Here is a 535,681-nt window from a genome sequence, read left to right as displayed (position 1 = left end):
CTAACATGGGAAAGGAAACACTTAAGTCCAGGAAGCACAGTGAGTTGTCCCACAGTATTAACCCAAGGAAGAACATGCCAAGACACGTATTAATCAACTGGACAAAAATTAAAGAGAAAACATTAACGTCAACTAGGGAAAAGCAACAGTAACACAAAGGAATTGCCATAAGGCTATTAGCTGACCTCTTCAGCAGAACTGCAGGCCAGAAGGGAGCGGCATGATATATGTAAAAGGAAAGGGAAAAAAAACCTACAACCAAGATTACGCAGCAAGGCTCTCATTCATACTCGATGTAGAAATCGAAAGCCTTTCAGACAAGCAAAAGTGGAGAGAATTCAGCACAAACCAGCCTTACAGTAAGTGCTAAAGGAACGTCTCTAGGTGGGAAGGAAAAGGCCACAACTAGAAAAAAAGCAAGTTGCAAATGGGAAAGCTCATCGGTAAAATCAAACACAGTAAAGGCAGGAAATCATCCACACACAAAAATATGGAAACCAGCAATCATGACAGTGCAAATGCAGGATACTGGAAATGTATTTGAAATTAAGAGATCAGCGACCTAAAACAGTCTTGTGTATGTAGAGACTGCTATATTCAAACTTAATGGTAACCACAAACTAGAAATCTACACTGGATGTATACATATACACAAAAGAAGAGGCAATCCAAATGGAATACTAAAAACAGTCATCAAATCACAAGAGAACGAAAAGAGGAAAGGGAGAAAAAAAGACACACGAAAACAAATCCAGAACAATTAACAAAATTTGTAGTTGGCAAGAAAATATTCTTTACTGATATGTAGGACTCCCTTTTGTCCATCCTATACCTCTTTCCCTTTTTACTTTTCAGCAGTTTCTCTGTTGTATCTGGGTTTTTTTTGGGGGGGGGGGGTTTTTTTTGTTTTTTTCCTTCCCTAGGGCCACACCTGCAGCACGTGTCCAGTTGGAGCTGCAGCTGCTGGCCTACACCACAGCAACATCTGAGCTGCGTCTGGGACCCACACCACAGCTTGCAGCAATGCCAGATCCTTAACCCACTGAGCAAGACCAGGGTTTGAACCCACATCTTCATGGATACTAGTCGGATTCTTAACCACTCAGCCACAACAGAAACTCCTATTGTATCTATTTTTAATTTGCCTAGTATTGTGGGAGAGGGAGAATTAGTTACTTCCTAGCAGGTTACATAGGATATATGAATCTCTATTGCCAGTTCAGATTCACTTTTTCCCTCTTGAAACTTTTTTACTTCTCTGATGTGATCTTCAGGAACCATAAATGTACGTAGTGTTCTTGTATAGTACTTTGGATATTTACTTTTTTGTTTAAAATAAGTTGCCTGAATGATACCTATAATGCTATTGTTTAGGAGCTAGTCATTAATAAGATGAAGGCTATAGTTATTTATATTTGGAGGGAAGGGCTAATAACTTTTTTCTTCTCAAATACTTATGAAACAGAAAAATCTAACTGTCTAAACATAGAGCATACGTTATGGTAAGTAGATTTCTCAAGTAAACTGGCTTTGTGTGTCAGCTCTCTTGGGAGACAGCACTTTATTGTGGAAAGAACATGGACTTAGAAGCAGACAGATCTAATCTCGTTTTAACCCCTAGCTGTGTGACCCCTTGATCCATTCATCTGACTTTTCTGCACCTGAATACATTTGTTTTAAAATGAACTTAAGGGAGTTCCCATCTGACTCAGTGGAAATGAATCTGACTAGCATCCATGAGGACACAGACAGGTTCAATCCCTGGCCTCACTCCAGCATTGCCGTGAGCTGTGGCGTAGGTCACAGATGTGGCTTAGATCTGGCATTGCTGTGGCTGTGGTGTAGACCAGTGGCTACAGCTTGATTCAGCCCCTAGCCTGGGAACCTCTACATGCTGTGGGTGCAGCTCTAAAAAGACATAAAATGAACTTAAAAATCTGGACACACTGGATAATTAAAATGCTGAGGGAAACCCAGCAGGAAATTGTAAGTGAGCTGTTTGGTGAATGTATGGACTCCCACTTACCGCATTAGTGCAGATGTGAGGTAGAGAACTGTGAAAGTGAGCTCTCGATTTGCCACACAAGCAACCCACGTTAGAATGTTCTCAGCTCTCAGAAGTAGTAGAGGTCTCAGTTTTTCTATTGACTTCTTGCAGATTTGTTGACTAAGATCTTGTTATTCTTCTAATAGCCAGAGAAGCAATCCAATATAAAGACTAAAAAAAGAAAAAAAAAATGCATTAAAGAGGATTTTCTGCTTACTTTTAACTCATTAAGACCAATTCTTGTGTCTTCCTTCTGTGATAGTGGCAGCCTTGCTAGTGCACTGTTCTCACAGACATGATGAGAAGCTCCTGGCACCTTCCCACTGCCGTGGCCTCCCCTGATGGGTAGGGAATCAGCATGCAACCAAGTCAAATACTTGGCTTCCGAGGGATTTTGGAAGGATTTAAAAGTACTGATAGGCAAACCGTTTTCATTTGTTACCCTTTAAAATGTGTCATTATTTTAAATAACTGAATCCTAGACGATGAAACCCTACATTTCTTTTCCACTTGATTTTTCTTAACCGTCTGTCTTGCACCTGTGTTCTTTAAATCCTCAAGCACATTCTTCCACTTCATAATGAGACAGAATTGCTTAGAGTTGGTATACAGAGCAGTCTGACCTCAAGACTCCCATATGCCATTAAAAATTAATGAGAACCACAAAGAGCTTTTCTTTATGTGGACCATATTTACCAATATTTACTGTGTTTGAAATAAAAGCAAACTTTAAAAACATTAATTGGTTTTATAGTAGCAACTCATTACCTGCCAAATTACAATTTTATTAAACCTTGTTTTCTGAAATAAAAATTTGTGAGAAGAATGGTATTGTTCCCATTTCTCAAAACCTGACGAGACAGTATAACTGGATTCTCTTTACTTGCTTCTGCACTCAGGCTCCTGTGCCATGTTGTTTTGGTGGAAATACATGAAACAAATCCAGCCTTAGGAACATGTGGTTAGAAAAGGTAGAACCTCAGAGGCCCCCTGAATGGGTTTCAGGGCTCCCTAGTGGTCCTCAGGCCATACTTGAGAAACTGCTTACTGTCTGCTGAGAATTAGCTGGTATTTCCCAGTAACTGTGTATCCATTTACTTGATTTATCCTATTTATAAGGTGATCTGCTTGAGGTACAAAGAATTTAGTTTTGCCTTTCACTTCAGTCGCAAGTAAGATGTCTGTCATAAGTAACTGCTCTCTGGACCCAGAATATTAAAAATTGGTGCCACCATAGCTTTTGCTCAGTTTTTAAGATTCTTCTGGTACATCATGTTTATGTACTAGCTATTATAATTATGAAGAGTAAATTTCTTACCCACTTCAGGTTTTTTAGGAGAGCTTAGGTTGAGAGACTGGGTTAAGTGCTCATGGAATTGTAAACCTTTTGAACCTCTTTTTCTATCCTTTGAGAATAAAGTGGGTCAAACCTAAAGGCCTCTTGTTTGCAAGGGGCCCTGGCCACTTTGTATACTGTGTTCACAGAAGGCTGGAGAAATAGTGCACCCACATTTATTAGTGTTCCTTATGAATCCTAGGCAAATTTGATCCCCAAGATCAAGGTTCCCCACTTCTTCGTGAAATCATAAGAGCAAGCTCTGTCTTTAGATACATCAGCTCCCTTCACTCCCTATGGAACAATGACCTGATAAATACAGAACAGGGTGTCAGAAACCAAATAACCAAAAGTAGCTTTGCAAAGACTGTTATGCAGTGTCCTCAAAACATATTTCCAGTAACTGATCACCATGGTCAGCCTTCAGCAGGTATGTTTGCCAGAGTTTTTATCATGGCAGGTCGGGGGTGGGGGGAGGAAATCCTAGGTGGAATTCCCTCCCATGTCAAAAGAGCTTCATTTTGGAAAAATGCATAGAGTAGTCACAAAGTCAGCTTTTGTTAAAGAATGAAGTGTCGAAGATATGATCTTTTTTTTGTGTCCGGTAATTTATAAGCCAGCTTTATTGGACAGCATCTTCTAAAATGCAGCTAAAATATTAGGTAGTAGACTAGATTTTTTTCATGATATTTCACTTCTTGATAATCAAAAATTAAATCAAGGAAAACAATCCCAAAACATACATGATAGAAATGTAGACAGTCCAGACCCTCCCAACGAGGAAACAAGACTGCAATGCGGTGAGGCGCCACCACAGCGGAGCACCCCACCCACATTTTCTTCCCAGTGTTTGCTCATTAGTGAGATGTAAAGAATGCTGAGAAGGGGCCACCCAGCTATGTGAACTGCACATGTAAAAACTCCAAGTGGAGAAAAAACATCCAGTAGGATGTGTCTCGACCTTGATGTAAATGGAGTGGGATTAGAGACAAAGCTAGGACATGGTAATAATTGATGCTTTGGGTGCTGAGCTAAGTAATTATTTCAGCCTTCTCAAAAGTTCCTTAGGGGACTATGGCCACCAGAGATGATATATTCTAAAGGCCTGCCTTGCTTTCGTTGCCATGGTTGTCACATGGCTCACTTTAAAACTTGGCTTGAGTTGGAAAACAGCATGGTAATAGTTTGATATTTACTCTTGGACCAGAAATACATTAAGAGTATTTATATGTGAAAGATAAGATTATTTTTATATCTAAGGGATATTTCTAAAGACAAGTTGAGCATTTCAAATAGTCATTTGTATTTGCATATTAGTTTACATAGTGGATCCACATTCTTTTCCTCCTTGATATTCATAATAGCCCTAAGCTAAGGAGCTAAAATAGTTAGTATCCCCCTATTAAAAATGAGGAAACAGGCTCCAAGAGAGCAAAACAGAGAAGCCGTGTCTTGCAGGATAGGTCTTTGGCTAGTTTCATTCCACTACTCCTCATTACTCCTCTATTAACATTTCAGACCTTTTATTTTATAAAGACTGTATATGCCATATAGATATACTGTCAGCTTTTTCTTGCATATCATTGATCTCTGATCACATCATCCCAGATGCCATGTAATGCTCTACATATAGAAGACAGCAAGGAAATATCTGTTAACTAATATTTTTTTTAAGTAGTTTATGAAATCTGTTTACATTTTCTAAAGGTCACCAGCAGGAGATAAGCCACAGAGTAAATAAAAATAGATGTCTTTTGCAAAGTAAACCTTTTGTTTGTTTTGTAGAAATGGTGATATAACTTGCATAAGACATTAGCTAAATCTCAAAGGCAAAAAATTCCAGCAGGTGTGGACTGGCGCAACACAAAGGCTCCTTAAGGGATGGAAAGTCATATTAAGAGCAAGCTGGAGGAGTTCCCATTGTGGCACAGTGGAAACAAATCCAACTAAGAACCATAGGGTTGCAGGTTTGATCCCTGGCCTTGCTCAGTGGGTTAAGGACCCAGCGTTGCTGTGAGCTGTGGTGTAGGCTGCAGACACGGCTCGGATCTGGTGTTGCGGTGGCTGTGGTGTAGGCCAGCAACTGTAGCTCTGATTTGACTCCTAGCCTGGGAACCTCCATATGCTGTGGGTGCAGCCCTAAAGAGCAAAATCAAACAAACAAAACAAACAAAAGCAGAGCAAGCTGCAGTATAGTTGGTTGACCCTGGATTGCTTGTTTAGGGAATGAATCCATTTCAAAAAGAGCACTGTACTGTTTTCTATAGATTATGTGCTCTTTGCAATTTTTTATTTCCTCCTGTGATTCTTGCATTTGAGAAATTAAATTAAGATGCCCAGTCATCAAATAAAAGTAGAAATGGAATTTCCAGATTTAAGATGTTCTTAAGGAAATATCTGAATTGATATCTTTAGAATAGGATTCTTCAAGGGCACTTAGAAACATTCAGGGGCCAAGATGGCGGGTAGAAAGACCTTCTACTTACTTCCTGTCATGAGCAGACCAAATCACAACTATCTGCAGAACCATGATAAAAAGACTAGAATCTACCCAAAAAGATCTTGTACAATTAAAGACATAAAGATCCACAATGAATTGGGTAGGAGGGGTGGGCTCACAATATAATCAAATCCTGAATCCCTGGGTGGGCAATGCACAAACTGGAGAATAATTATACTGAAGAGGTTTCTCCCACAGCAGTGAGAGTACTGAGCCCCATGTCAGTTCCCTAGCCTGGAGGCCAGCACGGGAAAGACAAGGCCCCAGAGCATTTAGCTTTGAAGGCCAGTGGAGCTTAATTTCAGGAGCTTCACAGAACGGGTGGAAATAGAAAGTTCACTCTTAAAGGATGCACGCAAAATCTCACATGCACCAGGACCCAAGGTAAATACAATAATTTGATAGGAACCTGGGCCAAAACTACCTACTGGTCTTGAAGAGTCTCTCAGAGAGATGGGAAGGGGAAAGGGGGGGGGGGGGGGCGGTGGGCAGCTGCAGCTCACCCTGGGGTCATGGACACTGGCAGCAGCCGTATTTAGGAGCTCCTTCTACTGTGTGGACACTCCTGCTGGCAGCCACCATCTAAAGATCCTCCCTTTAGCGCATTAACACTAAGACTGGCCCAACCCAACAGCCTATAGGTACCACTGCTGGGATGCCTCAAGCCAAACAACTATCTAGGCAAGGACAAAGCACCACCCATCAGCAGACAGGCTGCCTAAAGACTTTCTGAACTCACAGCCACCCCTAAGCATGCCCTTGCCCACCAGAGGACCAAGACCCAGTTCCACTCACCTGTGGGCAGGCAACAGTCCCACCTCCAGGAAGCTTGAAGAAGACTCTGGACTAGCCTCACCTACCAGGGAGCAGACACCAGACACAAGAAAACCACAATCTCACAGCCTGTGGACCCAGCCCACCCACAGAAGGTCAGACCCTGCCCTGGGAGTGACTAGGCCCTGGTCCTATCCACCAGCAGGCCAACACAACTTATGGGACACCCCCGAACCCATACCCAACTGTCAGGAGCCAGCCCCCTTCCCTGCCCCTGCCACCAGTGATCTGACACCAGGTCTGGGATCCCTGGGTCCTATAGCCAGACTCAAGGATCCAGCTCTGCCTTCTGGTAGTCCAGATCTGGCGTCACCCACCTTTGGGTGAGCAACAGCTCCAGAATCTTTTGGACCCTGACTTCACCCAAAAATAAGCCAGCACTAGCCCCAGGGCCCCCTAGGGTTTCTCTACCAGCCACCTCATGACCAGGTCCCACTAAACAGCAGCCAGTAGCATCCACACTAGCAGGGCCTGGCACTAAATCAAGCTAAGAGCCAACCAAGGCTGCAGCCAGTACCATCCACACAAGCAGGGCCTGTTAACCAATCAAGATAGGGCCAACCAAGCCTACCAGAAATCCACATAGTCAGCCACCAGAACAGAAGGACCAGGCAGCCCTTGTAGGGGGAATCCCCAGTGCACATGGTTTGGGTGACACGAGAGGCGTGTGCCGCTGGGATACACAGGATGCCTCCTAGAGTGGCCACTTCTCCAAGGTCAGGGAACTTAACGCACCTACTTTATACATAAAAATAAAAATAGCAACTCAGACAAAATGAGGTGGCAGAGGAACATGTTCCAGGGGAAGGAACAAGACAAAACTCCAGAAGAAGTAAGTGAGGTGGAGATAGGCAACCTACCTGAGAAAGAATTCAGAGTAAAGATGATCAAAGAATTCAGGAAGAGAACAGATGCCAGAGAAGTTAGAAGTGTTTAACAAAGAGTTAGAAAATATAAAGAGCAACCAAACAGAGATGAAGAATACAATAACTGAAATGAAAAATATACTAGAAAGAAGCAATAGTATCCTAAAAGATACAGAGGAATAGATCAGTGAGCTGGAATTCAGAGTAGTGGAAATTATTGCCACTGAACAGAAAAAAAAAGAATGAAAAAAAAAGAGGCTTCTGGGACAATAAGCACATTAATATTCACATTATAAGGGTTGCAGAAAGAGAAGAAAGAGATAAAGGGCCTGAGAAAAATATTTGAATAGATAATAGCTGAAAACTTCCCTAATCAGGGACAGAAAACACTCAAGTCCAGGAAGCACAACAAGTCCCATACAGGATAAACCCAAAGAGAAACACTGATAAACCAAGATAAAACCCAAGAGATACACCAAGACACATTGTAATCACAATCGTGAAAATTAAAGAATATTAAAAGCAGAAAGAGAAATGCATCAAATAACATAAAAGGTAAGCCCCATTAGGCTATCAGCCGATTTCTCAGCAGAAACTCTGCAAGCCAGAAGGGAGTGGCATGATATATGTAAACTGATGAAAGGGAAAAACCTACAAACAAGAACACTCTACCCATCAAGGCTCTCATTCACAGTCAAAGGAGAAATCAAAAGCGTTACAAACAAGCAAAAACTAAGAGAATTCAGCATCGCCAAGTCAGCTTTACAACAAATACTACAGGAACTTCCCTAGGCAGGAAAGAAAAGGCCACAACTAGTAACAGGAAAACTGCAAATGAGAACATGCACTGGTAAAGGCAAACATACAGTAAAGGTAGGAAATCATCCACACACAAAAGATAAAAGTAGTAAGATTATCTATATCCACAATAAGCAGTTATGGGATACAAAAAAACAATTAGATGTAAAACATGGTATTGAAACCACTAAATGTGAAGGGAGAATTAAATACATGGCTTTAAAAATGCATTTGAAATTAAGAGACTGTTATAAGGGGTATTTAGAAATACTTGGCAATTTGAAAACCCTAGTTTGATTGCCATTAATTGAACTACATTATTTTTGATAGGAAAAAAGTAGCTTTAATGAAAATAGAAAATTAAGTTTGAGGCATAACTGACCCATTTTTTTTATTAACTGACCCATTTTTTTAAGTCATCTTTACAGGAAAGTGGTAAGATTAGATAAAAGAAATATTAAAGTAACTTTAATATTAATTAATTTACTAGGTTTCTCAATGTTGTCCTTTGGACCTAATTCCTATAATGAACTAAGGAAAGGATATTGTGGCTGAAATTCTTCAGTTGTTCAAAATGTTTCACTTACTTTTAATTCCTCCAACCTGACATGCATGTATGTATATCTCCACATGTACAATCTGTCTATACATATTTTAATTATATAATAGATGTTGGCTCTTAAATACTCTCTCTTCACCAAAATTTTTAGATGTCCCGAGAGCTCTCAAATTTGAATGATAAAAAAGGGTGCCATAAGGTATCTCTTTAGTAATTAACTGGTTCTTTAATAAGGCCTCAATTACTTTGTTTCATGATAAGGAAAAAAAAATGTTCCAAGACAGAGTTAGATTCGACATCTGGGAACCTCCTAACAGCTGGCTACCTAATGAATATGCATCTGCTTAAAAGGCTGTAGTCCATTAATAAACCAATAGATGTAAAGCAGAAACAATCTTTGTCAGCTTCAAATGAGATTGGATGCAATGTGCTGTGAAGTGTCACTGTCACATTGAATCGAGTTTGGGAGGTTAACAGTCAACTGTTATCTACTCATGCCTTTGTAGCTCTACACTTGTGCCAACACTCTCCCCAAACTACTGGCCATGCTTCTGATGTACCACTTCTTTCTCCTGAGTGCCTAATTTGAGGCTTACAATGTCTGTGTTTCAAAAATGTCTTTCATTCTGTTTCACTAAAGCATACATTTGCCAAGACTCTTTTAAAACAAAGGAGAGGAGTCTTTTCCAGATGGGAAAGGCAGGAAATATCAGGATCAACTAAGTGCAAGATGGACTTGCAGTGAATTGGAAACTCTTTAGAATGAAACTTCCATGTGTCTGCAGGTGACCTAGGAACTGCTGGGTCCCTCTAAGGGAACCCCTCACTCCCTCTGCAGGCAGTGAGTCAAGTATTGATAACCCATCTAAATGAGACCCTCAAGGGAGTTCCCATCATGGCTTGGCGGTAACAAACCTGACTAGTACCCATGAGGATGTGGGTTTGATCCCTGGCCTCGATCAGTGGGTTAAGGATCTGGCATTGCCAGATCTTCAACCACAGCTCATGGCAATGCCAGATTCTTAACTCACTGAGCAAGGCCAGGGATCAAACCCACATCCTCATGGATCCTAGTTGGGATCATTAACCACTGAGTCATGAAGGGAACTCCCTCTCTCTTCTTTTTTAGCACATGGAAGTTTCCAAGCTAGGGGTGGAGTTGGAGCTGCAGCTGCTAGCCTGTGCCACAGCCACAGCAACATGAGATCCAAGTTGCATCTAAGACCGGCACCACAACTCAGAGTAATGCTGGATCCCTGACCCACTCAGCGAGGCCAGGGATGAAACCTGCATTCTCATGGATACTTGTCAGATTCGTTCTGCTGCGCTACAATGGGAACTCCCAGAATTTCACCCCTTTTAAGGCTGAATAATATTCCATTGTGTATACATAACACATTTGGTTTATCCACTCATCTGTGAATTAAACATAAACTGTTTCCAGTTACTGGTTATTGTGAGGAATGCTGCTTTGAACATGGGAGCAAAAATACCTGTTCAAGCCCCTGCTTTCAATTGTTAGATATATTCTCAGAAGTGAAATGGTTGGATCATGTAATAATTCCATGTTTAATTTTTAGGAAGTGTCATTTGGCTCATTTTGGATTTCTGTTCACCTTACCTTGATGTACAGCCCTTGATCAGGTTCCATTTTCTCACCTTGGTCTTTTCAAGGAGAAAGCCCAATGCAACCTTACACTTTATACTTTTTATTTTTGATTTTTTTCTCATTTTGTGGCTAGAAAAAAAATAAAAATGCACACCATAGGAATAAGTTTTAAAATGGGAATTTAGACCCATCCACTCCCCACAAAAGAAAAGTGATTTATTACAATGTGGTATTCTGTCACCAGCTGAGAATTTCGAACATCTTTTAAAGAATCCATCAAATACACATGTTAAGCCTGTAATCTCTGAGCTATATTAGTGACTCTTTTGTTAAATAAAACATCACCTTGAATTCCTACACATAGATTATCCTCTTATTTGTAGGGAGGTAAGATCCATTTCTCCCCCAAAACATATGAAAATTGACACCAGAACTACCTCCCCACTTAACATGGTCCTATTACAGATGGAAGACCAAACATCAGAAACTCCAAGGGATGAACTGGCCGACTGATAAAGGAAAGTGAGTTTGTAGGGAAGGGTGGCTTGTGTTGTTCATGTAACTGTGACAATATCCTACACCACAAACCAGGAGGAAATCAGATATTTGGATATGTGGTAATATTCTCTAACCCTGAATAAGGGAGGAGATATTTATTTGAAGGAATTCCAATGCCACACTCAGGCAGACACTATCAGGCAGATACAATCATACTCATATCATTTTCAGTACAAGTATGACAAAAAATTAAATTTTTGTTTAAGAAAAAAAATTCCTTTAAAAACTGTGATGCACCCTGTATGTACTCCTGCATATCTCAAACATTAAAAAATAAATTACTTAAACTCAATGTAAATAATAATGTTCATTCATCCCTTGTCATTTATTTGCAAGGCAACTTCCTTTTATTATTCATTTTTTCCTCCCTTTACCTCACCAAATTTCAAAACTGGGCAGATAATAGGTTCAGTTGGTTTCAGTTGGGAGTGCAGTGTGAGATGGTATTTTTCTCTGCTAAGGTATATGCTATATTTCTATTGTTATATAGTAAGTATGGAACTCATATTGAGGATTTTTCCATGGGCTTCCCGTAATACATACATTCTCAGGATTCAGCCATCAGTTCTGTGGTTCATAAAATTCATCAGTAATATTAAGTCACTATTTAAAATCCTATCACTTTTAGGAGTTCCCGTCGTGGCGCAGTGGTTGATGAATCCGACTAGGAACCATGAGGTTGGGGGTTCGATCCCTGCCCTTGCTCAGTGGGTTAATGATCCGGCATTGCCGTGAGCTGTGGTGTAGGTTGCAGATGCGGCTCAGATCCTGCGTTGCTGTGGCTCTGGCATAGGCTGGAAGCTACAGCTCCGATTCAACCCCTAGCCTAGGAACCTCCATATGCTGCGGAGCGGCCCAAAGAAATAGCAAAAAGACCAATAAATAAATAAATAAATAAATTAAATAAAATCCTATCACTTTTAGCTTTCACAATTCCATATTTTATACTTTAAAAGGATTTTTAAAAATTTGATTTTTAATGAGAAGAAACACGCCAAAACTTTTGAAGAGATAAGAATATATAAAGCTTTGTAGAAAAAAAGGAGTCTTTGGAGTTCCCGTCGTGGCGCAGTGGTTAACGAATCCGACTAGGAACCATGAGGTTGTGGGTTCGGTCCCTGCCCTTGCTCAGTGGGTTGACAATCCGGCGTTGCCGTGAGCTGCGGTGCAGGTTGCAGACGCGGCTCGGATCCCGCGTTATTATGGCTCTGGTGTAGGCTGGTGGCTACGGCTCCGATTAGACCCCTAGCCTGGGAACCTCCATATACCGTGGGAGCAGCCCAAGAAATAGCAAAAAGAAAAAAAAGGAGTTTTCTTGCAGTGCAGTGGGTTAAGGATCCAGTATTTTTACTGCAGCAGCTCAGTTTGCTGCTATGGTGTGGGTTTGATCCTTGGCCCATCCTGCATGCGGTGGGAGCAGTCAAAAAAACAAACAAACAAACAAACAAAAAACCACACACAAAAAAAAAAACAAAACAAAAATGAAAAGAAAAAAGAACAACAAAATAAAATATCCAAGATCTGCTCAGGAAATATACAGGGATACCTTTGCTCTGAATCAACAAATATCTTTTCCATTCCCTCTGCCATTATTCTCACTTGAACTCAGAATGACTCCTCGCAAATACCTTGTAACAGCTTCCTAACTGGTTCACATGTTTCTAACCTTCCTTTCACTTTTCTAACCATCCCTTCAGATGTCTTACACATCTCTCCCTCACTCATAAACTATCAGTGGCTCCCCATTCCCAAATGAATCAAGTCTAGATATTCAAGGCCATCGAACCCCAGGCTACCTTTCCAGATTTTATCCGCTGGCTCTGCTCACATGTGCAAACCAAAAGAAATTGCTCCCCTGTCCTGGCACCAGCAGACACTGGTCTCTTCCACTAACCCTGCTCCAGGCCAGTCCTGAACCAGGACCCAAGGGGCCTTTACTTGGACTCAGGATCTGTCAACTGAAATACCTATGTTTTTCCATGAAAACTGAGAAACCCCAGGAGAAGGTGTCTGTCTTTTTCCTTGGGTATCAATAATAACACGGAGTAAGCACTTATAGCTGATAGTTCCCTCTCTGCAGGGAAAAAAATAGTAACATTATACATGGTTATATTAACCTTTATTATTAGCTATGTGCCAGGCACCATGCCAAAACGTTTACATATCTTCTCCCATTGAATTCTCATGATGACCTATCAGCTGGTCTTACAACAAAGTTACAAGCTTCTGTAGGGCTTTGACTGTATGTAGAAGCAGGAATATGCCAGGTGTTGGGCACGGTCAGATGTGCCCTAGAAAAAACCTCTTAAATTGTACATGGTTTTGTGGATAAAAAAACTACACAACAATATATATGTATAAACATAGAGCTATGTATAGCATTTAATAAAAAATGGAGTATAATTCTATGGCTCTGAGTCTTTAAACACTAGGACACATTCCAAGTTCACATGAGAGTCAGGTGGAAACTGAACACATCCAAGGAAATAGCAGACTTGGGTCTTCCATTCTCTCTTACAGGCCAAACATGCAAGAAGAACAAAGGGCCACAGAAGAGTGTACAGTCTTTCAAGTGCTACTGAAATAGCATGCAAATCCACAGTACAGGCTTCACTTTCCAGATTAAGAGCAAACTGGGGGTCAGCAGAGTTAGAGAAAATGGCTCATGGTGCTGGCAGCCCTGGCAGTTGCACCAGATCTAACTCCCAAGCCCATGCTGTTAACCAACCGGCCGAATGTGTAGAGTGTGGCCCCTTTGATCTGCGCTTGAATGTGCTCACATGCTGCTCTGAATTGTGACTGATCCACTGTCTTTCTTCCAATGGTGAATGTACAGGCCTGTTGACTTGGCTGCCACAGCACTCAGAACACAGCTACTAAAGAAGTGGGATGGCTGAGCTGCCCAAATTCACGCCTGTCTGGGTGTTAGGCTGTTATACAGATTGGTTCTTCCTTTACCATGCAGTAGACATTTTTCTTTAAAAAAAAAAAAAAGACTCTTCTGCCCATCATGCTTCAATTACACTAGGCTGACTAGTAAGTATGTGAGCTTACTTTTCCAGAAGGAGAAACTGAGGTCCTATAACTTTGTTGATAGAGCTAGGAGAAAAACTGAGAGAATATAAAAGTGACTTCTCCAATATTATCTCGGCGAACACCAAATGAAATAATTCTTTAAAACAGAAATCTGTGATTTGGGAGGAGAACCATTGGCATTGACAGAGCTGAGAATCTTGACTTCTCAGTGATTCGGATCAGTGGATGGCTGGGGGAACAGAGGTCCTGAACCACATCACATGTCCATCAATGGCAGAGCTAGGAGGAGCCTGAGAACCCTGGCTGAGGGCTGAGCCTTGCAAATTTTACACTTCCACACGGAAGAGACAAGCACCTCAAAGTTGAGGATATAATCTGTTGCTTGATTATACATGTTAAGACAGGCAACAAAACCCATTAAAGGAAGGTCTAGCGAATATGTTGTCAGTTTTAAATACCTCAAGGCAATACTTCCCAACTTGTGGTGCTTTGGGGTTTTTGCTTGTTTGGGTGGTTTGGTCATTTGGGGTAACACATAGAAAAAAAAATTTTTTTTGAATATTTTTAAAGGATTTCCCCCCCAGCTTTATTGAGTTATAACTGACAAAACTTCAAGATATTTAAATTGCATATTGTGACAGTTCGATATACATATACAGTGTGAAACTATCTACCCCATCTAGTTCATTCACACATCCATCACTTAAGTACTTATTTTTTTTGATGAGACCATTTAAGTTTTCCTCTCTCACCAACTTCAGTTGTATAATACAGTATGAGCTACAGTCACCATGTTTTACAGCAGATCCTCAGACCTTATCCACCTTATAAGTCAAAGTCTGCACTTTTTACCAACCTCTATTTCCCTCACCTCCCACTCACATTCCACATTTTGTTTCTATGAGTTTGACTTTCTCTTTTGTCTTTTTAGGGCTGCACCCACAGCATATGGAGGTTCCCAGGCTAGGGGCTGAAGCAGAGCTGTAGCTGCTGGCCTATGCTGCAGCCACAGCCATGCCAGATCTGAGCCACGTCTGCAATCTACACCATAGCTTATGGCAACACCAGATCCTTAACCCACTGAGTGAGGCCAGGGATTGAACCTGCATCCTCATGGATGCTAGTGATTCGTTTCCACTGAGTCACAACAGGAACTCTGAGTCTGACTTTTTTAAATTCCACATATAAGTGATACCATGTACCATTTGTCTTCCTCCTCTTACTTCATTTGTATAATGCCCTCAAGCTCTATCCATGCTTTGACAAAGAGCAGCATTTCCTTCTTTCTTATGGCTGACTAATATTCCACCATACATATATTCCACCTCTTCTTTACCCATTCATCCACTGATAGACATGCAGGTCATTTTCGTATCTTGGCTATTATGAATAATATTACAGTAAATGTATCAGTACAGATATCTCTTTAATATCTTGTTTTCATTTCCTTTGGATATATACCAGACGTGGAACTGCTGGATCATATAGTAGTTCTATTCTTAATTTTCTGAGGAAACTCCATACTGTTTTCTACATTAGCTGCACCAATTTATGTTCCCACCAACAGTGCATGAGGGTTCCCTTTACTCCACTTGTTATCTCTTATCTTTTTGATAGTAGCCATTCTGATAGGTGTGAGATGATATCTCATTGCGGTTTTTAAAAATTTAATAATTACACACTTAGCTCTTTAAAATTTCTTCCTATTTAGGGCAAGTGAGTTTGACATTCAATTTATGGTAGTGATATAAAAAAATATTTTTGAAGAGGAGGAGATCTCCAAAGGACTGTAAGAAGCAGCCTGTGATCCTTCACGTGTGAGGATGGTCTCTTGGACACACATCTTTTACTCAAGGGTGGATTCTTCAGGGTCTTCTGCCTTCCCTCCCTTTACCCTTCCTCAGGGTAGGTCTGGGCAGAGAGATATATTCTGTTTAATATACATTAAATATATTCTATTTAAGCGAAAATGAGAACATTTAAGAACTCATTTCACTCAGTATGAGATTCTCTAGTTCCATCCATGTTGCTGCAAATGGCATTTTGTCATTCTTTTTTATGGCTGAGTAGTATTCCATTGTGTATATATACCACACCTTCCTAATCCAATCATCTGTTGATGGACATTTGGGTTGTTTCCAAATTTAAAGACAATTACTTCTAAAATAACAATACCATGGTACTCTGACAAGGTAAAAATTGTGATAGTAATATGAGCAGGGCAGAACTTGAGGGAACACTGGTGTATAAAATGGAATGAATGCACATCGCTTTGAAAGCTTTGACCACTGATCCCAAAAGAAACTCCAGGAAAGGTCAAAGGCCAGATTGTTCTGTTTAATGCATTTTCCATCCCGATTCTAATGCAAGAAATGCCCCCAGGGCTCTTCCTCTCTCTTTAATTTTTTTTGGCAGCACCCAAGGCATGTGTAAGTTCCCAGGGCAGGGAGCGAACCTTCACCTTAGCACCAACCCGAAACACTGCAGTGCCAACGCCAGATCCTTAACCCACTGCGCCACAAAGGGACTCCCCTAAAATGCTCTTAAGGTCCTCTTAGCACATCTGTTCCCCGTCAACATAAGGTACATTTCTTTAAGAAACCTTATTTATTTACCTTAGGTTACCTCAATTGTTCAGAGAAGTGATCTTCAAAGATAGGTTCACACAGGCCCTAGGTGAGAATGTCAGAGGATCCACGTGGCGTGACACAGATGGAATATCTATTTGTATTTATTTTATCTAAAATACAGAAAAATAATTTTACTAATTATTAACATACAGACTGACAATTGACCGATGTCTATTTTATAAGTGTACACAGTGGCACACTAAACACCACTTTATGAATAGGATGTTCAGTCAAAAAGTGTGGTTACTACCAAGTGTGAGAAAGGGGTTGACAAGACCTAGGTCTTGCCCTTCTGATGTGTTTGCAACCTGTTGTCTCCAGGCGCGCTTGCTCTCTCTGCCCAGACCTACCCTGAGGAAGGGTAAAGGGAGGGAAGGCAGAAGACCCTGAGGAATCCACCCTTGAGTAAGAGACGTGTGTCCAAGAGACCATCCTCACACGTGAAGGATCACAGGCTGTTTCTTACAGTCCTTTGGAGACCTCAAAACTCAACCATCTTGCTCTACTTTCAAATTTCAAAAAGGAAAGAAGACCCAGGCCACAAATGGGCTGTATTCCCAAATCATCTTAAGAATGCATTTATAACTCAGAATTACCTTTTTTATAAAAATAGTTTACAGTAATTCATTTTCTTAGAGAAGATCAAGTTAATATTCACTGTGGCAGAAATAGATATTTGCAATGACAATTTACAGTTTTTAATGCTGTCACATTACTAGTGATTAAATAGAACAGAAAATGAATAAGAATAATTTATCTTGAACCATGTGGAAAGGGAAAGAAAGCCATGAGAATAAAATTAGAGACTTTTTATGAAGACTTTGAAAGGGCTTTCTTATCTCCTTTGAGGACATGAAAAATATACAGAACTGGCTTTTTTTTTTTTTTTTGTCCAAGTTCTCTGAAAAACTCACAGCTCTTTCTTAATACTAGAGTATCACTAGTATACTCCTTTCACTTCCACTCATGATTAGCATCCATTTGAAGCTGGTAGAAATGGAAAGAACAAAAATTCATTTGACTCAACAGAACTTTACCTATCAAAGTAATTATGCATTAATAGAGGGGTCTCCTTATATTTAATCTTTTCTTGTCTCAATCAAAAATAATGTTCTTAACACACGTCTCAAAGATAATTCAGCTTGTGCTAGGAGGTGGGTATATACTGTTCCTCGGGGGTATAAAAAAAGACCTAGTGGTTTACAAGTTCAGGTTCTATAACAGAGCAGGGCCCTATGGTCCTTCCCCTCAACATCCTTTGCCCATCTTTTGTCTATAGAAAAACTTAAGTAAAAGAGTAAGTTTAATCAGAGAAATGAGAAAATGTAGGAGCAAAGGAAAACAATCAAATGAGACCAAATAATATTAGTTTAGTCATTAAACAAAGTCAGGGATCTTTAGTTCCTCCTCAAGGGTTACAGATAATTTTCTTTTTTTTTTTGGTCTTTTTGTCCTTTTTAGGGCTGCACCCGTGGCATATGGAGGTTCCCAGGCTAGGGGTCTAATGAGAGCTGCAGCCACTGGCTTACGCCAGAGCCACAGCAACGCCAGATCCAAGCCACGTCTGTGACCTACACCACAGCTCACGGCAACACTGGATCCTTAACCTACTGAGTGAGGCCAGGGATCGAACCTGCAACCTCATGGTTCCTATTTGGGTTCATTTCCGCTCCACCACAGCAGGAACTCCAGATGATATTCTGAGTTGTATCCTCTGAGCTGTCTTATAGATACTGAAACCCCCACCAGATGGAAGAAGTTGACTACATGATGACCAGACAGTGGCCATGACATAAGATGCCACATTTCCGAGGAATGGTCTCAAGAAAATGGGAACAAACTGACCCTGGAACTGAAGGTCAACTGTACTTAAACAATCAAAATGACATTGATCAGACCACTCCATGTCCAACTTCAAGATGACTGTCAGAGCAGACTGTGCTGTTTCTGCATGTAGCCACTTTTCTCCACCTATAAAAGCTCTCCCCCACTGACTCTCAGTCGGGGAGTCAGCCCTTTAGACAGAAGTCCACCCTCCCCGCTGCTTGCCAGCATCTGAGATAAAGCAAACTTTCTTTTCCACCAACCTTGCCTCTTAATTGGCTTTAGAGTGGTGAGTAGCCAGACTCTGCTTTCAGCAACAGTTCTACTTTGTTGGAACACTTTAGCTCACAATTGACAGAGATTATGAAGGCCCTTTCTAAGGTTTTTCCTTAGGGACCCAGGCAGGATGAAATTTTTTTCCATGTATTTGAGTAGTATGCACCTCAGATTTATATTGTTTGGGGTAGGTTGCTCTTCCCGAAGAACTTAGCATCCATGGTACAATGTGAAAATTTATGAACATCTTAAAAGTTTTATCAACACGTCATGAAGGAGCTAAAACAGACTGGGGATTCATAAAACATAGCCGTCACCACACCCAGAACAGTACACCGGCAGGAAGACTTAAGGAAAGAGACATTGGTCTCTCTGCGGTTTCTCACCTACCAGTGACACGCAACAATATGCACAGAAGTTCATACTGGGGTCTGACTGCAAAAAAGGGCCCACCTTTGCAAAAGAATGGTAATAATGATGGCAGCATAATGATGCCATCTCTTACTTGCCTTCAGCCTCTCTTACCTGCCACTGTCACCCCCACTCTGCATCACTGTCTCCCTGGTTGCCTTCTCCATCCACCTGCACTGACTTGAGAAGGACACCAAGCAGAAAACTGGTGAAACATGGGAAGGAATGAACTCTGAGTTGCTGAAGACCTTCCGGCCTATGTGCCATGTTACTTTCCTCAGAGAGGCCTTCCCCGATGACTTAGTTACAAAGACCTGCCCTAGTTACCCTCCATCACACTGTCCCATTATCCTGATTAATTCTTTTCCTAGCACTTTGTACTGTCTAAAGTGGCTGTTTATCTTTTGTTTCCTTGCAATGTATGATTTGTGTCTCTCTTCCCTAATAGAATGTAAACACCATGAGAGCAGAGGACTTGTCTGTCCTATTCATGTTCATCCCAGGATCTCCAGTGCCTAGAAAGGTGCCTGGTTGAAGGAGGTGCTCAGCTGATAAATGTTGAGTCAGCAAATATCCTGAAATAGACAATAGGTAACACAAGCAGTGAACAGGAAGTAGACAGTAAAGACTCAATACACAGTAGTTACGATGATTTTTTTATTATAATTTTGGTACCCAGAAAAATGACCAAATTGATGCTGACTAGAAAAAATGACTACAATTGGATGGTGTTCTTTCCCAGGCCAGCAAAAGGATCTGGTTCTTCTTGCCTCACCCTGTTCCTAAAAATAAGATTCCACCCCAAGCCTGAGAGCTGTGTCTTACCCACCCTCAGCCATAGTTCCAACATCTCTGTGCCTAGGAAATGCAGACTTAGTGCTGTGATCAATAGTCTTTGAGAACATTGGGTGAGAAAGCACCACATGCTTGGCCTCCGCTCTTTGTCCACACCGTTTGCTTTGAAGACCTTAACACGGTGCTGAGAAACCAATAAGCAGGGATGCTGCCGACCCTGCGTGTGTCTCCTGATCCTCCTCTGGGAGGCTCGGCTCACTTCGGCGCACTGATAAGTTGTGAAAAGCCTAGCACCGTCTGCAAATTAAGGCCCTTGTAAGTAATCAAGGAATCCCAAGCTTAGCGTGGTGTGGCTTTTCCATCATGAGTGTCATTAGATGAAACGAAAGTACATATTACAGGTTTGCGTAATGAACAAGCCTCAAGTCAGGTTTGCCATGATAGGGTTATCAGTCACTGCACAAATTAATTATTTAGGAAAGCACTTTTTACAGTGTGTTTTCATTTAAGTTTTGCCCCTTGATGTATGTGTGTAAAAATGACTAATCCATTGGACACTGCTATTGCACTTGTGCATCTATCACTATCGGGCCTTTTTTTTGTAATTGGTTTATTAATTATAGCATCTTAATGATCTGTTTAAAATAAATAAACCATTTGCACCATTTCAAAGGTATTTTGTGAGGCTCAGCTGATATTAAAATAGCACCAGCCTTATGTGCTTTTTCAGCAAGTGACCTAATTAGTTAATAAAGTAATTGAATATTAAAAAGGATGTTGCAAGTGATTAAAATTTAAGAGCCTTCAGAATGTTATTAAAGCTATAAATCATACATCACTGTTTTAATTTGCATAGCTACAGAATTACTAATGGTCCCACGTGCACGCGGGGCTTGGCAATTAGTCCTTTAACAAAATGTTGGTGATGTTGAGATACCAAATTCTTTCAGCCTCTTTTGATAGCTACATAGAAACCTTTTTTTGCCAGATTAAATATCTAACTGTTGAAAATGCTGCTTGCTACCTTTGACAGTTATAGACATTCACTCACTCAACAAATAGTTATGAATAGTCTGTGTCCAAGAATTGTTAGGTGTTGAACGTAATGGTGAACAAAGCAGACATGGTCCATGGCATTTACGCTGTGGAGCTGGTTGGGCAGAGATACTAGTCACAGTCTTCCCTAAAATCATGTGTAATTACAAAGACGATAAGGAGCTATTAAGGAAAATTATAGGATATTCCAAGGGCATTTTGCTGGTGAAATGTGACCTCATCAGCTACATTATGGACCAGACATTTAATTCCAGGTGAAGGGGCTGGGACTTTACCCAGCAGGCCGCGAGTTCTTGTTCAAGCAGGAAATTCCTGATGAACCTGCCAGTGGTGTGCAGGAAGGACTGGCTGAAATTGCTGGTTATTTACCCAACAGCCATTATTCTTCCTGGCTATTGGGATACCAGTTCTGTTTGGGTATAGGACTAGTGCTATACACAGGGAATATAGGCCGAGGCCCTGAGATATATGATGAGAAGTCTAAACCAATTATTATAGTCCACTGCCCTTTCTTTGCCTATGATTGTTTTAAGGTAGCTGTGTTCTGAGGAACTCTAAGAGGCTTTCTGGAAGAATTTTCCACTGTGGGAAAAGAGATACACAAGGTGAACTCTCCTTTCCTCCATGCTTTTGGATGTCATCATGAGTGGTGGTGCTATAGCAGCCATATTGAGACAATGAGGGAGAAGACAAAACAAACAAAGCCCCTTCGCATACCTCCCCCCAAACACACACATTCCCTAAACCTGAGGCCTAATATTGTCTAGTTGCTGAACCAATGCTGGAAACGTTGGATGTCTGAATATATGAAAGAATACATTTAAGGTGAATATGCTGTTACTTGCTGCCTAAAGTGTCTTAACTGAACCACATGGGTCAACAATGAAGACACTGGAAGTTGAAAGACAAATTAAGAGGCTAATATAACTTTCAGATGAGCAGTGATAAAATGCTAAACATGGTGGGGTTGAACAACAGGAATGGAAAGTAAAGAACAGAGCTCAGGCATTTTGGACATAGAATCAACAGAATTTGTCAACTTACTAGTTATCCAAGGTGTCAAATAACAGTAACTGGCATTCACTGAATATTTCCTATGTTCCAGGTATTGTTCTGAGCATTTTTCATGCAATATCTCATGTAATCATTCCAACAGCTCTATAAAGGACTGTTAATGGTCACCATGGTTGAATCCTGTTTCAGTCATGCCTTGATTTTTCAAGTCAAATCCCAACAACTTCTGCTACCACCAGTGGGCAAAAGCAGATGACTTGCTTCAGACTCCTTGGCAGAGCTGCTAGCTAGACTGCTACTTGCAACATTTCTCACTTCACTCATAGAAAATTACAATATTTTAAAGTACATACTGGGGTAAATGTGAGGGGACTTGGGCATCTATAGTGGGCACAGCAAAAGCCTTCATTATTCTTTTTATTATATAAGAAAACAGACATCAAAATTTAGGTAAGATATTACATGTGGAATTTGCATAAAATTTGTATAGAAGATTAACATAATCTTTAATTTTAAGAGCAATTTGTGTTTGCTTTTTTGAATATAGTTTTTAATATCAGATTTTATGCTTGAAATAGCAATTCCTGATGAAGACTTTAATCCTATCAAGACTTTTAAATCAAATTCTTGATAGTCATCACTAACAATGACCTTTGTTCACACAAGTGATAAAAATGAAAGCAAAAAAATTTTTGAAACCATTCCAAATTTTGCAATATTTCAGTCATATATAAAGAATCTAATATCTCTTCCTTTCCTACACTGTCAACTGCACTGGTGAAATTCCTTGAGACTATGTGAATGGATTTAAAATGTCAGAACTTTCTTAAAATGTTTCAAAAAATGATAATTCTTTAATTTGTAGACCAGTCATGCATATTTAGAACAGTTACAACGCCCAGCCAGCTTTGGATACCATTGAAAGGGCATGTCAGTGTCCAACAGAAGGAAGAATCCAACATGAGTGAGGACAGATTCAGAACTGTTCCTGCCAAGAACCCCCAGCCCTCTTCCTGCCCCTGTTCCATGCAACTGGCTCCACTTTGGCCTGGTGCTGTGCTTCCTCCAGGGCCTGCTTCATGTGCAACCTGTGCCTCACATTTAGACGGACCCCGTGTGTGGCTGAATTGCCGTCGTCACCATCTTGAAATGAATTTTGAATAAGGGGCTCCACACTTTCATTTTTCACTGAGCCCTGCAAATTATGTAGCCAGTGCTGGCATCTGGAGTACAAACTTTCGGTAGCTACCCTATGCCTTTGTCCACAATGGGTGGCAGTGAATGTTACCACTGGCTTTTGAGATGTGAAGCCACTTCTTAGGAGCTGAACTCAGCTCCCTGACATGGAGCATAACAATCAGGGTGTCATCAGGCTTGTCGGGTTTGATGTTCACTTACATATGGTTCACACCTTTGAACCTTGTTCCACTCAGCCACCCTGATGAAGCCATTGATGCTTGTGTCTAAAGTGATGGGTTCACAGGTTCCAGGAACCGAGGATGCACCAATTATATAACTCAAGACACCACAGCTTATCATTTGGACAGTCTTGTGCAGAATATGTCTCCAGATATGTTACTTCTGTAAGCTCTCCAGGACCTGAGGCAGGTCTTCTAGGTCCTTGCTAATATTTTTTCAAAATATAGAGTATTGAATTTTGAATACTCACTCAGTGCCAGAAGAGCCTAGATGTGAAGTATGATCACTGAGGGTTATAATCCTCAAAGGACTGAAATGGAAGGTAGAGCTGGAAGGACATATTCAGAATCCTTCTGGGTACTTCCTGTGGCATGAGAGGATTTAAAACCGTTTCTCCCAAGCGTTTCGGAGTTGGAATTTCTATATGACTCTTGCTTTAACGCCATAATGTTGGTCTATTAAAATGACACATGTATATTAATATATAAGGGTATGTAAATGTGACCATATACATTAATATTTCTCTCTCCCTATGTACACACACACACACACACACACACACACACAAGCACACAATTCTGAGCCAGATGACTCCTAGCCTGAGGGAAAACAGCTTCTGCCAAAACTCATTTCATGGAGCAACAGATATGCTCAGGGAAGAAAGGGATCAAGGAGAAGTGAAGGACACATTGAGGCATGACAGGACCCCTCAAGGGTAGGGAAGAGGCCATACATGGGCCTCAGATTCCTTGCACAGAATACCAAATGAATCATTTTCTGCCCTCAGAAGCAATGAGCACAAAGTATGCATCAGTCTTAGATCAAGGCCCTATCCACCGAATCCTAAGCAATCACTCTTAAGTAAATAGTATTTTTACACTATTACATAAGTATACATACAGCACTCTTGAATTACACAATCTTACGGATACAGCAAAAATCACGCAATGAGAACGTTATAGCTGTGAATGGCACAGAGTCCTATCCCTGCTCTTTCACGCACGCACACACACACACAGGCACAAAGTAGTTCTCGTGGTTAGTCATCACATTCATATGCAATGGAAAAAAAAGCTGCCAGAACTGCGTTCCCACTTCTTAATATTTTGATTTTCTGATCTAAGTAAGTTTTCTAACACTTACAAAATGGTCTGCCCTTATTGTTACCAATTAATGGCTTTCCAGGGATGATGAGAAAGCTCTAAGAGTGGGATAACCCAAACAGCACTGAAATAACAGAAGTGGTTGCAGCAAGAATCCATGAGGTAAGGAAGACATGAGAAGCAAAGGAAAAGCTATTCACCCTCTGAGTGACCCATCTATGTCACAACTTCATGTCTCCACATTGCTAAAATATTATGCTCTGCCTTATGGTATATTTGAACCCAGATCCCTATATAGACCAATTTTCCTTGCAGGACTCATCTCTAGACCTGGGGGCACGGAGAGAGGACCCTTTGGACTTCACATCACAAAGACTTTGCCTATAGACTGTGGCTCTACTTCCAAATGAGGCTATGCACCTACTCACAGGAACACAGAAAGGATTGGAAGCTGTCCATCATTCAACCTGAATTTTAACTTTTTTTGCTTTTTATGGCCACACTCACAGGATATGGAAGTTCCTGGGCTACGAGTCCAATTGGAGCTGTAGCTGCAGGCCTATAGCACAGCCACAGCAATGCCAGATCCGAGCCGCATCTGCAACCTATACTGTAGCTCACAGCAATGCCGGATCCTTGACCCACTGAGCACGGCCAGGGATGGAATCTGCGTCCAGGGATGGAATCGGGATACTAGTCAGGTTCATAACCCGGTGAGCCACGACAGGAGCTCCTCAACCAGAATTTTTAAAATATACCACATTTAAAACACATTTCTTCACTTTTTAAATGTATTGGGAGCCTCAAATAATGGAAGTGGCCAGGCTCTCTCTCGACCCTGAAGAGGCCCATGTATGCGTCTGTGTGTCTTTTTCTGTGTATTTGCTCACCAGTGCACATTTTCATAACTGGGTTGGATGTAACATGCTCAATTAATTAAGGAATACATTTTTATTACCAACACTACTATTGGTGATAGCTCAATCTCCAAAAGGAACTGGCCAACTGGGGAGATTAGTGTGTACCGGCTCATGACTGGAAGGGAACAAAGATGTATCGCTGACACATCTGCTTGGCCTGTTTGTGCTTTGTTTACGATAAAATGGGTGATAATGATGTGTAAGAAGCACAGTGTTAATGATAGTGACAGTGTAGAGTGTGAACAAGAGCCATGACTTTTGAGCAAGAGCTGGATGTAAATTAAACCCCAGATTTGCTCAGACTTTAGGTTTTGTAGCTACACGTTTATGGCTATTAGAAAGACCTTTGGTGCTGAAATCCTTGCAAGAATAACTTCATCACTCCGAGTGTGAAACTCCCTAGTCACTGACTCCAATTTTTCCCACTGAAGCAAGTGCTTTATAATATTGTTTTTGCTGATGGGACCACTTTATTACAGAACAGTGTGTGTGTTACATAACACATGCGGCTCATATCCATGCATTTATTATTAACACACAAGAGCACACTGATCACTTGTGGCTCAGGAGGTGTTTGCATACAGTCTCAAGATAAACGTTTTAATTTCAATAGTTGCATATTTATTTGTATATGTACTTTCAATTTAAGGCAAATGTCCCTGTCGTGATTGATGGTAGTGATGCACGGCTTCCTTTTAAGTGTTGGCTAAAAAGCGAGTGAATGTAGAGAAAAATATCAAATAAAAATGCAGTGGTCTGCTTTGGATAAGGCAAAAATCAGAGAGATGTTCTGCAAATGACCCAAGTCTTGGAGACCACGGGCTATATGATAATAAGAAAGAAGATGTAGGCTTTGGGTTGAGTTTCTGATAGTGATGACGGCCACACGGTGTTCCTAGTGACCAGTGCCACACACATGTAAAGCTGCTGCCTGATGCCCCAGGAGCATGCTTTTCCACGACACTAATTGGCCCACACAGGAGGGAAACCATGACCCTTCCCTCATTAGCCACATGCTCAGACCAGCTGAGCTAGCTCGCTCTGGGTCACTGGGGTCCCGTGTAGGAAATTACCATTTCAGTGCCCTGTGGTCCTCCTGTAACCCCAACTAATGAACGTCCCATGGAGCCTAATGTCGTTCCTGGGGGAGCACACAGCTCTCCCAGCAGTGAAGAAGTTGATGCTATGTTGAAGTTTTAACCTACGGACAACCAAGTGAGGAGGCACAGAAAACCCAGGAAGCCTGGGAACCATTTCCCAGACATCTGTGTTCTAGAAAGAAAGGATGACAACCACACTCGGCTTTGTGCGTTTGTTTGCCAGGCCTGGGCTCGGGACGTGAAATGCAAGCACTGGGAAGTGAAGAAAGCTGCTGAGCATCACACAGCCAGCTCATCGTAGCATAAATGACAGTAAGTGCTTGCTGTTTGGGCTGAGCACTTTGTCACCACCCCTACGAAGTAGGTAGTGTCACTCCTATATGAGAGACTAGGAAACTGAGGCTCAAAAGTAACAAGTAAACTTCTAAGGTAGGAGCTCCTCTGAAGATGGCCGCATTGTGGAGATTATGCATCAGCAAGTCGAAGGAAAATTTTACAAGAGAGACAGCTTGTAAAAAACAGAGGTTTTTTTGTTTTGTTTAAATAAGATGGATCTAAAGTCAAGGCCAAGAGAAAACACTCTCCCCAGGTGTTGGAGAACACTGGAAAGGAAGGGATAGCAGACTTGCCACATACATTCTGAAGGCCAAGGAAAGACCACTAGCAACTCCACCTGCTTTTTACCAACATTACTGGATCTATACCCCTTTGAGGGCCACACTAACTGGTGGGTGAAATACCAGGGGGCCACGGTCCTTCCTGGAAGCCATGAAGTGCATGTCCACTTCCAGCCAGAGAACAGTGCAAACCAGAAGGGATCAGAGACACTTGGCACAAACCAAGCCCTAGTTTAACTCGGCCCTCTGATTTCTGACTAGCCTAAGAGAATCACTCAGCTTGTCCTCAAAGCTTCGTACCTAATGCCTGAGAGATTTGATTTTTTTTTTAAGGTGCAACTGGCTAACAATAAAATTAAGAGACAGAATCCCAAATTTGCTAGTTATTAGCAGAGAGACGTTGACCAATTACTTGACCTCTGTTTCAGTTCCCTCACATACATATTGGGGATTAAAATCTTCCCTTCATGGTGGTTGTATCTGAACAAGGTGTTACAATGTATATGAACAAGGTATTACAATGTGTGTAATAGGCTTGGCCCAGGGCTATAAAGCTCACAAAAGACAGTACTGCTTACTGCAGGCTCTGTCCTCTGCCCCCTCACATAGTGTGATGGAGTAAAATGTGGTGCAAGTTGTCACGGTCCAAAAAGGCATGAAATAAAGCTCTTTATTATCATCTCATCTGAGGACTGGTGTCTAAGCATTTTACATACTGTATTCCTCACCGTGGGTGGCTGAGAAATGATTTCTTGATGCAGGGAGGGGAAGGCCTTTTGAAGGCGGTGATGTGAGGTGCTAGAAGATTACCAGCACTGCCCACCTACCCTCTCTGTCCCCAGTGCCCAGACTAAAACAACATATGTTTCTGTATCTATTAGAAATTGTTCTCTGATTCAGGAGTTCCCGTTGTGGTGCAGTGGTTAACAAATCCGACTAGGAACCATGAGGTTGCGGGTTCGATCCCTGCCCTTGCTCAGTGGGTTAACGATCCGGCATTGCCATGAGCTGTGGTATAGGTCGCAGACGCGGCTCAGATCCTGCGTTGCTGTGGCTCTGGCACAGGCCGGTGGCTACAGTTCTGATTCGACCACTAGCCTGGGAATCTCCATATGCCACGGGAGCGGCCCAAGAAATGGCAAAAAGACAAAAAAAAAAAAAAGAAAGAAAGAAAAGAAATTGTTCTCTGATTCAAAAGCATGTTTGCTTGCAGCCTCGGGGGGGGGGGGGGGGGGGCTTGTGGAATTGTTAGAGAACTGCAACCTCTCTCTTAAGTGGGCTCTCAGGCATCAGTGCTAGAGGAAAATGAATTGTTTCCAAAAGCAAGCAGTGGCTGAGAAATAAGAGCTTCCACACTCTTCCTGGGGTATCACGTCAGCAGCAGATGGGAAGAGGCCTGGTGGAGTTGACAGCATTCTAAGAAATGAGGGACCCCATGATGTGAGAATTGCAACAGACTCTCTAAAATAGTGGACACTGGGCCATCTTCCTCTTCATCACTCTTCCCCAGGCACATTCACTGGCTGACTGCCATTGGCCAGCCTTCTCTAAGCTTCACATCACATAAACGAAGTATTGCTAAGAAATGTTTATATTGCCACTTGGGTTGATTATAGTTTGCTTTTCCTTGATTATCTCAGTCCACACTGGTGAGCATCTAACAATCAACTGTAGCAATGACTAGAGATCTGGAGTCCTTTGGAGACTCCAGTTAAACCGTTCTCTTGAAGCTACTGCCACCTAGTGGTAACTGAGCAGACTGAACTACACTTCACTCAGATCCAAGAAGAGAATGGGGTTGGAGAAGGAACTTGTTTTTTTCCTTGCCATTCCTATCCAGGAAACACAGGGGAAGAGTGACGGAAGATTTCTCTCATTCCACTCGCCTCCACACCCTGCCAATATTTAACCATCCCTGTACATTTAAAATGTCAAACTGGCACACTCTTCTGCTCTTATTTTGATTAATGAGGACGTTTTCATTTAATCACAAACCTTTTGAGATATAAAAACAAAAGAAGCAAGGGCCAGAACTGGAACACGTGGGTCTTGCCTCCCTTTCTTCCACTGCAGTGGTTAGAAATTTTCCGTACGTCAGCTGAGCTCAACCTCATGTATTCCTTGACAGAGGGGGATTGAGTTTTGACAGTTAACTTGAAGTATCTCTAAGAACCAATGTCCTTTTTTGTTTGTCCACCTTACTCAGGTGACTCAGTGCTGGAAGCACACAGAGGAGACCAAGTAATCAACGTGGCAAATCTCTGGACAGATCAGCTTCCTGTACGTACACAGATGAAAGCTGCTGGCAAACTCAGAGTCCTGGAAGCATGTGACCATCAATTAGTCAGATGTGGTAAAATCCTCCGAGGGGAGGAGAGTCAATGGTGATCCCAGCAGGTCGTGAAGAGAGCAGATTAATGCCAGTGAGCTATCAGGTGGGATCATTTCACAGGGCCATTACCACTGCTTGTGGCTTAAAAGAGGTTAAGTCAGAACGTGGGCGGAGTTCCTTTTCTGAGGACGAACTTCAAAGCTGGAAGAACAAAGCAACCTCAAGGATAGTGATCTAGATGCGTGCACAAGGCTGCAACCATAAGAATGTAGAAGGTTCGAGGTGTTTTAACTTTCTAGATCAGTGTCTCCACTGGGTAGCAGACACCCCCATGTCCTCCCCATCCTCCCCCCTTCCCAATCAGCAGAGACAAAGGAGACAGGTACAGTCATACGATCATATTTATTACAGTTTCCAGACTCCCATATGACACATATCTAAAGCAGAACATTGAAAACTGATGTTACTAGCAGCAACCCTCCCTCAAGAGGAAGGGTTTGGATGAATTTAACAATCAGGAGTCATTTCAAGACAAGATTAAAGTCATGGTTTTTCTTTTAGCAGCTGGTATGTGAAGAGTGAAACTACAAATACATAGAGTCATCCTGGTTTAGCCTTGTCTAAAAAAACATTAATAAGTCACGGTGCAGAGGGGTATCCCCAGGGTTGTCAAACAGAAGGCTAATGCCTTTAGATGTCAGTATGGAATAAGCAAATCACTTGTCAAGACACTGCTTACTATCTGCTTTACTGTCAGGAAAACAGACCAAGAACTGGACAGCTGCCCTAAAACTTTGCTCGCACATAATTCAGCCAGAAAATCACTGTTTCAATAACACCCCTTAATTTTTTAAAACATTTTCTTCCCCACAGCTCTAAAAACATAACATCAGACAAAACATCAGACGTAACATCAGACGCTTGCTCCAAAGGACTAAAAATCAAAAGCAATTGCAATGTATTGGGAATAGCTTTTATAGGTTTCCTGAGGGAGAGTTCCTATCTCTTCAGAGAATGTTTTTAAAAAAGCACTAACTCTGGTAGTTTATCAAACTACTTTTTATTTGAAATAAATAAAAGACCAACTGAAGGTCTCAGGTATACTTATTTTTTTCTCCTAGATCTCCAAACCAATCAAAGACTTTTTTTTTGACAGAGAGCTTTCATTTTTATTAGAGGAGTGCAAGAGAACTTACAAACATTAGAAAAATACTCAAAACCCTGAGAGTAAAGGAGGCCCAACCCTTTCTCAGAGCCCAGGAAACTGTGACAGGAACCCCAAAGGCTTATCTTAAATCCATCAACTCAATTTGCTAGAAAGTAAAGACAGACCACCCAGCTTTGCAGCACAGGCCTAGATGCGATTTTCTTTCTTTACAATCACTAAGAAAAGCCTTCTGGGAGTTACTGCCTGGAAAAACACAGGCTAATGAACAGAAGCTACTGAAAAGGGGGTTGACTGCATTGTATAACCGGCACAGGAAAAGAAAAATTAAAACAGTTGCAAACCATTAAATTTACACCATGATACTCTTGGATGAATCTTGACCTTCCCATAGCAACCATTTAATTCATAAAAATTCCTAGAGGATTGGAAAGCTTTGGGGCAGCACCAGTGACAGCAAACTGTCTTTGAACAATTTTAATTTTTTCCTTAAGGCAAAATTAAGAGAAAATTTAAAGAAATAATTTATGGAACAGATTCTATTTCATGATTTTGCCCATGTCAGCTCTATGGAAATGGTACCGATGCATCAAGTTAGGTTTCTGTTTTTCAGCTCAAAGGGTAGAAGCAGTGTGCCTAGGTTTCTGTAAGCCTTCTGAGGACTAAGGGAAGCTCACAGCGCACAGTCTGACAATCTCTAAAGGTACTCCTGGACTATTTCACCATGACGATAGGTAAAACCTTTCTTGATTCGTTAATGGCTCTAGCAAGGATTCCTCTGCACGTAGACTTTAATGCTGATGGTTTCTAGGCTTTCTGACTCGGCATGCACCATGCACAGACAGCAAGGAACCAACCGATCCAAGGCCACGTAACTTAGACACTGCTAATTCTAGCCAACCATCTCACAAACTGCCTACCTCCGTCATAAATGGTCTCTGAAAGGAAGCAGAAATAGGTCCCAAGACCAGCACAATCTGCTGGTGAACAGTAGAACCACCTCTGTGTACAAAGACTGGTCCATGAAAACATTCTGGGGTGAATCCACATCTTCCACGCCTTGATCCCTGTTACTACCTATCAAAGCTGACACTCCTGATAAGACCTCAACAAGTGTGCAGGTCTGCCTTGTGAACTGTTCCAAAAGCACGCTCCCATGTCTCGTGGTTGATTACTTTGAAGAGCCCAAGTTCAATGTTCAAAATAAGTACTATTCCTACCTAATGTCTCAAGTCCCAGTCTCTGGGGAATATTAGAAACCCGTTCTGCTCTATTTCGCCTGCTTAGAGCCCCCTCACTGAGTTTTTTTGGAGGGCCTCCAGGAATCTACCACTTTGGCTATTACTTTCTCCTATTCTTTTCTTGCCTTCTTCTTAGGAAAACTTCAGTTATTTCTGTAACAACATATTAAATGTCCTAGACAATCAAATTTTTGAGCAGCATATACATTTGAGGACAAAATTTTCTTTCCTTGTGAAAAATTTCTCCAATAATAAAGAAAAGGCAATAATTAAAAAAATACTTCTCTAAAAAAAATGATGATCATACTTTGTATGAAAGAGCACATTTACTAGGTAGTATTCATTCAGTGTCACTGCCCAAACCATCTAAATAAATGGGGGCATATGGACATGTAAGAACGATCACACACAGTTTTAAAATAATTTTCAAAGCCAGAAGTGTTAAAGGTGGGCAGAAAAGTAGTAAGTCAGTCCTTATATGGACATATGAAAATGATATGCAAAGAAGAAAACCAGATGTGTTTAAAAGAATCAGGTTAGATTCAATCAGGCAATACAATAAATGGAAATTGACTATATTCCTTTGGACTCCAAATTTCTACTTTATTAGGAAAATGCAGTAACCATTACGGCTTCTAGCTGAGGGACAAGAGGACAGACTGACAGGGACAATCACACTGGAAAGACTGGTAAAGAGGTAGAGGTGCTGATGATTAAATAAGAGAACCATTTACTGGGGAACTGAGATTTTAGACATACTATATAGAAGAGATTTAGACCGGCAGATTCCAAAGATAACTGTTCACTTGCATTTGTTATCTAGAATCTCTATAAATGTTTAGTGTGTCTAATCTGGCTCTAAAGAGTATAATTAAAATGCATTCTGAAACAAAGACAAACAAACAACTCCTACAGATTCCCCTTTGGGGAGGTGTGGTTTTTCCAACAGCATTCTTCCTTTGGTGCTATCATACAAACCCTTCAAAAAGTGCAGGGGAATTCCCCCTCATGATGACCAGAAAAGGGTGCTGGGATGTGGGGGGAGCAGCAAACAAACATTGCTCTTCTTTTACTGAAGATATCCTTCTGAGAATTTCCACTGTTGCTTAGGAGAAAGGGATGGAATATGAAAAATAGTTCCTGAAGATATCACTGCCTTCTGATGACAAGATCCTAACTGTGGCACCTCCAGAGATTACTTTCTTTTTATTACGTAGCACCTGCCTTGCTCATGAGACATAGAACTTTCACCAAGCTATGAAACAGAGTGAGTAAAAATTACTCATGGCACTTAAACATGTTTAAAGACTTTAAAATGCCTTCCCCAAATTCTTTTACTCAGTGCCCCTGTGAGGTAGGTGTCTGATGGGGGAAAACTGAGGCACAGAGGGGTGGTCTGCTCTCTTCTCACTGTATGATGAGCCAGTGGCCCAGCTAGCAGAGGACCAGGAGTCCCAGCTCCCTCAGCTTTATTCATCTGCTTCTCAGAAGGCTTATTTCAGTTACACAACAAATGCAGCAGAGGAAGGAAGTTTTTCTTTTCCAATGTTTTTAACAAGTTAGATATTTCTTATTCTCACTCTGAAAATAAATTATCTAAAATAAAACCAAATACAAAATTAACAAAACAAAAGGTCAATACTGTCTAACAGTCCATGTGACGATACAGCCTATTTTGCACTGGCGATTGAAAAAGCCTATGATTCAAGTAGCAGTAGTAGCAGGTGGTCTGGTGTTCCTGTTACTCAAGCCAGGCTGAGTAAAGTGCCCCTTGGAGACACCACCATTGTACTTTGTGAGAATTTCTTTGGCCTGACACAAGGGAATAAAACTCTACACCCCTGTTTCATGGAAAACCAGCCCAAAAGATACTCTAGACAGGGCCCGCCCTGCCTGGAAAGGATACTCTCAGCCACATTATGCACGTGTATCATTCAGTTCATGCAGAACACTCTGAAGCCAGGCAAGAAGGTCAAAGCTCACAGGACAGGTCATACTATGTACAGAGAGGGAATACACAGGGTACATGCGCTAGCACCATGCCACAGAAGTGAAAGAGAAGGATAAGAGCATCTCACAGTCCCATCTGGTACACCATCTGCAGAAGCCACCTCTGGCAAGGGGAAGACCAGTGAGGTTCTGTACCCCTTTCCACAATGAGGAGAGATAAAAACACAGCATTCACTGCTGGCTACTTTAAGCATACCACCCACCCAAATTTCACTTGTTATATATTGATATCTTTTAATATGTATAAGGTCTACAAAAGCCAACAAATTACACTTCTTGATGAAGAGTGAATGGTGTAGGGCAAAATTCAAAGGTCAGTTACGAGATGTGCATGGAGGGCTCAGGGCAATTTATACTGCTACTCTTAGAAACAAATTCATGAGTATTCAGGACCCTAGCTTTTAGAAATGAGATCATTCTTTTTGAGGTGTTTTTTTCCTTCACCATGCTACAGTCCTGTGGAGTGACTTCAATTCATACCACGTTCCCTAATTCAACTTCTTATACTTGAGTGTCTGAAGCAGACCATGATGCAAAATCAGATGAACATACCTCTGAACAGCTTTTGCCTCGATATTAATGCAAATACGCACTCACCCGCCTGTCTTTCCTTCAGGAAGCCCACCTCCCAGAGGGCCTGAGCCTGGCTCTATGCTCTGCACATGCAGGACCAGAGGGAATCATTCCAACTCAGAGTTGCACTGGGATACCAGGATACAGCATAGCAGCGATTCATGCATTTATTTCTAAAAACCAAAGCTCAAGCGAGGCCGAACTGGTCACTGTGCAAGATGAACCAGCAGGACATTCTCCCCCCGAATGAAAATCTGATTTATGTGTCGAGTGAATACCTGCTGATAATCCACTTTTGGCTTTCGCTTTTTCTTACGGGGCTGGCCCCTAGAAAGGGTGGTGGCCCTGGAAAAGGTACCTCCTGCACTTGACCCTTCTGTCCGTGTAGTCCTCCCTGACAGCTCTGACCTGGACTCCTCCCTTGCAGATGCCTGCAGGGAAGAAGGGACGGAGCGGGAACGCTTGCGGGAGCCCCGGTCAGTGTCTTCTCTTCCCCACACGGAAGCCACCTTCCAAGTGGATGTCTGGGAGTATCTGGACAGAGTGGAGTCTTCAACTGCAGACCTGGAATCTGCTTCCTTCTTGGAGGAATCCTGTAGTTTTAGTCGATCAAATAGCTAAAGGGAAAGTAATGAAAAATATTAGCCTTCTCTTTAGCTTTCAGCAGTCTTCTTTCAACATATGAAAAAAACAAAAAGATTCCTTAATCGTGCTCTGTGAACTCCTTGCTGTGCAATTTTTAACTAGTTAGTGACAAATTTTCAGTTTTTAGCTATAACTCAGATAAATCAGTAAGTATGTCAAAAGAAAAGTACTTGCTTTTTCCATGGTATAAAACTGAAAGACTTCTAAGTCTTCTAAGAAGTAACCTGTTGCTCAAACTACATGCAGGTAAGAACCATGGACTCATTTTAGATTTGCTGGATGCAGGAGAAGAGAGACTAGTGAAGACTTGGTCCAGGCACACCTGGTTGACAGCAGTAGGGCTTTCCTGCTCGAAATCTTTCCCTGGGCTCAGTGATCTTACTTAAGCTTCAAGGCATGCTGGGTTCTCAGAAAGTCAGGGGAAACTGCTTACCCTAGTGAGAGTCAATGAAGAATCCCGTTCATACGCTTTGCCTAGAACAGGTTTTCGGTAGGTCTCATCCACATCAGTAAGTGCCTACAGAAGAACAGCCCAAAGTGGGGGTGGGGGTGGGGGTGGGGAAGGCAGAATTTAAAATATCATTCTTACAGCTTTTGTGAAAAAATTTAAAAGGCAGAAAAACATCTAATTGTAGCAGAATTAAACAGGTGACTCAGCTCTTGGGCAGAAAAAGATGGTAATACCTGTACCTCTGAGAAGAAATTTCAAGTGGCTATGACCAAATAAGGTGAGTTTCTCCTATGGGAAGGGGATTGACAAAGGCAGGGGAGGGGTTCTTAAGTTTCAGGGAGCATGACTATCTAGGTAGATTATTAAAATACAAATCCAAGTCTATTCTCCTGGAGATTCTGATTTAATAGGTCTGGTTAAAACTTTGTTTTAACCAGAAAACCTATGATTCTCATCAAGGACAGCCTCAGGCCACACTTCAAAAAATACTACTCTGATGCTTCTCTTCCTTTTTCACTCTCTACATCTCACAACACTGACTGATAGAGATTAACTTGGTTAAAACACAAAAACGCTGGAGAATTCTTGTTACTCAGATATCAACCTCACAGGACAGGGGTTAGGATCAAATGAGAGATACTACCCTGAAAAGTGACAATCACCCTACAAATATAAGCTGAAAGTATTATTATTACTGTCATCAAATACATTCTCTTAAAACTTCAAAGGTGATGTTTTTTCCCCTACATTTTAGAGACAAAATAGGCTCAAGGAAATTACCATGGTTAGAATTACACAGCTATCAAGTGGTAAAACCAGGATTCAAAGCCAGGTTTTGAATTTGATTCCGTAACAGTTGAAAACATGGTCTTAGAAGGCAGAAGACCTGGAATAAAGTCAGGGTCATTCCATTTACTAACAGTATGATCTGGGGCCAATCTTCCAAAACTGCTTGCCTCAAGTCCTTCATTTGGGAAACGGAGCAGTGATAGAACTATAACTCATTTGCTGGAGTTCCCATCATGGCACAGTGGAAAGGAATCTGACTAGGAACCATGAGGTTGCAGGTTCCATCCCTGGCCTCACTCAGTGGGTTGAGGATTTGCTGTTGCCATGAGCTGCAGTGTAGGTTGCAGACGTGGCTCAGATCCTGCGTTGCTGTGGCTATGATGTAGGCCAGCAGCTGAAGCTCTGATCTGACCCCTAGCCTGGGAACCTCCATGTGCCGCGGGTGCAGCCCTGAAAAAAAGCACAAAAAAACCCTGTAACATTTGTTGAGATATTATATGTAAAGCCCTTAGTATGGTATCTGGCACATAGCAAGCGCTTAGTAAGTATTAGCAACTGTTCTGCAACTGTTTTCATTATAAAGGTGAGTCACAGACGGAGATAAAGCTCAAGGAAAAGAAAAACTGGTGATGGAAGATCATATGAAAAAAATACCAGAAAGCCCTGGTGGCTCATATTGTAACTGCCTCATATTATGGCTGTACTATAATATACCCTTTCTCTTCTATAAATACCTTGTAAATATGCAGTAAAGCCTCTAAGGCTGGGGGCACGTGGTACCCCTGTAAGTCCTTCATAAGGAAACACTGAGCAAACTGTCTTGCTCACTACTATGTCCCCTTCTCCTCTATCCTCACCCATCTTTCCAAAAACTGTAGAGTGAAAGTTACTTTCTGAAATTTCTCTCCCTAGCACTGTACCCTGCCGAAGTGGGAAGTCAATAATATTTTTAAGTGAATGAAGAATAGCTGGCAGGAAATCAACACAAAATTACTGAAAGATGAAATAAGTCATCATTCCTTAAGCCTGGATCCCTCAACTCTGGCACTAGTAACATTTTGGACTAGATCATTCCTTCTTGTTGGAGGACTGGTCTGTGTATTGTAGGACATGCAGCGGCAGCCTCCGTCTCCACCCACGAGATGCCAGTTGTACCCCATCCCACAGTCGTGACAATCAAAAAAATATCCCCCTCAAAAATGTCCCTGGGAAGGAGGAATGGGAAAAATCACCCCAGCTGAAAGCCACTGCCTTTAGGAAAAGCAATACAAACAACTTTCTTGTTGTTGCCCAAAAGTGCAAAGATTCCAGTTCGTCTGGGAAGTTATTCTGCAGGTTTTGCTGAATAAGGTCCTTTAGATACACACAAAGATTTAATCCATAGGAGGTTCTCCAACCCCTTGAGAAAGGCTTAATTACCATATTCCAGAACTTGTCAAATGCAACGAGGAAGCCTGTACAGACACCCCGAAGTCCCTTGAAAGTGCGGATGTGAACATTCACCTTCACCCCCTCCCGGATACAACGATGGAGTTCACCCAGAGGGCTGCCTTCGTGCACTGAAACAAGAACAGTCAGCACAGCATGAGCGTCTGCTCTCATCCCCAGAGTTAACCACCAAGACCACCCAACCATCTCCCGCAACACAAGGCAACCTGGTGTTGTGGCAATCACACCACAGGAGCAGGAAGGCTCGGTGGGCAACATGTTCAGTGCAGGCAATGAACACTGAAACAAGACAAGAGCCCTGGAACATGCATAAACCAGCTGTATGGCTATCATCCAGATGTTTTACTCTGTCTATCTCCTATTTCTGTGGTGTCACTGATTCCAAGAGGCATCATCATTTAAAAACTTTTTTGGGCAAAAAAGGAAATATTACACATCAGCAGCTAGATCCTCCTCACTTCTAAACTTTGGTAAGACGACTTTTTTTTAGGATAAATCTCATGAACTGCTCATCCACCTCTGACATATAAGGGTGTATGTATGTACATATATCTGGGTATGTATTGTGGACAGTGTCAAATCAAGCACTGTCAACAACTCTTAGGTCATTATAACTAGTTGTGTGACCCTGGTGATCAACTTTTTCTCTACAAGTTTCCTCATTCATAAAATGAGGTTAGGCTAGTTAATTCGAGATTCATGTAAGGAATATCTCTATAATTCAATTTCTTAGAAACTCATCACAATGCCTGGATTACTCCCTTGGCCTATACACATTCACTGCCCCATACACGAGCATGTTCAACAGAGTGGGAAGACCACTCTTTTTCTAACTTGGGGGAAAAATGGGGGTACTACTTCTCCCCACACCCCCCAAATCAGAGAGAAAGGACAAACATGGATCTGAACAACGGTCTCTCGTTCTAATTAAACAAACGACAAACTCAGGTCTTCAACCCTCACATCTATACTTTTCTTTTGATTTTTTTTTCTTCCAAAGATTTAATAAGGTATAATTCCAGGGAGTGTTTCCCTCCTTATGTGACCAAAAACACCACACCACTACCACCTATCAGAGAAAAATGCCGAGGCAAAAAAAGAAAAATGAGCTCCACATTGTGAGTGAGAAGGCACACTCTGAATCTCTTTCTGGCAGGGTCTGTGATAAACTCCAAATGGATAGAAGCCAGGTCTCTGAAACTTAATATGGACATACATCTTATCTTGAAGAAGTTATTTTTTTTTATAATTTTTTTTATTTTCCCACTGTACAGCAAGGGGGTCAGGTTATCCTTACATGTATACATTACAATTACATTTTTTCCCCCACTGAAGAAGTTATTCTCCCAAGTCCCTCTTCATTGCCATTACTCTTGGGCCACACCCTTCTAACTCCAGGTCATTTTAAAGTCATTTAAACCCACTGTTATTCTCCCCTGTTTGTAGCCGATACTAAGTTCAGACAACAGATTCTCAATAATGAAAACCTGCCCTTTTTTTTTTCTTTTTACAGCCACACCTGTGGGATATGGACGTTCCTGGGGTAGGGGTCGAATCAGAGCTGGAGCTGCAGCTGCAGGCCATAGCCATGGCAACACCGGGTCCAAGCCATAGGTTACAGCCACACCAGTCCGTAACTCACTGAGAGAGGCCAGGGACTGAACCTGCAGCCTCACGGAGATGAAGTTGGGGTCCTTAACCCACTGAGCCGCAATGGGAACTCCCAATGTGCCCTTCTGTTTCTCTTTCCACAACCAGTAATACACTCCATAGCCTCATCAGATGACCGGTTCACTTCGAAAGTCTCCTCGTTCCTCTCACTCACATCAGGAGCATCATCGTCATTGTCAACCAACATTATCACTGACCACTGAGCCCTCAGTGTGGGCCAGGCGGCTGTGCTAAGTTTATGTACATTATTTAATCCCCACAATTTGAACACATGAGTACAACTATTTCACCTCGTTGAATAAATGAGGAAAACGAGGCTCAGAAAGGTTTAAATAATTTGCTCAAAAATCACCTAGTAAACAGCTGAGCCAAGAATCAATACTGACAGGTTCTATGTATTCTGACCTAGGGCATTTAATTATGACAGCCTAAAATGGATAATAACTGCAACAACAATATACAATAGCGGGGATGTTTAATATTCACTGAGAATTTCCCTACATGCTAGGGAACATTACTCTTGCTTCGAATATATTAACTAAGTTAAACTGCACAGCTAGACTCTATTACTGTCCTCACGTCACATAGGAGGAAACTGAGCCCTGAAGAGTTTACGTAACTTGCCTAAAGTAAAACAGCTGGAAACTGGTGGCACCAGTACTCAAATCTAATCAACCAAGCCCCTGAGCCTGTGCTCTACTCTGCCTTCCAGAGTACATTTTACTACTAGAAACTCAGCTATTAGAGCCATTTGCCCTACAAAGGTTTTCACTGAAGAATATACACCATGGTTCCCACCTTCTATCATAACAAAGTCAAAGAGAAATTCTTTGATGGGTCTCCAAAGCATTCTGGCAACCAATCCCTTTCTGGACCCAATTCAGTTCTCACTGCTTTGGACACAAACCACATATGCAGCACCCTCCACCACCAAAAAGAAGCAAGCAAGGAAACATCAGAACATACTCTTCCTCTCCTGAGACGAGCATAGTGGCCTGAGAGTTGGAAAGCCAAGGATTAGCTGCAAAGTGACTGGTGATGTACTGCTGGGCAAGTAGTTGAGCTCAATGAGCCTCATCTATAAAGTAGTATCCAAGGGTAAAATGAGATATAATGCATCTAACGGGCCTAACACTGTGCATAGCACATACTGGCCCAATAATGGTAGCTATAACAAACACCGATGGCATTACCACCTGACCTACAAAGGGGCATGAGGAAACTTCTGGGGGTGGATTTGTTCTGTATCTTGATTGTGCTGATTTCACAACTACACACTTGTCAAAACTCACTTTAAAAGGCTGTATTTTGCTATGTGTGAATTACACCTCAAGAGTCTGATTCTTAAATAATTACTGTTATCCTCAAGCACGCCCTTCCACAGCTTCAAGACCTGAGGCTGACCTCTTACATGAACTCTTTCTTGAATAAATCTAACCCTCACCCATGCTTCTGTACTTTTTTTGCTTTCTGAAGGCCATCAAGCTCTTTGTGATGCCTGCTCATCTCTACCAGGTACACCCCACTGTTTCCAGCGGTAGGATTAAAATTTCCAGTGCCGAGGGCACATTCCGAGATTCTATTCCAGGCAATATTTAATCGCAGGAAGTCGACAAAGCTGGCCTGGACACTCTGTCATACCAATAATAGAGCAAAGGGCTCCACAGGTAAAGCCCAACCACGCACCACTCAGAAGTATTTCTTTTCTCTTGAAAATCTTAAAAGCAAAGCAATAATTGGCCAAATGGAAATAATATAAAAATGAGACTAAAAGTACACCTCGAAAATTTTCTAGTGGCAAAAAGTATGGGCAAAATAAGGTCTCCCAAACTGCTCTTAATTTAGGAACATGCATAATCTATCTGTGGGTCACTGTTGGGCCAGCGAGCTGGAGGAAACCCTAGCTTAGGCAGGGATGCTGTAAGCACAGTAAATCATTGGACAAAGGTGCCCCTAACAGCACTCAGCTTTTCAGGATGTTTTTCTTTTAATAAAAACATTTCTAGGGAGGAAACAAAAATACTCCTTTGCTTAGCAGAACTCTCCAAAGACAGTGATTTAATAACGCCACGATTTAGCTATCAAGATAGAGATGCTCTCAATGGCTAAGTAGGTCGTTGTGTCCATGGGGCAGATGTCAGAACTGCTTGCCAGATGACAGAAGATGTAACACCTGGGCTGTTTTTACTCCATTTATACAAGACCTAACTCACACATGAGCAACCTCTGCCGTTTACAGCTTTACCCTAAGGATCTATTAGAAGGCTGCAAGAAATTCCCTTGTGCCTGCTACACCTTCAGAACCTAAAACTAGCCAGTGCATATAATAAAAGCCTGACAGACACAATCCTTCACTTGGCCTGGCAGAGGGGCCGTGAAACAGTGCCTGGGTTTTCGGGGCATTTTGTGCCTGCTGCATTCCAGCACTTGTAATTTGCTAATGTGAACATATATGTATCAAGACCCTTGCAGCAGGAAGAAGGAGCCGTCACTGAAGGTGCAGGGGTTATGAGATTATGTCCACTGTGCCATCTGAACAGATTTCTTCACATTCCATCCCGTCATCTCCAAATCTCACTGACCGAACACTTTTCCTCCCCAAATATTGGCTGTGCCCTCCCTCCCGCTGCGTGCGTGGTCCCAAGACCACCTCGCTTCTGTAAACCCTCACTATGACATCCCGTTTTTAGGCCCGTCACCTCCGCAGACACCCCCCACCCCATCGCCCCTGCACATGCTTTCTGCAGGCCCCTCATCACCTCGATAGCCACTTCCGTGACCCCCAACCCCTTTTACAGACCGTCTACACTAATTATCTAGGCACACGCTCCCCCGGGCTATTTATTTCCCCTACAGCTTTACCACTTTTCCCCCACTGCTCCTGCAGACCCTTCCTTCCGCAAGAAGACCCTCCCCACGCCCCCACTGCCGGCTTTCCTCAAGCAGAACCTGCCCGCGGGCCGCTGATTATCTCCGTAGCCTTGACCCGGACCCTGCGCCGGATTCGCGCCCCGCGCGGAGCCCCAAGCACCCGGCCGACGCCTCCCGGCCGCAACCTTCCGGACAGCCGGCCCTGCCCGGCCCCCAGCCCCGCCCCGGCCCGCCCCGCCCGCCGGACTCACAGGGCATTCTCGTGAGCACGTTGCGCGGCGCCTTCCTGGTCCGAGCCGGACCCCGCCGCCGCGCCCCGGCGGCCCCGTCCTCTTCCTCCTTGGCCACCATGAGGCGGCGGAGGCGCTGGATGCGCTCGGGGTCCGGGGCGGGGGCGTCCGGGCGGCGGCGGGTCCTGCCCGAGGGCCCAGCGGCGGCGGCGGCGGGGCCCCCCGAGCCCGCGGCCGCACCCCGCGCCCGCCCGCGCCCGCCGCCCCGGCACCCGGTCTTGAGGAAGCTCTCGTACTCGGCCACGTTGTTGAAGCAGGGCGCGTTGGGGTAGGGGATGGGAGGCAGGCGGGGCGCGTACAGAGCCAGCAGCGGGTCGAAGCTGTCAGAGCTGACATCCAGCAGCGGGCTGGGCGGGCTGGCGGGGCTCCCGGCGCGAGCCGACCTCGCCCCCCGCTCCCGCTCCTCCATGTTTGAAAGGCCCGCAAGCCGAGGCCGATGGGAAGAAGGAGCGGGGCCGCCAGAGGGCGGCACTGCGCAGCCGCGGCGCGGGGTCGCACTGCCTCCGCGCGGCCGCGGGAGGGCAGCATCTGCCCGCGCTCTGCGCCGCCGGGGGCGTGGCGCGGGGATGCGACCCTCAGGGTCTCGCAGCGCGCATCAGGGCGCGGGGAGCAGGTTAATCTGCTTTAACGCACCGTTTCCATATCTATATCATCATCACTTTGGGTGTTAGTAAGTCCAGATTCAGCAGAAGCGGAGGCCGGGACTGGCGTTTTAACAAGCTCCCCCGGTGTTTCTCTGCTTTCTGCAACTGCAGTCTACCCCTAACTTGAGCTGTGGAGAAGCAGAGGGAGGAGGGCAAGGAGTACCCCAACTTGCTTTCGTTCTGAGTACCACTGGGGTTTAGCCTAGCTGGACTCAAACTATTTAGCTTCTCTAGGCCTTTACATTCTCATCTGAAATATGATAGAAATGGTTACCTATTTCATAGACTCGTCGGAAGAATGAAGAGATACTGCCTCTACAGCACATACCAAATGCTATGAATGTTAATATTTCTTAAGCGTACAATGAAACTTTAGAATGGAGGGGGGAGGTCCTAGTCTTGGATTTCCTACGCCGTATGCAAAAAGAAATTTACACATACACCGGAAAGAAACTAGTGTTAAAGAAAATTCACTATCACCAATCTTCCAAGCACTGCTAAGCACCTGGAGGAAATGAGGATCCTGCAATTGGAGGGTGGAATAATGGAGGACTTACAAAACCTGGTTGTACTTTAGAGACTCTGCTCAGCAAAACATTGTTTTTTGGTATTAAAATAACAGTCTACACCAAAAACCCAGATATCACCCTTCATCCAACAAAGCTGTTTTCAGTCACCTACAGGCCACACCCAATCACCTTCCTAACTGCCATCACTCCCCCAAACTACTGTCAACTGGTGTTTAGTCTATACTGGTAGCTTTTGTGCATATTTTTAAATTTCTTTACGATTTGGAAAGGAAGCCTGAAAAAATACTATTCTCCTAGAGAGCAGAATGAGAATTAATATACAACTATGAAGTATGCTTTAGAATAAATACATGCTACAAAAACATGCTGAAAACCACGTAACAATACCTCTAACACTACATAATTCAATAGGTTTCATTATGGCATAAATATTAAACCCAGTAATATTTCTTTGCTCAAAACCCCCTGCCCCAACAAAACCTCAAACTTGCAAACTGCTGGCAATTTAATGTGTGTGTGTGTCCCCTTATTTTATAACAAATTCAGGTGATAGAGTTTGTAGTATGACGTAGCACCTGCAGAAAGCACAAAACTCCCTTGGGTGCTTGTCTTGAAAATCTGTACTAATACATACTTAACTAATTGTTTGGATATAAAATGCTATAATTTACTGACCATTAAGTTACATTTGCCAAATAAGAGCTACATTCTCACGGCCTTCCTTAGCCTATCACAGTCCAGTATTCGCTTATTTGGACCTTGTCACTCAGAGTGGATTGATGATTATATGCATCAAAAACCTTGGAACCCCAAAATACTCATGTGGGGAGCTTGGAACTGGCATGTTAAGCAGGCATTTCAAATACATTTGAAGTCTGTGAGCCACTGCTGTGATGAAGAAAGGTGATACTGGTTTATGTAAAGACATACACACACACAGATGGTAGACTCACATACTGCATCTGTACAAAAAAAATAAATGAAGAATTTAGGCCAAGGGAGTTGAAACCTTTATTATTTTCTCTCAAAAGATATTTTATCAATTACCAAACATAAGCCACATCTCCTATTCCTGTGAAGGATATCAGGAAGGGAAAAAAAGGTGTAGACAGATGGGGTGTCAATTAGTGAGGGATGAAACCAGCCATTGCCCTTTCAAAAATACATTTTCTTGGCTGTAAATTCTACAGTGTAAGACCAGGCACTGGGATGTGGGCTGTCTCTTAATTAGTTCTTTATAGAGTCAAATTAATCTTATTCTTCTAAAATATGAAATGAGGACAAAAGGAAATATGAGTTCTCTCACCATGTACCCCCACTTCCTCCCCCTTCAGAGGCCAACATCCTGACAACATGCAATTCCCGCTGCTCCTCACCCAACGCCACTGGCCCAGCTACAGGTGGAATGACTAGGACTCCTGTGCCACCCGTGACCTCAAGGGGAGTGTGGGCTCCCTCTGCTCTCTAATTCAAATGTCATTATTCTGATTATACAGAGGCTACTGAGAATCTTTTTCAGTCGGTCCAACAGGGAGGTGACTTAGTTTTGTTTTTGGTTACGCCCATGGAAGTTCCTGGGCCAGGGATTGAACCTGTGCTATAGCAACAACCTGAGCCGCCGCAGTGACAAGGCTGGATCCTTTAACCTGCCGTGGCTAAAAGAGAATATCAGGGAGGTGACTTTTCAAACTGAAGTATCTAGAGGACAGAGGGTAAATGTTTCTTCCTCCTCCATCTATTTTCACAAGTTTTTGCTCTCATAAAGACACATAATTTTCTTTCTTTTTAGAAAGAGGTAAATGGCCTTGGAATCATTGCCCTGGCAAGATGACGATGATCATGCCGACAACTCCACCAACTCAATCTGCAGAATGTTTACACAAGGACATCCAACTACAACTCTTGTTCAGCCCAAGGTGCCAACTTGGAGAAAGGCCCAAAGCCCTGAGTTGGTCCTGGAGTTCCTGAATTCAGAGGCATCAGGCAGGCATCAATCCATATTCACTCCAGGTCGGCCAAAGATGAATCCAAGCAGATGATGCAAGAGGTGAGATTATCAAGGTCACTGGCATCTCCGTTTATGAACAGGTGAGTGAGAGTAAAGTTTGGGCTCATCTTCCATCAAGGTGAAAAGAGCATGACAGGTTTTTATGAGACTTATGCCATAATCTAAAAATGATTCATTCTGCAAGGCATAAAATAGTTCTTGCTTTATAAAAATAGTACCACGATTTTGTAAAACTGCATTTCAACCAAAGGAACCATGTTTCAACACTGCAAAAAAAGGTGTTCCACTTAAAGCAGAACACGATACACCACCCACATCCATCCTCCCGTTCCTTGCTCCCCTCCCAACCAGAGTCATGTCGCTTCCAAGGATGCAGAGATGCTAGGGGCACCTAAGACCAGGAGGCTTGGAGGGCTCTGCATGGTCAAGCATGCCAGGATTGAAAGGCAAAGGGTCAGCTGTCTTCATCCAGGATCTCTGGATGTTCCTTCCAGAAAGCATCCCCGATGACATCGCAGTGTAAGGGTACGGGCTTAGTTCTGGTCCGAGTCACCACCATCTTCATCCCTTCCATTTCTGCTGGCAGCTTAACTTCTTTTGTTGTGACTTCATCCACCTACCGGTAAAGGTGAAATATCGACACTGTTAACTAGAGAGTGGGTTTAGGAGAGGAGAGGCAGATGTAAAGAAAATTTACTTTACTTTATATACTTTTGACTTGTGTATGTTTCAGGCACACACACACACCCCTCACCATATTGAATTTCTTTACAAATAAAAATACTTTTAAAAAATGTTACTGTATTCTGAAAGGAGATCTTAGGAACAAAGGATTTCCTATTGCTTGTTAGCAATAATCATTGAATTAAAGATATTTCTGCTCTCCTATCTGCATTAAGAAGTATCCATATCTGTGTCAAAGAACAAATATGTTTTAAAAATACAAATAAAAGAGCCTAAGTTGCCAGTGGGATACCTAGCTCTCAGGGTACCCCTTGATACTTGAAAACATTCATTTCAGAAAAAAACCCACTACTTTAGATAGAAGGAAATCAATTTCTTTTTCTCTTTCTCTCTCTCTTCTCTTTTCTTTTCAGGGCTGCACCTGCGGTATATGGGAGTTCCCAGGCTAGGGGTTGAATCAGAGTTGCAGCCACCAGTCTATGCCACAGCCACAGCAATGACAGATCCCAGCTGTGTCTGTGACCTACACACAGCTCACAGCAACGCCGGATCCTTAACCTACTGAGTGAGGCCAGGGATCAAACCTGCTTCCTCATGGTTACTAGTCAGGTTCTTAACCCGCTGAGCCACAATGGGTACTCCAGGAAATCAGTTTAAAGTCACTATTACAAAGAGATAATATTGATAGAATTAAGGATTTAGGTGAATGCACAGCCTTATTACCAAACATTAAGTATGAAGGTCTGGGGAATCTCTCGAACACTCTGCAAGGGACAGAACGCTCACATACAACATCAGCATCTCAGATTACAGTTCTCATGGGATAGATGGGCCGGTTAACCGAATTATCCAGTGTGGAAGAAAGTAGTTCTTAAATATTCTCTAAATGCAAAAAGTCCTCATATCTGCACTATACCCATTTAAAGGGATTTGATTTCAGGAGAGCTTATGACATGGAAAAATAAGTGTACTAAGTTCTGGATTCTACTTACAGAAGGGGAGAGTCCAGATCACAAAGTGTACTAACAGAGAAACTGATGAAAAGAGCATCCAAAATGAAAATCTACAGCATCTTGTTTTGGAAAGGGTCTAATTCATGTCAGTGACCTGAGTCACATCAGCAAAGAGGCAGCAGGCAAGGCAAAGCCTGGGATGGGCACAGGCTCTCTCTGTGACCTCCACCTCTCCTTGGACATAACAGCATTACCTTCTGCCATATCAACACAGTCCCCTTCCTGTACATCACTGGCTCATTGTTATAGTTGATGTTGAATTCAGAAAATAAAATCTCATTCTTGTCTGCTGCAAGAGTTCCCTGAAAATAAAAAGAGAGAGAAAAAGCTTTGTAGGTCTTCTCTCTCCCCGGCCACCTTCCCCAGTCCATTCCACTCTCTAAACGTCCACAAACAAATAAGATGCTGAAATGTTTTATCAAACATTGTAGATGTTAATAAAGTTTCATTTTAAGACCAGTTCAAATCTGATTTAAATGACAAAATTCATACAATTGTCTTCTGTAGCAAATAACTGGCTTCACAAGTCACTGCTGTGACAGAGTGAGAGGATGAATTAGTACGAGTGCCAATTCTATACCAGCTACTTTATGTCTGTTTTCTTATTTGACCCGCATAACCACCTCCATTTTCAAGATGAGAATTCTGAAGCTTAGAAAGAGTATATAAATTGTCCAAGGCTGAAGGACAATTTGATTCTCATAAGAATCAAAATCTAAACTCAAAACTCAGTGCTTCCAGACTCAGGCTACATCTACTCGTCCTAATACTGATACACATGTATCCTCATTATCATTACTAATGACAACCATACACTGAGTCATTATAATGTCCCAGGCATTGTCTTAGGAGCTATTACACCACATCACCTCATTTCAGAGTTAGTTTTCCTTTAAGCAGCATGGTCATCTAATAATAATTGCCAGTTTGTATTAAGTACTTACAGCATACTTTGTACTAGCCCATGTGTTTTACATGCATCATGCCATTTAGTTCTCACCATAAACCCATGAGATAGGAACTATTATTTTCTAACTTTTACCTATTAAAAACAAACAAACAAAAAAACCTCTAAGGCAGAGAGGATAACATTGAACAGAAGCAACTGAGCACGATTATTTGACCTGCTAAACTCTTAATGATACACAGGAGCCATAAACCCAAGAAACTCCAGGCCTCTAGCAGAGAATGGCAATAATGAAGAAGCCAGGTGGGGCTGACAAGAAGAAGAGCACGTGCCCTGTATAAAGAGGGCAGCCAATACACAGCTCCAGCCACGCATTACCAAGTGGGAGTGTAGCGCCAGGGTCATTAACTCCATTTTCCATCTGAGGACACTGAGGCTCAGGGAGGAGTAGTAACTGATCCACAGTCACAAGGCAAGCAAGCAGCACTTTGTATAAGCCCTATGTCCTTTCAAAACAAAGCTTAAACAGAAAGAAAAGTGTCTTGAGTGAGGGTAGAGGAGAATGTCCCTCCCTAGTTGGTATTAATGCAATAAAGTCTTTATACCTGTAGTCTCGCTTGAGCTTGTACTGGTGTTAATCCAGACTGCTGTACAAGTGCCCAGAAAACTGTATTATAAAGATTGTTGATGTGACCTGAAAGGAAAGCAGAGTGGCACTGTGTATACACATAAAATCTTTATTCAATATTCACCTTTCAAACAATTCTGGAACTCCACATCTCTCCTCTTTAAAGTAAAGAGACCTCAGAGACATTACTTTCCCAAAGCCACACATACAGAACATGCGGGGGCGGGAAGATAGTGAAGCAGAAAAAATCTACTTCCTAAGGTATTTATCCTGTCATTTCAGTTGTGCTTTACACAAATCTGTTAATTTGTGCATTAAGCCAAGGAATACTTTCAAAGTTATTTGATTTATATCATTCCCACCTCTTTTCCAGTTCTTCTGGCAAAATCAAGGCATACTAAATGAGCAGAAATTTCACAAACATTTCACTGTAGTAATGTTTTTTTTTTTTTTTGGTCTTTTCGGGGCCACACTCATAACATATGGAAGTTCCCAGGCTAGGGGTTGAATTGGCACTACAGTTGCCGGCCTATGCCACAGCTCATGGCAATGCCAGATCCTTAACCCACTAAGCATGGCCAGGGATTGAACCTGCAGCCTCAAGGATACTAGTCGGGTTTGTTACTGCTGAGCCACAACAGGAACTCCTCCTCACACTGTAGTAATGTAATGCAGGGGTCACAATTCACTCAAATACCCACTGAGGCCAGAAGGAACCTAAGTGTGTAGAGCAGCATAGGTAATCCCAGAAGAACAACAAGGAATGGTAGTGACTGAGGCACACTGGCTCGTGTGTGTGTGTGTGTGTGTGTGTGTGTGTGTGTGTGTGTAAAGGCAAGCAGTCACTGCACAGGTTCTATCCAATACTAAGAGGGAATACAGTCCTAGTATTGCCAGATCTTCTCATCCTCCCCCAACCCTAAAAGAGCTGGAAATAAGGAGTATTTACATAAAATCTCCCGATTTCTCAAGCATTTTCAGCTAATTTAAAAAGCCTCTGAAATACTGTATTCTAAACAAAATATGCATCAGCCAAAACTATATCAGACCACCACCTCTAATATATGGAATTAGTGGCTTAACTACATCTGTTAGTTTTGTTTCACTTACAGTCTGCTTGCCGCCAGCTCAGGTAGTCCTTTAAGGTCTGGTTGCTAGGATACACCACGACTCTTCCATCAAAGCCTGGGGGATACAGAAGAGGCTGGTCTTCAAAGTAACTCCGCCAATAAAACACAAAGCTGGAGGCGAACTGGGAGACCACGTGAGTCATGAACTTACTTGCAAAAGGCACATTGGGTGGAACAAGAAAAGAGAAAATACATGACATTAATTCAACACCATTACAGGGTCTGTGGGTGTAACAGAGAGATAACACAAACTGTCCAACAAGCTGAGAGATAAGATAGGTTGGGCCATGAAAAACTATTTGATCATTTATATATCTGAAATGCAGGGATGGGAGTGGGGTGGACTGGGAGTTTGGGGTTAGTAGATGTAAACTATTACATTTAGAATCGATAAGCAATGAGGTCCTACTGTACAGCATAGGGAACTATATCTAATCTCTTGAAATAGAACACGATGAAAGATAATATGAGAAAAAGAATATATGTATGACTGGCTCACTTTGTTCTACAACAGAAATCGGCACAGCACTGTAAATCAACCATACTTTAATAAGAAAATTTAAAAAGAGAGAACGATTTAAAAAAATGCAGCCTGCCTCTCCTTCTAGTCCTATAAGTAACTTACTAATACCAAATTTTTCTCCATAGGCAGTAATGTTAATTTATGATTCAAGACGATTTTTTTAAGTCTTAGAAGGAAGGGAATCATTGTTTTAAAAACCTACCAATTCATTATATGATCTATTTCCTGTGAGAGTTTCAACATACTCCCAAATCAACTATCAGAGTTGTCTGTTTTGTACTCCATAATTAAAAGTTTAGTCTGTTTCTGGTCTTAATGTTCAATGCCAGATCAGTCTAGAAGCTAAGGTGATGGGGAACGGAGAGAAAAGAATCAGATACAGAGGTATACAGATGTCCAGCTATAGGTGAAGTACAACAGTCTAAGCTGCCATCTCTAAGTCTGCGATTATAATAAACAGAAACCAGTGCTGGGAGGAAATATTCTGAAGGAGCTAGGCCACAGAATTACCTGGCTCTTCTTTTAAACCAATTGCTCTTCCGCTTGAACACAAAGCTGTACTCATCACTCTGTCCATATGCAATCACAATATCCTCTAGTTCTTCCATTACTGTCTGGGCACATTTGGTCATTAAGTGGAGAGCACGGCTGTCGTTAGGTTTTGCAAAGTGGTGCTTCTCAGCAAACCTTCATAGGGTAGAGAGAACAGGGAAAAGGGTATGGGTCGAAGAGAGCTTGTCATTAACACCATGGATCAAAAAGGCCGTTCAAAGAGGAAGATACTGTACTAGTGCGGTAAAACCAAACATTTCATTAGCCACACACTGATCCATTTCGTTAAAAACTCTAGTTTTTTCTTACTCTGACCAACTGAGAAAAAAGGATGTAAATACTAAGCCTCTCTTTCCTTTTCTGTGAAATGGGGATAAAGTTACTTCATAGACTTGTCCTTAAGATTAGACGGAGATTAATATAACTATGCCTGGGTCCTTGGAAGTACTCAATAAATCTTAAAGGAGCACTTCTTAAGACTTATATTCCCACCTGTTACACTTCTTTTTTCCTGAGAAATTTCCAATCTGAGGCCAGTCCATGACTTTTAATGAAATAAGAACATACTCTACAGTGTTGCCCACAGCAAAGCCTCAACAGGCCGCTGAAGAGTCAGGCCGCAGATACCTAGCTAACAAGATAGCTCGGCAAAGGTTGAAGAGCTGAAATAATGCACCCCAGGGTGCCTTTTCCCACTAGGGCCGTGCTAACGGTTACGCCAGCCCAGCCCCTCACAAGGGGAGCACCCTGTCTCATTTAACTACAACGATCCCCTCACGTTCAAGCAAATTGCAACAGGCACGTAGGTTGATGCTCAATGCCATGCGCTCATTGGCTGCTGCGTTACTCTGGTAACCATGAGCTGGGGCTGAGACAGAGGTGTTGGACTCCCCGGAAGCGCTGGCGAACCATGCGGCTCCGGGCCGAACTCGCTTACCGATGGAAATTCCTGCCGTCCAGCCGCACCACCACCCAGCAGTGGGCCAGGCATGTGTCGTCAGCCTCGAAATCTCGCACATACTCGAACTTGCTCTTTGCCATGATCGCCCTCAATTTCAAGTACCGTCTCAGAGTGACGGAAGCGGCAGCCAAGCAATCGCCAACCTTAACGTTGCCAGCCGCCCACATTTCCCCACGGAAGGGAAAGGATCCGAGAGCCCCGCCCCGGAAGTTCCTGTGACTTTTTGTGGCCGCTCTAGCTACAGTGGAGGCCAGCCCTCCTCTCGCCTCTCCTTGTAGTTCTTAATCGACTTCCTGGCTGGGAAGAAGGATTCTTTTCTTGCCTTTAGTACTACGCGCGTGGTTGCTCACCCATCTCTTCCCGGTCCTGCAACAAATCGTTCTCATGAAGTGTTAAAAAATTCATTTCTAGCCAAGTCTGAAGGTTTAGTTGTGACTTTTTTCTTTCTAAATGTCATTTATTAATTTGTTGTAGAAAATGTGGAATATATCAAAAAACACAGTTACGATAATCAACACCATGTGTCCCCTCTCCCGGTTAAAGCATTGTGGATGGGTCCTTCTAGTTCTTTTTTTGTATATGTGTTTTCACACAGGGAACACACAAAATTGGAATCAGAACCCTACACAATTTTTATATTTATTCTACTCGCCTTGAGCATTTTCCAACGTCATTAAATATTCCAAAGTATGGCTTAAAAAAAAAAAACAAAAAAACCCAAAACAAAACGTCTCAATTCCAACATAGGTAATCCCAAATTAACTCATTCAACTTTTTCACAAAGACCCGATGTTTGATTTCTTGTTGCTGGTAAATACTAGTAACAATAAAACTTTAACATTTGTACTTTTTGAAAACATTACCTACTTACATTTTTTTTTTTTTGCCTCAGGAAAATATCATTCAAATAATATAAAAGGATATATGTTGAAAAGTAAATCTCTCGCTGACTCCTAATTAAGCAATTACTGTTACCAGTTTCTCATCTTATACATTCATCCAGAAGGAAATATAGAGATAGAGATGTATTTTGTTTCAGGGCAAATTATGCTTAGAGACTGAGACTGTCTTTGCCAGTATTTTATTTACTACAGGTTTACTGTGGGAATTATATTTCTACAAGCCAATAGCAAACAGGACATGCCTCTTAATAACCTACGAAGAAATGACATACTCCAAATTATAGATTGATTACACCACTGCTCCAGGCAAGGGGAGATAAGAGAAATAAAGTCCAAATTCAGTTGAAGTATATCTTTCCTATGAAATTCTTTCTCAGGAGAGTAGACCTAGCCAACCATGGGCTCATGTGTGGCTCCCAGCTAAATGAAAGTGACAAGTCCCCTCTTACTGGAGCGTGTTACTAGGGAATGAGGCCCAGAATTGAGGGGCAAGATGATCTTTGCAGTATCCCTGCACAGCTTATGCCACTGCCTATAAAAGGATCACCTTTATCCAAGCAGGAGCTAATGCCCCAAGGGTCTTCAGAGAGCTGTTTAGGTCAACAAAGAGACAACTTGCCCAGACCAAAACCGTCCTATAGTACTCAAAAACTCTGGGTACTTACAGTCTAAGTCTCCTCACCATAGTTGCTTCTTAGGTTTTTTTGATAAGCTCCCAGTGGGGCCCCTCAGCACCTGAGCTACTGAGTGCTTATCAATGACTATAGATGAGATGACGACATCCTGACACAACTTCCTTCATTCTTATAGCAAAACAACTTTACTTAAAAACTTCTTTTTTTGGTCTTTGCCCTAAAGAAGTAGATTAAAACAACTTCACTTAAGTCACAACAAGTGGATTTGAAATCATAGCAAACCACTTTGAGGTTTCTGGAGGAGCCTAGGCCAGTAGATGAGAAGGAGCAGTGGTGTGGTGTACCTGAGGAAAAGGTGAGCTAACTAACTGCGATCCTCCTCAGCCCTTGGGGCCTGGAAAAGGTCACCATCGTTATCAGTCCCATAAGAAGCATCTCAGAGGTTGCGGGGGAGGGGGGGTGTAGAGTTGGGAGATGCCTCTGAGGTCATTGGGAAAATAAAGTCACCCCTCCTAGAGAGGATCTGGAGACAGAGCTAGAAGGGCCAAGGGGAACCCTATTCTCCTCTTCAAGGGGTCCTTAGAGGATCAGGCTGGTGCTAAAAATGCCCCCAGGCACCATGCCAACCCAGGAAGAGAGGACTTCCCATCACCAGGCCAGTTACATAGAAGGCCCTTGACATGCCTACACCCCAGCCCAGGCCTCAATGGAAATGAAGCTTTGAAGGGTAGAGTGACGTGGAGCATCTCAGAATCAGACTGTGCCTCCTACTTCCATTGCAGCTTGCTGGAGTGGGAGCAGAGTGAAAGAGCAAACCCTGGGCGTCCCGTTCAAGTAAGAGGCCTGGCATGCACTGGGGCTTCGGGGGAGGGACACTTTCACAAAACGGCAAATACAGTGTGATTCTGGAACCTCAGTGAGATCCTTAAAGAAGTCAAATTCATGAAGACAGAAAGTAGAATGGTGGTTGGCAAGAGCTGGAGACAGTGGGGGAAGGGGAATTGTTGTTTAATGGGTATGGAATTTCAATTTTCTAGGATGAAAAGTTCTGGAGGTTGAGTGCACAACAATGTGAATTACTTAACACTACTGAACTGTACAGTTAAAATGGCAAATTTTATGTGTATTTTACCAAAAAAGTAAAAGTAAAAAAAAAATAAATCTGGACACAAAAAAGAGATTTATTATCTAACTAGACACTGACCTCTATTTTTAAAAATCCAAAAAGATCATTAACTAGTGTTCCTGTTGTGGCTCTGTAGTAAAAAACCTGACTAGTATCTATGGGTTCAATCCCTGGCCTTACTCAATGGCTTAAGGATATAGCATTGCCATGAGCTGTGGTGTAGGCCACAGATATGGCTCAGATCCTGAGTTGCTGTGGCCAGGGTGTAGGCTGGCAGCTGTAGCTCCAATTTGACCCCTAGCCTGAGAACTTCCATATGCTACCACTGAGGCTGCCCTAAAAAGACAGGACTTAGACAGGAAGAAAAGTTGCCTTTGGTATGGAAGTCATATTTCACTTTGGCTTCCCTGATGCTGACTCATTTCATTTGTACTAAGAGCTGCATTATGTAAATGAAATTCAGGGCGGAGGCAGGCAAGGAGAAGGAATAATTTGTCTCTAAAATCTCCTTCCCTGCTCTGAACCACTCTAATCAAATTTCTCACTGGGAGTAATGTATATGCTTCCAGGAATGAACTGCCTGAAATGAACCGTAATGCTTTAGGGGCAGGTAGAACACTAGGACATACTATGACATACATGGGCATAACATTTAGAACTATTATTCTAGAATAAATTAATGATTACAGGTCTTGCAATGGCTATAATACAGTTGTTCTGCATTTTTGAGACAAAACTTGCCTAGGTCAGAGTGAATAGATTTTGTTTCTGAATAGTCATTGATTGTATCCTTAAAGGAACCCATTTAGTCAAATACCCATTCTTTCCCTACTTAGCAGAGGTTCCACAAGTCATGAGAATGTGGTCACTGGAGGTCTTGAGAAAAAACATTAGGAGAACAGAAAGGGGAAATTAGATGTATGTTTCCTAATCCATTTTGATTTTGCAGAGATAGCAGTGGGTGACGGCTTGGATTTTTTTTTTTTTTTTTGCTTTTTAGGGCCACACTCATGGCACATGGAGGTTCCCAGGCTAAGGGTTGAATTGGAACTACAGCTGCCAGCCTGTGCCACAGCCACAGCAATGCCAGATCCGAACGGCATCTGCAAACTACACCATAGCTCATGGCAATGCCAGATCCTTAACTCACCAAGCGAGGCCAGGGATCGAACCCACAACCTCATGGTTCCTAGTCAGATTCTTTTCTGCTGCGACAGGACAGGAACTCCTAAAGTGAGGTCTTAATTCTCTGCTCAGGAACTGAACCTGGACAGCCTGGATGAAAACCAAGGCTAAAAGCAGAATTGGTCCGATTCTTGCTCACTGTTGAAAGCAAGAATGTTTCAAGGAGGAAAGGAGTGAAAAAACAGGTACAAACTTTAGTGTTAGAAACATAGTACAACATGTGGAAGAGCACAGAAATATAGAGAATTATTCTATTTATCTAAGGCAAAGGCAAAAAAGTATTACACACCCAAATGAGTAAGGGTGTGGGCATCCCCTGAATGAGAAGCATGCCAGAAAGATGATTTAAATGACTTATATAGGACATTTCTGGGTCTTTGTCTTCCTTTGGCCAATTATCTTCCTTTATTTTTTACACCCAGGGCCTCCCCCATCTGTGTGAGCATCTTTTGGCCAAGATGGATTCCAAAGCAAAGCATGGTGGGAAGGTTATCTAGACTTATTACAGTCTGGTACCTTCTCACTTCCTGACCCAGAGGGGTCTTTCTGTGCATGTGTAGTTGGGGTCTACCTGATCCTGAGGACAGACCTGATCGTCTTGGTCTTTTGACCAGGCTGGGCTCTACCCCTTTTTTGATCCTGTCATTACCACTGCTTAACAAGTTCACAGAAGACAAAATACAAAAAAGCAAAACAACAACAACAACAACAAAAAAGTTATTTGCTTTGTGCCTGTTGTTACTTCTATAGTGAAGTATAGATAGGTGGCTGTTTGTAAATGTTTATCCCAGAGCCCACCTATCTCCTGCCTCAGGAAGTGTAAATAAGAGGCAAGCTGTAAATGTCTATCCTGGAGCTCATCTATCTCCTGCCTCACTATGACCTTGTTCCACTTAATTCCATGAATTTACCCATCTATTTAACAATACAGCCATGGTGCCTGCACAATGGCGTTCATGGCTAGTTGAGGGAAAAAGACATTAAAAGAAGAATTTCACAAGTGTCTGTTGAACTAGAATTGTGTTAAGTGTTGTTAAACAGGTTGAAGGCCCTACCCTAATTGGGAGACAGGAGACAAACCATAAAGTTTTCCCTGAGGAAGTGGTATTTACATTGAGACATGCACAGCAAAGGAAACCCTAAATGAAACAAAAAGACAACCCACAGAATGAGAGAACATCTCTGCAAATGAATTGACTGATAAGGGATTAATCTCCAAAATTTATAAACACCTTCTGCAGCTCCATACCAAAAAAAACAAAACAAAAAACAAACAAACAAACAAACAAACAAAAACCCAATCAAAAAATGGGCAGAAGATCTAAACAGACAGTTCTCCAAAGAAGACATATGGATGGCCAAAAAACACATGAAAAGATGTTCAACATCACTCATTATTAGAGAAATGCAAATCAAAACCACGATGAGGTACCACCTTACACCAGCCAGAATGGCCATCATTAAAAAGTCTTAAACAATAGATGCTGGAGAGGGTGTGGAGAAAAAGGAACACTAGTACACTGTTGGTGGGATTGTAAATTGGTGCAACCACTGTGGAAAACAGTAGGGAGATTCCTCAGAAAACTAAAAATAGAACTACCATTTGATCCTGCAATCCCATTCCTGGGCATCTATCCAGAGAAAACTATGACTCGCAAAGACACATGTACTCCAATGTTCATTGCAGCACTATTTTAAATATCCAAGACATGGAAACCACCTAAATGTCCATCGACAGAGGAGTGGATCAAGAAGATGTGGTACATATACACAATGGAATAATACTCAGCCATTAAAAAGAACGAAATACCAGCATTTTTAGCAACATGGATGGACCTAGAAATTATCATACTAAGTGAAGTCAGCCAAACAATGAGACACCAACATCAAATGTTTTCACTGATATGTGGAATCCGAAAAAAGGACAGAATGAACTTCTTTTCAGCACAGATACTGACTTACAGACTTTGAAAAACTTATGGTCTCCAAAGGAGACAGTTTCGGGGTTGGGAGGATGCCCTGGAGTTGTGGGGTGGAAATCACATAAAATTGGATTGTGATGATCATTATACAACTATAAATGTAATAAATTCACGAGTAATAAAAAAGTAAATAAATAAATAAATAAATAAATAAATAAATAAATAAATAAATAAATAAATAGAGACCTGAGGATTTCCCTCAGTGCAGCTGGTTAAAGACTTGGCATTGTCACTGCTGTGGCTTGGGCAGCTGCTGTGGCATGCGTTTGATCCCTAGTCCAGGAAACCTGCATATGCCACACATGGCCATATATAGATAGATGGAGAGGGGTCTGAATGATGAGATCAAAAGACAGCTTGCTCAGTATGTTTGTAGAGTTGTTTAATTTTAATGTTTAATGAATATTTCACCAAGACATTTTGCTTATATAAGGTTTTGGAAAATTACCTGAAGCGATATGAGTTTCCATACCATGTATCATGTATCAGCCAATTAATAAATAGCAAATGGAAACCTTTAATGTGTAAGGGCACTGGGCAAGGTACTGACTGAGAAAATATAATAAATAGTATCTTCCAGGTGTAAGAAACTTAGAATTTACAAGCCATTTTCTCATATATTATCTCATTTTTCCCTTATAATGGTTCTGTGGGGGAGGCAGTACAATAATTCTCTCCATTTTATAAGAAAGGAAACAAACTCTGTGGGAGCTGGTTAAGTGATCTGCCCAATATCCCATGGCTTCCACAACTAGGATTAGGACACAGTCCTTTCTCTCTCTCTCTCTCTTTTTTTTTTTTTGTCTTTTTGCCTTTTCTAGGGCCGCTCCCACGGCATATGGAGGTTCCCAGGCTAGGGGTCGAATCAGAGCTGTAGCCACTGGCCTACACCACAGACACAGCAATGTGGGATCTGAGCCGCATCTGCGATCTACACCACAGCTCACGGCAACACCAGATCCTTAACCCACTGAGCAAGGCCAGAGATCAAACCCGCAACCTCATGGTTCCTAGTTGGATTCGTTAACCACTGCACCACGATGGGAACTCCTTCTCTCTCTTTTTTTAATTGTTATTTCCCCAATACAATTTTTCTACTGTGTAGCATGATGACCCAGTCACACATACATGTACAGATTCTATTTTCTCACATTATCATGCTCCATCATAAGTGACTAGACATAGTTCCCAGTGCTACACAGCAAGCTCTCCTTGCTGATACATTCCAAAGGCAATAGTTTGTATCCATTAACCTCAAGCTCCCCAACCACCCCACTCCCTCCCCTTCCCCCTTGGCAACCACAACTCTATTCTCCAAGTCCATGATTTTCTTTTCTGTGGAAAGGTTCCTTTGTGCCTTATGTCAGATTCCAGATATAAGTGATATCATATGGTATTTGTCTTTCTCTTTCTGACTTACTTCACTCAGGATGAGAGTCTCTAGTTCCATCCACGTTGCTGCAAATGGCATTATGTCATTCTTTTTTATGGCTGACTAGTATTCCATTGCGTGTGTATATACCACATCCTCCTAATGCAATCATTTGTTGATGGACATGTGGGTTGTTTCCATGTCTTGCCTATTGTGAATGGTGCTGCAATGAACATGTGGGTGCATGTGTCTTTTTTAAGGAACGTTTTGTCCAGAGATATGCCCAAGAGTGGGATTGCTGGGTCATATGGTAGTTCTATGTATAGATTGCCAAGGTACCTCCATACTGTTCTCCACAGTGGTTGTACCAGCTTACATTCCCACCAACAGTGCAGGAGGGTTCCCTTTCTCCACACCCCCTCCAGCATTTGTTATTTGTGGACTTATTAATGATGGCCATTCTTTAAAAAAAAAAAAAAAAAAGGATGGCCATTCTGACTAGTGTGAGGTGGTATCTCATGGTAGTTTTGATTTGCATTTCTCTCATAATCAGGGATGTGGAGCATTTTTTCATGTGCTTGTTGGCCACCTGTACATCTTCCTTGGAAAAATGTCTATTCAGGTCTTTTGCCCATTGTTCAATGGGGTTGTTAGCTTTTTTGCTGTTGAGTTGTAGAAGTTGTATATTCTAGAGATTAAGCCCTTGTCCATTGCATCATTTGAAACTATTTTCTCCCATTCTGTAGGTTGTCTTTTTGTTTTCTTTTTGGTTTCCTTTGCTGTGCAAAGTTTGTCAGTTTGATTAGGTCCCATTGGTTTATTTTTCCTTTTCTTTCTGTTGCTTTGGGAGACTGACCTCAGAAAATATTCATAAGGTTGCTATCAGAGAATGTTTTGCCTCTGTTCTCTTCTGGGAGTTTGATGGTGTCTTGTCTTATATTTAAGTCTTTAAGCCATTTTGAGTTTATTTTTGTGCATGCTGTGAGGGTGTGTTCTAGTTTCATTGATTTGCATGCAGCTATCCAGGTTTCCCAGCAATACTTGCTGAAAAAACTGTCTTTTTTCCATTTTATGTTCTTGCCTCCTTTGTAAAAGATTAATTGACCATAGGTGTCTGGGTTTATTTCTGAGTTCTCTATTCTCTTCCATTGGTCTGTATGTCTGTTTTGATACCAGTGCCACACTGTCTTGATGACTGTGGCTTTGTAATATTGCCCAAAGTTGGAGCCAGTCCTTTTGATGCCAAGTCCAAGTCTTGTCCACTCTACCACCCTACCTTTGTATATTTTAAAGGAATTAAGTAGATAGCTGTTGTTTTTGCCTGCTCAGCATTCCTTTTACTGCCTTTTGCAAAGGCACCCCACCTGTCCTTTTCCCATGTTTATTCCATTTGGTTTCTGTTGGGATAACCCTATCCCACCTTTGCTCCAGAGTAAGCACCTAACCAAAATCACTGTAATGTTTCAGTGTGAATTAGAAAAATGTACCCTTCTCCAGCAGATTAGCCATGCACCAGGCAAAAGTTTGGTAAGTATGCCCTGCACTGTACTTCAGTGCCTACTGAAGGGTATAACCTACACAAACACTTATAGTGGCCTTGCTAATATCCAAGACCTGGCAAATCAGGTTCAGAGATATGCACTTGGCCCAAACCAGGTCAATGAGACAGTCTGGCACTGTGCTAGGATGACTGGGAAAACTAGATTCTCTATTAGAGTGCTACACTGGTGGTCCTTTGGCTTCAAGAGGGAAGAGCGCTTCCCCCTCCAAATTAATCCTACACAAAGTGAAAAAAATCTGAGAGATGGAAAAAAAAATTTCTGATGACATTTAGCACCTTTCCCAGAGAGTCAGTGGTACTCCTAGACTTTTATAAGTTCCAGGAGAGCAGGGACCTTGTTTAATAGTGTTCAAAACTTTATCCCCCTTGCCTAGAACAGTGTCTAGCACATGGGAAGCAATCAATATTTGTTGAGAGATTAAGCAAATAACTTCCTTTTTAATTTATGAAATTGGGTTTTTAGAAGTCTCAATTCAGTGGGGTATAAATAAATACTAACTTAATTTTTTTGAGTAACTGCTCTCTTATGTTCTCCATAGTTGCTGGTTAGCAATTCCCTTAAAGAATCTTGGCCAGAACCATTCCTTCCCAGTTAGTAAAATGTATAACTGTTGGTAATCAAATGTTGGTCAAGAGTACAGTGGTTCTCCAATGCAGGCCTCTCTCCCTCTCAGTCCTATTATATCAACTTGGGAGTGGGCAGGGAGGTCATCGATACAGCAGATCTGGCTTGCATTAATCAATTCGCAGGCATTAAACCATCATTATAGGCCTCCAATAAATCCTACTTGATCATGGTTTATGATCCTTTTAATGTATTGTTAAATTAAGCTTGCTAATATTTTGCTGAGGATTTTTGCATAATTGTTCATCAGTGATAATGGCCTTTAATTTTCTTTTTGTGATTATATCTTTTTCTGATTTTGGTATCAGGAGGATGTTGACCTCATAGAATAAGTTTTGAAGCATTTCTTCTTCCATTTCTTGAAATCATTTAAGAAGGATCGGTGTTAACTCTTCATTCAAGGTTTGGTAGAATTCATTTCTGAGGGGTCTGGTCCTGGATTTTTGTTTGTTGGGAGTTTTTAAAAATAAATGATTAAATATAATTACTGGGAATAGGTATATTCATATTTTGTATTTCTTCCTGATTCAGTCTTGGGAGACTGTATGTTTCTAGGAATGTATCTATTTCTTCTAGACTGCCCATTTTATTGGCACATGCTTATTTGTAATAGAGTGATCCTTTGTATTTCTGTTGTGTTGATTGCAACTTTACTTTCATTTCTGATTTTGTTTGAGCTCTCTTTTTTTCTTGATGAGTCCAGCTAGCTAAATGGTTATCAATCAGCTCTTAGTTTCATTGATGCTTTCTCTTTCTTTCTTTCTTTCTTTTTCTTTCTTTCTTTCTTTCTTTCTTTCTTTCTTTCTTTCTTTCTTTCTTTCTTTCTTTCTTTCTTTCTTTCTTTCTTTCTTTCTTTCTTTCTTTCTTGATTTCCCCTTTTTATTTCTGCAGTGACAAATTGGTTGTTTAGTAGCATACTGTTTAGCCTCTATGTGTTTGTACTTTTTTTTTCCTTGTAGTTGATTTCTAGTTTCATAACATTGTGGTTGAAAAGATACTTGATATGATATCAATCATCTTAAACTAATTGAGACTTGTTTTGTGGTTTAGCATGTGAACTATCCTGGAGGCTGTTCCATGTGCCTTGAAAATAATGTGTATTCTGCTACTTTGGATGGAATGTTCTATATATACATATATTGATCCAATCTAGTTTAATGTATCTTTTAAGGCCAGTATTTCCTTACTGATTTTCTGTTTGAATGATTTATCCATTGATGTAAGTGGGGTGTTAAAATAATCTGCTGTGATTGTGTTGCTGTCAATTTCTCCCTTTATGTTTGTTCAAATTTGCTTTATATTTATAGGTGTTCCTATGTTAGATGCATATATATTTACAGTTATATCTTCTTGTTGGTTTAATCCTTTTCTCATTATGTAATGTACTTCTTTATCTATTCCTACGGTCTTTGTTTTGAAGTCTATTTTGTCTGATGTAAGAATTGCCATCCCAGCTTTCTTTTTGTTCCCATTTGCATGGGATACTTTTTTCCATCTACTCACTTTCAGTCTATGTATGCCTTTAGATATGAAGTGAGTCTCTTATAGGCAGCATATACATGAGTCTTATTGTTGTTGTTGTCTTTCTTTATTCATTCACCACTATGATTTTTGATTGGAACACTTAGTACATTAATATTTAAAGTAATTATTGATAGGTATTTATGGCCAGTTTGTTCATTGTTTCAGGGTTTTTTTGTAGTTCTTTTTTGTTCTTTTTTTCTTCTTTTGCTCTCTTTCCTTGTGATTTGATGACTACCTTTATTGTTATGTTTGGGTTTTCTTCCCTGCTATATATGTAGCTGTTTTAGATTTTTGGTTTGTGGTTTTTGTGAAGTTCATAATAATAATATATACGTGTGTGTATGTGTGTGTGTATATACATATAAAATTGATGTCTCTTAAGTTTGGATGTGTTCAAAAAATTCTGCATCTTTACTTCCCCTTAACACAATTGTTTTCTGTTCATTTTTTAAAGTTTTGTTGAGGTATAGTGGATTATAGTGCTATGGTAATTTCTGTTGCACAACAGTGATTCAGTTGTACATGTGCACACATCCATTCTACCTAGTTAATGTTTTTGACATCATATTTTACATTTTTTGTTTGGTACCTCCCTTAAATACTTACAGTGGATGTAGACGACTTTACTATTTTTGTCTTTTAACCTGCCTAGTAACTTTATAACTTTATAAATGGCTGTTCTACTACCTTTACTATATGGTTTCCTTTACCAATGAGATTTTTCCTTTCATAATTTTCATATTTCTCGTAGTGGTCTATTCTCTGCCATTCAGAGAAGTCCCTTAATGTTAGTGGTACTGACTTCTTTTAGGTTTGCTTGTCAGTAAACTCTTTATCTCTACTTTGAATCTGAAGCAGACCTTCTTTGCTGAGTATGGTATTCTTGGTTGTGAGTTTTTTCCTTTCATCACTTTGAATGTATGTTGTCATTCCTTTCTGGCTTGTAAAGTTTCTCACAAAACATCTGTTGAAAGTCTTATGAGAGTTCTCTTGTATGTAACTAGTTGCTTTCCTTTGCTGCTTTTAAGATTCTCTCTTTATTTTTTGTTGAAATTATAATTTGTCTTGGTTTAGACTTCTTTGGTGTCATCCTGTTTGGGACTCTATTTTCCTGGGCTTGGATATCTGCTTCTTTTCCTATGTTAGGAAGGTTTTCAGCTATAATTTCTTCAAATAAGTTCTCTGCCCCTTTGTCACTCTCTTCTCCTCTGGGACCCAATGTTAGTACACTTGATGTTAGTACACTTGATGTTGTCCTGAAAGTCTCAAACTATCCTCATTTTTAAAAATTCTTTTTTTCTGTTCAGCATGGGTGATTTCCATTACTCTTTCTTCCAGTTTGCTGATTCATTCCTCTGTACCATTTAATCTACTATTGATTCTTTCTGGTACATTTTTTAAAATTTCAGTTATCATATTCTTTAGCTTCATTTGGTTCCCCTTTATATTCTCTAATTCTTTGTTAAACTTCTCACTGTTTTCATATATTCTTCCCCCCAACTTGTTGAGCATCTGTATAAAAATTTACCTTGAGCTCTTTATAAGGTAGATTGCTTTTCTTGACTTAGTCCTTCTGGGGTTTCATCTTATTCCTTTGTTTGGAACATATTCCTCTGTATCCTCATTTTGCCCAATTTTCTGTGTTTATTCCTATGTATTAGGTAAGTTTGTTATGTTCCCTGATCTTGGAGAAGAAACCTTATGTGGGAGATGTCCCAAGGGGCCCAATAACACACTCTTCTCTGACCACCAGAACTATATGCTCTAGGAGTGTCCCTATATGGGCTGCATGGGCCCTTTTTGTGGTGGGGGACCTTCTGGTTGGCCACCAGGCCCTGCCTCATGAAGGAGCTGCTGGCTACTTTTTGGCCTTGCCTTGCCCACCAGTGGCTGTGGGATTCTAGGGCCCAGAGCTGGTGCTGACTGGCTGTTGGGCAGGTAAGACCCGGTGCTAATAGGCTAGAATGAGGACTCCAAAGTGTAGCTTTGAGTATCAGGGTATTTGTGGCAGAATAAGTTCCTAAAAATGGTTACCACTGGTGACTATGTTCTCAGGGGGAGTCTTAATTGCCTCCTGCCCCTTGAGGAGGTTCTCAAACATCAACAAGTGGGTATGACCTAGGTTCCTTTCAAACTACTGCCCCTGCACTGGAATTCAGAGCATGTGAAAATTTGCAGGCACTGTTCAAGAGAGGAGTATCTGTTTCCTACAGCCATTTGGCTCTCCTGTATGTAAGCCCTGCTGGCCTTCAAAGCCAGATACGCTGGGGACTCATCTTCCTGGTTAAAAAAAAAAAAAAAAACCTCTGGGCTACAGAGACTGATGTGGGTCTCAGCCCCCTTGCTCCTTGGGGAGAAATTCTGTAATTATTATTTCCTCCCATTTGTGGGCCTCCTATACTGGGAGTGTGTGTCTTCAATATACCCCTCTGACTCATTGTGCTTTCTTCTTTTTAGGTTTAGTTGTAGAAAACATTTTCTGTTAGTCTTCAGGTCATTCTCAAAGATATTGACTCTGTAAATAGTTGTAATTTTGGTGTGCTTGTGGGAGGAGGTGAGCTCAGTGTCCTCCTACTTTGCCATCTTAGCCACACCTCCCCCATTCTTAACTTTTATTACTGCTTCTGACTAGTTGGAGAACAAAAGTGGTTAAATACTAACACACAGAATTTACCCTCTAAATATTTCTAGCATAGTTTTCCTCTGTTTCTGTGAAGAAATATCAACTTGAGAAAAGAATTCAGGGGATTTCAGTCTCTGAACCATATCACATCACATCACATCACTGGCACTGCATGAATTTACACCATTTAAGGAAATCTTTTCTCTCTGTAATATTTTGTTTCTGAAGATCACTACTTGAGAACACATTTTTAGGCAGAATCTCAGCAGCTACTATTTCCTTGATTTGACTCATCATAGAAGCAATCTGGAAGTTAACCTCATCTTTAAATTACTATATTTAAAAGTAAAATTCTGTGATTATAGAATTTCAGGATGAGCAACCACAATCTAAATCAGAACCTGAGCCGAGTAACTATATCCAAAATATCTTTATTCTCTGACTATATTTAGGCTTTGTTTTACACATGTCTGAATATGAACAGCTTCTTTTCCATTTCAACACTGAATTTTGGCCCAAATTATCTTCACTTTTCCAGTTAACCAGGTTTGAAAATTTGGAAACACTCTTGGTACTTACCTAGTCTTCTCTAATAATAATGGCTAACATGTTCACTGTTTATTAGTTGCAGAACTCTGTACTAACTCCTTTATATAAAATATTGAATGTCTTACCAACAGTTCTTTTAGGTATATACTATTATTATACCCATTTTATAACTGAGGAAACAGCCTTATAGAGTGACTTGCCTATGGTCATATAGCTAGTAAGAGGTATATCCAGGATAGGAAACCGGAAATGTAATGCCCGAGCTTATATTCTTAGTCATTTTTCTACACTGCCTTCTAATAACATCATCACATTGATTTACAGATTTATCCATTCCTTTATTACTTACTTATTGCACAAACACTCCTTAATCAATCATCGTAAGTCAGAAACTATAGAAGGTGCTAGGATTTTATTAAGACAAGGTCCTTACCCTAACAATTTAGGGAGAAAAATGTATTAACAAAAAATTAAAGCATATAAAGTGTTAAATAAGTGTTATTTTTGTTTACTTTTCTATCAATTTAGATGATTTTGGCTGAAAATAATTGGGAACAAGACTAAAGAAACTTAAATAATATGGGAAATTTACTTACATCACACAGAAAAGTTTGGAGTTTGGAAGTTCTAGGGCCCAACCAGTAGCTCAATGATGCCATCAAGGTTTGGAACACTTAATTCTTCTGCTTCATTATCCAAACCATATCAGAGAAATCTCACCTCATGTTCACAAATGGCTGCCTTGGTATCAGACACAACATCCTCACACTATAATATCTAAAGCAGAAAGGAAAGAAATGAACACCAAAGAGCTTTTCTTTTACCTGCTCTTCTTTCAGGGAAAAAATTCTCCCTCAGAAGCATCCAACATACTGCTTATTACTTCTCACTGGATAGAATTTAGATTACATGCTCACCTCTATACCAATCTCTGACTAAGAGGAATAGTACTTGGCACACTGCCTTCTAAACCAAAGTGGGGTTCTATTAGTAAGGGAAAAGATGGAGGGTGGGCAGCCAATAATATTGGCCATATACCTCTTTCAATATGAGTGCCAAAACAGAGGTATGTAGAAAGTGCTGTTGAATCATTTATTAGATAAAAAGATGTTTCACCTTGGTCAGAACTAATGGATTTTTCTTTTTTTAATTGAAGTACAGTTTTGTATAATATTATATGTTAGAGGTGTACAACATAGCGATTCAAAATTTTTAAAGATTATACTCCATTTACAGTTATTATAAAATACTGGCTATATTCCCCATGTTGTAAAATACATCCTTGTAGCTTGTTTTATACATAATAGTTGGTACATCTTAAACCCCTACCCCTGTATTGCTCCCCCTGCCACGAGTAGCAACTAGTTTGTATCTGTGAGTCTATTTCTGTTTTGTTGTATTCATTAGTTTAGATTCCACATATAAGTAATGTTATACAGTATTTGGCTTTCTCAATCTGACTAATTTCACCTATCATAATGCCCCCCAACTCCATGTATGTTTTGCAAATAGCAAAATTTCATTCTTTTTTATGGCCAAATAGTATTCCATTGTGTGTGATACATACATACATACATACATATATCTATCTATCTATATCTATCTATCTATCTATCTATCTATCTATCTATCTATCTATATATAAAACATCTTCCTTATCCATTCATATGTTGATGGACACTTATGTTGTATCCATATCTTGGCAATTGTAAATAATTTTGCTATGAACAGTGCTATGTATCTTTTCAAATTAGTTTTTTTTATATTTTTCAGATATGTAACCAGGAATGGAATTGTTTGATCATATGGTAGTTCTATTTTCAGTTTTTTGATAAACTTCCATACTGTTTTCCACAGTGGCTATACCAATATATATTCCCACCAATATTATATAGCTACACTTGTGGTATATGAAGGTTCTTAGGCTAGGGGTCAAATAGGAGCTGCAGCTGCAGGCCTGTGCCACAGCCATAGCAATGCCAGATCTGAGTTGCATCTGTGACCTACATTGCAGCTTGCACTAATGCCAGATCCTTAACTCACTGAGTGAGGCCAAGGATTGAACCTGCATCCTCATGGACACTATGTCAGTTCTTAACCTGCTGACCCACAATGGGAAATCCCAAGTGTTCCCCCTTTTCTCTACATCCTCACCAACATTTGTTATTTGTGTATGTGCATGTTCTTTTTGATGAGAGCCATTCTGATATGTGTGAGGTGATATCTCATCGTGGTTGTCGTTTGCAATTTCCTGGTTAGTGATATTGAGCACCTTTTCATATACCTTTTGGCTATCTTCATTTCCTCTCTGAAAAAATGTCTATTCAATTCTTCCATTCACTTTTGAATTGAACTGTTTGTTTTGTTGATGCTGAGTTGCATTAGCTGTTTATACAAATGTTGGATATTAATTCCTTATCTGTTATATCATTTGCAAATATTTGCTCCCATTCAGTAAATTGTCTTTTTGTTTTGTCAAGTTTCCTTTGCTATACAAAAGCTTATAAGTTTAAATAGGCCCCACTTGTTTATTTTTGCTTTTATTTCCTTTGCTTTAGAAGATATATCCAAAAAATAGTTATTATTTATGTCAAAGAGTGTCTGCCTATGTTTTCCTCTCGGAGTTTTATGGTATCTGCTCTTACACATAGGTCTTTAATCCATTTTGAGTTTGTGTATGGTATTAGAGAATATTCTAATTTCATTCTTTTCCGTGTAGCTGTCCAGTTTTCCCAGCACCACTTACTGAAGAAACTGTTTTTTCTCCACTGTATATTTTTGCCTTCTTTATTATAGATTAATTTAGCATAAGTACATGGGTTTATTTCTAGGCTTCTATTCTATTCCTTTGATCCATGTGTTTGTTTTTGTGCCAGTATCATACTGTTTTGATGGCTGTAGCTTTGTAGTAGAGTCTGAAGTCCCTAGGAAGCCTGATTCTTCCATTCTGTTCTTCTGAAGATTGTTTTGGCTTTTCAGGGTCTTTTATGTTTCTGTATAAATTTTAGAATTACTTATTCTAATTTTGTGAAAAATCTATTTTGATAGGGAATCCCTATCAAATCCCCTTTTTAATAGGGATCACACTGACTCTGTAAGATTGCCTTGGGTACTATGGTAATTTTCACAATATTAATTCTTCAATCCAAGAACATGGAATATTTTTTTATCTGTTTGCACATCTTTAACGTCTTTCATCAGTATCTTATAGGTACTGAATAGAGGTCTCTTTATCTCCTTAGGTAGGTTTATTCCTGGATATTTTATTTATTTATTTATTTATTTTGATGCAATGGTAAATGGGATTGTTTTCTTAATTTCTCTTCCTGATCGCTAAATGTTAATGTGTAGAAATGCAATATATTTTGCATATTAATTTTCTATCCTGCAATTTTACAAAATTCATTGATGAGCTCTAGTAGTTTTCTGGTGGCATCTTTAGGTTTTCCTATATATAGTGTTGTCATCCAAAAACAGTGACAGTTTACATCTTCCTTTCCTATTTGGATTCCTTTTATTTCTTTTTCTTCTCTGATTACTATGGCCAGGACTTCCAAAACTATATTGAATAAAAATGGCCAGAGTGGAGTACCTTGTCTTGTTCCTGATATTAAATGAAATGCCTTCAGCTTTTTACCATTGGGTTTGTCATAAGTTACTTTTATCAAGTTGAGGTATTTAGAACTAATGAATTTTTAAAGAATGGTACATTTAAACTGAGTCTTGAAGAGTAGGTAGGAGTTTACCAGGCAAAGGACAAGTATCTGAGAATATTAAGGATAATGGACCTTAAAGAATATTTAGTACAAACTCCATTCAATGCATACAACTCCTTCACAGTATATTCCAAATCTGCTTCATTTCTTTCTATGATCTATGCCTCCAGCCAAGACAAAACCAACAGTGCTTTGGTCTCCTCACTTTGGCCAAAAGTGATTATATATGGTAGGAAACCCAAGATAATATAAATGCAACAACCACATTTTTCCCAGATGACCAAATGTCCTTTTGATCAAAATAAAATACAGGACATAGTAGGTATACTGTAAGGGCCCTTAAATATTTTCCCTTTCCCTGCTCCTTTTCTCTCTTTTCTCATTTTTCCCATTTATTAATTATCTTACATTCTTATTTTTAGGGAATTCCAGAATTAAAAAGCTAGAACTTACATTCATTCTTCTGAAAGCAATTAAATAGAAACTGCGGGACATCATATGATAGAAACCAAAGCGCTCCATTTGCTCTTTAATCAGTATTAAAACTCTATTAGTTATCCTTTGCTGTGTTACAAATTATCCCCTAACTTAGTGGTTTAAAATAACAATAAAAATTATCTCACATAGTTTCTGTAAGTCAGGAATTCAGCAGATTACCTTTGTTCTTTTGGCTCAGGGTCTTTCATGAGGTCGTAATTAAGATGTCAGATGGGTATATAGTCATCTGAAGGCTTGAATGGGGCTAGAGGATCTAATTCAAACATGATTCACTTGCATGGCAGCTGGCAAGAAGCCTTAGCCCTCTCCATGTGATCTCTGCATAGGGCTACTGGATACACAGAAGCAGGGCAAAGTATCAGAGAAGACACTGATCATTAGATGGTGTTAGAATAACTAGATGACTATATAGAATTAACTTGGATCCCTATTTTATATTACATATAAAGAAAAATTCCATATAGTTTAAAGGTCTAAATAAAAAGGTAAAATTATAGAACCAATGTAAGAAAATATAAGGGAATTTCTTTGAGAAATGTAGAGTGGAAAAGTATTCTTTTTTTTTTAATTTTTTGGTTGCACCTATAGTATATGGAAGTTTGCAGACCAGGAATCAAATCCCAGTTGCATCTATGACCTACACCACAGCTGCAGCAATGCTGTATCCTTAACCCACGTGCCAGGCCAGGGATAAAACCTGTGCTACCACAGAGGCAATGCCAGTTTCTTAACTCGCTGCACCACAACAGGAACTCTAAATAGTTCTTAAACAAGACTCTAAAAAAAACAAAATATAAGGAGAAAAAATGGTGGCTACAACTTCATTAAATTGAGGATTTCTGTTCAACAGAGGATGTCAGAGACAAATGAACAGATGAGTCACAGATAAAAGGATATACGCAATGTTTGAATGTTGGTAATAAACAAGGGACTCCTGCAGATCAACATGGAAAAAGTAGAAACATGATAAAGAGATAAATTATTTGAATATACATATCGCTGATGGGGAAAGCTGAAAGGCTAATGAGTTTGCGAAGAGATGCTCAACCTATCTAAACATCAGAGAAGTACAAATTAAAACAACAATCAGATAGTTCCATACATTGATAAAATGTGCAAGATTTATTAAATAAAACCAAGTGTTGGTAAGGAAGCTGGAAAAAGGAAATCTTAATATACCACTGTTAGGAGTTTAAAGTTGAATAGTCACCTGGAAGAGCAATCTGTTAGTTTGTGAAGCATTGTATGTGCATACCTTGGACACAGCAATCCCACTCCTGGGCATTTCTGCAGGAAACTGTTGTACAGTTTTATGGGGGCATGTCCACATCAATGCTGCTTGCAGTAGGAGCTCACTGGAGGCACACTAGGAGTTCGTCATTAGAGGAATGGAGAAGAAAAAGTGTTTGATGCACAGAATGCATAATTCAGGAGCTCAGAACCCAATGTACCTATATGACAAGGGTAGATCTTTTAAAAATTGTGCTTCATAAAGGCAAAGTAGATCAGTGGTTTCCAGAGCCTGGAGAATGGGAGAATGGGAAATAACTACTAGTGGGTTTGAAGTTTCCTTTTGGGATGATGAAAATATTCTGGAATCAAATAGTGGTAATTGTTGCACAATGTTGTGAACATACTAAAACCCACTAAATCTCACACTTAAAAACACTAAAAAAAAAAAATCAGTGAACATATCCATTGTAGAAAATACAGATAAGCAAAAATAAGTTTTTAAAAAGTATGCTGGAGTTCCCATCATGGTGCGGCAGAAATGAATCTGACTAGGAACCATGAGGTTGTGGGTTCAATCCCTGGCCTTGCTCAGTGGGTTAAGGATCTGGCATTGCTGTGAGCTGTGGTGAAGGTCACAGATGCGGCTCAGATCTGGAGTTGCTGTGGCTCTGGTGTACGCTGGCATCAACAGCTCCGATTCAACCCCTAGCCTGGGAACCTCTATATGCCGCTGTTGCGGCCCTAAAAGAACAAAAGACAAAAATAATAACAATAATAAGTATGCTAAGTGAGAAAAGAGACTAATTGAATCTATGTCTAAGATGATATATGTAAATTAAAAAACAAATACATGTATCCTCAAAACACTCTATCACTAAATGATACATACATAACAAGGGTCCATTAAGTACTTTAAAGTGAATGCCTGGGGGACGGAGGTGAGGGAGAGCAGAATTGGAATGGGAATGGGGAATGGGGAATGAAGGAGAAGTGTCATAAAAAATAAAATGACATGATATAACATGACATAATATAACATAATATAAAACAGGAACAGGGATTGCAGTAGGCAGAATAACAGCCCTTCCAAAAATATCCATGTACTAGTCCTTGGAACAAGTGAATGTGTTTTACCTTATGTAACAAAAAGGATTTTGTAGATGCTAAGGATTTTTAAATAGGAAGACTATCTTAGATTATCTGGGTGGGCCCAATGAAATCACAAGGTTATGTAAAAGATGAAAAGAGAGACAAATGAGACAGAGAAGATAAGGCAATGATGGAAGCAGGGGTCAGAGGGATGCAAACTGTTAGCACTGAAGATGAAAGAGATCCATGAGCCAAGAAACGGGAGTAGCCTCTAGAAAGAGGAAGTCAAGGAATGGATTCTTTCCTAGGGCCTCCAGAAGGAACTCAGACTTTGTGACATCTAGATTTTATCCCACATGACCCATTTTGAACGTCTAATCTACAGAAGTATACGGTAATACATTTGTGTTGTTTTAAGCCACTATGTTTGGGGTGATTTATAACAAAAGCAATAGGGGCTTGCATAGGCCAAAGATAACACACTGCTGGATCTGTGGAAAACAATTAACTCATTTCTCTGTACTGAAAGCCCCCTTTCAAAAAAAGTCTATCTTTCCCCATGAACAATTAGCATTTGGTTCATTCTGTGTTTCTTCCAAGAATTAACACGGAGGGTCACCTATAACCTAAAATTTCTAAAATATAAATTTAATCAAACTCACTTCATAATTTTTAAAGGATAAAAAGCATCCCTTTTCTACTAATTACAATGGATATTTGGTTTCTATTGGTATAAATCTATTAGGTACCATAGCAAAATACAACAGGCTAGGTGGCTTAAATAACGGTATTTATTTTCCCACTATTATGGAATCTGGAAGTCCCAGATCGATGTCTAGTAGAGTTGGTTCCTACTGGCAGCTCTCTTCTGACTTGTGGATAATCATCTTCTCACTATTTCCCCATGTTGCCTTTCTTCAGTGTGTTCTTGCGGTGAGTGTGGGATGGAGAGAGCTCTCAGGTATCTATTCTCATAAAGACACTAATCCTATCAGTTCAAGACCCCGCTCTTATGACTTTATTTAACCTTAATTACTTTCTTAGAGACCCCATCTCTAAACATAGGCACACTGGGAGGCAGGGCTTCAGCATGGAAATCTGAGAAACCTCAAACATTCAGGCCATAACATTGTTTTTTTGGATTCATTTTAAGTAACCTTCTTTTGGGGCATTGTTGTGACCTTGGACAGTTTCGGTTTGGATTTAAAATTTCTTTTAGGAAAGTGAATTATGTAAGGGAAGAAGAATCTTTTGTCTTATTCCTTGTTATATTCCTAGTGCCTAGCACAGAGCTAGGAGTTCAGTAAATATCTGTTGAATGAATAATAAGTAAATCAGTGAATGGAAACTCTCCTCTAGGCCTTAGTCAATGGATGGTAGCAGTTGCAGAAAACCATTCCCAGTACTTACTTTATGTTACACAGTCTCTACTAAGAAAAGAAAAGAAAAGAAAAGAAAAGAGAATACATTAGTTTCCAAGGGCTGTTTACTATAACAAAGTATCACAAACTAAGTGGCTTAAAACAACAGAAATGTATTCTCTCACAGTTCTGGAGACTAGCACCTTAAAATCAATGTATGGGCAGATTGGTTCCTTCTGAAGGCTCTGAGGGAAAAACCGTTCAATGCTTCTTCCTAGCTACTGGTGACTCTCAGCAATCCTTGGCATTTCTTGGCTTGTAAATGCATCCTTCCAATCTCTGTTTCCATCTTTACATCATCTTTTCTGTGTGTCTCTGTGTGCCTCTCCTCCTTTTATGACACTAGTCACTGGATTTAAGATTCACTCAAATCCAGAACAATATAATTACATCTCCAAAAATACTATTTCCAAATTGGGTCATGTTGTGATGCTCTGAACATGAATTTTGGGGTATAGTACCTAACCTACTACAAGGAATCTGATGGAAATGACTACTGACAGATTTCCATCATTAGGTAAACAAACAACACCTCCTGCTATGCCTTACAAACTGTCAAGGAACCAACTACTGAAATTAAGAGCCTCTGTTATCTGACAATTACTACTGAGGCCCTTCCATGGGAGACGGAGAAAAGAGCAAGAGTCTATATCAGCAAATTAAAAGATAGCTTTCTGGGAACAGAAACTTACTATAAGGTCCAGATATTGGATTTAGCCAGTAAAAAGTTCAAAGAAGCTATTATGAATATGTTCAAGGAATTAAAGAAAAGTATGATAAACAAAATAGGAAATCTTAATAAATAGATGCTATTAAAATTTTAAATTCGAGTTAACAAGTACTACATTTGAAATGAAAATTTCACTAGATAACTCAAAAGTAGAACTGAGATGGTCAAAGAAAGAATCATCAAGCTTGAAGATGGATTAATAGCAATGATCCAATCCAAGAATATAGATAAAAGGATTGAAGAAAAATGAACAGAGCATCAGAGACTTACAGGATAATGGCAAGGGTTCCAACATGTATTAATGAGTCCACATAGAAGAAGAGAAAGGCAATGGGTAGAAAATAATACAAGAAGAAATAATGGCTGAAACCTTTCCAAATATGATTTAAGACAAAACATATTGATCCAAGAATCTCAACAAATCCCAAGCAGGATAAATATAAAGAGATCCATACCTATACTCATTATAGTCAAACCCTTGAAAACCAAAAACAAATAACTGTGAAAGATATAAAAGAAAAATGACACATCATGTATGGAGGAAACAAAAGTATAATCACTAGCTGACTTCTCAGTGGAATGACATCTTCAAGGTGCTGAAATAAAAAAAATAAACAAGTCAATCATGAATTCTACATGCAATTAAACTAGCCGTCAAAGATGAAGGTGAAATAAAGATATCTGAAGATAAACAAAAATTGAGAGAAGCTGTTGTTAGCAGACCCACATTCCAATAAATACTATAGGAAATCATCCTTTAAAAAATAAAGGAAATGATGCTTGATAATAATTTGGATCTGTGGAAAGGAAAGAAGAACATGGGAAATAGTAAATGTATCAGTAAATATAAAAGACTGCATAATTTTTCTCTTAGTTTCTTTGAAAATCACAAGTGTGTTTAAAGCAATAAACATATTACTCTATTATTTTGTTTATAACACATGTAGCTGTAACGTGTATGATAATAACAGCATAAAGGAAGGAGGAGGAAATGGAGTTCTGCTGGTGACGTGTTGCCATATTTTATCAGAATTAAGTCAGTATTGACCTGCAGAACACTGTGATATGTTAAAGGTTACTACTGTGAGCCAAAAAACATGCACATGTGAGTCTGCACACATATACTCCCACACCCATACACACTAAGTAAACCTCATAAACTCACCTAAAAAAATCAACAGAGGAATTAAAATGGTATACTAAAAATATTTACATAATCAAAGGAAACAGTATATGAGAAACAAAAGAATAAAAGGCATGTAGAAAACAAATTCCAAAATGACAGATATAATCCTAAGCATATCAGTAATTACATTAAGTTGCACTGGACTAAAAACTCCAATTAATAGGCAGAACGATGAGATGGAATTTAAAAGCATATTCTGTTTACAGGAGAAACACTTTATATTTAAAATACAAAACATCAAATGTAATAGGATAGGAAAGGTATACCAAGCAAACAGTAATCATAAGAAAGCTGGAGAGGCTATGTTAAAATAGATTTTAATACAAGAAGTATCACTGGAGACATAGAGGGATAGTTCCTAATGACAAAAAGTTCAATTCATGAAAAAGATACAATAATTACAAACATACTTGAATATAACAAGAGATCCCCAAAATAGGTGAAGCAAAAATTGACAAAACTAAAGGAGAAATAGACCACTGAGTTATTATAGTTGAATATTTCAATATTTCTCAATAATTGCTAATACTAATAGATAATATCAGAAGAAGCAAGTCAGAGGGATACAGAATGTTTGAGTCCTATCCAACAGCTAGAACACTCTACTCAACAAGAGTAGAATATACATTCTTCTCAAGTACACATGAAACATTCTATAGAATAGACCATATACACAAGGTGTCAGAACAAGTCAGAATACAATTATAAGGACTGAAGTCATACAAAGAATGTTCTTTGATCGCAACAGAATTAAATTAGAAATCAAGAGGAGTTCCCGTCGTGGCGCAGTGGTTAACAAATCCGACTAGGAACCACGGGGTTGCGGGTTCTGTTCCTGGCCTTGCTCAGTGGGTTGAGGATCTGGAGTTGCTGTGAGCTGTGGTGTAGGCTGCAGACTCGGCTCAGATCCCGAGTTGCTGTGGCTCTGGCAGAGGCCGGCGGCTGCAGCTCAGATTCGACCCCTAGCCTGGGAACTTCCATATGCCCTGGGTACGGCCTTAGAAAAGACAAAAAGACAAAAAATAAAAATAAAAAATAAAGAGCAGATGGAAATCTGGAACATTTCCACATAGCTAAAAATTAAACAACATGCTTCCAAATAACCCCTAAGTCAAAGAAGAAATCACTTGAGAATTAGAAAATACCTTTTACCGAATGAATATAAAATCATGGCACAGAAAAATTAATGGAAGGTAGGTAAAGCAGTGCATGGAGACATTTATAACTTTAAATGCTTCTGTTAGAAAGGAAACAAGATTTGGGAGTTCCCATTGTGACTCAGTGGTAATGTACACAATCAATATCCATGAGGATGTGGGTCTGATCCCTGGCCCCACTTAGTGGGTTAAGGATCTGGCACTGCCATGAGCCATGGTGTAGGTCGCAGACTTGGCTCAGATCCTGCATTGCTGTGGCTTTAGTGTAGGCTGGCAGCTGCAGCTCTGATTCAACCCCTAGCCTGGGAACTTCCATATGGCACACATGTGGCCCTAAAAAGCAAAAACAAACAAAAACAACAAGATTTAAAATCAGTAACCTAAAAAAGGCAATTAACTAGGCTTTCACCTAGAAAGAAAAAGAGCAAATCAAACCCAAAGTAAATAGAATGAAAGGAATAATAAAGATCACATCAGAAATCTTAAACACAAAAAAACAAACAGCAAAATAATTGAGAAAATCAGTGGAAGTGAAGGTTGGTTCTTGGAAAAGATAAGGAGTTGATAAAAATTTTAATAAAATGACCAAGAAAAAAGAGAATAGATACAGACTATCAAAATTAGGAATGAAAAAAGAAATACTCTGAACAGAAATTTAAAAGATTATAAAGGAATATTATGAACAACCTTATGCTGAAATGTTCAAATTCATAGAAGTTACGAAATTGACTTCAAAAGAAATGTAAAACCTGAATAGACCTATATCAAATAAAGACATTATTTAATTGAGTTCTTTAAAAATCTTCTCACAAAGGGAAGTCTAGCTTCAGGTGGCTTTACTGGTGAATTCTATCAACATGTAAGGAACGAATAATACCAGTCCCACACAAAACCTTTCAAAACCAGAAGTCAATGGAACACTTTCCAGATCATTTTACCCTGATAGCAAAGTTTGATGTCACAAGAAAAGTACAGATCAATACCTACCATGAATATAAATGCTAAAATTCTTAAAAGAATAGCAACTGGGTCCAATAATGTATACATTATGACCAAGTGGGTGCATCCAATAATGCATGTCAGTTTAACATCTGAATATCAATTAATGTAATAATACACATAGTATTAAAAGAATAAAACAGGGGTCAGAAAACTATAGCCTACAGTCCAAATCTGGCATGAATTTGATTTTTGTAAATAAAGTTTTATTGGAACACAATTATGCCTTCTCATTTACATGTGGTCTTCCATGCTACAACAGCAGTTGATTGGTTGCAACAGAGATCATATATAGCTCACAAAATAAGAAATATTTAATATATGGCCCTTTCTGGAAAATGTTGCAGACCCCTGGAACAAAGGAGAATATGATAATCTCAATGGATGTAGAAAAAGCTTTTGATAAAATGTCAATATTTACAATACACCACAAATCAAATCATTTGCAACCATGTAAATTTAAAAGGAAAAATTTTAGGAGTTCTCACTGTGGCTCAGAGGTTATGAACCCGACTAGAATCCATGAGGATGCAGGTTTGATCCTTAGCCCTGCTCAGTGAGTAAAGGATCTGGCGTTGCAGTGAGCTCCAGTGTAAGTCACAGATGTGGCTTGGATCTGGTGTTGCTGTGGCTGTGGTGTAGGCCAGCCTAGGAACTTCTATACGGCAGAAATGTGGCACTAAAAAAGACAAAAAGAATAAAAAAAGAAAAAATTTAGATGTGACTTTTAAAAAAGAGAAAGTATTTGATTAAACCCAACAAACATTCATGATAAAGCTCTCAACAAACTACAAATAGAAAGAAACTTCTTTAATTTGATAAAAGGCAGTTACATAAAACCCATAGTAAACATCATGCGTAAATATAAGAGACATTGCAGAGATTCCTTGCAGTGCAGCAGGTTAAGGATCCAGCATTGTCACTGCTGTGGCATGGGTTTGATCCCTGGCCTGGGAATTTCTGCGTGCCATGAGCACAGGGAAAAAGAAAAAGACATTGCTTTCCCTCTAACACTGGGTACAAGGCAAGTATGTCCACTCTCACCACTTGTATTGTACATTAGACTAGAGCTTCTAGCCAATGTGATAAGGTAACGAATATAAAATCAATACATAATCAACTAGAAATGAAATTAAGAAAACAACTGCATTCATAACAGCATCAAAAATTGAAATATTTAGAATAAATTTAACAAACAAATGGAATGGATTAGCAATGAGATCCTGCTGCGTAGCACTGGGAACTATGTCTAGTCACTTACGATGGAGCATGATAATGTGTGAAAATAGAATGTTTACATGTATGTATAACTGGGTCACCATGCTGTACAGTAGGAAAGAAAATTGTATTGGGGAAATAACAAATAAATAAAATGCCTAAACAAACAAAAAACAGAAGAAGTGCAGAACCATATTCTGAAAATTATATGTTGTCAAGAAACATTAGAGACTGAAATAGGCAGACATATATCCCACATCTGCAAAATGAAGATTCAATATTGCTCAGAAGTCTATTTTTCCAAAACTTATCTATAGATTCAATACAATTCTTATCTAAATCAGCAGTCTTGCTTTTTTAGGTAAAAAAATGATAGGCTAAAACTAAAATTTATATGAAAATCCAAAGGACCAAGACTAGCCGATATGATTTTGAAAAAGAACTATGAGAACTTATATAACCTAACCCCCCAAATTACCATAAAGATATAGTAATCAAGACAATGTGGTATTGACATAAAGACAGATATAAATCAAAGGAACAGAACAAAATTCAGAAATAAAGTCATACATATACTGTCAATTAATTTTCAACAAAAATACTAAGGTAATTAAATGGGAAATGGTTAGTCTTTTCAGCAAATAGTACTGTAACAACTGTACGGTGTAAGGTAAGAATCTAGATTCTTTCTTTGCGTAAAAATTAACTTGAGAAGCTCTCTTATGGAGCAGCAGGTTAAAGATCCAGCATTGTCACTGCAGTGGCTCTGGTCACTGGTGTGGCATGCATTTGATCCTTGGCCCACGAACTTCCACATCACATGCCATGGCTACAGCAAAAAAAAAAAAAAAAAAAAAAAAAGAAGAAGAAAGAAAAAAAAGAGAGAGAGAAAGAAAAAAAAGAGAGAAAGAAAGAGTGAAATAAACTACAGGCTGGAATAAAATATTTTCAAAACATATGTCTAATAAAGAACTTACATCCAGAATATATTAAAGATCCTTAAAAATTAGCAATAAGAAAACCAATAACCCAATCTAAATAGCAGGCAAAAGAAGCCTTTAACAGACCTAGGCAATGAAGATACATAAATAGCAACTAAACATATGAAGAGATGTGCAACATCTTTATTCATTGTGGAAATGTAGTTCTAAAACATAATTATTTACTACTATACACTACTACATATACATATACATATTCCATATATACTATATAGAATGAACAAAATTTTAAAGGCTTTTAAAATATTTAGGTGTTAGAGAAGAGGTAGAGGAACTGGGATCCTCATATATTGTAGGCAGAAATGTAAAATGATTCATTTTGCAAACCAGTTTGGCAGTTCTGTAAAACATTATATATTAATTTGCACATAACCTAGCAATTCAGCTCCTAGGTGCCTACCCAAGAAAGATGCAAATCTATGTACCCACAAATATTTGTACATGAATGGACATCATATTCATAATAGCCAAAACCTATAAATAATAAAAATGCCCATCAACCAGTGAGTGGATGAAGAAAATGAGTGGTAGACATCTTAGAATAAAATATCCACGTATAATTTAGTATTTCCATACTATGGAATACTACTCTGTAATAAAAAACTACTTATACATTAAACTGGGATGAATCTCAAAAACATTATGCTAAGTTAAAGAAGCCAGACATATAAGCCTATATATTATGTAATTCTATTTATATGAAATTTCTAAAAAAGGTCAAATTATAGGGCAAAAAGCATATAAGTGGTTGTCCAGGGTTGAAGGTAGGAGCAGATATAAACAGCAAATGGGAACAAGGGGACTTTTAAAGTTATCTTACCCTAACTTTTTGGAGGTGATGAAAATGTACTGAAAATGGATTTTAGTGATTATTACCAAGTCTATACATATTTTGAAACTCATTGAATCATACATTTAATTGTAAACATGATATATAAATCAAACCCGAGTAAAGTTTTGTTAAAAAAAAAGCCTTGCTTTCTCCCTAAAATATACTCCCAATATACTGCGACAGAGGATTGTCACATCACTTGTTTTTAATTATTTATTTAGATTGGAATATGAACTAGTCTTGCACAAAATCAACACTAACACGATTTATTTATTTGCCTCTTTCCTTAGTCTTTGTTTTTGTCAGTGGGTCTCAAAGTGTGGTCCAGGGACTGACTCACCGTGTCTGCTAGGTTAATGCTACTTTCATAATAATTCCTAGACAATATTTGCCTTTTACTTCACATTCTGAGTGTATAGTGAAACGTTCTAGAGCCTATATGACGTGAATCACAACAATTGAATGCAGAAGTTTGTTTTTTTGAATAAGTCAGATATTAGATTCATAACACCACTCTTCTGGTTTGGGAGAAAACACTTTTATCATGAAAACATGTTAACACGCAATGGATTTATTATTGATATTTAAAATGAATTGATAACTATTTTTTATGTCCTTTTTACTTATAATATGGCAAATACTGACAGATAAAGACACATAAATAAAAGCTCTTTGGAATCTTCAATCATTTTTGTGGACATAATGGTTCCTAAGATGAAAGTGTGAGAACCACTGCTCTTGTCTATATATATATATATATATATATATATATATATATATATATATATATATATATTTTAAAGCCAGACCTATCACATATGAGAGTTCTGGGCCAAGGACTGAATCTGAGCCGCAGCTGCAGCAACATCAGATCCTTTAACCCACTGCACAGGGCCAGGGATCAAACCCAAGCCTCTGCAGGGACCAGAGCCACTGCATTTGGATTCTTAACCCATTGCACCACAGTGGGAACTCCCAATTTGCCACATTTGACAGTAGGAGATTAGAAAGAGAATTGAGGGGAGTTCCCATCGTGGTGCAGTGGAAATGAATCTGACTAGGAACCATGAGGTTGCCGGTTCGATCCCTGGCCTTGCTCAGTGGGTTAAGGATTCCCACGTTGTCATGAGCTATGGTGTAGGTTGCAGATGAGGCTTGGATCTGGCACTGCTGTGGCTGTGGCGTAGGCCAGCAGCTACAGCTCCAATTCAACACCTAGCCTGGGAATCTCCATTTGCCACAGGTGCAGCCCTCAAAATAAAAAAAAATAAAAAAAAAAATAAAAAATTGAGGCAAGTCTTTGACAGCTAATTTGTCTTCATGGCACAAATCATCCGCTTCAAGATAGATCTGTAGATTTCAATCAGGATATCACTTAGAAATATAACAAATGTTAATAGAAGATTTCTTTCCTCTTTTTCTTGGTGATATTTAATGGAAACAAAGGATTTAAAGCACTGCTCAGCATCAAAGTAAACCCTTAATATAGCTAGTGATTATTACTATTTTATTATTAGACTAGGCGTCCTTATTCATCCAACAAGTATTGATTAAATGTCTTACATGCCAGGCTCTGATTTGCATTGGAGATTCAGTAATGAACAAAACAGTTTGCCCTCAGAGGAGTATCTAATAAAGTGGGGGAGGCAGCAGAATTACATAAAGAAATATGAATTGTGGTGAGAGCTTTAAAGGAAGTGATAGAGGTATGAGTTCATAAACGAGATTTGACTTGATTTTCAGTCAGAGAACGTCTTTGAGGAAGTCCTAGTTGAGCTTCATTTGAAATATGAGCAGGAGGTGTTAAGGAGACACAAGGGAGAAACAGTAGTGAGGGCATATTCAAACATCTTTGGAGTAGGAGAAAAAAATAAGATGCAGCATAGATGAAGCCAGGGCTAGAGTGGCAAGGAGGTGAACTAGAGCCCAAGCCATTTGGGGCTTTATATTTGCCAAGAATATTAAACTTTTATTGTGTGGCCTGTGGAGAGCCATGAGAAGATTCTGGAGAGCCAGGTGTGGACAGAACTAGATTTGTAATTTTGAAAGATTCCTGGCAGCTGAAGCGTGGGGCAAAAGTAAAAAGCAGGAAGCTTATTTACAGAGCTTTAACAGTATCCAGGTGAAAGCTGATGTAAGATCAGAACAGAGTAATGGCGGCAGAAACCCGAAGAAGTGGATGAATTTGGGATTTTGCAAGTAGGGCCCACAGGAGTGGTGATTATTGGAAAGTTTAGCAGAGCGATCATACAAGTTGAACACTCTTCTTTCCTGCAAGATCAACTAATGCGGTTATTGAGAAGTTGCAAAATTTCCCCTTTCCACTTGGCACACATCCAAAATTCCCTACGAAGGCCAGGACCTGCTGTGTAACAGCAAAAATACACACAAAAGGCTCAGATCCTTAGCTCCTGTGGAAAGACTCACGCGACTTTATCCCCAGTAGGTCAGTGGCTTGGAACCTTACGGTTTCCTGGGCAACGCTATTGTTGGGTGCTCCTGGCGGGGGAGGGGTAACCAAGGACAACGGCCGGAAGAGAACTCTGGAAGAGAGAGAAAGTCACAGGGGGAAAATGGGCAGCACGTGCTGGTGCTCCGGTCATCGCGAGTGATTCGAGGGCTTGACACGAGGCGAGCACAGAGGGCGGGAGAGGCTGGAGAACGCGCCTGTGATTGGCAGGCCAGGGATAACGGGACGCTTGTGATTGGGCGAGGCCAAGACGAAGGGCTGCTTTTTGAACCGCGTAGGGTTCTGGGTAGCAAAGGCCTTGGAAGGGTCTTAACTGAAAGGGGGAGGGGGAAGGTCGCCAACAAACGGCTGAGCTCACAATCCGGGCCGGGACTAGGCCGGGACGTCCCCCTCCCCCCATGGAGAGAGCCAGGCAGGAGCCGCCGCCTCAGCCCCGCCAACTGCCGCGGGCGACCCCGCCGCGCCCGCTGCGCCCCGCTCCGCCCCCGCTGCCCGTCGAGGGAGTTTCTTTTAGGGCAGCGGCCGCGGAGCCCTCTCCGTCACCGCCCGCCCCATGCGCGGCCGCCATTGCGACCGTGGCCTCGTCGTACGGGGAGGCCCCGGCGTCGAGCGTACAGCCCGCGGCACGGCGGCTCCTGCAGGTGAAGCCTGAGCAGGTGTTGCTTTTGCCCCCAGGGCCACCACTGCCTCAGACCCGGGAAGAAGGCGCAGCCGCCTCACCCGCGCAGGCGCGGCTGCTGCAGCTGAGGCCCGAGCTGCTTCTGCTGCCGCCACCGCTGCCAGCGTCCGAGGGCGCCCCCAGCAGGCCCGAGTTGCAGCCCCGGACACTGCACGTTAAGGCGGAGAAGCAAGAGTTGGGGCCCGGCTTGGATCCGTCGGTGGGGCCTCGGAGGGTCTTTGAGGCAGGGCCTAAGGTCTCCAGGGCTACCAAGGTGGAAGGCCCCAGGCCGGATCTCGACAGCAGCCGAGGGGAAGAGAAGGGCAAGTTAGAGGCGGAGGAGGTCATGAGCTACACGCTGAAAGGCGGGGAAGGCAAAAGCTTAGCGGCCCTCAGAGAAGGAGTCATCAAAACGGAAGAACCCGAGAGACTCCGCGACGACTGCAGGCTTGGCACAGAGTCCGCGTCCAATGGTCTGGTCCATGGCAGCAAGGATGTCATCCTGACCCAACCGTCTAGTGCCTTTGGGCCCCACCAACAGGACCTCAGGATCCCTTTGACTCTTCACACCGTACCGCCTGGGGCTCGGATCCAATTTCAGGGACCTCCACCCTCAGAGCTGATACGGTTGACCAAGGTCCCCTTAACACCAGTGCCTATTAAAATGCAGTCCTTACTGGAGCCTTCTGTAAAAATTGAAACCAAAGATGTCCCGCTCACCGTGCTTCCCTCAGATGCAGGTATTAGACGGCAGGGGAATCAATCTGGTTTTCAAACTTCGTCTATTGCCCCATAGCTGACATGTCAGCTGTTGAGAAGCCTAACCTAGAGAAATAAAATCTTGGATTCAGGGCAGTCTTCACAGGTATCACTTCTGACTTGTACATATACCAGTAAAATACACTAACACATTTAAGGTGCCCAAACATTAAAAGCAATCTGTTTTAAGGCCTAGTGAAGGATGAGATTTAAATGTGACTAATGTTTACACACAAAAATAGAAATATCTTTGCTGGTAACATAAGGCTCAGTTTATATGCAAGAAATAATCAACAGTTTACTGTATTATAGTGGCTCAGTATTTTTATGTGTATCAAGAAACAAAAAATAGTATTTAATGGAAAAATGTTAATAAACAAGAGTTTATACTGGATTGAGAGGTGATTTATCTTTAAAATGAAGAGTAAAAAATTTTCTAGGAGTAAGCAGTGTATAATTTATTGTAACAGTATTCTAAAAGCTAAGGATTTATAGAAATAAAATGAGAATACTATAAAATAAGAAAAACTTTTCAAAGAAATGACCATACTTACAGCAGTAACAATTATAAGTAGGTCTTTTATTTCTACCCATTATTGCAAAATAGATACCTAGAAAATCCTTACTTTAAGATTTAATTCACACAGAATACTATGCCAATGAATGTCATGTCAATCTTCAGTTCACATTTTCATGAAATTTTATATTGTTTTTGTTCTTGTTTTCTTTACTGATTCTTCCTTCCCACCGCACCCTCTTGCTTTTTCTGTTCATTAGTTTTTGTTTTTTTTTGTTGTTTGTTTGTTTGTTTTTGCTTTTTAGGGCCAAACCTGCAGCATATGGAAGTTCCCAGGCTAGGGGTCGAATCAGAGCTGTAGCTACCGGCCTACACCACAGCTCATAGCAATACAATTTGAGTGATGTCTGCGACCTACAGCACAGCTCACAGCAATGCCAGATCCTTAACCCACTGAGTGAGGCCAGGGATCAAACCAACATTATCATGGATATTAATCAGGTTCGTTACCACTGAGCCACAACAGGAACTCCTCTCTTCATTAGTTTTTAAGCTTTGATTTCATTTTGTAAAGAAGAGAAAGGGAAAGCTTTTAAAATAATACATATTTCACCCTTTGTGCATTTTAAAATTTTATGTATTAACCCTAAAATGGAAAGAAACAACATGTGAAGTTCATATACAGTTGTTTTTGATGAATTTTGTAAGAGACATGAATTTAACCATCTTCCCTTTACTGTAATTTCAGCTGTCTCTGTGACATTCGGAAAGTCAACTTTTATTATTTTCCTCTTATTTTTCTCCCAGGACATGGGACTAGTGTTAATGACCCACCTTAGCAGGTGCTTATCCTTAGTAATGAAATGTAACTATTGGAAGTTTCTTTGTTGGAATGGACACTCCAGCAGCATGTAAATGAGTTCTTTAAACTTTTATGGTATACCCACCTAGTGCTAGGATTATACTCATGAGTAAGTCATAGTTCCAGTTCCCCAGTAATAGAATATTTTTAATGGGAAATAAACTAAATGTTAACTATCGTTAGAGGTACTAATATAGCTCAAAGAAGTAATGAGCCAGCAGTTTACTGTATCTTCAATATATTACTTCTACAATATCTTCAGCAATATTATTCATTTTGAGGAAAAGAGTCATTCTAAGCCACAGGTTAGAATGCTGAATTCAAGGGTTATGAGGAATTCTGGAATACTGGCAATTCTTTGGCTATATTGAAGTGTATTATTTTCTCCAGATATTTAAAAAGTAAATATAAAGGAGATGCACTTCACTTTAAAATTGTGTGTGTGTATGGCCCATTAATTTAGTCTCTTAATTTTTGTCATGTAGGAATACCTGACACTCCATTCAGTAAGGACAGAAATGGTCATGTGAAGCGACCCATGAATGCATTTATGGTTTGGGCAAGGATCCACCGGCCAGCACTAGCCAAAGCTAACCCAGCAGCCAACAATGCAGAAATCAGTGTCCAGCTTGGGTTGGAATGGAACAAACTTAGTGAAGAACAAAAGAAACCGTATTATGATGAAGCACAAAAGATTAAAGAAAAGCACAGAGAGGAATTTCCTGGTAATCAAATGAAATGAACAAAGCCTCTTTCTAATTTCTTTCAAATTAACTTGTCTAGGTAAAGATTAGGTTAGGTTGAGATTGTAATTTTTTTCTAATTTCATATGTACAGTAGAGAGAATAATGGCTAATACTGTAGTAATGATTGAACTGATACCGGGCATGAGTTTTCTTAAGCAGAACAAAGGTCGCTCTCATATTTGCAAACTAATGCAAACTTGGGACATACAGTTTAACTGGAGTTTTGATTAAATATATAAATGTAAACTTAAGGTAAAGCTCTGGAGTTCTAGGCTATAATTTTTCAAATATGCTGGAAAATGAAGTGTTCAGATCCTAGCAACAGAAAAAATATGCAGTGCACATTATAGGCATTAACACTATACTCCATTTTAATATTATATGCTTATCAGAACATAGTCCTGCCTTCTGATTGCTCGACTTATCCTCCTCATGATATTGTTTAAAATAAATTCTGATTTTCTCCCCAGCAATGAGGACACTGATACTAAGCTTGAGTAAAAGCACAGTATATGCCCAACACATTGTGCATGGTGGGAAAATAATTTTTCCATACTAGTAGCAGAGACGTTCTAGAGGGAGTGGTCAGAGGCAGTGGTTACAGGAGACTAGTGATTTGCCTGGTTACACAGCAGATCACTACAATTGCCATAACTCCACTTTTCTGAATTTGAAAGGAGATTGGGTGGTTTGTGGACTTGGAGACTGCCAAGTCTAAGAGAGTGATTCTTCCTGAAGGAGGCATACAAATAGTGACTGGTCATTAGTAACCACCTCATTGTAAAATATAGACAATTTTATCTTATAGAAAGTGAGGAAACAGAAGGAAATAAATAGTATCGTACTGGGACATTGTTTTATAGGTGGAGAAAAAGCTTTGGGATTCAAACTCATTGCCTTTACTGTTGATTTTACTACAAATTCAGTATGTGTCTTAGGTTACAAGACATTTGCCCTTGTTCTTCCTTTGAATTATGGATTTCAACATTGGCCACTAGCTAGGAGCCATATGGATATATATGTATGATAAAATGCACAGGAAATAGTATCATAGGGATGGAAAAGATACTTTAGATAATTAAGACCTAGAAGGGTTTTAGACTTTTAATGTGAAAAGAATTACTTAAAGCCTAAATAGGATTCATATGTTTGAATTAAAAATAGTTTATCTTCTTTTATAGGTTGGGTTTATCAGCCTCGACCAGGGAAGAGAAAACGCTTCCCTCTAAGTGTTTCCAATGTATTTTCTGGTACAACACAGAATATCATCTCTACAAATCCTGCAACAATTTATCCTTATCGCTCACCTACCTACTCTGTGGTAATTCCCAGCCTACAGAACACCATCACTCATCCAGTTGGTGAGTTGGTTTTATTGTAAATTACAATTTTTTTAATGGCTGTGTGATAATTTTACTTCTTAACTTGAAATTTTGTTTCTGTTAGCTTAAAAATTCAGAAAACAGTATTAAGGAAAAAAATCAGAAAGACAAAGTATTAAATCAGAGATGGAAAAATTTCAGTAGATATCAAAACCCTTGATTTGCCAGAGTAGCAAATGTTCCGCATCAGACCTTTTAAGCAAATGAGGATGAGTCCATGGATTATGCAGATAATGCAGGAAATGACTGAAGTAATTCAATAGGAAATAGGAACATCTTTTTACTGTCAGCATAAAAGAATGCCTTGCTGATGGGATATGAGACATCCTGTCCTGGAATCTAGTAATGGTGACTGATCTGTTAAGACCATTTTCCTGCTGCTCTACAAAACCAATGCAAGTAATCTATTTTCTACCAAGTATTTGGTTCATTATATCATCTTTCCATAAATTTCTCCTCTATTATCAGCTCTTTTCAACATTCCTGTCTGTTGCTTTTAAGGACCCCAAATTGAGACTCTAATGTCTTAAGACCTTTTTTTAGGTCAATCCATCATTAGTTTGTTCTTCCACAGCCTATTTTAGTCATCTCTTAGACAGAGCTTTGTACATTCACTACTTAACTATCACTTATCCTGAAACTACTGCTCTTTCCACTTTCCATCTACTCAGACCTATGTGTCGAGAAGTTGGGATATCTTGAAGATTGCCTTATTAGGACCTTATGCATTTTGAGTTTTGGTTTTCCTATGTGTCGTTATAGCAATGGATAGCAACAAAGCCACATTCAAGGTGTCTAGGCAGAAGAGAAAAATGCAGAAAACTGATCCTGTCACCTTGTTCTCTCCCAGCACAGTCAGGCACTTTCACCTTTCACTATGCCATAGTATCTCTCTTAATCTTGTATTTCAATCTAAGCTTAATTATGCTTTCATTAACTTACCTTGTTCTGTTATTTATGATGTGTACTTTTATAATCTATGTTTCTTCTCTTTACCCTTTTTTTCTAATACCTCTCTTCCATGTCATTCGATCCACAGTTAAATGCCGTAGGTTTTCTTTTCCCAGAAACATTTATCAATGTTCTTACTTGAGGTGGCTGACAGTTTTATACAATATATTAATGTTATGCAATTATGAGCAAAGATTTGGGGAGGTATAAAGTGGAAGATTTTCCTCTGATATTGGAAGATCTCTTGCACCCATGATATTTTATATAAATAAGTATGACAGGAAGAATTATAGGAAGCATTTCAGAGCCATATGCAAAGTAATCAAATCTTAGGCAAAATAATGATCTTTTGTTTGCTTTTTCCTTTTTGGATTTCTCTTATTTTTGAATCTCAAATGATAAAAAATTGTTATGTTTAAGTATGGTATTTGTGGGTTATTTTCACTTACATATATAATTATATACATATGTAATAGTTGTGGTATATGTACTATATATATAATAGTTATGATGAGATTTATGAGCTACTCTGCTGTCCAGTCATACAACTTTTTTTGGCCACACCCGTGGTATGTGGAATTTCCTGGGTCAGGGATCAAACCCATGCCACAGCAGCAAACCGAACCACTGCAGTGACAATGCCCAATCCTTAACCCGCTGCACCAGGGTGGGAACTCCTGTTTACAACTTTTGAAATATATTCTTTTAGTTTGTTTTCATCAGCTTGGCATTATATTACTTGGAGGAGTTGGTATCAGTTGCAGATTTTCAAATTTCACTGCATGTTTTATATTCTAAATCATTTATAAAACTCTTAAATGAAAACAAATTAGAGCACCAATCCCTAAGAAAATCTACTTTTAATTGCTTATCCATTAGGTAGGAATTTTTATACAATTCCTTTTTTTTTGTTTGTTTCTTTTAACTCAATTTAAATTATATTCTAAATATGAAGTCATAATTTTGTTTTTCAAACTTGTTTTGTTTATTCCCATGGGAGAAAGATATCAAGTTAGTCAGATATAATTTATCTCTTTTAAAATTAAAAGATAATAATAAAATATAGCTGATTTATAGTGTTCCTTCAATTTCTGCTATATAGCAAACTGACCCAGTCATACATACATACATTCTTTTTTTTCATACTATCTTCCATCATGTTCTAACCCAAGAGATTGGACAAGGTTCCCTGTGCTGGGGTCCTAGGACCCCATTGCTTATCTACTCTAAACGTAATAGTTTACATCTATTAACCTCAAACTCTCTATCCATCCCACTCCCTCCCCTCTCCCCAGCAAACACAAGTCTGCTCACCATGTCCGTGATATGTTTCTGTTTTGTCAATAGGATCATTTGTGCCATATTTTAGATTCCAGATATAAGTGATATCATATGTTATTTGTCTTTCTTTTCTGACTTACTTCAGTTAGTATGAGAATCTCTAGTTGCATCCACATTGGCATTGTTTTGTCCTGTTTTATGACTGGGTAGTATTTCATTGTATACATGTACCACATCTTCTTAATCCATTCCTCTCTTGATGGACTTTTGGGTTGTTTCCATGTCTCGGCTATTGTGAATAGTGCTGCAGTGAACATAGGTGTGCATGTGTCTTTTTGAATGAAGGTTTTGTCCAGATATATGCCCAGGATCATATGATAGTTCTATATTTAGTTTTCATACTGTTTTCCATAGTGGTTATACCAATTTACATTCCTACCAACAATGAAGCAGGGTTCCCTTTTCTCCACAACCTCTCCAGCATCATTGACTTGTTAATGATGGCGATTCTATTGGTGTGAGGTGGATATCTTATTATAGTTTTGATTTGCATTTCTCTAACAATTAGTGATATTGAGCATTTTTTCCTAATTTATCTCATAACAGGAACAATTTGCTCTTTTTTTTTTTAAACAAGCTTTGTGCACTAACATGTGTAGATTTTTACCAGCTTTTCAAGTGTAGAAAATGGACTCACAAAGCTATAGTTCTAAAATTAATCACTACCAGTAACTTGGAGTTATGCTGACTTTCTAAAAGCACTCTGGAATAGCATTTTTTGGTGGCGAGACCACTTGTATCTCCTTTATCTATTATTTTCTCAGTTCTTACTTTGAGTTTCTCTGAAGTTCTTACTTAAGTGAATGCTACCTAAGATCTAGTTGTATTCATTTTGTCAATTTGGATTAGAACATTCTGTGAACGTGCCATTAGATTGCAGTCAATCTAATATTCTTAAACTATCTGCTATAAAAATGAATTAGGGTTCAGATATCTTCTTAAGGTCTTCCTTAGTAGGAATGAAGTTTTACGTCTCTCTGTTCTTCCTTCAGTTGCCTTTTATACCATAATAACTATTCTGTTGATTCCACTGAGTCTCTTCTTTCTATAAAAGTATTTAAAAGGTCACGTAGTATTGACTTTAAGGTTCCTCAGATATGACTCCCTCAATTCTCCTTTGGACTGTAATTTTTACTTGCATCTGACTTGCACACTTTGGTTTCCCTGTTTTACACATTTGGCCAAGCTTTTCATTTTGAAAATTTATCTTTCCCTTTTATGGGTTCTCTTTGATTTGGCCAGTTAGCCATAACAACTTGATGATTTTTCAAACACATTTTTCCTTCTGGTTTTTTAGCATTGTCGTGTAAAATAACCTTCATTATTCTATGAGTGTTTTATTTTAGTTATCCCTAACAGCCTTTTTTTCCTAGCCACTATTTGGAGTTCCAAAAATCTAATAAAAATTTTGCTCTCACATTTAATCCTGTATCTTGAGCCCTCTGTTTCTAGTTTCTGAAAGTACTTATAGCCTGGGAGTCCAGAATACTTTTTAGATACTTTATTTTATCAAATGTGGTTTTTTTTTTTTCTTTTTTAGGGCTGCACCATGTCATATGGAGATTCCCAGGCTAGGGGTCGAATCTAGCTGCTGACCTATGCCACAGTCACAGCAACATAGGACCTGAGCTGGGTCTGTGACCTACACCACAGCTCATGGCAATGCCGGATCCTTAACCCACTGAGTGAGGCCAGGGATTGAACCTGCAACCTCATGGTTACTAGTCAGAGTCCTTTCTACTGTGCCACAATGGGAACTTCTATCAAATGTCTTTGATACCAATTATGCCAGCATTTTCATTTTAAGTAGTCACATTTATTTTAAGGGCTTCTGGAACTTTGGTAGAAGCTATATTTATTTTAACATGGCTTTTAAATATCAGCTTTATATATCTATGAATTTTCAGGTGCTATCATTTCATTCTTTACATTTTATTTCTCAAACCTGAAATGAGTTTTCCTTATTACATCTTAACTCACTTGACATCTTTCACTCCTGTGAATTCATACATTTTCTCTAAATTTTTATTTTAAACATATTTACTACTATTTTAATATTTTTATAGTAGATGAATGATACCATTTTGGTTTACCGACCTCTTTTTGTTTAACTGAAATAAAACAAAAAAACCACCAACATTCTGATAGTGTTATAATCCCCCCAAATCTGGTCTCGTCCCTGTCTTAAGATCAATTCTAGAAAAGTATTGTGTCCATAAGAAACAAAGCTATAGCTTGAAAATGCCTTAAAAATTGATGTAGCTCGTTATTGTAGGTTTTCTTGAAGGGGCAAGGAAGGAGGAATCATATGGTTCAAGCTAGAGTAAGTCTTCTTAGGGCTCCTCATTACCATTGTTGCTTCCCCAAAGTCCCATCTTTCTTATCAGTTGCCTAACTGATCTTGCCAAGCCTCCATTTCCCATCTTTGTCTCTATGACTGTTTTTCTCTCCTCTCCTTCTCTTTCTCTGCCTCTGTTTCTCTCTCCTCAGCCAAATGCTAGTCCTCTTGCCCTTCTTACTACTTCTATACAGCTTTTTATTATAGAGAAATTTGGTCTGTTCTCACTTTCTGCCCTTCTGTACCTGTTTCTGTTCCCCAATCACACAATAAAAGCTTAGTTGCATCTTTCATAAATTGAGCATAGGCAGTGGATTTTTCCTCTTTAGAAGTGGGGGATGGGAGATTTGCAGGAATTATTGAAAACTATTAACTTCAAATTTTTTCTTTTCTCATTACCATACTGTACTGTAGATCTAAAATTCTGTTCTTTACCTCATGTACTGACTAGGTAAAGCTAGCTGCTTTAACATGCACTGAAACATAATGGTTTAAACAGAATCATGGCTTATTTTTTCTACCAACATAAACTCCAACATAGGCATTTCTGGCTTTCTTCCAGAGACTTTATGGACACAGGTTTATTCTACCCTGTGGCTCTCTTGTCCTTGATATGTAGCATCCAAGTGTGTATGAACCTGCAGATGAGAAAAAAGCACGGAGGATCATGCCTGAGAGTTTTTTGTGGGCCAGTCTCAGAAGTGGTGCACATCACTTTTACTTACATTCCACTGGGCAGCCTGAGCAAGGAGACCACTCCTAACTCCAGGGGAAGCTGGGAAATATAATCTAGCTGCATGCTGGAAGCAGAGAAAACAGGTGTCTGGGTGGTCTTTTCCACACTTTATCTACAGTTTGATACATTAGAGCTCTTCCCTTTCTACAAGGTTTCTCTATATGCTGACAGTTTATCAGTGATGACTAAATGTTGCAGACTTTAACCTCCTGTTTAGCAACCTGAATTTTGACTTTTAGGACATCTTCATTATACTTTCACATAGCTCTCTATGCATCTGATTTTTTTTTTTACCTCAGACCAAAATGATGTTTGACACATGTTAGTTGATTAGTGAATGTATGTTTAATTAAATGAGTGCATGATTTTATCACCTCATGCCTCACTGGTAACCCTTCTTTCATAAAATATCTTTGGTAGAAAAGAACATTTGATAACAGCCAAAAGATGAGTCCCCTTCCTTCTTCAGTAATTGAAATAATATTGCTCTCTACAGCACCTGTAATTTCTGTTTCCTTTGCCTAATAAGACCACACTTCTTTTTTTGAGGACTAAGAGCCCCTTGTACAGTACAGGGAAAAGAAATCTGTGTCAGAGGTAGATTTTAGGAGCAGATATTTTGGGTGCAGTGATAATTCAGTGAATAAAGCTTTGAGAGATTTTAAGAGTCAGCCTGGCTTCAAAGTTGTTCTGAGGAGATTCCCCTTCTATCAGATCAGTTGTAGAGGTGCTATCAGCTATAGGCTTATTTGTTAGTTTGCTTTTTCTTTCATCTAGTCATAGCTTTCTTAACTGTTCTTAACCAGATTCTATGCCAGGTGATGGGGATATAAATGTGAATTAAACTGTTCCTGCTCTTAAGCCTCCAGTTTTGTGATTGTGGAAATGGTGTCCGACCTGCACATTTACACTATTTTATGATATGGACTAGATTTATAGGACCAGAGGGTACATGAAAAAGGGAAATTATTTCATGTTTGATTAATCAGGAAAGGCTGAAGGCCTGTGTCTCACATATGGGAGGGCTAGTCCATGTAATCCCATTAACTAAGAATCAGGACAGCTTCATCAACACCCTGCTCCTGTGCTGCCTCTCCTTCATTGGGTCAGAGAACATCTTCAAACAGGGAACTAAATCTAGTCACTTGTGATGGAAGATGATGGGTGGTAATGTGAGAAAAATGATGTATATATCTATGTGTGACTGGGTCACTTTGCTGTATAGTAGAAATTGACAGAACATTGTAAATCAACTATAACAGGGGAAACAAAAATCTTACAAAAAATAATATATCCTTTAATTCCCTACCTCCATGTTTAAGGAGAGGTATTATTTGCTTTATCTGCAGAGAAGGAAGGAGAGGAAGGTGTTACCTGGACAGGGCTGAGAAAAGATCCACATTCCTTTCTGCCTCTGACAAAAACATTTCTAACCATAAGGTCTGTTCTTGGACTGCATCTTCCATATTAACAGAGACCTTACTGCACTGGAATAAACTAGATTCTCTCTGTATTTCTTCGGGAAAATTTAAATTTAGGCTAAGTGAATAACTTAGCAACTCAGTCAGCAATCCTCTCTTCCTCAGGATCAAAAATATCAAATACATGATTATTTTACCTGCCTTTAAAAGTGCTGCTCTATGTGTCATGCCCTGCTGCAATAATATTCCTTTCTTATCCATTCCAAATTGTTGACCTATGGCAAGTCCTAGTCTCACTTGAGAATTTCCTTATGTATTCACATTGAAGTCAATAAAGCAAAATAATTTTACTGATTATTTCTTTAGTTTTTTTCAATTAAAAAATGAAATGTTGAGAATTCCCATTGTGGCTCAGCAGGTTAAGAACCTGAATAGTATCCATGAGAATGCAGGTCCAAGCCCTGGCCTTGCTCAGTGGGTTAAGGATCTGCCATTGCTACCAGCTGTGGTGTAGGTTGCAGATGTGGCTCAGATCTGGCAGTTGTTGTGGCTGTGGCATAGGCCAGCAGCTGCAGCTCAGATCTGACCCCTATCCTGGGAACTTCCATATGCCTATTCCGCAGATGCAGCCATAAAAATTAAAAAAAAAAAAAAGAAGAAATGTTGGAGTTTCCCTTTTGGCACAGTGGATTAAGAATATGACTTCAGCAGCTTGGGTCACTGTGAAGGTGTGGACTCTATCCCCAGCTTGATGCAGTGTGTTGAAGGATTCTGCATTGCCAGAGCTGTGGGGTAGGTTGCAGCTGTGGCTTGGATTTAATCCCTGGCCTGGGAATATGCCACAGGTGTAGTCATAAAAAATTAATTAATTAATTTAAAGAATTAAATGTCATTCATAATTTAGCTTAATATACGTATACAAAATAAAAGAAAAAATGACTCATACAACTACACTGAAACCTCTAGTAATACTTAAAATAAAATTAATATATTTAGAGAGTAGAAAATTCAAATAGTAGCCATAGGTTTAAAGTGAAAGTCTGGCTTCCCATGGCCCTGTCTTCTCTTCCAGATGAACACTCTTTAAAAGTAAGCACTATCAGTAGTTTCATATTATTTCCTTAGAAACGTTTATGTATAAATACCAGCATTTGTGTATATTTTGTCTTTTACTCAGTCAGTCATTTTATTCATCCAAAAAATATTTGTTAAGGGACTGTTCTGTGCTAGGCAGTATCTTGAGCCTTGGGGAAACAATAGTGAACAAAAGAGAAAAGGTTTCTCCTCTTAGGACACTTAGAATCTAGGTGAGAAAGAGAGACATGAATGTAAAATAAATCATAGGATCGTTTCAGTTCAAAATGTTATTAAGGAAATAGGGTGGTGGTGCTCTTACATAAGGTGGTTAGTGAAGGCTTCTGCTTGTACAGTTTATTGTATTCTACTGAACAAAGTAAAATAGGGAGTGACTCAATTCACGCCTGACCTATGCTATTTTTTTTTTCTGAAGGTGAAGCCCCACCTGCCATCCAGCTGCCCACACCAGCAGTCCAGCGCCCAAGTCCCATCACACTTTTCCAGCCCAATGTCTCCACTGCCCAGGTGGCTGTCCAGGCTCCAAGTCTGCCCCTCCGTCCAGCACTCCCACCTCAGCGTTTTGCTGGGCCCTCCCAAACGGACACTCATCGGCTGCATTCTGGAGCCAGTTGCTCTGTGAAGAGACCCACTCCTGTCTCTCCGGAAAGCACCAGTAGGATTCCAACTAGTGCAAGTACTGCCCATGCCAGATTTGCATCCTCAACCATCCAGCCTCCCAAGGAGTATCCCAGCGTTTCTACTTGTCCCAGAAGTGCTCCAATCCCCCAGCCTCCTCCTATTCCACACTCACATGTCTACCAGCCCCCTCCCCTTGGCCATCCAGCCACATTGTTTGGGACACCACCTCGATTCTCTTTTCATCACCCTTACTTCCTACCTGGACCTCACTACTTCCCATCAAGGTAAATGAATAGTTTATTTCCTTTCTCCTAAAAATTCTTACAGAGAATGAATTTTGACATCTGAAGTCCTTTTTTTTTCCCCCTGAGAAAGGAACTTCCTCAATTCTGCTTAGGATCTTATTTAGAGTAGTGGCTGAATAGGGGCCAAGCAGTTAACATAAATACATGGAGGGGGGAAGATGAGGACTGGAGGAGCCAAGGAGAGTACATCTCCCATCCTTCGGGGAAACTGCTACTCAGCTCCAGCCTACTGTTGCCATGTGAAAATACAGGCCCCAATGTTGTCAGATTTGATTTTTCATGAGAAAAATCAGTTATAAACAGTTATAATTGACCTTAAGTGTTGGTATATCCAAGTGGGAGCAGTTTTACTTTCTAAATAAGTAACAATAGAAGACTGTTACTTAGTGAACCCCCTTATTGTATAGAGGTGTACTTCTCCAACTTTTAAATGCATGCGAATCAGGTGTGATCGGAGTCAGCAGGTCTAGGGTACAGTAGTTTCCTATACGGGGTTATGGTAAGTCTGCTAGTCTGCATTTCGAACAAGCTCCCAAGTGATGTCAGTTCTGCTGGTTTGTGGACAATGCTTTGAATAGCAAGGATAATAGAAAGCACTTGGTCTAAGAGGCTAAATGACTTGTCCTAACTTATATACCGTCTCAGTACCGTTTTTAACAAACTGGAGTTTCCTATATAAATCACCTGTAATGGAATTGATTTTCACAGGGAAGTATCTAGAGAAAACAAATTTGTAACTTTCCCTTTATAGAAATTAACTCCCTTGCAAGCATTCTAATAGAGCGGAATTAGCCTCAACTTTTCAATTGCTGTTAAGTGTATAGACAGAAATGGTTTGTGTTGAGAATGGACTGTTACATGTTTAACGCCAATCTTCTGTTGTTGCTTATTTAGAAAATAAAACCGCTCCCACTTGGGTATACCAACACTTTAAAGAACTGTTGAGGTATATATTATGTTGCTTGAATTCATAATTGGATTGCTTGCTTTCAAGTCCTTAGCCCAGAACTGGAAGAAAGTGAACCAGTGGATCAGATCAAGAAAAAGAGAAATTTTGCTATCTGTGGTTTGTTTTGTTTTTCCTGATAGGCTCTTCTCTTTAACAACTTTCAGCAGTCTTTGAGTCCCAGAAATCAATCTTCAAGAGGTTCCTCAGGCCAGCAGTTAATAATCTCTTCTCATTGCTATCTGCTAAGATCTGAGATTTTATAGGAATTTTAGAAAATTTTACAGTTTTTTATTTTTAGATATAAGAAGAGTGCTTAGGACATAGCTGGAATTTAACAAATGAGTAAGTTTGAGAAGATCAGCTTTAGTTCTCAACTTGAGGTCCACAGACTAAAATTGTGGAAACTTTATCTTTGTTACATAATTAATTTTGTAATACAGGAAAGACTCAGACAACATTTATAGTAAGGGAGAAAAAGAGGCATCTAGAAGAGGTTATGTCCCACAGTCTCAATCTAGTTGCTACTGTTTTTTCTTTTAAGCATTTTGAGAACTTGGTATTTTTATCTATAATTCTCATAGCAATCCTCTGTCTTGAGCATAATACTCCTTTTACTTTTTCAGATAAAGAAATTGATCAGCTGTTAAATAGCTTTGTTAAGGTCATACAACTACTAAATGGCAGAGCCAGTAGTCAAACTTAGATTTGCTGTCTGAATTTGAATTCCATGTATTTTTTTCATTACATAAGTATGGCTTCTCAGTATAATGGCGTCTATTGATTGTTAGCTGTTAGTTGCTAGCAGAGAATCACATGGAAAATACTTTTTGTATTTTTGAGTAGAAAAATAATGTAGTCAAGTAGACTTTGGGGCAGGAACTATTTCCTTAGGTAGTAACTGGTTAAAATCATAGGAAGTGTAGAATTTGGCTGTTAAGGTACAGATCATCTGATAACTTAAAGAACTTTTTTTTTTTTTTTTTGCTTTTTAGGGCTGCACCCATGGCACATGGGAATTCCCAGGCCCAGGGTCACATCAGAGCTATGGCTGTGGCCTATATCACAGCCACAGCAACACGGGATCTGAGCTGCTTCTTCGACCTACACCACAGCTTATGGGAAGGCTGGATCCTTAACCCATTGAGCGAGGCCAGGGATTGAACCTGCATCCTCATGGATACTAGGCAGATTTGTTTCCACTGTGCCACAATGGGAACTCCCTTAAAGAACATTTTGAAAGGAAGCTCTGGAAAATAGGTCCTTAGAATGCAAAAACTAGAAGTTCCCTGGTGGTCTAGTGGTTAAGGACTTGGCATTGTCACTGCTGTGGCTTGGGTTTGATCTCTGGCATGAGAACTTCTGTTTGCAGCAAGTGTAACCAAAAAAAAGAAAGAAAGAAAGAAAGAAAACAGAAACTGCATCTCTGTCTTTAATACCATTATTGCTAATTAATAGTAATGCAACTGGAGGAACCAAATGAAATGACTTAGTAGTATTATATCGAATTTTTTTTTCATGTAAGGATGCTAAAGCAGTATGTCACCTATAAACATGAAGGTGCATATAGTTTTCCAAAACAGAAGACCAGCCTTATAAATTATAATATTATCTAATTCCTTTTCTAACTTCTGCCTGTATATCTGTGATGATAATTTCCCCAAGGATATGGATAATTTATTTATGCTTTTTAGATAATATATTTCAGTAAAATCTAGCCTGGCTAAATAACAAAATTAATTCATCCCCCTCAATTTTTCTATTGTCTGTTTTCCCAACTAATAACAGAGTCTTCTATAAAGAATATTTCTTCCCTAATCTAATCTATTTATATGTGGAATTATTCAGCCATTTCAATACCATAATTATAATGATATTTGCTATATATATCAAATATATAAATATATACCAGATAGGCCTATTTGATATTTTGCCCTCTGTATCTAGAGTAAAAATCAAGGAGTCATTTTATAAAACAGATGGACACTTAGAAGTGCTGATCCCTAGCTCCAAGGGCTAACATCTTCCTGCCTTCAAATCTTAACCATCTTCACACTGTGCTTGTTGAGACATCCTCTTTTTTGTTCTACATTAATTTCTTAGTTATTCCTTTCACACACATACCCATTTTTTCTTCTGTTCTTCCTCCCTCTCCCAGTACATTTATACCTTCACATGCGAAGGAGATATCTAGGCTCTTAATTCTTTTGGCCATTGAATAAATTAATGTATTCAAAAGCGTATTGCAGTTAGGGATATTGAAAGGATATGAATGATAAATGGGGATTTATTAGTTTGAAATATATAAAAATATAATCAGACATATATTTATATATCTATATCTATCTATTAGGGAAGATAAATCCAAAGAGTTCTAAAGCTGTGGGAATATATAGCATCTTAAAAAATTGTAAAATTTGGAGTTCCCGGCATGGCGCAGTGGTTAACGAATCTAACTAGGAACCATGAGGTTGCGGGTTTGATCCCTGCCCTTGCTCAGTGGGTTAACGATCCAGCGTTGCTGTGAGCTGTGGTGTAGGTTGCAGACGCGTCTTGGATCCTGCGTTGCTGTGTCTCTGGCATAGGCTGGCAGCTACAGCTCCAATTAGACCCCTAGCCTGGGAACCTCCATTATGCCGCGGGAGCGGCCCAAGAAATGGCAAAACGACCAAAAAAAAAAATTGTAAAATTTTAGACAATTAGATCAAAAGTTAAAAGCAATTATCTTTAACTCTTATTTGGTTTATAGACCTATTTAAGAATTTGATTGAAATTTTGGACCCATTTCCTATAATAATGCACATCTCCATACATACACATACAAAACATGATAGATTTAGCTAACAAGGAGTACCTTCTGCTGTAAACTATCTATAAATGTTGAATTTAAATATGAACAATTTAATACCTAGCTGAAAGCACAAGAAAGGATAAATCTCCCTTTGTCAAAATGACCAATAAGATGAAAACTAGTACAGTGGTCCTGGGGGTAGTTTTCAGATTCAGAAATAGTCTCAGCATTAATAAACTTGGGTTTTAAGGACTGACTACATGAGGAAATGAGGTCCTGACCCTGCTCAAGGTAAGGAGCTGAAACTAAAACCTCTCCATAGACTAAAGACCCCAGCGAGGCCTCTCAACCTTAATAAAAGAAATAGAAGATTTTTGTCACCAACCTAGAGAGAGCACAAAGGAACATTGTTTTTTTTGTTTGTTTGTTTTTAATCCAGGGCTATATATGGAAAAAAGCCTGGGTTAAAAAAACAAAATCCCAGATTATACTGCACATGGGTTGAGGATCTAAAATCACCCTGTCCACTTGATAAACTGAGAAATTAACACACAAATTAGTTCTTGGATGACTTAACCTGGGACAGCTATTCTAGAGGAACACTTCTGCCATCAAAGCCACTTAGGAGTTTCCAAAGGGAGAAAATTGTTATTAAAGATGAGCTTTAGAAAATTATAGAGGAGTTCCTGTCATGGCTCAGTGGTTAAGGAACCTGACTAGAATCCATGAGCACACAAATTCGATTCCTGGCCTTGCTTGGTGGGTTAAGGATCCTGCCTTGCTGTGGCTGTGGTGTAGGCCGGCGGCTAAAGCTCTGATTGGACCTCTAGCCTGGAAACCACCATATGCCGAGGGTGCAGCCCTAAAAAGACAAAAAGACAAAAAAAAATATAGAACATGAGGAAAGTGTTCATTAAGAAGAACAGTCAGTAGATGCTACAAATAGGAAGATTAATACCTTGAGAATTTGAGCTTGAGAGTCCAGTGAAGTCAAGTCGGCTAAAATTCTCCAGATAGAGCACTGGAGAGAAGAAACCTGCACAGAGCAAGATCTCTATCTCTGCTTAGGCTCCCTCTTGAGTATTTAGCTGAATGCTGATCTGTGTATGCTTGTAAGGAAAATTACCCAAGGCTGGTGAAAAAACTACCTGAAAGATGACAGATAGCAGTGCCCAGCATTCATACAGAGCTAGGTATATCCTATTCCCACTAAAGTGATTAGAAAACTTTGAAGGGATATTAAATACTTGGAGGGTCTTGTTTCAGCTAGGCCTGGATGAAATGTTGCTTTGGTTTCATCTAAAAATTCTTAACAAGACCTGAAATGATCAAACTGTTTTAAAGTAATTAAGTGTATCCAGAACAAAGCTTAAGGATGTTAATAGAAATAATATGATTAAAAAGATAAATGAGAGAGAGTTTCATTCATGGGATGGCTGCATGAGGAGCTCTGTGGACCTGCTCCCAAGCAAACAAGCATTACTGGTAAAAACTGTTTTTAAAAGCCAACCACTTAAATTCTCTGGGAAGTGTCCTTAGGACATACAGCATATGGAGAAACATTTATTCAAGAAAGCATCCTAAAACTTGGTAGGAACAGCAAGAGTCTATGTGGCTCTTTAGCCGTGACAAATGACTGCCCTTCACTCCCACTCTCAATTAAGTTTGATGGAATCCTGACTCTAGGTGGACATGACCAAGAAGATAGCTCTCTCTCCTTTCAGCTCCTAGTCAAGGGGTACAATATCTTATAGGACAGAGCAGCATTTCTCATATTTTCCAGCTCTGAGTTAAAGAGGATAAATTATGGTGAATGTGACCACGAGATTGGGGGTTCCTTTTCTTCACCCAACTCTAAGGATGACAGGCAGAGAATACTGGAACCCTGAGCATCCTTGACCAGTTCACTTGTGGAAGGGATGTCCTAGTTTGGGAGAGGCAAGCAGAGAAGGCCAGAGATTTTGCCATAAGAACGGAGCTCAGAAGCTCTCCCCCAAATGAATTTGACTGTATCTGAAACAGTGTGGGGAAGTTCTAGCCTAAAAACACTCTTGAAAACAATGAGTTTTGGTGGTAAGCAAATAAAAGGAGACTCCTTTTAATTAAGACCAAGAAGCCAACTGTAGGCCAGCTAGTACCCTGAAGAGAACTAGGGAAAGAAACAGCTAAGAGCCCTCCTGCAGTCAGAACAAACCTCAAAGACTCCTGGAAATTTACCCCTGCCTGAGTGTAACTGAATCACACTATGTAACAATCTCTGCCCTAAGGCATTTTGAAAATATTACAGCAATCAGACAACATTTAGTGGAGTCTTGCAGCTATGTATGATAGCCAATGAGTTAGAGAACTTACACAAAAATCAAGGAAAGAGATAGTAAAAGAGAGTCCTGCTAAAACCAGTATCATCCTAGGGTGACTGTATTCATGTCCAAGTGCCCTGTAGGAGTGACACTCAAGGTTCACATGCAAGGGAAATGGACTTCACCGAAATAGCCTAGTCAAGTCACTGAACAAACAAGCAGAAAACAAACAAAAAAGATGGCCTTAGAGATGTAAAAAACGTCATTGTCCAGAGATCCTCTGGTATATTACCTTTTAAAAAGGTCCAGTTTTCAACCAAAAATTATGAGACATGCAAAGAAACAGGAAAGCACAATTCATACATGGGGGAGAAATACAGGCAACAGAAACTACCTGTGGAAGGGGTCAGATTTCAGATTTGACTTTATAAATATACTCAAAAAACTAAAAGAAACCGTTTAAAAATGTTTTTTATTAGAGAGTTCCTGCCGTGGCACAGTGGGTTAAGAATCCATCTGCAGCTCGTGTCATTGCAGAAGTCTGGATTCGATTCCCAGCCCCAGTTGCAGCGGGTTAAAGGATCTGACATTGCTGCAGCTGCAGCTTGGATTCAGTCCCTGCCTGGGTACTTCCATATGCTGCAGTTGTGGCCTAAAAATTAAAACAAAACAAAGCAATTAGCTGGAGTATAGTTGACTTACAGTGTTTCGGTGTTTCAGGTGTACAGCAAAGTAAATCACTTCTACTTATATCCATTTTTTTTCCCCATTTGGTTGTTACAGAATATTGAGTAATTTTCCTTGTGCTATAGAGTAGGTCCTTATTAGTTATCTGCTTTATATATTGTAGTGTTTATATGTTAATTCCATCCTCCCAGTTTACCCCACCTCTCTGCAGTTTCCCTTCGGTAATCATAAGATTGATTTTGAAATCTGTGAATTTGTTTCTATTTTATAAATAAGTTCTTTTGTATCATTTTTATTAGATTCCACATATATGAATATGATAATCATCTTTCTCTGACTTGCTTCACTTAGTATGATAATCTCTAGATACATCCATGTTGCTGCAAATGGTATTATTTTGTTCTTTTTTATGGCTAATATTCCATTGTATGTATATATCACATCATTCTGCTATCAATGGACATATAAATTGCTTCCATGTCTTGGCTGTTGTAAATAGTGCTTCACTGAACATTGGGGTGCATGTATCTTTTTTTTTTCTTTTGTCTCTTTTTGCTATTTCTTTGGGCCGCTCCCGCGGCATATGGAGGTTCCCCGGCTAGGGGTCCAATCGGAGCTGTAGCCACCAGCCTATGCCAGAGACACAGCAACACAGGATCCGAGCAGTGTCTGCAACCTACACCACAGCTCATGGCAATGCCGGATCCCCAACCCACTGAGCAAGGCCAGGGATTGAACCCGCAACCTCATGGTTCCTAGTTGGATTCGTTAACCACTGAGCCACAATGGGAACTCCTTTTTTTTTTTTTTTTTAAGAAACCATTTTTAAAGAAGTAAAGGTATTACTTTATGATTACATTATGATAATGATGTCTCTTTAAAGACTGTCAATAAAGATATAGAAATCATAAAAAGAACCAAAATGGAAATATTGGAGTTAAAAAGAACAATAACCAAAATGAAAAGTTCACTAGAAGTGCTCAACATTAAAATTGAACTGACACAAGAATGAATCAGAAAACTTAAAAATAGATTGGTAGTGATTATAAATCTGAAGAATAGAGAGGAAAAAAGAATGAAGATAAATGAACAGAGCCTCAGAACAGAGCCATCTTAAAGTGCACGAGTGTATACTAAAGGGAGTACCAGAAGGAAAGAGGAGAGAAAAAGGAGAAAAAAGTATTTGAAGACATAATAGCTGAAAAATCCCCAAATTTGAGGAAAATATTACGCATCTGAGAAACTGAATTAATTCTGACTTGTACAAGTGCCAAGAGGTTGACAGTGAAACACATCATACTAAAATACTGAAATCCAAAGCCAAAGAGAAAATCAAAGTGAGAGAGAGACAGACACTCATCATGTACAATAAAAGTGACATCTGACTTATCAGAAACAACGGAGGCCAAAATACATGTTTAAAATACTGACAAAAATCTGTCAACCAACAATCTTATATTTATTGAAGCTATCTTTAAAAAATGAAGCCAAAGTAAAGACATCCTCAAGTAATCCCAAACTGAGATTGCTAGCCTTATGAGAACTACTACAGGGAGTTCTTCAAGTTGAAAGTAAGTGGTCTCTGCTGGTAGTTGGAATACAGAGTACCAAAGAACTCCAGTAAAGGTAAAAGTGCAGTTATAAACAGTAGTATAAAAAAGACAATATAAATGACAGTATAAATCTTCTTTTTACTGGTTTTAAAAGCAATTGCATAAAACAATATGCAAGTAATTGGTTTGAGGGACCTATAGTATATAGGTCATATAGAAATGTAATGTATTTGATAATAAAAGTACAAGGGGGTAAGTGGAGGCAAAGTTGTTTTGAAGTAAGGAAATGATGGCAGATGATACAATGAATCCACAGGAACAAATGAAGAGAAGTAGCAATAGTAATAAGAAGGTGAATACAACAAACTTCAACATATATACTTATTCTCTTTTCTCTTTGTAGCTTATTTAATGGGCATAGAATTATATAAAGCAATAATAATACCAATATATTGCTGGTTTTATGTCATATAGCTACAATTTATATAACAATAGTAATACAAAAAAGGGGAAGGAGGAATAGAGCTATATTAGAAGCATTTCTGTATTTTACTGCAATTAAGTTAGTAAAAATGTGAAGTTGATTCTGATAAGGTAAAATGCATATGGTTACTCTTAGAGCAACCTCTAAGAAAATAGCCAAAATATAGTGGGAAAATTGTTAAAGAAACTAAAAGGTTAAACTAAAAAATATTTACTTAATGCAAAAGAAAGCAGTAAAGAAGGAATAGAAGACCAAAAGAAAACATGAGACACATTGAAAACAAAAAATAAAATGGAAGACATAAATCTAACTATCAATAATCACATTAACTATTAGATACTGTGTAACTGGCAGATACTGTATAGCTGGATAAAAATCAAGATACAGCTATGCGTTATCTACAGTAGACAGAGTGCTCAGACTCTTCCAAAAACAGGAGGATTGCTCTGATACCAAACCCAAAGACAATACAAGAGGAAAAATTATAGGCCAGTATTTCTTATGAATACAGAGACAAAAATCCACAACAAAATGTTAGTGAACAATGTGGCATCAATACCGAAAGAATTATATACCATAACCCAACTTGGATTTATTCTAAGAATGCGAATTGTTTAACATCTGAAAATGGATTAATATAAGATAGCATATCAATAGGATAAGGGATAAAACCACACAATTATCTCAGTTGTCCTAGAAAAAAAGCGTTTGACAAAACTCTTCATGTTGAACATGAACTATTTCAGTGAACTAGGAATACAAGGAAATTTCCTCATCTCGTTAAAGGAATCTACCCCCCACTCCAACTAACATTAGTTATACTTGATGGCAAAACTGGAGATAAGCAAGATCCACTTAAGATCAGAAATAAGACAAGAATGACTGTTTTTTTCCAGTTATATTCAATGTTTTATTGGAGGTTTAATCTAGGACATCAGACACAAAAAAGAAATAAGGTATCAGATTGTAAAGGAAGAAATAAACTATATTTGTATATTGTGCAAGCTTGTATATAGAAAATCGTAAGGAATCCACATAAAAAGCTATTATAAATAACAAATGAATTCAGCAAGTTTTTAGGGTGCAAGACCAATATATAAAAAACAATTGCGTTTTCTATATAGTAGCAATGAATAGACAGAAAACGAAATTGAGAGAACAATTCCATTTACAATAAAATAAAAGAGAATAAAAAAACCTTTATGAATAAATTTAACAAAATAAGAGCAAAACTTATACTCTGAAAACTACAAAACACTTTTGAGGTAGAATGTCACTGAGAATTGCAGAAAAGATCTAGGAATCTTTCTTTCCACTGAAGCAGTAATTCAGCTAGCAAAAACAGAATCAACTTTTTATTATAGTTGATTTACAATGTTCTATCAATTTCTGCTCAGAAACAACTTTTTTTGAACTCTGGAATTTAATACAACTCTTAAAACAACTAGAGGGGTACTTAATGAAGAAAGAAGCTGGTAATTTTTTTTTTTTTTCTTTTAGGGCTGTATCTGTGGCATATGGAAATTCCCAAGCTAGGTTGTTGAATCAGAGCTACAGGCCTATGCCACAGCCACAGCAATGCAAGATCTGAGCCACATCTGTGACCTACACCACAGCTCGTGGCAATGCTGGATCCTTAACCCACTGAGCAAGGCCAGGGATCGAATCTGTATCCTTGTGAATACTAGTCGGGTTTGTTACCACTGAGCCACAGTAGGAACTTACTGTCACTAAATTTTGTTAAGAGAACATTGTGGCTTGTTTTTTTTTTTTTTTTTTTTGCCACAACTACTCACATTTTCTAGTTCAATGATGGTCAGGAGGATGGTAGGCCAGTCTTCCTGCTGTGACTTGTTGCTATTATTAGAGGGGGCAATACAGACCTGTCCTTAAAGCATTATGGTTGTGTATTTTGACCTGCTTGGTGACTTCCTGATAAACTGACTCAGAGGCTTACCTTAGTTTGACTGTTCTAAGAACTCTGTTGGGGCTGTAATGGCCTCCCAGGTGGTGTTTATGGAAAATATTTAAGGGCATATACTATCCTCAGCTGCCTGGGTTAAGGGACAATAGACAGGACAAGCAGCAGACAGACTGAAAAGCTTAGAAGATATCAGGAAAGGAGATACATGAGGGAATAAGGGCTTTGAAAAAACTCCCCTGTATACTAAGGAAACTTAGATGGGCAAGGCATACCCAAGGCTAGATGCATGTTCAGCAAACACTGAGAAGACTCTAAGCTTTCATCTCTGACTGATCTTTAGGCTCTGCATAAATAGGAAGTCAAGGCTAAAGAAGATTTGTAAATAGCCTGGCCCTAAATTTTCAAAATTTAAATAAAAACAGAAATCTAAGAAACTCAGTGAACATTAAGTAGGGTAAATTCAGAGATACATCAAAATCAAACTGTCAAGAGCCAAGAAACAAGAGAAAATCTTGATAGCAGCAAGAGGAAAGTGAATAATTTTGTACCAGAAATTCTCAATGAGGTATAATAATGCCAGTTTCTTGTTAGGAAGCATGGAGGCCAAAAGGCAGTGGGATAACATAGTGTTGAAAGAAAAGATACCATCAATTAAGAATTCTAATACCAACAAAATTATCCCTCAGAAATGAAGGAGAAATTAAGACTGCCAGATAAACAAAAGTAGAGGAAGTTAATACCTAGCAAAATTCCCTACAAGAACTGCTAGAGGTAGTATTTCAGATTAAAATGAAAAGATACTAGAGAATAACTCGGTTAAGTCAAACAAAGAAACAAAGAACACTGGTTACTATAATTGATAGATAAAAAAGTCAAGTATTGTATTTTTGGTTAGTAACTTTTTTCCCTATATTATTTAAAAAGCAAATGCATAAAACAAGTATTATGAATCTGTTAATGGATATAAAATGTATAATTATATAATTTAGGACAATAGCGATATAAGGGGAGATGGTACTTTCTACAAGCAAAATTTTGATATGCTAATGAAAGTAATTTAGGATAAATTCAGACTAGATTGTTATAAATTTAGGATGCTAATGTAATCCCCATGGTAACCACTTAAGAAAATAACTTAATGTATGAAAAGGAAATGAGGGAGTCAAAATAGTACACTAGAAAAATCCATTTGACAAAAAACAAGAGTGTAATGGAGGAACTGAGAAAAAAATTGACATTGAGGAAAAAATTGCAAAATGGAAAAGTAAGTATTCCTTATCAATTATCCCTTTAAATGAAGTAAGCTCTCTAATTTAAAGGCGATTGCCAGAATGGATTAAAAACATGATCGAAATAAATCATGTCTGCAAGAGACCCACTTTAGATCCAATGACACAAATAAGTTGAAAGTGAAAAAATAGAAACTGATATTCCATGCAAATAGTAACTAAAAGAGAGCTGAAGTGCTATAATAGTATTAGACAAAATAGATTTTATGTCAAAAATTGTTATGAGACAAAGCATGATGTATCTATTTAAAAACACTAAGCGAGTTCCCTTTGTGGCTCAGCAGTAACAATTCTGACTAGTATCCATGAGGATGCGGGTTTGATCCCTCGCCTCGCTTAGGGGGTTAAGGATCTGGTGTTCCTATGAGCTGTGGCATAGGCCCACAGCTGCAGCTCTGATTCAGCCCCTAGCCTGGGAACCTCCATATGCTGTGGGTGCAGCCCTAAAAAAATCCAAAACAATGACAACAACAACAAAAAAAAACAAACCCACAAACACTAAGAAGATATAGCAGTTATAATCATATACACATACAACAACAGGACCCCAAAATATATGACACAAAAATTGACAGAATTAAAGAGAGAAATAGAGTTATTCAGTAATAGTTGAAGACTTCACTACTTTTTAAATTTTTTATTGAGATATATTTGATGTAATATTAGTTGCCAGTGTATAAGTTTTTTTTCTTGTGATGAGAACTTTTTACTCTCTTAGAAACTTAGAAAAATACAGTAGTGTTACTCATTATAGTCACTATGCTGTACATTATATCCCAGACACTTATTCATTTTATAAATAAGAAATTAGTATCTTTTGACTAACTTTATGCATTTTGCTCATCTTCCACTCCCTGTCTCTGGCAACCACCAAACTGTTCTCTGTATCTTTGAGTTGGGTTTTTTGTCTTTTTGTTTTGTTTTGTTTTTAGATTCCACATGTAAGTGAGACCATATGGTATTTGTCTTTCTATGACTTATTTTGCTTAGCATAAGGTCCTCAAGATCCGGCCATGTTGTTGCAAATGGAAGCATTTTTTGTTTTTTCTTTTTTGGCCACCTCGCAGCATATGGAGTTCCCGGACCAGGGATCAGATCTGAGCCACAGTTGTAACCTAAGCTGCAGCTGGAGCTTTGCCAGATCCTTGACCCACTGTGCTGGGCCAGGGATTGAACCTGTGTCCCAGTGCTCAAGATACCACCCATCTCCTTGTGCCGCAGTGGGAACTCCTGGGAGCATTTCTTGACTTTGTGACTTTGATTTGAATTTCCATGATAATAGTGATATTGAGCATTTTTCATATACCTATTGACCATCTATGTGTCTTCTTTGGAAAAAATGTCTAATTAGATCATCTTCCCATTTTTAAATCATTTTTTTAAGTATTGAGTTATATGAATTCATTATATATTTTAGATATTGATGTCTTATCAGACATATGATTTGCAAATATTTTCTCACATTTGGAGGGTCGCCTTTTCATTTTTGATGATTTCCTTTGTAATACAAAAGGTTTTCAGTTTGATATAACTCTACTTTTTTATTTTTGCTTTTGGTGTCAAATCAAAAAAATCATTGCCAATTCAGATGTCAGGGAGCTTACTGCCTATATTTTCTTGTAGGAGTTTTATGGCTCCAGGCCTTATGTTTAAGTCTTGAATCCAGAGTTCCCACTGTGACTCAGCAGAAACAAATCTGAATAGTATCCATAAGGATGCAGGTTGGATCCCTGGACTTGCTCAGTGGGTTAAGGATCCAGTGTTGCCATGAGCTGTAGCATAGGTCACAGATATGGCTCAGATCTGGCATTGCTGTGGCTGCAGCATAGGCCGGCAGCTTCAGCTCCAATTCAACCCCTAGCCATGGGTGCAGCCCTAAAAAGACCATAAATAAATAAATAAATAAATCTTTAATTCATTTCGAGTTGATTTTTGTGTATGACATAAGGGTCCAGTTTCATTCTTTTGCATGTAACTGTCCAATTTTTCCAACATCATTTAAGATACTATCCTTTCCCTGTTGCCTGCTTCTGTTAAATAGTTAATTAATAGCCATAAATTAATTATCCATATATGCATAGGTTTATTTCTGGCTCTCTTTTCTGTTCCACTGATCTATGTGTTTTTGTTTTTTCTTATGCCAATACCATACTGTTTTCATTACTATAGCTTTGTAATATAGTTTGAAATCAGAGTGTGAAATGCTTTCAGTTTTGGTTTTCTTTCTCAAGATTGCTTTGGCTATTAAATGTCTTTTGTGGTTCCACAAAAACTTTGGGATTGTTCTATTTCTGATTGATAAATGCCATTGGATTTTGATAGGTATTTCATTGAATCCATGGGTAGCTTGGGTGGTATGGACATTTTAACAACATTATTTCTTACAATCCATGAGCACAAACTATCTTTCCATTTATTTGTGTTTTCTTCAGTTTTTTTAAATCAGTGTCTTATAGTTCTCAGAATACAGGTCTTTCACATCCTTGGTTAAATTTATTCCTAGGTATTCTATTCTTTTGATGCATTTTAAAATGGGATTGTTTTTCCTAATTTCTTTTACTAACAACTTGTTGTTCGTGTATAGAAACGCAACTGATTTTTACATATTGATTTTGTATACTGCATCTTTACTGAGTTCATTGATTAATTCTAACAGGTTTTGGGGGGTTGAGATTTTCAGTTTCTTTAGATATAATATGTCATTTGCAAATAGATACAGTGTTACTTCTTTCCAATTTGGATGCCTTGTTTCTTTTATTTGTTTAATTGCTCTGACTAGGATTTCTGGTACTATGATGAATAAAAATGGCAAGATACTTACTCGTATCCTTGTCCTATTTTTGAGTTTAGAGAAAAGATTTAAACTTTTTGCCACTCATTATGATGTTAGCTGTGGATACTTTAAATAATGAACAGAAGATAATCCATTATAAAAGAATTAAGATCAAAAAGAAAATAAAAGACTGTATAACTCTATAAGCCAACTAGATCTAATAGATGTATATAATCTCTACCCAAAAAGAAGATATAGAGACTTCTTGGGTGCAAATTGTATATTCTGTAGAATAGACCATATGATAAATCATAAAATGAATCTCGGGAATTTTTAAAAGGTGAAATCATATAAGTGTCTTCCCCAACCATGATGGAATGAAACTCATAAGTAACAGGAAAACTGGAAAATTCACAAATATTGAAAATTAAACTACATACTCTTAAACAACCAATGGGTCAAATAAGACATCATGAGGAAAATTAGAAAATACTTTGAGATGAATGAAAAGGAAAACACAACATACCAAAACTTAAGGAATTATATAATGAAAGAAGTGCTGATAGAGAAATTTATAGCTGCACTGGCCTACATTTAAAAAGAAAGATCTTGGAGCTCTTTTATGACACAGGAGTTTAAGGATTGGGCATTGTCTCTACAGAGGCTTGGGTCACTGCTATAGTGGGGATTTGTTCTCTGGCCCAAGAACTTCTACATGCCACAAGCACAGAGAAAAAATATAAAATTAAAAATAAATAAAAAATTAAAAAATGAAGATCTCAAATCAACAACTTAACTTTATATCTTAAGGAATTAGAAAAATAAGAGCAAATAAGACCCAAAGCTAGCAGAAGGAAGAAAATAATAAAGATTAGAATAGAGATAAATGAAATAAAGAATACAAAAACAGTAGAGAGTTTAATGAAATAGAGAAAAGAAAATTAACAAAAGTTGGCTTTTTGAAAAGACCAACGAAATTGATAAGCTTTTGTAGCTAAGCTAAGAATAAAAGAGAGAAGACATAAATTATTAAAGTCAGATATGAAACTGAGTATATTACTCTGAGAAATAAAAAATGATTATAGAATAATAACAATGAATAATTGTACACAACAAAGTAGATGACCTAGATGAAATGGACAAATACATGAGTTACCAAAACTGTATTAAGAAGAAATAGGAAATCTGGACAGATGTGTATCTATCGAATAACAGATGTATATCTATCAAATATCAGACATATATCTGATTGAACCAGTAATTTAAAACCTCCCAACAAAGAAAAGCTCTGGACTTGATAGCTTCTCTTGTGAATTCTTCCAAACACGTGAAGAAGAATTAACACCAATTCTTCTCACATTCTTCCAAAATATATAAGGTGGAACAGTTCTGTGGCCAGCATTACTCTATTACCAAAGCCAGGAAAAGATGTCACAAGAAAGAAAATTACAGACCAGTATATCTTATGAATACACATGTAAAATATGCTAAATAAAATACTAGCAAACTGAATTCACCAGCATATTAAAAGGATTATATACCAAGGCCAAGCAGGATTTACTGTAGGAATTTTAAGTATGGCTGAATGTCAGAAAATCAATCAGTGTAATACACTTCATTGAAAGAATGAGGAGCAAAATCACCTAATCATCTCAATTGATGGTTAAAAAAGTAATTGATAAAATCCAACACCTTTTCATGACAAAAATCAGTTCCTAAAAACTTATTCAGCAAACTAGGAATAGAAGAGAACTTCCTCAACATTATAAAAGGCATTTGTCAAAAACCCACAGTTAACATCATACTCAATGATGAAGGACCAAAACTTTCCCCCTAAGTTTGGGAACAAGATGATTTCTGCTTTCACCATTGCTGTTCAGCATTGTACTAGAAGTTCTAGCCAGAGCAATTAGGCAAGAAAGAAAAAAATATATTCAAAATGGAAAAGAAAGTAAACTTCTTTTCACACATAATCCTATATATGGAAAATCCTCTATGTAGAAAATTCTAAAGAATCCACAAAAATTTATTAGAGCTAATGGATGAATTCAGCACAGTTCAGGGTGTATGATCAATATGCAAAATTCATTTCTATTTCTAAACACTATCAATAAGCAATTCAAAAAGGAAATTGAGAAAACAAATCTTTTCACAGTAGCATCAAAAAGTATAAAATACTGGAGTTCCCATTGTGACTCAGCAGTAACAAACCTGATTAATATCCATGAGGAGGCATGTTTGATCCCTGGCCTTACTGAGTGGGGTGAGGATCCGGCATTGCTGTGAGCTGTGGTGTAGACTGGCAGCTGTGGCTCCAATTCAGCCCCTAGCCTGGGAACTTCCATATTCCACAAGTACAGCCCTAAACAAAACAAAACAAACAAACAAAAAAGTAAGATACTTAAGAATAAATCTAACCAAGGATGGTCAAGACTTATAAACTGAAAACTATAAAACACTGCTGAAATAAATTAAAAAAGACCTAAATAAAGGACAGATATTTGTGTATATGTATTCATTGGAGCACTTGAAGATGGCAATACTTCCCAAAGGAGTTTACAGAATCAATACAACCCCTTTCAGAATTCCACTGGCTTTTTTGCAGAAATGGAAAAGCTGATTCTAAAATTTATATGGAGTTGTAAGTGACCTGGAATAGTTACAACCATCTTCAAAACAAAATTGGAAGACTCACAATTCGTGATTTCGAATTTACTACAAATCTACCTTGTATCAAAAAATGTGGTATCAAGAGAATGAGGAGATGAGCCACAGACTGGAGAGAGTATTTTCAGAAAGCTGTGCCTGATAAAGGCTGTTATCCTTTGTTGTGCAAGGAACTCTGAAAACTCAATAGTAAGAAAAAGAACAACCTAATTAAAAATGGACAAAAGACCTGATCAGATGCCTCACCAGAGAACATACACAGATGTCAGTGAAGCATATGAAAAGAGGCTCTACATCATATATCATTAGGGAATTGCAAATTTAAACAGCATTGATATATCACTACACACCCATCAGAATTGCTTTTCCCACTGCACCATGATGCTTCTGTAGTTATTCATTTTTATCTGTATAACGTTTTTAGGATTACTCTTGTCTTTATTGATCATTTTTCCTCTGGATATAAAACTACTTGTTTTTACCACGCCAATACAGCATTATAGCACACTTTAGCACATATAAAGTATATACTACCTGGATTTTAGATTTTTTGTTAATTAAATTCTCCACCAGGCCTTTATATCTTGCTTCCATTGAATCCTAAAAAAAATAGTAGTTGAATAGTTTCTATCTAAAGAGAAGACTTTGTGGAGAAGGTAGGTTTGAGCACCTGCTTGAAATATCTGTGGGACTGAATGGATGGAGAGATCTGAAGGTGGAAGAGCTTTGGCACAAAGTCCTAGTAGCAGCTAGTATGATGCATTCAGGACATATGTATTAAATTTAAAAGGCCTGAATGATTTGACAAAGGAGGTAAGAACATAAAATGGGGGAAAGACAGTCTTTCAGAAGCATTGCTAGGAAACCTGGACAGCTGCATGCAAATCAACGAAACTAGAACACACCCTCACAGCATGCACAAAAATAAACTCAAAATGGCTTAAAGACTTAAATATAAGACAAGACACCATCAAACTCCCAGAAGAGAACAGAGGCAAAACATTCTCTGATAGCAACCTTATGAATATTTTCTCAGGTCAGTCTCCCAAAGCAACAGAAAGAAAAGGAAAAATAAACCAATGGGACCTAATCAAACTGACAAACTTTTTGCACAGCAAAGGAAACCAAAAAGAAAACAAAAAGACAACTTACAGATGGGACAAAATAGTTTCAAATGATGCAACCGACAAGGGCTTAATCTCTAGAATATACAAGCAACTTCTACAACTCAACAGCAAAAAAGCTAACAACCCCATTGAATAATGGGCAAAAGACCTGAATAGACATTTTTCCAAGGAAGATGTACAGATGGCCAACAAGCACATGAAAAAATGCTCCACATCCCTGATTATGAGAGAAATGCAAATCAAAACTACCATGAGATACCACCTCACACTAGTCAGAATGGCCATCCTTTTTTTTTTTTTTTAAAAGAATGGCCATCATTAATAAGTCCACAAATAACAAATGCTGGAGGGGGTGTGGAGAAAGGGAACCCTCCTGCACTGTTGGTGGGAATGTAAGCTGGTACAACCACTGTGGAGAACAGTACGGAGGTACCTTGGCAATCTATACATAGAACTACCATATGACCCAGCAATCCCACTCTTGGGCATATCTCTGGACAAAACGTTCCTTAAAAAAGACACATGCACCCACATGTTCATTGCAGCACCATTCACAATAGGCAAGACATGGAAACAACCCACATGTCCATCGACAGATGATTGCATTAGGAAGATGTGGTATATACACACACAATGGAATACTACTCAGCCATAAAAAAGAATGACATAATGCCATTTGCAGCAATGTGGATGGAACTAGAGACTCTCATCCTGAGTGAAGTAAGTCAGAAAGAGAAAGACAAATACCATATGATATCACTTATATCTGGAATCTAACATAAGGCACAAAGGAACCTTTCCACAGAAAAGAAAATCATGGACTTGGAGAATAGAGTTGTGGTTGCCAAGGGGGAGGGGAAGGGAGTGGGGTGGTTGGGGAGCTTGAGGTTAATGGATACAAACTATTGCCTTTGGAATGTATCAGCAAGGAGAGCTTGCTGTGTAGCACTGGGAACTATGTCTAGTCACTAATGATGAAGCATGATAATGTGCAAAAATAGATCTGTACATGTATGTGTAACTATGTCACCATGCAGTACAGTAGAAAAAAAATTGTATTGGGGAAATAACTATTAAAAAATTTAAGAAAAAAAAATGCCTGAATGAAGATGTGGTGGTAGGAATGTAACCCTGAAACATTTCAGAAACTATGCCTCATGTTTGTGATATTTAACATGGGCAAGGTCCTTAGCTCCTAGCGATTTGGGGGTAGGACAGCAACCACTGAGGAAACCCCATATTTCGAAAGAATTTGAGATGATTGTCTATTGTGTCAACCATACTTAAATATTTTTTAAGGAAAGGAAACAAAGTTGACCTTTATTAAAAAAAAAAAAAAGTAGGAGCATGAAATGAAACACTGCCTTGGGTTTTGCTCAGGAACATAGTTATTATGTTTACAATATCTGTCACTAGATGGAGTCCATGAGTTCAGGGAACTTTCATTTGGACTTCTCTATGTATCTCTTCCTATGGTTCCTTTTCTGTGCCTTTGAAAAGGTCGACAAATGGGTTTGAATGACAGAATTTTTAGATTTGCCTTAACAGAAAAACCATGAGTTTGTAAAATAGCAAAATAATCTTCAATTATTCACATTCCCACTCTCCATTTTTTTTTTTTTTGAAAAAGTCTCTAAAACCGCAGTTTAGTATCAGTTCTGCATTTTCCTGGTAGTAAGAGTGTTTTTAATATGACATTATTGAATGTGAATTAATGTGAATTAACTTGTTATCTTCTGCGTGAGCGCCCTCCCCCCCACCTCCAGGAGCTCTTGATTTCAACCAGTTATACATTTCCCCCTACCCCTCATAAGCTTTCTGTATGCAAGGCAACATGCGGGCGAGGTATGATCTAATTCCTTTTTTGTCTTTCTGCTACAGCACATGCCCTTATAGTCGGCCTCCCTTTGGCTATGGAAATTTTCCAAGTTCAATGCCAGAATGCCTTGGTTATTATGAAGACAGGTACCAAAAACATGAGGCTATGTTTTCAGCTTTAAATAGAGACTATCCTTTTAGAGACTACCCAGATGAACGAGCACACAGTGAAGATTCTCGGAGTTGTGAGAGCATGGATGGGACCTCCTACTACAACAGTCATAGCCACAGTGGGGAGGAATACTTAAATCCCATGCCTCAGCTGGACATTGGAGCCTTGGAGAATGTCTTCACAGCCCCGACATCAACTCCTTCTAGCATCCAGCAAGTCAATGTCACTGACAGTGATGAGGAGGAAGAAGAAAAAGTGCTCAGGAATTTATAATTTTAAAACAAATATGCACAGAAAATAAACATTTCTTAAAATATATTCTGGGTCAGTTGGTGTGAGAAAAAAAAGCCTAGAATGCTTTGCTGAGAGTTTTCAGCCATGATTTGAGGAGTCAAAACCAAATGCAATTTATGCCTTCATAAAGCTTTGATTAGTGAAACTGGAGTCCTGATGTTTCATCATAGGACTATTTAAGAGATGAAGTAGTTTATTTTTGTGGCTGAAATTTGCTTCAACATACATTATCATTACTTTATCTTGGAACATGCAAAATACTGATTCCTCACAATTGTTTGTGGGGAGAGGGAGTATAATCTGGCATGACAAGTGTGATTTGTATTTTATCTCATTTATTTATTTTTCTTACATGATTTTTTGTTTGGTGTTCACGTAATACTTACAGATATTTAAGTTTTTATGTAACATTTTGAAAATATTTTGGTAACTTTTAGTAGTGAATTGGGACTCAGTTACTAAATTTAATTTGCACTAATAACCAATAATAAGTTGCAAATGTGTTTTAATGGCATCTGAGTAATTCCTTCATCTTAATTAGTCATTTCTGTTCCTTAACGTTTTAATCATCTCTTTTGGATATCTTTTTCCATTTGGTATGCATTGTTCTACTTTTGTTATAATTAAATAAACATAGAGAAAATTGTTCTTGTTGGGTGTTTTTTGTTTGGGGGATAGACATAAGGAAAACAAGTGTTGCTCAGATAAGAGTAGTTTCCGTACCATGTGCAGATATTTATTTTTGCTTAATAATCTCTAGAATTGTGCAGATCCTATTAGCTTATTTGAAACTGTATCAACAAAGATGGTGTGCTTATATTCTGATGCCATTTCCAAACTCTTTACAGATGTATATCTGTGACTTAAGCACGTCCCTGAATGGAAGAGCTCTTCCAGATTTTATTCAAACAGCTGTCTTTAAAAACATGGAGTTCATTTAAGAGCGCATGGAATTTAAGTCACAATGAGCAAAAAAATCCTATGTGCAATGTGACCTCTTGACAGGTGCCCAATTATGGATGGAGAGGACCATTTTAGAACAGAATCAGAACCACCAGAGTTGGTTGGGATCAGGGTGAAAGAGATCTACAAGATACAATGTGGATTGATGACTTGGAAATAGCTACAAAGCAGTACACTATTCCCTCAATGATCTGTGTAATTTATACAAATTGAGATCTTGTTACTTGAAGCTGCTTGGAAATTGTGTATGGAAACGTTCTAAGCATCCACCTTCTTCCTTTACTAAACCTGTATTTGTTCCTTAAACAAAGGCTGTTAATACATTTCATCAACCATATAACTTAATTGTATGCTGTATTTCCTCTTCCTGAGATTTTTATTTTTATATTTTATATTTATTATTACTCCGTGCACTATATTTGAATGTGGTTAAAGACCAAAACTTGAATTTCTTGGAGAGCAAACATGTAACTTCACATTAAAACTAGAGCACATTTTATGTCTACATAATAACAGATGTCTGCATTCACAATTGTATGTGACAATTTGAGCTCTTTTATCCTGTCTCATTTTAATAACACCTTAGTAACTAAACTGGGTTTTGATCACAGACCCTATTCTTTTTTTGTTGAAGTATAGCTGATTTGTAATATTATATTAGTTTCAGGTGTATAGTATAGTGATGCAATATTTTATATATTATACTCCATTTATACTTATTATAAAATATTGACTATATTCCCTATGGTGTACAATATATCCTTGTAGCTCCATTTATATATAGTAGTTTGTACCTCATTTCTCATCCCTATCTTCCCTCCCCATCCCCTCTCCCCACTGGTAAACACTAGTTCTCTGTATCTGTGAGTCTTTCTCCTTTGTTACATTCATTCATCTTATTTTTTAGAGTCCATATATAAATGATAACATACAGTATTTGTCTTTCTCTGTTCTGACTTTTGAGATGGGAGAGGCAGTATTTCCAACAGACCCTGTTCTAACAGACAAATTGGTTGGGAGGAATCCTTTTGTAAGACATTAGAATGACATAGAGTATAGTTAGGTATTTCTAACTATCTTCAGGCTAGTCCTGCACTACAAATTCCTTTCCCAATATTCGTTTTTAATGGGTGTTGAATCTGGGCAATTATTTTATTCTTCTTCCTCCTCTTCATCAGTGCTGGTATCAGAAGTCAGTTTAGATTGTTTACAGATCCACAATACAATTTGGGCTGGGAAATATGGATAGCTCTAATGTGAAACAATATCCAAGAGCAGATGCCTAGCTGCAAATGCCCACATCTGCTCATTTATGGCTCTTTAATCCACTGTTAGCTCTGACTAGAGAACTATAGACTAAACAAAGTCCTACTTCATTTGAACTAATTCATTTGCCTCTCCAAGTCATCAAAGTGAAATTCTCTAATCTGGAAACCACAAGCACTTTCTAATAGGTTTCAGTGCCTTGTTTGTTCTTGTTGTAAATTGGAGGTAACCATATTTGTAATAAGAATAACTTCCTTTCAAAGTGTGTTGAAATGTCAGTATGCTTCACATGTCATTCAAACTGTACTGTGCTTCAGACAAATCTGCCTTTCCTGTTTGCAAATCTCTTTTCACTGCAAATAGAAAATAGATTTATTACCAACTTTCAAGTAGCTAAATTATCAAATTTAGAAAGTCAAGAGCAGTCTTTCTCTAAGGATGTTACTTGGTACCCAAGTTTTTCGATATTCTGGCAATATTTTATCAAATAAATTTGGGAATGGAGTTCCCATCGTGGCGCAGTGGTTAACGAATCCGACTAGGAACCATGAGGTTGCGGGTTCGGTCCCTGCCCTTGCTCAGTGGGTTAACGATCCGGTGTTGCCGTGAGCTGTGGTGTAGGTCGCAGACGCGGCTCGGATCCCGCGTTGCTGTGGCTCTGGCGTAGGCCGGTGGCTACAGCTCCGATTCAACCCCTAGCCTGGGAACCTCCATATGCCGTGGGAGCGGCCCAAGAAATAGCAACAACAACAACAACAAAAAGACAAAAGACAAAAAATAAAAAATAATAATAATAAATAAATAAATAAATTTGGGAAACATATGCCATGTCGCCAACTTGGGGAGTGTCAGTGCCCATTATCATTATAAAACTTCTCAAAAATCTTGCTGTGAAGAAATGTGATGAGCTCTAAGTGCTCTCCTCTCTTAGCTTGAATACCTGTTTTTGTTTTTGTTTTTTGGCCACACCCATGGTATATGGAAATTTCAGGGCCACCGACTGAATCCAAGCTGCAGCTGTGACCTGTGCCACAGGGGCAACAGGGCCAGATCATTAACCCACTGCACTACAGTGAGAACTCCTTGAGTGCTCATTTTTTAATGTAATGTCTACTAACAGAATCCACTTTGGAAAATGCTACTTAACAGTTGGTAGCTTTGGTTTTCAGTTCTTGACTTCACATATGGTTTTCTGCATTGACTAGAAAAATTCTTAAATCCTTTACTGGGAGAAGGTGGTCACTGAATAAACTGTTTTCACCATTAAGTATCTGATGGTCTTAAAAGATTGAAGAACTGAGACTTAGAGTTATAAATTTTGATTGTACTAAACTAGCTTTTAAATAAGAGTTGATATCACACCCAAGAATTCAAGTGGACAAATATACTAAATTTCCATACAAGTGTATTTTTCACAGTTAAAAGCTGTCAGAAGTATTATCCCTGAGCCAAAAGTTCAATCTACCTTGGAAGTTCTAGTTTAGAACTGATTTAAAAATGAAATTCTGGGGATTCTAAGTACTACTTGCAATATTTTAAACTAGTCTAATTTCGATGTGAATAGCGTAATTCCAAAAAATCTGTCCTACATGTTAGAACAGACTCTGCTAAGGAACATCCTTTTCTAGCTTTCTGAATCATCTTAACTTTTTATGATTTTAGAGAAATTCTAAGGTTTCCAAATGAAACTTCTTTTCTGAAAACAAGTGTCAGAGGAGTTTCTAATTCTACTTGAAAAATTTCATATCCTCTAGACAAATTTACCCTTTATCTCTACTATCTGCATTCTAACTGCCTCACCCAACCTTACATGTCTTCTCTCTGATGAGTAACTCACACAGATCTTAGTAGACTTTTCACTTACAGTGAATGCTTGTAGGAAAAGGAGGGAGTTGGAGAGTAGGAGGAGGACTGTTTGCTATGCCTTTATGTTATGTCTCAGGCTCCTCTGAAACCACTTCAAGGAAGTGTTTTACTTCTAAAAAATAGTGGACGGCATTTTACATGTATTATTTTCCAGAGGAAGATCTTCCAAAAGCTACATTTTTGCCTGTGTTCACTGGGACACTGTCTGTGGAGGCTGATAACCCCTCCTGGAAAGGGTCTTTTCTTTTAAGCTGTGCATAATTACATGGTCATAAGCAATGGAAAGGTGACCAAAGGACCTGGTTTACCCAGTACTGGGGGATGGGGAGGTGAGGGGATCCCAGGACCTAGGACTTTCTGTGCTAAAACCAAGAAATTCCTGGGCAGACTGAGATAAGCTGATCATTCTAACAACAACAACAAAAAATGACTATAGAATCCTCTGGATCTATGCAGATCAATACTTTTGTGGATTGTGCTATGCAGATGTAGCATTCGAAAACAATGAGCTTCACTCACAAAGGCGGATTATAGCTAAACCTGTGTTGGGCCTATTAGAAAGTTGTGGGGTGAGTTGCAGGGTGCATGGGACTGTAAGAGAACTGGAGATACATAACTGTTAGTACCTAGTTTTTTTTTTTTTTTTTTTTTTTGGTCTTTTTAGGGCAGCACCCACAGCATATGGAGGTTCCCAGGCTAGGGGTCCAGTCTGGGCTGCAGCTGCCTGCCTATACCAGAGCCACAGCAACGTGGGATCCAAGCCGTGTCTTCAACCCACACCACAGCTCATGGCAACGCTGGACCCTTAACCCACTGAGCGAGGCCAGGGGTCAAACCTGTGTCCTCATGGATGCTAGTTAGGGTTTGCTAACTGCTGAGCCATGACAGGAAATCTCCTAGTGTGCTTGTATCAAACAGCTTCAAGTTTACTTGGAAGATAAAAATGATCAAAGCTGTGCCTTTTGGTAATATTTCTTTTTTATTAACATGGAGTCTTTATTTTAAACTTTCTTACTATTGCCTAAACAGTGATAGAGGAGTATTGGCCAGAGTTTTTAATACAATGCAAAGCTGGACTGCTTTGGCACACATGATATTCCAACTCTATACTTTTTTAAGTGTCTGAGATACCAGTTGTGGTGGTGTTTTTCAGATGTGGTCAGTGCAAAGCTTTCAACAAAATGATCCGGGATGCTTATTGAAAAAGCATCCATTCCCAAGATATATAGAATCAAAGTCTCCTGGCTCGATTCCGGGAATTGCATTTTAAATAAGCTTCTCAAGTGATTCTTAAGCACTCCTACCTTTGATACCATGTAAATTTTGCAGGACTTATTTAAAATTTTGTTATGAAAACAATATAACTGCACTAAAGACAATTTTCAGGGAGGAAAAAAATCTTTAATCTATCCACTAATTAAAAAAAATTTTATTTTAGTTTTTTATTTTATGATAGTCTTTCTATATTTGCCCATATATACACATTTTTTCACACAGTTGTAATCATAGCACATACACAATTTTGCTTATACACAAATTTGCATTTCCTCAATATTTTATCATGAGCTATTTTTCATATTCTATAGCTTCATGAATGATGACCTTTCTTGTTTGCATAGCATTGCTTCAGGCAGACATGTCATAATTAATCATATAAAAGTATTAGGACTGCAGTTTCTTCCAAATTGATTTCAGTAATTTGTCCTAGTACATTTCAATGATGAGATTTCAGAGTGAGCACCCATTCTTACAGATTACAGAAAGTGGTACCCTGAGGAGCCATGATTTCAGTGATGTGATGGGTCTTGATGTCATTTTAGAGGCCAGTTTAGATCCGAGCATTGAATGGCTAGGGCAGGCAGGCTCATCCTAGGTGGACTTTGGGATGATGAACACAGAATATGGAAAGGACACGCTACATGGGGAACCTTCCTGTCTGGGCAGTCATTGCTTTGCAGGTTCCCTTGTCTTAAATGCTACTCATTCCTCATATGTCAGTTTAGAGATTTGCCAGTTTTATCCCAATGTCTACTTTTTCTTTTTTAGTAATAGAACCATTTATTTTTAGCTATGCTTCATCTTTTGAAGCAAGTTGTGGTCAAGTACCTAAGTTCTTGACTATAAACTGTCAATGGAAGTTTCTTGTGCAACTTCCATAAGGTACCTTCAGTGGGAGAAATTATATCCTTCTTTGTCCCTTTGTCATTTCTACTGGCAGGAATATGCAAGTGATGGCTGGAATCTAAGCAGCCATCTTGGACCACATAGGCCTCATGTGCTTAAGTTGGCAGAAAAACAGAAGAGGAGTATAAAGCATCATACCAGCTCTGTTTCTTTGTTCATTTTCTCCCTACCAACCAATGTATTGAATGCTTGATAAGTGTTAGTTGGATTAATTAATATATAGAAGCTATACTTTATTGAGTACCTACCATGTGCAGCTGTATCTGGTATATTATGTAATTATCTGTCTTCATAACAAGCTTGTAAATAAATATTTTATTTTATTTAACCAGTGGAAAAAACAAAGATTTTAAAAAGTGAAGTGACTTATCCAAGGCCATCCAGCAAGTGAATGGAAAGGTTGACAATTGAACCCAAGTCTCTGTCACCAAACTCAGCACTTTTTTCCTGCTTTTCCATGTTGCCCTTGCAGGCAAACAATTATGGGGGTAAAATACACCTGAAGTGGAATTCTCACATTAGGTCCTTTCTTATGCCAGATATGGAAGACTGAGATAACTTAGAATGACAGAAAACATGAAAGGAAGCTGCAAGTTTAAAGGCACCATCAACACATCCATAATTTTGTTATCTTCCAGAGCACAATGGGGCCCTCTACATTTTCCCTCTCTCATGACCCCTATTCCCTACCTTTTTTTTGGCGATCTTTTGTAATCACGTGGTTCTGGGTCGGGTGATCTCAACATTGATCCTGGACACAATGACGGGTCCTGAGTTGAGTGCACTGCTTGGCAGACTGGTTCAATCCTTCACAACAATTTTTCTAAGTGGACATGGTGGAGCAACTTTACTTTTTTTGCAGAAAATAATTATCTAAGAAAGTGACTCTGGAGCCACCTATTGCAATGTTCCGTTTGTTTAGGTTAAAGCCCATCTTAGGGAGCCCAGGATGCCAATAGGCAGGCAGAGACAGGACAACATAGAGAGAACCCAGACTCTGAGTTTTTGGATCCATTCACTGTATAACACAACTTCACACCCATGCTGGTCCTTGAGCCAACTAGCTAGTTCAAGTATTTTTTTTTCTTTTCTCTGTGGTAATGGGTTTTTAGTTTTTGCATATGTCTGGACAAACATGGGGACATAAAAAGGCCCCTTGTTTGGTATAGGGAACCATCCAACATCTTGAAACCCGGTGAATATTCTTCATATTGCACTTGAAAAAAAACACCTCTAATGATGCTGTGTAGACTAGTGTTTAAGGATTTATGTCAGCTTAGGGATCAGGAATAATTGTGAAAGAGACCTGGTTTGTTACTTTGGAGCTGTGTGATGTTGGGCAAGTAACTTCACCTCTCTGAACTGCAGTTTTCTGAACAATAAGAATAATTGCACATACCTAGTAGAATTGTTGTAGAGGGTTAAGGACTATACACAGAAATGGGTGCATATTACTAGCAGTAGTAGAATCCTGGTGTTTCCCACTTGTGTTTTTAGCAACAGCACACAGCATCCCCTCCCCATTCTACAATGTCTCTGGGACATCCATCTTGAAACCTCCAAGTTGCTAGGATGAGGCCAGCTTTGAAAAAATGATTGGGAGGGACATAAGTTTATCTTACTCAATTGTCCACCTGGCTCCCAGTGTCCCAGCTTCTGTCTCTCCTTAATGTGATGGTACAATTGTAGGAAGGAACCAGCCACTCGTCACCTCCTCACATTTGTAGAAAGCCTTTCAGAACACTTTGACCTCTCCTTTGAGTGTCATGAAAGCTGTAGTGAAAGGTGAAGAAACTGAGCATTAGTGAAGAGCAATTGACTTATCCCATGACAAGCAGCTCCTCCTTGGAAGAGAAGAACTCAAATTTGCCAAGGAAGAGTTCAACTTAGTACAGAGATGGAATGCATATATTGGTAGTTATGAGTATTCAAACATTTTCCTAAAATTTCTTTGAAACATAATTTATAAAAATAAATATGTATTTGGTCTTTGTTTTTGGCACAGAACTTTTAAAACCCTTGAAATTTCCAAAATGATAAGAGCACTAGGCACATCTTTTGTTCTAGCGGTTAGTCTTTGACCCTGGGTCCCAACACAGGGTTCTTGAAAGCCTTGTATTTTCCTGGGTGGTAGGAGTGTCTTTGTTCCAATAAGGTGACTCTGGGTAGGCTTCTGGATGAGGGCTGGTCACCATAAAGACCAAGCCATGAATAGAAGCTTGGAATTTTCAGCCCTGCCCCCCCATTTTCTTGAGAAGGGAGAAGGGTAAAAATGGAGTTAATGAGCTATCATGTCTATGGGATGAAGCCTCCAAAAAACCCTTCAAAGTATGAGGTTCGGAGAGCTTCTGGATTGATGAATACATTGAGGTGCTAGTAGAAAGGTTCAGAGAGCTTCTGGATTGGTAAAGGTATGGAGGTGCTAGGAGAGTACCATGCTTTGAGAGTGCCCTTTTCCCCAAACCTTGCCCTGATGCATATCTTCAATCTGGATGGTCCTGAGTTATGTCCATTTATAATTAACCAGTAATCTAATAAGCAAAATGTTTTTATGAGTTCTGTAAGCCACTCTAGCCAATTATTTGGACCCAAGGAAAGGGTCATTGGAAAGCTTCAGGCTATACCTGGTCAGTGAGAAACACAGGCGGTAACTTGGGCCTACGACTGGCAACTGAAATAGGATAGAAACGGTCTTGTGGGACTGAGCCCTTAACCTGTGGGATCTGACACTATCTCCATCTAGATGGTGTCAGAATTGTGTTACATTGTAGGGCATACAGCTTGTGTCATGGAGAATTGCATGTTGGTGGTGTGGGAAATGCCCCCAACTCCAGGTTGGAGTTGGTGATCAGAACCACTTCAGTGCCCTAAAATCAAGCCAATATTTCTTTGTTCTAAATGTTTTTTTTTTTTTTGTCTTTTTAGGCCCACATCTGTGGCATATGAAGGTTTCCAGGCTAGGGGTTGAATCAGAGCTGTAGGTGTTGGCCATAGTCATAGCCACAGCAATGTGGGATCCGAGCCGCATCTGTGACCTACAGCTCATGGCAATACTTGATCCTTAACCCACTGATCAAGGCCAGGGATTGAACCCACCTCCTCATGGTTGCTAGTCAGGTTTATTAACCACTGAGCCAGAATGGAAACTCCTAAATTTATTTTTATAAACAAATTTTACTCTTTTCATTAAATTAGGAAAACACAGGAAAGCCCAAATCCTAAAAGCACTATCCTTCCCTGAATTTCCTATGCAAATAGAGTTGTGCATAAATTTTTTTCTAATTTTAAATGTATTCACTCTTATTTTATGCTTATGAGTAATAGTGATAATTGTAAAAATTTCTATAAATTTCTAAAATTTCTATGAATTTTAGCAGTGAACACACTAAAAAGTATAAATCACTGTAGTTCAGTCATTCAGAATTATCACTGTTCATCAATCATTTTGGTTCTTTTTTTTTTTTTTCCACACAGAAGGCACATGGAAGTTCCTGGGTAAGGTATAGAATCTGAGGCACATCTCCAGCCTACATTACAGCTGCAGCAACATCAGATCCTTAACCCACTGCGCTGGGCCAGGATGGAACTGGCAATACCACAGACACAGTCAGATCACTAACCCACTGTGCCACAGTGAGAACTCTGGTTCATATATTTTTGCAGATTTTTCACACATAAATGCGGTTACAAAAATGAGATCATAATGTTACTTAAGTTCTCTTTCTTTCTTTATGTAACGTCCTAAACACTTTTCCATGATGCTAGATTTCCTCCACATTTTCAAAAACTTTTTATTATGAAAAATTTCAAACCATATAGAAGTAGCACAAATATTATCATAAACTTTCTGTACCCAACATTCAAATTAAACAATCACCAATCACCATTCCATACTTCCTAGTTCCCCCCATGGAGTTTTAAAAAGCAATGTGCAGATATTTTACCCATAAACATTTCAGAGTGCATCTGTAAAAGATTTGGAATCTTTAAAAAATTACAAACCCAAAATTGTGATCATTCATTAATATCATCAAATATCCAATGTTCAACTTTCCCTATTGTCTCACAAATGACCTTTTTTTAATAAAAAAAAAAAAGTTGTATGTTTGAAGCAAGATTGAAGGAACATCTGCTCCTTGCACTTGATTCAGCTATATCCTGAGTCTTTTTCTCTATATATTTCCATTTGCTCTTTTTTTTCCTTTGTATATTTTTATTGTTGAAGAAAAAACTAGGTTTGTTTTATAGAGTCCTTACATTCTGAATTTTCCTGATTGCATCCCCTTGTTGTCATTTAATATGTTTCTCTCTCCTCTGGATTTTCTATCAATTGGTAGTTTGATCTAGGGTTTTGACAGAACACTTCCTGGTGGTGGGTTGTACTTCTCCCAGGAAGTACAAGTCTAGAATACAACTTTTACTGGTATACTTGTATAGATACAACATAATCTTTTTATCCAAGTCCCTTTCTATTGGAATTCAAATTATTTCTGACATATATTGTGATTATCAACACTGAGATGACAGCAAATTCTTTTCTTTAGAATAGATTCCTGAAAGTAAATTCAGTGCCAGAGCTTGAAAAGTATGACCTCATAAAAGGCTCCATGGGCTTAAGTTTTCTGAGAGGTTCTCTTTGGTTACTCCGAGCTCGGCCAGAGCACAAAATGTCGTTGAGTCTGAGGATAAGTGAGGAGATGTCCCATTCCACTGAGGTCTCTCTCACTTTGGTTTGCTGTTGCCTGTGTTAGCGAGCAGCGCAGAGGCTACACGTAAAATCAGGGCTCCATGATGGCAGATGCACCCACTCCCCATTCTAACCCAAGGCCTCTCTTCTTCTTGGGACAGCTGGGCACACATCTCAGTTTCAGCACCTTTTCACCTTTTCAGCACCGTTTCACCTTTTCAGCACCTTTTCACAGAGACTAGACATGTGGAGGAAAGGGTCTTGCAGGTCAAAGGAGCATCGTTCCCTTGGAGCCTTTGTTAGATTTATAATGCCTGATTCTGCCCTCATAACTTCTTGTGACACCACATAGGTGCTTAGCTAAGCTCCTCCCACATGATAACTCGTTTGTCATTGGGATCAGTGCAGCAGGCCAGCCTGAATCTCCCCACGACTTTTGTTGGGAACCAAAACACCTGAATCATTCTAGAATCTCTAATAGCTCAGTTCTTCACCAGAAGGTGAAGCAGCCCCTTATCTACTCTGGTTTGAAGGAGAATGGAGGGGCAATCCCCACCACACTTCCAGCCTGGAAGCATTCAACTCTGTCATATAATGGTGCGTGCCTGTAACAGGCAAGATATAGCAGGTCAACTGCCAACTCCTGTTGCCTGAGAAGGCAGCCCAGAGCACTGAAGAAGACAGAGGCACTTTGCATGTCCAAGGGATCTTACTGAGAAAGCAACAGGCCAACCAGATAACTTTAAGGACCTGGGAGAAGTGAGTTGAGCACAGGCCCTGTGTTCCTGATGCCCCAATCTTGGGTGGGATCACTTCTTGCAACAAGTGGGCAGAGGTCATAGTAGATCTGGAAGTAGGTAGAAATGCTGAATATAAACAAAGATGACAATAGAACCTACTGATTCAGGATGCTGAATTCTACTGCCTTGAGAGGAACTCTGGAGTCAGGCTTTGTAGCAGTCCAGCCTTGTTTAGCTTATCAAACCTGGAGGGAACAAAAGCCCCAGGATCCACCCAGTCCAGCAGAAACAAGTCTGAACAAGCTGGGCACTGTCCAGCAGATACCCAGGCATTTTGACGGTTCAGTTCTGACCACCAGCCAAATGTAAATCAAGAACTTGAAGTCATCCATCATGCTTTAGCCATGCGTGAGGTTAATACCCTGTCTTCGAGAAGCACACAAAGGGCCATTTGAGTAGGAAAGTCCCACTGAATCATGCTGAAACATACATACCACATTTGGATCATCTTTCTGAACAACGTCTTGGTTTGGAAGGCACAGCTGTTGCTGAAATCTCTGAAAACAGCCTGCTGTTCTCTGTGGAAGTGAGGGTAGATTAGCGTGGTTAACTTGAGACACGCTAAAGCCCTCCAGCTCACCCCTTCCCCCAAATAGCCAAGCTGCTGGGAGCCAGATGCTGGTGTTTGCCACAATATCCATGTCTGCTTGCCAGTGGGCAAAGCTCAGTGGTAGCTGAACATCTTGTAGGACTTTAAGAATGTCAGTACCCGTCTCAGGGGCTTGGTTCCCTTGAACGAAGGCACGAAAAGGCTCTCCTTCTCACTGGAAAGTCCCCTCAGGAATAAACACTGAGCACTTCTGTTTTCTGGCAGGATGATGATTTAGGCGAAGTGTCTTTCTCTGACTCAGCCCCCAGAAGTGTAGATTTTGGAGGATCTCACGAAACGAGACATGGAGCAAGAATAAAGCCAAAATCAGGTTTATGCCTCTAACAGCTGTGGTTTTCAAATTGTTTCAGATTGCAGAAGTTCAAACAACAGCTGCAGATTTATTCCTTGTTCTTGGGATGGGAGGTGACGGGTGCATATACAATGGAGACACGAGTGCCACGACTATTTTCTACTTCATTAAATCCCAAGTCACATCTTGGGTCCTGTGAAATAAGATGGAAACCTAGTTATCTGCTACAACCTAAATGAATCTGCTACAATCTAAATGAGTACATGGAGTTAGTTGCTTCTAGCCCCTATGACTTTCCAAATTCAGATTAATATTTTCACTTAAAGATGCCCCAGACTCTTGGAGTTGTAAGACACCTTCAGTTATCTAGTTATATATACAGTTATCTATATATAGATAGTTATCTATTTATAGATAGATTAGTTCCAAGACACCTTCAGTTATCTAGTTATATAGTTATTTATATATAGATAGTTATCCATTTAGTTATCACTTATCTAGTTATATAAGAACCACATGGTCCTCTTGTGTCATTCCTCATTTGTATGTCCATGACAGATTTCTTTCTTAAGGACAGACAGTTTAAAGGCTTTTGACAAACACTGACAAATTGCTCTCCAATAAAGCTCAAAGCAGGGGGATAGCAGTGTCTGAAGAACCAACTTACAAGTTTTTTTTTAGCAACTTCACAGACATGAAAGCTCAGTATTTCTGTTGTCCTTTTATTCTCCTGCCTGTGTGTTTTGAGTGTCAAGATGGAGGATGGAATCCCCAAGGCAAAATCCACACTTTTGCAGTCCCCATGGTGAAAACCATGACTGAACATATAATAATAATGAATTAACATTTACTGAAAATTTACTAAGTGCCAGACGTTAGGCATTAGCTCATAGAATTCACAACAACCCATTTTGTCAGGGAAACTTAGAAGGGTTAAGGCGACTTGCCTGATGCCACACAGGGACCAAGCTTGGGTAAATCTGACAAGAGCCTGCATACCAACCCATTTGCCATGCTGCCTCCACACAGTCACTACAAATATTTATACATAGGCTGGTTAATTGGTTGTTTTTTTCTGGTAGGATGGACCTGAGCAACTCAGAAGGGAGCAGTCATAAAAATGGGCTAAAAATGCAATTAGTTCTTCTAGTCAATTCTGACTAGAGTAGCCCCAGTGGATTTCAGCAATGTTAAGCTGAGTCTGAGGGTATGACCTGAGGTAGTATTTTTATTAAGGATTTCTTATGACTGGAAACTCTAAGAAGGAAGCTTGAATTATCCCATATAAAAATACAGCCATCTAAGATCATCAGTGGCATTTCCTTTTTATAGCATTTGGCACTAATAATAGCTCCAAACTCCTCAACCCAACTTTCCAGCTTTTTAAAAGAACAGTGTTTATGAGAATGTTTGAATGCTTGTGACTGGTGGGATTTATTCCAACCAGAGTATCCTGTGGCTTCTCTGAAGGAGAAGGTAAAGGGCTCAGAGTTGATGGCTATTACAGTCTCTGTGCTGCCCAAGGACCCTGTGAGGGGCCCCTGGCTGCTGAGTGAGAGCCAGAGAGAGAGAGAGAGCCCTCTATGGAAGTGAGGCAGTGGCATGAGGCTGGAGGACAAGAGAGGCCATGAGGGTTTTTATGGACAACTCAGAACTGTCAGATGATCTGTCCTAGGTTCTAGGGAGCTGAGTGGAAAAAACAGGCCCCTTTCTCCATTGTTGTCCTTTGGGCAGCCCTGCTCCTGCCAGGCCAGCATTCCGTGTCAGATGGGACCTGAGGAGGGACTGCAACCTCTCAGCGTGTGAAAGGTCTCAGCAAAGTGGAGAGTGATTTTATTTTTATGTATTTATTTATTTTTGTCTTTTATCTTTTTTTTTTTTTTTTTTTTTTAGGGTCGCACCTGCAACATATGGAGGTCCCCAGGCTAGGGAGTCTAGTTGAAGTTGTAGTCACTGGTCTATGCCAGAGCCACATCAACGTGGGATTCAAGCCAGAGTCTGAAACCTACACCACAGCCCATGGCAATGCTGGATCCTTAACCCACTGAATGCGGCCAGGGATTGAACCCGAGCCCTCATGGATGCCAGCCGGGTTCATTAACCACTGAGCCACAATGGGAACTCTGGGAGTGATTTTATAAACTAAATTATTCCCTGAAGTTTTCCTGCCCTTGCCAACTGTACGTGTTCCATAGCATGTCTACCCACATCTCTCTCCTTGCCACAGGGCTTGTGAGACAATTCGCCATGTTTCAGGCTTCTTTTTAAAAAAAATTGCTGGAGGTGTAATTTACATACAGTAATATGTGCCTATTTTAAGTGTACATACAGCTCAATACATTTCGATAAAAGTGTGCACTCATACAGCCATCACCACAGTCAAGATTTAGAACACTTCCATCACCTCAAAAAATCTTACTTGCCCCTTCCAGGCAATTGCCACCCCTCACCCCCTATCTTCTGCCACTGCAGCTTAGTTCTGCCTTTTCCAGAATCTCATGCACATTAAACCACACAGTATGTAGTATTTTGTCCCCTGCTGCCTTCACTTGGCATTACGTTTTTGAGATTCATTGTATGCCTTAATAGTTCTTTTTTTTAAACTGCTGAGTAATATACTATTTTATGAATGTATCATAATCTGTTTAGCCATTTGAGTTAGCCATTTTTTGATTATTATGAATGGAGGTTGTATGCACATTATTGTAAAAACCTTTTTTTAAAAAAGTTTTAAATGATTTTAATTTTTTCCATTATAGTTGGTTTACAGTGTCCTGTCAATTTCTACCATACAGCAAAGTGACCCAATCATACACACACACACATATATATACATAGTTTTTCTTACATTACACTCCATTATGTTCCCTCATAAGTGACTGGATATAGTTCCCTGTGCCATACAACAGGATCTCATTGCTTATCCACTCCAAATGCAATAGTTTGCATTCATTAACCCCGGACTCCCAGCCCATCCCACTTGTTCCCCCTCCCCTTTGGCAACCACAATTCGGTTCTCCAAGTCCATGAGTTTCTTTTCTGTGGAAAGGTTCATTTGTGCCTTATGTTAGATTCCAGATAGAAGTGATATCATATGGTATTTTTCTTTCTCTTTCTGACTTCACTTAGTATGAGAATCTCTAGTTCCATCCATGCTGCTGCAAATGACATTTTGTTCTTTTGGCTAAGAAAAATCTTTTTGTGAGTATATGCACTCATTTCTCTTGGGCAAAATCTAGGAGTGGAGTTGCTGGGTCATAACATAAGTATGTGGTTAACTTAATAAGAAACGGCCACACTGTTTTTCAAAGTGGAGTATCTGAAAGTTTCAGGTGTTTCACATCCTTACCAGTTCTTGGTATTACCAGTCCGTTTAAATTTAGTCATTCAAGGAAGTGTAAAGTGTTATTTCATATGGTCTTCATTTGAATTTCCCTGAGAACTAATCACATTGAACATCTTTTCATGTGCTTGTTATCCACTAATATATTATCTTTTTTGAAAAGTTTTTTCACATCTTCTGTCTATTTAAAAAGATTGAGATATCTTTTTCTTGACTTTTCAGAGTTCTTTATATATTCTGGTTGCAAGCCCTTTATTTTATCTGATATTTACAATTTGCAATATTGAGGTAAAGGTCAAGATTTCTCTTTTTTCTATAAGATATACAGTTGTTCCAGTACCATTTGTTGAAAAGATCATTCTTTTCCTATGGAATTACCTTACTACTTCTGTCAAAAATATGCTGAACGAAAATGTGGGTTTACTTCTGGTTCTGCTACTTGCCAGCTTCATGACCTTAGAGAAAGACTTAGTCTCTCTGAGGCTCCATTTCCTTATCTGCAAAATGGGATGGTAGCACCTATTTCTAGGGTTTTTTTTTTTTTTCCTTCAAAGAACATGTGTAAATAATTTGCCACTGTGCTTGGACTGTGGACTGAACACTAACACCAATTATGTATATACAAGGCTGTTTTCCATTCCCAAAGCACTTTTGAATATATTATTTGATATGATCTTGTTTAATTCTTCTCTCTCATGCTTTAAGGCCCTGCCCCCCTCCAAGAGAAAGAACTGCAAGATACTCATCCTTGCTCTTCATCTGTACTCAGTAGAAGTTGTAGGTGTAATTTCCTAAAGGACAGAAGTTGTGTTTATTCTACTTTGCATTCTTTCCTGGTATTTAGAGAGTTCCTAGCCATATACACTAGATGCTCAGTGGTAGTGTGGTTTCATCTAGTGAGATGAGAATTTATCTAAATTCTTCTTGAAATCAGTCATGTTTCCAGTTTTTTTCCATCTCTTTTTCCCTCCCTAGCTAAAGTCCTTCTACTCTTCCATCTTGTCTCAGTCTCCAAGCTGTGCTCCAGTCTTTCTTCATATCTTATTGTCTGTCTCTCTGTCTCTGCAGTTTAAGACATTGTATTTAATCTTTCTCTTCAAATGCTTAGTTTAAGTTTGTTCCTCATAATTTCTAACATTAGCCTTAGTAATTTACTGCTCTTCTCAGAAATTATCTGAGAGCATTAGCCAATCCACAAAGGCCAAGTCTGTTCACACCATTTTTGGACTTCCTAGTTCCTGACTTCTCTTTTTCCCTCCCTAGAGATCTCATGGGTTCATGGAGTTCCTGTCATGGCTCAGTGGTAATGAACCCTGCTACAGTCCATGGGGATGTGAGTTCGATCCCTGGGCTCTCTCAGTGGGTGAAAAGATCCAGCGTGGCCGTAAGCTACAGTGTAGGTTGCAGAGGTGGCTTAGATCCTGCGTTGCTGTGGCTACGGCATAGGCCAGGAGCTGTAGCTCTGATTCAACCCCTAGCCTGAGAACTTCCATATGCCACAGGTGCGGCCCTAAAAAGAAAAAAAAAAAAAGAAAGAAAGAAAGAAAGAAAGAAAGAAAGAAAGAAAGAAAGAAAGAAAGAAAGAAAGAAAGAAAGAAAGAAAGAAAACAGAGATCTCATGGGTTCTGAACCACCTTTGATGATCAGCCTCTGACAGCCTACCCTCTGCCTGGCTTGCTTCCACCCTCCCTGTGTTTCCAATACCCTCACTCTTAATATATCTAAAACCACATGCATTTGCAGTATCCGAATCAAAGCTCTTCTGTTGCAAGAAGCAGAAACTCACTCAGATTAGTTCAAGTGGAAAGTGTTTATTGAAAGGCTGAAGGGAGACTCTCACACAAATGAAGGGGAGGGGGCTTGCAGGAGAGTTTGCTTGACTTGCATAATCAAGGAGAACCCCATCAAACGACAGCATTTGAAAGTCTGGCCATATTTGAAGAGGTGAACACGGTGTGAGATTTTTTTTTTTTTTCCAATAGATGGAACATCTTGGGTAAAGTCAAGAAGATAGGAATGTCCTACTCCTTCTCAGATACTGCTTGGTACTGTGGTTGTTTTGGAATCCAACCCATCCTTCCACCTGGATTCTGAATATGAATGTGATTTTATATTTCTTCATATCAGTTTAAGAACAAAATAATAAGGATTGTCACTACCACCACCATTATCACTATCATCATCACTCTCCGACACACAACTCTCCGACACACGATGGGCCAGGTATAGCACTAAATTATTTCTCTGCCCTCGGCATTCACTCCCTCTGCCTGCTGTGGTGATCTAAGATGCAGTCTCATAAGTTTAGCTCTGAGTTAGATGCTAACAGCAATTCTTTCTTTCTTTCTTTCTTTCTTTCTTTCTTTCTTTCTTTCTTTCTTTCTTTCTTTCTTTCTTTCTTTCTTTTTTTTTTTTTTTGATTTTTTGCTTTTTAGAGCTGCACCTGAGGCATATGGACTTTCCCAGGCTAGGGGTTGAATTGGAGCTACAGGTGCCAGCCTGCCAGCCTATGCCAGAGCCACAGCAATGTGGGATCTGAGCCACATCTGCAACCTACACTGCAGCTCATGGCAATGATGGATCCCTGACCCACCAAGCAAGGCCAGGGGTCAAACCCTCATCCTCATGGATACTAGTTGGATTCCTTTCTGCTGTGCCACAACGGGAACTCCCACTAACAGCAATTTTTTGTATCTGTATAACTCTTTGTAGTGCATTTTGAATTACTTAACAATCCTTCCATCTATTCACTCATTCAGTTAATATATACTTAGTAATAATAGTTATACTATGGGTCCACCATAAGAGAAGGATTGTGCCATATATAGAGGCTATAGTGATAATCAAAAGAGTCATACAGTTTTGGTCACGGCCATCATGGAGTTGGGAGTCTAGGGAATTGTTTTAATTTTTGAAACATAAATCAGTTGAATTGTGATGTAAAAGGTATTTCTTACTAAGGGTCATGATAAAAAACCAAAACAAAACATGGAAACACACTAGTTTAGTGGAAGCCATTGTAGGAGATTCCTCAAACTGTCCTCCTCACAGACATTGGAATGTTCATGGAGGCTAGTGCAAGAGACAGAAAATATTAGTACTATTTTGCTTTTAATAGTATCTATCAGATATTGTTCCTTGCAGGGGGAGCAAAGTTATCAAACAAATCAGTCCTTGCCTTCAGCACTTTGGGGGCTCTCCATTACCTTCAGGATCAAGGTTCAACATCTTAGCCTGATACAGAAGCCGCTTCTAGATGATCTGGCTTCTCTTTATCTTTCTGGCTCCCTTCACCACTGTTCATACCACTCACTCCCTCCTCCCCAGATGCCCTGATCCCAGATACCTGGAAACACCTACTCAACTTTGAACACTCAGTTAAGTGTCACTTCCTTTGTGCCTTTGACCTCCTCCTCCAAGCAAAACCGAAACTGCTTCTCGTCTGGTCTTTCACTATCACCTTTCTTATCACTCTTTTTGTCATGGTACTCTCCTTCCTTTGGGAAGATCTGCTCCCCACACCACCCCCAACTCTCTGTGTGGTGCTGATAACAAGCAAGGCTGTTAGAGTAGGCTTGTGATTCTGGTTTAAAACCCTGTATTCTAGCTACTGAAGTTAGTCCAAGGATGGTATATAACCAAAGCAAGGATGGTATATAATCACAGCCCATGAGCCTTTTGTGTTGAGATGTTTTAAGTCTCTAAATGCTCATAAACATACAGTCTCTAGGTTTATGGTGACTTTGTTTGTCTACAGCCCTTCTCCTTCTACCACACTGTAAATTCCTTCAAGTCAGGGACTTGTCTTTGATTTAAACAATATGTGTGTATGAATTTGTGTGTATAAAAGCAATATGTTCTCTTTGTAGGTAATTTGTAGGCAGTTCCTCTGCAGAAAAATTTTAAAACACACAAAAATGTTGTTAGACACTTGTAATCCTTCCTCTCCCAAAGACATTTTAACACCATTTTTATAATACAGATACACACAAAACTCACCTTTTACACAATTAGGGTATAATTGAACATGTGACTTGATAACTCATTTTTTCACTTAATGACCTATTGTGAAAACTTTCCCCTACAATTGGCTATTTTTCCATATGATTTTTATTAGCTATTATTCTGTCAAGTGGATAAACTGTGTAATGATCTATTCATCAAAAATCTATTAGATAGTTAAGTGGAATTTTACTTAAATATTTTTCTCATTATTATAAAAAGTGCTGTGTCTGATTTATACCAAAGGTGACACTGCAGAGAATGGTATTGTCATTAAATGATGCTGGTCAATGAAATAGCCACATGGCAAGCTTATTAGTTATCTACTGCCCTGTAACAATGTTACCACAAACTTATGCTTTAACACAACCCACACTTATTATCTTAAAATTTCTGTAGACAATAGTTTGGGTTGGTTTAGCTAGGCCTTCTGCTTCAGGGCCTCACAGGATTATAATCAAGATGTTGGTTGTAAGCAAATGTTCTACTGGGGAAGTTCCTGCAATCAAACTCATGTGGTTATTGGTGGAATTTGATTTATTTCTCTTTTTTTCTTCTTTTTATGACTGCACCCATGGCATATAGAAGTTCCTGGGCTAGGGTTTGAATCAGAGCTGCAGCTACAGGTCTATGCCACAGCCACGGGAACATCAGTTCCGAGCCACAATGGCAACCTATGCCACAGCTCGCGGCAATTCAGGATCCTTAACCCACTGAGCGAGGCCAGGGATCCAACCCACACCCACATGGAGACTATGTTGGGTCCTTAACCCACTAAGCCACAATGAGAATTCCCAGATTTCATTCAGGCTGCCAAGCTGAGGGCCTGGTTTTTGCTGACTATTGGCCCTATACCAACCTCACCTCCTTGCTGCGTGCATCACTCCATGGAATAGCTCATAAATGGCAGCTGGCTTCCTCAAAGCCAGGGGGGTGAGGGGAGAGACACTCCTCTGAAGTGTTAGTTTTAAGTAATGTAATCATGTACCCATAATCCCATGTATCTTGCCACCTTTGTCATATTCTAGTTGTCAGAAGCAAGTCACAGGTTCCACACACACTTGCAAGGAAGGAATTAATCACACAAGAACATAAACACCAGGGTGGGAATCACAGACTGCTCGAGACTCAGCCTCAGTGAGGGTCCCAAGCTTTCTTGATAAATGATACCTTTAATGTCTCAGTCATTTTTCTCTTGGCACCTCTGGGCCAAAATAAATACCTAACAATTCTGTTTATTAAGTAGTTATATCCAAACAACTTAGTGTTTCTATCCTAATAACTTGGTAATAATTCAAAAAAGTAATACACATAAATTAAAAGGAAAAAATAACATTTTCTTTTACTTTTAAGCACCCACAATATTTACTAATATATTTGTGCTCTTATTGGGCTTTGGAATCAGATCAAACATCATTACTCTCATCTCCTGATTTCAAGTGATATTTACTTTGTATCACAGCAACTTCAAAAAGCCAAGCTTTGCAAAAATATGTCATTGAAGGGAATGTAATACAATTTTATTTTGAAACTGTGAACTACTTCAAGTTAATGATTTATGTGGTACCCAAAAGATATCACTGCTTCCATTAAAAATGTAAATTAATCCCATGACACCCCTGTGAATTCACTGCGACACCCAACAGTGACTTGGTACATAGTTTGAGAGCCATGGCCTTATGGCAAAAATTTTCCTGACCTTTACTTCACACCACAGAGAAAGTCAATTTCAGATAAATTATAGGTCTAAATGTAAAATTAAAACAGTAAAGCTTTTCGAGGAAAACATAGGAGAACATTTTTCTTATCCCAGAATTGGACACAGTTTCTTGAGAAGGACTCAAAAAGTACTAACCATAAAACAGATTGATAAATTTGGCTAATTAATATTATACTAAGAATTTCTTTTCATCAAAAAGGAGTGACATAGTTTCCACTGTGGCTCAGTGGGTTAAGAACCTGATTAATATCTGTGAGGATGTGGGTTCAATCCCTGGCCTTGCTCATCGGGTTAAGGATCTGGCATTGCTATGGCTGTGGCGTAGGCTGGCAGCTGTAGCTCTGATTCAGACCCTAGCATGGGAATTTCCACTTGCTGCACGTGCAGCCCTAAAAAGCAAAAAAAAAAAACCAAAACCAAAACCAAAACCAAAAAACCCCCCGGTGGGGGGGGGGTAGTGGAAAGGCACCTTGACTAGTGGAAGCAGATATTTGCCTACATATATCCCACCAAGGGCTCATAGCCAGGGTGTTTAAAGAACTCCAGCAAGCCAATGATAAAGACAGACTATTCAGTAGAAAAATGGGGAATAGACTCATACAGACTCTTCAGAAAAGAGGATGTCCAGTGGCCAATAATCATATGAAGAAATCTCAACTTCAATAATCATTAGGGAAATGAAAATTGAACAACAATGCAGTATGTGAATTACTGTTGCACCAGATGACTACAATTTTTAAAAAGGGGAACTCTCAGGAATTATCAAGGTTTTGAAGAAATCGGAACCGTCTTACAACACTGGTGGGGGTGTGCACTATTGGAGTCATTTTGTTAAATTGTTTAGCAATATCTGCTGAAGTGGATCATAGACTATGACCCAGCACCCTGTGGCCCAGCAATGCCATTCCTAGGCATATATCCCAAATAAATGGAGATATATATTGGGAGTTCCCTTTATGGCTCAGCAGTTAACGAACACGACTAGGGTCCATGAGGATGTGGGTTCAATCCCTGGCCTCGATCATGGGTAAGGATCCTGTATTGCCATGAGCTGTGGTGTAGGTCACAGACGTGGCTGGGATCCCCCGTTGCCGTGGCTGTGGCTACAGCTCTGATTCATCCCCTTGCCTGGGAACTTCCATATGCCAAGTGAGTGGCCCTAAAAAAAAAAAAAGCAAAAAAAAAAATGGAGATATATATTAACCAAAAGTGTGTTCACGACAGAATTGTTTATAATTTTCTCAGTCTGGGAACTATCCAAATGTCTATAAATGGCAGAATAAATAACTCGTGACACATTCCAATAATGGAATATCGTACAGAATGAGCAGTCTATAACTATATGAAGAATATAGGAGAATCTGCCAAACACAATGTTAAGCAGAAGAAACCAGGGCATCTCAGCTACTCCAAATCCTCACCCAACTGCAAACCACATACTGTGTGATTCTATTTATATAAAGTACAAAAAGAGGCCAAATTAATATATACTGTTAGAAGTCAGGCTAATAGTTATCCTTGGTGGGAAGGGGATTTGTGACCAGAGGGGGCAAAAGTGGATTTTGGAGTGCTAATCTCATATTCTCTTTCTTGATCTGGGTTACCAATTATATAGGTGTGTCTAGGTTGTGAAAATAGTGGAGCTGTGTAATTCCAATATGTGCACTTAATACATGTACGTATGCTGTACTTCAACAAAAATTTGAAAAAATAACTAATGCAGCAATGAACATCCTTGTAGCTATAACTGCAGACATTCCTTTTCTTTTTTTCTTTTGACTGGATTTCTACAAGTGAAATTGCTAAATCAAATGGTTTGAGCATTTTTATGGTTTTCAGTGTATGTTGCCAACTTGTCAGGGACTGCATTTATTTATCTTTGTTTCCCTGTGCCTAGCACTGTGACACCAATAGACATTTGTAGAATAGATGAATGGATGAACAAATGAAGGCCTTCTTTCAGTTCCTTGAATGGATCAGTCCCTTTCAAGCCTCAAAACGGTTCCTGTTTTCTCTGCCCATAACTCTTCCTTTTGTTCTTCATACTGCTGACTCTATCTAGCTTAAAAGACACTGAACTGAGAGCCTTTCCCAACCATGCTAAGTACTCCTCCATTCTTATTCTCTTTCTTAGCTCCTCTTGTTTACGAATTCCAATGCGTAATTACATTTTTTTTTACTTGTGTAATTTCTTGTTTATTTCCATTCTCCCACCATACTTTTAGTACCATGAAGATAGGAAAGACATGCATCTTGTCCACTATGGTAATCTCAGTACCTTGAATAGTGCATAGGACAGAGAAGGCCTTATGTTACTGAGGTATTTTCAGCCACAAGGGACAGATTCCTCACTCAGATGAGCTTAAGCAAAAAAAAAAAGAAAAGAAAAGTGGCTCATGTAATTGAGAAGTTCAAGGGGTAGGTTCATTTCAGACATGGCCCTCCATCTTTTCTATTTCTTGCCACTATCTGACTTAATTTTCAGTCAGGTTCTTTCCTGACATGGTAGCAAAGGACCACCCACAGCCCCAAATTTACCATCTCAGGAGAAAATAAAGCAACTTTTTGGTAGAGCTGTCAAGGGTCTGGAGGAAGACACTTATTAGTCCAGTTTAGGGCTGCATACCAATCAATGAGCCAAATACACTGGGTCTCGGATAGAGTCCTACACCCAGGCCTTGGTCCCCTGATGATCTCTGAGGGGAGAGACAGGAGGCTCCACCCGACCCAAACCACAAGCAATGTGAACAGGTACAAGGCCACCTGGGGCTGACTTATTTGCCTAACTCCTACTCTAGGTTTCCAATTAATCAGCTGCAGAGACTCAGCTCTCTTACCGGTTGTATGCAGCCATTAACCTAAAACTGGGCAGCTGAGACTACATATAATTGAGCTATTTTCCAGCTAAGTGGGACCAGCTGAAATTAAGTGCTTCCTTGAACCTTGATTACCATTTTTAATCAGGCAGCGTATTGGTGTTCCCTGAATGCCTTTGCCCTTTGCAATTTATTTGGGGTTTAGGTGGGTGTCTGCTCTTTGTAATAAATATGGGGGTGGAGTTATATATAATGTTTGCCTCCTTTCCAGTCTTTATCCTAAACTAAGTCTGTTTATACAGTTTTCTGGATCAATGTCAAGATCGCACTCCTACTGTTGCATTTTACCCACCTCTCTCTCCTGCTTCAAACAGACCACCTCAAAGTCGATTGAGTAAGTGACAAACAGGAATTTTCTCATTGGTATGCAGAGGTACATCAGATACATAAACTCACTGGCAGTGTTAGTATTCTTTGCCTTGCCGACTCATCACTTTAGGCTTCCAATTTGGCTCCTTTTTCAGAGTTTGTCCATGACCTTGAGGAAGTCAATTCCCTCCTTCTGGACCTCGGTAGCTCTTGCTATAAAATAAAGTAATTACCTTGTCTGTTGAACAAGATAGATTCTGAATGCCCACCCACCCCCCATCTCTGATCCCAGAATCACCTTTTCCCCCTCCATAGCAATCTGGTGATGAAAAGGTTAATTTTAAGTGTGGGGTGGCTACAGGATCAGCCGTATGATTTGTGGGTCCTTCTGCAAAATGAAAATGGTTTCTCTTGTTCAAAACTTATTAAGACTTTCAAGATAGCTACAGCAGAGCATTAGGCCAAGTATGGGGACCTTTTGAGAGGAGTCCTGTGCAGCTGCCCGGGTCACGCTTCTGTGAAGCCAACACTAGGTGTCTGAATTAATCAGGGAGGATTAACCAGCTATGCTCATGCTCCTCTTCAGAAGTATGCATTACGATTGTACCATCTTTTACAGCCAAATCAAATGCCTATAAAATAAATGAGTGATGTAGGCTGGGGGTGGTGGTGACCATGGGAGAATTTAGGCTTACTATTGCCCAACATTCTAATTTTTCAAGAGAAGTCTAATATCAAGATTTAAAAACAACAATAAACTATTTTTTTGTGGCTACAAAAAGTTTATTGTCTTGTACACCCATACAAATAATACATACTGATTTATACCAAATTAACGACATGAAAGAAGTATTGGTGAGTGACATCCAATCACGCACAGGCACTGAGCAAAATGCTTTGCATACCTTTTCTCATGCCAAATCACAACAAGTACTGACAGATGAGGAAACCAAGGCACAAAGAGATGGAATAATTTGCCCAAGTTTCAACAGCTTGAGCTGAGATTTTTTTTTTAATATAATGTGTATTTTTCATTATAGCTGGTTTACAGTGTTCTGTCAATTTTCTTCTGTATAGCATGGTGACCCAGTTACACGTACATGTACAGATTCTTTTTTCTCACATTTTCATGCTCCATCATAAGTGACTAGATATAGTTCCCAGCTCTGCATTGCAGGATCTCATTGCTTATCCATTCCAAAGGCAATAGTCTGCATCTATTAACCCCAAGTTCCCAATCCATCCTGCTCCCTCCCCCTCCCCCTTGGCAACCACAAGTCTATTCTTGGAGCTGAGATTTGAACTCAAGTCTATCTGACATCAGAGCCTAGGCTCTGAACTTCTAACCCATTTCTGCTCCCTGCATGCCAGCTGCTCTGAACTCTTGCAGTTCAGAGTGGATCACTCTGATTGATCCAGAGCCTGGCAGTTAGTGGGAACTCAGTGAAGCTTGGTTGAATGATTTTTTTTGAAAATGAAAACTGATTCATACCACTATGCTTTTATAAATATTGCTTTCTCTTCTTGAAATAATCTTCACTTGCAACTTCTTTGTCTACCTGGAAATTGTCTACTGATTCTTCAAGATTTATCTTAGTCATTACACAGAGTATGAAAAGAATTTATAGAACAGTTTCCTCCCCAAATCCAGTGGATTAGTCTTACTCATTTCTCAGTAATTTCCTCCATACTTTAAAATATCTTTTTTATGGCCCACTTACTTAATGTATTAAACTTTTTTAAAAAAAATATAGGAGTTTCCTGGTGACCTAGCAGTTAAGGATCCAGCATTGTCACTACTGTGGCTTGGATCACTGCTGTGGCTCAGGTTTGATCCCTGGCCAGGAACTTTCACATGCTGTGGGCATGGCCAAAAAAGTTTTTTTTTTTAAATATAAAGTAATTTATTCTAAAACATACTTTATTTTTCTTTTTTAATTTTGAGGTGTAGTTGATTTACAGTATTATATCTTTAAGGTTTAAAACAGGATTCACAATTTTTAAAGGTTATGCTCCATTTATAGTTATTATAAAATATTGGCTATATTTCTTGTGCTGTGCAATATAGCCTTGTAGCTTACTTATTTTATGCATAGTAGTTTGTATCTCTTAATCCCATACCCCTATCTTGTTCCTCTGCACTTATAACCACTAGTTTGTTCTCTATATTTATATCTCTGTATCTGTTTTGTTATATTCACTAGCTTGTTTTACTTTGTAGATTCCATATGTAAGTGATATAATACAGTATTTGTCTTTTTCTGTCTGACTGATTTCACTGAACATAGTATTCTCCAAGTCCATCCACGTTGTAGCAAATGGCAAAATTTCTTTTTATGGCTGAGTAGTATTCCACTGTATATATATATATACCACATCATCTTTATCCATTCATCTGTTGATGGACGCTTAAGTTGCTTCCATATCTTGGCTATTATAAATAGTGCTGCTATGGACATTGTAGTACATATGTCTTTTCAAATAAATGTTTTTGTTTTATTTGGATATACCCAGGAGTGGAATTACTGGACCATATGGTAGTTCTATTTTTGGTCTTTCGAGGAACCTCCATACTGTTTTCCATAGTGGCTTCACCAATTTACATTCCCACTAACATTGTACAAGGGTTCCCTTTTCTCCATATCTTCACCAACATTTGTTATTTGTGTTCTTTTTGACTATAACTATTCTGACCAGGGTAACATGACAGCTCATTGTGGTTTTGATTTGCATTTCTCTGATGACTAGTGATGCTGAACATGCTTTTTGTGTGGCTTTGGGCCATCTGTATGTCTTCTTTGGCAAAATATCTATTCAAGTCTTCTGCCCATTTAAAAATCAGGGTTTTTTTTTTTTTGATGTTGTATTGAATAAGGTATTTATATATTTTGGCTATAAACCCTTTATTACTCACATCATTTATAAATATTTTCTCCAATTCAGTAGGTTGTTTTTTCATTTTGTTGATGGTTTCCTTTCCTTGGCAAAATTTTCTCAGTTTAATTAGGTCTCATTGTTTATTTCTGCTTTTATTTCTTTTGCCTTAGGAGACAGGTCCAAAAAAAATATTGATATGATTTATGTCAAAGAGCATTCTTCCAATTTTTAATGTCCTGATTTCTTAATGCTGGTAACCTTTGAGAAAAATCCAAAAGCATTGGTTCTCAAAATGTGCTCCATAGTCAATAGTATCAACATCACCTGAGAACAAAGCATTAGTGAATATATACTAAGTGAAATATAATGAGTGAAAGCAATGATACAAGAGATGAGTTAGGTAGTGTGAGTATTACAATGTACTTACACTACCTGTGAAGTGATGTAGTGTTATTTGAAAGTAGACTTGGATTAGCTGCAGATGTGTGTTGCAAACTCTAGGGCAGCCACTAAAAAAAAGAATAACTGTAACTAGTATGCTAAGAAAAGAGAGAAAATTGGATCATATGCGATGTTCAAATAATACCACAAAGGCAGAAAAAGAATGGAAGACGAAAATAGGAACAATGGACAAAGGTAACAAATATGATAGATATTATGTCAATAATCACTTTGAATGTCACTGGTTTAAATGCAATTACAAAAAATAGATCATTAGAGTGAATCAAACACTAAACCAGGAGTTCCCGTCGTGGCTCAGTGGTTAACGAATCCGGCTAGGAACCATGAGGTTATGGGTTCAATCCCTGGCCTCGCTCAGTGGGTTAAGGATTCAGTGTTGCCATGAGCTGTGGTGTAGGTTGCAGACGCGGCTTGGATCCCGTGTTGCTATGGCTCTGGTGTAGGCCAGCAGCTACAGCTCTGATTAGACCCCTAGCCTAGGAACATCCACATGCCATGGGAGTGGTCCTAGAAAAGGCAAAAAGACAAACAAACAAACAAAAAACCTGAACCAATTATATGTGTATTAGAAATCCACTTTAAACATAAATATGTATATATAAATTAAGTGAATGGAGATAAATAAACCATTCTATCACCACCCAAAAGAAATCAGGAATAGCTATATTAATCTTAGACGGAGAAGACATCAAAATCAGGAATGTTATCGGGGATAAAGAAGGGCATTACACAACAATAAAGGAGTCAGTATTCCAAGAAGTCATAATAATCCTTAATGTGTCTGTGCCTAAAAACAGTGCATCAGGAGTTCCGGTCCATAGTGTAGCAAAAATGAATCCGACTAGGAACCATGAGGTTGCAGGTTCGATCCCAGGCCTCGCTCAGTGGGTTAGGATCCAGTGTTTCTGTGAGCTGTGGTGTGGGTCACAGATGCAGTTTGGATCCCACATTGCTGTGGCTGTGGCATAGGCCAGCAGCTGTAGCTCCGATTGGACCCCTAGCCTTGGAACCTCCATATGCCATGAGTGTGGCCCTTAAAGAAAAACAAAAAACAAAAACAGTGCTTCAAATTGTATGAGGCAAAAACTAACAGAATTGCAAAGAGAAATAGATAAATCCACTATCCTAGTTGGAGGTTTCAATGGCCTTCTATACCAAGTGGACAGATCCAGCAGGCAGAAAATCAGTAAATACATAGTTGAAATCCAACTATGGATATAACTGACTATTATATAGACTTCACCACCAGGAGCAAAATACACATTCTCAAGACCACATGGAACATTCACCATTATAGGCCACATTCAGAGCCAAAACACACTTAAACAAATTTCAAGGAATAGAAATCATACAATATCTTCTCTCACACCTCCGTGGAATTAAACTAGACATTTATAATAAAAACATAACAGGAAAATCTCAAAATACATGAAGATTAAATAATATAATTCTAAGTACACATGAGTCAAAGAAGAAATCTCAATAGAAGTTCTAAAATATTTTGAACTAAATGAAAACACAACCTGTCATATTTATGAGATAAAGTGAAAGCAGTTCTTAGATGTAAATTTATAGTCTTGAATGCATTTAATAGAAAAGAAGAAAGATCTAAAATCAACACTCTAAGTGCTCACTTCAGCAGCACATATATTGAAATTGGAACAATACAGAGATTATCATGGCCCCTGTGCAAGGATGACAGGCAAATTTGTGAAGCATTCCATATTTAAAAAACAAAAAAAAAAACAAAAAAAACCAATCTAAGCTTCCACTTTAGAAAACTAGATAAAGAAGAGCAAATTAAATACAAAGTAAGCAGAAGAAAATAAATAATAAAAACAGAAATCAATGAAACTGAAAATAAGGAGCCAATAGAGAAAAAAATCAATTAAGCCATAAGTTTATTTTCAAAAAGATAAATAAAACTGATAAGACTCTAGCCAGTCTAAATAAGAAAAGAGGGAAGAACACACAAATTACAATTATCAGAAGAAAAAAAAAAGAGGAGGTATCACTACAGATCCCTGGGACCTGTAAAAGGATAATAAAGGAATATTATGAAGAACTTTATGCCCACCAGTTTGATAACCTAGATAAAATGCACCAGTTCCTTGAAAGACCCAATTTGCCAAAGCTGACACAACAAGAAATAGGTAAGTGGAACAGGCCTTTATCCATTAAAGAAACTGAATCAATAATTAAGAATCTTCCACAGTGGGAAGCATCAGGCCCAGATTGGTTCATTGGTGAATTCTACCAAATATTTAAGGAATAAATTATACCAATACTCTACAATCTATTTCAGAGGATAGGGGTGGAAGGAATACTTCCTATCTTATTATATGAGGCCAGAATTACCCTAATACCCAAACCAGGCAAAGACATTATAAGAAAACAACAGACTAAAATTGCTCTTGAACACAGATGCAAAAATTCTCAACAAAATATTAGCAAATTGACTCCAACAAAGTATAAAAATAATTACACACCATGAGATTTGTCCCACTGGTTCAATATTCAAAAATCAATTAATGTAATCAGTCACATCAACAGGCTAAAAAAAATTACATGATCATGTCAATAGCTGCAAAAAGAGCATTTGACTAAATCCAACACCAACACTCACACATGATAAAAACTCTCTGTATAGTAGGAATAGAAGGGAAGTTCCTCAACTTAATAAAGACTATCTCCAAAAACTCTATAGCTAATTTTGTACCATTGGTGAGAAATTTGAAGCTTTCCCATAAAATCAGGCACAAGCCAAGGATATCCCTTCTCACCACTCCTTTTCAAATCACACTGGAAGTTCCAGTTAATGCAATAAGACAAGAAAAGGAAATAAAAGATATACAGATTGGAAAGAAGAAAATAAAACTATTGTTGTTCACAGATGACAAGATCACCCATGTAAAAAATCTGAAATAATTGATCAAAAAACTCCTAGAACTAATAAGCAATTATAGCAAGGTTGCAAGCTACAAGGTTAATATACAAAAGTCAATATACCTATATACCATCAATGAACAAGTGGGATTTGAAAATTAAAAACGCAATACTGTTTACATTAGCATCCCCCCAAAATGAAATACTTAGGTATAAATCTAACCAAATATGTATAAGACCTATATGAGGAAAACTATAAACTCTGATGAACAAAATCAAAAATTGAAATAAATGCAGAGATAGGCTATGCTTATGAATAGGAAGACTCACTACTGTCAAGGTATCAGTTTTTCCCAATTTGATCTATAGATTAAATACAATCCCAATCAAAATCTCAGCAAGTTATGTTGTGGATATTAACAAAGTGATTCTAAAGCTTATATGAAGAGGCAAAAGACCCAGCATTACCACCAGAATATTAAAGGAGAAGAATAAAGTTGGAGGACTGACACTACCTGACTTCAAGACTTACTATAAAGCCACAATAATCAAAACAGTGTGATATTTGCAAAACAAACAAAAAGATCAGTGGAACAGAATAGACAGCCCAGAAATAGACCATATAAACATAGTCAACTGATCTTTGACAGAGGATCAAAGGCAGTACAATGAGTAAATATTGTCCTTTTTAAAAATTGTTCTGGAAAAACTGGACGTCCATATTAAAAAAAGACGACAACTAGACAACGACGTAAAACTCTTCACAAAGATTAACTGAAAATATATCATGGACCTAAATATAAGACACAAAACTGTAAAACTCCTGGGAGATAATATAGGAAAAAACCTAGATGTCTTTGGATACACAATGAATTTTTCTAGACACAAAACCAAAGACACAATCCATGAGAGAAATAATTGGTAAGCTGGTTTCATTAAAACAAGAAACTTCTGCTTTGGAAAAGACAATGTCAAGAGAATGAAAAAAAAATAAGCCAAAGACTGGAAGAAAATATTTTCAAAAGACACATTTGGTAAAGGAACGTTATCCAAAATATATCAAGAACTCTTAAAACTCAGCTATAGGCAAACAGCCTGATTTAAAGATGGGCCAAAAACCTAAAAGACATAGCATCAAAGAAGATATACAGACAGCAAAATAAGCACATAAAAAGACTTTCAACATCATATTTCATTAGAAAATTTCAAATTAAAATAAGAAACGGCTACACTCATATTAAAATGTCTAAAATCCAAAACACAGACCATACAATATGCTGGCAGTGATGTAGAGCAATAGGACCTCCCATTTATTGCTGGTGGGAATGCAAAGTGGGATAGCCACTTTGAAAGGAAATTTGGTAGTTCCTCACAAAACTAAACGCATTCTTAACATGCAATATAAAAATAACCCTCCTTGATATTTATTCAAATGGGTTGAAAACCTAAGTTCACGCAAAATCTGCACATGACCTATTTAGTAGCTTTATTCATAATGCTGAAACTTATAACAAATCAAGATGTCTTTCAGTAGGTGAGTAGATAAAATGTGATGTATCAAAACAATGGAATATTAAGTGTTACAAAAGAAATGAGCTATAAAGCCATGAAAAGTGATGGAGCAACCTTAAATGCATAGTGCTATGTGAAAGAAGCCAGTCCGAAAAGGCTGCATATCATTTGACACTCAGGAAAAGGCAAAACTGTGGAGACGGTAGAAAGATGAGTGGTCAGCAGGAGTTAGAGGGAAGGGATGAATAGTCAGAGCACAGAGGATTTTTAGGGCTATGAACTATTCTGTATGATATTTATAACTGCACTTATGTCAAAATCTATAGAATGTACAACACTAAGAGTGAACCCTAATGTAAACTATGTACTTTGGGTGATAATGATGAGTCAGTGTAGGTTTGTCAATCGTAAGACATGTACCAGTCTGGGAGCTCCCGCTGTGGCGCAACAGAATCAGCGGTGTCTCTGGAGTGCTGGGATGCAGGTTCCATCAGTGCTGGGATGCAGATTCCATCACCTGCTCAGTGCAGTGGGTTAAGGATCAAGCATTGCAACTGTGGCTTGGATCTGATCCCTAGGCCTGGGAACTCTATATGCCATGGGGCAGCAAAAAAAGAAAGAAAGAAACAGAAGAAAAGAAAAAAAGAAATGTACCAGTCTGGTGAGGGATGTCAGTAGTGAAGGAGCTGGTTCATGTGTGGAGAAGAGAAGTATAAGGAATTCCCTCTACCTTTGGTTCAATTTTGTTGTGAAACCAAATCTCTACACAATAAAGTTTGTTAACGAAAAAATGTATTTCGGATTTCCCGTTGTGGCTTGGCAATTAACAACCAGACTAGTATCCATGAGGAAGCAGGTTCAATCCCTGGCCTCCCTCAGTGGGTTAAGGATCTGGTGTTGCCTTGAGCTGTGGTGTAGGTCGCAGATGTGGCTCGGATCCCAAGTTACTGTGGCTCTGGTGCAGGCTAGAGGCTGCAGCTCCGATTGAACCCCTAGCCTGGGAACCTCCATGTGCTGTGGGTGTGGCCCTCGAGTGGGAACAAATAAAGGTCAATGCCTCTTCTCCTGCTGTTCTGCCATCTGTGGTGGCACTACCCTAATGGAAGTGCTCCTGAGGATGACCTGAATTCAGCCCAATTTCCAGAGTGACAAAGAGGCCATGAGATAAAAGGCAGCTGGGCCAGGAATTTGAAGCTGGGATGCATTGCAAATGTGGGCACCGTAGATCCCACCATCACCTCAGGCAACTGCACCTCTTCACTCAGTTTGCTCATCTGGAATAATATCAGAGCAGCATACTGGTTACAATCACTATGGCTTCAGTGGCTCTGAAGTTCCTCACATTTCGATTTGAATTCAAGCTTTGTCTCCAACCTAGCAGCTGCATGAACATACTTGAATTACCCTTTCACCACCACTGCCAGCCTCAGTTGCCTCATCTATAAAGTGGGAACCTCAGTAGTACCCACTATAGAGAGTTATCCTGAGCATACAATGAGATAATGAGCTGGGCACATTGTAAACCTTGCATAGTCAACTACGACGGTTATTTGTTAGATTGAATCATAGTACACTGCCAAAGTTTGACTCTGTATGACCTACCAAATCAATAATCTCGTACGGTTTGACCTAATATCTCCCATGTGACAGTTATAAGCACTGTGTAAGATAATGTAGGCAGTGTGCTATATTATCATTCGAGGTGCTTAATACATGTTAGTGATTATTATTATGCACAATCCTGGAGACATTACCTGGTATTGAGAAATCAAAAGACCCAAGTCACACATTGAGCAACTTGGTCAGCACCTGTAAATAGCCATTTAATTTACTTGTCAGTTGCTACCCCTTCTCTTTTTACCCCACCTTTCCCTAACTCTAAATGTTATAAAGGAGACCTTATCTTAGAAATCTTTGTATTGGTAGGTTCTAGCAAATGCCAGGCATATAATAAATGATGTTGACTGAATGATTTAAAGAGCTTTATGGGTTTCCCAGGGGGTGGGGGGGCATGGGGATTTGCTTTTTCTGTGGGAAAAAAACCCAGAATTAGAGACTACAATTTTGAATATAACCAAGAGATTTGAGTAAAAGACCCTTTTTAGACTTTAATTTCTTCTATTTGTATAGATCCAGCAATATTCATCTACTACCTCAAGAAGTATTTGAAGGGCAAGAATATTGCTGGGGAGGGAGTTCCTGTTGTGGCTCGGCAGGTTAAGAACCTGACATAGTATTCATGAGGATGTGCCTTTGATTGCTGGCCTCACCCAGTGGGTTAAGAATCTGGCATTGCTGAAAGCTGCAGCATAGGTCGCAGATGTGGTTTGGATCTTGTATTGCTGTGGCTGTGGCAAAGGCCTCAGCTGTAGCTCTGATTGGACCCCTAGCCTGGGAACTTCCATATGCCGCAGGTGAAGACATAAAAAGAAAAAAAAAAAAGTATGGCTGGAGAGCTACACATCTATTGGAATGGCTAAAATGAAAAGAACTGATGGTTTTGTGGCCAGGATGCAGAGCAGCTGGAACTCTGATATATTGCTGGTCTGGTGGGAAAGAAAAATCATATGACCACTTTGGAAAATACTTTTTGCAGTTTGTATATTTAACCACAAGACCTAGCAATTCCACTCTGAATTATCTACCCTAGAGGAATGAAAACTTACATTCACATTTAACTTGAATGTTTATAGTAACTTTATTCAAATTGTCAAAAGCTGGAACCATCCAAATGTCCTTCAACTGGTTGAATGGACAAACAACTAAGGTACAACCACACAATGAAATACTACTGAACAAAAAAAGAAAGAAGTATTGATACATGCGACATCATGAATGAGTCTTAAGTGCCTTATGCTGAATGAAAGAAATCAGACTCAAAAATCTACATTTTGTATGGTTCCATTTATACAACATTCTGAAAAAGGCAGCACTATAGGGACATAAAGCAGATCCATGATTGTCAGGGATTAGGAGTGACTAGAGATAGGAGGGAAATTTTGGGGGTGATCTTGACTGCAGAAGTGATTATTAGATTATGTGAATTTGTCAAAATTAACAGCCATGTGTAGTAAAAAATTAGAGACTGGTAGGAGTACCTGTCGTGGTGCAGTGGTTAATGAATCCGACTAGGAACCATGAGGTTTCAGGTTCGATCCCTGGCCTTGCTCAGTGGGTTAAGGATCCGGCATTGCCGTGAGCTGTGGTGTAGGTTGCAGATGCGGCTCGGATCCCATGTTGCTGTGGCTCTGGCGTAGGCCGGTGGCTACAGCTCCGATTGGACCCCTAGCCTGGGAACCCCCATATGCCATGGGAGCGGCCCTAGAAAACGCAAAAAAGACACACACACACACACACACAAGGTGATTCTGGTGGGATCAGGGAGAAAAGAGAAGAGCTATAAAGATAGTGTCTATCCTTGTAGAGAACATATATACTGTCATGAAGAGATGTTGGTAGAATTGTGAGCGTTAAAAGTGATTCTTGTGAGGTCACAGGGGGAAAGATAGACCATGTTATTGGAAATTAGAAAAAAGATGACCCTTGTTATAAGTGACAAAGAACTTGGTTGAATTGTGTCATAGTGTTTTGTGCAAAGTAGAAATTCAAAGTGATGAACTTGGATATTTGGCTGAGGAGATTTCTGAGCAAAGTGTTGAAGGTGCGGTGTGGTTTCTCCTTGTTGCTTATAGCATTTTTTTATTTTTATTTTTCTCTTTTTAGGGCCATACCAGTGGCATATAGAGGTTCCCAGGCTAGGGGTTGAATCAGAACTGTAGCTGCTGGCCTATACCACAGCCACAGCAACTCAGGATCTGAGCCGCATCTGCAACCTACACCACAGCTCAGTGCAACGCTGGATCCTTAGCCCACTGAGCAATGCCAGGGATTGAATCTGCGTCCTCCTGGATGCTAGGAGGATTCGTTTCCACTGAGCCACAAGGGGAACTCCTGTTGCTTATAGTAAAATGCAAGGGGAGAGAGGTAAATTGAAAGAATTGCTAAGCAAAAAGGAGCCAAAGCTTCTCAACCCATCAACATTACAAAAATGAGAACATATATTTGAGAGAGGATACCAAAGGTGTGGCTGGACAATCACTCTATAAGAAGATGACTCCTGCAGTTAATCAGACATTTTAGCAGCTACTAGGTTTAGAGATGGGATTATGTGAGCAGAGCACTGCCAGTTTGGACAAAGGGGAACAGAGATAAGACAAGACAAAATAAAGGAAGGCTTTTGAACTGCTGGGATTCTGTAGGATAGGACAATGGAGCTATTTGGCTATGAATATGCTTTACCTTTTAAGAAAAGGGAAGAGTAAACCCTGAAGGTGATTCAGTGATCATCAGGGCTGCCATTCCCACCATATGTCTAGAGCATACAGGCCCAGAGGGCAAGGCAATTTCTTGGTTTCAGAGGGTGGGACCTCCCTCTTGGTTTCAGGGAGCCAGGCTTCCCCCCCCCCCCCCCCCGCCCCCCCGCCCAGTGCCTTGGGGGCAGAACTATAGCAAGAAGCCACAGGGTGGGGCTACTGCCCAGAGCAGAAGGGGCAGGGCCACTACCTAGGGCTGTGGGGATGACACTACCGCCTCAGTGGGCTGGGAAGGCAGCACATCCAGCCAGAGGGTAATTCTAGAGATTTACGATCTAATGGAATTTGCCTTGCTAGGTTTTGGACTTGCATGGGGACCATCACCTCTTTCTTCTTTCTGCTTTCTCTCCTTTGGAATCACAATGTCCTCCTAAACCTGTATTTTGGAAGCATATAACTTATCTTGCTTCCCAGGTTTACAGATGGAAAGGGATTTTGTCTCAGGATGAATCATACCTCCAGTCTCACCCATATCTGATTTAGATGATGTTTAGATAAGACTTTGGGCTTGGAATTGATGCTGGAATGGGTTAGGTCTTTTGCGGCTGTTGGGATGGGGTAAATGTATTTTGCATATGCCAACTAAAAATTGGCACTTACCATCTGCCTCTACAAGATTGAAGTCACTAGCCTCTGCACTCACCGACCTTCAGTACACCCTGAGAGGAGTTTAGGGTGGAGATCAGGGGTGAGGTACTCAGTCTTTCGGGAAAAACTGGCAGAACGAGCCTTCAGAGTGATATTTTCAGGAGATTTTATGAGCCCAAATTCTTGCATCTTCTCATATCTAGAAAAGCACTAAAATCATTAACAGTGACATCTGCTCCTCGTGACCAGCAGCACGCCTCTGCCAAAATGTGCTCTTGATTGCAGTACCCCTTCACTAAAATTATATATACTACTGATCTTCCCCCTACCTCTTTAAAGCAGTCCCTCAGAACTATCTGAGATGCTGTCTCCCAGCTCTCGTCCTCATTTGCCCCAAATAAAATGAACAACTCTCACACTGTGCTTTCTTCCCCCCTCACAATCAACATATGTGCGTGGACATGAATCTGGGGACTAGAAGATAGAATGTCATAGACTAAACTGTGTCCCCAGATTCATATCTTGAAGCCCTAATCTCCAGTGTGGCTGTATTTGGAGATGGAGCCTATAAAGAAGTAATACAGAATAAATGAAGTTGTGAGAGTGGGGCTCTGTCCAGTGAGATTAGTTGTTTTCAAGAAGAGGAAGGCAGCAGAGCTTCCATTCTGCACACAAGCAGAGAAGAGACCACTTGAGGCAGCCATCTACAAGCGAGGAAGAAAGGCCTTATCAGAAACCAGCCATGCCAACACCTTTGTCTCCAGAACTTGGAAAAAAAAAACCCACCTAATTAATTAAATAGTAGATAAGCAATTAATAAGCTATTAATTTAATTAATAAATAAGTTGATGTATGTAAAGTGCTGAGGACAGTGTCTAGCACTTAGGAAGGGCTCTATCAGTCTTAGTTATTATTTTCTTCTTCTAGCTAACTGTAAACCCTCAGTAAATGAGCCATTATTATTATTTTCAAGTCTTATCTCCCTCCATTTCCTCCAAAGCGCTAAATCCTAACATTTTCCCCTAATGCAGCCCATGGGCTTTCCTGCCCTAGTCTGTTTGGGCGTTTTCTGTCTGGTACTCCATTTCTCCTCCTCCCCTCCGAGCTCGAGGTCTTCCCCTCTGGGAATCCTCTCTTCCCCACCCCGCCCCTCCCAGTTAAAAGAAATAGCCTCTTGATTCCTGTCCTGCTAAGAAAACAACTCCTTATAGCACTTAGTTCTCTGCGCCTGGTTAATTCTTTCAAAGCCTGCCTCCAAGAGTAGCGGCCTCTGGAGGACGGAGCTGGGTGAGTATCCTCTAGAGTTCCACCAGGGGTCTAGCCCAGCGCGGGACAGAGGAAACGGGTCGCTGTGCAGAGAGCGGTCCAGTAGAACTCCTACAAAACCGAGCCCCGAATCCTCTCCAGGCTGCCCCCACCATGAAACCCAGTTCTTTCTCAGCCAGAACTCTCAGCTCCCCGCTCGCCAGCACCTGAGCATCCCCGCCCCGGCCGTCGTTTGATTCCTAGGGGTCCCATTGGCTCCTTCCCTGACCGCGAGCTGGGGGCGGAGCCGGCCGGCCGATGGCTGGGAGCCCGGCTGGGAGCTTGCTGGGCGACAGTGGGTTCCAGAAGCGCCGCGGCCTGGTTGGGCGGCTGGCATGGCCGCGTGCTGGTGAGAGTGGAGTGAGCGAGGGGCCGGCTGCCACCATGCCCCGGGGTGTGGGCACCGCCCAGCTCTGTGTGCTGGTGCTCGCCTTGCAGGGTTGGACCAGAAGTAAGTACGGGGGAGGGGGACGCAGGGGGCTTTGGAGGTGGATGGGCTGGGGGACCTGGGGATCTAGTGGTCATCCTTGCAACTCCTCGGGGCTGCGCCCCCGCCCTCTCCCAGCCTGGGAGCCGCTGCTTTGTTCCCACGTTGCGCTCCCGGGGTGGTGGTGGAGATGCGGGAGATCCGAGCAGGCAGAAAACGGTCGGTCCCACCCTGGCTTTCCTCCCTCTCTTTTTTCCTGTTTTTCTGCTTTTGGCTTCTCTTTCCGCTGCTTTCTTAGTCTCTCCTCTTTTCTCCAGTCTTTGAGTGTGTGCCTGTAAATATATTTGATAAAATTGGAACCATACCGTATGTAGTTTTATGTCTTGGGTATGCCACTTTAGGTTATGAGCATTTCCCACATTGTTACATTCTCCAAAAGCATGGTTTTAATGACTATAAATTCCGTCAAAAATCGCAGACGTATCATTTTCAAAAAGTTAAAAACATGACTCTCATACAAATACAGGATGATTGGGTTGTGAGGTTGATTGAGGCATTAATGAGGCAGTCAATAGAATGGCAAAGCAGGTTCAAAGCATTGGAGGAACTGAGTGATAGGCATTGGAGAAAGAATATTGAAATCTGGTGCTGGGCTAGATACAGAAGTGGTCAGTGTTTCATGGGGCCAAACAACCATGGTTGTTTGGCCCCATACAAAATTTTATGTTTCTACTATACTGAAGTTATTTGCATCTCTATCAGATTGAAATCTGCAGTTAACACTTAACTTCACAGTAAATTAATAGTAAATGTAAAAAGTCAAAGCTACATCCCCTAGATAATTCAGTAATCTTAGGAAGACCTGTTAAACAGTGCTCCAGTGTGACATTGAAAGGACATCCTGCTTGGTCTTGCCTGATTTCCAAGGTGTGAACAATTTTTCTTAAGATGTATTGTGTTCCTCTGTTATTGAGCCTTACTTTCCATATTTTTCTCAGTCTCAAAGATTATTTCATTCCTTTAAATAGTCCATTAAATATCCTAATTCCTTTTTGTTGCATAGACTTTAGATTTATCACTGTCACTAGAGCAGGGGCTATGCTTTTCTGGTTCCCCAATAAATATCAAGCACCTGGCATAGTATTTGGCATACAGTTAAGCACTCAGAAAACATGTCATGAGTACATAAATGCATTGCTTCTGATCTTTACTAATATGATGAAACTCATGCTAGTCTAATGAGGCTTTTTTAGGATGTATTTTGATTGAGACTATGTTATATCAGTAATCTGAAAGGGAAGTTAATCACTCATAATTGCACCAGTCTAACAAAAGAACTGTGGCTATCTTTTTATATCACTCATTATATTCTATGTGATTGATATGGTTGGTTTAAAAAGAATAGATTTTGGAGTCCTCACTTCCATCTCTAGGAGTCCTGTGGATTTGGCCTGTTCTTATGGAGTCTATTGCCTACATCTTGAGAAATTACAGCTTGATTAAGATTGTCTGCAACCACTGTTTGAGGTCTGTCCTGCCTAGAACAAACCTCTCCTCAAACAGTTTTCAATTCATCTTTCTTGCAGAATAGGATTCCTGCTACCTACCTCCCAGGGTTGCCTGGAGTGGGAAGGACTGAGTGGTGAGAATAATTTGGAAATTAGGAAGTGATATGCAAATGCAAACTTGCCTTTAGGAAGCCCAGGTTAAGGCGATGTTGCTTTGCGGATTGGGTAGCACTTTTACAGCATCTCTCCCCAGTAATGCTGTGAGCTGCCCAGGTGGCTATCATTGTCTTCATTTTACAGATGAGAAAACTGAAGGCCAATGGGAATAATAACCCTGGGGCTTGCCCTCCAGATATACCCAGAATCCAAACACTTCATTCCTCTCCACTGATGTCATTTTAGACTGCTCCACCAGCAACTCTCACCAGGGCTCCTGCAAGTCTCCAGGCTTGCCTTGCTGCTTCTATTCTCCCTCCTGCCCTCCCCTTCCCCCACCTCCACCCTCTCCATCTCCACCCAGCAGGCAGAAAGATCTTTTAAAAACTGAATGCAGATCATATTGCTTTGTGTCTAAATCCTTCAGTGCCTTCCAAGTCTATTTATAATAAAATCCAGACACTTTCCATGCCCTCTGTGATAGCAGACCCATTGCTGTCTTGCTGACCATATCTATCAATTTTCCCTCTTTTTTGCTAGACTCCAGTTACTTCTGACTTCTGCTTGTTCTCTTGGCAGACCAAGTCCACTTCTGGGTCTTGCTAGTCCTTCTACCTGGGACATTCTACCCCTAGATATTTGCAGGCCTCCTTCCTTCTGGTCCCTTGGATGTCAGTTAAATGTTATTTTTTCCTCATCATCCTGTCTAAAATAGGTACCCCCTCTTCATTGTCTCTTTATTTCATCACCCTGTTTTACCATTTGAAAAATATTCATGTTGTCTTTCTCCCTCTAGAAGATAAGCTTGGTGAGGTATACAGAGATCTTGTTAGCCCTGTTTACCACAGTATTAACAGCCAGCAGGGGGGCTGACCCATAGTGTGTGCCAGGAGTCTGGAATCCAGCAGGTCTTCTAATGACCCAGTATGGGATCTTCCCAGTTGGCAATGCATGCCTGGCTTAGCTTGGGTGCAGAGATCTGGGATTCCAACGATGTGCATTCCGTATTGGCAGGAGGAAGTGGGGACGGCAGCCCTCAGCTACAGCATGAACTAATAATACCTCAGTGGAAGACTGCAGAAAGCCCCGTGAGAGAAAAGGTAAGACTCAAGGAATCTCATTTTCATAGGCAGGACCTAACAGCTCCATTCTTTGAGGCTTGAGGTCACCTATTCAACTTTCCTGGGGGCCCACATTATCACCATTAGTTCTCTGTCTGGCCCACTCTAGCCTCTCTGTGGTCCAGTTTTGGAAATCCCAGATGGGACTTTCCTTCATGACAACCTACTAGGACACATCATAATGCCAATAGTTGAGGAAATGAAAAACCGTGTTAATGCTGACATGAGCCAAGTGCAAATATGTGTCACAAAAAATGCCAGCTGTCAATCAAAATTGATTAAATGTTGTCAGTATTATTTTTTGCTCTGCATAATACATGTTTCACTTTATTGCTGGGATAATATACTTGGAAAGAAAAATGATAATCCAAACTGTTTTTTTGAAAGAGTCAGTGTAGGGACCTCATACTGAGAAATCTGTCTTAAAATCCAGTAATTTTAAAATTATTGTTATTACTATTATTATTTTTGTCTTTTAGGGCTGTACCCTTGGCATATGGAGGTTCCCAGGCTAGGGGTCGAATTAGAGCTACGGCTGCTGGCCACAGCAATCCGAGCCTCTTCTGCCACCTACACCACAGCTCATGGCAACACCGGATCCTTAACCCACTGAGCTAGGTCAGGGATGGAACCTGTGGCCTCATGAATACTAGTCAGATTCATTTCTGCTGAACCACGATGGGAACTCGAAAATCCAGTGATCTTAAAATTCAATAGGCTGCTTGGGCCACAAGATCAGCAAAACACAAGCTTTATCAAGGGGATTGAAAATGAAACAAAACATTACCTTGTTCTTGCTGGGAGGACCTGGGCACCTAGGGTAATTTTTTTTTTTTTAGGGCCGCAGGTGTGGCATATGGAATTCACAGGCTAGGGGTCAAATTGGAGCTGCAGCTGCAGCTGCAGCCACAGCAATGATGGATTCTTAACCCACTGAGTGAGGCCAGGGATTGAACCCTTATCCTCATGGATACTAGTCGGGTTTATTATTGCTGAGTCACAACAGGAACTCCTTTATATATATATTTTTTTGAATAAGTCTTTTTTGTTCTTTTGTTGTTCTTTTTTTTTTCTTTTAATGGCTGCGCCTGCTGCATATGGAAACTCCTAGGCCAGGGATTGATTTTGAGCTGCAGCTGCCATGTATGCTGCAGCAATACCAGATCCTTTAACCCACTGCACTGGTCTGGGGATTGAACCCATGCCTCTGCAGCAACCCAGGCTTCTGCAGTCAGGTTCTTAACCTACTGCGCCCCTAGGATATTCTTTCTGGTTCTGGTTCTTATAGCTCATGTGAGACAAAGAACTAGAAAGGAAGATGTGATTGCTGTGTGCCAATAACCAGCTCTCAGACCTTTCACTTTCTGAACTCCTTTCCTCATTTATAAAATAGTGCTTGGAGGGGATAAGAGGGAAGTGGGCTGGAGAGGAGGGACAGTTAATAAGAGCCCTTTGGTTTCAAATAGTCAGTGATTTGTTGGGCAACATATATGAGCAAGATTACAGTAGGGAGAGCTGTGTCAGAAAAGATTTCAGACTTTGTGGTTCTTGGGGCCAGAAAGGTAAATGGAGAATAGAAGTGTCCAGAATCCTTGAAGCGATGGTTAGAGTAATCCAGCCATGTCCAAAAAAATACTCTGACTTGGATTTAATAAGGGAACTTACCACAAGAATATCAGGTCAAATGAAAGTAAGTGACATTTTATTCTAAAGAAATAAAGGCATGGAATTCATCAAAAAGTAGAAAAGGCTGAACATTGCTTCAGGAAAAGTCTAGACAAATTAATGGATGGCCATCCTAGAGCAGGTTATTTTTAAAAATTAAGATTTGGGGTATTCCATCCTATCCATTATTATCTGAAAAATGGTTCTGATACTTTTGTAGAGGCCTCTCTGTTCCCTCAGATGTGGGATGCTGGGCATCCTCAGGAAGGGCCTGAGAAACAAAGTGGAGCTCAGATCTTGTCTCTGTGCCCAGCCATTGTCTGCCCAGAATCTGTGTCATTGTATTTTGTAGGAATAGTTAGCGTGGTACCTGGCACTGTAAATATTTGTTGAACCAACAAACACATGAATGTCAGAGAAGGAAAGGAGAGGTAGGTCTCACTCAGGCCTCTTATTCTCATTTACGTAATTATTTCATTCATCAAACATTAATGGAACACTACGTCTTAAGGGGAATGCAAATATATAGGATCACATTTCCCATACCCTATGGAGCTGAAGATCCATTTAATCTTGTCCTAAAGAGAAAGAGATTTTAACCCTGCCCTGGGGAAGTATAAACAGTGGGTCACCTCCCTGTGCTTCCAAGGAGAGGTGGTGCTGTCCCTTCCTAGCAGAGTGGAGTTCTGAGTGAACCCGGTTGAGGAAGCTGCCTAGATCCTTGCAGTGCTACTTCATTGTTTTGTTTGAAATGTCCCCTGGAAACAAGGGACTTCATATTTTAAGTATCAGTGTCTGAGCATCCTCCAGACCAGTGAGAAGTATTTTGGATTGCCCACTTAAAAATAGATATTCTAGTCATGTTGCAGCTTGTGTCTCTTTGAGGGAGGAGCGACAGTGCTTTGGTTTGTGTCAACTCCTTTTTTTGTGTGGGCTCTTGGCCACCTACCTCTTGGATAAGGGAATTGGTACAGCTCTGGTGCTGTGTACTTTTCCTCAAACATCCACTGGAGATGGCGTCCCTGATGCTTCATGTGATCAGGTAGGGCCCTTGCTCCAGAACTCCCCAGAGCAGCGTGTCAAAAGACCAGCAACCAGAAACAGGTGTTGGCAGACCTCCATCAGAAATAGAGAAGTGAACGTTTTAGTGAAAGTGATTGGGTAAACATCTCCTTTGCTTCCTCACCCCATGGTTTTGAAATGTCTCTTCTTAAGAGAAGTCAATAGGATAAATTAGCAAAAAATAGCCAGGGACAGGATTGCACAAGCATCCTAGATCAGAACATTGAGATCTCATCAGAGCCCTCAGTGACATGAAAGTTTCAGTGTTATCCAGGACCCTAATGGGAAGTGGGGTTTGAGGCTAAGAAGAAGAGAAGTATACTTGGAAGAGGCAGGTTCCCCAACCAGAGGTGATAGAGCAGGTGTGACCTGCTTTTTCAGACACACCAAAAATAAGCTTTAAGATCAACCTTTAAGAGGGTTAGAAGCCTGGAGTTCCCTGGTGGCCTAGCAGGTTAAGGATCTGTCATCGTCACTGATGTGGCTCTGATTGCTTCTGTGGCAGGAGTTTGATCCCTGGCCCAGGAATTTCTGCATGTTGTGGGCAAGGCCCCCAAAAAAGGAGGTGGGGGAGTTAGAAGCTTTACTCCATGGATTAAGAAAGACTTCTTTACCAGTTCCTAGGTCCCCAGTGCATTTGAAACACCTCAAGAATCGATTCTGTTTTTAATATGTTTAAATACGTAAATATCGTGTTTTAATTAAATAATTTCTGCCTTTAAGAAAAGTTCAGCTGCCCTAAATTGAACTGCTAAATGCTAAAGCATGGAAGTTTATGATGACTTGGATTTCTATTTTTTTTGGACATTTTCCACAATAATTAGGTAAAAGAAGATAAGCCCATTTTTTAAAGTACAAAAAGCAATTATAAAAACATGGAAAAATGCACAAAAATAAGTAAAATTAACTCCTGATCTCACTGCCAAGAGGTAACTATGGTAACCTTATGGTTTATTTCTCTCTGCTTCTTCCCCTTTACAAAAGTATATGTGAATAAAACATAGTGTTATGTGTTGAACCATTGTGCTTAGTCATTATCACATGTACTTTATTGATAACTACTTTTTTTTTTTTTTTTTTTTTGCTTTTTAGGGCCATACCTACAACCTTAGGAAGTTCCCAGGCAAGGGGCTGAATCAGAGCTGCAGCTCCCAGCCTATGCCACAGCCACAGCAACACAGGATCCGAGCCATGGCAACCTACACCACAGCTCAGGGCAATGCCATATCCTTAACCTTGAGTAAAGGGTACTTTACACTGAGTAAAGCCAGGGATCAAACCTGCATCCTCATGGATACTAGCCGGATTTATTTCCGCTGAGCCACAATGGGAACTCCTTTGAAACTGTCTGGTGTTTTGTAATATTAATGGGTCATAAGGTATTTAACCATTTCTCCTATTTCTGGATAGTTATGTTCATCAGTCATTATTGTAAGTAATGAGCATCCTTATGTATAAACCATTGCCTGTGTTTCCATTTACTCCCTTCAGATAGAATCTTATATTACTGGATTAGAGAATTTAAACATCGAAAAATTCTTGGTCAATATTGTCAAATTATTTTCTAGTGGATTGGTATTGATTTAAATTCTCACTGGTAGGTTGTGAGAGTACCCATTCTATAGTATACTCTGCTGCGTTGTGAGTTCTGGTTTTAAAAAATCTTTGTTGCTTTGACTTTTTAAAAAATATCTTTAAAAAATCTTTTTAGTTTGAGGGCAAGGGCAGTTACCAGTGATACTGAACACTTTTTTTATGCTCATTGGCCATTTGTAGAAAACCTTCAATGGTCTGTTCCGGGTGTTTAGCAAGGGGGCGCTCAGCAAATATTCTCCTTTGGGTAAAAGGCATCTTTTGGTCTTTTACTTTTTTTTTGTTTAATTTTAATTTTTTTGTCTTTTTTTAGGGCCACACCCATGGCATGTGGGGGTTCCCAGGCTAGGGGTTGAATCGGAGCTACAGCTGCTGGCCTGTGCCATAGCCACAGCAATGCAGGATCCCAGCTGCATCTGAAACTTAGACCACAGCTCACGGCAACGCTGGATCCTTAACTCACTGAGCGAGGCCAGCGATCAAATCTGTATCCTCATGGATGCAAGTCGGGTCCGTTAACCACTGAGCCACAATGGTAAATCCGTCTTTTGGACTTTTAAAACCTTAGTTGGAATTTCTTCTAATTGTCTCCTCTGAAGTGACTGGGAAGTATGCAAACTGAGAGCTAAAATAAAATAAGAACTGCTTATTTTTGATAACAGTCAACATGTAGCAGGGGCTTTCTGTGTGCCAAGCACTGTGATAAATTCTTTACCTATACTGTGTCACTTAATCTTCCTAAGATCCCCATGAAGCTGACTGTTATTATCTCTTTATAAGTGCGGAAAACTGAGCCATAAGAAGGTTCGGTAGCATGCCCAGTTTCACAGCTACAGTGTCAGAGCCGGCACTTGAATCCAGATATAACTCCACTCAAAATTTCCTGTCCAAGATCGCGTTTCCCAGTGTTTGCCTTTACCAGGCCTGCATGCAGGCTCTTAGACGACATTTCAGCTTGGAGCTTCATTCCTTTGTCTTTTAGGAGAAGGCAGACTGGGGAGGGGAATTAGGTCCTTCTGGGACTGAAGTTATTTCATGTTTGGGCTGGAAACGCAGTTGACCCTTTCTCATTGTTCCCTTCCTGTGGATCAGTGTCAGAGCTCTGTGCTAGATCCTGTGCCCCTTCCTGGGATCCCTGTTCCCTGCTTTTAGGAACTGACATTCTCTTTTTGTTGCTTTTAGCATCCACTCAAGGCTGAGCTCAGGGTGATGGCTGAGGGGCGAGAACTGATCCTGGACCTGGAGAAGAATGAGTAAGTGGACTTCTTTGTCTGAAATGAAACAATTCACTTCCATGTCAACGCCGGACGCAGGTGCCGCTGTTTTGGAAGGAAGCAGTTAGTGAAGTGACCCATGCTCTCAATCTGTAGTTCCTTTGTGGGGAGCAACTTGCAAAGCCAGCATTTCCACAATTTCTTGACTTGCTGTGAAATTACTGGGCTGTTTAACGTCTTCCTTGAATTTCAGGCTGTGTTTCTGGGGCTGTGTGTGTGTGTGTGTGTGTGTGTGTGTATGTATGTGTATGTAAAACTGTGAGAGAGATCAAGGGAGGGATGGGCTGGAGGACTTTGGCAGCTATCTTATTAGCTCCAGCACAGCGGGAAGTGAAGGAGATTGGAGGAAAACAGCAGAGAGGAGAGAGGCAAGGTGGAGTGTTCTGGGATTTGACGCTCAAACCCTGGCTGCTCCATCTATTCTGGGTCAGCCACATCTGAGATTCTGCCAATAAGGGCGTGGTCAGCAGTCTCTTGGCTTCATTGGGCTGGTTCATTCCTCTTGGGTGGCTGCCTAGCTCAGGAATATTTCCACATTGATTTGCCATTAAGCACAGTTGTATCTTGATTCATGTTATTGAGAAGGTGATAGACATAGGCATGGCTGTGTCTGTTGCCCATTTTTTGATAATTTCCAATCTGCTTTGGCCCCTGGAGAGCTCTTCTTATTTGGCTGGGGCCTTCTGAAGGCTTCTGATATTTCCCCACCAACAGTCCCACTTACATTCTGCCGCACAGACCTTGCAGATAAGGCTTCATGGCTCAGAGAACTGCCTGTCTCCTCTTGGCAGCCTCTGGAGTCCCCTGCAAGCAGATGAGTAATCAAATGCATCACTGCCAAGAAAGGGATGGATGGGGACCTTCCCATATCCAGAAGGATGGGAATGACTGCTAAGCTTGGGTGGAAAGCAAGAATATAAATTATTCCAAATTTGGGCTTTTTGGACACAGAGGAGGGTGAGTGATGTTGGAAGTGCAGTAAAAGCACGATTTAAGTGGTGTGTGCGGTAATGGGCTTCATCCACGTCTTTGCTCTATTTCCAGTATGTGGTGGCCTTCAGGAAGCCAGAAGGAGGGGCGTCTCAATCACTTTTGCTACTTTCCTCCTTGGAGTAGAAATAGTAACTTTCCTCCTACCTTACTCCTGGAGCAAAACCAGCCCTAGAATGTGTTCTTTTTGTCCTAATTCCCTGGAATAGACCTGGCTTGCTGTGTCTGCAGAGGCTGCAGGCCCTGTCTGCCTGGGCTTTCTCCTTGCATCGTCTTCCTCTGGTCCTGCAGGAAAGGCCCTCGGAGGTTCTGTTCTTAGTCTGTCTCAGTAGCCTCTTTCAGTTTCTTATGGCCCCAGCCCTTTAGCTCGGGTCTAAATGTTCCTATTGCCACCTCAATCTAAGCTGTCCTATTCTGCCTCCAGTTGGAGCCCTTGACTCCTCAGCTTCCTCTGAGCAGCCCAAGTGATGGGGTTGGGGTCAGGGGCAAATCCTTTGGAGTTGGACTGGCCAAGCAGGGGTCCCAGGACTCATCCTTCCCTCCTGTTTTGGAATCTTTGCAAGAGACATAGGAAGTTAGAGCGGGAAGATGCCTCGGAAACACTGAGCACAGCAGTTTTAGGCATAGAAGCAGAAACTTCAGATTCAGGTAAGGATAGGCACTTGCTTAAGCCCATACAGCAGGTAAATGAGAGCGGTGAGATGAGGATCATTTGTGTTCCTGAGTGTGGAGTCACAGAAACCCAGATTTGACATACTAGCTGTGTATTTGGGGCAAATTGCTGCATCTTTCGGCACCTCTGTGTCCTCACCTATGAAACGAGGACGATAGCAGCAATCTCAAAGGGATGGCTCTGAAGGCTGAATGTGGGACATGAACCAAGTGCTTACAGAGCACACGGTAAAGGGTCGACTGCTGTTGTGGTTAGGTTGTTGTCCCACACTGAGGTTCCAGAGAAGAGCTCGTGGATGTGGTTCTGTTGTCTGCTGCCCTGAGCAGCTCTCATTTCCCAGTGATCAGCAAGGGGCTGGATGTGGTTCCTGGCCTCCTTGAGTTGGCAGGCGTTAGCCGACCTGATCAAAATGGAAGCAGCAGAGCCAAGTGAGATGACCTCATCAGGTATCCCTGGGGGACGGCTTCCTGCTATTTTCGTCTAAATTGGGCTTTTTGTTTTTGAACATGTGTTAGCAAGCGGAACTCCAACTGCACACGACTTCCTTGTGTGTTTACTTCCCAGAGCCGTCTCATTCATAGTGCGTGCGAGTCTGGATTCAAAACAGCTTGTGGAGGGTTGGGGAAGAGGGCAGGTGCTGCTTTTCTGATTTTTCAGATTTTATTAAAAAAAAAAAAAAGATAAAGCTTTTACAATCTGAGGAGAACCTGGGCTCTGTGCTAAGTTATCCTCAGGCTCTGGTTCTTAATTTCCTCATTGCATTCATTCATCTTTTCCATCTGGCACCAGTGTAGGCACTGCAGATACAGCTGGGAATCAAACAGAGCTTATATTCCAGTGGAGGGAACAGTAAATAAACAAGTGAACATATAGTCTGATGACAGTTGCTGTTGAGGAAACAAAGGAATGCAAGGGCTCCGGGAGCAGGAGGTCAGGAGGGAGGTGCTGTTTTGGAGCAGTGGCCAGAGCAAGCCTTAGTGGGGAATTGATACTTGAGCCCAGACCTGGAGGAGGTGGGGAAGTGAGCTACAGCAGGGGGCTGACAATTGCAAGGAGCAGGAACAGCCAAGTTCAAAGGCCCTAATAGATTATGAAGGTTTCCATTCCCTCTCCCCACACCTACCTACATTTCCCCATGTATTTGGTTTTCAGGCCCTCCAGGAGCTGTAGACAAGGGCTTCTGGGATGCTGGGGGAGGGAGGAGACATTTCTAATTTCTTTTTCATCATCCTGAGGTGTCTGGCCCGTTCTCACCCAATCAAAGCCCATGTACTAATGCATGGCCCGAAATAGCAGTGAGCAGGCCTTTAATGGAATTCACACATGGAGAGGTTGCCAAGAATGGTGAGGACGGAGGAGCATGGGGGTTGGGCCAGGAGAGAGGGGTCATAACAAATGGGCCTTCCGCTCAGGCAGCAGACGCCCAAGATGCCTTGGTTTAATAGCATGGCAGCTGGCAGCCCTTTTCCGGTGTGAGCAACTCGGGTTACATGCATTCCATTCAATGGGAGACATACACCCTTTTCTCTCTTGAGTGCAGGTGAAAGAGAGTGACATCTGAATGTGGCTTTCATGTCTCGTGGTTCTGATCCTGACTCTGCCACTTACTAGTTGTGTGGCCTCTTTAACCCTCAGTTTCCTTGTCTGGGGTATAAAAATAGTCCCAAGATGCATAGCCACAAGAAGGATGAAATGAGCTGTTACACGTCAGGGGCCCAGCATAGTGCCTGGCTTCTACCCTGTAGCCATTAAATGCAGCTGCTATTACTTCTTGCTTGTGGTTTTTTTAATTACAAAAGCAATATGTAAAACATGTAGCAATATCAAAATATAATGACTAAAATAGTGAAATTCTCCCACCCACGGAAAGAATCCACTGTGAACAGTTGGTGGGCTTACCCTGGACCTTTTCTTTGTGTGTGAGAGCACCCTCATAGATACTCATAGGCACACAAGCACACCCAAGCTGCTATTTTTGTTGTGAAGGAAGAAGTGGAAATGAATAGGGAGGAGTTCCCATCATGGGTCAGCAGTTAACAAACCTGACTGGTATCCATGAGGATGCAGGTTCAATCCATGGGCTTGCTTCGTGGGTTAAGGATCCGGTGTTGCTGTGAGCTGTGGTGTAGGTCACAGGCGCAGCTTGGATCCCGAGTTGCTGTGGCTATGGAGTAGGCCGGTGGCTACAGCTCCGATTGGACCCCTCGCCTGGGAACCTCCATATGCCATGGGAGTGGCCATAAAAAGACAAAAAAAAAAAAAAAAGAGGTGGATAAAATCCACTATACGTATCATTCCACGCTGGTTTTTTCAGACTCAGCTGTGTGTGGTGAAGATAGTACTCTGCTCTAATAAAGTATGTTCCACAGTTTTACATCTGCTCACACAGATAACCCATCATTTGCAAATGTTAATGCATAGCTGTTTTTAGGAGCACCTTACTTGGGACAGCGTGGTTCAGTGGAGAGAGTGCTGAGGTCAGAGACAGGCAGTGTGGAATTGGTCAACAAGTCAGTCTGCCCTCCTGGACTTCAACTTTCTCATTCGTTGAATGGGAGTTTTGTCCCAGCTGGGCTCTGAGAACCTTTCCTGCACTATCTATTTAAAGGACACTGTATAAGTGGAAAGTGGAAAAGAAGTCCCTGCCTCAAGGCTTTTGCTCTCTGGTTCTAGGTAGAGACATTCCTGGAAATAGAAGGCAGTAGGATAAAGGCAAACACCCCAAAACCACAGATCTTGAAGTTGAGGATGAACTGCTAGCTCAGGACCCACCGTTTAGGCAACACAAACACAAGAAAGTAAATTACAGGGAAGAAATTATAGGCTACTGTTTCCACAACCCACAATTTTGAGGCAGAAATCCATATTTTTTGTCCATTTAATTTCCCGCAAGCTCTGAGAACTGCCTTGTCCATCCAGAAACCATACTGGACAACAACTTGTTTGCTGAAATCAAGTGGAATCTTCCTTAGCTGTAGGCATCTGGGGAGATGGACGTCTCCAGGGAGATATAGGCCCTGGCTCCCTTCTCCACTTTTTCCCTAGAGGAGGGCACACTGAACTGTTGAACCTGCTTGCAGGATGTTCACTGGCTGCATGACTGCAGTACAAGGTCACCTTGAAAAGCAAATGATCAGATCAAGCAGTGGGCACTGTGCCCAGAGGACCTTTGGCAGTCTACTTCTCTCAGCTGGTCTCCTAAGCACCTTCTGGACCTCTCATCTCTTCAGTCAACTTCCTTACTTGAGTCCTAATGATGCTGAGATGTAGTCTTTGGCTTGGGAAAGGAAAGCTGTCCTTTGGGCTCACCCCATTCGTTGTGCTCCAGTGAAAGAGAAATCCTTTGTGTACAAGTCCAGCTAATAAGAATGGATATTTGTTTTCCTTTGTGTGTATATCTACCTCCAGACCTCATGGGAAGCCCTAATTGTCAAGGCAGAATGTAGGCATTTGGAGGTTTACTGATTATTGTACCCACCACTGCTTCTGACTTTCATGTCTCTCCATATCTCTAACTTCTTATCAGTCCCTCTGAGATAGCAAGGGAGAAGAATTCTTTCCTTGTCCTGGAAATCACGCTTCAGCCTGGAAAATTAACAGGCTAATGGAGTGCTCTCGTCCCTTGATTTTTCCCCTCAACCCTATTTGAGTTGTGTAATTCTGGAAGACCCAGAAGACCCAAGAAGGGAGGAATAGCAGGCAAAGGAGGAGTTTTTTCAGCGGTGGACAGGATGCTATTGCTGCCCTTCTCTTCCAAGGAGGCCTGGTAGAAATCTGTAGCTGATTTCAGGCAAAACTCTGCATAATGCCCAGGCCACAGAGCTCTCCCCAGCTCCCACCTTCCCAGCTTCCTCTTAGGTGGGGAATAGACTCTAACATTTCATCTCGGATAAAGGACAGCTCTCTTTGACCCTCTCTTGTCAGAAGCTTCATTTGTTGTTGGCAAAATTCAATTTCCTGGATCAAAGAGAAGCTTAAGAAAGGCTTAGACATATCCTGGTGCTCTTGGTGAACCATGCTTCACTGAGTTGCATTTAAATGAGTCACAGGCATATGGATTACATTTCACTTAAAATACACATGGCTTAAGAAATTAGAGGATATCGCTCCTTAACCAAGTATTTGGCAGATCTAAAGTATTCAAAATGTTTTTCCAAACTCGGTGCACAGCTGGGCTCCCCATTGCCTGCAGCTGAGATTGTATAACCCTAGGAGATTGGTGCCGAGGAAACCGTTGGATGGATGGGTGGGAACATCAGAATTTGAAGAGAGCTGCCGGTGAGCGTCTAAAATTTTCTTCAGACCTTGTTTTCAAAGTATCAGGAACTGGAATTAACCCTGCTGCATTCACTCTGAGTCAGCGAATGCCCAAACGGATTTAAATTCTAAGTGCTGGGCTAGGCACCTTTCCCCAGAGAGACCTCATAGTCCTGTTTGAAATGCGGTTTCCAATTGTATAGATGGAAGTTGATTTCAGTTATCTTCCTGTGTTGTCCAGAACTCCTAGTGTGGCAGACCAAATGGATTGCCAGCCAATCTGATGTGATCTTTGTACAAGCCGAATTCTCAGCCCTAGAATAGCGGAGACCCTAAGCAGGATCTCCACTATTTCTAAATCATTAGAAGCATGGTATCACTTTCTTGGGACTCATTGTACAAACTCAATCTCAGCAACTACAAGTGGCCCTCTGGCGGGATGTAGCTATGCAGTAGCCTCAGAAGTGGGAAGAGAGTATCAAGGTGCGTCTACAACTGAGATAACCTAGATGTGTTGATTCTTATGGCTGTGAACACGTAAGCCCGAAATGTCATAATCCATGGAACAGGCTTGGGCTTTGGTACCAGAGAGACTCACAGTTGCAGGCATTGACACTTTCTGAGTAGGTGGCCTTCAGCAAGTCACTTGCCTACAGAATGTTGTTTCTTCATCTGTATTCACATTCATATCCCTTAGTGAGCATTTACTGGGAGCCAGTCACCATGCAGAGGTACTTCACATGCCGTCTCATTTAATACTCATGGCAGCCCTTTTAAGAAGATATTCTTGTTGTTCACTTTTTATAAATGGAGAAATTCAAGTGTGAGAAATCGGAGTAGTTTTCCCATGTCAGGCAGAGCCAGGAGTCAAACTCAGATCTCCATGCTTCTTGCTATAGTCTACCTCCTGCATGGACAACACACATTAGTAACTTCATTGCAGGGTTGGGTAGGCTGAAAAATGTCCCCTACCCCCTAGGAGATCCACATTCTAATTCCTAGAACATGAAACTATGCTGCCTTATGTGGCTAAAAATCTTTGTTAGGTGTGACTAAATTACAGATTTTGAGAAGGGAAGATTATTGTGGATTTTCTGGGTGGACTGTAAATGCAGTCGCGAGTGTATTTGTAAGAGGAAGGCAGAGGGAGATTTGCTCACAGACAGAAGAGGAGAAGGCGTTGTGATCTTAGAGATGAGAGTAACGCAGCCACAAGCCAAGGGATTAGGGCAGCCATGAGAAGCTGGGAGAGGCCAGCAATGGAACCTCCCAGAAGAAGTGCAGCTTTGCTGACAACTTGATTTCAGCTCAGTAATACTTTTTCTTTTGGTCTCCAGAACCCTGAGAGAATAACTTTACATTAAGCCACCATGTTTGTAATAATTTGTTACACAGCAGCCACAGGTAACTAATACTCAGGGTTTGGGAGCCTTAGTGATAATGTATTTTGATGTGGTTAGTATAATGCCTGGCACATAACAAGCAGGATTTCAATGTACGTTAACTTTCATTAATGCAAAATCAAGAAGAGATGTTTTCTAAAGTGTCTTGGTGATGCAAAGCATTGCATGTGCCCCTGTCTTCAAGGAAGAACGTGACAAGAGAAAAACATATTGAGAAATAGTGTGTGGTTACCGTTTGTCAACATTTCCCAAGTTCCGGGTCGTGATGTCTGATGCTCAGTCTGGCTGAGGAATGATGGTCGGAAATGAATAATGATGTTATCACTCATGGGAACAGCTACAATGTAGGTGATGGCTATATAGCAACCTCTGTTTTGCAGTCTTTACATAGTTCGTCTGAGTCATCACAGCAACCCTATGAAGCGTGGGTACCTGTATTAGCACTATTTGGCAGATGGGGATACTGAAGCAGGCATGGAGCAGTGTAACTTGCTCAAGCTCACCTGGATAGGAAGGGCAGAACCAGGACATAGAGCTAGATCTATTTGACTCCAAGCCCAGGCTCTTGGCTGTGGCCTCAGATTGCCTCTTGGATACGATGCGTTTGTTCTGTATGCTCTTCTTGGGTTAACACTGGTGTTACTGCTCTATTATTCCACCCTCCTTCTTTCCTTTCCTTCTGCCTTCCCTAGGTCCTGGTTAGAATTTGGATTTTAGTGAGAGTTCCTTTGTTGCACAGTGGGTTAAGGATCCGGCAATGTCACTGCTATGGCTCAGGTCATTGTTATGGTGTGGGTTTCCTGACCTGGAAACTTCCACGTGCCAGGGGCATAGCCAAAAAAGAAAAAAACAAAAACAACTCTGGAATTTGAAGTTCAGTGGCCTGTAGTGTTGTATGCCAGGCAAATTGAATTCGGAGCCTGGATCCTTGCACCTACAAGCGGTATAAACTTTGGCAAGTTGCTTTTACCTTTGCGAGTCTCAGTTTCCTCATCCACACGATGGGGTTAATAATAGCTGTCACCTCATCAGATGTTGTGTGATATTCAATAACGTAATGCTCGTAAGGGCTTACCCTGTGCCTGGTGCACTGTGAGAGTCCAGTAAATAGTCGCTATTACTTGTATTTCAGGATGGGAAAAACATTTACGAATGAAGTAAGAGGGAATTCCCCCAAGTTGGTTTCCAAGTGTAATTAGGAAGATGACCTTAAAACCCATTGCCCCTGGGAGGAAACTCACTTCTGCTCTCCAGCTGTGCCCAGTTTGACCTAACTGTATCTCAAGAACACAGCTTTGCAGGCTTCTCTAGCTGGCTGAACTGTACCTCTTGTCCGTGCCTGCAGAATCGGTGCCCATGCCCTCCCTTGGTGAGGCCCTGAGCTATCTGATAAGGACTTGGGATTTGTTCACTGGTTCCGGCTCTCTCTCCTTCTAGGGACCCGCAGCCACGGCTGCCTGTGTAGCCAGGAAGGATGTCCATGGTTTTCTTTTGTCTCAAGCTTATTTCTCCTGGCGGCCCTTCTGCAGGAGCACGGGGTAAAATGAATGGGAGGAAGCTGTCAGCTGCCCTGTTGGCTGTAGGTGGGTCCTTGTCAGAGCGAAGGGAAGCTGTACTTGGAGGAAGTTGGGAATTTGAGGAACCCTTGACCACCAGGCTGTTTACCTTAAGGGAACAGCGATAGCTTGCATCCAGCGAGTGAGCATTTACACTGAACATACTATTTCACATAGGTTTTTTAACCCTGTATAAATTTCCATGTAAATTCATCCAAATAGGTTCCTATTTTATCCCAAGTTTTAGAGCCTTTTTTTTTTTTTGTCTTTTCGCTATTTCTTTGGGCCGCTTCTGCAGCATATGGAGTTTCCCAGGCTAGGGGTCGAATTGGAGCTGTAGCCCCCAGCCTATGCCAGAGCCACAGCAATGCGGGATCCAAGCCGTGTCTGCAACCTACACCACAGCTCATGGCAATGATGGATCGTTAACCCACTGAGCAAGGGCAGGGACCGAACCCGCAACCTCATGGTTCCTAGTCGGATTCGTTAACCACTGCGCCACGATGGGAACTCCTTTTTTTTTTTTTTTTTTCTTTTTTCTTTTTGGCCATGCCCACTGCATGCTGAAGATCCTGGCCAGGAATCAAACCCGAGCCACAGCAGTGACAATGCCAGATCTTTTACCTGCTGTACTACCTGGGAACTCCTATAGCTTATTTTTCTTCTGGCTAGGAAATACAGTGTGGGCAATCAACAATTATTTTTAAAAATTTATATATCTTTTTGGAGTGTTTAAAACTTTGATAATAAAATTCTAGAAAAAAATTACCTAAGTAATAGAGTTTTAAATTACATGAGATCCAAACTTTATGTACTGTTCTGTAATTTGCTTATTTTATTATTTATCTTCAATATCTTTCCACATTAGCATATTTACAGACCATTTCATTCTTTTTTATGATAACCATTGAATGGATGGACCAAAATTTTAAAATCTCCCTACTGGACAGTTTTTCAATTTCTTGCTTTTATAAATAATACTGCACTTGTAAGCGTATACATAATCTTGAAGCATATTTGCAAGTATTTCTGTAGGATTGATACCTAGAAGTAGAATTGCAAGGTCATATAGCATATATGTTTAAAATGTTTTAAATTTTGACAAATTATACCTCATATTCCACAGATTCCTCCCCAAAGCTGTACCATTTGACATCCATACAGCACAGTATGGGAGTCTATTATGGATACATTCCCATGTAAGTTTATTGGATCATTTTTAATGGCTATATGATATTATATTGTATCTGTATGCCTTAATTAACTTTTAAAATTTCTTACAATGAAAAATTATCGAGTGTACATAGAAGTGGAGAGAAAAATATAATGACTTCCCACATATCTATCATTCAGATTCGGTCATAAAGAGGCCATGATTAATCATCCCATATCAATGGGCATTCAAGCTATTTAAAAATTTTTTTGCTGGAGTTTCTGTTATAGCTCGGTGGTTAACAAACCTTACTAGTATCCATGAGGATGCAGGTGCGATCCCTGGCCTTGCTCAGTGGGTTAAGGATCTGGCATTGCTGTGAGCTGTGGTATAGGTCACAGATGCAGCTCAGATCTGGCATTTCTGTGGCTGTGGTGTAGGCCAGCAGCTTCAGCTGTGATTCAACCCCTAGCCTGGGAACCTCCATATGCCGTAGGTTTGGGCCTAAAAAGACAAAAGAAAAAAATTCCCACTTTTACAAACAGTGCTGGAGTGTACGCCTTTTTGTTCTTTGGGAGGTGCTTGTGGAGGATCCCCTAGGTATGAATCCCTGGATCACAGGGAATTTACACAGAACATGTAGGTAAAGATAACACAAAGACACATTGCCTTTGGCTGCTCTGTAAGTCACACCCACCACCTGTGTTAGGAGAACTTATTTCACACATTCTCACAAATGAGTTGATTGTTGAGCTTGGTCAGACTCTTTAAACCCAAAATCACCTGCCTGCTTTTTTTTTTTTTTTAAACAACAGCTTTGTTGAGATTTAACTTATGTACCATATAGGTGATCCATTTAAATAATGTGCCATTCAGTGTTCTTTTGTTTTTGTTTTTTGTTTTTTTAACCAGGTTTACAGAGTTGTTCTAATTTTTGAACGTTTTCATCAATTCCAAAAGAAACCATTAGCAGTGTTATGGGTTGAATGTGTTCCCACCAATTCATATGTTAAGGTTCTAAACATTTGTACCCAGAGCAACCTTACATGGAGATAGAGTCATTGTGAATGTAATTAGTTGAAATGAGGTCATCCTGGAATAAGGGTAGCACCTAATCCAATATGACTGGTGTCCTTTTAAATAGGGGAAATTTGGACACAGACTTAGGGAGAATGCCATGTGGATATTAGATTATGCGTCCACAAGCCAAGGAAATGCCAGAAGCTAGGAGAGATGCCTGAAACAGATCATTCCCTAGTTTCTGCAAAGTGAACTTGGCCCTGCTAACACCTTAATCTTAGATTGAACTTTTAGAACTCTGAGGCAACAAATTTCTGGTTTTTAAATCTCAGTTTGTGGTACTTTGTTAAGGTGGCCTTAGCAAACTTGTATAAGCAGTTATCCCCCATGCTTTCCCAATGCCATCAGCTCTAGGAAACCACTAATCTGCTGTCTGTCGCTATAGGTTTGCCTATTCTGGATATTTCATATAAATGGGATTATGTACTATTGGTCTTTTGTCACTGGCTGCTTTCACTGTGCAATGTTTTTGAGTTTTCTCCATGTTGTACAGCATGCATCTGTACGCTATTCGTTTTTATTGCTGTATACTATTCCATTGTATGGATAGACTGTATTGTGTTTATCCTTTCATCAGTTGATGGGTCTCCTGCCTTTTATTAAACCAGAGTTAACCTGACTCTACAAGTTTGATTTCAACAGATACCAATTGAGCACCTGTGTGTAAAGTCCTATTCTAGGTGCACTTCAGGGAGTAGATGCAAACACAGTATCTCCTTTGTGGGGGAGAAAACATCCAACAGCAAATCTGAAGCTGGTTAAAAATTTACTTAATAGAGTTAGAAGTCAAGTGCTAAGGAGGCAAGAAGGAAGGGAAAATTTCTGACTGGGGGTGGGCAGCAAAAGCTTCCCTCAGAAGGGTTCCTTGGAACTCTGTCTTAAGCAAAGAGAGGAGTCTTTGGATGAGGGAGGGAGGAGAGATGAGTGGAAGAATGAGAAAGGAATTCAGACTGAGAAATTAATATATAAATATTTGGTCTGGATCTAGGGGAACCAAAACTGTAAGGCTAATAAGTACTAATAATAGGAATTCAGTAGCTCAACTCGTCAAATCATTGTAATTTGGAAGAGTGGCATGTGGGGGTGGGGAGAGGGTTTCTATCCTTTCCACAGCTGGCCTGCCTGAGGATATGAGGGGCTTAGAGCTCAAACTTTTTTGTTATCTTATTTTTGACTTTGAGTTGGCTCTCTTGTCTCTGGTAAAACCATATGGCCCAAGAGGTAGGTGGGGTATTTTTAGGAAAGAGGCTTAAATTGCAGTTTAAAGCTGAGCTGTCTTTTCTGCCCCTCTGGTGAGAAGAAGCTCTTTCCACACCCCTCCTCATTGAGGGGATATTTGGGCTGAGCCCAGTGAATGGAGGTGTACCTAGTGGATGGGCTATTGACTACCAGGGGCTGAGCCCAAGGCAAAGATGGTTTCTTCCCACCTCTGGGAGGTGGGGGAGTCTCCAGAGAAGCAGGGGGGTGGTGGGCAGGATACAGATGGATGTATGGATGTATGAATTGGATTTGGGAGATGTGTTGCAAGTCCCACCTTCCAGAACTCTGTGTTCATCTTCAGGGATGTGCCGGAAGTCTTCACCCAGGCTCCCTGGAAGCTGGAGGATGTTTCTCCTCTCCAACCTTTGTGCTCAGGGAATGGAGCGTGACTATCCTGGGAGAAAGTCTATGGGAGGAAGAAGCTAATTCTGAGCCTCTGGACTGGGTCTGTCCTGAGAATGAAACCACATTTGCATTTCACCCAGGAGATATTCTGGTTTTAAGAATGTAACCTTTACTCTTTCTTGATTGAGAACTCAGCAACATACAAGGTGTCAGCAGACCTTTGGCTGACACCTTGAACACCAAATAAATAGGCTTTGGGGCACCCTGGAGCAAGTTGTGGGTCTTGCTCACATTCACCTGGGAGCAGATATTGGGTCAAAGAATCCAAGAGTCTCCAACATACCTGGCTTGAGCTCCGAAGTATTCATTGGGAATTCTTAATTTCCTGTCTCTCTTACCTTCTCTTCCTTCATTCAACAAATACTGTGAGTGCCAGCTATATTGCTGGCATTGGGCTAGGTCCTGAGTGATCCTGGAAGACCAACAACAAGCAAAACACAGTCTGCCGTCATGGAGCTTAGAGCTTAGTGGAGGAGAGCAGTAACTCACCGTTACTGAACAACGCAGGGCAGGAGGGAAGGAAGGTATGATGGAGGATGTGGAGGGTACGGCTGGAGCCCAGAGAAGGGGGACCTGTCCTGGACTGGGGTCAGGGAAGGCTTCTAGGAGGAAGTGAAGTAAAAGGAAGGAGTAGGGTGGTGGTAGAGTTGGTGGTGGGGTTGGCTTATACAAGGGAAATGGGTTCCAAGAAGCACAAGTGGCAGGAACAAAGGTTTCAAAGGCCTTTTTTGATGATGAAAAGTTCTTGTTCAGAGAGCAAGATGGAGGAAGGAAATGGTGAGAGAGAAGTTGCCCAGGTGGCTGAATCCTTGAAGGGCCTTGTAGGTCTCTTAAAGGGATTGGGTGTTTATTTTGAGGGGAATGGGAAGCTGATGAAGAATATTTAAAAGTCAGATGGGCGTTCCCATTGTGGCTCAGCAGAAAGGAATCTGACTAGCATCTATGAGGACACAGGTTCCATCCCTGGGCTTGCTCACTGGGTTAAGGATCTGGCATTGCCATGAGCTGTGGTTTAGGTTGCAGATGCAGCTTGGATCCTGTGCTGCTGTGGCTTTGGTGTAGGCTGGTAGCTACAGCTCTGATTCAACCCCTAGCCTGGGAACCTCTATAGGCCACGAGTGTGGCCCTAAAAAGACAAAAATAAAGTCAGATAGTGACAGCATCCAACATGCATGTGAGAAGGACCACTTAGACTGAAGTGTGGAGGATGGATTTGAAGAGGTCAGATTGGCGACAATAATAAGACCCATTCAAAAGCTTTATGATAATCTCAGGAAGAAATTGTGGTGGTGTAATTTAGGGACAAGGAAGCCGATATGGAGAGAAGGGGATAGATTCTAGAGATATTTATAGGGTGAAATCAAAGAGACTGGAAGATGGTTTGGATGGGCTGGAGAAGAGAATGGATTCAAAGGCCAATATGAGGTTCCTGGCTTGAGCAGGGCAATGGTACGTGTCCCTAGGTTTGTCCTTAGCTTGTGGTAAGAACTCAGACATGCCACTTTTTTTTTTTCCCTCACATTTTCAATTTTCTCATTAGATGAAGATAACAATCTCCAGTCACCAAATCTGCAGGATTGTGGCAGGGACCCCCTAAGAAAATCTACGTGAAAAGTAGCATCTGTACTCTTGTCACAACCCTAAAAGTCCTGGCAGAAGCAAAGTCTGTCCCTAGCCTGGTTATCTCTGTAATTTGGACTCTTAAATAGTCTTTCCTCCTTATCTACAATTCTAAGCACTTGATCCCCCAGAGCTAGTGAGACCTCTCCCATTCCTGCAGCTGAGGCCTTGCTGGGGGCCTCCGTGGGGGTTCTCAAACCAGCTTTTGTTGAAAACAATGATATCATTGAGTGGGTGGAGCTGGGCCAGGCGTTCCTCAGCCAATTTAAGGAGAAATGGGGTCTTTATGATTTCTGTACTTGTGGCTGTCTTCCAGTCCCTCCATAGCTCCCACGTGTCCCACTGTCTCCTTTTCCTCCTCCTTTTACCCCCGAGGTTATGGGTTTCCAGAAAACTGGCGGCCTCCACATTTTCTCTTCTTGCATCAGTCTCCCTGGAGAGAGATCCAGATGGGCCAAGGGTCTATAATGGCTTCATTATATCAGGCATGGTTTCTTTCTCCAAAGCCCTCCCCCTCCCAGGAAAGGAAGGGCAAGTCATGGAAAGGGATTCCTGGAGGGAGACTGGAGAGCTAGAGAAAGAGGAGATCTGAGTGTTGGGAACGATGTCAGGCTCCTGGTATTCTAGAAGCTCTTTACCTCTTCTTGATGATGGATTTGGGGCTTGGGTAAGAAAGCAAAGGTTAAACTGGCCTTTCATTTCTGTGGTGATAGGGACATGGCTGTGGAAAGGGTGATTCCCTAGGCGGCTCTTTCTATGCTCAACACACACACACACACACACACACACACACACACACACACACTCATGCACAGGCATCCTTCTTTCATAGTTGTGTAGGCAGCTTGTTAGGGGAAATGGTTGCAGCTTGGTTTGCAGCAGTTATAGGAAGGATGGGAAATCAGTTGTGACTCGTTGTCAAGGGACCTACCTTCTGTGTGGCCTGTTAGTGTTTGCAAAGTTATTTCACAGATGACCTTGGAAAGGAGGGAACATACTTTCCCCTCCGCCTTTCTATGTTCTTGGCTAGGAACCCTGTAACAAATTCATGTTAACAGAGAGACAAGCAAAAGTTTACTAGCATGAATACATGGGAGATAATCAAAGAAAAAATGAGTAACACTGTTAGAATTTAGGCTTCTGCAGCATCTTCAACAAAGAGCAATACATTTGTAGAGAAATGACAGAACCAAGGAAAGAGGTTTTAGGCTTCTAAAGTCAGTAAACTGTAGGAAAGTAAATATTTGGGAAGTGAATGGTAGATGAAGTCTAGTTAGTAAAGTTTGTCGTGTGGTTTCCTCTGGTGCTGTCTCGAGACTGATGGTTCTAATGTTGTCCTCTGGTGGTTAACTTTTGTCCTTCCTGGTAAAGGGGAGAGGAGGGGCACCTTTGAAAATTTATGTCCTGCTTTGAGGCACATAGAAGCAGGGCAGAGAGCTTTTCTCAAATCTGCTGCTTCTCAGTCACCTTCAGCTCACAGTGATCCTAATGCTGAAGTGGTGCACCTGCAGTGGCGTAACCTGTCACTCTTCAGCCGCCTCTGTCTTCATGACGGCAGAAGCAAGTGGAGGGCGGGAAGGTTGTGCTGGCCTCTTTCGTGTTCCCTCACACATCGCCTTGAACATAATTGGCCTCAATAAATATTTGTGTTCTGAGGAGACTGCAACTTGGCCAAGAACCCAGAGCAAAAACGTGATGAATTCAAGCCAGGAGGAACTTGGTCTTCCTGAGGCCACATGCCCTGTCAGTTGTACTGTATTATGCAGCTTAATAGGCATTTATTGATGAGGTTGCATGAACATCCTTCCTCTCTGCTGTCTCTGAGTGTCTGGATCGCCTAACTCTTGGATCATCTACCATTGATGTTAACTTTATTTAGACTGATGGGTTTAGAAGCAAAATATAATGGTGTGATTTTGGTAAGCTGTTTTTGCTCTTTTTCAGATGAATCTGAAAAGGCCAAGAGTGGAGTGTGTTGGGGAGGGGGTCATTGAACAGAGTGTGTGGCTTATAAAGATGTTTTTGTCACAGTAGACTCTGCAATTTATTCACAAGCCCCTGTCCGAGCCACAAAAACTTTATGGAGAGAATGTGAGGCAATACAGAGAGCAAGGGAAAGGCAGAAGAACTGCGGCTTGAAAAGGACAGGGTCTAGGAACTCACAGACAGTCTCTTCAGGTGCCATCGCTGGCGTGACTCAGCACAGCCATTTTCACCATTTTTGAGATGGTAGTCACTTCATCTTCAGTGAAATGCGATCTCATTGTCCTGGCTTGTTCTGACGCACTCCAGGTGGCCCCAGTCAGCATGCAGCAAGAAGGGGACATTTTCTAAATGCAAATCAGGCTCTGTTTTCCCGAGAAAGTGGCAGGGAGGCTGGGCAGTTGAGGACCACAGGTGTTCACTATGACCTAGGAGGGCTTTCCAAGTTCTAACCTTCTTGGCTTGTGCCTTCTCTTTGGTTTGTGCTTTAAGATGCTAAGAAACTTACCAAGTTTCTTATCAAAGGCTTATCACAGTCATTGGGATATTTAATCTGAGCCTGAAAAAGGACCGAGAACCCACATTTAGGACAGGTTAGTTTGTGACCCTTGCTTTTTGTTTGTCTGCTTTTATTCATGGGATGGCCCACCGATTCCCCCTTTGCTAAATAAGTATATTCTCATGGGTCCTGTGATTGTAAAATTTCCTTTTCTTCGCTTCTCCTGTGTCTTATCCACAGAGTTTATCTGTAAAGTTTAACCATCACCTCTTTGTCTATTTCCTTCAGGTTAATCTGATAAAACACTCCGGTATTTACCAAAACTAGATGCCACGATAACTGCTTCACTTTTTTATTTTTCACAGAAGTGGTATAAAGATTGTACCCCATTTCCGTGAACTATTTTTTTTTCCGGTTCTAATAAATGCCCATCATCAGTACTTTACAGGGCACTGCAAAATAAACCCGTAAACTCTTCTTGGGTGAGCCATTTTAGGGCCTCTCAGGTCCCTGACAGTTAAGCCTCCTGATCCCAAGAAGTCAGGCCTATTTGCACAGAGAGGTTATTCATCTTTGTGGAGGCAGCCAAGAGCAAGGCCTGAGGAGGATTAAATAAAGACCCTGCTAGTTAAAGGAGTAAACATTGCTCATCCAAACATCCTTTGGTCAACAACACTGAAGCAAAACATAGGACCAGGAGCTGGTCGGAAGGGTGCCAGGTCTTGTCAGGACTGGGAGAAGATGTAATGGGATGCAACTGGTGAAAGGGAGTGTTGATTTAATGCATCGTTTGGCAACTTCCTTAACAGAAGGTTAGAGACAACATGCTTCAGCTTTATGCCAGGCTTGCAGGTGGCACCATCTTGCTTGGCAGCATTGCTTCTGGAGCTGGAGCTCTGGTAGCCAAGATGCTGACTCAGGTGAGTCCGTGGAGTTGGAGGAGATCTGCTCTTTCTATCAGAAAGTTCCCCCTTCTGGGGCCTTTCTGTTCCCTCAAAAAGGAATGCCTCTGCCTGTGGGCCCCTGGACTGTCAGTCCCTTATTTGGCTTTAGGACCATGCCTTTGGCATGTTGGTTTGTTTCCATTCCTTTGGAGTCAGGAGGTGGAATGAGCACTGCTTTGGAAATCTTGGTTCAGAGACAGCTTGAGCTGTCTCCTCTCCCCTTTTCTTTCTTACTCCTTGAAAACAAAAGACAACAAAACAATACTTACTGAAATTGTTACTTTGTCCCAAATATGGGCAAGCATTAGCCATTATGTTAGAACAGCACTCTGCTTTTCAGAAGTTCTTCCCAGTTCTTCTTCTTCTTTTTTTTTTTTTTTAGCAAATATTCATAATCAAACACTCTTCTAGCATTTTATAGCAATCCCATAAAGTGGATTCTATCATTTCTCTCATTTTATAGATAGGAGAACTGGGGCACAGAGAGGCTGATTTGCCCAAGTTTGCAGAACTTATAAGCACCATAGCTAGTATATGAATGTATTTTATTATTTGCTTCTCTCAATGGGGCTGTGTTATCATAATTATTACACTGTTCATTTGCAGTCTAGGCGACAGAATCTAGGTGGCTCAGGTGAAGACAATTCTCATACAAAGACTAATAGTTAGCACTTGTCAAAGTTTTATTTATCTCATTAATGGGGGAATCAACAAAATGATAAAACTGGCTTAAACATTAGATAGGTAAGGAAAACCCACACACATATGTGTAAAAACATAAAAACAGCCGCCGGGCTGGGTAGAGTGTATCTGTGTGTGTGTGTGTGTATAGGTTTTTTTCAATAGGAAAAAAGGAATGCTGAGATAACATTGTTCAGTTAGAAACAGAACTGGTTAATATCCTAGGGGCAATAAAATCATAATCTTGGGAGTTATTTTTTCTACTAGATGGAAATCATTTGCACCTCTATTGTATCTTATTAGGTTTTTACATGTTTCTTAACATCTAATTTTACAGGGCATTACAAGAGCTGCCCTCATTCATTGTAAGTAGTCTTTCAGAGCTTCATCCCCTTTGCCTTCATCAGGCCTCTTAGAGCCTGCAGTTTAAGGGTGCTCTTGTATGACAATTTAAAGGCACCTTGGTGATCTCTGCAGTGATCTTTTGCCTCATTTCCAGGTAGGGTTTGAAATGACAGTCATCTAGAAAGTGGTGCTGCTGGTGCTCAAACCAAACTTTTCCAAGCCTGGACTTTCTCTCTAGGTAGTGCTCAAAATCTTTAGGTTTTGAGACGGTGATTCGGAGGCTAGAAATGAGAAAAGGAAGTTAGAATGTTTAAATTGATCTAGTGGAGCAGGAGAATTCCCAGAGCTTGAAAAGGTATCACCTGGAAAGACTATTAAAAAATGGAGATTTCTGAGTCCTTCTCTAGAGAATGTAATTCTCAGTGGGGCTGGGCTGGGGCCTGGGATTTTATATTTTTTCACAGCATTTCCGGGTGTTGTGTTACTGGGCTAAGTCCCAGGATGCTGGCATTCAAAGGATGAGTGAAAAATGAAAATGCCTTATGTTATCACCAGCATGGTGGTCAGGGTGAGGAGGAAGCCCCTCCAGAGAAAATAAGAGGGACCAGCAAGGCAGTACCTCCCTAGGGTCACCAGCATCTAAGTGCCCCCATACTCTTGAAAGAGCTAAGATGGAGCAAGACTTGAGAGAAGGTGGTGTCAGTAAGAACAGGAACTGGGCTGGGCAGAGTGGTGTTTGTTTATGCTGAGCATGTCTGTGTAGGTGGTTTTTCAAGGTAGTTTGGAAATTGTTACCACTTTGTCTTCACTTATTTGCTTATCTGAAACAGAAGGATGGGGGAGGGGGTTGAGCTCAGAGAGGATGTTTTGCAAATTTGTTTTAGTCCTGCTGATGCTTTCTCCCTAGGGAGAGTTTTAGAGAAGCTTAGAGAGGCATTTGAAATTAGTTTGACAGTGCATGATCCTTAAAGGGATGGTTCTGGGTTTGAAGGCTGTGAGTCTCAAGAAAGGTGGGTCAGGACTTTTGCAACTGCAGTGTGTTTTGTGGGGTGGGGTGCATCTGGCTACGTGTACAGTTGTCAGCCACCACGAGCAATTCTATTGTCCTTCGTTGGAAACTGACCTTATATTTTAAGTCTAGTATTTGGGGGACAGCTTATTTTCCCTGTTGGAATTCAGAAGATATAAGTTGTGCTCCAGAGCTTTGGGGTCTGAGCCACCAGGGTTTCTCCCAAAGTGAGCTCTGCAGCGCTGTTTGCTATTAGCATCAGGATGATGTGGGATTTCTTCCTGCCTGTGGGCTTGTGAGCTTGGAGGGCATGGGCGCAGGAGGCATTTCTTCAGAAATTACTTTTTCGGAGTTCCCGTCGTGGCGCAGTGGTTAACGAATCCGACTAGGAACCATGAGGTTGCGGGTTCGGTCCCTGCCCTTGCTCAGTGGGTTAACGATCCGGCGTTGCCGTGAGCTGTGGTGTAGGTTGCAGACACAGCTCGGATCCCGCGTTGCTGTGGCTCTGGCGTAGGCTGGTGGCTACAACTCCGATTCGACCCCTAGCCTGGGAACCTCCATATGCCGCAGGAGCGGCCCAAGAAATAGCAAAAAGACAAAAAAAAAAAAAAAAGAAATTACTTTTTCATCAAAGCCAGAAAAAGGAGGGGGCGGGGTGGGAAATCTTGGACAGTTCTTCTCTTTTCCTGGACGCACATCACTCACAACTCATTTCCTGAAAATCCTAATACACTCCGGTGGTGAGAGACGGCTTCCTGCAGATCTGCTGAGCCAGGCCCTTGTCAGAGAGGAGATGAGAACAAGATGTGGTCCAAAAAGGGGTGGCGGGGCTGAGCTGGGCTGCTTAGTGACCCTGTGGCCCTGTCTCTGAGGGTATAGTGCCTTTGGTCCCAAGAGCAGAGCCAGGGCACCACCTGGGCATGTGGGCATAGATCAGCTTAGCTGGGGGCAGTGCGGAGCCTTTGAAAGCAGTGTTTTGTGAATAGGTGAAATTGCACAGATGGTGGTGATGAAACATGACCCTTGCTTTTGCTTCTAGAGGAAGGATGACCTTGCTGGCCAACATCTGCAACCCCATTTGGGGAAAGGGTTGTTATTTAAAAAAACAAACCAAGAAAAACTCCCCTTAGTCCTGAAGTTCTTTATGTCCCTCCCCCTTATCTTACCCTGTGCTTGGCTTACCCCTAGTGCTCTCTGCATATGCACATCTAAAAGCCAAAAGCCTTCTTTTTGTGACATCACAGGTTCTCAAGGCTGCTGTCATCACTGTCAAACTGTGCTTTGGAGTACTGCTGGCAGTGCTTTAGTTTTATGCTTCCACCTTCTAAAGAGAAACAGAGCAGAAAACTGCATAAAAAGTATGGTCTGACCCAACAGTTTGAAACCCAGCTCTGACTGCTGTGACAGCTTGGACAAGTTTCAGTTCCTAGTTCCCAGTGTCCTCCTAGATGTGTTATGAAGATGAAATTGTCTCATGTTTAAATACATGTGAACATTTTTTTTTTTTTAAAGTTTTGGCTGTGCCCATGCGTGTAGAAATTCCCAGGCCAGGGAGTAAACCCTGAGCCATAACAGTGACCCAAGCCACTGTAGTGACAATGCTGCATCCTTAACCCACTGTGCCACAAGAGAACTTCACAGTTGTACTATTTTGACTGCAACTTTTCTGGGTTTCTTAAGCTCAGAATGATCTAGGTGTGGTGGAGACAGAAAGGTGAGGAGGGGGCTTGGGTAGTGAGACACTTGGATATTTCTAAAGTTTATCTGCCTTAAAAGTATGTTGAAAAGTTAAGATTGGGGGGGGGGAGTTCTACATCAGAATCATTCAGAGAGTTATTCCAACCACAGATGGTTGGGCCCCAACTCCAGAGTTTCTGTGGGCTTTGGAATATCTGGGGTGGGTCTTGATAGTCTGCATTTTTAGCTTCTTCCTAGGTGATGCTGATAGTGTTGGCTTCAGAAAGGGTAGTTAGATGGAAGAGGGAGCAGATTGTTTCATGTAGATTCAGAAGACAGAATCAGACCAATGGGTGCTGGTTATAGAGGGCTAGTTTTTGTTTAATGTAAACACTTTCTTTACTATGTGTGGTCAGAAATGGAGTGGGTAGTTTCAGGAACTCCCTGTCACTGGAGATATCCAGTGCTACATGGCCGTCTGGTAGATTTCCTACACAAGGTAGAAGGTTCATTTGTTTGTTCATGTATTCATTCATTCGTCCACTGTTTCACAAAATAAATCTGCCTGGTAGGTGCCCAGAGCTAGAGAGAAGCCTTGAACCAGATAGGTTCAAGGAGCCCAGAGTCTAGTGACATTGGAGTAATGACTCCTAAGGTCCCTTCCAACACTGAGGCTATGAAAGTCCCATGATGACAGTGGCAGATCCTCAGAATAAGAAGGTGCAGAAAGATGCTTACCCTTCTGAGGACATGTGGCCGAGAAGCGACAAGAATGTGGACTCCTCTGAGGTTCAATCTGGATTGCTCTCTTTGGAGCATCTTAGTGTTGCCTGATGAATATCACCCCCTACCACCACCACCCCAAGACTCAGAAAAGGCTGAGGATGTATTTTCCAAGAGTGCACTTCCTGTGGGAAAATTCATGTCTCCCCACTGGCACTCAGGGTGTACCACTGAATTCTGAACTCCTGACTAGCTATCCATTGTGCAGTCTGTGGAAAGAGACCAAGGAAATGGGCTGCAGGAATGAGTTCATTTTTTTTTTTTTTCCCCCACGTCACTCAAGTGATATGCTGGGGAGATTTGGGAGGAAATAGATAAATTCTGCTAGTTTTTCTAGGTTCTTCCCATCATAATCCCTGTTGAAAGCAATAATGATAACCACTAACCTATATTGAACTCCACTCCGAGCCAGGCCTGGATTTAAGCTCTTTTCATGCATTATGTCATTTTACTCTGACAACAACCCTGGTTGAATAGGTATATTGTCCTTGTTTTTGCAGGAGAGGAAACAGAAGTTCAGAGAGGTAAAACAGCTTGCTCATGGCTACAGCGGCAGTAAAGATCAGAGCTGGATCTGAAGCTTAGATTCTCAGACTCCAGACCATGCTCTAGGCTCCTGGTATGCTCAGTGATCCACTCGTTCATTCACTCATTCATTCAGTGATTAGTTAAGGCATTCTTTCAGTGAATAAATGTAAAGCACCAATATATACTGGTGGGCAAGATCACATGATCTCTGTCCTCCTGGGGCTTACAGTTTATCTCCCTCAGACAAGTGGGTGACTCCCCTTGGATCCTCGACTGCTTAAATGTTAAGGAGAAAGAGGGAGACAGAATCTGGCAAGTTTGCTGCTGACCCACAGTTTCCCCATGAATTGGAGTTCCTTTACACAGGCTGGCTTTTCTGCTTTGCTTTATTTTTTCATCTCCCTGTTGGTTTTCTTTTCTTCTTGTCCAAGACTGGACTGTGAAGGGCTTGACATTGCACCAGAGACGATCCTCATGGCATTTGCCTTCTGACTGCACTCGAGGCTGCGGGGGAATCTATCAGGAGTCCTAAAACTGAGGGCTGGAAGTGACTCTAAAGTGACTCTAGAGACCTTCTTCAGTGACCCCGTCTTGTGGGAAATGTTACCTCTTTCAAAACCAGGGTGGTCCCTGAAGATTCCTTTGGCTTTCTGTGCTGGCCTCAGCTTGTATTTTCTTATTTTTTAGAGAGCACTTTTAGATTATGTTTTCAGTTTTCAAAATAAATGATAATTTTTTGGATCAACCAAATTTTCAGAAATACACAACTTAGGAGTTCTTGTGTGGCGCAGGAGGTTAAGGATTTGGCATTATCACTGGAGTGGCTCGGATTGCTGCTGTGGTGTGGGTTCACCTGGCCCAGGCACTTCAGTAGGACGTGGGTGTGGCCCAGAAAAAAAAAAAGAGAGAGAGAGAGAGAAATACACAACTTACATTGTGAATATCTTCTGTAAGCCCCTGAGATAACCACCATTGACCCTGAACATTCCTTTCTCCAGCTGTTGTCAATGCAAACACTAGTGTTACTAGTTGTTACTTTGTTATTGAAAGGGATTTTAAAAATATGTATTTTCCTGAAGCTTCTTGTCTTTAACTCCATTTTAGATATCTTTCCATATTAGTAGATATAGATCCACTTAATTCCCTCTTTATTAGACCCCAAGTTTTAGTCATGCTTTCCATTAGGAACTTTTCGCTCCCTGACCTCCACTTTCTTTAGGTTCCTTCTGCTTTGAATGTGGCTGAGCTAGTTGAAGCATCCATTTGGCTCTTTTATTTCTCATTTAACTTTCAGAGAAATTCTAAAAGCCTTACTTGGGGTCACCTTGCCTTTGTTGAGGTCTTCTTAACCTCAGCTTCAAGAGGTCTGTGGCAAGAGAGAAACTAATGTCCAATTTTAGAAAAGAAAAAAAAAAATTCTTAGAAGGGTAATACACAGAACTACCAGGTCTCAGGAAATCTGAACCACTAGGTCTCAGAAACAAACGGGCAAAGGAAAATCCCAGAATCCATGCAGCAGGAACAGCGGAACAGATGAATTGCTCCCATCTGTTAATGTCTTGCACCATGACTCCACTGGCTTCGCTTGCAGCCTGGGCCACCCTTGGCTAAGGCCACGTAGGACACCTTGATTGACAGTCTTACCAAAACATGCAGCAGGCAGGAGGGATTCCCCTAAAGAAAAGTTGGTGTGCTGACACCAAAAGTTGATGCATGTGCCGGGGAAAACAATCAATCAGGGTACACAAAGGGTCCTTAGACCTTGGGAAATTTTGTAAATGTGTTTGCATATACATGTATTTCCCCAGGACCTGGAAAAATGTAAGATCACTGCTTTGCTGGTCAACTCCATCTGGTTGTGCCTGAATCAAGTGATGATGCCAGTGAATGCAAAATTCATAACAAACTTCATCCCGTTTTTCTGTTCGTCCCTTATGTCCTTCCTTAAGACCACCCAGTTCCTCCTGTGCAGAGATGTGTGGGGTGGGTCTTGCAGGTTCAGTTGGCATCACTGGCAGCTGCCCCCAGGAGGGTGAAATCCAACATCTAAGGAACAACTGTCTGTTTTTACTCTTTTCAGGCACCTTTTTGCTCCAGCCTACACAGAAACCCATTACACTCCAAGTGGCAACCCTCGAACCACCACCCTGAAATCCGAGGTAAGTTCAGGTTAACAAACACTTATCAGGCAGCTGCCCTGGCCCAGAACCACCTGAGAAAGTGAGGAAATGCTCAGAGTGACTGTCCTCTCCCTGAAGGAGTCATTTCCCTTGATGGAAGACCCAGAGAGTGAGCAGGAGAAACACAGTGTGAATTTGTTGCTTGATAAGTGCCCCCTGCCCTTTGCTGGCTAAAATGGTGAAACAAACAAATAGAGTATTTTAGGCTCGCTGCATCTGATTAAAATTGATATATAAATCGGAGTTCCCGTCGTGGCGCAGTGGTTAACGAATCCGACTAGGAACCATGAGGTTGCGGGTTCAATCCCTGCCCTTGCTCAGTGGGTTAAGGATCCGGTGTTGCCATGAGCTGTGGTGTAGGTCGCAGACGCAGCTCAGATCCCGTGTTGCTGTGGCTCTGGTGTAGGCTGGCAGCTACAGCTCCGACTGGACCCCTAGCCTGGGAACCTCCATATGCCGCAGGAACGGCCCTGGAAAAGGCAAAAAGCCAATAAATAAATAAATAAATAAATAGATAGATAGATAGAATGGATGTAAATCAGTGTGAAGCATACATTTTCTTTGCTCTATGTTAATTACCCACATTCTAACAGCAGTTTAAGTAAAAGAAACGATTTACCGGTAATCCTGTAGTCTGACTCAGTCAGGTGTTTGTTTCTTTCTCCTGTGAGTGTGTACGCTTTTGTCGTCTGCCTTTCTAATGTGATTTTAGGATGGGAAGATTTTATTTTGCTATCTTCACATTGGATATCTTTCCCCTCAGAGGTGAATTCAGATGTTTGCACAAAGACTCATCATTTTAAAAATGGTCTTTCAGTTTTAGTCTTTTAGTTTGCTTCACCACACCAGTAGTGAAAATTTGGTCACAGATGGACATTTAAAGTCACAAATTATACATATCTCGTGGTTTACCAGCTTTTCCTACAGAGAACTTGATAGAAATTGTAGGATTAGAGTGGTGTGATTTTGGTTTAAATCATTTCTTTCCTTACACTTTTGTTAATATGTTGGTAACATAAAGCAAAGAAAATATGCTTCATGATGATTTATACCAACTTTAATTAGGTGTAATTACCCTAATGATTTCTTTAACCATTTTAGTCCACAGCGGAGGGAACCCTTGGCAATGTGCAGAGGTAGTTTGGATTGTCATGACTGGGAGGTGGATGCTAGGGCTTCTGGGGCCACGGGTGCTGCTACTTATCCTATGGGGCACAGGACAGCCCTCCACGGCAGACAGCTATCCATTCTCAGAGAGCTGGGCAGAAGGAGCAGGGAAGATAGACACCAGCAGAAGGAGCAGTGTCTCTTGCCTTTGTGGCCAGACATAATGGACTTTTGTGGAGCCCAGATCTGGGAGGGCTGGTGTGTCGGCAGCAGGACAGGCTCCTCTGCCTCAGTTCCTGTCCGACAGCATCCCACGGAACTTGAGATTCCCATGGGACCCTGCCAGAGTGCAAAAGCCTGGAAGACAACGATAGCTGCTATCGGTCCTGAACAGTGCAGATGAGTTTATCAGATCACCTTTGAATGAGGAGAGGGACACAGGGCAGTTAACTGCCCAGAGATCCCACAGGTCTGTAGTAACTGAGTAGCCGGCAGGCTGCGTTGGAGTGTTGCATGTGAATACCAGTGCTGCCTTGTCTGTCAAGACCTTCCTGGGTGGGGAAGGAGTTGGCAGTGTGGCCGTTGCCTGTGGCAGGCAGGTAGCCTGTGTCTCCTCGTCTCTGGGGAAGCTGCCCAGCAGTGGTTCCACACCTTCTTCAAGGTCCCTTGGCTCAAAACTTCTTCCTCCCTTGAGACTTCCGTTCTCTGCCTCCAGGGAGCCTGGCAGAGGATAGACATGCCTCAAAATCCTCTTGCCATCGTGACCTCACAGCACACCCTCCTCTGCTTGTCTCCGGCCCTTCTGGACCCAGAGGAGCTGAAGAATGGGTCTCAGTGCATGAGTTTGCCATGAGCTCATGCTTCCTGCTACGAAAGCCCCCTCGGGGTGGTCCCCTTGGGCAGAGAAGTGAGAAGGAATGCGATGACTTCATGGTTGTTCTCTTGGTTTACTTGTTCTTTGTGCTCTCAGGATTAGGCAGAGCTGTCATGAGGGTCTTTGAGAAGCAGAGGAGAGTGAGAGAACTTCCCCTGCCTCGCAGAGAGCCCCTCTCTGCTGAAGGTCTTGTTGACCGAAGCCCATCCCTGCTGAAATAAGGGTCGACTCGCTGTTTTCTTACATCCCCTGCTCCTGGGCCCTCGCAAAGCTCCCACCCAGCCCCAGGGGGCCCCCAGTTAGCTTTCTTCCTTGGGAGCTGAAGACTCTGAGAGAAACAGGAATGGAATAACCAGTTAGCTGTACTTGACCCAAACATTGAAGGCTGCACTCGACACCAAACTTGGCCTGGGGTAGCAGGAGTTCTGGGAACTTTATCAAACCCATTGCCTGGCCTGTAGGCTCCGACCCTGATCTGGGTCAGGTCACTGGGGGAATGGTCTGTGGGTGTGTTCCCAGTCAAATGAGTTGCAGAGTTTGGGGTCTGAAGCCACGGTTTTAGTCTTGGCTTTAACCAGCTCTGTGACCTCAAAAACCCTTTTGACCATGGTAGTGTTGGGTTTCCTCATCTGAAAATTGGATGCACTCATATCTGACTCTCAGGGCTATGGACGGGTAAGATGAGTCACCGATTTTTATGGGAATTTATAAACATCTCTTCCAACGCCACATTTTACAGATGAGGACATTGAGAGGAGAAGAGAAAAAGGAACAGGCCTAAGTTGAGATAACCAGTGAGTGGCAAGGCTTAGACTAGTACCTCAGTCTCCATTGGTGCTGGAAGTAATAGAGCTTTGACAGATGCAGTTCCACACACTGGGTCTGCTTTTGCTAAGAGAGGCAGAGCATGGAGCCTGAAGTCAGGCTGCTGGGGTTTGAATTGGCTTTGCTTCACGGCCCTGCGAATGACTTAAAACCTCTCCAACTTTTAGTTTCTACCTTTAAAAAGTGGAAATAATAGTATCCATCTCCTAAGGCTGTGACCAGAATTAAAGGAAGAAAAATTGATGCGAGGTGTTTATCCAGGAACAAGAGCAGGATAGATACTAGCTTTTACTGTTACAGCAGTAACTGGCAGGCATTATCATCACAGGTGGTGATGTGTATGAAAGCCCTTCATGAATTTAAAGCATATTGTACTACCTCATGCCTAGAGCTGGCGGGAGGTGCAACTAGAGAATATAAACCTGAACGGGTTAGCTGTCTCCTGGGTCACATGCCTTCCTGCTAGGGACCAAGGAACAGCCACAAGCAAGTGTGGTCCTGGTGATGGATCACTTGAACTATTGCAATGTAGGCGAATGCTAGACATTCCTGATTGGCTCTGCTCAGGCTCAGGATGTTGGTGGGAAAAGATAAAGCTTCCGTGCCTGCAACTACACAGTTTACATCCTTCTTAAGACCTTCTTAAGAACCTGGTTCTGCCCTGGGGATTTTACCTTCTTTTTCCTCTGACCCAGCTTATCGCTTTTGACCAATTTGAGAAGCTTACAGGAATGTGTCCATTGTTATCATCCATCAGTGTGTTGGGGACTGTCCTGGTTTGTGTCTTTCTGTCTGGTTTACAGTTTATCACTCTCGGCAGGGTTCTGGTTTGCCTCGTGAATGCTCTGGCAACCCTACTTATAAAACACTACGTTGGCACCTTGAACTTTATTTCAAGCCACTCTTCATGATTTGTAATTATCTTTGTGTCTGTATGGCTTTTTAACTGAGATTGGCTATCACAAGAACATAAGTCCCATGAAGGCTAGAGCTGTGTCTTTGTTCACTATTGTGTCTCGGGGTCAAGCCACGGGCCTGACACATAATGATTTGCAGCCATGGAGGAATCTGCTGGGTTGGGAAGACCAGATGGCCTTGAGACACCCTGGCTAGAGAGCAGCAGCAGACCCATAAGTGTCCATGGATGCAGTTGCCAAATCAAGTCTGTTCCAGGCATGCAGGGACTCAGGGGAGGCGGGGAAGCCTGGAGATCGATCGGTTTCCTAGGGCTGCATAACTAAGTACCGTAAACTTGGAGATTTAAAACAACAGATGTGTTCTCTCACAGTTCTGGGGGCCAGAAGTCCAAAATCAAGGTCATGCTCCCTCTGTAGTCTAGACAAGGATTCTTCCTTGCCTCTTCCAGCCTCAGGTGGCCCCTGGCCATCCTTGGTGCTCCTCGACTTCTAGTTTCATTACTAACCTCTGCCTCCATCTCCAAATGGCCTTCTTCTTTGTGTGTATGTGTCTCTCTGTGTCTTTGCCTCTTTCTGTAAGGATACTTGTCTGGTATAATTACATCTGCAAAGACCCTGTTCCAAATAAGATCACATTCTGAGGTTCTCGATAGACATGCATCTTGGGGTTGGGGGGATATTCAACCCTTACAGGAGGTCACAGTGGTGACTCTAGTGGAGAGGCAAGCTTTTCAGTAGCCAGTGTTTCATATGGCCAATATCACGCCATGGAAAGAGATCTGGAATCCTGGGTTGTGCAACTAGCAGGGAGACTTTTGGCAAATCTCTATGCTCTTCTGAACCTCAGCTTCTTCATCTGTTCAGTGGAGATGATGGCATTTGGCCTGCCCCACCTCCCAGGACCATTATGAGGAGCAAATAAAATGGTGGCTTGGAAAGGTCTTTGCAGATGGTGAGGTTAGGGTAGATCTAGAACCATCCCTGACCTTCACGAGACTCTAACATTGCCATGGTGATCAGTATTCTGTGGTCTGACCACCTGCTTTCTCCTTGCTAGGACCACTGTTTTTACCACGGGACGGTGAGGAAGGCGGAAGAGTCCAGTGTCACGCTCAGCACCTGCCGGGGAATGAGGTAAGAAGCCCTGACAGTGCTCGGGGCACCTGGCACTCTGCCTGGGCATGACATTTTTAGGACAAGCAGAGCTGGCCTTGGACAGGGACTTTGAAAAACTGTCTGTTGAGAAAATATACAAGCCAGCTCTGAGACTGGCTGAGCTTGGAAGAGACAAGGGGGATGATAATATAATAATAATAATAATAATAATAATAATAATAATAATAAATATTCCACAAGTTCACTGGAATTGAGTGTACCCTTTCTTGAAGAACTTGAGGTTTTATTATTTTTTAGGTATGATGACTGCCCCCCTTCCTCTCCTTTTAGAAAAGAGGCGATGATCCAGAAAACCTGTATTCTAATTCCTGATACTAATTGCCAGGACTTTAATTGCTTACACTACATGGTACCTATACCCAGTGTGTTGATAAGTTAGCTCTATGAAAACGAAAAACAGAAAAAGTCTTGATTCATAGGCTCTGCCAATATGCTGGTAAAAATATTCCCACCCTGACCAATTCAAAGCTCTCCACATTGATGGTACTGAAGGTAGCATTGGGAAGAAATGCACGTGGTTGACCCTCAGGAGCCAGCCGGAGGTGTTTCTGCTGTGTACCCTTCCTCTCTGTTGATTGACTCATTCAACAAATTTTTCCTTCAGCAGATTAATATTGGGTGTTTACTCTACACCCATGCCCTGCTTGGGGTGGAGGAAAGACAGGCATATGAAAGCAGTTTCTGGAGTTCCTGTTGTGGCACAGCAGAAACAAACCCAAGTGGTATCCATGAGGATGCGGGTTTGATCTCTGGCCTCGCTCAGTGGCTGGGGGATCCAGTGATGCAGTGAGCTCTGCGATATAAGTCACAGATGCAGCTCAGATCCGGTGTGGCTGTGGCATAAGCTGGCAGCTATAGCTCCGATTCCACCCCTAGCCTGAGTACTTCCATATGATGAGCGTGTGGCCCTAAAAAGCAAAAAAAAAAAAAGTAATTTCCCGAGCCTTCAGTTTCTCATCTGTAAAGTGGGCATGGGTGACAGGCATGGTGCAGAATGTTAAGTGCTACGTTAACTCTTTAGCGCTCACACAGGATTATTACCATCTTATAACAGTGAAATGATGCCAAGACTCACCCAGGCTCACATGCCAATGCAAGGCCCGTCATGTGGTCGATTCTATGGGTTTGTTTTTCCATCGAGCCACGTCTTCTGTGCGAGGTTTCATGGTGGGTCGGCTGGAGGGAATTCGGGAGGAAGCAAGTTTTGGCTGGGAGACCATAACGGTGGCCCCAGATCCCCTCACTCAAGTGGCCTGATTGAACCCAGCCAACTGGCCTCACAGTGGTGTTTACAGGCCTAGCTACACCACCTGCAGTCTTCAAGTAAACAACGTCTGTCCCAAGAAGGGGGAAAGGGAACACGCAGGTGTGACTTGCTTCGCCTTGCCTCTTCCTCTGTCCCCTTGGAAAGGAGCAGTGGGAACTTGGCGTGGCCTCTTGTAAATCATTCCCACAGCCGTGCTGACAGGGGAAAACCCGGCTGAGCCGTCCATGTGTTTCTGTTTCGCAAGCTTCTCTCTGGGGGTGTCCACCCTCCTTACTTTTCCAGCCTTCTCACTGCACCTTAAGAAACCAAGGTGGTGTCTGTGGGCCTGACTGATTTAAGAGCTGGCGATGCTTGCCAGATGGCTCCATTTGGACTCTGGAGGAAGAGCAGCTGCAGTGGCAGCAGTCTTTAGACCTATGCAACACTCAAGTCACTCCGCAGCAGGCTCCTAAAGCAGTGCTGCAATGGAAAATCTCCATAGCAATGGTTCTTTTCTCCTGGAAGCATGATCTTCTTTTTTTTTTTTTTACTTTCCCCAGGGCCACGCCTATGGCATATGGAAGCTCCCAGGCTAGGGGTCAAACGGGAGCAGCAGCTGCTGGCCACGGCCACAGCCATACCAGATCTGAGCCCCATCTATGACCTATAGCACAGCTCAGGGCACTGCCACCGTAACCTTTACCCACTGAGCAAGGCAGCCCGTGACCTCACGGATAGTAGTCAGGTTCGTAACCTGCTGATCCACAGTGGTAACTCGAGAAGGCATACTCTTTGTGAATGGATGGGAGAAAGCAGGTAGGATTTATACCGAGTGGGATTTTCAGGCTGATGATACAAATGTAGAGGAATCCAGCTGAGTTTTTAGAGTGTTTCCAGGCCCCCCTTCTCTCCAAAGCATAAGCTAATCTAATTGAAGAATATGGGATCAGAGTGAAAATAAATTCATGTAATATAAGAAAGTACAACAAAAGATGTCTCTTCCTATTTCCAGAATCCTGCCTCCCCAACGGCAGCCATTGTTACCAGTTTCTTGGGTATCCTTTTAGAAATACTGCTTCCGAAAAAGGTCACAGATATATAATGTAAGCCCCTTTGTAATCTTCTGTGGGCCTCTGACTCCTTTGAGAATTGAGTAGCAGCTACGGATATCTATAAAACTACACCAATAAAAAGATGGGGCAGTGAGTATTTAGAAGGAAATCTAGACAGTACTGGGCTGAGGTATCCTCTACTGAACTTTGGGATTTGGTAGATACCGTGTGTGTCTGTCCCCAGCTCACTGTCTATCAGCAGAAGTATTGATTGCAGTTAAACAACTTTTTTTCAGCCTGATTGGTCAGTTTTATTTATAAAGAAAATGATTATTAAAATTATCATTGCATAACTGATGAGTGTGCTAAACATTCAAGTAATATAGGAGCATAAAACTAAAAGAAGTGAAAATTCTTTATCCTGTCCCACCCTTTCAATTAATCTCATTCCCCATTTGTAATCACTGTTGGGAGTGTACATAATTGAAATGCACAGTTGTCTGCATATATGATTTTTTTAATTCAAGTGAGATCACCCTATACATACCATTCTGTCAGTTTTTTTCTGCCAATTTAACATTGCATCTTAGGCATACATAGATCTAGCTCATTCTTTTAATGGCTGCATGGTATATTGTATACTAATGTCTTACAAGTTTAATTGCATAGAAAGTCTTTTAAAGACATAGAGTAAATCATCTATAATGATCTGTTGGTATATCACCCTTAGATTATAGCAAATCTGTCCTCAAAACTCTGGGCTCCACAGTCCCTGTGGTTGTACCTCACCCTGGTCCCTGGCCTCGGACTGTGCGGAAGGACAGAGAATATGAGATTGAGAGTGACCGGGGAGGATTGTGTGAATGTGCACGTGAGGGCCTAGAAGGAGCAGTTTAGAGTCAAGTGACCTGAGTTTCAGATCTAGCTCCACACCTCCTGGCTGTGTGATCCTGAGCTTTCACTTTCTCCTGGTCTCTGCCTTGGCCAGACTGCTCCACCTCATGGGCCTCAGCTCTGTAGACGGTATTTGCAGTGCAGAAGGCTGCTGAGTCCAGGTGGGCGGCCAAGGGTGCTGTCAGGACCCTACCCGTGCATGATGAGCCTAGATGGCATGAGACCTGTGATCTGCCCCCAGCCCTAACAGAAACTCACTAGGTGACTTGGCCAAAGCCTCTTTCTCTGGGTTTTGGTTCCTCTCACCTGAGAAAGGAGAGAAAAGGACCAAACCATGAAAAGGACCCTTCAGTGTCGGAAGTTCTGCACTGCAGAGATCGCGGGCAGTTTCCAGAATGTGGAGCACCTGGGACAGAAGGAATCCGTCCACACTTGTCTGCCCCTTTGCCAAGGAGTGGTGTGTCCCTTTCCCCTTTGAATGAATACTCGGCCTTCCTTCTGCAGAACAGATAAAAAATGGTACCTGTATGTCTGGTACAGAATCAAGCTTCAGAGGGCAGTATCAGTAAGTTGTGCCAGGTATAGATTCTGGGGTCAAACAATTCTTGCTTTGAAACCTGACAGGTTGCACCATTTCTCTAGGGTCAGTTTTCCCACCTGTAAAGTGGGAGCAAAAATTGTGCTATTATTGGTGGATTTGCATTAGGTGATGAATGCAACTGCCTTGACATCAGGGACTCTTGTTTTGTTTTGTTTTTTGAATCATGCTACATCCCTAGTGCCTCAAACAATTCCTGGCATGCAGTAGGTTCTCAATACATATGTGTTGAATGGCTACTAAAATGCCTTTTATTCTGCCTGGTGTATAATATATGCTCAATGACTGTTAGCTGTTTTTAAAAATGTGACCCTAATTGTTGGTAAACAGGGGGCAGCTTTGTTGAGTAACTCACCTCAGAGCTAGCAGATAGCAGGGCTAGAATTTGAATCCAGGTGTGTCCTACTCATGAGCCCATGCTCTCCATCTGTGCCTTGTCACCCATCCCAGAGGGCCCACCTCACCTGTGTGCCTTCTTTGTTCCCCTCTGTGCTGCCTTTGAAACTCCCTGTAACTCCTTGTCACTTACATGCAGATTTCTGGGGAAGAAAAGAGGGATGACTGGGTGATTACATCTTAGGGCACCTCGGGATATAGAATGCATCCCCTGGAGTTTAGCTCTGAATGGACAAATACCCAAGAAGCAGTTCTTCCTTGCCTGGTTCCTGGAAAGATGCATTTGAGCGAGTCCTGCAGTCATTCAGGGGTTAAACCTGCTGCCCACCTGGCCTGGCCTGCCAGGGTTCCTCTGTACAATTTCATTCGCATCAAGCTCTCAACAATGAGGAATAGAATGGAGAGCAGGAGGAGGGAGAATAAATAGCGTGTGAGGTCCTGGCCACCAGCCTCTTGGGTCCCCCTCCTGAGCCCCCCGGCTGAGCTCGGCCAGTGCTTACATTTAGCAAATTAGATAACTGAGACGCTTAGAAGGAGAAATGACTGGTGAGTGCTCAGGGAAGGGCAGCTAGCAGTGCTTGGGGGTGGTGACAGGGGAGGGTCTCAGGGACTAATTCTCTTGGCTGGGGTTCGCTGTGAACCTTGTGCTGGGGCTTGGGTCAGCCTCCCCTCCACCCCCAGGCAGTAGGGAAGGTGGCAACTGTGACGCAGGAGCATTTCCAGGGGCCACAGTGGGGGAGGGGTGGGGAATGGCCACAAAGTCCTGTTGCTGGGAGAACCTTCAGTAGCCTTCTGAGCTTGTGTTTCTCCAGTTATTATGTGCCTGCTTCCTGAAACAGAATTGCCTGAGCTCTGTAAAAAGACAGGACCCTGCCAGAACCTGGGCCCCAGGTCAAAGTTCCTGAGTGTGACTGAGCAAGGGATTACTGTGGGACTTGTTCACAAAGCAGATGCTCAGGCCTACAGAGTCTGAGTCTCCTGGGCTGGGCCTGGACATCTGTATTTTTAACGCACCCTGTAGAATATACTAATGGTTAGCTCCAGGAGCTTTGATCCTAAGATCGCCAACCCATTTGCTTGGAACTCGCTGATAGGGCAGATACTATAGAGGTTAAAGGTACAGGGTCCAGAGTGCCAGACTTAAATCTTTGGCCCCAGCATACCCATGACAACTTATTTATTTATTTAATGCATTTTTTTTGGCTGCTCAAGACATGTGGAAGTTCCTGAGCCAGGGATCATACTGGAACCACAGCAGTGACAACGCTGAGTCCTTAACCACTAGGCTGCCAGGAAACTCCTGGAGCTTGTTATCTCAACCCTCTGGGGCTCAGTTTCCTTCTCTGTTAGATGGGACCCATGATGGTGCTTTATAACGTTGATGTGACAATGAAATGAGGATGACGATTGCAAGCACAGTGCCTGGATATCATTAACTCTCAAAAGATGGTGACTAGGGGAGTTTGCATTGTGGCGCAGTGGTAACGAACCCGACTAGTATCCATGAGGACACAGGTTCCATCCCTGGCCTCTCTCAGAGGGTTAAGGATCCCGTGTTGCTATGGCTCTGGTGTAGGCCGGCAACTGCAGCTCTGATTCATCCCTTAGCCTGGGAACCTCCTTATGCCACGAGTGCAGCCCTAAAAATAAACAGACACCAAAAAAACGGTGACTAAAGATGACAAGTAGACTGACTGCCACCTCTGTCTCCTTATCTCTCAGCTGGCGTCTTACTTCAGACAGGCCACTTGGGGAATGGCCAGTCATACCTCAGTGGAGAGTTGCTAATTCTCATTGCTTATAGCCCCTCTACAGGGCTGTTGTGACAGAGGCAGTGTGAGGTCATAGTTAGGTTCCCAGGACCTAGAACCTGACTGCTTAGGTTTTTACTGCCTTTGTGACTTTGGTCAGTTAATTAACCTTGCTGAGCCTTAGTTTTTTCTTTTGTTTAATGAGGATAATATTTGTAAGGGTCCTAGAAGTTGGTGTGAATGATAAAATACTCACCACAGTGCCTGGTCCATAGCAAAGACTCAGGAATTTATAGCCACCGTCATTGTTATTCACTGTGTACCAAACTTTTGTGTGGTCTCCGTCCCCTTTGGCCTAGCGGCTTATTCAGGTGATGGCTGGTCAACTAGCCTAGAACTTAAGTGGAAACTTTCCACTCACTGTTATCTCCACAGCCACAACCCAGTGCCCATCAGCTGGTTTGTGGTCAAGCCCTCTGTTTGCAATGTTTGTAGCCGTTGGGGGGCTTGATCCAGAAAGATGAGAAGAGAGCTTGGGAACAGGATGCCCGCAGCAGCTCTGCCCTCTGCCCTTTCCTGTCTGGATTCAGGAGCGGATGTGACCCTCCCTCTTTGCTCCATTCCCACCCCCAGCAGTTCAGGGAGCACCTTGGGTGTCCCGCCTGGTGCTAGCCCTGGGATTGCTGCGTCAGCCTGGGCGAGGCAGCCGGGAAGTGTCAGGCTCCCGGGCAACCGAATGAGGTCAACCAGGGATGGATTCCAGGAAGGGCTGCTGCTGATCAGAGCCTGGTGCTGTCTTTCCTGAGAGCATCCTGAGCCTCCTCCAAAGGACAAAAACTGGGTGGAGATCCCGAAGGGCTAGGGGTAGGGTTGAAAGTTGAGATAGCCGAAGAGCAAGGTCCTACTGATTTGGAGTGGCAAAGACGAACTTGGAGCTTTTGAATTTTTTGGATGGGTTGGGGACCTGGCATTTTGGAGCACACAAAATGCCATGGGGCCCCTGAGATTCATTGCTGGGATCTTTCTTCCCCAGGGCCCTGAGTACATTCCCTTGTCTAGTTTTCTTTCCTTCCTTTCCTTTTCTTTCTTTCTTTCCCTTTCTTTCTTTCTTTCTTTCTTTCTTTCTTTCTTTCTTTCTTTCTTTCTTTCTTCTTTTTCTTTCTTTCTTTCTTCTTTCTTTCTTTCTTTCTTTCTTTCTTCTTTCTTTCCTTCCTTCCTTCCTTCCTTCCTTTCCTTCCGTCTTCCTTCCTTCCTTCCTTCCTCCTTTCCTTCCTTTCCTTCCTTTACTTCCTTTCCTTCTTCCCTTCCTTTCCTTTCCGTCCTTTTCATTTCCTTTCTTTCCTTTCTTTCCTTTCCTGTCTTTCCTTTCTTTCTTTCTTCTTTCCACTCCCATGGCATATGCAAGTTCCCAGGGGTCAAATTGGAGCTGCAGCTGCCAGCCTACACCACAGCCCCAGGGACATGGGATTCAAGCCACGTCTGACACCTACACCATAGCTCACAGCAACACTGGATCCCTGACCCACTGAGTGAGGCCAGGGATTGAATCTGCATCCTCATGAATACTAGTTGGATTCATTTCCACTCCGTCATAATGGAAACTCCTCCTAGTCTGGTTTTCATCTCACCGTAGCAAGGCTGGCACACCATGCTACATGGGATTCTGACGACCTTCCATTGATTATTTGTGATAATGACTGATAATAAGTCGTGGTGCTCTTTCTCATCAAGTCCAGATAAAGTGTCCATAAGCCTCATGGATGCAGCACTCCAGGCAGCTGCATCCGATCTATCAGTGTTAATGGTGATAAAAGCCTTTTGCCTTCTCTGTTACATACTGTAGCGATTTACTCCAATGACCAGACTCTGAGTTCCATGAGGATAGGCATCTGGTCTGTCCTGTTCATGACTCCGTCCTCAGCAACTATGCCTGGCACATAGCAGGAGCTCAGGAAATACTTGTAGAGTGAAGGACTGACGGTCCTCCACTGGGCTGGGAATTAAACTTGAGGCTAAGGATTACGTTTCAATTACAGAGTAAGGACTCAATGAGTGAAAGAATGTAATGAACAAATGCACGTCGTTATTTAGAGTTCAAGGCTAGTGTCTGTAACCTAGAGAACGGAGTGGTCACGCATGTGTGATTGTGGGTGTTACCTCACCGATGAACTGCCTGGCTGACGTGGGGAAATTGAGGCTGGTAGGCATGTCATTGGTGCTGTGTTTAGCTTTGTTGTCTAAGAACAATGACACCTGTTTCCATTTAATCATCCCACGGGACCTGTGAAGTTAGGAAACTATCATTTTCATGTACACATGGGGAAACCAAGGCTCAGGGTGACTTAAGGGTTTGGGGGAAGAGTATTTGGCAGTTTAGTGTTGGAGCTATGTTTAGGGCTTGGGTCTCCTCACTCCCAGGCCAGCCTTCTTTCTCCAGTCACATGTCATTTTCTCAGTCTGTAAAGTTTGACGTGAGATTTGTCATATGCCATGTTTGGGTCTGGGAGGCTTTTTGGAATCCTAGTCCTACCATTTTTTTTATAAATAACAACTGTCCCTGGTCCAGCCCTTTTATTTTATTTTTATTTTATTTTATTTTATTTTATTTTATTTTTATTATTTTTAGGGCTGCACCTGTGGCATATGGAGGTTTCCAGGCTAGGGGCTGAATTAGAGCTACAGTTGCTGGCCTACACCACAGCCATAGCAATGCAGCATCTGAGCCACACCTGTGACCTACACCACAGCTCACGGCAACACCGGATCCTTAACCCACTGGGCGAAGCCAGGGATCAAACCCAAAACCTCATGGTTCCTAGTCAGATTCATTTCTGCTGAGCCACGATGGAAACTCCTGGTTCCGGCCTTTTAGAACCTTGGAGCTTCTCTGTGATAAGCTTCCATACCCTGAAACTGTGCACCGCATCTCATGTACACATGGATTTCTCTAGAGAGGAAGTCTTAAGTATGCATCAGATTCTCATGCAGGAGTGCATGACCCCATAATGAGATTAAGAGGCAGTGAACACAACCAACTGTGCCATTTTGTACACGGGGAAACAGGCCTGAGCAAGGGGCTTTTCCAGTACTGCAGTCTTTGACCAGAGGTTCTATTTCTTCTACCTGCAGAGGACTGATTACGGTGAGCAATAACCTCAGCTACATTATCGAGCCTCTTCCTGGCAGCGAGGGCCACCACCTTATTTACAGATCTGAACATCTCAAGCTGCCCCTCGGGAACTGTGGGTTCCAGCACCCCAAGCCCACAGCCAAGGATTGGGCCCTTCAGTTTACGAACCAGACCAAGAAACGACCTCGCAGGGTGAGTTTCTCAGTGCAGGAATCAACCCAGGGATAGATTTGTCCCCTCTCTGGACCCTTACTTGGGTCCAGGAGTGTTTCTAAGTTAAAGGGAGATGGCTCAGAAGGAGGAAAAAGCTTTTTTCTTTTAGTCTTGAGTCATTGTTGAGTGTGAGATACCCTTGTATTTGACAGAATGACTGCTTTTGGGGAAAACACTACTTTTAAAATACTCTAAGATGCTGATTTGAGAAACTTCTTTAAAATGTAAGAAAAAAATATATGCCTCTCTTTTTGGAATAGCCACATAACACATACCACAATGTGCTCGTACTTATTTATTCCAAAAATAGAGGTATGTGGTTTAAATGAACTTGATTGTCAGCTTGTTCCATCCTGGTGTGTTGGCCTCTGTTCTGTCTGTACTAGGCAGCCAGCTCATTAGTTTTTGAGAATAAAGTACTGGACCCACTGTCCCAGTGCAGCCTCAATGACACCCGGGATGGCGGGCAGCAGGTATAGTGGGGGTGATGGCGACCCAGGCTGGGGTTGCTAGAACCTAAGTACAGACTTAGGAGGGAGGTCCACTGCTTATTAACTAGCACCACTTCTGAGCAGTTTTTTTTTTTTTTTTGAAATGAGTCCAAGTCCACCATTTCTGTAGCTCTGATCTGCTTATATCTCTTTCTTAGATGAAAAGGGAAGATTTACACTCCATGAAGTATGTGGAGCTTTACCTTGTGGCTGATTATGCAGAGGTAAGGGGGCGGTAATGGGTTTTAACAAAAAGCAAACAAACATCAAAATACTTTCTTGATAGCTTCCATTCCGACCTTTAAACTGCTTTGGGGAAATGCTGAAGCATTCATCTTTTTCTGATTTGTCATGTCATTTTGACCTTAAATCTGACCAAGGGCTCTCTCTTTTTTTTTTTTTTTTTTTTGTCTTTTTGCCTTTTCCAGGGCCGCACCCACAGCATATGGAGGTTCCCAGGCTAGGGATCTAATCGGAGCTGTAGCCACCGGCCTACGCCAGAGCCACAGCAACTCGGGATCCGAGCTGCCTTTGCGACCTACACCACAGCTCATGGCAACACCGGATCCCCAACCCACTGAGCAAGGCCAGGGATCGAACCTGAACCTCATGGTTCCTAGTCGGATTCGTAACCACTGAGCCATGACGGGAACTCCTCTCTTTGCTATTTTAAACATAGTTGGGGGAAAAAAAGAGCAAGGAAAAGTCTCTTCTAGCTCAATACATTAATCAGAATATCATGACAAATTATGTTATTTGGACTGACATTTCTTGGACTGGATTTGAAGACCCTTAGGATTTGTTGCTTATTATTAGGAAGTCCGTGAATTCTCTATAGAAATTTTAAAATACTTGCAACGATAATAAGTATATTCATCTGATTGAATACAATTTTCATGCTAAAGTATGGGTCCATTTTGATAACCATATTGGTGCCAAATGGGAACCTAAGCTTTGGTTCCTAGAACGTGGTTTCCAGACCAACACCACCCAGGAACTTGTGATAATCCAGATTCTGGGGCTGCATTCCACATGTACTGGATCCCCGACTGTGGGGCTGGGGCCTAGTGATCCATGTTTTTGTTTCTGGTTTTTTGGCCGGTAACTTCCATATGGCTGCACCTGCGACACATGGAAGTTCCTGGCCAGGGACTGAATCTGAGCCACAGCTGTGACCTACATCACAGCTGCAGCAGTGCAGGATCCTTTAACCCATTGCACTGGGCTGGGAATTAAACCCACACCTCCACAGAGACTCAAGCTGCCGCACTTGGATTCTTAACCCATTGTACCACAGCAGGAACTCCTAGCCATCCATGTTTTAACAAGCCCTCTGTGTGATTCTGATGAAAGGGAATTTGAGAACCACTGACATAAAAGAATAGCTCTTTGGCCTTTAATTCCATATTCCTCAATGAGACAGGTTCTCATGGGCCCTGTCTTCTAACATTTGATGACCACTCATGGCTCTTGCCCTTTCATTTCCTTTATTTGTTGATTTCTTGCTTCTCTCTTATGTGCCAAGCACAGTGCTTGGCCCCAAAAGGTAGCAATAGACCTGCCCCCGCATCTCTGAGGTTATAGCAGCAGCACAAACACTCTTTAGTTCCAAGTGTGTCGACTCCCAGGATGGTTCGTTGTAGAGGAATATACAGTGCAGGTAATGAGGGATCCACTGTGCTTTTGGGAATTGGGAAAAGCTTTCTGAGGTGGTGATGTTGAAGCTGACTCCTAATATGCTTGGGTTCAGGCCGGGGGGGCCCCATGTACCTAAATTAGCCAAATTTTGCCTCATTCTCACTTGCTGCAGTGGCTCAGCCACATAACTGAGCACATCTTCTAGGCATGGAAGGTCACAATGAGAGCTGAGTGCTCCCACGTTCTAACACCGCACCTCGCCTGGGGCTCCCTTCCCACCAGAACCCCCACTCCTGTCCATCTCACAGCATCCAAATGGCTTGGTGACCAGCAACACCAGATGCCTCATTCTCTACCTAATCCATGATCCCCCAGCACAGATCCTGAAGGCAGTGCAGAGTAGAGGGAAGAACACCAGATTTCATGCTGGAAGAACTGCCCTCGAGTGTTAGTGGCAGGAGGAGGTGGCCCTTGAGTGTCTGCAAGGACACAGAGTCATTGGAGAAGCAGAGGCGAAAGGCCCTCCAGGCCAAGAGAATGTCTTGGTCTGCTTTGAGGGAGGTTGTGCTTTTTAATGGACGTCAGTATTGGTGTTTTCCAGCAGCCTTTCTTTTCTATTTTTTTTCCTTTTGTTTTCTTTTTTCCAAAGTCTGCTGTGTGTGCATAATGGGGGAGCCATGTGTGGAGCAGAACGGAAAGGTGATTTAAGAGGGGAGGCTGTGCAGTTCTGGCCGGAGTTCACGGCGCTTGCTCCCGCCTGATGGAACTGCCCTGGTGGGGGGGTGGCTGGAAGAAAGCTGAGCTCTTCCAACTCCAGGCTGTCATTAAACTTTGCAACTAAGATCATCTAATACCTTTTTTTTTGTAACCACAGAATTCTTTGCTCTGATGAAAACTCCTAGGGTCCCAGTTGTTAAGCGTGTAGAAACACAGCTGCTCTAGTGTCAGGGTGGAGCGATGCTCCCCTCAGCCCTGCCTTTTTCCCTACAGACTCCTGGTGCAAGGTTTTAAAACCCACTAAGTGTGAGTCTGGAAGCTGAGAAGTGGGGCGGGGTAGGGATTGGGCATCTTCTGTCTCCTGACCTCTAGGGTCACAGCCAATCCCCAAGAGGAAAAGTGTATGCCTGAGGTGCCTCCAGGACTGTCGCATTGCCTAGAGCTGTCTTCCTGGTCCAGAGGAGAGTGCCTCCTGCAGCAGCCTCTCAGGCATTCGTGACAGGACATGATTCATGCAGCTGGATGGATGCTGGATCCGGAATCGCTTGCTTCTCAGGGTCCTGGGCTTTGAATGATTCACGCCGAGGGTGGGCAGGGGATGTCATAGGCTGGGATGGGCTTCCAGGCTCACAAATCCCCTCCTCCCCCTACCGTCTCTTCCCCCTCTCCCAGCAGCCTCTCCTCTGCAGGCAGACATGTATTCCTGACAATTAATTAATCTGAGAGGATGGGAGGACAGGGAAGGGAACGGCTGCCATATCTGTGATTTACAACCTGGTGCTGAGATAGGACAGGCTCTTCCTCTGGGCTCTGAACTCAGCACAGGGGGCAGAGATTGGAGTGATGTTTCCACCTGGAGAGAGGGTTTTCAGCAGGAAGAAGAACCAAGCAGCTCTCTGGGCTTAGGCGGGAGCACCTGGGGTGGTTCTCAGTTCATTCATTCCATAGGTGAAATGGGAGATCCAGGTGGGGGATGAGCAAGATGGGACGTTGGAGGAGGAGACAGCATGGCTGTGAGAACAGTATGCAAAGGACTTACGTGATACAGACTGGATGTGGGGCAGTTGGAGAAGACCAGGTGATGATGCACCATGTTTTAAGGCTTGTGTCACCCTAGAAAGTGAAAGATGAGAGATACTCTTTTCTTTCCATCAGGGGTCTGTAAACTATAGCCCATGGCCAAATCCAGCCCACCCCAGGTTTTTGTAAATAAAATTTTACTGGAACACATCTATGTCTACTGGTACATGTGTTGTCCATGGCTGCTTTTAAGCTATAGTGGCAGAGTAGTTAGGGCTGCAAAGCCTAAAATATTTACTGTCTGGCCATTTACAGAAAAAGTTTGCTGACTCTTCCCTAAGGCTCTTAAGAGACAGACACATTACTTAAACAGCAGTTGTTTGAAGACAGGATTAATATATTTGAAAGACAATGAAGTCTGATTCTGATATTCTCATAAATACTCAGTAAATGCTATATACCTCTTCCTGTACAGTGAGACCATTTAGAAATGGGATGATTCTGTAATGAGAAACTTGAGGATTAACACCTTGGAAAGGTCTAAGTCATAGAGTCTTAGGTTGAATTTAATTCTGTAGAAGCAATGAAAGTGAGATAATTGCAGTTCTCATGAGTCACAGTTCCCGGGAAGCCCAAGAAGGTCCAAAAACAGTGAGAGAATAGGAAACGGCTTTCTCCCCATAGCATGGCTGAAACACACCCCTATCCGGACGAATATCCCAGGGTGTTTTATTTGGCTCATCTTTGTGTTTCTCTCTTGGGTATTCTTGTGGGATGTGGTGGAGGAAGGATGTGAAGGTTTGGATTGAAGTCACACGTATAGGGTATACCCAGGGCAAATCAGATAGATACCCAGATTCTGTACAACAATGGCAGCGTATAGGATATGCCTATCATTTTCAAGTTTAGGTTGCAGTTGTAGCCCATTTTCCTTATCATTGCAGCTGCAAGTGATCTACACTTTTGAAGCAGGCGTGATCTATCCTTTTTGTCAGGCTACCTAGTAAAACGTGCTCCTCCTGGTACAGACCCATGGCAGACATTTCTTTGAGCGTAACTCTCTTTCCTCGGCATAGCCCCTTGCAGTCTCAGAATCCTTCTCACTGTAGAAGGCACTGCCAGTTGATCTGAGTGGAGTGCCAGGTGAAGCCTTTTTGCCGAGGTCTTACGGTCTTTGTCGCTGGCACCCCTTTTGGGTTATTCTTGTGGCCTCCTGTTGCAGTTATTTCAGTGCAGGTTTTCTCAGTCCATTTCAATTGCATACACCTTAAATATAGAATCTGCCATTGTTGCTATTTCTGCTCCTCTCTGGGTTGTAACTGAAGCTCCTGGCTAGGACCAGGTCCTCACACTGTGTCCTGCTGAGCGCCAAGTGCAATGTCTTGCACGTTGCAGGTGTTCAGCAACAATTCAACCGTGTTGACTGATCCTGTGCGAGGAGGGGGCGGGGGGGGGGAGCTGTGAGATCCCTGTGGCGGTGACTCCATGCTGGGGTAATGACCAAGGCAGGCATTGGATCATTTCCTCTCTGAGCCCCAGTGGAAGTTTGCAGGATGCCTTTTAATCAGGAGGATTGGAGAACAAGCTTGACTTCAAGGGCTGGAGGAAGACAGTTCAATTCACTACTTGGTTGTTGCATGGTTATTATGTGCCAGCACTGAGCTCGTAGTTGGAGATGCCAAGGTGGGTATGACCCAGGCTCTGCCCTTCCCGAGCTGACACTGGATATGTCAGAGAGACAGTTGTGCAAAAATGACTGGTCATAGAAGATGGAAGAAAATGAAAACGAATTCAGAGACAAGTCCTGGGGCACATGAGGGGTCCTGGGAAAGGTTCTGGGGTCTCACCTGGTTCTGTTTGCCCCTCCCCCTTTAGTTTCAGAAGAATCGACGAGACCAGGACGCCACCAAACACAAGCTCATGGAGATCGCCAATTACGTTGATAAGGTGAGACCAGGTGTGTACTTGTGGGAAAGGTGCCAGCACCTTAGAGGATCTGTAGGCAGGAGCTCACATGTGACTTGCCTCTTGCTGGATTGGCCACCCCACCAGCTTCTGGGAGGCCATAGCGATGCCACAGAGGCTCATCTGTCACGAAGCTGTCATCTGCATGGACCTAGCCCAGTAACTTGTCTCGTTTGGGTTGCTGTCTTGTTTTGTTTTAAATTTACAACATAGAGGGGTTGGCCTAAATCAGTGGCTTTAGATTGTGTCTGTTTTTCGGATGGAATCCTTTTCCACCATCTAATACAGTTAGACTTCGCAAAGCCGAGGCAAGGCCAAGGACCCAGAGCACTGTCCTTCCTACTCCTGCTCATCATCCCTGCCTTAGGAGTTGATGAGTGGGTTGTTGGGGGCCAATTTGCACCATCTCCATCTGTAAGACAGTTCTAAAATGATTGGGTCTTGTCTCTTAGAAAGGCTGTATAGTTGGTTAACTCTCCCAGGTCAGGCTCTCTTAAACATGCTCTTGGGAAATACCCAAATTCTTGAATTTTAATAGCATGGGCTGGTTTGAGACTTGGCAGTGCAAAATGCAATAGAATAAATAATCTTGAATGACAGTAGCCTCTTGATAGACGAGTAGGAAATAATCTTCAATTAAAAGTAGATTTAGAGTCCCGTCACGGCTCAGCAGTAAAGAACCCCACTAGTATCCATGAGGACGCAGGTTCAATCCCTGGCCCTGATCAGTGGGTTAAGGATCTGGCATTGCAGTGATTGTGGCGTAGGCCAGCAGCTGTAGGTCCGATTCGACCCCTAGCCTGGGAACTTCCATATGATAGAGGTTTGGCCCTAAAAAGACCAAAAAAAAAAAAAAAGTAGATTTGAATGTGTTGGGGGTTGCAGGTCTGAGACTCTGATCACATTTATTGTACAATATCAGGGCACTCAAACAACTTCTGAAGCTTAACTCTGGGCCTGATAGGGATTCATGGATCCCAAGTTTAAAGAGGAAGTCATTCTTTTTTTAAACATTAGAGGAAAAGGAAGGGAGCATAAATATTTTCAAGGATTTACAAGCAAAATTTTTAGTGTTCTGAAGTCATCAGGCAGATCTATGCCCTTTGTTTTTGTTCTGCCCTAGATGACTAGAAATGCCAGTTAGTGGTCAGTGACAGGTGAAAGTCAAACACTGGCGTTTCCTGGAAGGAGGGACTCCAGGGACATAGGCTAGTCCTCTCTCTAGCCTTCAAGCTCTCTCAACAATAACATCTAAATGATCCCACAGCCCAAACACTCAACATCTGGGAAAAAAAGGAGAGCTTGTTTCCCTGGGGCATCCAGGAGGCCAGACCCTGATGTCACCCATGTGACACCTATTGTTCTGGAGACCTTGCAGGTGGGAGAGTTGGCTGGAGACCCTTTGCGGACTCTGCAGCTGGTCTGGGTGATGGAACCAGGGGTGCTGGTGAAAAGGGGAAGGAGAAGAGACATTAGCAAACCCCATTGTTGCTGGAAGCCCCCAGCCTTGCTGGCTGGCCTGTTTTGTGAAGCAGCCTTGGGTCTCTTATCTGCAGCTGAGGTCAGTTACTCCCAGCTGGGAAAGGCAAGGAAGGAAGGCAAACCCACATCTCCGAGGCTTGCTGACCCAGTCACTTGAATTGAACTATTATGGAACTAAAACTGAAGTGAACTAAACTGATCTGCTCAATCATGAGCCCAATGCAAAATGTTGTTCCTTAACTGTGAAAAAGCCAAGTTGAAGTCCTCAAAAACCTCCCTAATGAAGAAAGTTCAAATTGGACTCCAAACTCTTTCTTTTCTGTAGTGATTAATCTGGCACAAAACAGGAAAGTCAGCTGATACTTTGCTGAAAGTGGAGCCATTTACACCACAGTTTCTTGAGGGCAAGTTGCTTCTCTGGCTATGTAGATATGGCTGTACTTGGGCAGTGTAGCATCCTGAGTAGGTTCTGAGGTCCAATAACCCAAGCCTTATTCCTGGCTCCATCATCTTCCTGCTGAGACTTTGCAAGTTACTGAACTTCTCTAAGCCTCAGTAGAAAGTGCCTGGTAAGCGCTGATGCTATGACTGTTACTTTACCTGGGGCGGTACCTGTTACTTTGGATTAAGATGACATCTCCTGCTCACATGACCTAGGCTTACCTGAGATTGCCTTTTTTTTTTTTTTTTTTTTTTTTGCTGCCTCTATTTTCTAGGATAGGCCAGTCAAAGGATTCCTTATTCCTATACCTTCCAGTACTTAGCTTCACAGAAAACCCCCTCTTCCTTATTATGCATATGTGAGATGAAAGATGTATGTATGTGTCGTAAAGGTTAGATATACCTCTTAGCCCTAAGGAGCCCAAGATTCAGGTCTCATTTATAGAATTTCAGGATTTCTGTGTTGGACAAAACCCTGAAGATTCTCTGGGAACTTTGCAGCCTAATACCTGCAACCTGTTTGTGGTATCCTTCACAAAACCTATAACCTCTAGTGACGGGGAAGGAAATTTTTAAAGTAAGCTCGTCCCTCTCTATGTTTATCATTTATTATACCCATTTATTTCCAAGATGAGTGGGAGACATCTTAAAATAAAGTAGCCATGTACAATTTGGTCAAGATAGAATTTCTACACAATGGAATACTAGTCAGCAATAAAAAGGAATGACAGGCTAATATAGGCCACAAGACAGATCGAATGTTTCATTTAGAAACATGCTAAATGAAAGAGGACACAGAAGACCACATATTGTGTAATTCCATTTATAGAACATGCCTAAAAAAGGCAAGTTTATGGAGATGGAAAGTGGATTAGTGATTGCCCGGGTCTGGGGGTTAAAACAGGAAATGACAGTGAACGAACGTAAGGGATATTATTGGTGGGATGAAAATATTCTAATATTAGATTATGGTGATTACTTTGCAGTTTGGTGAATTTACTAAAAGATATTGAGCTGTACAGTTAGAATGGGTGGATTCTGTGATATATACCAATTGATAAAGTTGTTTTAAAAAGCCCATATGTAAGGGCACGTTTTAGACATCTATAAAAATCATAAGGGCCATGTAAGGAATTGGGAGGGATAATTGTACCAGTCAGGCCAAGGGTACTTATTACAGATGACGGCAAGTCTTAGTTCTCAGCTTTGAAACCTTTTTTCCCCCCTTATTTTAAAATGAAATGTGTCTTCCTGTTCATTTGACTGAGCCCTGCTTCAGGCTCAGGTGCGATAATGCTGATCCTTCCTCCACCTGAGAGCCCTGTCCATGTCTGAAAGCAAGTCTGTGTCCTGTCTCAGTCTTCGTTTCCCTAGGCCAAGTCGCCCTGGCTCCACCACCAGATCGCTCTGCCTGCTTCAGGATGCCCCCCTTCTGAGAACTGTAAATGGCAACACCTGTTCCCTCCTTCCCTGGAGGCACATAGAGAAGAGACAGCTGGCATCCCCGCCCAGAGCACTTGGGCTAGCAAGGGCTCACAGGTCTCAGGTGGTGTTGACAGACAATGCTGTGGCTTTTCCATGTGTTTGCAGTTTTACCGATCCTTGAATATCCGGATTGCACTGGTGGGCTTGGAAGTGTGGACTCACGGGAATATGTGTGAAGTCTCAGAGAATCCATACTCTACCCTCTGGTCATTTCTTAGCTGGAGGCGCAAGCTGCTCACCCAGAAGAACCACGACAACGCACAGTTAATCACGTAAGTGGCATTTTCCCTCTGCGTCGCCTTGGCCGTGGCTGCAGAGCCCCTGCCCTCAGAGCATGTGCTGTCTGCCCTTTCTTTCCAGTGCTGAGTGTTGGTTGGACTAGACCATCCTACCTCTCCAGTTCAGTCCAGGTAACCAGGTGTTCCTTGGGCATGGGCTCTGTACCCAGCATGCCCAGGAAAATCCTGAAAAGCCTGAGCCGTAGCACTCCTGTGAAGTGTTTGCACTGTACAGCAGAAATTGGCACAACGTTGTAGATCAACTATACATTGTATAATCAACTTTAATAAATATATATATAATAAAAAGTAAAAAGTAAAAAAAAAAAAAAAAGCGGGGGTGGTTTACAACCTAGCGGAGAAAATGAGACCTATTTAGTTGAGTGTCTGAAACAGTTTTGGGAAGTGACTGACTATAGGCCATGGATGCTTCGAAACAGACTTTATAAGGGGCTCATCGCCATCTCTGTGGCACTTTGTTCTAGTGCAGGAGTTAATTTCCCAAAACAGACACAGGAGAGGTGCCTCCTTGGCTTATCCTTCATGTCATTTCTAGGGGGTGAGGGCAGACTTTGAGATGGTCAGAGTGGCTGATCGTGCAGGAACCATGTGTTTGAGGGGAGGGAGACCTGCAAGGAGAGGGCAGTTGTGCTGGAGTTTGTTCAGTCCCAGAGAGAAAAGAGCAGACACTGATGGGGGTCACAGTGGCCTATGACAGTCCCCCACGGTGATTATCTGGTATTTATTAGTGTTGACGTCCAAAGGTATTCTGAGGAAGTTACAACAAAAGGCACATACATAATAAAACCACTTTTCCTGTTCCCTAAATATCTCTCTGAAACAACAGTCATTTAAACCTTTGTTTACTCTTTAAAAGAGACCAGGGAAAAATAGCTGTACCCACATCCCGGGCTGTGCATGCTTACTTCATGATGGCACATTCACCTAGGAAAGCTTTGGTTACCAAAACTTTGGGTCTGAACCTTGAAAGCCTGGTATCCTGCTATAGGCAAGATCTTGAATCCACTTTCCAGTAGGACTTCCTCAGAGTCATAGCTAAGCTTAATAGGGCTTCATAGAGATTTGCATACATTTTATGTATTTTTTTGCAGAGTGTTTTTCTGAAGAGAGGTTTGCCTTGAATTCAGCGAACATGAATTAAGCACCCACTATGTGTCTGACTCTATACTAAGTTCTCATAACCCCCAATAAATGAGATGGTCTTGGCTCTCTAAGGTATCATGGTCCAGGTAGGAAGACAAACAAGGAGATGTAAAAGCATGATGGGATCCATTTCCATGTAGATCCTTTACGTTTCATGTTTGTGACATGCATAAAAATGCTGGTATTTTTTTCATTTCTTGGCCCTGGCCCTGGATATAGACAGCTGAGAAAAGGGTGTATTTAACTGGGAGAAAGTAGCTGGCGGTTAGCAGATGAGGATCACAGTTGTAAAACAAAGTCAGAAACAGCTCATCCTTGCCCCAGCTGCCCTTTGTGAGGCTCCTGATGGGACACATCTGTTTCCTTGGCCCGGGAGTGATGCAGAAATGAAGCATCAGCCCCCACAGCTGCTGCCCAGATTCCCCCCTCCCTATACACAGACCACAGAGCTGGGGATGTGGCAGGGAACCCTGGCAGCTGGCGGAAGTGGGCATGATTCACTTCAGCATCAGAACCCGTGCCACCCTTCCCTTGTCCGCCCCCCCTGACCTTTTCCTCTGCAGCAGAATGGGATGCAGCTTTGCATGCCCAGCCCATTTCCTTCCAGGCAGGGAATGGGGCTGTGGGCTTATTGTGGGAAGAAGTGACCTTTTGTGCTCTCTTCTGTTTCTCTGGAGCAGAGAGAGAGTAGGTGAGAGGAAGTGAGAGGTGTGGTGACTTGGCAGTTGTCCAGTTGGCCTAGAATACCAGGACCTCTCCCCTGGGGACTCATCTGGGAGTGTCAGTGGGGACAAGGAATGCCATGATGGCTGCCCACTCCTGGGCACATTGGGACACCCTCTCAGCCCCCACCCCACTCACCCTCTCCTTCCCTCCCGCAGGGGCATGTCCTTCCACGGCACCACCATCGGCCTGGCCCCCCTCATGGCCATGTGCTCCGTGTACCAGTCTGGAGGCGTCAACATGGTGAGTCTCAACCAATGTACTGATGCTGTAAAAGGTGGAAAACTGCCTCACAAGACAGGAGGTCATCTTTTAAGATTTCATAGGGAGTTCCCTGGTGGTCTAGTGGTTAGGATTGGGGGCTTTCACCACTGTGCACCAAGTTCAATCTCTGGTCTGGGAACTGAGATCTCTCATCAAGCCACAGCCAAAAAAAAAAATAATAATAATAATTATTGCAGGAAGAAAGAAGCTTGGGAATAAAGAAGAACAAATTTGTTTGAAATGAAGGCATTAAGTTCTAGAAGATGGAAGTACTCAGGGATGAATACTTTTTATGGCAATTTATTCTCATTTTTCAGGCTCAGGAGAATCCTGAAGCAATCACACTAACAATATATCACTAGATCTCTCACATGTTCCAAACTAAGGGCTGGGGAATAGTAAGATACAGAGGTAAAAATCTTTTATTTTAGATCTTGTGTTAACGCATAACTTCATGGAACAAAGGCATGTCTTCGAGTCATAATTAGGAAATTACTGCCTTCTTTTGAAGTTCTTTCTGGCTTTGTGAGAGTCTTTGGACTTTTCGTTTCTAACCTGTGAAGCAGATAGCAAGGAGCCTGCTATCCATCTTATTTGTCTACTCCATATTTATTGACAGATGCAGCAGGGCAGTTGAGAGCACAGGCTTGGATTACTGAGCCTGAACACAGCAATCATGGAATCAGGGGAGAGCTGTGAGGCTTGGCTAAAGAAAAGGCGGAACTGAAGGGGGGAGCTGTCCTTGACCTGAACTCTCTCCCTGAGCAGGACCACTCTGAGAATGCCGTTGGCGTGGCTGCCACCATGGCTCACGAGATGGGCCACAACTTCGGCATGAGCCATGATTCTGCAGACTGCTGCTCAGCCAGCGCTGCTGATGGTGGGTGCATCATGGCAGCTGCCACTGGGTGAGTGGAGCAGGAAGGTGAGGATGGGGAGGAGGGCAGAGCACTAGAGGCCAGTGCAACCTAAGGCCCCAGGAGCCATTGTTATACTGCTGGTGGGGGCCTTGAATAGAAAAGGGGGTTCTGATAACACAAACATTGGAAGAAGACCAAGAGAGCAAAATGTGGAAGGAGCACAGGTGTCTAGTAGGAGGTTTGGTGTGGTGGAATCTTAGATATACTTAATTTCTATTTGGGGGGTCTTCAGCTATAAAATTGGCCTGACCACGTGTTTCTTTTCCACTTGATGAATTTTTGCTGAGGAGTCATTTTGATAACAGCCACAAGCCTTAACCTCTTCATCTCAGTGGGGTATGATGAGTGGTGTTAGGACCCAGTTTTGACTGAAGGTGCTGAAGTAGCCTCAGGAATAAGGAAAAGGAAGGGACATATCCACACGCCCCACAGTGACTCCCCAGGAAACTTATAGGCTGCATTGACCACAAGGAACAAGAACATAGAAGCTGCATCTCCCTGTAGTCGTGAGGGATCTTTAAACCAGAGTCTCTGAGAGATCTGGAGTTGCTTCAGAGGACTTCTATTTCGTGTCTGGACTCAGACAACAGAGAGCACTGGGGTCTTTTTTTTTTTTTTTGTCTTTTTAGGGTGCTCCCACGGCATATGGAAGTTACCAGGCTAGGGGTCTAGTCAGAGCTATAGCTGCCAGCCCACACCAGAGCCACAGCAACGCCAGATCTGAGCCGAGTCTGCTACTTACACCACAGCTCATGGCAACGCTGGATCCTTAACCCACTGAGCAAGGGCAGGGATCAAACCTGCAACCTCATGGTTCCTAGTTGGATTTGTTTCCTCTGTGCCACGGTGGGAACTCCTCTTTTTTTTTTTTTTTTGATTGAGAAATTAATTTTTAAAATAAATTTTATTGGAGTATAGGTGACTTACAAAGTTGTGTTAGTTTCAGTTGTACAGCAAAGTCAGCCAGTTATTCATATATCTATTCCTTTTCAGACTCTTTTCCCATATAGTTTATTACACAGTATTGAGGAGATTACCCCATGCTGTTGGTCCTTGTCACTTACCTATTTTATAGTGGTATTCATGTGTCAGTCCCAAACCCCTAATTCATCTCCCCTAGCCATGTTTCCCCTTTGGTAACCATAAATTTGTTTTCAAAATCTTTGCGTCTATTTTTGTTCTGTAAATTCTTTTGTATCATTTTTCATTAGATTCCACATATTAGTGATTTCATATAATATTTGTTTTTGACTTACTTCACTTATGATGATAATCTCTAGGTCCATTTATGTTGAGCAAATGGCATTATTTCATTCTTTTTTTACGGCTGAGTAGTAGTTCATTGTATATATATATATATATATATATATATATATATATGTATATATACATACACACACCACATCTTTTTTTTTTTTTTTACTTTTTAGGGCTGCACCCATGGCATGTGGAAGTTCCCAGGCTAGGGTTGAATAGGAGCTGCAGCTGCCAGCCTACACCACAGCCACAGCAACACCATGTCCAAGACACGTATGCGACCTATACTACAGCTCACAGCAATGCCGGATCCTTAACGCACTGAACGGGGCCAGGGATTGAACCCGTGTCCTCATGGATACTAGTCGGGTTTGTTACTGCCGAGCCGTAATGGGAACTCCATGTACCACATCTTCTTTATCCATTCCTCTGTGGATGGACATTTAAGTTGCTTCTGTGTCTTGGCTCTTGTGAGTAGTGCTGCTATGAACACTGAGGTGCATGTATCTTTTTGAATTATAGTTTTGTTTTCATATATGCCCAGGAGTGGAATTGCTGGATCATGTGGTAGTTCTATATTTAGTTTTTTAAGGAACCTCCACACTGTTCTCCATAGTGGTTGCACCAGCTTACGTTCCTACCAACAGAGTAGAAGGGGGTCCCCTTTTTCCACCCCCAGCAAAGAGCACTGGGTTCTTGCTGGACCCAAGTCATTCTTTGGAAGGCATCATGGTGGGAGCTTGTGTTCCTCCCACCTCAAACCATTAGGACTTGCGTCTGCCTCTTAAGGAATGGTATTTCATTGTCTCTAAGAGGAGCTGCAGCTTCCTCAGAGTTCCAGTGTCCAGTGTTTTCTCTTTATTTCTTGGTTGTGACACACCAAGGATGAGGTTGACCTGCAGGATACACCTCTATGGATCATGCTCACATCCCTGTGAGTTCACTGTTAAGTCTACCACTCTCTCTCCAAATCTGAAAAGAATATTTGTGGACAAACAGTTGAGAGAGTTATATTAATTATTACTTCAATGTATTTTTAAGCTGTTCACAAATTTCAGTAGTTAAACAAGTATTAGTAACAAATTCCCTGTGGCAAATTTGAAAACTGAAGGAAACCCTCCCGTGTTAAACCTTTGCTTGGTTCAGAGAAGTGGGATCAGGATAACCTTTCCTTTATAGACCCAAATGGTGGTACTGACCTGCCACCAGGGAGTGTATGATTTCTTTATTCCTTTCCCCAATAGTGGGATCCAGGGCCTTTCATACTCTTGTGATAAAGACCATGTGTTTGTGAGTTGGTTGAGTTTGGAGTACTGCCTGCATCCTTAAAACAGAGATCAGATCACTGGCCCAACAAAGAAACTAAGCCCATGAACTTGGCCTTTTTTGGCCTGGTCTTCTGTTCTAGGAAAATCTCCATCTAATATCAGCTTCAGGAAAAGTTTGGGTTGGCTGGAATTTTATTCAACTCAGAGTCTCAAGAGACCTCTTGTAACAGGCCAATTATTTTTTATTTGTTGCAACCCCTTCATGAAAAGGGCTGAAGTTGTTTCTTCATTCTCAAATAAATCCCCCGATGCAGTGAGGGGGAAAAGGCGTTATGGAGTGGTTAATATTTCTTAATTCTTAGAAAGTTAATTTATGGGTGATGTTGTAAGGGAGGCATGATGCATGTGGGGTCTGAGTCCAGCTGGAATCAGCTAAATGGACAGCAGGATTGATGCTGTTTTGGCTGCTTGATGCTGCCATTCCCAGCTAATTCCAACCATGTTCTTCCCCCAGGCACCCCTTTCCCAGAGTGTTCAATAGATGCAACAGGAGGGAGCTGGACAGATATCTGCAGTCAGGTGGTGGGATGTGTCTCTCCAACATGCCGGACACCAGGACACTGTATGGTGGCCGAAGATGTGGAAATGGGTACTTGGAAGATGGGGAAGAGTGTGACTGTGGGGAGGAAGAGGTAAGGTGTCGTGCTGGTGCAAGTGGGAGGGGGAGAATTTGCACTGGCTTTAAACCTCAAGGTCAAAGATAATGCAATTCAGAATTTCTTAGTCATAGTCATTTCCTACATACAAAGACCCCATCACAAAGACAATGTGAGGAGTAAGCCTTAAATATGGACCATTTTTATAGATTTTCCCAGTTTGAGTTTGACACTGTTTGTGTCCAAACTGGTGTAGAGTTCTCCTTTGAGTATCTGGTCTACTCAGAAACCACAGTCTTTGCCAGGGGAACTACAGGTGGCTTCCTTGGCCCTGCAGCTGCACTGAATTGATTCTGAAAGCCATGCAGCTGGATATATGAACTTGAGCACGGGACTTATGAGAATGCTTAGAATAACAAGCTCATTCTGTTTGCCCTGGAGAAGGGATGATTGAAAGGGGATGTAGGAAGGGCTGTCAAATCGGAAAGAGACTTCTAGGAGGAAGGAGCAGAACTATTGGTATGTAGTTCTCTCCTCCTTTCTGATCTTCAAAATGAGTGTGGTGGGCATACAGCATGGCTCTGTCATTTTTAACAGATGCTTGTTCTGCAGAAAGCAGAACTGGAGAGTTCCATATCTATTTTTCGAAGGATAAAAATATATATGTTAACATGCAAACAGTTTGCGAGAGAATATGTGAGTATTCTAAGAGTAAGCTAGGAGGGAGGGATTGAGGATCTGTATATGTGGGAAAAGACTGTTTAATTTAGAAGCTTCTCTGTGGTTTGGCTTCTTTTTAATGCCAGCATGTAATTTTCATAATAAGAACTAGCTAAAGGCTCACCACCATGACTTCAGAAAGATCAGCCCTTCAAAAAGGAGAGTTGTGTTATCATGGAGGGCCCAGTGGGGTTGAGGAGCAGCCTGTGAGTGGGCTTGGCCAGTTGGCCCACATTCAGACCAGCTTCTCACTCAACAAATACATACTGAGTATGCAGTCCTGTGTGGTGTGCTAGGGGGAGGAAAATAGCTGGGTATCAAAAACATACATGGTCGCTGTCCTTCTGGAGTATATAGTCTGGTTGGGGAGACATAGATGTTGGACTGTACCCCGCAGGCCTGCAGCGCCTGTGCTGGCCCAGATTTAGGACAGAGAGCCTGGAGACCGAGACAGAGATATCACTGGATTAATGGGTAGGGGAGCTTACACGTCTGAAGCATGATCCCAGAGTGACACCCCACTGTGTGTGGCCAGACAAGGGGCACAGTGTGGTAGCAAGGTTTTGCTCCTCAGCAGGTGCAGGGAGAAGGGGAGACTGCCAGTTACAGGGTTGGTTCATTAGTTGCCAAGGAAAACCAGCAGGGGGTCATGCCCTTCACCGCCCCTTTGGTAAGAACAGTCACATGGCAAGTGTGTAGGAAGGTCAGTCTTGTGAACAGCGTTTAGGCGAGGCAGGCGCTGGTCTCTTTGCAGAGAGAGCAAGAGGACAGCCATCTTGGGTGGCCTAACCATACACCAAATAATCGTAAAAATGTATAAATACAACTGTGGGAAGCACTAGCTCTATGTAATGTGAAGGGGCTGCCCTCCATCGGGAGTGTGACCCCTAGCCCCTATCCAAAGGCTGAGATGGGCCTCAGCAAGGAGCACAACAGGGGAAGGCACGTTTAGCTAGAGGGGGAACCATGCCTTGATGGGCGAAGAGACACTGTGTGTTAGAAGGGATGGAACCAAGTCCACCTGGAGCCCAGGGTGGTGGGAGATTCATGAAAAGGAAGTGCCCTTGGTCCTTCTCTGAGGGGGAGGCGGGTGGATGTTTGTCTGGCACATATCTCTCCATCAAGCCAGACCTGGACAGTGACGGTCATGAGGAGATAGGCCCAGGGTGGGCCCCAGGCAGACATGGCTTGAATTCGGCTCCCACACTTGCCAGGGTGTGTCTTGGCCAGCCCTCAGATTTGTCTGAGCCGTGGTTTCCCCATGTGTGAAATAGGCATAATCTGGCCCCAGAATCCTGCTGTGTTAGACCCACGCACGGAGCCTGGCGGGTTGTCAAGAAGTGGCTTACGGATGGGCCTGGAACTGTAGTAAGAGAATGATGAGCACACGTGGAGTCACTGGGCATCTCATCTTTAAACCTCATGCTGTGTGTTGGCAGATCAGGGCTGGTAGGCAGGAAGGGAGAGAGGAGAGCATAGAACCCCTGGAGAAAGGTCTGAGCAAGCGAGGGTTGAGAAGATGGTGAAATCTGGGGAAGCAGGCCCAGGAGCTGCCATAAACCGTTCAGAGATCTCTTTGTGGATAAGAAGGCCTGGGCTTGGGGGGTGGGGGAGGCAGGTAGACAACACGGTCTCTGGCTGATGTGTTGGGCATGAGAGAAATTTACACAAAATTTCCATGTGGTGTAATACTATGCTAGCCGTCATGTTGTAGAAGAACCCATAACTACAAGGAGAAACGGGCAGATAGTGTTAAAAGGCAGTTCAGGTAGTCTGATTTTATGAAATAGTATCTGTCTATATATGTGTATATGAAAATGCTTAGAAAAAGACTCATAATTAAAATATAGCTGTGGAGTTCCCATCGTGGCTCAGTGGTAACAAACCTGACTAGTATCCATGAGGACCCGGGTTTGGTCCCTTGCCTCACTCAGTGGGTTAAGGATCCAGTGTTGCCGTGAGCTGTGGTTAGGTCGCAGACATGGCTCTGATCCCGCATTGCTGTGGCTGTGGCATAGGCCGGCAGTTATAGCTCTGATATACCCCTGGTCTAGGAACTTCCATATGCCATGGGTGCTGCCCTAAATAAGTAAGTAAATAAATAAAATGTAGCTGTGTCCCAAATGTGTGTCACTATGATAGTGCGTGTGTGTATTTTCTATAATACATGCTCATGCCCTTAATGATAAAGCTCTCAAGTGACTTTCTGGCCCCAGGGGCATGTGGGGCAGGGGAGGGCGGAAAGGCCCTCACTCTGCTAGTCTGCTGTCTCCCTGCCCTGCTGCCCCAGAGGCTCACAGCCCTCCCACTGCCTCCCCAGGAGTGTGACAACCCCTGCTGCAATGCCTCTAATTGCACGCTGAGAGAGGGGGCAGAGTGTGCCCACGGTTCCTGCTGTCACCGGTGTAAGGTAAGTGGCCCCTTTCTCTCTGTCCAGGGTTCTGACCTTGACCGTTGAAGGATCTGCTGGGGGTGGGGGTGGGGGGGGGGTGATGTCCAGGATTCACCCTTTATCTTGGGGAAGCAATGAGGCCAAAGTTTCAGAAACATGGAGCCAGAAAGACACCCTTGAACAAAGTTTACCATTTTCTTTACTGGGCCTCATGGAGTTCTTGTCATCCCTGAAGGCTGTGTGTACCTCCTGGAAGATGGGAGATTAAACAGCAAGTGTCCAGAGAGAGTAGTATTGATTTGGAGCTCATCATTACAATTCGGATTAATAGTGTTAGATTGCTTATTCGGTGCTAGGCGTGCTGTAGAGAATTTTATATATGTTATCTCGGTGCTTACAAAAGCCCCATGAAATGCATATTACTATCTTCAATTTAAGGTGAGGAAACTGGGACTCAGAGGGGATAACTGGCTTCTCCAGGATCATACAGCCAGGAAGAGGCTGGACCAGGCTTCCCTGACTCTGGAGCCCACGCTCTTAATATTGACGTGGAAAATCATGTCACATTTACCCCTTATTTTGTTATAGGTCTACGATCTCTTACCTACAATTCTGAGATTCAGAAAATTCTAAAAACTGAAAAAATGTATATAGTTTTAATTTGATAGCAAAAATTGACCAGAATTGACCTGAGGCTTATAGTCTTTAAAAACAATCACATTTACAGTGAATATTAAATATCATTGCAGAGATATTACTGTGTTGGATCATAAAGTATAATCCTAGGCCTGGCAGTGGGGTTATGTAACATACATATGTAACGTGTATATAAATATATATACATATGCATGTGCATCTGTGTAGTGTCTGCTTTCTAAAACCCATGACGTCTGAGGCTCATCTGGCCCCACAGTTTTGGAAATGATTGTGGGCCCATCTTGCACCCTCCACTTGTTGAGTGCTCACTAGGTTTAGATACTGTTCAGGTGCATGATGAGAACATTCCTTCTAGAAACCCCTTGAGAGGGTTGTTAACCTCACTTACAGGCACATAAACACAGTTCCCCCTCCTGGTTAAGGAGCTGGGATTTGAACCCAGGCAGGCTGGCTCCAGAGTGGGTCCCTTGCCCTTCTCCTGCTCCTGGGTAGAGGGATGCACACGGCCCATGGTCACCCCTGCACTGAGGCTCTGTGCTTTCTGCAAGCTGTTCAGCTGGCCCATTCTCACCTTCCCTCTTGGGAGGGTCTTGTGGGTGCTGTGGGGTCACCCAGGAACGGGGAGGGGCGTTATTCTCAGACAAAGCGCTCTTTGCCTGGCCCGGGGGAAACTCGAACATCCTCTGGTTTGATTCTAAGATGAACCATGGCTCACCCACCCCCACCCCAGGGAGGCTGTGCTGTGTCAGGTCCTCTGAGTCTCAGGCTAAGGCCTGAGAATGAGCATGGAGAGCACCCATCTCTGTCCTAGGATTTCAGCTCGGGTCTTGGAAATGAGTTGCTGGGGAGAAGTGTGTCGGGGAAAGACGGGGCTAGGAGTCTGAGATCTTCAGTTCAAGCCCTGGGTGTGATTTGGGGCAGCCTATTACCCATCTGAGTCTCAGTCCTTTAACTGTAAGATGGAAGAATACTGATAACACTGCCTACCTGGGGAGGCTCCATGACTTCAGTGGAAATTCAATCCTTACCAGTTGCCCACAGTGTGCATTTCATCTGCAGAGTGGGGCAAATAGCAGTATCTAGCTCCTGGGTGTTGGGAGGATCTCATGAGATGAGTGTATGTAATGTACTTAGCTCAATAATGGGGATGCATGATTGCTAGAGAGCTTTGTAAATTCAAAGATGTATGATTGCTAGTTTCTGGGTGTGTGTGTCTGTGTATGTATCTGTACATATGTATTAGTGGGCCTGGCTCTTCTGCCAATTTCTAATCATGATACTTTAGAGACATTACTTAGCCTCTTCTGCCTCAGGTTTCATCATCTATAAAATAAGGATAATTATGTTACATGGGACTATCATGAAATATAAACGAAGGAATATTTGTGCTGGGCACTTAGGTGGTAGCTCCTTAAAGTAGCTGTTGTTACTAAAGCACTTAGTAAACTGTAACTTGCTGCATACCTAGTCTGTCTTTCTTTCTTCTTAAGATTATGAAGGGTATACTATGAAGATTAAGCATTTGTGAAACCACCTCAAAAATCCAAGTCACTATTCATATTTAATGAGGTCATATAAAAAGCACTCCGAATTAATGGTAATGGGAAATTCTGTTCCACAAGAGTGATGCTTGCAAGCCCTTGCTGGGAGGGCTGGAGGCAGGTGGGAGACTGACTTTTTTCCCTCTCATTCCTTGGCTCAGCTGCTGGCCCCTGGCACACTGTGCCGTGAGCAGGCGCGACAGTGCGACCTCCCGGAGTTCTGCACGGGCAAGTCCCCCCACTGCCCCACCAACTTCTACCAGATGGATGGCACCCCCTGCGAGGGTGGCCAGGCCTACTGCTACAATGGCATGTGCCTCACCTACCAGGAGCAGTGCCAGCAGCTGTGGGGTCCTGGTAAGGCTCTCCTGGGGGGATTGGCCCTCCTACCCCACCGTTTCCCTAGCCAGCCTCCCCCTTTGGGCACTTGGTGTAGTTTAGAATCCTGGCTTCAGTATGGCATCTCCAGATAAAACCTTTTGTCATCCCCGTGCCTTAGGGGAGACTTCCAGGAAGAGGCAGTGTTCTTCTTAGTTCCTTGTTGCCTTTAAATTCTCAGAGTGGATGGATAAGAACAATCCAATAAAAATAGGCAGAGGATGGAGACAGAAAAGGAAAGGCAAATGGTCCTTAAGCTGTGAGCAAATTATAACAACTGCGAGATGGGACTTTTTCATGTATTATATTGGCCAAGATCAAAGAATTAATATAATAAGATAATAGTAATAATACTACTCTAACAACAAGAACAGTCATCATATAGTGTTGTAGAAAGTGTGAGGAAATGGATAGGTACAACTCCAGTGTAAAGCAATTTGGAGATACCAGAATTTTAAGTGCACTTATCACTGGACCCATCCATACTACTACTTAGGGATATATCTTGCATTTTTTTTTTGGCCACGTCCATAGCATGTGGAAGTTCCCACGCCAGGGATCAAACTCATGCCACAGCAGTGACCTGAGCCAATTCAGTGACAAGACTGGATCCTTAACTTGCTGTGCCACAAGGGAACGCCAAGATATAACCTATATTTGTACTTGCATGTTTATGTGAAGGTGAATTTATGTGGATATTTATTGCAGCATGGTTAGTGATACCAATAACAACCTATAAATCCCTCATTAGGGACTGATTAAAGTAATTCTGGTACATCCATACATTGGGTCACTATACAGCTAAAGAAAAGGAGGAAGCTCTGTTTGAAGCTGAATAAAAAATAAAATCATCTCCTGTGATAAATGAAAAAAGCAAGATGCAGACCAGCGAATAGAACATGCTGCCATTCTTGGAGTTCCCATTGTGGCTCAGTGGGTTAAGAACCCGACATAGTGTCTGTGAGAATGTGGGTTCAATCCCTAGCCTCGCTCAGTGGGTTAAGGATCCAGTGTTGTCACAAGCTGTGGTATAGGTTGCAGATGTCGCTCAGATCTGGTGTGGCTGTGGCTGTGGGGTAGGCCAGCAGCTGCAGCTCTAATTTGACCCCTAGCCTGGGAACTTCTATATGCTACAGGTGCAGCCTTAAAAAAAAAAAGAATATGCTGCCATTCTTTATTAACTGGATTATCTCTAGAAGGTACACAGGAATTGTATCTAGAAGGTCGAGATAAAATTATCTTTAGAAGATACATTCTTAATTATGGTTGCTTCGCCAGGATGTAGGGAAGTAGGAACTGAAATGATTAGTTAGAAAAAGTCCAAAGACATGCTTTAAAATTTTGTGTTATTTACCTATTTTATAAAACCTGAGGTGGGACAGGGTTTCTTCATTAGAGAGGAAGCTTAGCACACAAACCTCCCACAGATATAAAACCTCAGTAAGGTAAAGAGCTGATGTAGACCCTTATTCTATGGGTAGGTCTTAAGAAGGTGGGGGAGGATAACTGATGGGGTAAAGGAAGAAAAGGCTGAATATTCCATCCTCCCCAAACTTTCCTAACCTCCTGACTTTATCAAGGTCTAGCTCTGCCTTTTGGGGGTTTCTGACTTCTACCGTTGGTTATCAGTGTACTGATAAATGTTTCTTGCCCACCCAGGAGCCCGGCCTGCTCCTGATCTCTGCTTCGAGAAGGTGAATGTGGCAGGGGACACCTTTGGAAACTGTGGGAAGGACCTGAATGGGGAACACAAGAAGTGCAACATGAGGTGATGACCGTGGGGTAGACCCCATGAGACGAGGGTAACAAAGCAGTTTCTGGTCTGTCCTCACTCCCACCCAGCTCAGCAGCTTGGCTGGCCCCAGAGCTGGGCCTTTAAATGAAGCTCTTCCAGGCCCTTTTGACAATGCACCATTCAGCCCTGAGGAAGTCAGAGGGAGGGTGTGGATGGCTGTGCTTACTACTAGAAAGCTGGTCAGACTTCCTTTGGGGACCTTCTCATAGTAGGGCAGGGAATCAGCCCTCTTGGGTCATTTCCGCAGGGTACTAATCATACCCTCAACTGAATAGCCCGTCATTCATTTCAAACATTCATCCACCCACCTATTCATCTGTCCACCCACCCATTCATCCACCCGCCCATCTACTATCTATTGTGGGTTTTTACCATGTGCCAGATACTGTACTGAGTACATGGAATTTAACAATATAGTGTAATAATGGAAATATGGCAAGAGCCACTCAACTCAATCTTAGTTGGTCAAGGTGGTTTCCTAAAGGAAGTTATGCCTAAGTTCAGATCTGCAGAACTTAGCTAGTTAAACAGGATGGAGAATAATCCTAGCACATGAGAGAGTGTCCCAGGCAGAGAGACGAGTAGAGAAAAAAGGGTGGTAAGGAGAACTGATAGCAATTTGATATAGTTAAGGTATAATTTGGAGTGCAACGGGGAGGGGGCTGCTAAGAAATGAGCCTGGCTAGTTAAGCGGGGACCAGATCACGAAAAGCCTTGAATGCATGGCTAGGAGAGTTTGGACTTTGGTTTGACAGCAGTCTGGAAATTAGACTCCAACAGGGCAAGACTGGAGGCAGGGAGATCAGTTTCCTGACGTCCAGGTGAGAGAGCATGGTGATGTAAATTAGGGTAGATGTATAAGAGGGAGGGTTTACAGGGCTTAACAATGGCTTGAACTTGGAGTGAGGGATTATGGGAGGTCAGGAATGATACCAGGCTTCTGGCTGCAGCACCTGGATGCGTGGGGCTGCAAGGAGCATAAGGGGGCAGGTTGCTCAGGTCAGGCAGGTGTCCTTGCAGTAGAGAGGACTTCCTGAGGCCAGCTCTCTAGCCTAGATCTGCTTGGGGAAAAGGATCTAGTTTCCTAGCCTTGGTCTGAGTTCACATGGGGTCTTTTCTCCTGAGTCCCTGCGGCAGACACATTGTCCTTTTGCCTCCTCCCCATCCAAGCCTGCTCTTCTAGCCAAGAAAGACTGGAATTCTTTGGCTCCCCAGCTCTTCCCCTGCTTCTGATCCCATCTCCTTCCCACCTTTCTCGGGCCCAGAGATGCCAAGTGTGGGAAGATCCAGTGTCAGAGTTCCGAGGCCCGGCCCCTGGAGTCCAATGCAGTGCCCATCGACACCACCATCATCATGAACGGGAGGCAGATCCGATGTCGGGGCACCCATGTCTACCGAGGGCCCGAGGAGGAGGGTGACATGCTGGACCCCGGCCTGGTGATGACGGGGACCAAGTGCGGCTATAACCACGTGAGTCCCCGCCTCCTGCCTCACTCAGCGCCGGGCTGCAGAGGGCAGTGACTGACGTGGCAGTCTTCACCTCACGGAGGGAGGATGCCCAGGTCAAATCCCAGCTTCCCTAACCTCTCCCGCCCTCGGTGGCTTCCTTTATAAAGCATGTTAGTAGGAACAGGACGCACCCCGTAGAATTGTTAGAAGGATTAAATGAGATGATCCCTGTAAACTGTAGCAGGGCTGGCTGTCACCCCTTTCATCCTCATCACTAATTATATCTTACTTAAAAAAATGAACCAGACCAGGAGTCAGGGAACCCCGGGGAAAATAATGGAAGCTATCTCAGAGGTAACTATGAGAATGACGTGAGAGAAGTTCCTGTTGTGGCTCAGCAGAAACTAATCTGACTAGTATACATGAGGACGCGGGTTTGATCCCTGGTCTCACTCAGTGGGTTAAGTGTCCGGCATTGCCATGAGCTGTGGTGTAAGTTGCAGTTGTTGCTTGGATCTGGTGTTGCTGTGGCTGTAGCGTAGACCGGCAGCTGCAGCTCCGATTTGACCCCTAGCCTGGGAACCTCCATATACTGCAAATACAGCCCTAAAAAGAAAAAAAAAAAAAAATGAAGCATTTGGTATATAGTACGTGGCATGAAGTAGACAGGTGTCACCATGGTCATTATTTTTAAGTATAATATTTAAATTAGTGCATATTAATATACAACTTGGCAATTAACATATAACCAACATGCAGTAATACAGAATGAAATAACATATTTATTATTATAATGTTTTAACAATATAGTGTTTGTTGTTTTCTCCCTAATCACAAAAGTAATAGCAGAATTCAGTTAAGTACCATCCTGTCCTTGGCCTTTTAGGTTTCTTGCCATTTTTCATGTAATAACGTGAAGTAGGCTGCCTTTTTGAACCCCATATGTTCTGAGTGCAAAACCTGTTTTGTAATTGCCGACAGGTCCCTTTCATTGTACTGACTGGTTTCCTCCTCACTGCAGATTTGCTTCGAGGGGCAATGCAGGAACACTTCCTTCTTTGAAACAGAAGGCTGTGGGAAGAAGTGCAATGGCCATGGGGTACGTGTGCCCAGGGTTCTGGGGCTTCTCTGAGATGTCCACCGGGGCAGGCGCCATGGGAGGGCAGAGCCCTCCAGGGTGCTGACACCTCTGCCCTGCCCTTGCCGCAGGTCTGCAACAACAACCAGAACTGCCACTGCTTCCGGGGCTGGGCCCCGCCCTTCTGTAACACCCCGGGCCAAGGGGGCAGCATCGACAGTGGGCCTATGCCCACAGAGGGTGAGTGCCTGGCCTGTGTGGGGCCTCTGCCCACCTCCATGAGGAGGGGTGGTGCCATGGGGGCAGGTGGCATGGTGCAGTTAGATAATGAGGCAGCATCGTTATCTTGTTTTTATAGATGGGAGGACAAGCGGGGCCGAGTTGGAAGAGTGGTTGAGGCCAGCAGCCTAGTGTGGGGCTCAGCTCAGTTGCTCTTCCTCCAGCTCTTCTACTAGGGAGCGTGGTCTTGCTGAGGGGAGGAGATTAAGACATACCATAGGTCACTGAATAATGCTATCCTTTTGGGGGGGCAGGGGTGGCAACTAGCTCTTCTCAGCCACTTAAAAATAACTGGGAACCTAGACCGCATTAGAAGTGGCTCAGATACTCTGGGATTAGCAAAGCTTAAATGGGGAACCAGGAGTTCCTCTTGTGGGTCAGCGAGGTTAAGAACATGACTAGTATCCATGAGGATGTGGATCCAGCCGCTGACCTGGCTCAGTGGGTGAAGGGTCCGGTGTTGTCACAAGCTGCAGTGTAGGTCGCAGATTCGGCTCAGATCCAGCTTGCTGTGGCTTTGGTGTAGGCTGGCAGCTGTAGCTCTGATTCAGCCCCTAGCCTGGGAACTTCCATATGCTGTGGGTATGGCCCTAAAAAGAAAAAAAAAAAAAAATGGGGAACCAGACACTCAGAAAATGTTAGGTTTTTTTAGTGGAATTTCAGAAATTCTAGCCTTTGGTTTCCAACCTTTTTAAAAATAGTACTTTTTTTTTTAAGCAAAATATTTCAAGGGAGAAACCTCAATATATAAAAGAGGTAAAAGAAGTGTGTCACTGGCCTATATTTATTTTGTACATTTAGATTTCCAATTTGTGAGAACATTGAGGCGGTTTGGTGAAGCCAAATGTGAAATTGTGGATTATGCCTGAGAGTTCCAGTCTTGGATAAATCTACATTTCTCAGTGTTTTATGTTGGTTGCTTTGTGTCCAGGAAAACCATGATTCAGGCTGAAAACTAGTGGTAAAGAATGATAGCTCTGGAATTCCTTGCCTCAAAAGGGACTCTCTTCAATTAAACAGAAGTAGCAGAAGAAGCTTTATTATGAGGTCTGTGCCAGGCAAGTTGACCTGGCTGTTTAAACTAATACTAGTGGCTTCCCAGGGGTACATAATACATGTTTTTATGATAGTTTTTAAATTAAAATAAGTACTACAAAGTAAATGACAATCAAGTGTCTGAGGAGTACCAGGCATACATTATTAGAAACCCACTGCTGAAACTCATATGGCTTCTCTCTTTCACATGGATTCTCTTTCTGGAAGGTGCTGGTCCTGTGGTGGCGGGAGTGTTTTCGGCCATCTTTGTGCTGGCGGTCCTTGTGCTGATGTACCACTGCTATAAACAGAAAAACAAACTGGGCTACCTCAAGCCCTTAGCCCTCCCTTCCACACTGAGGCAGCAGTTCAGGTATGATGGGAGTGCCGTGAATAACTTGGGGTTCCACTTGTGGATAAAAAAACTCTTCTTAAGCAGCACTGGTGAAAATGTTGTGGGTGGTGGGTCTTCATGAGGGGAGTCAAATGCAAGGCACACGCCACCCTCCCCTCCTGCTGTGCACTGTGACTGTGGCAGACATTACTAGCTGATTTTATTTTAAGGATGCTCTACTGAGCCTGGTCATCATTTCAGAATCCTTCTCAGCAGAATGCCCCCAACCAATCCAAGTTGGGATATGAAATGAAATCTATTTACTATCCTTTATGTAATTGATTTGCTCCCCATTTTAAAGGGCAAGAAAATGAAGCAATAGAAAAAAACTGACTAGCTCAAGTCAATCACAGGAGTGGCTGTACATCAACTCAAGACAAAGAGTAAATTTTTTTTTCCTAAGCAACTTATTCCTTTGGATATTGAGGATGTATAGTCTTTGAGTCCTCTATTAAATTATAGTTGTTTTGGCGGGAATTTTAAATCTCCTTGAATGATGCCTGAGGGCGATTGGTTGATGGCTGGTGACCTCCTGTCCCCCGCGGGAGAGAAATCTTAACAGTGAAGAGAAGGTGCTAAGGAACACTCTCACTCTATGAGGCCAACTCTCTTTCCTTGGGAGTCTTCCATTGGCCACCATCTCCATGCCTAGGATGCTGGGATTCAGGAGGACCAATCCCACTTCCACCAGAGCCAACCTAGGGAAGGGTTTAGTGGCTCACCAGCCATTATTGGGTCAGAAGGAACCCAGACACTGACACTCGATGAACTTTATCCTCTTCCTCCTCCTCTCTCATTCTTCCTTACTAGCTGTCCCTTCAGGGTGTCTCACAACAGTGGAACTGGCCACGCCAACCCAACATTCAAGTTGCAGACGCCCCAGGGCAAGCGAAAGGTAAGGACTTTGCACCATGAACTTGGCTGCTTTATCTTTGTCCCTCAGGGCCCTGCTAGATTCTCCTAAGCGCCTCTGTGGGCCCACAGGCTTGATAATAAAAGACACTTCCTTGGCCTGCAGATGTTCATTTGGTTCTGACCCGTAATGGCTTCAAAGTTGCATCTGATCTCTGGGATCCAAGATCTCTGATCATCCCAGTGAGACACACAAGGTCCACTCTCACGTTTTGGGGGGTGTTTGTTTGTTTGCTTTTTAGGGCTGTACTCCTGGCACATGGAGGTTCCCAGGCTAGGGGCAAATTGGAGCTGTCGCTGCCAGCCTACACCACAGCCACAGCAGCTAGGGATCCAAGCCGCACCTGCGACCTACACCACAGCTCACGGCAATGCTGGGTCCTTAACCCACTGAGTGAGGCCAGGGATCGAACCTGCAACCTCATGGTTTCTAGTTGGATTCATTTCCACTGTGTCACAACAGGAACTCCACACCCTGAGTTTTTTAAGTGCATAAGTGTCCCAGTGTCTCAGGTGTTCCTCATCTTGTGCTTACAGGTGACCAACACCCCTGAAACCCTACGGAAGCCCTCCCAGCCTCCTCCCCGGCCTCCTCCGGACTACCTGCATGGTGGGTCCCCACCTGTGCCATTGCCAGCGCACCTCAGCAGGGCTGCTAGGAACTCTCCAGGGGCCGGATCTCCAGTAGAGAGGAAAGAATCATCCAGGAGGCCTCCCCCAACCCGGCCAGCACCCCCAGCACCCAAGTGTGTACTCTCCCAGGTAAGTGGCTTCTCAGCAACCCTGGGCCAAGAGCTTTGCTTCTGAGGCCATCAGCCATGAGGAGTGGCAGAGGCTGGGGAGAGGGAGCTTGCCCAGTCATGGGCTGACTGCCTTCTCTGCATCCTGGTAAATCCACAGAGCATGAGGGTGAGGAGCCTGGAGAGATCTCCCACAGAGGCCTTCCTTCCTGCTGGGCCCCAGTCCCTCACTTCTACTCCGAATTAGCTTCTTTCAGTTCCCTTTGCCCTTTTTCTCTCCTCCAGGCCTTTCCAAATGCTGTTTCCTCCGCCATATATGCTTTCTTCCCCTTGCGTGACCAGCTCCTGTTCATCCTGTCTCCTCGTAGATGCCACTTCCCTCAAGAAGCCTTCTGTGACCACTCCCTCAACCTGAGTTGGTGCCCTGGTACTTCCCTCATCATGGGACTTACTCCACCAGTTGTACTTAGGTATCCTGTGCCAGTCAGGGAGTCTTATCCAGGGGTGTATGGCGGTGCTTTGCTCAGTCGAGTGGCAGGTTAAGGGGCAGGGCCTCTGGGAAGTGTGTGGGTCTAAGCTCTCCACCCCCACTGCTCTGTTCTTTGCAAGGAGAACCGTCCTGGTCAGCAGTCTCTTCACCCAGCTTGTCTGAGCTCTGATGGCTGCTGCTCTGCCTTCTGGCAGAAGTTCCTGCAGCACAGACACAGATGTTTCCCGGGGTGGTGACTGGGCGTGGGCCCTTCCGGAGCCACCTGTGTGTTTTGGGTGTGACCCCCTCTGAGGTGGGGGGAATAGGGGACTTGCCCATCTTCCTCCTGGGACTGCTGTCCTTGGGCATGGTCCGGAGGGCTCCACAGGGCCCAGGCTGTCTCTGCCCCTCAGGACTGTGGTTGGCTTCTGGTTTTAGAGGGTCCCTGAGACATGGGCAGTGTCATGGTTTAGCAGGGCTGAGAACATCAGCTTTGGCCCTCTGATGATATGAAGCTGTTGCTCTCCCAGTTTTTCTCATCTGGGGCAGGGCTGGGATAGAAAATTTCATGCAGAAAGGGGGAGGAAAGACTGACAGAGAAGAGGGAGGGAGAGAGGGGAAAGAGAAAGAGGAGTAGAGGAGAGACAGGAAACAGAGTGTCAGCTGGGCAGCCGAACAGATCCCACAGACCGGGTGGCTTAAATAACAGTTATTTTCTCACAGTCCTGGAGGCTGGAGAGCAGTAGGTTTGGTTTCTTCGGGGGCCTCTCTCCTTGGCTCGCAGATGTCTGCGCGCTCCCGTGTCCTCACACGGTCCTTCCTTTGTGCCTGTGCTTCCCGGTATGTCCAAGTCCAGCTTTCCTCTTCTAAGGACGCCAGTCAGATTGGATGAGAGCCCACTCTAATGGACTTATTTCAGCGCAGTCACCTCTTTAAAGGCCCTGTCTTCAAATGCAGTCATATTCTGAGGCACAGGGGGTTAGAGCTGCAACATATGAATTGGAAGGGGAGCCCAGTTCAGCACATAAGTGGGAGAGAGGAGAGAAAGGGAGGAAAGGGGGAGACACAGCCACAGGAGGACAAGGGTGTGAAGGGAGAGTAGAGGTGGAGGAGGAGGAGGAAGCCGTCCATCGAGACCATCACGTCTAAACCACCCGCACTGGAGATGGTGTCAGCTTTACCCCAGAGTGCTGAGCCGTAGGTTGGGGGAGGGGGCACCAGGGGCACTGGAATCCAGCTGGGCAGGGGTGGGGTGGGGACCCTGAAGGTTCCACGTTCCACCCTGACTCTCACTCTCCCTGGTGGCTGCTGGCAGGAGTCCAGAGCCCAGAAGGCCATCCAGCCAGTAGCAGGTATCCCAAAGCACAGATCCCAAGCCAAGCTTCCCCTGGGCCCCAGGCCCAGGCAGGGGTTTTCAAGGGTGGGCAGTGGGAGGCAGCTGCTCTGGTGGGGACTTGACCTAGTCTGGGCAATCCGAGAGGGCTTCCCAGAGAAGGTGACATTTGAGCTGAGACATGAGGGCTGAGCAGTGGGAGGGGCTTTCTGGCCCAGGGACCTAGTGGTGGGGAGGGTTTATGATGGAGAGAGCCCAAGGGGGAAGGAACTTCAAAGCCTATTTGTCTGAGGCCCAGAGCCATGAGAATAGCCTGGAGATCCAGGAGGGGCCAGACCGGGATGCAGGCCTCAATCAGGACTTTGGTCTCTGCGATGGCTGAGAATGGGGCGGTGGTGGGGCATGGGTGACATGATCAGGTCTTCCATCTACAAGTTTGCCACTTTGGGGTCCCTTTAGGCAGGAGGGAGGTGCAGTGCCTGAGAGGGACCCAGGGATGTTTCTGGGGCTCTTAATCTATATTTTGATCCTGGCTGGAGATTACATAGTTCTTTTCACTTGTGATAATTCATCTGGTTATATATTGATGATTCATGTTTTTATATGTATAGTAAAGGCCAATTAAAAAATAGCTTTAAAAAGTGAAAGGCTCACTCTAGTGGCATTGATTGGCTGGGCATGAGACTGGGTGCACAGACATTCCAGTTAGAAGGTTTAAAAGGGTCTAGAGGGAAGGTGACAGTAGCTTGGAGAAAAGGGTGGCAATGATGGGGTGAAGCCGGTGATGAATGTGTAGAAGAGAAAATAGACAGGACTTGGGGAACAGTTGCCAGTGAGTGCTGGTAGAGGATGACCCCACCCCCACACCCCCGCAGCTGCCCAGTGTTTGGTTTATGCAACCTGATTAATGGGAGTGCCCCCCCTGAAGATGGGAGCAATGTGCCAGAGTGGTGCGGTGCTGGGTGAGGTAGAGCTGGGGCAAAGTAGACATGGCCTGTTCACAGGACCCTGTGCTGAGAGGCCCAGTGTTGCCAGGCTGATGAGGCTTCTGACCAGATCATCCCCCTCCATGTGCACAGGCTTGCACGTGCATGCATGCGCACACACACAGAGTGCTCATTTTGCATAGCAAGCCAGAGAAGGAGCATAGCATTTCCTTACTGCAACCTGACATCTGCACCCAGCTGTTGCTTCCCCCAGAAGGTCTCTGTCCTGGCCTCCAGCAGCCACTGTGATTTGGCAGCTGTCTGGGCTAGAAGGGTGTGGGATTGCATTGTCCTTCAGGGAAGGGATGGAGCTGGAGAACGTGGCTTTTTGTTCACAAAAATCTGCTGCTCTGTTTTTAAAATTATTTTTTATTATTTTTAAAATTCAATGAATTTTATTATATTTATACTTGTACAACGATCATCACAACCTAATTTTAGAACATTTTCATCCCAAACCCCTAGCCCAGCCCTCTCCCGAAACCTGTCCCTTTTGGTAACCGTAGGTTTTTCAAAGTCTGTGAATCACTTTCTGTTTCGCAAATAAGTTCATTGTATCCTTTTCTTTCTTTCTTTCTTTCTTTTTAAAAAAATTTTTTTTAATTTTTTTCCCACTGTACAGCATGGGGACCAAGTTACACATACATGTGTACATACTATTTCCTCCCATTGTTGTGTCGCAATGTGAGCATCTAGACATAGTTCTCAATGCTACACAGCAGGATCTCATGGTAAATCTATTCCAAGAGCAATAGTTTGCATCTGTTAACCCCAAGCTCCCCATTCCTCCCACTCCCTCCCTCTCCCTCCAGGCAGCCATAAGTCTCTTCTCCAAGTCCATGATTTTCTTTTCTGTGGAAACGTTCCTTTCTGCTGTATATTAGATTCCAGTTATAAGTGATATCATATGGTATTTATCTTTCTCTTTCTGACTTACTTCACTCAGTATGAGAGTCTCTAGCTCTATCCATGTTGCTGCAAATGGCATTATTTCATTCTTTTTATGGCTGAGTAGTATTCCATTGTATATATATACCACATCTTCCTAATCCAATTGTCTGTTGATGGACACTTGGGTTGTTTCCAGCTCTTGGCTATTGTGAACAGAGCTGCAATGAACACGCAGGTGCATGTGTCTTTTTTAAGGAACGTGTTGTCTGGAGATATGCCCAAGAGTGGGATTGCTGGGTCATATGGTAGTTCTATGTATGGATTTCTAAGATACCTCCATACTGTTCTCCGTAGTGGCTATACCAGCTTACATTCCCAGCAACAGTGCAGGAGGGTTCCCTTTTCTCCACACCCCCTCCAGCACTTGTTATTTGTGAACTTATTAATGATGGCCATTCTTAGTGGCGTGAGGTGGTATCTCATGGTAGTTTTGATTTGCATTTCTCTAATAATCAGGGATGTGGAGCATTTTTTCATGTGCTTGTTGGCTCTCTGTATATCTTCCTTGGAGAATGGTCTATTCAGGTCGTTTGCCCATTGTTCAATGGGGTTGTTAGCTTTTTTGCTGTTGAGTTGTAGAAGTTGCTTGTATATTCTAGAGATTAAGCGCTTGTCCATTGCATCATTTGAAACTATTTTCTCCCATTCTGTAAGTTGTCTGTTTGTTTTCTTTTTGGTTTCCTTTGCTGTGCAAAAGCTTGTCAGTTTGATTAGGTCCCATTAGAACTGCCAAAGCAATCGTGAGAAACAAAAACCAAGCAGGAAGCATAACTCTTCCAGACTTCAAGCAGTATTACAAAGCCGCAGTCATCAAAACATTGTGGTACTGGTACCAAAACAGACAGACAGACCAATGGAACAGAATAGAGAACCCAGAAATAAATCCTGACACCTATGGTCAATTTCTCTTTGACAAAGGAGGCAAGTGCATAAAATGGGAGAAAGAAAGTCTATTCAGCAAGAATTGCTGGGAAAACTGGACAGCTGCATGCAAATCAATGAAAATAGAACACACCCTCACACCATGCACAAAAATAAACTCAAAATGGCTGAAAGAGTTAAATATAAGACAAGACACCATCAAACTCCTAGAAGAGAACATAGGCAAAATATTCTCTGACATCAACCTCATGAATATTTTCTCATGTCATTCTCCCAAGGCAACAGAAATAAGTGTATCCTTTTCTTATAGATTCCACATATAAGTGATAGCACATGACATTTGTGTCTCACTGTCTAACTTCACTTAGCATGATAATTTCTAGGTCCATCCATGTTACTGCCAATGCCATTATTTCATTCCTTTTTATGTCTGAGTAATATTTCATTGTGTATATGTACCACATCTTCTTTATCCACTCCTCTGTCAATGGACATTTAGGTTGCTTCCATTTCTTGGCTATTGTATATAGCCAAGCAGCAAACATTGGGGTACATGTATCTTTTTGAGTCATGGTTTTCTCTGGATGGATGCCCAGGAGTGGGATTCCTAGATCACATGGTAATTCTATTTTTAGTTTTTTGAGGAATGTCCATACTGTTTTCCATAGTGGTTGCACCAATTAACATTCCCACCAGCAGTATAAGAGGGTTCCCTTTTCTCCACACCCTCTCCAGCATTTATTGTTTGTAGACTTTTTGATGATGGCCATTCTGGCTGGTATAAGGTGGTACCTCATGTAGTTTTGGTTTGCATTTCTCTAGTAATTAGTGATGCATCTTTTCATGTGTTTTTTGGCCATCTGTATGTCTATATGTCTTCATTGGAGAATTATCTGTTTAGATCATCTGCCCATTTTTTTTTTCTTTTGGATTTTGAGGGCAGCACCCATGGATGGTTGATTCAGAGCCACAGCCACAGCAATGGGGGATCTGAGCCGTGTCCACGACCTGCACCACAGCTCATGGTAATGCTAGATCCTTAACCCACTGAGCAAGGCCAGGGGTCGAATCTGTGTCCTCATGGGTATTAGTTGGGTTTATTACCGCTACGCCGTGGTGGGAACTCCCTGCCCATTTGTGATGTTTTTTTTTGTTCTGTTTTTTGGATTGGTTTTGTGTGTATATGTATCAAGCTGCAGGAGGTGTTTATATATTTTGGAGATTAATCCCTTGTAAGTTGCTTCATTTGCAAACATTTTCTCTCATTCTGTGGGTTGTCGTTTCATTTTGTTTAGGGTTTCCTTTGCTGTGCACAAACTTTCAAGTTTAGTTAGGTCCCATTTGTTTATTTTTGTTTTTATTGTTACCTCTAGGGGGTGGATCTGAGAAGATATTGCCATGGTTTATGTCAAAGAATGTTCAGCCTGTGTTTTCTTCTAAGAGTTTTATAGTATTTAGTATTGTGGTCTTTAATCTATTTTGAGTTTATTTTTGTGTAGGGTGTTAGGGAGTGTTCTAATTTCATTCTTTTACATAGCTGTCCAGTTTTCCCAGCACCACTTATTGAAGGGACTGTCTTTTCTCTATTGGATTTTCTTGCCTCCTTTGTTATAGATTAGTTGACTGTAGGTGTGTGGTTTTAATTCTGGGCTTTCTATCCTATTCCACTGATCTATATTCTCTTTTTGGGCCAGTACCCTGCTGTTTTGATTACTGGAACTTTGTAGTATAGTCTGATGTCAGGGATCCTGATTCTTCCAGCTCTGTTTTTCTTTCTCAGGATTGTTTTGTCTATTCTAGGTGTTTTGTGATTCCAAACTTTAAAATAATTTGTTCCAGTTCTGTGAAAAATGCCATTGGTAATTTGATAGGGATTGCATTGAATCTATAGTTTTCCTCTCTTCCCACTTTCTGGAGAGTATTTATCAGAAATGGGTGTTGGATTTTGTCAAAAGCTTTTTCTGCATCTATTGAGAGGATTGGTTTTTATTCTTCTTTTGTTAATATGGTGTATCCCACTGATTGATTTGCCAGTAATGAAAAATCCTTGCATCCCTGGGATAAATCCCACTTGATTGTGGTGTATGATCCCGATCCTTTTAATGTATTGCTGGATTCGGTTTGCTAGTATTTTGTTGAGGATTTTTGCATCTGTGTTCATCAGTGATACTGGCCACTAATTTTCCCTCTTTTTGTGTGTGTGATTTCTTTGTCTGGTTTGGTATCAGGGTGATGGTGGCCTCATAGAATGACTTCGGGTGTGTTCCTTCCTCTCCAATTTTTTGGAATAGTTTCAGAAGTTTAGGTGTTAACTCTTCTCTAAATCATTGATAGAATTTGCTTGTGAAGCCATCTGGTCCTGGACTTTCGTTGTTGGAAATTTTTAAATAGCACTTTCAATTTCAGTACTTGTAATTGGTCTCATCTTTTCTATTTCATCTTGGTTTAATCTTGGAAGATTGCTTTTCTAAGAATTTGTCCATTTCTTCTAGGTTGTCCATTTTATTGGCATATAGTTGCTTAGAGTAGACCCTTTTGATCCTTTGTATTTCTGGGATATCTTTTGTAACTTCTTTTTCATTTCTAATTTTATTTGAGTCCTCTCTCTCTTGTTCTTGATGAGTCTGGCTAAGGGTTTATCAACTTTGTTGATCTTTTGAACAAACCAGTTTTAGTTTCATTGATCTTTTCTGTGGTTTTCTTCATTTCTATTTCATTTATTTCTGCTCTGGTCATTATTTCTTTCCTTCTGCTAACCTTGGTTTTTGTCTGTTCTTTCTCTTGTTGCTTTAGGTGTAAAGTTAGGTTGTTTATTTGAGATTTTTCTTATTTCCTGAGGTAGTCTTGTATTGCTATAAACTTCCCTCTTAGAACTACTTTTGCTGCATACCACAGGTTTTTGGATTGTTGTGTCTGCTGTCATTTGCTTCTAGGTATTCTGTAATTTACTCTTTGATTTCTTCAGTGATCCATTGCTTATTTATAGTATGTTGTTTAGTCTCCCTATGTTTGTGTTTTTCATGGTTTTTTTTCTCATGTTGATTTCTATTCTTACAGCATTGTGGTCAGAAAAGATGCTTGATATGATTTCAATTTTCTTAAATATACCAAGGCTTCATTTGTGGCCCATATGTGATCTATCCTAGAGATATCTATTGATGTGCACTTGAGAAGAATGTGTATTCTTTTGCTTTTGGATGGAATGTTCAATAAATATCTATTGTCCATCTGGTCTAACGCATCATTTAATGCCCATGTTGATTTTCTGTCTGGATGATCTGTCCATTGCTGTAAGTGAAGTGTTAAAACCCCCTGCTATTATTGTGTTATTGTCAATTTCTCCTTTTAAGGTCATTAGCAGTTGCCTTATATATTGAGATGATCCTATGTTGGGTGCGTATGTATTTACAATTATTTTTTTTTCTTGGATTGATCCTTTGATCATTATGTAATGTCCTTCTTTGTCTCTTATAATGTTATTTTAAGGTCCATTTTGTCTGATATAAGTATTGCTACTCCAACTTTCTTTGATTTCCATTTGCATGGAATATTTTCTTCCATCCTCTCACTTTCAACCCGTTTATGTCCCTAGGAGTAAAGTGGGTCTCTTGCAGGCAGCATATATATATAGTTCTTGGTTTTGTATCCATTCAGCCAATCTATGTCTTTTGATTGGGGCATTTAGTCCATTTACCTTTAAGGTAATTATTGATATGTATGTTCTTATTGACATTTTATTAATTGTTTTGCATTTGTTTTTGTTGGTCTTTTTTCTTCCCTTCTCTTGCAGTTTGATAACCATCTTTAGTACTGTGTTTTGATTGCTTGTTCTTATTTGTGTGTATGTCTATTATAGATTTTTGGTTTGCAGTTATCATGAAGCTTTGATATAGGAGTCTATATTTATACCAGATTGTTTTAAGTTGTTGGTCTCTTAACTGCAAATGCATCTCTAGTGTCCTGCATTTGTACCCTCCTCTTCTCATGATTTCTGATTTTGGTAGCATATTTGCGTGTGGATGATTTCCTATTGTTATTGTATGTATACCTTTACTGGTGAGCCTTGTCATTTGTAATATTTTCATTTCTAGTTGTGGCCTTTTATTTTCCACCTAGAGAAGTTCCTTTAGTATTTGTCGTAAAGCTGATTTAGTGGTGCTGAATTCTCTTAGCTTTTGCTTGTCTGGAAAGCTTTTGATTTCTCCTTAAAATCTGAGTGAGAGCCTTGCTGGGTAGAGTAATCTTGGTTGGAGGTTTTTTCCTTTCATCACTTTAAGTATATCATGCCACTCTCTTCTGCTCTGCAGAGTTTCTCCTGAAAAATCTGCCAATAGTCTTATCAGGGTTCCTTTGTATGTTATTTGTTTCTTTTCCCTAGCTGCTTTCAATATTAAAACCTTCTCTTTTGCTGTAATTTTTGTCAATTTGATTAATTTGTGTCTCAGGGTGTTTCTCTTTGGGTTTATTTTATATGGTACTCATTGTGCTTCCTGGATTTGAGTGAGTGATTCCTTTCCTGTGTTAGGGAATTTTTTAGCTGTTACCTCTTCATATATTTTCTCTGGCCCTTTCTCTCTTCTCCTTCTGGCACCCCTATAATATAGATGTTGGTGTGTTTAAAGTTGTTCCAGAGTTCTCTTGCACTGTCTTAATTTCTTTTCAGTCTTTTTTCTTTTTTCTGTTCTGCATCAGTGATTTCTACTAGTTTGTCTTCCACCTCACTTATTTGTTCTGCCTCCTATAATCTGCTGTTGGTTCTGCTAGTGAATTTTTTGTTTCAGTTACTGTATTTTGCATCTCTGCTTACGTAATCTTTAAGTCTTCTGTTTCTTTGTTCAGTGTTTCTTGTAATTTATCAGTCCTTGCCTCCATTTTATTTCCAAGATCTTGAATCATCTTTACTATCATTAGTCTAAAGTCTTTTTCATGGAGGTTAGTAATTTCCAGATCAGTTAGCTGTTTTTCTGCTTTTTTTTTTCCTGTTCCTTTATCTGAGTCCTAATTCTCAATCTTTTCATTTTGTATAGATTTTTAGTGTGGACACCTTTTTGCAGACAGTAGGGTTGTAGCCTCTCTTGCTTCTGATGTCTGCCCCCCTTGTGGCTGAATTTGGTACCAAGTGCTTGCTGCAGTCTTCCTGAAGGGAGGGACTGGTGCCTGCCCACTGGTAGGTGGAGCTGATTCTTATCCCGTCTTTCTTTTGGCAGCCTGTTTGCTGATGGGTGGGACTGTGTTCCCACCTGGTTTGTTGTTTGACTGGGGCTTTTCAACTCTGATGGGTGGGGCCAGATTTTTCCAAAATGGGCACCTCTATAGGAGTTTCAACTGATGATTATTCCTGAGACCTTTGCCTCCAGTGTCCTCCACCCATAATGAGCCACAATCATCTGGTTTTCCTAGGAGATTTTCCAAGAACCACAATCAGGTCTGACCCAGATTCCTATGGAATCTCTGCTTTGACCCAGTGCACACAAAAGCCTGTGTGCACCTTTCAAGCATGGAGTCTCCGTTTTCCCCAGTCCTGTGGAGCTCCTGCACACAAGTTCCGCTGGTCCTCAGTGTCAAATGCTCTGGGGGCCCCTCCTCTCAATGCTAGATCCCCAGGCATGGGAACCTGACTTGGGGCTCATAACTCTCCCATGTGTGATATAATTACCTTTCAGTCTGTGGGCCACCCACCTGGTGGTTATGGGGTTGCATATATCATGTAATCACCCCTCCTATCTCGATGTGGCCTCTCCTTTGCCATCTTTTTTTTTGTCTTTTTTTTTTTCGCTATTTCTTGGGCCACTCCTGCGGCATATGGAGGTTCCCAGGCTAGGGGTCCAATCCAAGCTGCAGCCACCAGCCTATGCCAGAGCCACAGCAATGCTGGATCCGAGCCACGTCTGCAACCTACACCACAGCTCACGGCAACGCCAGATCGTTAACCCACTGAGCAAGGGCAGGGATCAAACCTGCAACCTCATGGTTCCTAGTCGGATTCATTAACCCCTGCGCCACGACGGGAACGCCTGGAGTAGGATATCTTTTGATGGTTTCTATTTTGTTGAAAGTTTCTCAGCAGTTGGTTGTAACTTTGCTGTCTTCATGAGAGAAGGTGAGCTCCAGTTCTTCCACTCTGCCTTCTTAATCACCTCTGCTTCTTTTTTTAATTTCTGCTCTCAGTTCTCCACTGACTGAGAGGTTTCTTTCAGAAAATCTCTGATTTACTACCCGCCTCCCCCACTCCCTGCCACCCCTTGCTTACTTTTAGCCATTTTTATGCTTCCTAGTGAGCTTATCAAGAAGGCCATCCAGGACAGCAAGCACTGTAACTCCCATCTATGGACTTTGCTTCTTTCTTGCACCCTGCAAGCTCTGGGATCTGTGGGTGGTACAAGGTCCATTCTTTGCCCCTAAAAAAAATTTTTTTTTGAGCCCAGAAGAAATACATAGTTATTTACAATTTTTTGACTAGTGTTAAATTTTATTATGTATTCAACTAATATGTGTAGAGTGATTACTGTATACTAGGCAACATTCTGGAAGCTTGATCTGTATTACTGAATCAAATAGAAAAGGACCTCTGCTTCTGTTTCTGGTCTGGTGAGGGATGAGAGGTAGAATATAAAATAATAGGTGGTATAATATGGTAGAATGGGATAAGTGATAATATTCCCCCCCACACACCAAAAAGAAAAAAGGTAGATTAGGATCATGGGGTCTGGGAATGCTGGGTAGGGACAGAGGTGTTATAATTTTATTTTTAATTGAAATATAGTTAGTTTATAATGTATTAGATTCTGATGATGTTCTGAATACACACACATACACATTGTATATATAATGTATGTGAATATTCTTTTTTTTTGTTTTTTTGGGTTTTTTTTTTTTGGTCTTATGTCTATTTAGGGCTGCACCCACAGCATATGGAAGTTGAATCAGAGCTGTAGCCACTGGCCTATGCCACAGCAATGTGGGATCTGAGTCATGTCCACAACTTACACCACAGCTCGTGGCAATGCCAGATCCTTAACCCACTGGGCAAGGCCAGGGATCGAACCTATGTCTGCATGTATACTAGTTGGGTTTGTTAACCACTGAGATATGAGGGGAACTCCCTATATGTATATTCTTTTTCAGATTCTTTTCCATTATAGGTTATTACAACATATCAAATATAGTTGGCTATGCTATATAGTAGATCCTTGTTGGTCTCTGTTTTATACAGAGTAGTGTGTATCTGTTCATCCCAAACTCCTAATTTTTCCCTGTCCCCTTTGGTAACCATAAGTTTGCTTTCTGTGTCTGTGAGTCTGGTGCTGTTTTGATCAATTTTTAGATTCTACACATGTGATGTCATTTGATACTGTCTTTTTCCTTCTGAGTTATTTCACTCAGTATGATAATCTCTAGGTCCATCTATGTTGCTGTAAATGCATTATTTCATTCTTTTTTATGGCTGAGTAGTATTCCTGTGTGTGTGTGTGTACACACATTACATCTTCTTTATTCATTAATCTGTCAGTGAACATTTAGGTTGCTTCCATGTCTTGGCTGTTGTAGATAACGCTACTGTGAACTCAGGGGTGCACATTAGAGTTTTCTGCAGATATATGCCCAGGAGCAGACTTATTGGATCATATGGTAATTATTTTTAGTTTACTAAGGAACCTCTCTACACTACACTGCTGTTCTCTGTAGTAGCTGCATCAGTTTATATTCCCACCAACATTGTAAGAGGATTCCCTTTTCTCCACACCCTTCCAGCATTTATTATTTGTAGATTTTTTGATGATGGCCATTTTGACCAGTGTGAGGTAATACCTCATTGTGGTTTTTATTTGCATTTCTCTAATAATTAGCAATGTTGAGTATCATTTCATGTGCCTGTTGGTCATCTGTATGTCTTCTTTGGAGAAATATCTGTTTAAGTCTTTTTTTTTTATATTAGGTTGCTTTTCTTTTTAATATTGAGCTTTATGAGTTGTTCATATATTTTGGAAATTAAGCCCTTTTTGGTCTAATTATTTACAAAATTTTTTCGCATTCTCTAGGAGGTTTTTTTGTTTATGATTTCCTTTGCTGTACAAAAGCTTCTAAGTTTGATTAGGTCCCTTTTTTTTTTTTTAATTTCTTTTTTGGTCACCTCTTGGCACATGGAGTTCCTGGGCCAGGGATCAGATCCAAGCCCAATTGTGACCTGCATAGCAATGCTGGACCCTTTAACCAGTTGTGCCTTGCTGGGATCAAACCCATATCCTGGTGTTTCAGAGATACTGCCAATCCTATTCTATCACAGTGGGAACTCCCCCATTTGTTTATTTTTGCTTTTATTTCTTTTGCCTTAGGAGACTAATCTAAGAAATATTGGTATGATTTATGTCAGAGAATGTTTTGCCTGTGCTTTTTTTTTAGGAGTTTTCTGGTGTTATGTCTTATAGTTAAGTCTTTAAGCCATTTTGAGTTTATTTTTGTGTGTGATGTGATGGTGTGTTCTAACTTCATTGATTTACATGTAGCCGTTCAGCTTTCTCAACACCATTTGCTGAAAAGACTGTCTTTTCTTCATTGTCCGTTCTTGCCTCCTTTGTCAAAGATTAATTGACCCTAGGTGTGTGGGTTTATTTTTGGGCTCTCTGTTCTGTTCCATTGTCACATGTCTGTTTTTGTGCTAATACCATGCCATTTTGATTACTGTAGCTTTGTAGTACTGTCTAAAGTTTGGGAGAGTTATGCCTCCTGCTTTGTTCTTTTTCCTCAGGATTGCTTTAGCAACTCTGGATCTCTTATGGTTTCATATAAATTTTAGGATTATTTGTCCTAGTTCTGTGAAAAAATGTCATGGGTAATATGATAGGAATTGCATTAAGTCAGTAGATTGCTTTGGGTAGTATGGCCATTTAAATAATATTCTTTTTTTGTTTTTTTTTTGTTTTTTTTGCCATTTCTTGGGCTGCTCTCGCAGCATATGGAGGTTTCCAGGCTAGGGGCCGAATCGGAGCTGCAGCCACCAACCTACGCCAGAGCCACAGCAACGTGGGATCCGAGCCGTGTCTGTGACCTACACCACAGCTCACGGCAATGCCGGATTCTTAACCCACTGAGCAAGGCCAGGGATCGAACCCGCAACGTCATGGTTCCTAGTCAGATTCGTTAACTACTGCACCACAACCGGAACTCCCAATATTAATTCTTCTAATGCAAGAGCATGGGATATCTTTCCATTTCTTTGAATCAATTCAGTTTTCTCTATTGATGATTTATAGTTCTTAGTGTATAAGTCTTTCACTTCCTTGGTCAATTTTTACTAAGTATTTTTTTATTTTTTGGATGGAATTTTAAGAGGGATTGTTTTTCTACTTTCTCTGATATTTCATTGCTTGTTAGTGTAAAGAAATGCAACCAATATCTGTATGTTAACCATGTATCCCGCTACCTTGCTGAATTCGTTTACCAGTTCCAGTAGTTTTTTTTTTTTTTTGGTGTCTTCAGTGTTTTCTATATATAGTATCATGTCATCTGTGTCTAATGCCAGTTTACCTCTTCCATTCCAATCTGGATACCTTGTTTTTCTTTTTCTTGTCCAATTGCTGTGGCTAGGACTTCCAATACTATGTTGCATAGAATGGTGAGAGTGGGCATCCTTGTTTTATCCAGATTTTAGCAGGAGGACTTTGAGGTTTTCACTGTTGAGTATTATGTTATGTTGGTTGTGGGTTTGTCATAAATGCCTTCTTTTTTTTTTGGTCTTTTGAGGTCTGTGACCATGGCATATGGAGGTTGCCAGGCTAGGGGTCAAATCAGAGCTGTAGCCACCCCAGCAACATTGGATCCAAGCCGTGTCTGTGACCCACACTACAGCTCATGGTAATGCTAGATCTTTAACCCACTGAGCAAGGCCAGGGATTGAACCTGTGTCCTCATGGATATTAGTCAGATTTATTAATTACTGAGCCACGACATGAACTCTATAAGTGGCTTTTATTATGCTGAAATATGTTCCCTCTATACCCAAGTTGGTGAGAGTTTTTATCATGGATGGATGTTTTATCAAATGTTTTTTCTACATTTATTGAGATGACCACATGGTTTTCTTTGGTTGAGGTATTGTATCATATTGATTGGATGGCATATGTTTAACCATCCTTGTGACCCTGGGATGAATCCAACTTGATCATGGTGTATGATACTTTTTATAGGCTGTTGGATTCAGTTTGCTAATATTTTGTTGAGGATTTTGTATCTATATTCATTAAATATAGGGGCCTGCAATTTTCTTTTTTGGTAGTGTCTTTGTCTCATTTTGGTATGAGAGTGATGCTGGCTTCACAGAATGACTTGGGGAGTGTTCCCTCTTCTTCAGTCTTCTGGAAGAGTTTGAGAAGGACTGGTAGGAGTTTTTCTTTGTGTATTTGGAGAATTCCCCAGTGAAACCACCCAGTCCTGGAGTTTTGTTTGCAGGGAGTATTTTTTAAAATTACAAATTCTATTTCACTTCTAATAATGAGTCTGTTCAAATTATCTATTCCTTTTTGATTCATCTTTGGTGAGCTATATGTTTCTAGAAACTTGCCAGTTTGTTGGCATATAATTGTTCATAGTACTCTTTTATGATTTTTTTTTGTATTCCTGCATTGTCAATAATTATTTCTCCTCTCTCATTTCTTATTTTGTTTTTGTTTGTTTTGTTTTGGATTCTCTTTCTTTTTTTCTTGGTTAGCCTAGCCATAGGTTTGTTGATTTTTATCTTTTCAAAAAACTAGCTGTTGGTTTTATTGATTTTTTTCTTTTTTTTCTTTTTTTCTTTTTTTTTCTTTTTTTTTGTCTTTTTGCTATTTCTTTGGGCCGCTCCCGTGGCATATGGAGGTTCCCAGGCTAGGGGTCAAATCGGAGCTGTAGCCACCGGCCTATGCCAGAGCCACAGCAATGCAGGATCCGAGCCGCATCTGCAACCTACACCACAGCTCACAGCAACGCCGGATCGTTAACCCACTGAGCGAGGGCAGGGACCGAACCCGCAACCTCATGGTTCCTAGTCGGATTCGTTAACCACTGCACCACGACGGGAACTCCCTTTTTTCTATTTTTTTTAATCTGTATTTTATTTGTTTCCTCTCTGATCTTATTTCCTTCCTTCTGCTGATTTTTGGTTTTGTTTGTTTGTTTCCCCTATTTATTTTAAGTGGTAGGTTAGGTTGTTTATTTGAAAATTTTCTTGTTTTTTGAGGAAGGCCTTTATCACTGTGAAATTCCCTCTTAGGACTGCTCTTGCTGCATCCCATAGATTTTGTATGGTTGTGTTTGGGGGTTGTTGTAATTTTCAATAAGGTCATCAGGGAAGGCCTTAATGAGAAGGTGGCAAAACTAAAGTATATAAAAGCACAAAGAGGAGTTCACATTGTGACTCAGTGGTAACAAACCTGACTAGTATCCATGAGGATGCAGGTTCAATCCCTGGCCTTGCTCAGTGGGTTAAGGATCTGGCATAGCCAGGAACTATGGTGTAGGTCACAGACATGGCTTGGATCCTGCATTGCTGTGGCTGTGGTGTAGGCTGGCAACTGAAGCTCTGATTCAACCCCTAACCTGGGTATCCCCTTTTTAGGTGGCCCTAAAAAGCAAAAAAAAAAAAAAAGAAAAAGAAAAAAACAGCCCACAAAGGAAAAACTGTGATATCCACAGACAACCAATAAGGAAAATATGATTTCTTTAAAAAAATATATTTTTATTTGCACAGGTAATATACACATGTACTTGCTCTTGTTAAATTGAATGTTCACTTAGATGATCCCCCCCATGCACACCCGACTCCTAACCTCTCACTTCTGTTATCAGTTGGTCTTCATCCTTCCTGACTTTCCTCTGTACTTTTGCATTTACATTGGTGGTAAGGAGGGTGACTTATTTTCCATAAACTATCCTCTAAAGCTTGTACTTGAGCTTGCAGTGACTCTTGATCCTCTTTCCACCTCAGCATGTATTAACTTACTTCATTCTTTTGAAATGCTGCATCATATATCACTGCGTAGTTTTAGTAATTTGTCTACTGATGGAAATTTTGGTTATTTAAAGCTTCTTTTGCTGTCACAAACAGTGCTGCAAGGAACATCCTTGCAATTTTATTTCTGTGCACCTGTGCAAATAGTTCTCTAACGTGGAAGAGTAGTAATGGAGGTGGAAATTAATTCCACTAGGAAGTGGAATTATATATTAGGTCAGAGAATGGTCATTTCTGATTTTAATAGATCTTGCCAACTTGCTCTCCAAAAAAGGTTTCCTGAGCATGTAAACACCTATGCATACAATTTCTTTTTAAATGGGACCATTCTCTATAAAATAACATATCCACTTTCTCATCTGATTTTGACCCGTAGAATATTGTGAGCATTTTCTCTTGAACAGGCCCCTCTGGGCTGTGAGTGAAGCTTGTGGCTTTCTTCCCAGGATTTCTCCAGGCCTCGGCCACCCCAGAAGGCACTCCCGGCTAACCCTGTGCCAGGCCGCAAGAACCTCCCCAGGCCAGGTGGCCCCTCTGTACTGCAGCCCACTGCATCCAGCCCTCAGCAGACCCAGCCCCTGCCAGCACCTGCCCTAAAGGTGAGTCTTCTGAACCTCTTGAGGTAAAAGCTGGGGGAAGAGGGCTCCTGGGGGCAAAAATGTGGCTGAGACAACAGACCAACCCATGCTTCTTGTATGGCTGAACTTCCAGAACAAAAGCCAAGGAGAGACACTTAGTGTGTCTTGGTGCCTACATGACTATCCCTTAAATTGGTGACAGGGGTTTTTTGATTTCACATGAAAGGTGACTGGGAGGCTGAGCTTCAAAGCTGAGTCTGTCTGCGACCCACCAGCTGAGTGGCCCCAAGCAAGTCACTCCATCTCAAGTTGCCATTTCCTTAGCTGGAAAGAGGTTTAGGAAGCAGCAATAGCTCTGTGGTTGCTGTGGAAGTCAAGGCAGTTAATTTACATGAACTGCTGCCTTGGTAGGCTCTGCACAAAGGGATCCTCTTATTAGCTCTTTCCTGGGGCTGACGTATTTGTAGGCGGCCAGTTCTGGGAGTTGGGGCAGAGGGGAGGAGATGAGGAAGCTGGCTGACTGCCCTGTGTTGCACGAGGCCCTGGGAACTCTGCGAACTGAGCTGCAGCTTTGCTGGGAGGGAGGAGCGGGGGACAGCTCCTCAGCTCACCATGGGGGCCCCACCATGCCTCTCCCCACAGAGGTGATGGCTTGGTCCAGAGGACATGTGGACAGACTTCCGCAGAAACCGTTCTTCTTAGCTGACAGTGTGTCAGTCCTTCCCAACTGTCCCAAACAAGAGGATAGCTCCCCACTGATGCCATTGATCAGCATGGAGCTGACGTCTCTCTCCCTCTGTTTTTTTCCCACAGTTTCCTGAGTACAGATCACAGAGGGCTATGGGGATGACTAGCTCGAAAATCTAGGTCCATCTAAAGGGGCTTCTCCCTTCCCTTGAGGACTCTGACCACCACGGAGGATCTGTGGCCACCGAATCTGGAAGAAGCATGTCTGGCCTCCTCCGAGCTCCTCCTCCTTTGCCCCCCTCCTCCGGAACCACCGCATCTCCGAAAATCTCCTTCTTGACTCAGGGCCTCCTCAGAGCCCCAGAGTGACTGCTGTTCAGTGGCATCCAAGTGTTGTTTTGTGCAATATTCAGCCCCAGGTAGGGAAGGGAGAGCGGAAGAGGATGAACAGCTGCGTCTCCCTCATCCGCCCCTCAGCTGGTCCCTACCCCCAGAGGTGCCGGTCAGGCTGGTGCCGGCTATCTGAGCCCAGCTGTGAAAAGGCCATCTAGCCCTTCAGGCTAGGACTCAGCTTGGAGAAGTCATCCATCCACGTCCTATGGTGGAGGGTACGCATGAGAGCTTTTCCCTGTGCTTCTGTCTTTCTCCAAGGTCCCAGGCTGGGCAGAGGCTGGGCACTTAGCATCCCTCTTAGCTCTGAGATCAAGAGGGGTCACTCCAGCCACAGCTGTAGCCCCACCCAGGGCTTGGTTGAGGTCACAGCTCCTGGCTCTGTGGCTCCATGTGAGCAAGTCACGTCCCCTCCTCGTCCCCCAGCCCCCACTGAAACCCCCACATCCCCTTATTCCCATGGGTCACTCTGACTCAGACAGGTACTATTTGTAGGCAGTGTAGACAGCAGGGGGAGCGCAGCTGGGGCCCCCTCTGAGCCGTCAAGCCAAAGGTTGTGACTCTGCTCACCATCATTCTTGCTTGCTCTTTGTTTTCTCTTCTGTACTTTCCAAGTGCCTCGTGATTTTGGTTTCTCCTTCCCCGCTCAGACCCTCCTTCTAAGTGGTGCTGTGAGTGGGTGCCCAGCAGTCCCGACCTCCTGGGACCTGGTGCTGTGCCCTGCAAGCCAGGGCCCTGCCTAAGGCTTGGCTACGGGATATCCAATGTTGCTTCTCAAGAGTGTTGACCGGAGTAGACGCAGGCCCTGGTTGTGGGATCGTAGCTGGACTTCCCATGGTGTGCTATGACCTCAGCAGAGTGTGGGTCCTCCTTTGACTCCCTGACCTAAATCTGAGTAAGGTCCTCAGGGATGGCAGCGGGTGCAGAGATGGGGGCGGACATCCTCAGAACCGCAGCCTGTCCCTGGCCTGGTCACAGACTTGAGGCAGGGCCATTGTCCTCCAAGCAGAGAGCAGGCCTGCCTCGAGAGATCCCTAGAGAACTGGCAGTCAGCAGCCCTGATGGGGTGGAGTTGTGCTAGGCCAACCATCGTCTGCTAATCCCCTTCCTTGTGTTTCTCCCTCCAGCCCTGTCTTCCCTGCAGCAGGGTGGAGGGCTGTGCGGTGCTCTGCTACATGGGAAGATTTTCAGAGTCCCCGGATACGTTCCGTGGGCTGTCTCCCACCTCCAGAAAGGTGCTGGGCAGCTGGGACCTCCCCGCCTCCTGCAGTGAACAGATGTTTGCTCTTGAAAACCTCAGTGTAGGGAAGAGGCTTGAGTTTTCACCCCCAGCCACTACCCCAGGGCCCCCTTATAGTTTATTGTACACAATCGGTGCTCATGTTCTTGGGTTTGTAAACAAGTGGGAGATTTAGGCTGTGCACTTGCAGACACACTTGGATTGGATTTAGAAAGAGCTCAGGAAAATGAAGTTCTCTTCCCTCAGGGAGCCTGGTCGTTGTGATATTGGTGATTTCATGCCCATCTCACCGGTAAAGGCTCTGGTTGCTCCCTGCAGCCAGTGTCCATGGTCCTTGCTGCCTGAGTAGGTGAGGGGAAGGCCTTCCCTTTAAGCGTGCTACTCTGCCCCAGGCCTCCAGAAAATTAGAGGTCAAAACACCTGCCCCCTCAAACCACCCTTCAACCCAATCCTGTGCCTCACCGAGGTTCCTATGGCATGTCCAGCATGTCTTCCCGACATCAGAAGGTAGAAGGCTCGGAGTGAAAATGCCACAGCTACTGTGATTGCATGAGCCTTTTGAATCTGAAATCCACCCTCCCTAGAATCATACCGGAAAGAGACATGGGTCATTGCTTTCTTGTTTTTTTGTTTTTGTTTTCCATTACTTTAATACCACCTCCAAACCATAAAAATTGTACTGTGAACTGGAAGATAGCTGAATTTTTAAAATATGATGAGACTTTTGGCAACTGGTTCTGTTTACTGTTTCACTCCTGGCCCTATTCAGGAGCTGGGCATCACCATTCTGGCAGGCCAGGGAGGCCACCCCCGTGGGCAAAACCGGCTCTTAGGCCCTCTTTTCCCTCCTGGGTCCATGTGCTGCTTTGAGGTAACAAAAACAAACTTAAGGAAGGAGGGACTTTATTCAAAAGTATTACTGCAAGGCCAGGGAAGAGAGTGTTGTGATGGGGCAGCGGGCTACTGCATTAGCGGAATGCTCAGGCCAGCTGAACTGATGCAAGCTCTGTAAGCATTCCAAAGCTCAGGAGGAGGAGGCCTTTGATTGGAAGGAGTGAATGTGGTTGGAAGGAAGCGCAGTCAGGGACTTTTTGTGCTCTGCCTTTGTGGAAGGGGCTGTGTGCTGGCTCTCAGGGTGGGTCCACGCTCAGCCTTTGGTGGGCAGCGAGGGAGCTTCACTGAGGCTCGGTGGAATGAGTTAACCGGCCCTCCACCCAGCCAGTTCAGATGGAGACTATGTTCATCTTTTTAGAAGTTAACTTGGCCTCCCGCTGGTTTTTCAACCATGGGTGTTTTTAGGGTATTTTTTGGTTTGTAAGGCCATACCCACAGCATATGGAAGTTCCCAGGTCAGGGGTCAAATCGAGCCATAGCCACTGGCCACAGCCACAGCCCCACAAGATCCGAGCTGTGTCTGAGACCTACACCATAGCTCATGGCAATGCTGGATCCTTTAACTCAAGGCCAGGGATCGAACCCGCATCCTCATGGATTCTAGTCGGGTTTGTTACTGCTGAGCCACGAGGGGAACTCCCTTGGTGTGTTTTTCTGAAGCGCCCAGGAGGCATCTCTGGATTGCAAACCTCCAGGGAGTTCGCCCCCTGTCTCAGTGGGAGTTTGAGCCCAGGCACCAGCTCCAGTGGTAATTCCCTGCTTGCCGGAGCTTCCTTTTAGCCTCGCTTTCTTCTCCCTGTAAAAGAAAAGCCCTTTCTGCCCCAGCTCTGAGAGCTTGCAGATATCTTGGTGTCTCATTGTAGAGCTTACCATGAGGGAGTTGCCCCTCCCCTCCTGCCACAGCCACTTGTCATCTCTTGCAATAATCTTTTTGAACAAAGCCTTCCCTTAGCTGTGTCGGAATTTATTCTCATTTGGCAAGAAGGTATGGAAGACTTGCATATTTTAAAGTGGGGACCAGGTCTAATGCCAGTGATGGTGTTGAACGTGTGTACAACAGCTCTGCTGGACACCCAAGAGCATGCCAACTGGAAAGGTGCCCTGTCCCTAGGGAGCCCCGCAAAGGAGAGGTTCTGCAGAATCCAAGCCAAGCGCCCCCAAAGTCACCCTTCCCCACATCCTCTCTTCCCATCCACTGTGTGTACAGACGTACATGTCTGGGATCCATGGCAATGTGAATTTTTATTTGGGAGATTGTTCACGGAAAACAGACCCTCTTTTCTCTCGTCCACCTATTAATTGTTTACAATATTTGTATATCTATGCAAAATACTTGAATGGGCCATGGTGCCTTTTTTCCTTGTTTGTATTTAATTAAATTGTCGTTTGAAATGTTGTCTGGTTTGACAGCTCTTGTTTGTTTGAATGGCGCACCGGCCAGCCTGGATAGGACCTGTCAGTGAGGACTGCTCAGAAGAGTTCCCACAAAGACCACCCGAGCAGCCTGGGAGGCCACGGAGGAGGAGCTTGAGCCATAGAAAAGCCCTGGGTTTTCCTATGAGCACTCGAGGGGGCATTTGTCTTTGCATCGGACTCAGGTTGGTCTAGTTTAATTAGACCTAGGGTCACTCAAGGCATGGATGATAAATAGCTACCTTGAGGATCTGCACAGACTTAGAGTGCCTGTGAAGCTCTCAGCTCTGTGGTTGGCTTCTTGTAAGGGCTCAGGCATTAACAAGGGAGGGGCATCTTCAACTGACTTCCCAAGACAGCCTTTTCCTCTCCCGCGAGCCCATGGCTGTAGAAAGCACTGGAAGGACTTCCTTGGTGGCTACAGCTCTCCAAAGATCCAGGACTGGCATCCCAGCGCTAGAGGAACCAGTTTAATTGTTCCAAGTCCAGGGAAGGCCAAGATGCAAGTATCACGTCCACACACTCGGAAGTCTTTATTCCTGACCCTGCAAACCACACTCTGAGGGCCCTCAGATTACGGCCGTTCTCTACATCCCGCGTGTTGCATTGATTTTAGTCACAGAGGGAAATCCCCGTTCATTAAAAACTGGGGCTTTGAGGCTGGAGGTGCAGGAAGCGGGTCTGTTCACAAGCTGAGCCAGCCTGTTGGAACTCCAAGGCCAGCAAGAGTTTGGCTTGGGCTTGGCTGTGCTTATGGCACAGGATGTAAACAGGGTCCAGGTGTGGAGTTACCCAGGGGAGGCTCTGCACCAGCTTGGGGGCGGGGGGAAGGTGGTGGTGCTGAGGGACAGGTCGTCCTTCTTTACAAATGTTCTGGCTCCCTTACCTCCCCGTCTGCTCCTTGTACCAACTCCCACATTCTCGCCACTGGAAAGATGACAGGGAGGGGACATTAATTCTCTCTCTCCAGCTGCTCTTGTCTTTTGACTGCCTCTAGCCACAAGTGAGGGGACCAAAGACAGTCCCCAAAGCAGGTGGTGTCGGAGCATTTGTGACACTGCTTCCCAGTATGGGCAGCTCATCAGTGGCATTGGCGACTTGGTGGCAATCTGGTCAACAGCCAGAATGCACCCTGTGCTGAGTATACACCCCCAGCTGGTCAGTGAAAATCAAAGCTGATCCCGCTGGACAAGCCTCTAAAGCTGCCACCAGAGCCCTTTCCACCTGGGTTCTTGGTTGGGCACCAGAGTAAATACCAAAGTTAGCCCCTGATTTCCCATGGCTGCTTCCTGCCAAGTCCTGACTTTGCTCTTTACTCTTCTCCCCATCTCCCCAAATCATATTTTGGTTTATTCCTTGAGGAAAAGGCTACTTTTAAGAGCACTCCAACTACCATTCTCTCTCGAGAGAGAGGCAAAACAAAACACAGGACTTGGCCAGCAAAGCTTGGCTGTAAAGCATCTTTTGTTGTTACTGTGGTGGTGTGCATTCGAAGATAACTGCCCAAGTCCTTAGGATGCATCTAGAGAGGGAGGGGGCAGGGATGTGGGTGGCGTGGATGGAAACGGATGCTGACCTCCAGGCCAGAGAGCTCTGGGAATGGGGGCTGATAGAAATGGCTCCCTGAGGTGGTAGGTGGCTTTCACAGTGAGAAGGTCAGCTGAGGTCTTGCTTCTGTCTCTGAGGATGCGGCAGCAGAAGCAACAAGACATTTTACAATAGTTGTGTGCCTATTAGTTCCAAGTGGGGGTGTGGCGAATGGCTCTCTGGGCACCCACCAGCTGCACTTTGTCCCCGGGCTCAGGAGGGGTGAGCCGGTCAGTCTCAGGAGGAGAACTAGTGCAAAGGATTTCCTGACGACCAACGTTTTAGGGAAGTTCTTGGCTATGCTACATTCAACAGGTCACATTCTAGCTTCTTCCCAACAACATGGAGATGGCACCGAGGAAACAAGTGGTCCGGGAGGTCCAGGAGACCTGCTGGCACCAATGTAAAGTAGGGCATTTGGTCACTGAGGCTGTGTTTCCAGGAAGTTCTGCCACCACTGCTCACTGGGTAGGGATTTTCCTCCCGGAAACAGCGATGAGGTATAAATGAAACTCTCAGGAAAAGAGAGCCCGTTGGTTAAGAGTTATGCTGAAAATTGCCAGGTGGCTCTGCAATTGAGAAGTCAGGCTGTACCACAGGGCTCATCCGCTCACTCACGCATTCCAAGCTTTACGAATGGATGATAAACACTTTGGGCTTCTCTTCTGGTGATGGGGTGCTGGAGAGTTCTATGTTATCCACGAGGACATTCTTGTCTTCGAGTCTAATGACGCTGGGCTCTGGGGCGGGAGGTGGGCTTGGGTTTTTGTGCATGTGGGGCAAGCTGATCTGGCTGATGTCCAGGTCTTTGAACGCATGAAGCATGAACACACCCAGGATGATGGTGACAAAGCCGGAGAGGGTGCCCGCGATGTCCACGGCGGACAGGCTGTGCCACTCCTTGAAGAGGATGACGGAGGAGGTCACCACTGTCGTGGTGAAGAACACATAGTAGATGGGGAACACCAGGGAGGTGTTAAAGATGTCCAGCGCCCGGTTGAGGAAATTGACCTGAGTGCTGAGCGAGAGTGCCAGGATGAGGGACAGGATGTAGGGCAGAGGGTGCCGCACCACTGGCAGCCCCTGGAAGAAGTTCTTAATGGTGATGCCCAGGCCCTTGACGGCGGATACAGAGAAGGACCCGATCACAGAGCAGATGACGATGTAAATGAGGATGTTCCTTTGTCCGTAACGTGGGGCGACGATGAAGATGAGGATGAGGCAGAACACCAGCAGGAGCACAGCAAACACGATGTACCCTTTGTGGGGGAGGGAGACGGACAACTGAGCTGTAGAGACTCCATGGCCATGGGGTGCAGCCTTAAGAGCCTGGGCTCTAGAGTCAGACAAACAGGGGTTCCTGTCCCAGCAACTTTTTAATACCTCACCCAAGATATTAATTAAACCCCCACACTCTCAGTGTCCTCATTTCTCAAATAGAGTTGACAATAGGAATTTTCCTCATAGGAGCTTTTTTGTGGGATTAAATGCATGCAAATGACTGAATGCCCCCCTTCATTTCAACATTCATATGTTGAAACCTGATCCCTAATGCGGTGGAATTTGGAGGTGAGGTCTTGGGAGGTGATTAGGCCATGAGAGTAATGCCCTCATGAATGGGATTAGTACCCTCATAAAAGGGACTCCAGAGAGCACCCTGGTCCCTTCCACCAGGGGAGGACACAGCAAGAAGATGGCCACCTGTGAACAGAATCTGCAGGGCCTGATTACGGCCTCCAGAATTGTGAAAAACAAACATCGCTGTTTATAAGCCGCTCGTCTATGTTCTCTGCTACAGCAGCCTCAACTAAGACAATGCAGACCAAGCCTTTAGAACTGTACTTGGCTCATAAACACGTGACCCATGGCACCCAGACCTATCGGGCTGCCAGTCTGCAGGCCAGCCTTCGTACCAGCTTCCTTCCCCCAGCTTGCCGCCGCCTCCTCCAGGTGGCAGCACCTGAGACGGCCAGCACCCAGTCGCCCCTTCCACATGGCTCACCCAGGGCTTTCCTGCTTAGCAGGGCCGGGAGCCTACCTGTGTCTTTCATCTTGGCAGCCACCTCCATGATGGTGGTAATCTTCTCTTCCTCGGGGGCATGTATCACCATCACTGTGCTGCCGGCCACACAGATCACACAGCCCAGCTTCCCCAGCAGATTTAGACACTCTCCCAGGAAATAGGAGGAGAAGATGGCACTGCATATGGGAGTGGAGAAAGGGATCAGAACAGCCAGGCCAGTCCCCCACGTCCAGAAGAGAAGTGGACAGTGGAAAGGACTCATAGAGGACAGATCAGGACTCACGGCTCTCACCCCTGGAAGCCTTTCTAGACCCAAGAAAGCGTTTGGAATCAAAACTTATTCATGGGAGGGTAAAGGCATGGGCTGGAGGAATCAACGACATACATGCAAGAGACGAGCCAGGATCTAAGACTCAAGTTCTGTCTAGTTCTAAAGCCTGTGGTTTTTTCTCTGTACCTCACTGAGAAGAATTCTTGTGATTTCCTTAAGACTTTTCTGGGCAAAACACCTCCTGTTCCTTGATAATGTGACTTTGATTCCTGTCACGACTTTCAAATGAGCCAGCAGAGGTGAGGGGAGAAGGGAGGGAAACTGGACAGGACAGTCTGATGGCTGGGCCCTGCTTCTATTTCTTCACAAAGGTGGCATTAGTTTAAGGTAAAAAATCTCTTGGCTGACCTAGGGGGGCCCAGTGAGCCTCAAAAGTCCTGCTTAAAGGTATCAAGAAGGAGGGGGTTGCTGACTGAGCTCCTCTGAATGTTCCCCATCTCTCCCCTGAAACTATTGAAAACATTTCACCCACAATGCATCTGGTGGCCTTAGCAAAAACAGAGGTCACCACGCCTGAGGGCTCCCTGCCTCTCCCAACTTCCTGGGGTGGGAATTTGTAAACTAATCAGATAGGCAGTAGTGGTATCATACATAGCTGCATCAGCCAACTCTGCAGTTTGAGTCACGGCTCGATCTGGATTTGGACTGCATAAATGTTGCAAAATTGATATCAAGCCAGTAAGACAAAACAGGAAATTAAAGGTATGAGATATGGTTGGCTGGCATTTACCAGGGCTCCAGGGTTAGGACAATGATCAGAGCCAGCTTCACATGGGGTTCAGGGTCCCCCCACAGAAACTCTATGTAGCTCAGGAGCAATGGGGAATGAGAAGCAGACACACTTAATATCAGTCAGCTTTAAAACTATCACACATTTTTGGAGTTGCCGTCATGGCTCAGCAGAAACAAATTTGATGGGTATCCATGAGGATGCAAGTTCAATCCTTGGCCTTGCTCAGTGGGTTAAGGATCAGGAGCTGCCGCGAGTTGTGGTGTAGGTCACAGATGTAGCTCAGATCCTGAGTTGCTGTGGCTCGGCGTGGGCCACCAGCTACAGCTCCAGTTCGATCCCTAGCCTGGGAACCTCCATATGCCTTGGGTGCAGCCCTAAAAAGACAAAAACAAAACAAAAACAAACAAAAACCTATCACACATTTTCCAGGCAACATGGCCTACTGGTTAAGCATCCAGACTCTGAAATGAGATGGCCTGGGAGGGGATCCTGGCCCAGCCTCCTGGGACCTGGGTGACCTTGGCCAAAATGCCAAGATGCCTTGACCTCTTTTGGCCTCAGGTCTCCTCTCTTTTCTAATTATTTGGGGTGCCATAAGGACTAAATGAGTTAATATATTTAGAACACTAAGCACAGAGTACACCCTCAATATATGTTAGCCATGGTTATTTTTCACTGCCTGTTCTGTACTATGCGCTCTCTGTGCATTATTTCATTTAGTCCTTGAAACGATGCCTTCAGGCAGGTATTATAAGCATCCCCACTTAGCAGATGGGAAATTGAGGCTTAGAGGAATGAAGTAAACTGCCATGTAATGTAACTATTAGGTCGCAGAGCTGAGGTTAGAACTCAGGGAGTGTTAATCTAGGGCTATACTTTGAACTCCTGTGCTTCTCCTTTCAGGTCACCAGACTTTGAGCCTGGTGGCAGGTGAGGCCCTTCATTGCCCAGCTAGTTGAGGAAATGCTAGAGCATCAGGCAGCCAGCAGGCCAAGGGTAGGAGCTGGGAACAGCACACCTCTTTCTGGGAGCTGGATCTGACTGCAAGTAGCATTTGATCCCATTGGCAGTTCCAGACATCAACAAATGGAAAAGAGGAAGGAGCCAGAGACAGCAAGAGAGGTGACAATAACCTTATGAGGACACTCAGTGCTCCCAGAGGTGTGACGACTGTCGCAGGAGCAAATGCGTAGGCCCCGAAGTTGGCAACTTCTCCGGCAGCCACTAGGAAATTAAGGGAGAGAAGCAGTCACTGTGGCTCTGATGCACTGTCTCCAGCCCAAATTAATCTGGGTGGAGACGGCTTCATTCAGTGTTCAGCCATTCACAGGATCCCAGACCAGCATTCCTTCATAGTCCTGACTCTTGTGCTCTCTCCCTGGAGAATCTGACTAGAACGTCAGGCCCAGACTATCTTGACCAAATCCTTCCATTTGAAAGATGAGGTGACCTAGATCCCAGGGTCACATGGCACCTTCTTGTTCTTGAGGTCTCTTGGCTTCTAGTCTAGGCATGGATAATTGTATCTTAGGGTCTGTATCCTTAAGGTGAGTTCTGGAAAGGGTTAATTATCAGATAAAGAAACAGTTATAGTTATTGATTCTCTGGGTACCACTTGGGCCATGGGGCCATCTTTCCCAGAGGAGATGCGGGTAGTCTAGACTGACAGGCAGGTGGTTAGAAAGTCTGACACTCTCAAAGGGCCTCCTTCTCCCCAAATGAGGTCCTAGTTTGCAGAATCCTGCAGGGGCCTCTTTGGTCTCTGCTGGGAGAGAAGGACCTGGCTCTGCCCTTTGCAAGCAGATGATGACTGTGATAGCTCTGGCTAAGACTGGGATTAAAACTGGATTTAGGAGATTACAAATGGAAAGTCGGCCAACTTTCCATCCAAAAGAACTAGGGTTTGAAAGTCAGGGATGGTGGGTACAAAGCATAAAAGAGGGAATGTGTGAATGCACAAAGCTGGGCAAACCTTAGGTAGCAGACTGGCCATGTCCTAAGCGGCCATGTCCTGCTGCAGAGTGGGGCAACTGACTTAGGAGTCCCAGGCTGTACCCTGTAGGAGCTCAGGAGGCTCCAGTGCACAGTGATAGCCCTCCAAGTTTCAAGTGAAGTTGAGAAATGACACTTTTATCTTTACCAGCTCTATAAAAGCCCCTCTGGAGATAGATGCCTCATGGATAACAGGCTGACTTTGGGTGAGGAAAGTGAGCTAACAGGAGGATGTTCTGCCTGCAAAGACTGTCAAGGCAGAAACCTGTGCCTTGGATTCACACGCTGCACAATAGACACAGAAATGCCCCATCCACTCCTCCTTTCATCTCTGCCCGTTATCAATAGGGCACTCTCCTTAAGAGCAAAGAACTCACTTACTGGTGAGAAATCCAGCCCACCACATCGCATCCTTCAGGTAGCCGTAGCCTCCGTCCACTGTAGGAAGGAATGGGCACCAAGTTAGAGCTTAGCCACATTTCCTCAGGACCTTGCCTTCTCAACCTCCACTCCCCAGTCTCTGAGGGCTCAGTGTAGGTCAGCCATGGGGAGTCCTCTGGGCTTGCTTCTGGGCCCTCTCCTGGGTGAGTTCATCCACTCCCAAGTTTTAAATTCCATCCAGATGCTGGTCCCTGTTTCATGTATGTACCCCAATCCTTTCTTCTGAACACTGAGTACATCCAGTTGCTTACTTGACAACTCTTGGGTCTCTCACAAACATCTCAAACTCTGTTCTACACGGAACTCTTGGTTTTAAAGACTCCCCATCTACCAATGAAAATCTGGTACACGGGCCCTCTGGATACCTAACGGGCTTAAGCCAGAAGCCAGGGAATCACACTTGACCCTCCCACGACTCCACCTTCTGTATCCAGTCCATCCTGCTGATTCCACCTCCAAAAAGCAGCTCACAGGTGTCCACTGCACTGTCACCCCTGCTCGGGTTGAGGCAACAGTCTCCCAGGGCTCCAGTGGTTCTATTCCTGTCCCTTTATAACCTACCCCTTGCATGGCAGCCAGGAGTCTTTTAAGAATGTAAATCACAACGTGGCTCCTCAGCTTATAGCTGACCAGCGGCTTCTAAATACTCTTAGGATAGAGACCAGCGTCCCTAACAAGCCTGCCCATCATTTGACCTTGCTCACCTCTCCAAGGGCATCTCCTGCCACTCTTCTTACTACAGTCTAGCTGCTCAGGCTTTCTGTCAGTTCTTCAAAACCCCACAAGCTCTTTCTGGCCCCGAGGCCTCTACATGTGCTTTTCCACATTCAGAACAGTCTTCCAACAATATGTGCCTCTATCCTCCCTCCACAGGTCTCTGCGTGAATGTCGCTTCTCCTAAAATACCCTCCCTGACCCCCTTGTCTTTATAGTTTCTCCAGCTATTCTCCTTCATGACACTTATCATTTACAACTTGAATTGATCTATTTATTTTCTGGCACTTCTACTAAAATGGAAGTTCCATGAAGCCAAGAATTGGGTCTGCTTTGTTCCCATGATGGACTCAGAGCCTGGCACACAGTCCATACTCAACAATATTGGCTTTGAGGCTCAGGGTGAGGAGCAGGATGATGACGATGGTGGGTGGGTTTTAGACAGTTTCCTAAAAATCCCAAACTTGTATGTTTCTTTGTGTGAGTGTCCGCCTTTCTAAGAAGGTCTTAACTTTCATCAGTTTTCTGAAGGAGTGAGAATCTCAGGAAAGTCAAGAGCTCTGAGAGCATTTTACTCTGAGTTGAAATCTCAGAAGGTACGGAAAGAGCAGAGTGGAGGAAAAAAGTGATTCCAGGGGAGCTGCTTTTCTGAATGGTCAGTGATACCTGCTCTGCTTTCTCCTCAGTGCATGCGGCTCTTTTTCTGGCACTTTGGGAAGTCTCTGGCCATTCGAACCTGTGTCCAGAAGTGGAGGATAGAACAGCCGTGACCCCTGATCCTGACTTCATCCCCACACCTAACAGCCCTCCACCTGGGGATCCATTTGTTTGCTGGGCCCTCCCACTTAGATCACAGTAATGCCAATACTGCTGCTTATTGTGTGCCAAGCATCTTTCTAAACACACTACACATCTTTACAACAATCCTGGAAGCCAGAGATATTCCTACCCCCCATTTTACAGACAAAGAAACTGAGGCAGAGAAAAACTATTTTTCTGGCCCAGGATCACATCACCTGGAACCGAAGAGATGGAATTGGGACCCCAAGAATCTGTGTCCAAAGCTCAGTGTCCCACAGAACATTAAACTTGAACATGTCCAAACCTGAACAAACATATCGTCTTCCCATAAACCTGCTCTTCCTGCATTCTTTATCTCAGGAGACAGCACCATCACTGGCCCATTGCTCAAAGCAGAGAGCTGAGTCATCTTGACTCATTTTTTCAGCATCCCCGTGGAGCTAGGCCACACCAACCCAGTAAGTCCTACCTTCAAAAACCATCTCTGGACTCCACCATTGCCTCCATTCCCACTGCAATCTCCTGGCCCAATTTCTATTGTCTGTCTCCCCTAATTGGTCTCCCACCCTCCAGCCTTGTCCCCTAATCCATCTGCACCCAGCAACCAGGGATCTTTTCAAATAATACATTGAACTATGTCACTCCTTTGCCTAAACCTTTGTCACTTACAATTACCCCTTACTCTGGAGCCCTGTTTAGAAGACCTTTCACTAGCTGGCCCCCACCCCATCTCTCACGTGAGCGCCATGCTCCAGCCACCCTGAACTATTTTCAGCTTCTGATACCACTCATGCTCTCTCACCCCTCAGCCTTTGCACATGCTTTGTGTGTGTGTGTGTGTGTGTGCGCCTGGAACACCTCTTTTTCCCTTCACCCTGTATTTCCTTATCATGTAGGTCTCCGCTTCTAAATCACCTCTTATAGAAAACCTCCCTTACCCTACAAGCATAGGCTTCGCACTGTCTCTACAGCATTCTATATTTTTCCCAGGAGAGCACTTAACATGCAACAGAACAATGGATTATCAACTTGCTTGCCTGTCCCACTTGACTCTGCCATGCCAGGGCACTGTGTCCCCATGTCCAGCATGGCACCTGGCACCTAGCAGGTACACAACAGACGATGACTCAATGAACACATTCTTTTACAGAGCATTCCTCTTCTCAAGAGTTGTTTCATGGATATATATCTTATTTTCCAAACAGGCAAATCTCTGTGGACAGAGACTCAGTAATTCTTTTGTAATTCATAAAAGAGCTTAGTTTGACAATACGTAAGGACACACTAGTGTTGGACATGGTTCTGGGCAGAGGCATATTCCCATTTTGTATGGAAGTTGTGACTTGCCCACGATGACACAACTGGTAAGAAAGAAAACCAGGACTAGACCTGAGGTTTCTGATTCTTGGCCCTGAGGCTTTTCCCTGACTTCACCCCACTCAACTGATCATGAAATTCTCAGGAAACACTGGATTATAAAGGGAGGTCTCCTGTTGGACTGGCTTCCCAATGGGGTTAACAATGAGCATTTTGTGCCCATCTAGGAGAGGCTCTCCAACTGCTACAGTGGACCCTGTGAAGGGAGGTGCACAGGCCTGGCTGAGGCCTCAGCTGCCAGCACCGCCTCCGCCCCCCCCCAGGCACCTACCAGCCCGTGTGGCCCCCGAGGCCACCAGCCGCTGGAGGCCCTTCTTCTTGAGGATGACGCTGCTGCCAATGAGAAAGCTAGACAGGAAGGCCAGCCCCAAGCCGACATAGAAGCTGTAGTTCTGCCTGAACCTCTCCTGCCAGCTGTTAGAGGTGACATTGCTGGGCACCTCAGGGCTGAGGCCACCGACGATCTGGCACAGGACTTTTTGGGAGGAGCAGTAGAGGCTGATCAGGGAACCTAGGGAAGACACAGAGAGAGTCACGCTGGGGACATCTGCATACTTTAAAAACACTGGACCCAACCAGCATTTCAGACCCCATGCTTCAGGTACCACCACACTCCATCCCCACACCGTCGGCCTTGAACTAAAAATAAAAGTTATGGAGTTCCCATCACGGCACAGCAGAAACAAATCTGACTGGGAACCATGAGGTTGCGGGTTCGATCCCTGGCCTTGTTCAGTGGGTTGGGGATCTGGCATTGGTGTGAACTGTGGTGTAGGTGGCAGATGCGGCCTCAGATCTGGTGGTGTTGTAGCTGTGGTGTAGGCTGGTGGCTGCAGCTCCGATTCGACCCCTGGCCTGGGAACCTCCATATGCTGCGGGGGCAGCCCTAAAAAGACAAAAAAAAACAACAACAAACAAATAAATAAATAACAGTTATATTCACCGAGTGCTTCCTCCAGGCAAGACACTTTATTTTGGTGAACTCGTCAAGTTTTCCAACCACCTGTCAGATAAGTGCTAGCTTTAATTCCCATTTCATAGATGGGGAAGTGGAGGCTGTGAAAGGTCAGGATCACAGGCTCTCTGACCCTGGATCTCCAGCACTTCACCATGAAGCCATATTGATGCCCCCACTGCCACAAACAGGGTCCCCCCAGCTGCTAGGTGTCATCAAATCCAACTTCTCACCCTCCATAGGAATCCCTTCCGCATCTCTGGGCACAAGGGCCTCCAACAGCTCAGGAGGACACAGAGATGCTCCCCTCCCAGAGGCCTCCTCACTTCTGTATCCCTAACCCCAGCCACCAGAGAGGGTCCTGACAGGAAGCAGGAAGGAGTGAGGTTGGAGTTCACAGCCTGAAGATGACGACATATGAGCCTCCTGCTTCTTAGAATCCACCATCCCCAGGCCTTACTTCCAAGACTTCTGGTGCCTGTGGACAGTGGTTGCACCTCCTTCAGCCCTCCGAGGGATCAGCGTCCTGCGACCCCATGCAGGATCTGTCTTCAGTTCTCTTTCCAAGTTCTGGAGTCCACGGGAATCTGCATCAGCCCTCATGCCCTAGAGCCAGCCCTCCTTTGTGGGCTCTTCTGGCATAAACACCAAGGACAACAGGACAAACTTGGGCATGAGGAGCAGACCCTCGGTCAGAAGAGCAAAGCTGCCCAAGTTCAAGGAAACAGCACAGAGCACAGGCATAATCCTGCGGTGCTAATTCTCACAGGGCCAGCTGCTCCAGGACGTCCCGGGTTTTAGCTGAAGACACTGAGGTCCCGATAAGCTCGGATACCTGCCTAAGGCAGGGAAGAAGTGGTGAAATCAGAAATATTTCCCAAGCTCACGTAATGCCAAAGCCCATGCTCTCAGTCACCACACATACCCTACAAAGAAGGTGGCAAGTGGGAGGGGGATTTGCTTAGCCTCTTGGGGGTTATCTTAAAATATGAATTCATTACCAGAGATTCCCCATGAGCCTTCAGCTCTGAGGCTGTCTTTGCTTACTTGCTGGGCACATGGTCCCACAGACAATAGCTGGCTGCAGCTCAGCAGAGCTCCCCCCAGACAAAACATGTTCTTTGCAATGTCATATGTGTTACATGCTTGGCCCCTAGAAGCATCTGAGTTTGTGACCTTTGCTGGTAGAAGGTCTTTTTCCAACTGTGTATCACAAAGACCCAGGCTGCTATGCCAAGGATGGAAGCCTGGGCCAGGCACTTCTCTTCAGACCAAGCTAGACCACTAGGCCTGTGCTAGAAGGGCCCTAGAGTCCAAGGTCAGGCAGCTCTAGCTTTGGCATATCTGGAGCACAGAGTGGCATTTTGGTGCAAAAAAGTAAGGGCAATGTTGACCTTTCTTCCATGGCACAGAACCATGGAACAGCCGAGCCATTAGAGCCCTTAGAAGGGAGCCCTTCTAACCCTCTTTCTTTTTAGCTGGAGAAACTGAGGGCCTGAGAAGGGAGAGACTTGCTTGAGTCTCATAAAAGCCCAGTGGCGTTGCTGGGTCTGGAATCCATGAGCAGATGCTCATGTGTCTTTTGCCGTGGGGAGACCTCGTTCTAACCCCCGAGTCACAATCAAGAGAAGGTGAGACAAGATACCATCCGGGTCCCTGATCAAACCTGTTCTGACTGCTCCTGCCTGCTCCTCAGTTAGAATAAGAGTCAAATCCTGGGAGTTCCCTGAGCTCAGGAAAAGGGCCAGAACCTGGGAGGATGTGAGGCAAGGAGGGCGACTCCCAAGAAGAAGGCCAAGCCCATTCCCACGATCTTTCCCTGCCCTCCTGAAGGTACATCTCCAGCAGGTGGAGCCAAAGGGTGGGCTTGGCTGTTGGGTGGGGGTGGGGGTGGGGGTGGGGTGGGGGGTGGGGGCTGAGGCACCTGAGGGGCACAGCACCCTCCACTGAGTCAAGTCTTCCCATAAAGGTAAAGAGAAAAAGAAAGAAGGCCCATGGCCAAAGGAAATCCAGTTCCGAGGAGGATGCTCATCAGACAAACAGGTGTTGGGCCAGATGTTCCTGCTTCTCTTCCAGAATGAGTCAGGACTGGGGAACATACTCTTCCCCGGTGGAAGGTGAGACTGAAAATGGACAGCCTTGCTGGTCAGGAAGCCAAAGCCAGCCAACAACACCTAACAGGCAGGCTTTGAAAGTTTCATTGGAGATGAGAAGTTAGAGAAACAGGGGTGTCCCCCAGACTGCAGTACCAAGACAGGTAGGAAAACGGAGCTACACTAAGAAAGGAGGTGAGCACAGCCATATGAGCCCAGGTTCTAGATTCCATTTCCCCACTGTACTACCTTGAGCACATTAATCAGACTTTTCAAGAACCTGGGTTTCTCAAACTCCAGAACGGTGACAGTCGCTGTGCCTTCTAGACTTGTGTTAAGGATTCACTGTGAGCATGCAGTAAAGGTTCTTGTCCGCTACCAGGTTCGTGATAAGACCATAAAGCCCAACATCTTTCCTTATCCTTTCCTGGCTGTTCTTTCCCTCCTCTTCCTAACAGGAGTATTTGTGGGTCTGGGGGTGGTGAATCTCTGTGCTTCGCTCCCTGACTGTGCCCGTGGAGGCAGTCACACCTGGGCAGGTACTAAAATCGGAAGGAACTATACATAAAAGAAACCCGACGACACTCCCCCCCGCCACACACCACCTTGGTGGACCAGCTCCAATCAATAGAGCCCGCCTCCTCCCTCTCCCGACCAAGTCCCTCTTTCTTCCATCCCCCCCGCCAGCTACCAGCTCAGGAGAAGGGGGAAGTGTGCCAGAACCCCGTTCCTCCCCCAAATGGGCCTGAGAACTGGGTGGGTGACGCGTGCGGAGCCCCGCCCCTATCTGGGGCCCCCTGGCAGAAGAAGACGCGGTGGAAAGAAGTGACAGGGAAGGCAAGGCGCGAAGCGCGCCCGGGTCCCCGCCGGCCCCACGCACCGTTCTCGCAGCTGGTGTTGCTGGCCGGCAGCTCCATGGGCCCTGGGCGCTCGCACCTGGATGGCGCCCCGGCTCCCCGGCGCCCCGGCTCCCGAGCAGGGGGCTGAGACTTGTCCCCGGCTTGCAGGCTTGCGAGGAACCGCAGGGGTCGAGACCTGGGGGTGGGGAAAATGACGTGCCCCAGAAGGGGAGGGTCCCTGGGGAGGAGTCACCCGGAGTCTTGGGCAACTCCATGGGCCGGGGGCCCAGTGCTCAAGCTGCCGGCAGAGGGGCGCGGAGGCTGCCGGCTCCTGGCTCCCGGAGCCAGAGTCACTGTGGCCGCGCCCCGGCTGGAGGCGATGGGGCGGGTCCCTGGGCGATGCTGGGACCAGCACCCAGTTTCGTCCCCAGTGACACAATCGATGCACTCCAGTTTGTTAGGAGAGGAAGCAATTTTCTGGCCCAGGTAGAAGTGCGAGCATGGGGGTTAAAAGGGGGTACCGCTGGCCAGGGGCATCTAGGACCCTAGATTTTTTCTTTCCTGCCTGCCTTCCCGACTTCCTACCTCCCTGTCTTATTTACTCATTCGAGGTAGGTCTGATCTGTCCCAGGGCATTAATACATGTCCCGCACATAGTAGGTGCTCCATAAATGGTCCACACATATATGCGGAATGAATGGGTAATAGAAGCTTGATAAACTCAATGAAAGAAGGAAATGAAGTAATCAGAGACCAAAATGAATAAGACATAGTCCCTGTCCCCCAAGAACTTAATATATTAATAAGGGAAACAAAATGGGATCAACCATCTAGAGACTGGTGTTATTTACATCAACATTAGAAAGAAAAATAGTGATGATGGAAAGTATATGTTACTGTGGGTGATAGGAAAAAGGTTAGAGAAACACTGAGCTACAGGGTAAAAACACTTGTGCAGTGCTTGCTATGGGCCAGACACAGTTGTTACTGCTAAAAAAAAATCCCAGTTCATTTACTCCTCATGACCAACATACTCTGGTTTTATTACTTCCGGAAAGGAAAATGAGGCAAAGTACCTTGGCCTGGGGTCTCAGCTCAGACGTGGACGTGCGTACTTCCAATAGCCTCACTAAGCCTGGTGTCCGAGGCTGAAGTAAACTCCTGCTCCCAGCGGTGAGGAGTTGGGACTGCCAAGAAAGCAGTGGCCAGTTCTGGCAGGTCCCTGACCTTCTGGAGGGAGTAGCTTTTAAGAGCAGTTATCTACTAGACAGAGGAAGACAAATACCATAGGATATCCCTTACATGTGGAATCTAATAAAAATGATACAAGTGAACTTATTTACAAAATAAGCAGACACACAGATTTTGAAAACAAACTCATGGTTACCAAAGGGAAAACTGTTGAGGGGAGGGATAAATTAGGCATCTGGGATTAACAAATATGCACATATAATATAAAAAACATATACACACACACAAATAAAACATATGTGTATTATAGATAGCCAGCAAGGACCTAAAGCATAGCACAGGGAAATGTACTCCATTTTCCCTAATAACCTATGTGAAAAAATAGTCTGAAAAAGGATGAATGTGTGTCTAACTGGATCACTTTGCTTTATACCTGAAAGCAACACAACAATGTAAAGTAACTATACTCCAATAAAAATGTAGTTATTTATTGAGCCTTCACTCTGAGGCAGATGCGGTACTAAAGCCTTATGGGCATTATCTCATTTAAGCCTTCGGTGAGGAAGGTTCTGATCTCCGTGGTACAGATGAGGGGAGACCGTATTAAAACTTTTTTTAAAATTATGAAATAATTTTGGATTTACAGAAGAGTTACAAAAATAGTACAGATAGTACAGGCAGGTGTAGACACAGACATGTCACCAGCTTCCCCAGTATCATTTTATATAGGAATATAAAAAACCCTATTTTAAATACTGAGAAACTTGCCCCTCTCCCCACGGTGCCATCGCTAGGAAGTAAAGGCACCAGGAGTAAACAGAGCTGCTATGCACCCCGAGCCTGTCCCCCCAGCCACCACTCTCCACCTTCTGCTGGTGGCCTTCTAGCTGGGCTGCAAAGGATGGGCTCTCCTGTGTGGCTTCCTTTGATGTGTTGGATGACTTTAAATAAGTCACCTCCTCTCCAAAAGGATCAGTTTCCTCATTTGTCAAATAAGATAGCTCTTCCCGCTCCTTTCTGTGTGTGGGGGGTGTGTGTGTATGTGTATGTGTGTCTATGTGTGTCTGTGAACCACCATGGGGTCCAGGGATGGGTGGGTAGAGCAGAGGAGAGAAAGGAAAGGGAAATCACAGGTCTTGTCCACACTACAGATCCAAGTTCACAGGTCTTTGTCCTGAGCATCAGGGCCCACCCTTAACTTTGGAGGGATGTGGCACCAGGGTTCAAATGGAGGTAAGGACTTCCAAGACCAGTGTGAACTGAAACCCAGAGGAGCCAGAAATTGGCGATTGGCCCTACTGGGAATGACTCTTTATTAGAGAAAAATGTATGTGTCCAGGCCGCCTGAGACTTGACAAGAGAATTTAGTTTTTTTCTCTTACCTAAGCATTTGTGCTGCTCAGATCAAAGCTGTGCTACAAAATAGTGGCCATCTCTGAGGCTGGCCAAGGTAAGCTCTCAAATTCTCACTGCATTCAGACTCCATCGCTTTTGTTCCGAGGACATAGGACAAGAGAGGCGGAGTGTTTCCCTCTGGCCTGAGCTTTCTAAGTCACAAGAGAGGATGCAAACAAGGTTAGGGTTGCATTGTGCCAGAGCTGAGCCCAGATCTTGGGAGACACAGGCAAACATATTCTTTAATACATTCATTCTGTATGTGTTAGTGATTTGGGGAGCTGCTCAATTTCAGGGAATGGGCACAGGGGCCCCCCTTTGTCCAGGCTAAGAGCAACACGGATCTTACCCTGTACTTTAGAATTGGGTTTTGCAGAATTAGGTGGATGTCATGTTTTAGGGCAGTGAACTGAGGTGGACGGAGCTGGGATCTACCGGAGGGCCTTCCACACCCTCTCTGGGCCATTTGTTCTAGGAGGGGGAGGGGCCCTCGCAGGGCTGGCATCGAGCATCCCGGGAGTGTAGACATAAAGGCCCCCATTGAACTGCAGGCTCCTCGGCTGCGGTCCTGACAAAGCCCTTTTCTCCCTGAGCCACAATAGCCGTGTCAGGTAGGCAGCAGGGCCTGCAGCATTGTCTCCCCAGCAAAGAACAACAGGGTTCACTGTCTGTCCCAGGCTCGGTCTCCCAGAGGAGGGCGGGTAGCTTTGGAAGAGTCTAACCAGCCAGAGACAGATAGGCTCTGTCCTCAGCCAGCCAGAGATGGGGGAACCGGCCACATCTCATTTAGCCACTTATTTAGGGAGGAGCAGGAAAACAAATTTCTCAAAACCCAAATTCCTAAAAAACTTAGCTTTTTAAGGACCCTTCCAGATATTATGCATTAACAAGCTGCACTGTCCAGTATGGTAGCCACCAGTTCCACGTGGCTACTGAGAACCCGGAAGGTGGCTAATCTGAACGGTGCTATATGTGTGAAACGCACTGCTAATGTTGGGAGCCAGATAATCCTTTGTTGGAGAGGGCATCCTAGGCATCCTAGGATGTTTGGCAGCATCCAGGTTCTCTGCTCTCTAGACGCCAGTAGCACACACATACCTCCACGTGCCACCTCCCCCCGACACACACACCCCTCTTGGTTGTGATAACCCAGAACATCCCAGACAAATGCCAAAATCACCCCAGGCTGCAAACAATCCAGATTTCAAACACATAATGAGAAAAAACGTGTAAAGTGTCTCAATAATTTTCTGGTATTGATTACATGTTGAAATGATCATTCTTGGATATACCGGGTTAAATATACTATTAAAATGAATTTTCTGTTTTACATTTTATAAAGTGGCTACTAAACAATGTAAAATTACACATGTGGCTTACATTCTCTTTCTGCTGGACGGTGCTGTTATAGAGGAGGAGACTGAGGACCAGAGAGGCAAGGTGACCAGTGGCAGGTCACAGAGCACCAGAGAGGCCAAGTCAGGGTTCCAATAAGGTTTCAAGACTGGTACCCCAGACTGATGCTACTCCACCCACACAGCTCCACAGCTGAAGGGAAATCCAAAAATCAATGCATGCCTGTTTCCAGTGCAGTGTGGCCAAAAAGAACTGGGGGAGGAATAGAGAATAGAGACATGAGTAACAGGAATGCTATTTATAGAGGCCTTGCTATATGTTACATGCATGCTCCCTCCTTTAATCTTTGCAACAACCCTGAGCAGCAGGCTTTATCATTATCCCCAATTTCCAGTGAGGTCACAGCCTGTAACCTCAGAAGCCAAGCATTCTCTTCAATACCACACACACACTACTTAGAGTCCAAGGTGCAGCAACATGCCTTGAGACTGGGGTAGGCCACCTCTCCTGCTGGCATCCTACACTGGGTGCAAGAGCTGGGGAAGAGGTAGCTTATGAGCCTTTCCAAGACTGCAGAGCTGGTCTTCTGGGCAGGGAGGGAAGGACAGAGGTCCTTTGGGCTGACCTGGAATCATGGGAATCTAGACAGATGGTATGTAAGGGCAGGCCCCCGGCCCACTCTTCATCTTCAGGTGGGTCCCCAGGATGACAGTTGTCCTCATAAAAGAGATTTATACTTTCTTCTTTTTTTTTTTTTTGGCTGTGCATACAGCATATAGAAGTTCTGAACCTTAGCCACAGAGACTGAACTTTAGCCACAGCAGTGACAATGCTGAATCCTTAACTGCTTGGCCCCCAGGCAACTTTAAGAGTTTTACACTGTTATAAACAGCATGAGAAACAATGCTTGGAATGGACATAGATGCACTCAGACTGGCTCTAAGAAGAGCACCGTGCCCAGGGATGGGGTCTACAGGCAGCTGGCATCAATCATGACTACTGAAACAGCACACTCTTTGCAAGGCCTTCCTCTGTGTGCTAAGCACTTTGTAGGCATTGACTCACCTGGGCATTACAAAGCCCTCACTCTGCTACCATTTTCAGTCCCATTTTATAGGTGGAGGAACTGAGGTTCAGAGAGGCAAATGACTTTTCCAAGGGCACACACAGGAGCAGGGACAGAGTATTGCTCTTAACCAAGGCACTGGCTTGGGGAAGCCAGAGCCATCTTCCCAGACAGCTTCCTGGTCCTCCTCCTCCAGGGGAGCTGGGAGGCCTGGGACCACCGGGAAATCACATGGAGTGGCCAGGCAGTCTTCTCCCCAGCTCTCCTTCAGAATTACAGCTTGAGGGCTCAATGAATCCAACCCTCCTCGTTGGCAGATGGGGAAACTGAGGCCCTGAGGGAGGCAAGGTCATGTCCAACATCATTCTGGTAATTCATAGCAGAATCGGTACTTCACTCAAAGTCACTGGAATCCTGATCCAGCACTTTTTTCTCCTACTATGCTCTCTTTCTGGGTAGAAAGGGCTGACCTTAGGGCAAATAATATGAAGTATTGCTTTTTTGGTCACGTTTTTAAGGCTGAGCCAGTACACCGAAGATTTCACCTACATTATCCCATTTACTCCTCACAATAAGCCTAGGACTTAGGTACTGCTCGGATGCCCATTTTAGAGATGCAAAAACTGAGGCTTAGGAAATAACTAGTCTGCAATTAAATAGTGGGGCCACGATGAAACCCAGCAGCCTGGTGGCAGAGCCATTTCCTGATCACTCTTCCCAGGCTAATTACCCTGTGTTTATGGGATCCCCCATAAATACCTGCCTGCAGGTGGAGGGAGTCTCACATTACCACGGAGGGCAGAGCGCACTCCCGGGAATGTATGTGGAAGGGCAGCATCGCTTGGCCTTGGTGGGTGTGCAGAGAGCCTACTTTGTGTATGAAGAACTTCAGATCTTGCTGCAAACCAGCTGTAGTTAAAATAATAACACTGATGCGAACTGTTCCTTGTTGCATGACTTCTATGTCACAGGTTCTTTGCATGCAGAGACCTCTAATCCTTACAGCAATCTCAAGAGGTACATGAAGTTACCCTAGTGTTACAACTGAAGATGGTGAGACTAAGCGGTCTGGTGACTTGTTCAAGGTCAAGCAGGTAAGAAGTGTCCAGGTTGGATCTCCAGAGGGTCCTCACAGCCCTGACTGCAGTCTCATCCTTGTTCCTGCCTCTCACTGGTCTGAGTCACTGCTCTGGTCAGCAGCCTTGGAATGGGGGACCCAGGGGACTGTGGGGATGCCTGTCCCCTATGCCTGTTTGGCTCTTCAGCATCTGGTATGTGGGAACAGGGAGGGGAGGGGCATGGCGAACTTTGAGGCAGATGGGCGACTAAGTCTCAAGTGGGAAGACTCAGCTTAAAAATGAGGGAAAAGGGGAGTTCCTGTTGTGACTCAGTGGTTGATGAATCCAATTAGGAACCATGAGGTCGCGGGTTCGATCCCTGGCTTTGCTCAGTAGGTTAAGGATCCAGTGTTGCTGTGAGCTGTGGTGTAGGTCGCAGAGGAGCCTCGGATCCCGTGTTGCTGTGGCTCTGGCGTAGGCTGGCGGCTACAGCTCCGATTACACCCCTAGCTTGGGGACTTCCACATGCTGTGGGTGTGGCCCTAGAAAAGGCAAAAAGACCAAAAAGAAAAAAAAAAAGAGGGACAAGGGAGTTCCCCTTGTGGTGCAGCAGAAATGAATCCAATTAGTATCCATGAGGACACAGGTTCAATCCCTGGCCTCATTCAGTGGGTTAAGGATCTGGCATTGCCGTGAACCGTGGTGTAGGTCACAGACATGGCTCAGATTCCGCATTGCTGTGGCTGTGGTGTAGGCTGGCAGCTGCAGCTCTGATTCAGTCCCTAGGCTGGGAACTTCCATATGCCTCAGGTGTGGCCCTAAAAAAAAGCACACACACACAAAAACAGGGACAAACTTAGGCTCTGTTTTCCCTTTGTATTTTACAAAATAAAAATCAGACTGATATCTGAGAGGCTAGTATTAAAAGCAGATCATGTGAGTTTTAGTCCCCATTCTGCCACCTACATGCTGGGACCTGAGGTAGATCCTTCCTATGTGAATCTCAGGTTCCTCATTACATGCTATGAAAATGAAAGATTGATTGATTGATTTTGATGGGAGTAGGGTAGGTATCAAAACTTTTTTTCCAAAGTTATGTGAAAGGACAAAACCCACAACTCTTTGAAGAGGAGCTTCTTTCATTGATTCAGGGCAAGAACCTGGCAATTTGCCCCCGGCCTCCAGGCTGTCTCCCTGCTGGGGTGGCTCTTGAAGGGACACCCAAGGGCTCAGGACCTTCTTGGCTCTCCAGGGCCCTTTGTCAGAGCCCTGGGACATAGGCGCCTTGCTGCCATTTGGGTCTGAACACTCCTTCATGGCTGGTACCACATGAGTCTCAGGGAGAATTGCCACGTGCTCCCAAGTGGCATGCAATGGGAGGTGTCAGGGGGGGTGGGGGCAGAGGGGTTTCCTTTTCAAGCTGGGGCCTGGCTTAGCCTCCTTTGAAGACCCTGGGGAGGAAGAGCAGATTTCGGGTGGTATCTTGGGTCTCACTGTGGCCACCCATGATAGCTTTGTGGCCTTATTAGGCCAGTTATTATTTGTCCTAGGTCTCAGCTGTCTTATCTGTAAAATAGAGATGATGGAGGTAATCATGATAATAAGGTCACCTCCTGTAGAACACTACATGCCAGTGCTGCTTACTTACTATAACAGCAAACCCTCGTAATACCCTTTCTTTTTTTTGTCTTTTGAGGGCCGCACTCACGGCATATGGAGGTTCCCAGGCTAGGGGTCTAATCGGAGCTGTAGCCGCCAGCCTATGCCAGAGCCACAGCAATGCCAGATCCGAGCCGCATCTGCGACCTACACCACAGCTCACAGCAATGCTGGATCCTTAACCCACTGAGCAAGGCCAGGGATCGAACCCACAACCTCATGGTTCCTAGTCGGACTCGTTTCCACTGCACCACGATGGGAACTCCCATAATACCCTTTTGAGGTAGGAGTCACATTATCCACTTTACAGGTCTGGAAACTGAGGCACAGAGAGGCTAGGTGGCTGGCGCATGTTCACCCAGCTCCAGCTATTCCATGGCACAGCTAAGATGCCAACCCATTTTTGTTTGACTCCAAAGCTAGCACTTTTAGCTACAACAATACACCACCTTCTTAAATTAAACCTGGTGTTTTGAGAATCATGAAAGACAAGTTAGGTCATCACCACAGACCTGGCTCAGTAAATAGGTTCCCTGTTTTGTTTCTACACTAAATGCCCTCAAAGACCCTATGGGTCTGAAGGGGTCTGTGAATGTCTATAAGTCCCTCTCTTCGCAGCAAGTGAAAATAAGGAAAGAGAATTCTCTCTGATCTCAGGGAAAAAAACAGACATCTTTAGTGAGCGTTTCCCAAATTGTGTTCCATGAAACACCACTCCATGTTGATCCGTGTTCAAAAATGTTTGGGAAATGCTACATCCTCAATGCTCCTCTTAGAGATGCTCATTGCTCATTAGCATATTAATGGCACTGAGAAGCCCCGCTGTAAAGAACTCTAACTACTTTAGTTTAACCCAGAGTGTTCCAAACCCTGCTGATCATGGAACTTCTACCCCCCCTCCACCCCCACACATGCATAATACTATTAACACCTGATTCTAAAGAACACATTTGGGAGAGAATCTGATTCTTGTCCATTTATGCAGACAATGCAACTAAGGGCCAGAGAGCTTGTGTGGGTTGTCTAAGGTCTGACAGCTACCCAGTGGATTCTTCCACACATGAGGCCTTATTCTCAAACTCACTACTGAGATGCAGGGCAGAGTAGTGATTACAAGTGGGAACTTAGACTTGGACAAGCTGGGCTGATGTCCTGCTTCTATCATTCTCTAGCCGTGCACCTTTGAGCAGGTTACTTCACGTCCTTGGACCTTGATTATAAGAGGACAATATGTTACATACCTCATCAGGCTAATCGAGGATGTCAGTTAATTAATACATAAAAAGTGTTACAGCACTTAATGAAGTTACTCGTTTTCACTGTCCTTGCTGGAGTTTGTGCAAAGCAAAGTTCACCTGAGTGACTGTGGCACTGCAGGTGAAGTTTGCTACTTTAGGAAGTGTGCTGGAGGGAGGAGGTCAAGGAATGGCTGGTGGCTCCGATGAGCCCTTCCTTCAGCCAAAGCTCCTAGGGTGGGAGTGTTTCTACCACCTGCCCCTGGAGCCAGGTCTCCCGGTGCTGCCAGACCAGAGTGTCTCCACATGTCTCCTTTCCCTGTCTCTTGTTCAAGCTCAGAGAAAACCTTGCTGGGACAGTTGGTTTGTGAGGTCTAGGAGCTACAGTAAGCAATAGATCTGCACAAGAGGCACCAGCTCTTGAGCCAGACAGTCCTAGAATCAAACCCAGGCTCTGGCACTTCCTACTTGTGGGATTTTGGCCAAGTCACTTTCTCCGAGTCTCAATTTCTTCATTTGCGACATGAGGATAATAGCAGTACCTACTTCTTAAGTTTGTTCTGAGGGACCAAGTAACAATAACTAATGTTTAATAGGTACTTACTGCATGTCGGGCACTGTTCTAGCAATCGGGGAAAGCTGGTGTCATCGTGGACAAGATCCTACTCTCCTGGAGCTTACGTTCTAGAAGGGGTATATGGGTTACAAACATGCAAACAAATTTAAAAACGGTAAATCAGAGTGTCATAATAGGTATAAAGAAAATAAAATAGGGTAAGAGACAGAGAATGACTAATAAAATGGGCTGGGAAGGGCTTATGGAGGTGGTGATGTTTAAACTGAGATCTGACTGGAGTTCCTCTTGTGGCACAGAGGAAACAAATCCGACTGGCATTCAGGAGGATGCGGGTTTGCTCCCTGGCCTTGCTCAGGGGGTTGGGGATCCGGCATTGCCGTGACTGTGGTGTACCTTGCAGACATGGCTCAGAGCCCCCTTTGCTGTGGCTGTGGTGTAGGCCGGCAGCTGTAGCTCTGATTCGACCCCTAGCCTGCGAACCTCCGTTTGTCGAGGGTGCAGCCCTAAAAAAAAAAAAACAGAAACAAACAAACAAAAAAACCTCCTGAGATCTGACTAATAATGAGTGACTATGGGAAAATTTGGGGGAAGATCCTCCTAGACAGAGGAGATAGCTAGTGCAAAGGTCCTGAGGTATGAGTACCCTTGGTTTGTTTCAGGAATAGAAGGAAGGCCCTTTTGATGAGCAGTGGAAGAGTGGTTCAAGACAAAATCATCCATTCCTAGTACATACCCAAGAGAAGTAAAAACATATGTGCACACAAAAACTTATACACAAAAGTCATAGTAGCATTATTAACAGTAGCACCAAAGTGGATACACCTTAAGTGTTCATCAACTGATAAACGGATAAAGAATGTATGGTATGTGCATTCCATGGAATATTATTTGGCCATGAAGAGGAACGGATACCGCCTGGTGCAACATGCATGAATTGTGAAAACATCATGCTAAGTGAAAGAGGTCAGATATTAAAGGCCATTATAATGCCATTTATAGGACAGGTCCAGGATATGCACATCCATAGAGACGAAAAGCAGATTAATGACTTCCAGGGCTGGAGAGGGGGAGTATGGAGTGACTGTTAATGGGTATAAGGTTTCTTTTGGGGGTGATGTAAATGTTCTAGAATGAGACAGAGGTGACTGTCGCATAGCTTTGTGACGATAGGAGAAACCAGTGAATTGTACACTGGAAAGGATAAACTATGGGAAGTGGACGTATCTCAATTAAAAAACATATATATATATATGTATATCAGAGGGCTAGGCAGGAGCCAGGTCAGAAGCTATGCTGAAGAGTTTAGGGTAAGTACTCATTGTTATGGCCATATTACACAGGAGGGTCCAAGCACACAGAGAGATTAAGAACTGACCCTGGGGCCACACAGCTACAAAGTGACTGTCCTGGGATGCACACATAGGCAGTCTGGATTACAGCCCATTCTTTTATGTAAAGTTCTTATAGAGCAATCAGCCTGGCATGTATCCACTAAACACTCAATATATACAAGCAACAAAGTTATTTGGGGGTTGGGGTTTCAGTTTCTGGATTCCCACCCCACGGGGCTTTTACTCCCACTTCCTGAGATGCCTCCCTCCTATCCTCCTCTTACCAAGGAAGGGGAGAGAGAGGACCAGATGCCTCACCCTGCCCCCTTGGATAGATCCACTGTAGCCAGCGCTCAGGCCTCATCGGCTGCTAATTAACTTACTGCCAGCACAGTCACACTGGAAATTCTGGTTTGCAAGCTGGGCCTGGATGAGAGGTCCCAGAGGAATCCAGAGCGACAGTTAAGGTTTCCTTCTGCCTTGTCAGGTGGGGCAGGGGGCTAAGCAGTCCCTCCACCACGGAGGAGGTCCTGGTGTGGATGGAGAGGCAGGGGAGGGGCAGAGCCTCCTGCCTCTGGATTGGCTGCAGGCCGAGTTGCTGGGCCAATAGAAAGCCAAGCCTTTTTAAAACTGAGCTAAAAACTGGCTGCAGATAATTATCTACATTTTGCTGCCCAAAGAAAAACGTCACTGTTTGTTTTGCAACCAGTCCAATAAATATGTTTGTGCCTCCGCATCTCTGTCCTGCATTTCCAGAATGCCTGGTCTGCACAGCGTGGTCTGACCTTGAATCAAACCCTGGGAGAACCATGAGTGAGAGGTCTTCATTTTAGGGAAGGGCTTTACTAGTAATTTTGAACTTTTTAGGGGGCCCACATCCCCTTAAGAATATAGCAAAAATTGTGAACATTTGGCCCAGAAAGAGGCACACACCTAGTACCCACACACACTTTGCACTGAATTTCATGGGGACCCAAGGTTAATAATTCCTGGCTTTTGGCCAAAGCAAAAAAACCTAATTTTTTTTTTTTTTTGGATCTTTTTGTCTTTTTAGGGCACACCCATGGCATATGGAGGTTCCCAGGCTAAGGGTCCAATCTGAGCTGTAGCCGCTGGCCTATAGCACGAACTCAGCAATGTCGGATCTGAGCCGAGTCTGTGACCTACACCACAGCTCACAGCAACGCCGGGTCCTTAACCCACTGAGCGATACCAGGGATTGAACCTAAGTCCTGAGAGATGCTAGTTGGGTTTGCTAACCTCTGAGCCACAACAGGAACTCCTAAATATTTAAATATACATTTTGCTGAGGCACCAGTTCATTAAGAATAGTGCACAGATGTTCGAATGATGTGTGAAGACCAATGTATTTTTACAAATGTATACACCCTTGTAACTACCGTCCTCATAAGAACATGGAGCATGTCCAGTCCTCAAAATGACCCAAGGAAATTTTGACACCTTGATTTCTAGCCTAGCGCTTAAGTCGAAAGACTTTGATAGTCCGATGTCTGTAATTGTAAGATAATAAATTTGTGTTGCTGGAAACCACTAAATTTGGGGTAATTTTTTAAAGCTGCAGCAGGTGGTAATTTGTTAAAGCAGCAATAACAGAGGGCTCCATCCTCTCCCATTTACACCAAGAGAGTAAGAAGAGGCTTGGTTCCCCAAACCTTTTCAAACGCCGTGCTAAGAGACTGTGTGCATACTATCGTTTGATTGCCACTGCAACAGCAGAAATAGGTCTGATTCTTATCCATGAGGAAGCCGATGTTCAGAGAGAGAAAGAATTTGCTAGTTCCTGTCAAAGCTGAGTTTTCAAGAACCCAGCTTTTCACCAGTTACTCCTTTTCACCTGCATTTTGGCTATGGAGGGTCCCAAGAGAGAGATACTAACACTACCAGGAAGAGCTCCCCACAGGCCCTGCCTGCATGCTGGCCCCAGACCTCCCGCCCAGCCCTGACTCTGTTTGTCCCTGTCTCTCCTGCTCACGTCCCACCTCTGGCCCCTCCCTACTGCCCTATGGAGAACAACCATAACGCCTACAGTCGACGCCAGACAATCAGTCCTTTCTTCTCTTCTCTTTTAGGACTGCTGTTTTAAGGCAGGCCAACTTGCTGACACCAATTACACGGTGAGTTTTTTTTTTTGAGGGGACAGGGGACTTACACATTCAGCAGACATAGATGGAATATTCTTCTTCTTCTTCTTTTTTTTTTTTTTTGTCTTTTTAGGGCCACACTTGGAGCATATGAGGGTTCCCAGGTTAGGGGTCAAATTGGAGCTGTAGCTGTTTGCCTATGCCACCAGCCACAGCCATGCCAGATCTGAGCCATGTCTGTGACCTACACCACAGCTCATGGCAGTGCCAGATCCTTTAACCCACTGAGTGAGGCCAAGGATTGAACCTGTGTCCTCAAGAATACTAGTCAGATTTGTTTCCGCTGAGACGCTGGGAACTCCCGATGCAACACTTTCAATGTGGTGAGCAAGACAGATGCGATTTATAGTCATGGACCGTATTCAGTAAATGGTCACACAACTAATGCTGAGGGGTAATTTTGACAAACGGCAAGAAGGTCAAATATGGAATGTGCAGAGAGTATTTAACTGAGCAACTGGGACCTAGGTGTCCAGGAGGAAGGGTGGTTTTGTTTTTGTTTTTGCTTTTTAGGGCTGCACCTCTAGCATATGGAAGTCCCCAGGCTAGGGGTCAAATCGGAGCTCCAGCTGCCACAGCAATGCAGAATTGGAGCTGCAAATGTCACCTAGACCACAGCTTATGGCAAAGCTGGATCCTTAACCCACTGAGCAGGGCCAGGGACTGAACTCAGGTCCTCATGGATGCTAGTTGGGTTTGTACTGCTGTGCCACAACAGTTACTCCAGGAAGGGCATTTTAAGTGAGGCTTGAAGGTTGATTGGAGGCCTGCATCTGTGAAGATGGGGAGGTGGGGCAGGTTCCTGGCAGAGAGGCACAGGTGTGAGCATCTCAAAAGGGACAAGAGGGAGCCTGGGACCCCAGGATGATCTGAAAAGAGCCCTTGGTGTGGTTGTTCTCTGAACCAACACCTTTGAGTACAAAACGAGGATGCTGATGACAGAAGGAGTAAATTAAAGAAGAACCTGTGGCAGCCTTGGATGGGCTGCACCCGGCAGTCAGCCCCTTCCTCACTGCAGCCCCAGTGAGTCCACGGAGCTTTCTCCAGCTCAAGAAAGGCTGGGCTCCTTGCCAGTGTTTAATAAGTGCTCCAACTGGGGGCTCTGATTTCCCCTTTTCTTGTTGGTCTGAAACTCCAGAAGGCAGAAATCCCTGGGTTTTATTCTCACTAATGAGGGTGGAGCTTAGTGGCTGCATATTTTTAGCTCTGATAGCATCTCAGAGCATATTTTCCCAGGGAAACCCTCTGCTTTCCCCACTCTGCCGGAAGCTCGGGGTTGAGCCAGACCAGCAGCATCTGGGAACGTGGGGAAAAGGCTGACAGCAGAGCATAGACTGAGGAAATGAGAGTAAATCAAAACAGATGGGGAAGTGGGGACTGGCTTTGGGGGCCGGTAACTCTCCCTCTCACCCCGAGGGAAATGTGTTTCTGTCTCTTTCTCACCTCCCCCTTATTCTCTTCAGGGGAATTGAAGGCAGGATCTGAGCAGCCCCCTCCCCATGTCTGCAGGGTCAGGGGCCAAAGTACCACATACCAGATGTCTCTAAATAAGTAAAAGTTCTAAGTGACACTGTTAAACTGTTATAAAATATGCTTTGTCTTCCTGAAAACAAAATACACTTTTATACCTTTAAATGAGGCATCTATAAAGTCATGAGTTTTATATGACTGTAAGTTGGTAAAAATACTGAAGATGACTGAATTTAATTATCATTGCGTATTTCTGGGTGTTCTGTTGTTTGGGCCAGTGACGTCTGGATGGCTAAAGCTAAGACATATATAATATATATGTTAATATGTATTTATTCTATAGAATTTATTTTTCTTGCCTTCATTTGAACCTTACTGTGTTTTCATAATCAAGATTCCTCCACCCACACACCTGTGGTCAATTAATCTAAACAAAAGAGGCGAGAATATACAATGCAGAAAAGATGGTCTCTTCAATAAGTGGTGCTGGGAAAACTGGACAACCGTATATAAAAGAATGAGATTAGAACATTTCCTCATACCATATACAAAAATAAATTAAAAATAGATTAAAGACCTAAATGTAAGACCTGAAACCATAAAACTCTATAAGAGAACACAGGCAGAACATTCTTCGACATAAATTGCAGCAATATGCTTTTGGATCTGCCTCCTAAGGCAAAAGAAATAAAAACGAAAATAAAAAAATGGACCTAATTAAATTTAAAAGCTTTTGCACAGCAAAGGAAACCATCAACAAAATGAAAAACAACCTATGGAATGGAAGAACTTGTTTGCCAACAATATGAATGATGAGGGGTTAGTATGCAAAACATATAAATAGCTCATACAATTCAATATAAAAGATAAACAACCCAATAAAGAAACAGGCAAAAGACCTGAACACTTTTCCAAAGAAGACATACAGATGGCAAATAGACACATGAAAAGATGCTCAACATCAATAATTATTAAGAAATCAAAACAAGCTATCACCTCATACTTGTCAAAATGGCCATCATCGAAAAGTCTACAAATAGCTAATGTTGGAGAAGATGTAGAGAAAAAGAACCCTTACACAATGTCAGTGGGCATTAAATTGGTGCAGCCACTATGGAGGTTCCTCAAAAAACTGAAAATAGAACTACCAGCAATTCCACCCTTGGGTATATATCCAGAAAAAAATGAAAACACTAATTTGAAAAGACATGCACACCCCCCCCCCCAATGTTCATAACAGCACTATTTACAATAGCCAAGATATCAAAACAACCCAAGTGTCCATCAATGGAGAAATGGATAAAGGTGTATAAACAGATACAATGGATAAAGAAGATATATAATGGACTATCACTCAGCCATAAAAAAGAATGAAATTCTGCCATTTGCAGCAACATGGACAATCTAGAGAATATTATGCTCAGCGAACTCAAAGATAAATACTGTATATGTCACTTATATGTGCAATCTAAAAATGACTACAAATGAATGTATATAGCAGAAGAGAAACAGACTCACATTTACAGGAAAAAAACTACTGGTTACCAGTGGGGAGTAGTGGAGAGGGGCAAAATAGGGTATGGGATTAAGGGATACAAACTACAAACAAACTGCTATGTATAAAATAGATAAGCAACAGGGATATAATGTATTGCACAGGGAATTATAGCCACTAACATGTAATAATTTTTAATGGAATATAATGTAAAAACACTGCATCACTATACTGTACACTTGAAACTAATGTTGCAAATCAACTATACTGCTTAAAATTAAAAAAAAAAAAAAAAGAAAAAAGGATTCCCCCTGTCCCTGGCTTTACCAAGATGCAATTAAAAATAAGTATTTTACATCTTTTTTTTTTTGTCTTTTCTAGTGCCGGTCCCACGGCGTATGGAGGATCCCCAGCTAGGGGTTTAATCGGAGCTGTAGCTGCCAGCCTATGCCAGAGCCACAGCAGCTCGGGGCCTCATCTTTGACCTACACCACAGCTCATGGCAACGCTGGATCCTTAACCCACTGAGCAAGGCCAGGGATTGAACCTGCAACCTCATGGCTCCTAGTCAGATTTGTTAACCACTGAGCCACAACGGGAACTCCAGTATTTTACATCTTTAAAGCGTACAAAATGATGATACACAAATGCACTGTGAAATGATCACCACAATCAAATTATTAACCCATCCATCACCTCACATAGTTTTGGGTGTGTGTGTGTGATGAGAATACTTAAAATTTACTCTCTGTAATCAAGATTCTTAATATAATTCGTATTCTATTGTCAGTAATGTCAAGTTAGACAACCTTTCTTGAGTCATTGTTAACTCAGAGTTTTTAATTTCAATCTGAAGAAATTCTGTTCTGAGAAGGGGTAGCACCTGATTATCAACAAGGCTTTTTAAAGCAACGCTTAGATTCAGAAAAAAATCTGCATTTTATGTATTACATTCAACTACTCTTGGGGTCACATATAATTATTGTTATTAAAGAAAATATTACAAAATGTCTTCATTTTATTAAATAAATTATGTAAATATCCTTTACATGGTAGTTTTCATTATCCTTTAAAGCAATATCTGGAATATAACAGTATTTCTTGAATTTTTCTTTCTCTTTCGAGGACACTTCCCTAAAAGCAGTATGTGGGTCAATTTGTTCTGACCTCCCTCAATCAAGACTATACTTTGACCTAAAGTGGCCAAAAAATAGTTTGCAAACAAGTTAGTTTGGGATTATTTGTATGTGAATTTCTTCTTCTTAGTCATGCAAAATATTTTTGTTTCATTGTTCTCATCCTTTATATTTTATTGGAATGCTATTTCTGTTGCATATTTCACATGCATTTTCATTGAGGAAAGCCAGTTTCTGTAATCTTGTAAAAATGTTTTGTCCCGCTGTATAAAACTGGGAACTAGTTACTTATGCTGGAGCATGATGGAGGATAATGTGAGAAAAAGAATGTCTCTATGTATGTGTGACTGGTTCACTTTGCTGTACAGTAGACAATTGACAGAACACTGTAAACCAGCTATAATGGCAAAAAAATCATTTTAAAAATAAAAATAAAAACTATTTTTAAAAGTCAAAAATACATATATATTTTGATCCTATTAAATTAGACAAATTTAGATGACTTTGATTTTTTGCAATGTTAAGAGCAGGGAACAATAGTTCATAGTGTATAGTGACTGAAAATTCAAAATTAATATTATTTCACTCCAAGACTACAGCTCACTCTTTCAGGATCTTCTGTGGCTTTACAGAATTCTTTCAGTGCATCTTTTATCTTGTCTAAACCAAATCTATTAGTTTAACAGCATTTCATCAGCAATGCCATTAAGCAGATGAAAGTGCTTTTAATGGGAAATCTGATATATTTCTCCAGATATTCTATCTTTGAACAGCTCCATAAAATGGTGTACATAATCTTTTTTGTTCTAAAAAAAAATGACGTCGCTAGAGGCACAGTTGTAACTATGTTGTCTTGTTACAAATGCAAACCTATGTGCTGTATATGGCACAAAAATATGCTCCTGACTTTGCAGCTGAAAGTGCCACTGTCATAGGCTTGATCTCTTTTCTTTTCCCTACCTGCCTCTGATAGGGATCAAGTAGGACAGTAACACAGGTAGTTGTAGACGTCTTGGTAGGGGACCATAGATGGAGAGGGAACCCTAGGGAACTTCAGGAGACCACTCTAAGTTAATGACCGCTCAAGGAAGCTACTGAACATCACGGAATGAAGCAGGCTTGCTTAACTATAAAACCATAAATAAAAGCACAAGATACACCTCAGGTCATTAAGCGAAAGATAAAATGAGGCCCGGATTCAAGTTCAGCAAAACAGTAATTCTTAGGATAGGAATATAAGGGAAGATGACATTTCAAAGTAGGAGACCTTCAGTATGTGGAAACGTGAGATGATTCAATATATTTTTGAATATGCTACCCTTCTGCTGATTTGGGCAAGCACCACAACAGTCCTAGTTTGACCTCATAGGGTCAAATACTCTTACCCAAAACAAAGGAGGATCTAGGGATATAAGCCTGATGTCTACCCAACAAATGAGGAAGAAGGAGGTCTTTCTCCCCTCCCCACTTTGCTTGGATCATAAAAACGTAGCCTACCTAATCCTCAGGGCAGAGCCTTCTTGCCTGCCTGCTTGTATTCCTCACAAGTGTCCTATCTTAATAAATCTATTTCTTACCTATCACTTTGTCTCTCACTGAATTCCATCTGTGCTGAGACACAGAGAACCTGAGCCTCAATAGTCCAGACACCAGGTGAGTGATTCTAATTTAAAAAAAAACAACAAAAAACGTAGGTTCTGGCACATGGGTTCAAGTCCCAATCGGGGTTTCGGCTGGATTCGAGTCAGAGGTGTTTCTGTTCCACCTCTACAGCTCAAGCTTCCCCAGTTCCAAGGAGGGTTCATCCCAGGTACCACTGGCAGCGTAATCCACACACCTTCATTGCACTTGAATGCAGCAGCCTTTGATTTCAAGGTCATGGGTGAGAGGGAAGGAGAAATGTCCCACTGAGGTCAGTCCCAGAGTGATGTTTAGGACTACAGGTTGCACTGAGCCAGCACTGGGCATCAGATTTCAAGAGACAGAGATGCAGAGGATTCTTTCATAAATGTATGTACAGTTATGACATTCAAAGCCCAGCAAAGTGTAGGCCTGGGGGCAGAAGCATGTTTAACCTAATGTAAGTTGGCAAAGGTCAGGGCTAACTCTTGGCCAACATTTGATAGACAATTTCTCTTCAATCTCTTGGGCCCTCCATCTCCACGCATCCAAATGCTCATTTCTCAAGTTTAGGCAAGAATGGAACCTCTTCCATGAAGTCCTCCTGATACTGCCCTCATTCTGCCCATCTTATTCCAGCGAAAAGAACACTCTCCTATCACTGATCCTGAAAACACTTGCTGTGCTTGTCTCTTGGGACCCCACAGGCTAGAGGCACTGCACAGTGTACTGTGATATGCTTAGTAGTTAAAAGCTTGGGACCTGGATCCAGACTCACTGGACTTTGAATCCTAGCTCCACTCCTTACCCTCTTTGAGACCTGTGTGCCTCGGTACCTTCATCTGCAAATGAAAATAAATAATCGCACGGACCTCCTACAGGTTATCATGGGCTTTAAATGAATAAAGCATTCAACGTGCTGATCCTGCTGCCTCGCATGGAGAAAGTGCAAAAGTGCTGGTGGTGATTAGACTCCCGACACTCTCCTTCACACTTCAGTTCACTGTGTGAATGTTTTATCCTTCCTATGACCTCGTGTATTCCTTTACATCGTGGCCTTGATAGATGTACAAAGAGTCTTGAAACAAGTGTTCAAAAAGTGTTTCTCAGAATTCCCGTCATGGCTCAGCGGTAACTAACCTGACTAGGAACCATGAGGATGTGGGTTCTATCTGTGGCCTCGCTCAGTGGGTTAAGGATCTGGTGTTGCTGTGAGCTGTAGTGTAGGTCATAGACACGGCTTGGATCTGGCATTGCTGACACTTTGATCTTGGACTTCAAGACTTCAGAATTGTAAGAAAATAACTGTTGTTTCAGCCACCTGGTCTGTGGTTTTTGTTAGGGCAGCCCTAGCAAGTGAAGCCACTTAGCTCTCTGCTCTCGAAACATGAACAGGCTTGCCCTTTCCACGTGACTTTCTTTAATACTTTGCCAAGTCCCTGGTTCGCTCATTCTGCCCAGGGGTCCTGACTGTCCATGTGTAAGTGGTTCTTCTCCTGTGGGAGTTTTAAAAACTATCTCAAGATGGACTTCGATGCTCTTAGTCCAATGGTTCTCAAAGCATGTTCCATGAGAGGGTCACGAGTGCTGCAGGGAAGACGAAGGTCACGGCCATCTGCGAGACTCCTCAGAGCATTGCAGATCTTCAAGACACAGTCCCCAAATTTATTTGACCGTGGACAATTCTTTTCATTGTGCATCTCTCTAGACTAATAGTGCTGCAGTGACATTAGCCCCAATGGATGAGATCCTTGGAGGTGGTGACCCACAGTTGAGAAAGATTTTATAAAGCAATCAGGCTCCTCAAAGTACAGCAGTAGGAAAGGACCTAGAATGAGGATATGAGAGCTGGAAGAGACCTCAGGATAATTGTCTACCTTGAAGATGAGGAACCTGAGGTCCCAAAGACTCAAGGGCTGCCCGGGGTACAGCAGTGGGCGAACCACTAATGCCCCAGGACTCACCTGTGTGGGTGGTCTTTAGGAAAGCTGGTGCTGTGTAACACATGAGGAGGCTACAGGAACCTGTGCTGGTCCTAAACACATCCTTCTACAGATCTTTCTACTGTCATCCTTTCTTATGAGTGTGAGAGGCCCCCAGGTGCCTTTAGCCTGGGGACTTCTCTGCCACTATACTGGGCCTCTCTCAATACCAGGCTCTGCTCAATGTTACTGACCCAAAGTTCCCCAAATTCTTAGTGACCAAATTCTTAAGCCTAGTTTTGGAATCCGGTCTGGCTGGTCAGTTTATTGTACTGTAACAGCAAAAGCCTGGCCTTTGGAAGTGGGTTCAAATTCCAGCTGTCGCTTACTAACTGGGAAAATAAACACCCTGTATAGCTTCTCTTTCAAAGGTGGCATATAACACAAAGTGATCATGGTTGAGTCAAAGGAATGAATGAATGGGATTTAGCATGGTACCTGCACACATCAGCCCTCATTAAATATTGGTTCCCATGCTTCCTCTTAAGGCTAGGGATCTATTGATAAATGATATATATGGAATGGGATAGAAAGCCCAGAAATAAACCCACCCACTTATGATCAATTTATCTATGACAAAGGAGGCAAGAATATACAGTGCAGAAAAGACAGTTACTTCAATAAGTCATTCTGGGAAAACTAGGCAGCTACATGTAAAATAATGACGTTAGAATGTTCTCTTCCACCATACACAAAAATAAACTCAAAACAGATTAAAGACATAAGTGTAAGATGACAAAACTCCTAGAGGAAAGTGGGCAGAATGCTCTTTGATATAAACCATAGCAGTATTTTTTTTGGATCTGTCTCTTAAGGCAAAGGAAACAAAAGCAAGAATAAATAGGACCTAATTAAACTTAAAAACTTTTGCACAGCAAAGGAAACCATCAACAAAACAAAAAGACAGCCTACTGAATGAGACAAAATGTTGGCAAGTGATATGACTGATATGGGGTTAATTGCCAACATGTAAAAACAATTCATACAACCCAACATCAAAAACAAATAAGCAACCCAATTAAAAGATGGGCAGAAGAACCAAACAGACTTTTTGCCAAAGGGAAAATGCAGGTGGACAGCAGACACATGAAAAGATGTTCAACATCACTAATCAAGGAAAAGTACATGGAAACCCCAATGAGATATCACCTCACACCTGTCAAAATGACCATCATCAAAAAAAACCCACAAATAACAAATGTTGGCAAGGATGTGGAGAAAAGGGAACCCTTCCCCACTGTTTTGGGAATGTAAAATGGCGCAGCTACTATGGAGAACAGCATGGAAGTTCCTCAAAAAAAAAAAATTAAAATTGAGTTACTGCATGATCCAGCAATCCCACTCCGGGTGTATATCCAGAAAAGACAAAGACTCTAATTCAAAAAGATGTATGCACCCCAAAGTTTATAGTGGCACTATTTACAACAGCCAAGACATGGAAGCAACCTAAGTGTCCAACAACAGATAAATGGATAAAGATGTGGTATATATATACAATGGTAAATTACTCAGCCATAAAAAAATTAAATGATGTGATTTGTAGCAACATAGATGGACCAAAAGATTATTATATTAACTGAAGTCAAAGACAAATATCATTTGATATCACTTATACATAGAATCTAGAAGATGATACAAATGAATTTATTTACAAAATATACTTACAGACATAGAAAACAAGCTTATGGTTACCAAAGGGGGAGAGGAAGGATAAAATAGGAGTTTGGGATTAACAGATACACATTACTATATACAAAATAGATAAACAACAAGGATCTACTGCATAGCACAGAGAACTATATTCAATATCTTGTAATAACCTATACTGGAAAACAGTCAGAAAAGTAATCAGTATGTATGTATAAATGATTCACTTTGCTATTCACCTGAAACTAACACAACCCTGTAAATCAACTATACTTCAATTTAAAAAATACAAACAAAAAAACCCCCTTGGGATCTAGGGTGTAGAGTTACACGCTCAGGCTATGAAATCCCCAAGCACAGGAACCATCTCCTCTATCTGCCTGATGCAAGTCAACTTGTAAAGATGTAAGTCCCCCAGTGAGAAAGCAAAACAAGCTGTTAGAGCATGCAGTGTCTTTCTCTTTACCGTCTTCCCTGCTCTTTCAGGTTGTTTCCTTGGAGTTCCCGTTGTGGCGCAGCAGAGGCGAATCCGAATAGGAACCATGAAGTTGTGGGTTCGATCCCTGGCCTTGCTCAGTGGGTTAAGGATCCGGCGTTGCTGTGAGCTGTGGTATAGGATCCCATGTTGCTCGGCTCTGGTGTAGGCCAGCAGCTGTAGCTCCGATCAGACCCCTAGCCTGGGAACCCCCATATGCTAGTGCAGCCCTAAAAAAGGACCAAAAAAAAAAAAAAGGGCAGGTTGTTTCCTTAGTCATCAACTTTCACGTGGCCTCCAGAGAGAGACTAGGACGACGCGAATACGACCCAGAATCAAGACTAAGACACTCATTTCACCAGTTTGGAAGCAATTTTAATGGAGATGGAAATGTTTATCAACTCAACACAAGTACCCCAAAATACAAAGCAAAATATCATCTTCAGCTGCATAGCAAATATGATTTCAGAATTTAACATCATTATTTGATCACAAGCGTAAATATGTCACCATAAATAAATGTCAATTCATTGTACAAAAATTCCCAACAACTCTTAATACAAATATGGTACATTTGACAGTTTCTGAAACAGAATTTTTTTTAACCTTTTAAAACCTAAGATTTTATTTTTCCTGGTTCTTAGATACACAAAAAAATCAAAAGGGGGGGCAGTAACACCAGGAAGGACGGAATATTAAAACTGTTTGGTGCTCATAAATCAATGCTGCTGGTGAGCCAGGGAAATGAAATGTCTTTCCTGAAGGTGAAGACCTCAATTTACTGGGATCCAATCTCTTGAGTATAATGGGATTCTACCCAGAGGGTCAAGTTCAGGGTTACAAATGCAGGATGGGAGGAAGAGGTTGGTGAAATAGCTATCACATCAAAGGATGATCCAAATCTCCACAAAGCAACTGTCAAGGATTTGGAAGGATCTCCAAAACTTAACAGCCAATCATCTATCTGGAGTGAGTCAGCTACTATTCCCAGACAGGACTGAAGATTCGGAAGGCTCTGGAGCTTAGAAATTTTATGTGGGTTTTGAAGGTGAGTAGTTGTACCATGTGCTGTAACCCTGCACTTTTGCCTTTGGGATGTATCTATGGTCATCCAGAAGGAAAAATGAGAAAGTGGAATGGGAAGTGCCAGCTCCAGACAGGAGGATCTGACAGCTTCCACCCTGACCCCCGACCCTGACCCACTTTCCTTCCCTACAAATATTTTCTTTCATGGCTCAGAGGGCACTCAACGCCCAAGGTTAGCAGTACAGGGCCTCTAGAGCAGCGGTCCTCAGACTTCCATGTGCAACAGAATCATTCAGTTTGTGGCAAGTGCAGACTTCTTGGCCCTGCTTCCAGAGAGGCAGAATTAATGGGTTTGAGGTAGGGCCCAGGATTGTGCATCAAACATGCCAATTTCAGGAAGTTCAGATGTGGGTGGTCTCTGGACCACACTTGGCGAGTCTCACCTCTTTCCTCTCTGGTGAGCGTGAGTGGGTAACACAAACCTCTTGCTACGGATACTGCTTCGCTCCTGCCGTGGGGTTAAAATGGACCATCTGGTTAATGGTAACCATTTTCATGCCTGTACCCTGAGGGAGGGGATCATTACAGTTCTATCTTCTCTCTTTCCTTTTCCGTCCTGGATGGGGGCAGAAATATCAACTGTATCAATTTATGTGTTCTTACAAGCTCAAGATCACAGATTCCCCTTGATGATGAGATGCTCTGTAATGAGACATTCACTTCCCAAAGGCTTCTGTCCTTCTAAACAGGATCCCATGCTTGGTGGGAGATTTAGCAAGGAATTTTGGTTCAGTCTGGGAAGTGGAAGTAGATATGCCCCTGTGAGATATGCTCCTTACCTCAAAACCTAAGTTAAGGAACATCAAAGAAGTTGAGAGTGAAAGATAAAAGGTCCCCAGAATCTTTCCACTTCTAGGATGATGGGAGTCCAGCTTAGGATTCTTCTTTGGGGTGCATTTTGGTGTTAACAGCTCATTAATGAGTATAATTTATACTCCTTACCTCCATGACCCCAAGATGTTTCTGGCTGCTGTTTAAAATAACCCCTTAATATTTTCTTTCTTGTGTTCTCCTTGATGAGCGATTCTGTGCTAACAAGTTGCCTCTAATTTGGTCGCTGGCTAAAGCTGTGGGCAGTGCACGCCTGCCTGTTCAAAGCTGTAGCTCCAGTGTCTATTGCCCTGTGTGACCTGGTGTTCACTAAGTAGCTGGTCACTGAATAAAGGACCCTCTCACCATCAAGCTGATGGGATGGTCTAACAGCTTCCTGTTTTGGACTATGGAATTCCTTGCTGTGTTCATAAATACTGCTTCTACTTAGCACACCTGACCAACTTCCTACCCCAATTCCACTCAGTGGGATACAGTTGTGCATGCATCTCTGCTGTCTCTCTAGAAGTGCCCTAGAGGGGAGTTAGGGTGCCGTTTTGAGACTCCATGGAAGGCCAAAGCCAACACCATAATACCATCTACCATGATGCCGATACCGGGAACGTGACTGCTTGTTCACCATGGCTCTCAGCACTGGGTCCAGGAGTGGTGGTTGAATCCTTGATGATCAGAGGAGAAGATGATGCCATCCCGGGAAGTGGGGTTAGGGAGCCAGTGGACGTGAAGATGCTAGGAACGGGAGGCATGCCCATCAGGCCAGACTGACACCTCAGGGAATAGCCACGCTTGTCTCCATCTCTGAGACTTCGGTCCTGGGGTTGTCCGTGGGCACTGGGGAAGGGATTGCCAGCTGGGGTAGAGATCTTGGGAAGCAACCATGTATGTGGGGACCATGAGATGGAGAAGTGGTGAAACTAGGGCTCAACACAGCTGAGAGAAAAAAAGAAAAAAAGCACATATTGCCCTGTTTCTTCTCTTTTTTTTTTCATTTACACTATGGAAAAACCACCATGGAGATGTCGTGGGAGAGCATGCACAGGCCCAGCCCTCGGGGGTGCAGATGTGTTTGGGGAGGTTCTTGTTTGCTTCCAAGTCCATCCTGCACGCTGTCCAGCTGGACCCTGTTACAGGCTGGCCGTGACTTTCCCTCTCCTGCTGCTTCTCCTCCTCCAGGTTGGGGGTTTGCAGGACCTTCTGCCTAGCAGGTGGTGGCCAGAGACTGGTGGATGGGTGGCTGGAAGCAGCGCACGTGCTCCACGGTAGAACTGTCCGTCTCCACGGACTTCATGTACTTGTTCAGGATGGCAAAAACCTCATTGTTCAAGATCTGGTACTTCCTGATCCTGTCTGCCATCTTCTTCAGGGGCTGTAGAAGGACAGGGATGTGCAGGTTAGGGATGGGAAGAGGGAACAGAGAAATCAAGAGCAAGGGAAGAATACAGTTGAAGGTGGCATTCAGGGTCCTGATGGTTCATTGATCATGTCACTCTCTTGCTTAGAGGCCTTCTGTGGGTGCCCAGAGCCTGGCAATGAAATGTGAATTTGGCCATAAAAACCCTTTGAGTTTTAAAACTTACCATGAAGCTGTAGTAATCAAAACGGCGTAGTTCTAGCACGAAGATACACATATGGACCAACGCAACTGAAGTAGGAGTTCCTGTCATGGCTCAGTGGTTAATGAATCCAACTAGGAACCATGAGGTTGCAGGTTTGATCCCTGGCCTCGCTCAGTGGGTTAAGGATCCGGCGTTGCTGTGAGCTGTGGTGTAGGTTGCAGACGTGGCTCGGATCTGGCATTGCTGTAGCTCTGGTGTAGGCTGGCAGCTGCAGCTCCGATTGGACCCCTAGCCTGGGAACCTCCATATGCCATGGGTGCGGCCCTAGAAAACAAAACAAAGCCCAAACAAAAAAAAAAAAGAGAGAGAGAGAGAGAGAGAGAACCAGAAATAAACCCTTATATATATTTAAATATATGGTTAAATGATTTCCAACAAGGGTGGCGACAACATTCGATGGAAAAAGGATGGTCTTTTGAACAAATGATGTTGGGAAAACTGGAAGCCACATGCAGAAGAATGATGGAAGATTAACATACACCATATACAAAACATTAGCTCAAAATGGGTTAAAGACCTAAACCTAAGAGCAAAAACTGTAAAACTTACAGAAAAGAAGATAGAGGAAAAGCTTTATGACATTGAGTCTGGCATGGGTAATAAAAAAGCATGGGTAATAAAGCAAACATTAAATTGAAATACATGAAAATTAAAAACTTACTTGTGTCAAGGGACACTATCAACAGAGTGAAAAGGCAACATATAGAATGAAAGAAAACATTTTCAAATCACATATCGGATTAGGGATTAATATCCAGAAGATAGAAAGAACTTCTGCAATTAAACAATAGCAAAAAACCCAAACAACCTAATTAAAAAGTGAGGAAGCCACTTAAGACATTTCTCCAAGCAGATAAACAGCCGGCCAATAAGCACACAGAAAGATGCTAATATCACTAACCGTTAAGGAAATGTGAATCAAAACCACAATGAGACACCACTTCACACATACTAAGATGGCTATTTCCAAAAATGCCCAGAAAACAACAAGTGCTTGGAAGATACAGAGCAACTGGAACTCTAGTGCATTGTTGGTGGGTATGTAAAACAGCGCAGCCACTACAGAAAACCGGAAGGCAGTCTTCAAAAACTAAAAGCAGAATTATCGTATGATCCATCAATCCCAATTTTAGGCATAAAGCCAAAGGCAATAAAATAGAAGCAGAGTCTTGAGTCTGTGTACACTCATGACCACAGCAACATTAGTCACAACAGCCAAAATGTGGAAGCAATGCAAGTGTCCACTGATGGATGAATGGATCAACAAAAACGTGGTGTACACATGCAGTGAATACCATTCGGCCCTCAATGGAAGGAAATTCTGACACATGCAAAACATGGTGAGTCTTGAACATATTATGCTGAGGATCTCACTTATATGAAGTACCTAGAGCAATCAAATTCATAGTAACAGAAAGTGGAAGGGTGGTTCCTAGAGGCTGGGAGGAGGGAGAATGGGCAGTTAGGGTTTACAGGGCACAGTTTCAGTTGGGGAAGATGAAAAGTTCTGGAGACGGAGGTGGTACTGGTTGCGTAACATGAGTGTAATTAATCCAAGAAACACTTGAAAATGATTAAACTCTACTGAACGCTTAAAAATAGCTAAAACAGCAAATTCTATGTTACGTACAATGTGCCACAATGAACAAAACGTTTAGGAGGTGGCCCCTGCCTGTTTCCTCTTAGCTGGCCCTGGAGACCCTCCCTTTGTTCCAGTCAAATGCCTTCATGCCTCTGTGCCTTTGCTCTAGCTGTTCCCTCCATCTATAACATCCTCCCTATCCTGCGACCCAATTTCTCTATTTTTAATGGATTTTTTGGAGTGCACAGTGTATGCATGTTTGTTCAGTTTTTGTTTGTTTTGGCTGCATCGACGGCATGTGGAGGTGACTGAGTCCATGCTAAAGCAGCAACCCAAGTGACAATGCTGGAACCTTAACCTGCTGTGCCACAAGAGAACTCCCTCTTTTTTCCTGGTCATTCTGGACTCCACTCAAGCATCACGTCTGTGGAGAACCCTCTGAGGCCCTCCTTGGCCTGGTTTAGACGGCCCTTCCCGAGGCTCCCACAGTAGCCCTGCTTACCCCACAACTGTGCTTATCCTATCCCTGTGCGTGCACAGCTTGTACAGATGAAGAACCCACATTAGCACCGTCTGACTGGCACAGAGAAGGTGTGTCTCAGGTCTGGAGGCCGGCCCTGCCCTGCAGGGGTGATCTGATTCATCCCAGTGGGTTATGAGCCAGTGACTCACGGCTTCCCATGAGAAGGTCGCCAGTGGCTGAGTGTCCTCATTCTCCCCTGCGCTGTGGGGAGTTGGCCTCCTTAAACAGCACACCCTCCTCAGGAGATAAAAGCCTGCTTCTCAGACCTGGCCCCATCTCCCAGGCCCCAGCCATGAGCTGCTTACCACATTCTTAATGATTTCATCCTTCCCGTCCTGCCTCTGTACTTTCAGCAGGTGGTAACAGAAGTCGAACAGGTCGAAGCGACGCTGCTGGCCCAGCAGGACGATGATGGAGCAGCCAGCCCAGTTCAGACCATCTCCAAAACACTGCCTGGGAGCGGGAGAGGAAGCAGCTGGAGTGAAAAGCAGGGGAGGGGAGGGGGACCAGCAGTACAGCTAGCGAGCCTGCCTGTCTGTGAATCTGTAAAATGGGTACAAGGAAGCTGTGAGCGCAGATTCATTTTTTCTTGAGATTGTGGCTATATTTAAGCCCTTCTAACCACAAAGAGGTGTTGGTTTGTCATCCCACTGATGTACAAAAACTCAGCTTCAGAGAAGACAAATTTACAGTAAAAGAAAAAAAAATCTGGGAGTCCCTGCTATAGCTCAGCAGTAACAAGCCCAACTAGCATCCATGAGGACTCAGGTTTGATCCCTGGCCTTGCTGAGTGGGTTAAGGATCCAGTGTTGCCATGAGCTGTGGGTATAGGTCGCAGACACTGTTCGGATCTAGTGTTGATATGGCTGTGGCGTAGGCCGGCAGCTACAGCTCTGATCGACCCCTGGCTTAGGAATTTCCATGTGCTGCTGGTGTGGCCCTAAACAAACAAACAAACAAACAATCCAACCAGCCTTTATGACTTATGTGGCCAATTAGAACTCTAATGAGGCTCTGCCTTGGCTCTGGAAAGGAACCAGAGGAACACAGGTGAGGGGAAGGGCTGTTTCAAACCAGGAGGCCAACCAGCCAGTGTAGACTGAGAGGGCAGGGACGGGGTTGTGGGCGGCATGGTGGGTGCATGAGCAGATGCTGCTGGTTGGGGTGGAGAGCAGGGTGCGAGTCCTCTTGGGTCTGGTAAAGCTCAGCCTGCACACCTCCAGCTCTCAACAGCAATGTGGGCAATTTGCGAGGCCACACGGCACTTGTTGGCCAGCTTTCTTGACCTCAGGCAGTAGCCACAGCCCAACAGGAAGGCTCCCCAGCTTCCCCACTGCTGTGGCTGAAAGTGCAGTCGCTCTGGAAACAGCCTTCCCATCTCATTCCCAGCACCATTTCCTCAGGGAGGCCTGTCTGGCCCCCTAGGTGTTTTCTCTAGAGCTGGTGGCTGCCTTCTTCACCCTCTGCTCTTGCTCTGTAGTTGGCTGAGTGACGGGAGAATGGGGCTCTGCTTCTGTCTTCTCTGAGGACAGGACTGGGTTCCTCTCAAAGGCTCCTGCTCTGTCAGAAGCAGAGGCCTCATGAGCAAGGCGGGGCCTGGCCTCTGCCAGGAAAGCCCTCCTCTGTCTGTGACCCCTGGAGTTCTGTCATGCGGGTGACGGGGCCGTGAGATCTTAATGCCAAACCCTTCCCAGAGCTCCCAGCGGTCACTCCACGTCCTGGGAAGACGGGCCTTAAGAGGCCCAAGGCCCCACTGTGCACACGCCTGCACACGCTCCATCTCTGCCTCCAACCACTTGGAGCCTTTCCCAGGAGGTCCCCTTCTCCCTCTAAGACCTGAATCCTAAAAGCGAGGTTCCAGCTCTGTTCTTGTCTATGAATGAAGTTCCTGTAATCCACTCTTCTCTCTTCTTGGGCATCTGTTGTGCTTCCTGCCCTCGCCACCCAGTGGCCTCATTCGATGCACCTTCTATCTATTTTCTTGTCTCCTCTTGGCCCTGAAAACGCCAGGAACCACCTACAGTGGCTCAGTGCTGGTGTATGTCCAGCACCTGCCACCTGGACTGACATGTAGCATGTGCTCAAAAACCACTGCTAGACGGCCCCGCCCCCGCCCTCCTTTCTGGCTGAGTTCTGGGCCTGGTGGCTCATGGGAGGATGGGCAGGATGGGGGTGCCCTGCCTTCCCAGGGGACACTCACTCGGCTGTGAACTCATTGGTCCCCACGGGGATGCAGTAGACAAACTGCATGGCGCTCCAGAGCCGGTGGAACTCCACGCACTCGTCGACGTGCATGACGCCGTTGGTGGGCGGCGGGCCCCGCCAGATGGGGTCCTGCAGGTAGCTCCGGATGCGGGTCAGGATGACCTCGAACATGGACAGCCCGCAGCACAGCCGCTCCTTGGTCAGCAGGTCGCCCTCCCGAGCGATGGCGATTTGCTGGGAACAGGGGTACATAAACCTTCGAGTCACGTCTCAGACCCCACTGTCCACCTCTCACCCGAGAGTCCCAAACCCCGGAGCTGGCTGCACCCGGAATTCCTTCACCAGAACCGAGGTCTTCCCTAGAGCAGGACACTAACATCATAAACCTGAGTGTAATCACAGGGGCGTCTGGTGGTAAGTCAAATCTAGGCGCTATCGATAGAGCGATAGTTAAAAAAATTTTAATCCACCCATATAATGAAATGCTAGGTAGGTAGCCTTGAAAAGACGGTAGGTAGCCTACTAGTATGACTGCTTCCACAGTGCTGTTGTCACTAGTGCACGCTGTGTGATACACCAGGCCCTGTCCTATGCCTTTAACTGCTGACTTTATTTACTCCTCACGTAAACCCCATGAACAGGTCCCGTTATTATCTCCATTTTATTAAAGAAGACACTGAAGTTCAGAGAGGCAGTCTGTGAGGGGAAAAGTGGGGATCTGAATCCTGGTAGACTAGACCTGTGGGTTAAATTGTTAAGTGAATAGAGTAGGTTGCAAGAAAGGACATATACTATAATCCTATCAGAAAGGCATCAACAGGAGCTCCCGTCATGGTGCAGCGGAAATAAATCTGACTAGTAACCATGAAGATTTGGGTTCAATCCCTGGCCTTGCTCAGGGGGTTAAGGATCCAATGTTGCCATGAGCTGTGGTGTAGGTTGCAGACATGGCTCCGATCTGGTGTGGCTGTGACCAGCGGCTATAGCTCCCATTGGACCCCTAGCCTGGGAACCTCCATAAGCTGTGGGTGCAGCCCTAAAAAAAAAACAAAACAAACAAAAAGGCATCAATAACCCACAATCTTACAGACAGACACACAAAACTAAGTGGATAGGGGTGCGAGTGTAAAACATTTTAGAAGATTAACACCAGCTGTGGGAACAGACAGGCTTGGAAAAGTAGGTGCGGTTTTCACTTCTTACTACAAATACTTTTGTAGAGTTGAAGGTGCTGCCATGAGCACGTCACTCTTTAAAATTAGCCACTGACTTTACAGAATTATTTTTTCAAATTAGACCTCCTCTGACCACTGCTAACAATCTCTATTAATAATTTAAACTGGCTTTGCCTTTGGCTTCTAGTTATTGCATCTCTAATCATCAGCTGGCTAGACTAGTACTTCATACGCATCACTGTCTGCAGGTCTAAGAAATATACAGGTGGGAGTTGCCGACATGGTTCAGTGGTAACGAACCCGACTAGCATCATCCATGAGGATGCAGGTTTGATCCCTGGCTTCACTCAGTGGGTTAAGGATCCGGTGTTGCCATGATCTTTGGTGTAGGTGGCAGAGGAAGCTCAGTTCCCACATTGCTGTGGCTGTGGTGTAGGCTGGCAGCTGCAGCTCCAGTTCGACCCTTAGCCTGGGAGCTTCCATATGTCTTGGGTGCAACCCTCAAAAGAAAAAAAAATAAGTCTGGGGTAGAGCTCTCAAAGCCAGGTGCAAAGGTAACAGATACCAATATCTAAGGTCAAAGTAAGAGCTCCATATCTAGGGACAAAGCTAAAGAGGGCTGAGAGACCCTCAAGGCACTCACGGGATCACTGCCCCAGAAGGCGGGCTCCCCAGAGGCCTCACTGGACCCTGTGGCTGGATGGAGCCTGCCTGAAGTCTCCCACCCTGCAAAGTCTAGAAAGAGGGCAGTCTCAAATTAATCCATGCAGGGAAATAAATCAGGAAGCACCAATGCTGGAGCCTGCTGGGAATGTGGGCCAGGAGTGTGGTTGTCATAACAACTATAAACTGAGAGAAGTCTAGGACAAAAAAAAACATCAATTGGGGAAGAAGATTTTGACATGTGTTTCGAATATGAAGGAGAGGGAACTCTCATTCACATCTTGATTCTGGTGGCGCGGAAAACTGTAGAGCAGAGAAACTGCCACAGTTAACTGGAAATGGCTCCTGTAAAAAAAAAACCCTGACCCTAGTGTTTGACTCTGTTCTCACCTCTCTAGGGTGGTATGTGGACCCTGTTGAGGCGCCCTACCTTAGAAAAAGCTCAGTACATAAAAAACCCATACTTGGGAATTCTGAGAGTGGCTCAGTGGTAATGAACCTGACTAGTATCCATGAGGACACGGGTTTGATCCCTGGACTTGCTCAGTGCATTCAAGGATCTGGCATTGCTATGAGCTGCAGCATAGGCTGCAGATGCAGCTTGGATCTGGTGTGGCTGTGGCTGTGGTGTAGGCTGGCAGCTATAGCTCCTATTTGACCCCTAGCCTGGGAACTTCCATATGCTATAGGTGGGACCCTAGAAAGACGAAACAAACAAAAAACCCCGTATTTGTTTTCAAGTCATGAATATTCTCCTTCATAAACTAATACAGTGAATTCGGATTTACTAGTCAATCTCGTGTGCATTTAGTGAGCCTGAGTCAGTCTTCAGGGCCTGACAATTGCAGGAGAATCTCAAAAACATCAGTGACAGGGTTTATACCTCTGCAGACAGACTTTGAACTCTGGTGACCTCCCAACTACAGCAAACCAAAAGGCCTTGCTGAAATGGTTAGGGGCTTTGTCCCTTTCCTGGAAAAGAATTTACCTTTGTGGCTTCTCCTATGAACCACAAAAAATCTGGAAAAAAAGTATAAAAATGTTATAATAAAAATCTCCCATAAATCCCATTATACAGAGATGAGCTTTCTTAAAATACTGATGATTTGTGTTTACGTATATGAATGTGTACATGTATTTATTTTAACATTTGCACCATACTATATTTTTTCTCTTAAGATATCATTACTATAAGAAGCTGTTTCCTTCAATATTTTTAGTAACATGGGTTTTTCTCTTTGTTTTTAGCCACGTCCACGGCATGCGGAGGTTACTGGGCCAGAGAACAAGCCTGAAGTTACAGCAGTGACAGCGCTGGATCCTTAACCCACTGAGCCACCAGGAAACTCCCAGTAACACATTTTCTTAATGGCTACATAAAATGGCCACCGATAGGCCATCATTTATTTAGTCTTCAATTCTTTGTTAAATTATTCACACCTTTTCATCATTATATAGACAATTCATAAGTGATTATCCTTTTATATGATACTTTTGAACTAAACTCTAGTTATTTTCTTAAAGTCCTAGAAGTAGAACTTTTCAAAGAATATGAATAGATTTTTTTTTTTAAGATTTTTAGTTTTTCTATTATAGTTGATTCACAATGTTTTAAAAGGCTTTTGCTCCATGGTTCCAAGGAAAGCTGAACCACTGTACACCTACCTGTGCCAAGTCTGTTCATTGTGTCTTTACTGGTATTCTATTACCATTAAGAAAGTTCTTGGGGAGTTCCCGTCGTGGCGCAGTGGTTAACAAATCCGACTGGGAACCATGAGATTTTGGGTTCGATCCCTGGCCTTGCTCAGTGGGTTAAGGATCCGCCGTTGCCATGAGCTGTGGTGTACGTGGCAGACGCAGCTTGGATCCCGAGTTGCTGTGGCTCTGGTATAGACGGGAGGCTACAGCCGATTAAGACCCTAGCCTGGGAACCTCCATATGCCACGGAAGCGGCCCAAGAAATGGCAAAAAGACAAAAAAACAAAACAAAACTGGGGAAAAAAAAAAAAGCAAGAAAGAAAGTTCTTGGAGTTCCTGTCATGGTGCATTGGAAACAAATCTGACTAGGAACCATGAGGTTGTGGGTTCGATCCCTGGCCTCGCTCAGTGGGTTAAGGATGTGGTGTTGCTGTGAGTGTGTTGCAGGTCACAGATGTGGTTCGGATCTGGTGTTGCTATGGCTGTGCTGTAGGCCAGCAGCTGTAGCTCCAATTTGACACCTAGCATGGAAACCTCCATATACTGCAGGTGTGGCCCTAAAAAGCAAAAACAAAACAAAACAAAACAAAGTTCTTTGTCAGCTAGATTAGTGGTTCTCAAAGTGGAACCCCAGACCAGCAGCATCAGGATCACCTGCGTGTGACTCTGCTAGATATGCAAATTTCTGGCTCCCACCCTAGATCTAATGAATCAGAAACTCTAGGAAGAGGCAATCTGTGTTTTAACAGCCTTCCAGGTGATTCTGATATACATTCATGTTTGGCAATGGTAGGAAAGAGCTTCTTAAGTATAAACAGCCATCAATAAAATAAGACATATATAAATTAAAAAAAAGGATTTTGTTTTTGTCTTTTTTTGTCTTTTTAGGGCCAAACCCACAGCATATGGAGGTTCCCAGGCTAGAGGTCCAATCAGAGCTGTAGCCAAAGGCCTATGCCACAGTCACAGCAACACCAGATCCGAGCTGAGTCTATGACTTACACCACAGCTCATGGCAATGCTGGATCCTTAACCCACTGAGCTAGGCCAGGGATCGAACATATGTCCTCATGGATGCTAGTCAGATTAGTTTCTGAGCCACGACGGGAACTCCTAAAAAAAGTTCTTTGCCAACTTGAGAGATGTACAGGTGTACTTTACTCGTTTATATTTCATCGATCAATGGTGAGGCAGAACAATTTTTCTTATGTTAGGTGGCATTTATATTTCTTAGGTTGTGTGTTTTCTTCCATGTCCTTTTTACGTTTGATATGATTTTCTTTCTGCTCTGAAAAACTGCATTAACAATTGTTGGTGACTTGGTGTTAAATATATACCCCGCGTGTCTATATGTGTTTAACATCAACTTGACTCTGTTCCCCTCAGCAGGGCATTTTTTTTTTTCCTTTCTGCCATTCTTTTCTGAGTTAACAAGGGCAGAGAAAAAGCCTCTGTGAAAACACGTGGAAACAGATTTCTGCATGGAGTACTCTGATTACATTTTAAATACTTTGTAGAGCAGTGTTCTCTCTATGCTTGCTCTTTACATAATCCTTTCTAGGTTTCAGACGTTTTTCATGTATTTATCATAATGATCGCACAAGACAGTTCAGCTAAGGAGGCAAAACAGTTATCTGCCCATTTTATAGATGGAACAACAAAGACCGATAATATTAAAGGTCTAGCACCAGACGATGCAACAATTCTGGGTAAAGCTGGGATAAGGAGTCCTTCGACTCTCCGGCAGACATTTCTTTCCATGGTAGCACTAGGCAGTCAACCAGGCCCCTCACTTTGTCCAGGAACAAATGCAAGCCAAGCAATACAGTTAAACCCTGACCTTCAACATATAGAATTTCCCTGTCCTTGACCTAGATGCTATATGAGTTCCCCAAACCCAACTAGCTTGCAAGTTCATGTGTTTTTTTTTTTTTTCCCCCTTGGTCTACAGGAGGATTAAAGTTTAGACTATTTCTTGAGGGCTGGGAGACTTATAAAACTGGCATTTCCTCTGCGGCAGAATGTCTAGGGTTTTGTTTGTTGAATATCAGCCTTTGACAAATTGAGATTTCTATCAGTCCCAAGGAAATGGCGTTCCCCAGAACAGGGAAGGAATTCATGGCCTTCTAAGTGGAAACACATGCCAAGTCCTGGGTGCGAGAGGCCAGATTCTTGTGGGATGACACCAGTGGAGGAGCAGACACATTTATATGTCGCTGGCTTGGGGGATTTCTCCCTAAAAGGCAATTTTTAGAGGATCTCCTGCGTTCGGGCCCGGCAGGCCAAAATAGAAAATGTGCATATTCCACAGTATCTAAATTCTCTCTGTGGTGACTAAAGAACCTGCATGTCATTAAACCTTTAGTCACGGTTTTCAGGAGGAGGTGGGTGGCCTGTGGGGGTCTGGCTGGGGCTGTTCATCAGCGTGACACCTGGGTAGGCCAGACTCTGCCCCGGGCCCGACACTTGCCGCGTCTTTCCAGAGGGGAGTCTGCCTTCCGCCCTCAGCGGAGGGCAGGGCGAGAATCCTGACTCCTAAGCTTTTGTGGTAACAGGACAGAGGACCAAAGGCTGCAGGGACGCAAGTCCAACAGGGGATTTAATCCTAAACCTTTTGAACAGTTGGATTTGGCCAACAAAACCAAGCAGCCTGGCTTGTCTCACTATGATGCCGCCCTGTTCTCATCTTCCTGAATTCGTCCCCTGACACACCCCCTCCCCCAAATGTACAGATTGCCTGAATCAACCTGAAAGGAGGGGGCATGTGCTTTTTGTTACCTCCCTTGCCCCTTGTGTCTCTTCTTTCCCAACTGCCTGCATGGTCTGTGAGTTCTCTGAAGTCAGGGGTCCTGCTTTACTCCACCTACAGGTACAGGTTTGTAAAAGTGCAGGGTTTTTTTTTGTGTGTGTGTGTGTGTCACACCCACAGCATGAGGAAGTTCCCGGGCCAGGGACTGAATCTGTGCCACAGCAGCAACCCAAGCAGCTACAGTGACAACATCGGGTCCTTAACCCCTGGAGCTACCAGGGAACTCCGTAAAGATATGTTTTAATTACAGAATTAACACCTGAGCTCATTCACTTTCAAAAATATTAGAACAGCAGCTCCCGCTGTGGCACAACGGGATCTGTGGCATCTTGGGAGTACCGGGACTCAGGTTTGATTCCCCAGGCCAGCACAGTGGGTTAACAAGGACCCTGCGTAGCTGCACATGTGGCTTAGGTTGCAGTTGTGGCTCGGCTCTGATCCCTGGCCCGGGACTCCATATGCCACAGGGGGGCCAAAAATGAAAATAAAAAAAATTGGAACACTGCAGATAAAGCTGTCTTCTTTGACCGCTCTTTATCTTTCATCTCCCTTCAAAGCTTGCCACCATTACGAACGAGGTGTGTTTCATCTCCCAGGAAAAATTTTATATGGTTTTGTTGTGTATGTTTCAAAAAAAAAAAAATACAGACAGTATTATACTCCACAAACTGGAGGGCAACTCACTTTATTCACCTACTGTGGGTTTATGATGTAGCCTCATTAATGGATCTAGAGCTGATTTTTCCGTTTCATTATTACATGTCAGGTATTCAGCATTTAAACGATTTTACTATATTGTGTGTAGTCAATCCTCTGCTAATTGACATTCACATTGTTTCCAGTTTTTGCTTTAACCATCAATGCTGTGGTAAACATCTTGTATTCACGTAAGCATTTTCTCCTGCAATTTTTTTTTCTTTTCTTTTCTTTCTTTCTTTTTTTTTTTTTTTTAAAGCAACGATACCCAGAGGTAAACTGCTGGCTTACAGGTGTGAGGTTTTCATTCTGAGTGAAGACTTGGCAGAATTCTTGATACCTAACAGGGCATAACTGGCATGTGACTGACTTCCTTCTTTCTTGGCAGGACGGAGATACGGGGTGCAGGAAAAGGAGCTCAGGCCTGAGAGTCAGCAAATCTCATACCAGACCCAGCCCTGCCGCTAACAGGCTGTGTGCTGTTAGACTTTCTCTTTCTCTCTCTGAGCCTTAGTTCCCTGACCTGTAAAATGAGGAGTTGGCCCAAATGCTCTCCCTCTGAAGTTCCTTTTGGTTTTCTGGGTCCATGATGGGAGGGTCATACCTGAGGGGTTCCCAGCCGTTCTATCAGAGGGACGAGGTGGAGCGGGGCGTATTTGGCTTCCAGGCGTTTCATCCGGACCTCCAGACGTTCCCCCTCTGTAAAAGAAGTAGTAGGCAGAAAATGAGATGCAGGGCACACTGTGGAGGTGGGGCGGGGGCGGGGAAGAGGTCTCAGACAACCACGTGGGGATGTATTTGTATTCCAGTACTTGGATGGAGCGTGTAGAACTGTTTTCCGTGGTTCTGGCAAGTGTGATCAAGATTCACTACAAGGAAAAATGTCCTTTTTTTTTTCCCAAGGAAGTTCCCAGGCTAGGGATTGAATTGGAGCTGCAGCTGCTGGTCTATGCCACAGCAACGCCAGATCCGCGCCTCAAATGCAACCTATACTGCAGCTCACAGCAACGCCGGTTCCTTAACCCACTGATCAAGGCCAGGGATCGAACTGGCATCTTCATGGATACTAGTCGGGTTTGTTACCGCTGAGCCACAAAGGGAACACCCAGGAAAAATATTCTATTATCGCTGTCCCACAATAGAATCATCTACTTCCTAGAGTAGGGCGTTCCCCATCGCTTGAAGGACATAAACCGAGCTAGACAGCAACATACTAGGGATGTTTTAGAAGGACCAAGGCCTCCAATTCTACCATTGTGTGACAACTCCATAGATGCCCAAAGTTTCACCTTCTCCACTGCTAACTGCAGATCTTAATTTATTGGGATGAAGTCAGCATGAAGTTCAGATTCAAACTGGCTATTTAGCTGCTGCCAGTGGTTTCCTACCTTTGATGTAGACCCTAGGCAAGATGTTTTGGAAGGGTGCAGCATGGAGCAAATCGCAGACTTCCTCCTGAGACTGCAGAGAGAGACGGAAGAAAGAGATAACCATTTTTAGTTTAAATCAGGTAGAAGAATCTCATCACTAAAAGCTTGAATACTGGAGGCAGCCAGACCCGGGTTCAAATCCTAGCTCTTATACTTAACTAGTTGAGGGATCTTTTTTTTTTTTTTCCAAGGCCTCCCCTGTGGCATATGGAAGTTCCCAGGCTAGGGGTACCAGAGCTGCAGCTGCCAGACTATGCTACAGCCATGCAGGATCTGAGCTGCATTCATGACCTACGCTGCAGCTTGCAGCAATGCCAGATTCTTAACTCACTGAGTGAGGCCATGGATGGAACCTGTATCCTCACGGACACTATGTCAGGTTCTTAACCCACTGAGTCACAACAGAACTCCTAGCTGTGGGATCTTAAGCAAGTTACTTAACTTCTCTGAGCCTATTCATTTATCTGCAAAATGAAGATGAGAACAATACCTATTTTAATGGGTTGCTGTGAGGATTAAGTGAGAGAATGTGCAGCCTCAGGGCAGAGTCTCTGCACATAATGAGTATGCAATACATTTTCACTGCAGTCTTATAAGGAGATTGTTGAAGAATTCACAGTGGCAGTGGGATCAAAGAGTGACGACAGGCCCAGACTGTATCATCTGGTTGGCTGCGAGACCTATGGGCGCAAAGCAGGTCTCTGGACCAATTGTCCAATCCAGTAGTGCAGGTGACTCTGGGTGAAGGGTTAGGTCTGGTCAGTTTTCTCCAGCCCAGACTCCACTGGGGTGAACCCAGACAGACAGGTTTTGGTGGGGGCTTGTTATGCGTAAAAGTATACTTAAAAGCAAAATGGTTGGAGGGGAAAGTCTGGGGAGGACAGAGCTGGAAGATATGGTCTAACAGGCTTCCTACGCCAGGACTAGCTCATGATGACTGATTGCAGAGCACGGGGAGGGGGGGGGGAACCCAGACTAGACGAGCCGCTCTCCATGCGTCTTGGTTTCTCCTCTTTAAACTGTGGGGTTTGAATTGGCTAAGATCCAGCCTTCATTCAACCCTTGGATTCTAAGATGCTCGGAAAAATCAGGATTGTGAGTTCCCTTGGCTTTCTCTGCCAGGCACAGGTGGAAGAGTCCCCACCTAGAAGTCAGGCAGGCTAGCTTCTCAAGAAAGAAACCTCCAAACTCCTTTTAGTCCTTGAAGTGAGGATAACAGGAGGACACGTAAACTTTCTAGAGGGACCTGCCTGAGCTGAATGTAATCCTCAGTTCCTTAGGCAGAGGAGAAACGCCTTCACTTTCGTCATTAATCTGTTTCTCCCCAAACCAAGGAATCAAGTAACTTGACCTTTATTGCTTTGTCTATGCTTAGATTCTCTGGTTCATCATGTAATCTGAAAACGTGGCTATTGATTATCCAGGCTATTCTTAAATTCATAAACATGGTAGATGATACTGATAGATTTTTGAATGATGACCAGCCCTGCATTTCTGGGATAAATCTCACTTGATTGTGATGCATTATCCTTCTTAAGTATTGTTGGATTTTATTTGCTAATACTTTATTGAGAGTTTTTCCTCTTTATTCATTAGGGACATTGATTCACAGGATTCCTTTCAAACGTTTTTGGTGTTGGTATTAGGGTTATGCTGACCTTGTAAGGTAAGATGGAAAGGGCTCCCCTCTCTTCTATTTTCTGGAAGAGATTACGCAGAATTGGTATTATTTCCTCCTTAGACGTTTGGAGGAATTCATAACTGAAACCATCTGTATCTGGAGTTTTATTAGGTTTTCTTTTTTTTTTTTTAAATAGGTACAAATTTCTTTTCTTTTTCTTTCTGATCTTTTTAGGGCTGCACCCAAGGCATATGAAGTTCCCAGGCTATGGGCTGAATTGCAGCTGCAGATGCCAGCCTATGCCATAGCCATAGCCACAGCCACAGCCACTCGGGATCCAAGTCAAGTCTGCGACCTTCGCCATAGCTCATGGCAATGCCACTGAGCAAGGCCAAGGATCAAACCTGCATCCACATGGATACTACTCAGGTTTGTTTGCCAAGCCACGACAGGAACTCTGGTATACAATTTCTTTATAAGATACAGGACTATTCAGGTTATGGATTTTTTTTTTTCCTTGAGTTTGAGGGGGGTGGGTTTGACAAAAAGACTTGATTCCTTTCATTGAAGTTTAATTTATGGGCATAGGGTTGTTTACAGCATGCCTCTTTTGTCCTTTTGATGTTGGTGGGATCTAAAAGTGATGTAATTTGTGTCTTCTCTTTTTTATCCCCCCATGGTCAGTCTGGCTAGAGGTTTATCAATTTTATTGATTTCTTTCCCAAGAATCAGCTGTTAGTTTCATTTATATTTCCCTACAGTTTTTCCACTTTCAATGTCACTGATTGCTGTTCTGATCTTTATTATGTCTATTTCTGCTTGCTTTGGGTTTAATTTGCTTTTCTTCAGTTTCTTATGGTGGAAGCCTAGATCACTGATTGAACACTTTACTCTTTTTTTTTCTTTTTACAGTCACACCTGTGGCATATGGAAGTTTCCAGGTTAGGGGTTGAACTGGAGCTGCAGCTGCAGGCCTACGCCACAGCCACGGCAACACCAGATCTGAGCCACCTCTGCAACCTACAGAGCTTGTGGCAATGCTGGATCCTTAAATCACTGAGTGGGGCCAGGAATCAAACCCGCATCCTCACGGACACTATGGTGGGTTCTTAACCCACTAGGCCACAATGGAAACTTCTCACTCCTTTTAAATACAACAGTCAGGCTATTCTTTGATGACTCCAGGAATCAAGAGCTCAGGACTTCTGGAGGCTGCCCAACTCACTTTTGAACTCTAGTGGTTAGTAAGTTTGATTTTGTATTAAGCCAAGGTGGCCTCCCAGTAGTTTCCATTCAAGATCCTTGTTCTTAAAGTAGGAAGATTGAGGATTCCAAAGATAGAGCTGTCAAGAAATAAACTTGGCTTCCCTCCTACTCTACCCCATCAAATAAACATCTTAAGCTCATCAGAAACAAAAAAGACCCTTGTTCTGCTCCCCCCTCAGAGTATCACTGAATGTGTCTTTCTAATCAGTATCTTCAGCCATCCTTCCATCTCCCTCCTCCTTTCAGGGCCTAGCCCTTCACAAGAGCTTTCAGTTCTCTGCATTTCCTGGAAGCAGGAGGCCCAATTCCACCACGCCATGGCAATGGCTCTGGCAAAGACTCCTACTGCTCTGTCACCAAGTTCAATGTCCTCGTACTACGTCATCTCTAATGTATTAAGCACTGTCCTCCCTCAGCTACTATGACAAAGACTTCTGCAGGCTTCCATCATTTTTAGATTCCCTTTTTTAATTCTTTTGCAGGTCTGACTTCTGTCCATCCTTTAAATGTTGTTTTTTCCCCAAAGTTTCACTTTGTTTCTCTTTTCTCCTCACTTTATTGTCTCACGTTTGTCTCACTTGCTCCCATGATCACAAGCACTGCCCTTCATTCATCAACTCTGTACTTCCAGACAGACTTCTCTTTCAAGCTCCAGATTTGCAGATCTGCTTCTTTACTAGCTGTTTCCACAGCTCCACATTCCTAAAGCTGACCTTCTTCCCTTCTTACCTGAGGTTCCTTTGCTCCCAGAGTGGCAGTCATCTCGTCATCTGCCCAAGCCTCAAACTTGGGGCTCATTTCCTCTCTCTTCTTCACATCCCACGACCAATAAGCCCTCACGTCTCTGATTCTCTTCCACATGGACCACAATACTACAAGCTCCTTAAGAGTAAAGATGCCATCTCTATTTTTGCCTGTTCTACCTAGTGCCTACGACACTCAATAACTACTTGTTAATGAATGTATATTTGTTAGACCATATTGTTTTGGCCCTGCCTGCAGCATGTGGAAGTTCCCCAGTCACAGATTGAACCTGTACCACAGCAGTGACAATACCACATCTTTAACCCACTGCACCCCCAGGGAATTCCTGTACCATGTCTCTTAAATGAATAAATGAATTTATCCACATGACTCCTCCCTAAGTAGGCATCCTATTGGAAAACATCCATTCATCCAACAAATATTTATTGAGTACCAGGCAGTGTCCTAGGCTTCGTAGATATGATGCTGAACAAGTTAGACTAGCTTTGGGCACTCAGGTAATTTGCACTGTAATTGATAGAGATAAAAAAAGTGAACAAATTCGAAAATTTCAGAGTGATAAAACACAACAGGCTACTAGGCTACAGAGTGACAGGGAGTGGGAAGGGACTGCTTGAGAGATGGTGTTAGGGAACATCTTTTTGAGGGGAAGGAATTTAGGTAAGGAATAGAATAAAGTGAAGGAGCCAGCCATAGAGATATGAGGTAAGAGCATTCCAGTGCAAAGGCCCTGGGGCAGGGAGTAAACTGGAGTAAAGTGACGCAAGGAATCATAATAGGGTCTAGGGCCCTAATGGTAGGGAAGGATCAGATCACGTGGGGCCTTGAAGGCATGGTATGAAGTCCAGATTTTATTTTAATTGCAATGAGGAATTATTCAAGTATTCTGAGCAGAGGATTAGTACACACTGCCCTATTGCCAAGATTTCTGATCTTTCTTCTAAAAATTTCAGTGGCTCCTAGAAATGTCCTATTACTAGAAAAGCTGCCCCTTGCATGAACCGTTGACTTTCTGTCTTGTCAGTGTGAACACAATTGACGTTAGAAGCCACCTTCTGGGATGGAGGTAGGGGTCTCTACAGTAAGACCAATGCTGCTGCTTTTTTCATTTTACTTGATGAGCTTCCACTTCAGATTTCCTTGGGGGAAACAGGAGAGTTCTGTCTACTCCCCTCTTCACCCTGTACCCTGACCCCGCAGTTTGCACACTGCAGGACCTGAGGTTCCTTGGGGGTGCCTGTACTCCTCCTGCTTCCTGTGTGTTCTCTGCCTTGTAACAACTGTCATTGGTTAATGAAGGTGAGGAAAGAGAGAAGGATGTGGTTTCCTCATAGAGGTGGGAAAGCATGTGCCTGGCGGGTGGGATGAGCTATGCAGCCATGGGCATGGTGAGATGGCTACAGACCCTGCAGCACCTTCTCTGGAAGGTGTTTGTTGGGCATTTGTGAGCTGAGACCACTGCGACTGATAAAAAGGTCCTGTTCAGACCACACAAAAGTCTGTGTCAGGGATCCAAACAGGCTTCCCTATGGGCACCTATGCTGAGGCCGACACCCCTTCTTGTCTAGTCTCTATCCTAAAGGCTCAAACTTGGCCTTCCACTCTGCTAGACCCTGGCCTGGGATGGCCACCATGAGTGGGCTTCTTCCCTATTCCTCCTGGTTCTTTCTGCTCCAGCCATAGTAGCTTTGTCTTATTTGATGCATTCTTTGCACTCTCATCACTGAATTTTTGCCTTCTCTCTGGAAAGCTCCCTAACCTATCTTTCTCCCATCTCCTTAGCTTAGTAAATTCCCACTCGTCTTTCAGATCTCAGCTCAAGCATCATTCTTCCAGAAGACTTCTTCGACCCCTTCAACACCTCCCTGCCCGTGCAGGTTCCGTGGTTAGGTTTCTTCAAAGAACCAAGCAGCTGTCCTTTCCAGCTTCTGAATTCAAGCTCACATGTGACTATTTGATTACTATCTACCTCCCCCTACTGGAATGTAACCTTCAGGAAGGTAGGAATAATATGGTTTATTTTTGACCATGTTTTATTCCCAACAGTCAGCACAGTGCCTGGCAGACAGCAAATGCTCACTGATCATGTGGAATAAAAGTTGAAGTCTGTGGCATGTACGGGAATTGAGACTTTGGACAGAATCTTTCCTACTTTGGGTTTTCTTGCATAGGCCTAGATGTTCCCCTTATCACTAAGGGAAGTCGTTTCTCCTCGATGTTGTAGATTTCCCTGCATGGACACTATGTGAAATATTTCTAAGAAACGGTCCATGGAGCAGGGTTTTCAGGTGTTTTTTTATTTTCTAATGCTTTTTCTCCCTGTTTTTTCCCAACTTGTATGTATTTACTAAATTTTCTACAAAAAATTAACCCTGTAAAAACTATGAATTCTTAACTTTAAAGGAAGGATCTTTTAGGTTTCTTCCTTTTGGGGTCTTGACACTGGAATCAGAGGGAAGGAAAGAAAATCCTAGCATGACGCTTGGTTCAGGAAGGAACAAGGTTTGCATAGAATTAATAATATTAGTAAATACTATTTGCTTTTGTTTTGTCTCGAGGCTACACTTAAAGACCAATCACAGATGCAGAATGAAATACAAATGTAGCGAAACATACAGCTGTGATGATATGAAAGTAAAAGCAGAGCTGACAGGAGGAAGAAGGTGAAGTGTCGGCAGTGCAAGTTAGGAGTATCAATTTCTCCATCTTTCACGGAAAGAGTCAAGGTATTAAATGATGTTACCAAAAAAGGCAATAGAGAGGTATGCCTATCATCTTCGATGACAAGGAAAAACAGTGGAAGTAATGCATAATACAATCGAATAGTGAGAGGGCAAGAGGGGAGAGATATAAGGAGCTAAAATCTCATCTTTCTAGCTAGGGAGTCACTAAGGATATTTCAAGTTGCTAATTAAGGAAGGGACATCATTAAGAAACCATATTATTAAGCATTATGGACATAATGACCAGAAGAACTAGAAACAGAAATGACTAAAGCAGGCTGCCCTGGGGATTGGGGTCCAATGGGGAGAGGTGCAGTGGAGCCAAGAATGATATTTTCCATCATAAGCTCGTCTGTATTATTTATCATGTGCAATTAGGAACAATTTAAATGAAACAAAATGAAGAGGTTGGATTAAATGGTCTCCACGGGTCCTTCTCTAGGCTCTGTGCCAGGTGCTTTATTGTCTGCTTGATGCCTCTGAACATTCTGTGACATGAGTCTTATGATTGCTTCCTATGTGTGGGGATGCTGAGACTCTTGGGAAGATGGAGTGTCCCAACCAGGTCCACACAGCAATCAGGAAGCAGTAGGGCTGACACTGAGACCCAGGGCCACCTCATTTCCACACTCACTGCTTTTCCATAGCAGCCCATGCAGTCAAAGCCTTGAGAAGCTTGAAATTGCCGCCCCCCCCATCATACATACACTTCACCAAAAACATATTCTGATTATTAAAAACAGAAACAGGAGGAAATTACTTAAAAATCTCCATACCTGACAAACTGTTTAGCCTCACTCATATCTGATTGGACCACATCATGTGTTGTTTTCTGGCCAGAGAAACTAACATTCTTTCAACAAAAAAGTGCGACAAGTATATGCAGTTCGAAGAAGAATGAAAAGAGTCTTGTGTCATCTTCTTGCTGAAGCAACAGGAAATTACCTAAACCTCTGTTCTCTAAACTCCGGAGGTAACCTCTATCCTGAATTTGTGTAAATAATTTCTTCATGGGTAACTCATTTTTGAAGTTCTGCTCATGTGATTTCAAGTAAATAACTGGACTACTCATGTGGCCAACACATTCCTATAAATTCCTTCTTCCCCCAATGCTCCCAAACCACAGTTCTCCACTCTTCCTTATCCATCCTGCAAAGCCCCATTCGAGTTCCACCGTCTAGGAGTCTTCCAAGTCCCTTCCGTCTGCACTAGTTTTCTTGTTCCAAACTGATCAGATACACACTCCTGTATAAAACAAATGACAAGAATCTACTATAGAGCACAGGAAAATCGACTCAATAGTTTGTAATAATCTATATGGGGAAAAAAGAATAGATATATTTATGTGACTGATTCACTTTGCTGTACACCTGAAACGAATACATTCTAAGTCAACTCTACTCCAATAAAATTAAATAAATAAAAATATCCAAATAAAACTGCTCAGAGCCATTACTCATTCAGGTCCTCCACCATGGTTTCCGCAGGCTGAGCTCTCTAATTCAGGCCCAGCCCAGGGTACTCCTGAAGCCAATAAGAGTGGCATTTCATATCCCATGCACACACTCAGAGTCTTCTTGGAGGGACCAGCCATACTCAGGATCTGCATTTTACCTCATACGAAAGGCCAAGAGGAATAAAGAGAGCAGGGGTGTAATATTATCTAGAGACCAAACAAGGAAGGGCCAGATTCTCAACATTCTCATTCTGACCTGGATATAGCCTGAGCAGAAACAAAGTCATTCATTCATTCCAACACTCGGCCAATAAGAGGCATCTATCACCCATGAGCCTCTCTGCAAGGTGCTGGACATACAACGGTAAGTGAGGCAGACCTAATGCGTGGCCCTTATCAAGATGATGAGGAAAACAAGATGGGCAGTTCTAGTAAGTGCTACAGTTGGGGCTCGCAGGGGAGCTATGGGAATGTGCAACAGGAATAACCAATCCAGACGGCTGGGAAGGATGAAGGGAAAGGCTCTCTGGAGAAGAAGATGCTACACTGACACCTGAACCAACACTAAGTGTTGCACAGGTGAGGGTAAACAGCACCTGCAAAAGGTCCATAAGCAAGAGGGACCACGCTGGGGGCAGGGGCTGAGAGCTGACTAAGACTGAAGCTTTCTGTGCTGGGGGAAGGTGGCATGAGAAGGGGAAGGAGGGGTGAGCACAAGGCAGGACAGGAGGATCTCGTAAGCCTTGAGTAGGTGTCTGGATGCCATCCTGATGTTTCAATCAAGGAAATGCGAGGATCCCATCTGTAGTTACATCTTTTTGGGTGCAAGAGAGAAAAATCGCATTGGAGGAGGGCAAATGAGGTGTTAGAATAGGCCAAGCAAGAGATGGCAAGGCTGGAGTCATGGCAAAGGAGATAGAAAAGGGGGAGCAGATACCAGAGACCCAACGACAGCTGAATGAGAGGGCAGAGGCGGAGAAATGACCTCCATGCTGAGCTGTTCAGAGGGTCAGAAGGCATAGCGAGCTGAGATCAGATCAGGGCAAAGTGAATTTCTGTGGACATCAAAGAGAAGATGTCTAAAAGGCAACTAGACATAGAGTCTGGGTTCCTGCAGAGTCTGGGGAGTGAATCCAGACTTGGAAATGATTTCTTTAATTATAAGGCATTGCACATCCTTTTGGATATAAGCAGGGTGTAAATAAATATAATAGTACTTTTTTTTATAATAAAGAAATGTGCGATAAGCTGTAGCTGAGACCTCCCAGGAGTCACCTTCTGACCTCCTAGGCTTGGTCTGACCTGTGACTTAGCTGACCTGGTCACTGCACCTACAGGACAACCATCTTTTCCAAAACCCACCTTACCCTGCTCTTTCATTCCACTCTACTTGCTGAGTTTTACAGCCCTGGATGAACATAGATCTCTCCTGAGAGAGACAGAGGCTGAAGGTTCCCATGTGCCTGTAGCAAGGTTCAAGTTGGAAACACTGATTTTCACATCTTTTGTGTGTGTGTGTGTGTGTGTGTGTGTGCGAGCTTTTTAGGACCACTTGTGTGGCATGTGGAAGTTCCCAGGCTAAGGGTCAAAGTGGAGCTGCTGCTACCAGCCTACACCACAGCTCACAGCAATGCTGGATCCTTAACCCACTGAGTGAGGTCATGGATTGAACGTGCATCCTCATGGATACTAGTGGGGTCATCGGGCTCGTTACCACTGAGCCACAAAGGGAACTCCTGACTTTCAAATTCTAAGTGACCAATCAGACCCAGCTGAGTGGCAAACAGCCTCACCACCTGAGTTTTCCTTACTCATCATGAAGCCCAGTGGACCCTGCCACCCAGAATACATCTTCAGAACCACTGGACTGCACACCCAAAACACGGGGTGTTAAGAGGGAGAGGCTGGGCCTGCAATGTGGCCAATGCAACAGCAAAGGACCCCAGGGAACTACGTTCTTTGCTAATCATTGGGACGTGTAAACAGCAAATTCCTGGACTGGGGGAAAAAATGGAATTGAGCCTGAGTGTTAAGTGGAACAGAGACCTAGCACAGTCTTCCTTCCTTCATGTTGCCTTGAAATGGAAACAGCGGACTGGTTAACAATATCCCCTTGGCGTCCTCTGCCTCGTTGTGCTGCCTTGCTCTACGGGACTGTATCTCACCAAGAGAAGTGGGAATTTCAGCCACCTCCCAGATACCAAAGCAGGACAAACTGTAACGCTAGAAGGTTAAGGACAACTGGGCAATTTCCAGGGATGCCAGACCACGCTGCTTTCTTTGGGAGATAAGGATGTGTTTATTTGAGGGGAGGGGGAAGGGGTCTCCAGCAGAGATGACAAAAAGGGATCAATCCAGGGCTGCTGGGAGCAGATTATGCATGTAGTGTACTGCCTGAGGGGATCCTGTCCTGGGGGAGGGGGGTAACATATCACAGACCTCAGAGATACATTTTTGTTGTTGTTGTTGTTATCGTTGTTGTTGTTGCTATTTCTTGGGCCGCTCCCGCGGCATATGGAGGTTCCCAGGCTAGGGGTCTAATCGGAGCTGTAGCCACCAGCCTACGCCAGAGCCACAGCAACGCGGGATCCGAGCCGCGTCTGCAACCTACACCACAGCTCATGGCAACGCAGGATCCTTAACCCACTGAGCAAGGGCAGGGACCGAACCCGCAACCTCATGGTTCCTAGTCGGATTCATTAACCACTGCGCCACGGCGGGAACTCCCAGAGATACATTCTTTACGATGATTTTTCAACAGATTATTTTGTTCTATAAAAATAAGTATTTATGATAATATTTCAAAAGGAGGTGGAACATCTTGAGAAAGGACACCTTTTCATGGTTTGCCCAAAGGCAGCATATGTAGCAGGGATGGTCCTGGGGTCCCCTCATGTACCAACCATGATCGAGAGGCAGGGGTTGCTTCTAGAGAGGATTCTGACATGGCCCTTGGGCTCAGCCGGGAGCATCATTAATGTCAGCCTTGGGCTTGAACAGTGGCAGTGGCATTTAAGCTACGAATGCGCTGTCCTTGATTTCCAAGAACCATCATCCACAACATTTTAATCCCTTCACCTGTGTTACTGGACATTTGCCATCTCCTTCTGGAAGTGCACCCAATACTTAATTCAGCCTCTGGGAAAAGGATATCTTTTGAAAAACTATTAATTTAGTGGACATGTTTTTTCCCCCCAGGTATATTCAGATATAATTTATATATAATATTCTAAGCTTAAGGTATATAGCGTGATGACTGATACACATATCGTGAAATGACTGCCACAATAAGGTTATGTAATGCATTCTTCACCCCACACAATTACCATTTTTGTTGTGACTGTGGTGGTGAGAACATTTAAGATCTACTCTCCTAGCAGCTCTCCAGTACACAATATAGTATTGTTAACCACAGCCCCCACAGCAATGCCTTTGATCCCAGATATATTTTTAAGGTTGTCTTCTAGCCCCTTTCTTTCTGGCTATTTTTGAAAAAAATAGAAAATGGAAATAAATAATACACTTTTTTTCTATAAAAGGAAAAATGTATAATCCCATCATCCAGAGGTCATCATTGATAATCTTTTGGGGCTTATCCTACCAGGTTTTTCCATGCATTAAACATCTAAGCATATATTTTATTTATTTATTTATTTTTATTGTGTTTCTAGGGCTGCACCTGTGGCATTTGGAGGTTTCCAGGCTAGGGGTCAAATCGGAGCTGTAGCCGTCGGCCTACACCGGAGCCACAGCAACTTGGGATCCAAGCTGTGTCTATGACTTATACCACAGCTCATGGCAACGCCGGATCCTTCACCCACTGAATGAGGCCAAGGATCGAACCCACATCCTCATGGTTGCTACTTGGGTTTGTTCACCACTGAGCCATGACGGGAACTCCCTAAGCATATATTTTAAAATAAGAATGGCATATACAATATTGTTCTTCTGTAATCTACTTGTATCAGAGTATTCTATTAACATCTCCTCAGGTATAGTCCAGTTTCTACGTCACAGTCCAGAGTTTCAACTTCAATGATTTTCCCTCCCTCCCTCCCACTGACCTGGAGCAGGTCTTTTAGTTTCTCTTTCCTGAGTGATCTTCCTATTCCTCAAAATTATTTGATAAATGAGTACACCAAAGTTCTGGCTCTCACAGCATCATCTTTCTTACAATCAGTCTCAGCAGATTCTGTTATTTTAGTGGGGTTTCTAGAGATTATATAACATTTCAAATTGACAAAGTTTCTAGTAGGAGAATTACAGACATTGGGATAAGAAACCAGAAGAGATGCTCTTTTGGGGGGATGCTCTTGGTGCCCCCTGAATTTTAACACCAAGAGGGTACATGCCAGCAAGCATCAGAGTAGACACCAAGGATAGTAAGATTTGGCCGTGGTCCTGATACAGACTTTCAGGGCCCCTCAGATTCTGCATCTCTAGCCTGACATCTCTGGCCATGTGGTTGAACTGTGGAGGAAGAGATGGGTAATAAGAGACAGGGTTTGGGGAGTGGGCACGGCTGAATTCGCTGGGCCTCAAAGGTCAAAGCTTGGAGTTCAAATTTTAAGTACTATGAGAAGCCACCTGTCAGTTTTAAGCAGGAGAGGCAGGTTCTGATTTACAGTGATGATCTTTTTGCTGCTACATAGGCCAATCAGCTCTTTTTATCCCCTAATGTGTTACCTCCTAGCAAATTTCACCCTGAGCAAGAATGCAAAGGCAGTGACTCTCAAAGAAAACATTTCTCTTTTTTTCTTTTTTGGCTGTACCTTCAGTACATGGAAGTTCGTGGGCTAAGGATCGAACCTGATCCACAGCTGCAGCAATGCTGGATTTTGAACCCACTGTGCTGGGTCAGGGATTGAATCTGTGCTGCCACAGACACCACCACATCCTTAACCCACTGCACCGCAGCAGGGACTCCCGGAAACATTTCTCTTAAACCGAGTACAGGGAGAAGGCACTGTTATTTTCTTTCCTTTAAAAGATCCAGAAGCAGAGGGAAAGTCTCCCCACCCACCAGGTCCCCTGGGGAGAGGGCAGCCAACAGCAGTGTCCTGAGTGCTCCCCGCCAGGCGCTCACAAACCTGAGTGGCCTCCTAATTTGGACTGGCTGGCTTCCCCAGCTTTGCCTTTTCATGATCCCGAACTCCTATTTCCTGCTCACAAATCAAACAGATGGGCAGCCTGAGAGTCGTGGCCGAGTTCCGCACTAGCAGATGCCTCTATCAATTAAAAAAATGAGGTCAGAGGTAGCTCTGGGGCACATGTTACCAAGAATAAATCTCACCAACTAGCGGAAGGAGCTGAAAAACAACAACAGTCATAACTTTTCTTCCTCCTTACACACCATGACCTTGTCTGCTCGGTGACCCTTATTCTTTCCAGATTGCATGATGCAGTTTCCTTTACACCCTCAAGTCTGTGTTATGAAAAATGTTAAATACACAAAGCATTTGAAAGAACAATGAACACCTCCATAGTCTCAATGTAGTGTCGCAGTGAACATTGTGCCCTATCTGCTTTGGGATGCTCTCAGATTTACTGAATGATGTGCAAGTCTGCTGAAGCCACTGCATCACTCAGCAAAACACACTTCAGCACGCAACTCCTGAAAAAGAGGACATCTTCCTACGTAACCTCAGTATTGTGATCACCTATATTAAAAAAAAAATCTTAGTATCATATACTACACTAACATTTTCTTAGTTTTTCCTAAGGTATCCCCCCCCCTTTTTACTTTAAGCCCACACCTACACCCTATGCAAGTTCTCAGGCCAGGGATCGAATCCAAATCAGAGCCACATCTTTAACCCCCTGTGCTGGGCCACAGATCCAACTGGCAACGTCACAGAGACAAGCCAGATCGTGAATCTACTGTACTATAGCAGGAGCTCCTAGGCTCTGGTTCTGGGTGGAAAAAGTCTGAATCAGTTTTAGTTGACTCTCTAAATAGTATTTCCTTAAATGACATTCTGAGTTTGGAGGCAACAAAAAGACAGTAATACGAACACGAACACATTCTGGGGGGGGGACTGACTCCAGTGAGTGTAGAGAAATGAGCTGGAAAACTGGAGGTGGAACCTCCCCCTCCACAGGAATCCCTTCTCTGGCTTTCCGGAGGGAGGAGGGGGGAGCACAGCAGTCTAAACATTCCCTTATATGGCTGCACATAAGGTCAGTGTGTTTCCTGCAGACTGAGGTGAAGCCCCAAGGACACAGGGCCCGTGGAGCAGTCATGAAATTAGGCTTCTCACATCTACCTCCATCTTCCTCTGCACAGAAAGTATGAGCTGCAGCCTCCAGCCCTGCAAGGGGAACTCCGGGTGCAGTGGAAAGCTCCCTGGTGGTATGCTCCCTCTGCTTCTGCTCCGTGGGCCCCTCACTTCCAGCAGCTCCCTGGAGCCCTGGCTGAATAAACCATTTAATCTTATCTAATGTGTGTCGTCTCCTCCCCATCTGTGCCTCCCTCAAACCATGCTATTCATTACTATGTCTCACCTCCACCCCTGCTCCCTCTTACCCTCCGAATTGCCAAGGGGAAAAAGAATGATTATTCTGGATTAGACTCCTGCCTGGGAAGGATCTACGGCCAGGAAACTGACCAAGAAAGCAGTTTTTCCTTCCCCCCAAATGCGTGTCAATGACGCCCAAGGTTTGCATTTTCCAAAGGGTGGGAAATGGGGGTACAAGGCAATGGAAGGTCCTAAGGGTGAGTCACGGCAAGAACATTTTTTTCCTTTTCCGTTTCCTATTAATCTTTCTGACAACTCTAATGAGAGTGTCTCCATTGGGAACCAGCATGTCTTCCCATTTCTATAACATTTGCTAATCTCTGTTTTTAACAGAGAGAATGCACAGGCCTTAGGCGCAGGGCCTAGGCCGGCAGAAACTGGAATTATATCAGCTATATTGTTTTGACAGAATTTATTATTCTGGTTGCTTTCTAATGACAGCTAGAGATAATGACTTTTTTTTTTTCCCCCCAATGGAAGTAACATGAAGTTTCCTTTTAAAATAAGTTTAAGTTAAAAAGCTACTTTAGGGAGTTCCCTCTATTGCTCAGCTGTTAACGAACCTGACTAGGATCCATGAGGATGTGGGTTCAATTAGTGGCCTTGCTCAGTAGGTTAAGGATCCAGTGTTGTCGTGAGCTGTAGTGTAGGTCACAGATCCAGCATTGCTGGCAGCTGTAGCTCTGATTTGCCCCTTGGCCTGAAAACTTCCATATGCCACGGGTGGGGCCCTAAAAAGCAAAACAAAACAAAAAAAAAGCACAAAAAAATTATGTAAATAACAGGACCAGTGGTGTGCAGATAGAGCAAGAGAACACATCACCGACTAAGCCCTGGTGACACTAGTTAAGAGGATGCCTTCTAGAACAGAGGCTCTCTATCCTGGTTGCACATCACAATCACGTGTGTAGCTTTAAGGCCTTTTACCTGGGCCCACTTGCAAAGATTTTCTCTTCTTTGAAGTAGGAAAGGGCTCAGACATCAGGGTATTTTAGGAGCTTTGGAGGGATTTTAATGAGATAATTAAACTACCTCCCAGATGTTTGGAGACCTATGGCACTTAGTAGAGCCAACTGCATGATGACCTCCAAACTCTCCGCTTCTAGGCATCCTATCCACCAGTCTCCTTATAGAAAAGTCATTGAGGAGTTCCCCTTAGGGTGCAGTGGAAACAAATCTGACTAGTATCCATGAGGACAAGGGTTTGATCCCCGGACTTGCTCAGTGGGTCAGCTATCTGGTGTTGCCATGAGCTGTGGTGTAGGTTGCAGATGTGGCTTGGATCCCGTGTTGCTGTGGTGCAGGCTGGCAGCTGTAGCTCTTAGTCTGGGAACCTCCATGTGCTGCAGGTGCAGCCCTAAAAAAAAAAAAAAAAAAAAAAAAAAAAAAAAAGGAAAGCAAAGTCTTCTATACAGAAGTGAGTAACCAAAGCTCTGATTTCATGGCCATAACCGGCAAGGATAATAAAACAAACAGGACATGTTTCAAGGACCATAACCGGCAAGGATAATAAAACAAACAGGACATGTTTCAAGGACTGTAGTGGCTTTGGACAAAGGTGCCTGACCGCTTTAGTCTTCCCCTCTCTTGAAGATTTTTGAGGATAAACATCTGCTCATCATCTAGGATGGAGATGACATGTCCCTCCCCCCACTATGGAGACCCCAGGTAACGAGCTCTGTGTAAGAGCTCGCCTGGGAAGTCTTTCCTGTCACCCCCTCCTCTGGGTTTCAAGGATCAATGATTGTTTGATGCCTCTTTTCATTCAGTTGTTGTGTGCACCTAGACCAGCCAGCTCCAAACTTTTTGGACCACACCCTTTGGTTAGTAAAATTGTGAGCCAACACTTCAACTGACACATGTTTATTTGAGCAACTCTTAGACAGCTGTCACTGTTGAGCGGTATGTTAATACCCAGGAGGGCTTCATTTCTTTCTTTTTAGTAAGTGCATAGTTAGAGGCCCTGAAAGCATCCTGTCCAACCCTGGAGGGCTAGGGTTGGAAGATGCAGGGTGCAGAAGGTGAGTAGTGCCATCCAGGAAGGGACTACACCCAGTGATCTCTGAGCCCTGGAGTCTCACACACTGCCTGCTTGTGGGAGGGTTCATGGTCATGTCTGCAGAACCGATGCCTCTTAATGATGGGCCATTTTTGCCAGATACCTGATGTGCCAGTGAGCCTAACAGGTTGTTTCCCAGATTATGGTGGGCCTGAAACTACAGAGCCGTGGAAAGGAAAGGTATTACTGGGAGTCAGGATGCCTTTCCACAAATCCTGGTTTGTTTTCAGTTAAAACAAAACAAAACAAAAAACTACTGGGCTCTGGGTTTGGGCTGGAGGAAACATTTAGAGTCAGGCCAAGGGGCGCTGCTTGGTGGGACCTGAGCGCAGGGACAGAATGCATGTCCTGGTAACTGGGGATGGCTTTTCTCAGGGCGAAGGGTGAAATAACCCTGGATCAAGCAGGGGCGGAATAGGGAGTGAGAGTCTGAGGCGGGCAGTGGAGGGTGGATGTGCCTCAGGATCATGTGCATGTGTTAAGTGTGGGAGTATTTCCTCTTGAGGAAAAAAGCAGTAAATGCTCTTTGTGCTAAATTCAAACAATAATTTAGAGTGTACAGTAAGAAGTAGAAAACTCCTACTCCCTGTCCCCTGCCTCCATCACACCCCATAGAGGTAACTGCTCTTCTCAGCTTGGGACTTTTATAACTAAAAGTAAAAACATATATATATATATATACACTTTTTTTTTACACACACATAACATATACATCTACATACACATATACATATACACATGAGTTCCCTTCATGCCGCAGCGGTTAACGAACCCAACTATGATCCATGAGGATGCGGGTTCGATCCCTGGCCTTGCTCAGTGGGCGAATGTGTAAGTCGCAGATGTGGCTTGTATCCCACGTTGCTGTGGCTGTGGTGTAGGCCCTCAGCTACAGCTCCGATTCAACCCCTAGCCTGGGAACCTCCATATGCTGCGTGTGCAGCCCTAAAATAGCATATATATATATATACATATATATATATATGAAATATTAATGTGCTGGAACTTAAACACACTGGAATGTGCACAGTGCTTACCTGGGTGTGGCACTGTGGTTTTTGTTTTCTTTCTGCACTTCTGTGTTCTAGCCATGAATTTATTTCAGTTATGCAATCAGAAAAGCAAAATTTAAAGAAAAGGGACTGTAAAGTGGAAGCAGGAGATAGAGGGGTCAGATGTAGAGCTGGAACTAAAACAGAAACAAAAGCCAAGAGAGCCATCTGCAAAGCTCAGCGGAGCAGCTCTCTGGCCCTGATTACGAGAAGGCTAAGGATCTTGGGGTCTTGTCTCAATGCCTGCATGAGCTGTTGCTCTGAGGAGGTCATCTTCCTCTTGGGGCCTCAGTTTCCTATCTGCACCAGATCAGTGGTTTTCAGCAGGGGGAGGTTCTGTCCTCCAAAGGATTATTAGGCAGCATCTAGGGACACTTTTGGTTGTCACAACTGGGAAGGTATGAACATTAGCCTCTAGGGGGTTGGGCCCTCGATGCTGCTCAGTGTCTGACCAAGCATGGGACATATGTACCCCACAGCCATGGGGTATCTGGCCCCAGAGGTCAGTGGTGCTGAGCTGGTGACACTTGCCCTGGATGGCCTCTGACAGCTCTCCCACCTCTGACCAGCATTCGGTTCTCTGAGTTTGGTCCTGAACTGTCCTCACCGGTAAAAATAAGTAACCCTCTCATAACTGACCAATATGACTATGGCTTACTCACCTCTAAGGAGGAAAAAATAAACAACAGGGTCAAAGGCAGGGAACACTTGAGCCCTGGGTGAGAGGCCCTGCCGTGAAAGGCCGACAGAAGGGCTGTCTCCTCCCCAAAGACTCAGGCCCTCCCTCCTTCATGTGAATGAATAGGGCCCTCTCCTGGTGGGTGCTGGCATAACAAACACGGTGCTGATGGCTCGGAAACCACAGGGAATGTGAGCAAACACTTGGTGATTGTGGAATATTTCCCTTATGATTTCTCAGGGTAAAAGACGCTATAGGAAATATTAGTGATTAGTAGTAGCATTTCCTCTAAAAACACAACAGACTTATAAATTGATACCTAACAAATTGTGGTCCATTTCTGATTTAATTCAACAAGTATTTATTAAGAGCCTGCCATGATCAGCCCTTTGTGGACACTTGATAAATAAAGATACAGCATTATCACCACAAATTGGGAGAAAGAAGGCTTTTCAATCAGTGGTGCTGGGACAACTTGAAAAGAAATTAAATTGAATTTCTACCTCCCATTCAACACAAACATCAATTCTAGGTGAACTAATAGACTTAAATGTCTGTTAGCCTGGAAAGGCTAAACTCTCAAACCTTTAGTAGATACCCTATCTTCATGACTTGAAGAGTAGGGAAAATTTTTTTAACAAGTCACAAGAGCATCAACCATACAGGAAAAAGAAAAGGTAAATATGATAAACCTTAAGAACTTCTGCTTGATGACCTGACACTAGGTGTAGAAAACCCTCAAGATTCCACACAAAAACTGTTAGAAATGATAAATGATTTCAGCAATGTAGCAGGATACAAGATTTACAGAAATTGGTCACACCTCTTTACGCTAACAATGAAATTATCAGCAATGGGATGTAAAAACCAAAAAAATCTCTCTTAAAATCACATCAAAAAAGAAAATACATAGGAATACACCTGACTAAGGAGGTGAAAGACTTATATGCTGAGAACTCTCAAATATTTTTTTTTTGTCTTTTGTCTTTTTTTTAGGGCTGCACGCACGGCATAATGGAGGTTCCCAGGCTAGGGGTTGAATCAGAGCTACAGCTGCTGGCCTACGCCAGAGCCACAGCAACATCAGATCCAAGCCGAGTCTGTGACCTACACCACAGCTCACGGCAATGCCGGATCCTTACCCCACTGAGCAAGGCCAGGGATCAAACCCACAACCTCATGGTTCCTAGTTGGATTCGTTTCCACTGCACCATGATGGGAACTCCAGAACTCTAAAATATTAATAAAGTAAACTGAATTGATTCAAAGAAAGATATCTCATGTCTTGGATTGGAAGAATTTATATTGTTAAAACGGCAATGCTACCCAAAGCAATCTATAGATTCATTGCAATCCCTATCAAATTACCCAGGACATTTTTCACAGAACTAGAACAAATAACCCTTAAATTTATATGGAGCCACAAGAGAACCAAAATTGTCAAAGCAATCCTGAGGAACAAAAACCAAGCAGGAAGCATAACCCTCCCAGACTTCAGACAATACTACAAAGCTACAGTAATCCAACAGCATGTGGTATTGGCACAAAAATAGATGTATGGATCAATGAAACAGAATAGAGAGCCCAGAAAGAAACCCACAGCCCTACAGTCCACTGATCTTTGACAAAGGAGGCAAGAATATACACACTGGCGAAAAGACAGTCTCTCCTCAGCAAGTGGTGTTGGGAAAGCTGGACAGCCACACGTAATCAATGAAATTAGAACACATCCTCACATCACACCCAAAAATAAACTCAAAATGGCTTAAAGACTTAAATATAAGACAAGACACAATGAAACTCCTAGAAGAGAACATAGGCAAAACACTCTCTGACATAAATCATACCAATATGTTTTCTTAGGTCAGTCTCCCAGGCAATAGAAATAAACACAAAAAATAAATATATGGGACCTGGAGTTCCTTCTGTGGCACAGCGGAAACGAATCTGACTAGTATCCATGAGGTGGTAGGTTCAATCCCAGGCCTCACTCAGTGGGTTAAGGATCCGGCGTTGCCACGAGCTGTGGTGTAGGTTTCAGACTCAGCTTAGATCCTGTGGCTGTGGCTGTGGTGCAGCCCAGCAGCTGTAGCTCCAATCTGACCCCTGGCCTGGGAACTTCTTTCTGTATGCTGCAGATGCAGCTCTAAAAAGCAAAAAAAAAAAAAGAAAAGAAAAGTGGGGGTTACCTAATCAAACTTAACAAGTTTTGTATAGCAAAGGGAACCACAAAGACAATCTTACAGAATGGGAAAAAATATTTGCAAATGATTTGACTGACAAGGGCTTAATTTCCAAAATATATAAACAGTTCATACAACTCAATGTAAAAAAAACTAACAATCCAGCTGAAAAATAGGCAGAGGACTTGAATAGACATTTCTCTAAAAGAAGACATACTGACAGCAGCTACTGGGCACGTGAAAAGATACTCAAACATCACTAATTATTAGAAAAATGCAAATCAAAACTACAATGAAGTACCACCTCACACTGGTCAGAATGTTGATCATTAAAATTTTTTTACAAAGAACAAATGCTGGAGAGGCTGTGGAGAAAAGGGGACCTTCCTACACTATTGGTGAAAATGTAAATTGGTATAGCCACTGTGGAAAACAGTATAGAGGTATATCACAAAACCGAAAATACAACTACCATAGGAACCAGCAATTCCACACCTGGTGATGTATCTGAAAAAAACTCTTAACTCAAAAAGATACGTGTACCCTTTTGTTCATAGCAGCACTATTTCACAAGAGCCAAGACATGCAAACAACCTAAATGTCCATTGATAGATGAATGGGTAAAGAAGATGTAGCATATAAATACAGTGGACTACTACTCAACCATAAAAAGAATGAAATAATGCCATCTGCAGCAACAAGGACGAACCTAGAAATTATCACAGTAAGTGAAGTAAGCAAGCCAGAGGAAAACAAGTATTATTTTATCACTTATACATGCAATCTGAAACATGACACAAATGACCTTATCTATGCAACAGAAACAGACTCACAGACATGGAGAACAGAAGACATGTGGTGGCCAAGATTGCGGAGGAGGGGTGGATTGGGAGTTTGGGATTAGCAGATGCAAACTATTATATACAGAATGGATCAACAATGTCCTACTGTCCAGCTCAGCGAGCTATATTCAACATCCTGTTACAAACTGTAATGGTAAATATGAAAAAGAATGTATGTGCATGTATAACTGAATCGCTTTGCTGTACAGCAGAAATTAATGTGTTATAAATCAACGATACTTCAACAAGAAAAACCTATGCTCATCAAGAGACATGCCACAGAAATGTATGTGATATATCTATCTACAATATTTAAATCATGCGTACACATCAAGAAGGAAAAGATAATCAGTAATAAAATAGGCAAAAAAAAGAAAATTTGAACATTTCACAAAAAAGCCTGTCCAAATGGGAATACCCTATGGAAAGAGACTCAGCACCCTTAGTCACAGGGAAATCAAAACCATTGTGAGGTATCATGACACATCCACCAGAACGGCTCTGATGGAAAAGACAGATATCCTTCATGAGGATGTAAAGACATGAAAACTCTCATGCACTGCTGAATGGGCGTGTTACCTTGGTATAACCACCTTGTGAGGCCGTCTGGCAGCATCTACTGAAGCTAAACACGTATCTCCCTATCGATCCAGCCACTCCACTATGAGGCATTTACCCAATGAAAATGAGGGCATAATTACTTTCACAATGTGAAAAATCCAATGAAGCTGAGGTGAGGGAGGGAGCAGAGAGGGAGGAAAGAAGAAAGGAAAAAAGAGACAGAAATCTGTGATCTTTGATCCAAGTAGGTGGAAGGGCCTTAAATATCTACACCGTTTCCATGGTTCTATATGGATAATATGATTCTTAGGCATGACATTGACCTAATAGATGCTGAATCAGCTAGTCCCTCTTTTTTTTCAGCCTGCGGAATTTCAGAGGGTCCAGAGAGAAGACTTGCTTTGTTATTACAATTCAGCATGAGCTTTTACTTTTTTAAAACATGAGAGCATACATCCATCAAGAGAAACATCCGAGAACATTCAGGTTATCGTTATTCATAATGGTACCAAACTACAAACAATCCCAACATCCACCTCCAGCAAAATGGATGATCCAACTAGGGTATGTAGTGAGAATACTGCATACCCCCTACACAGCTGACCCTTGAACATTATGGTTTGAGCTATGTGGGTCCACTTATTCATGGCTATTTTTCAATAGTAAATCCTACACAACCACAAGACCCATGGTTGATCGAATCCACAGACTGGATCCATGGATAGGGATGGCGGATACGGAGGGCTGACTGTAAAGTTACACATGGGTTTTCAGCTGCACACAGGTTGGGCACCTCTAACTCCCATGCAATTTAAGGGTCACTTACTGTATGTTTGTTAGACCTTCATGAAAAACACCAAGCAAACAACCAACCCACCCCACAGATATAGATATGGTTTTCTGTACTGACATTACACCCTGAATTTTTTTATAAGCACCCAACTTAGAGAAGAAAATCTATCTTGGTCTAAATGATCAATCTTTTCACTTTATATTCCCTCCACCTACAACTTGATGATAGAGCAATAATCTCTGATTAAGAAAAAGGCAAGTCATAGAGTAAGAGAAGATATTTGCCGCATATATACAGACATGGAACCCACACGGGAAAGAACTCTGTAAACCTATTAGAAAAAGACAACCCAAGAGACTACTAGGCAAAAGCCTTCTCACCTTGTATCCTTGAAGTTTTTCTGAAACAACTATCCATCACTCTTATGTTTAAGAGTACTTTTTAGTTCAATGAAAAACACAAACATATTTTCCCGGTAAAAAATTAGACATTCCCGTTAAGGCAAAAGTCCCTGTTAACCTTCAGCATCACCCCCCACCCCCCATACCTGGAGAGAATGACTCAACTATTCAGGATACATTATCCCAGATTATTGTTTTCAATGAAGGGTTATTTTGTGGGCTTTATTTTACTTGTACAGTATCTTAATGTATGTTTTGTCTTGGGACTCACTTTTTTTTTTTTTTACCCAACGTTATGTCTTTCACCATTTTCTTTCTTTTCTGTTTTGCATTTTAGGGCTGCACCCATGGCACATGGAAGTTCCCAGGCTAGGGGTTGAATCAGAACTACAACGGCCAGCCTACATCACAGCCACAGCAAAGTGGGATCCAAACCACATGTGCGACCTACACCACAGCTCACGGCAACGCTGGATCCTTAACCCTCTGAGCATGGCCAGGGATCAAACCTGCATCCTCATGGTTCCTAGTCGGGCTCGTTAACCACTGAGCCATGAAGGGAACTCCCTCTTTCACCACTTTCTATGTTGTCTGTGAAAAGCCACTTTTGTACTTCTGATCATCACCCAGCTCTTCATTGGACGTGTGTTCCAGCTTACATCGCCCTCCTCTACAGAGGGACATTCAGATTAGCTCTTCCCTCCCTTCTTTCTCCCTTATTAGTACTATTTAATAAGAACAATGAATATGTCATTCAAGCATTTATTTAATGCCAACTTCATAAACTAAAATGCTCCCCAAAGCTCATGCCTCATTCTAGTCTCAGAAAGCACTGTCTTAGCTTAGGTATCTCCCCCACTGTCTAAGTAGAAAGCAGAGCACACAGCACAGCTTTGGAGAGCCTGGATTCTTGCATGTCTACACCAAGGACTGGGATCAAACCTACACTTATGTTCTTTCACCTCTGCTTCTGCTGTGCTGTGTGACTTCAGGCAAGTGGCACTCTCTCTGGTTGTCCATTTCCACCCTTATGCATAGAGGGGGTTGGGACATACACACTGCACAGGTCTCTTTCAGCTCTGGAGGTCTCTGATGCTGGGTCCTGACGTCCTCAGTGATATATGCAACTGACTACCCAGGCTGGGATACAGGAGACAGAATTTTCCTTTCCTTGTAGCCCATCCACAGTCTGCCTCTTGGGGTCTCTAAGGGGGAAGCTTAATTGATACTCCTCATGAAAGGAGGCACTGACAAGAGTCACTGGGAACTGAGGCCTCAGGGACCTGCCCTCCCCCACTTCCATGTCTCCTGGTGCTCATCTTCTGAGGCCTTGAATGGTTTCTCCTACTTATCCCTTCTGATGGCTATGTTGCCATAGCAACCAGGCCCACTGAACCATGCTAAAATCCTGTTACCATCAAGAGGACCACTTAGCTGTCTCCAGAGTCCATTAAAGGGGAATGGAAAGGCTATTACTCTCTACAGAGGAAGACAGAAGAGGCTATGTTTCAGAGAAGGACAGGTGGGAAGGGCCTGGGAGAGCATCTGGTCCAAGTCCCTGGCTCCGAGATGGGGATGCTGAGGAGAGGACCAAGCCAGGTCGCTGCAGGTCACACAGTAGGAGGCAGGAATGCTTATTCTGAGCACCTGCTCTTACTGCTTCCTTCTCATTTCTCCTCTACCTTTGTTCTGCCACCTTCCAAATTCTACCCTTTTCCCGCCCCTCTCCCTGTGCCTCCTGTCTCCAAGATGACCCGTGGACAACTGCAAATAGCCTTGTCCTTTACTCACCTTACAGCTGGTTTCTTCTCTCAACAGCTAAAAGGCCTCTAAAAAAGTAAAGCAGAGCTCTCTCCAGCACCTGCCCAGCCTGCGCCTCTCCACCTCACAGCATCTAAAGCTTCCTGCAGGGCCCACAGAGCCCAGGACTGAGGCCACTTGCCTCTCCCACCTCAGTCCCCACCACGTCTACTGCGCCACTTCATTCCAGCCCACTCCAGGGTTCTCTCTGTTTAAAGACGTCAAGCTCCCAAATCGGGACTCTCTTATTTCCCCACTTATTCTTTCCCAGCATGTACCATCTGCATTCACATCTCTGATTATTTATACCTTCAACTGTCTACCTGACCCGAATAAAAATGCTTATAATTTTTCTCTTATTCATGACCCCTTACTCACCCCTTAGAATTGTACCTGCCAACACGCAGGCTCTCCATACCCTTTTGACAAATGTGTGTGTGTGGATGGACCAAGGCGGGGAAGGATGCTCAAAGATATTCCTGCTGAGTCCTGAGGATGCAACGCCCTCCTCCCTTTCCTTCCACAGGCTCCAGCTGCATAGTACCCCCCACCTGGAGGGCTGGGCCCACCAGTGGGTGCCTCACGGCGGCAGAACAGACACAAAGGGGAGGGCGTGGTAACTCTGACCAATTATTTAGTTCTTACTGTATGTACAAAACATGCCTTAACGCCTTTCAGTCTTTAACTCCTTTAAACTTCCCCGCAGGGTAGAATCACTGTCTTCCGCCAAAACCAATGAAGACAATATCGCAGGCCCTTGCCTATGCCTGGAACGGCTGCCCAGGTCACCTCCTCAGGTTCTCGTTTTATTTTATTTTCCCACTGGACCCTTCACAGCACTTGCTGTGACTATAAACACATCATTTCTGGGTAAACACTTGTTCCGAGCAGGTCTGCCCACCACCATCCAAAACACGAGGCGGGGAGACCCTGCCGTGGCGCAGCAGGAACGAATCTAAGAACCAAGAGGTTTTAGGTTCCATCCCTGGCCTTGCTCAGGGGGTTAAGGATCTGGCATTGCCGTGAGCTGTGGCTTAGGTCGCAGATGCAGCTTGGATTCCACATTGCTGCGGCTGTGGTGTAGGCTGGCAGCTGTAGCTCTGATTCGACTCCTAACCTGGGAACCTCCACATGCTGCACATGCAGCTCTAAAAAAAAAAAAAAAAAAAAAAAAAAAAAAACAGGAGTTCCCGTCGTGGCGCAGTGGTTAACGAATCCGACTAGGAACCATGAGGTGGCGGGTTCGGTCCCTGCCCTTGCTCAGTGGGTTAACGATCCGGCGTTGCCGTGAGCTGTGGTGTAGGTTGCAGACGCGGCTCGGATCCCGCGTTGCTGTGCTCTGGCGTAGGCCAGTGGCTACAGCTCCGATTCAACCCCTAGCCTGGGAACCTCCATATGCCGCGGGAGTGGCCCAAAGAAATAGCAAAAAGACAAAAGAAAAAAAAAATACAGAACACAAGGCGGGGTCCAGCTACCGCTATACCACAGCTCAGTGCCTGGCCTGTGGCAGCCAAAGGCTAGTTATCATGTGTTTAATGAGCAAGCGAAAAGCCCAGACTCCAACGGGCTGCCAAGGCCTATGCTAGTGAAAGGAGGCTGGGAGGGAGCCCAGGTCTGTCTGACTCCAGGGCCTGTGTCCCCCAGTGACTGAATGGTTCGACCATCTGAAACGAAGCGGAGAGGAGCGTGTGCCTGCCCTGGAGGAGAACAGGGCTGAGCTGCAGGGCCCCTGGGCAGAGGGCGCCACAGGAGCCTCAGGCATCTATGGGGCTACGGGTCCCTTCCAGCCTGGAGACGCACCAACCCCTCGGGGCTCAGGACTCACCAGTGCTTGCTCGATCAGCAAGCAGAACAGGATGGCGTTGCCCACCTCCCGCAGGCTCTGGAAGACGTCGGTTTTGAGCTCTGCGTACTCGATGATGTCCTTCAGCTGGTGGTGGAAGAACTCCAGGATCCCTGGGAGACGGAGGGGGGTGGTCAGTGGGAGGTGCCACTCTATCTGCGACACCTCATTTAATACGCGTGACAATACCATGGTCTAGGCACTATCACCCCCTTTCCAAATGAGGCTCAGAGGGGGCAAGGGGCATGCCCGTAGTCACGCCGCAAGTGGGGTGCCGGGAACGAAAACCAGAGCTTTCCTCCCCCCCTTTCCTACTCTGACTCACTCTGACCTAGCACTTGACATCTTGATATTTAGAAAAAACACCTGGTGCCATACTTAGCGTCTCCACTTTTCCCCAGATTCAGCCCAGGTGCCTTCACTATCAGGGAAGGAAAGCATGACTTCTCTGCCCAAGGGGTGAGTGGCCAAAACTCCCATATCCTGACTTGCCTTAGAAATGCTGCTTTACGCCACACCTGGGGTGCCGGCCTCCTCCAAAGAGGCCGTGGAGGGAGGAATGCAGAGGTGCTGAGCTAAGGAAGGCCCTTACGAGTGAACCTCGCTATTCATGATTTAAAGATTCTCCCAGTTGCTGTCCTCGTGCAGCTTCCTGGCAGTGCTTGCTGGGAGGCAGGCCCAGTGGGCAGCATTTCGTTTCACTGATAAAAAGTGATACTATTGCTCAGGGGGATTAAACATGGTTCAAGGCCATCTGGCTGGTGGCAGAGGGAAGGTGCAAACCCAGGGCTGTCAGCTGATTGCCATGTTTGCGAAGCAGCCACTCCAGACAGACAGTCAGACCCCCCACCACCACCACCACCTGGCACCGTGGGATGGGTCTGCGTTATTTTCCCACCCCTGGTTCCCCACCACCAACCTGGGGAGCCGTACTCATGCCGGGGCAGGCGGCATATCTTGGGCATGACCTCGATCAGCGTTTTCACATACTGGAGAATGGTCCCTTGGAGCTGACAAGAGAGTCCAAGTGAGTGAAGTCATCCACGGCTGCTGCATACGTGCGTCTTGGGGCTAAATGCTGGGCTGCTGGGGCGTACAGGGCTTCTGTGGGGAAGTGCTATGGGCTGAATTTTTTTGTCTTTTTAGGGCCGCACGTGCAGCATATGGAAGTTCCCAGGCTAGGGGTCGAATTGTAGCTGCAGCCGTCGGCCAAGCCACAGCTACAGCAATGCCAGATCTGATCAGCATCTGCAACCTACATCACAGCCCATGGCAATGCCGGATCCTCAACCCACTGAGCGAGGCTGGGGATTGAACCCACATCCTCATGGATACCAGTCGTGTTCATTACCACTGAGCCATGACGGGAACTCCTGGACTGAATGTTTGCTTTCTCCCAGAGTTCACATGTTGAAACCCTAATGTCCCATGTGATGGTATGTGGAGATGGGCCTTTGGGAGGGAAGTAGGACACAAGGATGGAGTCCCCATTCTGATGTCTGTGAAGAAGGAGAAGGGTCCTCACAGGCTGGTACAGTGATCTTGGACTTCCCGCTTCCAGAACTGTGAGCAATAAACATCTGTTTTTGAAGCCGCCCAGCCTATGGTGTATTTGCTACAGCAGCCTGAGCTGCCTGGGACAATGAGGCACACACCTTGAGAGGAGGGACAGGCTCTCTCTGAAAGGTGGGGAGCCGCCCCCTTGCCCTTTGTGAGACAGAAACAGGAGTGTTCTTATTATTCCCTTGGGCTTGGAGACTTCAGGGAGGGCAATTTCTAGGCTTGGGGTCCTTCCTGGGGTGGGGTACTTACATGAGATTCAAACTAAGAGCTAAAATGAAATGGGGCCAGGAAACGATGGAGAATGAGATGCATTATCTAATTTAGGTCGGAAAATATAATGCACATTCATCCTTCCTGCATCCCAGGCAGACATCTTTAATCAATTACCATCTTTTCCTGCTTTAACCCTAGGTTTAACTTTTAACTACTTGTAACAACCCTTGGTTCTACAAAGCTGCTACCAGAGGGCTGGATTTAGCAGCTGAATCCTGTTTGCTGTTCCCGATGTGGCTGTTCATTACTCTGTATACTTCTCTGTTGTCATCTCAGAGTTTCAAGAAAATCTTGTGTAAATCTTATTTAAATGTTTCAGCCTTGCTGTGGCAGTGTCTTGGACAATAATGTGAATATCCAGATGGCCATACTTGGGGTGGATAGAGGATGAGGGCAAAGTGATACAGAACTCCCTTGAGATGAGGCCCATAGAGTATTGGTAGCAGAATTCAGCAAGAAATCTCAAGGGGGAAGAAGCGTGGTGATTGATTAGAGATGTCTGCCATGGGCAGGGGAGGGGAAAATGGCAGTACACCTGTCATGGATTTGCATGCTCAAATTAGATAATGCAGCTCAGGGGAGAAGTAAGAGTGGTCATTGGTAGGCCTTAAAGTCAAAGTCAAAATGTCTGAGTTCACTTGGCAAGTATGAGGAGGGAGCTCAGGGTCAGAAAATGAGAGGCAAAGCCATAGGTCAGAAGGTGCCCTGCAATGTTGCAGAGCTATAGGCGAGAGCAGTCAAGGTTTAAGTCAAGTCTTATAGTTAAGAGCTTGTGACTCGATTTTCCAGGCCTAGTGAAAAGTGAAAGCAGGCCCCCTTGCTCTCAAGCCCACTGGGCCCACCCCTAGCCCCCTTCCTTACCAAGCTCTTGACGATCTTCAGGAGCTCCTCCATGACCACAGCGATGCCCTGGTAACCCAGGAGTCTACAGATGGTCTTGAAATGAGGGGGCCCCACGAAATTCCTGTAGGAGCTGTAGATGTGGCTGTAGGCGATGTTGAGAGGCTGGAAGAGAGGATGTGGCCAAGTCAGTGGTGGAGAACCGAATGGACACTGCGGGAGTCCTGGCAGGAGGTGGTTCACTCAAGGATGGAAGCTCGACATCCCCACTCACACTGGGGACCCCTGTGAATATGTTTTGCAAGATACTGACAGAGAGAGGTGGTTAGTGACCACAGGATGGAGCGAAGGTCATGAGATGGGGCAGCAGCTCCCTAACAGGAGATAGGGCCTCCAGGCAAATATCTTCTTTACAGGACTCACACTACCCATGACTGTTCACACAAAGCCGGACTTCACAAATTAAGCCACAGGGCTGGGGTACAACAGATGGTTTTCTTTTTCTAGTGGTATTTTCAGCACTAGGACCTAACTGGAAGAACCACATGAAAACTCAATAGCTGATTCAATGTGGCCTTCCTTCTTCTATTTCATGGGGGCCTTCATCTATCACAGGGTGGGGTCTTGGGAACCAAAAGACCTGGGAGGTGGGAGACCTCTGCTGAGTGCACAGAAAAATCACATAGGCTTTTTGGGCTTCAGTTTCTTCATCTATGGAGTAAGGAGGTTGCATTAAAACAGTGGTTTTTGGCTTTCTGAGTCGCAACTAAAAAAAAAGTGACATGGAAACAAGTAGATAAAACAGACACAGGCGGAGCTGCTCTGACTGGGTGCTGGTTGGGAGCCTGGAGCTCTGGCCACTGAAGGGCCACCTCCAATGCCCTCTGGACCCCATGAGATATCTTTGCTGAATTACGGGAATCTCTTGAAGATCTTCCTAAGACTATATAGCAAAAATAAATGGCTCTGAGTTGGTCTCACTTAACTGGTGAGACTGTAAAATTATCATTGACTTTGTTTTCAAATGGTGCCATTTATGGAGCACCTCATGCCAGGCTTCGGGAAGCCCTTGTGCATTTTCATTTAATCCACACAACCCATGTATCTGATTTGTGATCCATACAATTTTTGACCCCATTTCATAGAAGGGAGAACTGAGGCTCAGGGAGGTAAGTAGCTTACTCAAGGTCACAGAGCTCATACCTGAGCCCTGACCTGAACCCAGGTGGGTGTGATTCCAAAACCCACATTCTTCACCTCTACCTACCATGGTTAACATTGGAAGCTGAATTCTTACATAAACCATATATATCTATATATCTATATATATATATTTGCTGATATTTTTTAGAAAATTTTTTTTTTTAGAAAAAGTTCCCTTCTAAACTTAGTTCTGAGTATAGTTTTCCTACTTGGAATTGTAAAACTCTTGTACACAGAACATGCAAATATGGAAGGACCACATCTGACACTATTAGCTGAAATTCTCTATTAGCTGGCTAATTAGAAATCTTCTGCATGAAATTAAGCAGGAACTGTAATGATGCTTTTGGAGTTCCACAAGATTGTCAATTCCCTCTAGAGCCATCAAGGGTTCAGCCTAGGTTTTGCACTAAGTATGTTTTACTATATATGGATGACTCTAAACTTTACAAAGCAAGCGTCACAACTGCAGTACCCTCTACTCACGGAGATATAGGAGGGAACACAGTTAATGCTTACTAAGAACAAGAATTCGTGAAGAGTCAGAACACCCACACATCCAGCAGGTTGAATAACTGTTCTCGGGGGAGTGAATGCCTATACATGGGGAGGCTTGGGTTGTGAGAAGGAGTAGCGTTTCACACCCCATAGTCATGTGCTGTCAGAGTAAACCTCTGCCTGAGCCTGGGAGGGACACCTTGCAGGTCGTCACTAACGATTTCTAAAGGGTATGAGGCAGGTATGCTTTATGTGGGGAGGGAAATTATTCCTGATTAAAAGCATGATGTTCACTGAAGGTGATGGTTAGCAAATCCTGGAGTAGATGCTGGATTTGATTTCGTCCACCATGGGGCCAGGCCATGTAATTTTGTGTGTGGAGTAAACCATTCCAGTGTCTCTGAAACAGGCCGCCCTGTCAAACAGGGCCGGGGCCAAGGGGAGGTGAGTGAGGTGCTAGGGCACCATGGCAGGAGGTGCTCACTCTCCCAAGTGAGGGCGTCTCTGTCCTGGCCCCATAGTCAAAGCCCTGCTCGGGAATGTCCTGTTTCCTCTCCAGGGATGAGGGGTATAAAACAAACATGAGACACGCCATGGCTTACCTCTGGAGGGGGGAGGAGAGTGACTGGAAAGGGGCATGAGAGAACTTTCTAGATGATGGAAAGGCCCTACATGATGACTGGGTTCTTGACTACACACATATACACTTGTCAAAACTCATGAAATGATAGGTACACTTATGGTCTGTGCATGCTATTGACTGAATGGCTGTATGCCCCCCAAATCCATATGTTGAAATCCTAACTGCTATGATGGTGGTATTAGGAGGTAGGAACCTTGGGAGGTTATTAAGTCATGAGGGTGGAATCCTCATCCTTGGGATTAGTACCCCTGTAGGAAGACACATGAGAGTGCCCCATGTCTGTCTGTCTGTCTGTCTGTCTCTCTTTTCTCTATCAAGAGGGACGCAATGAGAAGGCGGCTATCTGCAAACCAGGAAGAGGGCTCGCATTAGACACTGCATCTGCTGGCACCTTAACCTTGAACTTCCCAGCCTCTGGAACTGCAAGAAATCAATGCTGTTAAAGCACCAGTCTATGGTACTCTTGTTACAGCAACCTGAACTAAGACTGTACGTTCTAATTGCTTATGATTATACCTTAATACGAAAGGAAATGAAAAGGTCCGCTGAGCTCTCTCGTAGCCTAATTTAGTGCCCAACATTTGCTTTCAAAGATTAAAAGACAGCATGGGATTTGAGTTTTCTCCTGAAGAGGGCTGCAGCTCGAGCCTGAACAGGCACGAGAGACAGTGACTGGCTGTGCTCATAGCCTCAAGGGCACCTCCCAGGCTCCTCCCCCGAGAGAGCTGCCCCCTCATTTCTCATGCACACTGGGCACTAGGGCCTCCCTCTAAATGCAGTAAAGCTCTGAACATGTTCAGTCTTTTTTCCTGTGAAAGGAATTTTTTGAGCAGATTTCAAATGGATATCCCTGGAGGGGACAAAAAGCCATCAGCCACTTTCCTCCCCTCCCCCGTGTGACTCTCTGACTTCTTTTCTTGCTTTGAGTCCAGAGTTATTTCCTGGAGTGAGCACACCTGAGTTCAAAATCCAGTTCCACAAATATACTAGCTGAATGGTCTCAAGCAACTTGCTTGAACTCTCTCAGCCTTGGTCTTCCCTGAGTAAAGAGGACAACACCAACTCCGGTTTGCTGGAGATAACAGGGGGTTAAATGAGATAACATACAGAAAGCACCTAGCAGGGTGCCTGGCACCCCAGAAGCCCTTGCTGAAATAACAGCCCTTCCTCTTACTTTGTTTTGCTAATTTGGTAGGTAAAGACTTAAGAAAATACAGCTTCCTGGTCAAATTCCCTCCAGCGGCTTTGGCCACAATCATGATTCTTTGGGTGTGGCAAGGAGAGTCCCCCTGTGGGATGCAATATAATACAACACAGTGTGCATCCTAGATAGGGATGTGACAGAGCTGACACCTGCTGACAGAACTCACCGCAAAATGCAGATTTTGCTCAATATTTAGAACGTTATAAAAATGGGAGCTGTCCAACAACAGACTGTGCTGGGTAGAGACTGAGAAACATGACAAAGGGTTGTGAGAAGGGCCCCATGCCTAGAACAGAGGGTTGGAATAGATGTATTATTAGCTCCCCTCCAACGCCCAGGCTCCAGTGTGGTCCTCCTGGCGCTCATCCTTTTTAGCTGTCTTCTTTTTTTGTGCGTGTGTTTTTTAGGGCTGCACCCATGGCATATGGAAGTTCCCAGGCTAGGGGTTGAATTAGAGCTGTATCTGCAGGGGCGACGCCATAGCTCATGGCAACACCAGATTCTTAACTCACTGAGTGACACAAGGGATCGAACCCACATCCTCATGGATACTAGTTGGGTTCATTACTGCTAAGCCATGACGGGAACTCCTTAGCCATCTTCTTAACCCTCACTCCCACCCAAGGAGCTTCTAAATACAAGTTTCCCTTAGCACTTCCTGGCAAGAACAAATAAAAATATATTTGAGTACATGGACACTGTTGAGCAGCTTTCCCCAGTTCTAGGCAGAGAAGAAGAATAATTCTGGAATTGTTTTATCACACATAGGGCTTTAAAAAAAAATCCTTAGAGACATGCTCAACGCACATAGGAGGCCTCCTGCTGACATTCCTACATCAGCCTTGGATTCTGGTCGAGACCAGACATTTGGGCCTCAGTTGATGGCCCAGACTCAGGAAGGACCAGCATGAAAGGAACAGAATTCAAACCCTCCTTGAAAAGTAAACAAGCTCCCCCCACTCCCCAACCCCCCCTCCACAAAAACCAAAAACCACAGCAAAACCACACCACACCCATGCAGGAGGAATCACACCCATGCTGGAAGGTACGTGCACACACACACCCCGAAGAGCATCTGTCTGACCTGCTGGCTCAATAGGAGGCTGGGCCCTATTGAGAAAATGTGGGAGTATGGGAGCCGGGGCATTTTCTGAGGTTTGGCAAAGAAAAACAGGAATGCAACATGACTTGAGACACTGGAAACTTGCTACACATCTCTTAACTGAACCAATCCTGCTAAATGATTTGGGTTCCAATCGATGTCTGCCTTTAGAAATGAATTATGTATCCTGCTTAGGATGCTTCACTTCAGATCAAGCTTGGTTAAGTTCATCCTGCACAAAACAGATCCTTTATGAGCTCTCAAGAAATAATCCTGATTCAGGAATTGGCCATAGTATTAATATGTGACACAGACGCACATTTTTTTCAAAGGCAAAATCGTGTTTTAGGGAGAGGAAAAAAAAAAGTTGAGTTTGATTTGGTAGACCTGGGCCTTGTTACATTATCTGTAAATAGGGTTTTTTAAAAAACTGTGGTGAAAGGCACAAAACATAAATCTACCATTTTAACCATTTTAAAGTATTGTATATGGACTCCTGGTCATAAGGCCTCTATCTTTCACCAGATGACAAACAAGGCCAGTCAGTCCAAACAAGGAGGCCTGTTTATTTGGCAAACTGAATTTTCAAGCAATTTGCATCTCTGCTTTCTGGAATGACAATTGCTATTTTCAGAGATCCCAAGAGGAATTAAAATTGTTTCTAATTTCCTGTATTACAATTTCTCTAATGTTCCTTGAACAATTTGAATACCATCAGCCACCAGCACAGACATAGTGGTCTAATTCAGAGAAAGGCTGAGAGCTGGCATGCCACTCTAAAATTACTGCAGGTAATTGAAGGCTTGGATAAATGAATAAAACAGCAACATCATCCTTGTTGCAAAGACCACAGAGTAAGATGGTTTAAAGTACTGATAAATCCTGAGTTACAGGTTCAAATCCATTGCTAGGGAGTGGGTAAAATTTCTGACGTTTTGTCTGTACCTTTTTTTTGGGGGTGGGGGGTGGCTGTGTCTGTGGCATGTGGAAGTTCAAGTCCAGGGATTGAACCTGAGCCACAGCAGTGACAATGTGAAATCCTTAACCACTAGGCCACCAGGGAATTTCCCTATCAGTCCCTCCTTGATGTTTAGTGAACTCTAGGGCTGGGTATCCAACATGGGGCTTCCTTCTTGGTCTTCTCAGCTCAGAGGCTGAAAGACCCAAGGGAGTTGCAGTAGAGACCTCAAGAAAGGATGCTCCTTCCTTTTTCTATCTCAGGAACAAGCCCTTTGGAGAAGGCAAGGGGAAAGGAACCAAGCCCTACTGTTCAGAGAGATCCTATCAACACTGCAATCCCCAGAGATGCTGAAAGTTTTGGAGGAAACCAATGTCACCACTTCTAAAATAAACTGTACTCATACGATGACACACAAGCATATCACGGTTCCCTGTTTATGAATGTTTTTACATAATAATTCCTTTGTAGCTGCCCCGCTGTAGTTGTTTTCCACAGCTGCTGGAATAAATTACCATAAACCTGAGGGCTTAAAATGACAGAAATTTATTCTTATAGTTCTGGAAGCCATAATCCAAAATCAGTATCACTGGACCAAGATCAAAGCACCAGCAGGACCACCATCCCTCCAGAGGCTCCAGGCAAGAATCAATCCCTTGCCTCTACCAGCCCCGGTGGCTGCCAGCATCCCCTGGGTTGTGGCTGCATCACTGCAATCTTCAAAGCTTTCTGCCGAGATCTGGCCATCTCCTCTTGTTGGCGTGGAACTTTCCTCTGTCTCCTTCTTATAAGGACACTAGGGATGGCATTTAGGACCCATCTGATAAAGCAGGAAAATCTTCCCATCTCCAGATCCTTCACTTCATCACACGTACAAGGCCCCTTTTTCCAAATAAAGTCACACTTCCAGGTTCCAGAATTAGGACTTGCTATCTTTGGGGGCCAGAAAGAGCCTCCAGCACCAGGTAAGGCAGGTAGAATCATCCCCCATTTAGCAGAGGAGGAATCTCAAGTGCAAGTGAAGTGAAGTGACTCGCTTAACATGAAACACAAGATGATACTCTGCTACTGACTGATCACCAAAATAACAAAATTCTACCGGACCAGGGGATAAATAATGCTGTGTAGTCTGGAAGCAGGGCCAGGCAGACATAAGAGTGGGGGTGGTAGCAGCAAATAGGGTAGGGTTGCTGGTGGGGCTGCCTGGGGCTGAGGCAGACTGCCCCGCTCAGGCCACGTGGGAGGTGCTGGCGCTCAGGTATGAAGTCGGCTGAGATGTGCCCAGCCTGCTGCAGCAAAGCACCGGGTCCTGGGTCCCAGGGACTATGATTTCATGAGAAAGGTGCAGCAAGAGTGTGATGAAGTTCTCTGAGGTCAAATCAAGGCCCACACCGGAGCATTGCTGAGATAACAAGGACCACACCAAACCAAAGATCCTACCAACAACCTCCCAAAACTGAAACTTTATTGGGAAGTTATTGGTATAATTTCAAGAATGACTTGTGCCACAATCCATATCACTTGGAAGGCAATTTTATGATAGGCTCTTTATAATTTACTTAGAGAATAATCTTTTTTTAAAGTTTTGGTGCCTATACCATATTTCGGTTACTGAGGTGATCACTAGAGGTTTTTTAACATTTACTATCACCTTAACCCTAAGCGACAGAACTCTTAGCAGGATTCCAAGCTCCAGAAGAGGAAACACTTGCTGACGTATTTCTCCAAATGTGTCTGATGTTCTTCCTGCATCTGTTGGCTACCTTCAGGCACGTTCTCTCTGAGGTCTCTCAGCTCCCTGCCTGCTCCCATCATTCTGGAATCCACCAAACTGCGAAGTTCTGTCTCTACCTCTCACAGAGTCAACCACAAGGCAAAGAGCTCTTGTCAACCACCGCTGGCCAAAGAACAACACAAGCAGAACAGCAGTGCATTGAAAAGGCCAGCTAGGAGCCTGGGCTCTGGACCGACAGACCTTGGAGTAGGGCAGAGCTGCCCTAGTCTAGCTTTGTGATACTGGTCAAGTTAGTTAGTCCCCCGAGTCTCAGTTTCTCCCTCTGGTCAATGGGTCTACCTCAAAGAGTTCCCCATGAGAAAAATGAAAAACCCCATGTCAAATGCACCAAAAGGTTCTCGGCGGTTATTTCCGAGTTGTCTGAGTTTGACTGCTGCCTTTGAACTTTTTGACATTCTTCCTGTAACCATGAGCATATACATTTAAAACAACAAAGCTGCTTTAAGGAGAAAAAAAGGGAAGGAAGCATCATGCAGGGTGCAAACCTTATAGTCTCTGGGTGAAGCTACGCCCAACTCAGCACATGGCCCTGACCCCTGACCCACTGATCTTTTTGTAAAAACAACAGCCACAGTGCCTGAGCCCAGCCTACAGAAGTGGGTTCATCTCACTGCTACAACAGTATCATTGCCTTTTTACAAAAGAGTTAACCAAAGCCTAGAAAAATCAGAAAATTTGGCCAAGGCCATAGAGGCAGGATTTGAACCCAGCCTGGGGACGTTAATCACTGGTGCCAATCAGCTTTGGGACCAAGATATGCCCTCCCACTGTCCCTTCCCTGCCACCTTCAGGGAAGCGCAGGGACCTTGCTCTTGGCTGTTTTCCTCTGGCAATGATTTACTAATGAGACCTCCTGGCCTGATAGCTGATGGGGCTGCCACTTGGAGGCACCGCAAAAGGGTTCTCCCTGAAGGTAGGGAGAGTGAGCGAGGCTTGAGTGCCATCCCCCAAGCCACGTCCCAGGAGATCTGCCCCATTCACAGGGCTCTGGACTCCTCTGGGTGCTGCTGGCGAATGGTGATGGCCCAAAGGAGCAGGGCAATCCCTGGACTTGGACTCGGGGACCCAGATGCTACTCTTGGCTCTGCCACTCAATAGTCACCCAGCCTGAGGAAAGCCACCCTTTCTCCTGGGATCTGTGAACCAAGAGGACTTCTGAGCCTCACATTCTCCAAGTGCGTCAACTCCTGAGATAAAAAGCTCCGTGCTTGGAGTTCCTATTGTGGCTCAGCAATAACAAACCCAACTAGGATCCATGAGGATGAGGATTCGATCCCTGGCCTCGCTCAGCGGGTTTAGGCTCTGGCGTTGCGTGAGCTGTGGTGTAGGTCGCAGATGCAGCTCAGATCCCGAGTTCTGATGTTCTGATGAGGGCCAGAAGTTGTGGCTCTGATTCGACCCCTAGCCTGGGAACCCTCATATGCCACGAGTGTGGCTCTCAAAAACAAACAAACAAAAAAAACCACCTAGTTTTCAAAAAACAGCATCCATGAGCAGTAAAAATAAATTCCCATTTTTGGTGGGAAAGGCCTGAGCTCCATCTCATCCCTCTACAGGCCCCCTAACTTGGGTATTTTTATTCCCCTCAAAATAACCTTTTCAAAAGGCCTCTGTAAACCAGCACACTGGCCTTTCTGTGCAGAGGATGCTCTAATGCTCGGCAGGGAGTTGCCATTAGTGGGCACCACTGCAGACCTTAGACAGACTCCTAGGAAGATTAAATGTCACAGAAGCACAGAGCATGCATTTAACTGAGGGATGCCAGGCATCATGAGACCCCACTCCTCACAGAGACCCTTGGCCTGGGTCGGGGAGCTGTGACCCACCAGGCAGTTCTTTATAACTTTCTGATTAAAGCTGATGTGAACCGAGACATTTATGGGCCAAGAACCAAGAAGAAAAAAGATGACTTAAAAAAAAAAAAACACCTGATTTGTGTTTGATTATCATGGTATATAATTCAGGTCTAAATCCACCTGAGCTGAGGCTGCTGTAACAAGTTACTGCCAAGGTGATGGCTTCAAACGTTAGCAATTTCATCTCTCACAGTGGTGGGGTCTGAACTCAAGGTGCCGTAGGGCTTTTGGGGAAAAAATCCCCCTGAAGGTTCTTGGGGACAGTCCTTCCTTGCGTCTTCGTCTGCCAGCTCCCACTGGCTCCTGCCGTCCTTGGCTTGTGGAAGCAGCACACCAGTCTCTGCTTCTGTCTTCACATGGATCCCACCCTCTGTGTTTCTCTGGGGATACATTTCCCTCGCTTTTCTCATAAAGACACCAGTTACTGATCCTAAATCTAGGGTAATATCACTTTGAGATTCTTAACTAATGAAATCCACAAAGCCCCTATTTCCAGCCCAGGTCCTGTTCTGAGATGCTAGGTGAACCTGAATTTGGGGCAAGGTGGAGGGACACTCAAACCAACTCAGAACAAGTATCTTGATGGTCTGGCAAGCCTCACATGTGTTCAGGACTGGGCAGGGGTGGTACTCAGATTTTCTATCTGTCCTTCTGATCTAGTCCAAGCCTACAGCTTTACCGGTGATGGAACTTTGGCTCAAAGAACAACAGAGTCTTGACCAGGGTTATACAACTAGGTAGTGTTGCCAGAGACGAGAATAAAGATAGAAGAGAATATAGAGATGGGGTGGGATGTGGGGTGGCAATGGGGTGGGATGTAGGGTGGCAATGGGGTGGGAGGAGATGAAAATACAATTATTTCTTTACTTGTGGGAGAAGAGAGGAGGGCGTCTTTACATTTGAAACCACTGTCTAAAGAGGGTCTTGGTGGGGAAAAAATGACAACTGGCTTACAAGAGAGACAATTCAGGAGCCTTGGAAGAATCAGTACCATTCTGAGATCAATGTGCAGGGTTTGCCTTTTATTTATTTATTTTTTGGCCAAAGGAATGAGAGCTCCTCTCACTGGGCAAAAGCCTCCCCAGACGGGTCCCTGAAACATCGTGCGTACAGATGCCTGCTGGTTGCCATGGTGAATGATGCTGATCTGAAGAAATGAATAACGTGAGCGTTGGGGGCGACAGTGGGATTACTCAGACAGTGGCAAGCGAGACATCAAGGAGAGCCCAGAGCAGAGGAGGGAAGAAGGCACCAGCCTTCAGCCTTGGTCCACTCTGCCTCTGCGGGCTGTGTTCTACCCGGATCCACTGTGTGCGTCAGGTAAGGGATGGCTCCTCTTGGAAATGGAAATGGCTTTTCCTTTCATACTCTGTCTGGAACAGGGCCAGGCCATGATAATATCAATAGCTAAAAATAGGGGGGATTCAGAAACAGAAGCAGAGGAAGAAAAATAAAGAAGGGAGACATTTGTTCCTAAAAGCTGTGCATGCTGCATCTTGCCAGAAAGCTCTTTAAAATGTCTGCTGTAGAAAACTCAGTCCGCAAAGGCAGCCAGCACAGATGTGAGGCAAACAGCAGAAAAGATTCACGACAAGAAATGTGATTCCTGATCCCTCCTGATGGAAGGGTTTACGAGGGCTCTTGCCTCTGAATCACAAATAATGAATTCAGCTCTTTTCATTGTGGTCTGAAGTGCATTTACGGGGATGTGTGGGGTGCTGGGGTGGGGTGGACGGGTGGGTAAGAGAAGGAGACCACGGAGAGAGTGCAGATACGCTGTCTCCTCTGCAAAGACCCTCTGGAGGAATCTCAGTGTACCTGTCTCATCCGTCTTATGCCCTATGTTGCTGGGGAAAAAAATTTCCAGCTAAATGGAAAGGAATCTTCCCCTTCCTGAGCATTCCAGTTCACTGCCATCCTTAGAGAAGAAAAACAAGGACTGTAAAATCACTCACTGCCATGCATCTCCCTGCAGCCCACCTCCTCTAGGGGCACAGGCACGGAAACAGGAGGTCGGAGGGAGGCAGGGAGGAGAGAAAGCGCTTGTAAAAGGCATCGGGGTGGCTTCATATCCAATTCAAGCTCAAATCCGATCGACTGTGTGAGACTCTGTTGCTGTGATCTAAAATGAAACCTTCTGTATTTCACGTGAGAGAGGAAGGGCAGAGAATAGAGCTGGTGAGACCTCCACGTGAACATACACAGGTTGAACATGGCTGGCCCTGAATTTTAGCTCAGGGGAAATTCAGTCTCTGGCAAATACACAGAATTAAAAAGAAACGGAAAAGCCTGAAGATGGCGCACTTATCTGAAAGTGAGAGGGCCGGTAATCTAAAGAGGACTCACCGATTTGTTGGGAAAAACAGCAACCCAGTCTTAGTACCAGCACCTCACCGTGTAATAACCTTCTGTTACTAAATCTGGCCGCCTTGCACTGGGACATCCAGCGGTTACGTGGCTTTGGGTCTTATACTTGTTAGCTGATTGCTCCTCTCAGATGGCCCATCTGTAAAATGGGGACCTAGCTTAGAGGATGTGATGAATTGAGGACACACATCGTTGTATGTTGAGCTTTGAACATGATTTGTGACCCAGCAATTGGTGGTTAACATGCACGGGGCCGGCGGGCAGTAGCACACGGTAGCAGTTTATGTCGGTATGTGGAGCTTTGTTGACCCAGGAAACCAACTTCCTGGGTAATGTGGTGTTGAAAAAAGCACGCATATGGACAAAACATAAAGCAGAGGTTTTGGGGAGGAACCAGCTGCTCCTGAGTCACAAGCCGCTGAGTGATGCCCGTCTCCTCTGGCCACGGGCTACAGACCTGGGAGGCGAAACACCCCAAGGCCAGGATGTTCTAGGTGAATGAGCCACAGCAGTGGGACAAAAACGGGAGGTCCAGAGGGAAATTTTAGGTGAAACGATTGCCTGACTTGGAGGTCAGAGACCCTCAGTGACTAACGGGGGGACTCTGAGGTTGTGCTTGTTTCTCCTTTCATTGCCTTTCTGCTTCTTCTTTTTTTAAAAAAGTTTAGGAACTATGTTGTATTTAAAGAATATGAGCCAGGGCAGGTTGAGGCTGGGGGCTATGAGTGCATCTTTATTTAGGCCTGAAGGCCCCCGGCCTTGGCATGAGACAGCCCTGATTTGAACCCTGGTCCTGCCATTTCTTAGCTATGCCTCGCTGAGTGTTGTCACCTATTGGCCTCCATTTCTTTGTAAAACGAGGGGGGTTGGGCAACGTTAGCCCCCATCTCAAATGCTCAACGCGTGGTGGCTACGACGATCATAAGTCAGTTCTTAAACAAGGGGGTGTCACTCTTGACTTTGATTCTGGTTTCAGAATCGAGATGAACATCGAGGTTGGGAACGTTTCTTATACGGGAGCCATCATTTCCTGGTCGTCCTCGGAGCCCTGCCTGGAGGACTATTACCATATTATGTACAGGCCCAACTGGAACAGCATCTTCTCTGGCTATCTTCGCTACAGCTTCCACCACGAGGAGAAGGTGCCTCGAACAATCAGCTCCGTGGTGCTGGAACACCTCACCCCTTCCACCCTCTACTTCCTGTGCATCAGCTGCAAGAAGATTCTCTTCCCCTACAGGCACTACTGCACCATGTTCCACACCCTGGATAAGAGTCCCCTGGCTGCTGGAAGCTCCCTGGTAGACCCCCAGCTCTCCCTGTGGGTGCTGATGGCCATTCTGCTGGCCTGCTTCACAGCCGTCTTAGCCTTCATCTGCCTCCAGTTCTGGTGCATCCGTTGCCATGAGCCTCGATGGTCGTACAGAGCCGGCCACATGGAGGAAGCCAATGGTCTGGTGAGATGGCCAGAGGATGCCCCAGCTCTGGGGCAGGGGGAGGAAGACCTGCAGGGGCTCCCTCTGGTGGAACTGCCACGCGACAACTCTGGAGCTGCAGCAGAAGCAGAAGGCCAAGCCCCTCCTGCAGCTGCTGAAGCTGATCAGGATGCCCCTGACGTGGGTGCCTTGCAGAGGGAGGGTGGTGAGCTTCCCGCCGACGTACTGCCTCATTCTGGGGAATGAGAGGTGGGGAGGAGGCAGCCCACATCAGGTAGCTTAAAGCCCTCCACACAGTAGGTCTCCTGTAAAAATGCCTCTGTAGACCACCCAATTGTCTCCCTTCAAGTGTCAGTGCTCTCGTGGGTCACCTGGCTGGATGAATGCCCTTTGACAAAGCTTTTCAAGCTGGAAAACATATACCCCCCTGGTGTGCCAAGGGAGGAAACATGGCATCTCTGAGGACTATCTATCTGGGGGGTCAGTCAGGAATTAAGGGCATTATTTTAATATTAAAACAATCATGAATATATTATGGTATAGAAAGTAAAATTTGCATGACTTAAATAAAACAATACTTCAAGGAAATTTTTGAGTTGAGGAGTTCTGTAGTTCTGCTTTCAGTCAGTCAGCTTAGGGGAATTTCCAGTCTCCTCCACCATTGGGGGGAATTATTTTTGAAAGACATGAGAAGCTTTGCTCTAGAGTGTTTTCCAACTTTCAGCTATCACACACTACCTTGTACCCCATCTTCACTTTGTTTTTTGCTTTTTTTTTTTTTTTTGACTGCATCTGTGGCATTTGAAAGTTCCCGGGACTCTGATCGAACCTGAATCACAGCAGTGACGCAAGCCACTGCAGTGGCAATACCATATCCTTAACATGCTTGGCCACAAGAGAACGCCCTATCTTCACTTTCTTAAAGCTACAGACTATCTTTCTATCATTAATAATACATTTTCTTTAAATTGACTCATTTTTAAGCTTATTTTAAAAGATAGCCTTATGTTACTTCCAAAATGAAAAACCACCCTCCTGCTATAAATAGAAGGGAAGAGACATAATAAATAGAATGAAAACAGAATAATATTTAATTTGACTTAGATACTATTGCCTGCTAAGGACTCTGAGCTTAGGGCCTGCTCTCTTAGCTTTGATAAAAAGGGAGGTGGGCAATCACTGGAGAGGCATTAAAGATGTATCAGCTCCAATGTCAGCCCTGTTCCTTAATATACTCAACTTGGTTTGAAAGCGAACTGAACAGGGAGTCATTTTGTGAGGCAATTAATCAATGTCATGAGTGTGAATTATCTCCAATGCTGTCTGTAAGGGAGCTCTGGTGTGAGAGACTGACCTCATCAGACTGGCTGCTCTGGAGAAGATACCTGCACCACTCCAGCATCATCCTAAGACCTTCTGAGCCCCACCTCCAGGCCCAAGGCGGCGGCGGCGGGAGGGGTGGGTGTGTCACTCATCTTGGTTCCTCATACTTCCCAATCTAGGGCTCCCCAACCTAGAGGAGAACCTGTCCTTTTATTTTTTCTCTTTTTTAAGGGCCACACCCACAACATATGGAAGTTCCCAGGCTAGGGGTCAAATCGGAGCTGTAGCTGGCAGCTACACCACAGCTCACAGCAGAGCCTGATACTTAACCCACTGAGCAGGAAAAAGGATTGAACCTATATCCAAATGGAAACTAGTAGGGTTCGTTCCCGCTAAGCCACAACAGGAACTCCTATCTGGTCATTTCTTCTTCTAAGTCCATCTGCACTTATTTTGAGAAAATGGGGCCAAAGGTGGCCGTTTTTCATCACACACACACACACACACACACACACACACACACACACACACACACACAATCTTGGCTTTTTTGTGGCTGTTGTTGCGCTACTGCACCCCTCCCACAGGCTTCTTCCACACAAACCTGCAGGGTAAGAAACGAACCTCTTGCCTATGTCACAGAGTTGGTGAGACTTGGTGAAGGGTGTTCCCTCATGCCCACCACAGTTATGGAAATGGAACTGCAGGAGGGCGAAGATGAGTCTGCTCAATCTCCCCAGCATGGAAAACCTGCCCAGCAGCTGCCCTCTCGTGGGGGCTCAGGGAGTGTGTTTCACCAATACCAAAGGACTGAAGGTCTAGAACAGGCACCACTTGGGAGGCTTAGTTAGTGACAGGGTTGGCGTTGGGAACAAAGCAGCAAAGAGACAGGAGACCACCTCCCGGCTCCAGCTCCGGCCATCTGGGATTTCCTACAAAGCTCTACCTTCTCAACCACTTCCTGTCTGCCAATCCCCCATATTTACGGAGCACAAAATCCCAGAATCACAGGATGGTACCACAACGACTCAACCCAGAACAGGAGGAGATGTGATGCCAAGACAGAAGTCCCCCACACCCACTGCCCTGCTCCCCTCGGTGAAGTCCTCCCCAAGCCGTCCCACCCAGAACCCAGCCCTGCCCGGTCCGCGCTCACTGCTACCCTTGCTAGTTGTGAACAAATAAAGATGACTGCTCACTGATGCCTCTTCATCTCCATGCCTCTTGATTTCTGGTTTGGGGAAGACCTGTCTATTTGCTTTTGCTCACTCGTCTCTTAGAAGCAGGACACAGGCAAGACCACTCACCTTGGACCCATAGAGGTAATAAGGCTGGACGTTGGCGGGTTTATCTCTTTGTGGCTCTTGGGTGAAAGGGATGGCAGTTCGGACAAAACTAGTGGAAGAAAAGAGATGGGGCAGGAGTTAAGTGGGTCCTAATATTATTTTTCATGGGACGCTATACAGCAAGAGCCCTTCCTCACTGGGCACAACCACACTGTTTCTTAGGCGGCTGCCTACACAGGTACTAAATTCTTGTGTTACGCCCCCATTCAGCTCCTGCCTCCTTTGCACAGATGGGAAAACTAGTCCAGGTTCACAGGCTCGACTCCAGGCTTGAGGCTGTTCAGAACAGTGGCCAAGAAAGTTGCAAACAAGCTGGGCCGGAAAAGAGCCTTCTCTAGGCCCAGACCCTCCAGTCTCAGTTTGGTTTCCTCAAGAGTAGGGCATTGCAAACTCTTTCTATAAAGGCCCAGATAGCAAATATGCTCAGCTTCGCAAGCCAGATGGTCTCTGTCGCAACAACTCAGCTCTGTTGTAGGATGAAAATACCCACAAATAACTGTAAATGAAGGAGCACGGGTGGCAGAGTTCCAATAAAACTTTGTGCATTTCAAACAATTTCCACTTGTCACCAAATTATAGTTATTCTTTGGATTGTTTTTCCCCAACTGCTTAAAAATGTCAATACGAGTCTCAGCCCATAGGCTGAACTAAAACAACTGGCAACTAGATGCAGCTTGTGGGCTAGAGTTTGCAGATCTCTACTCAAGAGGATTAAAAATCCCAAATCTTTGGGGAACTGTACGTCTCTCTTGCTAAATGTGTGGATTCCTTCCAGACCCTTTCATGCATTCGGCACATACTTATGTAATGATGGCCGGGAGCCAGGCCTTAACAACACTGAGAAGACCTGTCACAGGGGCATTTCGGTGTATCCTTAGGAAATTGTTTTGTGCATGATATATATCACCTCTGCCTTCACATTTTGAATCTTTATGGGATAAGTCCTGACCCAGGACTCTGTGAACCTTTCAGAAGGCTTGTTCCACTGTGTGAAATACGTGCTCTGCAGATGTCTATGCACGAATGCATTCACACATGTGCAGGGCCTCATACCATCTGATCATGACACTTCCCTTCCTCCACCTCTTCCAAGGTTGAGAAATGCTCGTCCTCACGTGGCCTAAGGGATAGTGCGCGGTCTGGTTCTGCTTCCTCCCGGGCTCTGCTTTACCATGCATGGCACCATCACCATCCTATCTGCTCCACCCTCACTGGCATCTCATTCCACCAGACACTTTGCTTGGAATGCTCTCCTCCTGGCTTTTGCCTTATTTATTCCTGCTCATCCTTTACACCTCAACTCAAGCACTTTTTCCTCAGCAGAGGATGCCCTCTTGAGGTTTGTACTGCTTCCCGGACTAGGTCAGGTGGTACACGGCTGAGGGCTTTCCTCCTCCTGCAAATCCACTGCTTATAACAGTACATTTATCAATTGTTTCCTCCTCTGGCCTGAAGGCTCCAAGAGGCAGGAGGGTGTCTACATGTTTCTGGTGGCATTCCCGCCTCCGGCACCGAGGCTGCACCCAGGAGGGGCACCATGAGACACCTGTTGCAGGAATGAGCGGACAACCTATGCTGGGCCTGGTCTGGAGGAGGCAGCTAGTGGCTTCGGCCCCCGCCCCAGACCCCTTTGCACAGAGACCCCCTTACCGGTTGGTGGACCCATTGTAGCAGTAGTTGGGGAGGAAGTCGAAGTTCAGCTCCCAGAAGACGTGCAAGGTGATGCGGCCATAGGGGGCGGACACGTTGTGATTGGCCTCCCGGAACATGGCGTCAAAACTGTCCAGGGTCATGTGCTTACACAGCAGCCGGTGCGTGAGCCGGTTGATCTCCAGCAGCCACTCCAGCTCCTGCCCAGAGAGAGAGCCTGAGGCTGCTGAGGACTTAAAGAAACACCCTGCCCGCGTGCACCACTACTGGACAGATTCCTTTCACGCAGGTGTGAGCCCCTCAGACAACCTTCTAACTGCCGACACGGAGACTCGGACGCCTGTGCTCGCGTGTGACAATGTTCCCTTCTTCTGAGGAGTGAGGGAAGTGGCAGACCACACCGAGAGAGGATGCATGCCTGCCCCCAGAACGAGGACCACAGACCAGGTGCAAATCCCTTGTCTGCACCCCCTTGGGTAGAAAGCAGGACTACTTGCTTTCCAGTTTCCACACTGGTAAGGGAAAAGCTTGCTCCTCAGAACCGCAAGTCAAGTAAAAGCAAGCTGAGAACGTCCATTCATCACCAGAGACTCTACCTCCATCCCACAGAAAGCAATTGTAAGAGCTACCACCTCCTAAGTACATACAATTAGGGTGAAAATACTGGTTTTTAGGTCAAACACCATCCAGCGTTAGTCATTTCTTATGGTTCCATCTAATATGTGCCAAGCAGGGTTCCCAGCACTTTACATGTGTTAACTCACTTAATGCTCAAAACCCACTGTAAGGTCAGCACAATGCCTGTTCTTACTTTATACAGATAGAAACTAGGCTTTAAGGAGTTTGATGACTTGGCTTCAAATCCAGGAAGTTAGGCTCCCAAGTTCACATTCTTAACCACTGTATGCTACGGAAATTTAAAAAACAGCCAGGTCAGAACATTCATTCCCTCCTCTGGATTTGTCCTGTGTTCCTCAGTCACACAGGGGTTGGTTAACCATGATGGCAAAGGTTTGGCTGCAGGCCACGGACAAGGACGTGCATGAGTGCTGGGCCCTAGTCATGTGGAATCCCACTCACAAGCTGAGCGCGGAGCAGAGTGGAAAATGTCCAGACATAGCAGGTCACTGCATTTGCTGGGAAGTCACAAAGGGAGTAAAACCCTTTGGGCTGGCTTTAGTTCCTTGCTGCATCACTAGCAAAGAGAAACAAAGCGGAGTCCTGTAGACAGAGAAGGCATTCCTCCCCATGGTGCTCGAGAACATTGCTATTGTCATAGTTAAGTCATCTTTTGAGGTGGGTACAACTACCCATGTTTCATAGAAGGGGAAAACTGAGACTCAGAGGGTGAAGTAACTCGCTCAAGGTCATGGAGGGAATACAGATTACAGGGCTTAGGACAAGATCCCAGGTCTTCTGATTCCACCATACGTGCACGTGGCCCCTGTGACACAGCTGTCTAGAATGAAGAAGCAGTTACTGAGCCAGCCCTTTGAAAAGGAAAGATGGTTTTACAACATAAAAGCTAAAAGAACATGGGCAAGGGGGTTCCACAGAACATGCCAGGTGGTGGCATGGTCAGAGGGCCAGCTGTAAGAGCAGGGGTCGGAGTTCAGTTGTCTGCAGTCCAAAGAGGTAGCCTTTTACTCTCATCAGTCACAAGGCTCCCCCAGCGCTGGTTGGGGTCCACAGTATGTTGGACCTAGACCATACTTCCAATCTTGGAGTTTGTCTCACTGAATCTCAGCTTCTGTGGCTCTAAACTGGGGACAGAGAACTGGATCAAAGCTTGCAACTTAATTAGCTGCAGGAGGGGCGGGAAGGAGCCTGGGCCGGGCTTTCCATGGCGAACTGGAGAGCCCCTGCCAGATAAAGGTGGTGTGACTACTTGACACCATCCCATTGTCTGTTACCAGGCTGGAACGGGGCTTAGTGATGGCAGATCCTGCAATCTTTCCAAAGAAGGCCAAAACCTGGGAGTTCCCCTTGTGGTGCAGAGGAAACAAATCAGACTAGTATCCATGAGGATGTGGGTTCGATCTCTGGCCTCGCTCAGTGGGTCAGCTATCTGGCATTGCCTTGAGCTGTGGTGTAGGTTGAGGATGCGGCTCAAATTGTGTTGCTGTGGCTGTGTGTAGGCCAGCAGCTGCAGCTCTGATTCAACCTCTCCCGAGGAACTACCATAGCCTTCAGGTACAGCCCTTAAAAAAAGAAGGCGGCCCAAATATGGATTTCAATTCTGAAATGGTAGCTGGAAGAGAGATTTTCCAGTCACTGTGCACCATGAGGTACATGAAGGGTGGAAATACAGAATCAGCTCTCTGCTTCCATCTCTTGGGGTTCAGTAAGCAATTTTGGTCCCATTCATTTAGATGGGGTAGATAAATAAATAAGCAAAAAATAAATGCAATGCATGTGCATGGATTTATCTCTAAGATCATGGAATCCCTCAGCACACGGAGATGCCCTGTTATGGTGAAGAGAGCTGCTGGTAAGAAACTGGGGAACAATTTCCATTTCAATGTTATGTGATTTTTTTTTTTTTGGCCTCACCCGTGGCATGTGGAAGTTCCCACAACTTCCGGGCCAGGGATCAAACCTGTGCCGCAGTTGCAACCTGCGCCATAACTGTGGCAGTGCTGAATCCTTCACCTGCTGCACCACGAAGGAATTTCCTAATGTTTTGTGATTGTAACAGGCTCATCAAAACACATCAGTGTTCATGAGGGAGACTGAGGGAGTGAGTTCACAACTCTGCTGATGTGGGGGCTGCTAGAAGTATAGTCCCTGCACAGTCGAGGAGTTTTTATTATGTGATGCGAATTGGGTTTTGCATCAGCCCTTTCTTCCAGCCTTTGTATCAGAAGAGGGAGCTTGCCTGGGGGACGCAAGGCTCATTGCATTAAGGCACTGAGGTTTCAAAGCCGTGTGTGTGTAGTGTGTGTGTGTGTGCAGTGTGTGTGTGTGTAGTGTGTGTGTGTGGGGGGGGGGGGCTCAGGTGCCTTCTCAGAGGTTGTCAGTGCTGTACAGTAAAGCCAGCGTACTGGTGGGGGTGGCGGGACAACACAGAGAAGCAGAACTGGGGAAATACAACACCCGAATAGGCAACTTCTGTGAAGTAGTGGAGAGAGCTCTTCCATGGGATCTAGAAAACCTGAGTGTCAGCCACACTTGGCTGTGAACAAGCTCTGTGCCCCTCCCGCCCCCAGGGATGGGGTAGAGGGCAGAAGAACTGGGGACTCACACACAGACACAGCACTGAAGCCTGATAGGTCAGCCCTGCGGCAAACCCAGCAAACCCAAGAGAGCACAGCCAGGCCAACCCGAAAGTTTCATCATTTCTAGCCAATTGTTGCCATCTGGGAAGGCCGGTTTGATGTTGCCAGAGCTTCTGCAGTTTTATTCTCATTCTCCCAAGTGCTAAATGTTGGTGCAAAATTTCCAACACACTTGCTCTGCAGCCTAAACAAAACACTGCCTGCAGGCTGCCAGCTCTCCACCTCAGCATCAGATCCCTCTGAGAATCAATTTGCTCAGCTGTGCAGGAGGAAATCTCTGCAACCCTCCCTGCTGGGCATCAAGCCACCCCTCCCCCATTTCAGGGCAGAGCTTCTAAGGTGAAGGGCAGGGCTGAGGGGAGCACATTCATTGCTTTGTTTCTCAGGGGAGGCAGAAGCTCCTCAGCCAAGGCAGCGCACCCTCTGACCCCCCCCCCTCTCCAGGAGAGAGCATCCCCAGGTCTCCCCTTCATGGGCTGCATGGGAGGTAGCTACTCTTCCCCAGGCGTTGCCCTCTCCTAGTAAACACAGGCTCTCACTGCCTGTTTTGATTTTGTTCTCAGCGAAAAGAACATTCAGTGCCTTTCACAGGGTGGGAAGAGGCAGTGGGCACCCACACACACCCCAAAACCAGTTTTTCATAAAGTATGCTCATTCATTACCGGAAAACAAGAAGATACAGATAAACAAAGAAGATAAAAATAAAAATCCCACCTCTTGGAGATAATTACTGCTAAAATTTGGCTAAAAAAAAGAAAAACATTTCCTTTCTTTTTTTACGGCTGCACCCACAGCATATGGAAGTTCCCAGGCTAGGGGTTGAATCGGAGCTATAGCCTCAGCCATGGCAATGCCAGATCTGAGCTGCATCTGCGACCTACACCACAGCTCATGGCAATGCCGGGTCACTGACCCACAATCCAACCCGAGTCCTCATGGATACTAGTTGGATTCATTTCCACTGCACCATGAAGGGAGCTCCCATAAAAACATTTCTTAAGCCAATCTCCCAGATAGACTTGTGCTCAATCAATCCTAGTCTCTCCAAGTCAGTGACCCAGGGCTTAGGTGGGCAGCTGGGTCAAGTCCTCTTAGGAAATGCTGCTGAGAATCCACCCTGAGAGCATTTCATCTGCAGCTCAAAATGTCTGTTTCTCTCTTTCTTCATTAGCTCTTTTCCATCAGGTGCAAGGAGCTCCGCAAAGCTCTTTCCAGGCAGTATCTCATTTCATCCTTACAACAATGCCATGAGGTGGATTCTAGCATTTCCTCCATTGTAGTACAGGTTTGTAGTACCAGGTAAGCAACTCACCCAAAATCCAAGCCAGTAAATGGCAGGGCCAGGACTGGGACCCCAATGTCTTTTGGACACTAGAGTCCTTGTTCTTAGTCACCTTTCTTTAAAAAAAAAAAAAAAAACACTTTGTCCATTAAAAAAATACTTTTTATTTTGAAATAATTTTTGATGGGCAGAAAAGCTGTGAATACTGCAAAGCTCTAGCATATTCCTGACCCAGAGTCTCCAAAGTTAACATCTTACATTATCATAGTGTAATTATCTATAGTAGGAAGAAAATGTTGGTACCATTCTATGAACTAAATGACAGACCTTATTCAGATGTCCTCAGTTTTTCCACAAAGGTCTTTTTTTTTTTCCTCCTCATTTTAGGATTCAATCCAGAATCCCACATTGCATGGAGCTGTCATGTCTCCTTAGTCTTTTTCAACTGCAAAACAGTTTCCAGTATCTCTTTGTCTTTTATGTTTCTGGGCACTTTTGAAAAGCACTCTTTGTTTCTGAATGCCATTTGATTTGGGCTTATCTGATCTATTTTCATGATAAGATTGAGACTGTGCCTTTTGCATTTTTCATACATATCAGAGGATATATATCTTATTCCTGGCGATATGAAACTTCAGGGCTTGTTTAAGATGATGTCTGCCAGGTTTCCCTATTATAAAGTTACTATTCTTCCCTTGGAAAATAATGAATGATTGAAGGAGATAGTTTGAGACTATACAAGTATCCTGTTTCTTTTTTAGAGAATTTTTTTTCAATTTGTGGCTGATTTTTAAATTCTGGTAAAACACATATAAAATTCAACATTTTAAATATTTTTAAATGCACAATTCTGTGGCTTTAGGTACATTCACATAGTTGTGCCACCATCACAACCATCCACCTCCAGAACTTGTAAAACTTCCTCATCTGAACCTTTGTATGCATTAAACACTAACTCCCTAGTCCCTGGCAACCACCATTCCACTTTCTGCCTCTATAAATTTGACTACTCTAGAAACCTCATAATAAGAGGAAGCCTAAAATACTCTTCTTGAAGTTCTGCCTATTAATTTTAGCATCTGCTGCTGGATCTTGCCTGCAGCCATTATTACTGTGGTGTACTAATGGTGATTTTCTATTTCTCTCATTCCTTCTACTCATCTTCTTTTAAAATATTAAAATCTTTCTTTGATTCACCTAAAGACTGATCAATCAAGTTTATTCTAATTCTTGGAGGGAATTAGCCGAGAATAGTTCAAATTGCTGGTTAATAAGAGAAGGAATAAATCCATGCTTGTGCATCAGGAACGACTATATAATTTGCAAGTCCTAGAACAAAATGAAAATGTGGGATGGAGAGCCCCCTGTGGCACAGAGGGTTAAGGGTCTGACTGCAAAATGCTCGGGTTGCTACAGAGGCATGGGTTTGATCCCTGCGGCATAGGCTGCAGCTGCAGCTCAGATACAATCCCTGGCCTGGGAAATTCTATATGCCATGGGTGCAGCCAAAAAAGGAAGAAAATGTGGGGACCCTTGTTTAAAAATTATTAGGAATTTCAAGATGGTAACAGCAGAGCATTAAACCAATCCAGGGCCTTTCTGGGCTCCATATTACTGTAGAGCCATGAAGCCAAGCCTGTTAGGCAACCTTCCCTACTTTCTTAGGACCACCCAGCTATTGCTGGATGGGTAGACTCCTAAAGGACAGGCAACAGTGCCCAAGGGCTGGCCACATTTAGAGAATGCAAAATCCCCTTCTACTCTCGCTCTGTAGGCAGTCAGGAGTATAAGGTTACTTTTTTTTTTTTTTTGTCTTTTCTGGGGCTGCACCTGCAGCATATGGCATATGGAGGTTCCCAGGCTAGGGGTGTAATCTGAGCTGTAGTCGCAGGCCTACACCAGAGCCATGGCAACGCGGGATCCGAGCCGTGTATGTGACCTACACCACAGCTCATGGCAACGCTGGATCCTTAACCGACTTAGTGAGGCCAGGGAGCTAGGGATCGAACTCACGATCTCATGGTTCCTAGTTGGATTTCTTAACCACTGAGCCACGATGGGAACTCCTAAGGTTACTTTTTAAGTCTCTTTTCCCTGCTCATTCAGATGGGAAAGAGGCTCACTGGTTCCCTCTAACTTGCTGAGTTCCAGGCTAACAACAATCTCCAATGAGGCTTCTGGCCTGAGGAGTCTCTGAGCAGAACTCCCAATGCCCTGTCTCTTACCACAATGGATGTCAGGTCCTCACTTTCAAAGCGGCTGATGGCCTGATCCAAGGATTTATACATGGCGGCTGAGATGCGCTGGGTAATGAGTCTGTTCAAGTCAATTGATCTACCCAACAGCTGCAGGGAGGGCAGAAACAGAGAGAGACAGGTGACTTAAGATTTGCACAGGCACCCAACAACTAAATGCAAGGCACTGAAAGGAAATTGGACTAAGAGTATAAAGAACATGATAGGACAAATAGGGACTCAATGGAGAAAAAAGAAGTTAAATTTCCCGAGTATGCTAACTCTATGACAATTCAGTGAGAGATTATCCTTGTTCTTTGGAGATATGTATTAAGGTCTCAGGAGTAAAGTGTCCTGATGTCTGTAACTTACTCTTATATGGATAAGAAAAAAGTATGTATGTTAAAATGTATTTTTTAATGTATGGTTTATACAAAATGTTTTCATAAATTCTATATGTATTTACAGTACATTTACTATTCCTTTTTAAAACACCTCACTTTCATTTATTTTTTAAATTCAATTGTTGTTTTATATTGGAGTATGCTGAATTTATGTTACGTTAGTTCATATATTTATGAGAGAGAAAAAACACATACGTAAGAAAAAGAAGGTGAAGCAAATGTGGTAAAACATGACTAATCATGAATCTGGTTCTAAAGTCTATATATATGGGTGTTTATTGCATTATTCTTTAAACTACCCTGTAGGTTTGAAATATAAAAAGTAGAGAAAAAATAGGATTCATTCAGACTATAGGAAGAGGCTCAGGACAAGCTTTGGCACCCTGGGTGATGCCAACATCCTGAATTTAGCCCTGAGGTTCTTCCTACATCCATCCTGTGTCCCAATTCACTGTCACCATAGAGCAGAAGTTTCCCCAGCAAGGGCCTACCACGTGCCTTTATGGGGATGAATTGAAAAGCATGAGGAGAAGGGCTGATGACATGATGGAAAATATAGCTCAGGATAATTTCCACTAGGGTATATGTGGGCATTACTGCAGATGCTATGTAGATAGCAGTAACCACTTATTGAGTGCCTACTGCAAGCATTTCACTTGCTAGGTGCCCAAGGATCATTCTTAATATTTAATTTTTTTGTGCTTCCTTTTGAGAGAGATTTTCTACCAACTGACTAAGTCTGCTTAGAGCCATCTCATGTGCACCCAAAGTGCTCAGGATTAACGTCCTGTGGCTAATTCCAGCTGCAGTGATAACTGACAGCTGTTACCTCCTGAGAGGCTAAAGGTAACGCTCTCTTAGAGCCCTTGCTGTTGGCAGAGGTGAAAACGTTTTTTCCTCTTCCAATTCTCCATTTCTCTTGGATTTCTTTTCTTTTCTTTTCTTTTCTTTTCTTTTCTTTTTGTCTTTTCTAGGGCCACACCCGCGGCACATGGACGTTCCCAGGCTAGGGGTCTAATTGGAGCTGTAGCTGCTGGCCTACACCAGAGCCACAGCAACACAGGATCCGAGTCTAATCTGCGAACTACACCACAGCTCATGGCAAAGCCGGATCCTTAACCCACTGAGTGAAGCCAGGGAATGAACCTGCAACCTCATGGCTCCTGGTCAGATTCGTTAACCACTGCGCCATGACAGGAACTCCTCCTTGGATTTCTTTTTTTTTTTTTGTCTTTGTTGTTGTTGTTGTTGTTGTTGTTGTTGTTGCTATTTCTTGGGCCGCTCCCGCGGCATATGGAGGTTCCCAGGCTAGGGGTTGAATCGGAGCTGTAGCCACCGGCCTACACCAGAGCCACAGCAATGCGGGATCCGAGCCGCATCTGCAACCTATACCACAGCTCACGGCAACGCTGGATCGTTAACCCACTGAGCAGGGGCAGGGACCGAATCCGCAACCTCATGGTTCCTAGTCGGATTCGTTAACCACTGCGCCACGACGGGAACTCCCCTCCTTGGATTTCTGATGGCAATGGGAATATCCAAGCTTTCCAGGATAAATCCTCTCCTTTTATTCAGAGCATGTTCTCAGCCTCAACCCTGCCCCCCTTCCCCCCAATCTCCTCCACAAGTACGTGAACCACAGAAGAAGCACAGAGAGGTCACAGCATAAAGGTCATCTCACCATTGTTTGGCTGACAGCCTAGCTTGGGAGTAGGGTACCAGGTCTGGTGGAGCATCTCTTGTTTTTTCCGCCTGGCTCATTTTAACATTTTTAATCAGGGATATTTTTCTGAGCTCCTGGCAACATCTTTGCTACATCTGGGGTCAAATGTTAACAGAGACTAATTCCACAATAACAAACCATAGTGGGCCCTATTCAGGATATATGTACCCATTTCTGAATGTGACCTGACTAAAGAAGGTGGGCTACAGCTTACAACAGGAAGACAATGGCCATTACTTATCAGCACTGAGTGACAGATGGGCTGAAAGGCCTAGAACTTGAACCAAAGGAAGCCCAGTGCCTCTTGAGTACGAGATGCTGAAGCTGTGTTAAGCCTATGCTCAGCAGCCCACATGGGGCAATAGTCAGGGCAAATGGTATACAGTCCTGATTTCTGATCCCTAGGCTAACCTCACAGCTACTCTCTGCAGCCCCTCCATCTCTGTCACCATACCTGGACATGTCTCTGTTTCAGCAGTGTTTCATAGCGGTTGGATGGTGGGTATGGAATGATGACTCCATAATTCTTACATTCAGCTCTAAAACGTTTATCCAACAGGACACTGTAAGGGATAAAAGTGAAATAAGGCCAGTAAACATGACAGTGAATGGTGTTTAATCACTTAGCCACTTGTATTTCAAACCATGGGATCTACTCAGGAAGTATCTTCCGTACTTTAAAATTATTTTTTTCTGCTCCAGAGCATAGTCTTCACATTTTTTTTTTTTCCAGCCAAACAAGCTCAATATGTGAAATGGAATGTCTAAATTAAAGACAGGCAACACAGACGGTGAGCTGCTTCTTCCCTTTTATTCATTTACTGTAAAAGCAATTGAGGGCCTGCTTAGTAACATCCCAGGAAACATTCTAGGTACTGAGGATGCAAAGTTCCTGTTCTTATGGAGCTTACATTCCAGGGAAGAAAGACTGACAATACACAAATAAGCAGAGGGATAAAATAATTTCAGACAACAGTGAATATCTGCATAGTGTTTACAGCACACCAGGCTTCCACATACACACGCGCACAGTCGTTTTTAATCTCACAGCAGCCCTGGGCATTAGAGGTACTCTTATCATCATTCACACCGAGACACGGACTGCTGAGTGGTAAGAGCTCCGAAAGAAGGAAACAGGATCACTTGGTGCGAGGAGGTCAGCAAAGTCTCTCTGAAGAGGTTCTGTGGGACAGAGATCTAAATGCTAAAAATGGAAAGAGCTGGAAGAAGAATCTTGCGGGCACGATTAGCTTGGTATGGGTAGAAAAACAAAAGACGGCCAGCCTAGACTTAGGGCAGGATATGCTGGAGAGCATGGTGCAGAAATGAATTTACAGAATTTGTCCAGTAGCCAGGACATGTGGGACGGCATAAACCACAATGAAGAGGTTAGATGTTTTGTAGATGTAGCTGAAGCCACTGAAAGGTTTTAAGCAGAAAACGGACATCATCTAAATCTACACTGTTCATCACAGCAACCCCTCACCAGGTGAGCCGACTGAGCACCTGAAGTGCGGCAGGTCCAGGCTGAGATGTGCTATTAGTGCAAATATGCACTAGAGTTTGAAGACATAGGGAAGAACAGGAAAACGATCCTTCTAATAATTTTTTACTGATGTTGAAATTATAGTATTTTGGATGTAATGAACTACCTTTGTGGTTGTGTTATATTTCTGACGGACAGCAGCGATCTAGATCACCGGCTCCCTCCTGTGTTTTCTCTGACTCTTCCCAACCTCTTTCAGTCTCCCCCACCTTCCCACACTTTTGATAAGCCACAGATCTTACAGAGAGGGGTTCAGATTAAGGGTTCCGTTTCAGATAAGGATATTCTGTAAACTAAACACAGAGGACCCAGGGTTTGACAAATCTGAGTTGGTTTACACAGACACTGGGCCAGCATATTTGACATGAGCATGGTCTTAGGGAAGCTGAAAGCCCAGATCACTGTTAGAAAAACATGCAATTCAATCCAGATACTCTGGAAGTGACTCCTTGTGGAAGGCTGTATTCTCAGAGCTTTCGCTGAAACCCTAAGTATATGCTTTCTCTGCTTTCCATCATTGAGCCATTCACTTCATTTAATGCACATTCTGTGTTAATAGACACTTGAACACCCTTTCTGAAATACATCAGCGCAACTCCAGCTGTTGGAAGCAAAATGAAGCAAATCTTTACTGTAGAAAGAAAAAAATAAGTAACAATCCTTGAAATCACTGGCTTGTACCATTTGAATTTCCAATAAGAAGGGAAATACTATGTGTGTGTGTGTGTGTGTATATATATATATATATATATATATATATATATATATATATATATAGAGAGAGAGAGAGAGAGAGAGAGAGAGAGTTGTTTATCTTGACCAGTAGTCTTATGGGTTCCTTGAACCCAGGAATTCTCAGGGGTCTAAATCAACCCATACTGAAAATACCAATGAGCCTGTAACACTTGCTATGCCTCTTGCCAGACTTCTTCCCTGGCCTCCTATCTGGCCTTCACACATCCATTCTTGCTTATCTCTAATCTATTCTCTACATCGTAATGTTTTCAAAAGTTCAAACTTTTGAAAATAAAAATCAAATCAAGTCATTGTCATACTTTGGAAACCATCCCATGGTGTTCCATTCCTTCTCGGATAAATGCCTACAGGCTGCAAACTTGGGCCCTGCTTTCCATGCAGCCTGCCTCGTCTGCGAGTGAGACATTTACATGGACTAATTCACATTAATCCTCTCTACATCCCTGTGAAGTAGGAGCAGGCATGTTATTACTACAATGCTTCTGCCACAGGGGATTTTGCACAAGTAGTTTCTTTTGTCTGCAATTTCCTATCCTATTCTTCACCTAGTTTTTTGTAACACCTATCAACTTTAGATATTACTTTCTCAGGATAGCCTTTCCAGTTACCCACCCCAAAGACTAATTCATAAATTCTACTAACTTTCCTTCATAGGAATCTCCCCATTGCTGTGTATTCATTAGTTTTTTTTAGTAATGTCTGTTTCCTCACTAGACTGTAAGCTCCATGAGTCATTTCACTGTAGCATGTGAGCTGCCTATTTTTCTTTCTCCTACATTCGAGCACCCAACTGGCCCATGGAATCCCTCAGATTTCCTTAGGTGCTCCAGAAGAAGGGAGGTTTTGCAAGGGAGAAGCTTGTCTTGCAGGTAGCAATATTAGGAAGTTTTGCCGCACACAGCCCTGGGGCTCTCGTACCTGCCAGCCATGGCTTTGTAGTAAGCAAAGATCTGATCCGCCAGCTTGTAGACAAACTGATCAAAACACAGGTTCACCTGGTGAAGAGGGAGCAGAAAATGTCAATGGTGACTATCTGGCTTTATTACAGAAACTTGAAGAACTGAAGAGGGCAGTTGGGTAAGGCTGCCTGCAGCATGTTACGGAGCAAGATGCTTTGAAGAGAAAAAAAAGAATATACTGTGGCCAAGTATGTTTGAGAAGTCTAGCCCCTTGCTCTCAAGGTCCTCAACTAGGCACAGAGAAGGCAGAATTCAAAAAGCTTCTGAGGAACTGCCCTCCTCACTGGTCCCCTCCTCTCTGTTACGAGGAGCCTGCCACCTGCCCCGGGGGAACACCACAGACAGGGCTTCACATCCTGCAATTACACAAACCAGCCTCCCCATTTCTCCCAATAGACTACTCTCTTATCTTTTCTTTTCATTTTACTTTACCTTGCTTTGCAGACAAAGTTGATGGTGATTGGAAATTTTAAAACGGTTTGCTAAAAATCTTTGGTTCTTAATGAACAAGAGACTATCTTGCCTTTTCAGTGTTTTGTCATGTTGGTGGCAGAATATGATGCTCAGGTGAGGAAAAGGTCACCTCTGATAGAGAGGATGGAAAGTAAATCTTCCAGTGATGGCAAGAGCAGGGAATGGCTGAAGGCAGGATGTTAAAGAGATGGGCTGCGATTCCAGTAGGTAGCAGTCTAACTTCAAAGGAAATAGACTGGTGATTGATTCTTTTCGTACCAAACTCCCAGCTCCATGGGGTTAACTCTTTATTCAAAGACATTTCATATCTTTTATTTTACACCCAAAATGTTATCCTGAACATGCAAACACAGTGTTGTGTGCAGCACTGTCCTTATATACAGGTAACCAAGGCCTCTGCCCTGGACCTTGAGCTTCAGCAGTCCCAGGGGGCCCTCCTCCAGACAAAGAACCCAAAGGGTCCAGATAGGGGTGCCCACCTCAAGCTCCCCTTCTAGATCGAATGTTCTTGCCCAAATAGCCTCAGCCCCTTCCAGGGCCTCTGTGCACTCTTCCCTGGGTTCATTCCTGAGGGTGGGCTGCACAGCACCTGTGGGCAACACTAGGGCCTGGGCTTGGCTGAGGGGACATTGTTCATGGCAGGGGTGGGAGACAAAGCTTGGGTACCCACACAGAGGCCCTTCAGAACAGAGTCTGAAGATGGGAAGAGAAAGGGGGCAGGCCATGAGCTGGGGGCGGGGGGTGGTGGGGTGGAGTGTCTCAATTTATACTTCAGCCCCATGGCCTCCAATGTTACCCAGGGCTTGTCTGTATGCTTTTATTACATTTATTTTTAAAAAGTCACTTGGACACCTGAGACTCTGTATTTTTTGTTTTCAGTCTATTGGAGAACATGACTATCTAAAATTTTATCAGAAAATGAATGGACTTGTTGAAGCTGAGATGTAGTCAATTAACTTATCTACAATTCATCTTCCTTCCTAAGTCTGTGCATTGCTCAGGAGACAAAGAGGATGGATTTCATTGGGGTCCGTCAAGGTTTTCAACTCCCATGGCAACCGAAGATTTAGAAAGAAAGCAGCATGTCTACTAGCCCATCACTGAAATACATACTCTTTCAAACTAATTTGGTACTAATGTTTATCCTAAAGCATTCACATCTTTCCTTTATAAGAATGCCTTATACGTGTGTGACAATTGGATTCATTCTATGTTTATATGACTCCATGTACTTAAGTGGACCAGAGACTCTCATTCCAATTTCCAGATGACAAAACTAAGATATATCACAGTCATTAGTGCTGTTGATTTCCTGTTTCTGGTCCTTGCAGGCCCATGGTAGGCTTGCCCTTCCTCACTCCTCTTTGAAAGGAGGCACAGCCATGCAACTTGCTTTGACCAATGACATGTCTCACTTCACAGGTGGAAGCTTTAAGAATCAGAGTACAATTCATCCTGACACTTCCTCCTGCCATGGCAACCAGTTAACATCCGAGATGGGTCCCAGCTTCAAGACTACATGGAACAGAGCCTGCAGCCAACCCATAATGGTAAAATGAACCTTTAGTTTAAAACTACAAAGAATTTGTGATTGTTACTGCCACATAACCTAGCCTTTCCTGACTATTACAGAAATAAAGCCATTGACTGACCATTGAATGGCTTCATAGGTAAGAGGATGGCTATTTCAGTCCCACCAGTGCTAGGATGTGACTCTCTAAGCGGCATGATGTTGGGATAATGCTACCTGACTACACCCAGTCTCAGATTTATTATCTGTAAAATAAATAGTAGCATACACTTCTTTAAGTTATCGTGAAGATTATTTAAAATGTTCATAAAGTGCTTAGTATTGTGCCTGGCAGATGATAAATATATAATAAAAATAGGTAGCATTACTGTTGTTATTATTATTAGCCAAGTAATCCAACTGCAAAAACCCATTAGAAAATTAACTTTACCCATGCAGTTCTATCAAATGCCAACCCTTAACATTTGAAAAAGAAATTCCACCATCCTTCTATAGGTCCCTTTGGTTGATCACAATGTTTATAAAGATCTGTCTCCAGAGAAAGTCATTGATCCCCCACGCTATGGTCTGAATGTTTGTGTCCCTCCAAAATTCTTATGTTAAAATCTGACCGCCCCACCCCCAAAGGTGATGGAATTAGGAGGCGGGTCCTTTGGGAGTTGATGAATCATAAGGATGGGAGCTTCATGAATGGGATTGGGGCTGTTCTGAAAAAAGATCCAGAGAGCTCTCTGGCCCCATCCAACATACGGGGACGCAACGAGAAGTCTGGGACCCATGAGATGGGCCTCCCCTTGGCCATGCGGACACCCCGATCTCAGACTCCCAGCCTCCAGAACTGTGAGAAATACATTCCTGTTGTTTATAAGCCCACAGACCATGGCATTTTGTTACAGCAGCCAGAACGGACTAAGACCCCCCGACTTTGTGCCCACAGCTAGAGATCTGAAAAGTCCAGCGTCTTGGAACAAGATCATGAAAACAAAAGGAGAAGCAGTCACTTGCCTCGGCTTCGATCTCATCATACAGGAACTGCTTCTTAAACTTGGTCAGAGCATAGTAGGCGCTGTCGTTGTACAGATCCAATGGGTAGAGGACGTACCTGAAGAGGGAAAAACCATGGCCGGTAGCTTACTAATGATCTCGCTTACAGCAGGCAGATTTCAACTTGCTCAGGAAATATGAAAAGCTGGGTGAACAAACTCAGAGGTAGGAAAAACAGACCCTTTCAGCACGCTACAAGGTTTGCAGCATCACTCTGTAATGACTTACTTAACAGTCTGCTCACAGAAATCAAAAGCCATGAATGTCCATAAATGCAAGGCCTGAGAAAATTCAGTCTGGGACTAAGAGAAATCTGGTGGCTGTTCAAAACATTAGCTTCCTGAATCCCTGAGATGTTCATCTTCCCAGCGTGGCTGTTATGAGACTGACAAAGCCTAGGAAGGGCAAGTGGGACTTCTGAACCTATCTGCAGGGCTGAGTCACATCTGGTGTGACCTGATCCTGGGTGGGGCACACTGCCTCTGCTGGAAAGTTCTGGAAAGAACAGGGTTCCCTGGGGCACAGGCTGTCCTCCACCTGCACATCAGGAACATACTGGCCCAGCCCTGCCTCTTACTCCATCATGGAAGGTTCTTTGGTTTCCAGGATATGGTCTGTGAGAATCCAGGGCATGGACATCTCAATAGGGAACTGGATCCGCCGGCCCATGGTTAACTCCAGGAAGAATTCTCGGAACCAGAGCTGGGAGAGGTCGCAACACTGCTGCAGGGCTTCTGGAAGCATGAGGGAAAACAGCCTTGGGTTACACATCAGAAGCACCAGAAGACCTTAATTCTTATTTTTTTAAACTTTATTTTTCTCTCACTGTGCTAGGTACCAAGCAGGTACCCTGAATATGACTTGATCAGTAGGTCCCACTCTCCTGAACTTAAAGGCCAGTCTAACGTCTATTGACAAGACAGTGTTTGTTAAAGCTTCAGAGGCAGTGGCAGTGCGGGGGTAGGGGGATGAGGTGGGCAGAGATGTTTTAGAGCTTTAGATGTCCTGAAAGTTTCCACCATGCCCTTACAAAGCCTTCCTGAACATGCCAACTAAGTGTCAAAGTGCGTCTGCTCTAAGTGTCAAGACAGGTCCGTGGGTGTCCCCTTCTAACTGGACTGCAGCTCCATGGCCCCTTATGTGTGGTAATTCTGGATTGCTTCCTGCTCAGAGGCCTCCAGGGCCCTTCCCAGGCTGCTCTCCTGGAGAAGGGTAGACTGTCTCAGATCACTCTTTCCAATACTGAGAGACACTGTCCTAGGGCCCTGGGATGCTGCTCTTGCTCCACTTCACTCCCCAACCCACCTGCACACACATCCCACCAACCAGAGAAATGGGGCGGGGGACACAGGACCCAAGTGCAGCCCAGGAGCCCCCTCTGCTAGGAGCAACAGGCACTAATTGGTTCAGATCTGCCACTTTATAGCAAAAGGCTGAACTGGCCCCTGGGTGGGTCTGCAAGTATCGCCTGCTTTTTTTTTTTTTTTTTTTTCTTTTAGGGCCACACCTGCAGCATATGGAAGTTCCCAGGCTAGGGGTCAAATCAGAACTACAGCTGCCAGTCTACACCACAGCCAAAGCAATGCCAGAGTCGAGTTGTACCTGCCACCTGCACCACAGCTCATGGCAATGCCAGATCCTTAACCCACTGAGCAAAGCCAGGAATCAAACCGGCATCCTCATGGATACTAATCGGGTTCATTACCTCTGAGCCACCATGTGAATTCCGTGTCATCTGTTTTTGATCCCCCTTTACTAAGGACCTCATAACGAATTAGCCACAAGGATCTACCACATTTAGCTAAGTGAGAAGAGCTGGAGTGAGCCTGGCCTTTCCCAGGTTTCACTGGAAAGTGCCTTTTTCTTTGGTGGCAACCCCTGGCCTGATGACCCTAACAGTTCCGGTTCCTGGGCACCCCCCCACCTCACCCGACGGGGCGGCTCACCACTGATGTTGAGCAGGTGCGTGAAGAAGAAGGACTGCTTGTGGAAGTCCTCTATGGCGAGGACAATGGGCCCATCCAGGCTGCTGCGCAGGGTCTTCTTGGAGCCACTTTTGTCTGCGATGAGTGATTCAAGCATGGTCCGCACCATGTACAGCTTGAAAAAGAGAGGAAGACAGGAAGGTCAGGGGTTGGCCTCCACCCAGGGGGAAAGGTTGCTTTGTGCTGTATTTCTATTCTTTTTGTTCGGCAGATATCTGCCCTTAAAAAGCACTGCCTTAGGAAGCAGCAGTTGAGGGTTGGAGACATAAAATCTGGAATGTGTAACCTTTAAGAGGGAGCTTGGCCAGCCTGGAAGGATGTTCTGCCCAGGTCTGGTGACATCCTTGGGTAGGAGGACCTGGTGATACCAGGTCTTTCAAGGCCCAGGTGCCTGCCTGTTCTGCTCGGCCAAGGGCGTGGGCATCAGAGGAGAACCTCATTCCACGTCACCCTGGAGTCACCACTCCCTGCTTTACTGGACAGCCATAGTGGCACCTTGGGTAGGGCACTGGACTCAGAGTCAGAAGACTGGGGTTCCAGGCCAACCACTGCCACTGACCTACTGTGTGACCTTGGGCAGCAATGTCCCACTCTGGGCCTCAGTTTTCTGATCTGCTAACATGAGGAGGTTGCACCAGAGGCTTTCTCCAACCAGTCCCTTTCAGCTCTAACATTCCGAGAAACTGTGAAACGGGGTAAGATCAGAACAAGCCCCCCACTACCTCAAGTTTCTGACCCTCGTGGTGGAGGGACAGTGCCCTCTGGGGGCACCAGCTGCATCGCACAGCCTGTCGAAACGCTGGGTGGAAAGCAGGCGAAGATGGGTACTTACACAGGAGGCCTACTAGACAATTAACTCCTGCTTACAGAGGGCCTTAAGTGCAAAAGGCGCAAGTGCTAATCTAGATCTTTCCACACCATGTGTCTTTGAATCTTAGGGCTGGAAGGGGCCGTGAGGAGCCAGGCTAGTCCATTCCTGCTGCCTCCTGGAGAAGTGTACCCAACCAACCCAGCCAGGCGGTGTTATACCAGGGATCGGCAGCCTCTTCGGCCCTGTGTGCCACCAGTGGGGTGAAACAAAGCCCGCGGGGACCACTGGCAGGCCTAAGACATAGATAGGAGAGAAGAGGAGGGAATGGGAGGGCAGGAGAGACAGGGAAGAGGGAGAGAGAGAAGAGAGAGAGAGAGAGAGAAAAGCAAGAGGTATTGTATACGGTGGGAAAGCCGCCACAACTGCTAGGGGCCACCTGCCGGCCACCTCTGAGATGCTCCAACCTCCCTCTGCCACCACGTCCATCCTGGCCGCCTCTGACCTGCCCTAGGACTTCACCCACTGTGCACCCCGCCTGGGCTGGCCAGCGCGGCCACAGAAAGGAGTGGCTCGCCGTCCCTGCCCCAGCACTTCCCTCGTGGTAAAGGAACCACGGGGCTACCGGACAGTCCACCCTCTGCAATCCTGCCAGCAGGCACGGCTGACCATCCCTAAGACTGGAGAGGCACAGCTCTGACGACTGCCTTGGGAGTCCTCCGAGAAAGGATTCCTCAGTCCAGTCTGTGTGGGTGTTGGTTCATCGGTATCCAGTTCTAACTATCTGAAAACCCCTTTCACCCCTAAGAGGGGAAACTGTTCCCCCCCACTTACTTTTATTGAACAAAGCATTTAATTCACAGGAACAGTCACCTCCCAGCTCTGCTACGCGCCACATCCACTCTGCTCCGAGAGCCCTAACAGAGCCCCGGGGTGGGAGTCAGGAGACCTGGTTCTCGTCCCACCTCCACCGAGACTCACCTTGTGACTTGAACAAGTCACTTCCCCTCTCTGAACCTCAGTTTCCCCATCTGTTAAATAGGGGAGGAACTAGTTGGGGACTAGTTTGCCTCTAAGGGCTATTCCAAGCTGACTGTCTAGGAGTCTATTAGGTGTGTCTGTGCCATCCTAACAGGACTTGGGGGTATTGGGGGGCTTAACTCTTGGTGATGCTCCCTCTTGTATTATCTTTATAAATACTCCTCTCTCCCTCCCACCCCCGACCCCTCTCTCATTCTCTGTTGGCCCCCTCTCTCAGTCGCCTCCTTTCTGGTTTCTCTTTTGCCTTGTCCTAGAAGAAACAGTCAGAAGCTCCTGTTTAGCCCCTCCAGGCCATTCTGGATTGGAAAGGTCGCTGGCACTTGATACTACAGAGAACAGTTGGAGAAGCTTCCTTGAGGGGTGCCACATCTCTCCAGCAGGCAAGGTAAGTGCCGAGTGGTCTGGGGGCCAGGGGAACCTATGATGACAGTGCTGAGAACACAGCTCGCCCAGTCCCCTCCCCGCCAGCTCCAGACACAGACACACACACAGTGAGAAGGGTCAGGGGTGGGCTTCAGACAGTTCAGCTCAGGTGATTCAAGGTCTCAGGATGTCCGACATGAGAGGGGGTTAAAGGTCATGTAAGCAGATTTTCCCAGTCTGTGGATTCTGGGGCCTGTATGACCTTTAAAAGCTGGAATGGGTCCATATACTTTTTTCCAATACCTCAAAAAGCCTACCAGAAACTATTTATCCTTCAGTAGGAGGCAAGGATTTAACTAAGATGCCTTAGGTTCTTTACTTTTCGTTTTTTCTATAATTTTACAACTACTTTGGATAAGCCACAGGCAACCTCTTGTTCAAAAAGCTCTGGTTGGCAACTCTGAATATTTCTGATGATTAGACTTTCTTTAAGGGGTCAAGAGCTTTTGATACTTTTGTTGTTGTTGTTGTTGTTGTTGCTATTTCTTGGGCCGCTCCCACGGCATATGGAGGTTCCCAGGCTAGGGGTTGAATCGGAGCTGTAGCCACCAGCCTACGCCAGAGCCACAGCAACGCGGGATCCGAGCCGTGTATGCAACCTACACCACAGCTCACGGCAACGCCGGATCGTTAACCCACTGAGCAAGGGCAGGGACCGAACCCGCAACCTCATGGTTCCTAGTCGGATTCGTTAAACACTGCGCCACGACGGGAACTCCAGCTTTTGATACTTTTGATTTGGGGGAAATGTGAGGAGTAACAAAAGGGATGTTTTATCAGTAACATGATCCCATCCAAAGTTTTCATTTAACAGAGAAGATAATCAGAGCTCAGAGAAGTCAAGGCATTTGCCCAAGATCACACAGCGAGTCAGAGGCAAAACTTGGGAATTCCCAAGCTAGGATGTCACTACAGGGGAAGGGGGGGGGGGGTCAGGGTTCATTAGAAAGGGACAGGATAGCTACATACAGATTCTACTTTAAATTCCTCCTATACTTGGGAATCTGTACTTCACAGGCTAGGACAGCCAGTCCTGGTATTACCCCCATTTGCCAGATAGACAACTGAGGCACAAAGAGATTATGTAACGTGCCCGAGGTCACACAGGTATCTAGGACTAGAATCCAGGTCTCCTGAATCTTAAGCCAGTGGTCCTCCCTCTTATATCAAAACAAGATGGCAGAATAAGACTAGAGCAGCTGCCTGACCCTGCCTTTCCTACCTGAGGACCCCCAGCCCCACTGCCCCATGGTCCAGCCAGGATGACCTACCGGAGCCTGGCTGGCCTCTGAGTCAGCAGAGCGGGCCTGTGACTGCAGCCACTTACCTGTGTGCTGGAGGGCCCCACGGCACGCCGAGGCACCTTGATGTCAAATCCACCTTTGGGGTCCTTCTCCCCTCTCAAGCATGGGTCGTTAGGGGGCTCTCGGCCCCCCTCCCAATCACAGATGGTTTTCCGAATTGCCTGCAGGACACTGGGGAAGGAAGAACCAGGACTCAGACCAGGTTTTGCTGTTGGAAGGTGGCACAGTAAGCCTGTTTCTAGAGTCCAGAGTCCCAGGACCATGTGCCTTCCAGCTCCTGGTGTGCTGGTGAAACATGCTCATTCCCGGGATGCTGGCTTAACAGATTTGCGATGCCTGCCTTTCATAAGTGCCCCCTGGTGCACTGGCTGCTGAGAACTCAGTTCTTGGCCCACATGGTGGGAGAGAAGCTGAAGGAAGCAGGATGGCCATTTTTCTTTTTGGTCATAGCAGAGTCTCATTAGTCCATTTCAATCTCTATATTTAACGCTTTCATAATAGCTTGTATTTGTTGCTTACTTACTCCACACTACTGTGTGCTTAGGTCTACTCGTGGATTATCTCATTTCATCATCCCAACAGCCTATGGAGTAGGTACCATCATTACCTACATTTCACAGATGAGGTTCAGTGAAGGTAGACAGAGCTGGATATGGGCTCCAAAACCAGAGATGGGGACTTATCCCAAAGGTCCAATATTGACCCTAAAAGGGCCTCCTGGAACTTTCTGGAACTTACTAGAAGAGTCCGTGCTTGCTCAGACACTTCCCTGGAAGCTGACTGAGCTGGAGAAGTCCTCTGTGGCCTGCACCCTGCACCTGAAAATGCTCGACGTGCCCTGAAAAAGGCTGTCTGAAGACCCACCTGATGAGGACGTTCTTCTTCTTCCGCACCGCCTGCCTGAGGGGCTCCCGCAGGGTCACCTGGGCAAAGTCCTGCAGGGCCGCGTAGATGGTGTTCCTGATGGCCTGGTTGAAGACACTCTCCATCCTGCCCATGAGCACCTGCAGACCTTTGATCATGGCGATCACCTGGCCAGGCAGAGGTCAAGGTCAGGCTCACCGTGCCTCGGAATACCGTCTGTCCCATACCCTCACCACACCTCAGGGAGGGTGCTGGCGGAGACATCCAGAAGCACGAGGCCAGCTAGAGCTGCTCGGGTAGAATGGCTACTTGTGTGCTAGAATGGACGTCCGCATGCAGCTTCCTTAGTTCTGCTACAAAGCAAAGATGTCAGCCACACTGCCTGTGTGCTTCATGATCAGCAGATTTTCATTCTGGCACAAGTTTGCCATCTTGCTGCTAACTGGTCTGTGCCCTGTTGGACAAATGGCAGCTGGTTCATGGACCATGTTTTGAGTAGCACTATGACTTTCAGAGGCTTCCTATCATGTATTCAGAGGCCATATCAAATAAAACTTGTGCGTTTCTTTTTTTAACTATAAAATTTCCTATAGAATTTTTACACTCTCTGCTTTTGAAATAATTTGGCCAGTAACTGCTGGAGTCCATAAAACAAGACTGCTAGAGAAGTCCTGTGGGGGAAGGCCTCTGCCCTTCTATTTACCTCCTCTCTAGCCTCTTGACTCACTTCTCTGTCTGCAGAGGTGGGAAAACAGGTGTCTGTAATATCTGCAAGGTGCCGTATCACCTGGACCTTGGTGCTCACTCAGGATCTGTCTGCCTGTGGGTTGTGTCCTCTCGCTAGGTGACTGTCTTGTCCTTGTGATAAGCATCCCTTCCCCATCCCAAGGAAGGGAGCCAGACATTTATGCAGCTGCTTTGCTTGTTTACTGGTGCGAAGTTTAAGGGGATAGGGGAGAAATGGGAAGCCAGGTGTCTCCTTTGGGGAAGTATAAAGTATAAAGAGTCTAAAGATCAGTTAGATCTAAGGGGAAATCTGCAACTTTGGGTTAGACAGAAATTTCTTATCTAGATAGAACACAAAAAAATCACAAACCACAGAATAATAACTAAGTTGGGCTTTATCAAAACTGAAAACAGTTGCTCTTTAAAAAGCACCCCTAACAGAATGAAAAGGCAAAATCACTGATTAGAAAATATACTTGCCACACACATGCGATTAAGGACTTGTAGCTAGAATACATAAAGAGTTCTCACAATTCAATAACAAAAAGTCAGAAACCCAACTTTAGAAAGTAAGCAAAAGATTTCAACAGGTAATACTTCACAAAGAATGATGTATGGAGAGCCAATAAGCACAAGAAAAGATGCTAAATATGATTTGTTTTCAGGAAAAGGCAAATTGAATGGCTAAGATTAATAAGGCTGGCAACACAAGGAATGCAAAGGTGCAACAGAATTCTCATATATAATTGTTGGGAATATAAAATAGTACACCCACTTTGGAAAACTGGCAGTTTCTTAAAATGAGAAATAAAAACCTATGTCCACACAAAGACTTACACCCAAATATTTAAAGCTACTCCGTTTTAGTTTTTTGACTGCACTTTCAACATGTGGAAGCTCCTGGGCCAGGGACTGAACCTGCACTGCAGCTGTTAACCAGAGCCACAGCAGCAACAACGCCAGATCCTTAACCCACTGAAATGCCAGAGAACTGCTAAAACAACTTTATTTATATTGGCTAAAAGCTGGAAATGGCCCAATGTTTATGGACAATTGAATGGATATACAAATTATAGAATATCCACACAATGGAAAAATACTCAGCCAATGAAAAGGAACAAACTATGCCAATGAAAAGGAAAAAACTATGCAATGTGGATGAATCTCAAAATTATTATGCTAGAGTGAAAAAAAAAAGCCTTGTGAACAAAATACATACTGTATGATTCCACTTATATAAAATTCTAGAAAATGCAAAAAAAATCTACAGTGGCAAAAAATGTGATTGTCTGGGGCCAAGGATGAGGAAAGGATGGATTGCAAATGGCATAAGAAGTTTTGAAGGGAAAATTGAAACGTTCTGTATACATATAACTGTCAAAACTTTTTGAATTATACACTTTAAATGGATTCACTTTACTGAATGTAAATTATACCTCAATAAAGTTGATAGTTTTTTTTTTTTCAATGGAAAAAGATTTGTTAAGGTGTTGATCAAAACCCTTGGAGTCACCAGCCTATCTGAGCTTAGAAGGTATGCTGTTTTGATTTTAAGCCTATGTTAAAAAGAATCTATTGTCAGGTTCTGAAATAAAGAATTTTGGATAGTACCATCATTTTTTACTTTTAAATCCTAGAAACAATTTCAAAAAGATAATCACTTTAAAGCTGATTGAAAAAACAACCATATCCTCATGGAGATAGCACATTTATGACACAAGAGAAGGGTGCTATTTCAAGAAAATGGAACATTCAGAGAACAAGGGAGAGCTTTTGGACCTTAAAAGTATTACAGGGAAAATAAAAAATACTAATAGAATTGAAAACAGAATGTAAGGAAATATCCCATAAATAAGTGATGCGCAATAAGAGAGAAAAGGTAGGAAAATTACACACTAACTTCTGCATGTCCAACATCCGACAAACTTATTCAGGTAAACTTAAAATACTTCCTCTCAAAAAATGAAGGTTGACAAAACCTTCATTTGTGGTAATTGTTGATAGTGGTCTCACTGGTGCTATCAAGAAACTGATTTCCTTGTACTAAGTGCACTTCATGTATTTCTAGTAAGATGATGTTCCGGAAAGTCTTTGTCATTTCTGGCTTTTTTTTTTTTTTCTTTTTTGTCTTTTTGCCTTTTCTTGGGCCGCTCCCGCGGCATATGGAGTTTCCCAGGCTAGGGGTCTAATCGGAGCTGTAGCTGCCAGCCTATGCCAGAGCCACAGCAACTCGGGATCCGAGCCACGTCTGCAACCTGCACCACAGCTCACGGCAACGCTGGATCATTAACCCACTGAGCAAGGCCAGGGACCGAACCCGCAACCTCATGGTTCCTAGTCGGATTCGTTAACCACTGCGCCACGACGGGAACTCCTCATTTCTGGCTTTTAAAAGGTGAAATATAAGCACATGGAAGTTCCTGGGCCAGCGATTGAATGGGCAACTGTGTTTTTAAATCTTTTTGAGCAAGGGAAGGAAAAGCTGTATGCATTTCATTGCTGACCTCAGGTTTCTTTCAGATTGTATTTATCAGTCTGTATGTATACAGTATAAAGAATGAGCTGAAGGAGTTCTCGTCATGACTCAGCAGTTTAAGAATCTGACTAGTATCTGAAGTTCCCATTGTGGCTCGGGGTAACAAACCCGACTAGTACCCATGAGGATAGAAGTTAGATCCTGGGCCTTGCTCAGTGGGTTAAGGATCTGGCGTTGCTGCAAGGCGAGGCATAGGATGAAGATGTGGCTTGGATCTCACATTGCCATGGTTGTGGAGTAGGCCTGCAGCTGCAGCTCTGATTCAACCCCTAGCCTGGGAACTTCCATATGCCATAGGTGCAGCCATAAAAAAAGAAAAAAAAAAACAAAAAACAAAAAAACCCTAAAAGAAAGAGCTAAAGTAACTCTGCTGTATTTATGTCTATCCAACAGTCTTTGATTAAATAAAAAGGAAAACTATTTCTAAAAAAGGCAGAATAGAGAAAAGAGAGGAGGAAATTATCAAATTAAAATTCAAGAAAAATGTCCAGACCTACAGAACATGCATTTCCACACTGCAATGGCATATTTACTGTTCCAAACAACGAATGCAAAAGGCCCTCATCATGATGCCTCCCAGAGAAACTTCAGAAAAACAGTGACAAAGAGATGTGTCTGTATAACTCTACACAGTAAAATGAAAGCATAAAGTTAGACTCACATTTCCTGATTTCAAAGCTATAGTAATCAAAATGGTGTGATATAGAGAGACATATAGCTCAATGGAAGCAGAAGCACAGAAATAAACTCTTACATTTATAGTCAACTCATTTTTTTGTTTGTTTTTTTAGGGCCACACCCACAGCATATGGAGGTTCCCAGGCTAGGGGTCGAATCAAAGCTGTAGCCGCTGGCCTATGCCACAGCCATAGCAACGTCAGATCCAAGCTGTGTCTGTGACCTACACTGCAGCTCATAGCAATGCTGGATCCTTAACCCACTAAGCAAGGCCAGGGATCAAACCTGCACCCTCAGGGACACTAGTCAGATTTGTTTCCTCTGAGTCACAACAGGAACTCCATCAATTGATTTTTTGAGGGGGTACACCCAAGACACGGGGGAATTCCTGGGCCAGGGATCAAATCCGAGCCATAGCAGTGACCATGCTATGTCCTTAACCTGCTGAGCCACCAGGGAACTCCCTAGCCAACTGACTTTTAACAAGGGTACCAAGACAATTCAATGGAGAAAGAATATTCTTTCCAACAACTGGTGCTGGGACAGCTGGATAGCCACATGCAGAAGAATGTAGTAGGGCCCCTACTCACACCATGTATAAAAATTAACTCAAAATGAACCAAAGACCTAAAAAATCTCATAAGAAAACATAGGAGTAAGTCTTTGAGATCTTGAATTAGGCAATGGTTTCTTAGATATGACACCAAAAGCACAAGTTGAGAAAGAAAAAATAAACTGGACTTCATCAAAATCAAAAGCTTTTGTGCTTCAAAGGATACTATCTAGAAAGTAAAGACAATAAAGAGAATGGTGGACAATTTTTTTCAAATTATAAGTCTGATAAAGGACTTTTACCCAGAGTATATAAAAACTCTTATACCTCAAAAATAAAAAGACAAATAACCCAAATAAAAATGGGCAAAGAATCTGAACAGATGCTTCTCAAAGAAGCTATGCATATGGCCAATAAGCACATGAAAAGATGCTCAATATCATTCGTTATTACCAATATGCAAATCAAAACCACAATGGGAAACTACTTCACACAAACTAGGATGGCTAAAATAAAAAGATGAGTGATGACAAGGATATGAAGAAACTGCAACCTTTACACACTGTGGGTGAAAATGTAAAATGGTGCAGCTGCTTTGGGAAACCAGTAAGCATGTAAATCAATGAAACTGGAACACACCCTTACACCATGCACAAAAATAAACTCAAATGGCTTAAAGACTTAAACATGAGACAACACACCATCAAACTCCTAGAAGAGAACACAGGCAAAACATTCTCTGACATCAACCTTACAAATGTTTTCTTAGGTCAGTGTCCCAGGGCAACAAAAATAAAAGCAAAAATAAACAAATGGGACCTGATCAAACTGACAAGCTTTTGCACAGCAAAGGAAACCACAAAAAAGAGAAAAAAAGACAACCTACAGAATGGTAGAAAACAGTTTCAAATGATGCAATTGACAAGAGCTTAATCTCTAAAACACACAAACAACTTTTACAACTCAAATAGCAAAAAAGCCAACAACCCAACGGAAAAATGGGCAAAAGATGTGAATAGACATTTCTCTAAAGAAGACAAACAGATGGCCAACAAGCACATGAAAAAATGCTCAACATCACTGATTACTAGAGAAATGCAAATCAAAACTACTATAAGGTACCACCTCACACCTATCAGAATGGCCATCATTAATAGGTATACAAATAGCAAATGCTGGAGAGGGTGTGGAGAAAAGGGAATCCTCCTAAACTGCTTGTGGAAATGTAAATTGGTACAACCACTATGGAAAACAGTATGGAAGTACCTCAAAAAACTAAATATAGTTTACAACCCAGCAATCCCACTCTTGGGCATATAAATGGACAAAACTTTCCTTGAAAAAGTCATATGCACCCATATGTTCATTGCAGCACTATTCACAATAGCCAAGACATGGAAACAACCTAAATGTCTATCAACAGATGAATCGATTAAGAAGATATGGTATATATACACAATGGAATACTACTCAGCCATAAAAAAGAATAAAATAATGCCATTTGCAGCAATATGGATGGAAATAGAGACTCTCATACTGAGTGAAGTCAGAAAGATAAAGAAAAATACCATATGATATCACTTTTATCTGGAATCTAATATAGGGCACAAATGAACCTTTGCACAGAAAAGAAACTCATAGACTTAGAGAACAGACTTGTGGTTGCCAAGGGGGAGGGGGAAGAAGTGAGATAGACTGGGAATTTGAGGTTAATAGAAAAAAACTATTGCATTTGGAATGGATAAGCCATGAGATCCTGCTGTATAGCATAGAGAATTATATCTAGTCACTGGTTATGGAGCATGATGGAGGATAATGTGAGAAAAAGAATGTGTGTGTGTGTGTGTGTGTGTGAGAGAGAGAGACTGGGCCATTTTGTTGTGCAGGAGAAAACTGACAGAACACTGAAAACCAACTATAATGGAAAAAATAAAATCATTTAAAAATAAATAAATACAAAAAAATTTAAAAAAAGAAAACCAGTAGGGCAGTTCCTCAAATCTTTAAACAGTTACCACATGACCCAGTAATTCTGCTTCTAGGTATATATCCAAGAAAATGAAACATTTCCACAAAAACACTTGTATATGAATCCACATATCAGTATTATCCATAATAGTCAAAAAGTTGACACAACCCAAATGTCCATCAATCTGTAAATTCTATAAACAAATGCGATACAGTCATACAATGGGATCTTATTTGACCCTAAAGGAATAAAGTACTGATGAACAGTATAACATGGGTGAACTGTGAAAACATCATGCTAAGTGGAAAAAGCCAGTCACATACTATATGTCTCCATTTATATAAAATTTCCAGAACAGGCAAATCAAGGGAGACAAAAGCAGATTTATGGTTGTCAGAGGCTGGTGGGGAAAGGAAGGAATGACAAGTGATTGCTAATGGGTATCCTTTTAGGATGACAAAAATGTTATAAAATCAGACAGCAGTAATGGTTTCGGAGCTCTGAATATATTAGAAATGACTGGACGGTGCACTTTAAAGGGTGAGTTTTATTATATGTAAATTGTATCTCAATAAAACTCATTAAAAATTATAGAGGAAAAAAGAACAAAGAATCAGGGATTAGATCAGAATCCAATTTTTCAACAGCAACACTAAAAACTAGAAAACAAGGAAATAATATCTTCAAACTTCTGGGAAAAATTATTTACAATTAAAAATTCTGGATCTACATGAACCCCTATGTCCACAGCAGCACTATTCACATAGTCAAGACATGGAAACAACCTAAATGCCCATCAACAGATGAATGGATTAAGAAGATGTGGTATATATATACATAATGGAATACTACTCAGCCACAAAAAGAATAAAATAATGGCACTTGCAGCAACATGGATGCAATACAGATTCTCATACTAAGTGAAGTAAATCAGAAAGAGAAAAACAGATACCATATGATATCACTTACATGTGGAATCTAAAATATGGCACAAGTGGGAGTTCCCGTCGTGGCGCAGTGGTTAACGAATCCGACTAGGAACCATGAGGTTGCCGGTTCGGTCCCTGCCCTTGCTCAGTGGGTTAACGATCCGGCGTTGCCGTGAGCTGTGGTGTAGGTTGCAGACATGGCTCGGATCCCGCGTTGCTGTGGCTCTGGCGTAGGCCGGTGGCTACAGCTCTGATTCAACCCCTAGCCTGGGAACCTCCATATGCCGCGGGAGCGGCCCAAGAAATAGCAACAACAACAACAAAAAGACAAAAGGCAAAAAAATAAAATAAAATATGGCACAAATGAATCTATCTATACAACAGAAACAGACTCACAGTCACAGAGAAGAGACTTGTGATTGCCAAGGGGGATGGGGAGGAGGGAATGGGATGCACTAGGAGTGGGTTAGTAGATGCAAACTATAACATTTCAAATGGATAAGCAGGGAGTTCCTGTCGTGGCTCAGTGGTTAATGAATCCGACTAGGAACCATGAGGTTGTGGGTTCGATCCCTGCCCTTGCTCAGTGGGTTAAGGATCCGGCATTGCTGTGAGCTGTGGTGTCGCAGATGTGGCTCAGATCCCACGTTGCTGTGGCTTTGGCGTAGGCCGGTGGCTACACCTTCGATTCGACCCCTAGCCTGGGAACCTCCATATGCTGCTGGACTGGCCCAAGAAATGGCAAAAAGACAAAAAAATAAAAAAATAAAAAATAAATAAATAAAATGGATAAGCAATGAGGTCCTACTGCACAGCACAAGGAACTATATCCACTCTCTTGGGATAGAACATGATGGAAGATAGTATGAGAAAATAATGTACATATATGTATGACTGGGTCACTACACCATATGCAATAATTGGCACAACACTCTAAATTAACTATACTTTAATAAAAAATAAACAAATAAAAAACTCTGTATCTAGCCACTCATTATGACTGAAGTTAGAAGTAAATATTTTCAGACGTTCAAGATCTCAAAAATACCCAACATAGGTTCACCACAATATATAAGGCAACTGCTAACAACCTTAAAAGGAGAAATCGACAATAACACAATAATAGTGGGGGACTTTAACACCCCACTTACAGCAATGGACAGATCAACCTTACAGAAAATCAATAAGGAAACACAGGCCCTGAATGATGCATTAAACCAGATGGACTTAATACATAATTACAGCACATTCCATCCAAAAGCAACAGAATACACATTCTTCTCAAGTGCACATGGAACATTCTCTAAGATTGATCATATCCTGGGTTACATATCCAACCTCGGTAACTTTAGGAAAATTGAAATCATATCAAGCATCTTTTCCAACCACAACACTATACGACTGGAAATCAACAACAAGAAAAAAACTGCAAAAAACACAAACATGTGGAGACTAAACAACATGCTACTAAACAACCAATGGATCACTGAAGAAATCAAAGAGGAAATTAAAAAATATGTAGAAGCAAATGACAACAAAGATACAACACTCCAAAATGTATGGGATGCAGCAAAAGCCGTTCTAAGAGGAAAGTTTATAGCAATACAAGCCCACCTCAGGAAACAAGAAAAAGCTCAAATCAACAAGCTAACTTTACATCTAAAGCAGCTTGAGAGAGAAGAACAGACAAGACCTAAAGTTAGTAGAAGGAAAGAAATCATAAAGATCAGAGCAGAAATCAATGAAATAGAAATAAAGAAAACCATAGAAAAGATCAATGAAATGAAAAGCTGGTTCTTTGAAAAGATCAACAAAATTGATAAACCCCTAGCCAGACCTATCAAGCAAAAAAGAAAGAGGACTCAAATCAATAAAATTAGAAATGAAAACGGAGAAGTAACAACAGACATCACAGAAATACAAAGGATCATAAGAGACTACTTACTATATGCAACTATATGCCAATAAAATGGAAAACCTAGAAGAAATGGGCAAATTCTTAGAAAAGTACAATCTTCCAAGACTAAACCAAGATGAAATAGAAAAGATGAATGGACCCATCAAGAACTGAAATTGAAATTGTGATTAAAAAACTTCCAACAAACAAAACTCCAGGACCAGATGGCTTCACAGGTGAATTCTAGCAAACATTTAGAGAAGAGCTAACACCACTCCTTCTGAAACTATTCCAAAAAATTGCAGAGGAAGGGATACTCCCAAACTCATTCTATGAGGCCACCATCACCCTGTACCAAAACCAAACAAAGATACCACAAGAAAAGAAAACTACAGGCCAATTTCACTGATGAACATTGAAGCAAAAATCCTCAACAAAATACGAGCAAACCACATCCAACAATACATTAAAATGATTGTACATCATGATCAAGTGGGATTTATCCCAGGGATGCAAGGGTTCTTCAATATCCACAAATCCATCAGTGTGATACACCACATTAAAAAAATGAAGAATAAAAACCATATGATCCTCTCAATAGATGCAGAAAAAGCCTTTGACAAAATCCAACACCCGTTTCTGATAAAAGCACTTCAGAAGGTGGGCATAACGGGAACCTACCTCAACATGATAAAGGCCACATACGACAAACCCACAGCAAACATCATTCTCAAAGGTGAAAAGCTGAAAGAATTCCCACTGAGGGAGTTCCTGTTGTGGCGCAGTGGTTAACGAATCTGACTAGGAACCACGAGATTGCGGGTTCGGTCCCTGCCCTTGCTCACTGGGTTGACAATCCGGCGTTGCTGTGAGCTGTGGTGTAGGTTGCAGACATGGCTCGGATCCCACATTGCTGTGGCTCTGGCATAGGCCAATGACTACAGCTCCGATTGGACCCCTAGCCTGGGAACCTCCATATGCCACGGGAGCAGCCCAAAGAAATAGCAAAAAGACAAAAAAAAAATAGAATTCCCACTGAGATCAGGAACAAGACAAGGATGTCCGCTTTTGCCACTACTCTTCAACATAGTTCTGGAAGTCCTAGCCACAGCAATCAGAGAAGTAAAAGAAATAAAAGGAATCCAAATGGGAAAGGAAGAAGTAAAACTATCACTATTTGCAGATGACATGATACTATACCTAGAAAATCATAAAGACGCTACCAGAAAACTGTTAGAGCCCATCCATGAATTTGGCAAAGTCGCAGGATACAAAATTAATACACAGAAATCAACAGCATTTCTATACACTAACAACGAAAGATCAGAAGAAAAATTAGGGAGGCAATCCCATTTACCATCACATCCAAAAGAATAAAATACCTAGGAGTAAACCTACCTAAAGAGACAAAAGACCTGTACTCTGAAAACTATAAGACACTGATGAAAGAAATTAAAGAGACACAAATAGATGGAAAGATATACCATGCTCGTGGATTAGAAGAGTGAATATTATCGAAATGACTACACTATCTAAGGCAATCTACAGATTCAATGCAATCCCTATCAAATTACCAAGGACATTTTTCACAGAACTCAAACAAAATATTTTAAAGTTTGTTTGGAAGCACAACAGACCCAGAATAGCCAAAGACATCATGAAAAAGAAAAATGGAGCTGGAGGAATCAGGCTCCCGGACTTCAGACTATACTACAAAGCAACAATCATCAAAACCATATGGTACTGGCACAAAGACAGAAATATAGATCAATGGAACAGGATAGAAAGCCCAGAATTCAACCTATGTACCTACAGCCAACTAATCTATGACAAAGGAGGCAAGAATATACAATGGAGAAAGGACAGCCCCTTCAATAAGTGGTTCTGGGAAAACTGGACAGCCACATGGAAAAGAATGAAATTAGAACACTCCCTAACACCATACACAAAAATAAACTCCAAATAGATTAAAGACCTAGATATAAGACCAGACACCATCAAACTCTTAGAGGAAAACATAGGCCAAACACTCTGACATAAACGACAGCAACATCTTCTCAGATCCACCTCTTAAGAGTATTGACAATAAAACAAAAATAAACAAATGGGACCTGATCTAACTCCAAAGTTTCTGCACGGCAAAGGAAACCCTAAACAAAGCGAAAAGACAACCCACAGAATGGGAGAAAATCTTTGTAAGTGAATCAACTGACAAGGGCTTGATCTCCAAAATTTACAAACAACTTCTGCAGCTCCATACCAAAAAAAAACAAACAACCCCATAAAAAAATAGGCAGAAGATCTAAACAGACAGTTCTCCAAAGAAGACATACAGATGGGCCGAGAAACACATGAAAAGATGTTCAACATCACTCATTATTAGAGAAATGCAAATCAAAACCACAATGAGGTACCACCTTACAGCAGCCAGAATGGCCATCATCCAAAAGTCTACAAACAATTAAGTGCTAGAGAGGGTGTGGAGAAAAAGGAACCCTAGTACACTGTTGGTGGGATTGTAAAGTGGTGCAACCACTGTGGAAAACAGTATGGAGATTCCTCAGGAAACTAAACATAGAACTACCATTTGATCCAGCAATCCCACTCCCAGGCATCTATCCAGAGAAAACCACGACTCCCAAAGACACATGTACTCCAAAGTTCATTGCAGCACTATTTACAATAGCCAAGACATGGAAACAACCTAAATGTCCATCGACAGAGGAGTGGCTCAAGAAGAGGTGGTACATATACACAATGGAATATTACTCAGCCATTAAAATGAACGAAATAACAGCATTCTTAGCAACATGGATGGACTTAGAAACTATCATGCTAAGTGAAGTCAGCCATACAATGAAACACCAACATCAAATGCTTTCACTGACATGTGGAATCTGAAAAAAGGACAGACGGAACTTCTTTGCAGAACAGATGCTGACTCACAGACATTGAAAAACTTATGGTCTCCAGAGTTGGCGGGGGTGGGGGGGATGTGCTTGGGCTGTGGGATGGAAATCCTGTGAAATCAGATTGTTATGATCATTATACAACTACAGATGTGATAAATTCATTTGAGTAATAAAAAAAAGTAATTAAGGGAAAAAATAAAAATAAAAAATAAATAAAATGTAAAAAATAAAGAAATAAAAATCCAAAAAAAAAAATCTCAAAAATATTTTCTTCTATAATTGCTTCTTAGAAAGCTATTGAAAGATATATTGCTCCAAAATAAAGGAGAGGTAGCCCTGGGCTCCAAGAGGAGAGAGAGCAAGGCAATGATTACGAGATGTCTCTGATAGGTACCTGACAGCAGATCTAGAGACAAATTAGCTCAGACTGCAGAGAAGGACAGAGGGCTTCAGCAGGAACAGCTCCAAGGCAAAAAAGGGCAATAACATTCATAAAATATTACTGTGATTGGCTATTTGATAGGGAGTTTTACACGTTAGTATGTTTGAGGGTTCCTTTTTGATAGGATCATAGAAAACTTATCAAACAATAAATAAGACATTGTTTACTCGAGCAAAAGCAAAAATTGTACAAAAAAGAGACGTATTCACCTTAGACCATAAGACTCAGTGATGAAGAAGAGGTACTCAGTTACAGTAAAATACAGCGACTGCTAATTTAACCAACAAATGTGAAATTACCACTTTGGGAAGACAGGAGAAGGGAAGGGGGGTGTGCTGGGGGTGAAGGTCGGAGGTAGAGGTGAAAGAACTCAATCATTTTCTCCCAAAATAGGAAATTAACAGAAAATGCCATAAATTGAAAAACAAAGGAACAGCCCCCCGAGCCCGTTAGTGGAAGTTCAGAGGTAAATACCAGAAGATACAGCCTGACGAGGTGAAAGATGTTTCCCATTTGGGGATTCAGGTGCAGGTTACTATTTTTGCCTTGTTTTTATTGTTGTCAAATGCCACACAGAATTATTTTTCTTAAATTTATTTTTACGATTTTTTGGACATGCCTGTGGCACGCAGAAGGTCTCGAGCCCGGGACTGAACCCATACCACAGCAGTGACAATGCTGAATTCGTAACAGCTAGACCACCAGGGAACTCATATATATATATATATATATATATATATATATATGTTTTACCAAGAAAATAAAAATAACAGGAGTCCCTGTTGTGGCTCAGCAGGTTAAGAAACCAACTAGTATCCATAAGGACGTGGGTTCAATCTCTGACCTCGCTCAGTGGGTTAAGGATCCAGCATTGCCACAGCTTGGTATAGGGTGACAGCTACAACTGTGATTCAATCCCTAGCCTGGGAACTTCCGTATGCCACAGGGGCAGCCCTAAAAAGAAAAAAAAATTACAAAGCCTCTCAATGTATAGGAAAGTAAGCCACTCATTATGAGTGAGGTTAGCAGTAAATATAGAGAAAATGTCCCTGGCGGATGAGTTTCAGAGGCTGCAGGAAGGTGAGGGTAGGAGTGGGGGAAAGAGAGGAGTAATTTCTAAACTAGCTACAGCGCAAAGGTATTACTTTCATTAAGGCAAGCAAGGCGTAAAACTGATTTCAAAGTTACATGTCCTCTCTACCTGTAAGCTTCATTTTATAGGCCTGAGAAGGACTTTCTCCTCCAGGGATGACTGGGAGACTGTCTTCTAGGCTGATTATTAGACAGGGAAGTACCAGGAGGTCAAGATCACTCAGCAGAGACGCATCTGTCACCTGCCTGAAGTGATCCCACTGAGCCTCAGTCCTTTAAAGTGCAGACCTGGGATCAGCTCAAGAGCAGCTCTCACCCCTAATAGGACTGTGACCCTTGACAGCCTTCATGGCTCATCTACAGCATCATCTCTGACAATTACTCTTTGATTCTCCACAATAACACTGGGATGGACGCTGTTAGACATTATCCGCTCCATCCTGCAAAGAACTGAGGCTCACAGAGATGAAGGGCCCAGAGCTAGCATCCAGGTCTCTGACTTCTAGGCTTCAGACAGTCATGAAAGAGGTAGCTGTCACTCACAACCCAGGATGAAAGGGCCCTCTCACCCATATAGACATACCTCTTAGTAATTAAACAAACAAAAACAAATCAGAAATTTATAAGGCAGGATGTAAGAATCCACTGTCTAGAAATGACTAGTGTTAAAGGTTTGGTATGTCTTCCATTTTGAGAAAACATACAAGAGTTATTAATTTTAGTAGAAGCGGAATTATTTTACATGCTACTCTTTAACTGTTTATTTTTTTTTAACTTATTATACTGTGCATATCTTCATGTCAGTACATCCTTTTGAGTGGCTGTGTGGTATTCAATGATATAGCTGTACCTTCATTGATTTTACCTGGTCCACCATGAAGAACATTTCGGTTGTTTCACGTATCTTCACATTATAAACAATATGGTAATAAATGTCTATGTACATACGCCTCAGCACATTTGGCTTATTTCCCTGAGATACACTTTCTAAAAGAACTTCAGGGCCAAAGGATATGCATGTTAAACCAGACTGCCCCCAAAGAAAGCTCATAAAAATGGAGAACGGCCAACGTATCTGAGAGGGTCTCCATCCCACTTTAACCAGCAAGAGACACCACCAGTCTTCGAGATCTTTACCATCCAGACTGGCCAACACTATCTCAGTGTCCATCTGTAGTTCTCTGACCACTCATCACTCTGGGCATTTTTCTCATCTCTTCTGGCCATGGGTTGTGTTCCTTCTGTTGTTCGTGGTAGAATAATGCTTTCTTGGGGATTTTTAAGGACAGAATGAGTTTCTCACCATTTCTGAATAATCCCTTGGGACAGAGATGAATTAGGGTGGGAGGAGGGGGCAGGGATGTGCACATACAGAAGGAGATGGGGGCTCCCTGGCCCCAGCAGCAGCCTGGGTTGGGGGGAAGGAGGCTTGGGGGAGCAGCACTCACCTCCACGAAGGCAAACTTCTCCTCGCTGGTGTAGTTGTAGCGCGTGGCTCTCTCATACTCCTCGGCCGTGCCTGGACAGTCCTTGTTGCAGAACTTGTCTGTGGGGTGAACCAGCTTCCAGGAGTACTGGGGAGAGAGGAGAGACCCAAACGTCCATCAGCGGGTGAACGGATCGACATACAGCTCAGGCTTAAAAGGGAATGAAGGGCTGACGTGTCCTGCAATGGAGGGACCCTGAAAACATGGTGTGCAAGAATTCAGACACAAACACCCACGTAGGCTGATTCTACTTAAAGGAAACATCCAAAGAGGGAAATCTACAAAGGCAGAAGGGGACTGCGTAGGGCTGCAGGGATGGGGAATAGGGGCTGGTTCTACCGGGTTTCTTTTCAAGGTGATGGAAATGTTCTACATTTGACAGCAGCTGCACAGCACTGGGCACATACAAGACACGAATGCATCTATGTTTGAAAGCACTGGGCATATATAAGACACGAATGCATCTTGAAATGAGTGAATGGTGGGGTGTGTGAAACATAGCTCAATAAAGGTGATGAAAAAAGAGTGCCAGGGAGAAGCGGGGCAGAGGGATTCCAAGTGAAGAGGGGTCAGGATGGAGGGGCCAGGAAGGGGCAGGCCCTCAGCCCTGGGACACCTACCACCTCCATGACGTGGGCGCTCCACTTGGACAAGAGCTGCAGGCCCCGCAGCGCCAGGTCAAAGAGCTCGCGGTACTCCTCATCCGACTTCTGGCTGTCCAGCCCGGAGCCCGTCACCACCTGTGGGACATTAGCCATTGCCGTCACCGCTGGACACATCTGGCACATTTATACCTTATTTCACTGCTTCCCTTGAGAACACTGCAAGGGCGGTGCTATTATTATACCCCTAGACCAACAAGCTGAGGCTCAAACAAGTGCCTTGCTGAAGGCCACTGGCTTGTAAATGACTGCAGGTTCAAATTCACGTAGTGTGATGCCAGGGCCCTATGCACCGTGATCCTGGTCTACTGCAGAGAAGTGGTTTTCAGGCTCTTTTGTCTGCAACTTACAGTAGGAAGCACATGCTCTGTACATACTCAGGAATACATACCTACGTGGAGAGGTATTCAATACAGACATGAAACAACACGTTTCATGAAGCAACTTTATTCTTAATACATGAGATTTCCTCCTATATTCTATTCCACTTCACACCAAAATGCTAATCAGAAACCACTTAAGTGATGTCAAACTCATTAATTAGAAATGACTCATTGACTGGAGTTCCCGATGTGGTGCAGTGGTTAACGAATCCGACTAGGAACCATGAGGTTGAGGGTTCCGTCCCTGGCCTCATTCAGTGGGTTGGGGATCCGGTGTTGCTGTAAGCTATGGTGTAGGTCGCAGACGCAGCTCGGATCTGGCGTTGCTGTCTCTGGTGTAGGCTGGCAGCTACAGCTCCAATTAGATCCCTAGCCTGGGAACCTCCATATGGCTTGGGTGCGGCCCTAGAAAAGACAAAAAAAGACAAAAAAAAAAAGAAATGACTCATTGACTGAAAAGCACTGGTGAAGACAAACATCTATTTGAATGTGTAATACTCCACAATGTATGCAAGTATGTATGGGTGTACATGAATGTCCATATGACTATGAGTGCATAAACACACACACATATATATGTACACACACAGATATACACACACACACACATATACATATAAAGTTGGTGCTCATTATTTGTGGATTCCATATCTGTGATTTTTGTCTATTCACAAGACTGTATCTGTCACCTCAAAATCAATCCTTGTAGTGCTTTCACAGTCATGTGCAGATGTGCACAAAGTGGCAAAAAAATTTCAGTCGTGTTCCTGGCTGAGGTTGAACAAGGCAACTCCCTGCCTTCATGTTTCAGCTCATACTGAAAACAAGTATCCCCTTCCCTGTCTATTTAGTGTCCCGTTTTCCACACTTCTGTGTTTTTTACTGGTGTTTTCACTACTTAAAATAGCCCTCAAGGAGTTCCCGTTGTGGATCAATGGTAATCAATCTGACTAGTAACCATGAGGATGCAGGTGTGATCCCTGGCCGTGCTCAGCGGGTTAAGGATCTGGCCTTGCCATGAGCTGTGGTGTAGGTTGAAGATGTGGCTCGGATCCTGAGTTGCTGTGGCTGTGGCATAGGCCAGCAGCTGCAGCTTCGATTAGACCCCTAGCCTGGGAAATTCCATACGCTGCAGGTACAGCCCTAAAAAGACAAAAAAAAAAAAAAATAGCCCCTAAGCACAGTGCTGAAGCTCTGCCTAGAGCTCTTAGGAGAAAGGAGGCTGTGATGGGCATCATAGAGAAAACATGTCTTTTAGATGAGCTTTGCTCCGCATGAATTACAGCGCCGTTGTCTGTCATTTAATGCTAATGAATCAACAATATATATCATGTAAGGCATCTTTAAACAGAAATGCATATAAAACAAAGTTACATGTTCAAAATTCACTAATGGAAATGTGACCACAGGCTCACAGGAACCTAACACTGTATTTTCTCGAGGAGCAATGGTTCAGTACTTGCTGACTCAGTGTTCGTAGTCACTTTATAGAATATAACTGCTATGAATAATGGTCTGTACATACGCATGGAAAAAGTGCATAATTTAAAAAATAGCTTTGAGGAGTTCCCGTTGTGGCTCAATGGTTAACAAACCTGAGGAGTATACATGTGGACTCAGGTTCTATCCCTAGCCTTGCTCAGTGGGTTCAGGATCTGGCATTGCCATGAGCTATGGTGTAGGTTGCAGACAGGGCTTGGATCCCAAGTCGCTGTCGCTGTGGTATAGGCTGGTGCTTAGGGCTCAGATTGGACCCCTAGCCTGCAAACCTCCATACGCCGCAGGTGCGGCCCTAAAAAGACAAAAAAATAGAAAAATAAAATAAAAATAAAAAATAGCTTTGAGCCAGACTCATTCATAAATCATACCAAAACTGGAGAGGGAATGAAGGCAGATCCAGCATTTAAATTATTTGCAGAGTTTATGTTCAGTCCTCTGGCACATATGGCTAAGGAAGCCAAAAGTTTGGGCTGGTCCATGTCCACCGGGAACCCTCCTAAGAAGGTGGGCCACTCACCTAATGACCACAGTGTCTGCACTTGCCCTCATTTCAAATACAATGCCCTTTTATCAAGGATGTTTCTCCAGATGGGGTTTTGGAAAGTGTAACTATGGCTGTCAGCCACATGGTGGAGCCAGTGAGCATATGTGGGGCAGTGCAGAGTTACACAGGAGCTCGGGGTGAAAAAAGGAATTCACATCAGAACTGTATTTAATAAACGAATGTAGACATTCTTTAGAAGCTCTTATATGGAAAGAGATCCAGAAGAATATATATAACTAAATGTTAATAATAGTTGGTTCTGGGTGGTAGAATTTTACATGATTGATTTCCCCCTCTTTTTGCCTATCTCTGTTTTTCCTGAGGTTTGCTCCTTGATCATGTTTGTTTATTAAAAAAAAAAAAAGAAAAAAGAAAGAAAAGAAAAGAAAAAAGGAAAAACTCTAGTGCCAGTAAAAATGTAATCCATGGTATCAGAGGAGATTTTTGTGACCTTCTTCTGTCGCTAATTGTACTTTCTGGCTTATGGCAATAATGACTTATCATTGTAGGTTTTTTTGTTTGTTTTGTTTTGTTTTTTGTCTTTTGAGGGCTGCACCATGGCATATGACGGTTTCCAGGCTAGGGGTCGAATCAGAGCTGTAGCCACTGGCCTATACCACAGCCACAGCACTGAAGGATCCAAGCCACGTCTGCGACCTAAGCCACTACAGCCACAACCTTGAGCCACTACAGCTCAAGGAAATGCCAGATCCTTAACCCAGTGAGCAAGGCCAGGGATCAAACCCACATCCTCATGGATACCAGTCAGGTTTGTTAACCACTGAGCCACGAGAGGAACTTGGTATCACTGTAGTTTTAAAATATTTCAACGGTAAATGTGATTTGGAATCACATACATATAAGGATCCACATGATTTAGTGCCGAGGGACGTGCGTAGTAAAACCTGGGTGTTCAGGGAGAGCTTCCAGAAGGCAACAGAAATCTAAAGGAATTTAAGAGCTACGTCACTGAATTAAAAATATTCAAATTAAATTTAGAGATATATTTCAATGGTGCCATGAGCATGATTTTTTTGGAACTTTGTTTCCCTTTCTACCCAGGGTGGAGATGGCTGAGATCACGTACACACTAACAATTCCTGGGCTGTTATGATCTGCTAGGCGTAACGCATTCTCCATGCATCATACTGTTTAATCCTCTCAATGAACCTTGCCAGATGCTATTACCTCCATTTTGCAGAGGAGGAAACCGGGGCTCAGAGATGCTAAATAACTTGTCAGCAGCAGAACCCAGACTCAAACCCAGGTCCGTTGGGCTCTAAAATCCATGCTCGTGGCCACTTTGCCCCCCTCACCTGCCGCCAGTGTGTGTTCCTTCACTCCTCCACTCTCCATGATCCTCATGTTCACTTGCTTCCTGGCTGGTCCCTACCCCTCCTCACCCTGGGCCCCCATGGACCTCCATCCCAGCAGCCAGAGGGAGCTCACCTCACTGTTGCTGTAGCGAGCGAGTTCCGAGATGAAGCGGATGTGGTCATCCCGGATCTGAACCATCTGCTCGCAGATATTGTACTGGGGGCTGATGCTGCTCTGGGTGCACGTCCACCTGGGCAGAAAATCACGGGGTTGGAGTGGGTCCTGGTCTTAGGCATCTGGGAGGAGCAGTCTCCTTCCATCACTAGTTGCTCCTGGTGCTCAGCCAATGTGGCCGGTTCCCTTGGGTGGTACCAAGAGGTGTCCCAGCCACCAGCAAGAGAGCCCATTAAATCCCGCCATGGGGACTGCAGGCTGACTGTAACAGCCTTTCCTCCTCCTGCTTGGGGATGGCCTCCTTTAAGATCCAATCCCAGGCTTTGCCAGATATCCAGTGTCCACAGTACTTACCAGTCATACGGGCAAGGAGGGCCTTGCAGCCTCTCTAGGGCTACAAAGGGCTGGAATCTGAGCAAAGACAAAGAAAGGGGGGCAACCTTCCAAACCTGCCTACGGGCCCTGATGGCACTACGTCCTACGATTGAAGCTAGCGTTGGAGGCGGCCTTGGGGCAGGGCCAGAGAAACTGAAGGAACCGTCCCTCTTTTTCAACAGGGAGCTGGCAACATGGAAACTCTCCATGGAGAGGGAAAACATATCATCCTGCCAGGCATTGCTCTCTCTCTCTTTCTAGCCCTCATCTCCTCCCGCTTCTTCCTTTCTTGCTCTTCAACTCTTCGCTCAACTAAAACATAGATCTTTGGGAAAACATCCTAAACTGGGGAGGAAATGAATGGGTAAGAATCTTCACTCTCCTTCCCCAAGAGAACAAAGACAACCCTGTTCACTCTCCCTTGCCATCCAGGGCCGGGTGACCCAGGGGACGGACTAAGCATGGGCACCAAAGAAGGCAGAGAAACATTTTAGAGAGAATGTACCCTTTCAAAAGGAGCTCCGAAAGGGCCCTTGAGAACATACTCAGAACAGTGGCAGACTTCCTCATGGAATGACTTTTGAATTCCTTGCATAAAGACGGGCACACTCAAACCCCTGGCCTCCATCTGGTCACATCACCACTCCCAACCAACCTCAGGTGGTTGGAAATTCACGCAGGGAAAAAGGAGGAAGTGAATTCCGCAGTCTGGACTCCATGCTTCTCCCAGAAAACCTCCTCACACACTAGCAGCCCGCGGAGTAGGAAGACACTGAACCAGCTTTCCCTGGCAGGACTCACCTGCTGTGGCTTAAAGCTGCTGGACTGTAGGACACTCCATTCACATAGTTTAAGGCCCAAACATGCTCACCCCTGTCTAAAGGATGGTCAATGGCCCCCTTAGTTTGGAAATGCAGGCAGAAACCTCTTTAGCAAGGCCAGAGATCAAAGGGACTCCAAGACTGCAGCCAGATGTCCCCCAACTTACATGAGGCACTGACTCCCCCGGATCTTAGCACAGGTCACCTAGAGTGGTGGTTTATTAAAGAACCCAAGGGGAGGCATCAACCCCCTTCACAGCTGAAACCGTCAGAACCATACCCTCCAGGGCATACTTACTGCATGGACACAAAACCTGAGGAGAGAACCAGGGTGATGAAGGTCAAGGCCATCTCACTCCGCCGGACCACTGAGGGCTGGCCATTCCTCTCCCCTCTCAGGGGAAGGAGGACTCCTGCTGTCCCACTGCGCCACCAAGACAGGGACAGAGAAGGGGCGTGGCTGTGCTTTGAGCCCTTTCGAACCCTGGCAGCAAAGGGTGGGTGCCAAAAGGCTCAGAGCACTGTCTGCTGCTCCCCTCTGCAGGCACCAGTGATCGGATGATTGGAATCCACCTGCCCAGGGCTCTGGGGAGGGGGGAGGGGCTGAAGTGGCCCCTCGGCCCCCTGCCCGGGCTGGGCGTCCTCGCGGGAGCCGAGAGACATTACGGCAGGCACTCACTTGGACTTGTTCTCTTCATAGTGAGCACTGGTCTTAATGTATCTGGCCAGCTCTATCTGCATGTCGCCGAAAAGGGGCACCACCTGCAGCTGCTGCAAAGGAAGCAGACACAGTGCATAAGACACCGGAGGGGCCGGGCAGCTGCCTTCCACCGAGGGAGACAGGCCTCCATGTGGGCCTCTGGGCCGACCCCCAGTTTCGGCTTCTGAGGATGCCACCCTGTGACCCTGGAACCACAAAGGGTTCCAGCCAGCACACTGGTCCTCTCCTGCCTCCAACTGTCCCAATGTTCCAGCAACTGAGCCCAGAGAGGCAAAGTTACTTGTTCAAGGTCGAGCAGCAGCAGAAAAGACAAAGGATGAGGACCAGATGGCCTGCCTCCCAAGGCACAGTGCTTTTCTGCTCTGTTTTTCCTCAGATTAGAGGATCCTTGCTGCTTCGAACTCTGGACTCGAAAGGAGTGCCTGGATGCCACAGGCCGGGTGTGGCCTTTCTGTGAAACCACAGTGTGAAGTACCCAAAACCTTTAGCACCTACCACCAGGGGGCAGAGGATGCCCATCCTAACACCAGGACTAATGGAGGGGAGGCTGGGGGTCACTGTCTGCTCCAGACATACTAGGCACTGTGCCAAGCCCCTCAAAACCAGAGGAGTTTTAGGGCCATGTAACTATTCTGTATGGTACCATAATGGTGGACATGTGCCATTACACGTTTGTCAAAAACTACGGAACACACAGTGCCAAGCGTTATCCCTATTGCAAACTATGGACTTCAGGTGGTAACGATGTGCCAACGCAGGTTCATGATGATAACCAACACGTCCCGCTGTCGGGGAGTTCTGATCAGGGGGGAGGTGGTGTATGACTGGGAATGGGGGGCATATGGGAATTCTCTGTTCATTCTGCTCAATTTTGCTGTGAACCTAAAGTGGCTCTAAAAATACTCCATTAAACAAAGCAGAGCCAGCATCTCAAGCCATATAAAACCTGGCTGAGGTCAGTACTGCTATCATTCCCATTTCACAGATGGAGAAACTGAAGCTTTGATGCTGAAGTGATTTTTTTTTTTTTTCTTCACAAAGTCAGATCAGCTAGACACTAAGGAGCCAGGATTATAACCCAGGGCTTTGACTCACCTATGTCATCTCATGAATTCTCAAGGGAACCCCACAAAGTAGATACTCTTAGCATTTCTATTTCTAGGGGCTGGGGAACTCAGTTTCAGTGAAGTTCTGTGACCTTCGGAAAGTCACCCAGCTATGAAGCGGCAGAGCGAGACTAAAACCCAGGCCTTCATGAGGTGAGGCTGTGGTCGTCCACTCCACCCCATCTCATTCGTGCGGACTTAAGGCAGATTCTGCCGATTCTCCTGAGATGAGCCTTTCTCTCCTTTCGGGTAGCACCAGAGAAAAGGGAACGTTCCAGCCCTGAAAAGATGCCAAGCGAAGCCACAGGACGCCTTCTGGTGACTAATTTCCCCCTTAACCTCCCATAGTCAGTGGGACCCAGGCCCGGCCACACCTTCAAGAGGTTCCACTTCTAACTTAAGCCTGGTTTTCCCGTGTCCTGACCTCAGAGGTTCCAATCCAGGCCTGAGGTGCCTGATGCTAGAATAAACTGACAGCACGGCATTCAATTCCAGGGGAGGAAATCCCTTTGTGAAAACCTCAAAGGCAAACCGCGAGGTCTCATGGTCAAAGATTTGGGGCCAGAAGATCAAATCTATGAGGCACAGGAAGGGTCTGAGTGCAGGCGGGATGCCGCTGAGGCATTCTGCCCAGAGGCAGGAGCCAGTGAGGTGGCCTCTTAGTGGGCCAGGAGAGGCTGTGAGCTTGCAAACGTGAGTCAATTTAAAATCCAGTCGTCAGTCCTGCTGCTTCTGTGAGCTCTGATTTGTACTGAAAATGAAAGCAGGCATGGCCTTCTGGGAGGCACCTCTTTTTTGAGATGGCGAGGGATTTCAGGAAAGGGAAAAAGCAGAATGTGGAAAGAATTGTAAGGCCTCCCAGTCGAATCCCAGCTGAATCTGAGACAGGCGTATGCCTTCCTCTCAGGGGCTTTAGACAATTCGGATTCCTCTACTCAGGGCAGATGAGGTCCTGTCATTCTCTTCTTCTTCTCCTCCTGGGGTCTTCCCAGCTACAGTTCACCCATCAGGCCCCATTGCTTGCCAGTTAATTTCATTCCTTTCCCCAAGAGACCACCCCTTGGCCCCCTACCCAGCCCCCTGCCCAGCCCCTGCTCCAGCCCCAGCGCTGACCTTAAAGAATTTATCAATTTTGCTGAGGTTGATTCTCTTCTTGGCATCCAGTTTGTAAATGTTACTGACATTTCCATCCATCAGGTAGAGGCCAAAACCCATTACCTAGAGTGAGAAGAGGCAGGGCCAGAAGCCAGTCATAGCCATTGGAAATGTTTCAAAAAGCCAAAAAAAGCAGATCTATGCATGTCTACACACACACACACACACCTGTCTCCACCCCCCCACCCCCCGCCTCCATGGTTGACATTCTATTATGCAAACCCAAGTGTCTTCAGAAAAAAATTAAAGGATACTTAGGTCTAATTTAAACCAGAAACTTGATTTCTGTGAAGAAATGCTGAGGACTCTTTAATATATTATTATGGCAGGCACTTTTTGAGTCCTTTTCGTGGTCTAGGGTCTGTGCTTAGGGATTGAACAGGCATAATTCTTATTTCTCACAACAATCTCATGAGTCAATTGTACACAATAACCTTATTCTACAGATGAGGGACTGGAGACCCAGAGAGGTTAGCCAAATTGCCAAGGTCACACAGCAAGCTGCAGAGATAGGATCTGAACGGGGACGTGATGACAATATTTATGCACTTAGAGCCTTCTGGAGAGGAAGGACTGAGTGGTGCTGATGTTGCTTTCCTGGGCCCTCGCCCATCACAGACCCTGAAAACACTCGCTAGATGGTAAATGAGCATGAAACTACTCATCCTTTCCCCCAGAGAAACTACAACAAAGATTCCTAAGGCATCTCGATGGTGACTTCATTAACAAAAGGAACACATTTCATCCAACAATGCCCTATAAATAGGCTGATTCTTAATAGTCTAGCCTATATAATAGCTTCCTGAAAGCTGGCTTATTTTGCTCCTTTTGTCAAATGTACAGCATGCCCGAGGAGGTCTGAACAGCCAGGATGAAAGCAGCTTCCCTCCGCTCCCAGTTGCTATGTGACCAGGGATAAGGCATGTCTGGCACCTAAGAGAGTGGACCATAAGTACTTGCATTGCATGGCTGTGCAGGGTGTGCCCCAGACTTTTCCATTTAAGGTGAAGGGCGCCCCCTGGTGGCTGCTGAGTTCACTGCCTAGAGATTGCAACCGCAAAATGGTGCAGGAGACCAGGTTGAGGAGGCAGAGAATTGAGAGGGAAGAAGGTTGGGAAGCAAAGACATGGGAGGATTAAAAGCATGCAGGAGAAAAGAAGGGCTTTAGAGTTTTATGGCAGCATCTAAGAATGCTTGGTGGGCTGGCATGCAGCAAGCTAGTTTGTGGAAGCAGCAATTCTAGGCAGAGTTATGGTAACTGCCCAGGCAAAGCACTGGGGGTGATAGAGGCCTCTGGGTGACTTCTCTGGATTTCTGGTTGTGCAGAGGGAGCCAGAGTGAACAAGTCACCAGGCCATTCTGTCCTGAAAGCTTCTTCAAGATATGATGGAAACGTAAAGAAGGGAACACCAACAGGACCGGTATTCTTGGAATTGCAAGAGGCGACATAGAAGAGGGGAAAAAGTCAAATCACCAGGGGAACTTTGAAAGGCGAGGTTCTGGGGAAGAGAGAATCAAAAGGGGCTATGCAGTGTGTCTAAAGAACATGGAGAAGCTATTCATTTCAGTGTTACTGCTGTTAGAGAGCAATTAGAAATAACCTAGGCAGCTAATGATAGAATAATGGCAAAAGAAATGAAAGCTCATCCATAAGATGTTATTTAACGGCTGCATAATAGTCCAAATGCATTTAATGAAATGGGATACAATTACAGACATAACATATATATATATATATATATATGGCATATGTTGAAAATACATCAGCACAGAAAACAGAAAAGGACAAACATCAAAATGCTAAAAGTGTCACCTCTGGATGGAAACACTATGAGAGGTTCAGTTTTTTTGTGCTTTCCTATGTGGTCCAGATTTTCTACAATAATAAATATTACTTGGAAATCTGAAAATGAAACTTGTAAACTGACAAAACAAAGGTGATCATTTTCACAAAATATAGCAGAAGCTTGAAGACTCTGCCTTCCCTTTGAGGTGGCAATTTTTCCTGCAGGATGTCTGACTTCACAAGAGTATGGACACACACAAAGGTTGCTCTGTGAGAGTACCCATGCAGTTTAGCGAGCACACATCCAACGACAGGGGATTGGTTAAATAACAACGTCTCCATACAATGAAATACCCAGCAGCCATTAAAAATCATACTGTAGAAACAGCCTTAATGATGTCTGGAAAGGTACATAGTCATTGTAAGGGAAAAAAAAAAAACAGGTTACAAAGCACTATGTACAGTAAGAGCTAGATCAATACTTAAGCAAGAAGAAATAGCTTCACAAAATGATTTTAGGGAATTCCCATTGTGGCTCAGCAGGTTAAGAACCCGACATAGTGTCCCGGGAGAATGGGGTTCGATCCCTGGCCTCGCTCACTGGGTTAAGGATCCGGCATTGCCATGATTGGGATCTGGCGTTGCTGTGGCTGTGGTGTAGCCCTGCAGCTACGGCTCCGATTTGACCCCAAGCCTGGGAACTTCCATATGCCACGGGGTGGTGGTCGGGGGCATTACATAAAAAAGTTTTTAAATAAGGAGGTGAGAGGGCAAGCCCACAGCCTGGAGTGCATGATGGAGGGAGCTGTACCTTGAGGAGCATGTGCTTCTCACTGGGGGTCAGATACATCTTGTTCTCATAGTAATCCACGCAGATGTTGACGATGTCGGCCAGCAGCTCCTCATAGCCCGGGATCACTTCTAGTTGCTGATGGAGACACTAAACAGCAGCGCCCCCTCTGGTCATCCCCTGTCCTTTATCCTCCTCACACACACCTCCCAGGAGCACCCCCCAACACACACACTGTGGAGGGGACTCGAGACTCTCCTCAACGTCGCCACGATGGATGCTTGGTCAGGGCTCCTGCACATCGACTATGACAGGGAACTGCCCCCACCCCTCGCCCCTGGGGCCCCCCACTGTATTTCCTGGCAGTTCTGATGATTAGAAAGTGCTTTCTTAGGCTGAGCTGAAAAGCAGTTTGGCTTTACAGCAGTCATCTCAGCTTAGTTCTGAGGGTGTGGCCTGAGCCAGGACCTCTCCTTGGATGTGGCAGGAAGACCCAGCCCAGTGGAGGAGAGCTGGCCCAGCAAATGTCTGCCTCCCGACAGGACACAGCAGCACAAAAACATTTCCCATGAGAGAACATCTGAGGTCTCCACTCCAGGCCCCCTGTTCTCCCCTGGGCCCCTGTGGGGTGTATGTGGGCTCAGGCATGGGGCTGAGTCCCCGGGAAAGAAACCTGATGCATCAACACTGAGCAGCCACCTCCAGATAATAGAGAGCAGGGAGGGCCCAGCAAAGCCAGCAGCAATCCTGAGAGATTTGAGCCTGGAAACCCTTCAAAGGTGGAAGCCACCCCTCAAGTTCTGGCCTGGGGACTGCTGGCATTCTTCTTGGTGCTTGTTTAGGGTGAGTTGACAGATGCACAAGACATGTTTTGTTAAGTCAGCAGAGCCTGAGAGCCACAGCCGAGTGGAAACACCCCAGCAAAGCAGTGGCAGGAACTATAACTACATCTTCGTATGTCCTTGACACCTGTCGGGCTCTACACGCTAAGGGCTTTTTATACAGTATCTTATTGATCCTCACCACAGTCCTATGAGTGGATTCTTCTAAGAGAAGCAAAATAACAACCCCATTTTACAGATGAGGAAACTGAGGCTTGGACCTTGCCCAAGACCTCACAGTGGGTAAGTGGAGGGCCCAAGATGAGGTCAAACTCCAGAACCCAAGCTCTCAGTCTACACCGATGCAGGGGCAGAATGCTGGCTAGAAGGTTTTCAGAGAACAAACTCAGGAGAGGGTGAAAGGGTGTCTGTGATTGGGAGGGAAGGCAAGCTTGGAGCGTGAGTAGGGCAGTGGGGATGGAAGATCTGGACAAGACTCCTCATGCCCCCACCCCAATCTCCTGGCCCTGGCACGGGTCCTGGGAAGCCGGGCCAGGACTAACACAGCAGGTGGGGTTGGGGGGTGCTTGCCATCACCTGGGTGATCCTGTTGTGGTTGGCCAGGAACATGGACAGGTTCTGCGACTCCTGGATAGACTGGGGGTCTGCCATCTTCCTCAGGAACTGTGCCGCCCTGGGACACGGGGTTGCAGAGAAGACAGGTCAAGCATGGCAGCCTAAACCAGGCCTCATGAGCTCCCATTCCCATCTAACCCAGATCACACTGTCCCCAAGGTTAAGGAGCTCCAAATGTCACAAGTGACTCAAACCTCAAAGGAACACATGTTTGGGAGTTATTTCATTTGGAGCTGTTTATACCTTTGCAATAAGGGTACCTAAAACCAGGAGGCAAGAATGCACTGAAGCTCAAACGAGAAAAGTTTAAGGGCAGCTTGCCTCCCATCCACAGCCCGAAGTGGTGGGACAGAGTGAAACGGGCAGCCCTGTGCCTTACAGGGACCTGCACAGTGAGTCACGGAGAAGAATCATGGACAGGATGCTTTGTTTTTGTTGTGCATTATGCTGTTTACAGGAAAACCTCAGCATCTGTACAGAGCAAGATACTGTACAGAAAGCAAAGTCTGTTTAACCTGATGGGCTGGCAGGTGGAGGGGGGATGGGTGCGAGGAACACAGACTTCAAGGGAGAAAACCACAGCACTGGGTCTTCTCCAGCCTGACCTGGAGGTGGAGGTGGGACAGCCTGTGTCACGAAAGACTGAGGAACACAGAGGAGGCACCCGCCTTTCCCGGGACTCTGGCTGGTCCACAGACTACGTCAGCTGTGCCCATGATGGAAGGAACTGACCAAAGCTGGGGAGATTTGGGGGTGAGATACTGCAAGATGAACTGTCCATGAAATCTTTGTGAAATTTTCCATTCCTGAGTCAGGCTTGAATGGGGCTCTGTCTTCTGGGTCTTCCCAGGTTTCAATTCATTCAGAAGGATAAAAGGATGAGGGTTTGTCTTTGTTTGGTTTCTCCGGTTACCTTGGAGCCCCAGAAGGATGTGGCTGAAGGAGAAGGGGCCCCTTTACCAAAGAACAGAAATTCCTTCCCAAGAGACGTATTCAGACACCTTGGAGCTCTTCTGAGCCTCCACCAGCACAGAGAATACTTGTTGCTTTTGCTGCCCTGCCCCGCTTGTGAGTGGCTGTGTCCCAACATCTGGAGAGGAACGGCCCCTCCCCCACTCTCAGCCTTCCTCTTCCCTGTGAGCTGACAATGACCCCCAAAATGACTCTAAGGGCGAGCACTTCTCTCATCGGGGCACCCCCCACCCCCCAACAACACACACAGTGACTGCTAGAGGGATTAGCACACCACCCAAGCCAGAGCAACGACAACCCGCCTTGGGACTTTTGTAAAAGTATTTGCAAGGAAGAGCACTCTTTCCTTCAAGTAGTGGGGTCACCATGCTGGCTGGAGGGACACTTCCAGCTGCTGGGGGCCACACGGGCATGAGCCTGCCTGGGAATGAAGCCAATACTAAGGAAAGTAGAGCTGAGAGGGAGACCAGAGCAACATCACCTGAGTACCTGGATCGGGTACACCAATTCTTTTGTGCTCTGGGAGTCAATCCAGCTTCTTCTTTTACATAAGTGGTTTGAACTGGCTTTCTGGTTCTTGCAGAGAATGACTACTAGTGGTCTCAGATTGCACGGGATACAGAAAATGGTGCTGTCCCACAGTGGAGGCAAATGAGGATTTGACTGCACCTTGAGAGAGAAAACCCTGCAAAGAACCAGTTCTCCAAGGTCAGCTTTGCCTCTTATCCCTTAAACCACAAAAACGGAGACAGGCCGAACCCTGCTGTGTCTGCGCACTGGGTGGCTAGTTTGGTTGCCAGGAGGAGGCTGTAACAAGGGCTCCATCCTCTTCCTCCCAATGGCCAGCTGCCCAGGAAGAGGGGGTGGGAGAGGGGGCCCTGACCTCTTGTAGGCAGAGTGGTCGTTCTTGACGCTGCACTTCATATTCTTCAGTTCGTCCAGGACGGCAAACATGTTGATGAACTTGCCCAGGGTCAGGAGGTAGGCCTCGGAGACAAAGTCCTTCCTCCGCTCGGCATGGCACAGCCGCTTCACCTCACTGCAGAACCGCTCGATGGCCTTGCGCTGCAGGAAGGGGGCAGTGGGTCAGGACGGGGCTGTCAAGGCTCCCAGGGCCCCAGTCAGAGCCCAGACATTTAGAGAATGGCAAATCTGCCCATAGGTCTTTCTCACTCAGAGGAGCCCCGAGATCGTAAACTGATTTCTAGAGGGGAGCCCTGAACCTGCTCCCAAGGGTGTCAAACCAATCAACTCATTGACCAGGCCCTTGCTGAGAAATGTCTTACCCATTTTTGTATCCCAGCACCTAGGAGAGTGCTGGCTCCATACAATAAGGGGGTAGAGATGGAGGGTGAGAGAGATGCTCAGAGAAAGAGGTTCATTCATCCAATAAATGGTGTTTATTGGGCATCTGCTATGTGCCAGGTACCATTCTTGGCCCTGGCATGAAGCACATAACAAAACAAAAAAAATAATCTCCTCCCCAAGGACCTTATATTCTAGTGATGGATGACAGGAAACAGAATAAATTCTCTCTATCAGAGTTCCCATCGTGACACAGTGGAAACGAATTCAACTAGGAACCATGAGGTTGTGGGTTCAATCACTGGCCTCACTCAGTGGGTTAAGGCCCTGGGGTTGCTGTGAGCTGTGGTGTAGGTTGCAGACATGGCTCAGATCTGGTGTTGCTGTGGCTGTGGTGTAGGCCGGCAGCAATAGCTCCAATTAGACCCCTAGCCTGGGAACCTCCATATGCTGCGACTACGGCCCTAGAATGTCTTGTGCTATGGAGAAAAATTAAGCAAGGAAAGGAAATAGGCCTCCTAAGACCAGATCCAGCCACACTTTCTCCTTCCAGAGTCTAAGTCCAACAAAACGTTGGGGATGATGAAAATGTTCCGGGTCTGCACTGCCCAAGGCAACAGCCACTCATCACAGGTGGGTCCCGAGCACTTGAGATGGCAAGTGCAACAGAGAAGCTGCGTTTCTACTTTAATTTTCATTCATGTAGATAGTCACGAATGGCTACTGCTTAGCAAAGTGCTCGATTATTCCAGCTCCTCCCTTCTCTAAATGCCTCTTGTCTGGAGGCCCTCAGTTTACCGAGCTTCAGGGTAGTTTTTCTCTCTTGGACTTGCCTTCCCAAGACTTTAGCTCCCCGAAGGCAAGTCCACGATGCTAATCATAGCAGCTGAGATTCCTTAAGCCTGCTCTGGAGTGAGGGCCTCTCGACACACAGACCTTATTTAGCTTCATGGAAAACTTCGAAATAGGCATTCCTTCCAAGGTGAGAAAACTGAAGGTGTCAGAGGACTTAAAACACTTACAGGGCACAGTCAGCATGGGGAGAACCTGCACCTTCCCCAGATGTTCCCAGCTCCCCCACCCGGGGGCCAGTGCAGAGCCAGGCACAGGGCAGACTCTGGGCCATGCCTTGCAAGACTCCTCACAAGGCTCATAACCACACGTGGGACACGAGGAGGGCACAGGGTGTGCGGCAGGACTCCCACCGGAGTACAGAGTGGCACCTTAAGTGCTCAGCCTGCGTTCCTGAGCTGCTTCCAACAGAACCATAAGAACCAGCTTGCCCTCTTACCTCTCATCCACGGGAACCTTTGGCCGTCTTTTTCCTTTTCCTCCTTTAAAAGACCACTCTTCTGGGCCTCTCAATGGGACCCCCTGCTGCCACTCCACCCGCCTCCCCTCCCCCCCCAACAGCACATGTTGCTCCAACACCTCATTCAGATCATGTCACTGGAAACCTCCAGTGGCTTCCCGCAGTGCTTGAATAAAACGCATGGATTCTTTTCATGGCCTACAGTGTCCGATGTGATATGAATGGGTCCTTGCTACTCCTCCAGCCTCACCTTTCCCCACTCATTATTCTCATGCTGCAGCCTCCCCAGCTTCGTTCCATTTCTTAAACGTCATGCTCCTTGAGGCTGCCGGGCCTCTGCCCCTGCAGTTCCTTCTGCCCAAGACCCTCTGCCTCTGGCACATCACAGGCCAGCCTCTTTCACATTATTCAGATCTCAGTTCAAATGTCACCTCCCTGCAGGCCATCCCTAAAGCTGCATGCAGGATGCAGACACACTCCCCATGTCAGAATGTTTTTTTTTGCTTTTTTTTTTTTGTCTTTTTAGGGCCACACCTGTGGCGTATGGAAGTTCTCAGGCTAGGGGTCAAATCAGAGCTGCAGCTGCCAGCCTATGCCACAGCCACATCAACACCAGACCCGAGCCGTGTCTGCAACCTACACCACAGCTCACAGCAACACCAGATCCTTAACTCACTGAGCCAGGCCAGAGATTGAACCTGCATTCTCATAGATACTGGTCAGGTTCGTTACCACTGAACCACAATGGGAACTCCACCAGAATGTTTTAAAATTTCATGTTATTCACGGCACTTACTCTGCCATGTGTTGGTTATTGTCAGTCCCTCCTCCCACCCCAGATATACTGGTTGGCTCACTAGGATGTGAATTATATCAGGGGAGGGGGCTGGACAGTCTTGGTTACCCAGAGGAGGGTCAGGGGCACTCAGAAAGCATTTGATAAATAAATAACATGGCACAAAATTCCAGGCCCCAGTGTCTGAAAGTGTGGGGGTCTTTTCAGGTCTCCTGGTTCAGCTCAGCCACCCTCCCCACCCCCCTCACCTGGAAGTACATGAACTTCATGAGTTTGGTGACCTCTGGCTCCAGCACCTCCACCGTCTTCTCATAGATCTCCACTCGGTTGGGCTGCTCGTTGCATTTCACCTGTGGGGAGGGGGTTTCACACACCCTGGTTTGCTCTGGCGGTTCTGGCTCACGCCTGCTGTCTTATTAACAGGGCCCTTTTCACTCTTGAATGCACTTCATTTAGGATGATAAATGATACAGTTACCCAGTGAGAGGAGGCTGGGGCAGCTCTGACTGCTCCCCAGACACTGGCTGTGGGGAAGAAACCAGCTGGTCCCCAGAATGCAGCCCTCCTGCCCTTCAATCTGACCATGCGTGGTACACACATTTATGGTGATCTGCACAGGCTCCCTCCTTCCACCTTTTCCCCACTCCCACCCGGGGGCCTCCACCAGATTCTAAGCAAAGAAAAATGTTCTGTCCACGGCTCTGAAGGCACTTGGGGTAAAGCCCCTTGGCTGTACTCAGGCCCATCAAGAAGCCCATCTTCTCTGCCCAGTGGTTTTTAGCACATCTGGACTGCACGGCAGGTGTGTTCTCCGCATGAACACCCAAGGTCATGGCCACTGAAGAGTGAGGAAAGGGCCATAAGCCAAGGACACTCCTCACACTGTTGTTCAGAAATTTCTATGATGGTAGCGCTAAGCTCAACCTCCAGCGGTCATTGATGAAATGGGGATAAACTATGAAGCAGTCGTACACTACCAATGTGTAACTGTTAGGGGGATGAACCAGATCGGGGACCCGACGTGGAAAGATTGCTACCATAAACTGACGTGTGAGAACAGCTGCAGGACAGGAAGGGTAATTTAATCCCGTTTTTTGCTCAACGAAACACAAAACTGTGTGTGAGTTTGTGTGTCCGTATATAATATAGGCAGAGAGCATCTGAAAGGGCATGAACCAAACTATTTATAAGTAGTTTCCTCTGGGGTTAGGACTGGGAGCAGGGCAGAGGAATAGTTTCTGTGTACACACCTGAGGCTTGTTGATTTCGTTACAGTGGGACCCACAATTAATACGATATGGTAAAAATAATATCTGTATGTGTCAACATGGAAAAATCAGCAGTAGAAAACAAAGAATAAAAAAGCAAGTGGCAGAGGCATGTAAATAATAAATGATATACTTCTGTAAATGATAATAATTTACAAAATAATAATCATAGGACAATATTCATAATGTCTGAGGAAAGAGATCCAGATGAACATGCAGCCAAGTGTCTGTAGTGATTATGCTCCAGTGGGAGGTGGGTTTGGCAGGGGCCGGGCGGGGGGAGGTGGGATGTCTCGCTTTTTACTTTATATCTTTCTGTTTCCAAAATAAAATACCTTTATATCTTTCTGCTTTCAGAATAAAATAATACTGAGCAAATTCTTTCTACGTTGGCGTCAGCTTTACGGGAAGCGCTCTGAATGTGTCCTGCGCGCCCCTGGGGATAAGAGGCCCTCCGAAGGTCCTTGATGCCTGGAGCTCAGTGATAGGGATGGGGGAGGGGCGGAGGGTGATGCCACCCCCTAGAGGGGCAGGAAAGCCACCTGGCCAGGACTGACTCACCTGAGGGATGGCCCGGGAACAGCTGCGCCAGGTGTACAGCATGACCGCATACTCGTGACCTTCCTCCAGCATTTCATTCTGAAAAGCAAAATACGCTCAGCAAGGAGAAACTACTCTGATGCCACAGGACTTTTCAACAGCCATCCCTCGGCCCCCAAATGCTCACCACTCAGAGTGTGGTGGGTGGACCAGCAGTGTTGGCATCACCCGGGATGGGGTGGGTTGAGGAAGGGGCAGGGGTGGTGCTTAGTAGGAATGCCGAGTCTCGGGCCCTCCCTGGGCCTATGGAAACTGAATCAGCATTTCAATAAAATTCCCAGATGACTCACACTCCAGGTGTAAAATAAGTTTGAGAAGCACTGGCCTAAATTCTCCTTATCCAAGGGCTCTACAAACAGGACGTATTTTTAAAGACAGATGGCCACCTTAGAAAGGAGGAGGCGGATCCACTAGTTCCAAGAGCAAAGTTGTCCCAGATAAACAGTCAGTAAGAAAACAAGCAAGTGGCAAAACACAATGAATAGAAGATAGGTCTTTAAAAAGCCCACAGTAAGAATTACGAAAGTATACTATTGTGTATGGCAAATATTTTGGTGGAACACACACCAAAAGTATGAATAGCAAGCTCTCTGTGGGCTGGATAGACAGGCACTTTCCCTTTTCATATCTATAATGTACTATACCCTAATGTTTGCGCTTTTTTTGTTTTTTAAATTTTTTATTACAGTTGATTTATAACGATTCTGTCAATTTCTGCTCTATAGCAAAGTGGCCCATTTATACATTTATATATACATTCTTTTTTTCACATCCTCCTCCATTATATTCCATCACAAGTGACTCGATATAGTTCCCTGTGCTATGCAGCAGGTCTCATTGCTTATTCACTTCAAATGCAATATTTTGCATCTGCTAACCCCAAACTTCCAGTCCCTCCCACGCTCTCCTCCTCCTTCTGAAACAGTCGGTAAGAAAATAAACAAGTGCCAAAACAGCATGAATAGGAGATAGGCTTAAAAAAAAAACAGAATAATAATTACAAAAGTATATTATTGTACATGGCAAATATTTTGGTGGAATACACACCAAAATTATGAATACTAAGCTCTCTGTGGGGCTGGATAAACAAGGCTTTCACTTTTCATATCTATAATGTACTATACTGTAATGTTTGCACTTTTGTAAGAGCTCATGTTACGATTTCATAAGCAGGACGATGATTAAGATCCATTAAAAATAATACAGAGCAGATGGCAAAACTAAAAACAGCATGACAGATGAATCTGATGACTTGCCTCACTGAGTAAGTGCTTTAGTGGAAGGAGCCCTAAACTCAGAGTCCTAATGTCTGGCCTGAAGTCCCAGCTTCCTCACTTTTTAGCTCTCTAGTCTTCAGGAAATCACTTAACCTAAAATTCTCCATTCAGTCACCTGTTTAAGGACCATGATAACAGCAACCTCAGAGACGTTTATGAGGATTAAATAGAATACACACACACACATAGACACACACACACAAAGCCTAGGTAATCTATAAAGGGAGTAAAGAGAATTACTAAGGTGAAAGATAGACTGGCAGTTTCTCAAAAAGTTAGAGCTACCATATGACCCAGCAAGTCCACTCTGAGTATATAACCAAGAGAAGTGAAAACACATGTCCACAGAGAAACTTCCACACTTGTTCATAGCAGAATTAGTCTAATAGTCAAAAAGTGGAAAGGACCCCACTGTCCATCAATGGATGAATGGATAACAAAATGTGGAATAGCCAAGCAATGGAATAGAACTCATCTGCAACAAGGAATGAAGTACCAATCCCTACTACAACAGGGACGAACTTTGAAAACATTACGTTGAGTGAGAGGGGCTGAACACAAAGGCCACAGGCTATAAAATTCCATTGAGATGAAAGGTTCTAAACAGACAAATCCAAAGAAATAGAAGGTAGATGAGTGGTTGGGGGAAAGTAGAATTGGGAGGGGCTGCTAATGGGTTTGGAATTTCTTTTGGTGATGATGGAAATTAGATTGTGGTGATGGTTGTATAACATTGGGAATATTCTACACAAACACTAAATGGTATACTTGAAATGGTAAATTCTATGTTGAATGAAGCACATCTCAAAAAATACAATAAAAAGAGTATTACCAGATCATTTCTTTTGTGTATGGATACAAAAATGAACCTTGGTGTTCCCGTCGTGGCGCAGTGGTTAACGAATCCGACTAGGAACCATGAGGCTGCGGGTTCAATCCCTGCCCTTGCTCAGTGGGTTAAGGATCTGGCATTGCCGTGAGCTGTGGTGCAGGTTGCAGATGCGGCCTGGATCCCGAGTTGCTGTGGCTGTGGCATAAGCTGGAAGCAAAAGCTCCGATTAGACCCCTAGCCTGGGAACCTCCACATGCCACAGGAGTGGCCCTAGAAAAGGCAAAAAGACCAAAAATTTAAAAAATTAAAAAAAAAACCAAAAATGAACCTTAACTGGTTTACTTTTTAGTCCACCTCTCATATCTATTTCAAAATATGTTCCTACCACAAGATGAGTTTTAATTAGGAGTTTATTACTTTTTTATCTTTGTTTTCAACAGCCAATGTCACTGATGAGTCACACTTTCAATTCTTAATTTAGAGAACCTTTAAAATCAGGAACATGTTCTCCTTGAGGCTAGAGAGAACCTGTAGGTGTCCTGCTGCTGTTGCTGCAGAACAAGTGTCAGAAAAGGGTGACAGTAGCTAATGGAGAGAACACTTGCCTACTTCTCAGCATCCGGCCACCCACCGGCAGGTGTGATTATTCCGACCAATTCATCCAGTGAACCCTCCCCTGAGCACTCATGGATCCCAGGCTCTGTGCTCTGTGCTGGGGCACAGGCCACTGAACAAGGATGACGGGGACTCTGCCCTGTGGACAGTTCGGCTGACCATCAGTCAGATTTGTTACATAATTATGCCTGGAATACAGAGGTCAGGGTGGTGTGGTGAGATGAGCCCTGGGCTCAGCAGACTTGAGTTCTGGTCCTGGTTCTTTGTGGATCTACCTTTTATCTGAAAAATATCACGATTTTCTTGTTTGGAGGCCAAGAGTTGGCCTAAATCACTGGCTTTCAGCCTTGGCTGCCCATGAGTCATCTGGGGAACTTTGAGAATGCCTGATGCCCAGGCCATGCTCCACTGGAATAAAATCATTATCTCGGGGGGTGGGGGGGCAGGCATCAATGATTTTTAATACTTTCCAGGTGATTCCAGTCCAGGTTGCCAGCTGCAGGGCTAAGGACCTCTCAGGTCCTTTACATCTGAAGACTTTCTAAGTCCATGACATAAACCCAATGTGAGTTCGGTTCCTATTTCATATAGTGACAAACTGACCTCTCACTGCTTACTCTGGACACTCAGCCCCATCTCACCCCCCAGGAAAGAACTCTTGCTGTTCCTCAGAGGTGATCATTGGCATGGTTTGCACACTTTCTCCTCCTCCTCCTCTCTCTGGCTATCCTGCCCTTTGAGAGACTGACCTCGTCCCCAGGGTAGGCAGGAGAAGTTCAAGAAGAGGAGCATCTAATGAAGCCACTTACTTGCTGTTGCTAAGCTACCTTAGAGAAAGGTGCAGGGTGGAAGTTGTTGAGGAAATGATGTTTTGGCATCATCCATGAATATCAACAGTTCACCCTATTTTGACCCTCTCTAAAGCCATATCAACACTATCTCTCTGTTGGTAGAATAATGGCCCCACAAAGACGTCCACATCCTAATCTCCAGAACCTGTGAAAACACCACCTTACACAGCAAAAGGGACTTGACAGGTGGAGTTAAGTTAGGAACCTGGAGAGGGGGAGGTTTTCGCAATTACCTGCCGGACCCAATGGAATGGCAAGGGTCCTGGCAAGTGAAAGAGGGAGGCGGGAGAGCCAGAGCAGGAGCCGTGAGGATGGAAGCAGAGAATGGAGTGGTGGGATTGCTGGCTGGGAGGGGGCTGAGCCAAGGAATGTGGGCAGCCTCTAGAAGCCAGAACAAAGTAACAGATGCTCCTGCAGAGCCTCCAAAAAACAAATGCCAGCCTTAACCCTGTAAAACCCATGTCAGACTTCTAACCTAAAGAACTGTATTTCCACTGAGTCAAGTAAGTCAGACAAAGAGAGACAAATATCATACAGTACCACTTCTATGTGGACGCTAATAAAAATGATACAAAAGAACTTATTTAAAAAACAGAAACAAACACAGATTTCAAAACCAATCTTACGGTTACCTCAGGGGAAACCGTTGTGGGGAAGGAAGAACTGGGAGCGTGGGAATAACATCTACACCCTGCTGTACAAAATAGATGATTAACGAGAACCTACTGTAGAGCACAGGAAAGTCTGCTCAATAGTTTGTAATAACCTATATGGGGAAAAAAGAATGGCTATATTTGTATGTCTGACTGATTCACTCTGCTGTACATCTGAAACTCATACATTGTAAGTCAACTATACCCCAATAAAATTGAATTAAAGCAAATAAACTTGTATAGTTGTAGGACACTGCTCTGGGCCCATCTGTTACAGCAGCAGTAGGAAATGAATACCCTTCCCCTCCACATGGGCGCCCCCACCTGGCATTTCCAGGAAAGCTCTGTCAGCACTGTTCTGCCCCCCCCAGAGCTCCAGGGCCCAGCAGACTGTGAAGCCAGCAGACTATGGCAGATTGACCTCCACTGTCTCTCCTATGCCTGTCTCCTTAGCCATCCCTCCCAGCTTGGCCCTCATTCAGCCCTCGATGCCTCCAGTTTAGATAAGTTTATCTCAGTGGATGTACTCGCCTCACTCACACCTCCTCACTGATCATTCTGCACAAAACAAATGAAGCGTATCCCCCAAGCGTAACTCTGCTGGTATTTCTCCCATCAATGAAAAATTTCCATCGCTGACGATTTCTGATTAAATGCATTGAAGCTCTCTGTGATGGGCTGACTTGTGTCCCTCCAAATTCATATGTTGAAATCCTAACCCTGGTACCTCAGAATGTGACTCTGTTGGGAGACAGGGCCTTTAAAGAGGTGATTCACTTAAAATGAGGCCCCTTAGGCGGACTCCAATCCAATCTGACTGAATTTGGACACACAGACAACATACATGTGCGCACACAGAGAAAAGACCGTGTGAGGACACGGCCAGAAGGCGGCCACCTGTAAACCATGCAGAGGCCTCAGGAGACGGCAACCCTGCTGACATCTTGATATTGGACTTCTTGTCTCCAGAACTGCAAGATAACAAGTTTGTTATTTAAGCCACGCCATTTGTGGTATTTTATTACGGTGGCTCTACTGAACTAATACACCCTAGATGCACTGACCTTATCTAATTTGTCATAAATAATACAGAATATTTCCCTCTATGGACTTTACAGTCCAAACCCAGGCAGTCTCCGAAAACTTCTGCCTCTGTGCCTTTGCTCATCCTGCATCCCCTAGCTAGGCCCTCCCCGTCTCACCTCTGACAGATAAAATTCTCATTGTGTGGGACAGCAGAGGTCAGTGGAAAGAGATCATGGCTGGGAATCGTAAGTCCTGGATTCAAGGTTCAACCCTGTGATTTACTAACTGTGGGATCATGAGCAATCGGCTTATTAAGTCCTCTAGGTCTCAGTTTTCTCACCCCTAAAATGGGTAAAATGATCTCTTTGCAAGTCTCAGGGCTGTTACAAGGTTCCAATGATATCATGTATGAGAATACCTTAGAGTTTAAAGTACTATGTGTGTGTGTGTGTGTGTGTGTATATATATATATATATAGTTATAGTATATATATATATATATAGTTATAATGTGTGTATATATATATATATAGTTATAGTATATATATATATATATATAGTTATAATGTGTGTATATAGAAGGCCCTAGTCAAAAACCACTTCCTTCATTAAGCTTTCTCCGACCCTCTCACTGCCCCTTAAAAACTCTGAACTATCACCATGTCTCGTTCCTTTAACTTTGTACATTTTTATTTGTCTGCAGCGTCGCCTAGAGCACAGGTTTTGTATTCAACCAGACTTGGATTTAGCTGTCATTTGTCAGTGGTAGGACTTTGAGTAAATCACTTAACTTTTTTGGACTTTAGTTTTCCCCCTTCATAAAATGGGTACTGAAATAGAACCTACTTCACAGGGTTGAGGTGAGGATTAACAAAGACAATACATTTAAAATATCTGCACAGAAAGTGCTCAATAAATGGCCAGCTTGTCTCTTTCCCACTTGATTCACTGAGAATCCCACCCAGCCCCATCTGTCCTTGCACATATGCCTTCTCTGGCATTGAGCAGGGTCTCTGCAGGTACCAGGTACATGGTATTTATTGAATGAATGGGTAGGCTTGAGACTATCACTGATACAATGAGAAAGGTCAGAGAAGGTGTGAATGAGAAATCTGAAATTCTTCACATTTCAGTGCTGCTTGAGGATGGCATCAACAAAAGTCCGGGAGGGGAGGGGATCCTCCCAAGTAAGTCAGACACAACCCCATCAGACAACTGGCCCCCACTCGTGAACCACTTAGGTCACCAGCTTCCTTTAGTCAATAAGGGGTTATTCCAAACCTCCTTTCAGAAACTTTTTGCTTTGGTCAAGAGCCAAAATTCCACACAGCCAGTATTCTATCAAGTACAAAACAAGGCAGGATCTAATCACTTGTTAACCCAAAAAGCTAGAGAAGCTCAGGGAAATGAAGAGCAGGACTAAAACTGGGCCCCAAAGGGGAGCAGGATTTGCAGGTTGGGAAGAAGCAGGAACAGTGTGCCCCAGGTGCTGAGAGGGGGTGGGTAAGGCTTGAGGAGTTGGGTCCGACAGAGGCTGGGGTTCTTAGAATATAATAGCTAAGCACAGGGCCCTGCTGGGAGAAGCTGCCCCCAGCCCCGCCCCTACCAACAGGGGGCGTGTCTGCCCACAGAGACTTACCATGCTGGAGTGGACCGTAGCCTGCTCAATGTACCTTGCAATGCCTGTGACAAATGCATTCCTATCCTCGAAATTTGTGTCAAAGTTAGCCTGCAGGAATTAGAGACAGGAACATTCCATGGTTAGAAAACAGGTCGAAGGTGGCATGGTGTCCAGGGGATGAACTACTGCCAAAAAATGCCCAAGTACTCTTGGAAGCCTATCTCCCTTTCTCATCTTACACCGGGAAATTCCACCATGAATCGCACTGGGCAGCAGCCGGCTACAGACAGGCCTACATCGGCAATCAAGTTTATCCAGGGAGCCTCGGAAGTGAATGCTTAAACCATACAAGCCTAAATAGCTGTTAAAACTGAAGACGCGTTTTTTTAAGAAAGAAGCAGACTTAGATAAACAGAACAAATTAGTGGTTACCAGTGGGCGGTGGGGGAGAGGGAGGTACAGACTATTGCGTGCAAGATAGGCTCAAGGCTGTATTATACAACACATGGAATACAGCCAATATTTTGTAATAATTGTAAATGGAAAGCAATCTTTTAAATTGTACAAAAAATTTTTTAAAAATTAAGATGAAGTTTTTTTAAAAAAGTGAAGATGTGTACTGCTTTTATCCAGTAGTTGCAAAAATACTTACCTGTGGGTGCAGATTCATTTGTACAAGGATAATAACTGCACCATTTTTTTGTAATAAAAAAACTGGAAGCCATCCAAAAGTCCATTAACAGCAAAAGGCTAAATAATTAATAGTATATTCATATGACAGGCTTATAAGTGCTATGCAGTGGTCAAAAATAATGTGGTGGCATTGTAGTATTGTTAGGAAACAGCAAAATTTAGGCTAAAAAAGCCAAACCATAGAGCAAGATAATATATATGGTAAACAGGTGTGCCTGTATACATGTGTACTACATATATATATATAGTTACAGGGAAATTTTTGTTACTTGCTGTATTGCTTATAATAGAAAAATACATTTACATAATTAAAATTTAATTTTCATTAGAAAATGCAAATAAGCCAAGTTTATGAGTTCAACCTTCAGGCATGGGCTTAATAAATCTAGCCACTGAATGAATTTAAACATACAGTATGCGTTTATATTTGGCCTCATTTACGAGACCAAGAACTTTCCAAAAGTCAAAGACAACTAAAAAGCTAAACATTTCAAATTCTCTTATTCTTTCTTAACATGGTATGCTTGCCCAGCACACGCAAACAAGGGGCTATTTGCAAGGCTCACTCTGGCTGCACCGATGCCCTTCCCACCATGCCCAGGGTGGGGATCATGGGTTTGAGCAATCCGATCATGGTTTATCCCAAGCTTGACTCTCTAAAGCAAAAGCAAACAACTGTGACCGGCTTTCTCAAGCCATTACTGGCTGTGGGGAGCTGAAGATCCCTTCTCATATCCATGAAGGAAAAGTAATTACCCAGGCAGTCTCTAGGGGTTTCTAAATTGCGATATTTAATTCATGAGGTCAGAGCTGCCAAAACCTTGGTTGGTGCTGCAGCAAGAACAGCAGGGAAGGTATCTGGGGTCAGAACAGACCAACAAACCTTCCCCGGGGAAGAGAAATAGCCCTGGTGTACATTTACTAGCTAATCTGTTCTTACACTCAGCTCCACCGATGCACCAGAGACTCCATCAGCTCAGGACCTTTTACCTTCTAGAAGCAGGCATCCCCCTTCTATCTGCCTTCAGGGCAAACCTTCTGAGGAACTCCCTGTGATTCCTGAATGCCCATTCCAGTCCCAGTGCTCTGGGAGGACTCACCTGGTACATGATGGAGGAAGGGGGGGGCTCGATGCATGGCTGCTGGTCAGGGAGGGGCAGCTCTTCCAGCAGATCCACGTTGGACAGGGCATCTTCCAGAGTGACGTGGGTGGTCATGGCTGCAGTTTCTGTTGTCCAAACTGAGGGAAAGGAAGAGAGGGAAATGCAGAATTTCAGGGGCCTCCTTACATTTTGCCCAATCTTGCTCTGTCCAGGCTCCTTGCGGAGAACCCAAGGAGTTAACCTGCATTGAGACCACTTCCACTTACTACTTCTTCACATGGTGCTCTTATTCCGCACTTGATGTTTGAGGACCTCTTTTCTTTTTTGGCTGCATATGGAGTTCCGGGGTCAGGGATCAGATCTGAGCCGAAGTTGCAACCTATGCTGCAGCTGCAGCAATGCTAGATCCTTTAACCCACTGTGCAGGGCCAGAGATCGAACCAGCATCCTTGGCACAGCAGAGACACTGCCAATCCTGTTGTGTCACATCAGGAACCCCTACAAAGCACTTTTTTTTATGTCTGCTGTCTTGATAAGCCTCACCACAACCCTCTGATGGCAGGTGGCACCATATCCACATAACTGATGGAAAAAACAAGGCTCAGAGAACTTATGTGACATCCAGGCAACCACAGAGACCAGGATCAAAGGCCCTCAAATAATGCCTGATGTAGGACATGGGAAGAAGTCAGCCACCAGTTGTTATTCAAGATGTTTGTGAGTTCCACTCTTCAATTATTGCATAACACAAATACCCATGATCAAGAGAGCCAAAGATGATCAGCTTGAAACCAGAGAATGAAACTGAGCTGGGAGTAAAAGAATTCAGACTCCAGCAAATTTAACCTTATTTGCAAAAATGTCAGAGCCATTGTCTTCCTTGGCCTGGAAGTATGGTATGCTCTGTAAGCCACACCAAACAGCCCGAAATGGGCATTTTTTGTGTCTTGGAGCCTGGCAGAGTGCAATGGCTTTGATGAGAACTCTGCCAAGCAGTGAAGCTGAAGAGGTTCCAGAAAGCAGTTACTTAATAGGAGATAACTGCTATTTTAAGAACTCAGCACCCAGCAAACAGAATACTCATTTTTTAAAGTTTATGTGAAACTTGTCATGACTTTTAGGGCATAAAACAGGTTCTCACAATCCCCCAAATATGACCTTCTAGAAGTCACATTCACAGACTACAGTGCAATAAAATTAGAAATCAATAATGCAAATTATAGCAAAGGGAAAAAAACCCTATACTTATGAAAATTTGTAAAAACCTTCCTCCAGGTTATTCATAGCTAAAGAGGAATTCAAACAGAAATGATAAAATATTTAGAACTAGAAGCTAAAGAGCATGTATAAATGTCTTAGTGCATTTAGTAGAAAATCAGAAAGCAGAATTAAATGAACAGAATTTTCCACTCAAAAGCCTAAAAAGAGATAAAAATCAATCCAAAGAAATGAGAGTGCAGGGATTCCTAACTGCAAAAGCAAAAACAAATGAGGCAAGAAACAAAGCAAAACAAAGCCAACAACAGGGTAGGTGAATAAAAATCTAAAAAAAGAGTTTTGTTTTGTTTTTTGTTTGTTTGTTTGTTTGTTTAGGGCTGCACCCACAGCATATGGAAGTTCCCAGGCTAGGGGTTGAATCAGAGCTACAGATGCCGGCCTACCCCACAGCCACAACAATGCAAGATGCAAGCCACGTCTTCGACCTACACCACAGCTCACAGCAATGCCAGATCCTTAACCCACTGAGTAAGGCCAGGGACCGAACCTGCAACCTCATGTTGCTAGTCGGATTCATTTCTGCTGCACCATGATGGAAACTCCTAAAAACTGCTTTTTATGGTGTTCCCTTCTTGGCTCAGCAGTAATGAACCCAATATACATGGGGACTCGGGTTCTATCCCTGGTGGGCTGAGGATCTGGTGTTGCCGTGAGCTGTGGTGTAGGTTGCAGATGAGGCTCAAATTCGAATTGCTGTGGCTGTGGTGTGGGCTGGCAGCTGCAACTCTGATTGGACCCCTAGCCTGGGAACTTCCATATGCCTCAGGTGAGCCCTAAAAAGTCAAAAATAAGAAATAAAAATTAATAAAAACTGAGTTTTATAAAATAATTAATAGTAAGAAGAAGAAACTGCTAAGGTTTTAGCACACTTGAATAAGGAAACACAGAGAAGGCTGCCTGAGCTCCCTCCTCATCCCCCATCCCAGGGGAGTGAAAGACCTGCTTCAGGGCTGGAACTGCAGAATGTCAGAGTTTGCCTGGCTCATAAGGAAATGTGGTGTCAGAGACCAGGGCAGAGAAGGGCCAGAGACAGGAGCTGGGCTCAGGCTGGGAAGGGCTGACACCACTGCAGGGGGCTTCCCTCGCAGGCTGACCCAGTTGTTTGGGGAGGCAGAGGGGCTGAGCTGCGGACCTCCCACTTTACACTTCACCAAGTTCTCAACACACTTCCCTGCCACACACTGTGGTGGCAGAGAAGGCCACACCCAGTGAGGGCACAGGAAGCTCAGAAGTGACTTCCTCCCCTGCCCTTGCAGTGCCTGGCCTCACAGAGGTGGTTTCAGGCCCTCTCCATACCTGGGCTTCTTCCTCAGCTCTCGTCCCTGCCCTGAATTCTATGCTCAGTTCTACAGCAAAAGCATTCACCGATTCACAGAAAAGTCTGTCTTCTTTCTCACATGAATGTTAATAAGTCCATTTTGCAGGAGGGGTTCATGTTGTTACAGGGCATAATGCTCTACAAGCTCCAAAGCCCTAATGCTCTTCCTTAATTCAAATAACAATAAAACTAAGATTTTTAAGCCCCGACGTTGTGTCATTCTGCCAAGCACTCAACTATTTTAATCTTGCATCAACCCTATAAAGGTAGGTATTAGGATTATTCCCATTTTACAGAGGAGCAAATAGAAGCTCAGAATTTAGGTAATTTTTACAAGGTCAAGTGCTGGCAAGTGGTGGAGCTGGGCTTGGGACCTAGATTTATCTCATAAGAAAGGACTATAAGCCACTATCTATCTACATCAAAGGGACCTAGGAGCCAACCTGAGGCAGCTGTCACTGGCCAAAGATGGGGCAATCTGAGCATCCATTAGCATAACTCAACGCATAACCCCTAACCCCTAACCCTAACCCTGACCCTAACCCTAATATCTTGAAACAATATCAGATATACCACGAGATAACAAAGACAAAAAGCTGGGTTTTATTCTTTTGCTACTGTTGAAGGATAGCTATGAACCAATTTTTATGTTGAAAATCAATCAATAAAAGGGAAGACGCAAATATTGAACCTGTCTTTCCTAAACAAACTACACCACCGGAAAACTGATTTGCAGAAGAGAAAGGGGTTTCTCATTTACAAAGGTTTCCCTGAGAAATATTCATCCAATTAAAAGATCTCTATTTTCTAACCCCCTAATGAATACCTGGACGTAGGCACTGATGATTAACCACTGCTAACATCACTACATGAGGGTCAATCAGACATTATGTGCCTCCCGATGGAAAAACATGCTATCACCGCATGAAGAGCTCTGGACCCAAAACACAACCCTTGAATCTAATCAGGCCTTTGATACCAACTGACACGAAGTACAGAGGACATAACATGTCAAGATATACCACAGTGAGGTAATCAGTCAAACGCCACTTACAGCAAAGTCTACTGAACAAATAAATCAGCATTGAACAAGTAAAGTTCAAGGTTGGAAAAAAGAGCTGGAGGAGTAAGTTATAAATGAGAAAGGCTTCACCACCACATCCCCTTGTTTGGACTTTATTTCAAACCAACTGCCACAGAAATGAAATTGTAACATATCTGAGAACACAGGAAAATTTCTCTGGCTAATTACTGATTCCATATTTGACAATATTAAGAAAATGGTGTCATTATTTTCTAGAACTGACCGTAATACTGAGGTTATGTTTTAAAAGAGTCCTTATGTTCTATAAATTCATATGGATTAAAATATATAGGGGTTTGCTTCCAAATAAAAGTAGTGGGGGAAGAGTGGGAAATAGATGAAAAAAAAATCAGCTATGGGTTTATAATTGTCAGTGCTGTGTGAGGCTTACACACAGGGATTTATGCTCACTTTTTTCTATCCCATTTTAAATATATTGGAAATTCTCTATAAAAACTCCCAGCTCAATGCACACACGCCCAGGTATAATCCATCTTTCCCTCCTTCGTCTTCCTGGCTCCTACCGGCTATGCTCTTTGCCTTCTCTTTACTCCTCTAACCTGGGCTTCTTCTAGGCTTCACAGGTTCCAAAGTACTAATTTATCAGACTAGCCCTTAGGATTTCCCCTTTTAACGCAATAATACCCCCTCACTTCCCTTAAAAAGAATCAGTAAATGAACAGCCTATAGAGCTGGTAAGTTAGGAGTCTTTCTTTCTCTTATAAATACAGCTTCTCTAATGGATTTCTCTGTTTGTAGATCACTCACCATCGAATGGAGAAGGAAATTTTAACCCGAGTGCTGGACGGCACTGCCAACTCCACATCAATCAGAAAGAAAGAACATTTTGGAAATTTTAATAGTGGTACACATGCAAATAAGTACTTCTTTTTTGGCCCAAGAGTCCTGTCACGCAATCTTCCCAAGGAGAAGAATTGTTTATCTTCAGTCTATAACCACGCGGCTATTTTGGCTCTTGGGAAGAGAAATGAATAAAATATTAAAAAATTAACAGTGTTTTGGGAGGACTATCTACCAGACACGGCTGCATCCTCTCAGGGTGGGGCACTCATGGCAGATTTATATTCAGCTTCTTCCTAACAATTGTAAACCAGTGGCCTGGTTTCACCGAGAGGTAATAACATGGGCTTCTAGGCAATGTGCTTCTGGGAAGGGCTCTAGGACCAAGAAGGAGCAGGCCCCAAGGATGCAGGGCCCGTGCTGGGAGAGAGCCTGGCTTTGGGAATGCAGAGGAACACACCCCAAACCCTGCCACTCTCTAAACAAAGATGTGCAGTGTCATCTTGTCTGAGTTTCTGGAAGGACAATTTAAAAAGTCAGAATTTTTACTGACATGGTAAAGTCAGGCTAAGCATGGTGGGTCTGCTCCAGCTCTGGGTTCCAGTCATCTGTCACCTCCTAGCTGAATAAGCATAGCATGCGACTTAACCTCTCTGAGCCATTTCCTTATCTGTAAAAGGGTGATGATTAATAACAGGCCCTGACCTCAGTGATTTATTCTGAAGATTATATAACATTACAACACGTGGAATGCTTAGCTCAACTGCAAGCACACAGCAAGCACTCAAGAAATCTTAGCTAGTTGCATGGCCTCTTTTCAAGAGGGCACAGGGGTGAATTAAACATTGCAATAGCTCACCCACAGAAAAGGAAGGCATTGTAATTATCATATCAACAGATCTTTCATATTGATTCCCTCAGTCACAGCTCCCCTGCAGGGTTCCAGGGGACAGGTGTTATTTCTGCTGTTTCTTTTTTTTCTTTTTTTGTCTCTTTAGGGCTACACCCTTGGCATAAGTGTGTGTGTGTTTTGGGGGGGGGGGGTTCCCAGGCCAGGGGTTGAATTGGAGCTACAGCTGCCAGCCTACATCATAGCTCTCAGCAACACCAGATCCTTAACCCACTGAGAAGGCCAGGGACTGAACCTGCATCCTCATGGATACTAGACAGATTCATCTCCACTGTGCTGCAATGGGAACTCTCTTAAAGAACATTTTGAAAGGAAGCTCTGGAAAGTATGTCCTTAGAATACAAAAACTAGAACTTCCCTGGTGGGCTAGTGGTTAAGGACTTGGCATTGTCTCTGCTGTGGCTTGGGTTTGATCTCTGGCATGAGAACTTCCATTTGCAGCAAGTGTAACCAAAAAAAAAAAAAGAAAGAAAGAAAGAAAACAGAAACTATACCTCTATCTTTAATACTATTATTGCTAATTAATAGTAATGCAATTGGAGGAACCAAATGAAATGACTTAGTAGTGTTATACTGAATTTTTTTCATGTAAGGATGCTAAAGCAGTATGTCACCTATAAACATGAAGGTGCATATAGTTTTCCAAAACAGAAGACCAGCCTTATAAACTATAATATTATTTAATTCCTTTTCTAACTTCTGCCTGTATATCTGTGGTGATAATATCCCCAAGGATATGGACAATTTATTTGTGCTTATTTAGATAATATATTTCAGTAAAATCTAGCCTGTCTAGTCAGATTTGTTTCTGCTGAGCCACGATGGAATTCCTATTTTTGCTGTTTCTAAGGAGGCACGGCGTTGCCGAGGAGTGAAACCATTCATCCAGGGTCACATGGTCAGCTAGTGGCTGAGTGAGGACAGAAATGGGATACCTTGACTCTTAGTTCTATGTTCTTTCTTCTAGACAAAATCTACAATTGTACCTTTTGAAAAGGTACCAACCACTTTACTTTTTTGTTTCCCCCAATCTGATTGCCTTTTACTTCCTCAAAAAGAACAAGACTCTGCCAAGCTAGAAAAATTAGGTAACTGTCTCCTTTGGATTTCATGAGAGGCCAGGAAAGATTTTCCCTGTCTATAAGTCTCTCCAGCTAGAAAGCAATTAAAATAGGTAAATAAAATAAAAATGTAAAATTATAAGTGCACATGCATATTTACAGCTGCAAGTAAAATATATGGAAGTAAATATGTATATAGATATGTCAATATAAAAATACATAAAAGAGGAGTTCCCATTGTGGAGCAGCAGAAACCAATCCGACTAGGAACCAGGAGCTTGAGGGTTCAATCCCTGGCCTCTCTCAGTGGGTTGAGGATCCGGTGTTGCTGTGGGCTGGGGTGTGGGTCGCAGATGCGGCTCGGATTCCTCATTGCTGTGGTCGTGGTGGAGTCTGGAGGCTACAGCTCCAAGTGGACCCCTAGCCTGGGAGCCTCCATGTGCTGCGGGTGCGGCCCTGAAGAGACAAAAGACAAAAATAATAAATAAATAAATAAATAAATAAATAAATAAATAAATAAATGAGAGGCTTAGACTGCCCCCCTTCAAAAATCTTGTGGAGCAGCATTTCAGTGAGCAAAGAAAAAAATCCAAACAATTCAGAGGGTAGCCTGCTCTTCCATCCTGGGTGTGAAAGATGAGTGTGTTTGGAGACTGCGTGGGGACCCAAGTTTGCTGTGACAGGACATGGGTCATGGTCTTTCCCCTGTATCTGGGATCCTGTCACACACTGAGGTCAGCTTTGTCACGGGTGTGGGGATCAAGCAAGGACTTGGTGACTTGTGTGAATCTTACTGGACTTCCATAAGGTCCACCAAAAGGGACCAGTCGGCTAATTCTGAGCTGGTTGGGAGTGAAGAGTTTTATAGGAATGCTCCACTTAAACAGTCAGACCTAGTGGCTGCAAACCCCATAGTGGTGACTTGGTGCTACCTTTAGAACCTTACCTGTAAAATCTGTATTTTACAGATTTTAAAATAAAGTCGAGGTGAGGGGCCAGCCTCATAGAGGCAGGTAGAAAGCTATATAAGGTGGCAGCCTGGGGGGTCTGGGCCATGGAGTGTAGGAGTAAGAACTCATAAGAACTCAACACATTTCTGCAGCCTTAGAAGTTATCACCAATATCACGGTACCCAACAGAACTCAACAGATACCTTACGCACTGCCAGAATGAGCCGAGTGCCGGAAGAGACCTAAGGAAACGGTAACCCCCTTAAGAAGACTTTCTGACTCCCCTACCTGCTATCTGAATATACTTTCTCCCCTGGTGCTCACTGAACCCAGTGTGCGCCCTCTTTATTGCTCTATTAACCATGAAATAATAACTGTGCCATGTGTTCCCTCCTACCCTAAATGACAAACTCCTTGAGGACAGGAGCTGTGTCCAACACCCAAGTCCTTGCACAATGCCACACACACATTTGTAGCTAAAATAAAGATCTGACCCATGAGCAGATAACCAATGATCCCAACATCAAGAAAGGCATTGCTATGTCCAAGATGCCAGCTTCTTAAAAGTGGGGAAGGAGGACAAGGAACATAAAAAGAAGAAAGCTCTTTATATTTTAAAAAGAACTCCTTCGAAGCAGTTCACATATCTAACACTGGAGCACTTAGAATAAAGCTTCAATACTTGTGAACAGTTATCTATGAAATAAAAATTTCTCTCCTCCATCACTGTATGTCCTGGTTTTACTTATCTTTCAAGGTGTCTCCCCTCTATGACGTGACTGCTCCTTCTTTGGAACTCCCAAAGCTTACTAGCACAGCGTTGGTTGAGTGTGTAAAATTGGAGCCCTCATACATAGCTGGTATGAACGTACACTGTGCAGCAACTTTGCAAAACGGTCTGGCAGTTCCTGGAATTTTAAAATATAGAGTTATCATATGACCCAGCAACTCCACACCTAGGTATACTAGCAGTGCCTACCTCTCTTCTGACACGGTCTGTCTCAAAATGGTCCCGAGTATGGTTACTTCCTCTTCTCATGCCAGCGCAAATCTTGCTCATTGATAACCTCTCTATTTCTCAATGAGTCCACAGGTAGCCTCAGAATCCTGCTCATGAAACACAAAACTCCAAGTGGCCACTAGCACTCAATCTGAGATTGCCTATAAACTAAAACATATGTGCCATCCCTAGAGCAGAATGATGCATGTGTGTGCAAGCTCTGTGAGGTCAGGGACCATCTCTTACCCATCACTGAAAACCTTGGAGACCTTGGCAGGATACTGAGGAAAGGTAAAGCACAGAGGAAGTATCTGAAGAAAGAACACATCAACACACTTGACCCTGCAACCACAGGAGGAATGAGATGACCTGTAGTGGGCATGCCTTCATTTCTGGTTTCCCTTTCCTTCTCCTTCACTATTAATAACAGATAATTTAAATCAACATGGAACACACAGTCGTATCCATAAACTGCCTGTACAATTATTTACTTAACATTTTTTCTAAACGGACTTTTTGGTTCCACTTTATAAATATATTTCAGAAGGAAGCTTATTTTTACTTAACATTTTTTCTAAACGGACTTTTTGGTTCCACTTTATAAATATATTTCAGAAGGAAGCTTTATATCATAATCACTAGTAGAGAACTGTTATCACTTGCCATAAACAGAGGGAAACAACAGAAAATAAAAGCACAGAAAACAAACACAGGTCTGAGTGTTATCTGCAAATGATCTCACGTCCACCAATACGCTCACTAGAGGTGGCTAAGCATGGTGGTGAACCAGTGTTAGAGTCCTGACTCTGCTACTACTCAGCTGTGTGACCTTGGGAAAGTTGACCTTGGGAACAAAATGTTTCTGAACCTCACTTGCTTCATTTTTCATACGAGAAATAATAATGGTTCCTACCTCATATGCTTTGAAAATCAAATAAGTTAATCCATGTAAATAGCTTGATAACAGGTAGAAAATGCTCTATAAAAGTTAGTCCCACAACAAAACCAAACCCAGCAACATATAAAAAGAATTATACATCAAGGGCAAGTTAATTCACGCTGGAATGTAAGACTGGTATAACATTAACGTATGAAAATCAATTAATGTGATAAACCATATCAATGCAATAAAGGACAAATCCCACAGGATCGTCTCAACACATGCAGAAAAAGCATTTCACAAAACTCACACTCTTTCAGGATAAAAACACTCAACCAACTATGAACAGAAGAGAACTTTCTCAAACTGATGAAGGGCAGCTACAAAAACACCTGCAGCCAACATCAGACTTGATGGGAGACTAAATCCGTTCCCCTTAAGAGTAAAAAGACAAACAGGTCCGCTCTCTCCATTTCTAATCAACACTGCACTGGAGATTCTAGCCAGGGTTTTAGAACAATTAGGAAAGACAATGAAATAAATGATATCTAAATTAGAAAGGAAGAAGTAAAACTATCTCTATTTGAAGATAACATGATCTTATATGTAGAAAATTCAACAAAAAATCCACTAGAAAACTATCAGAATGAATAAACATGTCCAGCAAGGTTGATAATATCAACATATAAAAATCCATTGCATCTTTATACATTAGCAACACTCACTATAAAATGAGAATTGGGAAGTTCCCATTGTGGCTCAGCAGTACAGTAATGAATCTGACTAGTATCCATGAAGACGGGGGTTTGATCACTGGCCTCACTCAGCAGGTTAAGGACCTGGTGTTGCCATGAGCTGCAGTGTAGGTCAAAGATGAGGCTCAGATCTGGTGTTGCTGTGGCTGTGGCGTAGGCCAGCAGCTGCAGCTCTGATTAGACCCCTAGCCTGGGAACTTCCATATGCTGTGGGTACAACCCTAAAAAGCCAAAAAAAAATTTTTTTTAGTTTAAAAAATAAGGTGAAATTAGGGAAACAATTCTACATATAATAGCATTGAAAATAATACCAACCTTAGGACTAAATTTAGCAAAAAGTATTTGTTTACTCTGAAGACTATAAAATACTGTTGAAAAAAAATTAAAGACAGCCCAAATAAATGAAAAGATACCCCACTTTCATAGACTGGAAGACATTGTTAAGGTGGCAATATTTCCCAAACTGACACAGACCCAACTCGATCCCTATCCACATCCTAGCAAGCTTCTGTGCAGAACTGACAAGCTAATCCTAAAATTCATACAGAAATTCAAAGGACCCACCGAGAATGGCCAAAACAATCTTTGAAAAGAACAAAATTGGAGAACATGCTTTTTTTTTTTTTATTTAAAAACTTACTACAATGCCATCATAATCATGTGATGCTGTCATAAGGACAGACATACAGATCAATGAAACAGAATTGAGAAAGAGAATAAACCATCAAATTTATGGTCAACTGATTTTTGAGAAGGGTACCAGGAAAATTCAATGGGGAAAAAAAAATACTGTTTTCAACAAATGGTGCTGGGACAACTGGACATCCGCATGTAAAAGAATGAAGTTCAACCTCTCCCTCAAATCATATCACAAACTAACTCAAAGTGGATCAAAGACCTAAATGTGACTGCTAAAACTATAAAGCTTTTAGGAAAAAAAAGGCATAAATCTTTGTGACTTTGGAATATGTATGATACCAAAAGCATGAGCAATGAAACAATAGCTAAAACTACATATGATTAAAATTAAACTTAAAACTTTTGTAATTCAAAGGACATCAGAAGACAATGAAAAGACAATCCACAGAATGGGAGAAAATATTTGGAAATCATACATCTGTTAAGTTATGCTGAATATATAAAGAACTCTTATAATTCAACAATATAGACAGCCCAATTTAAACAATTAGCCAAGGATCTGAACTGACTTTTCTCCAAAGAAGATAGACAAATGGCCAAGAGTCACATAAAAAAGATGATTATTATCCCTAGTCATTAGGGAAATAAAATCAAAATCAAAATGCGCTATCACTTCGTGTGCACTACAATGGTTATAATCAAAAAGATAGATGATTACAAGTGTTGGTGAGGGAAATTTGAACACTTATTCATCGCTGGTAGGAATGTAAAATAGTGCAGCCACTTTGAAAAAGTTTGGCAGTCCCCCCACATTTTAAATGCAGAGTTACCACACAACCTACCTCAGTAACCACGCCTAGGGATATTCCAAAGTGAAATGAAAACATATATTCAAAAAAAAACCACCCCTGTACATGAATATTTACAGTAGCATTATTTGCAAAAAAAAATGGAATTTTCCAAAAAAATGGAAACATCTCAAATGTTCATCAACTAAAGAATGGATGAATAACATACAGTATATCCACACCTTGGAATATTATTCAGCTACAAAAAGGAATGAATTATGGATACACACTACACTTTGAAAATATACTAAGTGAAATAAGCACAATATGCTTTTTTAAGGAAATGTCCAGAATAGGCAAATGTATAGATTAATCTATAAGGCAGATTAGTAATTATGTAGACTTGGAGTAGAGATTGGGGGGAATTGGTGGTGTTGCTAAAAGGCATGAGGTTTTTTTTCTGGGGTGATAAGTAAGGTACAAAAATTAATCTTGATGATAGTTGGACAACTTTGGGCATATCGAAAAATCAATGGACTGGGAATTCTCTTGGGGCAGAGCAGTTTAAAGATCCATCGTTGCCACTGCAGTGGCTTGGGTTGCTGCTATGGCATGGGTTCAATCCTTGGTCCAGGGACTTATACAATCTGCAGCCAAAAAATAAAATAAAATAAAATAAATCACTGAACCATATGCTTTAAATGAGTGAACTGAATAGTATGTGAGCTATGTGTCAATAACGCTCTTACCAAAAAGGTCAGTATTTGTATGACTCCTTTGGGAGAACTTTGGGTAGACAGCATAAGCAGGAGTGACACGAAAAGAGATGAGCTGGAATAGGAGCTTGGAGACTTTGGGGAACTGTGACGCTCCCTGCACTGAATGAAAATGAACAGGGGAGAAAAAAAGAGCAAGAGATGCAGCCACACTACCCCAGGGAGCAGCCCTCTGGTCAGAGGCAGGGTGAGCAGACGACCATGAGGCAGGGCCCAAATGGGGCCCCTCCCCTGCTTGTTCTTTTGGCACTGCCACCTGTCAGGGCCTGGGACTGTTCCATCCAGGAGAAGAGACTCCTCAGACAGAAAAATCTCTGGAGTGAGGGAGAGTGAGCTCTGAGGTTCAGAATGAGGACAAGATGGACCTCTAGCCTCCTACCTGAGCTCTCTTTCAACTATGAGCCCCCTGAGGTCAAGAGACAAGGGGACTTGGGCAGGGCCCCTTGTCTAGTTAGGGGCAGAGCTAGGCCAACACTGCAACTTCCTGGGGAGACAAGAAGACCTGACACAATACCTGATACCTGATAGGACAGTGCTGCAAAAGAAAAAGAGGAGTATCAGACAGAAGGGACGGAGGGCAGGAGGGAGGGTTCCAATTCTGCAATAAAACAAAAATTCATGTAAGAAAGGAAATACAATCAAAGGGCAATACTTGGCTCTCTAGTGGTTATCAATTACATGTCTGAATAACGCTGCCACTTTAAACACGATTTAGGTTAAGACAGAGCTCTTACTATCTCGGGAGATGAGGACAGGGGAGGAAGGGGGCTGGTGTCAGAAAGTGCAATCAATCCCACTCTTGGGCATCTATCCGGACAAAACTCTACTTAAAAGAGACACGTGCACCCGCATGTTCATTGCAGCGCTATTCACAACAGCCAAGACATGGAAACAACCCAAATGTCCATCGACAGATGATTGGATTCGGAAGATGTGGTATATATACACAATGGAATACTACTCAGCCATAAAAAAGAATGACATAATGCCATTTGCAGCAGCATGGATGGAACTAGAGAATCTCATACTGAGTGAAATGAGCCAGAAAGACAAAGACAAATACCATATGATATCACTCATAACTGGAATCTAATATCCAGCACAAATGAACATCTCCTTAGAAAAGAAAATCATGGACTTGGAAAAGAGACTTGTGGCTGCCTGATGGGAGGGGGAGGGAGTGGGAGGGATCGGGAGCTTGGGCTTATCAGACACAACTTAGAATAGATTTACAAGGAGATCCTGCTGAATAGCATTGAGAACTTTGTCTAGATACTCATGTTGCAACAGAAGAAAGGCTGGGGGAAAAATGTAATTGTAATGTATACATGTAAGGAGAACCTGACCGCCTTGCTGTACAGTGGGAAAATAAAAAAAAAAAAAGTGCAATCTTTGTCCGTCACAGCAGGAAGTACACAGACAATGCACCGACTAGATAAATCAAGAAGCAGCAGCATAAGCATATCATTGAGAGATCTGGAGGCAACTACTCAAAGAAACGGTGAGTTAAAAGCAGCGGCCTCTAAAGGAGGTGGACGCTGGATGGTTGTTTTTCATTACAAGTCTTTCAGTACTATGTGATTGTTTTAAGCATATGCGTGTATTGCTTTGATCAAAATTTTAAACTTTACTTTAAAAGACAAGAACCCGAGGCTTCCTTGCTGGCAGTTGGACATCTGGCCAGTCCACAGCACTGTCTTGTGCTGTGTAAGTCCCTCCCTGTGTGTCTCCTGGGCCCAGAGGCCCTGTCACCTGCAGCTTCTCTCCACACAGGAGACCTGAGTCAGAGCAGAGGAGTCCAAGTCAGCCTCAACCTGGGTCTCTGGAGAAGCCTACCCTCCCCTTTGTCTACAGCAAAGAAAACGATCCTAGTGGGGCTCAAGGGCTTGCCACGGCTTTCGTCATTTCACTCAGCTGCTTCCTGTGCTGCCAGGGTCGAGGGGGCCTTTCCGTTGATAACCCAACCAGGCACATCCTATGCTCTCAGGAGGGGAGGTCACACCACCGAAGGTAGCTTGCTGATTTGCTCCCGTGGGGCCTGTGACAGGACACCACAGGCAGGGTGCCAACGTGACTTGTGTCTGGGGAGAGGAGCTGCCTCTCCAAAGCACCTGCTAAAACCCAGAAAGGGAAGCCACCACATCTGCTGTGGAAACAAAGAGTGAGACTTCAGTTCAGCCAACGGCTTCGGAGCATGCAAACCTCCCCTTCTCGGATGTGAAGTTACAACTTGAACGTGGCTCAGTCTGAAGGCTGACATGGGCCTCCCAGCCGCCGTTTTCACTCACCCTACAAGCACAATTTCCCTGTCTGTAAAATCTGGAGGTTGTCCTGGCAGTGGTTCTCAACCATGATGGCAAAACCTTGGTTGTAAAGGTTATTGTGGTAACTTGTCCTAATTTACAGTTTAAGAAAGGAGGTTTGCAAATAAGCTGCTTTTTATTATATGTGAGGAAGGGCTCTCCCACAATATAATTGCTTGAATGTTCATCTCTTTTCTTGACAGGGAGAAAATAGGATAAAGTTGGGGAAGGGACTGGCCATTGGGTGTGATGCTGGGATAATAGGCTTAGACTGCCCACCAAATGTATTAGAGAAAAAACAAAGGAAAACCCCATACAGTTAGTTAGGAATCACTGAGCTCAGGGCCCTTCCAACTCAAAAGCAAATGACTGTGACTTCAGACTGGACACTCCATCCAAAGGGCTTCCTTGGACATTATGCTTCCCAACACGTTGGCCAGGGAATTTAGGGCGCCATAAACCTGCCTATGGACATTCTTGCCTTGTGCCTTTGCTCAAATTCTCTCCATTCCCTCGTGCACTGTCTCCTCCCCTTCTCATATCCTACTCTTGACCATGGCCATGGCCCACTTCAAGGCAGCCCTCCTCGATGAAGGTCTAAACAGCTGGACCCTACCACAACCTTCATTTCTTGGAGTCTTATAGCTCTCACAACCTGCAGTCCATAATTTCCTACTGCATTAGAAACTGCTTTCTATTTTACTAATTCCTTGGCTCACCAGAAAGGACAAGGATATTCATCTTTTGCGGGGTTGACCCACAGCAAGTAACACAGAGCTGGGCACATACTAGGCCTTAACCTGCTTAGTTGACACTTGACAATCCTGCTGTATAGCACTGGGAACTATATTTGTCCCTTATGCTGGAGCATGATGGAGGATAATGTGAGAAAAAGAATGTCTCTATGTATGTGTGACTGGGTCACCTTGCTGTACAGTAGAAAATTGACAGGACATGGTAAACCAGCTATAAGGAAAAAATAAAAATCATTTTAAAAAAACACTTCATGAACGATTTGTTGAATGCAAGAGCCAATGGCCAAAATATATATCTTCTGGTTGAAAAAAAATTTTTTTTTAACATTATGGTCCCTCAAGGGCCCATATCTAAATCAGCCTTATTACTATAGGAATCTGAGGAGATATCTTTAGAAAATTCTTCTGTCACACAGTTTCCACCTCAAACCATAAAAAGCAGAACCTCATTTCTCTTTTCCACATGAAGGGTTTGAAGGGTTTGACCCCTGGTTTTGAATTCTTGTCTCGCCATTCATACCTTGCCAGAATCAGTCTTAAGATACCACGTTTTAAAAGCACGAAAAGAAAATCATTCTCAGGTGTTCCTTCAGTTAAGACCGAGTTACTGGGTGTCTTCTATCAGGGTCAGTCCTGCAGATTCTCTCTGACCTCAGCTGGGCCTTCACTAGACAATCCTCTCATTCATCCCCAGTTGATTTCTTATTCCACCCACAGAGGCAGCTGTTCCAAACCTCCGGACGTTTCCTGCACTTTCCTATCCAGTCCACTACCTTTACTTTCTGCACAGGACCTCATCTTCTGCCGTATTTGGAAGACAGAGACCACACACCACGGACACACTACACACACCCCCTCCGTTCCGTGAAGAGATTAACATTGGAGAACCACGGCTCTCTGATGGCCTAATGATAATGCAAACACAAAATCAAAGGGCCTATTGATGGAATCATCGCTGGGTCTTTCTCGGGCCTCTCTCCAGAAGGTCATGTTTACTATCCTCTCTCCTTGCACCGCTTCTGAGTTGTCGAAAGTCTTTCAAAATGCCACTCGGTCAGAAGGAGCCCCCCAAATTCTGCCTGAACCCAAGCTCCACCTTCTCAAAATGATTTCTTTCAAGAATCCGCACCCAATTAGTTTTTGCTTTCTGTGGCCAGGGTCCAAGAAGTATGGCCCAACGGTGGTCCCTGAGGCACATCCCAACACAGTCCCCTGCATGGCGGCCATGGCTACGGAGCAGCCCCCGACCTCTTTGCATCCTGGGAGGGATCCCACACCCACTGACCGAATTCTGAAATGCCTTTGAACAGACAAAGCCATCCAGGGGCCTTGACAGAAATTGTGACTCACAAAGTGCCTTTCAGTTTCTCTTTCCGCTGGCTCGATGGTACAGAGAGGCCACAGATTTGTCTTCTTAAATTGACACACAATATATAATTAATAAATTGTTCCTTTAGGAATGGAGGGCGGCCATCCAAAGGAGCCGTGCATTCAGGAACCTCCTCCCCTCCTCTGTTTCCAGCGCCTTTTCTCCTCAGACTGGGACTTAGAGACATTATCTCATCTGTGGGCTCCTGCGGCAACAGGTAGGTGACAAGCTGGGCAGGCTGCTTTCGGTTCCCCATTTTCAAACTCAGAGAGGTAGTGGCTGGTTTAAAGGCACACAGCAAGTCAGGGATAAATCTGGTGTCCGAAGACCACCGGACTGCTCTGTCTGCTCGGGAAGCGAAGCGTGCCCTTGACGTTTTTGGTTGGGTTGCAAAATGCTGAACGGACGCAAAGGAAGAGGTGCTTCCTGATCCCTGTGTCGAAATGTGAGAACTACCTCTGGACTGCTGCTCAGCATACCCTCTCCCCCTTCTCTCTGCGCTCAGCTATGCCACCTTCCTGTGCTTCTCCAAAGCATTTCCCGGCTGAAGCCGTTGCGGACATCACATCTCAGCATGCTTTCCCTTGGTTACCTTTGGCAGGTAAACCTGGGGCTAGGTTTCTTGGTCACGGAGACCAACTCCACTGGGAAAAGCACATCCAGGAAAGCACTGGAGGCAGAGGGTTGGTAAAAACTCTGGATTGGTTAAACCTCCTCCCCCCAAACTGGGGCACGTCCAGGAACTCCTGTGCCTCCTCATCCTCAGCAATGAAGACTTACACCAGCCAACTCACAGGCATGCTGTTCCTGGACACAGACACCAGCAATGAGGCATCTGCTGGGCGACCAGGGTGGAACCTTCACTGTGGGAGGCCCTCTAAGGCCATGAAATCCTTTAGCAGAGTCAACAACACACACACACACACACAAAGAATCTGTCTTCTTAAACTGACACACAATATACAATGTGGCATGAGCCACATTCTTAATGATTATGTAATTAATGCATTATAACAATAAACACATAAATATAATAGTACACACTATGTGCTAGGCACTTTGCGGCATCCCTTATTTAACAAGAGCATACTTCCCCACCACTGATGGCACAGGTGTCTCTGCTCAAGGTAACTGCATGCTCCGCCCCCCCTTGCCCCATCTCCACAACTAATGCAGGATCCATCCTCTGGACCCTAGACTTGGCTTTGCTCCTCAGGACAATAAGACCCGAGGCCTTTTACAAAGGCTCCAGTGAGGGGACTGCTGTCTGGTTTCGTCAACTACAAGTGAATAATTAATACATGCCAGTAAAGAAATAGACTCATTGTTATGGTGGCCACATGGAGGCTATAAAAGGCCATTTTGCGCAGCTCTGGGTGGAACCCTGGGACCAACAGTGGCCAAGAGAAACCTCTTTGAGAGTGTAGGCTGATCCTCAAATGTGGGGACTGGAGCTCTCGGCACTATTTTCCAGGAGTGCTGTTCCCAATGCTAATTAGCTGTTGCCTATTCATCACCTAATTCGCCTTGCCGCTCAGTGACAGCAGCAGAGGCCCACTGCATGCCCGAGAGGGCACAATATTTCAGATGGGACATGTACTATTCCCCCAAGATCCTTTTCCAGTCTTTAAATTCTTGTCTACTTTCTTCTCTGTGCCAGACTCTGATTGGCTTTGAGTAAAACTCTCCTATCCTGGTGGATTTCATACCCCACTCTTGGTCTAATGCCTACAAGTTTTTCCTTTTCCATTTCCAGCAGGTACTGAACAAGGCAGGCTTGGGTGCCTACAGAACCAGTCAGAACTGGCCAGGAAATATAATAAAGAAGCTTAGTGAACAGCACGCTAATGCCCCCAGCCAGAGGCTCAGCCTGCAGAACTAGCCAGGGGAACTGGCTTTGAGAGCAACAACACACTCTTCTTGTGGCCTAGTAGCTGCTCTGGCAGATGGCAGCCAGTGTCAACAAGTAACTCTCTATAGGTTTCACCTCCTCCAAGTAGACACTGAGTGCTCAACAATGCCTTCTAGTGACAGTAACCCCCGACCAGTTACACACACACACACACACACACACACACACACAGACACACACACTACTCCTACGGTATTTCTGCCCTTAAGGCCAAAGCTGCCCTAGCAGCAAGCAAACAGCACTGACAGCTGCTAAAAGCTGTCATTTCAGTGAGCTGTTCCCCAAAATTGCGACCCAGTTCCCTACTCCCACTTCCAGCCCACTGCCTGAAATTCCACCGTTAGAGATATGAAATATTATTTACTAAAAGCTTTGTTTCCCATTAAAATGCCTCTAAGCCTCTGTCTCCTTTCTGGTCAAATGACTTCTAAAGCACCTGCTCTGCGTCTAAAGGGAAATTCGTTTGTATTTGGCTCTTTGAGGATAAATGCCTTCACTGGCTCCTTTCTTGAAAACAATTTCTGACACAGGAGAATAGGGTGGGGGTGGGGGTGGAGCACAGGGCACTGTGTGGAAGCAGAGGTGAGAGGTCTCAGGAGGGATCGCAGAGAAGCTCTGATGGAGAAAACAACTTTCAAGGCCTTCACCACCCTGTCCAGGGATATGGACCTAGATTTTTGCCCTCCAGCAGCTATAATCTTCACAGCTGCCAGCATGGCTTGAAACAACGCCTGTGCCCAAGAGTAAGGTAAGATCGAGGGCCTCCCCACACCCCTCCTTTTCCCCCCCACCCACCCCCCGTGCGCAGAAGTGACAGAGTCAGGAGGTGGGAAGGGAGAGGTGGGAACCAGCACTCTCCTGATTGCCCCTCATGCCTGCAGGGCTACCCCAGCCTTTCTGACCATGCCTCGAAGGCACAAGTGCCCAGGAGCCCACAGGAAAATAACCTTGTCCCTTTCTGGGCCCCCGCTGTAAGGGGAGCTGAAGGCCCATCAGTCCTTGGTGAGTCGCACTGCTATGCTGGGGAAACTAGACAGGCAGAGGTCAAAGTCAGATTCCCTGGGCTGAGCAGGGTACCTGGGCAGTCTCGGTGTCCTTCTCTGTCAGGTTTTCCAGACAGAACATACTCCAGTCAGACCATGCTTCCCGCCCCCACCCCCACTGCCACACGGAGAACTGCCCTTGTATACCTTTTCAGATGCTGTATACCTTTTCAGATGATGCATACCCCTCGAGGGAGGCGGCTGTCCTGCAACGCAGAAGCCACTACAGAGCTAAAGAAAACCCAACCTTTCCCCCAGGAATCAGCCCACTCTTTCCCTTCCCCCCACCTCCTCCCCACCCCCAGCCAGCCAGAGGGAGAGGATGCTAGGCCAGAAGGCTTCAAAGCGGGTCAGGCCTGCCTCCTCGCTCATTAAAGCCCCCCACCCCGAAACAACGCCGCGGAGACCCCTGCTCCACCCATCTCACGTTCACTACAGGGCGCGCTGCGTCCAAGGCGGCTGCCAGGCGGGCCCAGGCGGCTCTAGCTGGCCCTGGGGGAGGTGATGGTAGCTACGGCAGCAGAGGCGGCAGCAGAGGCGGTGGCCGGCGCTCTGCAGTACCTGGGCGCCGGGAGGTCGCCACCGCCGGCCTCGCGGCCGCTGCAGGTGCTTCAGATGCTCGACAGGAGCGCCGCTTCCTCCCAGGCGGGTGGCTTCGGCCCAGGCCGCGCACCTGCTGCTGCTGCCACCGCCACCGCGCCTCAGCTTCTCCGTGCGTCGGTGCCTCCCCGAAGGGGGTCCGCGCCTCAGGCACTAGGGTGGGCCAAAGGGGGCAGCGGGCTGTGCTGGGCCCGAGGCCCGGCCTCTGGGAGCTTCTTGGGGCCCCCAGGCCGGGCTAGCCCGGCCGCCGCGCCGAGCACCCCCACGGCGCTGGGAGAAGGGGTGCGAGCCCCTCGCGCATCTCTACGGCTGCGTCGACATCCCCAGCAGCATCCCGGTCCCCACGCCGGCCCCGAGGCCTGCGAGCGCCGCTTACCTGGGTCTGCAGCAGGTCTAGGGGAGCTGCCCGAGGATACAGCGGGGGCCCCGCGCCGGGGCGCAGGATGCTCTGCCTGGCCCGGCTCGGCGGCCGCCGCGCTTGGGCCCGCCCTCGGCCCCGCCCCTCCATCCGCTGCGGCTCCTCCTCCGTTCCCCGCACCCCGCCCCTTCGCCGCCGCGCCTGTCACACAAAGAGCAGGAAATGGCTGCGGCCAGGGGCTCTGGGTGCGTCCCTCAGCGCGGCTGGCGCATCCCGGACCTGCACCCGGACCTGCACCCGGACCTCTCGCCCCAGGAGAGCCAGCTACGTCGCTTAGGGAGGATTTCCCCGGGCCCCTCAGACCCAGGAACCACACCTGCAGCTTGTGGGAGGACTGATCCTTTGGGCTCCATTAGGATCTCATTGATCTCACATGATTTCCAAATGCATATTTTTCGAGCACTTCTTTCGTTCCAAGCACCGTGCCAGGAGCTGAGTATGCACTGGGGTATGCAAAAGACAGAGTCTCTGCCCTTCTGGAGCTTATCATCTATCAGGAGATACAGGGCATAAATTAACTTGGCAAATGTCCAGTTTCAGCTAAAAGACCGTTTTGTGGGGAAAAAAAAAGAAAGAAACAGGGTGAAATGATAGAAAATAAACCTGAGAGTTGGGGAGAGGGCTTCTGCCAATGGAGTCTGATCCCAAATGCTGCTCCTCTGTTCAAGAATACCTTCTGGTTCTCTCTTTCACTTCCTTGGTGTGGAATCCCTGAAGCTGCCATCTCTTAAGCAGAGGCCTGCCTCAACTTCATTCAGGAAGAATTAATTGCCTAATGGACAAAAAGGCAAATCCATGATGACAGAAATTAGAGAAGGAATTGAGAGGACAGGCACCTTTCTCTTCAAGACTTATTTGCCATTTAGGGCCCTCCAAAGAAATGGTTCACATTGAAATGCACCCTGGCGGGGCCTCAAACCAGGTGGAAGTCAGACAACACCTAATTCCAACCTTGGGACCCCTGAGCAAGTCACTTCACCACTCTGTTCCTGAGATGCCACCGTATCTAAAATGTGGGGAATAATCGTTGCCTTTCCTACTTCACAAGGTAAATGATTTGAAATCATTTGAGATGTTTTAAAGTTAGGGGGTAAAGTCTTGCTACAAGGGAACTTTCCTGAAATATATCTGAGGGGCTTGCAAATGTAAAGTTCATCACTCAGCTCTTCCTATCAAGGGTTATTTATAGAGGAGCCATATTACTCAACACTCAGCAAAGGACTTGTGGAAGTCTTTGTCCTCGCTGATCTCACATCCTTTCCCGAGTGCTCAGGATTCACGATCCTTTGTGGTTTGATGTTACATCACTCATTCTAATTTAAATCTCTATTTCAGAAAGGATGACTTATGTATACATATACATTTCTGTCCCTGATGCCATGTGAGAAAACTGTGGGGGTGTCTGTGGAGGATGGCTTTAAAAACAGAACTGGGGTTTCCTTTTTTGTGTGTGTCTTTTTAGGGCCCCACCCATGACATATGAAAGTTCCCAAGCTAGGGGTCAAATCAGAGATGTAGCTGCAGGTCTATGCTACAGCCACAGCAACTCCATATCCAAGCTGCATCTGCAACCTACACCACAGCTCATGGCAATGCTGGATCCTTAACACACTGAGTAAGGCCAGGGATCAAACCCACATCCTCATGGATACTAGTTGGTTTGTTACTGCTGAACCTCAGTGAGATCCTCCCCATTTTTTTTTTTAATTTTTCAACTGTGATCCTTGGGATTTGGGGTGTCAGTGATTACAAGTATTTAACAATGAGAGATTGGATTTTCATTCTAAATGGCATATTATTTCAGATGTTGTAGATTTATGGAAGATATATTTCTCCCTGTGGCTCCTTCCTTGTCTTTTCACTTTGCAGGAATGTGTTGCTTAAAAACAACAACAACATTGCAACAGAAGAAAGGCTGGGGGAAAAATGTAATTGTAATGTATACATGTAAGGATAACCTGACCCCCTTGCTGTACAGTGGGAAAAAAAAATAAATAAATAATTTAAAAAAAACAAAACAAAACAACAACAACAGGGAGTTCTTGTTGTGGCTCAATGGTTAACAAATCGGACTAGGAACCATGAGGTTGCGGGTTTGATCTCCGGCCTCGCTCAGCGGGTTAAGGATCCGGTTTTGCCATGAGCTGTGGTGTAGGTCGCAGATGCGGCTCAGATCCTACGTTGCTGTGCTTGTGGCGTAGGTTGGCAGCTTCAGCTCCAATTAGACCCCTACCCTGGAAACCTCCATATGCCGCAGAAGTGGCCCTAGAAAAGGCAAAAAGACAAACGACAACAACAACAACAAAAAGAGACAGTTATGTATATACTGGGTTAGATCTTAGGCAAAAATAATTCACTGCCCCCTTGAATTGTTTGGTTGTAAGAGGAAGTAATACGGTCTTGTTGAAACCACTGTGTTAGAAATCCAGAGGTTTGCATTTTGGTCCTGGTTTTGCAACCAAGTGATGTTAGACAAGTCATTTCACCTCTCTTTCTCCATCTATAAAGGGAAGTAGGTTGGATATACTCAAAGGTCCCTCTGTGGGTAGAAAATTGCATGAGTGAAAACAAAAGACTTGTCCCCGCCATACTTAATGCCCTTCGCTAACTCCTCACTGCTCTCAGGATGGAGCCAGAACCCCTTACCATGGCTTACAAGGGTCTCCATGATCTGACGTCTGCCTCTTCAGTCTCTTCTGCTTCGAGAAAACTCACTGTGCTTCATCTAGGAATCTTTCATTCCCCAAACTTACTGGGTTCTCTCTTGCACGTGGCCTTGGCACAAGCTGGGCTTTTTTGCTTGGAGTGATCTCTCTTCCTTTCCCTGTCCCTTCCAGACCTTCCCCCCAACAATACTGCCTAACTTCTATTCATCCTTCTGGGATCTGCATAGTTGTCACTGCCTCCATGACCTGTCCATGTTGGGGTTGGGTTAGGGTAGGCTGTCCTTGCATCCATAGCTCCCTGGGCTTCCTCTACCCTACCACTTGTTATGCTGTCTTGTAATTGTTGACACACTTAACCTGCATACCACCATTCAAGCATAAAATCTAAGAGAGCAGAGATGTGTCTTGTTCCCCATTACATTCTCAGAGCCTAGCGCATGAGGGGTGTTCTATTATGTGAAATAATACAATTAATCGTAAAAGTGGGTTGAATAAAAATCAAAAGCAAAAGCTTGGTTTACACATTGCCATTCAAATTTGAAGTCATCTATGTGCTGCTTAGATATCCTTCCTATCAAGCCCCAGGCTGCACCTTCACCAAGGAGAGGATCATAGCTATCAGGCGAGAATTGCTTTGCCACCTCCAAAGCTGTGGGCCACGTGTTATGGTTCCGTATGTGGCAACATTGCCTTGTTTTTAGAAAAGCCCAAAATCAATCACAAAATCTAAGTTTCCATTTAAAATCCATTGGCAGACCCTGCTTCATAGAAACCAAGAGTGGAGCATCTGGAATGGGCATAAGAATTGGTTATGGAGAGAGAAAACATAAGTATTAATATTAATAATGATGGCTAACATTTACCTACTGCACTCTTAGCTAATATTCAAAATTATCCTCTGAGTAAACTATCATTGTTAGCCCCATTTTATAACTGAGGAAACTGAGGCAAGGTCATGAAACCAAAACTCATGATTTTAACCTTTAGCCAAAATTATACATAGCCTCATTTCCCCCCCTCCTAAACCAAATCCATCTTTTCATGACTATGCCATCCTATTCCAAAAACACATTTAATGCAAGGTATGGAGATACATTATATTTAAATGTTTTTTTAGGGTGTTCCTGTTGTGGTGCAGCAGAAACAAATTCGACTAGTATCCATGAGGATGCAGGTCAATCCCTGGCCTCACTCAGTGGGTCGGGGATCCAGTGTTGCCATGAGCTGTGGCGTAGGTTGCAGATGTGGCTTGGATCCTGAGTTGCTGTGGCTATAGTATAGGCCAGCAGCTGCAGCTCCAATTTGACCCCTAGCCTGGGAACTTCCATGTGTCCCAGGTGTGGCCCTAAAAAGCAAAAAATAAAATAAAATAAAACAAAATAGATGTTTTTAATTGGTAATAATTTTTTTTAAAAAAAAAGAGGGGAATAGCTGTGAGATGAAGAGAAAATATGAATACTGCAAAAAATATCTTCCTGTGCTACAGGCTTGCTTCATGTACTAGTAGACTTATGTATTTGATTCACGTAGTTAGCAGGAAAAGAGAAACTTGATGGCCTGTTACACAATTTACATTATCCACTAGATAAAACCTGACCACTTGTTCAAAATTGCCTCATTTTATACATGAAAGAACTGGGGTCCAGGGAAGATACCAGTTGCCCAAGGCCAGCTGGACTCAGACCTCGGTCTTTCTGTAGGAAACTAGGTTGCCTCTTTCCTTCTTTGAATCTGAAATAATTTGTTTAAAGCATATATTTTAAACTAACATTTATTGGATGTTTTTGGGGTCAGTTTCTATGCCAAGCAGTGTGTATGGATGTGCTAATTTTATCCTCACAAAATTCTCAGCCCTGTTGTTTTATTGGGGCTGTTTTCCTATTGAGACATTGCAGCTTCTTCCTGGACCATTTAGAAATGCATTCCCACCCTTCTCTGCTGTCTTTCTCTTTGCTTTCTTTTCTTTTCTCTCTCTCTGTCTCTCTCTCTCTCTCTTTTTTTTTTTTTTTTTGTCTTTTTAGGGCTGCACCCACAGCATATGGAAGTTTCCAGGCTAGGGGCTGAATCGGATCTGTAGCTGCCAGCCTAGGCCACAGCCACAGCAATGCCAGATCTGAACTGCATCTGCGACCTACACCACAGGTCATGGCAAGGCCGGATCCTTAACCCATTGAGCAAGGCCAGGGATCAAACCCTTGTCTTCCTGGATATCAGTCAGGTTCGTTACCACTGAGCCATGATGGGAACTTCCTATTTGCTTTATTCCCATAACTTCTAGGGAACTGGCCTCCCTTGAAGGTCAGATATTTTACATATAATTTGACAGCAAATAATCTTTCATCTTTACTTAAATAAATGCTACGTACAGTAATTTTGAATAAAAACTGATAAAGACAGTTTGAGCATACTCCAAGCCAGATTTGGAATGCAACAACGTAGCCAAGGTATAGTGAGGTTGGCGCTGCAGTATTCTCAGGGGCTGGCCTTGTGGCCCTATAAGTCAACCCCGCAGAATGTTTGGGAGTATCATATTTGGGAACAGACAGGTCTGGCTTCGAGCTACCATTCTGCCACTTCCTAGTTGAGGGGCCATGAATGGTTTTTCTAATTTACCAAGCCCTGAACTGCTCATCTATAAAATTGAGAAGATCATAATTTTTCCTATCTTTTGGGTTCTTGGAAGATTAAATGAAACAGTCAATGTCACACACTAAGCAGAGCCATAATATATGCTCAAGAATAAGAGCTTTTATTGTTTTTATTATTATTACCATGGTTTGAACTTTGGTGTGACCTCTGGGAAGAATGCAGGACTTGGAATAAGATCTAAGCTCTAATCTCACTGGTGTTGAGTAGCTCTTCCACCTTAGGCATGCTGTGTTATCACTTCCCCTTTCTGGCACGTGAGACCCCTTCACCTACCCTTCTGCCTTGAAGCTGCTGCAGAGATCAACCATCATCTCTGATGGGAAAGTGCTTTGAGATATACACAAGAGGAAAGCAAACAGATCTTTCTATAGCTTGTCTCAGCTCATAGACATTTGTACTCAAAATGAGTCTGAGAGAATGAAAAAGGATCAGGGACTCTTAGTAGCCCTAGATGGGTGGAGAGAGGTGTGGGTAGATGTGAACCTGGAGGATGAAGCATCAGAATCCACTCAATTCCTCTAACTGATTCTCCAGTACCTGCTGGCTTTGGGTACCAAGGTTCCCAGCCCTAACATAAAAATAGTGCAAGGGAAGAAGCTGGAATAAGATGTGATTTTGCATGCTGGGTTTGCTGCCTGAAATGTTCTTCCAGATCCCCCTCCCTTAGGAACTGAACTCACATTTACCCTTGAAGACACAGCTCAAACATCACTTCCTCTGTGAAGCCCTTCTGGATTCCTTAGGTGTTTTCACTCTTCTTTGTGCTCCCACTGGGCTGTGACCCCTGCTCCATCCGATGACCCTGCAACAGCTCTCTGCAATCACAGCTGAGTCTCATTCCGTGGTTATGTCTTATAAAGTCGTCTCACCTACACTAACTTTGTTTTATGCACGTTTCTGTTCAAAAACATCTTGTTTGTGTGTATTGTAGATTCGTTCACATCAAACTCACAGTCCGTAGCCCTAGAACTCAAGCTGAAGACATTCATCTAACACACACGTTTTCCTTGTAAGATGCGTCACAGCCTTCTTGCACTTACAGAGCACCTCAGCTCTGTGTTTGAGGGCCATTTTAAACAAGAAGATGACCAATAAAAAGGACCGAGGGCAAAAAACTTGGTACAAAATAGATGTCAGAATAGATACTTGTTTATAGTATGAGCTGAAACAAGAAGGCAGGGTCTCGCCTTTTTCCACCTCAGGTGGGAATGTGCAAGTAGGATGATGCAAATACTTCACTGCTCTTGGCATGGGCATGTCATGAATGACCGTGAAATCGCTGCAAGAATTGATCTGGGGATTATAAATAAATTTTAGCGAGTAGGGGAAATTACAAGTATAGAACCTGCAGATAAGGAGGATCAACTGTATTAAATTATGTGTTGGACTTTTTTTTCTTTTTCTTTTTACTAACCTGAGGCTTCTTACAGGAAGGTTGGTGTCTGTACTAGATATTTTCTCTTGCTCCTCCAGACATGCTTCATTCTTCTCACTATCCCCTCTGCCCTGGAGAATGACCTCCGTGGACTACTAGGATTTCCTTGACCTCTGGCTACCAGTGGGTTTGGCCAACAAGAAGCCCCAATAGTTGAGGGAGGGAAGGGAGGAGGGTGGGTCAGCGTATTTATTCCACAGCTTCCTCCTCGTGATGCGCCATGGGCTTCCTCTGTCCCTCGCTAAAGGTCCTCTTCTCTCTGTTCCCAGGGGACTCCACTTCCACAATCAAGTGACCACTCCCATGCCTTGGTAACTGCTCCTTGGCCGTTCTTCACCCTCGGTACTACTTCCTATAGTTCTTCTAAACCCGCACTGTGTTAAATAGTCCTTTTTAAATAGGTTCTTCTTGGAGTTCCCGTCATGGCTCAGTGATTAACGAATCCAACTAGGAACCATGAGGTTGCAGGTTCGGTCCCTGGCCTTGCTCAGTGGGTTAAGGATCTGGCGTTGTCATGAGCTGTGGTGTAGGTTGCAGACGCAGCTCGGATCCCGTGTTGCTGTGGCTCTGGCGTAGGCCGGGGGCTACAGCTCCGTTTCAACCCCAAGCCTGGGAACCTCCATATGCCATGGGAAGCAGCCCTAGAAAAGGCAGAAGACAATAAAAAAAAAAAAAGGTTCTTCTTGAATTATCTTAATTTGTCTGTGATGTTTGGTCCTCAACTGATAAGCTGTCTTATTCACATGCACCTGACACAGTGCCAAGTAATAGCAGGTGAATGGTAACAAATGATCTCTAAAACTCCTTATAACATATCCATATGATTCTCTTATCCTGGGAGTCAACGACTCGACTTGGGAAGAATCGCGGAGTCATTGGAAACAGACACACACGAACACGAACACGCACACGCACACACAGTACTGCCACCAAGGGGTGGTTCTGGGAAATGGGATTTTGCACCAAATTTCTGGCACCTCCCTCAGAGCCACTGTCAATAAATGTCTACTCTAAATGAAAACATGTGCTCTCTGTTCAAATGGAACTTCAACTCCACCCCCTCCTCCTGATCAGATCACTTTCTTGAGCCCCTCTAAGTGGGGGATCCACAGATCTTTCATTCCCTCCCTCTCCCCCCACCCCCCACACACTGCCTGTCTTGCCAAATAGGGTATGTTCTGCCTTTTCCTAAGTATGGTGGTCTTGTGTGTTGGGAGACTGCAGACACAATGGGATCTGCAGGACAGGTGCTCAGAGAATATCTCTGTTCATCCAACCCACTTGAAAAGTTTCATCTCTGGATCATTTGCCAGTGGAGGTCAAGCCCAGAAGTGGGTCCTACAAAGGACTGTGTAGGAGCTGACTACACAGCCATGGGCTTTCTCACCAATAGTCCTCTGGTGCGTGTGCTGGCTCCTGCAGTGGATGTGGGCATCTGGTGAACTCAAAGGTAGAGGGAGAGCTTATTACACCAAAACTATAATAACCCCACTTTTATTTCACTGGGATTTTAAAACGGAGGAGAATAGCTGTGCTTTGCTGTCCAACTGTGACTTACGAACTCCAAATTACAATTTCCACATGTCACCCACACAGCAGATGACAGTGAATGTGTATGAACAATAATCTGGTACGAGGAGCAAGGCAAAAATCATCTCCAAATTGGTTTCTCTTCCACCATCTTTGCCTCTGAAATCCACTCACCACAGTGCTGCTGAAATATATATTTTTAATGCACATTTGACCTTGTCTCCTTGTTCAATGACATTTTTATCTCTACAACTAAAGTTCCAATTTTTTGGGTATTTCAAAATCTAGGCCTTTGTCTAGATGTATAGCCTCAGTAGCAATTTGTCTACCACTTCTGTTATCTTCACCTTTGCTGAGACACCCTGCCACACACACACACACAGGCACACACAAACACACACCCCTTATGCTCCAGCAATAGTCATCTGATAATATCTTCTCAATAAGTTTTGTTTCTTCTATCCCTCTACCTGGAAAGTATTTCTCTTATTCCTGCCCACTGACTTGCCTTAAAAAAAAAGTCCTGGTTCTTCTTCAAAACTGAGTCAAACATAGTGTCTTCTATGACAGTGCTTCCCAAACCCTATTGTGCGTAGGATCAGCTACAGATCTTGTTAAAAGGTAGATTCTCATTCAGTGGGTCTCAGGGTAGAGGCAGAGAGTTTGCATTTCTCACAAGCTAGTCATGCTGCTGTTGCTGGTCTGGGGACCATATACTGAGAAGCAAGATTCTAGGAAGTTTCCATTGACGTCACCCTTTGCCTGACAGGTTCCATCACTTTTTCTGAGCTCTTCTCCACTTTGACCTTATTTCTGTTGTTGCGCTAATTGCTGTATAATCATTTTACTTGTTTTTACGTCCGCCTTCCCAACCCATACCTGATGTTTCTTGAAAGACTGTGTCTTTTTCATCTTTGTTTTTGCAGCACTTAGCACAGAGTATCAGAGGAACATAGGGAGTATTTGATATTTACTTGTTGAACAAATGTTGAATGATACATAGTCTTTACTTGTCTGTAGACCATGAGACCAGGTTAACAATTATTAGTTAAGGAAACCTTTTGGTTGTTTGACATTTGGATAAACACGGACCCAGGCTACACATACAATACTTTCCCAAATGCATAGCTTTATTTGCTAGACCCACCTTTAACTTGGTGTACTTTACAAAGCATAAGAGATATTTATAATATTTTTATGTGAACATTAGCAATGACTGTACACTAATAAATATTCAATCTATCCAAATATAAATACATGGTCTCAAAAGGTACATAATGCAAAATCTATAAAATGCATCCAGGGTAATTGGCTATGAACACATGGCACCATTTTCAAAATGTGAGAGGGAAAAACAAACCTAAACCAAACAGGCAGAAAGTCTGTTTGGTTTTTTTCAGGATAAAACACTGAGAGGTAAACTCTTGACACGTGTTCAGTTACAGCCTCCATGAATCTGAGCTTGAATGTGATTATACCATGCAAGGGAGAATTTTCAAACCACACCACAGAAATCAGTCAATTCTGATGTTTTCCTTCTAGGCTGGATGTTCCAGAAATCAGCCTTAATTAAAGATTCCAAAAGAGAATGTACAAAATGCCAAAAAGTAAGCAGGGATGATTTTGGATAAGTTGAGTAATAACATCTTCTGAATGATAGTTTTATCTTGAGGCTCCCAGTCTCACAATAATTATAGTTAGAAGTTATGCATCTGCATCTCTAGCCGGTCAAAATATCACATGATTTAGAAAGAGCTGATTTCAACACCATCCAATACTCTCCCTAAGAGTTTTATCTGAACACTGTAGAAAAATTAAATCTCTCTTACATCAGGGAATACCCTTCCCACAAAGTGTCCAAGAAGACTGCAGCTTGCTCAAAGTTGGAAAAATAATTAAAGGAAGCATTTAAATTTCTGCAGGACAATCTTTTAAAGCTGCTTTGAAGCCCATCTATAATTGGCTTCAAGCAACACAACTCTGGTAGGTTGAGTGAATCAAAGGGTTAATTACTCCTTTAGTAGCTTCAAAGTCATTAACTCTGATGAAGGTGAGGATACAGATGAGGAAAAATAGATCCTATTCCAAGTTGGAGGGCTTTGCTGCCAACTGGTCTATGCAGGAATGGCATGACTCACTGATGTTGCTGTGTTGCCTTCTTTTTTGGCTTTCTTGTGTCTTTCCCCTCTGCTGTACTTACCTCCTTGCAACCCCTTTCACCCTCAGTAGGAGGTAATGTTGAATAAAAATAGAGAAACTGCACCAGAGTCAGACAGAGGTGGGCTAGAATCCTTGCTCTATGCTTCCTAGCTCTGTTACTTCAGGCGGGTGTCCAGGCTTTTCAAGATCTAAGCTCCATTATCTGTAAAATGGGGGTAATAATAATCTCTCAGAGGTTGGTGTGAACTCAGGGTGAAGTGAGATTCTGCAGATAAGGCTTGTTGCTCAGTACATATTCACTTTACAGTCAAGTGCTCAGTTGACAGTAGGCATCCTTGTGTATCTTGGAAGCATCCCACTCAGTGCCTGACTCAGTTTCTATCCAGATGGTTTGAGCAAGAACAGACCCCTTGTTCCTCTCCTAGAATGTGGGGAGGCTTGAAGTCTCAACCTTAAAGTTCCAAATCTCTTGGGCCTAAACAAGCTTTGGTTTCTCTGCCAGGCCATACGGCCTGGCACAAGACTGCCCTCTGTTGATGAGGGAGGAACAGCGCAGACCAGTTCCTGGAGGCCTCGGGTGGTCTGTTCAGAAGCTAAGGGGAGGCAGAGTTACCCTTCAGGCTTGGTAGGAAAGGTGAGCATCCAAGTGGTAACAACCTGAAGCCTTTCTCTGTACCAGTTGGTTCCACCATCTGATGTCTTCTTTCTGCTAAGACACTAGGTACCCAACGCTCTGGCAGTGGGATCAGAATTGTTCACCCCAGTTCGTTGTGCTCCCTTCAGGGAGAGGGGTGGCCCTGTCCTCTATGAGCAGCTCATAAAACTGCTTCTCAGAATATCCGGCCTCTGATGGAAGAAGCTGTTCCATCATCCTCTAAGATAGGAAGCTGTGGCTGACGCAAATGTCAAGAGGCAGAGCTTACTCTTTCTGACTTGAATTAACGCATTCATTCTTGAAAAAGAGTCATGCTCCTTGTTCATCTTGCCCTGTATCCCGGGATTCTGTGTTGTCGGGTCAAATAAAAAAATCTCTTGACCACGAACTTTAGGTCTATGTTTAAGATAATAGTACAATAATCCAGGGTCCTACCCTATCTCACCCTTTCTCTAAGAAGTGCAAGAAATGTTGCCTGAAGGCTGTCAATTGAGGTTCGTGTGCCACATGAGATAAGAGGCTGGGGAGCGGGTAGAGACATGGCTGCTGCTCTGGCCCCACTCCCAGTCCAGTGGCTGAGCCTCCAGCCTGTGGCCCAGTGCCAGCCTTGGCCAGGCCGTGACTTCCACAGCAGCATAGGGACTGGAGCCATAGGCCAGCTCCCTCTGGGGAGTCCTGGGCTGGTGGTGGCTTTTAATGCTCTATGGAGGGAAGACCTTCTTCCTCAACTCAGGATCTGCAGCCCATGGCCTGCCACTGAGTCTCTTTTAAAGTCCTAATTCTGCGATTTCAGCAAGTTGACTCAAGAGTCTGGAGAAAGGTGGCCGGTCTTCTGGTTTCTAGACAGGGAAGAAAAAAATTCTATGAGTTCCTTGCACTGGTGTGTCACAGCTAATCCCAAAGAAAACCAAAATTTAGTAGCAATACCCTCTGCTGATTTTTAAATATGCTTCCCTATGTATTATATTTGAGGCCATTGTGTCTTGGTTATTAATAGCAGGTATTTTGAAATCATATGGCCTGCTTTTGAATCTCAGCTTTCCCACTCATTTGCTATGTGACCTTAGAGCAGGTTACTTAATCTCTTTGAATCTCAGTTTTGTCATCTGTAAAATGGGGATGATAATATTATCTATTTCATAAGACTGTTGTCAGAGTCAAATAAAATCACATATAAAAATGCAACATAAAATCAGTGCTAAATAACATGAAAAAAAGAAAATATTTAGGTATAAATTTCATAAAATATGTATATGACCTATATTAGGAAATATATAAAATTCTTAAGAAAAAAATCAAAGAAGATCTAATAAACTGAGAAATATTACGTATTTGTGGATAGGAAGACTTTATATTGTTAAGATGTCATTGCTTTTCATAGATAGGTTCAACACAGTCATAAGAATTGCAGCAAACAATTTTCTAGATACTGACAAACTGATTCGAAGCCTCATATGCAAAAGCAAAAGACTCAGAATAGCCAACACACCAGTGAAGAAGAGCAAATTTGAAGGACTGACACTCCCTGACTTCAAGGCTTACTTTAAAGCTACAGTAATCAAGAGAGTGTGGTATTGGTGAAAGACTAGACAAATAGATCAATGGAATAGAGTTGGGATCCCAGAAAGAGACCCACACAAATGCTGTCAAATCTTTGACAGAGAAGCAAAGGCAATTCAGTGGAGAAAGGGTAGTCTTTTCCACAAATGGTGCTAGAACAACTGGACATCCACAGTGACGCTAGACACATGCCTTAGCGTCACAAAAACTAACTCAAAATGGATCAGAGATCTAAATGTAAAATGCAAAACTTATAAAACATCTAGAAGATAATACAGGAGAAAATCTGGGTAACCTTAAGTTTGGCAATGAGCTGTTAGATATGACACTAAAAGCATGTTTCATAAAAGAAAAAAAATTGATATTGAACTTGGTAAATATTAAAAATTTCTGCTCTGCAGAAGACTTCTACTCTGTAAAGGACACTGTTAAGAGAATGAAAAGACAAAGCACAGGCTGGGAGGAAATATTTTCAAAACACATACCTAATAAAGGACTTATATCCAAACTATACAAAAACCTCTCAAAACTCAAAACAAAGGAAACAAATAATCCTATTTTAAAAATGAGCAAAGATCTAAACTGATACCTCATTAGAGAAGATATACAAGTGGAAAATATACATATAAAAGATGCTCAACCTATGCTAGGGAGTTGCAAATTAAAATAACAATGAAATACCTCTATACACCTATTGGAATGGCTAAACTCCAAAACACTGACAACACCAAATGCTGGTGAGGATGAAAACCAACAAGAACTCTCATTGCTGGTGAGAATGCAAAAATGGTAGCCATTCTGCAAGACAGTCTGGCACTTTTTTACAAAGCTAAACATAGTATTTTTATATGATCCAGTAATCATGCCCCTAGATATTTACCCAATTGAGCTACAAATTTATGTCCATATGAAAACTTGCACACAAATGCTGATAGCATCTTTATTCCTATCTGTCCAAAATTGGAGGCAACCAAGATATCCTTCAGAATGTGAATGGATAAACAAACTGTGGTATAGCCATATGATAGAATATTATTCAATGATAAAAACAAATGAACTATCAAGCCATGAAAAGCCATGGGGGAATCCTAAATGCATATTGCTAAGTGAAAGAAGCCAGCCTGAAAATGCTGTATACCATATGATTCCAGCCATGTGACTTTCTGGAAAAGGCAAAACTTGAACAATAAAAAAGTCAGTAGTTACCAGGGGTTTGGGAAGAAGGAGGGAAGGGATAAAGAGGTGAAGCATAGTACATTTTAGAGCAGTGACACTATTCTGTATGATATTATGATGGTAGATGTATGATTATACATTTGTTGAAACTGGTAGAACTGTACCACAAAAACAGTGAGCTCTAATGTAAATTATAGACTTTAGTTAATAATAAGGTATCGGTAGTGGTGGATTAAGTGTAACAAATGTACCACACTAATACGAAGTATCATCAATAAGGGAGGAAGGAATATAAGAACTCTCTGTGCTATCTGCTCAATTTTTCTATCTAAAACTTCTAAACAATGAAGCCTATTAATTTTTTTTTGAGAATGAAGTTATTTATTCTTTGAAGTTTTGAGTCTTCAAAGCAAAAGCAAGCCTGCTAATTTTTTTAAAAAAACTAATAGAAGTTTTAAAAAGTACTTAGTAAGTGCCAGCTGTCATAATTGTTATAGTATTTAATCCTTGTGAAGTGGGCTAGATTTGTTTTGTGTCCTTCTTTATATCTTCATTGTTTATTTCTTTGTTTCTGATGACAAAAGCTCTATGAACTTACAGTTCAAGAATCATTTAATTCTCTTACACTAAGGAAGGGGAGGTTTAGAGAATGGTCCATGATTAATGATAAAGAAATTGTAAAGTGGAGATGAAACCTATGTATCCTATGCTTTTTTGATCCCGCCTCATTATCCTTCAGTGATCTGAATTTCTGTTAACTCTCTATTCAGCAACTTTCAATTCTGGTTGACATTTCAAATTTCCCAACTCACTAAAGGACAATCTAAGACTCATGCTTATGTGGCTTAAGGCGTAGCCTGCCACCCAAGGGTACCTGAGATATTTGGGAGGATGCAGCATAATTGGCTCTCATCCTGAACAACTGTATAAATAAAATGAATTTTAATTCAGTCACTTTCATATTTTCACAGCACCAGGGAACTTCTGTTCACTAGTTTATAGAACTAACTTCATGTATATTTAATGGTTTTATGATGTTACAGATATTTTCTTCTCAAAAAGTTGGCATAGGCCTTATCCCCTCTTTCTCTCTGACAGTATGTTGATGGCTTGTGACATTATTATTATTGCAAATCAAATAATATTTAAGGTCCCTGCCAGCTATCTTCGGGATGGGGAACTCCTTCGGTTAAAAGATTCTCGAAGTTACTTTCTTGCTAATATATGTTATCGCCCCTACTCTCTCATCCTCTAAAAGAGTTCTTTTCTTTAGGGATGGAGGCACTCTTGATGTTGCACATTATAATGTGGGTGGAAACCACTTCCTTTACTGACCTCTTTCCAGCAATTATTCATAATCTGGTAGATATGCGGGGAGGCTAGTCGGGGCTTGTATAACCGAAATCCAGTGGTGATATCTTCCACTACCTCTGAGTTGCTTCGGTTTTCATATGGGATTTTGCCTTCGCTGAAGACTTCCCACATCAGCACACCTATGAGAAAGGGCAAGTGTAGCACAGCTAATGATAAAGTTCATAAATCCCAAACAACGAAGGTACATCCGGGAGTCACAGACTCTGTGACATTCAGAGTCAAGTCCCTACCCCCAGAAAGTACCATATCACACCACGGAGGCTTATTGGGCCTGTACTATTTCTTTTTCTTTTCATTAGAGGAAAGTTGATGTACAGTGTTGTGTCAATTTCTGCTGTATAGCCTGGTGACTCAGCCATACATATGTGTACATTCTTTTTCTCAAACTATCTTCCATTGTGTTCTACCCCCAACAGATTGGATATAGTTCCCTGTGCTGTACAGTAGGACTTGGTTGCTTACTCATTCTAAATGTAACAGTTTGCATCTACCAGCCCCAAACTCCCTGTCCATCCCACTCCCTCCTGCTCCCCGTTGGCAGCCACAAGTCTGTTCCCTATGTCCAGTGGGTACTATTTCTAAAGAACAGAGATTTTCCAGCCTTCCTAGTGGTAAAGGCCATTCAAGCTCAGCCCTTTGTTATGTCTAACTCAAATGCTAAAAGTTTCAGGGGACATAAACTCAGATGTCTACACACGATGTAGATGAATGGAGTGGATGAGGTCTACCTAATAGGGACTAGTGGAGACTGTGGAAAACTGGAGGTTGAAAGTTCTATCTTTGAAGGGACAGCTGTGATTTAGCCCCAGCCAACACAGAACACACGCAAATGAAGACTCAGGATTGCCATCTTTTCTCATTTTTAAAGAGAAGTCATAAATTTGGAGTTTTAAAATATGAACTCAATTTGATTTAATAGAAGTACTATGAAGACCAAGAAAACATCTTCAGGTGGTCCATTTTTGAGCTCTGATTTAAACTCTTTTTTCTTTTCTGCCCTCAGTGGGAATGTCACACCCAGCTTTATTATGTATTCATCTATTCATAGGAAGACAGAGTGGGAACAGAGCTTGCAGATCACCTAGTCCAGTGGTTTTCAAAGCATAGTCCAGAGAACCTGGGGCTAGAGTTTGCCTAAGTATGATGCCCCAAACATCTGAAGTTTCAAAAAATCATCTCAGAAGTTTGTTCAAATGGGAGATCCTGGGCCTCAGCCCACACCAATTGGATCAGAATTTCTAAAGGATCCTTAGAGGTGCCTCCAGAGTTTTGAAAATTCAGTAAATAAGACTGTTTAGCACCCCCATGATACCAGGATTTCTAGTGAGATTTATTTGGAAAAATGGGGGTTTGCTGCTCAAAGCTGGCTGGAAAACTCATGTAGATCTTGTAATGCATTGATATGGAACTGAGTAAAGCCCAAAGTGGCTAGGCGACTTGTTTAAAATAGTGCAGTGAATTAGGGCAAAAAACCTTACAATGCATGACAAAGCCCAATGGCCTCGAGGCAGGCACCAGGCTCTCCTTCATCCAGCTTTCTGTTTCTCAGGCTTCCCATCCCCATTTTCTCACCCTTTCTCTTCTGCTTTCTCAGTCAATCTTATCTTTGGACACTTCAGATGACACATCCTAAGAAGGAATGCGTGTTAGCTCAACCCTTTAATTATAAGATGCAGCAGAAAAGTCCTAGGCTGAAGCTCTGTGGCAGAATAAACCCATTCAGAGTCAGCAGGCGAATGTGACAAATCGGCCATGGCTGCAAAAATCTCTTCATGGGATACTTGGCTTGATGCAGCATGACCAGCTCTATCACCCACAGAGAGTGGCGGTACATCAGCCAGACCCTTCCTAGTTATAGGCATCAGAGAAAGGAGGGTCTGAGATTGCTCTTGTGAAGTTTTATGTCTTCTAAGTTCATTCTGTAACTCAAATTTGACGAACAAAGCCATAGCTGTGCCTGTTGAACAGGGGAACTATTTTAAGGAACAATTTAGAAGGATTCAAAATTAACAAACCATTTGGTTGTAGGAAATGGATATTCTAAAATGCTGCAGAAGATGAGTTAATTTTCCAAAGAGATTGAATTAGTCATCTCAGAGAGACCTTCCCAGATCATGCTATTTAAAACAGACCCAGTGGATAAGCAATGAGGTCCTACTGTATAGCACAGGGAACTATATCCAGTCACTCGTGAGGGAACATGATGGAGGGTAATGTGAGAAAAAGAATGTATATATGTAACTGGGTCACTTCGCTGTACAGCAGAAACTGATAGAACAATGTAAATCAACTATAATAAAAAATTTAAAAAGCAGACCCTCCCTCCATTCCAGTCACTCTTATCCCATTACTGTCTTGTTTTATTCATAGCACTTACTTATCACTACCTGACTATCTTATATACATATTTGTTAGCTTATACACATGATTGCTATCTGTCTCCTCTTAAAATTTAGCTCCAAGAGAATAAGAGTCTTTTCTATCCTATGTACTCCTGCTTTATGAGCCCCTAAATTAGCTCCTGGCACATAGTAGATGCTCAATAAAATAATGCTGAATGAATGGGTAAAATACTTACTGAGAGTTAAGAGTAGAAGTAAATATAAGGCTGGAAAAAAACATGGTCCCTGCCCTCAAGGAGCTCATATTCTAATCTCCTGACTCCTCTAGTTTTTGATCTCACAGCAGCTGTCACCGGAATCCTGTTTTCACTTTTATTTTTACTCCCCCCCTCATTTCAAATATGTCCAAGAACAAATGCAGCAATGAGGGCCTCTTCATTCTTTTCAGAGCTGTTTTTACAGACTCTCAGTGGGAAGTGCTCACGATCCAGCATTCAGGGCAAGCAGGGCTGCCTAAATTGGATACATAAGACAGCTGACCCACAGTCCCCTGTCACATGGGAGTGGGGCCAGAATGGCACTTACCAAATGACCATACATCCGACTTGCTGCTATAGCGATTGAAAGAGAAGACTTCTGGGGACGCCCACTTCACTGGGAATTTGGTGCCTGTGGAACTGGTGTACTGGTCATCAAGGACGAACCTGGGAGGAGAGTGGGGAGAGATTATCCGAGTGTCCTGGGGGCCATCCTCAAGACTCTGCCGAGGCCACATCCTCATGATTACCTTGTCATCCCAAAGTCAGACACCTTGATGACTTGGTTTTCTCCAACTAAGCAATTCCGGGCAGCCTGCAGAGGAGATGTGCAAACAAAAAGGAAAAGAAAACTTGGTGGGTAATCAGTAATTAAGGAGTCTCCTATAATCACAGTCCTTTGCTTTTCTCTGTGTTGTGGTACAGGGGCAATGAGGGGCTTCGCAAATGTTAATTAAGCTTCGCTAGTGCCTGATGGAAAGTTGAAAGTATAAGATCGTTTATCAGAATGAGTAAATCTGGTCTTTTATCTTCATTCCTGGGATTATCGTAAGAGAAATCCAGGGTGTTGTATAACCGATAATAAGCTCCAGTGTAAACTGGTACTAGCCTTAGGGATGGTATGAAGAAGCTGTCACCCATTTGACTCAACTAAGAATTTGTTGAGGTTGCTAATTCTCTTAAAACTATTCCTCAATAGACAGCATACTTGGTCCCTAATTCATTTCCCAGGATGTTGCCTTGGAAGAACCCTTACTTATAAAAGATTCAGTGAGTCTCAAATTTTCTTGTGCCTGCAAATCCGGGCGGGGGGACATATTAAAATGAATATTCCTGAGCCCCAACCTCAGAGATTCTGAGATGGTTCTAGGATTACCCCAGCATGATCCTGGTAGATCCTTGGATAACACTTTGAGAAAACATGTGCTTGTCAATTTCCCTCATTTTACCAAGGGGAAACTGAAGTACAGAGAAGTTAAGAGGGAGAGGCCAATAGCTTCATTTTAGAAGAATGTAAACTCTACCTCAGAAGGTGAAAGTTAGAGGTGGGGCTGGGAATAGAGCCCAGACCTGAGTCTCAAGAAGCATTTACCCGTGAGGACATCCCAGAGTGGGTGGAGGAAGGAAGAAGTTGAGAAGAGAAGGGAGATAGCTTATGCCTTGGTACTGATTCATGCATCCCCATCTTGGTAACTCTCCATTTCAGTGGGATAGGCCCCTTCACCGGGCCCATAGGTGTTTGCCCTGCATCCTCTTACCAGGTCTCTGTGGATGACACCTGCCTCTTCTAGGTAGGCCATCCCCTCACACACGTCCAGACACATGCCCAGCAAGGTCTCTGCAGCAAAGAGCCCCCGTTGGTTGCGCAGATAATCTGACAGGCAGCCGTGTTCCATAAACTCAAACACCAGGCAGATGGGGGCCTGCTCCAGGCACACTCCATAGAGCTGGACCAGTTTGGGATGAGAGAGTTTCCTGGAGAAATATGGCAAGGGGTGAGATGGTCTAAATTCCTTCTTCCCAAAATACACTCCCTCCTCCAAACAAAAATGTGTCATTGAGCTGAGACCTGAAGGATGGCAGGGACTCAGCTGGATGCAAGGATGAAGGAAGGCCAGTGTGACTGGCACATTGTGGAAGCAGGGGAGAGATGGGTAGCAGGTGATATTGAAGAGGGCCAGACCATGGTGGGCCTTGTAGGCCATAGTGATGCATCTGGTTTTATTCTCCATGCCGTAGGAAGCCATCCCTGGACTTGAGCAAGGAAGTGGCACAAGATGGCATCAGAATGGTATTTAAAGAGCACAGCACACAACATCTCTGCCAAAGCGTCTCTGCCTACTCTTTCCTTGCCACTCACATCATGACTTCAGCCTCCTCTATGAAGTCCTCTTCTGACATGGCCCCTTCCCGAATGGTTTTGATGGCCACCTTGTCCTTGTTGAGCCAGTAGCCAAGATGCACCAACCCAAACTGCCCGCTGCCAATCTCCTGCACAAATGTGAGCTCCGAGGGGTCAATCACCCATTTCCCTGAAGGAGAAAAAGAGGGTTTTCCAGAGTTGGCAAGCAGTAGAAATGAGGTATAGGACAACCACGAGACTACTATATAGCCCTGTATAGAATGTTAGCTGTTGTTAATATAACTTGACAATGGCAAATGGCTTAAGTGTTTATACTTAGAACTATAGATGGATAAAAGTATCTTTTTCCCCTAAATAGTAACATGTAATATGCATTGAAAACCATGAAAAATGTGTGTGGGGAAGACATGGAAAGAGAAAGGAGGATGGCATTAGTTGAGATCTTAAAGAAAGTAGTCAGAAAACTAAATATAGGACTATGATATGATCCAGCAATCCCACTCCTGGGCATATATGCAGACAAAACTACAATTCATAAAGATACATGCACCTCTATGTAAGTATTACTCACAATATCCAAGACATGGAAGCAAACTAAATGTTCATCAGAAAGTGAATGGATTAAGAACATGTGGTACATATATGCAATGGAACACTACTCAGCCATAAAAAAGAACAAAGTGTTGCTATTTGCAGAAACATGGATGCATCTAGAGATTCTCATACTAAGTGAAGTAAGTCAGAAAGAGAAAGACAGATACCATATGATATCACTTACATGTGGAATCTAAAATATGGCACCAATGAGCCTATCTACAAAACAGGAACAGACTCAATGACATATAGAACAGACTTGTGGTTGCCAGGGGTGGGAGAGGGAGTGAGATGGAGGGGAGTTTGGGGTTAGTAGATGCAAACTATCACATCTAGAATGGATAAGCAATGAGGTCCTACTGTATAGCACAGGGAACTATATCCAGGCTCTTGGAATAGACCATAATGAAGACAATGTAAGAAAGGGCACATATATATATATATCTGGGTCACTTTGTTGTATAGCAGAAATAGCACAACACTGTAAATCAACTATAATTTTAAAAAGTCAATAAAAGGGTTCTAAGGTTCCAACCATCGCCTACATCCATTTGAAAACACTTTATTGTCATTTTTCACATAGAGCGAACTTTATTTGAACTGGTCATTCATTCATTCTCCATCTAGAGCATCCATTATATACATTGCACTCACTATGCCTTAGCAGGGGTAAGTGCATTCCAAGAGGACTGGTACAGAGCTACAAGCTAGCACAGGGCCTGGCACATAGCAGGCTCTCAGTAAATATTCAGTAGGAGTTCCCATGGTGGCTCAGTAGTTGACCAATCTGACTAGGAACCATGAGGTTGCAGGTTCGATCCCTGCACCTTGCTCAGTGGGTTAAGGATCCGGCGTTGCCGTGAGCTGTGGTGTGGGTTGCAGAGGCAGCTCAGATCCTGCGTTGCTGTGGTTCTGCCATAGGCCGGTGGCTACAGCTCTGATTCAACCCCTAGCCTGGGAACCTCCATGTGCATCAGGAGCGGCTCAAGAAAAGGCAAAAAGACAAAAAAGAAAGAAAGAAAGAAAGAAAGAAAGAAAGAAAGAAAGAAAGAAAGAAAGAAAGAAAGAAAGAAAGAAAGAAAGAAAGAAAGAAAGAAAGAAAGAAAGAAAGAAAACCACCATTCTCGAAGATATAAAATGAAAGTTACATCAGCCTTCTCCTTGGCCAGTACAGTTTGGACCAGGGGGTGCAAACTCAAATAACTTCAGCCTTCAGGCAGAAAATCACAAGTGGGTAAAGTAATTCCATAGGACAAGATGGAATAGCAGGGCCTATGGCACTGGACATGCACATCCTGCCTAAAAGCATTCAAAAAATGTCAATACAGTGCTCTGGAGACCAACACTTCTGGATGATGCTAGCTTCGAGCATGTGCAATGGACCCATACCCAAGAAACTAGATGATACAGAAGTTCTAGAAGACAGGCAAGAACACAGTGCTATAGCATGGGTTTCTAATATTTTTTTTTCTACTAGCATTTAACAGAATGCTCTGTACAAAGTAGGTGCTCGGTAAATGCTTCATTGAAAAACTGTTACCTAAAAACCAATGGCCATTGATTTGACCTAGAAGGCTGGTGTAACTTTAATTTTATATAAATGTATATATATGTGTGTGTGTTTGTGTATACATATATGTAATACATAATATATAATATAATAATATAGTATAATAATATAATAATGTTACCCACACACATTATAAATGTTCACCTGTGCACACCATGTCTAGATACGCAGTGTACCTCTTTAATGATCATTTTAAGTCTGGGAAAGCCCATCCAGAATTTGCCCAAGACTTTTAGGGATGTGAGTTAGTACAAATGCATAACATTCCCCATTGCACTGCTTACCATATCTCAGCCCTGCTGTGACTGGGGCTTTCTGCCTCCAGGAACAAACTGGATACCGGAGTCTAGTAACCAGACCTGAGTTGATTAAAAAGTGAAAGGTGGTCATTAAAGCTTTACTGGGGCAACCATCCGAGTCAAATAACCAGAACAAAAATAATCCAATACAAATGGGATTTTTATTCTGGAAAACAAATTTCAAAGCCCAATCACTGATATTACATCCTCCTGGAGAAGAGGCATAATAATATCACAGATGGTGAAATCCCATGATTCCAGCAGCAGAATGTGCTTGTAGAAAATATGTAATATCCTCAAATCTGTGGCATCCTTTTCTATTTGAATATTTAGTTATTATTAGTTATTATTGACAGTCAGTTTGTCTGAGATGAAGAAACCCAACTGGGCATTTGCATTTTTGTCCAAGTTCCCCTGCGAGGGTCGCCCTCCGGCCTGTGCGCTAGAACTCACCTCCTCCGTTGTGTTGGTGATAATTGATGAGGAGAGGGATGGAATCAAACACATATTTTTCAGCCACGTAGTATCGCTTGGGGTTGTCGTTTGTTTCTTTGATGTGATAGTGCTTTATACAAGGGTTGTTCTCACTTAAACAAATGAAACAGGAATGCCGTGGTTATTAAGAAGCAATGTTTAGACACACAAACGTCTGCTGGTAGCAGATTCCTATTGGCTTTGTTGTTTACCCTCTCATGAGGTTGGCAGGTATATTTCAACTTATGTGTCCGTCTTGACAGCTTGGCCCTGGGTGCTGTCTTAAGAAGGACTCTAAGGCTGCATCTGGACCTGGTTAGAATCAGTACCATGATGGATTGATGAGGTTTCTTCCAAAACCACAGCATGGGGAATGGTCTCGTATGTGCTGTATTTGTCCTCCCTGATGGGTGGATTTAACTAATCATCAGTATATGTTAAGGAAGCATCTCAGCCCCTTTTGTACTTATTTGGCTTTGTGTATCAAAGGTAACATAGCAGCTCTGACTGCTATCCTTAGAAAGTCCTGTTCTCAAGAATGGTCCTTGGCTGGCTTCGGAGAACTTGAATTTCAGGAGGCCTCTCACCTTCTTTAATGGATAAGGATGCCTCCTGTGCCTTGGTTGTTTGTGTAAACAATGTGATTTATGCTCAGTGTTTGCTTTTCTTTTGGGAGTCTAGAATTTTGCTGTGTACTGGGCACAGGGTTCCTATGTGACCAGCCCCCATTGAAAACCTTGGGTGCGGAGTCTCTCGTGCACATTCCCTGTGGACTCCATTTCACCTCTGTTGTTGCACTTGAGGAATTAAGCACATCCTAGGCGACTTACCTAGGAGATGACTCTTGAAAGCTTGCATTTGGCTTCTGGATTTTGCCTCAATTGCCTTTCTTTCTGCTTTTGCTTTCTATCCTTTCACTGTAGTAACTCTTAGCCTCAAATACGACTACACACCAAGTCCTGTGCGTCGTCCCAGTGAACCACTGAACCTGAGACAGTCTTGGGGACCCTCCAACACAGACTTTACTTCTCATTCCTTCTCCATGATTCCTCGTGGAGTTCCACATTTCCCGGCTGTGGCAGAGGCACGGCCCCTTTGTGATGGGCACTGCCTTCTTTCCCAACTCTGGGCAGCACCTTTCTCTTCACCACCTGTCTAAACCCCGCTCCTACTTCAAGCTTACAGATGCCTTCCACCTCCAGCAAATATTCCCAAGGATACTTCAAAGATGATTTCTCTCTCTTCTCTTAATTCTTATTGGCCTCTGGTCATTGCCATACTGCCAAGTTCTTACTAATTTTCTTTTCTTTTCTTTTTTTGTGTGTGTCTTTTGTCTTTTGAGGGCCCCACTTGCGGCATATGGAGATTCCCAGGCTAGGGGTCCAATCAGAGCTGTTGCTACTGGCCTACGTCACAGCCACAGCAATGCCAGATCCAAACCACATCTGTGACCTACACCACAGCTCACGGCAAGGCAGGATCCTTAACCCACTGAGTGAGACCAGGGATTGAACCTGTAACCTCATGGTTCCTAGTCGGATTTGTTTCCGCTGAGCCATGACGAGAACTCCTCTTGATAATTTTCTAGTTAGAAGAGAATTTGAGACCTGGCTAGGCTCTTAGACATCTTTTTACTGAAAAGGCAACTGTGGTCTAGAGGGGACAGACAACCGGTGAGGGTCTTGCTGTTGGCCAGCTGGAGCTTGAGGGTGGCTTGACCACTGGGTTCTGTTGTCTCAGAAAAAGCCACCAGCTCTGTATGTGAAAGGAGCAGAGTATCACCTGCCTCCAGGGCTATAATCTGTAAGGTTTCTGGCACGTACTAAGGATGCAATAAATGCTAGGTAGCTTTATTAGCAGAGCCAGAACTAGAATTCCTATTTTCTCACTTACAGCACAACTATCTTTCCTGTAATTCTTTGGATTAAGTTATAAACTCATGAGATACAGGGCCAGGGATTTTATTTCTTTAGAGCTCTGCTCTCAGGGATGCTAATGGGGAAGAGAGGCTGGTGTCTGACCCCACCTCTGTCACTTTCCAGCTGAGTGACATTGGTTCTGTTCTTAGTCATGCTGGCTTTGGTTTTCTCAAGGGGATCAGGGGAAACCCACCATTTCCAGGGATACCCCCCACTACTTGCACTGCCTCATGTTGCTCTGTGGGTGTCTGTCGCTCACCCACTCAGGGCTGTTCCTTCCCACTTTACTGAGCTGAGTTAGCACCATACCTCATGATGGCCTTGGTGAACACAGACACTGTGTATGTTCCTGGAGTCCTGGAATCTCGTACCATGAATGCTCCCTCTTTGCCCTGGAGTGGTAAGAAAGAATGGAAAATCAGTGATGCCAGGAAAACAGGCTCATGCATCCAGCTCCACTTTCTTGCCTATGAAAGGAGAAAATATTATAGGTGGCTTGGCTCAGCGCAGACTTTCAGTAACAACAGCTGCCATTTCATTTATTCATTCAAGAGACATTTCTTGAGCTCCTGCCACGTGTCCAAAACTGTTCTGGTGATGACGTAAACAGTACACAAAGGCAAACAGACATTAGCTCCTCCCTCTTGGAGCACATTGCAGATACTGTCCAACCCTCACCACAACACTGCAACCTAGATGTTATCCTCGGTTTCCCCATGAGGATGCTAAGTGCCACAGAGCTGAAGTGACTTTTTTTTTTTTTTTTGTCTTTTTGTCTTTTTAGGGCAGCACTTGTAGCACACTGAGGTTCCCAGGCTAGGGGTCCAATTGGAACTGTAGCCACTGGCCTACACCAGAGCCACAGTGGGGAGAATGGAAAGCCCCAGAATGTACCCTTCACCCATCTGACAATTTCACCAGTGCTCATGAAATAACTACCAAAAAAATGGAGGGACCAGTTTCTTCATTTCTGGTAGGGATTTGAAATATTTTTTAATGATTTTTATTTTTTCTGTTATAGTTGGTTTACAGTGTTCTGTCAATTTCTACTGTACTGTAGAAATTTATACTCAACTGTGTGTGTATATATATATATATTCTTTTTCTCACATTATCCTCCATCATGTTCCATCCCAAGTGACTAGATATAGTTCCCTGTGCTATACAGCAGGATCTCTTTGCTTATCCACTCCAAATGCAATAGATTGTATCTATTAACCTCGGACTACCAGTCCATCCCACTCCCTCTCCCTCCCCCTTGGCAACCACAAGTCTGTTCTCCAAGTCCTTAACTCGATTTTGAGTACTTCATGTCAGTGCTCTGAGTTTGTGCTGTAAATTTGTGCTGGTGATATTTGCGAAACTTATTACTATGGTTTACTTAATTTAGGCATAGTGAGGGCCGTAAGTGAAGGCCAGAGATAGGAGCCTCATGAGGGGGGGCACACATTTATAGCATAGAGAGCAAAGTATTTATACAAAGATGATATTATATATATCCTTTTCCAAAAAAGGAAAAAAAAATGTGTATATATTTTTTGGCCTTTTTTGGCCACCCTGTTGTATATGGAGTTTCTGGGTCAGGGATCACATCGCTGGATCCTTAACACACTGTGCTGGGCTGAGGATCAAACCTGTGTCCCAGCACTCCCAAGATGCCACTACTCCTGTTGCTCTACAGTGGGAACGTCAAAGCCTATATAATTTATAACAACATAAGCCCCTCTACCCCAATCCCAAAGGTGGGCCATCTACACATGAAAATAATGCACACAGATGTCCGTGCTTGTTGTTGGAATCCTAGAATCTCAGGGTTAGAAAAGGCCCAAGCCAGGGTTATCCCAACCTCAGTTCTGCGGCCACTTGGGGCCCAGTAACTCATCCTGTACATTATAGGATGTTTATCAGCATCCCTGGCCTCCATCAACTGGATGCCAGATATTGTCACATGTTCCCTGGGGGACAAAATCAACCCTGGTTGCAAACCACTGGTCTGACCTAACTCCCCAAACCTGTGCCCCACACTTTGTTGATGATCACCATCACCCAGAGAATTTAAAGCATAAAACAAGGCAAAACAAAACCATGACCACAAGCAGTTGACCATGCCCCTCCCTATACTTATGTGCTTAGAAAATCCAGGAGGGGAATCCTGGGACCTGAACTTTAAAAAGGCTTGTGGACATCTGGATTTGGTTTCCACTGATGCAACTGAACATGCAGCTCTTATTTACAACTGTCCTGATGGGTAGTCTCTGTCTTTTGCAAGAGCACTAATAGTTAGAAAGTTCATCCTCACACAGAAATGTAACCTGCTTCCCCTGACTTGACCCTGAACCTGCAGAGAGCTGTGTGTGGAAGGTAGGGGACTGTTGGCCCTTACATCATGGTGCATTCTTGCCAGACCTATAGTTTGCCACCTAAACTTTGTGAGTCTCCCAAAACTCTTCTCTCTGCTGGGAGTGTCAAGAGTCTATTTTGAAATTTGAGGGAAGGGGAGGGTAGAAGAGCTGGATGAAGGTGGTTAAAAAGTGTAAACTTCCAGTTATAAGTTCTGGGTATGTAAAGTACAGCATGGTGACTAGAGTTAACAATACCATTTGTAAATTCGAAAGTTGCTAAGAGAGTAGATCTTAAAAGGTCTCATCACAAGAAAACAATTGTAACTGGGTGGAAATGGATGCTGACTAAACTTACTGTATTAATCATTTTGCAATATATACGTAAATCAAATCATTACATTGCACCCATTCAACGTATACAATGTTATAGGTCAATTTTATCTCAGGAAAACTGGAAAAAGAAAGAAATTTGAAGCTGAGACCTGGGTCTTCAGGTCTCTGTTGTTCAGCCTTGACCTTCCTTTCCCAAGGTCATGAGCAAGGGCTGCCTTAGGTGTTGCCTGGAAGTGGGGGAGGAACTGAGGGAAATATAGAAAGCTATAACATTTCTTTTTCTAAGATGTCAGAGTATTCTAGAACAGTCCTAGTATTCTTGGTCCACACAGAATGTAATGTTTTTGTATTTCATGAATTTTTTTAATTCAAGAAAAAGATAAATATTTCCGGACCAGTAATGCAGCTCCTTTCTCCACAATGTACTCTGTGCATAATCTTGAACATGGGGAGGACAGAGGAGAGCTAACCAGACCCTTAATATCTTTCTCTCTAATGCAATAGAAAATTAGGTAGTTTACTCTCTAAGGGTTAGTAAAACCCTTCTAACTTTTGCTACAAATCATCCTTTAAAAACACTTGATTTTTCCAAAAGTTAGATTTTCTTCCCTTTTGGGTCAGTAGTGTATTCAATTTCTGAAGTAAAGGTGATGGATGTGACACAGAACTGACCAGATTTGGTCATTAGATTTGCAAGTAGCTTTTGAGTCATAATTTACCCAACCATGAAATTCTCCTCCTTTAAGTGTACAATTCAATGATTTTTGTCAAAATCACGTAGGGTTGTGCAAAAGACTAACTTTAGAATATTTTTTCATCAATCCCCAAAGACACATCAGTATCATTTGGACTCCTGACACACTAATATGCCTTCTCTATAGATCTGCCTATTCTGGAAGTTTCATATAATACATGGTCTCCTGTGCCTGGAATCTTAGATGTGGCATATCTCTTTCAAGGTTCACCAAGTGGTACCATGTAACAGGACTTCATTCCTTCTTACAGCTGAGTAATATTCCACTGAATGGTTTATACCACATTTTGTTTGTTTTTCAGTCGCTAGGCATTTGGGTTCTTTCAGCCTTTGGCTGTTGTGAGTAGTGGATTTGTCATCTGGCTTCTTCTGCTCAACATCATGTTTGTGATATTCATCCACATACTTACAAGCAGCATCTCTTGTCTTCACAATTTCTCCCTTTTGCCAAATATGGAAGCTATTGCTCTTGTCTCATCAAAATGTGATGAGTTAAATTCGAGGCAGGAAGAAACAAAACTTTAGCCAAGGCAGGCATTTTCTGCATATGTAACTTATTCTAAAGGGGAAGAAACAGACCCTGAAGAGCAGAAGTTTATCAACTGTGAAAAGGGGAGTGGGAAAGTCTCTTCTATTTAATTTAAAATGTTTTGTTGTTGTTATGCTTTCAAAGAAGCCATTATTTTAAAAAAAAAATTGTGATCAGAGAGAGACTCAACTGTGAACAAGAGTAAACTAATCCACAGTGACAAAGGAGAGGTAAGGGTTGCAGTCAGCTGTGCCAAGTGCAGGGGCTGTCAGAGCTCTTCCTCCATTGTAGTTGCTCGAGGTGGCACTCAGAGGTGGTGACAGGAAACTCTGGTTTGGGGCTGAAGCAGCCCAGAGTTCTGAGAAAAAGGTGCTTTACCGCTTATTTCCTGCAAAGGGTTTGGGGGACGTCACAACCCTCAAGAACAGTGGAGTCTAAATGGTCTTTGCTCCCATTACTACCATGCAAATGGCACTGATTTGTGCAATGCGGCCACGGTGAAGTGGGGAGGGGGCCTGTTCCCATGGGATATATTCAAAGTCTTAGTTTACCTTTTACTACTTTCTCTAGAAAAATAAAGGTGCAACAACAGAAAAAAATCTTGTTAAGAAGGTAAAATATGTGAATGGGAGGTATAAGGAAAGGAGAAGAGAACTGAACTCATACATTCCCTGATAAACTCTGTGTGTGTGTGTGCGCTCGTGCACGTGCATGGGTATATGTGTGTTTGTAGAAATGTCCCTGCCCTAGTCCCAGCTATGTCGCTGATTTACACTCTACATTTGGCCCAGTTTACTCCCTTGTAACACAAAAGGAAGGCACCAGATGTTCTTTAAAGAGAATTCTGTCTATAAATTCTGTGAATTGGAGTTCCCATTGTGGCTCAACAGAAATGAATCCGACTAGTATCCATGAGAATGAGGGTTCAGTCCCTGACTCTGCTCAGTGGGTTAAGGATCCAGTGTTGCTGTGAGCTGTAGTGTAGGTTCCAGACGCAGCTTGGATCTGGCATGGCTGTGGCTGTAGTGTAGGCTGGCAGCTGCAGCTCCAATTCAACCCCTAGTCTGGGAACCTCCATGTTCCGTGGTGCGGCCCTAAAAAGCAAAAAAAAAAAAAAAAAAAAAAATCTGTGAATTACAGATATTTCCTGATTAAATGTCTGTGCTTCAGTTTCCACAACTATAAAATGATCATTGCAAGATGGTTGGGAGAATTAAAGTGCACAGTGCAATTCACAGAATATAACACCAGAACAAGGACTATTAGGACTATGAATAGCAACTCTCATCAGATGCTATAGTGTATCATCAAGACTCCACTGTTCTTGAGGGTTGTGACGTCCCCCAAACCCTTTGCAGGAAATAAGCGGAAGTATTGCTGCCATTGTCTGCTCTTATTTGAGACATGTTAGAGAGTGTCGAGAATAGATTTCTTTCTTTCTGTCCACGCAATTTTGAAAGGGACCTTATAGAAGACACGAGGTAGGTTATTGTGAAAAATATGGACTGATAATTTATAGCCTGGTCAACGCTGCCTTATAATTTAAGAGTGTCTCTGACACACAAACACTCTTCATTCTGGGGGAGGTTCATTTCTTCTCTTGACATGGGGGCCAAGCTATGGTATCGCCCCTGCCCAGCTGTGTCCCAGATCTCAAACTTGACTGTTGTGTCATCTAGACAAACAGACTGGATGAGGAAGGCCATGCCAACGGCGCTCTCCTGGTACTTGTGGAACTCCCCTTTGACAAAATGTAGTATCAGGCTAGCTTTCCCTACCACAAATTCACCCCGTAGGACCAATTGAAGGGGCATGTTTTGGGCCGCCCATTGGGCCTGGCTGTGCTTCTGCTAGTCATGGCTAGATTATCAGAGTGGAAAAGGGTAGAGAGAAGGGGAGGCCACAATGTAGCAAAGAGGGGAGGGGGAAGGAAGTGGATTTCCAGGCTTCGACAGTCCTCCTTCCCTAAGTGCCTCTCCATCTGACCCAACTTTCTAACCTGGGCTCCTGAAACCCAGGCTCCTGGGGCTCCACCTCCCCTGTCGGACCCACGCCTGTGTCCCATTTCTTCTCTTGAAACAACCCCGTTATGGGAGTTCCCATCATGGCTCAGTGGAAATGAATCTGACTAGCAGCCAGGAGGATGCAGGTTCGATCCCTGGTCTTGCTCTGTGGGTTAAGGATCTGGCATTGCCGAGGGCTGTGGGGCAGGTCGCACATGCGCCTTGGATCACCTGCATTGCTGTGGCTGTGGTGTAGACCAGCAGCTATACCTCCAATTTGACCCCTAGCCTGGGAACCTCCATACTGCTGTGGGTACGGCCCTGAAAAAAAAAAAAAAAAAAAAAGAGAGAGAGAGAGAAACAACCCCATTATGGAGTAAATATTGTAGCTTTAACTAAATCTTAGAATCATGGAAATGTCTCAGATTAGGCTCCTGTCCGAAATTTTGGTCATCTAACATGGGCGATGCAATAAGGTATCCAGTACCTGCTTGCAAGGAATTTACCCTTTACCGATATAGATTAAGACAGAAGAGAGAGTGCCTAGGTCCAAGGCCGAGTGAGAAAAGAACCACTGGAGATGTCATGACATTGCACTTATGGTGCAAATGGTGCACCTAAGGGTTCAAAGGTGGGGAAAACCACATTCCACGGCTTGGGGGTGGAAAGGCATGAGAGGCTTCTTAGACCAGGTGCTATCTAAAGAACCAATAGGGCACAGTAGAAAATGTTCTTCTGTGCCTCCCAAACTTCAGTAAGTCCCAGAATCACCTGGGTGCCAACTCCTGAGGTTCTGATTGGTGAGGGTTGGCATCCTGGATTTTGTATTTTTAAAAGGCTCCCCCAGAGGGGTGGACAGGAGGTTTGGGATTGGCATATGCACACTGAGGTATATGGAATGATTGGGGACCTGCTGTATAGTACAGAGAACTCTACCCAATATTCTGTGATGGTCTATGTGGGAACAGAATTTGAAAAAGAATGGAAGTGAGTACATGTATAAACTGGATCACTCTGTTGAAATTTACAATCACAACATTGTAAATAAAATATACTTCAATACAGCTTTTTAAAAAAAGGCTCCCCCGGAGTTCCCGTCGTGGCGTAGTGGTTAACGAATCTGACTAGGAACCATGAGGTTGCGGGTTCGGTCCCTGCCCTTGCTCAGTGGGTTAACGATCCGGCGTTGCCGTGAGCTGTGGTGTAGGTTGCAGACACAGCTCGGATCTCGCGTTGCTGTGGCTCTGGCGTAGGCCGGTGGCTACAGCTCCGATTCAACCCCTAGCCTGGGAACCTCCATATGCCGTGGGAGCGGCCCAAGAAATAGCAACAACAACAACAACAAAAAATAAATAAATAAATAAATAAAAAATAAAAAAAGGCTCCCCCAATGATACTTAGGATTAGCTGGCTTCTCCTAAAGCATATTTGTTAATTTAAAAACACATCTTAAGCATCCGATGTATTCACTCATTCAGCAAATATTCATTGAGCAACTACTCTTCATAGGTAGAGTCTGGGGTTCCTAGGTACAGCAAAAGCAAGATAAAGGGTTTATATTCTAGCGGAGAAATACATATGGGGCAGTATATCAAGAGATTGAGTTAATAAATATAAAAAAATAAATTTTTTGAAAATGAAATTTTCAATGTAGTAGAATTTTGGATAATAAAAATGAATAAATTCATCAGTAAATGGTCTTATAATTGTTAGATAAGGAGACAAAAAGGACACCCCTGCAGCAATTCAGCGGTTGTTTCACACATCATACAATACAGGGACCCAAAGAAGTTTGCACTCATGTTACCTACGGAGGCAAAGAAGATTTGGTGAAGGCCAGAAATTAGTAAGGAGGACTGTTTCAACTGTTCTAGCAACTGGGACATATTGAAGTGCCTCCAAAAACCTACTGTAAAATAGAAATCATCTTTTGCTAGTCATTAATGTGGATGGTTTTAAGAGTGTCATGGGCAATACTTCATTAACCAATGTGTGATTGAAGATAATACAACTGCACTTGTTTAAACTTAGTATAATTCAGGTTTTTAATTCATTTAGTGCTTTATTTTTTATTTTAATTTTTTATTTTATTTTTTTTAGGGCCACACTCATGGCTTATGGAGGTTCCCAGTCTAGGGGTCAAATCGGAGCTGTAGCTACCAGCCTATACCACAGCCACAGCAACGGTGGATCCTTAACCCACTGAGAGAGGCCAGGGATCTAACCTGCAACCTCATGGTTACCAGTCGGGTTTGTTAACCACTGAGCTACAGTAGGAACTCCTAATTAATTTAGTTCCTATGGATTAATTTAATAATTATGTTATCCAATAACATAGGTTGGCAGAAGAGGGCGCTGAGTGGGCTATATGTACATCACAAGTTTGATTTGAAAAAAAATACAGATTCCCAGGAACTAACCCTGGAGATTCTGATTCTGTGGGTCTGGGGCAGAGCCTGAGAAATCTATTTTTTTTTTAAGTTTCCCAGTGATTCTTCTGTGTGATCTATTGGGAACCACAGGAAATAATTCAATGCTGAGTCAAGGTGAAACCAAGGAGAAAGCAGAGTCCAGTAATGACTCAGCTTAATTCCTCTTCCTCCATGAAACCTTTCTAATTCCTCTAGAATCTTCTCAGAACTCCAAGACCACTGAAAGCCTGCTGTGCATGCTCAGTTTATCTTAGGTTATACCCTCTCTCTTCAGAGTTTGTCTTGGCTCCCAGAAGTGTCAAAAGCTTACTGAGGTCAAAGCTCCTGTCTCATGTATCTCCAAGCGCTTAGTTCTATGTTCAGCAAAATGGTAAATTATGTGAATTTATACTGAGAAATCCTCATAAAGGAAATGATGCAGACATGTCATCATCACGACGGGTGCTAACCGAGGTGGCTGACATACCATAGGCTGCCTGTTATGCATCCGTGCTGGAAACCACACAGGTCTTCTGGAGAATCCAGCGACACCTGAACTTGCTCTCTTTATACGAACAAGCTGCTCGAGGGCAGAACCTCTCACCTTGTCCTCTTCACCAACCAAAGGAGAAAAATTTCACTGCTCTGAGACCTGACTGTGGGCTCTCCTTCTCCACTCTGCTTTTCCTCTTATAGCAATTATACTTTTGCCTTTGATAGAATGAATCAATCTATTATCAGTTTCCCTTGTGCAAAAGGAAATAGTACATTAATAATCAATGCCACGCCTTTGGATTATTCTTTGACAATATTCATCATCCCTCTTCCCTCCCGTTACAGCTTTTCTTTCCCTTCCTGATATCTTCCCAGGTCCCATTCTCTACACTCACCCCTAGCCATGGAGCAAACAGGTCATGGTTCCTGGTTTCACTGTCCAGCTGTCCCAAGACTGAGGTGAGGGAGCTGCTGGGACACGGGAGTCTCAGTTTTCAAGAGTCCCAGGCAGAGTTCCCATTGTGGCGCAGTGGAAACAAATCCAACTAGTATCCAAGAGGATGTGGGTTTGACCCCTGGCCTTGCTCAGTGGGTTGGGGATCTGGCGTTGCCGTGAGCTGTAGTGTAGGTCACAGACGAGGCTCAGATCCTACCTTGCTGTGCCTGTGGTGTAGGCCAGCAGCCATAGCTCCAATTTGACCCCTAGCCTTGGAACTTCCATGTGCCGAGGGTATGACCCTAAAAAGCAGTCCCAGGAAAACCACAATGAGCCAGTCACTCCAGCTTCCTTCCATCTAGATGAGATCTGCAGTCTAAGATTCTTGAAGGTAGGAAATACCTTCAAACTAACTGGAAAATGGTATATGGTGAAAGGACAGAAGCAGGGTTGACATTTTGGAGACTAATGCCTCCATCAAGCCACATTTACAGTTTACTGGTCTCACTGGTGAAGCTTGTGTTGGGTGCAGGTCATTAATATCATCTGAGTATTAGACACCTGGAGAGATCTTTCTCCAAGACACTAATGGCTGGATCCTAGCCACTAGAGATTCTGATTTAATGCATCTGGGGTGGAGCCTGGGCATTGGTATTTTAAAAATGTTTCCAGGTGGTTTTAACAGGCAGACAGGGCTGATAACCACTGCTCTAAGCAAATAAGCTAATAAATTGTTTTCTCTGTGGAAAGCTTTCCCTCAATACCTTCATGCATTTGGTTTCTCTGCAAGAGCCATAAATGTGCAAGTTTCAGGGCTACTCTGAGTGGTCTGTGGATGGGTGCCAGCTGGCAAATCATGACTGATCTACCACCAGATAAAAAAAGAAATTGAGAGTAAGCATTTAGAATTTTTTTATAGCCATCAGTCATTTTATGTCTGATGAGTCTAATACTAATAAAATGCTGGACTTGCCTTTTTTATGTCTTTGCTTCTTATTTTTCTAGGAATTCATTTTTATTATATCATGCAAAATATAAAGTCTGACAGATTGGAAATTAAAAATGAATCACAGGAGTTCCCACTGTGGCGCAGCCGTAACGAACCCAACTAGTATCCACGAGGATACAGGTTTGATCCCTGGCCTTACTCAGTGGGTTGAGGATTGCGAGTTTCTGTGTGAGCTGTGGTGTAGGTCATAGACACAGCTCAGATCCCAAGTTGCTGTGGCTGTGACATAGGCCAGCAGCTGTAGCTCCGATTAGACCCTTCGTCTGGGAACCTCCATGTGCCGAGGGTGCAGCCTAAAAAGGCAAAAACACACACACAAAAATGAACCACAGAAAGTACTCTTTCACCCCAGGTACTTTGAGAGGCACTGCCTTAGAACAAATGACTCTGATGCACGGAGAGAGGGTTTACCTTGCAGGCCAGTCAATGGATGGCAGCTGCCTGGAGTGGTGTTTTGAGAAGGACCCTAAAGCCTTGAGCCATGATCACCTGTCTTGGCCGAAGGACCAGGAGCAGAGAGTGGCAGTCAGTCTGGTTCTGGGTAATTTTCCGCCCTAATTTCATCCAATGCGTCTCTTGTACTTGTTGTGAAACTGAGACCCAGAAGGAAGAGGGGGTGTCCCTGAATTCACCCACAGAGTTGGAGCCAGAGCAGAGGCCAGGACGCAGTGCTTTCACCACCACAGCATGCCTTCTCTCATCCCTCTCTCCCTTAATCCCGACATGCCTGCGTAAAGTCAGGCCTGCTCCTCATACCATATGATTCTCGAGTTGCATGAAAAATGACTTAAAACAAATGATATGGAGTTCCTGTCTTCCTCAGGGGTTAACGATCCCTACTAGTATCCATGAGGACACAGATTCGATCCCGGGCCTCACTCAATGGGTTAAGGATCTGGCATTGCTGTGAGCTGTGGTGTAGGTCGCCCTTGCGGCTCGGATCCTGAGTTGCTGTGGCTGTGGTGTAGGCCAGCAGCTATAGCTCCAATTGGACCCCTAGCCTGGGAACCTTCATATGCCGCTGGTGCGGCCCCGAAAAGACAAAAGACAAAACAAAACAAAACCAGATAAACAACTGATATATTTCCTCTGGACCCACAGCACAACCAGGTAGAATCTGAGTCACAGACACTCCTGACCTAGCCGGAGAAGCAGGCAAGAAAGACCAGACCCATGGTTCCCTGGTTCCCTGGGGCCAGCCCTCCCTTCAGAAAGACCACCAGCACTGCGGCAATGGTCACACGTTAATACCAAGGCCTTTGACCCTGTCTGGGTTTTTTATCCTGATGTACCCTACTCCTGTAAACCCCCAGAATATTTTTACCAGACATAAACACCACTGAACCACTGCTTGGCTGAAAAAAGTAGCACAGTTCATTTTTTTGGTATCTAAAAACAGGTTAAGGAGACTTACTGTGTCCAAAAGAAGTTTTTCAGCTTTGTCTCGGCTGATACTTTTATTGTACCACCTGAAAGCAGGAAAAAGTCATAAATGCATGACATTTTAAAAAATGTCCTTATTTACTTATAAAAGATAATTAACACCAGAATTATTTATTTGTTTATTTTGTGTGTGTGTGTGTGCTTTCACATGCAAAAGGAAAGGCATGAGCCATTTCCAGGTAATAAAATGTTTACATTGGAAGGGAACAAATGAATCAGAATTGGTAAAATGTTGATAATTGTTGAAGCTGGGTTTTGGGTCCATGGAGGTTCATTATATTTTTCTCTCTACTTTTGTGCATGTTGGAAGTTTTCCATAATGAAATTTTAGAAAACATTTGTCTTCTGCTCTATTTCATAAGTCAGTGAGTGGTTATAAGCAGGATGATGTGCGGGCAGCTATAAAAAACTTAATATAAAATTGAAAGTGTAGCAGATATCCTTTTAAAACAACTGCAGTATTTCCTCTGTAAGGCTGGTTTACAAGATTTTCTGAAAGTTATCACATTTCCCCCAACTGCCTAAAAGGGCCTGCACAAATGACACTGAGAGGGTCTCATAGGGCTAGTTTTTCTTCGTAAAAAATGTAAATGTATAAAAACCTTAGGCATTACCGTCATTCCTTGCCAAAGAACGCTAAATTTATTTGCTGTATAAACTAAAAAAGTTTAATCTGCTAAAAATAAGGTAAACATTCACATATTTTCTACTTTTTACTGAGTGAACTGACCTGAGATTGAACTTCAAAGTTAGTTTAAAAGGAGAACGTGTCTCATTTTCATGGAATGACACAATATTGTTAGGTTTTGTGTTTCTGACTGTATCAAACAATTGTTTTAATTTCTCAAGATTCCAGGGTAATTTTCTCAGGATAACTGCCTCATTTCTTCTCTGGAGAAGTTTTAAAATCAAATTTTCTGTAAGCAATTTGAATAAGAAATTAAAAATATAAATGAAAAAAGAAAGTAAAGATATTTCTAGATTTTTGCTCAATATGTCTTAACCTGAAATAATTCATGCCAGACACCTTTAGGAACTAAAGCAGTGTGAAGGAATGATTTGGATAATGCGGAAAAGTCAATCTGAGTACACTGTGGATTCAATGCCATTTTTATAGTTTGATTTCATTAACATGCATACCGCCAAATTTAAGTTCTTCTTCATACCTCTCAGGGCATTTGAAACTAACTGTCTAGCCCTGTGCCGGGCTGGCTGGTAGTTAGGTGTGTGGAATATCACACTCAAGCCAGCAACAGGTGACATGTAACCTAAATGCAGCATGCTATCATTCTTGGAATTTTACTGGCTGATGACTCCGAGCTAGAATTATACAGGTTTATACAGGATGCTAAATGACTTTTCATAAAGTTTCCACTAAAACAGCCTCTAGGAGTTCCCTGGTGTCCTGGCAGTTAGGGATTTGGCATTATCACTGTTGTGGCTCTGGTTTGATTCCTGGCCTGGGAACTTTTGCATGCCATGGTCACAACCAAAAAAAAAAAAAAAAAAACCCCAAAAGAAACCAAAACAAACAAACCCTACCAGTTTCTCTAAGAGCTTTGGCATCCTGGGTACATACTAATTAATCCTTTTTTTTTTTTTTTTTGCATTGGCCATACTTTGGCTGAAATCATGTCTCTAGCCAGTGGATTCCATCAAACTTGGCTGGGAGGAAAGCTCCAGCCATACTCTGGTGAGAACTTCAAGACTGCAAAGAATAGTAGACAAATGTGTAGCTCACCTATCATGTGTCAGGAATTGTTATAAGCAGGTTAGGAAACTTGCCCAAGGTCACTGAGCTAGAAAGTAGTAGCCAGAATGTGAACCCAGGCAGCCTGGCTCCAGAGCCCTGCTCTTACTACCCCAGTACAGAGCCGGTAACTGTCATATAGCAGGGACTCAAGAAAAAACACTACCAGGCTCCCTCTCTGCCCTCAGAAAACCTGAGTTTGCTATGCTGTAGCCCCCAGCTCCACATCTTTCAGGGGTTACACTTGTCAGATACATTTCTTGCAATTTGCAAATTGTTAAGGAACATAATCTTGGCAGCATTTGTCACATGCACATTCTTACATGGTTCCTTTTCTCCTTGTCCCCACTTTAATACAAAAATGAAATGAGTAACATATAAGTTTGAACGAGAAATGAAATGGCGTGGAATCATTTGTTTTTTTTTTCTATCCGCACCACCTGTATCTTCTAAGATGGAACTCTTCAAACTGGAACATGTTCAAACTGGAACATTATTTCTATAATTTTGGCGTCTGGTGAAAAAAAAAAAACCACTAAAAAGTGGTGAAAAAAGATATGCGTGATTTTTTAGGATTGAAGTTTCGGGTGTTAACACTTGAGCCACATCCTGGCCTCACTGGCCACTTATTACGTTAGAGGAGCTAGAATGAACAATCTTCAATTACAATCAGTGATGGAAATTCATAAAACCCAGAAGCAGAGAACCTCTGCGTGGGAAAGCAACACTATTTATCAGACTGGCTTGGCTTTTTGAGGGTAGCCACGAATAAGGGAATTAGTGGATTCTTCCGAGCTTTTGAACATCATGCAACTGAATGGTACTTTCCACCTCAGTGGGCTCTTAGAACGTATCTTGTTGAAGCCTGGCCAGTATGCTTCATATCATGTGTAAGCTCTGATCAGTCAGTTCTGGCTGCCGGGAGCTTCCTGCTGGAAAGATGGAGGCCAGTCCAGGCTCTGTAGGTGGAAGGGTCACTATCTTAGAGTGACGTCTGCCCTGAGTGCAGGGACGGGAGGAAATGTCAGCAAGAAGGTCACAATTTGCCTTCCTTCATTTTATCTGACCCTTCATTTTAAGGAAAGGGGATCTGAGATCCAGCCTGGTGAGGAAACTCAAATCATGGCTGGTCCCCACATCATGGCAGGATACCTGAAGAGCCAATCAATCTACCAGTCCATGGTCATCTTCCCTGTGGTACAATTTTGAATTCTTATACAGATAGCATCAGAAACTAGACAATGTTAAGTTCAAGGAAAGTCCTCATATTGGGCCTTTTTTTAGTATAGCCAGGTATATACTAAGCATCTGTATGTGAGTTATTTTATTCCCTAGTGGTGATACCATATCTGAAAATGCAAACTGACAGAGTACAGAAAAAATAGGGCTCACAGACTGTCTTATTTTATGCTGTAGTGTTTCATTTTTTAAATGATGTAAAATACCTTCAGGAGGGGGAATGTGCTTTTTTTTTTTTTCCCCCAGGCTCTATCATTCCCTCTTGCCTTCCTTATACTCCATTGGAATTTGGACTCTTCGATCTTGAATGAAGAGATTCTGATTAAAAGCAACAACAACAAAAATAACTCCCAGCCTCGTGATCATTTGAAATAAACACCTAATTTTTTTTCTCAATGTGGTGACTATAAAATTTTAACTATTTGATTTAATCAGATCTCATATACTTCATTGCAGTTCAAGTATTCTTGGAACTGATGACTCATTAGCTGAGGGAGGGGCTTCTCATACATCCTTGATAAAATGAATCTCAAGTTGAGAGACTCTTTAGAAAATGATAGCTCTTTGCCTTAGAATCTATTAGAATTTTAGCAACGAATAACTTGGCCATATTTGAACTAATACAAACCCAAATGAATTAATACAAGTTCTCCTTAACTAGTGTTCCTCAACCTTGGTATCTTATACTTGGTGACTACTCAAAAAATTTTAATTTTTTAAATGATTTTAAACTTACAGAATAGTTGTAAAATACTGTGAAAGGGACTCCCATATATGGATGAACCAACTACTGACGTTTTATACATTTGCTCTATCATTCTGTCCAGGTAGATAGATTGACTGATTTTCTTGAGCCATGTAAGAATAAAATTTTACTCCTAAATACTTCAGTATGTATTTCTAAGACATAGAATGTACACTTCTATAACCACAGGACAATGACCAAAATCATGAAATTTCACTTTGATACAATACTGTTATCTAATTGTAGACCTCATTCAAATTTCATCAGCTGTCCCAATAATAGGCTTTGTAATTATTTTGTTGTTGTTTGCTTCTTTATGGTTCAAGATTGATGCAGGGTTACCGGTGCATTTAGTTACCACATCTCTACAGTTTCCTTTAATGTGGACCCATTTCTCAGCCTTTCATGGCTTTCATGATATTAATGTCTCTGAAGAGCACAGGGCTGTTATTTTGTAGAGTATTTCTTGGTTTGGGTGTGTCTGTTATTTCCTCATGACTAATTCAGGGTATGCATGTTTGGGCCAGAATATCACAGAAGTTCTGGTTCCTTCTTGGTGTTTCACATCGGGGGAGATGCAGGATGTCCGCTTGCCCCATCATTGATACGAACTTGGATCACTTAAATAAGATGGGGTCTACCAGGTATTTCTTCTTTGTTATGAATAAGTGATTTGGGAGAAGACACTTTGAGACTATGTAAACATCAAACTTTCACCACCTACTTGTGACATTCATTGATGATTTTTGCCTGAATCAGTTGGTACTGTGAGTTATAAAATGGTGATTTTTAAACTTTATCATTCCTTCTGCCTCCATTAGTTGGCATTCTACTGTAAGAAAGAGCTTATTTTCTCTTGTCTATTTACTTATTTATTTTCCTATCTAGCAAGCTATTTGTTTATTATGGATTCTTATTTTATTCAGTAATAGTGTAGACTATTACTGTCATTATTTATTTTGCTCGAATTGTCCCAGATTTGGTTGGAAGGAACATTTTTAAGCTGAAGTCTGTGCTCACTTGATATGTTCGCATTATTAAACAAACAAAAAAATATTGGGGGATACTTTACTTTTTAGTGTATCAGGAAGTTCCATTTTTATTTTTGATCTTTCCCTGCCCCAACTCCAAATCCCCAACCCATTTCTCTAAGAAGGTCTGGTTCTTTTTCGTGAGAAATATTATTTAAAACCAAGATCAGAATGTGAATATTGCTACTGTGGCGTTATTGCTTCTGGACCTTCCAGTGGCTAAGTTAGGAAATATATATACGTGGTGAGTAATGTTGTACACTACAGTTGGATTTCATTAAATGTCAAGTAATTCCATTAAAATCATATCCACATGAACTCCTCTTTTAAACGACAGCTTGAAATAAACAGCACAAGCTAAGCAGATATTTAGTATTTGTTTGTCAGGTCTCTCATTATTGGAAGTATTACATTAAACCATATTTTAAATCAGCTTGTATTTAATCTAATGTTGATCATGGTTCTTTTTTTTCTTTCTCAGGTAAGATCAATATTCCTGGGATTCCCAGAACCTTTTCCTTTTACCACAATATGTGCAGCCATCTGAAAAGCATCCCTTAGACAAAAGCGGAGGTGAATGCATATGCCCTTCCTTTCCCCCCTTTTAAAGTGACCCTCAACTGTTTATTTTGTGATCAGGGTATGGGGGGAAAGAAAGCAAGTCAGGAAGAGAAAAATGCCTGATACTTTAATCATCAACCAACAATTCACTCCTAATCTAAGGGGACTCCTTAACACCATATTTTTGGAAAACAAATAAAGTGTCTTACTCGTAGGTTTCCAGTTTATTTGGAGACTTTTCCACCAGATAACTGCTTGGCACGTATCCTTCATGCCTGTTAAAAGGGAAATGAGTGTTTAGACTATTATAGGACTAATTTTCACATCTTCATTTTAGAGGTTTAATCAACCAAAAGTCATTTAAAGATGAGGAAGTCTCATATGATCTGGCATTCAGGTTAAGACATTTTAAATTGGGGGGGGGGTAAAAAATTACAAAAAAAGAACAACCTGCTATCTGTTAAAGCTGTATAGATTTTATCACTGAAATATGAACCTCAATAAATAAGCAGTGACTACTTTACTTTAAAAGCTCTGCTTGGTAAGCTCTTTGCTGTGAAATTTCCTCTACTGGAAAAAAGACTAATATTTAGTCTCTAATTTCTATTAGGAAACACTTGTGATTGTATAATAATCAGTATTTTTTCCACTTTAGTGATAGCATTTTAGAGTTGAGGAACCAAAATAATTGAAATACAAAAAATTATTTTCCAACCACAGGTCTCAAAAGATAATGCCAGTTGACCTTGTAAGCTTTTAATTTAAGGCCTCCCTAATATTTGTTCTTAATTGAGCTCCTTCATACATAAATGGTAAAACATGATTTAAAAAGAAAAAAAGGTCATGCTGGATTTGGTGTTGGGAGTTTCTTTTGAGCAAGAATAAATTGTGCATGAATATCAAGAAACTAATAAGAATATCAAGATACTTTACACTTGTGTGTGTAGTTTGCACTTGTTAGAACCCTGTCGCATTTATTTTCTCATTTAATACTACAAGGTGAGAGCAGTGTTTCCCCCACTCTCTGGGCCTCTGACTCTATACCTGTCAGTTGAAGCTACCTGAACTAGATTATATACAAAATCCCTCCAGACTCTGCCAGTCTATAAAAAGATGTCTGATAATGTCTTGCTCTTTACTCCATCAGATGTTTTAATTTTTTGTAAGAGGCCATTTTTCAGTCTAGTGATGGTGCTTAATAGGGAACGTGTAATCGGTTTCACAGAATTGTTTTGACAAATGAAGAAATCAAGAAGGGTGATGTCAACTTCAGGATGTCTCATATCTTGTACCTGTGGCTGACAATGCTCGTCAGCCATGGCATGCTTTCTTTGGAGAACTGGACATTCAGCCACAGAATCATTCTTAACCCAGGGCTCAAGGCAGCCAATGCCAACTGATGGAAGTCAACGTGTTCCAAAATCGGTTATTTCTTTTATAACTTCCTTTTGGAAATCTTTTTTTTTTTTTTTTTTTGCTTTTTTAGGGCCACATGTATGGCATATGGAAGATCCCAGGCTAGTGGTTGAATCAGAGCTGTAGCTGCTGGCCTATGCCACAGCCACAGCAATGCAGGATCCTATCTGTCTGTGATCTACAGCTCATGGCAATGCCAGATGCTTAACCCAATAAGGGAAGCCAGGGGTCAAACTCGCATCCTCATGGATACTACTCGGGTTCATTACTACTGGGCCACAGTGGGAATTCCTGGAAATCCTATTAATTCTGTCTGTTTTGCCACACCATGTTTATAATTATATTGATAGGTCAAACACTATTTTTGCTTTCATGTAGAATGATTGTGCTTTAATATGCCAAGCAAAGTTGGGTCATCTACTGAACTGATGATAGTTTTCTTCACATGTGTGTAGATATAGAATTTACAAAGCCCTTTCATCTCACTGATTTTCTCAACACTCTGTGATAGAAAGCTGCCATTATCATCTGCATTTGACAGATAAGGAGATGAATTCACATCAGTTAAGCGAACCTTTCCCAAGTCCTGTACAACAAAAGTGGTTGACACTCAAGTCCATGTCTTCTGTCTCTCCACCTTGTGTACTTTCCACTTACTGCACTCTTACGAAGCAAAGTGGGGAAATTCCCATTTGCCAGTTGGCCTCTGGGGTGTCCTCTTCGATACCCTTTGAAGTGCAGAGTTGAGACTTTCAAAGGGCCACTGCACAAAGGGTATAAACTGTCATTTGGGGAAGTGAGATCTAGGAGAAGAAATTTCCTGGCACAATAGCTGTGCTAAATAAATGTCAGGTGATTGAAGGGATGTATTTCTGAGTAAGCTCCTCTGGTATTTGTAGAGTTGGACGGTATTGACTCTAGCTATGGGCCTCCCCGTGACAGGAAGAGAGAGGTGATGTGACTATCCTTGTTTGCTTGCCCAAGTCAACTAGAGAGGGAGCTTTCGGATGGGGGCTTTGGACTCTCCTTCGCTCTCAGGTGACACTGCCTCCAAGACCACAGTCCTTGATCTAATCTTCTTTTACAGCCCTCCCTCACTTCCCCTGCAGTGGAGGTAATAAGGATACTTAAAGAGAAAGTGCCTTGAAAATGTAAGTTTTAATGTGTGAAAAAAGTAAAGCCTTCAACCTAAAGATATTTGTGCACATCTTTTTTACTCATCAGATTGGCTTTTTTTTTTTTTTTTTAAGTTTAATGATATCATTGTTGGCACTCCCATACCCTGTTGGTGGGAATGTAAAATCTGGCAAACTTTTTGAGGGATTTATTTTTCAAAATTAAGATGTCACATAGTCTGACGCAGCAGTCCCATAGTTAGAAATGTGGGATATATATTTTCCCAAAGAAAAATGTATGTTTTTCAAAAATATATATATTTCAAAAGATTGCCAAGATACATGAGCATGAGCAATACAAGATCTTCATTGCATTAAAATAACGAAGAAAATAACCTGGAAACTAAATGTCCCATCATGAAAAGTTCTTTAAATATTTGTAATATGAGCATACATTCTAAAACTATGCAATTATTTACAAACAAGGCAGATTTGTACATGCTGATATGCAAAGATCTCTAAGATATATTGTTCAAGCTTAAAAGCAAGGTAGAGACTGGAATGGATCACTTCAGTGCAAATGAAAAAAGTATGCATTTGTATATGTATAACTTTTTGGCCTAGGATGCACAAGGAAGTTAGTAATGAATACTTTAAGGACTGGTGTGTGGCTTATTTCTCTCTACTATTAAGTTTTTTTTTTTTTAAATAAAAGATTGAGATAGACTATCCAGATATTGCAATAATGAATTGTTTCCTTTTCTTTTTTTATATTTCAAAATTAATAATAACCTCATACTCTTACAATGTTTAAACCCTTACTATTAATATACAAAGATGTTAATTGCAGTAATGTAAATATTTGCAAAATATTGGAAACAATCTAAGCTCCTAAGAAAGAAATTTGCTAAATTTTGGCACATTTTAATGGTGGATTTAGGCAATCACTGAAATCATCTTTTGGCAGTGATTCTGGAGAATATTCCAGCACATAAGTAAATACCTTTGATATTTAAAGGAAAAAATAAGGCCTTATACAGCAGCGTGAATCTGATACCTTTAAACTAAATGCTGGTATCTAAGTCATATATGTCCCAGAACATTCTAAAGGTCAATAACAGTTATTTTGTCGTATTTCAGATCAGAGAAGGGATCATTTGTTTTTGTTTTTTGTTTTTTGGTTTTTGGGGTTTTTTTTTGGCTTTTTAGGGCCACACCCACAGCATATGGAGGTTCCCAGGCTAGGGGTCGAATCGGAGCTATAGCTGCCAACCTACACCACAGCCATAGCAACGCAGGATCCAAGCTGTGTCTGCGACTTACACCACAGCTCACGGCAATGACAAATCCTTAACCCACTGAGCAAGGCCAGGGATCAAACCCACAATCTCATGGTTACTAGCAAGATTCGTTTCCGCTGCACCACAAGGGGAATTCCAGATTTTTTTTTTTTTTCATTCAGAAGGCCCATAATGGGTAGTCTGCATTTGCATAAGTTTATTTTCTCCATGAATCATTTGGATGGCTAGTCCAAAACCTGTTGGCTTAAATAAAGCTTTAGCATTTTTTTTTCCTAATGCTTCTTAAGGTAATCACCAATCTGTACCATTTGTACATGGCTTTTCTTTCCACCAAAAATAAGTCTCACAATGGGATGTACCTTCAACCTCACTTAAGCCCTCAAAAACACTAGTACTCTGTAGAACAAGTTGCCCAAACTGTGGATGTCAGTGGAAAAACTCAGGAGGTGTTTAGATGGGTTTGGAGGCTGGAAGTGCTTAATAGGGTGCAGGGAGCAAGCCTAGCACATGACTGCCTCCTAGCCACTCCCAGAAGTGGAAAGACACTTTTCGTCTATTCCTCCCTTCTTCTTCCTTCTGCCTCTGCTCTCCTCTCCTAACTCAGTGCCAGGGTCACGCTGAGAGAGGTAAGACAATCAGTCCCACTTCACTTCAAAAGCTGGGGCAGCAACCACGAAGATGCCTTACCCGTTCCTGTCCTGAACTCTCCACCAGTGAATCTCGGAGCTGTCCAGCAGGAAGTACTCCTCATTGCACTGCAGCGTGAGTTCCTGTGGATCGTTAGTTTGGTAGTCATACAAGGCAATGACCAGCGTTTCCTCAGGTTCCCGAAGTGATCGCTGGAGGAAGAAGACAACCAAGTCAATCAAAGACATAGCAGGTAAACTGTGGAACAAGGACAGCAAGTTCTTGAGCTATAGTTTGCTCCTGGCTCGATGCCAGGCCAGACACTGGTTCCTACAGTTCATTGCTGGTATTCACTGAGGTCATTTGCCTTCTGCTGGTTGGCTTTCTCTATGAGTTGGGATTATGATGCTGAATATGTTACAAAGACATACAATACTTGGAATCCATTGCCTCTCCCATTCTATGTGCTCAGTGAATTCCAAGAAGCTAAGCTTTTCATACAATACTGCTGGTTTCTCTATTTTAACCATGTTGTGATTCATGCCTCTTCGCTAGAAGCATCGCATTCTTGGCAAAGGCGATGCACTCAACACTAAATCATTCAGTCCATGCTGTTCTAATTTTATTTGAGTGCTTGTCCAGTCCATAGACTCATAGACTGTTGGAGCTGCAATGCCTCTGAGAGATCATTTAATCCACCCTTATGTTTAAAACAGGGAACTGACGCAGAGACAGGGACATGGATGTACCCAAGTTTAGCAACTGCTATGCTTTCTCTTCTATACCACGTGGGATCTTTGTTACTCTCATGGGCTCTCTCACCTACATCTCTACTTTTTAGTGCCTTTCTTAGGATGAGATATTGAAGAGGTGAACAGGAGACTGTAAATAATCAAGGGCTCAAGGTGGCCCATGTGCTGTAGGTCAGCAGATTTTGTGAGACAGCAAAGATGGAAAGAAATTGAGATGACTGGCTAGAAGGAAGTTTGGTGTTGGGAAATCAGAAGTTCTCTGAGACCACTGAAGCATTTGGTGGCATAAAAATACTAGCAATTTTTTTAAAAAAGTGTTGTCATCCTGACATAGTATGTCATTCCAGCTCAGCCCAGACTGAAATTTGAAGTCTAGATATCTGTGGAGCTTGGGAGGTGGTGTGTCCGGTACTCCAGATAAGAGATGGTGGCCCCGAAGCTTGCTTCTAAGAACTAAGGGAAGAAGAAGTTGTGTTCAATGGTAGGAGGATAATGGAGGGATATGGCCTGCTATTCATCTACTTATAGGCCCAACTGATTGATAAACCCCTATAAAGAGAAAGGTCAGAGCAGGGTTCAAACCACGTGGTACCTTTCCATTGGTGGGGGCATTTTGGACACCTCTGGGAATATTCTGAATGTCGCAAATGTTGAGGTGTTCTACTAGCATTTAGTGGGAGGGGGACAAGAAGGCAGAACTCTCTGCAGCATCCCACACCCTGTATAACTTTTGACTGTCCTGTTTGACATTCATTTGGTGAGAAGCCTGCTTTATAATAATGTGCAATAACTCTCTGAGCCTAGATCCTACCTCCACCCTCTACAAAGTACTTAGCTTCCTAGGGAGGCAACCACCCTTTACAATGAGGGAAGATTACTCTTATTTAGTTGAGAACTTTACCAAGAGTTGTTTGCTGCTTGGGAAAATCACATCACAGAATGCAATACTGGCTTTGAGTCACTGATACAACCTTCTTGTATCAGTTGCCTTTGAGGGGCCAAATCCAATAGGATTCTACCCACAGGTGCGAGCAATTGACTAGTGCATCATGCTGTCCAGCGAAGTCATCACATAGAAACATTATTTTATAAATGATTTTACTTTTAATTTTTTTATTTTTTGCTTTTTAGAGCTGCACCTGCAGCATATGGAGGTTCCCAGGCGAGGGGTCAAATCAGAGCTGAAGCTGCCAGCCTTCACCACAGCTACCGCAATGCCAGATCCAGGCCACATCTGTGACCTATGCTGTAGCTCACAGCAATGACAGATCCTTAATCCACTGAGCAAGGCCAAGGATGGAACCCGCATCCTCATGGATCCTAGCTGGGTTCTTAACCTGCTGAGCCACAATGGGAGCTCCATACTTATTGAGTCTTTTAGAAAGCATGTGCTTACATAGTTTATATTAACTATGAATTTCTTTTCAGGATAACAAAGAGAGCTTTACAAAATATTTGTTAGAAGTACCGGGTCTGATAGGGTTGGGAACCATGAGATTATGGAGCAAATGAAGGGGCACAATTTGGAGAAACTGAGATTCTGGGCTTCACAAGGGCTGTTTGGGAGCCTAGGAGATGAGTCACGGAGTGGGTGAGGCGCCCTGTCTCCTGGCCTCTCTGCTATAGGCCTCAGCATGGCCCTGGATCCTAAGAGCTCACTGGGCCCCTGCTGGGGTGAGGTGCACTGGCCTGGGGTGGGCGCTCCAGGTAGGAGAGACAGGGGCAGGATGTCTCAGCAAGGAAGCCAGCGCACAGACAAACATATTTCCGGTAGCTCCTCAGGACGCCCTTCTGGGCTGACGGGGAGGGGCCGAGAAGGAAGGGCTGAGTTCCTATGTATGCAAGGGAGCCAAGAGGAGCTGAAATTCAGGCTTCATTGTGAAGCAGGACCTCGCTTGCACCACAGGCCAGAGAGGCCTGGGAGTGTCAGCTCCTCTGATCATGGGTGGTCTCCATTCGGACCAGAAATACTGCCCCCGACCCTCTGGAGGACGGACTCCATGCTGTCATGTCTCTCACACTAAGGCCCGGTTAGCTCAGACTAGATTAAAAATGTAGCTTCTCTAGATGTCAACTCAAGGTGCCATCCCCTATTAGAGGGCAGGACATGAAGCTGAAGGGAGAAGTGAATTCAGAGTAAGAAACGTTGCCGTGGATTTAGACGAGTGGTAGACGCCACAGTGATTCCAGAAGCCCTGTGGTCAGGGTCCTAGAGCAGTCCGGACGCTGCTCCTCAAGGAAGTCTGAGAAGCCAGGGATGGAGCCTGGGGGGAGCGGGGTGGGGGGTGGGGGCACGGACAGGCCCTGTTTTCTGGCTTTCACCTTCACGGATCGTGAAAACCAGAGAGGAGCAAACCGGCCTAAGGTGCGGAAGTGTGCTTTCAGGTGGAACTGTGGGGGAACCACCCACAAGCCAGGGCAGGGGGATTCTGAAGCACGGCTTCCAGGGTGATGTTGAAAGTATCTTGAAAAAAAATGAATGAAATAATAGGGAAAAGGGTTCATTTTCTGAGCACACTATTTTCTTGTTGGGAGGGAATAGGCTGACAACCCATCTAAAAGCCAGCCCAGGAGATCCTGCTGTGGTGCAGCCGAGCTGCAGTATAGGTTCAGTCCCCAGACTGGTGCAATGGGTTAAGGATCTGGCATTGTCACAGCTCTGGCACTGGGTGCAGCTGTGGCTTGGATTCGATCCCTGACCCAGAGAACTTCCATATGCCTCAGGTGTGGCAAAAAAAACCCCCACAAAAAACCAGCCTGGTTTTGAGCGATATAGAACTACTTTTCTTATGGGAAGCCGCCTACGTTTGAAATGTCACCATATTGGCTGGAGGGGAAAAAAAGCAGAGCTCATTCTTTAGGAAAAAGCATGAAGAAGCAGAATCCATAGGTTCTGGAGTAAAGGGCAATTAGCAAATGTGGATACGGTGTTAATGTTATGGTCAATTGAGGGCTGAGGTTGATCTTTCTCCTGTTCTTTCTTCTTAACTGAATAGCTTCCCCAGAGTTGACTCGCTTTCCCCTAAGCCTTGTAAGTCAGGAGATTAGGCCAGTGTTTCTCAAACCCTAGGGTGCCTCCAAGTCACCTGGGAGTTTATTAAAATCCTATCACTGGGCCCCTTCCCTAGAGTTTTGGATATATGAGGTCTGGGGTGGGGCCTGAGAATTTGTATTGCTAACCAGCTCCCAGGTGATGCTGATACGACTGGTCCCCGGACCACATTGCGAGAACCACCACTCAAGTGAAAGGCCAGCCTACCAGCAGCTCTGCAGCCTCTTAGCTTGACTCCTGAGTGGCTACATGGCCTTGGGAAAGCCTCAAAACCTCTCACGGGACTTGCTTTCCCAAGCTTTCACGTGAGACCGAAACTATCACTCTCTGAAGTGGCTGGAATAGATAGTTTGGAAATAGCTAGTGAAAGTGTGGACATGCTTTGAAGAATATAAAGTACTATTAAATGTATGCTTCCAAAAGCCTTGTAGGGCAAAGGGTAGAGGAAATACATCATTTTATGGAGCTCTGAGCCAGCCTCATGCCCCAACCTAGTCAAGCCCCTGGACTCGCAGTGCGATATAAGTGTTTGTTGGGTAAAGGCAGCAAGGGGATTTGGCGGCTGAGTGGTCTTTTCACGTGGAAAGACCCACAAGACAGTTCAGGCCCCAGAAACCCACGGTGTTGAGTTCCACTGATCAGGACCCTCCACGGCATTTGCCTGGGATTTAAGAAACCTGGGCAGACAGGGAACTGCAAGCACGCAGAACTCCAGCCGGCGGCACCCTGGGCCCACCCCTCGCCCAGACTCACGCTCTCACTCACCCTGTTGTCTTCAGGAGTAGGAGGAAGAGGCTTCTTTGAAGCTGAAACGAGAAAAACAGAAAAAGAAAAATGAGCGTGAAACCGAATGTGCCTCACTGGAGGTGAGCATCTGGGGGCTTTTCAGAGAAAATGGGCCCCAAATAGAACAGCAGGAGGAGATGAGACGTGGGGCCTGGGTGTTGTCTCTTTTGGCCGGCTGGTTTCCCATCTTATTTTCTGGGAGACAGCAGAGACTCTCAACACCCAGGCCCCTCTTCCTGCATCCCCAGGAAAAGCCTGGTTCGAAGGAGCTGACCGAGGGTCTCGGTGTGTGTCTGTCCCAGTAGGTATGGGGCCTTCCGCGAGGGCTTCTTCACCTGCTAAACCAGGACTTGGAGTTGGTGACTCAAGGAGACAGTGACTCACTGGCTTCCTGGTGCCCTGGTGGACTTGAGAAGGGGGTGGGTGAGGTGAGAGCTCATCGCGCTGCTTTTTGAGAGGGCTGGAATCCACTTTCAGTTATCTTAAGGCCTCTGAGTGTTCTGGCTGACTCCCCCAGACAACACCCCAACACTTTGCTCTCTTGTTTACTCTCCGAGTCTCCATGTCCCTACTTTTTCTTCTTTCCCCCTTTTCCCTCTCTCGTTCCATCTCTTCATCTGTGTTTCTCAGTGTTTTTCCTTTGAGGCACTGAAAAAGGTCACACCTGGGATCTGTGGACCAAAGTTGGGTGTCTGTGTGTCTGGGAGGGTGTGTGGTCTGCAGACAGTGTGTAGGCTTCCGCTCAGTTCAAAGGCTTCTTTAATAATTAGCAATAAGAAGGGAGTGGGCGGCAGACACAGGTGTGAGCGCCTCACCTCTGCAGGAGGTTGGCTTGGAGCTGGGTGGCCTGAGTTAGGAATGTGTAAGAGGAGATTCCCACCCAGCCCCCATGCTGACTCCTTAATAAGCAAGGGCAGGCTGGGGTATCAGAGATGCAGGGAATAGAGAAGAAGGAAACAAACATCACAGGAAACAAGGTTCCTAGTCAGTACTCAGCTTGGAGCCAGGAGATGGGTGGTCCAAACTCAGCTCCACCATGTACAAGCTCTGTGGCCCTGAGCCCCTTCCAGCCCTGAACATTCTGTGCCTTGTCTGTCCTTCTTCTTCCTCTGGCCTCATTCTTGCCTCTCTTCCTCTCCCTCTGTGTGTTTATATGTAGTGAGATCAGAGCCAGTTCTGGTCACAGAAATGGGTGCTGCTGTGCGTTGGGTAGAGCAGGGTCTGCTTTTCTTCACCCACCTCTGCTACTTCCCAGACAGACACTCCTACATGCCATCTCAGCTTTAGATTTTTTCTGTCCACAAATAAGAAAGACACAATCTTAGTATCTTTCTAGTATTTTTATCTGCATCTTTGGAGAGCTTACGAAGTGCCAGCAGCTGTGCTAAGAGCTTTTCCCAACCCTATTGTGTCTCCCAACAACCCCAGGAGGTAGCTGCTTATTATCATCATCCCCATTTTACAGATGAGGAGACTGGCACAGAGACTCAGAAAGGTCAAGTAACATGTATGAAGTGACAGAGCCAGGAAGTGAAGCGGCTGGGGCTCACACCAGGTTTTTGTCATCCCAAAGCCCTAGGCTCTTAGACCCTGCATTGTGCATGTGCCCAACACTGGCAGTCCTACATCCCACAAGCCTTCACCCAAAGCGGGTGATCACATGCTGTGTGCACGGTGCAGTGTGCTTCTTGAAAACTCTGCTCTCGATTCGGTCAAAATTATGGTGCATGAGATTATTTAAACCAAGTCAGAAGAAGGGGAAGTGAGGAGGTGCTCAGATGAGGGGATGGCAGTGGGTTGCAAGGTAAAAGCAGGACCATTAGCCAAGTACGTGTGTGGTGGTTAGACCCTGGCTTCATGTGGGGAGGAGCTTAGCATGACCAGCCCTGCCCTGGTGAGTCATTCAGATGTTCCTCACACCTCAGTCACATGTGTACCACTCAGTGGAGGGAAATACCGTGTGCCCTGGAGAGGAACAGCTGCTGCACCCATGGTGAAAATTGCAAAATGGAAATACTGCTTCAAAGAATTTCAGAATTGGAAGGGGGCTTAGAGAATATTTCATTTTAGGACCTCTGAACCTTCCCCTTCCATTTTAGAGATGAGAAAGTTAGGGTCCTTGATCCTAAGTGACCCATGCATGGGCTGAGAGCAAGGTGCTGGCAGGAATTTGGAGACCCGATCTCTGGCCTTGGAAAGGGCTTTTGGTCATGGAGGCAAGCCCATACTGTCTTGTTCTTATAGTGGATTCCACCCAGATATTCCACCTATTTGTTTCTCAGTAAATATTAGCCTTTGCAAGTAGAGTCCAAAGAGCTAATGCAGAGGATCCTAAGACTAGGTAAATATTCTTCTGGGCCAAGTGGCTGGTAACCTTGAACTTTCTCTCCCAAGGGGGGAGTGTGAGAAGTGGTGGTTTTTAAAGTGGCACTAAAAGGGGCTGCAACTCAGGAAGCCACAGAAAACCTAGCCACGTGTTACATTTAGCACATCCGCCTTGGGCTGTCAATCTGGGGTATTAGGTTTTAGGGCAAAAAAGAAACTGATGGATGAGAAAAGTGAAGCAGGGTAAGAGAGGTTGAGGGGAGAGGGCGATGGAGGCCAACAAGCCATGTGATCCGTCATTGCTGGGCACAGTGCTCTGCAGGGCACTTCCTGCTGTGTGACCTTGAGCATGCTCAAGTGTTCGAGCCTCCTCCTCCTCTAACATCACACCGTCTACCCCAGATGGCTGTGAGGAACGGGAGCATAACACATGAAATAGCACATCAGAGTAGAGTTCCACTTCACTGAGCGTTCAGGTCCCAGAGTCATCCCATAAGGTCAAAGCAAGTTACATTTCAATCCCTAGGACCTGAGTCTTTGACCTTGAAGGCCATAAAGCAACATCTTTTGTTTTCAGTTTGCTTTTAAGCTGAGGCCTCCTTTTCTCTGAGACCAGGGAGGTCAAGGGCAAATTTGAAGGAAAAGTGGGGAGAAGCCACAATGTAAAAGAAGCGGGGTTTTGTTTTTACTTCCCCCTCCAAGTGTATAGAGTTGAACGTGTGAAGATCAACACACATGTGCTGTGATACCATCGTAATAAATAATAGATATTTCTAAGGCTTTTTCTATCATTTCAGATTGAAGTGGTCTGTGTCATTCAAATTTCCTAAGGTGAAGGTATAGCAGTGCTTCTCAAACTTTGCTATGCACACAGGTATCCTAGGGATCTTGTTAAAATACAAATTCTGATCCAGTAGATCTAGGAGGGGGCCTTGAATTTGCATTTGTAACTAGCTTCCAGGTGATGTTGAAGCTTGGAACCACACTTTGAGTAGCAAGGAGTTATAAAGACGTCAGCCTTGAGGTGAAAAAACATCAACAGACTGGTGGTAGAGGAAAAATATGAAAAACTTGAAAATGTGGACTTTTCCATTCACTTCTGGGCACCTTTACATCCTGTGAGTAGAGAGGTCAGTCGTTTCACAAAGAAACAAGGGATTTCATAGTCTCTTACCATTCTTGGTGGGATCATACTGGGCACAGCCCACTGCAAGCTTCTCCAGCTGAGCACAGCACCTCCATCTCCCATCCATCCAGAAATTAGGGTGATACTTGGGCACCAGACTGTTGTTATTCCTCGTTTCTGAAAGGGGGTAGCAGCAGCAGAAGAGTTTATTTCCAGGTCAGTCTGTCAAGGACTACCAACTTTATAATTACTTGAGATTGGACCCTGAGCTTGCCTGAGTGTGACCTAGACTAGTCAGGCCTTTTGCCCAGGCATATATATTTATGGAGGAGTGGGTTTAGGCATGAGTGGATCTGAGTTCTTGTCTGGTTGTCCCTTGGGTTGGTTGTGTGTCCTTTGGCTGGGCAAACTCTCCTCTGAGCTTCCAACCCCACTGTACCACGAGGTTGTTACACTGGGGCCGTGGGCCCCACAAAAGTGCCTGAGGGGGAGTGGGAAGGTTGGATGGGTGGGATTCTCACCCCTCCTTCTCTTTCACCTTCAACCATAGCAACTTTGTTTTGATTCCTTCTAGATTTGTGGCTGTAGAGTCTGATTTTGGCTCAGAAGGAAAAAGGGGGTAGGGTTTTCCTGGAAACAAAAGTATAGGAGTTCCCATTGTGGCTCAGTGTGTTAAAGACCTGATCTTGCCTCTGCGAGCATGCCTGTTCAATCCCTGGCCCCACTCAGTGGGTTAAGGATCCCGCATTGCTGTAACCGCAGTGTAGGCTGGCCACTGCAGCTCCGATTCAATCTCTAACCCCGGAACTTCCATATGTCACAGGTGTGGCTGTTAAAAAAAAAAAAGGTATAAAAAACGGAGCCCTAGACAGATGATCTCTCATGTTCCTTCCAGCTTTAACATCCTGTGAGTAAAACCCCTTCATCGAAGGAGAACAGTCAATGAACATAGCTGGGGCTCTTTCGGTTACTTTGTGCTGTAGTGTTTGTCCTGGGCCTGTGACTGTTAAACATGAGAACATGTCCCAGTGATCTGGCACTTGCCAGTTGAGACTTTCAACAACCTTGGGAGAAGATAAGACTTGGATATTTATTCTCACTTTCCAGATAGAGGCATGGTGGCTCCCAGGAGTTCACATGGTGTGCTTACCCCCAGGCCCCACCGCTACTTAGAGACAGATTAATATTTGCAGCCAATTCTCTGCAAATCCAGGGTGTCAGTTGAAGGACAAAAACAGCAATGTGGATTGGAGGTTTGCTTTGGTTATGGTTCCAAGCATCTGACATGTTCTAACTCTTTAAATTCTCACAATAGCCTCCTGACTGCCTGTTACTAGTTAGAATTTAGATCTGAGGACATGGAGACACTGAAATGTCAAGGAATTTACCCAAGGTCACACATTAATAATTGGCAGAACTGGAACTTTCTGCTTAGCAGCCTGGCTCCACGTTTCATGAATGTAAACACTGTGCTGGTTCTGAGTATGCTGTCTGGAAGGTGAGCTCTGAGTTGTGCCCTTACAGTGATTTGAAAACCTTTAAGGCTAGTTGAGTTATTGAGTGCTGATTATGAGCCTTGCTAGATCCAGGGGCCTTCTTCTTAGCAGCTCTGGAGGTAGGTGCTTTTAAAAAAAATATTAAAATATAGTTGACTTACAATATTATATTAGTTTCAGGTGGAAAACATAGTGATTTCATTTTTCTTTTCTTTTTTTTTTTTAGGGTCGTGCTCGTGGCACATGGAGGTTCCCAGGCTAGGAGTCGAATCAAAGCTACAGCTGCCAGCCTACATTACAGCCACAGCAACATGGGATCTCAGCCACGTCTGCAACCTGTACTACAGCTCATGGCAACGCTGGAGCCTTAACCCACTGAGCAAGGCCAGGGATCAAACCCATATCCTCCTGGATCCTAGTCAGGTTTGTTAACCACTGAGCCACAAAGGGAACTCCCTGATATTTTTATTTATTTTTTATTATTATTTTTTTTTGTCTTTTTGTTGTTGTTGCTATTTCTTGGGCCGCTCCCGCGGCATATGGAGGTTCCCAGGCTAGGGGCTGAATCGGAGCTGTAGCCACCAGCCTACGCCAGAGCCACAGCAATGTGGGATCCGAGCCGCATCTGCAACCTACACCACAGCTCACGGCAACGCCGGATCGTTAACCCACTGAGCAAGGGCAGGGACCAAACCCGCAACCTCATGGTTCCTAGTCGGATTCATTAACCACTGCGCCATGACGGGAACTCCCTCCCTGATATTTTTATAGATGACATACAAAGTTATTATAAAAGTGACTATGTTCCCTGTGCTGTACCCAATATCACTGTGACTTATTTATGCTATAACTAGTAGTTTGTAACCTCCTAATCCCTTTAATCTATTTTGCCTCCCTCCCCACTTTTCTCTGGGAACCACCAGCTTATATGTGTGAGTCTGTTTCTCTTTTGCTATATTTAATTTTTTAGATTCGGCATATGAAAACACAAAGCATGTTTTTCTCTCTCTGACTTACTCATCCTATTACCAAGAAGCAGGTACTATGATCATTACTTCCTCCTGGTTAAAGATGATGGGAAAGAGAGGCACAAAGCAGTTGAGGAAGTTGCCCAAGCACCAGGGCCAGTGAGTGGCAGCGTCAGGATTCAAACCCAGGTCGTCTACCTCAAGGGCTCAAGCTCTTATGCATCATCCTATACCAGGAGTGAGCAGACGTTTTCTTAAAGGGCCAGATAGTAAATATTTTAGGTTTTGCTCACCAGCAGCTTCAAGAGATACATTATGGGGGTACTTACATAACCCTTTGAAATAGAACCATTGAAAAAATACTGAAAACATCCCCGTCTCAGAGCCTTACAAAAGCAGCTGTCAGGCAGGATTTGGTTGACCCTGTACTATAATGGAACAAGATGCAAACTTGTAGCCCTCCACCATTACCAAAAGGGAGGAATGTTTAACCATCAGCTACCCTTTATTCTGTTGTGGAACCTGAGCCTTCTAGAGGAGCTAGGGGTCTCAGAGACGCAGTCACACAGGAGGTTCGTTACCTTCTTTAAGGGCCAGCACCCAGCGCTGCCGACTCTCACGATCTGGAGCAAACACATACAGGAGATAGTTGTCATGCACAACCTGGAGACACAGAGTTCGAGGTGAGCGGATGGAGAGGGTGATGGACGACCGACACCAGGCCCCTCTGGCTTACTGGACCCAGAGTGGGGTCTGAGGTTGTTGTCAGAAAGGCAGACATCTGGGTGATCTGGAGACTAGTGTCCTTTTTATCCAGATGTTGGGTTGTTGTGCAGGACTAGGGCGAAACTTAGGCTGCTTGTCCTAAAGTACACATCACCAGTGTGCTGTCATGAAATTAAAACAGCTAGAGAAAAGAGTTTTCCACTTGACTAGAGAGCGCATTTATTTCTCATGTTAATCTTTCAGTGATGAAAAGATTCTGGCATATGAAAGAGGTATTAGATGGTAAATGTATAATCAAGTTTGTTTTTTGTTTTTTGCTTTTTTTTTTTTTTGCAGCAACCGTGGCCTATGGAAGTTTCTGGGCCAGGGATGGAAATAATCAAGATCTTTAAATCTTCTTTTGAAATAGTGTTAAGACACCCAAAAGTTGCAAAGATAATACAGTGTTCCCATGTTTCCCCAATGATAATATTTTACCTAACTTTAGTACATTTCCAAAACTAGGAAATTGATATTGGTCCAATATTATTAACTAAACTACAAATCTTTGGGTTTGACCAGTTTTTTTCTTCCCCTGCGCTTATTTGTAATAGGAATTTTAATGATGGGAAAACATGTTATTTCTTTTACTCTCATAATAAAATTCCACCTTGTGGAGGTCACCTTTTTCATAGGAAAATAGTCCTTTTCTATGCCACATTCGAAAATGGAATATTTTACTGATTTTTTTTTTTTTTTGCCTCTTCTAGGGCAGCTCCTGTGGCATATGGAGGTTCCCAGGCTAGGGGTCTAATCGGAGCTGTAGCTGTCAGCCTACACCAGAGCCACAGCAATGCAGGATCCGAGCCGCGTCTGTGACCTACACCACAGCTCACGGCAACGCCGGATCGTCAACCCACTGAGCAAGGGCAGGGACCGAACCCGCAACCTCATGGTTCCTAGTCGGATTCATTAACCACTACGCCACAATGGGAACTGCTGAAAATGGAATATTTACTTCTCAGATTGGCCAAAAAAAAAAAAAAAGAATGAAATGATACCCTAGGATATGCAAGAAGATACTATACTAACTCCTTCAGAACTATAAATGTCAAGAATGGTAACAAGATGTAGACGAAGTCATGACCTAGGGATGCCTGAGGGGCCTGGTGTCCGCACCATCTCTGTCCAGCTTGACTTTCTACAGTGATGGAAATATTCTAAAATCTGTGCTGCCCACAAGTAGTCACTAGCCCCATGTGGCTATTGAAGATATGAAATGTTTATTCCTTGAGTGTGGCTTTTGGAAACTCAGGAGATCATTAAAGTTGTTTAATTTAAGTTACATTTAAACAGAAATATCCACATGTGGCAAGTGGCTACTGTATTGGACAGCACACTTCAGATTGTTCTTATAAAATCCGAGTCTTTTTACTCCAGAACTTGCAAGCAATTTATAACCGAGGATTGCAATCTGTTGTCCCAAATCATGAGTGAGGTGCACTCAAAGAATGTCAGGCATGGGGACTTTGTTTTTTTTCTCCCCACAGGGAGTAGAGTAATTAGGACTTTCCTTGGGCTAGGGAAAAATGAGAAATGATAATAACCCTTTTTCAATATTTTGTAATGAATCTTTGAAAGAATACACCAATTTCTTCTGGGTTTGGTCTCAGTTCTCACCCTCAACCCAATTCATCTCCCTCCTACCTGCTCATACAATGACTTAGCAGTTCAACCATCACCCAAGGAATGGGGAACTAGTCCCCTGTGGACTTACCTGAAATGGATATTTATAGTGGCATGGGATGATAATGTCACTTTTCACAATCTCGACACATTTGATTCGGGAGAGTTCAATGGACCCCTTCAAAGTGCGCTTTTTCTGTGGGGAGAAAAAGCACATTGCATTTAAGGAAAAAAGGAAAACAGTGTTTTTGTCCAGGTCACTTCTAGAAATTCCTTACTAGAGAAGATCCGTTGTCAAACAAACTTCCCCATAACCAGAAGCTCCTCTGGAGCCCTCAGTGCCTGAGAAGAACAATCTGAGAGGACTCCTGGGAGAGCATGTGATAGGAATTGTCTTCTTGATGGACTCATTGAACTGCTGCATCTTATATCCCAGCGGTGATCTTGTGATAAGCAGCAGCATTTGCAGAACTTTTAGCTGGGATGGGCAGTGCAAGCCATGGGAAACCACACACCATACCTGTGCCAGTTTTTTTTGCTTGGTGACTACCTGTGGCCTTGTTAGCATAGTAAGAGAGCTCAGGCTGACCTGCCTGGTGACAAATACCTTTAAGGGACCTTTCTTTTCTACATCTGCCTTCTCTGTGTCCCTTCGTTATCCACGGTCCCACAGTGGCTCCTCTAAAGGACATTTCTGACTCTGCTCTATAAATACCCCTTCTCTGCAACCCCATCAAAATTTATTTGTCCCATATCTCCTTTCTCTGGAAGCTTGCTACGTGTATTTATTGATAAGTAATTCACATGATGGCCTTGATGATTTATAATGATGTTACATATTACCCATTTCTGTGGGTTTTTTTTTTTCTTTTTAGGGCCACACCCACAGCATATGGAGTTTCCCAGGCTAGGGTTGAATCAGAGCTACAGTTGCTGGCTAACACCACAGCCACAGCAACGCAGGATCCCAGCCATGTCTGTAACCTATACCATAGCTCACGGCAACTCCGGATCCTTAACCCACTGAGAGAGGCCAGAGATCGAACCTGCAGCCTCATGGTTCCTAGTCAGATTCATTTCTGCTGCACCACAATGGGAACTCCTATGGATTCTTGTCCTTGGATTCCAGGGGATGTTAGGTTGGTGAATGATGAGGCTTCATGGAAGGCTTGTTAGGAAAATGCTTTTGAAGAGCAGGAGCCTTGTTGCACAGATGCCTGGAGTCAGGCTTCCATTAAGAATTGAATTCACTTGTGGAACCAGTGGCAAAATACTTCATGATAGCTTGTCCTTAACGATAGCAAGAGATTGTGGTGCATGAGGGCACTTGTTTGGTATTTGGGGAGCTATGACATCATCACATTCTCTAGAAGTGAGCTCAGTCTTTTCTTACCACTTTTTGATACCCAACCTGATTGCTGGCCTTTGCTTTAACACCTAAGGCACAGAACTGAGATGAAATAAGTCAAGATGTAGGAAGTACCACTGTTGAATACAAGGAAGTTTTATGATATGTCTTTTTAAAAATTTCTTTCTGAGAACTCTTCATTTTTGAAAGTACAAAACCTATCCATGTTCATTGTAACAAAATAATACGGAAGTATGTGAAGAAAATATTTCTGGTGTACGATTACCCTATCTTTCTGCGCAGCTCTGAGGAAGCCAAGGTCAACCATATGGGATGTATCTGTCTTTCCCGCACATATTTATAGAACATGTATAAACAAAAATGAGCATCTCCTCCACACTGTGGCCTCCAGTGTGCTTGTGTAATTGCAGGATGTATGAGAGGTCAGTCCTCCCTTAACAACCTTGGAAAACATGTGTCCTTTAGACCCAGATTATCTTCTCATTTAGAGTCGTCCACGGCTAGAAATACATGCCCAGATCCTGCCCATAATCATAGTCTTGGGAATGGCTCATCTGTTTTCAGAAGCAGAAAGAGCACAAGAGAGCTGCCTTTTCAACAACCATCTGCAGCTACAGGTGGTAAACAGGGAGTCTGAGCTTTGAGGTTATCTTGTTTTTTGACTTCTGTCGTGTTATTTCCTTAGCAGTGTACAGAGTAAAATGCACCAAAAGGCTCATGGGAGGAACGCAGCTCTGTTGCTAGACATTTTTGACCTTACATCCTGCATTCCTGAGAGTGGAAACCAGGACATCTGCTACCACAGCCTCCAAGCCCAGCACAGTGGCCGGTCCACTGTGGGTGCCCAGTTAAAATGATATGAACAAAGGGCTCCAAGTTGGAACACAGTTTATATAATCTCCATCTGACTTAAGGCTAATGCATTTATTCCTTCAGGAATATTGATTGAGGGGCAGTTCTAAGGGAGGGGTTGTTCTGAGTGCAGGAAACAGAGAGATGACCACAGTAGAGTGTCTCACGAAGTTGGAAGTCTAGTCGGGAGGGCAGACGTATAAACAAGTGGGTTTATGTAATCAGCTGGTGGTGAGGGCAGATCTCATGGGAGAGAGGGCCTTTGAGGAAAGATCAGAAAGTTGAAAAAGGAGCCAGATATGGGAAGGTCTGGGAGAGTGGGCACTTAGGTAAACTGCAAGAGCAACAGCCCTGGGGTGGAAACAGTCTGGATAAGCATCAGTTGTTAATAGCCTGGGATCATCATAATCAGGCACAAAGTGCAAGTCAAATAGTAACTGAAGCAGTGAATAGGGATGCAAGTTGTATGTGAGGATCTCAGACAATGCTAACCCAGAAAAACATAAGGTGAGTCATATATGTGATTCAAAATCTTCTAATAGCCGTACTAAAAATAACAAAAAGAAATAAGTATGATTAATTTTAAGAACACAGTATTTTGTCTAACCCAATATGTTTTTTTCTTTTTTTCTTTTCTTTTCTTTTCCTTTCTTTTCTTTCTTTTTTTTTTAATGGCCACACCCGCAGCATATGGAGGTTCCCAAGCTAGGAGTTGAATTGAAGCTATAGCCACTGGCCTACACCACAGACACAGCAACATGGATCCCAGCCTCATCTGTGACCTACACCACAGCTTATGGCAACACCGGATCCTTAACACACTGTGAGAGGTCAGAGATCAAACCTGCATCCTCATGGGTAGTAGTCAGATTCGTTTCTGCTTAGCCATGATGGGAACTTCCAATATTTCTAAATATTATCATTTCCACATATAATCAACATAAAAAATTGAGATGTATTATGATTAAGTACAAAGCCTTTGAAATTGTGTATTTGGCAAGATGGCTCCATTTGGATTCTCCACACTGTAAATGCTCAGTAGCCACACAAGACTGGTGGCTACTTTGCTGGACACTGTGCCTTCAAAGAGTTCCAGGAAGATGTCTCTAAACTCATATGATCTCCTTTGACTTCTTAGTAGTCATTGAGGCGTTCTCTTGTGGTGCAGCAGGTTAACAATCTGGCGTTGTCACAGCTGCAGCTTAGGTAGCTGCTGTGGCATGGGCTCAGTCCCTGGCCCAGGAATTTCCACATGCCGTGGCATGGGCAAAAAAAAAAAAAAAAAAAAAAAATTCACCAAGTTCCAACATGGATCTTAAGAGACATCTGTCAGATGAACCTTCTGTTGAAATGGATTTCATGTTCCATCATGAAAGCTCACTCTCATTCCCAAAGGTGTGATTGGGGTCACCCACCTCCCACCCCCATCATAGTCCATCTCTCCCCCGTCTGAGGCCAGTCCTCCTCAGATTTCAAAAGATCTGCTACGTGGTAAAGAGTCGTGTCAACCGTGCATTCCCCAAGCCAAGCACCAGGGACAGCCGGTCAGCAGGCTAAACAGAGTTTCTGTGGGAAATGGTGATGGCCTGTAATCATCCCAAACAACTGCCCTATTTCTGAAAAGTGCCAGCATAAAACCGTCCAAGGAAACCACACCAAAGCCACCAGAGAAAGAGAGACACCAAGTAAAACGGGCCCTCATTCTTCCTTGTCACTCCATCTGCACCCGTTGGGATGAGAGTCAGAACATCACTGAACCGTGTCTCTTTCCTCGGCCACGTTCAAGGTTGCCCTCATGTTCTGAAGCTTCACCGCCAACGTCTGACGTGTGTCAAACACAATCCAACAAGGTGCTGATGCCCGCATGTTTGTACGGAGGCACGCCTGTGCCAGCGGCTTTTACAATGCCGACTTTACAATACGTTAACGTATGAAATGGAATTTTGGATTGTGACTTTCAAAGAGAGGTGAGCAAAAACAAAGGACAGTAACTTCCTATATATTCGAGGCATTCTACAGGCCATCTCATTTAACTACAATTCTACCTAGTATTATCCCCTCTGTACAGGGGAGGGCATTGGGGTTTGGAGGGACCAAGTCTTTTTATAAGTGGAAGAACAGCATACAAGCTCAACTCTGTGACTCCAGCGCCTGAGTGTTTAACAGCTGCTTCATGACTTTGGATGTGCCCTGATCTCCCCAGGGGACTTTCCTTCCCCCAACCCAGCTCGGAACAGTTCAGTGCATGACTGACTACTCCAAGCGATGACCCAGCGGAAGATTCGTTTCTGCCCCATTTGGTCGTGCAGTGCTTGTGATGGATTTCAAAGGGGGAAGTGCAGAGCTCCCGCCCCACTCCTATAGTGCGGGCTCCTTGGCTGCTCAGCTGGTCCAGCAGATACATCAGTAACAAAGAAGCTATGCATCTGTTACCCATGAAAGAGGCCATCTCCACCCTTCTAAAAAACAGCAGGCCTTCAGCTTCCTTCTCTGGTGAGGCTGAGTGGAACTGAAACGGAATTTTCACATCAGGCAGACCCCCTGCCTGACCAGCTCTGCAACCTTAGGCCAGTGCCCCAACTTCTCAAGTGCCCTTTTTTTTTTTTTAATGGAAATAATAACAGTCCCTGAATCACTGAGTTAATTTAGAGGATTTTAAAGAACTACGTAACTGACCAGCAAAAGAAAATCATGCAAATGATCAACCAACCACTCAGTGTTACTGCTTTCCTTTTCCAGGTGTGGCCCATAAAACAAAACCTTAGAAAGATCTTATCTTGGGAGTTCCTGTTGTGGCTGAACGGTAATGAACCCAACTAGTATCCATGGAGGCTGTGGGCTCAATCCCTGGCCTCACTCAGTGGATTAAGGATCCAGCATTGCCGTGAGCCATGGTGTAGGTTACAGACGTAGTTCGGATCTGGTGTGGCTGTGGTGTGGGCTGGCAGCTACAGCTCAGGTTTGACCCCTAGCCTGGGAACTTCCCTATGCCATGGGAGTGCCACTAAAAAATCAATAACAAACAAACGAACCCAGAAAGATCTTATCTTATGTGTTCACATTTTCTTTGGGGATTTTCTTTCTTTGGGGCAAATTCGTAACCACCACTTGGGAGAATGACATTAATATTTAATTGGTGGTCTTGGTGATTTTGACATTCCAGAGTCATTTGTTTATTTTTGCCAATTATTTGTAACAATCAGTGCAAAACCTTGAAAGGGGGCTGTTTCCTGACCTTCCCAGCTATGTCACATTTGCTCTCAGTTAGCAAATGTGAGGACTTCACCTCCCTGCTTCCCCTTCCACTCGCCTGTCAAAACCTTCCCCACATAGTCATTCACCTAAAGTTTATTTTCCTGATAGCTTAAGGCTTGGCTTGTTTCACAGGAGTCTGGATTAGGACAGATATTAGAGATTTAAACCTAGAAATAGGTTTGATAATGGAATTTCAAGTATCAGCTGAGAGAATGTTTTTCAAAAAGAACCAGTATTTTTCAAAGGGGAGTGAGGCATTCAAGCTTTGCAGGATCACACTGTAAAAGGAGCCACATGCTGCCTCTATCAGAGTTTCTTTAAGATTAGGAAGCTTTTGTGATGATGATTTTAAACAAGCATTTTGAATATTTTGCTCATCGCCTCTTCTGGGGTATAGAACAGTCATTGCACTGATCTGAAATGGCACGATGATGAAACTGAAATTAAAACTGATATCATATGCGATAAGCTTGGGGTGGTTTTTCCTGACCCTACCAGAATGTGGGATATCTGTTCTACCATGGGTTTAGGGGACTTCCTGGATTCTAGTTTCCTCCCCTCTGTGAAACATGCTCTTAATGTAGCTTTCTGTCTTTAATGACAAAGGGAACCCTTGTGCTGCAGGGGAGAAAAGCAGAGATTTGTAACTTGGAAAAATCAGGCCTTGAATCCATATGAGAACAGGTAATACTGGGCAAGTTTTCTCAGTTCTCTGGGCTTAATTTTCTTAGCTCTTCTTTTTTTTTTTTTTGTCTTTTTGCCATTTCTTGGGCCGCTCCCTCGGCATATGGAGGTTCCCAGGCTAGGGGTCTAATCGGAGCTGTAGCCACTGGCCTATGCCACAGCCACAGCAACTCAGGATCCGAGCCGCGTCTGCAACCTACACCACAGCTCACGGCAACGCCAGATCCTTAACCCACTGAGCAAGGGCAGGGACCGAACCCGCAACCTCATGGTTCCTAGTCGGATTTGTTAACCACTGCGCCACGACAGGAACTCCCTCTTGGCTCTTCTTAATCTTTTAGTTCTTAAGGAGTAACCGGGATGCTGACAGCTGCTACTCAAGGATGCAGTGATCTCAGCTACTTGGTACCTGATAAGGACGTGATCTTTCCTGTCTCAATGGAAAGAGCAGCATCTTCTGGAACACCAGTGTAATTTGTAATTACTGGCTGCTGCCTCTTCCCCGCTCCCAATCTCTCCTCACCTGGACCTACCTCCACTGAGCTTAGAAGTTCTGGAAGATGTGGAGCTAAGGTAGCAGATTTTTGAGGTTTCTGGACCCACTCAAAGCCAGGAAACTCTGATCTGTCCCACACCTTTCTTTCCTTTCTTCCACAAGACCCTTAGTCATAGCTAAACCAGAGGCTTTCCCCACCTCAGTGTTTCACATTGTGGCTTGTGATGAGGCTGGTTCTGCTGTGCGGAAAACACTTGAGCTTCCCTTAAAGTCTGCAATTTCATCAGAAATAGTGCCCTGACTACCAGAAAAAAAAAGTGAGGATTTTACGCATCCCTACCAAAAAAAAAAAAAAAGAAAAAGAAAGAAAAGAAAGAAAAAAGGAAAGAAAAAGGACTATACTTGCATACAGTTTCCAGAGGGCAGTTAAGAATGCATTTTCTCACAAGCAACTATTAAGAGCAGATACTCATGTAAGTAGTTCTAGAATTTGGGAACAGGAAATAGAAAAAGAGCTTTTCTTTACACCTCATATCCTTCTAGACTGCTTCAGTATTTTACCATGTATCTGTACTTTTCTTGTATTTAAAAACCACTGACTAAAATAAATACATACATTTCACTTGCAGGATTAATCCTATGGAGACATATGTTCAAAATATATAAAGGCATAGGAAAACAGGATGTTCACTGTGGCATTATTTATCCTAAAAAGCCTAGAAACCGAAATATCCACCAACAGACAAAGGGTTACTTATGGTTTATCCCTCTTGTGATTACTCTGTGGCCATCAATAAAGAGTAAAGTTGACCTATATGGAGGGACAAAAATATATATTAAATGTAAAAATCAGGTTTACAGCAATAGATGGAACATAATCTCATTTGGGGGGGGAGATAATAAAATGTCTTAGTGTATGCAATACTCAAATAATGCAAGAAAGAATGCTCCACTGGTGGATGACATCTGACAGACTTCGGCAGCCTAAGATAGGTTACTGTAATAGGTAAAGTTGTTACAATGGCCATGTAAATGGATTAAGCAGAAAAATGAAAATGGCATTTTAAAGCAGAAAGTTTAAAAACACGACACTGTAATACAGTTTTGGCAGATGAATGGGAGCAGGTGAAGTGTGGTACACATCAAATGCTGGGTATGCAAAAATGATGCAGCTCTTTGCCCTTGTAATCCCATGACCCCATTAGCAGTCAGCAGCAGCCAGGCAGCACCTGCCACCCCACCTGCTCTTCTGTATTCATGGAGGTTCAAGTTCCTCTCATGTTCTTGAGCAATGACCATTCTCTCCATAGATTCTAATAAAGCAACCCTGCGTGCTTTTATGTGGGTATATTTATCTTACAAGTGAAGCAGTAGTTCAGGCATCACTTCCAAGCCTCATTCACTTTAGACAATGATATTAGGGGCCCTATACTTAAAAAAGCACCTTTGTTTAAATCTGCTTACAAAAGTGGGTAGAGATTAAAAAAAAAAAAAAAAAAAAAAAAAAGCAGACGCATGTGGAAATTCCGAGCAAGAACTAAGTGCTATGTCAGTACAGAATAGATTCTCAAAGTGACCTGCACATTTTGTTTCTCAGTGTCTCTAGTCTGGGAATGCTCTTTGAAAGTTCTCCTTCTTTCCAGAATAGAGCATGTCAGATGTTTAATGAATTTGAAAGAGTATATCTTTATATCTCCCTTTTAAATACTGGCGTGTCAGTAGCCAAGATATGTAAATGAATAACAAGTTCATTGGATTTCAGGAAAAAGTTCCCTGCACAGAAATAATGTTCAAGTAATATGTTAACTTGGTTCATTGAGGGAAGAGCAGATAAGACCAAGTGTGCAACAGAAAGTGATATTTGTGGACCTTGTTATGAAACTCTTAATAGAAATGATTTAAATGATAGTCCTAGAATGATTGGCAAGTAGATAAAAACTTCTTGATGATGAAAAGGTAAGTTAAAACCAGTCTTCACAAAAGGTTTAACTAATAAAGAGCACCTACAAATTATTAGGGAAGTTAACTACCAATGTTAGAGGAAAATGAGCCAAAGGAATATGAATTGCTCTTAAATATACAGAAAAATGCCTAATCACTATTATAACAGAAGTGCAAATAAATTTTACTCAGTTACCATTTTTTTAAGCCTATCAGCCTTGCAAAGATCAAAATATATGATAATAGTGTTGGTTGAGGTTTCTGAGAAAACAAGCAGTTCACACGTGGCCCTGGGGAATGTAAGTTGGTAAATAATTTGGTCAGGTTTAGCAAAATAACAGATGCACTTATCCCTCGACATAGCAATTCCATTTCTAGAAATATTTTCTGTAGACCAAGGTTCCTCAACCTTGGCGTTATTAACATTTTGGGCTGGATAATTCTTTGTTGTGAGTGTGTCCTGTGCAGTGTAGGATACTCAACATCCCTGGCTCTACACCAAAGTTAATAATAATACTCCCAGTGATAAAAACCCCAAATTTCTCCAGACATTGCCAATTTGGGCAAAATCGCCCCTGATTGAGAACCCCCCATATTCATCCATGTAGAGTGTGAGATACATACAAGGTTATTTATTCCTCATTGTTCGTAATAACAACAACAAAAAAAAGGGAAAGAGACTAAATGTCCATCAAGATAATTTTTTTATCCATACAACAAAGTATTTTGCAACCAAAAAAACCCCACAGAAAAACAAACAAACAAAAACCTCCAAAGAAGACCCCTTTCCTATCAGTATGGATTTATCTTCAAGAAGTACTGCTAAGCAGGGAGTTCCTGTCGTGGCTCAGCGGTAACGAACAAGACTAGTATCCATGAGGATGTGGGTTCGATCCCTGGCCTTTCTCAGTGGCTTAAGGATCCAGGGTTGCTATGAGCTGTGGGGTAAGTCACATATACAACTTGGATCTGGCGTGGCTGTGGCTGTGGCATAGACGGTTCCACCTTTAGCTTGGGAACTTCCGTATGCTATGAGTGCGGCCCTAAAAAGACACACACATTCAAAAGCATTGCTAAGCAACCAAAAGAAAAGCTAAGAAGTGTATGTAAAATATGCTACCATTGTATAAAAAAGAGAAAGAAGAAAGTTTATTTGAAGATGCATATTGATACATGAAGTATCACTGGAGGAACTATTAAGAACTTGATTATGATGGTTGCTTTCAGGCAAGGAAGCAGTATGGGATCAAAGTATGGGAATCACTGATCTTAAGGCAATGTGTTTCTTTTACACTTACAACCACTATTGTGACCTTGGGCCAATTGCTTAACTTCTCTGTGTGTTGATCACTTTCTCTCTAAAACAGAATCTGACTTGTATCTTTTCCAAAGAATCGTGAGGATTAAATGAGCAAATCCACAGGAATATGTCGGTTCTCTCCTCGTGGTTACTGTTGCTGGTTGCTGTTGATGATGATGTTGTGCTGTCATTCAAGGAAACCTGCGGGGCTAACAGGAACATTCCCACTTGTCCTCACTTAGGACTTCAGCAGTGTTGGAAACTCACCAGTGAGTCCTTACCCCAACTCTCCCTTATCAGCCACCGTGGCTTCTATTACAAGTCTTCTCAGACCCAAATAAGCTTAGAGCTGAAAATACCCATTGTAGAACATTTAATCCAACTTTAATATTTGTCCCAAATAGTATTGCCTAAGAAAAGATACTGGGCTCTCCAAGCCTCTATTTTCTCATTACTATGATGGGAATAACAGTAGGACCTAGTGCATGTGGTTATTTTGACTATTTATGATATGATGCATGTAAAGTACTTAATCCATTGCCCTGAAACACAGCAAGGACTCCTTAGCTATTGGCATATATTCTAAATTTTAGGTTGGTTACATTTGAAGTGCTTGCCTTATTTTTTTCAGGTGCTTTTTTGGGGTCATACTGGGATTTTGACACCATGTTTTTTTATCAGCCATGTGGTTATTAACCAGCTCTCAGATGTATTACTTCCTGGAAAGTTTTCCATATTTAACTAATCTCTATGCCTGTTTGTGAATTCCTGATATCACTGGCAGTGAGATATGACCACATAATTTCCACTTGGCTTTTGGCTGGAAGGGTCTTTAGAAATCATTCAATCCAATCTTTTATGTTAGACATGAGGTTTCAAGATAAAGTGACTTTCTAAACTGGCCCTTATCTTTTCATTTCTGCGATTGAATTTACAGCCTGGGGAGATCAAGGTCATAGAATTGGAAGCCCTTTAGTGATGTTTGCAGGTCAGGGGTAGGCCACAAAGTTTAGGGTTCTGCACAGCCGCCTTGTTTTTTCTTCAGCTAGAACACTTCCACTTTTATCTATTTCATCTACGGGAATGGGTTAAAATTATGAAAATCACCTATCTAGTCCAATCCCTTGATATTATAGACAAAACCCCCAAATTCCAGGTAAGGACTTGCCAAGGGTTAACCTTGTCACCCAGGTTAATCAGTACCACATCCCCATTCTGCCATACTCTATGTTGTTGCTTTCTCACCTCATCCCACTTTTCTAGAATTACAGTATTAGTATATTTGAGACTTTCAGTCCCTTTGGCCATATCTAAAATTAGAACTGACCTCTACAGTTCAGTCAAAAAATGCTTATGTGATGCCTTCCTGTATTTTATTTGCTTTTATTTTTCCTTAATTTTTGTAGCTGTACCTGTGGCATATGGAAGTTCCTGGGCCAGGGATGGAATCTGAGCTGCAGCTGAAACCTATGCCCCACCTGTGGCAATACCTGGGCCTTTAACCTGCTGCGCTGGGTTGGGTTTGAATCCATGCCTCCACAGTGACCTGAGCTTCTGTAGTCAGATTTTTAACCCATTGTGCCAAGGTGGGAACTCATTTTCTTCTTGATAAAGATGCTTGATGATCTAAACCAAAGAGCTTATTCGTGTGAAACTTTCAGACCCCCTAGATTGATCATCGAGGGAGACTAATATTTTGTAGAGTAGAAGACTTTTTGACACCCCTTCAATCCTTGTATGTAGGTAGTGAGGTCATCTACATTTATGTAAGACTGACTTTAAGTCAAATCATCTTACCCAGGTACAAATGATGATTATTTTCCCTCTCTCTCACTATATCATTAAAAACCTGTAAAAGTAGTGTATTTGAAGATCACCACAATAATGGGATACTTTTGTTTTCATAAGTTTCTTCTTAGAAACATTACCTTCTCTAAGGGTTCTCTTAACTATTGGTGGCCCTATGCATTGCATTAATCTCTTTGGAAGTTATGTAGCAACAAATGATAGATCAGAAAATGCTATCCTGTGTCACAGTTATCCTATATAACGTTATCCTTAGGAGCCGATTTTACAAAGGAGAGGGTTCTATATTAGGTGTACTATTATTTTTTAGTGTTTTCTCTATATCTGAAAACAACCTGAATGTCAAACAATAGGTGACAGATACATTTGTCAATTTGTCCTGTACAGAAAATAGATAATTATATACCTGACATGAACCACTCAATCATTTCAAAAAATTGTGTATTTGAGCAAATGATTACTTTGGAGTCCATGAATGAAAATGTACCCACAAAAAATAATGGAAAAAGAATAAATGGAAGAATATAAAATTGTCATGTAGTGTGATTACTACTACATGAAATTTATGTCTGCCTGAGAGGAAAGATCATTCTCACAGGGACAATAAATTGGTGTCTTCAGACAAAAGAGTTTGGGAGAACAATTGGGTGTAATTGCTTCATTAATTTTTTTTAGCAGTATGGGGATATGAAGTTTGCTGCTCTGTTTCTTGAGATTAATTGAAATGGGTTTAACCTAATTCTAACTTGTTTTCCATCTTTGCTGTTGAATGTTGCCCAAGCTCATTGTTAGTCTGAGGTTCTCATTGTTTGTACACTAGGCACTTTTCTACCCAAACATGGAGTAGGATAATTAAAGACAAAGTAGGCCTGGAAGAGGGATGCTGTAAGACATCAGTGAGAGCCCCTTTCTTGAACTCTGTATGTTCGAGGGTCTGTCCCTCACAAAGGCTTTTTCCTACCTCAAGGCTTCACACTGGTAGTTCCTTCTGCCTGGAATGCTCTTCTTCATTTCTTCGCTTGACTAACTTTTTCGTGTCTTTCAAGCATTAGCCTAGGTAAAAGTTTCTTCTCTTGACCACTCTTGCCACTCAGCCCCAGAAACTGCGTAGTCTTTCCCATAGAACCTACTATGGGCTACATCTTCTCTCTCTATATATACTTGCTTTTCGTCTGTTTCCTCCACTAGTATGTAAGCCTGAGGGTGGACACTTTGTCTCTGTTACTTAGCACTGTATTCCTAGTCTCTTGCGGCCCCCAGCATATAGCAGGTGCTCAGGAAGTGTTTGCTAAGCAAATGAGAACATCTATTTGCTAAGCAAATAGAAACATTTCCTTGATACAGTGTTAGGTTAATAATAATAAGAAGAAAGCTTTGGCACAGATATATACCATTTTGGAGAGAAAGGTCATATATTTGAATTTTTATATTAGCGGGTATAATTTCTGTGACTTTTAAATGTCAAAAAAGGGAAAATAGAATGAGAGGCTAGCCCATAAATAACTTTAGGTTAATAGGAATTATATAGCAACATTAGGGTTTGAGTCAGATTCTTGTTCTATTAAATTACCAACAACTTTTACTGAATTTCAAGGAATTGAATTTTATATGCATAGGAAACTATGTCAGAACTTCTGTTTCCCCCTCTAGATCACTTTAAGTGATGGCCTGAGTGGTGTGACGGCAAATCCAAACTAACCTCTTGATGAAAATTAGGTCCCAGAAGATCTACTTTTCTCAGTAGGTGTAAAAACTCATTGATGGGTGAAAGAATGTGTTACTAGTTAATGGAGAAAATGGAGATGTGGATTATGAAATGAAAATTTGAGAAGAGTTTTAAAATGGCTTTTTGTAGAGTCTACTTCTGAAATTGAGAGAAAGACATCATGTATTAACGTGAACCTCACGGTTCAAGAAACTAAGCTCCTGTGCTTTCCTGTTAAAAAAACTTTCTTCCAGACTGAGTCAGGAACTAAGCCCTCACATTTATATTCTTGCCCTGTGGCCTATTTTTTTTTTAACTGCAGAAACTGATTAATGGATACACCAGTCCCTGAGTAATCAAATCTAATTTTAACATGAGAGTATTTGCCTCTAAAACTGGAAGTCTCTATCCAATGGTTCTCTTCATAAAATATCAACATCGCATCAGACAAGCAAAAATCATTTGACAAAGAAACTTCATCAAGGCAGGCATCAAAATGCACATTTTTGGCTTTGAGTGGCCTGAAGTGCAAAGTACTTTGCTTTAGATTCTTACTTTTCTTTGCCTGGGTAGGCAAGGCCCATATTTTTAGCCTCTAGATGCTCTTCTAAATTCAGTTTGAGCTATGTGACCTTCATTCAGTCACTGGATCTTGATTAACTGTCCAGCCCTGTTCTAGATGTTAGTGATACAGGGATGAGCAAGGTAGTTGCTCTTGGAAGTGACCTTTTAGTGGATGTAGAGACAGAAAATAAACTGGGAAGCACTTCAATAAACCCAATAAATAAGTGCAGATACTGATGTGTTTAAGTATCTATAGACTTTTTGAAAAGAGAAAAGAAACAGAATCCTGGGAAAATATTCTGGGGACAGATGGAAAATATAAAGAACAACCCTACAACACCCGGAGGTAGGGGTGGTTCCAGACAGTAAGAGTAGCTAATGGAAAGACCCTGCCCTTGCAGGACCTGAAAGTGAGCCGCCCCCCCCAAGTGTACCTCACTCTATACCTGCCCCTGTGCAAAGTCTCCAGGGGGAGCATGGCTGGGGGTGTTCAAAGTTCATAAAAAAGGCAGATAAGATAGAAGCATATGGATGACAGATGAAGGAACTTGAATAAATGAATATGAAAGGCAAGTAGGGACAATAGATGAAGAGTCGTATAGGCCATAGTTGAGAATTAATTTAAATACTGTAGACAGCCACAGAGGGCTTTAAAGTAGGGTCTAATACCTGATCTTTCCTTTTAAAATTTTATTCTAGGTGTGGCATGGATAGTAGATTGTATGGAGCCTTGAGTGTCAGCAGGAGCCAAGCTGGAAGGCAGCTGTTATGTAGGAATAAAGCGGAGAGAGACCATGAGTGGTGAAAGTCACAAGAAAAATATTCTGGTAAATATTCTTTAACAGTATTATCTACAGAGGGTTTGACCTGTAAAGGGAAGGAAGGAAGGAAGGAAGGGTAAGATAGGGTGGAGGGCACAAGAGAATAGAGTTGCCTGGTTCTCCTAAAAAGAGTTGCAGGGAGTGGGGACTGGCCCACATACTGGTTTCAGTATGTCTCTCCCAGAGTTCCCCTCATGGTTCAGTGGTTAGCAAACTCGACTAGCATCCATGAGGAGGTGGGTTCAATCCCTGGCCTTGCTCAGTGGGTTAAGGATTTGGCATTGTCTGAGCTGTGGTGTAATTCTTAGACATTGCTCGGATCCTGCATTGCTGTGGCTCTGGCATAGGCCAGTGGCTACAGCTCCTATTCGACTCCTAGTCTGGGAACCTCCATATACTGTGGGTGTGGCCCTAAAAAGACAAAAATACCATATATATACATATATCTGACCAAAATTAAAATTTCAGCCTCCTGAATTCTCATGGCTAGACCATGAACTTCTGCCTCCAGGGAGTCCTAGCTACATACTCCTGCACCCAGGAATCTCCTGTTTGAAGTCCCAGATTGCTGCCTACAGGAAAAATAGACAGTTTACTCTTTTGTTCTTTTAGGGGTTCATGTGTGTAACTCTAACCTCTCCAACGGTTTTTGTACCTCATGTCATTCTTTCCTCCTTCCTACCTTCCCTTCTTTTCTTTCTTTCACAAATAATACATGAGTGAATTTTGTGTAATGAATATTATGGTAGAAACAGGTGATTCCATTCTGGGAAAGTTGGGTACTAGCCCTTATAAAGCTTATAGTGTAATGGAGGGAATGACATTGATACAATAATCACTCTGACCGGTGCTCTGAAAAAAGAGTCTGGGCTGCTATGGTAGAACATAACAAGAGGAGATGATCCACTCTAGGGAAATGACAAAAGGCTTCCCCAAGCAAGTGACAGTTTAAATGGAGGTCTTAGAGTTGAATAAAATCTGTGATAGAAGCCCAGTGACATGGGGAAAAAAAGGAACATGAACTGAGATGGGAGAGGCCATGTAATAGGGTCCGGTGTCCACTCTCAGGGTAAAGGGAGAACCACTGAAGGGACATTCCAGCTTCTGGTGAGGATCATCAGGATGTGATCACCGTCACCGTGTGAAAAGCCCACACTGCCAACTGTGTGGGGAATGGGGTGGTGCAAGGGCAGGGTAGAGTAGGTGCAGGGAAACCATGAGGAGGTGGTAGCAATCCCAGGTAAGAGATGCTGGCAGCTTCCACGAGGAAGATGACTCTAGGAAATAGAAAGAAATGGACAGATTCTAGAGGAACTTTCATGGCAAAGCTTGCTAAGGCTCCCATTTTTTTTTTTTTTTGGACACATGATAGGGGTTTCCAGGGTGAATGAAGACAAATACTTGTCCTGAGGATAAGTGGAAATGATAGAGCTCATAACATACTGCATTGCAGAAGACCCTTGTGGCATGGATGCTGATTTTTCAGGAATTCCCTTTACATGGAGGACTCTAGAGCAAGAAGGCATTGCACACTTGGCAATAATCCAGTGGAGCCCTACCTGCCTATGAGCAACTGCCATTAATCATAAGAACAACTTATCAGGGAGGCAGTGTAAGCTCTGGAGACAAATGGGAGTTATTTAAATTCTCTTTGCCTCAGTCACATGCCCTGTAAATTGGGGTATTAGTAGTTCCTACCTTACATGGCAGGTGTAAAGATTAGATGAAATGATACATATAGCACAGGGACTGACACATAGTAAGTACTCAGTTACTCAGTTACTGTTATTCAGTTATTATTATGAAATTAATGGTGACCTGCATCTCATTAAAAGGAAACAATATCAAGAAGGAACGTTCAATTATTTCAAAACATGTAAATAGCTTCATAGAGTGTTACACAGCATTAAGCAACCTATGCAAAGCCACAGCTCTTGAGTGGTGGAGTTGCTCATTGACCCAGATCTGTCTGACACCAAAAGCTGTGTTTTTGACCACTGTGCAGTAATGTTGCCAAGTACAAGGAGAGGGGGCTATCTTCCCACTGGCCATCTTTAAGTTAGGAAGGATGCATGCTACAAAGATGTTTCTGCTACTAGATCAAACTGTAGTCTAAAACGAAGGGTCCAGGAGGAGGTAGCCCTTATCTAGACACTGAGTAGAATGGTGATCCTGACAGTTTTTCCTGTCCCATCTAGATGGTAATGGCTCCCATGCTATGGTGAGCATGGGGCCCTTGATTCCTAAGGTGCCAGGTGTCCTTCAAAGAAGTAAACCTTTCCATTTCTCCCAAGGGCTTTTCGGAAGATCGAGATGGTCCTATTTTCTCAGAAAGACTCAACATTGCTTGAGGTAAGTAGTGTTGGAGTCCTTACTTTACAACAGGAAACAGTGGCTTAAAGAAGTTAAACGTCTTGCCTGACATCCCGCCTCTAGAAAGTGATAGAAACAGCATTTAAATCCAGCTCTAGCCGACTATACTGGTCTTCACCACTCTGTGACAACTGTCTCCCCTCTATGCTGCCTCTGCTATCCCATGCTTACTCAAAAGGCCCGAGCACACCTCCCCCAATTTCTCTCTTTTACCCCTAAAAGGGATATCTTTCATGTGCTACTAAGCACATTGTTTGGTAGGTGACCACTTCTCTAGAGATGATGTTTCTTGAAGCCTACCAATGGTGTGCTGGTGTTTGCTTGTGTTGGCCCATGAGAGCTGGTACACCATGTGAGGAAATCTGTGTTCACATCAGTGATATGAAACTGGTTGTCATGGTGATTTATAGCACAGAAAATGGCAAACGCTTCAAACAAAGCTCTCCCATGCTCTCTCCTGCCACTACCACTACAATGATAATTAGAAATTACCACCACAGCGCTGGACCTTCATCTTTCCTCATCCTCTGTTAAAGAACGTCCATCATCAGGGATCACTTTACTAAGAAATTGGTTGGCACAAGGGATGTCTGAGAGCATGCTGCCCGTGAGCCACCACCTACAAACTCTATGCTTCCTTCTGGCCCCTGCTTCAGCATGACGATGTAGCTTCCTGGCTGCACTGAAAACACTTGCATATCTCATTGCCCAGCAAGCAGCTGACATCAGATCTAAATCCGTGGTCAAATAAAAGGCTCAATCAGTATGTACTATGAAGACAATGGGCCTGGATATTTGAAGTTAGAAAAAAAAAATCCTTATTTTTCAGAACTAAAGGATTTGTTCCTGAGTATGTAGGAGCAATTTTTATGGGATGTCATAAATCCAGAGAACTTTAGAGCTGCAGTGAACATCATTTCACAATGATGAGAAAAGAGAAACAGAAGCTGAGACTCAAAGAGGAGCAAGGTTGGCCCAGTGTCACATGTTCATGATGCATGTCTGTCTCTCTCCACAAACTTGTATTTAGTTACAGAATCCAGGACCCTGATGTTAACCTGACTTTAAAGAATTCTTTAATGTTTCCCTTTATTTGAAACTGATTGTGTTATGCCACCTTGCTAGCTCCTTCACAGATAAAATGATGATATAAATAATACCTAATTTTTACTAGATTTTCACAAGGTGACAGAACTTAGGCTAAGTATTTTATATATTAAGTTGAACTATATGAAATTGCAAATATTTGATCTTTTTTTGATCTGCCAAGTGGTAATTTCAAATAGATCAGTCTAAATACATTCTCTTTTAATTTTTACCATTTTTCCCATGAAGTGAACACTATCATCACACCCATTTTACAGATGGAAAAATTGAGGCTTTAATTAAAAATTAAAACTTTCGGGAGTTCCCATCGTGGCTCAGTGGTTAATGAATCCGACTAGGAACCATGAGGTTTTGGGTTCGGTCCCTGGCCTTCCTCAGTGGGTTAAAGATCCGGCGTTGCCGTGAGCTATGGTGTAGGTCGCAGACGTGGCTTGAATCCTACCATGCTGTGACTGTGGTGTAGGCCAATGGCTACAGCTCCTATTCAACCCCTAGCCTTCATATGCCGCAGGAGCGGCTCAAGAAATGGCAAAAAGACAAAAAAAAAAAAATTAAAACTTTCTTCCCACAGTATAATGCCGTTGTTATTTATGGGCAATGTGCAATGTACTCTTGTGTGCAAACTGATGGTCTTAAACAATGGAATATCCATAGGGCATGAATAATAAAAAATAACCACTTATCTTACTTTTCTCAGTGACCCTGGAAAAATTTCTAATCATAAATTTCTATAATATTTAAAGAAATACTTTGAAAATATTATTTATGCATATAGAACATACACATTAGAAAATAAGAATGTGAGGTTTGTATATTATATATCTGCTATTTCCCACATGGAAATATGAGAAACTATAGCTCAGGGCTCCCCAGAATGAATTCATTGTCTTAGAATTTTCATAGTGTTCGAATGAAGAAGCTGAATTATTCTACAACATTGTCTGCATACCAATGACAACAAACAAAATTTTGAAAAAAGACCATTTACTCTTTGCAAATACTATGGTACAGCATTCACAACCAAACAGTTCACAATTATGCTCAAAAATGATTGGTACTAACTACATGAGGTGATGCTATGTTGAGTGTTGAATCAGAAAAAAAAAATTGGTGAAAACTGTAAAATTGCGTTTAAAAGAAATACTTACAGGTAAACAACTGCTCTTTGGCTATGAAACAAGAGTTTCTAATGTCCTATTCACAATAGGAAAAAGTTGACTGATGCTGTGTGATTAATCAGCTCTAAATGATGAATTCTCCAAGATGAAAACTTGGCTCTTGGCCCTCCATTAATTTTGTCAACCAACACTTATTGAATACCTACCAAAGGGGCCTTACACATAAATAATTCCACATTCGTCCTGACTGGTTGGTGGATTATTACCAGTAAGAATCTGCCTAAGATGATTCTTCACCTCTGAGAAAGAGGCAATATTATTTCTTCTGCGTCTTAGAAGCCCAGTCATCCATAGCCTCCATACCCAGTCTGGTCCCCTTCAGGACTCCATTTCACTGAACACTACAAACCCTGGCTCTTAGGAGACCCCAAACTTGTGCCTACACCTACTTAGTCAGATCCTAGCCAAGAAAGAAAATAACCTTTGTTTCTAAGTGACCATCAAGCACCTAACATTTTCCCCACCTCCCTGGTGATGGAAAAATAATACAATGACATAGTAAGAAGTCAAACTCACTTTGAAAAAATGCGAACAAAAGCTATACAAATGCTACTTCATAGAAAAAAGAAAGGAATGTTGTAGGTAGTATTTCCAGTCCTTTCATTTCATAAGGAAAAAACCTAACGAGGAAAGTAGAGACACTGGCCCAGGCTAACTCACCTAGAGAGAAGTAGGCTTTGGTCTCCTGACCCCTCTTCCAGGGCTTTTTGTACCAAAATATGTTGTTAGGATTATTCATTGTCTCTTTTACTATTACTGATGTTATACAATATAAGAATATCATTAGATATATAAAGACTGACAGGTAAGTAGCTGCAATCTGGATAAGAACCTCTGCCTGGTACTGCACAACCCTTCATGCATGATTCCTAGTCTCCTGGGAGGTTCTCCAGGGATAAAGAGGTTTACCACTAGGCCTTGCAAATTTTCGACGGTTAAATGCTCAGGGACTCTTATTCCAAATGTCAGGTGAGTAATGAGCATTGAGACAAATAAAACTGAGTCCATAAAAATGCTAACATTGGACCCTTCACTTAGCTATTGATTTGCCATAAAAAAAATGTGGTTTAAAAGTTAAACTTAACATGCAGGGAAAAGACAAAGCTAACGATAATAAACGTTCTTTTATAGTTTTTAGAACTAAAATCACCTAATACAATTATCCTGTATCTTGACTTTTCTCCACGTTCTCTTCCAATTACCCTTACTGTACATTTTAGGTGGTTAAGAAGCACATCCGTGTTCCCTGTGTTCGTATTTTATTCTATGCATATCTTCATGATTCAGCCCAAACTCTAAAGTACTGTTTAAGAAAAAGACGAACAAGAAAGTGGTCACATACCCCATGGCGGTCCTCAAAATATGCCAGGCTGGTTTTGGTTAAAACAAAGAACCGGACTTTAAAGTTTGAAGGAGAAGTTCTTCTCTTTTGTTGGGATTTCTTGATGAGCTGCTCTTCCAGGAGGATAAAGTTGTTCATGATCCAGTTCTTGAAAAGTGATGCACCTTGGGCATCACCCCTCAGCACAACCAGAGCAAACAGCTTCAGGGAAGGGAATGTGACGGGGAGGCAGTTGATCTTCAGAGAGCTTTGTTCAAAGGCAACGTGCCTCCAATGTTATCGCTCTATCAACAGTCAGTCAACATCGCAAAGCTTCTCTGATGTCAAAGCCCATAACCACATCCTTTCGAAGTTCATAAAACTATGAGACATATGTAAAAATTTGCTGCACGGTTTAGAAATTATTTTTAAAGAACCTTAGACTCAAAGTGACCTGATGGCCTTGAGTTTAATCTTTATAGTTACTGGGTTAGCCCGTTCAACCGTTGAGGTGCGTAGCATGAGGGGTAGGAACATGGGCTCTGGAGATGATGCACATAGGTTGTGTAGTTTGTGTATTAGTTTTCCACTGGCTGCTGTAACAACTTATCCTTAAGTTTACTGCCTCACAAATTTCATTATCTTTCAGTTCTGTAGTTCAGAAATGTAAAATGGGTCTCATTGGGCTAAAATCGAGATATCAGCAGGATTGTGACATCCTTTCTGGAGGATCTCTAGGGTAGACTCTGTTTCCTTGCCCCTTCCAGCTTCTAGGACTACCTGTGCGCCTTGACTGGCGGCCCTCTTTGTCTACATTTGAAGCCACCAATAGGAGGTCAAGTCCTCCCAACTCATACAACTCTGACCATTTCTGCCTTCCTCTTCAAATTTAAGGATCCTTACGATGGCTTTGGGTTTGCCTGGATAATCTAAAATAATCTTCCTATATCAAGATCTGTTTATTAGCAACCATAATTCCATATTCTACTTCAATTCCCCTTTATCATGTAAACGAATGTATGTTTATCATGTAAACTAATGGTAGGTAAGGACTGGGACGAGGACATCCTTACCTCCCATACCTTGGCTTCCACCTGCTAACTAGCTGTGAGACTGCAGCCAATTTCTCAAGAACAGAAAGCCTCAGCTTTTTTTGCCTACAAAGGGGAATAACAGAGCCCCTACATGCAGCACTGTAGGGCTGCCTTCCAACTTGCTTGCCAGTCTCATCTCATAGCTCACTCATGGGCTCTCAGGTGTGCTCCTCATGCTACTTTGAACATCTGCTCACTTTACCTGAAAACATCTTTACTGCTGTGCTTTGCCTGCTTTAACTCTAAATTATACTGCTAGTCTCCTTCCTAGTTTTACCAAGTCAAACCCGCCAATTATATGCAAATGGCACCTTATACCACACCCCTTATGACAGTTACACTTTTTAGAGGGTGATTATTGAGATTAATGTTTGTCTCCCCCATTAGTCCAGAAGCTCCCCAATGGTAAGGACTATGTATGGTTTTGTTCACCATTATAAACTCAGACATCATTATGGTGCCTGGCCTATAAAAAGGATGTTTAGAAAAATGTGTTGATGAAATTTCTTGGTGGTGCAGTGGGTTAAGGAAGGATCTGGTGTTGTCACTGCTGTGGCGCAGGTTTGATCCCTTGTCTGTGCACGTGTCTGGCATGTGCTGCATATGTGGCCAAAAAAAAAAGAAAGAAAGAAAGAAAGAAAGAAAGAAAAAAGAGGGAGTTTCCGTCGTGGCGCAGTGGTTAATGAATCTGACTAGGAACCATGAGGTTGCAGGTTCAATCCCTGCCCTTGCTCAGTGGGTTAACGATCTGGCATTGCCGTGAGCTGTGGTGTAGGTTGCAGACGCGGTTCGGATCCTGCGTTGCTGTGGCTCTGGCTAGGCTGGCAGCTCCAGCTCCGATTGGACCCCTAGCCTGGGAACCTCCATATGCCGCGGGAGTGGCACAAGAAATGGCAAAAAGACAAAAAAAAAAGAAAAATGTGTTGATAATCACCAAACTGGTTTTGACAATTATGGCATAAAATGGGTATAAAATACTTAAGAGAAATATATTAAAGTTAATTGTTTTTAAAATTTAGGAATTCCCATCATGGCTCGGCAGAAACTAATCTGACTAGCCTCCATGAAGACGCAGGTTTGATTCCTGGCCTTGCTCAGTGGGTTAAGGATCCAGCATTGCCGTGAGCTGTGGTGTAGGTTACAGATGGGGCTCCGATCCTGCATGGCTGTGGCTGTGGTGTTGGCCAGTAGCTACAGCTCCGATTCAACCCCTAGGCTAGGAACTTCCATATGCCATGGATGCAGCCCTAAAGAGACCCCCCCCCCAAAAAAAAGAAAGTTTATTGTTTTTAAAATTTAAATGAATACCCGTAGAAGTTTCTCTGTGCTACAGACAGATTGCTTTTCCATCCTAAAACATAGTGGAAGAGCAGAAAATAAGAAAATCCTCCAGAATGGCATCATATACAAAGCACACATGGGCTCTGAAGACAAGACAGAATTATTGTGGAATCCCAATTCTGTTGCTTACTAAGCTGTTTCTCTTTGAGTGAGCGACTTACCCTTGCTGATCCTTGGTCTCTTTGTGAGGGTTCTTTTGAAGACTGAATCCTATAAACTCTTTGAGTGGTGGATGCTGGTCATGTATCTTGTCTTAGAAGTAGGACATAAAGTATCTTGAATCTTACTTCTCAAGTAAAGTAAATAATCAAGAAATCTCAGTGTGAACAGAGACAGCATATACCAGACAGGGAGAAATCATGAAACAGAACAATCATTATTGCTGCATTGGAGTGCAATTGTTGAAAGTGTTTTTCTTATATATTACCAGAACACAGCTTAATTTCATCTCATATATTGGAAGGCCCCAGCACAGTCAAGACACACGAGATTGTTCAGGAGGGAATATTTTAAATGATGTCTGCTTCCTCATTCTGAGGTTTTAAGATATATGTATGGAAATACACTACCCCAAAGAGGGAGTATTTATTTATTTTTTCTCTTCTGAATATGGGCTTGAGATAGGAATTGCTATTTTCTCCAAGTTCTAGCTTCTTTTCCCTCCCAGGTAATTTACTCCATGAAGAGTATCTAGGCATCAAGTCAGCTAGAATATAAAACTTAAAAAAAAAACCCTTAATAATACAAGACCAAAAAAAAAAAAAAAAGATTGCATTTTTCAATCATGTTAACTGTTTTTTAGCTGATTGAACAGAGCAGAAATCATGAGCACAACTCAAGGAAATATCCTTAATGGCAATCATCATACCCTTTTCATTCTCCTTTTCCTCCTTCCTACTGACTAGAATGTGGATATGATGGTTGGAGCTGGAGCAGCTCTCTTATATCATGAGGTAGAAATTGCATGTTGAGGACAGTGGAGCATAAGATAGAGAGATCCTGGGGTCCTGATGACCCAGATCTTCCTTGCAGCCTGGGAGGAACTTTTCTTTAACATAAAGAGAAAGGAAATTTTGTTTTCTAAGTCCCTATTGTTTTGAGATTCTATCACCAACAGCAAACCTAATTTAACTAATACAGCGCATATTCCAAACTAGACTGTAAAGTACTTTGAGCAGGGTAGATTTATATCTGATTTGCTGAGGTTTGAAGATTTACAAACTTCACAAAGTGTTCTCATGTGGGTAAACAAAATGTCATCTGTAGCTGTTGTAATAGGAGCCTGACGTTTGCCATGTCTCCATGAAGTATAATTATAACTAATTCTATTCTTTTTTCCTAGCACCTTCAAACCCACTCACTGGGGCTGGTCTTTGTCCTTACCTAAACATAACCTTAAGAGGCCCAATATTTTTCCCCATTGCTCTCAGGAAAACATACATAAAAATAATCTCTTCTTTTTTGGCTGAAAAAGTCCAATTCACAGGACCCAAATTCAAGAAGCTCCTATTTGTCAAAGATGGAAAATTGGTGGGTTCAAATTCACTCACTGCAGTGAATTGAGGAACAGTCAAAATATTAAAATCGTGAATTCGTGAAATACTTGGAAAAAAATTCCAACCTATTGATCACTTTTGGAGGATACTGGAGAACCAATTTATTATTCTATAAACTGAAAAACAAAGTAAAGAATAAAACATATTCCCTCTTTTCCCCAAAGAGCTGTATCTCTTTGATTACAGTATTTGATTACAAATACAAACAAATTATTTGTTTCATAATCAAATATTTAACGATGGAAAATCCTTCTTTACAGAAGAAGTCCAATGAATAAATTAAGAAAGAGTGATAAAATATCACTATTTTGCAATCCTAAAGACATAATGGATCCAGGCATCAACCATCAATGGCTGCTAAAATCACTACATGAAAAGCCAATAGGAAAATTTATAATTTATATATTGCACTGATAACATTGTAACACACCAAACAATCTTAACAGCACAAAAAGAGAGACAACCAGACATTATGTATTTCCTGCTGTGATCAATAGGAAGTTCACAAAACCACCTACACAGAAGTCTTGTCAAAAAAAAAAGTCAAACATTAATCTCATCAAATCTCTAGATCTAAATTCAAGCTTGCAGGAAATATAAGAGATAAAGGAACATGACATATGACAGTACAGAAATTCACAGATCCATAGAATACAGTGGACCCTCCGTATCTGTAGATTGTACAAATGTGGATTCAACCAACTGTAGGCCAAAAAACAAAAATTCCAGAAAGTTCCAAAAAGCAAAACACAAATTTACTGCTCATCAGCAACTATTGACATAGCATTTACAGTATATTTACAACTACTTAGCATTTATATTGTATTAAGTATTATAAGTAATCTAGAGATTATTTAAAGTGTACAGGAGGATTTGTGTAGGTTATAGACAAAAACAATGCCATTTTGGAGTTATCTTGTGGTGCAGTGGGTTAAAGATCTGGCATTGTCACAGCTATGGCTTTGGTTGCCACTGTGGCACAGGTTCAGTCCCTCGCCTGGGAACTTCCATATACCATGGACATGGCCAAATAAACAAAACAACAACAACAACAAATATGCTATTTTATGTAAATGACTTGAGCATCCTTGGATTTTGGCACTTGAGGGTCCTGGAACCAATCCACTGTGGATACCTCAGGATGCCTGTACCCAAATCCCTGAAGACAAATGACACCTTATCCATAACAAATAAGACAGAGGGAGGACACATAGATTAAAAGAGACTTTAAGAGAAATATTCAGCATGTGCTAATATTGTTTAGATTTAGATTCAAACAAATCAACTGTATAAAGATGTAAAACAATTGAGAAATCAGAATATGGACTGTATATTTGATGAGTAATTACAATTGTCAAGATGTGATAATGTCATTGCTCTTATCTTAAAAGAGTCCTTAATTTTTACAGAAACATGCTGAAATGATTATTGATAAAAATAGTAAAATGTATGAGATTTGCTTTGTTATCATCGAGAAATGACAGCAGGGGAAGAGATGACAGATGTTTGGCTGAGCTGACGACTGAAGCTGGGTGGTGGGGAGGTTGGTGGTTCTTTAGTCTCCTCTCTTTGCTGTGCATTTGAAATGTTTCATCATAAAAAGTTAAGAAAAAGTCCTGTGAAATTCAGTCTAATAACCAAAACTCCAAACACATATTCCATTTAATACTTTTCCTCCACTTAAGCATAGTTGTCTTTTCTACTAGGTCCTAACTGCCCCCCTCCATGAGCCTAGTTCCCAACTCACCCCTTCAGGCTCACATTTAGGGGGAAGAAGGGAAACAGGGACTGAATTCAATGAGGTCACAGCCATAATCTGGGACTGATATCCTCTGAATGTGGTGGATACACAAGTGTTGCTTTTTCTTTTGTGGGAAATTTTGTTGTGTGTATCTTTATTTTCAGAGGGGTCTTTTTTTTTTTTTTAAAGTCTTACACATTTCTTGATTTATTGTCTTTTTGTCTATTCTAGGGCCACACCTGTGGCATATGGAAGTTCCCAGGCTAGGGGTCTAATTGGAACTGTAGCCGCTGGCCTATGCCACAGCAACACAGGATCTGAGCCTCATCTGCAACTTACACCACAGCTCACTGCAACACCAGATCCTTAACCCACTGAGCGAGGCCAGGGATTGAACCCGCAACCTCATGGTTCCTAGTCAGATTTGTTAACCACTGAGCCACGACGGGAACTCCCAGAGGGCTCTTTTTAAAATTAGAAATCAAGAGGAGTTGATTTCTAAATCAGATCCTGCGTTGCTGTGGTATAGGCCAGTGGCTACAGTTCCGATATGACCCCTAGCCTGAGAACTTCCATATGCCACAGGTGTGGCCCTAGAATAGACAAAAAGACGATAAATAAAGAAATGTGTAAGACTTAAAAAAAAAAGACCCCTCTGAAAATAAAGATACGACAAAAGTTTCCCACAAAAGAAAAAATTGACACAAACATATACATACATTCTCTTTCTCATATTCTATCGTGAGATTGGATATAATTCACTGTGCTATACAGCAGGATCTCATTGTTTACCCATTCTAAATGTGATAGTTTGCATCTATTATTCCCAAACTCACGGTCCATCCAGCTTCCTCCCCCTCTCCCTTGGCAACTACAAGTCAGTTATCCATGTCAGTGAGTATGTTTCTATTCTGTAAATAGTTTCATCTGTGCCATATTTTAGATTCCACACATAAGTGATATCACATGGCATTTTTCTTTCTCTTTCTGACTTCTTTCACATGAGAATCTCTAGTTGCATCCATGTTACTGCAAATGATACTTTTTCATTCTTTTTTATGGCTTAGTAGTATTCCATTGTGTATAGGTACCACATCGTCTTAATCCATTCATCTGATAGCAGTTCTCTGATGTGGGAGCTGCCAGTCTGACTCCCCATGAGTACAACCTTCAGTTCTTGGGGGGGGGGGTCTACTGGTCCACCTCCATTGTATCTCCTGCTCCTTCTAATACTGTTGGGATCCCTTTGCCAAGCTTGATTGTCCTCTTGGGAAAATTTTCCTTGAAAATGTCACTTCCCTCCCATGCTCTAGTGGAAGACTCAGGTGTTCCCTGATGGGTGTACCATGGGCCCCATTCTCCAAATGGGATTTAGGCAACAGTCCTCCATCTCCTAAACTCTATGACACTTATGACAAGCTAGTGAACAATCCTTTAAAGTTCCTGTCCCTTGTCTTCTGGTAATGTGAACACCTGTTCCCCTTCTTCCTGGGTGGGTTGTGAGAGGAAATGCACGGTGTACCCAAAACTCTCTCTTGATTTGTCAAGCTTTTGTTTTCTAAAGACTGCAGGTGGGCACAAACTATTGCTGGCAGAACTTATTTTGCTTCCTTTCGTGTCAAGTATGGCTGATAAGGTATTCCATTACAGGATAGAAAGGCATTTGATTGCTTTCGTTGTATCATTTTAGGCCTTTGAGACCTCAGTGAAACTGAGTTGGAAAAGCTCCTTTAACCTCTTATAATGAAGAAAAATACCCATTCAGCCTGGCACTACAGGTTCAGCTACTTTAAAAAAAATACATGACGTCATTGTTTAATTTTTTTTAGAGTATAGTTGACTTACAGTATTGTGTCAATTTCTGCTGTACAGCAGAAATCATGACCCAGTCATACATGTATATACATTCTTTTTCTCATACTATCTTCCATCATGTTCTACCCCGAGATTGTATATAGTTCCCTGTGCTGTACAGTAAGAACCTCCTTGCTTATCCATTCTAAATGGAATAGTTTGCATCTACTAACCCCAAGGGGGATGGACACGGAGTTTGAGGTTGGAAGACATCAGAAATTTTGATTTTCATTTCTTAGCTTTGTGTCAGTGTCACACTTAGGCAGGCTTTCCTCTGTGGTGGCAAAATGACTGCCAGGAGTTATAGGCTGACATTCCCCAGTGGAACTGGATTCTTTTTCCTAGTAGTTCCAGCAAAAGTCTCAGAACTGTGACTCATTGTCCTGGCCGGGGTGACTTGCTAACATGTACCTCAATCACTATAGCCAAGGCAGCAGAATATTCTGTTGTTGGAGTTCCCGTTGTGGCACAGTGGAAACGAATCTGACTAGGAACCATGGGGTTGCGGATTTAATCCCTGGCCTCACTCAGTGGGTTAAGGATCTGGTGTTGCCATGAGCTATGGTATAGGTTGCAGATGTGGCTGAGATCTGATGTTGCTGTGGCTGTGCTGTAAGTTGGCAACTGTAGGTCTGACTGGACCTCTAGTTTGGGAACCTTCATATGCTGAAAGTGCGGCCCTGAAATGTGCAAAGAACGAGAAAGGAAAGAAAGGAAGGAAGGAAGGAGGAAGGAAGGAAGAAAGAAGAGAAAAGAAAAGAAAAGAAAAGAAAAGAAAAGAAAAGAAAAAAGAAAAGAAAAGAGAAAAGAAAAGAAAAGAAAAGAGAAAAGAAAAGAAAATTCCGTTGTCTATTTCTAGGCCTGCACCCTTTCCTGGAGTTAGCCCTACCCAGCCATGTGGGCTGTGAGCAGGGAGAGGTTGTCAGCTTATCAATAACTAAACTCACCTTTACCCTGACAAAAAGTCTGTCTTCTTTGTGCTATCATTTGCAGTCCTGCAATTCCAGCTCTCTTCTCTGGTCCAGGGAATAGCCATTTAGGTAAGTGAAGATGCTTTTTACATAACTGCAGAGCCCTCCTGTGTCCAGGACAAAGAGATTCTTCAACTGTGTTCTTAGGACATGAATTCCATTATTTTCCTTGTGGCTCTCATCTAAACTTGATCAGATTTATTCATATCTGTTTAAGAGTGATACCCAGGGAGTTCCTGCTGGTGTTGTCTCTGCAGTGGCACAGGTTCAGTCCCTGGCTCAGGAGCTTATATATGCCTTGCATGCAGCCAAAAGAAAAAAAAAAAACAGAAAGAAAGAAAGAAGAAGAAGAAGAAGAAAGTCATACCCAGAATATTTCAGTAATTATATGGCCTCTTTCTTGTGAAAAATTAAAAAAAATATATTCCTTCTAAAACTATTAATCCTAGAGAAAAAAAAATTGCATAAGCATATACAGATCTTTGCACAGAATGTTCCCTGTGGTGCTGTTTATAATAGAAATAATCCATATGTTCCTCAGTGAGAAACAGATTAAATGATTCTATGGTGCATCGATCAATAGAACACTATAAGATCATGAAAAGGAATGAAGAATCTCTATAATGTATCATTCTAAAAAAGCATAAGAAATATTGTTAAGGAGTTCCTATTGTGGCACAACGGGATTGGCAGCATCTTGGGAGCCCCAGCAAGCAGGTTCAGTCCCTGGCCTGGCACAGTGGGTTAAGGATCTGGTGTTGGTGAGTTTGTGGCTTAGGTCACAACTAAGGCTCAGAAATGATCCCTGGCCCAGGAACTCCATATGCTATGGGGCAGCCAGAAAGGAAAAAATGAAAGATACATTGTTAAGATAGATTATGTATGGCATAATTCCATTTTTACATAAAAGTGTTTTGTGTTTATATTAATATAGATGTACATGTGTAGAGCAATTTCAGAAAGTGTATATATCAAACTTACAGCAAGGAACTGGGAAGGTAGAGAGATGTTTAGTTTTTTTAATTTCTCTCATTAAAAAAGACAATATTGGGAAATAATTTTTTACTTAACCAATTTAAAATCAAAGAAAAACATATCCTTTGTCAGAAATAATTGGTTCGATTAGTAGAAGATAGTGATAACTAATGTGACTAGTAGACCTTAGATCTTAGACCTAATTTTTTGAAATATAGATATTTCTATTTACAAAAGTGAAGTATATTCTTGCTGGAAAGAGCCGACCATCAAATAGACAAACAAAATAATCACTTCTAGTCTCACCTCTCAGAGATAATCAAAGTTAATATTTATTTTACTTTCTTCAAGTATGTTTTCAGAGTTTATCTATCTATCTATCTATATATTTATTTATTTGCCATGCCTGAGACATGCAGAAGTTCCCTGGGCCAGGGATCAAACCCATGCCACCGTAGCAACCCACGTCACAGCAGTGACAACACAGATCCTTAACTCATTGAACCACAAGGGACCTGCCAAGAGTTAAATTTAATACTTAATTGTAGTAATCATCTTAGTTATTTGCCACCTCCCACCTCTACATTTTCTAATCTTTATTTTTATCTTAAATGTTAACTGTTTTATGATTTGTATATGTATGTAATTGCAAATTTCTTCAACATAACATCAAAGGAATAGATATATAGACTGAGGTGGAATGTGTCATGGCTTGTAAATATAGCAAAATTGGAAGCCAAGAGAAGGAAATAGTCATAAGACCGTGCGGAGCAGGGCAGAATTTTGGCTCCAAGTGGGTACATATGGCCCAGGACAGAAACACGAAGGGAGCAGAAAGTGAGTAGGAGGGGAAGAGAGGTGACACTCGTTGGATCATCATATTGAGACATAAAATTGTTTAGATCACCTGTCTACTTGTTTCATCGATACCAACTCCTGTTCTTTTGAAACCTAAGGCAGAAGCAAACTTATTTGCATACTGGCCCTGAGGGGAAGAGTCGAGGTTAACTATGGTCTTCTTCTGACAGCCTGAAGGGGAGGCAGAAATCAGGCTGGCTTCCTCAAGTCCTAGGTGCCCAAGGCTAACCGCAGCTCATCCCACGCCACCTGGGTTTAGCAGTGTCGACATGAAAGGACTGTGGATTGTATTTTACGCCAGGGGATTTACCCAGCAGATACCTACTGTGTACAGTATGGAAATCTCCCCACCCTCACATCCTGCCTAGCTCACAGTGCCCTCTCAGGCAGCACACTCTTTGAAAAGGCTATATATAGCTGTCTGCTTGCCTCGCTTTTCAAAGTAATAGATAGGGAACAAAAGCTATTTTTTTTTTTTTATTTTCCCACTGTACAGCAAGGCCGTCAGGTTCTCCTTACATGTATACATTACAATTACATTTCCCCCCCAGCCTTTCTTCTGTTGCAACATGAGTATCTAGACAAAGTTCTATTCAGCAGGATCTCCTTGTAAATCTATTCTAAGTTGTGTCTGATAAGCCCAAGCTCCCGATCCCTCCCACTCCCTCCCACTCCCTCCCCCTCCCATCCGGCAGCCACAAGTCTCTTCTCCAAGTCCATGATTCTCTTTTCTAAGGAGATGTTCATTTGTGCTGGATATTAGATTCCAGTTATAAGTGATATCATATGGTATTTGTCTTTGTCTTTCTGGCTCATTTCACTCAGTATGAGATTCTCTAGCTCCATCCATGTTGCTGCAAATGGCATTATGTCATTCTTTTTTATGGCTGAGTAGTATTCCATTGTGTATATATACTATATATTGACTTGAAACCTCTTCCCATGAGAAATAGGTAGGCTTCAGCCAGTTGTCATCTTGCATGTCTGCCTATACTCAGCACATCATACACATAGCATGTTGTGTTTTCACGCCTCATGTATCTTCAATCTTAGGCCAATTAAAAATGTATGGCAAACTATCCTTAGAATTGTGGTTTGGGCAGTTTCACTTCTTTTTTTTTTTTTTCTTGTCTTTTGTCTTTTTTGTCTTTTTGTCTGTTGTTGTTGCTATTTCTTGGGCCGCTCCCTCGGCATATGGAGGTTCCCAGGCTAGGGGTTGAATCGGAGCTGTAGCCACTGGCCTACGCCAGAGCCACAGCAACGTGGGATCCGAGCCGCGTCTGCAACCTACACCACAGCTCACGGCAACGCCGGATCGTTAACCCACTGAGCAATGGCAGGGACTGAACCCGCAACCTCATGGTTCCTAGTCGGATTCGTTAACCACTGCGCCACGACGGGAACTCCCAGTTTCACTTCTTACAAAACATTGTTGGTTTTAAATATTGAGACAAGCGTTATTAGGTCCATTCATTCAATGCATTCGCTATTTTTCTCTCATGTATTTGTGTCCTCCTGTGTTGTTCTATCTCTTCAGTGTGTTCTCTTGGACTATAAGCTTTCTGAAGTTAGGGTGCTGGCTTATACCTACTTCATTATAGTCTTTGATAATAATTACCAAACATTTGTAGATAGAAAAAATTATAAAGCAAATAATACTTTGTACTTGTACTTTCAAGGTCATATTAAAGCATCATTTACATACCTGCCCCAGGATTACATGATTATCTGAGAAGGAAGTAGGACAATGGGATTGGGTTAATAAATCAAAACTAAAATATTTCTATCTATTATTTTTAACAGCTTCACAGACCAAACATTCATCCATTGAAAATGTACAGTTCAATGGTTTTTCAGGTATTCACAGAGTTATGAAACTATCACAGTGTAATTTTAGCACATTTTCATCACCCTAAGAAGGTTATCTATTATTGATTAAAGACTCAGACTCTGTGAAGTTCTGTAATAATGACTAGATTTTCACTAAGAAGAGATGCAAATGATTCTATTTAGTAAAAAATAGATAACCCTAATAGTTGTGAATTCATTGCCCTGTAGACATTTTACCAAATCGGTGTCTAATCTTGCAAAGTTAGTCCGACATTCTTTCTTCAATGACAATGCCTAATCCTCTAATTCTCCTTTGAACCAGCTTTATCATCATGCTGATTCCCTCACCGATGAGTTAATTAAATCTCTGACCTGTCTTCCTGTATATATGTGTGGGGTTATGTTCTAAAATTTTCAAAACTTATATTTTGACAACCCAAATGCTCTTAGCTCAATGGCAGGTACATAGTTAGCAATCAATAAATATGTCTTGACTTACTGATCTCCATTTTTTTTTTGTTAGGGGATGTGTCAGACTTTTAAACTTGGGGAAAAGTAGATACATTTTTGGAAGGTCTTTAAGAAAAATCAGAAAATTAATTTTTTGAATGCTATTTTGTACTTTGGTTCTCAAATTCTAAAATTTTGTTCCAGAGAGTAAAATTTGAAGCTATCTATTTACTTCTTTTCTATATCAAGGTTTCAATCAATGAATACTCTAAAAACGTTACTTCACTGATACAACATTTTTATAAATCTGTAAACTTAAAATATTATTTATTTTTGTGCAAGTAGTTAGGCAATAGAATAAAATCTGAAAGGTACAGAAGAGCATGCCCTGGAAAGCTAAGTCTCCATTCTACCATTTCCCTTAGCTAACAAGTTATCCCAAGATCGCTCTGTTACCAGTTTCCTATGCATCTTTTCACACAAATACACACACTGAAATTTTTTTTTTAAAAAGGCATGACGTACTATATATGCTCTTTCATAACCTGCTTTTTTGCTTACTGATATTTATTGAAAACTGTCCAACATCAGTATATGTAACTGTTATTTTGTTGTCAGTCAAAACATGTCTAGTAGCTTATCACTCTTCTTAGTTTCACTGCTCCCACCCCCTTCTTACCCATCATCATCTCTTGCAGGAGCTACCCAGTCTCCATCCCCATCCAATGACATCTCTATGGTCTCTTTGCAACATGGCGGCCAGAATGATTCTCCATGTAGGTAAGTCAGATCATCTCCCACTTCAAGCAGAGCTAAAGCCCTCATAATGTCCTACAAGGTCCTTCCCACATGATCTGCTTCCCTGCCTTCACCAGCCACAGTTGCTTCTTGGCCTCATCTCCAACCACTCTCTCTCACTCCAATCTTGTCACTGAAGCCGCATTGGTGTTCTTCTAACATACCAGGAACACTCCCACGTTAGGAGCTGGGCCCTTGCTATTCCCTCTGAAAAGAGGCTACTCCCCAGAGGTCTGAATGGCTTCCTCCTTGGCCTTCTTGAGGTCTTTGCTCAAAGGTGACTTCTGACGGGAATCTTCCTTAACCACCATTTCCAGCTCCCTTGCCATGCACAGACTCCCACCCTACTTACCTGCCTTATCTCTCTCCATAGCACTTCCTAGAACCTGACACATCATATAGTTGACTCATTTGTTTGTCTACATACAAGCTCCAGGAAAGTGAGAATATTTTTTTGTTTTGTCCACTGCTGCATTCCTAGCAACTAGGACAGGGCCTCACAAAAAGTAGACACTTAATAATATTAATCAAATGAATTGATGAATTTACACTGTGTAGTGCCTGTATATTTGTCTTCTCTCTGAGTGACCTGGTGTACTGCAGTTGAACCATTGCCATATACAGGGACTTACATATGCTTGTGGTATCTTGTGACCTTGATAAATTTACTTCTCTGAGCCTTGATTTCCTCCTCTATAAAATACGAATAGTAGTTGTCCCTACATTTTATAGGGCTGTTTGTGAATTCACATTTTTAAAAGAATGTAAAGTGTTTAGCACTATGCTTGGTTTAAAGTAAGTTCCTAATAGTATAATTATGATTTCTCTCATTAATCTGAATCAGGGAGTCCACT

At 43.2% G+C, this 535,681-nt stretch overlaps 8 protein-coding genes, 1 long non-coding RNA gene and 1 other non-coding gene across 24 annotated transcripts; 5 read left to right on the top strand and 5 right to left on the bottom strand.

Moving 5' to 3' along the window:
- Positions 1 to 30,023: 30,023 nt before the first annotated feature.
- Positions 30,024 to 43,254, bottom strand: LSM11 (LSM11, U7 small nuclear RNA associated). The gene is made up of 4 exons (XM_047778200.1): positions 42,757 to 43,254; positions 37,934 to 38,073; positions 35,708 to 35,791; positions 30,024 to 35,246 (listed from the first exon to the last, which is right to left on the bottom strand). Exons 1-4 carry the CDS (start codon positions 43,202 to 43,204, stop codon positions 34,836 to 34,838), a joined length of 1,083 nt encoding a protein of 360 aa, XP_047634156.1. The 5' UTR covers positions 43,205 to 43,254; the 3' UTR covers positions 30,024 to 34,835.
- A 1,702-nt stretch (positions 43,255 to 44,956) lies between these two features.
- Positions 44,957 to 52,567, bottom strand: THG1L (tRNA-histidine guanylyltransferase 1 like). Of its 3 annotated transcripts, XM_047777883.1 has the most exons (6): positions 52,352 to 52,567; positions 51,373 to 51,549; positions 50,320 to 50,489; positions 49,187 to 49,275; positions 47,869 to 47,976; positions 44,957 to 46,593 (listed from the first exon to the last, which is right to left on the bottom strand). In XM_047777883.1, the coding sequence occupies exons 1-6, from the start codon at positions 52,540 to 52,542 to the stop codon at positions 46,432 to 46,434; spliced, it is 897 nt and encodes a 298-aa protein (XP_047633839.1). In that variant the 5' UTR covers positions 52,543 to 52,567; the 3' UTR covers positions 44,957 to 46,431. The 3 variants fall into 3 exon arrangements, with proteins under 3 accessions (XP_047633839.1, XP_047634026.1, XP_047633934.1); XM_047778070.1 differs by lacking the exon at positions 52,352 to 52,567 and having other exon boundaries at positions 50,320 to 50,394; positions 51,373 to 51,439; XM_047777978.1 differs by lacking the exon at positions 52,352 to 52,567 and having other exon boundaries at positions 50,320 to 50,485; positions 51,373 to 51,432.
- Positions 52,568 to 84,105: 31,538 nt separating this feature from the next.
- On the top strand, positions 84,106 to 118,711 carry SOX30 (SRY-box transcription factor 30). 2 transcript variants are annotated; one of them, XM_047753621.1, is made up of 5 exons: positions 84,106 to 85,407; positions 87,291 to 87,530; positions 88,733 to 88,912; positions 97,231 to 97,720; positions 118,164 to 118,711. In XM_047753621.1, exons 1-5 carry the CDS (start codon positions 84,408 to 84,410, stop codon positions 118,543 to 118,545), a joined length of 2,292 nt encoding a protein of 763 aa, XP_047609577.1. In that variant the 5' UTR covers positions 84,106 to 84,407; the 3' UTR covers positions 118,546 to 118,711. The 2 variants fall into 2 exon arrangements, with proteins under 2 accessions (XP_047609577.1, XP_047609583.1); XM_047753627.1 differs by lacking the exon at positions 97,231 to 97,720 and having other exon boundaries at positions 84,408 to 85,407; positions 118,164 to 118,282.
- A 29,738-nt stretch (positions 118,712 to 148,449) lies between these two features.
- LOC125114010 (U6 spliceosomal RNA) lies at positions 148,450 to 148,553 on the top strand. The gene has a single exon (XR_007131666.1). It is a non-coding gene; the product is annotated as a U6 spliceosomal RNA (small nuclear RNA).
- An 8,986-nt stretch (positions 148,554 to 157,539) lies between these two features.
- ADAM19 (ADAM metallopeptidase domain 19) lies at positions 157,540 to 256,426 on the top strand. Of its 5 annotated transcripts, XM_047777152.1 has the most exons (23): positions 157,558 to 157,938; positions 160,593 to 160,678; positions 166,202 to 166,272; positions 191,220 to 191,298; positions 196,100 to 196,176; positions 205,285 to 205,477; positions 206,148 to 206,213; positions 211,240 to 211,311; positions 214,843 to 215,009; positions 217,061 to 217,145; positions 217,935 to 218,074; positions 221,126 to 221,303; positions 224,308 to 224,397; positions 226,739 to 226,934; positions 228,615 to 228,723; positions 230,016 to 230,220; positions 231,221 to 231,298; positions 231,409 to 231,517; positions 232,820 to 232,964; positions 233,796 to 233,880; positions 234,435 to 234,659; positions 251,688 to 251,840; positions 252,633 to 256,426. In XM_047777152.1, the coding sequence occupies exons 1-23, from the start codon at positions 157,746 to 157,748 to the stop codon at positions 252,684 to 252,686; spliced, it is 2,856 nt and encodes a 951-aa protein (XP_047633108.1). In that variant the 5' UTR covers positions 157,558 to 157,745; the 3' UTR covers positions 252,687 to 256,426. The 5 variants fall into 5 exon arrangements, 4 of the variants coding, with proteins under 4 accessions (XP_047633108.1, XP_047633292.1, XP_047633385.1 ...); XM_047777245.1 differs by lacking the exons at positions 157,558 to 157,938; positions 160,593 to 160,678 and adding an exon at positions 165,534 to 165,554; XR_007134481.1 differs by lacking the exons at positions 234,435 to 234,659; positions 251,688 to 251,840; positions 252,633 to 256,426 and adding an exon at positions 233,287 to 233,368 and having other exon boundaries at positions 157,540 to 157,938; positions 233,796 to 233,859.
- Positions 256,427 to 257,889: 1,463 nt separating this feature from the next.
- NIPAL4 (NIPA like domain containing 4) lies at positions 257,890 to 271,625 on the bottom strand. Its single transcript, XM_047777608.1, has 6 exons — positions 270,371 to 271,625; positions 266,714 to 266,953; positions 263,491 to 263,547; positions 262,251 to 262,341; positions 260,069 to 260,229; positions 257,890 to 259,289 (listed from the first exon to the last, which is right to left on the bottom strand). The coding sequence occupies exons 1-6, from the start codon at positions 270,405 to 270,407 to the stop codon at positions 258,661 to 258,663; spliced, it is 1,215 nt and encodes a 404-aa protein (XP_047633564.1). The 5' UTR covers positions 270,408 to 271,625; the 3' UTR covers positions 257,890 to 258,660.
- Positions 271,626 to 274,283: 2,658 nt separating this feature from the next.
- CYFIP2 (cytoplasmic FMR1 interacting protein 2) lies at positions 274,284 to 441,419 on the bottom strand. Of its 7 annotated transcripts, XM_047776763.1 has the most exons (33): positions 441,307 to 441,419; positions 420,706 to 420,845; positions 418,931 to 419,020; positions 412,000 to 412,077; positions 410,419 to 410,520; positions 407,641 to 407,822; positions 405,747 to 405,843; positions 404,350 to 404,478; positions 401,711 to 401,815; positions 399,450 to 399,541; positions 397,929 to 397,985; positions 397,533 to 397,650; positions 393,615 to 393,734; positions 392,956 to 393,081; positions 377,774 to 377,940; positions 376,933 to 377,080; positions 373,295 to 373,448; positions 371,926 to 372,082; positions 371,310 to 371,406; positions 368,259 to 368,335; positions 365,493 to 365,601; positions 362,903 to 363,022; positions 356,118 to 356,317; positions 354,429 to 354,516; positions 338,758 to 338,901; positions 336,980 to 337,070; positions 336,043 to 336,173; positions 309,457 to 309,529; positions 308,673 to 308,767; positions 301,023 to 301,261; positions 299,128 to 299,275; positions 279,894 to 279,973; positions 274,284 to 274,523 (listed from the first exon to the last, which is right to left on the bottom strand). In XM_047776763.1, the coding sequence occupies exons 2-32, from the start codon at positions 420,820 to 420,822 to the stop codon at positions 279,935 to 279,937; spliced, it is 3,690 nt and encodes a 1,229-aa protein (XP_047632719.1). In that variant the 5' UTR covers positions 420,823 to 420,845; positions 441,307 to 441,419; the 3' UTR covers positions 274,284 to 274,523; positions 279,894 to 279,934. The 7 variants fall into 7 exon arrangements, with proteins under 7 accessions (XP_047632719.1, XP_047632440.1, XP_047632532.1 ...); XM_047776484.1 differs by lacking the exons at positions 274,284 to 274,523; positions 279,894 to 279,973 and adding an exon at positions 296,061 to 296,467; XM_047776576.1 differs by lacking the exons at positions 274,284 to 274,523; positions 279,894 to 279,973; positions 397,929 to 397,985 and adding an exon at positions 296,061 to 296,467.
- FNDC9 (fibronectin type III domain containing 9) lies at positions 351,312 to 352,350 on the top strand. The gene has a single exon (XM_047777748.1). It carries the CDS (start codon positions 351,346 to 351,348, stop codon positions 352,042 to 352,044), a length of 699 nt encoding a protein of 232 aa, XP_047633704.1. The 5' UTR covers positions 351,312 to 351,345; the 3' UTR covers positions 352,045 to 352,350.
- Positions 441,420 to 450,737: 9,318 nt separating the features above from the next.
- On the bottom strand, positions 450,738 to 521,655 carry ITK (IL2 inducible T cell kinase). Of its 2 annotated transcripts, XM_047776174.1 has the most exons (17): positions 521,381 to 521,655; positions 500,679 to 500,783; positions 498,778 to 498,859; positions 495,781 to 495,909; positions 492,261 to 492,301; positions 487,752 to 487,903; positions 483,442 to 483,507; positions 477,878 to 477,932; positions 466,461 to 466,543; positions 464,212 to 464,345; positions 463,744 to 463,818; positions 461,293 to 461,464; positions 460,691 to 460,907; positions 459,683 to 459,747; positions 459,481 to 459,599; positions 456,515 to 456,672; positions 450,738 to 453,282 (listed from the first exon to the last, which is right to left on the bottom strand). In XM_047776174.1, the coding sequence occupies exons 1-17, from the start codon at positions 521,516 to 521,518 to the stop codon at positions 453,211 to 453,213; spliced, it is 1,863 nt and encodes a 620-aa protein (XP_047632130.1). In that variant the 5' UTR covers positions 521,519 to 521,655; the 3' UTR covers positions 450,738 to 453,210. The 2 variants fall into 2 exon arrangements, with proteins under 2 accessions (XP_047632130.1, XP_047632217.1); XM_047776261.1 differs by lacking the exon at positions 483,442 to 483,507.
- LOC125125401 (uncharacterized) lies at positions 515,265 to 535,328 on the top strand. Its single transcript, XR_007134417.1, has 3 exons — positions 515,265 to 515,386; positions 517,675 to 517,732; positions 534,728 to 535,328. It is a non-coding gene; the product is annotated as an uncharacterized LOC125125401 (long non-coding RNA).
- The last annotated feature ends 353 nt before the right edge of the window (positions 535,329 to 535,681 follow it).

Source organism: Phacochoerus africanus, chromosome 1 (assembly GCF_016906955.1).
Source record: "Phacochoerus africanus isolate WHEZ1 chromosome 1, ROS_Pafr_v1, whole genome shotgun sequence".
Classification (NCBI taxonomy): Eukaryota; Metazoa; Chordata; class Mammalia; order Artiodactyla; family Suidae; genus Phacochoerus; species Phacochoerus africanus.
Note: the sequence above shows the minus strand (reverse complement) of the source record. Positions and strands in the feature narration are given on the sequence as shown.

Excerpts from the sequence above, each read along its gene's own strand:
- ITK (XM_047776174.1), bottom strand. The coding sequence starts at position 521,518 with ATGAACAACTTTATCCTCCTGGAAGAGCAGCTCATCAAGAAATCCCAA. Across the intron at positions 483,508-487,751 it reads AGAGTTCAGGACAGGAACGG|GCATGAAGGATACGTGCCAA; the intron begins GTAAGGCATCTT and ends CCCTTTTAACAG. Across the intron at positions 466,544-477,877 it reads AAAAACTTCTTTTGGACACA|GGCAAAGAGGGAGCATTCAT; the intron begins GTAAGTCTCCTT and ends TTACCACTCCAG.
- NIPAL4 (XM_047777608.1), bottom strand. The coding sequence starts at position 270,407 with ATGGAGCTGCCGGCCAGCAACACCAGCTGCGAGAACG. Across the intron at positions 263,548-266,713 it reads CTCGGGGGCCACACGGGCTG|TGGACGGAGGCTACGGCTAC; the intron begins GTAGGTGCCTGG and ends TCCTTCCTACAG. Across the intron at positions 260,230-262,250 it reads GCACTGAGTGTCCTCATAAG|TGCCATCTTCTCCTCCTATT; the intron begins GTTATTGTCACC and ends TCCCATATGCAG.
- CYFIP2 (XM_047776484.1), bottom strand. The coding sequence starts at position 420,822 with ATGACCACCCACGTCACTCTGGAAGATGCCCTGTCCAACGTGGATCTG. Across the intron at positions 410,521-411,999 it reads GTTCCCGGGCCATCCCTCAG|GTGAAATGCAACGAGCAGCC; the intron begins GTGAGTCAGTCC and ends CCCTCCCCACAG. Across the intron at positions 365,602-368,258 it reads TACAAAGCCATGGCTGGCAG|TGTCCTGTTGGATAAACGTT; the intron begins GTACGAGAGCCC and ends TATCCCTTACAG.
- SOX30 (XM_047753621.1), top strand. The coding sequence starts at position 84,408 with ATGGAGAGAGCCAGGCAGGAGCCGCCGCCTCAGCCCCGCCAACTGCCG. Across the intron at positions 85,408-87,290 it reads CGTGCTTCCCTCAGATGCAG|GAATACCTGACACTCCATTC; the intron begins GTATTAGACGGC and ends TTTGTCATGTAG. Across the intron at positions 87,531-88,732 it reads GCACAGAGAGGAATTTCCTG|GTTGGGTTTATCAGCCTCGA; the intron begins GTAATCAAATGA and ends CTTCTTTTATAG.
- ADAM19 (XM_047777152.1), top strand. The coding sequence starts at position 157,746 with ATGGCTGGGAGCCCGGCTGGGAGCTTGCTGGGCGACAGTGGGTTCCAG. Across the intron at positions 215,010-217,060 it reads GACAACGCACAGTTAATCAC|GGGCATGTCCTTCCACGGCA; the intron begins GTAAGTGGCATT and ends TCCCTCCCGCAG. Across the intron at positions 221,304-224,307 it reads GTGACTGTGGGGAGGAAGAG|GAGTGTGACAACCCCTGCTG; the intron begins GTAAGGTGTCGT and ends CTGCCTCCCCAG.
- LSM11 (XM_047778200.1), bottom strand. The coding sequence starts at position 43,204 with ATGGAGGAGCGGGAGCGGGGGGCGAGGTCGGCTCGCGCCGGGAGCCCC. Across the intron at positions 35,792-37,933 it reads TTGACAAGTTCTGGAATATG|GCACTTACTGATGTGGATGA; the intron begins GTAATTAAGCCT and ends GTTCTTCTGTAG. Across the intron at positions 35,247-35,707 it reads CTTCATTGACTCTCACTAGG|CTATTTGATCGACTAAAACT; the intron begins GTAAGCAGTTTC and ends CTTTCCCTTTAG.
- THG1L (XM_047777883.1), bottom strand. The coding sequence starts at position 52,542 with ATGTGGGCGGCTGGCAACGTTAAGGTTGGCGATTGCTTGGCTGCCGCT. Across the intron at positions 51,550-52,351 it reads GACGGCAGGAATTTCCATCG|GTTTGCTGAGAAGCACCACT; the intron begins GTAAGCGAGTTC and ends TACCCTATGAAG. Across the intron at positions 47,977-49,186 it reads AAGCTCAAGCGAGACTACAG|GGAACTCTTGCAGCAGACAA; the intron begins GTATAAAGACTT and ends TTTTATTTTCAG.
- FNDC9 (XM_047777748.1), top strand. The coding sequence starts at position 351,346 with ATGAACATCGAGGTTGGGAACGTTTCTTATACGGGAGCCATCATTTCC.